Here is a 576,716-nt window from a genome sequence, read left to right as displayed (position 1 = left end):
CTTTTTTTAACAATGCAAGTATAGAAAGCCATATGTATTTATGCTACATTGTTAACTGAGTACAATCCTTAGCTAACTATGAACATTCCCATAACACTCTCTACAGTAATCTCTGGCTGACTCTATCAGCTGCACAGTTTAGAGACATGACTAACCCCATGAGCCTTGCCCACCACGAGGTCAGAACATAACCACCAACAACTGCAGAGTCTTCTGTTCCAGGAATATCACTTCCCTCCTATGGCCTGGCTTAGCTTGGCCAGGCTGTAAGAGGATGAGGAAAGGGGGAATATCTAGCCTTGTGCAGAGCTGTGCAAAGGGCTTGAGGGACCAAGGCTCTGCTTTCCTGTCCAATAGGAGAATCTTGTTTCAAAAGGTAAATCTGACATTCTCACTTAAGATCTATAACATTTCTCAAGCCTCATCTCCTCCCAAAATTACCCAGGAGTCTCAGACAAGTTCTTAATGTTTTAATCATTCATTTATTAAACAAGTCTTATGAGAACCTACTAGGTACCAGGCACTAGAGATACACTGGGAAGCAAAATCAAACCAGGTCAGAAAAGGGAGACAACAGGTGCACGCAGAGCCAGCCCTAGGTAAAATGGTGAAAAGGAAAAAGGTGTTATTGTTCTCTGGCCCCATCTATCCCGCTTCCTGGTACTATCTACCATAAGAGCTCAAGTTTGTCTTCGCCTTTTGTCTCTTCCCTCATTTATTTAAAAAATACATATTAGTCACTTATAGCTTCTCAAGAATGCTTGCATTGCAAGCGCTTTTAATTTTTTCTCAAGCTTTTTAAAGATATAATTTACATAACATAAAATTAATCTTTTTAAAGTATAAAATTCAATGATTGTTAATATACTCACAGACTTGTACAACCATCACCGCTACCTAATTCCATGATATTTTCATCACCTTCGAAGAAATCCAAACTCAGTATCAGCCATTCTCCAATCTCTCTTTCCCCCATCACCTGGCACCTAATCTCTAATTAACTTTTTTGTGTCTATGAATTTGCCTATTCTATATATTTTATACAAATTGAATCATATAATACATGATCTTTTGTCTTTGGCTTCTTTATTTAGTACCATGATTTCAAGGCTATCCATGTTGTAATATGTTCATTCCTTTTCATGGTTGAATAATAATTCATTATATGGATATACCACATATTGTTTATCCATTGGTCAATTGTTGAACATTTGTATTGTTCTACTTTTTGTCTCTTATGATTAATGTTGGTATGAACATTACCAACCACTTTTGTTTTCAATTTTCTCTGGTACATACCTAGGAGTGGAATTTCTACATTATATGGTAACTCTATCCCTACCTGTTTGAATAACTGCCACCTTGTTTTAAAAGTGGCTGCATCAGTTCCCACAAGAAAGATATGAGGGTTCCAATTTCTCCACATTCTCACCAACACTTGTGGTTGTCTATTGTTTTTATTATAGCTCTCCTAGTGAGTGTGAAGTGATATCTCATTGTGGTTTTGATTTTCATTTCCCTAACAACTAATGATGCTGTGAATCTTTCCCTGTATTTACTGGCTATTTGTATATCTCCTGTAGAGAAATATTTGTTCAAATTCTTTGTCTGTTTTTAATTAAGCTAATTGTTTTTATTGTTAAGTTTTAAGTACTACTTGATTCTGGATACTACATTCTTATCAGATACATAATTTTTAAGTGTATTTTCCCATTCAATGGGCTATCCTTTCAATTTCTTCATTGTGTCTCTTGAAGCACAAAAGTTTGTAACTTTGGCCCTGGCAGGTTGGCTCAGCGGTAGAGCGTCGGCCTAGCGTGCGGAGGACCCAGGTTCGATTCCCGGCCAGGGCACATAGGAGAAGCGCCCATTTGCTTCTCCACCCCTCTGCCGCACCTTCCTCTCTGTCTCTCTCTTCCCCTCCCGCAGCCAAGGCTCCATTGGAGCAAAAGATGGCCCGGGCGCTGGGGATGGCTCTGTGGCCTCTGCCCCAGGCGCTAGAGTGGCTCTGGTCGCAACATGGCGACGCCCAGGATGGGCAGAGCATCGCCCCCTGGTGGGCAGAGCATCGCCCCCTGGTGGGCGTGCCGGGTGGATCCCGGTCGGGCGCATGCGGGAGTCTGTCTGACTGTCTCTCCCTGTTTCCAGCTTCAGAAAAATGAAAAAAAAAAAAAAAAAAAGTTTGTAACTTTGACAAGTCTTACTTGTTTGTTTGTTTGTTCGTTTAGATTGCTTGAGCTTTTGATGTCGTACTAAGCAACCATTGTCTCAAAGTCATGAAGATTTATGTTTGCTTTCTCTAAGAGTTTTATGGTTTAGCTCATACATTTAGGTCTGTAATTCAGTTTTAATTAATTTTTGTGTATGATATGAGTTAGAGGACCAAATTCTTTTTTTTGCATGTGGATATCCTGTATTCTCAGCACCATTTGATAAAGAGCATTCATGCTCCATTCATTGTCTTGGCACTATTGTTAAAAATCAATTGGCCATAAATATAAGGGTTTATTTCTGGACTCTCAATGCTATTCCTTTGATCTGTGCTGGAGCAGTTGGAAACAACTTTCTTTTCATGGATGATAATGCAAGGCCCCACAGTGTGCATCTCGTCAACAACATGTTTCAGGAGGCAGGAATCAAATGCATGGACTGGCCTTCACGTTCTCCAGAATAGAATCCCATTGAACATACTTGGGATGCACTGGGAAGACGTCTGGCAAACTGTCCAATGCCTCCCACAACACTTCTTGAGCTAGAAGTTGCCCTGGACCAAGAGTGGCGAAGGATCCCACAAGCACTGCTGGACAATCTGATCCCATCCTTGCCCCATCGCTGTCAGTGTGTTTTGGCCGTCTTGGTGACCGTACTCCCTACTGAACAGTCAATGTATGGCATTCTTGTCTAGTTTGAAATGCTTCTGTTCACCCCCTCCAATATGTCATTTGCTACTCAATCACGATAATTGAGTTTGTATATCATTTGCATAATCGAACAACTTTCTTCGACTTGTCATTTGCTATTCTGATGCTCTTGTTTAATAAAAAAAATCAAATGCTTCTTTTTTAATCACTTCATATTCATTTTGAAATATCCCCTCGTTTTTGTGAGCAGTGTATATGTCACTCCTTATGCCAATACCACACAGTCCTTCTTGCTCTAACATATTTTTGAAATTGAGAAGTATAAATACTTTAACTTTATTCTTCTTTTTTAAGATTGTCTGAGATATTCTGGGTCTCTTGCATTTACACAGGGAATTTAGGAACAACTTGTCAATTTCTGCAGAAATTGGGGTGAGGCAGCTGAGATATCTGTAGACCAATTTGGGGAGTGTTACTATTTCAGCAATAGTAAGTCTTCCAGTCCAGGAACACAAAAATCTCTTTCCATTTATTTAAGTATTCTATTTCTTTAAACAATGTTTTATAGTTTCCAATGTACAAGCTTTACACTTTTTTGTTAAATTTATTTCTAAGTATTTTTTGAGACTTCTATAAATGGAACTTTTTTCTTAACTTCATTTTTAGATTACTTATTGCTAGTGTACAGAAATTTAATATAGTTCTGTGTTTTGATCTTGTATCCTGCAACCTTGCTGAACTTATTTATTTATTTAGGTACACAGTTTTGGATCATGTCATTTCCAAATATAGTTTTAGTTTTTCTCTCCAATATGAATGAATATCTTTACAAGTCTTTCTTCTTATTGTGCACTGGTACATTTTATGCCTCTCTATATATTTTCAGGCATCAAGTATGTAGTATGTTCCAGAAGGACAAGAATGTGTTTTGTTCCCCACTGTAGACCTGGAATCTATACTCATTTCTGGTACTGAAGAAGTATTCAATAAATATTTTTTAAATAAATGAAATGAGACATAAATGGAACCATTTAGTCCAGGGCTTTTCCTCACACCTTGAAATCATACCAACAGAGTGGGGTTTCTTGTATCATTTATATATATATTCACGTATAATGCCTACCCAGTTGTTTGCAATTAATTAGCACTCAATAAATATTTGTGAATGGGTAAATAAATAAGTAAATAAATAAAGGTCTGGCAGATGGCAATGTATGAGCAAGACCACGTGGTCACATCTGGCATGGAAACACCATTTGTCAAACAATTTATTACACCATCAATCCCATCTCTACATATAATCAATCATGTCCCTCACAGTGACAGTAGAACTCAGTCACTGAATTTCTAGAAATGTTATGGTGGTTGTTAAATCTTGTTCCCACAAAATGATACTATCGTGTAATTCCTCTGATTTACATTGTTTTAACAGCAAAGAGCTGTCTGGAGCCGAGCAAAAGATGACAAGCCACCAAGGCCAGCCACCTTGTTTCTTCCCCTTTGACTTTCACCCAGGAAATAACTTAGGTACATCTGGAAATGCAGTGAGAATACTTGGCACGAACACCATGTGAAAAGTCAACGAGACCCAGAAGGATCTCACGCTCTGCCTCACTCTCTCTTCTTTTAAAGAGACCTTCATTGTTCCTGCTGTCCCACCTCCACAACCCCAGACTCTCTCCAAGTTACAGATTGAAATCTATACTCGCCCAATATGCATTTAATTCTATTTTCTTCAGGCAGTTATTATATAAATAATTGAATTGTTATTAGAAACATATTTTTAAATTTTAATGACCATGAAGGAGATTTATAGCTATAACAGACTTGCTAATCCTCAGTAAATATGTTTTTAATCAGGTTAGCATTTTATATACAATAACCTCCTATTAATTCTGGGCTAGATTTTGTAGCCTTGAAGGAAAGTGCTGCAGTTGATTTGTTTTCCCTGGGGCTCTTTAAGTTACACACTTTAAGATTGGAGATTAAAACAGGAATTTTCCACCCTTCAAAAAACAAGACCCAGGAATAAGATTGAGTGCAGCAGTGACAAGAATGAGCAGGCGGCTGAGAGGAGTAGGGAGAGTCTGGACGAAGCATCAGGAGATCAAGATCTACGTCTGCTTCTACTTCTAATTAGGTCTGTGGCTCTGGCCAAGTCACTTAACCCTTCTTAGCCAAGGTTTCCTCATTTGTCAAATGGGGATAATCATACCTCGCCTGGCCTCACATTTTTGTGGTGGGGACTCTGAAACGGGAGTGTATGAGAAAATGCTGAGAAAATCACACCGTACGACAGTGTGGAGTCTGGAGAATCCAGGCTTGTACAATGTAAACAAGAGTACCGGTAGTCGTAAAGCTTATGTTTTCAGGGATCTGTCAAGCGTGGTGTGATGATGTACATGAACCTTCATGTAAGACCTAGTGCACAGTAAGCATCACAAACTCTTTTTTCCCCATACTTTCCTAAGACGAAATCCAAGACATTTGGGAGACTTCAGAATCGTGGAGCCATCCGTTTTCTGACAGAGACACAGACTGCACTGAGCCTTAATGCCAAGGCCCATTCCCTGCTGTTGCACCCTTCCCACCCTCCTCAGTTGAGAACACTGATAAAAAGTTCCAGTCAAAATTCTCAGCTCGATAAACTGGGTGAGAGGGGTTTCATCAGACTCGGGAATCCAGAAAGATGCTGCCTTGGAACTTCCAATCCTAGTGGTTCCAGTCCTTCTACAAGGGCAGGAGGGAGCTGGAGATTTGGGTCAGCAGAAAATTCCTTAGTGGTCAGTATCTTTCGAAGGAAGCCTAGAAATGACTTTCATTCCTAAGCATGTACTATTTACTGTCATTTCTGGATAAAATGTGATCCCTTTGGACACAGGGATGCCCACTGATGGCCAGACCCTGGAATCATATCTTTGCACACCTTCTCAAAGTCTTCAAACCTCACAGCAAACCTTGAGATAACCCACCTCCCCAAGCCCCCCAGACTGAGTAAGGAGCCACACAGAACACGTGTGCACACACACAGGCCCAGATAAAGGCCTGCACATAAAAAATAAACAGCCAGAGCACAGACCGGTGCTCCAGACCTGACGATTTTAGCTCTCTTGACCGAACAGGGCCCCTGCCCATGACCATCTCTCTCTTCCCCTCCCGTCCCCCTCCCCCACACAAACATGCACACTCCTCTAGGGACAAGCAGAAGAGAGATTAGCTACATAAACCAGTCAGGCTTGTAAAACAGCTGAAGAATTAAATACTCAAGAATGTTTTGGCCAAGCTGCTGACCCATTTCCCACCCTGCAAAGCCCAGGGAAGGAGAGGGAGGTAGAAAGAAAAATAAAGAACCAGGGAAAACAAAACCAAATTATTAAGTTCTTTTCATTAAATAAATAAGCTCCATCTGACAGGCCCTCCCCTGGAGTCCTGGCGTGCCATCAGTCCTGGGAAATGACTTGAGAAAACACACACAAACACACACATTATTCCTTGGTCTTGACTGAGTGAGAGAGGCCATTTAGTGAAGTCTCTGCACTGCAGTCAGATTCAAGTAAGAACTGGAATCCCCACGGAGAGAGGGGGCCAGGGCAGCACATTGCTATCAATGAGCGTATGGAACTGGAATCAGTTTGGGTTCCAGCCCTGACACATCTGCTTCTAATGTGAAAACACCCAGATCGAAATGTCAAGGCCCACGTCTCCAGCCCTCCCAACTCCACACAGCATCTCCTCCTTCACTTCCCCCTCATATCCACTCGTTCTTCTTCATTTCCTAATCTAATGACATCCCACCATCATTTTTTTTACTTAACTTTTTTTTCAAAATAAAAAAATTATTTTTTAGTTACAGTTTACATTTAACATTATTTTGTATTATTGTAGTTTCAGATGTACAGCATAATGTTTAGACAATCATATACTGTACAAAGTGAGCCGCCCAATATTTCCAGGACCCACCTGGCACCACACAGAATTAACTATGTTCCCTATACTTTACATTTTTGTTCCCTGAGACTATTTTGTGACTACAAATTTGTAGTTCTTAATCCCTTCACCTTTTAACCCAGTCCCTCAACCCTGTGCCCTCTGGCAACCATCAGTCTGCTCTCTGTATCTTTGAGTCTGTTTCAATTTTTGTTTGTTTGTTTATTTTGTTCTTTAGATTACACACATAAATGAAATCATATGGTATTTGTCTTTCTCTGACTGACTTATTTCACTTAGCATAAAACCCTCAGGTTCATTCAAGCTATCAGAAATGGTAAGATTTCATTCTTTTTTATGGCCAAGTAATATTCTGTTGTATATATGTACTGCTGTTTTTTATCCACTCAATTATTGATGAACACTTAGGTTGCTTCTATATCTTGGCTATTGTAAATATAATACTTCAATGTACATAGGGGTGCATATATTCTTTCAAATTAGTGTTTTGGATTTCTTCAGATAAATATCCAGAAGTGGAATTGCTGGGTTATACGATAGTTCTATTTTTACCTTCCATACTGTTTTCCATATTGGCTGCACCAACTTGCAATCCCACCAACAGTGCATGAGGGTTCCCTTTTCTTCACATCCTCACCAACACTTGTTATTTGCTGATTTCTTAATGATAGCCATTCTGACAGATGTGAGGTGATATCTCATTGTGGTTTTAACTTGTATTTCTCTGATGATTAGTAATGTTGAGCATCTTATCATGTCTATTGGCTGTCTGTGTGTACTGTTTAGAGGACTGTCTATTTAGGTCCTCTGCTTATTTTTAAATTGGATTGTTTGGGGGTTTTTGGTGTTGAGTTGTATGAGTTCATTATAAATTTTTTATCTTGGCCCTGACCAATTGGCTCAGCGGTAAAGTGTAGGCCCAGTGTGTGGATGTCCCAGGTTTGATTTCCAGTCAGGGCACACAGGAAAAGCCCCTGTCTGCTTCTCCACCCCTCCCCCTCTCATTTCTCTCTGTGTCTCTCTTCTCCTCCCACAGCCAAGGCTCTATTGGAGCAAAGTTGGCCCGGCACTGAGAATACCTCCATGACCTTTGCCTCAGGCGCTAGAATGGCTCTAGCCACAACAAAGCAGTGCCCCAGATAGACAGAGCATTGCCCCTGGTGGGCATGCCAGGTGGATCCTGGTCTGGCACATGCGGGAGTCTGCCTGCCTCTCCCCCACACACCCCACCCCCATTTCTAACTTCAGAAACATACAAAAAAAATTTATCTTAACCCCTTATAGAATGTATCATTGGCAAATAATGTTCTCCCATTCAGTAGGTTGTCTTTTCATTTTGTTGATGGTTTTCTTTACTGTGCAAAAACTTTTTAATGTGATATAGTCCCATTTGTTCATTTTTTTTCTTTTTTTTTCTTTTGCTAGAGGAGATAAGTCAGGAAAAAAATATTACTACAACACTTTACCACCTATGTTTTCTTCTAGGAGTTTTATGGTTTTGAGTCTTTCATTTAAGTCTTTAACACATTTTGAGTTTATTCTTGTATATGGTGTAAGAAGAAGGTCTTGCTTCTTTTTTATTTTATTTTTTTGCAGGTATCTCTCCAATTTTCCCAACACCATTTATTGAATAAATTCTTTTTACCTCATTATATGTTCTTGCCTCCTTTGCAATAGATTAATTGACCATAAAGGCATGGGTTTATTACTGGACTTTCTATTCTGTCCCATTGATCTATATGTCTGTTTGTATGCCAGTACTATGCTGTTTTGATTACTATAGCCTTGTAATATATAGTTTGATATCAGGTAGTGTGATACTTCCAACTGTGTTATTCTTTCTCAAGATTACTGTGGCTATTTGACTTCTTTTGTGGTTCCATATAAATTTTTGAGTTATTCTAGTCTTGTGAAATATGCCATTGACATTTTTATAAGAATTGCATTAAATCTATGAATTGCTTTAGGTCAATGGTTGGCAAACCGTGGCTCGTGAGCCACATGCAGCTCTTTGGCCTCTTCAGTGTGGCTCTTCCACAAAATACCACATGCAGGCACTACCTTGATAAGGAATGTACCTGCCTATATAGTTTAAGTTAAAAAAATTTGGCTCTCAAAAGAAATTTCAATCATTGTACTGTTGATATTTGGCTCTGTTGACGAATGAGTTTGCCGACCACTGCTTTAAGTAATATGGACATTTTAATATTATTAATGGTTCCTGACTACGAGCACGGTATATGCTTTCATTTATTTATAACTTTCTTAATTTTTTTTCTTCAGTGTCTTATAATTTTTCAAGTACAGCTCTTTTACCTCCTTGGTTAAATTTATTCCTAGGTATTTTTTAGATGCAATTATAAATGAAACTGTATTTTTAATTTTCCTTTTTGATAGTTTATTACTGATATATAAAAATGCAACCAATTTTTACATATTTATTTTTTACCCTGCTACTTTACTGAATTTATTTATCAGTTCCAGTAGGGTTTTTTTGGTGGAATTTTTTGGGACTCTCTATATACAGTATCATGTATCTGCAAATAATGACAGTTTTACTTCTTTCTTTCCAATTTGGATGTCTTTTCTTTCTTCTTGTTGTCTGATTGTGGTGGCTAGGATTTCCAGTACTGTGTTGAATAATAGCAGTGAAAGCAGACATCCTTGTCTTGTTCCTGATCTTAAGGAAAATGCTTGTAGTTTTTGCCCATTGAGTGTGACGTTGGCTGTGGGTTTGTCATATATGGCCTTTAGGTATGTTCCCTCTACTTCCACTTTGTTGAGAGCTTTTATCAGAAGTGGGTGATGCTGACATCCATCCTTTCATTATTAATGACCAGACAATCATGCTAAAAGGGTATCAGCTTCCTCTTTTATATCTCCAGATCCATTTGATTGCCATCTCCTGTTCATTCTACTTAGATACATCTTTCAAATCAGGTCCGCCTTCTTCAAATCCATTACCATCAGATTCATTCACAATGATATCAGGATTTATCTGAAGCATGAATTCTCTTACTGGTGTCTCTACTATCCTCCTTTAATACTCCATGTCATCTGTCACAGTTCTGTGGGTGTTATTGTACTAAAACAATTCAAATCAGATTTTTCCTATTTAAAGACCCCTGGCCCTTCACAATCTGGCCCCTACCTTCCTCTGTGACCATACACCACGCTCTCCTTGCCAAGGACCCTGAAGCCACAATACACGCTATCACTGCCAAACCTCCCCATCCCCTTGCACCATTCTTAGCTTGTTTTGCTCTCCCCTGCCTCGAATGTCCTTGCTTCTTTGCCTGGTGACCTCTCCTTCGTCTTTCAAGACACAGTTTCTAAAGACATTTCTTCAGTGAAGACATCCTTGGCTCACTGAGACGAATTTAACCCCTTCCTCCCCACTTTGTTCAAGTCTCTATTATAGCATTTACAATAGGTTGTAATTACCTATTTCTAAGTCTGTCCCACTAAAACGTGAGTTCTTCAAGTCTATCCCTCATGCTTTATTCATATTTGCATGTGGCCTTTCTTAGGCACTTTTTAAATGTTTTACTAAGTGAACAAAAGGGCAAATTAATGATAAATGAGCAAGTCAGTGATGTAGACTTAGGTCAACTACACTCTGTGGGTGTCTGTTCGACAGGGGTTAAGTGAATGAGCTTAATAAACGTTCCTTCTAGCCCTAACATCGTATGATCTTGAGTTTTAGCTAAGAGATACTGGATGACTGGACTATTCTGGGTAAGAACTGGGCTAGAGAGTTGTAACTATGGAAGCAGCCAAGAGCCTTCTGTAAATATGAAGGTGCAGGGGCCCACACTCAAGAGCAGACAGGTTTATGCAGAGGTAAGCCAGATGTTTTAATTAAGAATACAGCAATATTTAATATTGTAATAGCTATGTATGGTGTTAGGTGGGTCCTGGAAATTTGAGGGGAACACTTTGTAAAGCACATGATTGTCTAACCACTGTACTGTACACCTGAAACTAATACAAAATAATATTGAATGTAAACTATAATTGAAAAACAGAGTTTTTTAAAGAACACAACATTGTCCAGTAACCAAACCTTATATTATAACTTGTAACAGGATATGCCTGCATAAATACAGCCCCAGTCCTTCAGAGAAAAAATTCTGGAAGGAGCCAAGAAGAATTAAAGACTGCCTGAAAGCAGGCGGGATGGTAAGCAATGGGAGCAAGTGTGGGTGAGCCACCGCGCAGTTTTTCTAACACGAAAGCCATCCTTTGTCCACCTTATCTTCCAGGACATTCCAACACAAACACAAACCTTTCAGTTTAGCCAGACTGTTCTACTCACTCTGCCCCAGGCCCTGTGTTAACACAGCCCAGCACCTATGCTCCTGTTTGTTCTGTTTCTCTTGTCTGAAAAGCCTCGGTGGCTCCTCTCTGCCCATATATCCAAACACTCCACTTTCTTAACGTCTACCCTGTCCTCCACTCCCTACCCACTCCAACACCAAGGGGCCTTTCTTCCTTTTCTGAAATTCTATGACAATTTGACTGTCTGGTTTGACCAACCTAGTTACTGCTATCTAGCTCAACACAGTGCCTGACAAATAGAAGACATTCAGTAAAGGTTTTTTTTCTGGATTAACGACCACGTATGTTAAGAGGTTAGTGAAACTGATAGCGATGAAACTCCTCGCCCACATGGAGAAGTCACAGTGTACTAAAGGAATCAGCTCAGTGAAGTAAGAGTTGCTCAGAAAATATCCACAAAGATACACCAGACAACAGGGTTGTTGGATTTGGGGTTTGGTTTGGTTTGCTTTTAGGATTTTTTTTGGAATCTTTCCTGTGTCCTGGCCCCCAAACACTCTGCAGGCCCCTTGTGGACACCCACCACAACACTCTGCACATACACGTTAAGCACATATTTGTTGGGGGTTTTTCTAGAAAACTGCCATTACTTAAAAGAGAAACACTGCAAAAAAAATGGAAATGGAGAAAAACATGTTTTAGAAGAAACTTCACCTAAACTAGGACAACTTGGGTGCTTGATTAGGAATGCAAGGTAAAAATAAATAAATAAATAAAAAAGGAAGAAAGAAATTAAGAGAGAAGAGCCAAATAAAAGAGCATGGCTCCCAAGGGCAAACCTGAAAGGGAAGTTGGGAGAGGATGAAAAATAGTTCAAATAAACACTAGGGTCTCGTTAAGAATGGAAACAATTAATGTCAATGGTGTCAGGTCACATAGTACTAGACACATAACGCATTTTATTTCAGACAGAGTCGTTTTTCTCTGTGTGTAAGTCTGTAATGAGAACCAAAACAAGTTTTGTCAGAAGATATTCATTTGGTCACTGGAAGACCGTGAAGCCTTCAGAAGAAACAGACCTAATCGTTATCTTCTTTTAATGATATATGAAAAGAATGCATACATAGTCCAGCTGTGTGTGTGTGTGTGTGTGTGTGTGTGTGTGTGTACAAAACCAGAGATATTTGGGAATCAAAATGAGACCAACTTCTTATTGCTTGGTCCATTAGATGGAGGGACGGAACAAGGAAATGAGGAGAAAAAGAAGAAGGAGGAAAAGAGGAAGGTCTACCTTCCAATCTGGCTGCAAGACCCATTAGTCATGTCTTCTTTTTCTCCTTACTGCTTTTCCAAAGCTCTGCTCTTAGGCACTCAGCAAAGATACTGCGCAACTAATGACTGAAATTTATAAAAATCAGGATTATATAGAGTACAAAACCTAAAAGAAGAATTACAAAATCTTAAGAACCATTGAGTTAATGGTTTTCTTTTAATTTTCTTCACACTGTGGAAAACAATAGGGCTTGTCTTAATGAGATTACTTTGTCATATGCCTTGACAGGTCTGGCATTAGGGAAAGTACCATATCACCAGCATGGATTAATGCTCTTTTCCTGTGAGACACATGCAATGTTTTTCTTTAGATGGAAAACAATACAATTCTATCTTTTCTACTTGTCTGGGACATGAGCAGAAGTATCCTTATAAGGATGAGGAGGGTGGCAAATAAGAGGGACCAATGTTTTCTTTCTGCCAAATTTTTTTTAATGTTTATTTTGTTGATTTTATAGAGAGGAAGGGATAGAGCGAGAGAGAGACAGGAACATTGACCTGTTCCTGCATGTGCCCTGACCAGAGATCAAACCAACAACCTCTGTGCTTCAAAATGATGCTCTAACCAACCGAGCTATCCAGCCAGAACAGTATACCAAAACTTTTAAACCCAGGAAGATTGATTAAAGTGAACATAAGAGACAGAATAGAGAAAGAATAAATCAGAAAAAACTTCAGTGTTATGTATGGAAAAAGAAAGGGAACACCCCTAAGCACTTTGCCTCAATAATGGTGGAAACGCATTGTCTGTTGAATGGATGAATGAGCAGATGGACAAATGAGTGGGTGGGTGGGTAGACAAATGGATAGATAGATGGATATAAGAAATGAATACATTTGTGGAAGAATGATCTGGGGAAATTATACCTCTATGGCTTAAAAGGGTCACCTTCCTAAATCCCTACTCAGCCTTTTGGTCATAGAGATACAAATGCTAAAGGAATTATTTCAAATAACGTAGTATTTTAATTATCTTTAGATATTTATTTTTAATGGGATGAGTGTATGTGTGTATGTATATATATATATTTATAAAAAGTTTTATTACTTTTGACTAAATATCCCCATTTGTAAGAATTTATCCTAAATGTTTTTTTCAAAAGAAGAGAAAGAGGTTATCTATTAAAAGATGATTTTGAAGCATGATCTATGAAACAGCCTAGAAGAGTGTTTACAATAAGAGAAAAATTCAAAATAACATGTATATTTAGAAGGAGCATGTATAAAGTATGTAATCACAATATATAAATAGACAGTTTTACATGTAACTACAATTATAATTAGATATAGGTACATTTGTATGTTGAGGCTGGAAAGAATCACCAAAAAAATGACAACAGTAAATATGTTAAGGTTATAGAATTCTGGATGAATTATGTTTTTTCATTTTAAAACTTTATTTTTAAAATGAACTTACAGGCCCTGGCCAGTTGGCTCAGCAGTGGAGTGTTAGCCTGGTGTGTGGAAGTCCCGGGTTGGATTCTGGGTCAAGGCACACAAGAGAAGCAATCTTCTTCTCCACCTCTCCCCCTCTCCCTTCTCTCTCTCTCTCTCTCTCTCTCTCTCTCTCTCTCTCTCTCTTTTCCTCCTGCAGCCAGGGCTCCACCCTGGTGCTGAGAATGGCTCCATGGCCTCACCTCAGTTGCTACAACAGCTCGGTTGCCAAGCCACAGAGCAATGCCCCAGATGGGCAGAGCATTGCCTAGTAGGGGCTTGCTGGGTGGATCCCAGTTGGGATGCATGTGGGAGTCTGTCTCTGCCTCCCCATTTCTCACTTAAAAAAATAAATAAATAAATAATAAGACAAGATGGACTTAAAGTATTTATTTTCCTTTAATGTAAGGATAATATTTTCAAAGGAAATAAAAATAAGAAAAATAATTAAATGATTGAATGATAGCTCAGCATTTCGTATCAAGTGAGTCAGCTATGAAAAACAGCCTAAGAGAGAGGAAAGGGACATCTCAGAGCAGAGGACAATTTCAGCGGAAGAGAAACTGGGAAATATATAAGAAAATCTCTGAAAATTAATAACTCTTGTCCTCCTCCTCCCCCTCAAATCCTCTTGCCTCAATTCTATCCTCTCCTGCTTTCGCCATGACCTCATCCCATCAGTTATTCAGATGACATAGTTGGCAGCCCTGGCACATTTTAACCTCACAGCCTCCACTACTCCACTTTCACAGCCTCCAACACTTTTGCTTAAAAATATTCTCAGCATACTAGTTTTCTTTGCTATTTACAGATTACCACAAACCTACCCATCCAAAACAACACACCTTCATTATCTCACAGTGTCCACACATCAGGGGTTGGGCACAGCTCAGGGTCTCATGAGGCCACAATTGATGCATTATCTGGGCTGCGTTCTCATCTGCAGGCTCAGCTAGGGAAGAATCTTGTCCTAAGATCATTCAGCTTAATGGCAAGTTTGCTTCTGTGCAGACAGAAGGCCAACGAGCTCCACTTCTCACTGGCTATCATCCAGAGGCTGCCTTCAGGTCCTTGAGGCCACCAGCAGTCCCCTGCCATAAGTTCTTCATAGGCTGTGTTTGCTACTGAAGACCAGCAACAGTCTCCCAGTTTAGTCACCTTCCCACACTGAATCTTCCTTGTCATAACTGCACCTGCCCTTAGACCTTTACCACCTCAGGCCTCTCATGTCTCTGTCTTGACTTTACTGACCAGTTTCCCAGAAAAAGTGCTCTCTTCCAGTCAAGGATCCCTAAGGATCTTTCTCTGGTCCCTCCCTCTTGCCAAGCTCCTTCCATCTCAGGGCCTTCTCCTCTGCCTCTTCCTCCTGTTCCCCCACCTCCCTGCCCACTTTACACCTGATGAACTCCTACTCAGTCCGTTTCAATGGCATTTACTCATCCTCAGACTAAGTTGTCATAATGGAATTACCGTATTTCCTCATGATAAGATGCACCATTTTTCAAAATATTTGGGGTCTAAAAACTGGGTGCATCTTATATAGTGGTTGTAGATTTTTTACTTGGATTTCCCACTTTTTTGCAAGGATGAGAAGTTGTATGAATTTTATGATGAATAAAATTTGAGTTCAATAACTTTATATAATACATTTTTTTTCCAAATTTTGGGTCCCAAAATTAAGGTGCATCTTATACATGAAAGCGTCTTATACATGGGGGAATATGGAAAATGACTTCTTAGTCATTATGGATTTAATGCTTATTTCCTCTATTTAGCTACAAGCTCTGTGAAAGAAAAAAGGGTCTCTGTCTTGTTTCTTCCCTGCTATATACCTAGTGCTAACTTAGTTCAGTGCCCGCAACATAGTAGGCGCTCTGTGGATATATGATGGATGAATTAATGTGAATAAGTTAGAGGCGGTATCTCAGAACCTTCCACCCATGCCTCCATGCTGTGACTTCTGAGAGTACCACTCCACTGCAGCTTCTCTCACCAGATGTCATCAATGTGTTCCTGACGGTCAAGTCCAATGGTCTTTCCCCGCCTCTCACGCTCCTCACGCTGGCTATCCCCTTGGCTCTCCTCCCCTAGACTTTGGAGCTTTCAACTCCTTAAATCCCTTCTTTTGCACTCTCTAATCACCCTTTTGTGTTGCCTGCTAAAACTGTCTTCCTCTTAAGAGTCTCTGCTCCACCTCCATCCAGGGAAACGCAAAACCTTGACCCTAAGTTCTCTTTCTAACCTGATCTGCACCTCAGCTGGCACTTAGATCTTTTCACGTCAGTGATTCACTGACACCTCAAACTCAACTTGTCCAAAATCTTCTCTCTTTCCCTCCTTGGTTTCTCAGCTCTGCTGTCTGCTAACATCCAAATAACCCTGGTTCACAACCTCAGGGTTACCTTCGGTTGCTCCTGGTCTCTCCTGGCATTGTCCCCTCACCGAGCCCCTCCTCGCCACTCCCACTGGCTTATTCCCTTCAGTGTGCACTCCCACACAGCTCTAGACCCTAAGGACCACTCAGCAGTGATCTTTCTAGAACACAATGCTGATCATGTTCCTCTGGCTCACAATAACCCACAGTGATCATCATTTGCCCATAACAATCCAACCTCTTCAGATGACCTAACGTGACCCCCACGATCTGGCTCCTGGGCACTTTTGCTGTCTTGCCTTCTCCCTCATGTGGGCTCTTGTCTGGTCTCAACAGAAGAGTCACTGTTTCTACAAATGCTCACCTCTAGGCCTTTTCTCAGGGGATTATTCCTTGGTTGGAATGCCCTTCTTCTCATCCCTGCTTGGTAAATAAAAAACCAAAATATATAAGACAACAAATAAAAACACCTGCCTGCTCCTCAAAGGCCAATTCACATCTGACTTCCTCCATGAAAACTGCAGATCCAGAATCTGCTGTTTCCTCTGCATTCAGCCACAGCCCTACGCCACTCTTAGAGTACTTAACAGGGTTTTTATAACACGCTGGGCTTGTCTAATCCCCTCTACTAGCTTGGGTGCTCCTTGGGGGTCTTGGTCTTCTTTATCTCTGCCATATCCCCCATGCTGAGCAGAGAGACCTGGCCTGTAACCAACGTGTTATAAAGTCTTTGTTTTGAAGGACCAAGGTTGGCCTGGGTGAGGTTCCCTTTGCCTAGGTTCTTGAGAGCTGCTCCATTTGGATTGGAATGATTCAGGCTTGCCTCTACCAAGACAACTTTACCTCCAAAACTACAAACAGGAGATCCATGGGGAGGAAAAGCTGTGGTTAATAAAAAAGTAAGCTCTCAGCCCAAATCACCAGCTGCCTTGTTAAAATTAACAAGCAGCAAAGGGAAACATGTGGCTTCGGAGTTGGGTTTCTCATTGTTATTCTACACACACACATGCATGGAGAGAGGGAGAGAGAGAGAAAGAAAGAGGGGGGGAGAGAGGGGGGGGGAAGGCTAGCGTCTGGAGTGCAGAATCAGATATTCTTTAAAACCCAAAGGGTGTAATAGTGTGACCCAACCAGGTCAGGGAGTGTTGAAGCCCTCCAAAATAAAACAAAGCTTCATAGCCAGAGCCATTCAGAGAAATCACAGCTTGGACAAATCACATTGTATCTTCCTGTCTCTCCTTGACAGGCGTTCAAATTCCAAACAAGTGTTTAGCATAACAGTTAAACATAGGGACTGTGTTGGCATCATAGGTCTGTCACTTCCAGGGGCTGTGTCTCTGTGTCTCTGGACTTCCGTGGTACATTGGGAATAGAGTAATAGTACTTGGTTCATAGTTTCTTAGAATTAAATGAGATAATATATGTAATTTGTACAGACGTGCTCAAACCCTCAATTTATATTAGAATTTTTTCTTTCTTTTTAATGTGTTCACTATGTGCAAGACACTGCTGAGTGAAATTTAAATTATTATGTGTTAACCAATGATTGTTGGCACCAATTCAACACCAACAAGAACCCCTAATTTGGAGAGCAGGGAAGAAGAAAACCATTCAGTGCAAAACAGTTAAACTGTGATGCAGCAAGGCTGTCAAACAGCTCTGGGGCCAGGCTCCTTCCTTTCCAGTTGGACAGCTCTGCTCCATGCTCCTCTCTGCTCCTTGATGGTCTGCTTTGCTCCATGCTGGTCTGCTTTGCACTGCACTAGTCTGGTCTGACCTGGGTGTTTCAGCTCAGGAAGGAGGGAGGCTCAACCATCAGTCTCCAGTGGAAAGAGAAGTGTGCTCTCTGAGCCAGAGAGGAGCTGGCTGATATGAACAGAAGTCCCTGTCCCTGGTTCCTGATTAGTCCATCCTCATGCAAATGAGGATCCAAATTCTCACAGTTTGATTGGCCCAAAAGGTACTGTCCTGATTGGTCAGAGTAGAGCTGCTCTGATTGGTTAGAGCTGTGCAGCTCTTACTGGATAGGAAAAGCCTCAGTCCTAATGGTTGAAATATAATTCCAGGAACTCCTTTATAAGGGTTGACTCAGAAGGTGGAAACTCAGTGCAGGCAGGCTGTTCAGCAGAGGCAGGCTATTGGGCTTCTCCCTGAAGTGCAATTTGCATGAGAGACCCCTTACAGAAATGTCTGCTAGGCTCTGTTTTTTAAAATCTGAGCCCTGTTAGCCACGAGGAACCCTTCTTAGTAGGTGTCTTTTTTTCCTCAGGGTTGACATATGTGTCTTAGTTATTAATGAAATTCACTCCAAGCACATAAAAGAGAAAAGATAGAAGGCGGTAATACAAAGCAAGACAAGCATGGGCGGGTCCTGTGCAGCACTGTGAACTGCCTGGGGACTGAAGGCTCCTTAGCATGGGGCTCCCACCCCTTTACCTAGTTCGCTTTCTGGGAAACTCAAGTTGCCTCAGTCCCAAGACAATCCCTATCTGTTAAAGCAGGACTGGCCTCAGAAAGAGTTGTTGCCAAATTCCTCTGCTATAACACTCAAAACTGAAAATAGAACAATTCTCCCCAGCTTGGATCTGTGAATACTTTCAAACTGCGTTCAGCAAGCAAAATCCCTCTTTCCCAGTGATGTTTGCACAGCCCCCAGACACATCACCATCCTCTCTCCATTTCTTGTATATATCTTTGGCCTTCCATTGAAACCAATGGTATGCTGTAAATATTTAACAACCTCCTCTCTTGGAAGGAGGAGGGAAGCCTGGATTTGTAGCATATGCCATTTTCCATAGTGTAAATACTCTCACCATGCAGCTGGGAAGAGCTATGCTCAGTCAGGTCTTGTGATCTAGTGTGAGCCGGCACCAGCACCACGGGACTCTGCCAGCTCCCGATAGCCCTGCAGTTCTTTCTCCAGAGGAGCTATCTTAATTACCCTTAGTCTTACCTCCTCCATTTCTTTCAGGTTATTTGAAAATGAATCATCCTTTGGAAGGTGAATCCCAGTGTCAAGAAATCTAGGTCATTTTCCACTCTAAGAGAGTCCAGGGCTGCCACACATGGCCACTCAGGCCATGCTGGGCACCACTCCACCCGGCCCCATTCATGTTGACTTTAACATGAATGCTGACGCTGAGATCTATGCAAAATGAGCTGTCTGGGCGTGTCTTCCCTGGAGTGATGAGGCCCTCCTGGGTTAAGGGCAGAACAGAAACAGAAGACCTTGCATTCTCCCCATTCCCAAGTGAATTCTCAGCCTCAACAACTTCTCAAGCTGCTGAAAAATTTGAACCTTCCCTCAGCAAAGTGACTGAACATGGTGCTGCCTGAGGGCCTCAGCAGGTCTATGCATACTCTCTTCTCTAAAGAAGCAGTTAAACATCTACCCATTGAGTTGCCTCCTTCCTCATCTATTGAATTAATTCATTTATTAATGTATTAACAATCATTTAGAGAAAGTTTCTTAGGTTCCAAGCATTGGGCTAAACACTGGAAACGTACCGTGCAGAACAAAAATTTCACAACCTAGAAGGTGACAGAGACAAACAAGCCAGCAATCACCTATTCCATTTACAGAGGTTTTAAAAGCAAGAAAGGAGTGTTGATACAGGTCAATTTCTATTTTGCGAATAGCTACCATGTATTGGGAGCTTACTATGGGCCAGACCTTTGCTAAACATTTCCTCAATGTTATTTAATCACTACAGCCACTTTATAAGGCAGATATTATCCTCCACTTTTGTATAAGGATTTAGAGCAGGGGTCCCCAAACTTTTTACACAGGGGGTCAGTTCACTGTCCCTCAGACCGTTGGAGGGTCAGACTATAAAAAAAACTATGAACAAATCCCTACGCACACTGCACATATCTTATTTTAAAGTAAAAAAACAAAACGGGAACAAATACAATATTTAAAATAAAGAACAAGTAAATTTAAATCAACAAACTGACCAGTATTTCAATGGGAACTATGCTCCTCTCACTGACCACCAATGAAAGAAGTGCCCCTTCCGGAAGTGTGGAAGGGGCCAGATAAATGGCCTCAGGGGGCCACATGTGGCCCACGGGCTGTAGTTTGGGGACCCCTGATTTAGAGGCTTGGAGACATTAAGTCACATGGCTTTGGAGCATAGAGGTGGGTCTGGCTAAACATCATTTGCTCTTAACTTCTGGGCTCACCAGCTTCCAAAATCTCTTGAAAGTCAGTAGAGGTGGCTGATATCTTTGTCAGTTGAAGACCAAGTCTTCCTCTGCATCCTCTGCGGGCCACTCAGCTACAAACTAGCCAGATGGGACCCAGAAAAAGAAAGTTCATCTACTCAAGGAACATGTGGTCTCATGTTTGGGGCAAAACAACTACCCAGGCCACTAATAGTCACCCCATCCCCTAGAACCCACTCCAGATGCTTCCTTGGAAATTCTGACTTTAAGGTCATAAATAATAGTTGAGCACTATTTCTGGAAGCACATGACAACAGCAGAGGTTTTGTTTTCTTATTCTTAATAGATCTTTGTGTTTAAAATGGAAAACTTAGAGAAGTCGATGAAAAGACAAGGTTTAGAGTTGAGGGAAGAACGGGAAAATGGCGAGGGGAAGAATTTACTCCTAGAGAATTGTTCTGGCCCTGGCCGGTTGGCTCAGCGGTAGAGCGTCGGCCTAGCGTGCGGAGGACCCGGGTTCGATTCCCGGCCAGGGCACACAGGAGAAGCGCCCATTTGCTTCTCCACCCCTCCGCCGCGCTTTCCTCTCTGTCTCTCTCTTCCCCTCCCGCAGCCAAGGCTCCATTGGAGCAGAGATGGCCCGGGCGCTGGGCATGGCTCTGTGGCCTCTGCCTCAGGCGCTAGAGTGGCTCTGGTCGCAATATGGCGACGTCCAGGATGGGCAGAGCATCGCCCCCTGGGGGGCAGAGCACCGCCCCTGGTGGGCGTGCCGGGTGGATCCCGATCGGGCGCATGCGGGAGTCTGTCTGACTGTCTCTCCCTGTTTCCAGCTTCAGAAAAATGAAAAGAAAAAAAAAAAGAGAGAATTGTTCTTGACTGCCATGCTGGATCCTTCAGGATAAGGCAAAAGATGGAATTTAAGGACACAATGCCCTCAGGAACATCCCAAGAGACTCCAACTAGCTTGGTTCTATAGATGCTTAACAGTTCATCACTCATGCCAACTCCAAATCCAGCTAAGTGCTCTTATTTCCAATTTGGCCTTTCGAAGCCTGTAGAAATCCAGTCCACTTGTTACTCTTCCTGAATGTGTAGAGATCATTGACAAGGCAGCCAATCTCAATCCCCCAGGCAACAGAAGAGGATTCAAGAAATAGCGAGGAGAAAAAAAAAAGAAAAGAAAAGAAAGAAATAGCGAGGATCTCTCAACTTTCTTTGAGGTCAAAAAACATGCCCTTGTTCATGACAATCTTTGGAAAACAATAGCACTGATTTCTCTGTGCTTTGATTTCCAGACCAATATAAAGAAATCCAGGCAAGAGATCCAAGGTTAGAAATAAGCACATACTCAAAAGAAGAAGGAAGAGGAGGAGAAGGAGGGAAACAAGAGGAAGAAGAAGAGGAAAAGGAGGAGGAGGAAGAGGAAAAAATTATTAAGCAGAGAGTTTGTGTGTCGTAACACAAATGACACACATATGCCCTTCAGTGTCTGGTTGACTGCACAAAGTAACCAAAGGCTTAGGCTCTCTTTTTCCATTCCTTCTACTAACTTTTAAATCTCAGATATCTTAGAAATCCTGTCTCACCTTAAATACCTCGTAGGTTCAAGAGAGTTTCTTTTCTGAGCACAGAGAGATGGAAAAATAAATGCTCGTTACACTGAGAAAAGGTGGCCGGGGCAAGGCAAAACCCAAGGTGCACTTGCACAGCAGAGAAATCTTGAAAATTTGTTCCAGCAATGCTTCTGGTTGAACAGTGCCCCCACAACATCCAACCACTCCTGTGGTCTGCAGGCCGGGTCTCTCGGAGGGACCATCAGGCCCTGAGCCAACCAGATGATGGCACAGAACTCCTCCTGGCAACGTGTTTGCAGGCTACACAATCCCTGAGCTCTGCAGCCAAAAGCCATGTGGGGACATGGCAAATTCAAGCCTCTCATCCCCTATTGGAAGCCACAGCTCACATCTGGGACTCAAGGAAGATTGCCATTAGACCCGTGGCTATACTCCCTCTGACCAGCTCTGACCTCTGTTGCTAGGAGGTGCTTGAGGAAGGTCCTGGTTTACTAACGAAGGACTTTCTTTGGGTTTCATAGTCTCTTAAAAAGATATTCTCTCAGATCAAATAATCAACAAACTTTTTTCAGGGAAAGAGGGACAGCTGAAGCTAAGGCAATTCTTTTGAAAGCCACCAGGCCTCCTGCTTCCCCTATCACCTTACGGCAGATGAGTGGAAAAGCTGGGCCAGCCGGGCCAACTTGGACAGAGGGAGCCTGTCAAGCTGGTGCCCAGGCTCTGCTGGAACATCCCCTGCTGGGACATCCACCTGACTGGGCTGCCCCCCTTCTGACCTTGTTTGTCTTAGTCTCTCCAAAAAGCCCTGGACAAGGAGAGATAGTTAGAAATCACTTCTTTTCAGAGCCTGGAGGCTGATGTTGGTTGGGAGTTAGGACGAGGAGATGGTATTCAATACATTGCATCTCTCCCCGTTACCTCAATTGGTTTCTGAATCTAGTTGTAAAAAAGATATTCCTAGAAGACTTCCTAGTTGTTGAGATGCCTCATTGCAAGAACCCAGAGCCTGCGCCCAGTTCCATCAGCCCACATCAGGAGCGAGCTCCAGTCCAGAACCCTCCCCTTTTCATAGTGGCGGGATTCTGGAGATGGAGGAGTCCTTGCCCCTCACAGGACACTCACCTGAGGTTTGCATATACTTTTCTCTTGGGAAGAACATCCTTCTTTTTTTAGAACCCAGAGCCCCAGCTCCCAGATCTGCCCTCCCCATGCTTCTGTATGCTATTCTCATTTGTTCTTTAATTTCATCCCATTTTCTTTCTTTCTCTCCCCGCCCCCAGCCCCCGCCCCCGCCCTACGATCTGAAATCCATTGCAAGGCCAGGTCCCAGGAGGCAGGGCCAGGAATGCAGCAGTGCTGATGGAATGGTGCCTAAAGACTTGGGGTTCCACAGCAAGTGGTATTTTGAATTTAAGTTGGTTCCCTTCCAGTATTTAGCATAGAGGAATCTAGAGCAGGCTTCCCAGGATTTTCAAACTAGAATGTGGAGGGCGACTGACAGGGCAGTATAGAGGATTCCAGAGCTGTCGCTGAAAACCACAAAAGAGGTGTAAGGATTATCAGATCAGAAAAAGCAGGTCCTGCTCTGCCATTTACTGCTTGTATGACTCCCAGCAAGTCACCTCTTGCTGAAGGAACCTGAGTTTCTTCATCTGTAAAAGAAGAGGTCAAACCAGACGATCTATCACACCTCTTGCAGCTCAGAAATTCGATGTTTCTAACTATAACTTGGAGCCCTGGAGCCTTCTCATTCCTTTCTGTTTCCCATCAGAGCCCTCTGTTCAAGATAACCGAGAGCTGGAACTCCATCTTCCTGGTGCTTTATGTAAATATGCTGTATGCTATATGCAGATGTGTGTTAACATGCTCAGGATTACTCGCCCCACCCCCATAGGCTTGTTCCTACTCACAGGGCCCTGTACTGCAGAAAACGAGAAATCTCTTTTCCAGGGAGTTCAATCCAGCAAGAGAGACAAGATCGTTTACGAGCAACTGACACAAGACAGACTGTTCTTGGTTTTATAAGAGAGGGACAAAAAAGGTTCAGAGGAAAGAGGAGTGGCCTCAGAGGGGTACGCGAAGGAATTAGGGGGAAGTGGGGTCTAATAAAGCTCTCAGTTTATGGGTGTGGCTTGGACCTGAGGAAAGGACATGGAGACAGAGGGGCAACAGAGCCAAGGCCCTAAAGCGTTCAGGAATGATGCATTCAGATGAGGGCTGGGGGCAAGACAGGAGAATGCCACGAGGTTGGGAATGCAAGCAGACCAAATAAGTAGAGGGTCTTGAACACCAAACAGAAGAATTAATTGTTTTCAGATGAGTGTGATATTGGCTTCCATGCTTGCTCCGCATCTGAAGAAACCTGCTTACTGCCCTTCCCTTCTGCCACCCCCACCCACCTGACAGAATCCCAAGCCGTCCATGTCCCAGCTCTCCAGCCCTGTGCTCAGTGTGGCTGAACACCAAAGAGTGGCCAGGTTGAGCATCACCCAACACACACTCGCCATTTCACATGAAACTCCTAGATGGAAATAGAAAGCTAAAGAAATGACACTCCAGAACTCTCCTCCATGGGGACTGTGAGCCCAATGATGCCACTCAAAGGTAGTCACTGTGTGTGAGAGTGAGAAGGTAACAAAACAATGGGGAGTCACGTTCAGGGGAGGGCTGCGCTGCTCTCTGGGCCCCAGGTTGGGATCCCAGCTTGTTTCTCTAGTCAAGTCACAGATGCAGCACTGAGGCCCTGATGCTCCCCCATCCTCTCCACCCACAAGTGACAGATCAGTTTCCTACTGCGCAGGCTCCAGCCCAGCCCAGGAAGAACGGTGGTGGGCCAGCTGAGCAGAAGCTTCTTCGGTGGAGGCCTCTCTCCCACATGCACTGAGCACACTTATCTCTAAGAGTGATTAGGAAGTAAAACAGCTCCCTTCCCTATTAGCTGCAAACTGACTGATTTGGGCTATGAGATGCCCCAGATCCCGGAAAGCCAGGGTTCAGCTGACAGGTCAATTACAGCGGGTAGTCTCCCCCACCCTCCACTTCCTCCTTCTGCCTTTTATTGGTTTTGGCAGCAGATAGGGCAGGGGTGGGGGGCGAACCTTGAGGTCGAACTTGTTGAAAGTGCAAGGGAGAGAAAATTGTTCTCATCTGAATAAATAGAGTCAGCTGTTGCCAGAGGGTGCAATCTACCCATGGTGTGTTACCCTAGACAAGCTAACATGGTGTTGGGCTGATATGGGCACTTGAGCTCAGGCCAGCGCTATCTGGGTGATTCTGGAGATGGCTGCCAAGTAGACCCTGTGGGGCCCATCCTCATGGCTTTGGGTGTCCCCAAGGGGGAAATGAGACGGCAGGGGTGGGGAAGGTTGGGTCCAGGGAGAGAGATCTTGAATATCACTTGTTTTGTGGGTGTTCAGCACACACACTAACCCTCCTCCCATGTCAACAAGGAAGGGGGAGTGGGAGAGTGGGCACCTGCCAACACAGAACCACAGTTCCCAGGTAGTGTCCTTGACCCCTGAGCCCTGGGGCTTATGGGCAGGATCTCTGATCAGACACCGGTGCAGTGAGCTGGTACCCTGGGTGTTGCTGGTGATCTGACATCCTGAGGACACACCCAGGCTTCTATGTGGAAGTCACCAACACTGTCAAATGACCTGCCTGCCCTAGAAACTCAGAGAACTTTTCCATTCAGTGAGTTATATCAAATGGGCTCAGGAAATAGAAGCAAAGGAACAGAGGAGAAGAGTGGAATGGGGAGTGAGAGGAAGGAGAAGAAAAAGGACCCACGTGGTAGGCTAGAAAGAGTACAGGAACTGAGCCTGGAGATTGGGTACCAGTCCCTGCTCCTTCCAAACCAGCTGGGGACCTCGGGCCTGGCGCTAACTCTCAGAGCTAAGAGGAAGGCTGGATTACTTGTCATCTGAGGTCCCTTCAAACTCTCAACTAATATGTGGTGAAACCAAAACCCAGGAACCAGAGCCCTTTCCTCCGTACCTCCAACTCTGACCCCGTCACTGAAGAGAACACCATCCGAACTGCCGCCTTCCGGCGTCTGCTCCCTGCGTAGCCCCTTGGACCTCTCTGTTCCAGGGATTAGAAAGAAAAATGAGAAAATTCTTCTCATTCTAAGACCTAGAGGATGCTGCCGCACATGTTAAGCGGGATAAGCCGAATCATATGGAAAATGCTTTTTCTGCTCTAGTGGAAAAGCATGTAAAGCAAAGAAGCCTCAGACAGCAGCGTTTCTCTTCCAAAGGCGCAGGGAAAACCAAACAAGGCAGGCCACTGACAGGCAGCAGGGGAAGCATCCCTTGCACTGAAACATCTTCAAGGAAGAAAGGGCCACTGGAAAGAGTGCTGTTTGCTAATGTTTTTCCCATCGGGCCGGCTTTATGCCATAATCGCAATTCCTTACGTTTCTGTGGTGTCTGACAGTTTCCAAGGCACAGTGCATATTCCAGCTCACTCAATCCTTGCCGCCTCCAAGTAAGGGAGGTGCCATCGGCCTTCCCATGCACAGGAGGAAAGCAAGGCTCACCGGTGGAGGAAGTCCTGGGCTTCTACCATAGCTTGTGGTCATCTCCCACAGGGGTCATCTTTGGGGGTGAGTAGAAAACAGGCAAAAACAGAGGAGATACAGTAGTTCCAAGTGCGAAGAACCAGAGAAAATGAGACTTGGTTTCATTTCAGGATGTATTTTATATCCTTGTTTCTCAATTCTCCCTTCTTCCTTCCCAACTCCTCAACGTACTTCAAAGATGTCAGTGCTTCCTGGTCAGGATATAAGAAAAACTGTAGACTAACAAAAAATGTCATAGAACAGTGAAAAGGGAACTTAGGGGTCCTCTAATCTACCCTGTCATTTTATAGATGGGGAAACTGAAGCCCAGAGAAGTAAAGTGACTTGCCTAAGGTCACACTGCTATCTAGTAACAGAGCAAGTTAGGGGCAAGTTAGAATGCCTGACCAACAGGAATGACCTAAGAAGGACCCAGGAAATCCCAAACACAGCCAGGACCTATGTTTCCTTCCCCCTTCTCTCTCGAAGTCACACTCTCAGGTCCACATGCTCCACATCAAAGTTGCAAACTGAGCCAGCCAACCTTCCTCTCATGTGGAATGACTCTGATATTCATGTCCAAGGCACTAATTCCAACTGGAAACCTCCTGCCAATCCAAACAGAACAGGCTGATCAGAAAGCTTTTTCCCCCTTTTGTTTACAGAGCCACACTCTGGAGGCCTAAGCTCATCTGATAGAATTGCAGGGCTGGTTCTGAGCAAAAGCTTCCTCCCCGAGCTTCGAGTGGCTGCAACTAGGGAGTTCTCTCTAAATTGCAGAACCCCTTCTTCTTCTCTAGAGCACCAGTCAGTCTTTCATTCATTCAAAGCTTCCGGGATCCACCATTTGTCAGGCCTTGTGCAAGATCCACAACGTGGGTGAGACAGAAAACCACCTTCAAAGAGTCTTCATTCCAGCTGGGGAGCAAATCACACCTATATCTTCCAGACAAATTCTACAAGTTTAAGGGAGTTGATGTCAGGCTTAAGAAGAGTAGAGTAATAGCATTCCAGCCTAGTGGGTCAATTAGACCTGAAATCTCCAACTCAGGCACCCAAAGCAATAAATCTATTAAGGACAGGGAATTTGTCTGCTTCTATGGGGGAGAATTAATGGAGGAGGCAGGTTTCAAACAGATCTTGAGAAAGAACAAGGATTTAGCTAGATGGAGCCTAGAACCTTAGGGGGGAAAGGGCGAGGGAAGGAAACTAGTGCCTAGAAAGCTAATTATGTCTCTACTACTTTCAGCAAGCTGTACAAGTTATCTCACTTCATCCAACCCATAGTCATGGAAACTAGATGTTATTATTTTCATTTCCTAGAGAAGGAAACTGATGCTCAGAGAGCTAAGTGATCTATTCATGATCACAGCTTATTTCAAGGCCTGTGTGGCCCCAAAGCTCCTGCCATTTTTACTGCCCTCTACCTGGAGAGGAGCAGAGAGGTGTGCTGGTGCCCATTGTCAGGAAACTATACAGAATGCAAAAGGCAGCCAAGTTACAGAATCTTGTAAAAGTTTTTCAGCTGAAACAGTCACTTGTTCACAGTAATTTTTAATGACTATAAAGCCATACTTGTCTTATCATCTGCATCACCATCGCTGTCGTCACCATCAACATCACCACTCTGATGAGACTCCATGTAATGGACAACAGCCATGTGCAAAGGCCTGAGCTAAGTTATTGTTCCGTTTAATCCTTCAAATAATGGGTTTACTTGCACTGTTACTGTCCATGTATTACAGATGAGGAAACAAGGCACAGGAAGAAACTCACCCAAATCACACAACTCTAAATACAGAGCTGAGATGCCAGCTCAGGTAGTCTCTGGTCCCGTGGTCCCAAACACACTGCTTATTCTTTGAGATTCTGACTACAAGGGAGTGGGGATGACTTTGTAGATGTCACAGAGACAGAACAAAAGGCAAAATACATTAAGAGGAAAATTATTGATCTGACTGAGTCACGTAATGTCCTGAAGTCAGAATTGTGGTGGGAGAGGACTTCAGTTTGAGATGATCTATGGAGGGAATGGAGTGTCCAGGAGCAGCCAGATGGTGGAAGGACAAAGCCCAATGAGCTATGGCAATCCAGGTCTTGTGGGTGCTTAGGGAGGGGACACACAACCTCAAGGCCATGGCTCTTGCAGACCCAGCCCTGGGCCCAATGCAGACCTATCCGGCACTTTCCTAGGGTTCCACTGTCCCCACCAAGTGATGGATGCCAGACGCTGTATCCTTCACAGGAGGAAATGTATCCTGGAATATGATCTCTCGATAGAGCGCATATTGTTGCTTTTATAGGTTGTGAGTGGAGTTCCACAGGCTCTTGTCTTCCTTCCTCCCCCTCCGCCTCATCCACTCCCAGCTGGCTGTTCCATCATAAATCATCAGCCCAATGGAGCCAAGTTCTGCTTCCCACTTTTTAAGTCTGAGGGCATGTATTCCTGCTGATGACTGGATTTAGACAGCTTCACAGGCCCCCAACTGGGGCCAAGATTATGAAGGTGAAATATTCATCGTGCACCGTCCCGTCAGGGAGAGGAATGTACAGTGCAGGCTCAGACGGGCACATTTCCCACACGTCACCATCTAAGGGAGAATTGCTTTTGTCAGGGACTGGAGCTGTGTTTCAGGGTTGGCTAGAGATAGAGATCAGGATTATTACACTGGTGTTTCCCACCAAACTCCCAGAAAGGGAATTCCACACGGCAGGCCTCTACTGCAGCCTGTGGGTTCACCTTCACACATCAGGCCCTTTGACCAACCTCAATGGTCATCCCAGTCTGCATATGCTCAGACCAAGACTGTAAAAATGGCCATGCTCTTCAGTGCTTCTGCAAAAATGCTGGGGGCTGGTTGGCCCTTTCGCCTTTTGTACACAATGGGGCGAGCCCAGGGTCATGGGCCAGATCCCATGCCACCCCGCAGCCTGGTGCTTCCTTTCTTTTGCAGGATCCTGGCCAAATCTTGCTATGGGGTCTGTGTAAGACACCAGGAAATGGCACTCGTCAGTGGAATGTGCAAGACTGAAAAATAAAACTGGTGTGATTCATGGGGCAGGAGTGGGAACAAGGCCATTAACACCTTCCTTTCCTCAGAAGCTGCACGCTGCATGCAGACAGCCACCGAAGCTTAGGCATGAGCACAGAGGTCTGCCTGATGTCATGCTGAGGACCCAGGTGTTAGAGAGAAGCAAAACAAGGGCCCAGGGGGCTCATTCCCAGCCCACACACCACAGGAGCTGTGGGGGAAGGCGGGGAGCTCCACTCTCAGCACTGCTGATCCGCCCCACACTTTCTCATACATGATTGATGGAGGACAGGTGAAGGGAGCAAGAGAAACCAGGTGCCACCCATGAAGCTTGGCATCCACTCCACATTTATCTCAGTGGCATAGCGACCATCACAAGAAGACGAGAGAAATGGTAACTTTCAGAGTAAAATGTAGGAACGCTCGCCTGACAGCTAGCAGTTGTCAGACAAATTGAGCCCAGAGGTGAACATGCAGAGTCACACACAGGCTTCGTCACCAGTCACCAGGCCAGCGAGGACTCCATCCCCACCTCTGCTGCTCCATCTCCAGTGATGAACACATGGGTTGTTGTGAGTCTTCTGCTACCACTGCATTGTCATGGGGGGGGGGGGGGGGCTCTTGTTGTTGCACATGTACCAAGATCTGACTCTGTTTGCAGCATAACTTCCTAGAAGTTTGAATTCTGAGTGTCAAATTGCTTCCCAAATAACTTACATCCATTTATCCTCTGACCCCCGCAGTGGGCTACTGCTTGTTTCTCCTCCTGGCCAACGTCTGCTGCCATGTATGCAGAAGTCTTATAAACTATGAGGCTCCCTGCATATTCAAAATGGCACCCTGATTGCCACCTCTTCCATGAAGCTTCTCCTGATTCTCATTCTCCAGTCTAATGTGACACTCCCCTCCTCTGGCCCCACCTAGCACCTCGCCCATTCCTTTCTTGCTGCTCATGTATACTTCTAACTACTGCGGTTTTATATGTGTTGGGCTTCTCCTATCTGTTATACTGTGAAACTAAACTAGTTTTCCCAGTTTCTACCTCCTGAGCAAACAATGCACAGCCCTTTCACATAATAAAGACTGGAGAGGTTAAATCTGGATCCTACCAATGCAAGTTTCTTGGGTTCTGACTGAGCCTGACCATGCTGTGCAAGGGAGGGCAGAGGATTATTGGACGATGTCAAGATTCCCTCCAAGGCACCCTGCAGAATGCTATTGGTGTCCAGTTGTTTCACCCCTTGCTCCAGGGTTCCTCATAAGCAAATCATCTCTCTGATTTTTTTTAATGGGTCCAGAATTTGCTTTGCGGGAGCTATGAGCCCCAGCAGGATTAATATGTGTTATCATGGACATATATTTAGCAGCCAGTGGCTTCACTTTGGAGAAGAAAAAACAAAGAGAGAATGCTTTTCTTCCATTACTCCATGCTGCTCCACAGAAAATGCAGGCAGACCTCTAAAGGGAGTGAAAAATCCAAGCCCTGCCCACTCCCCCAGCTACCAAAGACCCAGGACTAACCCATCCTATGCCTTTAAGAGAACAGCTGCTCATATACCATAGCGGAAAGGGCACTGGGTTTGGAGTCTACACAACCCTTTAAGCCATTCCTGCTTGTCTTCTCCTCTTTGGAATAGGAACTATATTCTTCACTGGCTTGTGGTGAGACTACAGTAATAATAATAGTCTCATAGTTTAGAAAAAGTTTGTGCAAACAAGTTTCATTAATGGAAATTGAAAAACAAACTAAGAATAGTGCCCATTTTCCAGCCACCATGGGCCCTGGTCTGTAACCTACACACCGCACCCCTAAGCTATGTTCCCAAGCCCTAGGAGGGGAAGGAATTTCTCTCCTCTTATCTCAGAAGTGGATCCAGATGTGGTGAGTGTTGGGGCCGACTGCATGAGTGCACCCTGTGCTGCGCCCATTCTGTCCCAGGGCCCCGTGGGACCACCAACCCTCTGCCCTGCTTCAGAACTGAATGTTTGGCTGTGGGACTCTCACCTCCCAACTCACCAACCTCTCTGACAGCGAGGGAGCCCAGGATGGTGACAGGCACCAAGGCTGGGGCGATGCCCAAACGACAGTGCTCAGCAGTTCTGTCCAAACCTACTCACCCAGCGTCCATTTTTCTGGAGTGGTCCGGGGACCGCATTTGAGCTTGGGGATCATGTCAGTACAGATCAGAAACTTCCACAGGCCTCCTAATGCAATCCCCACCACCCTCTGCCCTGCTCCCCAAGTTTCCCAGGCTGAGGGTCACTTTCTGGGAGGAATTGGGTTGCCCAGATGAGAAGCAATATAGAACTTAGAGCCCGAGACCTGGAGCCAGTACAGACAAAGACTCCCCCAGTCACTTTCCTTCTCTTCATTTGTCCTCCATCCTCTTTCTAACACTTTACATTTTCCTCCCTATCTGTCCATACTCACTGCCCTCCCTTAGGTAGATTTCTTCTCTGTGTCTTTACGTGTTGCTCTCTCTCTCTCTTTTCCTTTCTCCTCCTCTACCCCCGCCACCGCTCTCTCTTTCTCCCCACTATCCCGCTTCTTTGTCTCCCTTCACATCACCATTTTCTGACTTTCTGAGCATTGGGAATAACTTGGCAAAACCTTGTAAACCCTCGTACGGGGAAATTCAACCTCTTTGCTGAGGGTTGCCATTCACTAAAAGAGCAACAGGGACAAATGTATCTCATTCATTAGCCCATGAATTCGGGACACATCCAACTGACTGCGGGCTTCTGGGCCTTTTCTCTTAAGTCGTGTCCTCCCCTCATCTGCATGAGTGTTTGAGAAATAGGGAAGAAAAGACAGGGAGCATGTCTCTCTGAACCCTGCTCATCAGTCCTTACCTCTTATTTTGAAGCATCATAGACCAGGGAATATCCTCCTTGTTCAATACAAGGAAGAACATTCAGACAGACCTGCCTGAGAAGAAAAAATTGTCTCAGAACACAGTGAGTTTACCATGAGTGGGTGTGTTCAACCAGAGGGCAGATGACAAGTTGAGTTGCCAAAGAGAACCAAGCATCAGATGGCACTTTGGAGAGGGGTGGCATAGGTAAACCTGAGTGTCTGTGACATGAAGTCTCAAGGCCCTCGGCTTGGTGTTGCTATCAGATCCAGATCCCCAGGATCCCTAATGAATTTGTCCCTAGAAGAGACACTTCTACATTAGGAATTTCCTTTCCTAGCACCTTTCTCCCAAACACCTCTACTTTTTCTGGCCAGTCCAGCTCTCTTTACTTACCAAATGCCCACTGGGCATGGGGCACGCCGGGGAACAAGGCTTTGGTTCTTCCATACCACCGCCCTTGTTTTTTGTGACAGTATTTTCATATCTATTATCTCATTCTTCTCAAGAAACTGACTGTGTAATTTAAAGGTGAGGAGCGTCCAACCCTGAAATGAGAACAAATCCCTCAGAGATGGAGCTAGAAAGTTCGCTGCCAGAAAGAGAAAGCTGGCCAGGGATGCTGAGCAGGCAGCAGGGACCACGAAGTGAAGAGCGGGACAGCGGCTGCAAATCGCTGCGCCGGTGGTCAGGGGGTTACGCGTGCACAGCTGCACAGAAATGGCCTGAAACCCCAAACAAAACGCCCAAAAAAGATTCCCTCCGACTTTTGTTAACTGGAAAATAAATCCTCCACCCCCCCTCCTCCTGTGACCCCTGTCCCACCCTACAGTGCAGTGTCCTGGGGCAGCATTTACTGTCAGGAAAAGAGGAGCATCTGTGGGGGGGGGGCTTCTCTCTTCGCCACAGCCACTGGTGCTCCTCAGCTGGGCTCAAGGGCTGCAAGCTCTTGGCAAGCTCAGCGACAACACTCTTCTCTCCGGAGACACAGCGTTGGGCTGAAGGAAAACAACCCATTACCATTTACTCCGCTGATAGCTGCCTATAGTCAAATTCTTTTCAGTCAGCAGTTTCTGTGGTTTCTTTGGGATTTTCAGGGCCTCTGGGATAGTAGCAATGTCATTGTTTTGATGGAAGAGGAGACAGAGGCGGGATTCAAATAAGAAGGCAGTGTTGACAAGAATAGAAGCACAGACTTTGGAATCAGAGAGGCCCAAGCTCAAATCTTTTACTTTGCCATGAGATTTGGGGCAGATCATTCATGTATCCAGAGAGATTATGATAAGGCTAATAATTATGTCAACTTCATAGCATTGTGGTGATGAGGCAGCACATTTGAAACACTTAACATAGCACTTGGCACAGTGTCAGTGATCAATAAATGGTCACTTAAAACAAATAAAGTGGTAGTGTACTATTGGGAAAACAAGTGAGTAACAAGTGTGTTAGGCTTGCTCACTTCTTTTTGCCTGATTGGTGCATGAGCACAGGGCAGCACCACGTGTATACAGTCTATGCCAAGCTGCAGGTGCTTGCCCTCAGGGCAGCAGATTGCATATTGTGGATTGCCTGTTGCCATTGGGAGGGGCCACTGTTTGCTATTATTTTTCAGAGAAAGGGCCCCCCTCAGCCTTTTGAGGAGTCCTGAGAGAGAGGGAGAAGCAGTTTTGCCCCACCTGCTTGCTCGTCCGCCACACTGTGAGACTCTAATGAACAGAATGGCCCACCATCCTCTGGCTTCAGTTCCTTCACCGTCTGCCAGAATCCAGTGTGAACCTGCATGGCCACGGCCAACAGCCATACATGCACCATGTTACTAAACAATGAATGTGTTAACAATGCAGGCAAGGAAGAAATCAAAAGATACCTTGAAACAAATGAAAATGAAAACACAATAACCCAAAAAGCCATGGAACCCAGCAAAAGCAGTCCTAAGAAAAAAATTCGTGGCATTACAGGCCAACCTCAAGAGACAAGAAAAATTCCAAATAAACAATCTAATCTTGAGCCTAAAAAAACTAGAAAAAAAAAAATATATATATAAAGCCTAAAGTGAGTAGAAGGAAGATAATTAAAAGAGTAGAAATAAATAAAAGAGTCTAAAAAATACAGAAATAATCAATGAATGTGAAATAAGTCAGTCAGAGAAAGACAAATTCCATATGATTCCATTTATATGTGGAATCGAAGAACAATATAAATGGACAAAAAAAGAAAAAATAGAAACAGACTCATAGATACAGAGAACAAACTGATGGTTGCCAGAGGGGAGAGGGTTAGGGAACTGGGCGGAAAAGGTGAAGGAATTAATAAGTACAAATTGATAGTTATGAAATAATCACGGGGAACAAAAGTACAGAATAAGGAATATAGTTGATAATATTATAACAAGTATGTATGGTGCCAGGTGAGTACTGGAAATATTGAGGAAAGACTTCATACAGTATATTACCATCTTACTGCTATGTTGTATACCTGAAACTAATACAAAATAATATTGAATGTAAAGTGTAATTTAAATTTTTTTAAAAAAATCAGTGAAATCAAGAGAGGGAGGATTCTTTGAAAAGATAAGAAAGATTGATAAACTTTTAACTGGACTCATTGAACAAAAAAGAGACAAGACCCAAATAAATAAAATCAAAAATGAAAGAGAAGTAACAACTGACACAACAGAAATACAAAGAATTATAAGAAAATATTATGAACAACTATATACCAAAAATTGGACAATCTGAACAAAATGGATAAATTCCTAGAAGCATATAATCTTCCAAGACTAAATCAAGAAGAAATAAAAAATCTGAACAGACCAACTAAAACTAGCAAAATAGAAGCAGTAATCAATAACTCTCTACAATCTTAGACTATTCAAAGAGACTGAAAAGGAAAGTAGCCTCACAAGTGTTTAGAAAATTAGCCTACTAGTCACAAGAAAATTTTAGTTTCACTTCAAAAATCTTTTAAAGCAAATTGATCTCTAAACAATAAAATTAAAACATGGTTTGCAACAAAGATAGTAAGAGTAAATACCTGTTATCAAAGAGATTATCCTGGGAAATATTTATTCTCTCCCCTCTCCATCTTCATAAGCAGAGTATGCCTCCTCACCCCTGGCTTTAGGGCGTGACCCCATGATTTGTTTTGACCAATGGAATGTTAGCAAGTGCAGCAACCCAAAAGTCCCCAAGAACAACCTAAGCAATTGAACTTGTTCTCCTGTGCTTCTGCCATCAACTTGGAAAAAACCTAGCCTGCTGGTCCCATGAGATGGATGAAAGAAAGACTCAGAGCAGGGTTGCTCAAGTGTGTCCAGCCTGTATCAGCTAACTCAGAAAGGCATCACTAAGCAAATGCTTATTGTTGTATGATATTTTGTAGTTGTTTCTTGTGCACTATTACTGAAGTATTAATTTAATGACACAGAAAAAGATACTACTGGCATATAAATGGGGTTATTCTATAACAAAAAGCTAAAATATATGGCATTGGGCTTTGAAACTGGACAGTAGGTGAAGGCTAGAAAAATGGCAACTTGTGTTACATAGTGGTAAAATATTTAGTAAAACTGCATCCTGCAGTAACATAAATGAGGAAATAGCTCAGACTGGTCCTGTCCTATTTCTAACAAGACCTGAAACCAAAGTTTACCTCATTTATGAGTACTATTTGTAAGCCCTTAACTGCTTCCCCACACAGAACCAACGGACCAGGACATAACTGGAATCTGAATGCTGGAACCCTTTCAGAAGTGAAGGGTTCGTTGTCATTGGCAATCCAGTGCTAAAACCTCTTAAAATCCTGCTCTCAAAGCTGTATGAGAAGGCAGATTTGAGCCTTGCTTCCTGTCTCCTTAAAGGCTGACCTCTCAAATCAAAGTTCTTTCTTTTTTTCTTGAGAGAGAGACAGGAAGGGAGAGAAATGAGAAGCTTCAACTCATAGTTGCAGCACTTTAGTTGTTCATTGATTGTTTCTCACATGTGCCTGGGGGGGGGGGGTTAGCCAACCCAGTGACCCCTTGCTCAAACAAGAGACCTTGGGCTCAAGCCAGTGACCTTGGACTTCAAGCCAGCGACCTTTGAGTTTGAGCCAGTGATCATGGGATCATATTGATAATCCCACGCTCAAACCGGATGAGCCCGTGCTCAAGCTGGTGACCTCAGGGTTTAAACCTGGCACCTCAGCATTCCAGGTCAATGCTCTATCCACTATACCTTCACTGGTCAGGCCAAGTTAAGGCTCTTTCTTTTCTCAAAAGCTGATGTCATAATATTGGCTTCTATGCACATAAGACAGACAGTCATTGTTTGGTAACAGTTTTAGTAATCACGAACGTCTTATGACCACCTGCGGGAGGCAGTATGGCCTTGGACCACATGTGGGCACCTGCTCCCAACCCCGAGTGGCCATGTAGACCAGTTTGTTCCTGCTTCTCCTTCAATGTGGTGCTCCAAGCTCCTCGGCACTATTTTCAACTTTAACTTTGGGGGAAAAAAAAGACCTTTTGGATCAGATGTCTCTTGGGTAAGTAACATCATTAAAACGCAACTTGTGCCTAAATTATCTAATAACTTCCTCAGGATTGTGCATTAAGAGTCCCACCCTTGAGGAGATTTTGTTAAGAATCCCAGGGTTTTGGATGTCTTTGCCTATGTTTGTCTATGTCTGACTGTTTTATCTGTTGAGAATTGGTTAATAGGCATAAACTATTGGATGACTGCAGCACACCTTTATTGAACCTGCTCTGTGTTATATTTGCTTCAATTAAACTGACAGAAACTTTTCTAAATGGGAAATGTTAATAACATACTTGACTGCAGTCCTTTAGAATGTTTTCTTCAAAATTGGTCCATATTTAGCTATGAGCCTGTGACTAAGAGGAAGATGGTTATCTTTTGTAACACCACCTGGCCCCAGTATCAATCAGAATCCGAGGAGAAAAGACCTGAAAATGGGTCTTTAAATTAAAATTATGGTTCAGACAGAAGACCCTTGGGGGAAAAAAAAAACTATCTTGCCCTAGTCAGAGCTAAATAATAACCTTGATTTACTCCATCTGGCTCCTCCTCCTCCTCCCCTGCCTTCCACTATTCCCCACTGTAGGAGGTGGGAATTCCTGTGAGTAACACTGAGCCACGGGTCCAGCTCTATACCCTTCCTTGCCAGATATTCAGAAGGGAAGGGTATCCTCTTCCCTCAGTCATGGGAGTACTCAATTCGGCCCAGGAGTTACTCTGCCTCCAGCAGGACAATATCTGCTGAAAAATGTCCCTGCAGTTCTAGGTGACCAAGGCCAACCTAGGGATTTGTATACATGCTATCCCCCCTTTCTGCCTCTGCTCTGAGTTAGGAACAGAGAACCCCATGATGGAGAGCTTTGTTCCAGGTGGTGCAACAGTTTACTCTGAAGCTGTTGTGAATCCTGAAAGTACAACCCAGAGGCAAATTAAATACCCACTTAGAAGATGCTATGGGGGCCCTGGCTGGTTGGCTCAATGGTAGAGCATCAGCCAGTGTGTGGATGTCCCAGGTTCGATTCCCAGACAGGGCACACAGGAGAAGTGACCATCTGCTCTCCTCCTCCTTCTCTCTCTCCCTCTCTCTCTCTCTCTTCTATCCCACAGCCATGGCTCAGTTGGTTAGAGCAAGTTGGCCCCTGGCACTGAAGATAACTCCATGGCCTCACCTCAGGGGCTAAAGTGGCTCAGTTGCCAAGCAATAGAGCAATGGCCCAGATGGGCAGAGCATCACCCAGTAGGGGGTTTGCCGGGTGGATCCCGGTCGGGGTGCATGCAGAAAGAAGTCTGTCTCTCTGCCTCCCCACCTTTCACTTAATAATAGAAGAGGAAGGAGAAGAAGGAAAAGAGGAAGAGGAGAGGAAGAGGAGGAGGTGGAGAAGAAGAGGGAAAGGAAACTATGGGAAGCTGTGGGGAAAACAGATGTGTTAGGCTTGCTCGCTGGTTTAGGCTGCAAGCACTTTGTCTGATTAGTGTGTGAGCACGTAGCAGCGCCACATGTGTACAGTCTTTGTAAGGCTATGGGTGCTTTCCTTCAAGGGCGATTCTCCCAGATCGCTCTCCTGCTACTGCCCACTGTGTGGTGCAGTATTCCTGATCCCCTGACCTTCACTGTGAAAAGCAGGTTTTCCTTTATTTATTCTCTCACTTGTCTTTGCTAGCCTCCAATAAACGTGTAAGGCCTGACGCTTTCCAGCTCCACAGTTCCTCTACCATCTGCCTGAATTCAGTGCGAACCTGCCTGGCCTCAATCACCAGCATTACAGAAGCCCAGCAGGCAGACACAGCAGGACACAGTGGGCACCTTCAGCACCTGGGCCTGGAGCCACGACTCTGCCTCTGTCCTCAGCTCCTACCCCAGCTTTGGTCAGCCCCAGTGCTGAACCCTGGCTGTGGTGGCCCCCAAGCTCCATGCTGGCATGGGTGCAGGGTGAGGGGGTCACTGGATGCCTACTGCAGCTGCTGAGATCTACCTGAGGCACACCAGACTCACACCCAGCTGAAGCAGACTGCATTCACCCACAATAGGACTTCACAAATGAGCCCCAAACAAGGGCCCCAGGAGTACCCGTTCACCTTTCTTGAAAGGGTTTGTGATGTCTACAATGTGCTATTGTAATTGGAAGAGGAGCTGCAACCAGAAATCCCTGAAGAAATTTTACAAAAGATAAATGTTTAGATTGACCGGAGGCCAGGAAGAGTCAAGATGGCTGACCCAGTAATAGTAAAACTTCCTCCAGGTACTTAGCTCCAAACTTGAAACAATACCCTTTCATTAGATAGGCTATTACTCAGCAGTCAGCTCTAAGCCTGTCTGGGTCAATGCAAACAAGGAGGGTGTAGCCAGTCCTCTATTTGCACAATTCCCACATCCACAAATTTCGAGAACAATGATTTAGTTACATAACACCAGTTTTCTAACAGCACAGTTCAAAATTCAGTTGCCATGCATACTGAGACTAATCACATGAAATACAAATTTCCCTGCTTGCTCTTCATCCAGGAGTCACTGTGAGTAATTGTCATCATTTTATGATCAGTAACCAGTCATGTTACTTATCTTAAATTCTGCGAGTGATTGGTCACCACACATCTATTAATCAGCTCTCTCACAGTCAACAAAGCACACACTTGTATTGTCTCCTTGTCACACAGATGACATTTTGCAAAAGTAGATAATCAAAAGAACTGGCCAACAAAGATGCAAGGGCAGTAAAAAAAATTAAAAAATATAATGCTGAGAGTGAGATTGAGTTGACCATAAATGGAGTTGGAAGAAATTGCTAATGATGGGAATGTTGAAACCGCTGCTTTTCTAAAGCTTCAAGCTATGTGGCCATGAAAATAACAAAGGGGTTGTCATGAAAAGGATGACTATGTCCCAAGGAAGTGATGGTATAAAAAACTTCACATTAAAGGATATTACAGAAATATTTCACAACATTGAAAGTACAAATGGTGAAATGGTGGAAACTAATCCAAATTGATAGGAATATGACAATTTGCCATGGTATATACAGAAAAGATGCTTATGTAATATAAGTTATTTGACCAAAACAAACAAACAAGAACAAGCACTGTTCAAATTACTCTTAATTAATTTTTAACACTGAAATAACATTATAATTCCCAATACTTCTAATGTTTTAAAGTAGTGTACCAAATAAATATGTTTTTACAATTGTTTTTATTTTCTTTTATATTTTAACTGACAGAGTTTTTAATATATAACAGATTTTTAGAACTCACAGAACAATCATAATTTTCTGCATTATTAAGAAGAGGGCCTTTCCTGGCCATTTTTATGGTCCCACATTACTGTGCAAAGCAAGAACTGCTTGTTTCTGAGAATAGTGCCTACTTCATGGAAAATTAATTTTGATACAACTAAGTGGTTGAGTGTTAAACTATTTTGGATATAATTTACATATCTAAGCACTAAAATATATCATTTCTTCTTCCCATTTTAATTACTCAAAAAATATTTTAATACTGTAAACCTTTCATTGTTTCAACCATGCATTCTTGGTGAAAACTGTTGTTGATGGCAAATCTTTTTCTTTGTATGTATAAAGCAGGGGTCGGGAAACTTTTTGGCTGAGAGAGCCATGAATGCCACATATTTTAAAATGTAATTCCATGAGAGCCATACAACGACCCATGTACCTTACGCAATATCCAATAAAAATTTGATGTTGTCCCGGAGGACAGCTGTGATTGGCTCCAGCCACCTGCAACCATGAACATAAGCAGTAGGAAATGAATGGATTGTAATACATGAGAATGTTTTATATTTTTAACATTATTTTTTTTTGTATTTTTCTGAAGCTGGAAACGGGGAGAGACAGTCAGACAGACTCCCGCATGTGCCCGACCAGGATCCACCCAGCACACCCACCAGAGGGCGATGCTCTGCTCCTCCGGGGCGTTGCTCCGCTGCGACCAGAGCCAATCCAGCGCCTGGGGCAGAGGCCAAGGAGCCATCCCCAGCGCCCGGGCCATCCCCGCTCCAATGGAGCCCCGGCTGCGGGAGGGGAAGAGAGAGACAGAGAGGAAAGAGAAGGGGAGGGGTGGAGAAGCTGATGGGCGCCCCTCCCGTGTGCCCTGGCCGGGAATCGAACCCGTGACCCCTGCACACCAGGCCGACGCTCCACCACCGAGCCAACCGGCCAGGGCCAACATTATTTTTTTATTAAATATTTGTCTGCGAGCCAGATGCAGCCATCAAAAGAGCCACATCTGGCTCGCGAGCCATAGGTTCCCGACCCCTAGTATAAAGCATGAATATGCATACGATATATACTTTTTTATCCTTTTGCACTGTTCTTTGTCAGCAAGAAGCAGCTAGAGCAGTCACCCCTATTCCTCAAGGTTGAGGAATGAACAAAAAGTCCTCTGTTTGTAAAACAGAATCAGCTCAAACTAGTCTTATCCTATTTCTAACAAAACCTGGAACCAAAGTTCATCCCACTTACAAGTAAATCTTGGATACATCACTTATGAGTAACACTTGTGAACCCTTAACTTCTCCCAGTACACGGAACCAAAGGACTAGAACATGACCAGACCTGAATGCCAGAACCCTTTCAGAAGTAAAGGGTCCATTGTCCAAGAAAATCCAGTGCTGAAACCCCTTAAAATCCTGCTCCAAACTTTGGATGGGGGACTTAGATTTGCTTCCTGTCCCCTTGCCAGCCAAACTGGCAAATAAAAGCTCTTTCTTTTCTCAAAAGTTGATGCCATCGTATGGCTTCTGTGCCATCGGGCAGTGAGTCTTTACCCGGTAACAGTCATTTGGAAGACAGGAAATGTAGCTAATGAACCTGTGAACTTGGGAAGAACATTAAAAACATGAGTTGACTTCTTTTGCTGCACACCATAAGAGGCTACAAAAAAGAGACTAACTTAGAAAAGAATTAATCAATTTGTACTCTGAATTTAGAAGGTATATAAATAAAGCAATGTATCTCAGGTCTCTCCACCCAGTGAAAATTCTCAAAAAGGGATGTAAAGTACAGCATAGGGAATAGAGTCAAAAATATTGTAATAACTATCTGTGGTGCCTGGTGGGTACTAGGCCTATGCGGGATCACTTCATTAGTTATATAAATGTCTAACCACGAGGCTGTATACCTGAAACTAATATATTGAATGCCAACTATAATTAAAATTATTTTAATTTTGTAAAAATAAAAGATAGCCTAGACCAAATTAAATTGCAGCACAGTTAGAATATAAGAAGCTACCAATATAACATGGCAAGGGGGGGGCTCAGAATTAAGACCACATCAAGAGTGTAACACTTTCTATTAAGACATCTACAAAAATCAAGAAGGTAGTAGTACAAAAGAGATTCTAGGCATCTTAAAGACATGGTCCCTGTGGAAACCATGGAAATGCACCTCTCATGCCTCCCACCACAGGAGCCTGCAGTATTGAAAAGTCCAGATATCTCACTTTGAACTCCACCCCTGCTTTCACCTGTGGCCACACTTCCTGTGGGCCAGTGACAGAGCATGGCTGGGATTCCAGGCAAGCCTGCACCTAGAAGACATGAAGACAACCCTGACCAGTTCCTTTGTCTTGAACCCTTTCCTGCAGCCTTGCCGAACTTACTTCTCACTAAAATGTTCCCACCCGACCTTCCTCCCTTTCCTCACACCTTCAACCGGGAACAGACCTATGTCACAGGCTGACTGTTCTCCCAGCCCCCTCTCAGGGCCCTCCCCATTGTCTCCCATCCTATCCTGGCACCTGTTTCTCAAAGCGGGCCCAGGACTTATTCGAAAAAAAGAACAATGGGATTTGGGACTGGATGCTCCCCCACCCCCTCCACCACCATCCTGGTTGGCAGATGAGGCATAATCTCTAGCACAAGATGGGGCTCAAATGAATAAAAATTTCACCAGTGGTACCCTGTGGAATGTCCCAGTGAAGAGGAATGCTGTAAGATTTTTTAAAATATGGAAAGAACAATGCTTTAAAAAAACAAAACAGAAGAGTTAGCTAATTACTTCTAAGTTATATAGATACACTGCAAAGGGACAGAGTGAGAGCCATGAACAATTCATGGCTAAGTGTGAAAGTTAGAGGGAGACACTCATCTCTTACAGCAATAGAACAAACACAGCTAAGTGGCAGGCACAATGTTTAACTGTTGGAGTCACAGAGCTCTGGAAACATTTAAACTCAGTCCATGCAAATCTCTTATGCAGAAGGAAGAGCCCTAGTGGGCAAAACCTGGGATCCTGAATTATGATACTGGTACTTCTTTCTAGTGGAAGATCCTGCAGAATTCCAGAGCCTTGGGCTTACAGAGATGGCCCACCATTCCCTAGTAAGATCTGGCACTCTATAGATGGACACTGCTGTAGGTCTCTCTCCTCCACCAAGCAATAAGTGAAGTTCAGAAGCTGACCCCACGCTTTCTCTTGTAGCTAGGCCAATAACTAGAGTTAAATTCTGTAAGAACCCAACAGGGGACATTCTGTGCCTGATAGGGTAGGAAAGAGACTATGCGTTGAAAGAATTGCAAGAATTAGCCTGCCTGTACTAAAACCAAGGAGCATTCCTGGGATTGACTTTGAAGGCACTTGATCAAAGTAGCCAGAATGTAAAACTAGGTAAGCCAACATTAATTGACTTCAGGGCACTTCCTCTGATTAATGAATTTAACACTACAGGAAGAGCCCCAGGGTGTGGGGCTAACAGCTACTGGGATGACTCTTAAAACTCTGGAAAAGCCATGGCCACTAGGAAATTAGAAATTCTCTAGTAGCCCTGACTGATTTGCTCAGTGCATAGAGTGTCAGCCCAGCCTATGAATGTCCCAGGTTTGATTCCCGGTCAGGGAACACAAGAGAAATGACCATCTGCTTCTCCCCCACCCCTTGGTCCCTCTCCCCCTTCTCTTCCTCTTCCCTTCCCACAGCTAGTGGATCAATTGATTCGAACATGGCCCTGGGCACTGAGAATAGCTCAATTGGTCTAAGTGCATCAGGCTCAGGCACTAAAAATAACTGGTACTTGAGCATCCACCCCAGATGGGGTTGCTGAGAGGATCCAAGTCAGGGCACATGCAGGAGTCAGTCTCTCTATCTTCCCTCCTTTTACTTAAAAAAAAAGTAAAGAAATGTTCTAGTTAGCCTGGCAGACAATAAAGAAAGGCATTACAGGGCTAAGTGAAGTGGGCATGCTGGAGTAAATAGAGTATGTTAGGCTGGAAGGCCCACTAGGGCAGTGGTCCTCAACCTTTTTTGGGCCACGGACCAGTTTAATATCAGAAAATATTTTCACAGACCGGCCTTTAGGGTGGGACGGATAAATGTATCATGTGACCAAGACAAGCATCAAGAGTGAGTCTTAGACAGATGTAACAAAGGGAATCTGGCCTTTTTTTTTTTTTTTTTTTTTTTTTTTGTATTTTTCTGAAGCTGGAAACAGGGAGGCAGTCAGACAGACTCCCGCATGCACCTGACCGGGATCCACCCAGCACGCCCACCAGGGGGTGATGCTCTGCCCACCCGAGGCATCGCTCTGTCGCAACCAGAGCCACTCCAGCGCCTGGGGCAGAGGCCAAGGAGCCATCCCCAGCACCCAGGCCATCTTTTGCTCCAATGGAGCTTCGGCTGTGGGAGGGGAAGAGAGAGACAGAGAGGAAGGAGAGGGGGAGGGGTGGAGAAGCAGATGGGCGCCTCTCCTGTGTGCCCTGGCCGGGAATCGAACCTGGGACTTCCGCACGCCAGGCCGACGCTCTACCACTGAGCCAACCAGCCAGGGCAAATCTGAACATTTTTAAAAAATAAAACATCATTCAGACTTAAATATAAATAAAACAGAAATAATGTAAGTTATTTATTCTTTCTCTGCAGATCGGTACCAAATGGCCCATGGACCGGTACCGGTCCGCAGCCCGGGGGTTGGGGACCACTGCACTAGGGCATTCATTATGTTCCATAAGAAAGCCCCAAAGACCATTCTTCACGCAGGCCACCAGTAATCAAAAAGATTCCTGGAGCCCAGGGTTGCTAGATTTAGCAAATGAACTATAGGGATTCCCAGTTAAATGTGATGATAGATGACAGGACAGTCACAAAGCTGGGCTTATTAATATTCATAAAATGAAGGTGCTTCCAGAGAAACAGAGTCAACAAGTCAACTGTCAAATAGCTATAAATTAAGAAAGGGCATAATTACAGGAGCAGGAGGCTAAAAGCAGACACCTGACATAAAAAACATAATCCCTTGCTCATGTTTCCGTGCTGACTGGAAGCCTGATTGGACAGATAACTGGATTCCTGGGAGGAAAGATCCTGCAATACCGAGGTTAATACATACCATGAGATTCCCCGAAGGCTCCTGTGGCTATTTACTCGGGTAACTGTGTATCAGGAAATAACCAAAATTTACTGGAACAGTTGAACATTCAGTCTAATTGACCTGGTAATCCAGAGACCCAAAGCATCATGATGGCTCCCTGTTAGAGCTAAGGCCTCACGAGCCAGGTAATAAAAGTAGTGCTGGCTGAAGTTCAAATCACAGAGGGCCCAGTCCACACACTCTACTCACACAGTCCCCAAGGACATAATTGGAATTGATGTTCTCAGTGTTGGATTTACCTCCACCCTGGATCCCTGGCCTAAAAGGATAAAAGCTACATAGTAGGAAAGGCTAATTGGAAATCTCCGAACTATTACTTCCCCATACTCAGCCCAAGTATCATTTCCCTGGGAGGATAGGAGGATGAATATTGCCATTAATGACCGACAAGATGTTGGGTCTATAGTCCTCATAATATCTCCATTCAATTCACTCACCTAGCTGCTGCAGAAACCAACAAACCCTGTAGAAAGACTATATGCTACTTCAGGCATGAATGCATAGTGGGCCCAACTGCACTTGCTATGTCCAAAGTGATCTTGCGCTAGAGCAGATTAACAAGGCCTCAGGATACTTATTGTAATTACTGATTTTGCAAATGCATTCCTTTCTATTACAATTTTTAAAAAAGAATCAGAAACAGTTTGCATTTGCCTGAGGCAGAAAACAGTATTTGTTTATAGACTTAACTCTTCTACCCTGTGTCACAGCATAATCCAAAGAGGTCTGACTTCCTAAGCAGTCTATAGAATATCACACTGATCCATTACATCGGCAACCTCATGCTACCTAGGAAGGGCAGGCAAGAAGCTTTGAAAAGAGCCAGATGTGGCTCATAAAACCTATGGAGATTCAGGAATCAGCCACTTAATTAAGCTTCTAGGAGTCCAATATGTTAGGAGATGCCCAAAGGAAAAGAAAGAGGGCTGCATCTCACATTTCTACCATGCAGAAGTAAGCACGGTGCCTGGGACGCTTCTTTGGATTCTGGATGCAACACATTCCATACCTAGACACATTGCCCTCTGCGTACACTGGGTGACATGAGGCTGCCAGCCTCGAGAGGGGTCCAGGCCAAGGGTGCTGAAAAGCCTTGAAACTCAGGCTATAGGATTGTGCGGGCCTGTGGTGTTGTTCAAGTTGGTAGTGAAAAGATTCGGAGAGGCAGCAATAACGGTGAACCCTAGTGAGAAAGTCACAATTCAGGCCTTTGGGAATTCAGAGCAGGTGATGCTGCCTGCAGCAGAATTTATCAATTATCTGAGCACAGTTCTCAGCATGTTACTTGGCCTTGAAGACAGAACACCTAACTACAAGACACCAAATGACCACACACTTAAGAGTTATCCATTATAAGCCGTGCTCTGTCAGACCTACCAGGTCCTGAAGCTAAGGGTTTTGTGACTGTCCCCCTAAATTTGAATGGGTATTTGAGCTCAAGCAGGACCAAAGAGCATGAGTAAGCTGTGTGAACAGGTGACCCAGATTCCATGTCACCCACCAGAGTTGTGCCAGCCTGCCAGCTCCAGCTGCAGCTCCGACTGTCTGACTGATGGCCTCCTGTAAAACCAGCTAAAGTGAAGAAAAACCTGTGGTCATTACAATAGGTTGAAAATGGGCCCACAAAGATATGCAGATTATCATTCCTAGAACCTGTAAATGCTATCTTTTTCTTTCTGGCTTTATTAATATATAGTTGACAAATAAAATTGTAATGTATTTAAAGTGTACAACATAATGAATGTATACTATATACATTGTGAAATGATCCCCATAATCAAGTCAATTAACCCACCATCACCTCACATAGTTACCTTTCTTTATATGAGAACACATAAGATTTATTCTCTTAGCAAATTTCAAGTATACAATACAAAAATATTAACTATAGTCACCATGCTGTATATTAGATCCCCAGAACTTATTTCTCTTATAACTGAAAGTTTGTACCATTTTACTAACCTCTTCTCATTTCCCCCACCACCCAACTTCTGGCAACTCTGTTCGGTAAATTAATTACTTCTACCTTATATAACAAAAGAGACATTGCAGATTGATTAAGTTAAGGATTTGAAATGGAGGGATTACCCTGGATTTCTGGGCAGGCCCAAAACGTAATGACAACTATACTTATAAGAAGAAGGCAGAGGGAGATGTCCCCAGATGAAGAAGGTGATGTGACCACTGAAGCAAGATGCTTCACTGGTTTGAAGACGAAGGAAGGATTTCCAGGCCAAGGAATGCAAGGAATGCAGGTTAGAGGCTGAAAGAGTCCAGAAGACAAACTCCCTCCTGGAGCTCCCAAAAGAAACCCAGCCCAGTAAGACTCCTTTGACTTCTGACTGGCAGAACAATAAAAGAATGCATTTGTGGTCATTTGTTACAGCAGCCAGAGAACCCTAATACAATACCCTCCTCACTTGCCCTTGGATCCCAACCACCATGTTGTGGGAAGTCCAGGCCACAGGAGGTGGCTACATGTAGGAGTTTCAACTGACAGCCCTGGCTAAGCATCAGTGTGCATAAGGGAGATGTCCTAAGCATCAGTGTGCATCATGGAGATGTCTAAGCATCAGTGTGGGTCAGGAGATGTCTAAGCATCAGTGCGCGTCAGGGAGATATCTAAGCATCAGTGCGCATCAGGGAGATGTCTAAGCATCAATGTGGGTCAGGAGACGTCTAAGCATCAGTGCGCATCAGGGAGATGTCTAAGCATCAGTGCGCGTCAGGGAGACGTCTAAGCATCAGTGCGCATCAGGGAGATGTCTAAGCATCAGTGCGCGTCAGGGAGACGTCTAAGCATCAGTGCGCATCAGGGAGACGTCTAAGCATCAATGTGGGTCAGGAGACGTCTAAGCATCAGTGCGCATCAGGGAGACGTCTAAGCATCAATGTGGGTCAGGAGACGTCTAAGCATCAGTGCGCATCAGGGAGACGTCTAAGCATCAGTGCGCATCAGGGAGACGTCTAAGCATCAGTGTGCATCAGGGAGACGTCTAAGCATCAGTGCGCATCAGGGAGACGTCTAAGCATCAGTGCGCATCAGGGAGACGTCTAAGCATCAATGTGGGTCAGGAGACGTCTAAGCATCAGTGTGCATCAGGAGACGTCTAAGCATCAGTGCACGTCAGGGAGACATCTAAGCATCAGTGTGCATCAGGGAGACGTCTAAGCATCAGTGCGCATCAGGGAGACGTCTAAGCATCAATGTGGGTCAGGAGATGTCTAAGCATCAGTGTGCATCAGGGAGACGTCTAAGCATCAGTGCGCATCAGGGAGACGTCTAAGCATCAATGTGGGTCAGGAGATGTCTAAGCATCAGTGTGCATCAGGGAGACTCCAGCCCCAGGCTTCTGGGCTTCCCATGGAACAGAGACAGGTTCTCCTGCTATATCTTGTCAAACCAGAGCTGTCGTCTGGAGCTGTATTATATTTAGGTAGTTTGGGAGTGATTTGTCATATAGCAGTATACAATTAATACATTATTATTAAAATTTGATCCTAAGGAAATAATCAAAGATCAGACAAAATCCTGGAAACAACTTAAAAACCCAGTCAAAATGGCAGCTAAATGGATTTTGATGTTACATATTATGGAATATCATATACCCAGTAATAACACATTTTTGATAAATAGTTTATAATGGGGAAGTTCCTATTTTTAGCACACCCTAGAAAAAAATAACTATGCTTTGACTTACTGTAAAGCCAGCAATGTTCCCTATATTCTCACTCAGTCTTTCTTTTTTGCCAGTTTAACTAATAAAATGGTACTTCATTTTTTCTTTAATATTTTTATTATTGTGAAGTTAAAGACTTATCCAAATGTATATAAGCTTTGTGCATTTCATCTTTTGTGAAGTGACTGTTCATGATTTTTCCATCCCTATTGTAACATTCGTTGTTTTTCTTATTTATTTATAAAAATGTCTATGTCCAAGATACCATTCCTTTATCTGTGTATTGCAAATTTTCTCCAGTTTTGTCATCCTTTATCTCATTTTATTTCTAGTATTCCTCTTACCTTTCAATTACACACAAATGTGAGCCTCTGGGTTTAATAGGTTCTGCGAGTGTTGCAAAGGACGAGGACATGTAGTCTTTCTGCTGAGACACTTGGAAGGTAACAGAGGGTGACAGTCATACATCCATGAATCAGCAAGCGAGAAAGCCTCAGACCAGCCTGGAACATGTTTACCTAAAGCAGAATTTCATGCTCAAACCGATTAAGGAAGTATTAGGATAAATAAAGTTTGAAATACTATATTTATCTGCCCATAAGACATCTCAGAACCTTTAATGTGTTGAAGTGTATTGTGGCTTTTCAAGGTGTTAGGGTAAGGGGGGTGTAATGGCAAGGTGTGCCATTTGAGGTTGGGAGGGGTGTCCAGATGGAGATAAAAGTTTAACTGAGCTGTAGAGGCTTTGGTCTGATAAAATAGGGTATTAAGAAAGAGAAGGAGACCAAGGGGAAGGTGGCACACACCAGGCAGATCACTCAGATCCTCAGAATTAAACAGGACAATAAATGAAAAGACAAAGCTATTCTATTCATCTTATTCTCACTGCCTTATGCTTTCTGCTCAATTTCCCCACAGGAAAAGTGATCCAGCCCATATGATCTGTAGGCTGGGATCAGTCAGCTCTTAAACCCTGTGCCATGGGGAGATGCCCAAGCAGACAGGAGTCCTTGAAAGAGGAGGCCAGCATTCGACAGCTCTGGGAAATCTTTTCTTGACAGACATAGCTCTGGGCTCCCTCCCTGCCCATCCATCCAGGTTTAGGCATTGAGTTCTCTGGCACCAGTGACTCTAAAATATTTGCAGAATGCTCTCCCACGCCCCTCAGTTGGTGCCGGGGTCAAGCCAGCAAGTACTGCTCCTTTTGGGTTTACTCATAAATCATTCTCTCTCTCTCCCTTTCCCTTCTGTGCTTCAGTGGCTCTTCTTGCCTATGGCTGTAGAGACCTCTCAAAGCTCGCTACTCCTTCTAGTCTCCAGGGAAAAACCTGTTCCCACCACTGGCCTCTGAGAAGCAGAGCCCTTTCTTGGAGCTCTGATACTTCTCTATGTCCAAATCAGAACAGCAGAGTGAGCTCACCAGATGCCCTGATGTCACCCTCTTGGCTCCAGGGATGTCTATTCCCGGATACAGAGCACAGGAATGAATGGCCTTATCATTAGGTATGGGGCAGGGTGTGGGGTGCCTGGGTTGCATTTCTGGCTCAGCTTGCTATTTGCAGAAGTCACTGACTCTTTACTGCTAGGACATGACTTCCCTAACCACACACTATCCAGGCCTTGGGCTTCCGATAATAAAATCTAAATGGGCATTTGAGCGTGGTGTCCAAGCACAAGGCAGCATCATGAGGGAGCTGACCTCTAGGATGAACTTGAGCATGATGATCCCCACCACATAGTCATCTCTTTCCTGATGATCGCGTTTCTTTGAGATTAGCTTGCATTTCTTTGAGATTAGCTTGATCCCAGAATGCTACATAGGAAACAACTATAAGATAACAATGAACTAAATATGAAATCCTAAACTCTAAACTGGTCTCGCCTAGAACTAACCCTAATTCATACCTACTCTTTGCCCGAGACTCACTAAATTGTCCTGCCAAAGCGTACAAATTGGAAATTATGCCTAGGTTACAGACAAAGGACAGAGTCCAGGGAAATTTGGTAATTGACCCAAAGTCACACACTAGAAGTAGCAAAGCAAGGGTTTCAGAGCACTTCTCTCTAACCCCACACCGCCCTGACCTCAGAGCAGGCAAGAGGCAACCAGAGGACACTGACAATAGTTGTACACTTTGGAAGGTGAATGGGGAAGCTATCTGACATGGAGTTTTTGGCCATGTTTCCCTAATCTACTTTGCAACCTATTTTTACTTCGCATAATTAGGAGACAGAAACAAAATAAGTTAAACCATTTTGACATTTTCTATGTGCCTAGAACCATTATGCTTGGCCTAGATGCATGAGAGAATACTTCTCAATATGACCGCAAGTAATCTATTAGGTGGTCTGTGCATTTTGACCTATTTGTCAAATTTGTCTGAGTCCCCTCGGTAAGACTAACCCTTCAGTATACACCGTCACAATGACCGAGAGGAGAGGGGCAAACCATCATTACTAAAGGTATTCAGAGACAGGATGGGGTAGGAATCACTGATAGATAGAATGGATGGGAAGGAAAGCACGGGTTCTGCCCTTCAGACGCCCTCAGTCTTTTAAAGTTTTTTCTGGGTCTCTCCCAGACATAAGGAGCCCTGGGCGCCCGCTCCCATTCTGACTGTTGGCACAAGAGCCCTTCCGCTTCCCTGGGGAGCAGCAGCCTGAGCCTAGAGCCACCCTAGCCAGTCCCCAGGGCCAAGGCTGTGCGTTACCCTCACAGGCCCCTGACTGTGAATGCACAAGCGGTCCTTTGTTGCCATCACACTGGGATCTTTTATTCTCCTTAAGACGCAGGAGCTTCTGTGTGCACAGGGCCCGCCTCCTCCCTTCTGAAGACACTTTGATCGTCCTCCCATTTGAAATCTTGCTGGCTTTTCAACACCCTCTCAGACAATCAGCGGTTTTTTTTTCTTTTCAATAACCGAGCTGTTCTCCTTATTTCGCCTCTGTTCTCTTTAACAACTCTAACTAAGAAGAGTTCAAGGGGGCAGATCCCAAGAAAACAACAAAGCATCCCGTTCAGTTGCTTACTGGCTGGGGTGAATATGAAACACCTTCTGCAGGCTCAACAATCTTTGTTGAAAGAAAGAATAAATGAGTGAAGTGCTAAGGGGAAAATGACAACAAAGGCCAGGAGAAAGGTGTAAGGTGGTTTCATCGTGGACAGCTGGTCAGCTCTGAATTTCCAGAGCAGTCTCTGACTCCATCTTCTCTTATTTCCTGCCACTACCGCAGCCTGGGGTTCACGTCTCTCTCTTATCAACTTTTCCTATTCATTTTCTTTCTGATAAACTCAGTTCATATGATCTCATAGCTGGTGTACGTCTGGGGCCTTTTAAACTGGTCTCTCTGCTTCTCCCTTCAATCCCTATCTGTCCCGCATACCTCCACCAGCTCAAGTGTTATGTCGTCCCACTCTGACCATGTGCTACTTTCACATTCAAGAATGGTCAAATGTTTCTATTTTGTGTTTCATGAAGGTCCTCTGTGGTCTTTCTGTCTCTTTTTTATCACTTCCCTGTGATCAGCAGAGTACAGTAAAAAATGTACTGGAAAAAAGATAGTGAACCAGGGTTCTATTCTCAGGTTGACTCTTTATAGCCACATAAACTTGGGTAAGCCACTTACATTTTCTGGACCTAACATTCTCAACAGTAAAATCATAAGACTGAGCCTGACGATCTCTGAAGTATTCCCAAAGTCTAACATTCTGTGAGCGAGCCCAGGAAATTTACTCTTTTGCCCCATTGTTGCTGACTCACAGATATTCCTTTTAGTATCCTAACTTTACCCTTCTGAACATGTCTTTTGACTACTTAGAATGACCTTTCTCTCCTCCCATCCAAATCATGCACATCCTCTATGGCCCTCCTGGAATTCCACCATTCTGAAAGCTTCCTAGGATCACCAAGAATAAGATTACCCCTTCATATGCCTCAAAGCCCATCACATGGATGATACTTATCATACGTGGCCCATAACTGTTATTACTCTATCTGTACATGCCTTGTTTGTCTGACTACATGGTTAGCACCATGTTGTAAGGTGAGGTGTCTCATATTCTCCATACCTTTTTACCCAGCAGGCAACCCATAAATAGGTGATGACAATTTCTGGTAGAAAGAACATTGGACCAGTAATCATGACATCTAAGCTCTGGTCTCCAAATCTCTTAAGCACTCCAGTTGTGTAAATCTCAGTTTTCTCATCTGTATAAATGAGTGCTTTGGGTCAGGATACTAGCTCGTCTGAGATTCCTCCCAGAATTTATATTCTGTAATTTTGAGGGGAGGGGGTGAGGCATGTGTGGGGGGGATTAAAAATCTATTTTTAATTATAGTTGACATACCATATTATCTTCATTTCAGATGTGGAACATAGTGATTAACATCTGTATAAATCACAACTTTACCAGGTACCTTCTATAGTGATCACCACAATAAGTCTAAAAATCATCTGTCACTGACCATAGTTATTATGATATAGTGAATATATTCTCTGTGCTTATATTACATCCCAGTGCTTATTTTATTGTAATATTCTAATAAAGAAAGTTCAACTCTTCTGGAAGTCTTGCTTCTCCTTAGATCTTTTCAAAGCCTTTTGTCTGGCTCTTGGGCTGAACAACAGAAGTGGATATTTTCAAATAATGTCCTTATGTCTCTTCCTGCCTAGGCTACCTCTGAAATAAATTGGAATTCAATGGAATGAATGGCCACATAGAGATTTCCAGATTCTCTCAGATGGATGGATTACTCTCCAGAGCTAACTAGGTTTCCCTAAGAAAGACTGGCTACTAGGGACAGAAAGAGTTTTCACTGTGTTCCTCACCCTTGAAGATGCTTATGGTCGCCACAACTGTAATGCCAGCATCCTAATGACAACTGAATGAAGTCCCGGGATATTCCCATTTACAGATAGGCTCTTATACAGAGGCCCTTATTCGGTTCCTGCTAATGTTTCTAGAAGCATAATTATTTCTATAGTTATTGGTTTTAATTGGATCTGAAAATAAGTGGGGACAGCTTTAAATATCAAGAACATACATCTTTAGCCAGAAAATAGAAGGTAGACTGTCACAGTGATTAATTTCACCTGCTGGTGGAACTGTACTAATTACCAAAGTATTGGTAAATTTATTCTCATTCACATATTTTCACACACACCATACCTTATCACACCCCATTAGTGTCTTTTTCCCCATATCATTTTAAGCAAGACATTGCAATGTGTCAAGATTTTATAGACCAGGATTTCAGTAAAATGCACTGGGGGGGGGGACAATAGCATGTAAGAGCAATTTCTATGCAAACGCCTAGTTCTGCACTTAGTCATCTGCCCCTACCCTTCCCCTCCCTAGGCAATGACAACAGCTATCATTCATTCACTGCTTAAGAGTACCAGGCACAAGGCTGAGCCCTTCGGTGCACTTATTTCTTATTTCACCCTCTACAGAGTCAGACACTGTTACCATTCACTTCTGGACATGGGAACTGAGGTTTAGGGAGAACTAAGAGTCCACCTCATAGAATAAGCAATAGGTCCAGGCGTCCAACCCAGCTTTCTGTGGCTCCAACCCCATGGTTGCAACCACTTAGAAACACAATCATACTCATATCTTTTTGGCTTCACAGGGTGTCCCAAACCATTTTACTTGTTTGGATAAGTACAGATGGCCACGATCACCCTAAGCTTGTCATTGGTAGTTTCTCTGCTCTTCCTGGAAACTTCACAAGAAACTTTAGCCAAGGTCCTGCAAGGCCACTTAGGATATAAAGTTTGATTCCTTTCTTGATTTGGAGGAAAGTATCATACCACTTCCCTGCCTGATTTCCATACTAAGCAGGAGAGAGCACTGCCTGTAGGGGAGTGGGGAAGGGGGGTGAGAAACTGGGCCCAAGCCAGCAGGTTTAAATGCCTCTGTCTATTTAGCATCCTGTGAAGTGATAAGGAAAGGCGTGGCTGGGCGGGGGCAGCTGAATCATCTCACCAAATGTTCTTTTGTCTGCAGGATGAATGTGGCTGTTAATGCCAGCAGCCTTCCAATTCCAGAAAACAATGGAGCTCCACTGAATCATGGACTCCCTTTCAGGCATCCCTTTTGGCTGCCTGACCCAGTCCCATAATTGAGACCCAAGCTGTTGTCTTTGGCCAAGCAATCCGCCCTCGGTGCCATTGCAGAGAACGGATCTGGTCCCATAGCCAGTGGCTATCTGTAGTGCTGGGAGCAAACCTTTGATAAAAGAAGCAGGAAACCGGGATTTTAGAAACAATCCCCTGGTGCAAGATGGATGTTTCTACCCTTTAGAGGCCCCCAGGGTCCCACATTAAGTTTCACCTGACCAGGGTATTCCCTAATTGATGTAAAGCTGAAGCAGAAGTCTTCATTTAGGCCTCCCATGATGTGAGCTCTAAGGACCTCTAATCAGAGTTCTTAGTGCCCTGAGCGCTCAGTGCTGACAGCCACGTTATACTTGTATTCTTATTTAACTACTGTTCCCTAGGAGTATAGTGCCTTAGAAATCTTAGACGGTGTGGAGAAAGGGGAACCTTCATGTACTGTTCATGGGAATGCAGACTGGTGTAGTCACTGTGAAAAGCAGTATGGCATTTCCTCAAAAAATTTAAAATGGAACTGCCTTATGATCCAGTGATTACAATTCTGGTATACATCTAAAGAAACCCAAAACACTAATTTGAAAGAATACATGCACCCCTGTGTTCACTGCAGCGTTGTTTACAATAGCCAAGCTATGGAAGCAACCCAAGTGCCCATTAAATGGAAAAAAACGAATGTAAGCAGGGGAAAGATGCTAAAATAGCCTAAATCTTAACACTCCGGACAGTGCAGGTCCCAACAAACAGGGAAGATGGCAGTGGTAAGTAGCCATGTGACCATACCAGTTTGTAAAATGCTGTGTATAAGACCGATCACTCATAACATTAGCAAGGTCCTTGTGGGACTACAAAGGGGGCTGGCAAGAATCCAGAAGAATACCTTAGCTAAAATCTCTGAGGGTAAAAAAGCTTCATACATATATATAATGGACTATTACTTGCCTCTAAGGAAAAAAAAACCCACAAAAATCATTTGTGACAGCATTGGTGGACTTAGAGGGTTTTATGCTAAGTGAAATAAACCAGTCAGAGAAAGACAAACACTATATGATTTCACTGATATGTGAAATCTAAAGAACAAACTAAATGAACAAACAAAACAAAAACAGATACATAGATACAGAGAACAGACTGATGGTTGTCAGAGGAGAGGGGGTTGGGGGACTGGGTGGAACAGGTAAAGGGATTGAGAAGTACAGATTGGAAGTTACAGAATGGTAATGAGGGTGTAGAGTGCAACACAGAAACTGTAGTTGATGGTACAGTTATGACTCTGTGCAGTGCCGGGTGGGTACTAGCAATATTGGGGGAAATACTTTGTAAAGTATGTGATTGTCTAACCACTAGGATGTACACCTAAAACTAATGCAAAATAAAGTTGAATGCAAACCATAATTGAAAAAAATTTTAAAAAAAATCTTAGCAAGCTTGTTGGAAATGTGATCAGTGAGGCAAGATTTGGGCATTTCTGCATTTCTGGGTGCCTCCTTTGTCGCCATACCATCAACATGGTATCACAACCTTACATAGCAATTATGCAGAAAAATGTAGCTTTTAATGTTTAAGCCAAAAATCAATTCATAATAGTGAGGAAATTTTAGGAATACTTTAATCAGTATATTCACTCATATTTTCCTTTTTTTATGTATGTACAAGAATGATAGAAGCCTATGTATAAATAAGTCTAAAACAGCACTTTTAGTGGAATAAAATAAGTAATGGGGGTGTCTCTTTAATTCATAGTTCAGCCCTAAATCAGACAGCTGGTCAAATGGAGATGCCAATACAGGAATCAAGGATGCCTGACCCCAGTCCCAAGATCTTTTTGTTGTGGCTCTGGCCCACTGTTGGCCAACACTGTGTGTCCGTATCAGGGGTCTCTCAAAGCATGTCAGGCCTTCAGCTAAGGTCAGGATTTGAACTTTGCAGTCCTCTCAAGACCCTGGGACGTTGCCCAAAGCTGTGGCTATAACTGATGTCTTAGAACTTGCCCTCAATGTGTTGCTGTCATGAAAATCTTTGGAACTCTTAACCCATTTTTGTTTGTTTGTTTGTTTGTTTGTTTTGGTGGCTTAAGAACTATGAGGGAAATTGTCTGGAAGAGTAGGCTTATACTAGAAAGTTTCTGTTGTCAGAGTGAAGAAGTGAGGAGACTGCCTGTTGTTCAGAGAGCCCGGTAATAGAACCTTCAAAGCCCTGGGAACTGACACAGAAGAAGGATCATGAATTTTGCAAGCAATCCTAGCAGCTAGTCCTAGCTCCATCATTTATTTGCTATGTGGCCTTGAGAAATTTCAAACCCTATGAACCTTAGCTTCCTCACTTGAATATCAGGATAAAAATAAAGACTCTGTGGGGTGTTAGAGACCAGAGGAAATAATGTACATAAAGTACTTGGCTTGGAGCAGTTACTCCCCAGATATTTGGTCTTTCTTCGAAACCATGAAGATCCCACCAGTGTTATGTTTGAAAACATTTTTTTAAACAATAGAACCCTTTGTGCAATTGTCAGGTGTTTTGCTTTAGAATCTGTGAGATCTGTAGGATGTAACTGGATATCATTTTAATAACTGTATAAGTTGTGTGGTCCTACTGGTCACAAAAACTATGGAAAGAAAATAGAACTCCATTGGTGTCGAAGGTCATTGGAGCTAGATGGAAAAGAAATTAATAAATCCTAGACAAAGCAAAGCAAAATCAAGTCAGTTCATGTAGCAGCCTGAGCTGGTTGCAGACTTCCATGAATAGCCTGGGATAGGGCTAAGTGGAATAAAAAAAAATGTAAGCAGGGGAGATGCTAAAATAGCCTAAATCTTAACACTCTGGACAGTGCAGGTCCCAACAAACAGGGAAGCTGGCAGTGGTAAGTAGCCATGTGACCATACCAGTTTGTAAAATGCTGTGTATAAGACCGATCACTCATAACATTAGCAAGGTCCTTGTGGGACTATAAAGGGGGCTGGCAAGAATCCAGAAGAAAACCTTAGCTAAAATCTCTGAATGCTCCCAAAATTGCATGGGATGGCATTGTTACTTTCTAAGAGGGTGAGATTCGTTTAACTCTAGAAGATTTAGAATTAAGAATAAAATATTGAAGTACATCAAACTTACAGCATTGATACTTATGTGTTAAGGAGAAAGCTGTGCCTATTTAGCAACATAAGTAATATCTGTAATATTCAAAGGAACGTGTGCTTGAATGTACCTGCATTGGAAATTTTAATTTTAAATGTGTGAATAATTTATTTACATTTGTATATTTAAGTTTAATTTTTCTAAGATTATATATATATTATAGTACTGGAACAGTTAAGAGTTCTTAAAGATCACCATATATGGAAGTTTATTCTATTAAATTTATGAGTTATTTAAGAAGTTTAGGAACCTTATTTTGTTAAGATACTGAAAGACTTCAAAATGAGATTAAAATATTTAATTCATAAATGTAATTTTAAAAGCTTAGAGGCATTCATTTAGTCTATAAGTGGGCTCAATTATTAATCAAATTCCTTAGAAATAACTGACAATATTTGCTAAGCTTATAAATAGAATAGTAAGATTTATAAATTAAACTCTAAGGTAACACTAGGTTTTTGAACACATAACATTAATAAATTAAGTGTTAAGTTTTAAAAACCAAAGAAAAGTTGGAATAATATTTATATTTTTATATATATATATATATATATATATATATATATATATGAGAGATCCCATTTAGAAAAAAAATTAAATCTTAGGAAACAAATTGCAAAAACTAAAGCAGATATTCTAATTGAAAGTCAGGAGGGGCCAGGATCCAGCTTACTGGTCTACCTCTCAGGTTCTTGTTCAACTCCAGATTAATGCAACCTGACCATCATCACACCATTGCCTCCCCCACTGGTATCTAGCTCACTCTCTACCCAATGGGAAAATGAACTGAGTTGCACTGGGACAGGTTAAGGAAGAGATATAACAAACAATGGAAAGACCATTAGCTTTGAATTCACACAGACCTGAATTTGAATAACAATCTGTGAGAATTTAGACAAAGTATCTAATATTAATGAAAAAATATTAAATAATACCTGACAAAAACAATAAAACTGTTATTTAAGATATTTCCATATGGCTTCTTGACTGGAGTCCTCACTTGCCATTTTTTTCACCTAAGGATGGAATGAATATTACTATGGGCACTTAGCATACGCTGTTGCGTAGATGAACATTAAAAAAGAATAAGGAATGTCAGTTTGTGATTTCCACATTGGGCAGCTGCCCAGGTGCCCATCTTAGAGAGAACCCTGATTACAAATGCCATTTTAACACTGGTTCACCAGACTCAACAAAAAATCAGGTGTTGGTTCTGCCAAACTGGTGCGAACCAGCTGAGTCCCACAACTATATGAAACCCTGTATTTTTTCAACTTTTACCACTAGCTTACAGGAGGTATGGTTGTGGACAAGACACAGCCTCAGAAATAGCTAAAGGGATGATTGTACATATAAATATTGTTCAACCAATGGCTGCTCCCCTGCAATCATGTTCATAGGGGAAAAATCAACACAGCCATTGAAGTCAGAAAGATCTTGTTTAGAGTCTAGTAATGTCACTTACCAGCTATTTAACTGTGGGCTCCAAGCCTCAGTCTCCTCTTCTATAAATAAGAAAAATTGACTATACTATACAGTTGTGGAGAGGATCAGAGGAGATGGTGTGTGTGACGTCTGACACAGTGCCACCACACAGGGGAATCTCACCACACTACATGTGCCACGTGCATGTGGCAGGCTCTCCTTGGCACCACTCCACTGCACAAGCATCCAAAGTGCAGGACTAACACCAGGTCAACATCTTGTCAACCTCTGGGGACAGGGAGAATTCTAGAATCACTGCTGGCCAAGAAGCCTGGCAATCTCTCCTGTACCCATGGCCTTGACTGACCCTGAGGAACTGTTATTAGTCTGGAACAGATAAACCACCATCTGTTTCTACTCAAAGTTTCTCTCCCTTTCATCATCCTTAGAAGTTTATATAAAACGCTGCATCCATACCTGCCCACTGCTCACCCAGCTCCCGTTTCACAGTTTCCTGGTGGAGCTATTGGCCTGTGACCCTCCAGTTCACACTTCATTTTTCTGGACACTAGCATAACTCTTCACCCACCAAGTTTAAGGCTAAACGGTGGTGATGTGATGGCTAGTAAATCCAGAACTCACACCGAGGCCTGGCAAGACACCCCTACCATCTGCATGATACTCTTCAGTAAAGATACTCCTCCTAAGAGCCCCCATCCTTGGGCTCAAGCTTCTCACCCAAGTAACTAAATTTTGAACACTGGAACTCAGTAAACAAAATTCTTAGCAGTCCTTTGTACCAGAAACATCTTGCCATGCTTCCCTGGGGGACAGCAAGGCCCCAGGTCATGGAGCTACTTGGATGTGTCTGAAAGCTTTTCATTCTTTCCTCTTCTCTTTTCCTCTCTTTTCCACAAAATGAGTGATCCAATGACATTTCCATAAAGACTACCCTGACAGCTGAACCCTCTGAACCAGGAAACCATTCTTTCAGTCCCAAGAGACAGATCTTACAATGGATATTTGCTTTGCTGTTTGCTTGCAATCACCCTTCTGGTAGCTTTACCTGCAATTTCCTCTAAGGAATCACCCAGCTCAGTTCAGGTGCCTGGGTAAACCTCACTTCACTCCAGCTGCCAGGGTGAGCCTAGCCAATGAGAGTATATTAGCTCCGGGTTCCATAACAAAATACTATACCCTGGGCAGCTTAAGCAATAGGAACTTTTTTCTTACAGTTCTAGAGACTGGTAAGTCCAAGATCAAAGTGCCACCCAATTCGGTTCCCAGAAAGGGCTCTCCTGACTTGCAGATCGCTGCCCTCGCTCTATGTTGTCATGGCGCAGAGAAAAAGAGGAAGCTCTCCAGTCTCTTCGTATACAGTACTGATCACATCACACGGGCCCTACTCTCATGATCTCATCTTAACTGAACCCCCTCCCAAAACCCCCATCTCAAAATACCATCACATGGGGGGTAAGGCTTCGATTTAGGACTGGGGGGGGGGCACAATTCAGTCCACAGCAGAGATCCTCAGCTTTGCCTGACCACGGTTGTTCAGAAACAAATACAGTCAGAGCCAATGAAACCAAACATTTGCCCCTCCCCTGGCAGACTGGGACCGCGGAAGATCAGGTCTGAGCTGTAAGCAGGCATCTTGATCCTACACAGAGGACAGAAAAGCTGAGAAAGAGAAAGAGAGAGGCTCCTAGGGACACCTGGCCTGAAGCTAGAACTACCCTACTCTTCTACGTAACATTAATTTAGTGAGGCAAAATAATCTCCACCTTGGTTAGGTCAGATTAGGTTAAACTTTTATTAACTGCAACCAAAAAACATCCTCACTTACACAGATTGATACCAATTTATCCAGGGATGTGCTGGCGAGAATTCATGGGAGCTACTCGTCATCGTTTCAGAAATTGGTCGAACAAGTGTTAAACACAGCGATTATTAATGATTAAATTAAGCACACTTACAATAAATTTAATTCTATTTTTTTAGAAAAGTAATAAATAATCAAAATCCATCCCTTCCTAATAAGTGTATAATTATTTGTGTCTTGAAGTTATTTTCAACGATTGTATCCGCGTGGCGGAAGGACCAGGCGGTGTGCTGCCACCCGTCCGTCCGAGCCCCGCCTTTAGTGGCGTCACAAGCCACGGAGTGGAGTGGGAGCCTTTTTACCACAAAAAATGGGAAAACACTGCCAATGAAGGCCTGATTTATTCGTTCGTTGATTGCCTAGACTTAAGACAATAATAAGGAAATGTTACTAATGCAGATTAAAGTTGAAAATGCATCATGTCTATATTCATTTTGTGACCAGAACAAAAACTTCAGGAAGTATGCTTCTTTCAATATCTGAAAATTATTATTTGCAGCCTCTGCCATCACCTGGCACCCCTGTGCTAGTCCAAGTAACGCAAAACGAACAGGACGCAGCCTGCACTCAGGACGGTTTGCACAAAGCCAAGTAGCACAGAATATAATGGCAGTAAGAGGCATCACAGCTGTCATCGAGAACTGTATAATTTGATTTTAAAGACAAGCCTAGCACGCAGAATATATGATAGTCTGTAAATCAGGGATGACAAATACCTGTTATGCATGCCACCACCTCCCTGTCTACACCTCCATGAATAAGTGCTGACATTCCACCCTGAGCCAGGATGTGGCTCCAGCATCCTGCCCCAGCAAGTGCTCCAGGCACACTCTGCCGCAGTCCTCAGGAGTCCAAACTATGGAATACACCAGTTTAGGAGCTCAGAAGACAGAGCGCAGCTGGAACTACAGCACTTCAGAAGGCTTTATAGAAAAGGAGATTGGAGCCTGACCTGTGGTGGTGCAGTGGATAAAGCGTCAACCTGGAAATGCTGAGGTCGCCGGTTCCAAACCCTGGGCTTGCCTGGTCAAGGCACATATGGGAGTTGATGCTTCCAGCTCCTCCCCCCTTCTCTCTCTCTGTCTCTCTCTCTCTCCTCTCTCGCGCGTGCTCTCTCTCACCCTCTCTCTCTCCTCTCTAAAAATGAATAAATTAAAAAAAAATTTTTTAAATATATTTAAAAAAAAGAAAAGGAGCTTGGCAAGGGACTTGAAGGGTGAGTAAGAAACTTGCTAGAAATGCAAATTCCCAGGCCTTACCCCAGATTTATTGAATTAGAAACTCTGAAGGTAGACCCAGAAATCCTGCTGTAGCCCTTCGGGCAGTTCTGATGCACATGGACATGTGAGACCACTGTCACCCAAGTCTATCCTTATAACTGCACTGTGCAGGCAAGCTAGAACACTCATCCTTCTTACATGGGTAGAAAAAGCAGTTCTGAGATATCATGGCTTTGCCCAAGGCCACACTGCTGATATGCAGCTGGACCCAGGCTGCAGGTGCCCGAGCAGTGTCATTTCCATCACCGGAAGGTGAGAAAACACCACAGTAGCATGACTCCCTCTCGCCCTCAGCCTCCCAGTCTCCTCTTCCACCTTCCCAAGGAGCTGGCTAGCCTCCCGACACTGGCTGTGGGGAAGATGACAGCTGCCTGACAGAGGGAGGTGACAGGGTTTGGTACCAGCCCACATCATACTCGTACCTGCAAGGACAGAAAGTGAACTGATCACAGCCAGCACCTCAGCCAGCCTGGGATCCAGAAGCCTCAGCTCATCAAATGCCACAGCCCAGAACTGGCTCATGGCAAGAATGTGGAGAGTCAGCCTCCAATGAAGCTGAGGAACAGAGCCACGCTTCAGCTCCTTGTGCCAAGTCCTCTCTGGCAGAAACAACCAGGGCGTTAGGAGGAACTCTCTCCGATCCAAGGCCAGGCTGGCAGGTCAGCCTGGGGTAGTGGAAAGAGCACGGACTTTTGAGTCCAACGTACCTGGGTTTGCAATCAGTAAGATTTCTGCTGGTAAGAGCTCTGCAAACCATGTTCTTTACTTCCTCTGAACTTAGTTCTTCCTATGTAAACGGAGAATGCTAATACCCACCATTTGTAAGAACGAAGCGGAAATAACATATGCAAAGGTCCTGGCAGAGGCCAAAGCCTTTCCTCCCTCCATTCTTCCCTTTGGGAGCCCTCTTTCTCCATCTCCATGGATCTTAAAAAGATGAGGTCAAAGCTACTAATAAACAGGAGTAAAGGGGAATAACTCTGCCCAGAGCAGAGGCAACGTCAAAAAGGACCTTCTAGCATTAGATCATACATCTGCCTTATGTTGAAACTGCATCTGTGGGCTGTTAGGTATGTTAGGAGGGTGTCACTGGCCTTTATCCACCATTCAGCACTCACCATGCACAGTAATGAGTTGCTCTATAGCTTATGCAATAGTGGGCATGAAGAAATTAATCAGGAATTATCCAGTCCTCTGAAATTATTAGTCAGAAATTCTCAGTAATACTCAGTGATTCTCTGGCAAATTAAACCCACGGGCAAAATCCAGCCCAGCTCCTACTTTTGTAAATAAAGTTTTATGGAACATAACCATGCTCATTCATCCATATATTATCTATGTCTGTTTTCACACTTGTTGTTTGTTGATTTTCTTTTCTTTTTTGTTGATTTATAAAGGCAGAGTGGACTGCATGGCCTACAATACTTACTATCCAGCCCTTTACAAAAAAGTTTACCAGCTCCTGCTTCAAAAGAAAGCATAGCTAGATAAAACTACTGTTCAAACTCTCCAAGAAGCAAGCAAGCTCTGAGAGTTTAGGGCTCAGGATGTTCCATAGGGAAGGTCTCTGGAATCCACACCTCTGAAGGGAGAGGAAAGAAGCAGGAGAGAGCACAGGGAGAAGTTGGACTGCAGTGCAGGTTCAGTAGGAGACTTGGCTGACTCCATAGGGAACTCTGAAACAAATAGCCTCTGAGCTGTCCTTAACTGGCTCAAATAGCTGGGCTTTTATACTCAGCCTTGACCAGTCACTGGATGTGAGCCATCTCCAGGATGGTGTGACCTCAGATGAGGCGGCTCCATTAGGAGCTGACCACTGTCTACTGACAACACTCTCAATACCCAGGGAGGGAAATCCTCCCTCCAAGGAGACCATGGCAGTTTTATCACATCCACCACACCACCCCAAGCTCCTGTCAGTTTCCCTCACCACCCTTTGGAAGTGCACCCACCTCCACACCACAGACTCAGTTGTCTGAGGCACCTGTGAGTGGTGGGTGTCATCAGTGGTACAGAAAAGTCAAAATAGACACAGGGTGTTTAGAATAACAACTAGATACCACTTGCAATGCATTGCCATGGATATTCTAGAAAATTGTATGTCTAGAGAAGCGGGCTTTAAATACATGAATGCTATTCTAGGAAAAGTGGACTTTCTGTTTCTTTCAGAATAACACAAAGACTTTGTTTGCTTTTTAGATTCCACATATAATTGAAATCATATGATATTTGTCTTTCTCTGTCTTACTTATTTCACTTAGCACGATACCCTCTAGATCCATTCATGTTGTCACAAAATGTAAGATTCTATTCTTTTTTATGACAACTAATGTTACACGGTATTAATGTACCACATTTTCTTTATCCAATTGTCTATCATGGACACTTAGTTTGCTTCCATATCTTAACTATTATAAATAATGATATAATAAACATAAGAATGTATATATATTTTTGAATTAGTGTTTTAAATTTCTTCAGATAAATATCCAAAAATGGGATTGCTGGGTCATATGATACTTCTATTTTAAAGTTTTTGAGACAACTCCATACTATTTTCCATAGTGGCTGCACCAATTTGTAATCCCACCAACAATGCATAAGGGTATTTTTTAGTCCGCATCCTCACCAACACTTGTTGTTTGTTGATTTTATTTTATTTTTTGTTGATTTATTAACAATAGACATTCTTGCATTTCAGGACTAAATCTCACTTAATTCCTCTTCAGGAAGGGTCTCCACAACCAAGATATTTCTCTCTGTTCTTAACTGCCACACATGAGTACAGGAACAGCCTATTTCACATCTCCACCCACCTACTACTCTTATAGTGGCTTCTTCTTTATATCTTTATTTATAGGAGTTCTGTTCAGCTAGACTTCAGATGGTTGTCATGTTATATAATTAGTTCTAATTTAATATGGTCATGTGAGAAGGGAAGCACAGCATTTTAGCCACTCTGCCATTTTGATCATAAGTCGCACCAAGATTTTTTGATAAAACGACTGGTGAGATCTAGTATATGTAATGTATATAGAATATGAGATATAAGATACAAAATGTTACTACTTTTCATACAGTAGCATGAAAACATGAGATTTTGAGTCTATAGACCTAGATTCAAGTACCCACCTGCCACTCACTGTAGACTGTCACTCTCCCCTCCCAGGACATTTACTCATATGTAGGACAGGACTATAGTACTTTACTTACCTCACAGGTTTGTCATAGAACCAGATAAAATGAAAACTATTAAACAGTGATAAAATCTGTAAAGTGCTGAAATATATGTCATTATCTGTCCTCTATAACAGTGGTCCCCAAACCCCGGGCCGCAGACCGGTACCGGTCCGTGGGCCATTTGGTACCGGTCCACAGAGAAAGAATAAATAACTTACATTATTTTCGTTTTATTTATATTTAAGTCTGAACGATGTTTTATTTTTAAAAAATGACCAGATTCCCTCTGTTACATCCGTCTAAGACTCACTCTTGACGCTTATCTTGGTCACGTGATACATTTATTCATCCCACCCTAAAGGCCGGTCCATGAAAATATTTTCTGACATTAAACCGGTCCGTGGCCCAAAAAAGGTTGGGAACCACTGCTCTATAACACCTCCTCAACTGTTCTCTAGAAATTCTATTCAATTATATAACAGGTTAAATCTTCTTTATGTCTAATCCTGCCAACAATAATTGTGAACGTTTTGTCATATGCAAAACAGGTATTTAAAAATACTGTTACTTGCTATTTATCTATCTACATATACATACTATAAACATGTACACACACATATCAGCCCCATACGTTATTTTTACTTTCTGGGACAGATATCCCAAAATATAGATAGGCATTAATATTTATAATTCTTGGTAAAAGAGGTTGGAGATAATGTTGGGAATATTCAAAGTCTCACTTCTTCCCAGTCCTGCCACAGTGACATTGCATGAAGTCTCACCAACCCCTAGGAGCCCACTGAATAGCATGGAATGCTGAGATTTTGTTCCACCATTTGTCCCTGAGCTATAAAGGACCAGGTTTACTACAATCAGATTTAGGGTTTAACATCAGTCTGTCTTGTGTCTCAGTTGGCACATTTGTTCTCTCAATGGGTTATTATCCTTTCTATAGTTCTTGTTCTTTCAAACTTTCTTCACTCAATGAACAAGTATATATATTTTACATACTTGAATAAGTATATATATACACACATACAATGAATAAGTATAAATATACTTATTTTGGGGGAGGATTAGCCAAAAGAAAAAGAAAGTCATAGCAACAGGATAGCCAGCATTACTCAGGCTCTGCCCACTTCTATTTAATCTGTCAAAATCTCCAGTTTTCTTTGGAAATCCCCTACAACTGGTTATGAAACTTCTTAGGAAATGGTCATAGATTCCCATAGTTCCCAGCCCTCTTAGTTAATATGGACCCATGCCATTTTCTTTCTCTTCTGCTTTAAGTTGATAAAGGTCTGTGAAAGTGCCTTGGCCTTGCTTTTGGTAAAGTCCTTCTGGGTCAATGCCACCAGAAGGGGGTGGTGCAGTGATTCTCCAGTCTGACCTGAGGAGAATTCCTCTCCCAATCCTGTTACCAAAGCAGCACTATCTATTCCTCCCCGGTCTCTGATGACTTTATAATATTATGTGTATGGATATAGATACATAGATATATATACAATATAATATGTGTATACAGCTAGTGCTCGCCTTACAACCACGATTGGTTCCGACAGACTGGTCGTAACACGATTTGATTGTAAGTTGAGTAGGCTATATGTACAATACTGTGAAATGATGTTATAAAAATCTTTAAGTCATATTTTATCATAATCTTCTTTCATTATTGTTATATATTATAATTTTCTTTGTTCATTTTATGCCATTTGTATCATCTCTACACCATTTTGTTTCTTATTTTTACATTCATCAGGTTTAAGTAAAACACTGCATTACTAGTACAACTGGTTTAATATTTGCAAAACATACAAAGTTACAAAATACAGGTGCATACAAAATACAGGTGTAAAAAATACCATAGGAAACATTTTCCCAATTGCAAAACATATCAAAATATATAAACATGTACGAAACATTTTATTGGCCGCTGGTGCTTGGCTGCGGATTGTTGATGATATCATCTGAGGCAGCAGTTCCTCTTGGTAGACATCTTGGGAGGGGTTTGATGAAAAATATCCAAGACACAAAACACAAATTGCTGTACCGAATCTGGGTAACAGTTGAAATGGTGCATGCGGAGATGGTAGTGCTGCCGGAAGCTGGTCCGCACTGTCATATGCCCAGCTGGGCAACGCTTGTGCTGCCAGACATGGAGCAGTCATGGCTAGCGATTGTGGTCGTAAAGTCGAATGGTCGTAAATTGCATAGGTTGTAAGTCGATCAATACCTGTAATAGTGTATATATTTTATATTTAAAGTTTATTAACTGCCATTTTACCAGTTAGCAAACTAGGCCTCAGAGTGATTCAATAACTTGCTCAGACAAGGATCTGTCAACTGTAAGATCTGGAATGTTTTAATAAACAAAGTATCATCTCAGCTGGTTTTCAAAGGTTTGGTGGAAATTTAATTCATATTTATAGTTTCTAGTTACAAAAGTGATATATGTTCTTGAAGAAATTTTTAAAATATAGAAAATCACAAAGATGCAACTTATTTTTCAAGCCCATACATCTCATCATGATATACAAATATCTTTAACATTTTGGCGCACCTTCTTATAAACATTCTTCTGCTAATCACCAGTCTGAAGAAACAATTGGGACCACATCATTTAATCACCTTCATATTATAAATGTTATTTCATTTAATCCTCAGAATAATCCTGAAAAGTAAGAAACATTATCAGTCCCAGTTAATCAGAATAACTTGAGGGACAGAAGGGTTGGGTTGTTCAAGTCACACAACAAAGCCAAATGCACAGCCAGACTGTCTTTCTCCAGAGCCTGTGCTCACCTTCCTCCCAGCTGCACCCAGAGGATGAGCTGGGCCATGGTGATGGCAGCACATTAAAAGAAAAGACTCATTGACAGGATAGGTTTTACTTTTGGATTTGGTGACTGTTTCAATCTAAGGCATTAAAGAAAGAAATGTTTAAATGATTCTAATTTTTCCAGCCTGGGTGGCCAGGAAAAGGATGATCCCAAAAATGGCACCAACTCATAATCTGTTAAATAATACACATAACTTCTACTGGGCAAGTGTCTTTTCTTAGTTCCAACTTGCCTCTAACTTAGGATGATACACAATGTGTGATCCAGTGAGGTCTTACCAAATCTATAACCAGATCACTCTGCACTGAGGAGACCTGGCCCTGGCTGGAAATCTGTGGGAGCCAGTATGGGTTTGGGGGCACCTCAATCCTACAACCACACTATGTTTTCCCACAGTGGCTTTTCTGTAACCAGTGTAGCACCCAGAACAAGTACCAGGCTAAAGTATGGCCAAGCAGAATGGCCCCCTGCCCGCTCCACACCAAGTGGATTTTATTTCTGTCCTAACAGGGATAAGAAAAACAAGTTTTTGCCAAAAGAAAAGAAGAAATCAAAACATAAAATATACTTCTTCCCTGGGCTGCATGTTCCTGGCTTTCCTTATATCGCTTATGTAATAGTGATATAAGGAAATAGTGAAATAGTGATAGTATTTGTTAGAATAGCACAGAGAGTTTCAGGAAAAGTCAGACCTGCCAACCTGAGATTTGAGCCCCCAGAGTTTTGACACCTGAAGGGGAAGTAACAGTGGGTGTGTGGGAGTCAAGAATGTCTCTTCTGACTTCAGCCTCCAGCCTAAAGCACACCCTGCCCACAGAAAAGGAAGCGAAGCCTTTCAGACACCAGTGGAAGAACGCTGTGAGAGGAAGAAGGAAGAGTGGGTACATGTTCCTGGGACCTTGGGATCGTTGAATCCTTTGAAGATCAGTCTGACAAGTTCATCTTTGTCGAGGAAACAGTGATTCACTAAACGCAGAATTCCGATTCAACTATTGGCTCTGTAAACAGCACCCAAGCTCGCCAACCACATCCACCAAGCCCAAGATAATTTGCTTTGTTTGTTTTTTTCTGTCAGGTTTTCTAAACCTTGTCACCTTCAAAAAATTCACCCTCAGGGAGCTAATTTTTACATATGTGGTAGTTTGTTCTTGTTTAATCAAAGCTGTTCTCCATTTCTGGATAACATTTGATGACCTGCATTTGTAAAAAACATTAGTTTTGCCTTCTTTGACTCTGGAACTTGGCAACATAATCAAATTCTTTGCAGGTCCCTCTAGTGCAAAACTTCTCATACTCCTTTTCCCTAACACATACCACAAATCACTCGCACAGATGCTTCAGAGAGGCCAGGACCTGACAAACATCTTACAGAAAGCCTTCTCTAGGTCTCTTTAAGTTGATAAAGGTCTGTGAAAGTGATAAGTGATCAACTCTTTAAGTTGATAAAGGTCTCTTTCTTCAGTTAGTTGATCCCAAGAAAAAAAATACACTGCCAAGAAGAATTCTTTATGGTTAATCGGGCCCACATTCATAAGCAGAGTCTAGTAGCCACTGTTTGCAGAGGCCTCTCAGGCACATCGCATTTCTCAAAAAAAGCCACAAGTCAAGCTGTCAGCCTCTGCGCTGTGCTGCTGGTCTGAGTCAACCCTTATAGAAACTCCTAGAATTGAAATTTGACCAATGAAACTGAGGCCTTTTTCATTCAATTGTAGCTACACAGCTATAGTCTCATTTTTCATCTTTGCCAACCAATCAGAGCAGCTCCATTCCAACCAATCAGGATGATGTTATTTGAAACATTCAAACTCTGACAAACTTTAGAGCCCTCATTTCCATAGAAATAGATCAATCAGCCACCAGGAGTGGGAACTCCTCTTGTATAAGTTATCCTCTGTCTCAGTGGAGTACACTTTCAGTTTCCATCAAAGATTGCATTTTCCCACACTGAAATGCCTGAAACGCTTCAACCGAGCTGTTTCATGCCTGAACTGTCTCTCAGCTGAGTTGTATGTATCGTAATTGAGCTATTTTCACTAAATAAAGTCTCCCTCCTGCATGGAACCCCCAGATTTGGGTATTTCCAGTAGCGTTGAATTTGTGGTGATGATCTTTGGTTGACAAGTTTCTGAATCCCCTTTGCTCTTTCCTCTACCTCTTCTCACACTTCATCTCCATTGTGTCCCCATTTGTTAAGCACATCTGGGACAGACATTGTGGAGTTGGTGCTGGACATGGTCCTTCTACCTCCCCAGTCCCTGGTGCCATGGTCATGGATGCTGGCTGCAAGCTACAGGAGAGAAAGTAATAAAACTGTACTTGACATTTTACTAAGGACAAAGGAACTGAGTCACTATATACTATCAAGGAGAAACAGCATAGAACTGTGTGCACACTCCCCTCGACCCCTGGCTTGCCTGCTCCCCTGCTTGCTTGCTTGCCGATAGACAGAGTTTCACTCCAACAATTACCTGTGGCTTAGTTATAAAACCTGCAGCCCCCCTCAACAGGGTGCAGAGCTTTCACTGACCTGCCACCGCCAGTGCTGCCCATGCATGTGAATAATAAAAGCAGTGTCTGCTCTATCTGGTCCTCCTTATGGTTTCTTCAGGATTCTGCAACACCACCAGACCAATTTTCTGGGTCTGGGCCTCCTGCATTACAGCTATGCCTAATAAATATTGATAAGTGGGGTAATTGTGAATAAATCCCTTTCCATCTTTTCCTTTTTAACCTTTTCTTTGCATTTTCTCATCGTTGACTCCATATTCTGTGGGCTTCTAATTGAGATCTATACTTGCTCCATGAGCCTTCGCCACTTCCCCTTTACCTGGACCAGTGTCTATTACGTTTTATAACTAAGTTTTTAAATGAGACAAACTTTATTGTACTCACATCAGTGAAACCTCATTTTTCCTTTTTCAATCAACAGTAAGTACTTGACTACCTACTGCATTCGAGGCATCGTTCTAACAAAAAGATAAAGTCCCAACCCAATGGAGTTTACATTCTAGTGGCAGGAGACCAACAACAAGCAACTAGATGAACCAATAAAAAATATGCTCACAAGAAAAATAAAGTGGAGTTATGGGACAGAGTGTTGGGGGTTGGCTAGGCCTCTCAGATTTATCAAACATGGATGCACTGAGATAGCTGATCGATATCTGCCTTTGCCAACCAACTCCTAAATGGGAAAAGCAATAGTGTCCACCTCATGAGAATTAAACAACAGAGGCAATCCTGGGAACGTGCTTAATGCAGTGTCTAGAACATAAAGCATACTACATCAAGGGCAGCCAGAAAAAATAGGGAGGCAGAGGGAGTTGCTATTGGCAAAGGTCATTTCATTTGCTCTAATTTTAGTTTCCTCTCCTCATTATTTGTGCTTTTTTCAGGCAGCCCAAAGCTTTACAAGTAATTGGCCCTTGAACTGAGTAGCTGCCTCAGATAAAGACCTTAGCTAAAAGTGACATGATGAATAAATGGTACAGTTTAGAGAGGAATGCAGGCTTAGCTTGACAGTAGCTTTATCTCTCCCTCCACCCTAGGGTTTCTCTCCACTTACAGGAACTCACCAGTCACCTGACATTTGGAAACCCTGGAATGAAGGAGGTAACTCCATGGGCAACCTTGATCAATGGGTACAGAAGCCAATAGATAAACTACTCTACTTCTGCACTTAAGACCAAAAAGTCTGTCTGGGGTGCACTCCACAGTTTATCAGAGGCCTCTTCAGCATGGCAGAGCTTCAGTCAGTCACCCACAGCAGTGACCCACTCGATAAATGTCCTTGTCATTTCTTCTTTCCCTGTTCCATCTCTTAGTCCCAACTCAACTCAGCCCATTGGAGGAATCACTTTCCAAAATAAATATCTTCACAAGGCCCTCATATCAGGAAGAACTGAGGCTAAGACAGTTACACTACCCGTGTACTGATCTTACCTTTTGATCTCCCTCCCAATATTATATATATATATACAAAATATAGATATATATAAATTATCCATAATCTCCTCTCTTCTTCAAACTCCTTCAAGTTAGAAAAACTCAATCATTATATTATCCCACAGTTTCTCTCCCAAGGATCTCTTAGACAATTCTTCCAGAATATATTGGTATTTGTTTCCAGCTTGGCCAAGCCAATTATTACTGTTTCTGTACATGTGAGCAAAACCCAGGACTCACAACACTTGTTATAGAAATTCTCTGATTTAAAAGGTTTACATTACCTACTGTATAGCTGGTGGAGATGAGATATTAATTTTTTTTCAAGTTGGAAGACTGGCATTTGAAGGTTTACAATGTACTTCTGTATTTCAGGGTGTGTAGCCTGTCCCTTCATTCTGGAAGCAACATTGTGATGAACCTTTAGTAATGTTAATGATAGTGCACTTACCACTCTCCTAATTTTATGTACATATAATAGTCCCCTTTACCTGCAGTTGTCTCAGTCAACTGTAGTCTGAAAATATTCAATAGAAAATTCCATAAATAAACAACTCATAAGTTTTAACTATGCACTGTCCTGAGCTGTGTGAGGAAACCTCACACCATTTCACTCTGTCCCACCTGGGATCTGAATTATCCCTTTGTCCAGAGTCTCCATGCTGTAGACACCATCCACCCACTAGTCACTACATAGCCACCTTGGTTATCAGACTGTCAGGGTACTGCAATGAATGTGTTCCAAGTAATCCTTCTAGTAAGTAGCATATTGCTATATCACAATCTTTATGTCATTCACCTCACTTCATATCATCACATGGGTATTTATCATCTCACATCATCACAAAAAGAAGGAGTATAGAATTTGATAAAAAACTGTAAATTGAAATTAATATATTTGGAGCCTTGGCTGGGTGGCTCAGTGGATAGAGTGTCATTCTGGCACACAGACGTTGTGGGTTCAATCTCCAGTCAGGACACATAGGAGAAGCCAATAAGTGCACAACTAAATGGAACAACTAAGTAGAACAACAAGTTGATGCCTTTCTCTCTTTCTCTCACTCTCAAAAAACAAGGGAAAAATTTTTGAATTATTTAAATAAAAAAGAAATTAATATGCTTGGTAATAAAATAATCCTGATTTTGTGGTCTCAGACAAGTTATTTAACCTTTCTATTGGAACTACATCTATAAAGTGGGGATGATTATATCTACTTTTTACCTCTGTCTCATTGATCAAATATTATGAAGTATGCAAAAAATATCTAGCACAGTGCAGATTCTGGCACTAGTTGTCAGAATAGCATTAATAGTAAGAGAACCCTTTAGAATCTACACAGCAGGTTGACCCACAAGCAGTGCTTGCTCTCAGTTGTTTCACTGAAACCTCACTGAACCATGAGCATGCACTGGGGAGGTACCACCACCTGCACCGCTCTACACCCTCTATTCCTTGTATTGCTTGTTAGCTGAGGCAACAGTGAACCAAAAAGGAAGTTGCCTTAGCCAAGTCTGGTTGGTCGGTCTCTCCAACCCTCTAGCCTGGCCCAGCCTTTGTGGTCTGGCCTGGTTCTCACATATATTTCAACAAATTTTCACAGTATTAGTAGGACATTTTTTTGTTATTATCTACTTTTGACAAATAAGTAAACTCGGGCTCTGAAAGAATAAGTGCCTTGGCCAACATCCCCCTACTAATAAGTAGCAGGGCTAAGATGATTTTATTTCAGGTGGCCAAAAGCATGTAAATAACAAGACAACAGTGGAAGGTTAGGAGGCTATAGCATTTGTAGTCCAGGCGAGAAGTAGGTAGGGCCACTGCTAGAATGGAATGGACAAAGAAGGACAGAAACAAGGGTAATGAAAGAGTAAAGTTGACACCGTGCCTAACAAAATGCGCATGCATCTTTGATTCCATCTTCCACAGCCAAATAGCTTTGGTTACATTGATTTTTCATAGCACCTGCCTTCAAAGAGCTAAAAATCTTAAGGGAGATGAGAGAGATCTCAAAAAGTACAGAAAGCCAAAGTTGCTGCCACACTTAGATAACCTAGATTCCAAGGTTAATTCTGCCATTAAGTAGGTATTTGACCCAGAGCAACTCACAGAACTTCACTGGATCAGATTTTCTTCACTGATCACTCATTTATTCACATATTTAATAAATATTTTTCAGTTGTTTTCTAGGTACTGAGCACTGTGATAGATTAAGAAATACAGAAGTCCCTGAACCCAAGGAGATGAGGGGTAATTTTATAGCAGATTCCTCTTTTTCCTTCCCTGACCAGTCAATCGCCAACTTCCAACTGTTTTACTTCATAGCACAGCCTGAACCCACTCACCTCTCAGCGCCTCTCCACTACCATTCTGGGCAAAGCCACAGCTCATAAGAACCCAGGTGTGACCGACTCCATCATCCAAACAGAAGCTTATTGAGTTGAGAGAGGACTCACCTGTTGTTAGCCATCCTTCCTTGGAGCCTGACCTGTGAGAGGAGTGAGACCGAGTAGTCTGGACAACAGACATTGTGTGTGCAAAGGCAAGGAGGCCAAGAGCCTTAGGAAGGACAGTCTGTGATGATTAAACATAATATTTGCATTCCAAAGAAACCACAGATTATTAAAAATCACATTATGCACATAATTGTTTCAAAGAGAGGGGAAATTAGAAGCCAAAAGGTTTAAATATCACAATAACAGAGTTATGTTTCCTGCAGGAATTTTAATAATAAACATGTTTTTTAATAGCTATAAGTATTTAGCCATAAAACCAGTGCATCATTAAGTAAATCCAGTCTTTGATGATTCTGGCTTTTCTGTGCTGGTTTGTTGTTGTTGTTGTTTTTGCAAGAAAAACAGAATACAAACCTTTCAAATAAAACAGCAGTATTGCACATCACCCCCCCCCCCTTTACAAATCCAGCTCACAGCAGATAAAGAAACTGGCCTCCATTTCCTGGTCTATAAAATGACCTATAAAATTAGGATAATAATGAAGGACCCACTTCAAGGAGTTATAAATAGGATCACATCAGTTAATATTAGTAATGTGCTCAAAGCAGAGTCCAGTACACCACATGTGCTATGTAAGTGGAGCTAAATTAATTTCTAGATAAACAAATCATGTTAAATCTAGTTATGGCTAAAAAAAAATACTTGATTGTGAGAAGATGGCAGCAGAATAGATGAACGTTACACTCACCTCCTCTCAGGACCAAACTGGAATCACAACTGAAATACAAGGCGATCAGCCTGAATAACCAACTGATAATTAGCTGAAGAGAAGTTTCATAACGAAGGATTTACAGAAGACTGTTCCAAACAGGTTGCCCAGTGCCAGTCACAGACAGCACCTTACATTGGCTTGTATCAGGCTCTCTTCCAAAAGGCCAGAACCAACACACCCAGTTGTAAAGTATTTTTCCCCGCCGAGAAGGAAGGAAGGGGCCAGAGCCACCAAGTGTGGAATAACAAAAGGCTTTATTGAGTACAGAGCGCACATCCCGCCCCACGAAGTTCCCTAGCCCTGAGGAAAGATGGAGGCCAGGGCCAGGGAAGTCACACGGAGTGACCCGTGTGAGGGATATTTAAAGGGGTCCTCTAGGGACGTCAGGCTAATATGATGTAGTGAAATCACACTGGCGGGCAGATGGTCACTTTTTTCCAAACGGTTCCTGTGAAGCCTCCTTTGGCGCGTTTGGTTGTAGGTGGTCCTAGCCAAAGTTCACGGGCCTGGGTTCCCCACGTGACCATCCCCCATTATTCACCAACCTTACACCAGTAATCAGCTTCAGACAACATAAGAGCAGGATCCAGTTAGCTTCACAAACAACATATCCAAAGGGAAGCTGTGCTAGCACCAGATCCTGCTGAGGCAAATTCTGCTCCATGTAGTCAGCACCGGCACAGCAGCCTATACATTTTGGTTAGCGTTGGTCCCCATAGCCAGCCTGAGGGTTGGCCCTACACACAAACAAGCCAACAGCAATCAAAACTCAATTAAACAGGAGGCCCACATAACCCACACAAGGGACATTCCTGGAGCTCCCAATTCAGGTGATCAAAGAGACTGTACCACTGGGTCTCATAGAATACCTATTGCATAAGAACACCATATCAAGACTGGGATCATAACAGATCTACTTAATGTATAAAAACAAACAGAAAGAGATAGCCAAAATGGGGAGGCAAAGAAACATGCCCCAAATAAAGGAACAGGACAAATCTCCAGAAAAAGAGCTAAATGAAATGGAGGCTAGCAATTTACCCAATACAGAGTTCAAAAGAATGGTTATAAAGATTCTAAAGGAACTTAGTAAGAACTATAAAAAACTTAAGTGAAAACTACAGCAGCATAAAAAAAGAACATAAAACCCATAAAAAAAAGAACCAGTCAGAAATAAAGAACACATATTCTGAAATGAAGAATACACTAGAAGGAATCAACAGTAGGTTGGATGAAGCAGAGATTCGAATCAGTGATTTGGAAGACAAGGTAACAAAACACACCCAATCAGAACAGCATAAAGAATTTAGAAAAATGAGAATAGTTTAAGGGACCTTTGGGACAACATGAAGCATATGAACATCCACATCATAGGGTTACCAGAACAAGAAGAAAGCAAGCAAGAGATTGAGAACATACTTGAGAAATAATGACTAAATAGTTTCCTAATCTGGTGAAGGAAAACAACATACAAGTCCAGGAAATGCAGAGTCCCAAACAAAATGGACCCAAAGAGGCCCATACCAAGACACCTCATAATTAAAATGGTAAATGTTCAAGACAAAGAGAAAATCTTAAAAGCAGCAAGGGAAGAGCAGTTAGTTGCTTATAAGGGAGCTCCCATAAGGCTTTCAGAAGATTTCTCAACAGAAACATTTCAGGCCAGAAGGGATTGGCATACTGAAATATTCAAAATGATGAAAAGCAAGGACCTATAACCAAGACTACTTTACCCAGTGAAGCTGTCATTTTAAAGTGAAGGAGAAATAAAGAGCTTCCCAGACAAAAAAAAGCTAAAGCAGTTTGTTACCACCAAACCAGTGTTACAAAAAACGTTAAAGGGTCTTCTTTAAGAAGAAGAAGGAGCCCTGGCCGGTTGGCTCAGCGGTAGAGCGTCGGCCTAGCGTGCGGAGGACCCGGGTTCGATTCCCGGCCAGGGCACACAGGAGAAGCGCCCATTTGCTTCTCCACCCCTCCGCAGCGCTTTCCTCTCTGTCTCTCTCTTCCCCTCCCGCAGCCAACGCTCCATTGGAGCAAAGATGGCCCAGGCGCTGGGGATGGCTCTGTGGCCTCTGCCTCAGGTGCTAGAGTGGCTCTGGTCGCAACTTGGCGACGCCCAGGATGGGCAGAGCATCGCCCTCTGGTGGGCAGAGCATCGCCCCTGGTGGGCGTGCCGGGTGGATCCCGGTCGGCGCATGCGGGAGTCTGACTGTCTCTCCCTGTTTCCAGCTTCAGAAAAATGAAAGAAAAAAAAAAAAAAAGAAGAAGAAGGAAAAAAAATCATAGGAATACAGTTAAAAGAATAAAATAACAATAAACATGTACCTATCAATAATCACTCTTAAATGTAAATGGCTTAAATTCTCCAATCCAAAGACATAGGGTAGCATAATGGATGAGAAAGCAAAACCCAAATATATGTTGTCTACAAAAGACCCACCTTGGAATGAAAGATACACACAGATTAAAAGTATAGAGGTGGAAAAGATATATCGGGCAAGTGGAAATGAAAAAAAACTGGAGTGGTAATACTAATATCTATCAAACTAGACTATAAAATAAAGGCTCTAGTAAGAGACAAAGGACACTAAATTATGATAAGAGAGCATAACCCTTGTAAACATTTATGCACCCAACATAAGAGCACCTAAATATATAAAGCAAATCTTGATGGACATAAAAGGAGAGAATGACAATAAGACAGTCAGTAGGGGATTTTAACATCCCATTGATCTCAATGCACTAATGTTCTAGACAGAAAATCAACTAGGAAATATCAGCCTTAAATGACACATTAGAGTAGATGGATTTAATTGATATCTTCATAGCATTTTACCCCAAAGCAGCAGAATATATATTCTTTTTTTAAAGAGAAAAGTATTTATTGCAATATAAAATGCACTTATAAAATGTCCACAGGTGACATAATTCTTCAATGCTTTATAAATCTATTGGGAGTACTTTATTTACATTCTGTTGTTATGATGAGTTATACTCAATAACAAACACAGCACTGATTTTCAATAAAATAATAATTAGTTTAAGACTATATAATCACATCTCTATTCTGAAATGTTCATTTGCTTTCAAGTAGTATAGTGGAATCAGAAAAACATTCACTACTAAATTATTTTATACCTTTATGACAAGTTAACAATCTTCCTGAATAAAAATAACAGCTTCAAGATTATCAATACAGAAATTTACGTGTATGTTGTGTCTACCTGTGCACCTATGGAATAACTTAAAGTATATCTTTATTTTTTTTTCTTCTTTTTCCAAGTGAGAAGAGGCAAGATAGAGAGACAGACTGTTTCATGTACCCTGACCGGGATCCACATGGTGGCCCCCACCTGGGGCCAATGCTCTGCCCATCTGGGGCCATGCTCATAACCAAACTATTTTTAGTGCCTGAAGCAGAGGCTCCACAGAGCCATACTCAGCACCCAGAGCCCATGTGCTGTAACCAATGGAGCCATGGCTGCAGGAGAGGGAGGCATGGAGAAGCAGATGGTTGTTTCTCCTTTGTGCCCTTACCAAAATTAAACCCAGGATATTCACACACCAGACTGATGCTCTATCACTGAGCCAACCAGCCAGTGCCTAAAGTATATTTCTAGCAAACAAGCACAATATTACTGTTGACTATTTTGCATGTTTAAACATTATAGTCTCATTATTTTTAAATTTTAAAAACCACACAAATACTCTTAATTCTAGAAAAAAATCTGTCAACCTCTATTTATTCTAATATGTTTTACTTGAACACACATTGAGTTTCTGAAAGGTGCATATATAGTACCATAGGTAATAAACTATAAAAGTGAGTGTTTCATATTTTATACTATAAAATGTGCATTTCTGATGTTATTTTATGCAGTAAAAGTTTAGACTTTAAAATTCTGAATTCTGGGTCCCCACAATTCATTTAGAAAACACTTCCAGCCCTGGCCGGTTGGCTCAGTGGTAGAGCATCAGCCTAGCGTGCAGGAGTCCCAGGTTTGATTCCCGGCCAGGGCACACAGGAGAAGCGCCCATCTGCTTCTCCACCCCTCCCCCTCTCCTTCCTCTCTGTCTCTCTCTTCCCCTCCTGCAGCCAAGGCTCCATTGGAGTGAAAGTTGGCCCGGGCGCTGAGGATGGCTCCGTGGCCTCTGCCTCAGGCGCTAGAATGGCCCTGGTTGCAACAGAGCAACACCCCAGATGGGCAGAGCATCGCCCCCTGGTGGGCATGCCGGGTGGATCCCGGTCGGGCGCATTCAGGAGTCTGTCTGACTGCCTCCCCATTTCCAGCTTCAGAAAAATACAAAAAGAAAAAAGAAAAAAAGGAAACACTTCCAAGTGATGGCTCTCTCAGCAGGTTCAACAGATTAAACATGGCAAAGTGTTCCAGCTCCCTCTATTTCAAGTATCACAGAACAATTAGGCTCAAAATCTCTGTATGTTGTAGCTGAAAATGCAAAGTTTTAGGAAAGAGTTAAATATGTTTTGAAATGCACATCATATGTAATCAACAAGTATTTTCTGCTAATTGAGAGAAAAATGAGTTCAAAATTATTTGAGAAAAATTTACTAATAAAGAAAATAATGTAAAATTTACAAAAATCACTAGTCGAGAAGGTGTTTTAAATGTCTAAATATTTTACTTACATGCTACATGGAGTGCTGAAGACCCTTTAATAATAAGAGTCATTTACATAAATTCTTAATATTAGCATAATAAGCATAAGCATTTGAAAACCAATTAAAAGAAAGCTTCAGTATGTGTTTTCATTTTTAAAATATGTCTGAAGTAACACATACATTGAAACAAGATTCTTAAGTGTTTATCTGTGCTAGGCTGATAAGTACAAAGACCTTAAAACAATTTTATTAAATCTGAATATTTGCTCAAAACTGCTAAAGAACACAACTTACCTACATATATATATGGTTTGGGAAGAAAATAAAACTTGATATTTAAAACTTTTTCAATATTATTAACTTTACATATTATTTGCTTTTGAATTATATTAATGTAATATTTAATATTATATTAATAACTAAACATAAATAGTTGTCTTCACACTACTTATAATGCAATGACTTACTTTTGAAATAGAAAGCTTTTGAATCACTAGAAAGAGAATGTACTAAAGCTGTAAAAATGTGTCTTTCACTCTCATGAGAAATCCTGCAACCCAGAAAATATCTTGTACCCGTAAGGTTTCAGAGTGAGCTGATCTAATGCCATTTTAAAAAACCAGAAAGTTCAAATGAAGACTGGGGCAATAAAGCAGTTTCTAGCAGCTGCACGCATGATCCCATTCTGAGAATTACCAGTGCTTCTCCAAGTAAACAACTTTTCACCTCTTCTTAGGTACACTCATTTTTAGCTTAGAAAATCATTTGACCTGGTTCTTAGCATATTCCTTAAGTAGTGTGAATAAGGTCTTTCCCCCTCAAAGAAAAAAACAATTTTGTCTCAGTAATGCATAACAAGAAGTATATCTTACTTTCAGATATTAGACTTTCTGACATTGACCCAACTGTTAAAACTTGAAGAATCATGTGAAAGTGTGTAATCATCACCTGATGAAAACAGTGTGACAAAATTAAACATCACTTTTCCAGCTTTAATTCAAAAATAGGAATCATGAGACTTCTATAACATTAATTTTAAAAACACACAGAAGTGCCCTGGCCAGTTGGCTCAGCAGTAGAGCGTCGACCTGGTGTGCAGGAGTCCCGGGTTCGATTCCCGGCCAGGGCACACAAGAGAGGCGCCCATTTGCTTCTCCACCCCTCCCCCTCTCCTTCCTCTCTGTCTCTCTCTTCCCCTCCCGCAGCGAGGCTCCATTGGAGCAAAGATGGCCCGGGCACTGGGGATGGCTCTGTGGCCTCTGCCTCAGGCGCTAGAATGGCTCTGGTTGCAACAGAGCGATGCCCCAGAGGGGCAAAGCATCGCCCCCTGGTGGGCATGCCGGGTGGATTCCGGTCGGGCGCATGCGGGAGTCTGACTGCCTCCCCGTTTCCAGCTTCAGAAAAATGGGAAAATAAATAAATAAATAAATAAATAAATAAAAATAAAAACACACAGAAGTAAAAAGTGCTATTTTTCAAAAAGTATAATCATTTTATCTTTTTCGCTACTACACATCAACATGGAATGATTTCAGTTCTCCTGTATTAAAAGTTGAAATTGGTTTTTAGGGGAGTTTTGGGGGGAGGTTTGGGGGGATTTAATGAGAGAGAGAGAGAGAGAGAGAGAGAGAGAGAGAGAGAGAGAGACAAACAGACCGAAACGGAGAAAGATGAGAAGCATCAACTTTTTGTTGTTGTTGTGGCACTTTAGTTGTTCACTGATTGCTTTCTGATGCATGCCTTGACTGGGGGGTTGCAACTGAGCCAGAGAGCTTGGACTCAAGCTAGTGACCTTGGGTTCAAACCAACAACCTTTGGGCTCAAGCCAGCAACCATGAGGTCATGTCTGTGATTCCACGCTCAAGTAAGGGCCCCACACTCAAACTGGTGAGCCTGCATTCAAGTCATATAAGCCCACGCTCAAGCTGTTGACCTTGGGGTTTCAAACCTGGGTCCTCAGTGTCCCAGGTCGATGTTTTAGCCACTACACCACCACCTGGTCAGGCTAAAGCCTTTACTTTTTAAAAAATGGTATTGTAATGCTAATTATATTAATCAGTAGTGTTTTCATTTTCAGCTGGACCCTTAATTTATCTTTGAATTCTCCTTTTTTCTTCAGGACCCCTTGGCTTGCAAAATTTTGCTTCTGTGCATACTTCTGCTTAAAGTATACTTAAGCAGGGGTATACTTCTGCCTAAAGGAAGCCTGCAGCCAACTTGTCCCTATTTTCTATCTCAATCTTTCTAATGACATCCATTTGTTCTTGTCTTTCTACAATTTCTAGCAGTGGACTCTTGCAGGTAGAATTCAGTCCATTCTGATACTGCATATGTATCCAGGCATTGACTAAATAATTAAAGTTATGAACTCCAAATAGTCTCCTTCATGGGAATGTTTATATAGAAAGAAATGGTAACATACTGAATCCCTGGGAATCCTCTTGGCAAATATTTTAGTTTTGTATTTGCTGTGTTGGCCAAAATTATAATTTCATATTTTATATCTATTTCCAATTGCACATATTTGAGCTGTTTGTTATTCAGTTTTTCCAAAACCTGAAAAAATTCTTGATAAATATGAAATGTTACTCCTTGCAGTATTTTATGTGCAGTATCCACACCCCTGTCAGTTTGTACATTAATTTTAATCTGTCAAAATTCTTCTTCAGCTGCAGGCAATGGGGCAGAAGGAGATTGTGACAGCAAATATTTTTTATATCCATGTAATGATACATCTTTCTTTTTTTTTTTTTTTTTTTTTTTTTTACTTTTATTAATTTTTAGAGAGGAGAGAGAATGAGAGAGAGAGAGAGAGAGAAGGGGGAGGGAGGAGCAGGAAGCATCAACTCCCATATGTGCCTTGACCAGGCAAGCCCAGGGTTTTGAACCGGCGACCTCAGCATTCCAGGTTGACGCTTTATCCACTGCGCCACCACAGGTCAGGCCATCTTTCTTTACTGTTCCAAATACTTCATCTTTGATGTGACCACCTTCAAGCCTTTTTTTTCAGTGTTGTTCTTGTTACTGCATACGATATTTTTTTATAAACATGAGAATGATCTGAAGACCATGCAATGAATATCTATTCATATCCCTGGTCATTCTGAGAATCTAACCTGAATAATATGTAGCACGGTTGTTTGTCCTTTTATAGGGTAAACCAAAGGAATAATAATCCTTATTCCAAGAATCTAAAGGCTGACTATATGATCCAATCACAAATTTCTCTGTTTATTGATATCCATTCCAGAGATGGAATCACTGATATTAAAAATGGATTGTCATCTAGAAAAATTTCCAATAGATATATTTTAAAATCTGTACTTTTCATTTCTGTAAGGTATTTTTCCCCGCCGAGAAGGAAGGAAGGGGCCAGAGCCACAAAGTGTGGAATAACAAAAGGCTTTATTGAGTACAGAGCGCGCATCCTGCCCGGCAAGGTTCCCTGGCCCCGAGGAAAGATGGAGGCCAGGGAAGTCGCAAAGATTAAACCACGTGGGAGATATTTAAAGGGTCCCTAGGGTGGTCAAGCTAATATGACGTAGTGAAATCTCACTGGCTGGCAGATGGTCACTTTTTTCCAAAGAGTTCCTGTGAAGCTTCTTTTGGAGTGCTTGGTTGTGGGTGGTCCTAGCCAAAGTTCCTGGGCCTGACCTTTGCCATTATCCACCAACCTTACATTCTGACCTTTTGTGTTAAATAGAAAAGGGGCACCATTTATTCATCTGGCTACTTCCTGCTGATTAGGGGTGTCATGGGGAGGGGGAGATTGAAAGGTGGTGGCTTTGAGGGGTGTCAGGAGGAACATCTGTGTGGCCGTGAGTTGAGAAACTTCACGGATGCGGTCCTGTAAGGATTAAAAGAAGAGGAATAATAGGAGGGGGTTGTAGGGTCCAGCCTTTTCGTGAGCTGGAGATGGATGGAGTCCAGTGGTTCCAACTGCCAGTGGTCCTGTAAGGATGCAAGCTTGAGGCAAAACTGCATGTCAGGAGTGGCGTAAAAAGGGGAAAGTTAGGGGTCCCATCCATTCCCATAACTGAGACCTGTGAGGAAATTAGAGGTTCAGAGTGTGATGGCAAAACAGAGAAGGTAGCCCCCATATCCACAAGAAATGAGATGGACATACCCCCTCATTGCAGCATAGACTGGGTTCTCCGAGTCCAGGCCGTGTCCTAGAAGTTCGAGTGATGCACCCACCTGGCTGGATTGGCTTCCCATTCAGGTGGCTTGTCCTCCTCGTAGAGGCACTGAGGAAAAGCCTGTTGCCCAAAGGGGCAATCACTCCGCCAGTGACTGGGCTGTTTGTAGTCAGGGCAGGGCTCAGTGGGCAGCCGCCAGCAGGGGCCCTGCCAGGACCAGTGGTCCTGCTTGCCATACTTAAAGCAAGCTGCTGGTGGATTTCTCTTTGTGGCTTGGATTTGGGTCGGGCACTTTCTGTGCCTTGCCTCTGTTGTTCTACTGGCCTCAGGGTTGTCACATGACCTGGGGTTTGGAGTGTTACCTTCTGCTGCATGCGGGCCTGGTGAACAGCCTTGGCCTGTTTCTACTAGTTGGGACCATTAAAAACTTTAAATGCCATGTTCACAGGTTCCGGATAGGGGTTTGGGGAGGGTTTGAGAATAAGAGGAGGAAGGCTCATGCAGAGCCCGGCACCCAGATCCCTCAGGAAACGCTGGAGCCAAAGGCAGGACAGGGCCAGAACTTCCTGTAAGAAAATTGGGGTTGGATGTCCTCAAAACCAGTGTAAGAGCCAATGCCAGGCTGAGAAAGGCCTGATGGAGGAGGGACTTAAGAACATAGTGGAGAAGGGAGGGGCCCCTGGCCAGCAAGGGAGGAGAAAGAGAGTGGTAGTGATGAATAAGAAACAGGATTTTGCAAAGGGAGGGAGGGGGCTCTCAGAGGGAAGAGACCCGAGCACAAAAGAGGTCCGCAGAGGACCAGAGAAGTCCCAAGAGATAGGCGCCCCCGGGGGTCAGACAGGAGGGAGAGAGAGTTGGGAGTCCATGGGGAAGGAAAGATCAGGAGTGGATGTTTTAGATGATGTTTCTCTGGCCAGAAAAAGGCCTGCGCGGTGGAACAGGCAGCACAGAGATTAAGAACAGGCATGAGAATAATTAGAAGCCATGTATGTAAGAGATCTCCAATCAGTACCCAGCTTTTTTGATGATAGTTAAATTGGTGAGGGTGTTAACACCGAAAGTCTCTTCAGGAGGCTAATTCAGTGGGTCTGTGGCCTGGCCACAGTGGAGAAGAGCAGTTTCTTCTTCTTTAAGGAGGGAGATTCCTGTGCCCCCACAGCCACCCTTAGTCCTCAGAGTGGTCAGATTTGAGCATTAGTATCCTAAAATTCAAGGTTTGGCCATGGGTGGAAAAGGTAAAGTGGATGTGCTCCGGACGTCTCCATAAGCACACTCACTCGAAATGGAAAAAACTTCCCTGATATAGCTACGGTTTCGGACAGGGAGTCTTGGCGGAAAGAACTGAGGGGAAGGTGGAGGCAGGGGACTTATTGCACCGTGCGCCGAAGTGGGTGGAAGGTCAGAGATCCTGGTTCTTTCTCAGAGGGGAAGGAAAGAGGAGAGGTCCTTGCGGACTTCAAACTCCTCCCGGATTTTGGCACCAAAATGTAAGGTATTTTTCCCCCGCCAAGAAGGAAGGAAGGGGCCAGAGCCACAAAGTGTAGAATAACAAAAGGCTTTATTGAGTACAGAGCACGCATCCTGCCCGGCAAGGTTCCCTGGCCCTGAGGAAAGATGGAGGCCAAGGAAGTCGCAAGGATTAAACCACGTGGGAGATATTTACAGGGTCCCTAGGGTGGTCAAGCTAATATGACGTAGTGAAATCTCACTGGCTGGCAGACGGTCGCTTTTTTCCAAAGGGTTCCTGTGAAGCTTCTTTTGGAGTGCTTGGTTGTGGGCGGTCCTAGCCAAAGTTCCCGGGCCTGACCTTTCCCATTATTCACCGACCTTACAATTTCTTGCTCTGGAAAAGATATCTTTAACATCTTCACCTGCTTGGATGCCAGTCTGGTGGGACAGGGCAGCAGCCATGGGCTCCAGGGTCTGGAACTGAGTACAATGAGCAGCCCCAGCTGGTGACTCCAGAAAGTGGCCTGTGTTCTTTTCAAGGGCACATGGAACATTTTGTAGGATAGACCATGTGTCAAGACACAGAATGAGTCTCAATAAGCTTTAAAAGATCAAAATCACATCAAACACCTTTTTAATAATGGCATGAGACTAGAAATCAATCACAAGAAAAAGACTAAAAAACACACAAAGACTAAATAACACATTACTAAATAATGAATAGGATAACACTAAGATCAAGGAAGAAATCAAAAGATACCTTGGAACAAATAAAAATGAGAATACAATAACCCAAAATCTATGGGACACAGTGAAAGCAGCCCTCGGAGGGAAATTCATAATATTATAGGCCTACCTCATGAAACAAAAATATCTCAAGTAAACAATGTAACTTTATACATAAAGAAATTTGAAGAAGAAAAAAAAAAACAAGTAAAGCCCAAAGTGAGTAGAAGAAAAGAAATAATAAATATTGGAGCAGAAATAAATAAAATAGAGTCTAAAAAAAAACAGTACAAAAGATTAATGCAACCAAGAGCTGGTTCTTTGAAAAGATAAAAAGATTGACAAATCTTTGACCAGATTTATCAAGAAAAAAAGAGAGAGGACCCAAATAAATAAAATCAGAAATGAAAAAGGAGAAGTATAAACAGGCACCAAAGAAATACAAAGGATTATAAGAAAATATTACAGACAACTATATGCCAACAAATTGCACAATCTGGAAGAAATGAATAAATTCCTAGAAACATACAATCTTCCAAAACTGAATCAGGAAGAATCAGAATCTGAATAAACAGATTACAGCCAGTGAAATTGAAGCAGTCATCAAAAAACTAACAAACAAAAGTCCTGGACCAGATGACAGGAGAATTTTACCAAACCTTCAAAGAAGAACTGACACATATCCTTCTCAAACTATCCAAAAAAGTTTAAGAGGAGGGAAGACTCCCAAGCTTATTTTACGAGGTCAGCCTTATCCTAATTCCAAAACCAGATAAAGACTCTGCAAAGAAAGAAAATTATAGGCTAATATCCCTGGTGAATAAAATGCTACAATCCTCAACAAAATATTACCAAATAGGATCCTTCAATACATTAAAAGGATTATATACACTGCCCTGTCTGGGTAGTTCAGTTGGTTAGAACATTGACCCAGTACATCAAGGTTGTGAGTTCAATCACCGGTCAGGGTCCATACAATGAATGCATAAGTGGAACAACAAACCAATGGTACTTTTTTTTTTCTTTCTCTCCTTCCCTTCCCCTCTCTCTCTAAAATCAATAAATTTTTTTTTAAAAATTTAAGTAGGTCAGATAGAGATTCCTTCCAGAGATAAAGTCTATTAGAGCACATGTGCATATTTCTGAATAAATATGTCCTGTGCATATGTACATATGCATAAATATGTAACTCCTAATTCTTAAAAAACAGAGTCTGAATCATAGGCAAAAACAAGAAATTCATTAATTGTGCCCTACTTCTCTCTATAATAACACACAAGAGGTTGCAAACCTCAAATTGGGTCCAGTCCCAGAATTTGGTCAGTAAATTGAAAACAATAAGAACATAAAGTGACTGAGATTCTCCATCTGCAGAAATAAACCACTCAGGAGACTGCTGTAAATGTGCTGTTGATAGGACTAAGGCTTCTCCCCATTTTCCGTCAAGAAGAACTTGATGCCTTACAAATTCAATTAAGTACTAAGATTTTCCCCCAAGTCCAATCAGTGACCCCAGGGTGTCTCCCCAGGAACACATGTTGGAATGTGGTTTATGGTAACCTACTCAGTTGAACTGCAATGAATCTGATGTAATGTTGTGTTGTCATAACAGTGAGTGGTGGTCTGCAGGAGTCTGGACACTGAAAGGCAAACAGTGAGACTCTTGCGGAGTCTCCAGCACTGCCCAGGCTCTGGGTCTTGAGCATCAGTCCTGCACTGTTGAAGCATCCTTTAAGACAACTGGAAATCTTGGGTCTAATCCCAAGGACTCCAAGAAAAATCTTATCTGTCCGTTGGTGTCCTTGGTGGAGGATCTACCAAGGGTGAGTGTTCTCACTCAGCTCTCTAACCAGAGCCTCACCCACTGTAAACAAGTTAGTAAATTCAATCAGTAAAGACCCAATTCTGCACAAGCTGCCTGGGTGTAAACCCTGGGTGTGGCCTTTACCAGCTGAAAAACACCAAACAACTCACAGAGTATCTAGCAGTCTCAGTCCCTCACTGACAAGGAGATAACCTGCTTCGTGGGTTCTTGGGATGGGAGAGATTAAAATAGAATAATCCAGGGGAAAAAATGCTTTTTATTTTGTGCCCAATAAATGCTAGCAATGTTTGTTATTGTTGGTCTGGTTAAACCCTGATTTATCACTATTATCTTGTTTGAATACCTCTGGGTAAACCACTGAAAGCAAATTTAGATTTGAAAAGCTAACCGAGTACCTGAATCTCGAGTGAATCCATTTAAGTTCAGTTCTCCTGCCTAACAGAATATCTCTTCTTTGTAACTGTTAGCAGCAACACTAATGTTAAAATGATCACGTATGCTCAGAGATGAATGTTAACTTTTAATAAGTACATTACTTTATACAATAAAATATTTAATGTTATAGAACTACTGCCTCTCAGGGACTCAGCCTCAATGTTTTCCTATAGTGAAACCATTTAACAGCAAATGTTAGAGCCGGTTTGGACCTAAGAGGTAAACTCTTTCTCCAACTTTTTAAGTTTACAGTTGAGAAGACTATGAAGAGAAGGAAACAGCTTTCTTCTCTTTTCTCATTCATGGTCAGATGCTCATTGCACTGTGCCCTTTAAGTTTGTGAGTCCCTGACAACACAGCTGAACTGTGGAGAGAACTCCTGGCCATGGACTTGAATGCAGAAGCCTCAAGCTTGCACCTACTTCGTGTGAGAGATCCTGGGCAAGGCTTGAACTTCTCCCTGGGCCTCCAGCCTCATTCTTGTCAACAGAAAGTAGAGCGATCCTGGCTCTTTCTCCTTCTCCAGGTTGTCGGGAAGGTGGGATAAAATGAAACACGACAGAGCTTTGTGAACTCCGAAGTACCACTTGAACAGAGGCATTGTTTTGGTGTGGACACACAGCAATCTTTTCCAAGTTAGTTCTAATAACTAACTTAAAAGAGAGGTAGTAAGGTAAATGAATTAGATTAGTGATGGGAGCAGGGAGAATGAAAATAAGGGACAGATACAACGGCCTCCAGGGTCTCTGTAAGGAAGATTTCTGAAGGAACAAGGAACTGACTCATTTTGTCTAACTTCCCCTACCGTCGGTGCCCCCAACCACTCTTAACGCGTCCAGAGAGGAGAGCTGAGAATGAAGGCTAAAGCTTCGCTTAGAAAAACAGGTGATAAATCATAAAGTAATCGAATCTGTTGCAAAGAATGGGAAACACATGGCAGGTCATTCTAATTAACTGGTCGACGTGTTGCGCTGGGCTGGGTTGGTGTTGCCAGTGTTTTATATCTGACTTGTCCCAGGCCACTCTCTCACCATGGCAACTCAAGTTTACCGGAAAGGAGAAAAGTCTGCCTTTGAGAGAGTTAAAGGAGTTTGATTTCGTTCAGCTCGCTTCTATTAATTTTTTAAAAGCAGCAGGAGCAGCAGCCAAATATTTCCCTCTCTGTGAACATCCTTTGGGAGATATTCTCTCTCTGCCCCCCTTCTTATACACCTCATTCTTTCTCTCCTCCACTCCCCCACCCTCCCTCTTCACCTCCCTGAAAACACCTTTTCTGTGTATCTGTTTCTCACTAACTGAAGAAAGGGAGAGAAAGAGCAAGAGAGCTAAGCCCACACATGCTCTCTGCAAATATCTGGATCTGTAAGCACCAGGAGGGTGGGGCCTGGCAGCCTGTCTGTTATACCCGACAGGAGCTTAGTAACAGTTTTTCAATGAATGAATGAGGCCCACCCTTCATTTGCCATGGCCTGCGGATTTCTATAGGAGAGCCCTATGTCAGGGAGGCGGAGGAGATGTAACCCTTCTGGCCCGAGGTTCTGAAGACCCAGGTCTCGGTCAGCCTCGCCCCTACTATGCTGTGTGGGCATTGAGATAGCCACTCAGATCTTTGCTCTGAGCTTTATTTTCTTTCTCTGAAAACAGGGGTATCAAGCAAGAAATCCTTCAAGGCCTCTTCATAGTTCTGTGCTCCTTGGGGTATTTTACTGAAGAACCCCCAGAGAAATAGCCATCCCTTTGTGGGTGAAGGCTGGGTCACTGCGGTTTGTCTCTTCTGTCTTCAGAAACAGGCCAAGAAGGAAAGGCAGAGCGCCCACTCTGCGTGTCCTCTGTACTCATGTTTCTATCGACAAAGCTGGGCAAGTCTGGCTGGAGAAGGGTTAACTGCGAATAATTTGAGGGCCAGATCCCAGCCTGACTGCCCCCATCTGGGCTGGCGGCCCTACTAATTCATTTCCTGTCGTATTTACATGACTCTTCATCTTACTCAGTCAGCTCTTAGAGGCAAAACTGTGCACTGTCGGAGACAAGAGATTAAAGAGGCCACCCAGGCCTTTCCCCACCTCTAGGGAGGGCCTCGCCTAAATCACCCCAGTGAAATGACTAGAGGCTGTGCCTGATCGTCTTCAGACCCTGGTCCTGCGTCATGCTGTCTGCAGAAACTACAGTATGACAAGGGTTCTCAGTGATACACAGCAGGAAGCTGTTCAGGTAAGAAAGCTGGGTTATACCTACAATTCTGAAAACTCACTGATTCGCAGAGACGACCTTTGGCCTTGGACTCTTCTTCTGGGCAGTGGCAGCTTCACAGATGGAGCAATGGGACAGGAATTGGTGAACTGGTCAATGTCAAGTCCTTTCGTGGGCATGCCTTCCACTGCAGCTAGCAGCTGAGCTATCGTGGTCAGGGTCGCCAGGCCACAGCTGCACCCAATGGCTGGACATCAACCTGGACTCTGTGCTCTCAGGGTCCTGAGTTGAATGGAGGGGACTTTTCCCTTACCTGGCCTATGTCCATCTATGAACTCAAAACTTAGGGGTGATTGCTTAAAGCAAGCCAACTGAATGTTTAAAGAGCTAATAAATAAATAAATAGATAGATACTCTCTGGAGCCGAACTGCAGAAAGCAGCTCAGACCTTGCTGCCTTGTAAAAGCCCTTTCAAAGAATGCATCAGCTGGCAGGTCATTAAGAAAAGTGAAATGTGCTCGTTCTGCAAACTCCCTTTTCCCTCAATACTCCTTTGTTTCTACGGGTTTCAACACACTCCATTTGACATTCTCAATTCCTTTGATAAGAAGTTCTTAGAAGTTCATGGCAACTCAGATCTCCCTATTCCGGAAGCAAGTCTAAAGAAATTCTAGTAATTAGATGATCAACCTTGAACAAGTTGCTTTACTTCTCTGTATCTGTTTTCTCATTTGAAATGGTTCATAATCTGTAGGACCTCCCTAGTAACCCATGAGTCTGCCAGAGGCAGTAGGGTCACATGGAAAGAGAGCCAGCTCTGGAATCACACAGGACTGGGTTCAGATTCTGACTCACTGACTCAGTGGGTGACATGGTTCAGTTACTTCACCTAAGTCTCTGTTTCTATATTTGTATAAGAATAAGTGAATTAATGTGTGCAACCAATCTATACAAACTCAGGGTAAAAGCAAAAACAGTCATGCACTGCTCAACAACAAGGACACAATCTGAGAAATGTGTCAATAGTTGATTTCGGCATTGTGTGAACATCATAGAGTGACTTACACAAACCTACATGGTATAGCTTACTGCCTACCCAGGCTGTATGGCATATAACTATTGTATATGTGGTCCATCCTTGACTGAAACATTGTTATGTGGTACATGGCTATATATTGCTTTAGGTTTGTTAATAAATTGTTTAAGCCTCATAACATATGGGCAGAAAGTCTAGTGTCTCTCCCCTGGGCTTGTTTTGCCGATGAGTTTTCCAGGAACACTAGGTTTCAATCCACCCAAAGGTACCCTGTCCTTAGCTGAAAGAGGCAGCTTTCACAGGCTGCTACTCAACCTACACAGACCAACATCCAGTGCTTGCCTAGGAGTGGGGATGGATTTCTCTGTCAGCGTTACCTGGAGAACCCCACCCAGGCACCAAAGTTACGAATCTTGATTCACACTCCATCCTCAGCCATCGCTCCCCAATTTGCAAACCTTGGGCAAGGGTGCTAGGTGCGAGGGGCACACACCACACAAAGAACAGCCCTGGACCACACATCTCAGCCTTTGTCTGGAGTTTGAGTGGATTGGTCTATGGGGGGCTAGGCCCTTCCTTTTCAATAATCTCTGGAGTCATATCCTTTCCAAAACGGACCCACTTTCTTCACAACCCCCACCCCCCACCGGCCAGTTTGTATGCCAAGAAGTAAGATAGCATCCACAAAGCCATTTTTCAGAAAGTGTAGTCATATTTCTATTTATTATAATAAATGCCTATTTGTGTAGAGCAAGAGTGGAGCAGACTTTTGAACACTTTTGGAAATCTAATCAGAAGTCACTGTCAGCTATGACAGTTATAAGTTATGTCAAGTGCTATTTCAAGACTGAAGTATGGGGTGTAATGGAGTTGCCCTTGGGTGGGGCCTGGAACACCCAAAATAACAAGTTCAGACACTTGAATATAGATTCCATCTGAACACCGACATGAGTGGGACCACCGCCCATTGTGGGCTATAAAAACTCAGAGCTGCGACAATTCAACGCTCAAGCTTGGCTGTACCGTGAGTCATGCTCGGAGCCTGGCAGGACTTCCCATTCCCCCAGTCGCATACCGCCACTGTAGCCTCCTGGCTTCAGATTGACGCCTGGCTCTCTATCTGCAGACAGCGCATGTGACCAGGATGTCACTGCGGGCACTTGCTCTACTCATTACTACAGTGTAAGTTCCCCCTCTCTGTGTGCAACCTGCATGTGACTCTATTGGCTTATCAGGGAGGTCTCCCCAAATAAACCTGGCATGTGGAAAGACAAAAATGTGTGTGAGTGACTTCGTTCAGGGATGGTCCCTTGCTCACAACACTATTTGAGTGCCTTACATTTTATCACTGGGAATTTCTTTCCCTGAGTTTTCAAGGCCTAATCTGCTTTCTCTTCCCCCAGCTAAACAAAGGTGGAACTGAAATAATTTAAGTAACCTCTCAGTGAGCAGCTTATTTGATTCCTGCCTTATCTAGAACCATGATGCACTGGGGCAAATATAACATACCTGAAAGCACCTGACACAGAGTAGAAGTTTAAGAACTGATTGTGCATCCCATTCCAATAAGAACTGCCCCCAAAGCAAATGTTCCCTTACCTGTAAGGAGAGTCTAGACATTGTGCCAACCACATCACCTCTTCACCAGTTGTAATATCCTATTTATTTATTTATTTTTAGTGAGAGAGAGAGACAGAGACAGAGACAGACAGAAAGGGAGACAGATGAGAAGCATTAACTTGTAGTTGCGGCATTTAAATTGTTCAGTTGATTGCTTTCTTATATATGCTTTGACCAGGGGGCTACAGCCAAGCCAGTGATCCCTTGCTCAACCAGCGGCCATGGGATCATGTCTATGATCCCACATTCAAGCCTACAACCCCATGCTCAAGCCGAATGAGCCTGAGCTTAAGCCAGCGACCTCAGGATTTCTAACCTGTGTCTTCAGTGTCCCAGGTCAATGCTCTATCCACTACACCACCTCCTAGTCAGGCCCTATTCATTTATATCTTACTAAGCCAGAGGTAGGCAAACCTTTCCTGTAAAGGGCCACGTAGTAAATTATTTAGGCTCTGCGGGCACTTACATCTTTGACATATAATTTTTCTTGATTTTTTTTTATGATTTTAGGTTTTGTTTTGTTTTGTTTTAATCTGAAAACCTTTCTTAGCTCAAGGTTGTAAAAAAAAATTGGGGAGGGGAACATTAAGTAGGAGCCTGCAGGTTGGGTTTGGACCTGGAGCTGTAGTTTGCCCACCTTTTGTCTAAACCAAAAGCTTTGCCAATCTAAATGTTAATAAGCCTCACCTGGGAATGGGGTAGGGAAGCTGTTTCTGGAAAACAGGTTCCTGAGTCCTAACTCAGATCCACTACATCTGAGTCTGACCAGGAAGACCTTCTCTGACACACATCATCCCTCTCCAGTCTCTGCTACTCCACATGGGTGAGTCTTCTTTCTGCTCTAATGCTATTGTTGAGCAACATCCATGTCTGTCCTCCATCTCTCCTTGTATCCCAATATCCACTTACAAATTAATCATGTACACTTACTTTTAAGTTATTCTTTCTACTAAAACTTAACAATTTTATTAATAGCCCTATAAAGTTTGCTGGCAGGACAGTGTTCCCCCAAAGTATTGCCTTCACCCCATCTTGGTTGACACCATAATTCCTCCTCATCCCATCAGCTGAGCACACACCAGCTTCTTCCCCAAGCATGGCCACCATTGGGTGGAAAGATGCAGCAGTTATCAGACCTCTGAGCCAACCTTGAACTCCGCTTTGGGAGGATGAATATCCAGTGCTTCAGAAGTTGTCCATGATTGCACTTCTGGACTTCTGGTTCCTTGGGTTCATGGCGCATAAACAGGCAACTTACCCTCAAGAGCCAATGTTAAATCTCTAGCTTCCTAAAAAAAATAATTAATTTAAAATTCTTTAAGGCTATGCACAGCACATGAAAAAGCAAAACCAAACATAAGGCAACTGGGAATGAAAGCCAAATATTCTTGGGTTTATAAAGTCAGCGCAGGATCTTGAAAGAAACTGGCAATCAGTCTAGATGCAGACTGGAGGAAAATGACACTGAGGTCACTTGGGCACAAACCCATACATAACCTTCGCGTCGGTGCAGGTGGGTTGAAGATTTTCGTAGAACTGTTGCTCTCAGCATCATCACAATTTTTCACTGGAACAAAATACACCAGTCAGCTCAACAGTCGTCACTTCCAGAACTTTGTCAATAAAATGAAGCCTTAACCAAAAGAGTTCAAAAGCCAGTTCTCTCTCAGTTTATTCCTGACTCAGTCGGGATGGGAAAGTAGACAAGGGTAAAACTTGAGGGGAAAGGGGGAAGGAAGGGACAGCCCGCACGATGACATAAATAAGCTGAGACCATCCAAGAGAAGATGTGCATCTCTGATAAAAATAATCAGGAAAATAAGGACTGGCCCATTGACCTGGGTCTTCCAGCATCTTCCAGAAGACTTAATTAGAAGTTAAATTACCTCCCTTTGCATCTGTTGTACATAAAAATTGCAGTCTGTTGGGAGTTGTTATATAATCTGTTTTTTATTTGAGTGAAATGGCATATTAAACAAAAGGTGAGAAGGAGGAACCTTGGAAAACATGAGTAGTAAGGTTTAGAAGCCATATAATGTTTTTAAAGTGCACCAAACAAATGCAAAACAACAACACTCCTAGAAGATGATACAGGAGACTACCCTGATGACCTTGGGCTTGGAGATGACTTTTCAGATGCAGCATCAATGACGCAATCCATGAAAGAAAGAATTGACACGCTGGACTTTATCACGATTAAAAACTTCTGCTTGGGAAAGATATTGTTAAGACAAACGATTAATTGGGAGCACATGTTTTCAAGAGATATATCTGATAAAGGATTGCTATCCAAAATATACAAACAAACTCTTAATATGTAACAATAAGAGAATGAACAATTCAATTAAAAATAGGCAAAAGACCTCAACAGACACCTCATCAAAGAAAATATACAGATAAAAAATAAGTATGTGACAAGATGCTCAATATCATATGCAATTAGGGAAATGCAAATTAAACTGAGATACCACCACAAGCCTATTAAAACGACCAAAACCCAAAACACTGACAAGACCAAATGCTTGCTGTCAAGGATGTGGAGCAGCAGGAACTCTCAATCATTACCAGTGCGACTGCAAAATGGTACAACCACTTTGGAAGACAGTCTGGTAAAAAAACTTTTCTTTCGGTTTTATTGAGATATCACGGACATACAGCACTATCAGTTTAGGTGTACAGCATAATGACTTGACTTACATATATTATGAAGTTTTAAGATCTACCCTCAGCAATCTTCAAATATACCACGCAACAGTGTTGATTATTATCATGTTATACATCACATCCCTAGTACTGATTTAACTTAACACCTGGAAGTTGTACCTTTTGACCACCTTTATCCAATTCCCCCACTCCCCACATCTGACAGTTTCTTTAAAAACTAAACATATTCTTACCATATATATATATGGTCCAGTAATCACATTTATTGGAATTTATTCCCCCAAAAAGTAGAAAATTTAAGTCCACACCAAAACCTAACATAGATGTTCAAAGCAGCTTTATTGATAGATGCCAAAACCTGGAAACAAATGAAATGTCCTTCAGTAAGTGAATGTGGTACCTCTAAATAATAGACCATTATTCAGCACTAAAGAGAAGTGAGCTATCAAGTGATGAAAGCCTGGGGAGAAAACAACGCATAAGACTAAGTGAAAGAGGTCCATCTGTAAAGGCTACACACAGTACGATTCCAACTATCCCGGAAAAGGGAAAATGACAGAGACAGCAGAAAGGTCAGTGGTTCCCAGGGGCTGGGTGGAAGGGAGGGATGACTAGGAACAAAAATGATTCAGAGGAGTTTTTGGGTTCTGCAACCATGTTGTGTGATATTGTAATGATGAATACATGCCATTACCCATTTGTCAAAATCAATAGAATGTACGACTCCAAGAGTGAACCCTATGTCAACTATGTACTTTGGGTGATTGTGGTAAGTCCACGCAGGGTTATCGACTGTAACAAATGGACCACTCAAGTGCAGGATGTTGACTGTAGGGGAGACTGTGTGTATGTGAGGGAAGGAGATAGATGGAAAATCTCTGTACTTTCTGTTCAATTTGGCTGTGAACCTAAAACTGCTCTAAAAACTAATAGGTGCTCTGTAAATATTTGTCAGATGAATGAAAAACCTACCCTGAACTGCACATATTCTGCCCTTATCTGGACCTGAGGCATAGTTTCATCCCCATCATTCATTTATTCAGCATTCCAGACTAGTCACTGAGGAAACTGAGGTCCAGGCTCATGTTAGGTTGCCTTTGTTCAACGACTATCCAAAGTCCCTAAACTCCAGTTACACACAAATTCTGACAAAACCAAACACCCTGACTGATCTTTAACTCCTCAGCTTCTTTCATTCCCCACATCAAACCCAACAGCAAATGTCAGCTGCATCTTCCAAAAGGCTCCAGAATCCAATCACTTCTTTCACATCAGCCACTACCACCCGGTCCCAGGCACCACCATCCCTGCCTCCACGATTCCAAAAGCCCCTTGGGTTTCACAGCTTCCCCACTTGCCCCACAATCCATTCTCCACACAGTAGCTCCCCATCTTGCCCAGGATAGAATTAAATACACTTTCCACCCTGGTGATAAGAACCCATGTGGTTAAACCCTGGCTCTCTCTCTGACCTCATCTGCAATCCCACACTCCCCCCAAAGCTGACTTCACTCCAGCCCACCAGCTTCTTTGCTGTCCTCCAAACATAACGAGGACCTTTCTCCTCAGGGCTTTATTGTTTTTATGCCTGGAATGCTCCACCCTCAGCGATCTCTCCCATCTCTCTCTACTCAAAAGACACAAACATTAAAAATAGAACATTCCCTGCACTGTGTATACACTAGAGCCCTTAACATCCTTCCGCTCCTGCCACTTTACCCTCTCTCCCCTCCACTGCCCTGCATAGCGCTGCTGCCATGTGACGTGTTATATGTCAATCATTTTGTGGTGCATTCTTTCTCCCCTCCTAGATGAAAGCCTCATCAGATCTGGTCTGCCTGTTCGCTGTTCATCTCCAGGACCTAGAACAGTGCATGGCACATGGAAGTTCTTGATCAATATCCAAAGGAAGGGAAGGAGGGTGGTAGGCAAGCTAGTTTTCTCCTATGAAGACACCATTTATCCCACTGTCATATTCTATATCTACCATTTGCCCATTGCTCTACATGGCTGTGAATAATATAAAAAATAATAATAATAAAGCACTCTCCTTGTCCTTAACACTCTTACAGTCTTGTGAGGAATGAGAAAATATACTAAAACAAACTAAGCTAATAATAGAAACAGTTCACTATTCTGAATAGAATAAAGAGCTAAATATATTGAAACACCAACCAGTAGTATGCGAACTGGGTCTAAGGCTCAGCTGTGTGTATTTCTCTGGTCCTACAGAGCATGTCCCTCTATGAAAGGCAAGACACACTGTATCATGTTCCCTGAATGGGTTCTGCGGAAATTTGCCCCAATCTTTCTGAAATGCACACTACCCACAGCTTCAGGAGTGTCCAATGACTTAAAAATCCTTGAGCTTCTTATTCTCATTCTTGCTGTTTCTTCCATTGACCTGTAAATTCAATCTCCCAGCCAACCCCTCCCCCAACCCTCTCTCTTTTGCAGGGGAAAGAAGGGAAGAAAGTCACTTTTATGCTTTCTTGGACTCATGTCCTATGTTTTACTAGCCTTTTTGAACTCTCTAGCTCTCCTATTCAGTCTTGACAATCTTTCTTTATTCTTCTCTTCACTTTCTTTCCATTTTTCTTTTCTTACAGGCAGTCTCCACTCCATCTTTTTCTTACTTATTTCTTCTGGATTTTCCTACCTGGAGGCTTGCATTTATAGCTCACCTCATCGCCTTATTTTTAATAACTGGGAAGTGTCCCCGCCAAAAGCATTCTGTTACAGAAAAAAAGTTACATTCCATCATCTGGTTGTGTCATCCGTGCAAGATGAAGGCAGCACCTAGTAAATCATTCTTCCGCTTTCTCAGGTGGCCCAACCAGCAGAAGTGGTCAGAGCAATGCTGTCTGCCATCCTGCTCTCTGCTCAGGGCCCTTCCTGTGCTCCTGGCCCCCCCACCTATCAGTCTATAAACTAAAGTAAGAATTTTAATTCATTGCTACCCTTCCGGAGAAAAGGTGACCAGAGATGCCAGTGGAACAGCATATGAGAAGGAATGGTCTCCCTGGCACCCAAAACTGCATGCAGTTTGGACCTGGAGTTGGAGCTACATGCAACAGGCAGAGACGTTGAGTCTCACCCCAACAGGCTGAAACTGAACGGGGCCACCTTCTCAAGAGGGAATCTACCCTTTCTGCCCCCAGGAGTGAGTAACTGAGAAGTCCTACATGTGTCCCCCACAGATTAAAAGTGCCAATAGGTGCTGCAAGTACAGAACTGCCAGGAAAGAAGCCATCAACCAATCCATGATCAAGGGCTGAAGGACTAAAAGATAAAGGGTAAAAATGCAAGTAGGTTCTGACTTAGGCAAAGTCAAACCCAGAAAATCTCTGTATAGCTGTAGTTTGTCCACTGGGCTTTCTATGGGAAAGTCATGCACTTGCTGGAGAGGCAGCTGGTTTTCATTACTGCCAAAAGGAGTGTAAAAATAAATACAGCCCCCTTGTACCCACCCCAAGTTCAGTGCACATTCGATTCTAACAGAATAGACACTCAGACTTAAAAGTCAAGTAGTTTGAAACCCATTTTTGCCATTGTTATTGCTCAAATGGTTTATTCCTTTGTAGGCCATCACTAAAACAATGACAATTTCCATGCCAAATTCCAGGAAATAAAGGATAAACAATAATGAGAGATTTTTTTCCCCTCCAAATGCAAACAAATAAATTAGTGCTGAGGGGCTTAAAAGAAGCAGAGCGAATCAGGCCTGAGGACTTCCACCAGCCTGCCCACCGCACTGAGCAGCTCCGGGGCCCTTTGGAGCGTTTTCATGTTGGAGTGTTCTCCAACAAGAGTTCAAAGTGGTCTGGGTTTGGGAATAAATATGTAACAAAAGACGCAGGCCCACCCAGATGATATGGCAGCCTGCTGCGAGGATTAGGAATGCTGGAATGGGGCCAGGCACTGCCTCCCTTCCCCCAACAATGGGAAAGAAACAAAACAGCCAATCTGGACTTTATGGACAAATCTCCCACCGTGAAAAATAATGACTGGCATGGTGCCTCTGGAACCATAGGTTGGTAACTACATTTTATTTTATTTTTAGTGAGAAATACAGAGAGAGAGAGACAGAGAAAGAGACAGACAGGAAGGGAAATAAATGAGAAGCGTCAGTTCTTCTTTGTGGCACCTTAGTTACCCATTGATTGCTTTCTCATATGTGCCTTGACCAGGGGGCTCCAGCAGAGCAAGTGACCCCTTGCTCAAGCCAACAACCTTGGGCTCAAGCCAGTGACCTTTGGGCTCAAGCCAGCAACCATGGGGTTGTGTCTATGATCCCACACTCAAGCCAGTGACCCTGCACTCAAGCTGGTGAGCCCATGTTCAAGCCAAATGAGCCTGAGTTCAATCCAGAGACCTCAGGATTTCAAACCTGGATCTTCTGCATCCCAGGCCAATGCTTTATCCACTGCACCACCACCTGATCAGGCAGTTGGCTGATAACTACATTTTAAAATCATGACTTTTTCACACCCACTCTCCATTACCATATCAGATCATTTCAGTCTGTTAGAGCAGTGGTCCCCAACCTTTTTTGGGCCACGGACCGGTTTAATGTCAGGAAATATTTTTACGACCGGCATAAAAACTGTGGTATTTTTAAATATAATTGTCAAACTTCCGAGACAAGTGTCAAGAGTGAGTCTTAGGACGTCACGGAAATGGCGCCGTGAGAAGCGCGTCCGACAGCTCTCCCCTAAATCACAACAAATTTATCAACTAGAAACAGAAAAATTTATCCTCGGAGCATTCCGGAGTTCCACACAAACTGAAAGCAAAAGGACTGTTATCACTTGAATCTGAGAGACGAGGGTGTGGAGGAAGCTACCGCAGCGACGCTCATTCAAGCCGCCAGGGAGTGCGCCTGCGTGCTATCAATAAGACCACCCTCAGATGCCGATAAGAAAGAGGAAATCGAATATTATGGATACAAAAGAAAGAGAGGTAACACAAATAGATGTGGAAAAATCTATGGAGAAAAGACTTAACATATTGGAAGCCTTGGAGCTAAATGACAGAGAATTTAAAATAGAAATCTTAAAAATACTCAGAGATATACAAGAAAACACAGAAAGGCAATATAGGGAGATCAGAAAACAACTCAATGAACACAAAGAATATATTACCAAGGAAATTGAAACTATAAAAACAAATCAAACAGAAATGAAAAACTCAATTCACGAGCTGAAAAACGAGGTAACAAGCTTAGCTAACAGAACAGCCCAGATTGAAGATAGGATTAGTGAAATAGAAGACAAACAACTTGAGGCACAACAGAGAGAAGAAGAAAGAGACTCAAAAATAATAAAAAATGAGAAAGCCCTACAGGAATTGTCTGACTCCATCAGAAAGAATAACATAAGAATAATAGGTATATCAGAGGGAGAAGAGAAAGAAAATGGAATGGAGAATATACTCAAACAAATAATAGACGAGAACTTCCCAAGCCTGTGGAAGGAACTAAAGCCTCAAATTCAAGAAGCAAACAGAACACCAAGTTTTCTTAACCCCAACAAACCCACTCCAAGGCACATCATAATAAAGATGACACAAACCAATGACAAAGAAAAAATTCTCAAGGCAGCCAGGGAAAAGAAGAGTACAACATATAAAGGAAGGCCTATTAGATTATCATCAGATTTCTCAGCAGAAACTCTACAAGCTAGAAGAGAGTGGACCCCAATATTTAAAGCCCTGAAAGAGAGGAACTTTCAGCCAAGAATACTATACCCATCAAAGCTATCCTTCAAGTATGAAGGAGATATAAAAACATTCACAAATACAGAAAAGATGAGAGAATTTATCAACAGAAAGCCCCCACTCCAGGAAATACTAAGGGGGGTTTTCCAACCAGATTCAAAGAACAAAAGAAAACAACACCACAAGTAACAGCTCCACCAAGAACACAATAAAACCAAACTTAAACTGTGACAACAAAGGAAAAAGAGGGGGGAGAGGATGGAGATTAACAGTAGCAAAGGATGATGAAGTGCAGAAATACTTATAAGATAGGGTACTACAATGAATATGGTAGGTACCCTTTTCATTACTTAATGGTAACCACCCTTAAAAAAACCACCACAAAAACACTTGACTTAAAAAAGGTAGCAACAGAGGAAAGAAGTATGGAACACAAACAAACAAAAACAAATGATAGAAAAACAAAAGAGAAGAATCAAACTAGATACAAAACTAACAGAAAGCAATTTATAAAATGGCAGTAGGGAACCCACAAGTGTCAATAATTACACTAAATGTAAATGGATTAAACTTACCAATAAAAAGACACAGAGTAGCAGAATGGATTAAAAAAGAAAATCCAACTATATGCTGCCTACAAGAAACACATCTAAGCAACAAGGATAAAAACAAATTCAAAGTGAAAGGCTGGAAAACAATACTCCAAGCAAACAACACCCAAAAAAAAGCAGGTGTAGCAATACTCATATCTAATAATGCTGACTACAAGACAGAAAAAGTACTCAGAGACAAAAATGGTCATTTCATAATGATTAAGGGGAAGTTGAATCAAGAAGACATAACAATCCTTAATATATATGCACCAAACCAAGGAGCACCAAAATATATAAGACAGCTACTTATTGACCTTAAAACAAAAACTAACAAAAATACAATCATACTTGGAGACCTCAATACACCGCTGACGGCTCTAGATCGGTCATCCAAACAGAGAATCAATAAAGATATAGTGGCCTTAAATGAAATACTAGAACACCTGGATATGATAGACATCTACAGGACACTTCATCCCAAAGCGACAGAGTATACATTTTTCTCTAGTGTACATGGAACATTCTCAAGAATTGACCATATGTTGGGCCACAAAGACAATATCAGCAAATTTAGAAAAATTGAAATTGTACCAAGCATATTTTCTGATCATAAAGCCTTGAAACTAGAATTCAACTGCAAAAAAGAGGGGGAAAAACCCACAAAAATGTGGAAACTAAACAACATACTTCTAAAAAATGAATGGGTCAAAGAAGAAATAAGTGCAGAAATCAAAAGATATATACAGACAAATGAAAATGAAAATACGACATATCAGAATCTCTGGGATGCAGCAAAAGCAGTAATAAGAGGAAAGTTCATATCACTTCAGGCCTATATGAACAAACAAGAGAGAGCCGAAGTAAACCACTTAACTTCACACCTTAAGGAACTAGAAAAAGAAGAACAAAGACAACCCAAAACCAGCCGAAGAAAGGAGATAATAAAAATCAGAGCAGAAATAAATGAAATAGAGAACAGAAAAACTATAGAAAAAATCATTAAAACAAGGAGCTGGTTCTTTGAAAAGATCAACAAAATTGACAAACCCTTGGCAAGACTCACCAAGGAAAAAAGACACAGGACTCAAATAAATAAAATCCAAAATGAAAGAGGAGAGATCACCACAGACATCATAGAAATACAAAGAATTATTGTAGAATACTATGAAAAATTATATGCCACCAAATACAACAATCTAGAAGAAATGGATAAATTCCTAGAACAATACAACCTTCCTAGACTGAGTCATGAAGAAGCAGAAAGCCTAAACAGACCAATCAGCAGGGAGGAAATAGAAAAAACTATTAAAAATCTCCCCAAAAATAAAAGTCCAGGCCCAGACGGTTATACTAGTGAATTCTATCAAACATTCAAAGAAGACTTGGTTCCTATTCTACTCAAAGTCTTCCAAAAAATTGAAGAAGAAGCAATACTTCCAAACACATTTTATGAGGCCAACATAACCCTCATACCAAAACCTGGCAAGGATGGCACAAAGAAAGAAAACTACAGACCAATATCTCTAATGAATACAGATGCTAAAATACTAAACAAAATACTGGCAAACCGAATACAACAACATATTAAAAAAATAATACATCATGATCAAGTGGGATTCATCCCAGAATCTCAAGGATGGTTCAACATACGCAAAACGGTTAACGTAATACACCATATCAACAAAACAAAGAACAAAAACCACATGATCTTATCAATAGATGCAGAAAAGGCTTTTGATAAAATACAACACAATTTTATGTTTAAGACTCTCAACAAAATGGGTATAGAAGGAAAATATCTCAACATGATAAAGGCCATATATGATAAACCATCAGCCAACATCCTATTAAACGGCATAAAACTGAGGACTTTCTACCTTAAATCAGGAACAAGACAGGGTTGTCCACTCTCTCCACTCTTATTCAACGTGGTGCTAGAAGTTCTGGCCAGAGCAATTAGACAAGACAAAGAAATAAAAGGCATCCATATCGGAAAAGAAGAAGTAAAGCTATCACTTTTTGCTGATGATATGATCCTATACATCGAAAACCCGAAGGACTCCACAAAAAGATTATTAGAAACAATAAACCAATACAGTAAGGTCGCAGGATACAAAATTAACATACAAAAGTCCATAGCCTTTCTATATGCCAACAATGAAATATTAGAAAACGAACTCAAAAAAATAATCCCCTTCACGATTGCAACAAAAAAAATAAAATACCTAGGAATAAACATAACAAAGAACGTAAAGGACCTATATAATGAAAATTACAAAGCATTGTTAAGGGAAATCGAAAAAGATACAATGAGATGGAAAAATATTCCTTGTTCTTGGATAGGAAGAATAAATATAATCAAAATGGCCATATTACCCAAAGCAATATACAAATTTAATGCAATTCCCATCAAAATCCCTATGAGATTTTTTAAAGAAATGGAACAAAAAATCACCAGATTTATATGGAACTATAAAAAACCCCGAATAGCCAAAACAATCCTAAGGAAAAAGAATGAAGCTGGGGGCATTACAATACCTGACTTTAAACTATATTATAGGGCCACGATAATCAAAACAGCATGGTATTGGCAAAAAAATAGACACTCAGACCAATGGAACAGAATAGAAAGCCCAGAAATAAAACCACATATATATGGTCAAATAATCTTTGATAAAGGGGCCAACAACACACAATGGAGAAAAGAAAGCCTCTTCAACAAATGGTGTTGGGAAAACTGGAAAGCCACATGCAAAAGAATGAAACTCGACTACAGCCTGTCCCCGTGTACTAAAATTAATTCAAAATGGATCAAAGACCTAAATATAAGACCTGAAACAATAAAGTACATAGAAGAAGACATAGGTACTAAAATCATGGACCTGGGTTTTAAAGAACATTTTATGAACTTGACTCCAATGGCAAGAGAAGTGAAAGCAAAGATAAATGAATGGGACTACATCAGAATTAAAAGTTTTTGCTCAGCAAGAGAAACTGATATCAAAATAAACAGACAGCCAACTATATGGGAACTGATATTTTCAAACGACAGCTCAGATAAGGGCCTAATATCCAAAATTTACAAAGAACTCATAAAACTCAACAACAAACAAACAAACAATCCAATAAAAAAATGGGAAGAGGACATGAACAGACACTTCTCCCAGGAAGAGATACAAATGGCCAACAGATATATGAAAAGATGCTCAGCTTCATTAGTTATTAGAGAAATGCAAATCAAAACTACAATGAGATACCACCTCACTCCTGTTAGATTAGCTATTATCAACAAGACGGGTAATAGCAAATGTTGGAGAGGCTGTGGAGAAAAAGGAACCCTCATTCACTGTTGGTGGGACTGTAAAGTAGTACAACCATTATGGAGGAAAGTATGGTGGTTCCTCAAAAAACTGCAAATAGAACTACCTTATGACCCAGCAATCCCTCTACTGGGTATATACCCCAAAACCTCAGAAACATTGATACGTGAAGACACATGTAGCCCCATGTTCATTGCAGCACTGTTCACAGTGGCCAAGACATGGAAACAACCAAAAAGCCCTTCAATAGAAGACTGGATAAAGAAGATGTGGCACATATACACCATGGAATACTACTCAGCCATAAGAAATGATGACATCAGATCATTTACAGCAAAATGGTGGGATCTTGATAACATTATAAGGAGTGAAATAAGCAAATCAGAAAAAAACAAGAACTACATGATTCCATACATTGGTGGAACATAAAAATGAGACTAAGAGACATGGACAAGAGTGTGGTGGTTACCAAGGGTGGGGGGGGAGGGAGGACATGGGAGGGAGGGAGGGAGTTAGGGGGAGGGGGAGGGGCACAGAGAACTAGATAGAGGGTGACAGAGGACAATCTGACTTTGGGCGAGGGGTTTGCAACATAATTTGATGACAAAATAACCTAGACATGGTTTCTTTGAATATATGTACCCTGATTTATTAATGTCATCCCATTACCATTAATAAAAATTTATTAAAAAAAAATAAAATAAAATAAAAAAAAGTGAGTCTTAGATGAATGTAACAGAGGGAATCTGGTCATTTTTTTAAAATAAAACATCATTCAGACTTAAATATAAATAAAACAGAAATAATGTACGTTATTTATTCTTTCTCTGCAGACCAGTACCAGTCCACGGCCCAAGAGTTGGGTACCACTGCGTTAGAGCATTGTCCAGTATGTTCAACACACAGTAAAATTTGTTGTTAGAATTAATTAACTGTGCTAAAGAAGCCCAGGCCAGGATCATTACACCACCAGGCTCTTAGTTTCCCCACAGATAAAAAGTCTATTCTTAAACTACAATTTTTATCTTAATCCTTAACCAAATATCTGAATAAGTCATATATGAACTATGATATGGGAGAAGCTAGAAAGCCAATGCCTTGGGGAAAACAACCCAACCACCCAAATCCTGGAGGTTGAGTTTAAAATAGTCTGTCCTGAAGGTTGACACTGTTCCAGTGGTTTATTGTACAGATGTGACAACCCAAGGTGTTCAAAGACTTCCCTAGAGCAAAAATCAACATTGAAATTAGCCATGAAGTCTCCTTAGGTGGTTTTCATTAAGAAAATCTATTGTTGGATTTAAAAACTAAAAATCATATTACTCCCTAGTCCCCACCTAGAACCAAACATTTTCTTCAACCTCTGCCCTATATAATCCCACCACTTAGCCTGGGCATTCAGGAAATCCCAATTTCCACATACAAATAGAATGACTGAGCAGGACAAGGAGGCCAGATGACCTGGGAGCCCCAGCAATTCACGGAATTGAAGGACACCACTGCTTCCTCCAAGATGTGGGGGTAATTGAGGGAGCCAGAGTCGGATTCAGGAGTAAGACAAGCAAGTCACTGGACAGTGTTAGAAAATGAACTTCTAATCCATGATAGAGCAATCACCTGAAGTCTTTCCATGCCACATGTGTGGATGAAAAGGGGGCCACATGCTGAATCTGACAAGCTCAGGAAAAGCCTGAATGGTGGCCTTGCAAACTCGGAGACCTACAGTAACCACACAGGATGGTCCGAAATAAAGACTTTGTTATCATGTGAATCATTAACTGTTAACTCTCTTATTCCTGCCTTTGTAAAAGAAATTCCAGTATATACATTTTCACTTTTTATCCAATCTCAGAGATTTCCCCACTCTTTGCTTTCTCCCATTTCCCTAATCTATCACCAATTTCATGTAACCCCCTTATATCTTCCCCTTTGATTCTGATGCATAAAGTAAATGGTGAAACCACCATTTTCTGGAGCACTTTCTCAATCCGTTGAGACTTTGCTTCCTAGTGATTGTTGACAGTTTGGCTCAAACTCATAAAAAGTTCTTACAAGTTTGGAAGTTTCTTACATGGACACCTATTAACCAAGACAACTTCCCTTGCAATTTGCTGGTAAGACCATTTAATTTGGCACCTGGAATGATATTCAGCCTGGCTTCTTTGTCTTTCAGTTAAGGCCTTCATTCCTTCCACATTGAACTTCACTGCAGACCATTTGCAGCCAACTGATGATGAGAAACAACCCAAACTACCTGACCACATTTCTTGTCAAGTGGCTGCAGCCATGCTGTTTCATTAGAATGCAACTTTGCCATCTCTCTACAGTACTTCCTGTGTGTGGTCTGCCTGTGGTGATTCTGTCTCAGCTAAACGCGTGGAAGATACCCATGGGCAAATGAGATGTTACCTCATCTGCAAAGATTCCAGTAACACATACTTCTTTAGTTCCCTACCTGTGGTCCAGAGTAGTGGTCTCCATTCTGAGTCCCTGAAACCCTAAAATTACATGAAAGTATCTCCAAAGATCAAGAAAGTCAAGCTGGTAGGGCTCTGGGCCCTCCACTTATTCTTCAGATTCGTTCTTAATTCTATCTAGTTTATTTATATAACACATTTTATCATATGTAACATATGATAATAATAATATATGTATAGTACATACATATAATCAGATTGCATATAGAAAAAAATTAATTCCTTTGCTAAGTAAAAAACTTGAAAACCATAATTTAACCAAAGTAAAATTTACTTGTATCAGTGACTAGTTTCTCCCAGGCAACAGTGATGTGAACAGCCTACCACGTGGAAGCTTCTCTGGTTGAAGCAGGTCCGAGGAACCTAAAGACTCCCACTTAGGACCACCCCCTTACCCTGAACACTTTCTCTCTTTCCTTGGAGAATAGTTTGGAAACTATTGAACTGGATGATCTATATAGTTGCTCCAGATTTAATGATCAAAAGATTCCTATATTCTAATACTTTTATATGGAATAGATGAAAGGAATGGTGATTTTGTCATGTGGGGGTCTAACATTTAAAAGATTCTGAATTATTGTTTCAAACCATCTTCCAAGAGAAGAATATTTAGGCAAGGCCAGATATTAAGATATGTTGAGCCTTGGCTGGTTGGCTCAGTGGTAGAGCATCAGCCCAGCATGTAGATGCCCGATTTCAATTCTCAGTCAGGGCACACAGAAGAAGCGACCATCTGCTTCTCCACCCCTCCCCTTCTCCCTTTCCCTTCTCTATCTCTCTTTTCTCCTCCCAAGTCATTGCTCAGTTGGAACAAGTTGGCCTCAGATGCTGAGGATGGCTCTACAGCCTTACTTCAGGTGCTAATATAGCTTGGTGGCCAAGCAACAGAACAACTCCCCAGATGGGCAGAGCATCACCTGGTAAGGGGCTTGCTGGGTAGATAGGGGTGCATGCAGGAGTCTATCTCTCTGCCTCCTCACTTCTTACTTCAGAAAAATTTTTTAAAAAAGAGAGATGTTGAAATCAAATTTCATTGCATAATTGCATAGATGAGCTTCAAATTGAATTTTTTAAAATTTTTGTTTTGTTTTGTTTTAATTATGGCCACCAGCCCCTTGGAGGCCAAGCAAGATCTTTCCACTTAGGATTGCAACAAGCAGAATATTTCGAGCAGAGGACTAATAATGGTGGAAATATACCACCAGGTGGTCTTCTTCTGTGATTTTCAGCATCCAAAGAAAATCACTTGTCTCCAACCAAGAAGTTTAATCTACAGTCTGTTAGGCAACATTTAGACCTTATCTCCTGTCACTATATTACCACCATTTATGCTCTTAAGATATAAAAACGAAGACTGGCCCACACCATGGTCCTTTACAGTGATAGCAATCTTCTCCCAACCTGCCAAAAATAGGCATTCTTAACAAAATAGCTCACCCCCAACCCAGGATTCTGTAAAGCATTTCCACTTGTCTTGATACATGTTACCTAAATATTAAAATATTTGGGCTTTGATTTGCATTTTTTTAACTGATAGAAAGATTGCAAGTAGAACTCTTGGTTGAAGACATTTGTTTTCTTTTTTCTTTATTATCTGACTCACTTTACTCATCTATAAGGAAGGCATGTGAAATATACCTGAGGAGTTCACAACTTGCCAAAATTCAAAACATGAAAGCAGGAAGCTTGGAACAGTTCTGACTGAAGCAGAGGGCTGACTTCTGAGGGGGTTTCCCAGAGCATTATGTGAACTTCTGCCAACGTTCTTTAAGAAACCCTCCAACCTTAAAATTCTGTGATTCAACTCTTCCCTCAGTATCTGAAATTGGGCAAGAAAAGGAAATAAGTGTTCCAAGACTCAAAAAGCCATTACTTGTCACTAGTTCATTAAAGCAACCATGCAATTTATTTCATCTCCCCATAATTCAGTGTTACAGATTTATGAAATGGAGAAAGTATGGAGCAAATGAAGATCCAAATAGTGAATGCTGTGGGTAAAAGTGTGTCCCTTTCTCTTAATGGTTTTGTTCTGCCTTTTACACGGTGACCACCTTCACCCCTAACACCAAAGCCTATGGGCAGTTACAGACAGACAGTAAGAGGAAGGTAAAGCCTCAGATCAGTGGAGGCAGGGTGAGCCAGGGTGAGCCAGGGTCAGGACACAGGACAGGACAGGAAACACAAACCCCAGAATTTGATAGGCAGGAGAAATGGGATGGCTCCAAATGGTCTTCCCAAGTCTCATCGGTGCCAATTTGATTGGACACAGTTAAAAGGGAAAAAAGAAAATGCCAATAAAAACCAAAACAGAAGATAAAGATAAAGAGTAGCTTTGCCAAATGGGTGGGCAGAGACGTGGTCCTTGCCAGGGGAGGAGGCAAGCAGCCCAGCAACACGTCCCCAGACCAGCGGAGCCCGCTCTCAGCCACACACAGCTCCTTCCCACGCAGCTCAGCTGTGCCTTCTGCACCTTGAACCCATTTGAGGGACTGTCGTTCTTTTCTTTTCTTTTTTTTTTCTTAACTACTTTGGCAAATTATTATATTAAAAGAATTGAACAAGGAAAGAGAGAAAATAAAATCATTTCTCAGCATAAAAAAGTTTTCATCCTTTTCATGTAGCCACACAAAGGATTTTCAAACTCCATTTAGCCTAAAAGCAGGTCGCCTTGCTACCACGAGTCCCACCCTACCCTTTCCCACTGCAGTAGCTTTGTTCCCTCAGCTCCGCCCACCCTCCCCTCCCCCACTCCGGCCTCAAACCCAAGCACCCATCTGAATCAAACATGAGGACCCAACACATACACACTCCTTCTCACATATATTCACGTGTGTATTTACACACATATGCAGCTACCTCTACCCCGCACTAAAACTCGAACATCTAACAGAGACATCAGCCATGATCCCTAGGTTGCCCCACACCCTCTTCCAGCCAGTGAAACTGCCCTGTGCACAGCTTCTGTTTAGGGGGTAGCTGTAGGTCAGGGGTCCCCAAACTACGGGCCCCGCGGGCCCCATGCGGCCCCCTGAGGCCATTTATCCGGCCCCGCTGCACTTCCAGAAGGGGCACCTCTTTCATTGGTGGTCAGTGAGAGGAGCACATTGACCATCTCATTAGCCAAAAGCAGGCTCATAGTTCCCATTGAAATACTGGTCAGTTTGTTGATTTAAATTTACTTGTTCTTTATTTTAAATATTGTATTTGTTCCCGTTTTGTTATTTTACTTTAAAATAAGATATGTGCAGTGTGCATAGAGATTTGTTTATAGTTTTTTTTTTATAGTCCGGCCCTCCAACGGTCTGAGGGACAGTGAACTGGCCCCCTGTGTAAAAAGTTTAGGGACCCCTGCTATAGGTGATGGTTACTCCACCTGGCAACCCCACCTGAGCCATAGCTGATTGGATCCAAAGTAGGAAATAAAAGAGCTATGACAAATGACCATGACTGTGGCTGGGTGAACATATTCCTTTATCTCTTTTTTTTTTTCTTATTTTAGGAAATTAAATTTAACAGGGTGACAGTGATCAATAAGAGTACATAGGTTTCAGGCAAACATTTCTATAGCATTGGAACTGTTGATTATGTTGTATACCCATCGCTTATCTCTTACAAGTCATAGATGAGGGGCTTAGGCAACATTAATTTTGTTCTCACTCTAATCTCTGGTGTGGCCTGAGAATCTGCACTTAACACCCCACTTCACACACAGTTGGATGGCCTCTTGTATTCTCCTTCCTAAGTCTTTTCTTCGGAATAGCAAGTACCAGAAGATAAACTGCTGAAACCAGTCCTGGTCTAAAAGCAGTGTTCCCATCAGCCCTGGAGAGCTTTCACCCAGATCAGTGTCCCAGAATGGGTCTGTTCAGTCTCCAGAAGGAAATATGATAATGAAAGAATGTGGCTCTGGGTCACTGTCCCCCAGGGACAAGCAGAGAGGAAGAGAAAAGAGGAAATGCAGAGTTAAAGGTCAGGAATGATTGCCACTTGATAATGCTATCTGTTTGTGCCATTGAAATTGCACATGGTGATAGGGTTTGAACTCTGGGCTCCACATACCCTCCAATGCCTCAGGCCTAAAGCTAGATTACAGGTCTGGCCTTCGATTTTCTCATTATAGTAAACAAGTGAAAGTATAATTGGAATTTCAAAAAGGCTCAAAACCTACATCTTTGTGCAGTTTCCCCAACCATTCTCTCTGATTCTAGCATGGGTTCTGAAGCAACCCAAATTAGATCCATCAAGGGATCAAGGAAGAAAGAGGGGAGACAAGAGAGAGAGGGAGGGAAGGAGAGAGGAATAAAGACTCTGAGTTTTGGAGGGGTTATTTTTTTTTAAGTGAGAGTGGGGAGATAGTGAGACAGACTTCCACCTGCACCCCAACCGGGATCTCCCCAGCAACCCCTGCCTTGGGCCGATGCTCAAATCAACCAAGCTATTTTTAGTGCCTGAGGCAGACTTGGACCAACTGAGTGATCCTCATTGGGGGGGGGGGCCATACTCAAACTAATAGAGCCACTGACTGTGGGAGAGGAAGAGGGAGAAAAGGGGGAGAGGGATGAGGACAGAAGCAGATGGTCACTTCTTTTATGTGCCCTGACTGGGAATTAAACCCTGAACATCTATACACCAGGTCAAGACTCTACCACTGAGCCAAACAGACTGGAACAGCTCTGAGTTTTTTAACTTGGGCCTAACAAATGATAATAAAATTTGCCATTTGTCAAAGCAAATTTGAGAAAGTTGAAAAAGTTGGAGAGACTAACATTGCCCTCCTGCCTACATCCGATGTACACAATATAAGACAAGAGTTTGCTGCATAAGTCTCAGAGGAAAATGAAATTCTGTTTAAAGTTAGGCAGCTGTGTCTCTTTTTACTCCAAGTGAAATGGTATCCAGTTTTCAGGGATGGAGTTAGAAGAGACCAATCAAGAATTCAGGAGATGGGTGCTCCTAAGAGTGATGAAGAAAGCTCTTTAGTCCCCCAGGCTTTGCTATGAAACCAGACAGTAGCTTTGGAGAGCAAATGCCTTTGGGAGCCAGGCCTGGAAGGTCAAAGAACATAACAGCATCCAAACACTCTCTGCTAAGGGAAGAAATCCCAAGTTGGGCGGAAGACAGGCCTCCTTCTCGTGGAAGCCTAAGAGACTATAAAGTTCCTCTTCCCTGGCAGCCAGAGAAAGGACATGTGACCTAAGTGTGGCCAATCAGAGGTTGCCATAGGGCTTAATTCTGGATTCAAAACCAAGGATCAGTTAGAGATGATCAGGATGCCATTCTTGTGCTGGCAAGTTTCCAGGGGCAGTAGTGCCTAAGTGTGACATCAGAGACAGCATCCTCAGCCCATTGCTCCCATGGTAAGACCTTGACTGAGCCTTGTCTCCTGTTGCGTGTGCACAGACTGCTTCATTAGTTTACCCATAGAATATCAAGAGCTACCAAAAACCCTTCCAATAAATTTAGTTTCTGCTTAAGTTAATCAAGTTGGGATTTTTTTTTTCTTTACAATCAAGAACCCTGACTAATGCAAGAAATCTGTCACCAAAAAAAATCCTTTATTGGTTGTGAGGTGCCCATCGCCCATCTAACCCGTGAAGTGCCAAAGTCCTTGGCTTAGGTGATGCTCACCATGTCCTCCCTCGGCAGTGAGCAGGTAACTGAGAAAATTACTACATCTGTGTTAACGTCACATACCACATGGGACTTTGCTCCTAACATACAATCCAACATCACTCAACCCACATGCACTGCATACTCTAGATCAGTGGTCCCCAACCCCCGAGCCATGGACCGGTACCGGTCCGTGGGCCATTTGGCACCGGTCCACAGAGAAAGAATAAATAACTTACATTATTTCCGTTTTATTTATATTTAAGTCTGAATGATGTTTTATTTTTTTTTAAATGACCAGATTCCCTCTGTTACATCCATCTAAGACACTTGTCTGGTCACATGATACATTTATCAGTCCCACCCTAAAGGCCGGTCCATGAAAATATTTTCTGACATTAAACCGGTCCGTGGCCCAAAAAAGGTTGGGGACCACTGCTCTAGATGACCTAGTTTTATATGATATCCTGCTGATTTTTTTTTAACTAAGAGAGAAACAGAGAGATAAGAAGCATTAACTCATAGTGGCATCATTTTAGTTGTTCATTGATTGTTTCTCATATGTGCCTTGACTGGGGAGCTACAGCAGAGTGAATGACCCCTTGCTCAAGCCAGCGACCTGTGGGTTTAAGCCAGTGACCACAGGATCATTTCCATGCTCAAGCTGGAGTCCCCGTGCTCAAGCTGGCAAGCTTGTGCTCAGGTCAGAGGATTTCGAACCTGAGTCCTCAGCATCCCAGGTTGACGGTCTATCCACTGCACCACCTCTAGTCAGGCCATGATATCCTGCTTTTTGATTCTCTTTATTCTAATGCTTTGTCAGCAAATATGCATTTCCGAGATGTGTGTTCTTCCATGACCCACAGGAAAGGATCTGGGAAGAGGACAGATCTCAGAACTTTCAGCAGTTTCCACCCACCATCTGGCCCAGGCCTCTCCACTTCAATCCATTTTCTGTGCCCACATACACTGTATCTGCTTCTGCCTTCAAGACCCTGTTCAGGAGAGAGTGTTCTCTCTACCCATTGAATTCTCTTTCTTTTTTGAAACTCCTGCTCCAGATCTCCCTCTTCTATGGATCTGGCCCGAGAAGTCAGGAGCTGCATAGTTCTCTGAGTGCAGTGTTCTTCCTCCCTTTCATCAGGAACACCTGACCTGCCCTCCAGGGCCCACACCCAACAGTCACCACTTAGCCTGACTAGCTTCGACTTCTTTAAGATTGAGCTCGAGCTCAGGCACCACCAGCTCCACAAAGTATTTGCTGACCTTTTGAGGGTATATTAGAGGCTTCTCTATAGTCTTCAAATATTCAAGAGTTAATGGGGGCCTTGCATTATTGCACTTACCACACGTATTATACCTATTTACGTGTCTGTCTCCTCAGAGAGATTGTGAGCTCCTTGGCAGCTGGCACTGTGCCTACCCACCTTCTTATATCAATACTTGGTGCAGTTCTTGGCATATAGTAAGGGTTCAGTAAGTGTTTGTTGAATAAATGTATGAGTGAATGAATGACTTACTACTGGGATCTAACTCATATTGGAGCTTACTTTGCCACCAAGGCCTCATCTGTCAAAACAGGAATATTCACAAATGTCTTCTCTAGCCCCAAGATTTATGAATCATTATGCTTTTCTTCATAAATCCCACTTAACAACAGTAACAGTCATAACTAACACTTACTGCGAGACCCTCCTCTGCTAAGCACTGTCTAGGGTTTCTCATTCAAGCCTATGACATCCTTACTGCCATGCTTGGTGCGAGCTGTAAAGTACCCAGGTACTCGGTCTCAGAGGTGACTAAGGGGCTGGATAAGAGTATGGAGCGACCTGGAGAAGACTCAGTCAAGTAAAGGGAAAAGAAAAGAGCTAAGCAATGGACATGATTTTCCTGCCAGATGCAACTGTAGAAATGAGCCAGGGGAGAAAATGGGAAGGGATATCACAATTGTTGAATGCTCCCCTGTGAATCCTCACAAAACCCCATGAGCAGGGCATTGTTATTCCCACTTTATTAAGGGGAAAGCTAAGGCCCCGGAAAGTAGAGATTCACAGCAAGGTCCTGCTAAATGGAGGTGAGAGTTCAAAGCCCAGGTCTGTTTGATTCCCAGTCAGGTTCATTCTCTGCCCTAGGATGTGAAAGGTCTGACGCAGGTCAGTCCCCAATGCTAAATAGGGCTTTGTCCCACAGGTTTCCTGCAGCCTGTTCTCCTGAAGGAAGCAGGGGAGCAGTAGTCAATAAACTCATACAATCATAGCTTGTGGCAGCCAAGACTTGTCATGTTTTCTAGACTGACCTATCCAAGTTCAGAATCACACAGGCAGAGAAGAGCTCCCAAGAATTTGAATGCAAGGCCCCCATTAACTCTTTGTTGGCTGCTGATTGTGGGCCTTTGGAAACTGTGAAGCATTAAACTAATATTGCATACTGTCATCATGGATGATCTGAGAACCCTGGTCTTGGTACGCTCTCAAATGTGATCTGGCCCTAGATGATGATCCCTTCAAGCACATCGGCAGTCTTCAAAAAAGACAGCACGTCTCAGCTAAGCCTGCCATAACCTCTCCAAGGCTTCCTGGACTGTTTATTTGTTCTAAGCATCTGTTTGGATAGAGAAACACAGCAAGAACAAGGAGACCGACCTCTTCTGCCTGCAAACCTCCCCTTCAGCTGGACACATGGGCCAGAGAGCAGGACTCACAGGAGGAGGGATGCTAAACAAGATACAGATGGCCAGCTGACCCAGGCAGTCGGACTCCACGTGCCGGGGGTTGAGCAACGTCATGGACAGCTCCTTAAACAGCTCCATCACCAGCACTGTGCTGACCCCTCTGGCAAAGAGCTGACGGCTGGGATGGGCATCACTGCTGGGAAACAGGCCGGCTCCAGTCCTCCTCCACCTTCCCCACCCTTCCTTCTTCCTACATTGGCTAGATTCAGCACTGCTGTCATCTGGAGTGCTCGGAGCCTGGACTCCAGCCAGCTGATAGGAACCATGCACATGTCTGGGGGGCCCTGGCACTGCCTTCTATGATGTGGGGCCAGAGGGCTCGGGCTGGACAGTCCCAGCTGTGCTCTGGCTTCCTGTACCTGGCCTGGGTTGACCTAAAGTGAGGTGCCCTGCTGTCCCTTGCTGCCATGCCCTGGGAAGTTCTGATTCCTTACTTGGAATACCTCCACCTTCCCTCACCATCCCCAATACAGAAGTAAACACAATCTTGGAAAAGCAGTCTTTGCAAGACTTATTCTCTGTGAGGTCTCTCTGATTCTCTGAGGTAGAGTTAAATATTCTTATTTTGTATTTCCTCTTGCACCCTGTGTCCACCTTTATTGAGAGGTTTATGGTGGGGGGTAATTAAGAGATAAACCCGGGGAGACAGTCTCATTCAAGTCCAGTAATGCCATTTACTAGCATAGAGTTGTTGCAGAGATTATCTGAGTTAGCAGAGGCAGAAGGCAATGGCAAAGTACTTGTATGGGTAAATATACATATATAGCCAAATACAGAACATGAATAATATATATACCTGATATGCTATATAGTATGTATATATAAATATATATGTGTGTGTATATATGTATGTATATACTATTGATTTACTAGGTATAGTTATATAATTTATACATATAAATTCTATTATTATATACCAAAAATTTGTGTATTATTAGGATATTAATGTGTTAATATTTGTACTAGATTGTACAGAAACAAATAAGATGTAAATAATATATACTGTTGATATTTCCCAGGATGAATAATATATCACATTATCATATATTTATTTGTCTGCATTCGTCACTGGACTATGAACTCTTTGAGAGCAGACACCAGGACTTCTATTTTAGCTCCCCTTAAGCCAGTGCTTGGAACACAGTAGGAACTCAACCAATTGATGAACAAATAAACACCAAATGACTGTGTTGCCATCCCAGCATATATGCTATCAACTGAGGCAGAAAAGTTCAACTCACTATCCACTCTCCCCAACCTTTTTAATTTCCCAGAAGAACCTCAAGTGAAACGTTCCAGTAGAGGCCTGGCTTTAATTTTAAGAGATAAAGAGAGCCAAGTGCTAGAGAAATGTCTTATCCTGGTTCTCAAGCCCTTTACTCCTTATTCCCCCAGGGCTCCCACTTCTGCTTTCCTCCCTGGCCCCTCCCAGGCTACACCCACCTCTGTTCTCCACCCCTGGGCGTCCCTCCTTTCCCACGCAGCCTGTGACACCTCCGCCTGCTCCCAGGGACACAGAGGAAGGAGCTACCTCAGAGGCCAGGCAGGCTGGTGCCATTCCCACAGCCATCATCCAGGGCCCTTCAACACCGACCAGCTCTGCTGGAAGCAGCCCAAACGCCTCCGACGTTGAGAGTGACATTCAAACCAGAGCCTCGGCCCGCAAGCCTGGAGGACCACACACAACAGGACGTCCACACCCCCACCCTCGGGCCTCACTCCCCACCCAGGCCTCACACAGACACCCACCTCACACACAGTGCTGCACACAACAGCCCCTCGCAAAGGGCACCCCACTGCCTCTGCCTCTAGAAAAAAAGGAATGCTGTTCAGCACACGGCTCACTTAACACTGCCGTCCCCAGAGTGTGCAGAAGCTCCGGCTATCCCACATCGTGACCAAGTGCTCTGTGATGCAGCAGAAAGGAGAGCAGAAGCCTTAAGCAAAAATTCACCAGTAGATTGCATAACCTCACAGAAAAATGTAAAATTTACATGGGCTATAATAAATGTCAGGTTCTACCCATGCGAGGCACTTTTTAGGGGTGAAAAAGACTCCAAAAGCAAGAATTAAGTTTACGACACCCTGGTTCCATCAGTGTGCTTGGTGGCACCCATGGCCCCTTTCCCCACCCCTGGGTTCCCCCAGAGCAGCTCCACCTGGGTTTGATTTATATAAGAATATATACCAGTAAGTTAACTTTAGTTAGAAGAAAGAATGCCATAGCTAAAAAGTAATAAGCATGCAATTCCCATATCTCCACTTCTACCGAGTGTACAAACACATGGTTTTAGCCTGGAAGAAGGATTAGCCTCACTTTTCTCCTCCCTTCAGTCCCCTCTGTGCACACACTCGGTAAAGCCAGTAGCCACGGCCACCATCACAGCCTCCTGGCTCATGCAGATTCTCATTTGATTCAGACAGATGGTAATGAAACAAAAGAGCCAAGAACTGGTGGGCCATTACCTTTAATCCTAGCTTGCACCTGGAGGGCGAGAAATACACACAGTGGGAAAACATTTCCCTTTCCATTCAGGGCTCCCAAAGCCACTGACTCATCTGAGTTTCCTAGAATCAAAGGTTTCTACCTCACCAGCCTTATTCACCTCTGTTCCCCATTTCCTTCTCTCTGCACAAACTCTGCACATACTGGCTTCTCCTTCAGCACTCCGCCATCTAGGCTGCCTCTCCTCTGCAATGCTGATGACAGGATCTGAGCATGAGTGCCCCCCAGTCTGCTTTATCTTATAGTGTAGAAATTAAAGCCTTTAAGCCAATATACAAATAAGGAAGTCTCTGATACAAAGCCACTCATCTGAGGCATAAATGGGATTCTTCATAAGAGTGCACCACCCCACATCATGCAACAGTCAAGGGTGTGGGGAAAAGCTCAGTTTTGAAAAGATCTTAGTATTAAAAGGATGGGAAAGGCTTAGTCTTAAAACTAAGCCTTAGGCTCTAACAGTGGTAGTCAACCTAGTCCCTATTGCCCACTAGTGGGCGTTCCAGCTTTCATGGTGGGTGGTAGCGGAGCTAAAGTATAAATAAAAAGATAGATTTAACTATAGTAAGTTGTTTTATAAAGATTTATTCTGCCAAACTTAGCGAAAATTCGACGTAAAGTACTTGGTAAGTAATAATTATTATATGCTTTAACTTGCTGTAACTCTGCTTTATAAATTTTATAAAGTAAAGTTACTTCCTACTTTATAAATCACCATTATTGTGGAACCAGTAGGAAGTTAGAAAATTTTACTACTAACAGACATACAAAAGTGGGCAGTAGGTATAAAAAGGTTGACTACCCCTGGGCTATGACTACCTTGTCACCCTCACAAATGCTGCCCCTCTCAAGCTGGGGCTCTCTGTCCTTGGCTAGGAAAAGGCTACTTTTAGTTACCAGGCTTAAATGGCAAAGAAGGCCAAGGTAGCCACGACTCTTTGCTTTGGGACATTTTGTCTGGGAAGGATGTTCACACTTACAGCAGCAGGCCCCTCACTTAGCTAAAATGCAGAATTCTTCAGCCTCCTCTGACCCTTGAGTTACTGCATCTTTGGGGTTTCTGCTACCCCAGAACTCCACATTGGGAAATGAGGGTGGAGTGGAGGACAGATGCCATCCTGAAGCTATTGTTGGGAAACAGAGGGATCTGTGAAGTAAACGCTCTGGTGTTCTCAAGTTTGTCTCCTCATGAAAACTTGGTACTAAAAGGGGAGGACACATTATTCCATAAGCGGCATTTGATACCACTGCATGGCGTGCATGACGTGCACTAGTATACTAGGAGCAGATGAAAAGGAAAGATCTCCTGTTTACAAGGATCTAGCCATCTCACTGGAGAGATCAGACCACATCTGCCCCAAAGAAGCACATTATCAACCCAAAGCCATATGTAATCAAGGACAAGGCAGGGAGGGCTCTCAGAGGAGAGGCCAAGAACTTGGGAGTCTTCATGGAGAGATGGGACTCCATTGGGGTCTTAAAGCATTCTCACAGGAGAAAGAGGTGGACAGAAAGCATTTCAGGGCCCAAAAAGTAACCTCAAGTAGACTAGCACGGAAGTGAGCAGGGAGCTCTGAGAAGATGCTGAATAGAGCTGCCGAACTCCATGTGGAGTATGGCTGAGAAAAACACCAGCATTGACAAGAGTGCTTAGGGTCAGGCACCTTGTTGATTGATTGATATAAATAATGTCTCACCAGATGTATAGAGAAGGAGGGAATTCAGCTTAAGTCACTTGCCGAAGGCCCCATCCCTACTTCTGTCCTCAGAGTCCGAGCTTTCTCTTCTCGACTCACTGTGTTACTCTGACCGGCCTTCTCCGTTCTCTACAACAGCTAGAGGAATACTGGCTCCTATTGGATCCGGACATGATGCTAAGTCTCTCTTCATTGTTCCCTCCAGCACATGTCACTTTTAATAAAGCTATCACTGTCCGCATTCATTCATTCCCTCGCACATTCACGTCGCCAGCTAGTGACCTAAAGGAAACGGGTATTAAAAGTCTTGAATTTCAATTAACCACTGACATAGTCAAACCGTGGTTCTCCAAGAAACTGTCTGGTGGAGCTATGCCTGGCTCAGTGAAGGTCGCTGAATGACCACTGACCTCAGCCACCAGCCTGAAGCTGCAAGGAAGACATAGCAACTGAGCACCTCCCACGTGCAAGCAGTGTGCAGGGCCGTCATCTCATTTAATTCAAATGCCAGTCAGCAGGTAATTAATTCTCATTCTCCCCATTATATGAAGAAGAGTCCCACTAGCTCAGAGAAGTGAAGTAATTGATCTAAAATCACAGAGCTAGTGAAGCACAGGGCTCAGGTGTAAACTTGGTCTCAGAGCCTGGGCAGCTACCACTATAAAGTGTTGTACTTTCCATAGGCCAATGTGCCTGAGTTGACAAAAAAGAAAAATGGAAAGGAACTGTCTGGAGAGAGAAACCACTCTCAAACAGTTACTGCCTTTCCCTCAGAGAAGCCACTGGCCACTGGCCACGCTCGGCCACCTCAGGGGACCTCTCCAGAACATCCGTGCTCTGATGGGGTGGGGTGCCCTCGAGAGCCAGGACATATAGGATTCTTCCTGCACTTTAGGGGAGTCCTTAAGACACTACACCCCCTCAGTCCCCACCTTGTCTGGGCATCCCCCTCCCCCACAGTGGCACACTCAGAAAGGTCAGAGTGCAGCGTCAGGCCTTGGGCGCCAGCGTGTGGGTATAAGCATAAGGAAAGCCAAGGTTGCTGGCAGGCACTAAGCCTCGTGGTCGAACTCCAAGCCCGGGTGCTGGGGACTGGGGTGGCGTTGGGAGAACAGGAGGCATGGCAAGTATTTTTCTGAAATTTTGGAGAAACAGAGGGACACTGGGACAGGAATAGCTTGGGGTATTTTTCCCCCTGTTCTGGCCACAGGTCTTCATGCTGCAGCCCAGTAACCACAGCGTGGCTGAGAGGAGGCGGGGGCTCCAGGGACTCCCAGTAGCCCACTTCCTCTGCCCTCAGCTCCCCCATCCCCTCATCTGCAAGTGCAAGCTCTATGTTGAACTAACACCCAAGTGACCATAAAATTGGTCATCCAAACGAGCATATTCTCGAGAATACAAGGAGGCATTGTTAATGATTGTGCTGGGACAATCGATGTAAATTGGAACTGGGGCAAACTAGGGTAGGCAGTCCCCTAGCCACAGGGCTCAGGGCAAAGTCTACTCAGGACAGCCATGCGGACTTTGCCTTTCAAGGAAAGTCAGCTGACTTCTGTTTCAGGCAAGAGTTCTCCCAAAGACGTTTTTAGGAACCCCTAAGGGTTTTGTGTCTTTCTCCTCCCTGGTTTAAGAGTTAGTAGTCAGTGAAAACAGATAGGAGGGAGTTAAAGACACTGACTACTAGTAACCTAGAAACTTAGAAATATATTGTAGCAATTGTCATATCGACAACTTTTCCAGAATCCTCTTCCCTGGGTGGTTCTGGGTTAGAGTTTGGACTGACAATAGCTCTGGAAGCAGAGTGGGGCAGAGGCCACCACTCTATTCGAGTTGTCACAGAAGTACCCGTGTGTCCCAGCTCATCCTCCACTCTTGATGCGTTTTCCTCCTGGTCACCAGCCCTGCCCTCCAGTGAGCACTCAGGCCATCACCAGACACTTGGTTGCTGGTCCACTACCCCACCTACCCCCTCTCCATGGGTTCATTTAGGCAACTTCTTCCCAGTACATCCATGTCTTGTAAGCATCCATTTCTATAAGAAATCTCTTCTCCCATAGCTCACAGTGGATCAGCCTTCCAGACTCACTCCTGACTGACTCATATGTAGAGAGCAGACTCCTTAAATATCTACACAGGTGTAGACAAATTATACACAAAGGCACCTTGGCCTCCTGTTATCTCTGCACAAACCGGTGACTCTAAGGAGGGCCTCCAAGAAGAGCTCAGATGAGGAGATCTGGGATGTAAAGGATGCAGAGTCTAAGGTCGGGGACCACAAGTTCCTGGAGTGGTTCTCAAAGTGGGGTTCCCATACCAACTGCATCAGCATCACTGGGGAACTTGTTGGAAATGCAAGTCATTGGCCCCCACCCCAGACCTGCTGAATCAGAAATTCTGGAAGTAGGCCCAGCAATCTGTTTTCATAAGCCCACCAATTTTAAGAAGCTCTGGTCTAGACGTTTGAGCTCCTCTCCCTTTGTCAGAGCCAGAATAGGACAGTATGGGAAGACTGCAGGCAAGAGGGCCAGGCAGAGCCCCGGGAATTGCCATACTTTGAGGCAGTGGCTGAAGGTAAGGAGAAGGTCTCTGATGAGCTGGTAGGAAACCTGGCTTTCCCTAGGCAGCAGAAGGTTAGGCTTCTGTCCTTTCAAAAGCCTAATCTGTCCCCAGAAGAGTCTGCCCATATGTCACTACAAATAGTACAGCTTGCTTCATGGCAGAACAGATGTTCCTGAAAGCCAAGGCATTTGAATAAAGACAATAGGCATCCATAAGTCATCAGCTGGAGTCATGCGGAGGCTGCAGGAGGATGAGGCCACCTGCCCTGAGCCCTGGCATGACAGCTAGGTGTGTGCTCCATTTGAGCCAGCATGCAGGGCATCCGCCAAACAGGAGTAGGAAGGCCAGGCTTCCTCCCTGTGCCAGCTCAGAGCTCAGCCTGCAGCCAATTCTCTCTACTGGAGAGACCCTGAGCCCTGAGTCCAGGGGCAGAGCCACAGGGGGTGTTTGTGTACCACCTGTTAACAACTGTCTCTGTTTACAATAGTCCTGTGGGACCTGAGAATGTGAGCCCCATGGGTTCTCAGAGGCATGTGGTTGGAGGCTCATCCGTCAGGTGGCAGCTTTAATAGTTGAGGTGCTAAATATGCGGTACAAATTCTTCACCCCTCAGGGAGAAGCTGGGGATTGGGGGTGGCTTCCCAATCGTAAGGCACTGTGTTGGGTGGTGTAGTTTATGCTGAGACTGTTTCTCAGCCTTGCTCACCATTTCAATGTGGGTGTTTTTTCAGGCACTTGATGTCTAGGAGTCCCTCGACTTAGTTTCCAGATTTTTCTCAGAGGGAAAATGATTCATGTATAGTTCTATATTCACCCATGGGAGGAGGGAAAGTCAGAAGCCCCCTATGTTGTCATTTTGGTGCCATCAGAGGTAGCTGCATGGAAATCAGTCAACTTTCCCACAGTTCATCAAGGCATAGGGTACATAGTGATTCCCAAGTTTTAAGACATTAGCCCAGGAGAAAAGCAGAGTGGGACTATCTTATAAATTCTGTCAAAGGATTTCACCCAAGTGGCAGGAAGGGGGAACCCAGATACAAGAGGGAGGTCAACACCACAGGACTGCTAGGCTGGCAGAAGAGTTGTAAGCAAATGCCCACATGGGGCCACAAGTCTAGATACATAGGTGAATAGAAATGGAAAATAAGTATGTTTAGTGACATCACACGTTTAGTGACATCACAGGTTGAGTGACATCACATGTTTAGTGACATCACATGCGATACCTTCAATGCATTGCCCCAGTTTACAATGCACTGGGCAAACTTTTAGTGAGTGTGTTTTCTTAACACAGCATTTTCCATTTTTATCCATCAGTACATAGCGATGTTTCACCTTAATGAATTTGTGATTTTGATTTTCACTGAATAAACCTTTACTTTTAGCACACCCCAAAGAAGCAATAGGAAGGATTCGGTGTTTAAAAAAAAAATAAAGGAAATAATAATTGTCTAGGTTTTCTTTTTTATGGTCCCTGAAGATAAAAGAAATATATACAGTCACTGTGTTAAGGGGTCTGCAGAAGGGAAAGTGCTGAGGATAACTAAAGAACACACCAACATAGCCACGATTAAAGCATGCTCTATCACCCACAGCACAAAGCCAGTATGGGGCACTTCCAGTCAAGAGGTACCTCTCCTATGTCCTCCCAACATACACACACACACACACACACACACACACACACACACACACGTTTTCTCACCACTCCCTTCTACCTTCTCACACATGGAGGGAAAAGAAGCCAGCCAGGAGATGAGAAAAAAAGATGAGAATAAAGAGCTGAAAAATTGAGACAGCAGCTCCCCCACTCCCCTCCCACTGTCAGCTTCACGGGGAGTCCCCCTGAGGCTCACCTGAGCCACAGGTAGGAGGAGACTTAACAATAAATCTAGTTCAGAATTTTAATTATCTTTCTCTGAACGTTGCAGTTTCTGAATCGTGGCTGTGAGATTTAATGTGTTGATAAGATGTATTGCTAAAGTTTTCTTCCAGGGCAAAGGAAGATTACACCCACTGAATAATTTTAAAGGGGTGATAAACACAGAACACATATCTTTTGCATTTTGGCCATGTCATGAGTTGTTAGCATTTAGTGAGTGCTTACTGTGCACCAGGCATTTTCCCTGCACCATCTAGTGTAATCCTCACAACAACAAGCCTGAGAGTCAGATGTTGCTTTCCTCTCTTCATAGCTGAGGATGCTGAAGCTCAGAAATCACCTAACCCTTCCAATGACATCCAAGTGTATGGAGACAAGCTGGGACTGAACTAACGTGTCTAGGACTCCAAAAGTCTTGCCCTTATTCATCTCATGTTCAGTGTATTCTTTCTGCCTGTGAGTTTGTCACAGGTCTAACATGTAGGGATGGGAATCAGGCACTATTCCCTGCTCTTGTTTGCATGTGGCCAAGCATCTTAGGAACCTATAAATTCTAAACTCTATTGCTTTGATACTCAGCCCTCACATTCCCTGCAGCCCAAGCTACTTCCCTGTTGTAGGAGCTGGCTGCACACAGGCAACAGCCTTAATGTCTCCTAACCGGGGACAGAAATGGGAAGTATGAAGGGGGCTCCTTTATTTCTCCACCACATACTTTGGAGTCACCACTGCACTTAAAAGAGAATGTTAGATTGGCGCAGTTGGTTAAAGTCCAAGACAAATGTTAGATGTTTGTTTTGAAACCAGCCCTCATGAGCTAAAACCCCCACAAGTTATGATAGAGGAAACCACCTTTTACAAGTACACATGGGCACAGTGAGAGAACTCCTTAGGCTGAGACTGGTCTGCTCTACCGGTTTAGAAACTCAGGGGTACAAACAAAGACAAGTGCTAGTGCAAATACTGTGGTCAAACTTTTAAACAAATTCAATTTCTTGTGAGATGTGCAGATAGGACAGACCCATTTGAAAAAAACCCAAAAACTTGTTTTGGTTTGGGGACTGGAAAAGGAAAGATGGCTGTGAGATCCTGGGTTCAACCCTTGACTTTCTAAGAATTGTCCCCAAGTGCCCTCCTGGGTCAGTGGGAATCCTGAAAAACACCAACAACCACAGCTAGAAAGACTCTGGCCAAACCACATAACTCTTTCAGTCAACAATCCATCAACAAGCCAGCAGCCTGCCAGGCTGCCAAGACAAAAGAATGCGGCAGTCAGCCTCTCAGTAGAATCCTTAAAATCAGGTGCGGGTTTTGAGCCCAGCCCTGCACTGACCATCTGTGCAGCTTACAAAGCTCCAGTTTTCTAATCTGTAAATTCAAGGTGATAACAATGAACATACAAAAGGTGATTGTGACGGTTAAATGGGAGGACATTCGTAAAACAGCTTGCACAGTTCCTGGTCATTAAATCTTAATATTAAATGTTACATACATTTTCACTAAAAAGTATACAAATTAAACTAAAAAAATTGTAAAAGCTGCCCTTCCCTAGGATCCCAGTCCCCAATTTAGATCATTGTGATAACTTTTTTGAGAATTCAAACAGAGAGCTAGATTTTCATTTCCAAGATGGAATAGACATACTTTTCCCTGTTATTCTCAACATATACAACCAGAAGTCCTGGACAGAATATGTAAAACAAACATAATAGGACTAAAAAATGGAGAGAAGGCAGACTGGCTCGGGACTTAGGACTCACAACACAGTGGGAGTTCCCTGGGCTTGTTTTTCTGCTTATCATATACTAGATTTAGTTCAGAAGAAGGTGGCAAACAGACCAGAAGGCAGAAAAACTCCCCAGAAAAGCCTCTATTTGGCTAAAGGATCAGGAAAGAAGAACCTAGCAAGACAGAAAACTGGCAGGGCCTCACTACTTTGTGTGCCACAGAAATAAAGCTGTGGCCCCATGTCACCTCTGCCAGCAAAAAAAGTTGAATGGGGAGCTGCTCTTCACCACCCTCATCAGGCTGCGATGAGAGGCCCCCAACGTTCCTACATGGTACTGTCACAAGAGGTCGAGAAAGGAGCCCGGAGCTTCATCCCCACTGGGAGGTAACAAATTGCCTTCCCTCGGGATATAGGTGGAGACCAAGATCTGGATGTCACGTCCACATGGGAGTAATGAGGTGCCCCCCACCCCCACAGCAGAGTTTGTGTCAGAGGAAACCTAGTAGAAAATCAGGACTTACTGTCACCTTGTAGTAATAAACCACCACGCACACGCCTCTCTTGGTGTCAGTGAAGGTCATGTGACAAGTAGGAACAAGGTACTTCTACCCCTGCCAGCCGGGGAAGTTTCTGGAGGCCTAGTGAGAAGCCAGGACTCGCACCCCTACTTAGCAACAATGGTGAGCCCCTCTCAGGTGTCATCAGAGGTCAAGTGAAGGGACCCAGATTTCTACTTGCTTCTGGCAAGAGCAAGATGCCTTTTCTTTGCCAGAACAGTGTTTAAAGAAAATAACATAATATCCAAAATGTCTAAGTTTCTATGGAAAATCACTCAATATGCCAAAAACCCGGAAAACAATTTGAATGAAAAAATACAATCAATAAATACGAATAGCAAGATGAGAGAAATCTTAGAATTATCTGACAAAGATTATAAAGCAGCAATCATAAAAATGCTTCTAGGAGCAACTTATAAGCACACTCCACGTGCCTGAGATGAATAAAAAGGATGTCTCAACAAAGAAATAAAAGACATTTAAAAACCAAGAAAAATTTTAGAACTGTAAAATATAATAACCCAAATAAAAACTTAATTTGTGAGTGCACCAGCAGAATAGAAGAACAGAGACAAAAAAAATTTCAGAAAATCAGTGAACAATAAAAATAGAGCAATAAAAAATATTCAATATTAACAACAGAGAAAATAGACTGAAAAAGAAACATGAACAAAGCTGTAGGGATATGCAGGGATTGCAAAGGGGGAAAGAGAGAGAAAGAGAAAGGGAGAAACCTTACATTCAAGTCACTGGAGTCCTGAAAAGAGAGGAAAAAGAGGGCAAGGCTGAAAGAGTAGCTGAAGAAATAACACCCGAAAACTTTCAATTTTAGCAAAAGGGAGAAACATACAGACTCAAAACCCTGAGAAATCTCTAATAGGATAAACCCACACCAAACCACATCACAGAAGAGTTCTGGGCCCTAACTGGTGGTTCAGTGGATACAGGCTTGGCCTGACATATGGATGTCCTGGGTTCAATTCCTGATCAGGGCACAAAAGAGAAGCAACAATCTGCTTCTCTCCTGCTCCCCGTTATCTTCCCTCTCCCCCTCCTCCTTCTCTCTCTCTGTTCCCCTCCTGCAGCCAGTGGCTCAGTTAGTTCAAGCATGTCAGACTTAGGCACTAAAAATAGCTTGGTAGTGGAGCATTATCCCCAGATGGAATTGTCTGGTAGATCCCAGTTGGGGTGCATGCAGGAGTTTGTCTCACTATCTTCCCTCTTTTCACTTAAAAAATATAAAATAGGCCCTGGCCACCATGGTTCAGTTGGTTCAAGCACAATGGCCCTGGATACTGAAGATGGCACTGTAAAGCCTCTGCCTCAGGAACTATAAATAGCTCAGTTGCAAGCAAGGCCCCAGGTGGGCAAAGCATCGGCCCCAGACAGGGGTTGCCAGGTGGATCTCAGTTGGGATGCATGCAGGAGTCTCTCTATCTCTCCTCTCACTTGGAAAAGAATAAGAAAAGAATAAAATTAAATAAAAGTTATGGACACTAAAAACAGAGAAAATGTTCTGCAAGAGAGAGATCAAACCTTATATGGGGGAAACATTTAAATGACTATGGATTTCTCACCAGAAATCATGAGTGCCATGAGAGAGTGGCATGATATTTTCCAGGTGTTGAGAAGAAACAATTGTCAACCCAGAATTCTGTATCTAGCAAAAATCTTCTCCTGAAATGAATATTTAGTCAAGACATCCTCAGCTGAAGGAAAACTAAGAATTTGTCAAAACAATCCTACCCAAAGAATGGCTAAAGGATGTTTTCCAAACAGAAAAAAAGGACAAAATAAGTAATGTTGTAACATCAGAAGGGAAACTCAATGGGAATCATAAAATTATTATTAAAGACAATATATTTTGTTTCATGTTAATTTTTTTAAATAACATTTGACAATAGAAGCCAAAATTGTAACACTGTCTGATCTGATCCTAAATGTAGTTAAAGAAAATATTTCAGACAACTATATTATAAATGACTTAGAGTTAAGCATGTAAAGGGAAGTAAGGTTTCTACAATTCACTCAAAATGATAAAATGACTGTACCAATAGACTGTAATAAGTTATGTATATACAATATAATCACTAAAGCAACCACTAAGAAAGCTTTACAAATAGTTACAGTCAAAAACACTATGAATCAAAATTTAACTCTAAAAAGTTCAAGTAACTCATAAGAAATCATGTTTTTTTAAAAAAGAGAGAAAAACTAAAAACACAGAGGGAGAAATAACAGAATGTCAGATTTAAGCTGAATATACCAATTACTACATTAAATGCAAATTATATATGTGTACCAAATGCAGGTGTTGGCAGAGTGGATTAAAAACCATGAAAAAGTTATTATTATTTATAATAAAATCACTTCAAATATAATGATATATGTAGATTTAATATAAAAGGATGAAAACAGATATATCATGCAAATATTAATTTTAAAAAATCAGAGGTAGTTATATTAATATCATATAAAGTGAACTTTAGAACAAAGAAAATTACCTGAGGCAGAAAATTACTACATCATATGATTAAAGGGTTAATCTACCAAGAGACATAGCAATCTTAAATGTGTATGAACCAAACAACAAAGCTGTAAATTATGTGAAGAAAAAGCTGATGGAATCAAAAAGGAAAAAAGCAAATAAAATCCACAATTATAGCTAGGGGCGTCAACACTTCTTTCTCAACAATTAATAGGAAAACTAGACAGAAAATTATCAAGAACATAGAACTCAGCACTACCATTAACCAACAGGATCTCAAGGACATTTAAAAAACACACCACCCAGACACTCCACAGAAGTTACATATTCTTTTCAAGTTTCCTTATCATATTCCAAGATAGGTCATATCCTGGGTCTTAAAACTCAACAAACTTAAAATTATTGAAGTTATAGAATCAAACTGGACACTAATAACAGAAAGATAAAAGGAAAATAAATAACCCCTAGATCAAAGAGGAAATCTCAGGGGAAATAAAAAATAAACATTAAACTGAATAAAATGATAAATACAACATATCAAAATTTGTGGAACACAGATAAAGCAGTGCTTTGAGAGAATTTTATAAAACTAAATGATGTATTAGAAAACAGTGAAATAAGTCTCACACTTATAATCTAAGTAAGTTCCAGCCTCAATAACCTAGGGAAACAAAAATAAATAAATAAATAAATAAATAAATAAATAAGCAAGCTCAAAACAAGTGGAAGAAAGGAAATAATAAAGAGGAAGGTGAAAATCAATGAACTTGAAAACTGAAAAACAATAGAAAAAATCAATGAAACAAAGAACTATTTCTCTGAAAAGATCAATAAAATTGACAAACTTCTCCCTTCCACGTACTAACCAGGCCCAACCCTGCTTAGCTTCAGAGATTAAATGAGATTTGGCATGCTCAGGGTGGTATGGCTGTAATAGTCTTCTCTTCTAATGATTTTAGCTATAGTTTCCTTAATGTCGCTTTTTAAACAATTAAACCTGTAAAAAGACTGACAAATAAAGAGAGAAAGAGAAAGGAAAGAAAGAAGGGAGGGAGGGAGGGAAGGGGGGAAAGGAAGGGAAGGGGAGAGAAGGGAAGGGAAGGGAAGGGAAGGGAAGGGAAGGGAAGGGAAGGGAAGGGAAGGGAAGGGAAGGGAAGGAAAGAAGGAATCACCAACCTAGAATTCTTTACCCTGTGAAATTATCCTTCAACAGGATAAATAAAGACTTTCTCAAACAGAAATTGAGGGAAATGTTAAAAGAAGCTCATCAGAGAGAAGAAAAATGTTATAGCTCAGAAACTTGGATCTACATAAAAAAAGATGAGCATCAGGGAATATAAAATAAAAACTTTTATTTTTCTTATTCTTAATTGATCTAACAAATAACAGACTTGTTCAAAGTAATAATAGCAACAATGTATTCAATTATGCATGCTTGTGTGTGTATGCATCTATATTTATGTATGTTTATGTATAAGTGAAATAAATGGCAGCAATGATACAAAGGACAAGAGGGAAGAATTAGGATTACTGTGTTATTACAAGGTACTTTTAGTACTTGTGAAGCAGTATAGTGTTATTTGAACATGGACTTGAATTAGTTGTAAATGTACATTGCAAACTCTAGGATAGCCACTAAAAGAAGTATGTGTGTGTGGGGTGTGTGTGTGTGTGTGTGTGTGTGTAACTGATATAATAAGAAAAGAGAAAATAGAATCATAAAATGCTCAGTAAAAAAGCATAAAAGACAGAAATGAAGTGGAAGATAAAAAGTGGAGCAAAGACAAGGGTAACAAATAGAAAACAGTAACAAATATAGTAAATATTGATCCAACTATATCAATAATTATTTTAAATGTCAATGGTCTGAGAATATCAATTAAAATTCAGAAACTGTCACAGTAGATCAAAAAACAAATCCCAGGTATATACATTGTCTATAAAAAATTCACTTTTAATATACACATATAGATTAAAAGGAAAGAAAGAAAGAAATATCATGCTAACACTAAGCAAACGAAAGTAGGAGTAGCTCTCTTAATTTCAGAAAGACCAGACTACAGAGCAAGGAAAGTAATCAGGACTAAACAGGTCAATTTTCCAAGAAGCCATAGCAATCCTTAAAGCATGTGAACCTAACAGTAAAGCATCAATACGCATGAGGCAAAGACTGATAGAACTGCAAGGAGAAACAGATAAACCCACTGCTCGAGCCAGAGGCTTCAGTACCCCCTATCGGAAACTGACAGATCCAGAAAACAGAAAATCATTAAGGACGTAGTTGAACTTAACAATACCAACCATAAACCAGGGATAACTGACATCTATAGACTACTTCATTCAACAGCAGAAGAATATAAATTCTTCTCAAAGAAACACATACTACTTAAGCTCATGTGAACCATTCACTTAGATCACATTCTGGACCATAAAACAAACCTTAATTAATTAAAAAGACTAGGAATTAAACATTTTCGGCTCTCAGACCACAACAGAATTGAAATAGAAATGAATAACAGAAAGAACAAAGTACTTGGAGATTAAAAGCACAGAGGCGTTGCTAGCAGAACCCGGATGCAGGCAGTTCCCATGGGCTATGAATGAGTCGGTGGCCCCAGAGAGCACCAGTCAGTTTTAAGAAAAAGTAGAAATCACTTCTGACTATATTAAATAGCAAAACTAAGTGACACTGCAAACCATGGCATTACCATTCCAGAAGGACTTAGAAAAGTGCAAAGACCTGGATGAGAATGACCCCCCCAGGAATCTATCCAAAATAGGGATTAAACATCACAGTTCTAAATTATTATACATGTGGGTCAAAGAAGAAATCTCGAGAAAAATATTAAATATTTAGAACTAAATGAAAATAAAAACATCAAAATTCATGTGACACGCGGAAAATAGTGTTTAGTGGAAATGTATAGCATTGAATAAACCTGTTAGAAAAGATGAAACCTGTTAGGAAACTGGAAAAAAGAAAAAAAGCAAATAAATCTAAAACAAGCAGAAATCAATGACATTAGAAAGAAAGCAATGGAGAAAATCAACAAATCCAAGAAACTGATTCTGTGAAAAGAATGGCTTTTTGAGACACATCCAGGCTGATTTGAGCTGTCCCTGAAACGGAGCAGTTTCTTCAACCCTTCCTTAAAGTAGCTGAAATAACTCAATGGCCTGCATCAATTCCTACCGTTTACTGTAAATTAGTTCAAGATAATGTTTAGTCCCTTGAGAAAAAAGAAAGTACTTCCCCAAATACCATTATTTAAATGGTTGTCACCTAAGAACCAATTTAATGCAGACTTCAGATGTCCTTAAACCATGGGACCAACTTCAGTAAGGGAGGCAGATGGGAGATTATAACAGTAATAACTTCTAACCGGGGGATATGGGGAAATTTTCTTCCTCCCTCTGTATTATCTCAACCTCTGTAAAAAGGCAACATTACCAAGAATCAACTTAAATACCAACCATCTCCACAAAGCCTGCCCTCATTCTTCATTCTTCATTCTTCATCTAAAATAACTTCTTCCTCCTCTCAACTCCAATAAACCGTATCTAAAACACTCTCACCATTGTTATCTTGTACTCTCGCCATTGTTATCTTGTGTTATAATTAAACAGGTTTGATATTCCCTATGAAACTATAAATTCCCTAAGGACAGTGTTAGTTTCATTTTTTATTCACCCATGGTGCCTAATATGTTATCAAGAAAGTGAACAAAGAGTATGTGTTGAAAGAATAAATCAAGGACAAATTGAGACAATTTGCTCAAGATATGAGCAAGCCCTTTTAAAAGTCAGAACCATAAACTACAAAGGTAATCATGCTGCCTGTGAGTAGGTGTGGTTACCCCCCTCCCTTACTGGTTGTGGGGTCTTGGTCCAGTACTTTAGCCTCCTTGGATTTCTCAGAAAGGCCTTATGGATAGGGAGAGTGCAGTTGCATTCTGTTTGCTTCTGTTTTCTACAATATTTCTACCACTCCTCATTCAAAGAAATGAAAGTGAGGGTTGGGTACCATAAAACCCCTGTACCCAAGGCATATAAAGATAAAGGTGAGAAATCGGAAACCAGAGGAAGGAAATGGGGAGAGATAAGTTAACTGGAGCCATAGGTGAAACAGTCACTGTAATTGGGCTATAAATTAAGTATCAAGCTTCCTGGTAGCTAAGGCAAAAAGGAAAGCACAACAGTGTTCTTAGTTCTTTCTCATTGTCAGAAAAAAAAAAAAAATGATCATACCAGATATCGGGAAAGACAAACCTCTTCCCAGAGCTGCGTTTTGCAGAAATTATGGTGTTATTCCTTTAAAAAGTCTGATGAGTAAACTCCTGGGTAACATGCTCAGCTGCCACCCCCTTAGCCGGCAAGGCTGCAGGAGAGCTTTGAGTCCAGGGTTCAGAGAGGGCTCCAGGGAAGAGCCAGTCCCAGCCAAACCCCCAGCCCAAGCAGCTGCATAAACTGGCCAATGTTGTCTGATTGCATGTTGAAAAATACATACCTAAAACACCTATTTTTCATTTGGCAGTAGGCTGAGCTCTTCTTTCTTACAACAATTTGCCACTGGATAAAATTCTCTGTTAAAACAGGTTGTGTCTCCTGAGTGTAAAAAAATAAGCCATGATAATGGCATTCTCTTTCTGTTTGCTGTGGCAGGAAAGCATGAGCCAAATTTATCTAAAAAGTCATCACCTGTTTGCAAGTTAAAGAGAAGAGTATTGTAATAAGAGAGTTGAGAAGAGAGGGCTGAGGAAACACCAGCAGCAGACAGTCAGGGTCTTTTGAATCAGGTGATGAAGTATGAGGCTTTCATTGTTCTTTTCTCTCTGTGTTTGTGTGTTTAAAAATATCCATATGTTTTGTTTTTGTTTTTTAATTTTTTAAACCTAACAGCATTGCAATACAGGATTCCGGCTATGAAAGGTGATTTGCACCCTCTAAAGCCCTACCCAGGGGTGACCAACCCTTCACTGGAGCTGTTGTGACTCAGCAGCTCCAGGAGATCCAAGTGACTTTCCAGAGTTCACACGCAGGCCTTGTCCAGTGCTGGCTGAGGGCACCTGGTGACCCAGGGGACTGCCAGTGTTCCTAGAAGCATGTCAAACAATGAACTGCTTGTTCCCAGCGGCTGGGCCTTGGAGAGAGTTGGTCTCACTCCTTCTGTGCTGCAGCAACAAGAAACTCTGCCCTTGGTGGAGGTGAACAGGGGAACACAGGCTCTGGCCTCCCCTGGAGGGGAGGAGGCAGTGTGGAGCTGGCCCTCGGGACTCATGGGTCTGGGATGGGAAGAAGAAGAGAGGATGCAAGAACTTGAGGACAGGAGGGATAACTTTCTTGCAGAGCTGGGGCCTCTGGGGGTGCAGACTGGAGAGTGAGCCCTGCAGAGCCGCAGGGACTGCAGAATCCGGAGGGGCGGCCCAGCAAGGAGGAGCCTGGGACGGAGGAGGGGCCTCGGTGCAAATGGTGAAAGGCTGTGACCTGGAGTGAGGAGGTCTGTAGGCCTGGGTGAACGTGGGGCATCCTCCCCTCCCAAAGCCACATTCAGAGGGGCTGCCCAGTAAGAGCCCGGAGTGTGGGTACCCCCATACCATCTGATGCCGCAGAGATTGGCTGCCGCCATAGGAGGGGAACGCTAAGAGGGAAACTCTGAGCTGACCCCTGGGAACTCAGCGGCCCCTGCTCCCAGCCTGGCTCGTCCTCCCTTGAAGGAAGCAGAAAAAGAATGTGCTTTGATTTTCCTAAAACAAACACTGTGTTGAGAAAAGAGATAAGCTCAAACATGGGTTGGCTCAGGCTTCTCCGTGCAAGGGAAATCACACTTCATATTTCCAACATGAAAGCCCATGAAGGGCTGAGGCTTGCACAGCGAAAAGCCGGAGAGGCTGCCGCCCAATTTCCTTCTCCGGGGACAGACCTATCAAGTCAGGGTTGGAGGTCTTCTGTGACCAATCGACAGTGGCAACTGAGACACGTTTCTTCACCGATTGGGCATGAATGTCCAGAGCCAATAGGGTACAAGGAGGAAATAGTTTGGTCTTCACAACACGGACCTTGGCGGCTGAGGCCCAAGGACATGCCACCTCCCAACCCTGGGACAGAGGGATTAAGGTCGGTTGAGGCCCAGGCGCAGAAGAAAATTTTGGGCCCCTTCAAAAAAGAGAGAAAAGGGGGAAATAAAAATACATGTTAACCATATTTTTAAATAAATAAAAATATTATGTACTATTAATGTTAAAATTGCAAACATGAAACCAAACTTGGTGTCATTAGAAAAAACTGTAAAGTTGGGGTTTTGCGAGGCCCTTCAGAAGTCAGGGCCCAGGGCCCGTGCCCGGTGCACCGGCCATTAAATCCACCTCTGCCCTGGGAGGGTTGGGAAAGTGATCTTATTAGAGAGGAAAATCGTCCACGGAGACCCCTGGCGCAGTAACGCAAGATGTGAGAGGCAGAAAGCTCATGTGCGGTTCAGGAACAGCAGGAGGACATGGTCCATCTCCCCTCCCCTTCCTCACCGGCCTGCGTGCTCCTGACTGCTGTCTGCGTTCACCGCCACGAGTGCTGGGGGGATGATAAGAGCAGCCCGGCACTCAGTGTTCTGAGTGCTTTCATATGTTATCTCTCTTGGTCCGCTCGGCAGCCTACCAGGCAGGTACTCCTATCATCTCTGTTTACAGATAAGGGCGCCAAAGCACCAGGAAGAGCAGCAATCGCAAGGTCACCCACAGTTCAACCACAGTGGAACCTGGATACCTGGCTCCCCACAGGCCCTACCATACTCCGCCCTCAGGCCACTCACCAGAGATCTCTGGGCAGTCGATTTACATTGATGGCTAGTGTTCCACCTACAGGTGATGCTGATATGCTCCCTTCCCTCTGCTCGCTCAGCTCAGCTCCTTGGGCCTCTTGTAGCCCTTCGGAAATACTCCCAAATCAGACACCTCTGGCACAAAGTCTGTAAGTATATACAGTCACACACTACATAAGATGATAATGAAGATGAAAAATTTTTGTCACCTAGTTACTTCTTAGCAGTACTAACACCCTAACATAAAGTATTACTTATGTGTTTGCAGGATGCTGGTGTAAACAAACCTACTGTTTGTTGCAGGTGTATAAAAACATAGCACATATAATTATGTACAGTATATAATACTGGCAATGATACAAATGCCTATGTTACTGCTTTATGTATTCACTATGTTATACTTTTTATCGTTAGAGTATATTCTCTTTCTACTTCTTAAAAAAGCTTACTGGAGGGCAGTATGCCATTTCTCTTATTAGCATCATTTCTCTTGTGTTTGATTTAATCTCATGTTGTTTTATAAATTTAATGTAGCCTGAGTGTACAGTGTTTGTGAAGTCAACGGGGTTTACAATAATGTCCTCAGCCTTCACATTCACTCACTCCTCCCTCACTGACTCAGCCAGAGCAACTTACGGTCCTCCAAGTGCCAGTCATGGTAAGGGCCCTCTACAAGCGTACCATTTTATCTTTATTATACCTTATTTTTACTGTACCTTTTCTATGTTTAGATACAAAAACACTGGGCACTGTTTTATAATTACCTATACTATTTGGTACAGTAATATGCTGTGCAGGCTTGTAGCCTAGGAGAAGTAGGCTATGCCATATGGCCTGGGTGTGCAGTAGGCTGTACCATCTAGCTCTGTGTAACTGCACTCCATGTTGTTTACACAATGACAAAATTGCCTTATCATTAAGAGGTACATAACTATATTTTTCTCTCTCATTAAAAAAGCCAATTCTATCAATACATGATTTCTCTCAAAGGAAAGAATGGGAGGGGAATAAGCTGATCCCCTTTCTAACCCAAATACTCTTTATTTTTTGTCAAATTGGCCTTGACAAGCCAGCCTGTTATGATTAAATGGGAGTCCGCTGGCAGCCGGCTCTGGTGTGCACACATTGAGCAGGTGGGGTCAAGATGGACACCCTGGGCACCAAGATGAAGGTCTTGAGGCCAATGGGACAGCGGCCTGCTCAGACTAGGAGGCTGAGCTGGAGACCTCACCACCAGGCATTAGCCTTTCTAAGACCAAAGCCTATCAGAGCCTAACCCACAGGCCAAAGCCCAGAACCAAAATTGGCTTTGAGAAGTTGGGTTTGACTATATTCAATGATACTACATTGTCTCCTTGAAAGTTGCCAAGAAACATAATTGAAAGACAAGATAACCTGGACTTGTTGATCTTTGAATATATGTAACCTGATTTATTGATGTCGCCCCATTAAAAAAATAAAATTATAATTAAAAAAAAAAAAGAAAGTTGCCAAGAGACTAGATCTTAAAAGTCTTCATCACAATAAAAAAAAATTTTTATGTTGATGTATAGTGATAGATGTTCATTAGTCCAAGACAACAAAGCCCCAATGCCAGAAGACCCCCAGCACTACTGATTGATAATGACACAATGTAACTGACCAAGGAGCAACTAACAGGACAAGAAACAAAACTATTTCAGACACATGGGCAAGGGACAACAATATGCAGAAACCTTTCAGAAACAACCTTAGAGGAGGAAGTCCCAAAAAGAAGGCAATCTCTTAGGTTGTGGCAGTGATGTAAGAAGCATCTCTGTGGTACAGCTAGCTATATTTAAAGAAGCTCTCGATGACCAAAGAAAAAGAATACTAGGGATGATGTCAGAGAAATGGCGCCGTAAGGAGCGATACCGATAAATCTCCCCAAAAATTCAACAAAATCTTCAACCAGAGACAGAAAAATCTATCCTTGGAGCCTCCAGAAGTTCCACACTAAACACAAAGGCAGAGGCAGCAGCAACCCCATAGCTGGATCATCAGGCTACTAATTCAGGAAAGAAAGACTAGGAGAGAGGCTCTGGGAATATGGACTCTCTCATTGGCGGAGCCTGCAAATGCTAATGAGCCTCGACTGCCAACGAGACTGAAGCCCAATATATGACATCGCCATAGAGACTTATCAACTGCAAACCTCTACCTGCACGTGCCACAGGGGCAGAACCTGGGGTACAGAGTCACCAACCAGGAAGAGAGAGAGAAAAGAAAAAGCAAGAAGATAACCTCTCAAAATCAAGAATAATCCACAGACTTTATAACCTATCCCATTTTATTATATTTGTTTGTTTGTTTCTCTTATCTTCTTGTCTTGATTATTTTCTTCCTCTTCCAATTTGGTTGTTTAATTCTCTGCTGGTCTTACTCTCTCCTCTCCTTGAACTACACTACCCATAAGTGTTACATCTCCCATTATCTTTTCTTTCTTCTTCCTTTCTCTCTATGAGGGTTGCACTCCAAAACCCTTAACTCAATCTCTCTCTCTCTCTCTCTCTCTCTCTCTCTCTCCTGTTATTCTTTTTTCTTCTTTTTGTGTTTTCCTCTTTCTTTCTTTTTTCTCCCTCTATATTAGTTTCTTCTTTTTTCCATTACTTTTCCTCTCATTCAATCCTCAATCACAAACAAATTACTTTATCTGAGACTCAAATTTTTCCTTGTGGCACTTTGGGAGTTTTTTACTTTACTTTTTAAACTCACTAGCAGTGCTCCCAACCCTGGCTCTCCATTATATCTAGTTCTTGCCCCACTAAATACAATAGTAATTTTTTAATTTTTTCCCCTTTTTTCTGTTTCCCTCTTATTCCTCTCATCATATTTCTTAGTCAACCATCACCTAAAAGCAAATAATTTTATTCTTGACCCAAATTTTTCCCTTTTTTGCATTTTGTGGGTCCATACCCCCTTTTTTGCCCCTTTATCACTTCTCCCCAACTCAGTCCCTCCATTATAGGTAGTTTTTGTTCTATTTAGCACAATATAATTCACAGTTCACCACAAGATTTTCTCAAGAAGGAGGGGAGAGGAGAGGAGAGGAAAAAAAGGGGGGTGATAATTTTTTTTTATTTATTCTTTTTTATTTTTTATTTTTATTTTTTTAACTTTTTAGTCTTTATTAATTCTCATTAATACTATCAACAAAACCACCCTCAGATGCCATTAAGGAAAAGGAAATCAAATATCATGGATACAAAAGACAGAGAAGTAGCACAAATAGATGTGGGAAAATCTATGGAGAAAAAATTTAATATACTGAAAACCTTGGAGCTAAATGACAGACAATTTAAAATAGAAATCCTAAAAATACTCAGAGATATACAAGAAAACACAGAAAGGCAATTTAGGGAGCTCAGAAAACAACTCAATGAACACAAAGAATTTATTACCAAGAAAATTGAAACTATAAAAACAAATCAAACAGAGATGAAAAACTCAATTCATGAGCTGAAAAACGAGGTAACAAGCTTAGCTAATAGAACAGGCCAGATAGAAGGTAGGATTACTGAAATAGAAGACAAGCAACTTGAGGCACAACAGAGAGAAGAAGAAAGAGGCTCAAAAATTTTAAAAAAATGAGAAAGCCCTACAGGAATTGTCTGACTCAATCAAAAAGAATAACATAAGAATAATAGGTATATCAGAGGGAGAAGAGAGAGAAAATGAAATGGAGAACATATTCAAACAAATAATAGATGAGAACTTCCCAAGCCTATGGAAAGAACTAAAGCTTCAAACTCAAGAAGCAAACAGAACTCCAAGTTTTCTTAACCCCAACAAACCTACTCCAAGGCACATCATAATGAAATTGGCACAAACCAACAGCAAAGAAAAAATTCTCAAAGCAGCCAGGGAAAAGAAGAATACAACATATAAAGGAAGGCCTATTAGATTATCATTCGATTTCTCAACAGAAACTCTGCAAGCTAGAAGAGAATGGACCCCAATATTTAAAGTCCTGAAAGAGTGGAACTTTCAGCCACGAATACTATACCCATCAAAGCTATCCTTCAAATACGAAGGAGAAATAAAAACATTCACAGATACAGAAAAGATGAGGGAATTTATCATCAGAAAACCCCCACTCCAGGAATTACTAAAGGGGTTTTTCCAACCAGATACAAAGAACAAAACAAAACAAAACCACAAGTAAAAGCTCCACCAAGAACACAATAAAACCAAATTTAAACTGTGACAACAATAAAAAGGGGGGGGAGGACAGAGATTAACAGTAGCAAAGGATGATGGAGTGCAAAAGTACTCACAAGATAGTGCACTACAATGAACAGGGTAGGAACACTTTTCATTACTTAATGGTAACCACCATTGAAAAAACCACCACAGAAGCACATGATTTAAAAAAGATAGCAACAAAGGAAAGATGTATGGAATACAACCAAACAAAAACAAAAGATAGAAAAACGAAAGAGAAGAATCAAACAAGACACAAAACTAACAGAAAGCAATCTATAAAATGGCAATAGGGAACTCACAAGTGTCAATAATTACACTAAATGTAAATGGATTAAACTCACCAATAAAAAGACACAGAGTAGCAGAATGGATTAAAAAAGAAAATCCAACTGTATGCTGCCTACAAGAAACTCATCTAAGCAACAAGGATAAAACCAAATTCAAAGTGAAAGGCTGGAAAATAATACTCCAAGCAAATAACATCCAAAAAAAAAAAAACAGGCATAGCAATACTCATATCTGATAATGCTGACTACAAGACAGCAAACATACTCAGAGACAAAAATGGACATTTCATAATGATTAAGGGGATGCTGATCAAGAAGACATAACATTGGATATGCTGCTTGTGAGGCTGATTGGATTCTGTACTGATTTTGTCGAAAGCTGGCCACAGGGTGTCTTGGTTCTGTGCATCTTGGGAGGGACTCTGGTGCAGGCCAATATATGACGCTGCTTGTGACTGGCCCTTTGCCACCTACTTGGAGCTACAAGCGATCCACAGTTTGTGGTTGTGTCTTCTGGGGCTGGGATTGTGCAGGAAAGACCAAGTTGCACACCAAGGCTGACTTTTACCAGCTCTAGGCCCAGGGCAGTCATCAAAAGTCCCAAGGCCTCCCCATATTCTGCCTCTGCCTGCTAGCTGCCTGTCTGTTATGCTCAGTCACTGAAAGAGCCTCTGGTAGAGTCAGTAGGATGAGGTTAGTGGATTTCCTATGAAGGGGAGGTACTAGTCAGGCTTCTGGGAAGGTGGTGGGTGTGGCCCCCAACCCAGAGCCACACCACTCAGTCTGACCCAGATTTTGCCCCAATTTCTGCAGGGCAGAGCCCATAGGAGTCAGGCAGTTCAGCCCTCCTGAGCCAGAAGGGTGGTTCTGTTGGATCTCCCATGAGGGGGAAGCACCACTGAAGTTCACGGAAGAGTAGGGGGAATGGCCCTTGCCCCAAAGCCAAACAGGTGAGTCACTGACACCCACTGAGTCCACCCAGATCTCTAAACCCTAGCCAAAGCAGCGACTCCTCAGCAGAGCCTAACCTCCGCAGGTGGGTTAAAGGGGAGTCCAGAGAATGGGACAGTTGCTTTCCCCTGGCTGATGCCACATATAGTAGAGTGTTCCACCCAAGAAAGATGGAGTCTACAATGTGAGAGTGACTCAGCTCAGTCATCCTGGTGGCCTCTCCCAGGCCTCTGCCCAGAGCCACAAGCCCCAGACTCTTTCACAGCTCTAGTCGTCTCCTCTCTTCCTCTGCCAGAGCCCAGGGTAAGTGGCTATGAATGAAAATACGTTAGCTCTTTGAGAGGATGCCTGTGTCTCTAGTTGTCTCTCCCTCTTGGACAGAAACCTCACCGCTTTTCACAGCCAAATGCCATGTGGGTACTTCTTCCCAGCTGTGGTACTCTAGGCTGGGGAGCTCAGCTTGTGTTGACACTTCTCAGAAGGAAGCCCTCACCACAGCTGAGATCTCTCTTCAGAACCTCAACCACTGCCCATGGAAGCTGCCCTTTTTGTGTCTCTGCCCTTCTTACCAGTCTTGATATGGCTGCTTCTATAAATTCTTAGGCTAGTGGATTTAGCTGTAGCTAGTCTTCAGTTATGGTTATTCATGATGATTGTTTGGTTCTTTTTGTTTGTTTGTTTTTGTATTTTTCTGAGGTGAGAGGTCGGGAGGCAGAGAGACAGACTCCTGTATGTGCCCAGCCGGGATCCGCCTGGCATGCCCACTGGGGAGCGATGGTCTGCCTATCTGGGGCCTTGTTCCATTGTAACCGGAGCCATTCTGGCTCCTGGGGCAGAGGCCATGGAGCTATCCTCAGTGCCCAGGCCAACGTTGCTCCAAGGGAGCCTTGGCTGTGGGAGGGGAAGGGGGAGATGGAGAGGGGGGAGTGGGGAAGGGTGGAGAAGCAGGTGGATGCTTCTGCTGTGTGCCCTGGCCGGGAATCGAACCCAAAACTTCTACACGTCAGGCCAATGCTCTACCACTGAGTCAACCGGCCAGGGCCAGGATGATTGTTTTTTAATTTAGTTTTCACTCGAGGTTGGTCCTAGGAAGACTAAGAAGAGGTAAGCATAGCTACCACTCTGCCACCATCTTGGATCCTTCCCTTAAAGTTTTCTTTTAAGTTGATCATGTTCTCTTATAAGGAATGACAGCTGGTTGAACTATAAGAATGACTTCTAACTAGCTGGCATGCACACAGGTTGCCTTGCTTTCCTAATTCCAGGTCACTGATTAGCCTCACCCTCTTTGTTCATCATCTCTCTTGTCTCTTTACCTTCCCAGCCTTGGGTTTGGATTCCTTGAGCTATGCCCATTGCTCACCAAAAAAAAAAAAGAAGACATAACAATTCTTAATATATATGCACCAAACCAAGGAGCACCAAAATATATAAGACAGCTACTTATTAACCTTAAAACAAAAACTGACAAAAATACAATCATACTTGGAGACTTCAATACACCGCTGACGGCTCTAGATCGGTCATCCAAACAGAGAATCAACAAAAATATAGTGGCCTTAAACAAAACACTAGAGCACCTGGATATGATAGACATCTACAGGACATTTCATCCCAAAGTGACAGAGTATACATTTTTCTCCAGTGTACATGGATCATTCTCAAGAATTGACCATATGTTGGGCACAAAAACAACATCAGCAAATTCAGAAAAATCGAAGTTGTACCAAGCATATTTTCTGATCATAAAGCCTTGAAACTAGAATTCAACTGCAAAAAAAGAGGGAAAAAAACCACAAAAATGTGAAAACTAAACAACATACTTTTAAAAAATGAATGGGTCAAAGAAGAAATAAGTGCAGAGATCAAAATATATATGCAGACAAATGAAAATGACCATACAACATATCTATCAGAATCTATGGGATGCAGCAAAAGCAGTGATAAGAGGGAAGTTCATATCACTTCAGGCCTATATGAACAAACAAGAGAGAGCCCAAGTGAACCACTTAACTTCACACTTTTAGGAACTGGAAAAATAAGAACAAAGACAACCCAAAACCAGCCAAAGAAAGAAGATAATAAAAATCAGAGCAGAAATAAATGAAATAGAGAACAGAAAAACTATAGAAAAAATTAATAGAACAAGGAGCTGGTTCTTTGAAAAAATCAACAAAATTGACAAACTTGGCAAGACTTACCAAGGAAAAAATAGAAAGAACTCATATAAACAAAATCCAAAATGAAAGAGGAAAAATCACCACAGACACCATAGATATACAAAGAATTATTGTAGAATACTATGAAAAACTTTATGCCACTAAATTCAACAATCTAGAAGAAATGGATAAATTCCTAGAATAATGCAACCTTCCTAGACTGATTCAAGAAGAAGCAGAAAGCTTAAACAGACCAATTAGTAGGGAAAAAATAGAAAAAACTATTAAAAACCTCCCCAAAAATAAAAGTCCAGGCCCAGACGGTTATACTAGCAAATTCTATCAAACATTCAAAGAAGGCTTGGTTCTTATTCTACTGAAAGTCTTCCAAAAAATTGGAGAAGAAGCAATACTTCCAAACACATTTTATGAGACCAACATAACCCTCATACCGAAATCGGGCAAGGACAGCACAAAAAAAGAAAACTACAAACCAATATCTCTAATGAATACAGATGCTAAAATAGTAAACAAAATACTAGCAAATCGAATACAACAACATATTAAAAAAATAATACATCACGATCAAGTGGGATTCATCCCACAATCTCAAGGATGGTTCAACATACGTAAAACAGTTAACGTAATACACCATATCAACAAAACAAAGAACAAAAACCACATGATCTTATCAATAGATGCAGAAAAGGCATTCAATAAAATACAACACAATTTTATGTTTAAGACTCTCAACAAAATGGTTATAGAAGGAAAATATCTCAACATGATAAAGGCCATATATGATAAACCATCAGCTAACATCATATTAAATGGCACAAAACTGAAGGCTTTCCCCCTTAAATAAGGAACAAGACAGGGTTGTCCACTCTCTCCACTCTTATTTAATTTAATGTGGTGCTAGTGGTTCTAGCCAGAGCAATCAGACAAGACAAAGAAATAAAAGGTATCCATATCGGAAAAGAAGAAGAAAGGTATCACTTTTTGCAGATGATATGATCCTATACATCAAAAACCCCAAAGACTCTACAAAAAGTCTACTAGAAACAATAAGCCAATACAGTAAGGTCGCAGGATACAAAATTAATATATTGATACAAAAGTCCATAGCCTTTCTATATGCCAACAATGAAACATTTGAGAACAAACTCAAAAAAATAATTCCCTTCACGAATGCAACAACAAAAAAATAAAATACCTAGGAATAAACATAACAAAGAATGTAAAGGACTTATATAATGAAAACTACAAACCATTGTTAAGGGAAATCGAAAAAGATACAATGAGATGGAAAAATATTCCTTGTTCTTGGATAGGAAGAATAAATATAATCAAGATCGCCATATTACCCAAAGCAATATACAAATTTAATGCAATTCCCATCAAAATTCCAATGACATTTTTTAAAGAAATAGAACAAAAAATCATCAGATTTATATGGAACTATAAAAAACCCCGAATAGCCAAAGCAATCCTAAAGAAAAAGAACAAAGCTGGAGGCATTACAATACCTGACTTCAAACTATATTATAGGGCCACGACAATCAAAACAGCATGGTATTGGCAGAAAAATAGACACTCAGACCAATGGAACAGAATAGAAAGTCCAGAAATAAAACTACATATATATGATCAAATAATTTTTGATAAAGGGGCCAACAACACACAATGGAGAAAAGAAAGCCTCTTCAATAAACGGTGCTGGGAAAACTGGAAAGCCACATGCAAAAGAATGAAACTGGACTACAGTTTGTCCCCCTATACTAAAATTAATTCAAAATGGATCAAAGACCTAAATATAAGACCTGAAACAATAAAGTACATAGAAGAAGACATAGGTTTTAAACTCATGGACCTTGGTTTTAAAGAGCATTTTATGAATTTGACTCCAAAGGCAAGGGAAGTGAAGTCAAAAATAAATGAATGGGACTACATCAGACTAAGAAGTTTTTGCTCAGCAAGAGAAACTGACAACAAAGTAAACAGACAGCCAACTAAATAGGAAATGATATTTTCAAACAACAGCTCAGATAAGGGCCTAATATCCAAAATATACAAAGAACTCATAAAACTCAACAAACAAACAAACAATCCAATAAAAATATGGGAAGAGGACATGAACAGACACTTCTCTCAGGAAGAAATACAAATGGCCAACAGATATATGAAAAGATGTTCATCTTCATTAGTTATTAGAGAAATGAAAATCAAAACTGCAATGAGATACCACCTCACACCTGTTAGATTAGCTATTATTAACAAGATAGGTAATAGCAAATGTTGGAGAGGCTGTGGAGAAAAAGGAACCCTCATCCACTGTTGGTGGGAATGTAAAGTAGTACAACCATTATGGAAGAAAGTATGGTGGTTCCTCAAAAACCTGAAAATAGAACTACCTTATGACCCAGCAATCCCTCTACTGGGTATATACTCCCAAATCTCAGAAACATTGATACGAAAAGACACATGCAGCCCCATGTTCATTGCAGCATTGTTCACAATGGCCAAGACATGGAAACAACCAAAAAGCCCTTCAATAGAAGACTGGATAAAGAAGATGTGGCACATATACACTATGGAATACTACTCAGCCATAAGAAATGATGACATCAGATCATTTACAACAAAATGGTGGGATCTTGGTAACATTATATGAAGTGAAATAAGTAAATCAGAAAAAAACAAGAACTGTATTATTCCATACGTAGGTGGGACATAAAAACGAGACTAAGGGACATTGATAAGAGTGTGGTGGTTCCGGGGGGGGTGGCACAAAGAAAACTAGATAGAAGGTGACGGAGGATAATCTGACTTTGGGTGATGGATATGCAACATAATTGATTGACAAGATAACCTGGACATGTTTTCTTTGAACATATGTACCCTGATTTATTGATGTCATCCTAGTAAAATTAATTTAAAAAAAGAAAAAAAAAAAGAATACTAAAAATGAAATATGTCAGCTCCCCCTCCCCAGTCCCCAGTGTTGGGGAGATGGCACCCTGACCAGCCATCACAGGTATTCCCATCCTGAAGCGATTGGAATGTTCATAGCTTAGTGACATCTCCCTTAAGTAATTTCCCCTGAATCTATGCTTCCTGAGCTGCCTTATACATTTCATTTTCCGAGAAGTATTCTCTATGAAAGAGAGGAAAGTACTGACAACAGCAATCATATATTCGGTTCTTACTGAGTGCTTTGTAGACATTTCCGCCTTAGGCTGTAGGGTGACTTATTTTGTAGAATGGTTTGGTAGAGAAAGCTCTGTCTGCCTATTGTTACATTACTTAAACACAGGTACCTACCTGTTTCTCTGCAGAGTTTAACACAGTGCCTTGAATACATGGGAGACACTCAAGTATTTGTTCTCCTGAACCAGATTCAACTAACAACACTCTGGGATTAAGAACATACCTTTTTACCCCAAATTGCAAATGAGAGCTTTTTTCTGTATTACTATAGTAATAAAAGTAGCTAATATTTATTGATCTTAGTAAAATGCCAAGGACTGTGCCTAATGTTCTACATTCATTATTTAATGTGACTGTCATAAAAATCTTGTTACTTTCCCCATGTAGTTCCAGAGGTTTAAGGAAGCTGTTTCAAAGGGGTAAACCCAGGGTTTGAGCTTGTATGCAAATCATGAATTAAACAACTGTGTGCTCTTTGTCCCTAAAATAATACCAAAAAATAAAACATATTAAAAATACAATACAATCAAATGTAGCTCTTTATGGACTGAGTTGTAGTTACCAAAATTCACAGGTTGAAGTCTTAACCCCCAGTACCTCAGAATGTGGTTATACTTAGAGATAAAGACCTTTAAAGAGATAATTAAGTTAAATTTAGGTCATTAGGATCCCTAATCCAATATGACATGTGTCCTTATAAGAAAATAACAACACACAGACATCCACAAAGGGAAGGCCCTGTGAAGACACAGCAAGAAAACAGCTGCAAGATACAAAGAGAAGCCATGGAAGAAACCAAACCTGCTGACACCTTGATCTTGGACTTCTAGCCTCCAGAATTGTGAGAAAATTGCTTCAGGCACCAAGTTGGTGGCAATAGTTATGTCAGCCCTAGAAAATGAATACATAGCTTTACCGCATTTTTAAAAAATTGATTTTAGAGAAAGAAGGGAAAAGGCATTGACTTGTTGTCCCACCCACCCATGCATCCATCCATTGGTAGACCCTTGCTGAACCCACAACCCTGGCAACACAGGGACGACACTCCAAGCAGCTGAGCCACCTGGCCAGGACTACCACTTTTTTTTTTCACTTTCACATAGAAATTAATTTAATTATAAGTACCATGATTACCATGATTGCTTCAAATAGTTCCCTTTTTGATAGAAATCTAAGGTTTGCTTCCCTTTCTTCTTTTCTTTCTTCCTTCCAATTACAAGTAATGTTGCAATAAACATTTCTAGGTATAATCTTGCCCATTCTGAGTGAGTATGTCTATAGATTAGATTCATCAACGAAGAATTCTCATGTCAAATAAGAAGCGTGTTTTCTAAGTCAGTACATATTTCCTAGAAGTTTTGAGTTTGCATGCATTTAATTTGTTAAGTAATTCATCACCATTCTTTTTCTATGCTAAATTGGCTTCCAGCTTTCTCTTCTATGTTGCCTGTTTCATTTGGGGGGGGGGGTGCATTTGGCCTTTTTCCATAGGGAGGGAACTAAGGAGAAAAAATAACCAGAACAAAGTCAATCACATGCTTAACTCCAAAAAAAGACAGGACCCCTTAATCTCATAGAAGTCGGGGAGCCTATTCTGCCTCTAGCTTCAGTGTGAAGCTCTTTGTCTCTTGAGATCCCTAGGCAATTTCTTAAACTTGCAGAGACCACACTAAATAACCTAGGAAGTGCTGTGGTGGTCATTGCTAAGTCCCCCCAGACATAGCTTTGGGTGGAGAAAGGCAACGGCCTGGCAGTGTTGGAGAATCCTCAGTAATTGGTTTCAGAGTTCAACACATTAACTCAGCGACTCATTTCAGGCACAAGGTATATAAGTCTATAGTCTTCTCTCTTCTCCTCATTTTTCTTACTTTAAAAAATCAATGCTATGTGATTTCAGAATGCTAGTCCTCTGTTTAGAAACCAGACTCCCCATTGCTTGGCTCAGCATAAAGCCCCAACTTTCTGGGCAGGTACTCAGCCTTCTACAGGCTGGTTCTGACCCGGCACACCTTCTCCCCACGGTGCCTCTGCTTTAAGCAGCTGCTTCCTCACCCTGCCAAGATGCTCACTGGTCCCTGCCTGATGCCTTTACTTAGGCTAATTGTACAGTTTCTCCATTAGACAGTGAATTCTCTGAGTGCAGATCCTATGTCTCATAGACCATATTCCTGGATGCCAGTTGTGATAATGATAAATATTAAAAGAGGGAAAGGATGAGAAAAAGAACAGGGAAGGACCCAGCGCCTATGTCAAGGAGATGACATCCTAATCCGGCATACTCTGGCTACTTCCCACCCAGCTCCTCCAGCCCCTAAATTTGATCTGTGCTTTTCTCATCCATCCCAACTCCTCCTCCTCTATGGAACTTTCTCAGCTACTCTGCACTATTTATTTATTCATTCATTAAGTGTATGAGCAACCTTCCAAGCTGGACTACAGGCCCTATAGGGGTAAGGACCATTTCATGGGCTTTTTTTATATGCTCCATAGTTATACACACACTGTAATAGATAACTATTGGCCTGAACTGGAGACAGTGTCCAACAATAAATTTATTCTTTCTGATATTGAGACAGCAATCAAACAGAAACTTGGCTGTGAAGAATTTCTGTGAGAGCTGAGGCCTAGGAGGAATCATTCTATTTCTATCCCTAAATCCCACCAACCTAGTTGTCACTTACCAAAAGCAGCTTTTTAATCTGCAAAATGGGACTAAGCTACCTCATCCAACTGCTAGGAAGATGCAGAGCATGTAACATATAAATATTTATAACCTATGAAACCATATAACATATCCAATATGTAAAGACTTAACAGTGTCTGGCAGGATGTAGGAAACACAACAACAACACCCTTATCCCATCTTCCAAAATGAATCCAGGTTTCTTCCCCCAAGGCCCAAAGAGAATGCAGTGATGAGGGCTACCCACTGGGCGGCAGTACAGAGTTCAAAATGGATTTTGGTGTCTAGGTATGGGCATCATAACAACTACAGGGAAAAAATAGAAATATTTAAGAATCACCTCCCTACTTCCTGACCTCCAAAACTACTTTAAAAGTCCAGAAGAACTAAGGAAACCTTAGAGGCAGTAGCAAATCTACATATTGAGATTTTGCAAATATTTATTCTTCTTCTGAGAGCTTTCTACATGTGAAAAAGCAGGTAGGAGTGCTTTGGGTGGAAAACTTCCATAAGAAGTGAAAATTTATAAAGTAGAAAGCCAAAATATACTTTTCTCTCTCTCTTTTTTTTTTTTTTTTTTTCAGAAAAGGTGACAAACAAAAGCTTTTGAGCCCTGGACCACAGGCTCAGCGGTAGAGTGTCGGCACAGTGTGTGGAAGTCCCAGGTTCAATTCCCAGTCAAGGCACACAGGAGAAACAACCATCTGCTTCTCCACCCCTCCCACTCATCTCTCTCTATCTCTCTTCCTCTCCCACAGCCATGGCTCGATTGGAGCTAGTTGGCCCTGGGTGCTGAGGATGGCTCCAGAGCCTCAACCTCAGGCACTAAAATAGCTCAGTTGCTGAGCAACAAAGCAGCAGCCCCAGATGGGCTGCTGAGCATCACTCAGTAAGGGCTTGCTCGTGAATCCCAGTTGGGATGTATGCAGAAGTTTGTCTTTGTCTCCCTGCCTCTCACTGAGTAAAAAATACTTTTGAAAATCCCCTTGGAACTGAGATTTTCAAACTGGTGAGTTATAATGCTTGAAAGGGACCATATGATCCAACACCACACCTAACAAATGAGGAAGTGGATACTGAGAGAAGACAAGTCATTTGCAGAAGGTCACTGGACCCAGGGGCAGCAGAGCCTAGACAGAATTTGGGTGCTCTGACTCTAAGGGTCATGGTTTTCCAGGACCCCAGAACTACATATAACTAGGTGGCTCTTGAAAAACAAAAGCAAAGTGACATACCAAGACATAGTGCCCTGAACTCATGGCAACTAAAAGACTCATCCATTAAACAATTCTATATTTATCTAATTATCTCAAAAGCAATCTCTATGTGTCAAACTTTCCCAGGAACGCAGGGAGAAAATAATAGTGGCCTAAACCATTGGAATCATCATTTCAAGCAGAGACTCTAGCAAGGAGATTTACCCAGGTTGATTTAGGAAAGTTTTCTTGCCCGGATACAGTACATAAACCTTCATTCAGAAGATTCTCATTTTTCTCACCCTGACTCCAATCCCTTTGCCAGTCCAAGACAGAGTGTGTTCTACATTAAAGCCACAGGGTTCTTTATGGATAACATATGGAGCCGTAATATCTCGTAACGCAGTGGTATTATCCCTAGAGTTACTTAACTCCGTTAACATATGTTTCTGTTATTCCCATCCTCAGATATGTGTATTAAAATATTTTATGCACAATGTATGTTTAATTGAAAGATACAGGGGGTATATTAAAAAATAAATCTGTTTATATGACCTATGCTAAAATAATTTGAAATACCATACAGTTGTTTTCATTCTAATGTATGTGGACTATCTCTCGGTCTTTCCTCTAATTGCTCTATTTTCTTTTTCTTTCAGTCTCCCATGTCTCCTTGTATGCTTTCTTGGTGCCAAGCTAACCACAGAATAGTAGGATTAAATGTGTGTGTGTGGGGGGGGTGATGCCAGGAACTAAGGCGGTCAGTAAGGGGGAGTGGCAGGAAGTGAGGAACAACAAGAGGAAAGAAAAATGTCACTCATTCCTTCCCTGAGAACGGGCAGTACTATAACCTAGAACTTAATCCAGAGAGACGATCAAGAATACCCACTTTTCTCTCCCCTTGCTCTGTGTTCATACCCATAAATCAAGAAATGGCTAAATTTTATACTTCCTTTGCAAAGTCAAGGAAGCCATCGAGAAGGAAAACATGAATCTGCAGTTTCTGCCGACACCTTTTTCATTGTCATACCCTGTACACCGTTACTTGTCGAGACCAGTTCACACTTCATCCTAGAATATATCATATTTCTAGAGTTTGTCATCTTCTTAATTCATTTATACTGCCCTAGTCCTGGCTTTCATGGTCTTAAGTCTGAATTATTGCAGGAGCCTCTTACTTGGTCTTCCTGCCAACAGTCTTTTCCTATTTTAATCATGCTTACTACAAGCTCATTAGAGTCGTGAGCTAATTAGAATCTGACCCGATTTTAAAATCTGATTTAAAATCCATGGCTCTCTCTCTATTGCCCACCAAACAAAGCACAAATTCCTGAATATGGCATAGAAGGCCTTTTATCATACGACCCCAGCTCAACCTTCAACCCTTACCTCCCACCACTCTGTCCCATGCATTCTGTAGTCTAGCCATACCAAGCAATTTCCGTTTTTAAGGTTTCTATGCCATTGTACACGCCTGCCCCTCTGTGAAGAATGCTTTCCCTCCTTATCTCCTAACAAATTCCATTCATTCTTCAGCACCCATCTCCAGCATCATTTCTGCTGTGAGGTCCTCCCAGATCCATTGAAAGTTACTACTGCAATTGCTCTTCTATAATCCCATAGATCTGTATACATATCTCTATTAAAGGACACAGAGGATGCCAGAAGACAAAATTGGGCATATTTTGTCGGATTGAAAACCATTCCTGAAGGAAGGACTGAAGGGGGATGCATTCAGAACCAGAGAGGTGGGGGAATAAGCTATTTACATATTCCAGGGGAGGAGTGATACTGGTCTGCAATAATGCAGCAGCGCCAGAAAAGAGCAGAAAGGACCAACTTTAAAGACTTTGGTGGGTGAGGAGGAAGAGTGATATCAAGTCATGTGACTAGATGACCAATGAGATGTGGGGGTCCCTTCCAGGAGGGAGTCTGGGTGAGCACAGATGTGGGAAAGGTTTAGGTAGGCATATTCATGAGCCATTGATACGTAGTTTTCACTGAAGCAATGGGACAGCACATGATCTCCAGAAAAAGTGTGTGAAATGAACCAAAAGTCAGCATTTAAGGGCTCAGGAGGAAGAGGCATTCAGGAGGGAAACTGAGAAGGAAGAACCGAGAGAGAAGAAGGACCCAGCACAGAAACCAGGAAAAGAGAGAGAAACAGCCAAGGAAGCAGAGGTATTTTTAGTGCCTGGACCTGGGAGATATACAGATATTTGTGGGATAAATGAATGAATCCCTGTATTTAAATGACCCACTTAAAGCTGAAGACACAGGAAAAGCCTTTCCTAAGAATAGGAACAGACCTGTTACTTTACCGTAATAGAATCTTTGGGGTGTTGAAGATCAAGGAGGGAGGGACTTTGGAAGAAGAAGAGCAGGGAAATCTAAGGAGAGAAGGTGGGCTGAACTCTATTCCATGAAAGAGAGAATGAATGTCCTCAAGGCCATCTGAGAAAGAGTCAGGGAAACCAAGTCATCCCACAGCTTCACTGCTCTTGGGAAAGCTGGCAGTATGAGCCTGCAGATGTGGTGCAGCTTGAGAGCCACACGGGAAAGGCAGGGGAAATGGAACAAGTCAGAAGGTACCACAGGAAATAATAAGAGACTGAAATTCAATGTGAAGACCTTGACTGGATCCTATAAATGACATTCTTGGAAGAACTAGAGAAATTTAAATATGAACTAGATATCTGATGCTATCAGGGAACTGTTAGTTTTCTTAGATATGATAATAGTATTGAGACTATCCTTATTCTTGGCCCTGACCAGGTGGTTCAGTAGATAAAGTGTCATCCCAGGGCACCAGAGGTCATGGGTTCAACCCCAGTCAGGGCACGAAGAAGAGAAACCAATAAGTGCACAACTAAATGGAACTAAGTGAACCAACAAGTTGATGCTTCTCTCTCTCTCTCTCTCTCTCTCTCTCTCTCTCTCTCTCTTTCCCCATGCCCCCCCCCCCAGATCAATGGGAAAATTAAAAATAAAAAACACTGATCCTGTTCTCAGGAAATTCACACTAAAGTATTTAAGAATGAAGTGTCAGGATGTCACTTCCTAGTGCTTTAATGAAAAAAAAATTTTTTAAGTCTATGAAAGACATGAAGCAAATACAGTAAAATAACAATTATAGACTCTAAGTAACAGATATATAATAGTCCACAATTCTTTCCAGTTTTGCATGTCTCGTATTTGTCATAATAAGATTTTGGGGAAAGAATGAGAAATATAGTTTCCAAAATCTTGGAGATTCATCTCCCCAAAACAGTTCTGCACTATTCAGAAAGCAGGAACCCTATTGACTTCTGAGGAGCTATATAAAGGGCTAGAGTCCAGAAAAGTACCAAAAAAATGAAAATGCCACATTTCTTATTTTTTCAAATGTCAGGAAACAACTGTGAGAACAACCTTAACCCACTTACTTGTATTTCAACACAGATTGGGAAATAACAACTAAGAAAATTCTTTGAGAATTCTCGAGCCTATGTAACTTACTCCTGGTTTAAAGTAATAATAAGCTGGTATTTATTAAGCTTATTATTACTTTACTTACTTACTACATGCTAGGCACTGTGCCCACTGAATTCACACAATAGCTTTATAACGTAAATACTATTATTTCCCCTTTTGTAGATAAAACAACTGACACTGTGTCCTCAGTCTAAAGTTTCAGCACCTGTCTGACCACCCTAACTACACAGACCTCTTTAACTCTGGTCCTCGGAACCTTGCTCCCTCACCTTTCAGGGCACGTGTGGAAACTGAGCCCAGCAGTTACCGGCTTGGGGTGCTGCACTAGCTCTTGGAGTTTCCCTACGCCTTGCCCATACCTTTCTAAACTGTTCTTTATTCAACTCTTCCCTCAGATTATCCTAATTTGAGTGTGTCATCTACTTCCTGCTGGAATCCTAGCTGATAGTGAGAAGGGAAGGGAGGGAAAGGGGAGAATGTAGGGAATGGGAGGGAGAGAGACTGGAGAAATATGAATCTTACCTAACAGCAAGGTGGGTCAGGAAGCAACCCCAGTTGGTGGACAATAAAAAAAGGTAAATTGGCAAAAGTCAGGCATGGTAAAGCCACTTGGAGAACAACTTGAAAATAGCTCACAATAAAGTTGAAGGTACATAAATCCTATGGCCCAGAAATTTCATCCCTAAAAGCTCTCATATAATACATGCACTGGAAAATATGTATAAGAATTTTCACAGCAGAATTATTTGCATTAGCAATGTTCTAGAAACCACTTAAATGCCCACCATTCATATCCAAATAATGAAATAATATGGCGGACTGAAAAACAAAACTAGAACTACATGTATGTATCCACAAGAATGACTCCACCAGACACAATGTTAGGCAAAGAGAAGAAGTTGCAGAAAAACATAGAGAATATGCAGGTATCTGCAAGAACTGTATCTATAGTTGGAAGGCATGCAAAGCAAATAATGTGTTGTTTAGGGATACAGATATGTTTGGTGAAAGAGTAAAGGAATGGAGCCTCACCAGGTAGTGGCACAGTAGATGGCGCATTAGCCTGGGATGCTGAGGACCCAGGTTCAAAGCCCCAAGGTCATCAGCTTGAGTGCAGGTTCCCTGGCTTGAGCGTGGGATCCTAGGCATGGCCCCATGGTCGCTGGCTTGAGCCCAAAGGTCACTGGTTTGAAGCCTAAGGTCATTGGCTTGATCCTAAAGTCACCGGCTTGAGCAAGAGGGCACTGGCTCAGCTGGAGACCCCCGGTCAAGGCACAAATGAGAAAGCAATCAGTGAATAACTAAGGTGCTGCAACTACGAGTTGATGCTTTTCATCTCTCTCCTTTCCTGTCTGTCTGTCTCTTTCTCTCTCTCTCTCTCTCTCTCTCTCACTCTCTCTCACTAAAAAAAGGAAAAAAAAAGAATAAAGGAATGTCTAGGAATGATAAACAGCTAACTCAAGGTGATGGTTACCCTTGGAGGAGGAGGCAGGGACAGGGAGGGGGCCATTTCCACAGAGGCCTTCAACTCCATTAGTGATGATTTGGTGATTTAATAAAATAAAATTTATTTGATAGCAAGCAGTTCCAAAAGCCAAATACCAGCCCTGAAAACTTCAGAAGAAGCTCCACTGGGAAACAGACAAGAAAGCAATCAAGTAGATAGATTTCTTACAAAGAGAATAAGAATCAGGGCCTGTTTGGGTTGTGTTAATAGGTCCTTTGGAAATTACAAAACATGGCCTCGAGAACATGCTCCTAAGTAAGCGGTCAGGAACCTTTTTGGCTGAGAGAGCCGTGAACATCACATATTTTAAAATGTAATTTCATGAGAGCCATACAACGACCTGTATATGTTACTCATTATCCAATAAAAATTTGGTGTTGTCCCAGAGGACAGCTGTGATTGGCTCCAGCCACCCGCAACCATGAACATGAGCGGTAGGAAATGAATGGATTGTAATGCATGAGAATGTTTTATATTTTTAATGTTACTATTTTTTTTTATTAAAGATTTGTCTGTAAGCCAGATGCAGTCATCAAAAGAGCCACATCTGGCTCACGAGCCACAGGTTCCCCACCCCTGTCCTAAGTCATTCCAAGAAATCTTTCAGGGAAAAGGAAATGACCAGATAGTCGTCGCCCTGCCTTACTGAGAGGCTGACAAGACCTCTGCTGCAGTGGAGCAGTGAAGAGCCTAGTTCTGGAAGGAAGCAAACTTGAGCTAGTCAGGGTAACTTTGCACAAAACCCCAGTTTTGTTCTGGATTGATCAATCCTCAGAAGGTGGCTGTGAAGACCGAATGGGATTGTGTTGGCACATTAGAAGGAACAGCACCCGCACAGAGGTCTTCATAGCTCCGGAGGAGACGGGCTCTGTCATCCCTCTCGGGCTGATGATGCTCGTTCCAGGGAAACCTCCATCCTGGAAATTTTCACTGACAATGGATGGTGCCCCAGGCCCTGTGCTGGATGCTGAGCTAACTGCTGCCCGGGGCACTGCAAACTCATCCAGAGAGGGCTCTTCAAGAAGTCGGGTCATTCTCCTGGATACCTTTCCTCACACCTCCCAGGGGCTTTTTCTGCAAAATCCTCAACACCAACACCACCAAATCAGGACTGTCTGCTAGACTACCCATGGTAGAAGTGATAGGTACTCCCTGTTGAGACTGGAAGCCCAGTCCCATGTGATCACCGGGACAGTTGGTCAGATGTCTGAGAAAGCAGTGGCCTAAACCCCTGTTCATACTGTTGGGATTGTGGCCCCCAGAAGAGGCAGGGGAGAGGAGGCAGGAAGAACAGACTGTAACAACTTCAGGATGTGGGAAAATCTCATCAACCTCCACACATTCGCCATGACAATATTTTCACCACGTTCCCAAATCTGATTTTTCATGAGGAAGTTTCCTTCTCTTTTCCTCTCTGTCTTGCCGTTTCTGCTAAAATCACTCTCCTTTGGAAACAAATAGTTCTGTTTCTTCTTTGGAATGCCTCTGGAAGCCAGGAACTCTTATCTCCCTCAGCAACATTCTGGCCAGGACTTGGAATGTGATTTACATTACTGACCAAACACAGGAGAACAAACATCAGGGCTTCCCAGTTGAGCACCAGGGGCAGGGTGCTGAGTGCCTGTTGCAGCAGAGCCACAGGACTGGAAGCAGTGACCACGTCACTGCAGTCCCCTCGGGCTGTCATGGGATGAGGGGGGAATGTGATGGTGTCTGGAGAGCTTGAAGGGGGAGACATTCCGCTTTTCTGGGATTTGTTGCTAGGATTGCAGGCTTCAGGGCTGACTCACCCAAAGGGGTTGGGTGCAAGCCAAAGAGCCACAGAAAGACTCTCTGGGTTACAGACACTGCCATTGGCCCTGCCAGCTCAGCCTGCTGGGGACCAGCCAGGGCTCACTGGGCAGGGAGAGCATGGCCCGGAAAGTCAAGACCTTTTGACAGTTATTGAAGCTTTTTCTCTACTGAATTACAAAGCAAATTGGTCCTGCCTCTCTCCAAAGGCCAGTGAGGTTAGAAAACTGCTCCTTGCTTCTCCAGAAAGCTTGAAATGACAGGCAGGCTTGTCTGCCCCAGAGATCTTCGGTGTAAGTTGCTACCACTGACCTTACCTGGAGTCTCCTGAGTCTCCTGAGGTGGGACCTAGCTTCCTCTTTTTCCTCTTTTATTTGCTACAACATCATAAAGTAATATTGATTATATATACTGATCTCTGCCCCCATTCTTCCTGACACAGATTTTTTTTTTGAGAGAGAGAGAGAGAGAGGAAAAAAAAAGAGAGAGATGGAGGGACAGACAGGGACAAACAGGAAGGGAGAGAGATGAGAAGCATCAACTCATAGTTGCAACACCATTAGCTGTTCATTGATTGCTTTCTCATATGTGCCTTGACCAGGGGGCTCCAGCTGAGTCAGGGACCTCTTGCTCAAGCCGGATGAGTCCACACTCAAGCCAATGACCTGGGGGTTTTGAACCTGGGTCATCAACATCCCAGGTCAATGATCTATCCCAGGGGCCGGGAACTTATGGCTCATGAGCTAGATGTGGTTCTTTTGATGGCTGCATCTGGCTTGCAGACAAATCTTTAATAAAAAAAATAGTAACATTAAAAATATAAAACAGTCTCATGTATTACAATCCATTCATTTCCTACTGCTCATGTTCATGGTTGCAGGTAGCTGGAGCCAATCACAGCTGTCCTCCGGGACAACACCAAATTTTTATTGGATAATGTGTAATGTATACGGGTCGTTGTATGGCTTTCACGGAATTACAGTTTAAAATATGTGGTATTCATGGCTCTCTCAGCCAGAAAGTTTCCCGACCCCTGATCTATCCACTGTGCCACCACCTAGTCAGGCCTGACACAGAACTCTTAAAACCCTTGGAATTTCCTGGGTGATAGAAGTATCTTTTGTTCTAATGAGCGAACACTGGTGAGCTCTTAGATGGGGGCTGACCACCAGGAAGACCAAGGCATGATTAGAAACCTGGAACTTCCAGCCCCACCACCCATCCTCTGGGGAGTAGTGAGATTAAGTTAACAATCCAGCATGCCTACTGAGAAAGTTTCTGTGAACGTCCCTAAACTATAGGGTCTGGAGAGCTTCCGGACTGGTAAACATATTCATGTGCAGGGAGGGTGACGCGCCCCAACTCCACAGGGACAGCAGCTCCTGCACTCAAAGCCCTTCTGATCCACGCTCTATGCATCTTCTTACCTAGCTGTTCACTTGTATCCTTTACCATGTCCTGTAGAATAAACCAGCAAACAGAAGTAAATGTTTTCCCGAGTTTTATGAGCCATTCCAGCAAGTTATCAACCCTGAACAGGGGTTGGGGAAGCCTCCACTCTGTGGCTAAGTCTGTCAGAAGCATGGGTAGCCCAGGACCCACTCTTGGAGACGGGTGACTGAGGCGAGGGCAGCCTTGTGGGACTGAGCCCTCAATCCTGCGGAGTACGATGCTGATCTCAGCTAGTTAGTGTGAGATATAAATTAAATGATGGGACAGCCAGTTTGTGTCGGAGAGCTGGAAAACTGGTTGGCGTGGGGAAGAACACCCACACATTTGGTGTCAAGAGTGTTAGAAGTAGAGAAAGTTTTCCTCTACCCCTAACCCAACCCATGGGAACTTTTCCTTAGAAAGGTTTTATTGGCCATTGTTATAATGGAAAACAGAAGGGATTAAAGAATAAATAAATAACAAGCCCAGCAATGCGACAGCACTTTGAATAATTTTACCAAAATCACACAGTTGCTGGCTTTTCTAGCTTAGACATCCACCTGAGTCCCTCCAGACCCCTTCCAGACCATCCAGCTCATCGTGTCAGGGGGCTCTTCTGGCTAGTTCCTCCTTCCACTGGAAGCTTTTATCAAGTGCTGAAGCTGGGTCCGAGCCCCCCCACCCTCACCCTTCACCCCGGACCCCTCCCGGTCTACAATCAGCTCCTGAAGAAGTCACCCTCCCTGACACCTCTCCCTCCAGGAGAGGCATGAGGAGAAGCCCTGTCATCTCTGAACAGCAACTAACACCAAATTATCATCTACCGAAGTTGAAACCATAACTGTGCCTGGAAACCCAGATGGTTAAAGCTAGAAACACCCTACAGGAACATTAAATATTATGTCTATTTTTCTCACCTCACAGATAGGAAATGGGGCTCCAAGAAAGGATCTCAGATCTGAGACCAACACAAGTTTCTGGGCTCCCAGGTAGATGTTTTTAAATCTCATCCCACTTCCTCTCCTGCCTACCTACTTGCTAACACTGTCAAACCAAAACAGAGTTAGGAAGCAAGAAAGTTTTTCCAAACGGAGTGAAACTTTCTGTCAGGAAACGTAGGGTTTCCTCCTAAGCCAGGTACCAGGATCCCCCGCAGGATGGACCCTCTGGCCTCTCCTTGCCTCAGCCGCTCCCCGCGGTCTAGCTCCAGAGGGCCTCCTGCTCCCCAAACCTCAGCACACTGCTCCTCTGTGAAAGGCTCCTGCCCCACCTTACAGGCTTCCCTGGGCAGTCGACCCCATAAACCCCACACACTCAGACCTTAGTTCTCATTCTTCTGGCCACTTACACCGGCCACTGTCCAGTCTTTCTGCCTGCTGACTTGTTGGCTCTGCCTTTCCAGCCAGGTGCCTGGGGCGAGACTGTGCCTGTCCTAGTCGCTGTCAGGTCCCAGCCCCGAGCACTATGGCTGGCATGTGGCGGGTGGTCATTCGACAAGGGGAAAGTGTCCGTTGGTGAGATAAAGTCAGGGAGGCAGGACACAGATTTTAAATACGTACAACTTTATTAGGAGTCGGCTGTTGTCCCCGCAGCAGCCAGTGCCCACGTATACACGGTATACACAGACCACTCAGGACCCAGGTCCTTTGGCCCTTCTGCTGTGCACAGAATGCAAAAGAACCAGACACAGCAGGGGGGCTCTACAAACGACACGTCCCGTGCCTTCCAGAGCCAACTCCAGGCTAGAAATATTCAAGTCTCTCCCCCTGTCCTCACTGCCCCCATCCCTCACTCCAGCATGGCAAGGCCCATAAGCTTGGACTCTCGCAATCAGTGCACACGATGGGCAGTGGAGGCAGAGGGCTCCTGAGCCCAGATCTTTGCTGGTCCACACCCCACTAAAGAAGTTGCTGGAGCCCCCAGAATGTTCCTCTTCTTCCATTAGACATGAGATGCCACCTTAACATTTATTCTGTAACTAGAAACCTGTGCCTTGAGGCTTATTTCAGCTCAGCCTTGGAGAGCACGGTTGGATTAGAGAAATAGTCAAAGACAGGACAAACCTCTCAAGTTGTCTTGGTCATACTTCTTTTAAAAAGAAAAAAAAAGGAGAAAGAAAAACATCATGACAGAAAAAAAGCATGGAGACCCAGCTTGTGTCAGGAACAAGATTGGTTGTCCCTCCTTGAAATGATTTGTAAACCGCTCACTAGGGGGCCAAGCACCCCACCAATGGCAGCTCCCTTCCCACCCACCCCATTCCCCTGCCCATTCTACACAGCCCCCGTGCCACCCGCTCCTCGTCGAGGATGGGTGCACCGAGCACAGGGTGCAGTGTTGTCGTCAGCTCGCGGGGTCTGCCTCTGGCGGGGCACCCTGGGCTCCCTTCAGCCCTGCAGCCCCACGAGTATGCACTCCTGCACGGAGGAGAGGGCCTCCTCACTCTGTTTCCCCAGGGAGACTGCCTCTAAGATCTGCCTGCGTGCTGCTGCTCTGCGCAAGGGCTCAGCCCAGGGCGAGACCGGGATGAGGACACCATCCCAGAGGATGCCTGGCTGGCTGGCTGGTTTGTGGATTCTGACTATTAGAGGAAACCAAGTAAAAGACGCTTGCTCTAATGTCACCTCACTGAAGTCCTGGACTCATTACCTACACTCAGAAGCGGAGTCTTCTTTAGCATACTGGGGGCTGCTAAACCCTGAAGAAATACCCCAGTTGGCCAAAGAATCTTTAACCCCAAAACATCTTCCACTTGGAGCTATAGGAAATGTCCTGGTTTCTACTTCCCTAACATGTTTCCAAGATAGACAGGTCTCCAACAGTTCCTGTGGTGGTTATCAGGGGCCACAGGGTCAGGTAATTGGTCCTTGGTGTCTCCTGAAACCTGTTCCCAGAGCACCTGAAGAAAGAGAGTCTGTCTTTGTATTTGGAGCCACAGTGAGTGGCTTTACTGCGGAGAGCAGAGAGCCAAGCACTCGAGCTCATCTTTGTGTCTGGACAGCTCAATCTACAGAAGATGACAGCCAGGTGATCTGAAAGCACCAGGATACCACTGCCCCGGGGAAGGGACAATGGGGGGTCCCTAGGGAGCAAGCCTGAGGTAGCAAATAGTGAACCCCGTTTTCCAACTGCAGAAACCACAGCCTAAGATGCAGCATGACATGCCCAATGGCAGAATGGATGGGGCTGTTTGAATGGAGGCCAACCTGCAGGCATGTGGATTTTCAGCACCTAGCACTCCTGGGCATATTCCACACCTTCTTTGTTGGCATGGGACTGTGACCACTTTGAAGATTCTCTAAAGCAATGCAGAGCCTAAGGCATCAGCCTGATTTTTACTTGCCTCTCTGGAGGAAGAGGCTATCAGAACTGGGGCCTCGGCCTTCCCATCCTAGAGCGACATTTCCCTAAAGCTCAGACCTATCCCCAGTGACAACAGAGCCCTCGATCTCCCCCCAGACTCCCTGCTTCAGCCACAGAGTCCACCTCCCCTTGTAAGCTTCAGCATTTTTTTAATAGTCGGATCCCTCTTGAAGAAGACAACAGGCTCCCTATTGAATTCCTATCTCTACCTGCAAAGCCTCAGAGGACACCTGTGTGAAAGCCCTCCCACTGGTCTGGCGTCCTGGATGGCACAGGGAGAAGTGTCTCTTAAATGGGGGAGACCAAGAGGGAAAGGAAGATGAGGAACCTCAGGACTCCCCCTGTACATCCAGCTCTTCCCAAAAGGAGTGGCCCAGGCCGCTGGCACACCTCACCCCATCTCCCCTCAGCTCCTGCTCACCCCTGTTTGTGTTGTTCAGTCCATGCCAGTCAGAAAGGAAAGTGGGGCTAAAAGCACCTTGTTCAGAGACATCTCAGAGCACCTGGGGCCACCTGGGTGCCACGCTGCTGGGCCATGGCTCTTCTAGCAGCCTGTGGCCTCCCTGATGGGGGCCCAGGTCCCTGAAGTTCTGTGTCAGAGCGCCCATCCTCCAGGTCCCGCAGAAACTGGACCCCAGCACCTTCTTGTCTAGCTCCTGCACCTCTCGGCCTCTCCCCAAGGCCGAGCCCCAGGGGAGCCACTGTGAGGTAGACTGTGCATTAGTTACTTAGCTCCCCGCCCAGGCCAGGGAGAAGGAAGGAACCGCTCGCTCCCACCCATGATCCTTGTCCCTGGGTGTGGTGACATCGTGGCATGGGCCCTTAGCCACTGCCCTCTGTCCAGGGCTCCAGCTGGCCAGAATACTGGCAGCACCAATGGGTTGGACAGTGAGGAGGAAAAGGAGATGGTTGCGTTCAGCATGGCCTCAAGATGCAGAAGTCCAGTTCTTGGGGCTTCCTACGCAGGTTGCACTGGTCCCGGGCCAGCAGCCGCCCTCCGTGGCCCAAACACTTGAGTGGACGCCTCTTAAATCCCCTGCCACAGCTCTTGGAACAGGGCGACCAGGCACCAACGTCCCAGGTTGGGCAGGGGTCCCCACAGGCTCGCGTCTCCACTGGTCGGTGGGTTGTGCTGCAAGCAGACGCTGAGCGCTGCCCCAGGGAGCCACGACAGACCACTGCCCGCTTCTGCAGGCCACTGCCACAGCTCATGGAGCACGGCCCCCAGCTGCCCGCCACCCAGCGCACAGGGGGCCTGTCGTCTGGCTGCTCCACTTGATTGGAGAGGCTGAGGACACTGTTGTGGAGCACGGAGGGGCCCCGAGGGTCCTTGGGGTGGGAGGACTTGTCCTCCCGAGGCTCTTTGGGCAGATAGAAGGAATAGCGGACCCGCGGCGGCGTCATCTTCCCCACGGAGAGGACCTCCACGGTCAGGGGCTCCATGATGGGCCGAGAGGCCTGCAGGCTCTCCACCGCCATCCCCGTGCCGCTGTAGCGCAGCACGCTGCCCCTCACCACCAGGTCCCGCTCCATGGGTGACACCACGAAGTGCCCGTTGAGCAGGTACTTGCCTTGGCTGTTCTTCAGGGCCAGGTAGTTGTCATCTCCAATCAGCCCCTTGTAGCCACGCTGGCGGATGTCAATGCTCGAGGCGCCAGCGGGGATGGCCACCACGAAGTTGTAGCCATGCCTGCGGCGAGAAGGGGACTGTGCATTAGACAGGTGCTGGGACATAAAGACCTCGGCCTCTCTAGAGTCGTAATTGATTCCCCTTTCTCAGGGCAGGGGAAGGTCACGAAGATGGCGAGAACAAAGGCTCCCCAGGCTGCTTCAACCACAGTGTAGAGGGGCATGGAGGCACGCAGGCTGGAAGAGGCAACGGAGACTGTCTGCAGCTCATCTAAACCTGAAGAGGCTGGCTGTACCGTCTCATGATCCTGTTTTCTTCAACACGATTCTATTTTGGCGAATTCTAGCATGTGAGTAAAAGCAGAAGTGTTGGCGTCAGAGGGGCCCCTACCACACACTGAGCTGTGGCCTTAGGTAAGCGACTTAGCCTCTCAGTTTCCTCACCTGTAGAGACCATAATCACACCTGCCTCACTGCACTGCACTGAGGGTTAAAGAAGCTGCAGCACAAAAAGCATGAAGCATAGCACCTGGCACAGAGTAAGCGCTCGGCGGATATCTGCGAGGGAGAAGGAGGGGGGCTGGAGGGAGGAAATGAGTCTGCAGTCCCTGAGTTCAAGGCTGAGGCCTCAATGCAGAGGTACACACTGGCCCTGCAGTCGGGGACTCAGATCAAGCCTTGGCTGGGACACCAACTCCCTGGTGGCTTTAAGAAAGTCAGTTTCTCTGGGTTCCAGTGTCCTCATCTATATGATGAGTAGGTTAAACTAGATGATTTCAAAGGTTTCTTCTAGTTCCAACAGTCTATGAAAGGAAAACCTGTCATTTAACCAGTGACACCGGTCTGCAGGTGTTATCTACCTTTAATTCCTCACTTGTCCAACCCCCCCCCCACCCGCAGATCCCTGTGAAGGACAGCCTAGGACACCATCTGTCTGCACTGTCCAAGTTATCAAAGAAGTTGCCCACCTAGAGGCTCAGCAGAGGGCCCCGTGTCACGGGGTGGCTGAGGCTCCTGGGATCCCAAGTTTTCAGAGCAAACATACCTGCCCCTCAAATGAGACCCCAGGGGCCCTGCCTGTCCCAGCTGCTCCCAGAACATGGGTCAGGACTTTCAAAGGAGCACATTCTTTTGGAAGATTGAAGGGAATGCGCTGGAACTCAGGAAGCCCACGCCAGGAAGCCCCAGGCTCTGGGGTTGGGAACGGAAGAGGCCTGGACACATTTCTCCAGCTGGTCCCAGCACAGGTCTCCCAGGAAGAGGGAATTCCTCAGTCCCAGCCTCTCACACCGCCTCTCTCTACAGGTCAGTGCCATGCTCACCTTAATCTGGTCCCAAGGCTCAGGGACAGGGGGAATCTGTCACATTTTGCTTTCAGCATAGTTACATTTTGTTATTGTGTCATGAACATTTAGTAAGTATTATTATGCACCAAAACTCTGCTCAGTATCTTACTTGGATTCCCTTCTTTAAGTCTCAAGACAGCACTACATCAACTATATTAGTGATATGCGCACTTTGTAAGTGAAGAACTCTATTATTCTAGAGACTGTGTCACTTGCTCAAAGTCCTCCAGAATATTGGGAACTGAAACTTGAACCCAGGTCAGTCTTACCCTAGGGCTCAAGACAGACCCTAACAACTCTCTGCCATCTCTCTGAATAGCATCTCCTAGTAGGTGGTATCTTCCTCGAGCATTCATCTTTGTTTGCTGAATGAATGAATGAATGAATGAATGAATGAATGAATGAATGAATGAATGTCATACTCATAGAAGAATGTGAGCAAACTCAAGCTTCTAATGCCTGGGCACAATGCCTCTCCCTTCTCTTCTCCCATGCAACCTGGCTAAATCCTCCAGGGCCCAGAACTCACATGGGCTTGGTGAAGAGTCCTGTCACCTTCTTACAGCTCTTATTGTCTCCCCCACACACTCCACACTTGTCAAACTTCCTCTTGGAGCCCAGGTTCCCATCACAGCCAGCCTTGATGCACTTGCCCTGGACGCAGACTGAGGTTGAGTCAGGGGTACACAGCGTACCATCCACCACCTGCAGCATCCCCAGAATGGGGAGAAAAGGAGAGAGGAGCAGTTCAACTGGATGTTCCCCTGGAGACTTTGAACCTTGTCTGACCTCCTGCCCCAGGCTGGCTCACCTTAGGTGCCAGCACGTAGAAGTAGCCGGTGCCGTTGGCTCGGCAGATGAGCTTGCATTTGTCCTGGGGAGACACACCGGAGTACTTGGGCACCCACACCACAGTAAGGGTGAGCCGGTTGGTGCTGTGGTTGTAGCCATTGAAGGCTTCACACTGTTCCTCCCGGAAGCTCTTGCCAGAGGCTGGGAAGGGAGAAAGCACGTGCAGAAAGTTAAAGGGAAGGGCCAAGGTGGGGGCAAAGTAGAGAGCCTGCCCAAGTTTTTCAGCCTCCCACAGTTTTAAGCAGCTCTTCCCCACCCTCAGCTGCGTGACTTCAGCACTGAAGCCACCCATCTCAAAGGACTAATGCAGGCTGAGACCTCAGGATGCAGGGTGCAGATGACAAGGCCTCTCCCAGGCACTATGTCCCCTTCTCCAGGACTCTGGTGTTGCAGCCAGCTGCAGCAAGTGTCCTAATCCTCTATGCTACAGAACCCTCCAGGAGCTACTGAAACTGTTCTCAGAATGTTATGAAACGTATCCAAAAAATTACATAGATTACAAATAATACCACTTATATCAATATATAATTGCCAATATATTTTGAAACATATTTGCACTGTATATGCTTCCTTGTTAACACATCAAATAACAAGACTCAACAAGGAGTCTAAAACACATTAAATAACAAGATTCAATAAGGAGTCTATAACCACTATAATTTTGAAGTAGTAACAAGCACAAGTGACATTTTGAGAAATCTGTGACAGCTTAAATGTAATGTGAAATATCCATGATTTCTCTTGGTGACAAAGTCACAGGTACTGCTACTACCAAATTTTAGATAGAAAGGTTAGTAAAAATACTAAATTTCTAATAGAAGAAAACTCTAAATTTTAAATAAAAAAGGTTAGTAACAATAGAGATGTAACGTTTTCCCCTCTCAAGGTCATGGGCCCTGGATAATGAATCCATCAAGATGGGCTTGTGAGGACTTAACTAAGGGGACTTCTGGTGTCCGTTCCCTGGGGCCATACAGCCTCCCAGTCGGAGCATCCAGATGAAAGCCCCCTTGCCAAGGGAGTAGACAGAGAAGTTATCCCAAAAGGAATGTGCACCTGTGCATTCCCAGGCTCTGTTCTAAGGCACAGAATATTGATTTCAGTAAACTTGTGGCCATGAATTACCCAGAGTGGGGCCTGTGACCTCCGGCCGAGCCTTCCCCAGACCCAGGCCACAGCTGCCCTCCCTCCTCACCTGAGCTGGGGCAGGGCTCCAGGTTGCAAGATCGGTATTTCACCCTCACTCCCTCGCAGTACTTGCCCCCATTGGCAGGAGTGGGGTTGCTGCACTGCCTCCTGGCCAGCTGCACTCCCCCGCCGCAGGTGCGAGAGCAGGGGCCGTAGGGCTCCCATTTGGCCCATGAGCCATCCACCTGCGGGGAAGAGTCTGTTACACTCCTGCATGGGTCAGGGTGCCACACTCACACCCTGAGCCTGCAGAAGAGTGACACTTATATGGCCTCCACGGTCCCATCCCACCAAAATGAAACCCACTTGTACCGCCAGGGGAAAATGACAAGCAAATGATCAGTGTGCACAAGGCCCACACGACACTTCAACCTATTAATTAGCAAATGCCAACTGCTCCCAGGTATACACAAGACTGCTCAGATGAGAGGCATCTTGGGCGGTGAAGTCACGCAAGCCAAATTCTATACTCTCTGCCCTCACCACATGGGTGGTCTTGAGCAAGTAGGGAAACTTCCTAAATTCCAGGTCCTTCACCTGCAAAAGCGGGACCCACAATACTCAGGTGTGTGGTCAGATAGATTTAAATGACGCAACACATATGAAGATTCCTAGCACTGTGCTTGCCACTGTACAGGAGTTCAAAGTTTCTCCAGATCTATTGTTAGTGTATTTACAAGTCTCTAAATCTAAGGCATGGCCAGCCCCCTGCCGTGCCAATAAACCATAGCTATCTGAATATTTTTTACCTATAAATGTTAAATAATTCAGACTTTTCACAGAAACAAGCTGCTCTTAACCTCAGTTGGGGGTTGAATTTGAAAACATTTCACTACACACAGTTCTAATGTTTGTGCTAAGAGGAGATAAACATAACAGACTGTTAAGCAATCTTAAAACTCTCTTTGGCTTTGGGGTGAATTATGCAGTGTTGTCTTATTTTTTAAGAGGGTGGAGAGGGGATAGAAAATTTATAGTCTTCATTATGTTTCTCTTATGATGACAGTAAAGTGAGTTTTTATCCCCTGAGCACACATCAGTTGGGCAATAAAGGAATCAGCCCTGTTAGACAAGCTTGGGATTAAAAACGCAGTCACAGGTCATCCAAAACCACTAATCCACATGGAGCTCATCAGGAGCTGGCTGCACACAACACAAATGCTTTAATTTATGTATATATGCAGCATATTTATTCTATCTGTCTTTCTGTCAGAGTTCTGGTTTCAGTGTGTCAATATGACAGTTCCATCCTATTAAAAAAAACACTTGCCTTTCCCCATGCTTTCTCCTCATTCCATCCTTCTGCTGCTAAGAGAGTCCACATCTGCTCCTTCCGCCCCCTCCCCACTCCGCGCCTGGCATGGTGGGTTTTGTCCCACCAGGGGGACTGCTCTCAGCCAGCAAGGTAGACAAGGAAAAATAAGACTGGCCTGGCCTGTGATGGAGCAGTGGATAAGACATCACCCTGGAATGCTGAGGTCATCAGTTCAAAACCCTGGGCTTGCCCGGTCAAGGCATATACAAGAAGCAACTACTAAACTACTATGAGTTGATGCTTCATGCTTATCCCCACCCCCACATCTCTTGCTCTCTCTAAAATCAATAAATAAAGTATTTCTTAAAAGTGTGTGTGTGTGTGTGTGTGTATATATATATATATATATGATTTTTTAAAAAGCGTGTGCCCATAGTCATAGTCATACGGGGTTAAAAGCAGGTAGGGAAAAGAGGTGTGGGAAGGGCCTCAGGGAGCTGAGGTGCTCTGTATTATAAGGGGTCACAGAGTCCTCCCTCTGGATGTGGCACCTGTGCAAAGGCCTAAAGGAAGTACAGGAGCGAGTTGCGTGGATGGTAGGGAAGGAGCGTTCCACACAGAGGGAACAAGTGCAAAGGCCCGGAGGAGGGAGGTGCCGCAGAGGTCCAGGTCACAAGGGCAAGAGATGCAGGAGACACAGGAGGAAGGAGGACTCTCTCCTTCTAAGAGAGGAGAAAAGGCCCAGAAGTGGCGTGACCGAACTTGCATTTTAAAGGACCCTCAGGCTGCTATGATGGAAACAGTCCGAACAGTCCGTGAGAAGTAAGCTCAGAGCAAGCAGAGCAGTCAGGAATCAACCCACAACAACTCAAAGAAGATGCTCGGGCCAGGGTACAGCTGATGGGGGGGGGGGGTAGAAATGCTTAGGTGCAGGGTCTGTTTGAGAATAGCATCCACAGGAATGGCTGAGGCACTGGACATGAAGTGAGAGGAAAACGGTGTGGGCAGAAGCAACTGGAGGACAAAGCCACCAAAGCAGGTTCCTGCGGGATCAGCAGCTCGGCTCCCAGGGGCTGGGCTCACATTTGTCAGTTACCCACACGGAAACACCAGAATCGGTGGTGAGAGTAAACTGACGAACAGAACAGAAACAGAGGCATGGACACATGGAACAGACGGACAGCTGTCAGAGGGCAAGGGTGAGGGGACTGGATAAAAGAAGGTGAGGGATTAGCAAAGATAAAAATTTATATATATACATATATATACACATATATACATATACTAGAAAGCCCGGCGGTCATATGAAATGACCGCTGTTCTAGATATTATAAATTGTAATTAAAATGATTTGTGCAAAGGTGTCTGCTAATTCAAACTGAATTACCCAGGGTAGGCGGCGAGGACGCCCCTTTGCTTAGTGCCCCACGGGGTTTCCCCCTTCTACTTGCTTAATTGCTTAAAGTAGAGTGCAATGAAGGAAACCACTGGGCCTGACCTGTGGTGGCGCAGTGGATAAAGCATCGACCTGGAAATGCTGAGGTCGCTGGTTCGAAACCCTGGGCTTGCCTGGTCAAGGCACATATGGGAGTTGATGCTTCCAGCTCCTCCCCCCTTCTCTCTCTCTGTCTCTCTCTCCTCTGTCTCTCTCCTCTCTAAAAATGAATAAATAAAATAAAAAAAATTTAAAAAAAAAAAAAAAAGTTTAAAAAAAAAAAAAAAAAAAAAAAAAAAAAAAAAAAAAAAAAGGAAACCACTGGTGGTACATTTCTTAAGAGCCACCGCTAGCTCAATAAATAAAGGTGATTTAAATAATAAAATGTTAATTCACATGTCAAAGATCTCTTTGTACACAACATTTCTTATGTAGATCTTTCCATCATTTTTAAGCTCACCTTGCAGAGGACCATCAATTATTTTTAATTTTACGTCTGTTCTTTCACGAACTCTTGAACAGGCAACATAAAGTTGACCGTGTCCAAATGCAGGCTCAGGTAAAAAAATGCCAACACACTTAAGCGTTTGGCCCTGAGACTTATTGATGGTCATAGCAAAGGCAAGTTTTACAGGAAATTGTCTACGTCTCAATTGAAACGGCAACCCTGTTTGAGATGGAGCCAAATCAATTCTTTTTTTTTTTTTTTTTTTTTTTTTTTTTGTATTTCTCTGAAGCTGGAAACGGGGAGAGACAGTCAGACAGACTCCCACATGCGCCCGACCGGGATCCACCCGGCACGCCCACCAGGGGGCGATGCTCTGCCCCTCCGGGGCGTCGCTCTGTCGCGACCAAAGCCACTCTAGTGCCTGGGGCAGAGGCCAAGGAGCCATCCCCAGCGCCCGGGCCATCTTTGCTCCAATGGAGCCTCGCTGCGGGAGGGGAAAAGAGAGACAGAGAGGAAGGAGAGAGGGAGGGGTGGAGAAGCAGATGGGCGCTTCTCCTGTGTGCCCTGGCTGGGAATCGAACCCGGGACTCCTGCACGCCAGGCCAACGATCTACTACTGAGCCAAACGGCCAGGGCCCAAATCAATTCTTAGAATGACATGTATTTCACCTTTAGAGGAGCCAGTCAAAGACTTAGCTATTATGACATTATTTTTCAATTGAAGAACCTCTAGTCTTGTACCATTGCAAAGACCCCTTCTGGTGTTAAGATTTCTTAACAGCATAATAATTGCTCCAATCTTTAACCTCAATTTGTGAGGTGGCATGCCAGAAGACGGAACTATTTGAATGCCGTGGCAACTTCACCCCATTGGCTAGTACAGTTACGCAAGCAACCAATAAGCTATCGGCGACAGACACTTAAGCCACATAAAATAAAGATATGTGTGTGTATAAATATACATGTATATATATGTCAAATATATACACATATATATACATATATATATATGACACACAGACACAGACAACAAATATATACTATATATATATATACACACATATATGTATATGATACACAGACACAGACAACAGTGTGGCAATAGCCAGAGGGAAAAGGGGTGGGGGCTAGGTGGAGGAGGGCAAAATGGGAGGGGCGTAATGGGGACGGAAAGAGACCTTGCTTTGGGCAGAGGGTGCACGATGCTGTGTGCAGATGGTGTTGTATTGAGTTGTACCTTTGAAACCTGTATAGTTTTGCCAACCAATGTCACCCCAATAAATACAATTAAAAAAAGATTCAGTGGGGCATTCAGGTCTATAGTTCGGGAGAGAGGTCTGTACTGAAGATACAAATTAAAAACATAAGTAGTGTTTAAAGCCAGTGGTCTAGAGGAATCACCTAAGACATTAGCATGGATAGAGAAGAGAAGGAGGGCTTGGGCCTGAGCTTGGCCACATTGGGAAAAGAGGAGTGTGAGGAAGAATCAGTAAAGATGGAGAAGGGATCGCCTGTAAGGGACAGGGGACCAAGTCTTGCCAGGGGAGGGAGAGTCAAGGCACAATCGCTGCTCACAGGTCAGGCCACACAAGGAGTGGCCGCTCACTGACTCTGGTGATGTGCAGGCCACGTCATGGTCTTAACAAGTTATTCTGGAGGGACGGTGGGAGAGAAAGCCTGACTGGAAGGAATCCAGAGAAAAATGTCAAGACAGGAATTGGATGGAGCAAGTTTCTACAACTCTTTCAAGGAACTTCGTTCACTGTAAAGAGAGTCAGTTCAGCCGCGATATATGCAGAGAGAGTAGGATCATGAGAAGTTTTGTGTAAGATGGGAAAAATTACATTAAGTTTGAACCCTGATAGGAGTGATTCAGCTCAAGAGCGGGAAATCTGATATTTCAAGAGAAAGGAGAATTGGTAGAGTGCTTCCCATGAAGAGACGAGAGGGGACAGTATTCCAGCAAAGCGTACAGTCTGGCCTCAGACCAGAGCATGGGCAAGCCACCCGTTGTCAAAGAGAAAAGGCAGGGTGCATGGGCACACAAGCAGGTCAGGTCAGGTGGTGGATGTAGTGGTAGAAGTTGGTGGAAGTTCTCTTCTGATTATTGTAGTGCTTCTTTTTCTTTTCTTTTTTGTTTGTTTGTTTGTTTTATGTTTTTCTTTGTTAGTGAATTAAGAAGAAAGGTTTCTGGCAAAAGTGAAAATGAAGAAGAAACAGTTAGTAATAGGAGGAGATAGGTGATGGTGTGAAATCATAGCTTGAAGGTTGGGAGAGCGAGTGGACTAGAGAAATAATAGTTGATATGACTCCTGGGCAGCATTATGGGCTCACCTAGATGTCCAGGTTATGAATTTTAACTGAGACCAGTGAGCATCGCTCGTCCTTCTCCAGCCACAGCCATCTGCTCTGGCACAATCGAGTAGGTGAAAGTTGGATTCCACCACGGTGGTATCTTATCCAAGTGAGGAGGGGTATGGTGGTCACAGTGTATGTGAAGGACTTTAACAATGAGGCATGGAAGCTCGGCTCAATCAAGAGGTTGGTGAGGGCATGAGAAGAGTGAGAAACAATGGCAAGATGGTCGGATCAATAGCTGACAGTCCAGATGAGTCTGAAAAACTGTTGGAGTCCAAACTCTAGCGGGATTGAGCTGGGAAAATGGGGCCTTGGTGGTCAGAGTGGTATTCTTGCAACTGAAATCTCAGGGGGGCTACAGTGATTGCCAAGAGAAGCTTTGTGTTTGACCTTGATGAACGATAGTGTCCTATACACAAGGCTAGGTTTCAGTTGAAACAGAGTGGTGAAGAGACTGTTATCATAAAAGAGGTTAAGGATGTAGTGGATTTTGCTGCTGATGGACTGAGAATTTCAGAAAGCATATTGTGCTTCTTAGATCACATTTCCTATATCTAATATCCTCTTGTCCAATCTCCTTGTCATTCCTGACTTATCTCTCGAGAGCAGGAACTGTCCATAACCGGCCTGCTCTCAGGACCTTCCAGTCTAAATGCATCAACCTGGTGATCCAGGTAACTGAAGTCCAGCCCAAACCACTTTCGTGAAACTGATTTGATAGAGCTCTCTTCCACCCACCCCTCCAGCTTGTCCCACCACCTGACTTTGCTATGTCTCTGTACGATCTCTCCCTACTCATCCCTCAAGGCTGTCATCAAATCCAATGCCCTAATCAAAGGATTTCCAGACCCCTCAAATGACCGTTAATCTCTCCTTCCCTGTTCTCCCATAAAACATTCTCACACTTCTGCCTCAACACACACATTCTTCGCTGCTTCGTTTCCAGCTTCCCCACGAGCCTGTGAGTCCTCTGAGATGTGGCCCATTTTTATTTATTTTTTTCTAACCACCGCTGTATCTTACACAGTTCCCTGAAAACAGTGGGTCATTGCCTAACAAGTGGCTAATGTTTAATTAAATATATAGTCCCAGAACACAGCAATGATTTTACATAATTCTGTACCGCACCCATCTCAGGGCAATTGCTAAAATTCTTGGTAAATGCTTTCTGATTATAAAGCTTCTGTGTACACAGAACCCCAAGCCAGCTCTCCTGCAGCTGGGCCAGGGTGGGGAAGGGCTGACCCTCATCAGGATCTAAGGAGAGGAGAGATTTCTTATTTCTGCCTGGAAAAGTACAAATCCCTTTACTATCCCAACCCAAGACCTGAAGAAAATTTTTATTATACCGAGCACATTTGGGGTTTTGAATTTGTTCTGGCTTGATTGCTATTCCTTCTTATCAGGAGAAATAAATTTGTTCACTCATGATTCAGCTTCAAAAAGCAATAATCCCAACAGAAACTGACACTTGGTTCAAGACATGGCAAATTACTGAGCTGTGCCCAGGAATCTACTTCTTTTTAGTTCTGAGCCTTGTTCAGCTCTGGTCTAAAGCTCCCTGAAAAATGGAACATACTCAGAAAGAGCTGATGAGGGAAGAAAGGAAGAAGCCAAAGAGTGAGCAGCTCCAAATATCAGTGTTCAGCTTTGGGTCCAGAGCTCCGTCTCAGGCAGGGCGAGGCACAGAGCTCAGTGCTGGGATCCCTTGCTCCAGTTAAAGGGCTTCCTCACCTGCCTAAGGCCTCACCAAGTTTTCTAAGCTATCATATCTTTTCTCTCCAGTCTTAGAGTCAAGAAGGTAATAGAACCACAGACAGGGAATTCGAGGCACAGCACAGCAATGCGATAGTGATGATCACATAGCCAGTCTGGGATGAGACTAGTTCCCAGTGGAGGCCCCCAGAGTCCACCCCTTCCAGCACACGCACCCTGTACTTATTGAGGTTGTGTCTCTCCACACAGGTCCCCTTGAGGCAGAACTTGCCCTCGCCGCAGCTGGTGCCATCTGCCCAGGGGAAGTGGCGGGTCTGGCACACCATCTGTCCCTTTGCCTTGCCAGTGCACCACAGTTTGGTGCAGTACTGCATGTAGGGACAAGGCTTAGAGCCCACACCAAAGGCCAGCTCACATTGCTGGCTCAGGGAGTAGCTGGCACCTGGCAGGTCTTCAGGCAGGGCGATGGGCTTGCTGGGTTGGTCCAGGAGGCAATCACCTGCAGAGAGCCAAAGGCATTCATTAGGGAAGAGTTGGGGAAGGTGAGGCTTGGCTAGTCCAGTATCTGAATAGAGAGACTAAAGCAAGGGGCAATGAAATGGACCTACTTCAGAGCCCATTGGAGGTCATGCACACCTCAGGTGACAGAGGGCAGGTCCAGACGTTGAACACTGCCAACAGTGACAGCCTTGCTGTGTCGCCCAGCTTACCGTGCCCACTGTCCAGGAAGTCAGTGACGATGGCAGCACTGCAAGATGACCAGGGATTGGCACGGTCGATCTGGATGAGCGTTGGGGACATCATGTGGTTGGCTTGCAGTTTTCCGAACACCTCCTCACACACTTTCACATTGTCATGAGGCATGTTGAACACATGGCCTATGGGGTAAGACAAGAGGGCCCAGTGGGCAGTGCACTTTAGAAGGCATGGGGGTAGGGGTGAGGAGGGTCAGCTGGGGAAGCTAGAGAGCCCATGTCTGTGGTTTTCAGGCCAGTCATTTCCACATATTGCTATATCACTTTGCAGGTGTCCCCAAGATTATGGTGTAGGGTTCTCTGTCCCATCCAGCAGGCTGTGGGCTCAGGGAGAACAGCAGTGTATTTAATATATTTTTTCCTTAGTGCCTAATTGATGAGGCACTCTGACTTATGACGTTCTCAGACAGAATCACTGGCCAACTAAGCTGGGGCAATCAGAGGAAATCAAACAAAGCCGTTGCCACCAAGAACTCTAACCCTGGGACAGGATCTACGGCTTCAGGACATGAGAAGCACAGACACACCATGTTCTCCCCTGCAACCCAAGCACCCAAAGGACCCTGGAAGGACCCCAGAGGGGGGGCTCTCCTACCCCATCCAAGAGCCCGGCCAGCCTTACCCAGCTCGTGGGCAGTGGTGAAGGCAGATGGGAGCCCATCATCCTCGATCACAGAACAACTTCTCTTGGGGTCGCACATGGTGCCCACGTCAGCCATGCCCAGCGTATCACAGGTGGTAGCTCCACACAAGTCCTGCCAGGACAAGAGGAAGCAGAAGCCAGCCAGAAGTTAGAGATAGAAAGGACCTGAAGGGAAGGAAGGGCATTCCAAGCCTAACCAGGGGCAACACCTCTGCTGCCAGGAACTTTCTCTGGGAGCAGTGAGCTAGCCATGGACTTGACCCGGGCTGAGGGAGGAGGCCTCAGGAAGACAGCTCTGTGGCTCACAAATCCTATCCAGGGAGGTCCTGGGGGAGGAAATTGGGAGGTACAAAATTAAACTACAAGGGCCATTGCTTTATATAGAGTTGGCCTTCCAGACCAGAGAATGGTGACTCCCACAGCGGGGTGAGTCCCTGGCTGTGCCTGAGGCAGGTGGGGGGCGGAAGGCAGTTCTCCATTCAGGCAGCTCTGTGCAGCCACGGTCATGGCTGAGTGACTGCTTTTGGACAACCATGAATTAAGCTCAGATTCTCAGCCAAAGAGTCACCAGCCAAGATCCCACCCATGCCTGAGCTCTGCTTCCTTGGGTTGGAAGGAGGCAGAGTGAGGTGGACAAGCCCCTACCCAGATGCAGCTCAATTGCTACAGATCTCAAAGGGACCATGGGCTCAATGGCTGCTAAAAAAAAAAACCAAACAAACAAAAAAACAAATTAAATGAATTGTGACCTAAACAGGAAGGTCTCATTTTTTGTACTGAAACATATTTTTTTTTTCTGAAATGTAACTTGCAGCAAGAGGGAGAACTTCTAACCTGACAGGAAGCACTTCCGGGGGATATGGAAGGACACAATGGGGTGGATGTCTCAAAAAATTTATTGGGCATTATGGGCCAGCAATGCATCTAGATACCATAAAAGCCAAGGAGTTGGAAATAAAGTCAGACATTGGTGCATGCTCTGATCCTCGTAAGAAGATGCTGTGAAAGGTGGGGCTGGTCTTCTCTCTATATCTTTGCCTTTATTGTGAAGGGCATTTTACAGTTGACAGGAAACTATTACAGGTCTCACCTCATTTAATCTCCACAACAGTCTTTGGAGGCAGATATATCATGATACCTGTGTGTCAAAGGTGGAAACCGAGACTCATGATCACAGTTCATCATGGTGACAATTGATTAAGTGCTGACACTGTGCTTGCACCTAACACACATGACCCTATTGAATCCTCACAGCGTCACACTGTAATAACGACTGTTGTTATCACCTTCCACAGACAAGGAAGCTGAAGCTGAGAGAGGTTCGAGGCCCAGGCAGCGATGTGCCCTCGACATCGGTGTAATCTGAATAGTCAGCACTCCTTCCAAAATGTTACAGCTGACTGCACAGCAACTCCTGAGCTAATGCTCCTGATAAAGCTGCATACATCTTCCTTGGGGAGCCGAGGTGTTTACATAAACCCACAAACACAAAGCTATTCTCAATTTCATCCTCCGTAGGGCCATGTGCAGTCATGAGTGTGCCCGCGTGTACAAGCGTGTGTGTGCAGATGCAAGCTGACACGGGGAAAGGTGGGCACAAGAGGGAAAGCGGTCACTGCACAGGAAATCAGCACAGTGTAATCCGAAGCACTCAAAAGCTTACCACCTGGGCAGTCACACTTGGCTTCCATGGTCAGGTGACAGTCACACCTCCTAATGAGTTCAGTGTCCCTGGACAGAGAACCTCCAGGGTGATCAGCCTGAACCCATAGTCAGCGACGGGCAGGACAGGCTACAGCCTTGATCAGCCACCCTGCGCTGGCACGTGGCCCTTCCTCCACTTACGGGAGCACCATGGGGTGAACCTCAAATTCCCTTCTCTTCCAACTACCCCTCCCTCTCCAAAAGCTCGCTGTCCCCCAAAGGTCTCCCTCCCCAGAGTTCTGAAACCTAGAAGACAATTGCTGCCAAAACTTGGGAAGAGGAGTCCACCTGACAAGCAGGTTAGGGAACCTGATGGCCGAGGAGGAGAACTGAGTCACGAGGACCAGCTTGTGGATGCAGCTGAGGGCCCAGGGTGAGGAAGGAAGGGACGAAAGTTTGTGCAGGAGCATCATGAAGCAGGGCAGGTAAGCGGCCCATATGTTCCTGGATGCTAGAGGACAGGAACCCCACTGAGGGGGCAGCCTCTGAAAACTCTGGCCTGACGGTCAGAGCCTGTAGACAAGCATGTTACACTGCCTGGGGGCACCATGTACACTCACTGTTGGCCTTATGTGAGAGAGGGGGCCCGGGAATAAGAAGCCAGGCTCTGGTCCTGGTCCCATCACTAAGTAGATGTGTGATGCTGGGCAAGTCACTGCTCTCCAAGGGCCTCAGTTTCCAACTCTGGGGAAGGGCCTGTTCTCACCTACAGGCAAGACCAGTGATGCCTTAAGCCCCTGCTCCTGCCCTACTCCCTGGACGCTCAGCCCCTTCTGGCCTTCTGGGTGATATGCCTTCAGAATGGAAAACCCCAAGGATGACCCTGCCCACGGACCCACATGTATAGAATAAAACTAGCTCACAGAAAGGGAGGGTTCACCCCTATGCAAGTTCAGGGTCCCGTGTTCTCTGTTCATCGTAACTGACAGGAGCCCGTGGCGAGCTCAGACCGAGGTCTAGAACTCAGCTGCCCGCAGCCCCCACTGCGGCTGGGAGGTCCTTAAAGCCAAAGCCTCCTTCCTCTCAGGGAGGGTGGACTCTGGAGCAAAGACAGGCAGCTGCAGGCTGTTCCTGGCCAGGAGCAACCTGTTCTTTCCATTAAGAAGTCCCAGCTTCCCTGGATCAAACAAGAGGAACAAGGAAAGAGCCGGCAAATTTCCTGAGGGTCTGGGTATAGCTGAGACCAACTGTCCTTCACTGTGGAAAGATGCAGCTGTTTGGGGTCAGAGGCGCTGCCTGTTGCTCTCCCCCCAGTCAACTGGCTGGGCCACCATGCTGTGAAGGCTGGCAGGCAGCGTGCAGGGCCCAGGGGAGCCTCATTTGTGGCACTAAACATCTCCACCCTCTGGAATGAACTCAGATGCACTCGAACTGCTTTACCCTCTGCAGCCTGGGCTCTTGTCTCCATAAATGGAAGCTGTCCGGGCTCTTTTTCCGCCTGGAGAATGTTTACGCTTCCCAGCTCTGTCTCTACCTGCCTCACTCTTCCTGAGAGTTTGTCGTTTCTCCTTGCAGCTGCAGCTGCTTCTCCAGATGACCCCAGAATCACCTTGGCCAAGAACCTAATCCTCCGGGATTATTCTTGTCTAACTATCCCTTTTCATAAAATAATTTAAGATGGGAGCCACGATTTGAAAATAAATAAATAAGAATAACAATTTGCAGTGGACGGGCTATGTTATCAAGGTTCTCCCTACAAGGCCTCCACAACTCCCACCAGCTCTCCTCTCTCCAGACCTCTTTCCCACCTCCTCTCTCTCCCCTGCCACGTGCTGCGATGCCCAGTATTTGCCAGCACTAAGGAGATACCCACAAAAAATCAATCGCATTAAATTCTTTTAATGTGGCAGAAGATATATGTGTTCTCAGTCAACTTCCGGCTCACAGTGAACTCCCAGCAGGGGAGCCAGTGGCCATGTTCATGACCACATCACAGCATCCAAGATTATACTCACGGAACTTTACAGCCATCCTGTCCTTCTGCAGAAGAGGAAACAGAGGCTCAGTGAACTCGGATTACTCACCCAAGGCCACACAACACTAAGTTAAGAATGGCGTCCTGAGTCCATGCTTTTGACACCAAGGCCAGCGGAGGTCCTTGTCTGAATAGCACCACACCAGTCAGGATGTCAGAACTACTGGCGAGAACCGCCTGTGCTCCTGTTATTACTGCCTCTTTCACTTGTTTCCCATCCGAATCTCCATCATGCATTACTGCATTTTCTCATCTAACCCAAAATCCATTTGTTTATAATCCCCAAGAATGGGAGGACCTTCCTTTGTTTAAAAAAAAAAAAAAAAAACACCTAGCAATTTGGTGCTGGGGCAACATGACTAAGGATGCCTAGAGAAGGAGAAAATAGCATGCCCTATAACTGCTGTAAGCAGATTCGGTTTCCCTGGAATATAAACACCTCGAGATGTACAAATGGCAAATGGTATTATAATAAGAGACTGAGATCATCAAAACACCAAGAGTTAGCTCGGTGAGAAAGAGGGGAACCCAAAGCTGCGGGAAGACCAGACTTAGTATAATGATAGTAGCTGGCATTTCTGGATTTGCTACTATGCGCCAGATACTGTTTGAAGAGTTTTACCTGTAATCGCTCATTGAACCCTCACAACGGTTTTAGAAGACAGATGCCATTATGAGGTCCCATTCTACAGATGAGACCCAGAGAAGGTAAGTAACTAGGCCAGGGTCAAACAGTGAGCCCAGGGTCAGGCAAGGAGGGATGGGCAGAGGGAGGGTTGAAATCCAGGCAGCACAGCCTCAAACTTGAGCAATTCCCATGAATCCGTTCTGTTTCCGGTACACATGCGCCCCAAGAATGAATATGCTAGGGAATCTCAAGAGGGCAAGATTGTGCATCCCACACACAGCCCCCAGAGCACAGGCTGACCTCTGAGTGGGGAGGGGGTGGAGAGGGCAACAGCAGGATTGAGTGCTGAGAGTGTTCCCAGCTGTGTCTCCCAGGATGAGCAAGCCCCTGGCTCCATGCCCCACACCTGCATTGACACACTGACCCCATTCCTGCTGTGTCCCCTGCCTGCTGGCTCCTCACTCCAGCTCCTCCTTTCTCCAGGGAAGAATAGAGGGCAAAGAGCCAAGATGAACTGCCAGAGAAGCCTAAAACTCCCTCTCCTGACCCCACCGCCTGACAGCCTAAAACAACATTGCATTGATGATCCCTGGGAAAGGAGGTGAACGTCCTCAGCGCCCACAGCTACATGCAGTCCTCTCACTATGTCAACACCTTCCTTCCAGGAACACGTACTAAGACCAAGGCGGCATGCAGAGGCCCATCAAAGGGCTGCAAAGATGTAAAGAGGTCCTGCTTTAAAGGAGTTTACAGATCAGTGGGACGGCAGGCAAAAGCTGGAGTCCACTGTTTCCACTCACAAACAGGAACGTCATCAGACAAATATTAAGTAAACTTGCAAGGGAAATGGGACAGAACACTTTAAATCAGGCCTATCCCAAATATAAATCCTGGAAAAGGACCTATAGGAATCATTCAACCACAACAAACATATACATTCCCCCTATTCCCAGGCAGATATGCTCCAAGACCCCCAGTGGATATCTGAAACCGTGAATCGTTCCAAACTCTATATATACTGTGTTTTATCCCTATCCACACATACCTATGATAAAGCTTAATTTATAACAGGCACAGTACATGATTAACAATAAAATAGAACAACTATAGCAATATACTGTAATAAAAGTTATGTGAATGGATTCTCTCAAAACATCTTATTGTACTGTTCTCATCTCTTCCCCGAGAGGAAGCACTTCACAGCCTCTCCTCAGCATACTCAAATGGCAAGCATCATTACGACTGAGCTTTGGGGCCATTATTAAGTAAAATAACTGTGGCCCAAATACAAGACCTGAAAGGCCACAAAAATCGATCTGATAATCCAGAGGACTCCTAAGTGTCTAACAGCCACGCAACTTAAAACTTATAAATTATTTATTTCTGGAAGTTTCCGTCTAACATATTCGGACCATAGTTGACTGCAGGTAACCAAAACCATGGATAAAGGGGGACTCACTGTCCTGAGTGATACTACAGTAGTGATGACAACAGCTGCCATTAACTAGGCCCCTATTCTGGAACACGTGGTAGCTCATCCTTGCGACAGCCATTAAGTTGGTACCGTCATTATCTTCATTCCGTGGACGAAATCGCTGATTCATTCAATGGCTGTAGCTAAAAAGTGCAAGTGTCAGGATTCAAACTCAGCCCTGCCTGACTCCAAGCCCATGTTCCTCCCATTGTGCCAAGCAACCGAAGCCAAGGTCAAGGCGAGGAGAGGGTCAGTACTGAGAGGTTCAAAGGAAAGAGGAGGGCAAGACCCAAGGAGGTAGAAAACCTCATTTGCCTTCCTGACTAACCAGCATTTTAAAAAAACAGAAGAGATTCCAGCTCACGTTACCACTGACTGACTTACTTGGGGTAAGCAGGAAAAGAAGGGAGAGGAGGAATCACCCCACCAGTCAGAGAGCAATCCTCTTCCACACCTTCCTCTCCCTAGAAGAAGTGGTATCAAGTTTCCATGTAGTGATATTTACAAACTATTAAAAACCAAATCTACAGATGCCCCTCTTTGTTAATATCTTCCAAGGCCTGACATGGAAAAAGACAAAATTATGATTCTTTTTATTGTATTGGGAAAGATGTGTAAAATATATATTATCATTTTACTTTTAACATTTTTATTTTTTTATCTGAACACTAAATTTCACTGCCATATTGCAAGGCGTTAATTATAGAAAGAAGCGGCTTCTATCACAATGAGGTTCCAGTGTGCTGTTCCACTCTGAGCTTAGTGTAGAGATGCATAGATACCCCCACGAGACATTCAAGTACCAAACCAGAAGGTAAGCTCCGAGCCTGGGAGAGATGGAAAGGTGAGTGTGAACAGCAAACAAAAGAGAAGAATGACAACAAGCCTGCCTCACTCATCCTGAAAGAGGAGAGGGGAGCACAGAGGGAGACAGGAGGGACTGGAAGAAAGCAGCACTGAGCGCCCCAGAAAAAAGTAAAGTCACTGAAGGATTAAGCAGGCAGAAAACTCACAAATGACAAATCCTAAATAATCAAAGCTAGTTCAAAGGAGGTAATGTCACAAATAGCAAAATAGACAGTCAAAGGGAGGAGAGGTCTCCTACACGGGAGACAACAGATTCCATCAGCACCAGCCCCCAACCCCAGTGTCTTTCTTGAGGGCTGTCTCTCTGAGGGCTTCCCAGGCTCTAGTTTAAGAAGAATGACCCCCCACTTGACTCCCAACAGAGGAGGGTCCACACCTCTCCTAGGACACTTACTACATCCTATTGTAATGAGCTGTTTCCTTGTTGGACTCCCTGACAGGCAGTGAGTACCAGGGGCCAAAAGCCACCTTTTACTAATAGCTGTATCTTCGTAGCCCAGGATAGTTCCTGCAAATAATAGGTGCTCAATAAGTATTAAAAACAATGTACAAATAAATGAATGAAAACCAGTCTATCACTAAGTTACCCACACAGCAGAGGCATTGGATCCAAAGACAGAAGAGAATCTCAGCAAGAAACAGCTGGCTCCTGCTTTCCAGTGCAACAAGAAGTCTCAGAACCCTTTCTCCACGTAGAAATAATGTCCACCCAGAGAGCCTGGCTCCATTTCTGCACAGTCCTGGTTCCAATCCTGTGCTGACCTCACCCTGGTGTTATGAGGCTGAAAGCCGATCACTTTATATAAAGTCAGACGTGCACTCTTTCTCCAGGAACATGAACTTTCTCTGAATCTCTAAGTAAACTTCTCAAATTGTCAAAATACTTGTCATATGATCATTTTTTTCTCCTGTGTGCACAGGACACTCCCTGGGCCTTGTCTTCCTAATGTTTTGATTTCAACACCCCACACCCCTCCTCTGCTCACCAGGAGGACACCAGCATCCCCTACTGCTTGGCCCAGACTTGCTTCATGTACAGCGATTCTGACTGTCAGTTGAAGGGGGGTAGGTGACTCCAGTGTCTGCAGGTCATGTCGCTCTTACTTTATTGCTTTCCCTTTGGGTACCCCCAGCACCTATAGCTCTAAAGGAGTCAGCCCGACCCCTTCCTAACCACTTTCTCTCTGTGGAAACCACAACTAGAGTGGGATCAGTTAAAAAGGGTCACTCATCATTTTTTCAGATTTCTCTGAGAGAATCAAGAAATGCATGATTCGAAAGGTGTCCATCATTTCTAGATCCCTTATAAACAAAAGGTGGTTTACAAAATAAGCAGACTTCTGAAAAAAAATCCGGCAAGCTTCCTACTGGGGCAATGCTCTGCCCATCCAGGCCCACTGCTCCATTGCTCAGCAACCGAGCTATTTTAGCTCCTGAGGCAAGGCCACGGAGCCATCTTCAGTACCTGGGGCCAACTTTGCTGGAACCATTCATTTGAGCCATGGCTGCAGGAGGGGGAGACAGAGAAAGAGAGAGAGAAAGGGGAAGGGTGGAGAAGCAGATGGTTGCTTTTCCAGTGTGCCCTGACCAGGAATCGAACCGAGGACTTCCACATGCCAGGCTGAGCCTCTGAGCCAACCAGCCAGGGCTCTAAAAACTTCATATCCAGATAAACTACATAGATAATGTATACACTGAAATGTATTGATTACAACAACATTACAAACTAGATTTAAGCAGAGTAGATCATACATCACACTTAAAGGATTACTACTGACCCTTACAAAGTGAAACAAAAGTCCCTCTTGTATTAGAGTGTAGTGGGAGACTCCTCCAGGTTCCCGGAGACCACATCTGCCTCAGTCTAGAAAGCACAGCTGTGCGCACATGTTCTCATCGCATACTGTACCTTCCCGGGGGAGTTCAAGAATGAGCAGTTCCTAAGACTCTGAGAATGCAGCAGGCTCTGAAGTCTGTGCTGGCAAGGAGGTGAGGGAGCGATGTTTATTCTAAAGCATAAAGCATATACGTGAAGGACAGGCCTGCCAACACAGCCTCCCCACTTTCTGGCTTTGCCCTCCAGATGCCTAAGAGAAAGACAGCATCTACAAGTCACATCTTGCCCCTCACTCTTCTGACCCAAGTGGTCATACATCTTGCACCCATTATGCATGGTCAACACAGCCCCCTGGGGATGTAGCATACCCTTCTGACAAACAGAAGCTGTCACGCTGTTTGATGGCTTCTTCTTCAAAAGGTAGATTCTTCTGATGGCATGGCCCATATGCCCAACAGGAATCCTCTTCCGAGGGCTGGTTCCAAGTCAGCCTCGCCACTAGGCAGCAGAGACTGAGGTCTGGGAGTTCAGAGCCACCGAGTGACCGCCACAGGGGCATCCCAGGTAGCAGATGAAAAACAGCTGCTTTGCCCATTAAGATATCTGGTTCTCAGCCTTTGCTTTCTTCCCCCAGCAATCTGACTGCCGAGCTGGCCTGTGTGCAGAGGTCAAAGCCACCTCCTTTGTAGCTTCCCCATGACTCAGGCAGTGCTTGCAGGGGCTGAGCAGTGGCAGCTCTATAGACCTCAACTGGAAGAATGAGCACAAGGAAACAGACTCAGGCCAAAGACCTCCCTAGAGAAACCAGGTGGTGGGAGGAGAAGGCTGGGAAAGGAGGAAGTTCAACTCCAGAAAGGGACTAGCTGTGCCAAATAGGTTAGTGGGGAAGACTCCAGCTCCAGCCCCAAGTGCACCAGTCCAGCTCGGAGGGGCCATATGGAAACGGTGGAGATTTAGAGCCCCACAAGTAACCATGGATTCTGTGCCATTCCCAGAACGCTGTAGTTAAACTAACAAAACAAGAGCATGGCACAGATTCAAGTTGCAACCCCTAAAATCAGAGGAAGCAGGTCATGTGAATGCCCCCTTTTCTCCCAGTCTCCTCCATCTAAGAAATGTCACAGTACTCAATCACTTCAACATTTACAAATCTAAATTCTTACAGATCCATAGCAAAAAGCAGAGCTGCTTTTCTGATCTGCTTTCTAACACCAACATTCAGTATCTTTCCAAACCTAATTTAGCAAGGGTCTCTAAATGCTCTTTACTGAGCTCAGGCCATGTCCACACTGCCAGGGGCAGAAGCTGGAAGGCTGCAGTAAAGGGCACTCACAGGAAGTTTCAGTGATTCAGGGTCATATACAACCTTGCCTGCTCTGTTCCATAGCATTCATTCATCAGGGCAAAGAGGTCACTCTCCACCAATAAGGACATAGGAAAATTGAAAGAGACCTTTCCAATTCAGCCCCAAGTGAACCCCCAAGCCCCAAACAGGTGCTTTAACTAGATTATCTACTCTCAATGCGCAGCAAACCCCTCAAATAGAAAACAGGCCCAGCACAGAAGGGTATGGGAGACGCAGCAGTGACAGAGGGAATGGTCCCAGTACTTGAGTCTATCCTTTCACCATAAGCCACAAAACATCCCAAATGATTCCCTCTATCCCAATGCAGGTTTTCCGGACCCTGAACAGAGAGGTTAACTGAACTTTTACCTCTGAGAAATGTAGCCAGGCGCTTAACTCGGCCGTTTGGATCGGCCAGTTCTATAAACAGAGGGAGGAAGCCTGCACCTCTGAAAGGACTGGGACGCCCCCATAGAAAGGGGCAGACTTTTCCTGCCCTCTCCAACGCCATCCTTCGAGCGCCTCCTATCTGTCTAGAAGACAAACTGCGGCTCCTGGGCGGCAACTTCCTGGGTTCCGGCCCCTTGGCGCCTGATCTAGGAGGCGCTGATTGGCCACGCCAGGCCAACACCTTCGGAAGGAGCCGACAGCCCACGTGCATCCAGAAGCACGAGCCAGACCTCTGCGTAACTTAGGAGGGGGCTCTCGCTGGAAGATTCAAAGTAGGCGTCGAAAGAGATCAACAAAATTTGAACTTGGGGGCATTGCTCAGCACAAAAGGCATTTGGAGAGCTAATGTCAGTGACCTTAAGAAAATAACGCTATCTGGGTCCAGAAAAGTGACAGATCAACTTACCTGCCTGGTGAAGAGGATGGCGGTGTCCCAATACTCAGGATGCTTGTCACTCACTTTGTTTAGCTTCTTCTGCCAGGCACAGAAGTTTCGCAGAGTCAAAGCCGCGTTGCCGGTGACCTTGGGCCCTGCGTCGCGATCTCGAAGAAGCAGCACCTTGACCACGACAATGCTAATAGGATTAAGAATGCTGGGATGGCGGTAGAGTCGCGCCGCGGTGGCCAGTAGCGTCAGCAGATAATGCTCCAAGTCCACGCCATGGAACTTGACCATTGATTCGTCCGCTACCACCAATGTCTCCACGTACCGCGGGATAGACACGAAGCGTTTGGCGCGCCCAGACCTGCGCCTGCTGCGACTCTCCCCTAAGCCGGTCCGCCGAGGCTTGTAAGGGTCCAGAGCTCGCAGGATGGCAGGGTTCCAGCCTGAAGCAACCCCGCAGCGAGAGGTGGGGTCTCCGGGAGGCCCTCCGGGAGCGCCCCGCCGCTGAAGGAGGTGTGCGCCCTGGCTGTTGCGCTGCGCCGCCGGCGCGCTGGCGTTGGGCAGCGGGCTAATGACATACTCGGCGCCTCGGTAACCGAAGGCTCCGCGTAGCCCCCCGCACAGGCTCACAGCAGCGAACGAATCGGGCTCGGCGTTCACGTCCCCAGAGTAAAAACAACGTCGCAGGTCTGGGGAGCTCCCGGTAAAGCCCTGGAGGGGGACACCCAGATGCTCAGTGGCGAAGGCGGGCGCCAGGAATTGAGCATCCGGTGTCAGGTGTAGGTAAAAGTCCTCCTGAAACGCTGTGATCTGAAAAATTAGCCCCTGATCCCCAGAGTCCTCGGAACCCCGCCGGTAGTACTGGCGGCCGTTGATATCTGGGTCCAGTCGGATGGGCACCACCACCTCCCGCTCTGGCTCTGAGCCGCCAGCGGGTCCCCCGGCGAGAGCCAGGGTTAAGATACCAAGCAGAAGCATGGCGCCGGACAGCGCACAACCGCGCTATGGGAGCAGCCGCCGGCACCGTCTCTGTGCAGCCCGCGCGCTCGCGGTAACCACCAAAGCTCCGGGCAGCCGGCAGCTCCCAGAAAGGAGAGCAGAGGGAGGGCGACTCCTCCCAGAGCAGCGAGAGTGCGCCCGCAGCCCGCGCCTCCTACCTGTGCCTTCCCAAGCAAAGCGCGCCACCGGGACTTAGTGCAATCGCTGTCAAGTGCAAGGACGAAGATTTGCAGCCGAGAACTAGAGGGTGGTGCCGGGCCGCTTCTCCGAACTGCAGCCACTCGTAGCGCCTCAAACTGGGCGCTGGGTGAGCCTATTAAAGGCCCCCCTCTCTTTGGACTGCCCAGTCAGCGCCCCACCCTCTCTCGCCTCCCAGCCTCCCAAAGCTTGCAGCCCGGAGCCCCCATGGGCCACCGAAGAACTCAGTCCCGCCTCCAGAGCCGAGAGCCACTGGCGGGGAGGGAGTGGCGTTGAGCAGAGGCAGGAGGCGTGGGCTGGCCAGAGAAACCGGCGCTGGAATCTCGGTTCGCGTTTTTTGCCCTCAAGTTATGCCCTAGTGCCCGACACATCGGTTACTTCTGCCCCAGCAGACGACTGTCTTAGCCTTTATCTCAAGGCAGTTTGGGTGTGGAAATGGGAAGGAAGACCCCCTCTCCCATCCCCTCCTGTTGCAACGTCTCTGATGTTCCTTCATCACAATGTCCCCTAAAAGATTCTGAACCAAAAATTATCCCTGTAAATGTCCTATTGCCAGAAGGGCAACTTCCATGGAACATGGAGAGCTCTTCTGAAACCCAGGGCCACCTAGGCCCACAATATCTCCAGGGAGAGATTGGATGTGCCTTGGATGGGGTTGGTGCAGATTGTTAAATTTTTGGGAATTTTGCCAGTCAGCTGTTACACACAATCATTATTAAAAGTTAAATTATACAAATTTACAATTACAAATTATGTTTTAAAACAAACCTCATCACTTCCTAACTATTAACTGCCAAACCACCAACCCTCCAGGACAGCCCACAGCTCCCAGGAGAGAGTAGAGCGAGCGAGGTGGAAGGAGGATGGAAATGCTAAACATTACGCTACTCTTCATCTCCCCACTCAGGGCATCACAGTAGGAGCTTGGAATAGACCCTGGTGGGAGTATTTACACCACAGAAATAGGCAAATGTCACCACCATCTTCTTAAGAGGGGGGAACTTTTGTATATTGACCAGCATACAAATGCCTGGAAGGGATGTGGAGAATGAGGCTGTCTTCCTGCCTGAGGAAGGGCTGAGGGGCTGGTGGACAGTAGAAAAGTCAGCAGGTACTTCTCCCATGAGATTATTTCATTTGATCCTTAACCAATTATAATGCAGGGCACTGGAGTTAGAGACTGAGTGCTGGTCATTGGGGACAGACCATCAAGCCATAAATTCACATCTAGTTTGAAGAGGAGTCTGAGGAACCCTGTTTCGGTTCTGGTTCTTGAGGTTTTACCTCCTTGACTTTAGGTAAAAATCAACTCCCTTCTTCTGGCAAAGAAGAAAGGCAAGTAGGGCATGGAAGGCTTTCCTTACTTCTCCTGATACCTAGAATGTCTTTCCAGGACCAAAAGGCTCTGAGTTGAGTTTAGAAGAGGAGAGGACAGGATTGAGAAGCATAAAAAGGAGGTGGTGTGGAAGAATTTCAAACTTTTCTCAGGGAAGTGACTGCTCAAATAAACAGTTCTATTGTTGAAGGGACGAGAACGTTGGTTCATCAGTGAAGAGCACTTTTTACCCATTATCTTCTCCCCATAAAGGATCCACTCTTCCAAGAGCCCCCTGGGGCCTTGGAACAGGAAGACTGCCCAGATGCCTACAGTTCTCCAGGGGCCTCTCTTTAATTGAGATTCATGGGGCTGAAATTCATTATGTGATGAGTAAGACATGGGTGTTTATGCTCTCTAAATGAAAGAGAGAGTGTGCCTATGGGAGGATTGTGTGCGAGAGAGAATGGGAGTTCAAGTTTACAAAGGCCTTGTGTGTTTGAGTGTTTAAAGAGGGCCTATAATTAAAGAGAAACTCAGACAACCGAGGGCAATCATAAGCCACTTATATAGGGCAAGCAATTGTTTTCCTATACCCAGCAGTTTTAATGGTGGGTTACAAGGTTTCCAAAGACATTTCACTCTCACTGTGATCAGTGGAGTTTGGCAACGGCTGCAGCATGTGAATCAAGCGTCTCCTTCCCCAATCACAGCCCAACTGTCTCACCCCTGAGCACAGAAACCCAACATTTCTGTGTGGACTTTCTCAAAAGCACTGGCATGTATCAAGCACTAACTCTGTGCTAAGCACTGCATCAAGAGTTTTATGCACATTATCTTATTTAACCATTGTCTCTCCCTGCTTGGGAAGCTGCAGTTCTACTCAATTCATGACAGGAGATTGGAGATCTGGGTATCTGCTGTAGTAGAGTGCGTAGAGCACTAGAGCAGGAGTTATGAGAACTTGAAATTGAAACTCTATTTGCATCACTGATCTGATTCTCTGACTCTTAATTTTCTTAACCTGTCAAGATAGGATGGATTAGCCTCGGTCAGAGGTCTTCAGTCACAAGACTGCATTAGAAATCTCCTGTCTAGATAAAATCTAAGATCACTTCCAGATCAAATATTACATGGCTGTTTGAGGCTTGTGGAAGGCAACATAGCATGATGAGGAAGAGCCCAGGCTTGAAGGACCCAGAAGTGCATCGTGGTCCCACCAATCTTAGCTGTGTGATCATGGATAAGTTAGTCTACTCCCCAAAGCCTCAGCTAAATAAGTTAATACTTAAGCAGCGCTTAGAAGTGCTTAATACATAGGAAATTGTTTCTTAAATATTATCTAACTGTGCTGTTAATACTCTCTATTACTATTACCACCACCAAGCCTTACTTGGCCCTCCAGGATGACTGCATCACCACCTTCTGGAGTTTTCCAGTATTCCTGACAAGGAAGGAGAAAAGCTCATGGGAACTCCTCTCCCGGCTCTGCTCACGGACTTCCAAGGGTACTTTGGCAGCCCTACGTCCAGATTTGGACTCTATAATTGGCATCTTCTTGTTTCTCCTTGTCCTCCATGATCTTTGAAAAATAAAAAGCAACTTCTTTCCCAAAAGCAAGATTGGGGGTGAGACAGTTGGGCTGTGACTGGGGAAGGAGATGCTGGATTCACATGCTGCAGCCGCATGCTGTGAAAGCGGGGTGCCCCAGCTTAGCCTTTCATGCCCTTTGACAACTGGGCTGTCCTCTTCCTGCCCTCACGTCCCAGCCCAAGTGCCACCTCCTCAGAGAGGCCTTCCTAGGCCACCCAACGGAAGATGACCCAATCATGATCGTGGTTCCATGTTTTATCATCTCCAAAGCATTTACTTCTATTTGAACCGATTTTGTTCACTTGAATCTTGACTTTTTTATTGACTTCCTCCCCCTTCTCCCCCAGCCAGGATGAGAGCGGGACCTTATCTGTCTCGTTGACTGTTGAATCCCCCAGGGCCTGGCACAGGGCCTGGCAAACAGGAGCTCTTCATTACCACCAACTGAATAAACGGACTCGATTCTAATCTCGGCGTGTTCGCTCACAGCCTGCGGAACATGGGACAAGATACTTCGTCTCTAAAATGAGGATAAGGCTCTCTCCTAGGGAAGTTTGGAAGGCTTAACACACTGCTGCCATAGCTATAAACTTCCTGTACTTCTGTGACAGCAACCTTAGCCGGTGCCCCCGCCACCTGCCGCAGTTCTCTGATTTCATAGTTGAGGCGGCTCCGGTCCAGAGAGACCAAGTTCCTTGTCTAAAGCGACCGAGCCAGCTGCTCTGTCTGTCTTATAAACTCATTTCTCTTTACCATTTACATGAAAACCTGGCTCAAGCGAAATTAGCTTGGCTTCTTCTGCTCAGAAGCTGTTGTTTTGTGTGCACAGCCTTGTGTGAGCCGTGCCTCCCACAGAGGATGTGCTCTCGTCCGGTCTCTGCCGGTGCACGTAACTACCGCCTCCCATTCAGGAAGCAGCTGAATTGAGCTCACAAGGACTTGACTGCTCCATCTTTCTCTCTTTCTTCAGCATACGTGTAATCCATCTCTAGCATAGGAATATCCCGTTTGAACTTACCTCCCCTTTGCTAATTAAACGTGGAAACCCTTTCGCCAAGACTGGGCTACAGCTGCTCTGGACAGGAAATTCATCAGAACCAGGGCTTCTTTTTCTTTTATATCGGTCTCCCTGACAGTCCCCAGAGCAGGTGCCGACGGCTTGGCTGAGCCAGGTGGGTGCAGGAGGTTCCAGGGGGAAGATGCACAGTCCAAAAGGATGCTGCACAGAGGCCAGAAGGAGGTGCCACGGAATGCAGCGTGGAGACGTAGAAGCCGCTTCTCTCAGATCCTGGCCATTCACCAGCATCGACACCAAGCCTGACTCTGCCTCCCTGGAAAATCAAGCATCCTGGGGCGCCTCCCCAAACAGGAATAAAGAATTAAGGAGAAAAGATAATGGGAGCAGGAATAAGAAATAAGCTCTGGGATCTCAGCAAGGTTTTAATGGGAAAGACAGTGGCTGAAAGAAATCTCTCAGTTCCTCAGATCAGATAGTCTTAAATCATGGACTTACCATGTGAGGATTCAGACCATGTTTGACACAGAAATAGATTTAAGAACTTACCATATTTGTGTGTGTGCTTTACGTCGCCACCATTCTTTGTCAGAGATCTCTAAAAATCCCAGATGTGTTTATCTGCTCTTCATGGAAACTGTGCCACGGAGCTGGGCAAAGTGGAAGACATCTAGAAAGGCACAGGCTCTGGAAGCGTCTTGAAAGGCTCGGGGAGTGACTGCATCATCCTCTGGCTTCCCCCGATGCTGGTCCCCTTGGCCAGTCCTCTCCCAGATGTGGAGACAGCTGAAGCAGCTGGAGATTCATCTATGGACCTGTGAATTATAACTCTGGGCCTGGGGCCATCCTTCTCCACTCAGAGGAAATATTAACCCTAGTTTTTCCCTCTCAGGCACCCATTCTGTTTTTTTTGCTCTGGGGCTTAACTCCTGGGTTTGTTGTCTTGGAGCTAGGAGGCTAGACACAGGGTCCTGACTAGACTTGGGGAAACACCAAATAACAGGTCCAGGCTACCTTCTCCTGGTCCCTTTAATCCCCCTTATACAGCTGGGTTACTTGAGGGTGCTGGTTAAATGAGCTGTGAACTTCTGATCTATGAAAGAGGAAGAACAGTCTTACAATTATCAGTGAGAACACATTGAGTCCTCAGAGTAAATAACATTATTTGGGACTCTTGTAATTGGAAAGCACAATACAATTCTTGCTTCAGGAGGTTGAAATTTATTTGATTAGTTCTGCTGAGAAGAACTGAGCTGAACCACAGGCTCTTGCTCTCTTCATTTATTAGGCAAGTTAGAGGGTAAGTGCCATGTTCCTCCATCTTCATCTCCTCTTAGCACAGCCCTCTCCCTTCCACTTCTACACTCTTGGTCTTGCCTCACTGCCCCATGCTTTCTGTCAACCCTCTCTCATTCTCCTCATGCACCCTCACTCTCCTTTCTCAAGAGTTGCTGCCGCCAGCATCTCCGTATACACTAGGATGGAAAGATCCCATAACAGCTTTAAAAAGTTTCTCATTTACATATATTTAAAAGAATCAAATCCTTTTTCAAAATGAAGTTCTGATAGAAAAATGTCAGATAGTGACCAGAAGGGGGACTCTTTAAGAAGGGAAGAGGAAGAAAGGAGTGACCGAAAGGTCTCTGCAGGGAGGGTCACCACAGAGGTTGCACAGGGTGTCCGCCGCCCAGCACCGGGGGGTACTATTCATATAAATGAGAAACAAATGATTCCATCTATCCTCCCTGCTGTCATCCACCATTCTCACTGAACCCAACAGGTTGGGAGCATTCTTACTCTACGTCCTACAATGGGAGGGTTGCCAATGCATAAGGTTACTGCCCTCAAAGTTTTTCTCTGACATCCATTTAGAAATGCTCTGTGGGACGCATACCTCTGTCCCCATCTCTCACCGAACTTCATCAAAGCGCGTTACCTCCTCCAGGCTTCGTGCCCCTTCGTTTCACTCTCGAAGTGAGGAAGTGAGTGGGCAATGGGGACGAGTGTCATAGATAGCCAAGGTGATAGCAGACAGCCCAGACTGGAAAAAAGAATCTCTGAGTGTCCACACCTCATAGGCATGAGGCTTATACACGTGAGTTTTCTCTGATCCCCAAGAACATTAGAAATTCAAGGGCAGGCCCTGGCCGGTTGGCTCAGCGGTAGAGCGTCGGCCTGGCGTGCGGGGGACCCGGGTTCGATTCCCGGCCAGGGCACATAGGAGAAGCGCCCATTTGCTTCTCCACCCCCACCCCCTCCTTCCTCTCTGTCTCTCTCTTCCCCTCCCGCAGCCAAGGCTCCATTGGAGCAAAGATAGCCCGGGCGCTGGGGATGGCTCCTTGGCCTCTGCCCCAGGCGCTAGAGTGGCTCTGGTCGCGGCAGAGTGACACCCCGGAGGGGCAGAGCATCGCCCCCTGGTGGGCAGAGCGTCGCCCCTGGTGGGCGTGCCGGGTGGATCCCGGTCAGGCGCATGCGGGAGTCTGTCTGACTGTCTCTCCCTGTTTCCAGCTTCAGAAAAATAAAAAATAAATAAAAATAAAAAATAAAAAAATAAAAAAAGAAATTCAAGGGCAGAAAACACTGGTATTTAACTAAAGAATATAAAACCATCCCTTAACCCGGGCCGGAGGCAGGAGAAAAGTTGTCTGTGGCTCTCCTGGCTCAGTCCACTTCCCACTGAGTGTGGGTCCCAGCGCGGGGCCCGAGGCGCCCAGCAGATCCCACTCTCTTCCCACACCGTGGGTTCTCCAGTGCTCTGCAGAGAAGCCAGATGTTATCTCCTTTGAAAAAAAATAGGCGGTTCGTGCTTTGCCTGCCCTCACTTCTTCCTCCCTGCACCTCTGTGCAGCCTCCCTTGTCACTGTTGAGAGCCAAGAGGTGATGGGATCCAGTAATGTCACTTCTTAGCCAACCTGGCAGGAGCAGCCCAGCAAGTTGTCCAATACTTTCAAGCTGTGGTTGGTGAGACTCCAAACATCAAGTCACTCCAAGTAAAGATTTCTCCCTTCCTCCCCTTTTCTCTCCGAGCTAGCCAGGAATCTTCTCCTGCACACTGGGACATCCCACCCTGACATTTTGAATCAGCCAACAGACCAACGGGAAGACTTGTAGACCACAGAGCCCTACTGGGGGAAAATCACTGCGTTTCATCAAGAAAAACCAAAAGTGCTCAGTGCTTCCAGAAAGGCCCCAGATGCGAAGGGGGGAGACAGCAAAAATGGTGACTGGACAGGTGGATTTCACCTCTGCTCTTGGAGCTGAGGAAAGAAAGAAAAGTGCAGGAATAAGGAAGCTGAAGGGGTGAGTGGAAATTTAAAAGGAAACAAAGAGAATCCCTAATTTCAGACATATTCAGCGTGTACAGCAGAATACAGCTTCTGGCTCCCAAGTCCACATTCCCGGCCCCATCACTGCCCAAGTGGCACTGATAGGCATCCGACTCCACCTAGCTCCCCCTTAACAAATTGAAAGCCAAACTCCCTTCTATGCGCATTCTCAAAACAACATACATGTACATACCTACCTACTTCCTCCTGCTTTCCTCAACTCAGCCACTGGCATCTCTATTCACCTCACCACGAGACTAGTCATCCTCATCTCCTCTTTCCCGTGGCCCCTGCACCCACCACCAGTCCCGATGGACTGACTCAGGAAAGCTCCAATGTATTCCCCTCCCTCCCATCTCCACCCTCATGTCCTTAGCTCAGACCACACCATCTCCGGGAAGCTCATCCTAACAAGTCTTAGCTACTCCACCTTCTTCCTTAATGCAATCTTCTTGCTACATAATTGCTAGACTTATCTTTCTAAAAGACAAAGGCAGTCATATCAGTTCCCTTTTCAAAAGTCTTTAATTTAATGAGTCTGCATCACCCTCTGGTAGAAAGTTCGTAGTTCCCAGGTACCACTTGACTGATCTAACTTCATCATTGCCTGCCACTCCTTGGTACCTGCCATTTCAGCCTGCAGGATTCACTGCACTCAATTACTTTCCCAAGTGCAAAAGGTTCTCAGGTGTGTGTGTGCATGTGTGCATGTATCCCCACCTTTCTGAAATGGTTGATTGGTGATCTCCCACTCATTCATTAAGTTCAATAAAAAATAGCACTCAAATGGAATCTTTTTCAATCTGATCTTTGCCCATCAAAACCTGGCTATCACTACTTTCTCTGTGCTCTCATAATTTATTAATCAATTTACTTCACAAATGTTTCCTAGATTCCCATTTTTTATGCCAGGCTCTTTGCATATGGCTTATTATTGTACTTGTAACATTATATTGTAATGATCTGGCTATTAAACTGTCCTGTTCAACAGACTAGGAACCATCTGGACAAAACAGATGATCAGAATACAGGAATTACCTATTGTATTTCTTTGCCCACATTGTCTAGGACCACTTCTGGCACATACTAGTTTATGAAATTATTTACTGGGAGTGAAAATACTATACATTGAGTAGGGAGCTTATAACGGAAAATAGGAAAGAAGAAAATTCAGAAAGAGGAGAAAATTGAGTAAAGTCCAAGAAGAAGGGAGAAGACTGTGTCAGGAGCTACAAGGATAAGAGCATAAGAAAGTGGGAAAGGAGAAATGGAAAGGTGTCCACTTCTCCCATCACCATCGTGTGTGTGTGTGTGTGTGTGTGTGTGTGTGTGTGAGAGAGAGAGAGAGAGAGAGAGAGAGAGAGAGAGAGAATGAATGGGTATGAGTGAGTATGAAATGGGTATGAATGGGTATGAACACACATACACACACACGAACACAAGGCAAGACATGAAAGAGGCCATCAGCATGGGAAGCACCATGCCATTCCCATCCCTCTGCCCTTCCCTTTCCTCCCCTGCCACATGGCTGCTTCAAATACCATTCTCTTCCTAAGTCCCCAGCCTCTCCTGTTTCTCCTCACTTTTTGAGACATCCAAGAGATACCTCCACATCCTGAGTTTCATACAGTTAAACTTTTTTGTAAGTCATTAACATGGCAAAGTCCTAAGTACTTTGACTTCTTTTGTGATGAAAGATTCTTTTACTGAGGAAAAACAGACACACCAAAAGAGGAGTTCTGAATGAAGATAACATGGGCAGGTGAAGTGACAATGAGTGCTGAAATAGAACAGCATGTCCCACTGCATTGCACGGACCTGGCTGCTACTGCCAGGCCCACCACCAGGCAGCTCTGATACTTGGGTCATGTCACACAAACTCGGAGCTCAGGTCTTGCTCTGCAGAAGGGAGTGGAATTAGATGTGACATTCAGAGAACATGGGACTGAGGACCCCCTTTCTATCCCTTAATCTTTGTCGATCAGCCGTGTGGCTCTGAGAAAATGATGTCCTCATATGTCTCAATTTACCAAAGTGAGAGGTTAGAAAAATGATTCTCCTGGCCACCTCTAATGTCTATGTCCCTCTTTAAAATCCTCTCATGCCTATGAGCCTGATGAGACGTCACACAGAGCCAGCTGCAAGGAAGAATGTTCTGAAAAGAAATAATCCCAGAAATCTCAGGGAGTGGGCTTGGTGGAGAGCTACACGATTTACACTAGATCTAAATGCCAAAAAGATTTTTTAAAAAAGAAGAAGAAACTAGGTTTTCTTAATCCAGAATCAAAAGAATGCTGATTTCCTTTACTACCCAACATACTTGAACAGTAGGATAGATGGGCTATAATGTTCTCATAATCTCATCTCCCACCGAGCTCAGGGACCGCCTTCACATGCCTGCAGGTGCACTCTGTCTAACACTTGGGCACCTTGACATGTGTTCCTGGCCCCCGGATTTCTCCCTTGTGCTGTAGCGACAGTGTCTGAAAGTCTACCATTAGTTGTTTGTTTCTTTTGGCTCCCCTTCCTTAGGTCTCTCAAAATTCAAACACTCCCAGCAGTACTTGTTATCACAGCAAAGTGTTCATGATTTGGATTCCCTGCTGTCCATGACAGCAGAAGGTCAGGTGAGCACCATGGGCAACCCTAAAAGGAGGGAGACCCTGAGGGTGAGGACCAGTGTCAAGATGAACCCCAGATGCTCTACAACTATTCCGTCTGGTGAGGTGGGAATATACAACTGTGTGACTAAAAAGACAATGATGATAGAAAACAGTATGATGACAACAATGATGACAGAAAACAGTGAACATTTGCATATGCTTACCAGGGTGCAGAGCACTCTTCTTAGCTCTTCGCATTCTAACTAAGTGTAAGCACGTTTATTAGGAATGGATAGTTTTCAAATCAAGATGGCCTTGAATAAGCACCTCATTTGCTCTGATATATCACCCTCCAACCTGAAATCCCGGCTCCTTTCCTTTGTCTCTCTTCTCTTCCATTTAAAACAAGCAGAAAGGGGTGCAGCTTGGCAAGTTTGTGCAATAAAACATAACATTTATACGTGTGTCTGTGTGTGCGTGTGTCTGTGTCTATGTTATCAAAAGTGGTTAACTGGATCCATTGTTTAGAGATTTCAGACCTTCTTGAATCAGCTATAAAAGGTAAATGTGATGAGGCTCCCATCTGGTGGTTAGAATTAATAATGAAGATTTGGGGGAAATGTATTGTTGACATTAAATAATTAACCAGTATACAGAAACCAAACCGTTCTTGGGATTAAGATGGTCCCAGACCCTAAAGGTATTTCAGCTTGACCAGCTCACCAAGACTGTCCAACTGGTAATTTGAGTTAAGAGACACTGGTCTGAGGAAGACTAGAAATCAAGATGAAGAAAGCATGGTAGGAAAGAGAGAAGTACAAGTTATGTTAAGCCTGACAACCACACAACACCTCCTTCAGCTTTCTCCAGTGACTAGTTGTAAGAACTCTAATGAACACCCAGTTTTTTTTTTTCATTTGTATAGTTTTGAAGGACTGCTGTCTCAGACTTGCATGACATGATAATGATTTCTGACTTTTGGAAAAGTTGCTCTGAAAATTGTACAAAAAGATAAATAACAAGTTTCAACAATGCCACCTGCTGGCCATAAAGTGGTAACACAAGCATGACCTAAGCCTCTGTTACCATCATGGCCATTGTTACTGCATGTGAGACTTAAAATGTGCAAGTAACTCTTCACCACCAGTCACATTAGGGATCACAGATTACAGGCTGCAATCACAGACACATTCCACATGGAACTTCAGGAACCTTTATATTTTTGGTGCCCCACAATGAGCCTAATTTGTGGCAGTTAATCATTGAAAATACAAATGATAGGAACAAAAAGATTTGTTTGCTTCTTGCTGTAATAAAGCCGGTTTGCTCAGTGGATAGAGAGTCGGCCAGGCATGTGGACTTCCTGGGTTTGATCTCCAGTTTGGGCACACATGAGAAGAGACCATCTGCTTCTCTTCACCTCCCTCTCCCTTTTCTCTCTCTCTTCCTCTCTTGCAGCTAGTGGCTCAACTGGTTCAAGCATCAGCCCAGGCAGTGAGGATAACTCAGTTGGTCTGAGCGTCAGCCCTAGACAAAGGTTGCTGGGTGGATTCGGTCAGGGTGCATGCCGGAGTCTATCTCCCCTCCTCTAACTTAATTAAATAAAATAAAATAAAACCAATTAAAAGTCTGATCAGCAAGCAAGTCAATGTCAGTATCACACTAGAGTTTGTATAGATCTGGTTTTCAGTGCTCTATAGATAACAAGCCTGGGAGCACACCCATTGAGAGTGTCTGTGAACAGCAGAACAGCTAGATGAAGGAAGGAAAACCGTCAGAGTAGTTAGCACTTTACAGGAATTAGGAAATTGAACTTGAAGTAGCCCCATCTTCTATATACTGGGTGAAATTACAAAGGTTTCAAATGATAAAATATTTAGAATTAAGAAAGAATTAAACAGATAGAAATAAACAGTAATGCTTGTATGCATATAAATGTTGACCACAAATACCAAAGGGAATACCAGGTGAGTGCCAGCACAAAAGAGATGTCAAAAATCACACATGGCCTGCCTGGGATGTGTGCTCAGCAGCATGACGCATAAGGACAAGAAAATTCTCTCTCTGTTATAGGCACTGCAGGGCCATGGCGATTACACAATGGCCAAAATTAAAGAAATAAACATGAATTGTGGGAAAAGGGTATTATTTTGATTAGAAAGAGAGAACTCTGTTTATATTTAAGTGCTAGAACAAGCTTTAATAAAAGTTGTTTACTCCCTTCTTTGAGATCTTTAAAAATGAAGTCCTAGAGTCCCTTCCAGCTCTGTAATACCATGATTTAATCTCTGATTCTAAACAAAGGAACACTAATTCAGCGTACAGCATCATCACCAGAAAAATATTAAATTTAATTGGTAGCTTATGAATGTGACCTTGGTTAGGAACAGTTATTAAATGAATGACTCTAAGCAAGTTATATAACACCTCTAAATCTCTTTCTTTATCTGTAGGATATCTTTTTCAGGGAATTGTCATGATAATAAAGCGAAATGAAGTTTGTGAGCTCTTCAGCACAATGCCTAGCCCACAGCAAGCCCTCAAAAGTTGGAAGCTATTATTACTAAAAATTAAATTAAAATGAGTATTTAGAACAATGCCTGGCCCAGAGTAAGCATTTAATTTTAATAAGAAGGTATGAATTGCGAACAAAATTTAAAAGCAATATAGTTTCTTTTCTTTTCTTTTTTTTGGTACAATATAGTTTCTTTATATTTAAGCAGGAGGTGCCATACTATCTTAAGAGAAAAGAAAATGCCACTAATTCTTCATCTTTGGGGAAGTCACATAAACCTCTACATTTCTGTTTCTCCTCTGCAAAATGCAAGTCTAAGTAGATTAGATGATGACTAATGTTTCTTCCAACAAGAAGGAAATTCTTGGGAACACCAGAACTTAGGAGACACTATAAATTTATTTTTTTTATTTATTTATTTTTCCATAGTATCTTTCCTAGCTTACATTCCCAACAGCAGTGAATGAGGGTTCCTTTTGCTCCACAGCCTCTCCAACACTTGTTATTACTTGTCTTGTTGACAATAACCATTCCAACAGGTGTGAGGTGGTATCTCAATGTACTTTTGATTTGCATATTTCCCTAACATCTAGTGAAGTTGAATATCTTTTCATATGTCTTTTTCTCATTTGTATGTCTTCTCGGGAGAGGTGTGTCTGTTCAGGTCCTCTGCCCATTTTTTAAATGGATTGTTTGTTTGTTTGGTGTTGAGTTGTATGAGGGCACTATAAATTTACGACATACGTTCTATAAAACTCGTTATAAAAATAGGAAATACCAGTTACTAATAGTTAATTAAAAACTCAAAAGTCACTATAAACCTATAACATAAGGTACTATAAACATAAAAGTCCTTTAATTACTTAAGGGCTAATTAAATAACAAATAATCACTTAATACAGAAGTAAAGATAAACATAAATATTTTTATTTTTATGATATTTCCCCTATTTTTATATCATTTCATTTTTTAGCTTATTTCATAAGAATCACAAATACTGAGTCGAAATAATCCCACATTTGAAATTTGAGGACTCCAAATCAATGCTGCTTTACTGTAATTCAGGAGCCAGCAAACTTTTTCCGCAAAAGGCTAAATAGTAAATGTATCTTAGGCCCACCTAACCCTGCCCTTAAAGCACAGAAGTAGCCAATTTGTAAATGAATGGCTAGGGCTGCATTCCAATAAAACTTGACTTTATTTTTGGACACTGAAATGTGAATTTCATGCCATTTTCAAATATCACAAAATCTTATAGCTTTATTTTTTTCCAATCATTTTAAAAATATAAAAAACACTCTTAGCTTGTGGACTGTAGAAAAACAGGCAGCAAGCAGGATTTAACCCTCTGGTGGAGTTCCCCAGCCCCCGCAGGAATTTGTATTTGGGGAAAGAACGTGGTAATGTAGGAAATCCCGCAGATACCCCTCTGGGATTCAAACTGGTCGGTTGATTGGTGTTTGTTTTGTTATACGGATTTCATCTGCCTTTCTCCCAAGGACTTCCACCCACACCAGTTTCTCAGTCCCAGTGGTAAGGACACAAGCTTAAGCATAACTAAGGCAAGCCTGACACCTTGAGGTCACACTGCAAGTGGCAGGCGCCACCCTGGCTGGAAAGTATGAATCCAGGTTGGGTTGGAGGGAGGGAGAGGGCAGCCATGCAGACCCAACCTAGCAGTGAGCCAGCCAGGAGTTGTTGAAATGGGGCAGGATAAAGTCATCTCTCCTCGGGAGCTTCCAAACCGCTCTCTTCAGGGGCATTTCATTCTATTTTTAAAGAAAAACCTCCAGAGCCTTCCCAACTGAAACCAGAGGCCCCCAAAGACATTCAAGACTTTTCCCTGGTCTGCTTGGGTGTTCCACTTGTAGCCATTAATACACATTCAGGAGGAGAGGAAGGGAAACTGGGCTTCACCACTCCATCGCACCCTCGCAGGTGCTTACAAAGGAGAAAGACGGAAGACCTATATAGACCTAATTGCTATGGAAAATTAGGAGTTTCGCTCTGAGGAATGGCAAACCAGGAGCTTCAGGAAGCAAAGACCAGTGATCAAGCCTGAAGCAAAATGAGATTCAGCCTTGCCTGCCCGGTCACTCATTTTTGGAAAAGGATTGAAGAGGCCATCCTTTCCATTCCTCCACCTCTGGAAGTGTTTTGGGGAAAACATCCGAGACTCCAGTTATTCTTACCTTGTAAATTATCCAGGAAAGGAAATTCTAGAGCATGCTGGGTTGGGAAGTTCATCTTTTCCTTCATCTAATCCAAAGCCATTCTTCTGCTTTTCTGAGAAAGCAGAAAGGAATCTGGCAGGCTTCCTCCAGGGTTCTGTAGTCACAAAAATTCTTTATGGCTATGAGAGCCTTCTCTTTGGAGGTCACAAGCCCTGAGAGTCTCAGGTGCATGCCGAACCCCCACCACTGTTGGAAGGAGTTGGATGGACTAAGAAGAAATGTGGACCACTCAACTGTCGGTGCCCCCAACACAGGCAGAACACTGGTAGCAGAAACTTGGAGAACAGGACCCTGAATCCAATCTCCAGACCTGTGCCATTAATACTAGGGGCCATGAAATGCTGTGTTTTGTGGTCTGGAGAGAGGGCTGTAGACTATGTCGTTCCCTTCTCTGTGTTTCAGTCCCCTCATCCCAGGGGGAGGTGACAGTGTGGGACAGAATGAGTCAACACTCATACTTCTTTGTACCCATAGCCACCTGTCATGAAGTCCCCCAGGGAACTGAGCAGAGTTCCAATCGAGTTTTCAGGACCAGACTCACAGTTCCTGGTGATCTGCTGCCCTCCTGGGGAAAGGCTTGCCTTCCCTGTGGGTGACCCCCTTTTGCTGCCAACCTCACTTCTGGTAATTTACCACCAGTGCTTGGTTCTGCCTGCCAGTCCCTGTAAGGGACAGTAACAAGAGTCTTTGGTTCCATTAATGGGGGGGAGGGTATTTTTTCCCCCATCCCAAGCTTGAGGTGAAAATGTGGTTTTTAGTGGGAGGGCATGGTTTTATTATGACTTCTCCCACCTCTCTCTTTTGCTTCACTATGAAAAGCTCTAGAACCTTCTCCTGAGACTTCTCTTCTACACAGTTATATGCCCAGAGTGACTCTGCAGGGATCCCAATACTATTGCTGGGCCAAGGCGGAGAGCCACTCAGAGAATGTGTCCTGGGCACTTGGTCTTAAAGGAGGGAACGACTGGCCCTCCACAAGAACTGCCAAGGGCCACTCCAGCGCTGTAGGAGTTAATGTGGGGCCGTGCGTCAAGGGAAGGGGAAAAAGTTGGAGTTGACACTTAAGGTGGGGGGGGAGTGGAGAGGGGAGCAAGTCCCGCTGATTCCTGATTGGTTTTACATTTCATCCAATTTTTTTTCTCTCTACACTCTCGCTCCCTCTTTTCAGTTTCTCTCTCCGATCCCAGGGGAGGGGAAACGGGAATAGTGAGAGATCAAAAATAAACTTCTTATGTCAAAGCCAGGAAGGAAGTATAAATAAGAAGGGCTCGGCAGCCCACTCGGTGCTTCTTGGGGTGGGGACGAGGCAGGGGCGGAGGGCGGGCGCGCGCGGCTCCGGGCGCCAGTTGCTCGCTCTCTGATCCGCGGGCAAGCGCGGTGGAACCGGCTGCGCGGCCAGAGGGGCCGCCCGGGGACCGCACTGCGGCCAGGCCCCCACGGGCTGAGTCGCCCAGCGGCCTGATTGATTTCCTTTTTCCTAGAGGGAGCGGCCCGGCAGCGCCTGCGCCGCCAGCACCTGCCCGCGCCGGGCCGGCTTCTTCTCTTGCGCGCGCCGCAGCCGGAGCCCCCATGCCCCGCGCCGCGCCGCAGTGGCCGCCGCTCCTGCTGCTGTTGTTGTTGTTGCTGGTGCTGCTGCTGCAGCCGCTTGCCCGCGGCGCCCCGGCCCGGCCGGGAGTCCCGGGCCTGGCCTCGGAGCTGGTGGTGCCCACGCGGTGGGTGGACGGCGCGGGCGAGCTGGCGCTCCACCTGTCCGCCTTCGGCCAGGGCTTCGTGCTGCGCCTGGCGCCTGACGCCAGCTTCCTGGCACCCGAGTTCAAGATCCAGCGCCTTGGAGGCTCTGGCGGGGCTGCCGGGGGCGAGCGCGAGCTGCGCGCCTGCTTCTTCTCGGGCACAGTGAACGGGGTGCCGGAGTCGCTGGCAGCGGTCAGCCTGTGCGGCGGGCTGAGCGGCTCCTTCCTGCTGGACGGCGAGGAGTTCACCATCCAGCCGCTGGGAGCGGGGGACTCCCTGCACCGGCCGCACCGCCTGCAGCGCTGGGGACCCGGGGCACGCCGCGCCCAAGCCCACCCCCTCCCTGGAGGACCCGAGTGGGGGGTGCAGAAGGCCCATGATCAAAGGCAGGAGAGAGACAACGAGGCCGAGAAGGAGGAGGAGGAGGAGGCACAGGAGAAAGAGGGCGAAGAAGACGTGTCAGAAGACGCCAGCGAGCTGCCATCACCCCTGGGGGCCACGAGTAGGACCAAGCGGTTTGTGTCTGAGGCTCGCTTCGTGGAAACGCTGCTTGTAGCTGATGCGTCCATGGCAACATTCTACGGGACCGACCTGCAGGTAGGACTCGCTTTGCCCGGAGGTCCCCAGTCACCTCCCAGGGTGTCCAAATTCTTCCCTTTTCTGTCCTTCTGAGAAAGAGCAGGGCTCTACTTAAATTCTGAAATCCAGCACCCCCCACCTCCCTTCCAATTTAAGATGGAGGTCCCAGCGCTTCCCCCTATCAGCTGCCTCTCACCCCATTCCTCCCATCTGAACCTCTGGCAGTGCTCAGCAAACTGACCTGAAAATGGATTTAAAAGCACCCCTGGACACCTGCCTCTCCCATTAGAGACCAACAATGAACATTTTGGAAGAACATCCACCCTACCCCTATTTTTTAACCTTCTATTGTCTCCAGACCTAAGAGGTTCCCATGGAAAGATGTAGCTATTTCATTCCCTTGTGTGCAGAACCAAGATTGCCACAAATGAAGGACCTTGTTTGGAGGGAACTGAACCTGGAAAGGGGCTGCCCCACTTCTGTGTGCCCAGCTGGTTCTGATCAGGGGGTGGAACTACCTTGCCAACCTGGCGCTGGGCCCTGTAGAACTTGGCAGTGCCAGCATCAGCGAAGAAGGGAGGGGAGCCGGATTTCTGCCTGGGGGCTCAGTCCGGGAAACTGCAGCTTCAGTGGGAAAGGGAGGGGAGAAGAGAGTGGGGATATGAACTTTCTCAGTTATTGTTCCTAGTGGAATCATAACTATACTTGATCCACCCCAGCTGATCTAAGCCCAGACACAGTTCTCTACTGAGCTGGGGCAGGAAAACTATGTTCAGGGGACAGCCTCTGTAGCCAGATGGTTTCTAACTAGAACCAAAGATGGTGCAGAGTCAGCAGGGGGTGTCTGTATTGCCCTGGCCCCAACATCTCCCCCACAGACCAGGTGAAGTGTAGGGGCTGCACTTTCTCTTACTACAGTAATGTGTCAGGTGGAGAAGACCTGACCGTTGAGTTCCCTCTTCTAGGCTCAGCCTGTGCCTGACTGTTGGAAGCACCAAGCATCTCAGCATCACCTGTGCAGAATAGTCCAAACAAGGCACAGTCAGCCGTTCTGTTTCTCACCCCTTCTTTCCCACTCTACCATCACTGGGCAATGCATCCTAGATGGACCGATGGGAAGCACTAGTTGGTAAAAGGTCCATGTGTCTGCTCCTCTGGCCCCTGCAGGGGAAGCTTAAGCCCTGAGCAGACTCCTCTGCACGCTGTCTGTCGCAGACATCACTTTTTCCAGAGCAGGGCAGGACAGCTGCAAGCCCTCAAGCCCTCAGGCTGTCTGCCCCACAGGCTTTGCGTCTACACTGACTTAATATCTGTTTCCCTGCCTCCCCTGCAAGTCCTAGATAGGGTGGCAGGAGGGGTTTCTCCCATCTCTGGTGAGAACAGGCAAGCCTGGTTACTGGGGGCAACAACAGAAAGCGGCTGAAGTAGTTCATTGCAAACCCAGAGCTGAGCTGCTGAGCCCCTCCCCTACCCATGGACCAGTGTCTACATCCACCTGTGAACCAGGAGGTATGAATAATATGAATACAAAGAAGCAACAGAGAAAGTAACTGCTTGTCAATCTCCGGATCCAAAATGCCCTTTCTAATGCCTTCCTACCATCTTGCTCTCTGAACTCTTCACCTAGAGTAGACACTTAAGATACTGAGTATTTGCCTCAAGGACGTATGTGGCCCCTGCAGACCTCAGAGCCATCAGAAGCAGGCTTGTTTGGTGCTAACCTTCAGGATGCCCAGACCACTGAGGCAGCATGCTTGGTTGCATTTTAATGCAGTTAGCTGTACCAGACAAGTCAACTTTCCTTTTGCAGAGCCACCCAGGATGATGCCTCATACAATACCTGGCTGGACTTAGCACATGCTTATTTCATCCCCTCCCCCTCCAAATACATCCATAGACATGCACCTCTGCACCGAGCCAGCCTAGGTCAGGAGAGCACATCGGAATGGACATCAGGCACATGTGATCAACCTGGGGCATCTACTGCTAGGTCTTATACCTCAAAGAGAAGTCCTCTCTCAGCTGGACCAGCCCTACTACTTCCCTTTTAGTCTCATTATGTCACAGCCCATGTGTACTCCAGCTGTGGTGAGGCAGGGGCTGAGGCACAGCTGTTTTTATGACTGCCCACTGGCCCCTCTGCTCTGACTGCTCACCAGCTGTGGAGATGCCACAGAATAAACCTGAACTTCTCAGCTCAGTCCCCTGAGCTTCCTCAATGGGTCCATGAGCTCCGCCAAGGGTGAACATCAAGTCCTAGTTCCCCAAGAACTTGCCTGCTCAGACCCTTCTCCCCAAAATAGAGTCCAGTTCTTTATGAAGTTCTCCAAGAGTCTCCCTGGAAGTTCATTCACACAGATGGAGGCACTTGTGAGTGGTTTAGCAGCTGGCGACACAATGAGGAAGAGGAGAGACTTTGCCACATCAAGGGCCTGGATTTGCTCATCTGTGAAAAGATACTCCTGGACAAGGTCATCTGTAGGCTGCCTTATGATGAGTCTTCTGGAAAGTTCAGTATTATATAGGGGAGCCGCTCTGAGTGCCTTCCATCTGCAGAGTGGTTGCCACGCTCATCACCTCAGTGGAAATACCTGTGGAGGAGTTAGACAAAGAAGGTGCAGCTCGCTGAGCATGTGTGACCTCCTCCAGGTCACACAGGTAGCAACCTAGGTGAGGGGCTGGGTGTGCCACACGAGCTGCTGACCTGGAGCGCAGTGCTCCTCACTGTGCCCGGCTGCCTTTGGCTCGCGGAGGGCCTGTGACTCTGCAGCTCTGCGGACCCCCTGACACTTGTCCATATTGTGGGAATGGTTCCTTGAAGCCAACAGTCCAAAGACATGCTGCCAGGATACTGAGAAGAAACCACCGTGAAGGCCAGAGAAAGAACCAGCCCTGCTCAAGGTGGGTCTTGCTGCCGAGTGACAATGAAGTTTTCCAGGACTCGGTACACTTGAGTTCACTTAATCCCTTGATGGAGGGGCCCCAGCTTCCCACCTTCTTATCTGGTTTCAGAGTGAAAGAGCCCAGACAAAGGGGGCTTTCTGAAAGGAGGGACCACCTCGGAAGAGACCATTAACTCTGTCTGCATCCGGCTGCTGCTAATTGCTCTCTGGATGAAACTGGAGCAGGAGCAGAGCGAGTGGGGGCTGGGCAGCACCCACACTCAGTCTGGGAAGTCTGTCCTGCTGGGAAAGCAACTGCAAGCTGAGCTTCTGAATTCTCTGCTCAGCAGAGAGGCTGCTAGGAGTGGCCCTTATTGTCCCCAGAGCAGACCAGAGGTTTCCCCAAGATGTCAAGCTACTAGGAAACGATTTCAGAGACAAGCTAAGTCATGGCCATCTCATCTCCCCCTTAACCATATCTTCTGGGGAAAATGTCTCCCATAAGCTCTAACACTAAAGTGAGCATGGATCCCTCCTTGCCCAGCATAATCCCGGTTTAGTACCGTCTCTAATAATAAAAAACGTCCTGCTTTGGAAAAATAACAAAAACAGGTACAGGCCCCACTCACTGTAGCCACCCAAGTCTTCACTGGATGAAAGACAAGTGTTAATTATGTGTGAATTATGCTCTCCCACATGAAGTGCTTTCCAAAAAAAAAAAAAATGCCTTAATAGTAAAAGGTTTTTGATTCACTATTTCTCCCGGGGGGGGGGGGGGGGGGGGGAAGGGGAGATGGGAGGGGGTGTGTACATAGACAACGGCAGGGCAAGCTCACTTGCTTGAGTCTGTTTCAGCTACGCTGTAGCTTTCTTTGAAACAGCAAAATCAGTGTCATGATTAAGAGGATAGGCTTTAAAGAGTAACATAAATAATGGTGTTCTTGAGCAAGTTACCAATTTCTCTGTACCTCAATTTTTCACCAGCATAGTAAGAACAATTATACCAATGTCCTGGCATTGTGTTGAGATGCAATAAAAAGTAGAAAGCACCCAACCAGTGCCTGGCACATAGTAGGCGCTCATCAAAGCATGACTGAAACTAGAGTTGCCTTCGGTGATGGCATTTGTCAGAGTAGGAGGCCAGTATGGCCGCATACCATCGTAGCCAAACATCGCTATGTCAGCTCTGCTGTCCCACATAGCAGAGAGGTTTTACTTTTCAGCTTGCTTGGCTGAGAGTACTACACTTGACTCCTTGTGTGTAATAACTGTGTGCCTTGGAGAGGGGGCCTTACCCTTGCTGTTTTGAGAATGAGGAGAAATTAAGGATAAACTGTGCGGTACTCTCTCTTCTCCTATTGCTTCTTTCCTTCTCCTTTGCTTCTCCCACCTCCTCCTCAGCAGCCTCAGGCCCTACAGAGATTCCCAGAAGGAAAAAAAGGAAACAGACGGCACTGGCTGCTGAGGTTAGAGGGTTTCCACGTCCACAATCTCCTTGCCTCTCCCAGGCATGCTACAAGGAAACGCAGGAGGACCCACAGCGCAAAGAGCAAATGAGCAAAGCATAAGGGATGGCACTGTGAGCAGAAGAAGCTGCTAGAAACACGTGTGACCCAGGCCCAGCTGCCCCAAGACTCCCACCCTCGTGGCTTTGTCTGCGCCAGAGCTATGGGTGGATCTTTTTGTTTGTAGTTCAAGGAATCAAAGAGGGTTGTATTGCAGCCATACTGGCTGGGGTGGTTTTCTCTTTTCCAGGTTCTGGGAGAGCCAGTAGAGAAAAAGACTCCCTGAAAAATGCCCCACCTTCCCTAACACATGTTAAGGGCATCAGATCCCCACCATTGTTGTTCAAAAGGAGGGTTCTTTAACCATCATGGGCCGGGCCGGCCATAGGCTCTGTCCAGCCTACCTGCCGTGCTGGTGGGAGGCTGTCTGCTATACTGGGACTCAGCTCCACCAGAGGCACAATGTTACTCGCATGCCTCAGCAAGCAGCCTGCACTGGTGTGCAAGGAGATACAAATAGACACCAGGTGGTGCAGCGAGCCATCTGACCTCTTCCTCCATGGTTCCTGAGCCCACCACCTGTGGGACGTAACTCAGGCCTGCCCTTTTGGCTCATGGGATTGGCTGAGAATCAGAGACTCACAGACTCAGGGCCGCCACCCCACCAAGGCCTAGGAGTCCTTCCCTCTGGGAAACCTTAGGTGCACTGCACATATCTGGCATTCAGTGAGACAGAAGAAGGGAGGTAAGTGGGACAAGGTTTGGGGATTTTAAAGAAACACTGGACCCTGTTGCAGACTACCTGCAATGGAAATTATCTTCTGAGATTGCAACCAGAAGGACTTTCGGATCATTAGGTTTAACCTACCGCCTTAAAGGGTAGTGGCTTTCAAGCCAGCTCAGCCCAACAGCTATTCGTTGTCTGGAAAAGATGCTACGAGCTACCCAAACTGCAAAGGAGGAAACTCCCTGAGAACCTGAGTGTTGGGAAGCATCCCTGATGCCTCACCCCACCTTTGTGCAGCAGTTTACACAACAATGTCTTAGATGTTCCTGAACACATGGCCATTGCACGGTCCCCACTCAGCTGCTACCTGAGAGCCTTCGTCTGATCTGGTCAGCTTGGGAATGCCAACCCTTCTAAACCTCAAGCCTTCAGTCCTTTACATATTTCTCTGGGACCAGTAATGAGCAGTGGACATCTCTGATCTTCACGCTTTCTTTGTAAGACATCATCTCCCCAGTTTTGAGATTATAAAATCAGGACTCAAAGGAAAGAAATCTTACATGGAAAGTGCAGGTTGCCTCAGAGAAACCCTAGGAGTTGATCCTTGGCCCATCAGACTCTGCCCTTCTTAGAGTCAGAGACCAGGAGGCTTTCTGCCGCTGGGAACAATGAAGACCTGGACAGGAAGTAACCTCAACAAGCTACCATTCCTCAGCCCTCACCCCCAGTTGCATAATGATGTGATTGCTTTTTTCCCTTAGGAATCCAACTCCAAGAGCAAGTGCCAAGTTTCAGCTCTGCTGATAAGATACTCACATCAGCCTAACATAGCTGGAGTACTTGACACCCTTAGTAACCTGCCAGCCCCTGTTTGTAGGGCTTACAAAATACCTGGCTTGTTGCCTGTTAGGTGAATGGGCAGATCCCATTCACAAATGATGGAATTCTTCTGGAACTCCCGTCCACACATGTCCTCAAACTGTCCCTCTCTAGTTTTTTGCTCTCCTTTACCCTCCTTCCACTCCCCTGTCCAGACCACCAGAGAGAGAAAAGGGAGGCTGACAGAGATGGCGCCCCAGAGCACAGGGAGCAGGGCAAGCGAGTGCCTGCTCAGCCGGCCACACTCATGGCTGAAGGCACACATGCCTGTCCCTTTGTCTCCTCTTCCACAAAATAACCCAAGAGAACTCACTTTTATTTATTTATTTATTTATTTATTTATTTATTTATTTTTATTTTAAGTGAGAGGAATGGAGATGGACAGACTCCCACATGAGCCCCAACCAGGATCCATCTGGCAACCCTCATCTGGGGCTGATGCTCTGCCCATCTGGGTCCATGCTTGCAGCTGAGCTATTCTTAGTGCCTGAGCTTGAGGTCCCACAGAGCCGTCCTTAGCAAGAAAACTCACTTTTAGAGGTCCCTGAGGCAGGAGAGTCAGCTCCAGCCTGGCCTCCTCCAAAGCCGGGGGAGCAGCTGGCAGCCCAGGGATAGGACCGAGGCCAAGCAATGATGTCGACTATTTCAGCTGGCCTGGGTGGGACTGAAAGCAGGTGTGAGTCTAAGCATCTGGGTCTCATTAGGCCCACTGGATTCTCTCAAGCCCCAGACAGAAGGGAATAAACCCTTCAGGGCCGTCCGGGCGAAAACCAGAAGGCCAAGTACTGGGAAACTTAATGGGAAGAAGGTGGACCTCGGACAGGGTCACGCCTGGGCTGCATCCTGGCTCGAAGAGCTACGTGCCTTAGAAGGAGGGATCGCAGTACATACTCCCAGGGTTATTGTAAGCATGTAACGAGGTGACATAGATCAAGTCTGGGCCCCACACCAGGAGCAGAGTAGCCTTTGTTCATAGTGCTTATTAGAGCAAAATTTTCAGGGTTAACATTCCCATCCTAAAGAGAAGTTAACTCCAGTAGACAACAAGAAAATGCACAGCTGGATTCTAAGAGAGAAATTCTACTAACCTGGAGTGCTCAGATAATTGCGTCTGGGCTGAGAACGGAGTGGGGCGGGGGGTGGGGGGCAGCTGGCAGGGAGATGGTCGGAGTCAGGGTCCAGGCAGAATAACCAGTTTCCTCCAATAGAGCTTTCTGTGATGGAACGTTCTGTCTGCTCAGTCCAACACAGTAGCCACATTTCATAGATGGCTATTTACGTACTTGAAACATGGCCAGTGTAACAGAGGAGCTATAATTTTAATTTCTTTGAGTTTTAATTAATTTTGATTTACATAGCCACATGTGTCTGGTCAAGATGTTGAATGCACTCGCTTTGGAGCCAGGCAGTCTGGGTTCAAGTGCTGGCTGTTCGCTCATTAGATTTGTGATCCTGGGACAGTTACTGAGACACCACTTTCTTTTATGAAAAATGAAGGGCCTCGAGGGTGTGAGTTTTCAGCAAAATGCCGTTTATCAGATGCTCGGCACAGAGCAGGCCACGTGGGCTGGGGGAGCGAGGTGAGGCCGCGGGCTGGCAGCCAGTTGGGAGATTGAGCCCTTCACTCTTCCCATTCCCTCCTTCCCAACAGAACCACATCCTGACACTAATGTCCGTGGCTGCCCGCATCTACAAGCACCCCAGCATTAGGAACTCCATCAACCTGGTGGTGGTGAAAGTGCTCATAGTGGAAGATGAGAGGTGGGGCCCAGAAGTGTCTGACAATGGTGGGCTCACGCTGCGCAACTTCTGCAGCTGGCAGCGGCGTTTCAACCAGCCCAGCGACCGGCACCCAGAGCACTTCGACACCGCCATCCTGCTAACCAGACAGGTCTGTGGCCCAGCTCCTCCCGGGGAGGGCCAGAGCTGGGGTGGGTAGATCAAAGGGACGACCGTGAGGCCTGCCCAAACATGGGGAATGTCTCCCTGCTGGCCCCAGCTGGACACCAGGAGCCTCGTGTGTGGAATGAGGAGGAGGAGGTCATGAGGACAAGTGTGAGGTATTTGCAAGGGAAGGAGAGGAATCTCGTAAGGGCTGTTTTCCAAATGTTTGGGACCAGCTGTCTGCTGAGGTCATAGCAAGAGGAAATGGGCTCACACTGCCCAGTGAGAGATCTGGAGTGGGAATTAAGAGAGGAGGTCTAGCTGTGGTAGTTGTTCGGCACAGGGACAGGTAACCAGGTGGTTACCATCAAGATGTCCTCAAATCAGGAGACTGCCCACCCATCTGGTATGATTGAGACAGGCAGCCTTCTCAGTACTAGAGAGTGTGATAACGTGTGCAAGGCTCTGTTTATGCCTCAGCCCTCACAACAACCCCAGGCAAGTACTGTTATACAGTTCCCCATTTTACAACTGAGGAAACTGAGGCACAGAGTGTCATAAAGTGGCAGCACCCGTGGTCAAGCCCAGGCAGTCTTGCTTTAGGGTCAGTATGCTTAACCACTGTACTGTCCTGCTCCCAAAACAAGCTGTCCAAGTCCCAGCCAGCCCTAGCACACACCAACATAGAAAGAGAAACAGTCTCCCTCAAATGAGTGTCCTTTGCGAAGAAATGAGGGTTTGGGGCGTAAAAAATGTCCTTCCTGTCAGGCAGCAGCAGGAATAGGAGGTTCTGCACTGCGCCTGTTCTCACGATCTCACCCTCTCCACCACACAGAACTTCTGTGGGAAGGAGGGCATGTGTGACACCCTGGGCGTGGCGGACATTGGCACAATCTGTGACCCCAACAAGAGCTGCTCTGTGATTGAGGACGAGGGGCTGCAGGCGGCCTACACGCTGGCCCACGAGCTGGGTAAGCGCTGCCATGCTGTCAGAGAGAACGGCCTCTTCCCAGCCCAGGCTCCCCCAGGCCCAGAGGATTACACAACCCTCGCCGTGAGCCAGTTTCTCCTCATAATTCTGACAGAACGATGACATGCCAATACATATTGTGCTCTCTCCATTCCCACCCTGAGCATAAGGCCAAAATATTAAAATAGCATCCTGGCCCATCGTCAGAGATCACCAGGAAAACGCCAAAACATGAAACAATTGCTTGGGTAGAGTTGTAATGCGGTGTCCAAGTGGAGCAATAAGAACTCCGGGAAGATGAATTGTGAAGATAGTGTGCCTAGGAATTAACGTGAACATGAGACAGGCTGAGGCAGAGGGTAAAGGGGTGGCAGTATTCTCCGGTACTCTGAAAAAGCAGCTGTAAGAAAAAAGCCCAGGGTGAAAAAATCTTGAAGGAATTAGAACAGGGCATGTTGCTTCTCTCTCTCTCTCTCTCTCTCTCTCTCTCTCTCTCTCTCATCAAAGAGAGGGAAGGAGCACTGGGCCATATAGAACGCCTTTGGAGCAGGGTGTGGAGGGCTGGAGAGCGTGTAGGCTGTCACGGTCGACTGCGGGTCTCTCTCCGTCCCCAGGGCACGTCCTCAGTATGCCCCACGATGACTCCAAGCCCTGTGCACGGCTCTTTGGGCCCATGGGCAAGCACCACATGATGGCACCCCTCTTCGTCCACCTAAACAAGACGCTGCCCTGGTCTCCCTGCAGTGCCATGTACCTCATGGAGCTCCTGGACGGTGGGCACGGTAGGCATACCTGGCCAGCTAATGGCGGTTGAGCTCTGCCCAGTGGGCCTCCTTAGATCACCTTAGGCACCTGCACGGTTTCTGGCTGAGCGCCATCACAAAGCATTGTAGCCATTTAGGATTAGATGAGACTTCAGAGGTTTGTCCCATGCCTCACCCACTGTGCCATGGCCTTCGCACCATTCCCACAAAGCGTGTTCTTCCTCAACCCATTTACCAGCAGCCTGAGTTTAGGGCTGCTATAGATGGTTAGTCACAAAGCAGATGGAATTATTTGAGAAGGTTTGTCTGGAGGAGGTGGATCTGAACAAGGAGTGGAAGAATGCCTGCAACACAGAACAGAGAAGAGAGTGTCCAACTCGAGTGGCACGTCACATGATAGCTCAGACACAGCAACAAGAGCAAGGAGTCGGATGGGGTGGGGTGGGGTGGGGTGGGAGCAGTGCGCCTGGGTAGAACAGCTTGACTTGTGGAGTAAAGCAGTGAAAACACAGTTTATTCCCGATTCTTCTCCTTGAAGGAGGCAGAGGCACATATAATACAAAACTAATGGTTTATCCAAACATCAGAACTTTATTTTGCATGCCATGTATTTTTAAAAGTTTCTCTATACCCCTGATTATATTGACATAGATTATCATTACAATTTGCTGACATTCTGTAGGTAAACACTGAATCATATCAGATGTTTCAGGCACCAAAAGAATTGCAATCCTAAAAATAAAGTTTGCAGCTGATGGTCAAAAATTGGACAAGTTCTATCCGCAGAGGTGGATTTAACGGTGGGTGCACCAGGTGCACGCCCTGGGCCCCGACTTCTGAAGGGCCCTAACTTTTGTAGGGCCCCACAAAACCTCAACTTTACAGTTTTTTCTAATGTAAGGGGCCCGATATTTTCTTCTGTACCCGGGACCTCAACCGACCTTAATCTGCCTCTGTCTATCCAGATGATGAGGATTGAGTTTTCAGACTGAGGTCAAGGAAAGTGTGATGTCTAGACCTTAAACGCTGTCAGTAGGGATCTAGGGGTAACATGGGAGCCATGGAGAGCTGAGAGAGGGAAACTCTAGCCCCTTATTCCCTTGTTCCTCTGCTTCCTCCATTTTTCAGGAGACTGTCTCCTCGACGCCCCCACCTCGGCCCTGCCCCTTCCGACAGACCTCCCTGGCCAAAGGGCCCTCTATGAGCTGGACCAGCAGTGCAAGCAGATCTTTGGGCTGGGTTTCCGCCACTGCCCCAACACCTCTGCACAAGATATCTGTGCCCAGCTCTGGTGCCACATGGATGGTGCTGAGCCCCTCTGCCACACAAAGAACGGCAGCCTGCCCTGGGCTGATGGGACGCCCTGTGGGCCTGGGCTCCTCTGCTGGGATGGCCGCTGTCTTTCTGAGGAGGAAGTAGAGAAGCCAAAGGTGAGGAATGGCCCCTGGGAGACACGGAGGTGAGTGGGGTGAGGGGAAGGCGGGGGACAGCTTTTTCAAGGAGGAAACTGCACTTGAGAGCCATGAACTAAGAGACTGTGGGCCAGGCGACAGCTCTGACCTCTAAGTAAAATCACTCATCTTTCTACAAACAAAGCAGAGCATATTTATTCAAACACAAGAGGAGCCCTTCGAAGCCGTACTCAGAGCACACGGCTGATGCCAGGGCGCCAGGCATTGCTGGAACTCCCCATTTGGGGCTGCTCTGGAGCTGACTTGAAGGCTTGTGAGGACTGATGACAAGTATGAACAGTCCAGCACAGAGACCAGACCATGGGCACTCAAAAAATGAAGCCATTCTGAATTCTTTAATAAACAAATACGAGTGACTCAGAAGAGGAATATTTAATCAAACGAAGGAAAAGTATTCATATTATACCCATGTCTGAGCTGAATTCATAATCAGAGGTCAGGGCAGTAATTGTGGGATTCCATACTCAAAGAGGAGGAGAGGAGAAGGAATCAGACTGCCTCTGACGGGCAGAGGAAACTTGGCCCCGGACAAGAGCGAATTTGCCAGAAAAACCAAGGCAATGCCACTGGGAGTTTTAAGATTCACTTCTTTGCCCTGCTCTTAATCTTTCCAAACTGTGGGGCTGATCACATTTCTCTCTCTGCGAGTCACTGAACCGTCCCTAAGAAACGGCATCCGCTAAGTTGGGTAGCCTGGTGCCAGCCCAGCACTGAATCACAGGGGTGGCTCAACCACTCACTCTCCCAAGGGCTGTCCTCAGTGACATGCATCCTTTGAACTGAGTCTCAGGAACCTGCTCGGGCCAGGTCTGGCTCACTCGATGCTAAGCCTGAGCCAGGGTGGGGTTCATGACTTCATCCTCAGCCACCTCTCATCTTCCTTCTCAGATGCTGAACGTCTCTTCTAGATATCCCCCACACATACCCCTGTATATGTGCTTCACACATCACTTAGGGAGGGGCGGGCCCGTGCAACCCTCCCCAGCACCAGAGCCAAGCTCCTTGCCGGGAGAGGTTAACATGGGATAATTATGAAATACTATTTATCATCTATTTTTGAAGGGAAAGGACAAATCATAAAATAATATATATGTGACATAATCATATCTGTGTAAAACTTTTTTAAAAAAACACTGCATCTTTATGATTATATATGCAAAACAAAAGTATGAAAAAATATTGTTGGAAATCATGTCAATGGTTTTATCTGGGTAGTAACACTTTTTTTATAGCATTACTTTCTTCTTGACACTTTTCTGTACTTTTCTTTTTTTATATATACCAGTAAATAATTCTTTTTGTAATTTTAAAAATTATTTTTATTTTGAAAATTCTATCACCCCACCGATGACAAAGCTTTGTTCTCCTGGGTCAGTTGTAAAGTTGGAAGCAGCTCTGTTTATTTCCCAGGGCTCGCCTGCCCCGCTGAACTGGTAACTGGTAGACAAGCAGCGACACTTCCCAACGGCATTCCATTAGACCAGGACTCCTTAGCCTCGGCGTTAGGGACATCAGGGGCTGCACAAGTCTTGCTTGTAGAGAGCGTCTCATTCATTGTGGTTGTTTATTGTTAGGTGTTTAGCAGCATCTCATCATCTACCCACAAGAGGCCAGCAACATAGACCCTCTCCAGTTGTCACAACCAAAATGTCTCTAAACATTTGTCCCAAAGGACAAAACTGGCCCCAGTGAAGAACGGCTGCATTAGACCCAACTTTATTCCCATAAAAGACTTTCATTCAACTACAAACACTGAGTACCGTAGCAAGGGCAAGGCGCTGTTTTAGACGCTGGCAGTCAGCTGTGAGCACGTCCAACACAGCCTCTGTGTCCACAAAGCCGACAGCCAAGCAGGCCACACATCCATGAAACAAATGATTCAGGCAATTTACTGAACTTCATGTCGTCCCCTCCCCTTCATAACTCAGCTCCTGACTCAGTGTGGCTTTGTGTGTTGCAGGCCGTGGTGGATGGAGGCTGGGCCCCCTGGGGACCCTGGGGAGAATGTTCCCGGACCTGCGGAGGAGGAGTACAGTTTTCACACCGTGAGTGCAAGGACCCTGAGCCTCAGAACGGAGGAAGATACTGCTTGGGTCGGAGAGCCAAGTACCAGTCATGCCACACGGAGGAGTGTCCTCCTGATGGTAATTTCCACTTACGGCCACACATGCAGGAGCAGCTGTTCTTGTTGCTGCCTAAGATCCCAAAAGAAGAATGAGTAGGGTGCGTCTCCAGGGATACAGAGCTTTCTTGTGATCCAGACATGGATGGGTTCTGCAGGGCACCGACTTTTAGGGCAGCCCTTAGTGACCCAGAACAGTTCTCTTGTGCTAAGAGAGCATGGGAAAGTCAAGGAGAGGAAAAGCCCTGGTCTTCCAAGAAGTGGAGACAAAGGATGTCACTCCCAACCAAACTTACTTGATGGAGGAGGAGGCTTGCAGAGGCTAGCGTCTGGGATAATATTCCTCCTGGAAGCATCTGAACCCTTGTCTGTGTGCAGAATGGAAGTGTTTTCCAAAGCAAGTGTCAGAGCCAAACCTCCAGTGTCTTCCCAGTCAACACTCAGCCCAATGCACATTCCTTCAGAGAGGAGTTGCCCATGTTCCCTTGGGGCCATAGCAACTGCCTGAAGGAATCTTCCCAGAAAGCAACACTGCCTCTACCTCCTTGGCATATTCCTACCCTGCGTACCTGCTAGAAAGCACATGTATCATCCCAGAGGCAGGAATGGCAGCAACTGAACTGGTGAGAAAGAGCCATTAGAAGTTTTGTCCGTACCATCCCAATCAACTCCCCACTGTGCAGCTTCAGGAAGTATTGGCAGGCAGCAAAAGACAAACAGCTTAAAAGCGATCCATCCAAGTGCAAAGACACATTGGCATTGGGTTGGTGTCTAATGGGGGAATCTGTAGTTTTACAGTTTGCAAGATGTGAGACTCAGCAGCAGCAGGAGTCTCTAGTAACTGTGCCCCAGAATTGTGGGAGTTTGCCTGGCTTATGGGTGAAGCATTCACCAGAACTGTGAGAGTTTGCCAGGTAGACATGGACACTAGTAATATCACAATTTCAGATGCACCAAGATGAGCCTTCACAATCAACAAATGTTTTTAGTGCCTCTTGCGTGGTTAGAACTGTTATAAATAGATGTTACAAATTATATTTTAAAAATGCACAAAGCATGATCTCCATCCTCAAGGAACGTGCCATCTAGCTAGAGATCCAAACCCCTTTTAAAAAGCAAATGAAACATAATCTGTGAAGCACAGACTCCAGGCTTATGAGGAATTCAGAACAAGGAAAAGCCTGGATTTGTCAGAAGCTTCGCGGGGAGGGAAGGCTGACCAGAGGCTGGAGGACTGAGATAGTGATGGAGAGCAGGAGGATGGGCCTGGAGGCGGGAGGTTTGAGAGGGGCTGTGATTCACTCAGTGGAGTCCAGCGGAATGTCCCAGCATTGCAAGAGCAGGTGACAAAAGTCCATGTAAGCTAAAACAGCACATAGAAGTCCTCAGTTACAGCTGTTCTTGCAAGTCACCTGGGAAGCATTTTCAGACATGGTGGCCCAGATCCACCGGATGCATGGAATCCATCTGTGGAGTGGGTAGAGCCATCTGGGACTTGAAAAGTCTCCACAGGCCATGCGGGATGCAGCTGAGCTAGAGAGCAGCTGAGCTAGAGAGCCACAGTCAGAAGAGCAAGTTTAATTTCAGGAGTGGGGGAAAGCCATAGTGCAGGTGGATTGCTCAGGAAGCAGCATGTAGCAGGTTGGGAAAGGAGGCAACCATGTGTAGGAGGCTGGGCACTGGGTCCCAAGTGAAACCACGAGGCCTGGGCTTGTGAGAGGTGGCCTGAGGTGGTGAGAGCGGCACAGAGACATTTAACATCACAGGTTGTCCTGCATATGGTAGGATTTAATGGCAGCTTGGAAATGGAGGATGTAAACACTCAAATGCTCAGTCTCAGACTGGAATGTGGCAGTATCACCAATGTAAATCAGTCCAGTTAATGGAGGAACCATGTGGAGTTGGGCTGTGCTGAGCCGGAGTAATCACAGCACCTATAATGGGGTCCTCTCTAGATACTCAGCATCAGATGGGGTGCAAGGCAGGATGAGAGCTGGAGCTGCACATCTGGAAGTCCAGGGCCATGTGTCCAATGTCACCAAAGAAGTCAAGATAAAGCATGCTAACAGTGGCCCCCAAAATAATCCCATGCATCACTCTTGGTTTTCTACACTTACCAAATTGCCCTATTTTCACCCAAGTTTATTTATATTGCTCACAAAAATTAGGGGATATTTCAAAATGAATATGAAGCAGTAAAAAAAGGAAGCATTTGATTTCTTTTTTATTAAACAATAACAACAGAAAAGCAAACAAGTCAAATGAAGTTTTTCAATTATGCAAATAAGATGCAAAACCGACTTTTATTTCATTCATGAAAATGCACTATACAAAAGGCTGAAAGTACTAGAGTATCTGCAAGTTCCCTGATCCCTTAATTTTTGTGAGGAGTATAGTTGTAAGACAGAATTAATCTTCTTCAAATGGAAAGGGTATTTGGCCCAGAAAACCCAGCTAAGTGGGATGCTCCCCTCCTTGCCCTTGTGAATGAGGGTCACACGTGGGACGAGGTCGGGTGTACCTAACAGTGCTGAGCCCAGGTGACCCTGGGCCTGTGTCCTGGGTTCAGGTAGAACCAGGAGGAGGAAAGGTGCCCTGAAGGCAGGCATTTCTCCAGCTGGGTCCTCCCTGCTTCCGCATGGCATCTTAACTCTTTTTCTTACTCTTTCCAGGGAAAAGCTTCCGCGAGCAGCAGTGTGAGAAGTATAATGCCTACAATTACACCGACATGGATGGGAACCTTCTGCAATGGGTCCCCAAATATGCAGGGGTGTCCCCCCGGGACCGCTGCAAATTGTTCTGCCGAGCCCGGGGGAGGAGTGAATTCAAAGTGTTTGAGGCCAAGGTGAGAATCCTCCTGGAACTCTGATCCACGAATGAGGACGAAGGTCACCTGCCACCACCACCCCACACACACCTCCCTCCAGCCACGGGCTGCCTCTGTACCCACCACGCCCTGTCCTCCTTTCCCTTTCCCTGCTGCAGGTGATCGATGGCACCCTGTGTGGGCCGGAAACGTTGGCCATCTGTGTCCGTGGCCAGTGTGTCAAGGCTGGCTGTGACCACGTGGTGGACTCGCCTAGGAAGCTGGACAAATGTGGCGTGTGTGGAGGCAAAGGCAACTCCTGCAGGAAAATCTCCGGTTCCCTCAACCCCTCCAGGTAAACCTCCTAGTACTTCAGTACCGAGGTGGAAGAACAGAACAGGCTTTGGAATCACATCCCCGTTTCCAGTATAGCTGCTCCTTAACACCCATGGAATACTGAGCTTCAGGTTCTTGATAAAATGTCAGCAGTCCTCTGTATACCAGAGCCATTGTTAAGAGTCATGACATGGGACACGCAGAGTAACCAGGATAGAGTCTGGCCCATACAGAGAACCATGCACAGGGGAGTCGGAGGCCACATGGAGAGGGATGGATCATCTCGGAGTCATCGGCAGTAGAGCTACACTGAGTAACCGGGACCTTTGCCAGGAAGCAGCTCTTCCAGGTCTGTTTTGGGAATGACACCTTCCCTTACTCCAGGCAAGCCTGTCCTGCCTGCAGGTGGGTCTTTAGAAAAGGAGGTACAAGGGAAGGGGACCTCAGTTATGAAGGACCTCAGTTCCTTCATAACTCTCACAGCTTAGTGGTCGGCATCCTTAAAGCTCCTGGTATTTGTCTAAGCGATTCACCTCAGTGGCTGTGTTTGATTCTGAAAACAAGTCTCTGAGATGGGCAAGGCCAGCACTATTACTCCCCATTTACAGATGAAGAAACTAAGGTTTAATAACAGTACCTGACTCTTCTAGGCTTACAGTGATGATTAATAACATCCAGGAAGAGAACCAAGTTTCTTAACTCCTGGACAGCCTTCTTCTTGTGTTTCAGGCACTTCTTGGAGAGGAAGGGAGGGTGGGTATTATACAGCCGCATGGCCCCTCTGTCTCTCCCTGTCTCACATCTCACCAGGCTCAGGAGAGCAGAATCTGCCCACAGCAGACCACTGGGAGGTCTTTTCAAATTGAAAATCAGGCCTGACCTGTGGTGGCACAGTGGATAAAGCATAGACCTGGAACACTGAGGTCACCGGTTCAAAACTCTGGGCTTGCCCGGTCAAGGCACAAACGGGAAGCAACTACTATGAGTTGATGCTTCCCACTTCTCCCTCCCTCTTTCTCTCTTTCTCTATCTAGAAAAAAAAATGAAAATCAGAGCATATAGGAAAAAGAAGCCTGGGATGTGGGGTGTTCAGATACTGGGTCTCCTTGCTGGCTCCCTCTTAGGCATTCAAATGGGCCCGTGGATGCTTTCACACTGCCCCAGACCAAGCAGCTGGCCCCAGCTGGGCAGAGGCAGAAACAGTGAAGGGCCGACAGCTGTAGTCCTCAGTCCTTTCCACTTTCTTCCCAGCCTGTGTAATCTAAATGCTGTCACTCCAGAAGATAAGAATAAGAACTGAGGTCCACTCAGCCCACATAAAGCCCTACAATAGAGTTGAAACATTCCCGCAAACAGCATCCTATCCACCCAGGAGCACAGCTCATGGTATCTGGGAACATCCAGAAGACAGCTCCTCTATGTCCCGGTTCTGGCCCCGGAGCCATATTAACCAAGTACTAAGAACTGATGGACTCTAAGAGGTGGAGTGAGGCATCAGATTCTGGAATGCGTGTGTGGAACACATTCTTCCACACGGGTTTGGGCTCTGGCTATGAAAGTGGCCAAGCGAAGTTTTATGCCCGTGCAGAACACTCACTGTGTGGGAGATCTCATTTGAGCCGAGAGCTGCCAGGCTTGAAGCCCCAGTGCAGCTTTCCAAACCCCTCGGGGTTGCTCTCCTCCCTGTGCTACTGTCCAGACCCACACATCTCAACTCCCCAGCCTCAGCATCTGGGATGGAGTTGCCAGGCAGAGCAAAAGCCCATGAAAGCCAACATACAGAACATTCCTTTTGGCCTCGGCAGCGAATTTATTTAGAACTTGGAAGCAACAACATAATTATTTGTTATTGGTTTTCATTTGCCACCCCCAGTCAGCAGCAGGTTAACTTCCTTAGGCTCTGGGCTGGGAAGCCACTGGTCCTAAGGGTATCTTTCTGTTCCTGTCCTAGTTATGGCTACAATGACATTGTCACCATCCCAGCTGGTGCCACAAACATTGATGTGAAACAACGGAGCCACCCAGGGGTCCAGAATGATGGCAACTACCTGGCATTGAAGACAGCTGACGGGCAGTACCTGCTCAATGGGAACCTTGCCATCTCCGCCATAGAGCAGGACATCCTAGTGAAGGGGACCATCCTTAAGTACAGTGGTTCCATTGCCACTCTGGAGCGGCTACAGAGCTTCCGGCCCCTGCCTGAGCCTCTGACCGTGCAGCTCCTAACAGTCCCCAGTGAAGTCTTTCCCCCCAAAGTCAAATATACTTTCTTCGTTCCTAATGACATGAACTTCAGCATACAAAACAACAAAGAGAGGGCAACCACCAACGTCATCCAGCCCCTGCTCAACGCGCAGTGGGTGCTGGGGGACTGGTCTGAGTGCTCCAGCAGCTGTGGAGCTGGCTGGCAGCGACGGACCGTGGAGTGCCGGGACCCCAGCGGCCAGGCCTCTGCCACCTGCAATAAGGCTCTGAAACCCGAGGATGCCAAGCCCTGTGGAAGCCAGCCGTGCCCTATGTGACCTGGTGAAGCAGGGCCTATCTTGTGCTCATGGACTTGGGATATTGGGTTGCAGATAAGTATCCTCACTTTGACCACCCTACATGTGGCAGTGGCATGACCTGCCCAGGTCTCACATTGCACCAGCCCCTCTGGCACAGAAGGGGAAGAGAGGATGGGCCAACAGATCTTAATGTCTACTTTCTAGTGGATGGGACCTTGCTTGGGTTCAAGTAGTGGGCATAGGTTAAAAGGTAAAAAGTGCACTTGTTGATACAAACAGGAGACTCCGTCAGCCTGTTTGCAAAGGACTAGCAAAGTTAAACTTTAAAAAAATTGTTTTCTCTTTGGTTTCCCCTATAAATAATCTACCTCAGAGGGGAAAAAATTAGTCCAAGAGAGGTGTGGGGCAGAGAGTCATTGACGAATGTCAAAGCAAGCTCCTAAACTGGCTTCAAAAGTGACCATGACTCTCTTCAGTGTTAAAACCCATCGCCTAAGGGGCCGCAGGACTGTGGAGAGCTGTGTCCTTGGCTTCCAGCTGCAGGGGTGGAGCCATTTCAAGTACAGTATTTATACAAATGTCTCTCTGAACTAAAGTGTGATCTTGTGCCAACGTAGTGGTCTGGTATGGTTCAGTGTTTCTTTCTAAAGGGCAGGGGACCCTGAGCCCAAGGACGAAGGCTAGAACTAGGTCACTGGACCTTGAACACGCTGGGAGCAGGCACCTTGCCTGGGTCCTTTCAGGCCTTCCCCTGGCTTCACAAACACCTGCTGAATCCAGCTCATTCAGGCAACTGTTTGTGTGCATTTGCATAATCCAGACCAGTGGTTCTCAAACTTCAGCGGGGCATTAGGATCATCTAGAGAGTGATCCTTTTAAAACAGAGATTGTTCCCCCCCCCCCGAGTTTCTGATTCAGCAAGTCCAAGGGGGGCCTGAGAGTCTGCATTTCCAACAAGTTCCCAGGTGGCGGGGAGGCTGCTGGTTTGGGGGCTGCACTTTGAGACTCACTTTTCCAGTGGAAACTTCCAGCTCGGAGGAATGGCTGTTATGCCATGCCTCTGGGCTTGTTTTTCTTGAGAAAGACCATCCCGTTCTGCTCTGCATATGCCCCCATCCTCACTCTTAGCTCCTGACCACCTGCAGAGACAAGATTCTCTCAGGATCTGAGGAATTCTGAGCCCTCGGCTCTTTCTCTGCACACCAGGACCCATCCCCATCTCACAACCCCTTGGACCCAATCAGCCCTTTTACACAGAGTGGCATTCCTCCCCAGCATGGGAAACCTACCAGAGAGCCTCCCAAGTCCCACTTCCCTACCTGCTCCTCATCACTTGCCAGCTTAGAGGGTGTCTCTGTCTGGCTCAGTCTTACATGGTCACAAACCAGTGAGGAGAAACAGACAACATCAAGAAATTATATTCCAGCGAAAAGAAAGAAAATACCTAAAATTTTATCCTCCTTCACCTTTTACCGGTTTGTCCTTCCCTTTCGCTTTCTCTTAAAGCCCCTTCAAATACATGGTGACATGGGCAGAGAGGATGCTATATGGAGCCCTGTGTGAAAGGGGAACAGTGGGGACTCCGGCCCTTGGGTACAAAGGAAAGCTAATGGGATTTCAACCCCTATAGTGCCCTTAACTGGTCACATCTGTGTGGCACACGGTGGCTGTTGACCGCGAGTGGACCGCGTTTCCCGTCCGCCTTTCCTGTGTGCCGACTCTTCAGTGAGTGGGCGGCCAGCTCACCTAAATATAAACAGGCGCACACGCAAGCATGTGGATGACGACGAGGGAAACCAGATTTTCCCCTGCTGCACACCGGTTTTGTTGAGGCTGGTATCTGTTTCTGCAGTTCTTCATCTCCTTTCATTTTTCATTCTCCCCAAAACAATCGAGGCCAAGTGTGTCCCCCATGAGCTGCCCCCGCCCATCCAGCTGTGCCATCCCTCCCGCCCGCACCGTCACCAGGCGCAGCTCTCGCCCTGGCCCTCAGCTGGCAGCGGCGCGCTGATGTGCAAAGCGGAATGGAATCCCGCTTGGCTCCCCCTCGCTGTGTGGGCTCGCTGGGCTCACAGAATACATGCTTGTTTGTGTCTGGAAACTCAACAGCTGCAGCTCAGGGACTCAGAAAACAGATCTGCAGAGAAAGACCACATCATCATTTTCCACAGCCAAGCACGACCACCCTTCTTTCCCAGCGAAGAAACAACAGCATTTCTTCTGCCGAGAATTTGAATTTTCCAGTTAGTGCTCCTAATGGAAACTGGTGCTGTTGCCTCCTAATGGAAGTCCCCGTGGCCCTGACTCGGCAGGTAACTTGGTCATTCATCTGTGTCCTCCGAGTACCTGCCAGAAATATTTTAAAGGTGGTACATTAGCATCAAAGTTCACTTCCAAGCTTTTATCCTTAGGATAAGTAGGGTTTATTTTCTGCCATTATTCCCCTGTAGCTGACCAGAGGGTTTGTGAATTTACAGAAGTATACAACATGGCTGTTCCCTAACCCATTTCAGCAAACCTCCCTCTCTCCCAGGAACATTTTCCAGGGGTGGTGGGACCATTGTCTTACCAGCTCTACATCTTTCTCTCTGGTGATGTCCACTAGATTCTAGCGTTTGGGCTTTTGAACCAAGCAGGTCTTTTACTGCAGACGGTCCTCCTTCCTAGCATCCAAATACATAGTGCTTCTTCTTTCTTCTGGAGTAGTCTTCCCTTTTTTCCAAGCCTCTCCTCTCCTGCAAAAAAGGAGACAAGAACAATAGGAAAGTTTTTAAGAATATGTTGGCTTTTGCTTTGTCTTGATATTTTAAATGTGTGGTCCAAGAAAAATAGAGAGGCATTGTCACCACTGAATTCTTGGGTCTGTACATTGGTAACACGGCACTGTCGCTGATAGGTGCCAGGGTTTCACTCAGCCCAGACTGCGTGTCTGAGTCTTCCCAGTTGTAGGAAGAGAGGCTCAGACCCCACAGCCATCTCTCTTCCACATGTTTGGCTTCCCATCACCAGTCCTCTCAGGAAGCAGCAGTGTCCCCTTTGCTCTTTGGAAGTTAGGAATGGTTTATCTATACAAGTGACCGGAAATCTGGAATTGACTAAAGAGAATCAGATGTAGTATTATCCCTGAGTTTCCAGATTTCTGCTGCCACAGCTTTATTACTTCCTTTCGCCTCTATTGGTGAGTTGAAGCTAAATTACTGAACACATGGCCAAAATAAAACACAAGAGAGCATTAGCGTGGTGAAGACTATGAAGGCGACATTTTAGGTAAGGTGAGATGACTGTCCCTGACACCTGTCCTCCTCCATGTAAAATGGAAGTCATCCCCTAAGTGAAGAGAAGTATATTCCCACCAGTATTCCCCACCCCCAGTTCCACTACCAGTTAGACAGTAAGTCACCTCAGGACTCTAAGCGTCTCTGCCCATGGGTGCTAGGATGGAAGGTAGGATGAGGGAGCACCCCTGCCCTTGAGAAATATAAACAGGGACTTGCTTGCCTTTGGTGGCCCTTGGCTGAAAGATAGCATGTCTTTATGAGAAAGCAAACTTCTAGAATGGCACATTTTCCCATGGCCCCTTGATTGAGCTGGCATGTGGAATGCAAAAGAGGAAGGTGTCGCCACCCTAAGCTGACATTTTTTAAAGCCCAATCTGTGTAATCACTAAAGGGACATAGTGTGGTCACATTGACCTTACATCTGAAAAAATTCTAAACAGAACAAAATACCACACCGAGGGAAGCTAAGCATTGGAACACTGAGTGGGCAGAGTGTTTGGGCTATGACCCCCATGTTTCCTCTGACTCACTGGACCTTGTCAACCCTCCCCAAGTACCTGTCTGCTTTCTTGGCTAAAAGTTCCCAACAACCTGGCCAGACTCATCAAACAGGTGTGCCCTTTCACAATTCGGTTCATTCTTCTCCAGATATGGAGCTTTTTTGATATTCCATTTGGGACGTAGCTAGTTGGCCTTCCTTCTTTAAATTGAGTGGCAGCCAACCCACACCCCCCAAAAGAAACTAGGTCAAAGGGCTTCTCACAGATGCAGCTCAAGTATTGGGATGAGAAAGAGGAGACATTCTGCACAATAATACTAGTGCATGGAGAAAGAAATACAGGAGGTTTCTAAGACACCTGTCTCTTTGAGAACATACTTTCCCTGAGGCCCTGGGTTGGGCTCAGTGATGAGAGACAAGAAAGTTCTGGCTCATCTTCCATCCCTGCGAGCTGCCCAGCCGACCCTTGGAAGATGCGCAGTTGCCCCAGGAGGGGAAAGAGTAAAGAAACCTTTCTCAGATCTCACCATTCCTCATTCCAAATATCGTGTAAGTCCCAGGCTCACTGGAGAATTTGTCCTCAGCCAAACACAACTTCCTGTTTCGAAGAAAGGGAAGAAAAAAAGTAGTTGAAAGGGTTTTTGGACACTGGAGATTTCAAGTTTTTATAAACGCAAATGAATCAGACACATGTGGAATAAATTTCTCCGGAAGTAGAAAAGATGCTGTGGGTTCCTCTGGCCGGACCAAAAAGTGGGAAAGGGCAGCTGAGATGGGATGTGCACCAGACACCGAAAGGAGAGAGAGAAGTCCTGTGAATGTTGGATCAAAGAGAGGGTCCCAGTGATGACAAGGGTCAATGTGGGCCCTCCCAAGGCCACATCCTGAGCTTGCTGATTACTCAGAACTTCTTCACCTCTGAAGTCATAAATTCAAATAGCCTGCTCCTCAACCACAACTTCCTGTCCTTCCAGACCCCTCCCTAGCTCCCACTACTCATATATATTGCTCACAAAAATTAGGGGATATTTCAAAATTAATATAAAGCTATAAAATATCCCCTAATTTTTGTGAGCAGTAAATTAGAGATCCCCAGATCTTGGGTCACCCCATATGCACACGTTCCCCTGTCTTTATTTCTCCTCTGCCTCTACATATTTCCCTGTGCTGCTTAGAGTCCACGTTCTAGCACCTCAACATCAGTCTTGCCAACATTCCCAACTTGCTTGTCCCGTTGACTTTTTGGGGTGCTCCACCGGGGATGGACCAGTCAACTCTCTGCCTCAGTATCACTATGCTAACAACCAGGCTCCACACCACTGAGGGACATCACACCACTGAGCACATAAGTGACACTATAAAATTTACAGTTGCCAATGGAAACTCTGACCAACCCACCCAAGCAGGCTTCCTTAGCCAGCTCTATTGCTACTTCTCTACCAAATTATTTTGAATTTTCTCCACTCTCCTCAAGTCCATGATTCTGCCACGTTTCCCCTTTACTGTGAGTCGATGACCTCACCTCCTTCTAATAAATAGAAACCAACACTGCATCTCCCATGAGAAAAGAGAGAGAGGAGACACAACCTCGCTGTCAACAGATCAAGTTACAGGCACAAATTTAGAGGAACATTGTCATTCTACCGTATTTTGTATTCAAGAGGCATATTCCAATTGCTATGGTGTCCAGAGGAGGGTGAAGATTCAGAAGATAATTTCTCAACCTTATTAAATTAATCTCCCAGCCCCTCTAAAGGGCACAGCGCATCAGGTCTAGACATCCAGGATCTCATGTGACTCAGTTTCCCCACCCCCATCATCCTTGTCAACCCCTCTGTTCTACCCCTCCTCCCCAGAATAATGCATTTTTTGGCCTAGGCATCAACAATAATTTACAGCCCCTTGGTTCTGTCTAGCGCCACTACTACATAAAGCTGGGACTTCAGGTTTCAAGGGTGAGGTTAGGGAAGACAAGGAAAGGATCAAGGACACAGGGACAGGATCAAGAATAGCATGTCTTAAAGATAATAGACCAGGGGTCGGGAACCTATGGCTCACGAGCCAGTTGTGGCTATTTTGATGGCTGCATCTGGCTCGCAGACAAATCTTTAATAAAAATAATAATAACGTTAAAAATATAAAACATTCTCGTATTACAATCCATTCATTTCCTACTGCTCATGTTCATGGTTGCAGGTGGCTGGAGCCAATCACAGCTGTCCTCCGGGACACCACCAAATTTTTATTGGATAATGCTTAACGTACACGAGGTGTTGTATGGCTCTCACAGAATTACATATTAAAATATGTGCCATTCATGGCTCTCTCAGCCAAAAAGTTTCCCGACCCCTGTAATAGACTATGCACTGTGCTAACGTTGGCCTCCTGTGAGCCTTTCTCCTCTGTGTTTCAGTGCTGAAAGAACGTCTCTTCTCCATCTTCATTTACTTTATCTAAGACTCCTTCTCTTTTCCAAGCCTTCCAATGTGCTCCACCTCAGGAAGGGGGATGCAGTGAAAGAAAATAAACCTGCCCACAAGAAAATAAACGTCATCACACAAGAATACACTTCTTGCCACCAATCCTTAGGTCTCACCTATAGCTATATCTATCCTTTTAAAAATCTATCTTCTTTTCCTTTTTCTGTTACATGGTGAGGTGTTTTCCTAACAGTGGAATCAGTCCCTTCTAGATACCACAGCCCTCCACATTCTTAAGGTGCTCAAACCATGGACGATACTTTCTCTCCTGTGGATTGGGCTTCTCTCTCGGCTGGCACCCCCCACCAGCATTTGGAGGTGCTGCACCACCTCGCTGTGCAGCTTCACCATCATGTCTCTTCATTCTCTTCCTTGCTCATAAAACCCCCGCAGCTCCTCCAAAGTACGCGCTCTTTTCTCCCTCCAGACATTCATACACAGTCTTCTCTCTTCCTGGTATTGCCTTTTTCCTTTTTCTCCTCTCCCCACTTTAACAAACTCCTACTCCAAGTCCCAAATTCAAGGTCACTTCCACAAAGGAATTCTGGAGTTAGGGTAAGTCCCTTCTGGCACTGTGCATTTCACATTTTAAATACGCAACACACGGGCGGTTTTTCCTGTCTCCACTATTGGACCACTCACTCCATGAGGCTGAACCACAACTTGTCACTCTCACCTAGCCTAGAGCTTGTCATACAGCAAACACTTAATACATGAGAAGAATGATCACCTTTTTTCCACCTTTGCCTGACCAGGCGGTCGCACAGTGGATAGCACATCGGACTGGAATGCAGAGGAACCAGGTTAAAAACCTAGAAGTCAGTGGCTTGAGCCCAAAGGTCACTCACTGGTTTGAAGCTCAAGGTCATTGGCTTGATCCCAAGGTCACTGGTTTGAGCAAAGGATCACTCATTCTGCTGTAGGCCACTGGTCGAGGTACATATGAGAAAGCAATCAATGAACAACTAAGGAGCCACAACAAAGAATTGATGCTTCTCATCTCTCTCCCTTTCTGTCTGTCTGTCCCTACCAGTTCCTCACTCTGTCTCTGTCACCAAAAATAAAAAATAAAAGGTATTTTCCACCTTAAAAACAATGTTCATACTTACTCATATTCCTCTCTGCTTCTTTCACCATCACACTTGAAAGATCTCTCCCCTCCTCACCTCCTAATAAGCTGCTCCACCAATTGGCCATGGAAACTCTCTTGCCCAAGTCATCAATGACCTTGTGCAAATCCAGCAGATAGTCCTGTCTACTACTGCCTGTGTTCTGGCCTCCTTTGTAGTTTCTGTCCCCCTGACCCTCCATTCCTAAGTTGCAGAGATCCTCAGGGTTTTACTCAACCTTCCTGGGTGGTCTTTGATGCTCCCATGTTTCAGTTTTTTCTACATGCTGATTGCTCCCAAATTTAACACCTGAGGCTTTGTTAGGGGTCCCCAAGATTAACCCATCATTCAGAGATTCGCTAGAACTCACAGGACTCAACACGTAGTTTTCTTATGGCTGACATTATTATGGAGATGTAGTAAGGACACGCAGCTGAATTGTAAGGGACCAAGACACAGGTGGAGTCTGCAGAAATCTGTGTGAGGATTCTGTGTGCTCTCTTCCTCACACAAAGGGGCACACAGAGCTCACCCACCCCCCAAGAAACACACATGTGTGTAATGTTTCTTTCCAGAGAAGCCATGAAAGGCTCAGTGCCCATGGTTTTAAGTGGAGGCTAGTCATGCAGGCACCCTCTCCCTAGCATGTACCAAAGTTCCAGACTCCCAGAAGAAAAGCAGGTGTCCAGCATAAATCATATTGTCTGCACAAACAGTCTAGCCACAGAGAACCAGCCTTATCAGTTGACTGTTGAATGAGGACACTCTGAGAGCCAAGTTCCCAGACACCAGCCAAAGGCCAAGTGCAGTCAGGACTTTCTAAGGACAGCAGTGGCAGGCCTGCTGTGTTTACTCCTTTCTGCACAGGCTGGATCCGTCTCCTGAAACACAGGCTCAGATATTTCCAAGATCCCACCAGACTCACTGTCCTCAAATTTACCCTCTCCCTCCCAGCTGTTGTACTTATGACCTACCTTCTGTTCCCCTCTCTTCCCCACCCGTCCCATTCACTGGTCTTCAAATGCACCCACTTCTCTCTATTCCTACTGCTGTTCAGGATAACCTCATACCAGCAGGGCTACGTCAACCCTCACAACAAGCCTCTCCCATTCTATTTGACATCTGTCCAATCTGATTCTCACGTTATTCTGAGTTATCTTTTAAACATGAAAATTGGATCGTTTTATTTCTCCACTTAAACCCTTTAATAGCTCCCTAATGCACTAGGAATATAAACGTAAACCTCTTAGCAAGAATTACAAGTCCCTGAGTGAACCGCCCCTAACAGCTCCCAGTCTTATCTTACTTCACTCTCCCCCTCTGGTGACATTGGTATCTTGTCAGTTTCTCACCAAGCTGTTCCTCATTGCAGGGCTTCACACACACCCTTCCGAAGGTGGAGACACTCTTTTCTGCTCATGCCTGGCTCCCCTCAACTCATTCTTGGGGTCTCAGGTTGAAGGTCATGTCCTCAGTTAAGTCCTCCCCCACCTCACCCAATCTAAACGAGGTCCCCTTACTCTCTTTTATAATTAGTAACTATACATATTTGGTGTGAATTGTTCATTTCATGACTCCCTCTCCTCTCCAATAGACAGTAAGCACATGAAGACAGAGACTTTGTTCACCACCAGATAGCTGGAGCCAAGCTAGAGCTGGTAGTGTGGTGTGTGTGGTCCTCATCCATTCTGGCTGCACTACAAGGTACCATGCTAGGTGGATTAAACAACAGAAATTTGTTTCTCGCAGTTCTGGAGGCTAGAGGTCTGAAACCAGGATTTCTATTCTTCCTGTTCCCCAGCTTGAAAGCCCATCCCCTGACTTCCACATCACCCATGTGCTCCAAGATCAAAGGCTTCCCGCTCTCAAGCACTTCTCCCGCCATATTTTCTACTGCTCCCTAGACAGCCAGCATTGCCCTTGTCATCTTATGTGCCATCCCACGGGATCAGTGTGGATCAATAGGTCCATCGTTTCCCGTCTCAATCACCTCAATTTATCTGCTAATGGAAATGAAGAATTGGTTGAACTTCAGCCTCCCACCATCTTCCAAACTGAAAGCTGACTTTAATGTCACATACATGGTCAAGAGTTAGTATGCGTATTAGAAAAGCAGCAGATCTAATTCTTGTATTAGATGATCTGGCTTCACATTTTGTCCATTATTCATCAATTAGGTGACCTTGAATAAGCCACATAGTCTCTCTGAGCCTCACTTTCTTCATCTAGAAAATGTCTTGCCAACCTCAAAAAATTTGTATAAGGATTAAATGAAAGAATGTTATTTGTAAGTGCTTTGCAAATTATAACATGCTACAAAACTTCAGGGAATTCAATACCTGAACTCTGAGGAGATTGGGGCATCAGTTGCTGGAAAAATATTTTGGTTACAACCAAATCCTTAATTTGGATGAAGAGGAAAAAAGAAAAACAAAAAAATTACCTAATTTAGTGGACACCGGAATTCATAGCATACATTCTCTGCGTGGTGAAAAGTTGGAGATAATTAGCAGGAACAAAAGAGCAAACCGGGATGTGTTTGCGTCATTGATCTGGGACTTCAAGTCCACTGCCAGTCTTGACCAACATGTGGAGGGTGGACCACACTGTTCTCCCCTCTGAGTGCTAAGCCTTTGGAAAATAAATACAAGATCTGAGGACCAAATAACTTTATTTTTCATATATATAACAGCAAAAGATTGGAAACTACAAAATTTCCATTTGTATAGGGCTAGTTAAATAAATCATGGAAATTTATTCAGTGAAATACTCTGTGTACAAATGATGTGTTGTAGAATTGTGCACCTGAAACCTGTATGATTTGGTTAACAAGTGTCATCCCAATAAATTCAATTAGAAGTATATTTAAAAAGAAATACTACAGAGCCATTTTAAAAGGTAAAAACACAACAATATATTGAACAAAATATACAGAATGCCCCAATTGTGGGAAAACGTATGTACATATATGTAGGTATTTATTCACCATAAAACATATCCAGAAGAATTTGTGAGACACTGTAAACACTGATTGCCTCTACAGAAATGACTGAGAAGCTGGGAGACAGGAATGCAGGAAGACTTTTTACTATATGCCCTTTTGAGTCCTTTGAATTATGAACTGTGTGACTGTGATACTGCCTTGTGTGCATGTGTGTGCCTGTATATGTGTGTGTATATCTTTTTTGGACTAGATAATCACCCTGGATCAGAAATCAATGGGCTCTCTGCTTCCTGGTACTTGGGTCTCCACCCTAAGCTCAGACCCCATGACCCACACGTAGGAAAACCAAATCCAGACAACAGCATGAAAGACAAGAGCAGCGGAATATATGCAGTCAGGCCCTGGGCAAAACAGCCGAGAGCGATGGACAGCAGCACCCCTTTTCTCAGCCTCCACAGTGGGAAGAGAGGGATTAGAAGTTTCTCCAACAGGATGTCCACCCTTGCTGTGGCAGTGTAAGGAGTGGGATGGTGAGCATGCTCCCTAATGGTACATCAAGGGGAGGCACACAAGATGGGTCACATGCGAGTCAGTGGAGCTGGGGAAGGGAATGTCGAGAAGGAAGCTGATAAGAGGCTTCAAGGCTAAGTTGAAGAAATATGAGAAAAATCAGTGATGTCAGGGAGTCGTGGGTCACAAACATTTTTGAGGGACAGAAAATGAGAGACTGGTCCTGGAGACTCAAATATTTTGTATTGCATCCGTTAGTGAGATCAAAGAGTAAAGGGTATGTAACCTTTGCCCTGGCACAACTAGCGAGGATGCTGACAACAGGACACCATGACACACATTCACCAGAGCATGATTCAGTCTGGTTCTGAGGAACCCCTCCCTTTCCTGATCCCCCACTGTCCTCCACTGTGTCCCCACCCCCCACATTTAGAAAAATCTCTTCGTTCAGTGTTCCAGCATTCTGTTTTACATTTGGTTTTATTCAACAGCAGCCTATGCTTAAGTCAATTTCTGCTTGGGAGCCAAAGCACCGAGAACTACACCAGAAGAACAGGGCCAGGGCAGGATCAGAAAATGCCAGAGATTTTGCCACCAAGCCTCATCCACCAAGCAAGACTGCCAGCAGAGTTTTGCAAGTGGAATTGATCTGAATGTGACTGATGAGAAACATCTGAATGAGAAAGAAGCCAGCACAAATAGAAACTGTTGAGTTTCCCACCTCTATCGCCTGGAGTGGCTTTCCCCAAGTTTCTACTCATATGTGTTTGCCTTTCTATCACAGGAGGACACACGCTTCTTCTTGGAAATGTCTCCAGATCATGCTGATTAACACTGACCTTGCAGACCCTACTTTCCCTCCTGTTCACTTAGTACTTTGTGCCGTAGTTGGCCAGGTGGCCCTGTCACCATATTTAATACTGTTTGTTTGTTTGTTTGTTTGTTTGTTTAAATGAAAGGAGAGGAGGCAGAGAAACAGACTTCCACAAGTGCCCTGAGCAGGATCCACTACCAACCCTGTCCAAGGCCAACACTGGAATCAACCGAGCTTTTTTTAGCACCTGAAGCCAAAGCTCAGACCAACTGGCTGAGGGAGGAGAAGAGGAGAGAAGGGGGAGAGGAAGGGGAAGAGAAAAGTATGATTGCTTCTTTTGTGTGCCTTGACCAGGGATTGAACCCGGGACATTTGCATTCCAAGACAACGCTCTATCTACTGAGCAAACCGTCCAAGGCTGTTTGATATATTTTAGTAGGAGACAGGTAGAGGCTGATTTTGTTCACAGTATGATGCTTCCTTTTCCCTGGAATTTAAAAAGTTCAGAAAACCTCATCCAATGACTAAATATGTCTTTATTACCCTCAAATAAAAGACCAAATCAACTCTCAAACATAGTCAAGGAATTTGGAGCATTCTCCTGTAATTTCCTTCAAAGAAACATACCTGATATCAAACAAGCGATGACATCATTTGCTGTAACATGTCTCAGATGAGGTTATAATAAAGGAATGTGATTATTTGCCTAGAGCTGAGGAGAAAGACTTAGGTAGTAAAACCTGGACAGAGGTTGTCTAGCAAATTCCAAGTAAGAGAACACCCTGATTCTAACTAATACCTGCTATTGGAGCCCAGACTGCTGCCTCTTCAGAGTGGAAAGTCAGCAGAGATACTAACTTTAGACAGATGTTGCCTGGCAGTGCCCACTTGCCTTCTCCCCATCCCATTTTCAGCCTGCAACTTTCTTCTTTTTTTTCTTTTTTTTTTTTTTTTTTTTTTTTTTTTTTTGCGACAGAGAGAGGGACAGACAGATGGAAGAAAGAAAGATGAGAACCATCAAGTCTTTGTTGTGGCACCTTAGTTGTTCATTGATTGCTTTCTCCTATGTACCTTGACTGGGAGGCTACAGCAGAGCAAGTGAATCCTTGCTGAAGCCAGCGATCATGGGGTCACTACGGTCAAGCCAGCGACCCCGCACTCAAGCTGGTGAGCCCATGCTCAAGCCAGATGAGCCCGCGCTCAAGCCGGCGACCTCAGCGGTTTGAACCTGGGTTCTCTGCATCCCAGTCAGACGCTCTATCCACTGCACCACTGCTTAGTCAGACCAGCCTGCATGCAGCCTTCTTAATTTTAGCTGAGAGGGGTTGGCCAGCTCCAATCACCCTTTTAGATCATGGCCTTTAGATACCTTGACATTGTGCTGTATCCATCAGGCACTCTGTGTTTAGCCGGCATGAACCTGGGCAAAGGCCACTGGGACTGGAGGTGATTGATGGTGCTATGACTGAATATTTGGAGCTGCCAGTTCAGAAATAATTAAACCATTGGTCAGAGAGTTGCTCTGCTTTTTAGGTTCTCTGAAGGATAACTTAGCTATGCCTTACTCGGAGAATAAACATTATGCTGACCTTGATCCAGGAATTTAAACAGTGTCACTTAACGTAAACGCTAGCAAATACCTTCTTGCTGAAGTGGTCTGTTTTCAGGGTGGGTTAGGGTTTCTTCTCTACTAAAGTACTTTGGGGCACTGGATTTTAAACTCACTGTCAGAAGTGCATTTCATCTCTCCTTTACATCGCCTGGCCTTCCAAGCATCAGTACCGCCTCCTAAGGTTGGAGGGAGCCCTCTGCTGATGGCTTAGGTGTAACTACACAGCACACAGCAAGGAAAACGGGCTGAAGTCTGGAGACATCCCAAATCTGAAAACTGTAACCTGTCTCAACCTAGAGCAGACTTTTGCTATAAAATCCATAATTTCTAGAAATTCTCTAGAAATGTCCTTAATTTCCTCAAAGTATCCACATTCTTTCAAGTTTTATTCTTTCTGGAAATAGAAGACAAAATATCTGGAAGGCGTTCTAGTCCTATGCATTAAGAGGGCTACACACACACACACACACACACATAGACACACACCCGCTCACACTGCTTCTACGGTGCCATGACCCACTAAAGAAAGGCTCTGCAGTGTGTGTGTCCTGGAGTAAAGGGGTGGAGCTGCCTAAGTATATATAGAACCCCAGAATCATGAGACTGGATTTAGGAACATGTACCCTTCGCAGCATGTCCAGATGAAGAACTCTGATGAGGCCACAGCTTGGAAGAGGAATTCTCCGCAGCAGCTGTGGCCTTGATGCCGGAGGTTAACAGCTTCACACCAGGGTGCAGTGCCCAATTCCAAACTCTGAAACTCATGGTGACAAGGGTAGGCTGCCGGCGAAGGCCTGTAGTGTGAAATCCAAAGAGAAGCACCTTCTATTTCGAGACTGCTCTCACTCCATGGTATGCTGTCTTGTGCTTTGATCCTGTCCCACCTCTTTTTCTATATGGTCCTTGGTCCAACTCTTTTGTTCCTAAACTCTTGAGCTCTCAACCCTTGAATGGTAATAACAGCTTATTCTCTGACCCATTTAACTCACCGAAAATAAGTCATGAGATAATATGAATCAAATACCTGACCCAGATGTCAACAGCTAGAAACAATGGTATAACTCTTCCCTTGCCAAAAGTATCAAAGGGAAGAGAAAGGAAATGAAAAATAGGACATCAAACCTGGACAAAAGGGGTTAAAAGCATGATAAGGTCCTTCTCCTTGAGATGACTCTCCTGAAATGAAAGAAGGAATGAATGAATGAATGATATAACCTATACTACCCAATAATGGCACATACAAAAGGAGCCATCTCTGGAAAATCAAAAGACCTTCAGTATTCAAAATTCTTCAATGACTCCCCATTGCCCATGTAAGATCTAAAGCAGGGGTCCCCAAATTTTTTACACAGGGGGCCAGTTCACTGTCCCTCAGACCGTTGGAGGGCTAGACTATAAAAAAAAACTATGAACAAATCCCTATGCACACTGCACATATCTTATTTTAAAGTAAAATAACAAAACAAGAACAAAAACAATATTTAAAATAAAGAACAAGTAAATTTAAATCAACAAACTGACCAGTATTTCAGTGGGAACTATGGGCCTGCTCTTGGCTAATGAGATGGTCAATGTGTTCCTCTCACTGACCACCAATGAAAGAGGTGCCACTTCTGGAAGTGTGGCGGGGACTGGATAAATGGCCTCAGGAGGCCGCATGCGGCCTGCAGGCCATAGTTTGGGGTCCCCTGATCTAAAGCCTTCAAGAGGATATTCAGGTTTCTTTATGTCTCCTGCTACAATCCTTCCTACACTCCCTGACCTAACACATGTACACACACCTCACTTTCTCTTTAGCTATTGGACTACTTTCACCTCATGTTTTTACTGCTGCTATTTTTTTCCTCCTCTGTGTCTAAGGGGACTGCGCATCCTTCAAGAGTGAGGTCCAGTGTCCCATCCTTCATGAAGCTTCTCCAGCTCTCCCAGACAGAATAAACTCTTCTCGCTCCTATGTTCCCAAAGGATGTTGTTTATGTCCACCTTTCACTTCTATTCATATACTTATGAATAGTCTTCAGATTTCCATTTCCTCTACAGCTTATAAATTGCAAGTAAGTCACATGTTTATTTTTGCCTCCTCCCTCAAATCCCCACCTCCACAATGTCACCCCTTCTCTTCATTCTGCATTCTCATTCCTGCTGTCAAGGGCTTATCTTTGCATTTTCAAAGATAAGAAAGACAAAAGATTCTCAATAAATTGTTTTCTATTAAATTAAATTAGTAACAAAGAAGGTTAGGAGAGAATACAGTTCACTCCAAAGACAGAAGAAATCCAGTACCATGACAATAAGCAAGGGAGATACCACTTCAGGTTCTAAATAATAAGAACTCTCATCAATTCCAAGATCGCTCATTGAGAAGCTATCATATTAAAGATTTTTTAAAATTTATTTACTGATGTTAGAGAGGAAAGCAGACAGACACACAGAGAAACATCAATCTTTTTCTGCATTTTCCCTGACCAGGGATTGAACTGGTAACCTTTGCTTATCAGGATGATGCTCTAACACCAAGCTATCTGACTAGGGTTAGAAGCTGCTCAAGATTTTGAATTTCTACAGTTTATGGACCCTGCCTTTGACATGTGACCATAGAGCATTGAGAACAAGCTTTGGACAACAGTGAATTAGGATCCACTCCCTTTACTCCAGATACTTGACTGATGTCTGCTAAAAATTTGTCATAAAAACTATCCAGATATGCTATGAGCAAGGCGAATGCTGCTCCCTGGAGCTGTGCAATGCCCAGAACTAAGTGGCCTTACACACAAGAAGTTGAACATACCCAGTCGGTGTTTGTCCTTCAAGGTGGTCAGCATAATTGCTCAGGAACTTTGCAGTCTGACAAATTTTATTTCAAATCTGATGAACTAGTCTAACCTTTAGTTTCCATATCTCTAAAACACTGCTAATAAGATCCCTCATCACAGGATTACTTTATGATTAAAAGAATTTAGAATATCAGCTATTAATAACTCACAACAAATGCTCAGAAAGTAAAAGCTATTATTATTACAATAATTATTCTATAACTTAATACATTCCTGGATGTTCTCTTTTAGAATTATCTTCAAAGCCCTTTTATAAGCCACATGCAACAATCATAGGGTCTTTTTCTACTTTTACATTCCTTATTTTGTGCTAAAATAGTATTATAGTTGAGTCCTCACTTAATTTAGAGGTTAACAAGAGTCAGATCACTGCTTATTTTTCTAATTTGATAAATTGATGAGGTGACATTGGTTGATAGGATCATATGGGTTTCAGGTGTACATGACTATGATACATGATCTGCATATTGCATTGGGTGCCCACCACCCAAAGTCAAACTACCTTCCATCACTTATTTGACTTCGTTTATCCCCACCCCACCACCCCTAGATTCACTGTTTAAAGAAAAAGTTCTGCAATTGTTGATTTAATATTTTAGGTACTTATGGAATTCTGATGGCGTTGTTCAAAAAAAAAAAAAGCATCAACATCATCACATACAAACATCCCGGACATTCTCCACAATACTAATAAAAGTTGGATGGACTGTTCATTACTTAATTCAAATCATCAAGTACTTATTGAATGTGAATATGAAGGCTATTGAGGGATGACAATTGTGAAAAGCTGGTTTTCTGAATCAGAGCATAGAATCCCAAGAAGCCTAAAACTGTGGAACTAACTCAACCTGGGAGCCAAGTGAAGCTGACATTTTAGATGGCTCCAGGGATCTTCACCAGAGTAACAGTCTCTCAGCTCCTTCTGGACCTGAGGACAACTTTAATTATTACCTCATATTCTAATTTTCCACTGCTTAGCCAGAGAACGCCCTTAAGAGGTCCCAGCATTCACTAATGGATACTGCTAAAGCTCTGCTTTATTGAGACTGGGTTATTATTTATTCAATCAGTAAGCACCTTCTGGCTCCCCTAAGGTGTGTACTACATGGTACTTAACACTATCGGAGTTACAAAGAAGATAACGCATGAACCCTGACCTCATGGGGTTTCCATTCTGTGGGAGACTAGGATCCAGAATTACAAATCTAAAATCTGTCCATTCTAATCAGGATGTAAAACAATAAAGAATTTATTTTAAGTAATGTAATTAGTCATTAAATAAAGGGTAGAAACAATACACGTTATGGGGAGAAGGATACCAGCAGATGGGAACGGTCATAGAAGCCCTGAAATTAAACGCAGCCTTAATGTATAGAAAGGCTTTCAGTGGGGTGGAGAGAAGGGGGACTAGTCTAGGGGAGGAGACCCCTGCAATAATGGTGTAACGGGCCTTGGAAAACAGAGAGTAGACCAATCTACTTAAATAGAAGCCAAAGTAAGGGGGCGGTAATTATAACACGGGAAAAGTAGTTTGGGACCATACTGTAAAGAATCTGAACGGCAGGAATTCACACTTTATCCTAAATAAAGTAGCGAGGGGCACTCCCCTATGGTGCATTGTAGAAACTGGGCACGGGATAAGGAAATGCTGCACTCTCAATAGGCCCTTTGGACATTTGCTCCATAGTCAAAGGGATTCACAGGCAAATGAGTCTAACTCTTCTGGCCAAAAAAAAAAAAAAAAAAAAAAAAGAAATCGGGGATTAGCTGTACATTTCAGTCTCCCATGTTCACCCTGGCTTGTCTAACCAAGAGTTATAAAAATGGGCAGCTGAAGCAGGAAAATCCAATGAAACTCAGAGCTGCTGGTGGCTGGAAAGAAATGGTTCCTGGCAGTGAAACCTGCCCCATCTATGCCTGGGATAAAGCAGTGGGATTAGGTGGTTTGCTGGGCCCCACAGCGTGGTCTGTGGTGCTGTCAGCAGCCTTTCATCAAAACGGGACGGTGGAGCACACAGCGGTGGCTGGTTTATGTTCTGGATATTAAATGCAGGCTACGTGTCCCTCTATTTATACATGCACACAGGCCTGCTGGAGGACTGCCATCTCATTCAAGGGAGGTAAAATAAAACCCTCCCTGCAGCATGCTGAGACACACCATGCATTCCTGGAAACAGCAGGCAAGAAAGGGTTTGACCTCCAACCACAAAAAGGAATCCCGTAGGGAAACCGCACTGTGGCCTAACAGACCACAAAGAGAACTCCATTCTGAGTGTGGAAAGCCAGTCTCAGTGAAAGCAGTAGACGGGATTTTGAACAAACCATACCAATTCTGAAAAAAGGGAGGTCAAGCTGAGGGGCACTGGAGGCATCGTCTGTCCCGTTCACATCAGCTTCACCCTCAAACTCCAAGCTTGTTAAATTCCTGCCTTTGGGGAACCACAGAGTTTACACTAACTTTGTTCCCTGATTCTTCGGGCATATCCTACAACAGTCCTTTCCCAGAGACTAAACCCCTTTTCAACCCAAAGGATAGCAGAATACAGAAGTCACAGTGGTTGGTTGTGCAGGAACTGGCTGGACTGAGTTTGAAGGGCCCAGAAGACACAACAGGAGGCAGCATACCCTGACAAAATCCACTTCCACATTGACCTCTAGTCCCAAACCACCAGCCTCCTATTTCTCTCTGGTTCCTTACCCTTGAGCATTTATGGACAGATACACATTTTTTTTTTGAACAGATACATATTTTGTTTTATTGGCTACTCCTTCCTAATGCTTTCCCAGATTACTAGAACTGAAAGCTTTCTCTTTCAAATTTACTCTAATTTCATGGCACTTTTCACAAATCTTGTGTTTTATCTAATTATTTATATACACAACTTTCTCCAACTAGTTTGTGAACTCCTGAAGGAAAGACATCATTCCCCCCCCCCATCACCTTAAACATCAGAATTATTCAGCCTGATCTGTGGTGGTACAGTGGATAACCTGTCAACCTGAAACACTGAGGTCACCGGTTCAAAACGCCGGGTTGGCCTGGTCAAGGAACAGATGAGAAGCAACTGTGAGCTGATGCTTCCTACTCCTTCCCCACTGCCTTACTCTCCTGTCTCCTTCTCTCGAAAATCAATAAGTAAGACTTTTTAAATATTTTTTAATTGAAATAACTTTTTATTTTTAGTGAGAGAGACAGACAGATATGGACAGACAGGCAGGAAGGGAGAGAGATGAGAAGCATCAGTTCTTCGTTGTGGCACTTCATCTCTTCATTGATTGCTTTCTCATATGTGCCTCGACTGGGGGTCTCTGGCAGAGTGAGTGATTCCTTGCTCAAGCCAGTGACCTTGGGCTTCAAGCCAGCAACCTTTGGGCTCAAGCCAGCACTCAAGCCAGCAACCGTGGGGTCATGTGTATAATCCCACTCTCAAGCCAGCGACCCCCATGCTCAAGCTGGTGAGCCCATGATCTAGCCGATGAGCCCATGCTCAAGCCATTGACCTTGAGGTTTCAAACTCAGGTCCTTTGCGACCCAATCCAACACTCTATCCACTGTGCCACCACAAGTCAAGCTTAATTAAAATTTTTTAAAAATCAGATTTATTTAATAAACTCTTAATGAAAACATGCAAACATATTTTATACAATTGACAAACTATGAATAACCTAGAGGAAAATGTAAACTGTTAAAGGTCTGAGCGGAAGATCAGTTGGAAGACAACTGCCCCAGTTCAAGGACAATTAGTGAGCACCTGAACTCACGGGGTGGGGGAGAGTAGGACATGGCCTCAGTAAACGTTGCTGACTCACTCACTCATTGACTTTTAGAGCAAATTAAGCAAAACACAAATATCCTCCACAATGAAGATCATGATGCAAATAGTATCACTTTTTGGTCAAAGTCTATGACTTGTTCTGAACAGATGATTGGATATGAAGACCAGGGCTATTCAAATAAAAGAATGGAGGGACATTCAGGTTTGGAGAAGTGACCACCAACCTTAAAGAAAAGATGCAAGTGTGAGGATTCTTACCTCCAGCATTTCTTACCTCAATCCCTTCCTTTTCACTGCCCCAGTCATATTTTCCTGAAGAGCTGTCACCATCTTCTTCTCTCCTCCAATCCTTGAGTTCAGATCCTCACTAACTTTCCCTTGAATTGTGGCAGTTGTCTTCTAATTAGTCTTCCATGCATACATCTTTCAGTTTTCAATTTGTCTCTAGATGTTTTATAGTTTCCTCAAATACATCCCATACATTTTCATCTCCAAGTCTCTGCTCAGGCCTTCGCTGGGCCTGCAGAATAGCCACCACCCAACCCCCCAGCCTCACTCCATATCTGCCCATTCAAGTTTTATTTATACTTCAAAACTCAATTCATCCACTGCATCCTTTATTGAGTCTTCCATGAAATTCCCTCCTGGAAGCAATTTCTCTTTTTCTGAACTCTCATAGCACTTGACACCTTCCTTCCCATATTCAACACACTCTGCATTACAGTTTTTCGTGCACATCTTCTCTCTTCAATTAAGATGGTAATTACTGAGGGCAGAAACTTTTTATCTTAGCCTCCATAGTATCACACATTGTTAATTTCATATACTATATTCTCAATGAATATTTGTTGAGTGAAGGAATGTATGAATGAATGAGTATATAAAACAATAGTAAATAATTGCATGAATGGGATAAATTGTCAGTATTTCCCAAATTTAAGGAAAACTCACTCCAGATATTCACCAGGTTAAACCTCTTGCCAATATTCACCTTAATTATTATTAGCCTCATATTAAAGATTAGGCAACTGAGGTTGATTTAGATAAAATGCCTTGGAAAAGCCATAATGTTCAATCTAGACCTCTTTAATAGTTTTCTGCTCAATAATAGTCTCTGTTTTTCCAATAGCTGGCACATATATGGGACTACCTTCATGAAGTCCAGAAAAGACACACTATTTTTTTTCATCCTCTTCTCATTAACACCTTAGTCCCATGCCTTCACAGAGAGTACAGATGAACACTTAACTTGTAATAGTAACTCATTATAAACAAAGTAGATGTGGTCTAAATAAGTCCAAAATGTAAAAGTCTTTCAACATCAAAAAATAATTCCCAGATTAAAGTCTAGGGAATTTTCAAGAAGGGAATTTACCAAAAGAAACTGCTTAATGGTGGGGAATGTGAGAAATCAACCATCACAATTCTTTCGTCAGCAGGCATGGTCAGAAACATAGCTGGCTTCAAGTGCTCTTACCTTCTCTCCCCACAAGAACACCAGGATCACCTTGGCAGATGGTTCCCTGGACAGCTCAGAGCCCACAAATGGAAGTTCTTGGGACAACTGTCTTCTCATAACTGGCAAACTGCCACAGAAACATTCCACACCCCATATTCCACTAGAGAATCATCACCAAATCCAAAGAGCAGAGCATCAGCTTCTAGGAACAGAATAGCTCCTGCTTGGTAGTGGCCCAATGCCTCAAGAAGTGTGAAGACCATGAGGAGGCTAATTCTGACCTAGCAGGAAAAGTTCATCCTGCTCCTGGAAAACCTCTGGCAAATGTTCTCACAGTTTGGTTTGTGAGAACAACCTTCTTGATAAATGCTCAGAAAGAAGATAGAAGCTCTTAATACCTTTGGGCTGAAGCCTGAAACTCTTTCTCTCTCTCTCTCTCTCTCTCTCTCTCTCTCTCTGAGAGGAGGGAAGATAGAGAGACAGACACCCACAAGTGCCCTGACTGGGATCCACCTGGCAACTCACGTCTGGAGCCAATGATCAAATCAACCAAGCCATCCATCCTCAGCACCTAAGGCTGTTGCTTGGACCAACCTAGCCACTGGTTGCAAGAGGGGAAGAGAGAGAGAAGGGGGAAAGGGAGAGGGATGAAAGCAGATGGTCACTTCTCATGTGTGCCCTGACTGGGGAACAAACCCAGGACATCCTCACGCCTGGCTGACACTCTATCCATTGAGCCAACCAGCCAGGGCCCTGCAACTCTCTTGATAGTCTTCCTGTGTTTTAGAAAATGGTGTGCAAGAAATTAAGAAAGATTTACAAGCACACAGCTGTTAGTTAGAGCAGCAGCCTGAAATATGGAGGCAATTCTTTCCCAGTCTTTCTAAAATATAAAAAGCTAAATGGTTTTGTGCATGTTTCCCTAACTGTAAAATGAGTTTGCTACTGGATTGGGGCTCTATGTATGTACATAGAACACTGAATCTACGCTCTGTAAGTGTCGGCCCAATGTCCTTACGCCACATTAGCCTGGAGAGGAAACCCTGACCGGTCCAGGTGCAGTTTTCACCAGTAGAAAGAGTACAGCTTCCTCCTGGCAGCTCCCACAATTTGCCTGATGCCCACAGAACACAGTGCCCTTCTCCTACCTGCACTGATCCCATGGATGCCCCTACTTTGGAGTGAGGGGCTGCAGCAGCCACACAAACGCTGGTGCTCGCTCCAAAACTTGCCTCATCAAATGGCAGGAAATCTGCTCCTCTCCACTTATATTCCATTCTCCTCTTATACTCTGTACCATATACAGTCCTGAGTGAAATGTCTGACTGGTTTCTGTGTTCGTTAATGTTCCCTGAGGGGTTGGGGGTACAACACCATTTGCAAGGCATTTCACCATGCCACAGTCTGTCTAAAGGGTCCTTATCTTAATGCTCAAGACATTTATTAAACATAATCACTATGCCTGCATCACACTTATCAAAAATAACAATAATTCCTTAACATCCTCTACTACCAATCCCTATGCATATTTCCTTGATTTTCTCAAGTGCATCTTATTGTAGATTAGTTCAAACAAGGGTCCAAACAAGGGCCTCTCAAGTGCGTTGGGTTGCTATCACTCCTCAGTCTTTTTTTTTTTTTCTGTAATAGCTTACCCTCTGTTTTTCTCTAATGCCACTTCCTGTTCAGCATAGTGGGGATTTGTTAATAAAACTGGGTCGTCTTTCCTATAGCATATCCCATCTTTTGGATCTTGCCAATCATATTCTTTTTTTTTTTTTTTTTTTTTTTTTTTTTTGTATTTTTCTTAAGTTGGAAACGGGGAGGCAGTCAGACAGACTCCTGCATGCGCCCAACCGGGATCCACCCAGCATGCCCACCAGGGGTGATGCTTTGCCCATCTGGGGCATTGCTCTGTTGCAACCAGAGCCATTCTAGCACCTGAGGCAGAGGCCATAGAGCCATCTCAGCGCCCGGGCCAACTTTGCTCCAATGGAGCCTTGGCTGCGGGAGGGGAAGAGAGAGACAGAGAGGAAGGAGAGGGGGTGTGGTGGAGAAGCAGATGGGTGCTTCTCCTGTGTGCCCTGGCTGGGAATCGAACCTGGGACTCCTGCACGCCAGGCTGACGCTCTACCACTGAGCCAACCGGCCAGGGCCCAGTCATATTCTTAGCATTTAAGTATTTCTTTTATCTCTTATATTTCCCAAAAACTAGTAGCAGTTCTAAGGACTTGATTAGAATCATGTTCAATTTTTTTAGACAAGAAACATTATAAGAGATACTTCCTGTTGCATCACCTCATGAAGCACATAAAGTTTGGCTGTCCCACTTTGGAGGGAGCTATGATTGATTACAGAGTGTGGGTGATATCAGCCTGACCATTCCACTATAGAGAATTGATATTTCAGCTTGTGATCATTAATTAATGTTGCCTAGATCAATTATTTCATTAGAGGTTGAAAATGGTGCATTTTTAAAATTCTATGATTCTTTCTTCATTTATTAGTGGGAAGTTTTCTATTATAAGACCTACTTTTATCAAATATTTAGTTACCCTGAAATAAATATAGTGGCATAAGAAAGATAAAAGAAATACTTAATCATTATTCATTTTTAGAATAGTAAATTATGTCTCCAACAACTTCCAATGACAAGTTATTAGGTTTTTCTACATTTTTTTTAGGTATCATTACAAACTCGTGGTTTTTATGTATTTGACAGATTTTAATCCACAGTAGTTATCATCCTTTTTGATGCAGAAATTGCCCCACATTTGCCAGTGGGAGCTCCTTCAAAGAGGTTCCTGTGTTGTTTTGTCATGGTTTCAAATAGTTTGGGAGAGCTTCCTTGCAAAACGAGTTTTTTGTGACTCATCATATAGATTTCTTGCCCCAGACCTGGAATCAGCCATTTCACCAAGGGAAATGATATTTAGAGATCAATTTCCAATTTTTTTTTAATTAAGCATAGTAAACATAACTAAGGTGCCCTGTGAGGACATATCCCTATTTTCACTACATTTCTTTTTTTGTTAGAGGTAAACACTACCATGAATATATTGTTTATCATTTTCTTTCAAGTTTCTATTATTTTACCACACATTTTGTATGCATATAACTTAAATGGCATTGTTTGTAGATGTATTAATCTTATAGAATAGTATTATGTTATATGTATATTTTTACTTTAAATATTTTTTGCTTTACAAGAAAGTTGACATACAATATTACATGAGTTTTAGGAGTACAACCCAGTGAGTAAACCTTGTATAACTAAGTGATCACCCCAATAAGTCCAAGTACCCATTTGGCACCTCTGTATGTCTTTTTATTGAAGAATTTAATCCATTTGCACTTAAAATAATTATTAATAGCCTGACCTGGCAGTGGCACAGTGGATAGAGCATCAGACTGGGATGCGGAAAACCCAGGTTCGAGACCTCGAGGTTGCCAGCTTGAGTGAGGGTTCATCTGGTTTGAGCAAAAAGCTCACAAGCTTGAGCCCAAGCTCGCTGGCTCGAGCAAAAGGTTACTTGGTCTGCTGAAGGCCCATGGTCAAGGCATGTATGAGAAAGCAATCAATGAACAATTAAGGTGTTGCAACGTGCAACGAAAAACTAATGATTAATGCTTCTCACCTCTTCGTTCCTGTCTGTCTGTCCCTGTCTATCTCTCTGACTCTCTCTCTGTGAAAAAAAAATTATTAATAAATATGTATTTGTTGTCATTTTATTATTCATATTTTTTCTTCTTCTTAAAGATCCTTTAACATTCCTTATAATACTGGTTTAGCAGTAATGAACCCCTTTAGCTTTTAACTGTCTCCGAGGCTCTTTATCTTTTGATTCTAAATGACAACTTTGCTGGGTAGAATAATCTTGGTTGTAGGTCCCTGTTTTTCATTACTTTGAATATTTCTCGCCAATCGTTTCTAGCCTGCATAGTTTCTGACAGTCTTATGGGAGCTCCCTTGTAATTAACTGCTTTTTTCTTACTACTTCTAAGATTCTCTCTTTGTCTTCAGCCTTGGGAATTTTAATTATATGGATGGGGCAAAAATAAGTTTACAATTGTTCACATGGAAAAATACAATAATTAATAGTACAAGAATAAACTGTGTTTCACACACAATTGTAAACCCTATGTGTCTGGTGTGGTCCTCTTTTGATTCATCTTGTTTGGGACTCTCTGTGCTTCCTGGACTTATATATCTAGTCCCTTCACCAGGTTAAGGAAGTTTTCTATCATTATTTTTTCTCATAGGTTTTTAATTCCTTGCTCTCTCTCTTCTCCTTCTGGTACCCCATGATGTTAATGTTGGTGTGCTTGAATTGTCCCAGAGTCTCCTTATACTATCTTCAATTTTTTAAGTTCCTTTCTTTTCTTTTTTTTCTGTTCTCATTGGATGTTTTCTGCTTCCTTATCTTCCCAATTTCTGATCTGATCCTCTGTTTTATCTACTCTACTATTGATTTTCTGTAATGTAGCTTTCATTTTAGTTCATGTATTCTTAATTCCTTACTGTTTCTTTTTTATGTTTTCTATCTCCATTTTTATGTTTCCTATCTCTTTCTTGAATTTCTCACTAAGTTCATCTACTCTTCTTCTAAGTTCATTGAGCATCCTTATAACCAGTGTTTTGAACTCTGCATCTAATAGAATGCTTGTCTCCATTTTGTTTCATTCTTTTTCTGGAGTTTTGTTCTGTTCTTTCATTTGGAACACATTTTTTTGTCTTCTCATTTTGGCTGCCTCCCCATGTTTGTTTCTATGTATTAGGCATAACTGCTTTCTTCCTGGGTGTGGTAGCATGCCTTTATGTAGTAAGTGTCCTGTAAGGTTCAGTGGCACAACCACCCTGATCACCCAAGCTGGGCACTCCAGGTGCTCCCCCTCCCCACCTCACGTGGGTTGTGTACATCTTCCTGTTGTAATGGATTGCTGCTGGCACTTCAATGGGAGGGATTTACCCCCAGACTGATTGGCTGCAAAAATTTGCTGTGACCACTACGGAGGATCAGCTGAGCAGGGACTGATCCCACAGAGCAGGACTTATTTCAGTGATGCGCTGGTGCCCGCTGAGTCTGCCCCTTGAGCAGAGGCGGATTTAACAGCAGGCGCCAGGCACACACCCTGGGCCCTCACTCTGGGCCCTGCAAAACCCCAACATTACCCTTTTTTCTAATGACAACCAAGTTTGGTTTCATACACGCAATTTTATCATTAACAGTACATAATATTTTTTATTTATTTAAAAATATAGTTAACATATATTTTTATTTTCTCTGTCTCTCTCTTTTTTTTTTAAGGGACCCAACATTTTCTTCTGCATGTGGAGCCTCAACCAACCTCAATCTGCTTCTGCCCTTGAGTGTGTTCCTTGTGGAGGAGGTTGGGTGGTGCTAAAGCATGGTCTGAAGCTGTCCACTGAGTGTTTCTAGTGCCTCCTGGGAGGTGCAGGCCAAAGTCAGCCACCACCTGTACCCAGGACCACCCAGCATGAGCTACAAGTGACCTGCAGATGGCTGCTACTTGTGCCAGGCTTGGAGGTGTCCAGGAGAGACCAAGCTGTGACCCAAAATTGACTGCCATTAGTGCTGGGTCTATAGTCACTTAGTGAGAGGTACAGGGCACACTGAGGCCAGATGCTGCTTGTTTGAGAGATTTTAGGAAAGTCTGAAGCATAAGCCAAGACAAGGCTTTTGTATGGAAAAAGCATTGGAAATGGCTTGGGTGGCTCCGAGTTGGGTGGGGTGGGGTCTCAGGGAATCATCAGGGTGGGGTGAACAGTGTTATCTAGGTTGATGAAGACTCAGATATGGTGCCAGCCTGCTGACTCTGTGGGGGTGGGGAGGGTCTCAGAAAAGGAACAATGGCCTCTGCCAGCACTTCTGTGTGAGAGGAAGCTGTATCTCCAGCTCCTGCTCTCATGTGAGACAACTTAGTTCATCTCCATGTGTCCCTGTTGCCCCAGCACTGGAACTCAGAGCAAGTGAGTCTAAGTACATCTGTGCACAGGCCCTTTATGTGGGAGGCCTCCATCTCACCCAGGCACAATCTCCACTGGTATTACAGCCAGAAGTTATGGTGTTCTCTTCCTGACACTAGAACCCTGGTGTGGGACTGGGGGCCTGGTGTAGGAACTAGCATCCCCTGCTTCTCAGCAGGGACCTCCATAGCTGAGATATCCCTCCCATTTTTTATGAGTCACACATGGGTGTGGGACCAGCCCATTCCATGTCTCAGCCCCTTCTACCCATCTCAACGTGGCTTCTGTTTAGGTAGATTTCAGATAGTTCAGAATGATGGTTGTTCAGGCAGTTCAATTTTTATGTGATTACTAGCTGTACCTGGCTACGCGTTGCTGTGGCTCAATCTGGTTAAATGGAAAATAAAGAAAAGAGAAAGCGCATGTTTCTAATATGTTTAATTTCACAATGCTTGTGGGTATACAATATTTTTTGTTGTTCCATTGTCTGTGAAGATATAGAGATTGTCTGGTTTGCCAAATCTAGAACATGCAACATATAATTATCCGTGTGAGAAACAATCCGTGTCTAGATCTAAAGCGCACAATTCTAAAGATTGGCCCTGAGCTATGTTGATGATGATTGCAAATGCCAATGGAATTGGGAACTGCAATCTCTTAAATTGAAATGGCATATCTGTTGGAATCATAGGAATGTGAAGAATGAGGACATCTTCACCTTTGAAAGGTCCTGTCAAGATTGTTGCTTCTACGACGTTGCTCATTAATTTTTTTTTACAGCAAGCCGCATGCCATTGCAAAGCTTTGGCTGGTTGATATTTCGCAACATGATAATTGGCACGCTGATATTCAATTGCAGTACATGTGGTGGCATCCCTGGCAGATCAAGTGAATTCAAAAATTCTGTTGGATAATTAACCGCTTCATCTGCTTCCACAACAGTGTCGACAGACTTGTATGTGACTGCCTCGCTTTGAATGTTAGACTGAATAATGTTAAGTTTGTAGACATCTTTGTTCTTGGCCGCAAGAATAGCTCATTCATTCAGCCAATCGTGATTCTTATAATTGGTTTGAATATTGGGAAATACTTTTTCAACCATTTCTTCTTTTGACGTCACTAAATTGTAGAAGTTATGAGGCAATAAAATTTGTCCTGAGGTCAGATCAACCAGCACCTTTCCGTTCTCAATTTCCAGCAATTGATGGGAGAATATCTCCACTGATCGGTCATTTTGCAGCTGGACACGCATATTTGTAGTTAATTTTAACGTCTTTACATGTCACCACAAAGTAGAGTATGTCAGGCAAGCATTTATTTCATCCATTGGTGTCGATCGAGGAATTACAGGTAATGTTTGCCTGAAATCTCCTGCAAGCAATATTAATGCATTCCCAAATGGTCTGATGTTTTCACGCAAATCTTGCAATGATTGATCAAAAGCCTCGAGCGATTTTTTGTGCGCCACTGTGCATTCATCCCAAACAATAAGTTTGCATTTCTGCAATACTTTTCCCATCCCGGATGCTTTGGAAATGTTGCACGTGGGAATTTCAATGAATTGCATGTTCAATGGCAATTTCAAAGCGGAATGAGCAGTTCCTCCACCTGGTAGCAATGTCGCAGCTATTCCGGACATCGCAAGAGCTAAGGCTATGTCATTTTGAGATTGAATTGCTGCCAGAATCAGTCTAATTAGGAACGTTTTACCAGTTCCTCCTGGCGCATCTAAGAAGATTTCTCCAACCTTGTTTTGACAGTTTGCATTCTTTGATCGTAAATGCCCTTTTGCTTAAGCGTTAGCTTAGGAATATTTGATTGCACATACGACAAAAGATCGCCTATGTTGTAATTTTGTTCACGACGCAATTCTACATCGAACAAAGCAGCAGCAGATCGATTCGGTGATGGCATTCCCAATCGATTGAGAACTTTGTTCACAATTTCTAAGCACAAATCTTCAATCATTATCAACACTTCGTTGTAGATTTCTGCTGTGAAATCCATGTTCATATTTAAATTTTCCTTGAGTATTCGATGGAAGATATCTTCAGCCATGTACGATTTATATTTCTCCCATAACATTGAAATGGAATCGTAAAATACATATTTAGTATAGTGTGTGTTGCTTTTACGTCCAACAGATGGCGCTGTTTTTCAAAAAAGCATATTTTTACCTGTCACAGGTGTGACATCTATATGATAGTAGATATATAAAAACAAAAGCGCACGTATTTGAATGCAATGTTGTGTCAAAATTTCAAAGCAATCAGTGAAGAACTTTCAGAGATTTAAAATTTTGAACAAACATTTACATTTTTATTTATATTGAATATCAATCAATGGGAGGATTCAAGTACTGCATTTACCTACACCATCACCTTGACTGAAACCCCCATATTCTATGCATCTTATTTCAACCACACTTTTTTTCACACAATACTATATTTTTTACATTTACCCACATTGGTGTATATACAGGGGGTCCTCAGGTTATGACAGTCTCGACATACAATGTTTCGAGTTTACAACACTCACTCCCACAGAAACTTTAAAAAATTGAGACATGAGTGTTTTGGCTTATGCCATTAGCATCGTACTTATGGACTACATGGGCAAACTAGTTTCAGACTAGCCTGGAATAATTATTTAAGAAGTAGAGAGGCCTGCCTGACCAGGTGGTGGCTCATTGGATAGAGCATCAGACTGGGACACAGAGGACCCAGGTTCAAAACCCCAAGGTCGCTGGCTTGAGCGCGGGCTCATCTGTCTTGAGCATGGGCTCACCAGATTGAGCACGGGGTCGCTGGCTTGAGTGTGGGATCACAGACATGACACCAACGTCACTGGTTTGAGCAAGAGGTCACTTGCTCTGCTATAGCCCCCCAGTCAAGGCACATATGAGAAAGCAATCAATGAACAACTAAGGAGCCGCAACAAGGAACTGGTGCTTCTCATCTCTCTCCCTTCCTGTCTGTCTGTCCCTAACTGTCCCTCTCTCTGACTCTCTCTCTCTCTCTCTCTCTGACTCTCAAAAAACATAAAATAAAAACAAAATAGAGAGGCCTGCAACAGATCCTGTACCCTCTACATCAGCTGCTTCTCGAGATGAAACACCTGTAGTACAGGTAGACTCATCTCCAGCGTCTCCTGCGTGTTCCTTAGGCAATCCTGATTCCCCTGACCCAGTATCTCCAGCACCTGCTGCAGGTTCTCCTGCCTCTCCAGCTTCCCCCTCCCAATAGGTCACTCTCTCCCACCTTGCAATGCCCCTTCCAGTGTGCAAGCCAACCACAGGAATAAAGGTAAGAAATTTTTTTTACATTCATTTTTTTGTCATTTTTTCTGTTAGTACAGTACAATGTACAGTATATGTTCCTTTCTTTTTTCTGTGGTTTAGTTATATTTTTATGTTCTAGAGCAGTGGTAGTCAACCTGTTCCCTACCATCCACTAGTGGGCATTCCAGTTTTCATGGTGGGTGGTAGAGGAGCAACCAAAGTATAAATAAAAAGATAGATTTAACTATAGTAAGTTGTTTTATAAAGATTTATTCTGCCAAACTTAGCGAAAATCCAACATAAAGCACTTGGTAAGTAATTATTATTATATGCTTTAACTTGCTGTAACTCTGCTTTATAAATTTTATAAAGTAAAGTTACTTCCCTACTCTATAAATCACCATTACTGTGGAATCGGTGGGCAGTTAGAAAATTTTACTACTAACAGAGATACAAAAGTGGGCAGTAGGTATAAAAAGGTTGACTACCCCTGTTCTAGATTATGATCTTACAACTGTGTTAGGATAGGTAAGTGACTTAGGCTAGGGTGTGTTTCAACTTACACCAAAATTCAGGTTAGGTCACTTTCGTAGGAACGTAACTGTGTTGTAACCTGAGGACCCCCTGTATTGTTGGTTCATTTTTAACTTCTGCATGTTACTTCATCATATAAGTATACCACATTTTTTTTTCTTGTTGATGAATTCTTAGGTTTTCAAATTTTGCTGTTACAAACAACACTGCAATGAGTATTCTTAAATACATCTCCCTGTGCACAGGATAAGAATTTCTCTAGGGTATATTTCTAGATGTAAAACTTTTGAGTCATAGGGTATGAGCACCTTCAAATACACTAGATCTTTCCAAATTGATCTACAAAATGGTTGTGCAAATTTATATTTCCACCAACAATGTACAAAAGTTCCCATTTTCTCCCCACATCTTCTCTCAAACTTAATATTGAGACTTTTTACTTTTTTATTCGATTCATGGGTGTGAGGTGATTTCACCTTGGTACTTTAATTTGCATTTCTCTGATTTCTAGGGAGGTGGAGATTCTTCTTATATACTATATGTGCATTGACGTTGTGGGTGTATGTTTCTACTAGTTTGAGAGCAAACATAATAGTTAAGACAATAGGAACTGGAGCTAGACTCCTAAACTGAAGCACAGATCTACCACTTACCAGCTGTGTGACTGTAAACAAGTTATCAAACCCTTTCTGTGCCTGTTTCTTCATCTCTGAAGTGGGAAAAATAAACATCTACCTCATAGGGCTATGATAAAAATTAAATGAGTTCATATATCTCAAGAGCTTAAGACAATGCCTGGCTATGATCATCATCATCATCAACATCATTATCATTGGTTTGTAGGATTTCTTTCTATATTCTGGATATTATTTCTTTGTCAGAGTTTGCATTTTAAAAATCTTTTCAACAATCATGCAATTTGTGTTTTTACTTTATTTACAGTATCTTTTGTTATTTCAGAATGTCTAATGTTAATATAATGTAATTAAAATTTTCTTCATCATTTTCTTATATAACTTGAGGTTTGGATATAAAGCTTAAGAAATTTCTCTAGCCCTGGCCGGTTGGTTCAGTGGTAGAGTGTTGGCCTGGCGTGCAGGAGTCCCGGGTTCGATTCCCGGCCAGGGCACACAGGAGAGGCGCCCATCTGCTTCTTCACCCCTCCCCCTCTCCTTCCTCTCTGTCTCTCTCTTCCCCTCCCGCAGCCAAGGCTCCATTGGAGTAAAGTTGGCCCCGGGCACTGAGGATGGCTCTATGACCTCTGCCTCAGGTGCTAGAATGGCTCTGGTTGCAACAGAGCGAGCGCCCCAGATGGGCAGAGCATCACCTCCTGGTGGGCAAGCCAGGTGGATCCCAGTGGGGCGCATGCGGGAGTCTGTCTGACTGCCTCCCCATTTTCAACTTCAGAGAGGTACAAAAAAAAAAAGAAATAAAGAAATTTCTCTAGCCCTAGCTGAGTAGCTCAGTGGATAAAGTATTTTCCCAGCACACCAAGGTCACAGGTTCAATTCCCAGTCAGGCCACTTATGAGAAGCAATCAATGAGTGTGCAACTAAATGAAACAACCAAGTGAACAAGTTGATGCCTATATATCATATATATATATATACAATATATATTTGACATATATTTGATATGTTTTGATAATCAATGGAAAAATATTTTTCAAACCTTTCTATATACAAGGTCATGATGACTTATATTTTCTTCTAAAATTCTAAAGGGTTTTTACTTGTAAGATTATAGCCAACCTTTAGTGTAAGAGGGAGATCCAATTTTGTGTTGTTACATATGAATAATTAATATCCAAGCGCCATCATTTTCCCATGAATTTGTAATTCTACCTTTATCATATATCGAATGTCCAGATCTATGTGAGTGTTTCTGGGCCTCCTATCTCATTCCATCGATATCTTTTTCAATTCTTGCATCATCCCACTATGGTCTAATTTCTAAAACATTTAAAAATAAGTCTTCACATCTCTTAAGACAAGTCTGAGCATTTCCTTTTTTAAACTAGAATCTAGGTTCTTGGCCCCTTGCTCTTCACAGAATCTTTTAGAGCTTGAAGGACAATGTAGAAAGTGTCTAACGTCTGAGAAATGTGAACGATGAGAGACTGGCTGGTAGCTGCTCAGATGCTGAGCAAAGCGAGGCATTCTCACATTCCCAGAATTTATCTGAGCGAAGGATGGAGATATTCCCACAGGCCAGTTATGGGCCATTAGGAAGAATTTCCTTTTGAGGACTCATCTTAGTTCCACTTAAGAAGGCCAGCTTCAAGAAAGAACAAGAATTGCTATGGGAGGAATCCAAGTAAGCAGGTAGAAAAGATTCTCCCGCGTGAATGAAATTGCAGATGAGGGATTCCCAGGAATAAGAAGACTCCCAGAAGGGCTCCATGACAGAAAAAGACAGCTAGCTTTAACTTCTACCCATCCCAGGGTGTTCTGATTCCAGTTCAAAACAGTGTTTAGCAAGTAGAACTTTTTTTTTATTGCCCTTCTCCCTGCCCCTGGTTCAACCCTAGAGGAGTCAGAGAGCAAGTAATGAGGGCTGGGATGGAGGAGAAAATCAGTGGAGGAAAACATGTGGCATGCTACCATGCTGTTTACTCCACCTGCTGCGGGCTCAGGTGAAGGACAGGGATAAGCTTTAACCTTCTGATACTGAAAATTTCGACTATTACCAGGGACTATACATCAAAGGACTTTTTACTTAATGTGGCTAAAATAGTCAATGACTTTTCATTTATTCAGAGGCAAGAAAGAACTAGCCCCCCACCATTCAGCTTACAAGGACAATAGAAAGAGAAAAAGAATGACAATGTATGACTATGTCCCATGCATGGATCCTATTTATGAGAAGTATCAGATACCTATTATTTTTACTACACTAGTGAATTAAATTTGCTAATATTCATTTAGGAATTTTGCACCTACATTCTTAAGTGTGATTAATAGATAAGTTTCTTCCCTTGTTTTGTTCTTGTCAGCTCTGGTATCAAAGTTATATACACTAACTTTATAAAAAGGTCTGGATAGTTTTCCCCTTTTCTATCACTTGAAACACGTAAAATATATATAAGGATTTTATGATTGTTGATTTTGTAAAACTTGTCTCTGAAACTATCTGAGCTGGTGACTTTAGGGAGCAGATGAGATAATATACCGTATTTCCCCATGTGTAAGATACTCCCATTTATAAGACGCACCTTAATTTGGGGGCCCAAAATTTGAAAAAAACATGTATTATATAAAGTCATTGAACTTAATTAAGTCTTATTCATCATAAAATTTATACAACTCCTCATCACTGTCAAAACTCCCATCTATTAGCTTGTCCTCATCTGTGTCTGATGACGAAGCACTGTCTTCAACAATGAGCACAAAAACCAGTGCGAAAAAGTGGGAAATACAAGTAAAAAAAAAATCTACAACCACTGAATAAGATGCACCCAGTTTTTAGACCCCCAAATTTATTATTATTATTATTAAATTTAATGCAGTGACATTGATAAATCAGGGTACATATGTTGAGAGAAAACATCTCCAGATTATTTTGACATTTGATTATGCTGCATACCCCTCACCCAAAGTGAAATTGTCTTCTGTCACCTTCTATCTGGTTTTCTTTGTGCCCCTCCCCTCCCCCCACTCCCTCTCTCTCCTTTCTAGCCCCATCCCCCCCACCCCCGTTACCATCACATTCTTGTCCATGTCTCTGAGTCTCATTTTTATGTCTCATCTATGCATGGGTTCATATAGTTCTTAGTTTTTTTCTGATTTACTTATTTCACTCTGTATAATGTTATCAAGGTCCATCTATGTTATTGTAAATGATCTGATGTCATCATTTCGTATGGCTGAGTAGTATTCCATAGTATAAATGTACCAAAGCTTTTTAATCCACTCATCCACTGACAGACACTTGGGCTGTTTCCAGATCTTCGCTATTGCAAATAATGCTGCCACAAACATGGGGGTGCATTTCTCCTTTTGGATGTTCTTGGGGTATATTCCTAAAAGTGGGATAGCTGGGTCAAAAGGCAGTTTGATTTTCAATTTTTTGAGGAATCTCCATACTGTTTCCACAGAGGCTGCACCAGGCTGCATTCCCACCAGCAGTGCAGGAGGGTTCCCTTTTCTCCACATCCTCGCCAGCACTTATTTTGTGTTGTTTTGTTGCTGAGTGCCATTCTGACTGGTGTGAGTTGATATCTCATTGTGGTTTTAATTTGTATTTCTCTAATGATTAGTGATGTTGAGCACTTTTTCATATGCCTATTGGCCATCTGTATGTCCTCTTTGGAGAAGTGTCTATTCATTTCTTTTGCCCATTTTTTTATTAGATTGTTTGTCTTCCTGGTGTTGAGATTTACAAGTTCTTTATAAATTTTGGTTATTAACCCCTTATCAGATGTATTGTCAAATATGTTCTCCCATTGTGTAGTTTGTCTTTTTATTCTGTTCTTATTGTCTTTAGCTGTGCAAAAGCTTTGTAGTTTGATATAGTCCATTTGTTTATCCTGTCTTTTATTTCACTTCCCCATGAAGATAAATCAGCAAATATATTGCTCCAAGAGATGTTAGAGAACTTACTGCCTATATTTTCTTCTAAGATGCTATGGTTTCACGACTTTTATCCATTTAAGTCTTTTATCCATTTTGAGTTTATTTTTGTGAATGGTGTAAGTTGGTGGTCTAGTTTCATTTTTTTGCAGGTAGCTGTCCAATTTTCCCAACACCATTTATTAAAAAGGCTATCTTTACTCCATTGTATTTCCTTACCTTCTTTGTCAAATATCAGTTGTTCATAGAGCTGTGGGCTTATTTCTGGGTTCTCTGTTCTGTTCGATTGATCTATATGCCTGTTCTTATGCCAGTGCCAGGCTGTTTTGAGTACAATGGTCATGTAGTATAACTTGATATCAGGAAGTGTGATACATCCCACTTTATTCTTCTTTTTTAAGATTGCTGAGGCTATTCGTGTTCTTTTTTGGTTCCATATAAATTTTTGGAATATATGATATATATCTTTGAAGTATGTCATTGGTATTTTAATTGGTATTGCATTGAATTTATAGATTGCTTTGGGTAATATAGACATTTTTATGATGTTTATTCTTCCTAACCATGAACACAGTATATGCTTCCACTTGTTTGTATCTTCCCTGATTTCTTTTATCAATGTTTTATAATTTTCCGAGTACAAGTCTTTAGTCTCCTTGGTTAAATTTACTCGTAGGTACTTTATTTTTTTGGTTGTAATAGTGAAGGGGATTGTTTCCTTAATTTCTCTTTCTGACTATTCATTATTGGCATATAAAAATGCCCCTGATTTCTGAGTATTACTTTTATATCCTGCCACTTTGCTGAATTCATTTATCAGGCCCAGTAGTTTTTTGACTGAGACTTTAGAGTTTTCTATATACAATACAATATCATATCATCTGCAAATAATGAGTTTTACTTCTTCTTTTCCAACTTGAATGCCTTTTATTTCTTCTTCTTATCTGATTGCTGTGGCTAGGACTTCCAGGACTGTGTTGAATAAGAGTGGTGAAAGGAGGCACCCCTGTCTTGTTCCTGATCTTAGGGGGATTGCTTTTAATTTTTGCCCATTGAGTATGATGTTGGCTGTGGGTTTGTCATAGATGGCTTTTATCATGTTGAGGTATGTTCCCTCACCCAGTGAGTGTATTCCCACTTTGCTGAGAGTTTTGATCATGAATGGGTGCTGGATTTTATCAAATGCTTTTTCTGTATCTATTGAAATTATCATGTGGTTTTTATCCTTCCTTTTGTTTATGTGATGAATCACATTGATTGATTTGCCTTCCCTGAATAAATCCCACTTGATCATGGTGTATAATTTTTTCATATATTGTTGGATCCGGTTTGCTAATATTTTGTTGAGGATTTTAGCATCTATATTCATCAGGGATATTGGCCTATAATTTTCTTTCTTTGTGTTGTCTTTGCCTGGTTTTGGAATCAGAATTATGTTCACCTCATCAAAGGAGCTTGGAATAGACCCCAAATTTTTTGAAAAATGGCGCATCTTATATGTAGGGAAATATGGTACTCTGTAATTCCACTTAGGGACAGATAAGGCCTCAATTGCCTGGGAGCTAACAAAGGAAGGGGTATCATCAACCTTCTTTTGTGTAGGACACTCACTCTCCTCTTACAACACCTAAGGTATCATAGATGGCCTTGGGTTTGTGGTTGAGAGAGAATGCCATTGTCAATTTACATATCAAATTTTAGTAAAGCCAAATTTATTTTTTAGAAGAAAACTAAATAGATATAGAAAAATAAGGGAAAATATTGTCTTCTTGTACACCAGTGGGACTTACACTGCTCACAAAAATTAGGGGATCAGGCAACATGTAGATACTCCAGTATTTTCAGCCTTTTGTATAGTGCATTTTCACCAATGAAATAAAAGTTGGTTTTGCATCTCACTTGCATAAACAACTTCCTTTGACTTGTTTGCTTTTCTGATGTTCTTGTTTAATAAAAAAATCAAATGCTTTTTATTGCTTCATATTCATTTTGATATATCCCCTAATTTTTGTGAGCAGTATATTATGCACCCCGTTTTGGAGAAGACTAGAAAGAGGACTGAGCATGACCAGCAGCTAAGACAACTCCCCCAGACCACCTGTGGAGGAAGAAAACAGGAAGAGAGGCTAGCAGTGGTCCGTGGCCATTTGCAGGTTTTTTTCACCTGTGGGAGGCAGCATGAGATAGTGCATTTTCAAATTAGTTTGATCGTTAGAATCATGGAGCATACTTGTTAACAAAAGACATTTCCAGACTAGCCCAGACTTACTGACTCACAGTCTTGGGGGAGAAGGGAAGGAGAGGATGCCTGAGAACATGTATTTTTAATAAATACTGCAGAAAGTCTTGTAAATGGGCAAGTTTGAGAAACACACAAAAGGAGAATAAGCATGGGCTTTGGAGTTAAGCCAGGATTGAATAATTACTCACTCTTTAATAATTGTGTGTTTAACAACATGTAATTTAATCTCCCTGGGCCTCCATCTTCTTATTTAGACTAGCGGATCATAAGGATTGAATGTGAGGATGTATGTAAAGCACTTCACACATATCTGGCACTCAGTAAATAGTCATCTTTATTATAGACAGGTTCTGAAAGAAGACATGAGGCTTAAATTACAAATCGCCAAAGACACTCATTCTTGAAATTGAGATGAAGGCACAGAACCTCAGTTTGTTTGTTTGTTTGTTCAATATCCAGCCTCATTTTTCTGGTAGCAATGCCAATTTTCATCCATAGAGAATACCCACCACTTTTTATTGCTAGTGGACATGGTTCAGGTTGATGAATTTGACCTTGCCTTTCACCTCCAGAATTCCTGGCCATTATTATTGGTTCGGAATGAGAACCATGACCCAAGTTGGTCAAGTGACATTCAATCTTGGGACTTCCACTAGAGTTGTGATCTGAGTTGCCAGAGAGGAGGAGGACCCACCTGAGAACACAGTGGTAGAGGCAAGAAGAGCTGAGCTATAGAGAACACGAGTCCAAATCTGGAAGATATTTTTGAGTCCTGAAATCGAGCCATGCTGAAGCCATTCCAACCTGGGACTTTTCAGTTAGGTGAGACAATAAAAGTTTTATTTATTTGAGTGGCATTTTCTGTTACTTGTATCCAATGGGGTCCTGACAATGACTTTTAAGGCATTTCTTCTATTTTAGTCTCCAACCTATGGCATAATCATGCAAGCCCCTCTTTTTTTTCCGTCTGATATACTTTCTAACTTTATTAGGAAGAAGCAATCCCTTGGCCTTCGCATTTAGATTTAATGGATAATGGAAATTTCTAAGGCATGATCACTCTCTGGCAATTAGAAAACTCAAATCCTTTCCATCTAAATGGATTCTTTTCTCTCGGGGTGGGAAGGAGCTGATATTTAGGTAGGTCCCAGTTTTTGTTCTCCAGACTCTGAGCAAAGTTGCCCTTAAAGGGCAACACAACAATTAAAAGCTGTTGGATGTGAGAATGACAAGCCCAGCTGGTATGTGATACTGTGCAGCTGAGATGATCAGTCTCAATAGGCAAACATTACACAATTGTCTCTTTCAAGTCCAGAGTGCTAACGTATAATACACAATCAGAGGGCATTGTATATCAGGATAGAAATCATTAGACAGTGCCAATTCTTTACCCCCAGAAACAAAATAGTGCATTGTATTTGAAAGCCACAATTTTTGAGTTTTTTAACTTTGCATCTATAGGCAAGGTGAGGGATTCCAATTTGGGAAAACTCTAAATAAAATTAAGAATAGAAATTCCTGTTGGAATTCACTATTAAGGCAAAACTGGTGAGTAATAGAATTGGGGAGGGGTGGACAGTGTACTTTGACCTCCCATGACTCCCACCAAAAACTCCATTCAAGGACCTTTGGCAAATCTGGCTAAAGCAGCATCTGTCTTGCTGAGGGACATCCCAGAATGGACATGTCCCTGTGTGACTGCCCAGTAAATACCAAATAGATTGGGTCACTTTACTCAAACCTGGAGGAGTTGGCTGCCTGCATACATGCTCTGGGGATGAACTCACTTTTCTTTAGTCCCTCATGGCTGCCCGAGTCTGAGCAGCTCCGACAGCAATGGACAGAGATGAGAACAGCAGGCCTGGCAATCAGAGAAATCTAAAGAAGGGGACTGGATTACAGTCAGATGGCAGAGAGTAGGAGGACAGACTGGGACAGATTGATGAGAGAGCCTCACTGGCTGGCAGGGAGCTGAAAACTGTCCCAGTCGGCTGTGCTGAGCCAGCTGCCTTGTGTGTGCAAAGTGCAGGCTAACTGGAGGAGAAAATCTTAATAGTTTCTGAAAACAGTCGTCCATCAGCCCACCCTACTAGAAAACAAAGCATGCCTTTTGGACTCCAAATTCCCCAACCAGAGAGATACCTACAATGTCATCCAGTTTCCTGCTTCCTAGGGCATGTCTCCACCACTCTTTCAACAAACACTTATTAAGAGCATTCTAAATGCCAGGGCTGTGCTAGGGGCTGGGAACATGAAGGAAATGGGTACTTCCCTCTTTTCTTTTGTTTTGTTTTGTGTACTCCCTTCTAAGGAGCTCACCACCTATTAAACAATTATGAAAAAGGAAAAGTGCAATAGGAGCTGTAATAAAAGAGAACACAGGTCCTGTAGGAGCACTGGAAATTGGCCCCAGACCATGTAAGTGGAGCTCCAAAGTGAAAGAATTTGTATCTTCAGACACATGCAAACCACACATCAAATGCCACCTAACATTATGCCCACTCAACAGTTTTCTTTTCTCTAATCCAGTCTCATAGTTATGACCTCAATGTGGTAAAAATATCCTCCGGGGCTGTTAAAATCTAGCAATAATTTAATGTTGTGTTCTTCTCTGTGCATAGTGTTCTCTATATACGTTTTCACGTCTTGGTTGTCTTTCTTTTTGAGTATGTTGTTTATTGTGGTTGATAGAATAGGATATTAAAAAGTCAGGGCCTTGATTTTTATTGACCATTTGGCTTCATTCTGAATGAGAATAAGTCCCCCAATCCAGAAGTTTACCCATCAATCTGATCCAGAGGCATAGCAAATATCTACAGTATCCTTAGTACTGGGGGACAGAGCAAGACACCATAGAAAGTTTACTTCATTTACACTTATCTCTAGATATGCAGTCAGTAAGACACAGCCTTTAGGTAATATGACAGCAGCCTAATATTCATAAATAAGGGTAAATATGGGTGTGTATGCATGGGCATGTGTAATGTTTTGCAATCTCCTCTAGGACAGCAGAAATAATAATAACTATGAATCCACAAGCATAATCTCTGATACTGACAAGGTGCACTCCATCATATCTTTCATATCTGGAGAATATAACCTCAACCGGAACTTTTGTCTATTTATTCACTATCCATAAAATTAAATCCCTGAGTTTTTAAGATATCATATTCTACCAACTACATTAAACAACTCACTCAAATATAAAAACAGTAGCCTGACCAGGTAGTGACACACGGCATAGAGCGTCAGCCTGGGATGCTGAGGATTCAGGTTCAAAAGCCCAAGATTGTGAGCTTAAGCGCAAGCTCATCCAGTTTAAGCACGAGCTCAGCAATTTGAGCGTTGGGTTGCCAGCTTGAGCGTGGGATCATAGACATGATCCCATGGTGGCTGGCTTGAGCTTAAAGGTTGCTGACTTGAAGACCAAGGTCACTAGCTTGAACGCAAGGTTGCAGAGACTTGAGCAAGGGGTCACTGGCTTGGTGGGAGACGCCCTCCCTCATCAAGGCATGTATGAGAAAGCAGTCAATGAACAACTAAAGTGCCGCAACTATAAGCTGATGCTTCTCATCTCCCTGCCTTCCTGTCTGTTTCTGTCTGTCTCTGTCTCTGTCTCTCTCATAAATAAATAAATCCAGCAAAGATGTGGAAACAGGAAAAAAAATGCATACAGAGAACACAAACACTAAATTGTTATGAGACCTAAATAGCCTGGGGGATACTTTTACCATGCTGAGGTCATGAATATGAGACTAGATGGGACAAGAGAGAACTGTTACGTATAACAGAAGATGCAGCATTTGAAGAGCGGTGTATGTGACAGAAGCCAACTCTTACATGATCTGGTGCTATCTTCTGGCGCAGGTCCTAGAATGGTGCCTGCCGCATGGTAGACGCTCAATGACTAATTGAATGCCTAGTGAATTAAACAATCGAGTGCTCTTCAATGAAGCTTTAATTTAATTCTTTTCATTTAATTTCATAGAAAGGTATTATGTTGACATAGTTTAACATTTATTTTAGTGTAAAAAGATAATGCAAAGTTTAGTTCTCACCCCATTCCCTACCTATCCAGTTCCCACATCCTATACTGCAACTTGCCCCCCAACCATTTTCATTAGTCTCTTGTTTATCCTTCTAGACTTTTTTTTATGCAAGTCAAATGCAACTATATTTTTATTTTGTTCTCAAAAAATAACATACTCTACATTCTGATGATGTTAACCTTGCTTTTTTTTCACTTAATGATGTAACTTGATGAATGAATAGAGAAAATGTGGTATATATACAATGGAATATTATTCAGCCATTAAAAAGAAGAAAATCCTACCACTTGCAACAACATGGGTGAACCTTGAGAGCATATGCTAAGTGAAATAAGCCAGACAGAGAAAGGCAACTACTATATGGTTTCACTTATATGTGGAAAAGTGAACTCATAGAAGCAAAGAACAGATTGGTAGTTGTCAGAGGCAGGGGCTAGGGATGGGGGAAATGGGTGAAGGTGGTCAAAAGATACAAACTTCCAGGTATAAGTTCCAGGGATGTAATGTACTAGTGACTATATATATAGTTAACAATATTGTATTGTATATTTGAAGGTTGCTAAAAGAGTAAATCTCAAAAGCTCTTATCACAAGAAAAAGAAATTGTAACTGTGAGATGATAGATGTTAAGTAAACTTATTGCGGTGATCATTTTGCAATGTATACATATATCAAATCATTGTATGTACATATATCAAATGCACATATATCAAATCATGTATCAAATGTACATATGTCAAATCAATGTATACATATATCAAATCATCATTACTAATACAATGTTGCATATCAGTTATATCTCAATAAAACTGGGGGAGGGAAGAATGTAGCTTAGAGATTCTTCCATATTCAACTTGGAAAGTATCTTCAATATATATATATATATATATATATATATTTCTGGTCAATTTCAGATGTCTAAATCTTTCACAATTGATTAAACCAGATCATGTGAAGAGATATTTGTGTTTCAATCTTTTGCTATTAAAAAAATAAAAGCATTCTATACAATATAATAAAAATAATATACATTCCCAGACACATGTTACTAGATCGGTGTTTCCCAACGTGGGGCCCATGCCCCACAGGGGGGCAATTTGATAATTAAGGGGGGCAATTTGAAAATGGACTCGACACAACTTTAACTCTTTCACCCTGGGCCATTTAAATGCAATGCTAGATATCAGTGCCAAATTTAACAAAAAATGCAATTCTTAAATAATTGCAGTAAATAATTATTAAGTATAATTTCGTTTGACGAGACCAAAATATCAACTGGGTGATTGGCGTCGTCAAGTAAACTTTGTCCTGGGTTCACCGCGGAGCGTGCTGTCTGCCGCGGGGAACCCCGGACGTTTTAAAAACTCGCTAAAGGCCCTGGCCAGTTGGCTCAGTGGTAGAGCGTCGGCCTGGCGTGCGGGGGACCCGGGTTCGATTCCCGGCCAGGGCACATAGGAGAAGCGCCCATTTGCTTCTCCACCGCCCCCCCTCCTTCCTCTCTGTCTCTCTCTTCCCCTCCCGCAGCCAAGGCTCCATTGGAGCAAAGATGGCCCGGGCGCTGGGGATGGCTCCTTGGCCTCTGCCTCAGGCGCTAGAGTGGCTCTGGTGGCGGCAGAGCGACGCCCTGGAGGGGCAGAGCATCGCCCCCTGGTGGGCAGAGCATCGCCCCTGGTGGGCGTGCTGGGTGGATCCCGGTCGGGCGCATGCGGGAGTCTGTCTGACTGTCTCTCCCTGTTTCCAGCTTCAGAAAAATACAAAAAAAAACAAAACTCGCTAAACAACACAGTTATTCTCACCTAATTGGCCCATTGCAACTTCTGTAGTGTTTCACATCATTCAGTTGGTGTTAATTTGAAATAAGTGTCAGTCAAAACTGTTGTAAAAGCTCGTTGATTTAATAAATATACGTATATATTGTATAGATATAATTGGTAAGTATTTGATTTTATTTTTATCAATATTAAACTCTTTATTAAGTACTTCTTGCATCGGGGCTAGAAAGCAATAATGTTTTATAAATATTATTGGGGCTATAATAGTGCATGCACGACAATTTTAATTTTAGAAGCATAACTTTCCAGAAAATTTTGTCAAGTGGAAAAAATATAGATACCTTTTGATTTGCGGTGGTAGTGTAGTAAATGTGTTATATACATTTAAATAAATATGAATTTTTAGTATACGTTTACTCTATGTCACATTGAATATATTTTAACACATATTTTAATATTAGTTTTTAATTGATCTTATTTTTATTATAGCCCATAGTAAAATGAGTGGTGCAAGCAAGAAAAACACTCGTCAATATTCGGAGGAATATTTAAAATTTGGGTTCATACCCGCTGTTCACAATGAGCGGATTCCTTTTTGTCTTTTATGCCAGCAATGCTTGACCAACAAATCAATGAAACGAGGTCATCTTGAGGTGCATTTGAAGGCGAAACATAGTGCTCATATTAATTCAGATTTGAGTTACTTTAAAACTTTAAAGAAAAATTTTGAAAAAAGAACAACATTAAAGTCTCTATTTACTGCTCATACTTCAACTAATAATTGTGTTCTTGAGGCTAGTTATCAAATTTCTTTATTCATCGCTAAAACTGGAGAAAATCACACTATAGGAGAGAATTTAATAAAACTGTCAATATCAGCATTTCTTAAAACGGTTCTTGAAAAAGATGACAAAGATGTAAAAGCTATGCCACTCAGTGACAACACTGTTAGCAGAAGAATAGACGAAATGAGTGAGGATATTGAAAAACAACTTATTGAAAAGCTGAAAACAAGAAAATTCTCCTTGCAAATGGATGAATCAACTTTGAGAGACAGTGAGGCAGTATTGATAACTTATGTAAGATATATTGATAAAGGACATTTTGCTGAAGAAATGTTGTTCTGTAAAAGATTAGAAAGCACCACTACCTCCAAAGATATATATAATAAGCTAAAAAACTACTTAGATGTCAATGATACACCAATGAAAAATATAACATCTTGTGCTGCAGATGGTGCTCCCAATATGATGGGCAAGAAAACTGGCTGCTTAAAATTGATGAAAGATGCGAATCCAGAAATGATTCTTGTGCATTGTGTTATTCATAGGGAAAACTTGGTAGCTAAAAACATCTCGCCTGTTCTGAATGAAGTATTACATACAGTAATAAACTGTGTTAATGCTATTAAAGCTAGTGCCAAATGTGAGCGTCTTTTCAAGCTATTTTGTGAAGAACAAAATGAAGACCATGTGAGACTTTTACTTCATACTGAAGTAAGATGGCTATCTAAAGGAAACTGTTTGAAAAGATTTATGGAACTGTTCTATACTCTTAGTGATTTTTTAAGCGACAAACCTGAAATGAAGTATCTGTTAACAATAGATGGTAAAGCATTTGTGAGTTATTTAGCTGATATCTTTGAAAAACTAAATATATTAAATAAGCAACTTCAAGGAACAAATAAAACTCTTGTCGATGCAAAAGCAAAGATATTTGGTTTCATTGCCAATATTGAGTTATGTCAGAAACATATTAACAACAAAAACTTTAAACAGTTTCATTGGCTCCAAAAATGTGAAGTAACTGATACCGCTTTACTTGTTATTGTCAATTATTTGAATATTCTATCGGCTGATTTAAAAGAAAGATTTTCTGATTTAAAACAAATTGATTTCCCAACATGGATGATGCAGCCAATGTTAGTGGATTTGTCTGATATATCAAATATGCAGTATCAAGAAGAACTCGCAGAATTGCAAAATAATGAGTCAGTTAAAGCTTTATTTAATATCAAAGGAGCGATGGCATGGCTTTGTGAGGAAACAGAAATCAAATACCCAAATTCAACCAAATGTGCAAGAAAACTATTGCTACCGTTTCCATCTTCATTTTTAGCTGAATGTGGATTTAGTGCTGTAAATGATTTACTGGTAAAAAAAAGAAATCGGCTGGATATAACACAACGTGGAGACTTGAGATTAAAACTAACCAAATTGGAACCTAATATAAAATCTCTGTGCAGCAAGCATCAAGCGCAAGGACCACACTAAATTAAAATAATAAATTAATATAGAAAAATCTGTATTAAAATTATTTGGAATTTAAATTTCTGTTTTTCATTATATGTTTTGAAATTTTACTTACTGTGTTTTGTTAACAATTTCATAGTGATTTCTTCCTAGAACCTATCATTTATGTTTATTAAGGGAACAAATCAATTTTTTAATGTTAAAAATTATGTATGTTACATAGGGGGGGACATAAAAATTTAAGAAAGGTTAAGGTGGGGCACGGCACAAAAAAGGTTGGGAAACACTGTACTAGATCAAACAATCTATGTATTGGTAATTTTATATATATATATATGGCAAATTGTCTTCCAAAGGGTTATACAAGTTTATATCCTCACCAGCAATGTATAAGAATGCGTGTTTCCCCACAGCCTTGCCCACAGAGTTTTATCTAACTTAGATTTTTGTAATCTAATAGGTAAAAAATAATCTCGGTATGGTTTTGATTTACATTTCTCTTGTGACACAGAGCACCTCTTTACTTCTATGAATGGATACTTAGTACCTTTCTGATGTTTCTACTAGGTAACAGAAGCTATACATGGCTTATGGGAGCCCATTATGCATAGGAAGATTAACCCTTTTTCTGTAATGTAATTGCAAAACCTTTTTTCCAGTGGTGTGTTGGTTAATGTTTAACAATAATCTCTGAGGAAAATAAACCTTGGTTATAGCATTTGCCAGTTTCCGTGATGTAAATATCCCCACCACAGACAAATTCAAACTGCCGACATGACGACAGTAAATGTGGAGTTGGGAAGAGATGTGCAGCGGACCATCATACACTATCTCCACAATACAGAGATAATAGATGTAAATAACCTCTAGAGCATGGGTGACAGTAACATGTGAACAATTAGAAAGTGATGAGTTTGGATTCATTATTACCTTTGTTTGTAACATGATTTCTTTAATTATAAGTTTCTATAACTGAATTTTAAGCAATGGCTATGTTTGACAAACCACCTTGCAAAATTTCTAAAAATGTAATCATCAACTCTGGTGAAATAGTGCTGGCCATCAACACATCACTGCTCTTCATTCCATTTGTTTTGCCTTTTTACTTTTTCTCAGCTGATGTTCTTCACCATACAAATGTTTGAATTTGCCCTGGCCGGTTGGCTCAGCGGTAGAGCGTCGGCCTAGCGTGCGGAGGACTCGGGTTCGATTCCCGGCCAGGGCACACAGGAGAAGCGCCCATTTGCTTCTCCACCCCTCCGCTGCGCTTTCCTCTCTGTCTCTCTCTTCCACTCCCGCAGCCAAGGCTCCATTGGAGCAAAAATGGCCCGGGCGCTGGGGATGGCTCTGTGGCCTCTGCCTCAGGCGCTAGAGTGGCTCTGGTCGCAACATGGCGACGCCCAGGATGGGCAGAGCATCGACCCCTGGTGGGCAGAGCGTCGCCCCCTGGTGGGCGTGCCGGGTGGATCCCGGTCGGGCGCATGCGGGAGTCTGTCTGACTGTCTCTCCCTGTTTCCAGCTTCAGAAAAATGAAAAACAAACAAACAAAAAAAAACAAACAAATGTTTGAATTTTCATGTATTTTTGTTTATCAGTCATATTCTTTATGAGTTCAGAGTTTTGAATCATGATTAGGAAGACCTTACCCATCTCGGGACTATAAAAGAGTTTTCTCCTGATGCTTTTTTGGTTTCATTGTTACATTTAAATCTCCAGTCATTGTGGAGTACATGTGTATGGTGGGAGGTGTGGCTCCTACTTTCATTTTTTCAGAGGCCTATCCAGTTATCCCACACCTGCTATTGAACAGTACTTCTTTTCCCACTGGTTTGTAAAGCTAGCTTCATATAATACAGCTTTTTTTATTTTAATGATCATGCTATTAATAATTATTTGAATAATAAGTTTCAATTGTAATTGTAGTTTGTAAACAGCTTTCCCGTGTATGCTTACTAGATGTTTTAACCTGTAGTGGTAGGTTTTGTAGGTTACAGTTATATTTTTACACCCAGAATACTTTGCCATCCTTTGCTCCCAGAATGCTTTAGGAAATTCTCCCTCCAGACAATAAGGTCTTTGAAAAGCAGTTAGGATATAGTGGCTAAATCACAGGGTTATCTATGACCTAGGCTGGCCAATCAAAAGCATTCCACCATCCAGAGGTTAGGGTTTGGACATCTGACCTGAACAAGACAATATAAACTTCCCTGGGAATGATTTTTTTTTTTTTTTTTGCATTTTTCTGAAGCTGGCATGCCCACCAGGGGGCGATGCTCTGCCCCTCCTGGGCGTCGCTCTGTCGCAACCAGAGCCACTCTAGCGCCTGGGGCAGAGGCCATGGAGCCATCCCCAGCGCCCGGGCCATCTTTGCTCCAATGGAGCCTCGGCTGCAGGAGGGGAAGAGAGAGACAGAGAGGAAGGAGAGGGGGAGGAGTGGAGAAGCAGATGGGCGCTTCTCCTGTGTGCTCTGGCCGGAAATCGAACCCGGGACTTCTGCACACCAGGCCGACGCTCTACCACTGAGCCAACCAGCCAGGGCTGGGAATGATATTTGAATTAAATTTTCTCTTGGAATTGTTAAGCTGCGAGATAAGTGTTTTAGGTCTTCTTAAATGACACATAAATTAAAACTATCTCAGGATAAAGCTAAGTAAAAACAAGCAGAGCTAAGAAACAGCCAGGAAGTTCTAAAGGCATCCTTTGGGTCTGTGTAGCCAGCCTTGCCCAAAAGCCAGTGGCCTTTAGACATGCAGGAATGAAAACCTCTAAATTTCTTTTTTTTTTTTTTTTTTTACTTAACCTAGTTGAACATGCCTTTCTGTAGTTTGCAATAAAAAATATTCTAACTCTCTTTGATAGATATTATTGTTCCCACATTACAGCAAAGAAACAGAGGCTGGGAGAGGTTAAATTCAATCACAGTGATAATGTACACTCCTCACAAAAATTAAGGGATCAGGGAATGTGCAGATACTCCAGTACTTTCAGCCTTTCATTTTCACCAATGAAATAAAAGTTGATTTTGCATCTCATTTGCATAACCAAACAACTTTCTTTGACTTGTCATTTGCTTTTCTGATGTCTTGTTTAATTAAAAAAAAATCAAATGCTTCTTTCTTATCGCTTCATATTAATTTTGAAATATCCCCTAATTTTTGTGAGCAGTATATTTCCCACTCTTGGCTTCATACTTTTAGCACTGGCAGCTCCTCACTTGTACTGTATCTAAAGGAAGATTTTGTCAATGACTAGGAAGAAAGGCCGTATAAAGGTATGGAGGCTGCTTATTAGCCTCTAAAATAGTCAAGATCCTGAATTAGATCTGTTCTATTTTTGCTCATCAGTCTTTTCCTGTACCAAGGTGAAAATCTCTCTGACCTGGCTGCACACTGTGGTCAAGGTCTTGGCTTTATCCCTAATGTCTGGCTGGAAGAGTGTAAAAGGTCATTATTCAATGATATCATACTCACATCAGCCCCAGAGTGTCTTTTGATATGGGGAGGAGAAATTTGGTTTTCTAAAGCCCTTTTATAATCTGGAATTTCTCCATACTACCAGAAGTATGGAAAACAGAAAAATATTCTGAGTTGGAATCAGGTCCTCTAAAAGTTTTCTTTACTATGGAACAGCTAACATTCAGAATTAGAATTAAATTTCAGAATTAGAAATTTTCTTTAGCTTGAAATATAGACTTCTCTTAAAATGCAACAGCCTCTGGGAAGGTTTATATTCAAGTCTTATTGACAATGTGTACCTTACTGTGAATTCATTTAGCATATTATTTCCTTGGAGCATATCTTTATTGAAGGGAGTCGGAAGCAAAGGAGAGGCAGAGGATACTACTGTTGGAGTAGGGGGAGTGTGGAAATGGAGAAATGAAGGCAGTTACTAAAAGCTTATTTCCTAAGTCACTTCTAAGATACAGCTAGTGAAGGTCGAGACAAGTTACTATGACAGCTACCATTAGGAATAAATTGAATTATACAGGTTCTTTGAGCTCTGAAGGGAAGCTCTAATTTAGTGCCAGAATCAACCATCTCATTCTTTTCACATATTCCTCTACTTGGTCATTTCTGGCATGGCTCAAGACCCTTCATGGATGAGAATTAATTTGCATCCAGCAATCAGACCCAACCATCTGTAGCATGTAATTGCAGCTGTTCCATCCTGTCAGCAGGTACCAGCTCCCAGGCAATTTATGCTACCTGGACAGAACTCATTTCATAAACTCATCAGTTCTCAACTATCTCAGCTGTGGCTAAGGGTGGCTCTTTGTTCCTACTATTTTTTCTTATGACTTTACACACCTTCGTTTAGGTTCCACAAGTCCTCTGATGCCCCCTTGGTGAAAGTCCAATAAAGGTAAACTTTTATTGAAGAAGTCATCAGCAAAATGGCAGACTAGGAAGCTTTAAGCTTTCATTCCCCCACAGAAACATTTTTTTCCATTTTTCAATTATAGTTGACGTACAATATTATATTAGTTTCAGGTGTACAACATAGTGATTAGACATTTATAGGCCTTACAACAGTGGTACTCAAACTTTTTGAAGTCAGGGCGCATTTAAAATCCTACAAATAATTGTAGGTGCACTATATACAAATTTCTGAGAAATATGTTATAATAATTAAGTCAAATATTAAAGAAAAAATATATAATGTCCAAATGTGATTTTATGGTAATTAAACAAATATGACAAAATTAAATTTATTCTTTCATTAAAAAATATTTAATGTTATATTTTTTGAGTTATGCTTTTTAGAATTCATTAAAAAGGGGTTAAAAAATAAAAAAAGTTATCTTTTTATGTGTATAGATAAAATCTTAGTAAGATTTAGTAAACTCGGCAGGTCCCAGCATGAATGTGTTAAGTTTTTTCATTCTTGTGTTTATGAGAAACATGAGCCTGATGTGTCCTAGCAATTTCTTCAATGTTTGGGCATATATTTGAAAGGCAAACTCTCATTTCCTCATCAATACATTAAAGAATTCCTCTCTTTTTTCTCTTAATTGTGTTAAGGGTAGAAAATCCTAACTCACATAAATAGGATGTTGAAAATTGTAGTAAAATGTTCAAAGCTTTTTTAGATATTGCCACATGTTCTTCTTTTATAGAAATCCAAAAGACTTCAAGAGATAATTCCTTATATTTAATCATCAATCCACAATCAGTAGATATAGCTGCCAGCTCTTCTTCTGTTAATGTTAAACCAAAATCACTTGAAGCTTCCATGAATGGGTTTCTAGTCCAATTGTATTGTTCAGTGTTAAGTGATGGAAAATGCTATAAATTAAATTCTGCCCATCAGCCTTCAAGTCCTACTTTATTTACACTTAACTTTTGCTCACTCCCAGAATCGGATTCTTCAATATCATTCTTCTTTTTGAGAAATCTATCCATTTTATTTGGGTGTATTTATCTAAAAATAATATAATGATGTGTTAATAATAAATATAATAATGATGTGTTAACAAAAGCAGTATTTCCATAATGAAATGGTATAATTTATTTTTATATCTGGGCACATACTGAGAACCAGCACAGCTAGTAATTCCAGGTCTCGAGTGTGAACGGTGCAGAATTAAGAAAATACGGGGTTGGGAGGGCCCTGTAATTGCTGCTGGCAAGAACAAAGCATGCCCAAAAACCACATCTTGCTTTATTTATAGGGCAAAGTGGGCCATTAGCAAATCAATGAGATCTTTGATCATGTTTCCAAGGCAACCCAAGAATTTTACCAAATGCAGAAAACCCCCACCATACATATCATCTTAACTTTACACCAAACAAAGGATAGAAGAAACATGGGGGGTAGTGTAAACAATCCAGCACCACAGCTTAACAGCCTTTTGCAACCTAATCAGGCAAGTGAGGTGAGGGGTTGGGCAGACTATCAGCTTACAGCCAATTCCCCACACCTCTGTCCCCCAAAAATCTAAACTACAAAAACACTTGTTGGTTTTTTAGTCCCCAACAGGCACATATTTCTCTGAAATACCATAGTGCACATCTGGAAATCTTCTAGGGTGCACCAGTGCGCCCTGGCGCACACTTTGAGAACCACTGCCTTACAAAGTGATCATCCCAATAAGTCTAGTACCCAAATGACACCATACATAATTATTACACTATTAATGACTATATTCCCTATGCTGTTTAGATCTCCATAATTATTATTATAATTATCAATTTGTACTTCTTAGTTGCTTTTGGTATTTTCACCCTCCTCCCCTCCACACTAACCTCCCATTTGGTTACTAGAAATTTATTTTCTGTATCTACCCCTACAGAAACATTTTTTCAAAAGACAGAAACTGCCCTGGCTGGTTGGCTCAGTGGTAAAGCGTCAACGTAGTGTGTGGAAGTCCCAGGTTTGATTCCCAGTCAGGACACACAGGAAAAGCCACCATCTGTCTCTCCACCCCACCTTTTTCTCTCTCTCTCTCTCCTTCTCTCTTTCTCTCCCACAGTCATGGCTCAATTGATTTGAGCACATTGGTCCGAAGCACTGAGGATGACTCTGTGAGCTTCTGCCTCAGGTACTAAAAATAGCTCAGTTGCCAGCGGCCCAGATAAGCAGAGCATCAGCCCCAGATAGGAACACACGTGGCAGTCTGTCTCTGTATTTACCCTTCTCTCACTTAAAAAAAAAAAAAAGGCCCTGGCCTGTTGGCTCAGTGGTAGAGCATCGGCCTGACATGTGGAAGTCCCGGGTTCGATTCCGGGCCAGGGCACGCAGGAGAAGCGCCCATCTGCTTCTCCACCCCTCCCCCTCTCCTTCCTCTCTGTCTCTCTCTTCCCCTCCTGCAGCCGAGGCTCCATTGGAGCAAAGATGGCCCGGGCGCTGGGGATGGCTCCATGGCCTTTGCCCCAGGCGCTAGAGTGGCTCTGGTTGTGACAGAGCGACGCCCCCTGGTGGGCAGAGCGACGCCCCCTGGTGGGCGTGCTGGGTGGATCCTGGTCGGGTGCATGCGAGAGTCTGTCTGACTGTCTCTCCGGGTTTCTAGCTTCAGAAAAATACACACACAAAAAAAAAAAAAAGGCCGAAACCGTCTAAACCAACCTTACTGCAGCTCTGGAAAATAGTCAAAGGCTTTCAGCCACCAAGCAAGTTTTGTGGCATTTTTACTCATCATTACTCTACCACTTTCTAGCATGTCAGTAATTTGGTCTTGAGGTGATAGCAGCATGGTTTTTAGTACCATACCTCAAACTAGAAAAAGCAAAGCAGATCTTTTTGAAATTATTGTGTACATTTGTTATAAATTGTCTGGTGGACACTTAAAGGACTGACACAGGGAACTTGTCTATGTTGTTTGTAACTCAGAACTCAAGTGGAAAAAGTGATGGGCAGTACTCATAAAGCTCGCAAGATGACAATAGATGCAGCATCCAGGGGTAAGAGATTATAGGTGGAGACATAAATTAGACCATCTAAGGCCCAAAGGAAAAGCTGGGATGAGACAGTAAAATTGGGACATTCAAAAGAAGACAAATATATTTAAAAATGTAGGAAGCCACATGCACATCCAGGTAAGACGTATGCTCAGAAAAGTCCTGAGAAAATCAAGCTTTTGGCTTGGGCTCAGGACAATCCTAGCTAAGCACTAAAAGAATGCTCTAGGACACAGCTAATCAGCAAACACTAGAAACTTGCATGAGATTCAAGGAATTCTGTCAAAATATCATCTGACTGTGAGCTAACAGAACAGACAACAGTGATCACACATGACAAAAAGTAGTCTCTGCAAAAATAGTTAGGAAAACTCTGAAAACAGACTACTATAGCCTTTAACAATAAACAAACAAACAAAAACCAGAGCAAATGCCAGAAAAGGGGAGAATGTGTTTTCCAGAGTTACCATATAATAGTTAAATATTCAATTTTCATCAAAAAGAACTCATAGGGCATAGAAAGAAACAGGAAAATAGGGCTCATTCAAAAGAACAAAATAAATTCACAGAAACCATTCCTGAAGAAGTCCAGATATCAGACTTACTAGACCAAACTTAACTATGCTCAAAGAGTTAAAAAATGAATAAAAAAACTAAATGAAATTAGAAAAATTATATATAAACAAAATGAGAATATTAACAAAGAAATAGAAAATATTATAAAAAGGAACTGGAAAAAATTCTGAAGCTGAAAATGACAATAATTGAAGTGAAAAATTCACTAGAAAGATTCAAGAGCAGATTTGAACAAGCGGAAGAAAGAGCTAGCAAATTTAAGAATAAGACAGTCAAAATTATGGAGTCTGAACTGCAGAAATAAACCAAAAAAATGAAGAAAAGTAAACAGAGCCTAAGGACCAGTGGGACACTATGAAGCAGACCAGCATACACAAATGGGAGTCCCAGAAGGAGGAGAAAGGCAGAAAAATTATTTGAGGAAATAATGGCAAAAAAATTTCAAATTTGATAAGATTCAACCCAAAACAGTACAAAATAACATAAACATTTTTAGCTTTGTAATTATTTTTTATAAGTTGGTGTCAAATCTTTTATCAGAGATTTTCATTTCTTTATACAGCTTCAAGTTACTGTCTAGCATCCTTTCATATTAACCCAAAGCACTCTCTCTACTATTTCTTATAGAGCAGGTCTAGAAGTAATGAATTCTGTTGGCTTTTGTTTTCCTTGGAATGTCTTACTTTTAAAAAAAAATGATTTGAGAAAGAGAGAGAAGAACATTGATCTGTTTTTGTATGTGCCCTGACTGGAGATCAAAATGACAACCTCTGTGTTTTGGGATGATGCTCTAACCAACCAAGCTAACCAGCAATGGCTAATTTCTCCCTTATTTTTGAAGGAAAGTTTTACAAGATGTGATTATTTTGGTTAACAGTTTTTATCTTTAAACATTTATATTTCACGCCACATCTTTCTGGCCTCCAAAGTTTCTGGTAAAATATTGGCTGACATACACACATATACATACACACACACACACACACACAAATTTTTTTTAGCAAGGGGTGACAGCCAGGCAGGCTGGAAGGGAGGGAGATGAGAAGCATCAATTCTCTGTTATGGCATCTTAGTTGTTCATTGATTACTTTCTCAGATGTGCCTTGAGCAAGGGGGCTCCAGTAGAGCAAGTGACCTCTGGCTCAATCCACTGACCTTGGACTCAAGCTGGCAACCTTGGGCTTCAATGCAGGGACTTTTGGGCTTAAGCCAGCAACCATGGGGTCATGTCTATGATCCCACATTCAAACCAGTGACCCCACACTCAAGCCAGATGAGCCTATGTATAAGCTGACAACCTTGGGGTTTCAAACCTGTGTCCTCAGCATTCCAGGCCGATGCTCTATCCACTGCAACACCGCCTGGTCAGGCTTGGCTGATAATCTTATTGAGGATTCCTAATATGTGATGATTTGCTTTTCTCTTGCTGCTTTCAAGAATATCTCTTTGTTACCTGACCAGGTGGTAGCACAGTGGATAGAGTGTCAACCTGGGATGCTGAGGATCCAGGTTTGAAACCCCAAGGTTGTTGGCTTGGGTATGGGGTTGCTGGCTTGAGTATGGGATCATAGATATGACACCATGTTCACTGGCTTTTTCCCAAAGGTTGTTTGCTTGAAGCCCAAGATCACTGTTTGAGCTCAAGGTCACTGGCTTGAGCAAAGAGTCAGTGGTTCAGCCGGAGCCCCCAGGTCAAGGCATGTATGAAAAGCAATCAATGAACAACTAAAATGTCACAATTACAAGTTGATATTTCTCATCTCTCTCCTTTCCTATCTTGTCTCTCTTCTTAACTTAAAAAAAAAAAAGATGATGATCTCTTTGTCTTTGGACAGTCTTCCTTGGAATTCTTTGGGCTTTGGGGATTCATGATTTATGCATTTCAAGAAATTTGAGACGTTTTGCCATTTCACCCTAGTTCCTATGGCTAGAACTTCCAATACTATTTTGCATAGAATTGATAAAAGTGAGTGTTCTTGTCTTATTCCTGGTCTTATAGAAAAAGCTTTCAGTCCTTTCACAATTGAGTATGATGTTAGCTGTGCATTTTTCATCTATTACCTTTATTATGTTGAAGATGTTTCTTTGTATTCCTACTTTATTATTTTTACCATGAGAGAATGTTGAGTTTTGTCAATTCTTTTTGTATCAGTAATGCTTTAACCCTTCATTCTATTAATTCCACTAATAATAGATATTCAAACTGGGGGGAAAAGAAGTAAAATTATCTGTATTCACACACAACATGCTCTTGTATGTAGAAACCCTAAAGATTCCACACAAAAACTGTGAACAAAAAAATTCAAAAACCTTGCAAGATACAAAATCTACACTCAAAAATCATGTATTTCTATACAATAGAAACAAACAATGTGAAAAGAAAAATTCCATTTACTTTGCATCAAAAGTAATAAAATACTTGTGAATGAACTTAACCAAGAATAAGAAAAAAAAATGTGCACTTACAACTATAAAATGTTGCTGCATGAAATTAAAGACAGAAATAGGCTCTTCCTCTCAGGAGCATGCCCATGTCTTTCCCTTTTTCTCCCCCCTCCCCACCCCAGATGTGTTACCTTTGTCTCTTCCTCTCTTAAACTCCAAGGGCCCATTTTTTGCTTCTGTAACTTGTTTTCTGTGTTTATACAACCCTGCTGACTTACTTCAACTACCTTTGAAATAAATTATAATAGAAATAAGTAAAACTTTCTCTTACTATTTGAAAAAAAATAAATGCAAAGGTAGCCCATATTTATGGATTGGAGGAGTTAATATTGTTAAGACACATTACCCAAAGCAATCTACAGATTCACTGCTATTATTTTTTTTTGTGTTTCTTTGTTTGTTTTGTTTTAGCAAGAGAGACAGGGACAAAGAGAAATACAGAGAGAGGGACAAGGGACAGACAGGCATGTAGGGAGAGATATGAGAAGCATCAACTCTTCATTGCAGCACCTTAGTTGTTCAGTGACTGCTTTCTTATATGTGCTTTGACTGGGGGACTCCAGCAGAACAAGTGACTCCTTGCTCAAGCCAGTGACCTTGGGCTCAAGCTGGTGAACCTGCGCTCAAGCCAGCAACTTCAGGGACTCAAACCTGGGTCCTTTGCATCCCAATCTGACACTCTATCCACTGTGCCACCTCAAGGTCAAGCTTATTGCTATTCTTATCAAAATCTCAATGACATATTTTCAGAAATAAGAAAAAATCCATTCTAAAATGTATAAGGAATCTCAAGGGACCCCAAATAATCAAAATAATCTTGAAAAAAGAAAAGCAAATTTGGAGGGCTATCACTTCTTGATTTTAAAGCTTAATACAAAGCCACAATAATCAAAACAGTATGGTACTGGCATAAAGATGAACATATAAATACATCAAATAGAGTAGAGATTCCAGAAATAAACTGTCATATATGCAATCAAATTATTTTCTTTTTTTCCTTTTCATTGAATTTATTGGTGTGACATTAGTTAACAAAATTATACAGGTTTCAGGTGCACAATTCCACAACACATCATCTGTTCACAGGACAGTCTTTAAACAAATGGTGTTGTGAAAACCAGATATCCACATTCAATTATATGAAGCTGGACCCTTATCTTACATCCTATTAAAAATTAATTCAAATTGGATAAAAAATCTAGACATTAAAGCTGAAACTATAAAACTCATAGAAGAAAACATAGAAAAAGTTTCATGGATTGACAAAGATTTCTTGGATATAACACCAAAAACACAAACAATAAATGAAAAAATAGATAAATTGGGCATCATTAAAATTAAAAACTTTTGTGAATCAAAGGGCAGCCCACAAAAAGGAAGAAAATGTATAGAATATATGTAGAATATATAAATATAAAGAATTCCTGTAAGTCACGAATGAAAAAATAACCCAATTTTAAAGTAGGTAAATGACTTGAAAAGGCATTTCTCCAAAGATACACAATTAGCCAAAAAGCACAAAGGATGCTCAGCATCTCTAGCCATTTGGGAAATTAAAATTAAAATCATAAGGAAATACCACTTCATACTCAAAAGGAAGGCTACTATTTAAAAAAAAGGAAATGCTCGACCTGTGGTGGCACAGTGGATAAAGCATTGACTTGGAGGTTGATGGTTCAAAACCCTGGGCTTGCCTGGTCAAGGCACATATGACAAGCAACTAATAAGAGTTTGATGTTTCCCACTCTTCCCCTCCTTCTCTCTCTCCCTCTCTCTTCTCTCTCTAAAATCAATAAATAAAATTTTTAAGAAAAAAAGAAAAGCCTAATCAGGCAGTGGCACAGTGGATACATTGGCCTGGGATGCTGAGGACTCAGGTTTGAAACCCTGAGGTCACCAGCTTGAGCATGGGATCATGGTTGCTCTCTTGAGTCCAAGGTCACTGGCTTAAAGCCCAAGGTCACTGGCTTGAGAAAGGGGTCACTGGCTCACCTGGAGCTCCCCAGTCAAGGCACGTATGAGAAAGCAATCAATGAACAACTCAAGTGCCACAACTATGAGTTGATACTTCTCATCTCTTTCCCTTCCTGTCTATCTGTCTGTCTGTCTCTCTCCCTCTCTCCCTCCTTCTCTCCCTCTCTCTCACTTAAAAAAAATAATAATAATAAAGAAAAGTGTTGGTAAGGACATAGAGAAATTGGAAGCCTTGTTCATTACTGGTGGGAATGTAAAATGGTACAATCACTGTGGAAAACAGTGTGGTGGATCCCCAAAAAGGTAAACATTAGAATAACAATGTGGTCCAGCTATTCTACCTCTAGGTATGTATATAAAAAAAATTGAAAGCAGGAACTCAAACAAATACTTGCAGACCAATATTTAGTATTATTCACAATAACAAAAGGTAGAGATAAATCAAATGTCCATCAACAGATGAGTGGATAAACAAAATGTAGTGTGTGTATATATATATAATATTTTTTAGCTTCAAAAATAAATGAAATTCTGGTACACACTACAACATGTATGAACCTTGAAAACATTATGCTAAGGGTGCGCTCTCCCTCCCGGGAGCACGCCCATGCCTTTCTTTCTGACAGGTGTGCATCTCCTAAACTCCAAGGGTCCCCATGAGACTTACAACCAGGGGAGCAGAGGACTGAAGCAGCTCATCCCAGGCTAATGCCCTGATCCTCTCTTTGACGCCTCCTTTTCTTTGAATTTTCAGTGAGCCAATAGCAGCCCCACCTAGCTCATTTCTTTCCAATAACATTTCTTCAGACCAAAGCAGCCCCACCTAGGCTCTCTCCTGCTGCTTCTCCTACCCTAAGCTCTCCTTGTTTCACTTTCCCCAGCTTTAATAAGCATACTCAAAATAAAAAATAAAATAAACATTATGTTAAGTGAAATAAGCCAGTCACAGAAAGAAAAATATTGCATGATTCTTATTTGAGTTAGCAACAATAGGCAAATTCATAGAAATAGCAAGTAGAATAGAGTTTACCAAGGGCTGTGGGGAGGCTGGAATGAGGAGTTATTGATTAATGGATACTGAGTTTCATTTGGGATATTGAAAAGGTTCTGGAAAGAATTAGTGGTAATGGTGCACAACAATTTGAATGTACTTAGTGTCACTATGTTGTACACTTGGGAGTGGTTAAAATGGTCCGGACTGGGTAGCTAGGTTGGATTAGAGCATCATCCTGATCCACCAAGTTTGTGGGTTCAATCCTCGATAAAGGCACATATAAGAATCAACTCATGAATGCACAAATAAGTGGAACAATAAATCAATGTTTCTCTCCTTTCCTCTCTCTCTCTCTCTCAAATCAATCAATACAAAATTTTTAAAGGCTTAATATGCTCAATTTTGCGTTATGTATATTTTAAAATAAAAAATTTAACTGTATTAAATATAAAATATGTTTTAATACCCTCTTAAACCAGTCATTAAGTGTCATTTAATTTTTTCCCTTTATTCAACCAAAATTTACTGAGTGCTAACCAAACGTCAGCTCTCTGTTAGATCCTCGGCTTTCAAAGATACACAAAATAGGCCCTGTCATAAAAGACTTAGAACCTGCTTGGAAAAGGTGGAAATAAAATTAACAGACAACCATTTGATAAGTGTCATGATATTGGTAAGTATAAAAAATTAAGGAAGCACATAGGTAGGCGCATTTAGCTTACACTTCAACTATCTGAAACCACTTTCCAAAGGCTGTTAGTGATGAACATCTGGAGTTAGCTAAAGGAAGTGGGAAAGGGCTTCCCAGGCAAGAGTAGCATTATGAAAAAAGACACAGACAGTGAAGAGAATATGAGCAGACTGGAAAAATATGATAAATGGTGGGGCAGGGTGGATGGAGAAGAGTGAATACTTGGAGAGCTGGATGAGGTTCTGAAAATGGACATTTTATGTAATATGGGAGTTTGTACTTTATTCTATAAATAGCCATTATATAAGATTTCAGCACAGGAATCATGTGATCAGCTGTCTTTATAGCGGACCTTCCTGGCCACACTATGGGGAGTAGACAGATTAAGGGCTTGATTCTCCAATCATACAAGTGAGAAGGATGTAGAACCTGAATGAAGGCATTGGTAATGGCCATGGAGACTAGTAGACAGAATGTTCATGATCATGACTCAGAAGACTAATTATTGATTGGACGTGGGTCTCAGGAAGACTCTTGGGTTTCTCGCTTGGGAAACTTGGTGACTGGTAGTACAATTCACCAAAATGAGAAACTCGGATGAAAAAATAAGTCTGAGACAAAAGGGATCGATTCCATTCGGAAAGGTTGCATTTGAGGTGATTGCAGAGCAGAACCAGATGACAATTTAGGAGCACAGTTTAGTGAAAATGTTTGATGTACAGATATAGATTGGAGAGCCAGCTGAATTTAATGGAGAATTTGCCTTAAGTAAAGGGAATTGGTGTCTAAATGTTCAATCTCATAATAGAAGTATATTCATTCTAGCACAGGGTAATTTAAGGAATGGAGCAGCTCCTCCATATGACATAAAAATCAAACCATATGGGCAGTTTCCCACTCAACCTTGCAGATAACAAGGCTTATGAGAAGAAACTGGTTATGGATAAACCTAGGAGCTTTTTAAACTGGTTTCTATTTTGAAGCAAGGAAGAACTTCTAATATGTATATTGCCTGTGGTGAATCAAAATCCTAAATCATTTTTTATATTTGAGTTCAACTTTGGAAATCTTGTCAACAATCAGAAAAGAGCAGCTAATAAATAAAAACAAGATAAAATAAAAATAGAGCAAGTGTTAGTGTATACTATTCTATTTTTGTAATAGGTATTCATCAATTTTCCCATATATTTTCTTTTGTTCTTCCACTACTGACAGAAATCTATCCTTTAGCAGGTGCATTCTATCTGCAGAATTTCTAAGGAACTGGATCACATCATATATGGAAAAAGAGGACTGGTCTGAATTAAAAAAAAAAAAAACTCTGAGCCTGATTAGGTGGTGTCGCAGTGGATAGACCATCAGCCTGGAATGCTGAGGACTCAGGTTCAAAACTCCAAGGTCGTTGGCTTGAGCATGTGGGTTCATCCGGCCTGAGATCAGGCTCACCACTTTGAGTGCAGGGTCACTGGCTTGAGCATGGGATCATAGACATGACGCCATGGACACTAGCTTGAGTCTGAAGGTCGCTGGCTTGAAACTCAAAGTCGCTGTCTTGAGCAAGGGGTCACTGGCTCAGCTGTAGCCCCCTGTCAAGGCCCATATGAGAAAGCAGTCAGTGAACAACTAAGGTGCCGCAACAAAGAATTGATGTTTCTCATCTCTCTCCCTTCTTGTCTGTCTGTCTCTGTCTGTCCTTCTCTCTGCCTCTCTCTCTGTCTCTGTCTCTCTCACTTAAAAAAAAAAAAGCCAGACAAAAAACCTAGTTTCATTTTTCTTTTTCTTTTATTTATTTATTTTTTTGTGACAGAGACAAAGAGAGGCAGACAGGGACAGACAGACAGGAAGGGAGAAAGATGAGAAGCATCAATTCCTTGTTGGGGCACCTTAGTTGTTCATTGACTGCTTTCTCTTATGTGCCTTGACCAGGGGCTACAGCAGAGTGAGTGACCCCTTATAGAAGCCAATGACCTTGGGCTTCAAGCCAGCAACCACAGGGTCACATTTATGATCCCACACTCAAGCCAGCTACCCCGCACTCAAGCCAGTGCTCAAGCCAGTGCTCAAGCCCGTGCTCAAACCGGTGCTCAAGCCAGCGACCTCGGGGTTTCAAACCCAGGTCTGCTGCATCTCAGTCTGATGCTCTATCCACTGTGCAACTGCCTGGTCAGGCAAAAATAAACTTACTTTCTTAAACAGAAGTTTCAAAGTACAGGGAAAACAACAAAGAAAAAAGAAGACAGAGAACAAAAGATATATCAACCAAACACAATATAACTCCTTACTGAAACAAATTATAAGAAAGAAAGAAAAAAGAAAGGAAGGAAGGAAGGGAGGGAGGGAGGGAGGGAGGGAGGGAGGGAGGAAGAGAGAGAAAGAAAGAAAAATTGTAACATTAATAGGTCTGTTGGAAGGGTGAATACTAACTGAAAGTTTTGTATTTATATTAAGAAATCATTGCTATTTTTAAATTATGTGTGCTGGCATGCCAGCCCATGCTAAGGACCCCTGACCCAATTTAGCTCAACGCTTAAGAGGAACTAGTTTATAGCTACAGCTGCAAGTAGAAAATTTTTACAAGCCTCAGCAGTTAGACTCAGATCTAATCTTGCTAACAGAGGCAGGATGCGTTCTTTGTGCTTCAGCCTTGCAGATATTACAGAAAGGCGATTACCTTTAGAACAATGTGTACTTTTGCAAGATATTGTACTAACGTGCTAAAACAACTGTAACCTTGTGGTTTTTGCCCTTAAATGCCTCTCTCCTCCTGAGCTAGGGACTGTTTGTAGCTTCCCACAGTGGATAGTCGCCAGCCGGCTAATAAAGGCTCTTCAAATTCTTAATCAATTTGGGCTCTGGTTCTGTTTCCTCACAAGTTGCGCCGCAACATTATGATAATAATATTATGGTGTGTTTTTATACATTTATCATTTTTTAGAGAGATAGGCTATAAATAATATATATCTGGAATTTGCTTCAGAATAATATGGGAAGGAGAAAATGGATGGGGATATGGATGAGGCAGCATTGGCCATTGGTTGGATATGGGCACTTAGATGATGGGTTCCTGCTTGCATTTTTTTCAAACTCATCTATTTTTTATGTTTGAAATTCTCCATAGGAAAAAAATGCTTTTTTAAAAGAAATTTGGAAAGTAAAATTGACTTATTAAAATTAACTTAAAATTTATTATAAGTTAATAAATAAACAGAAGTTTCAAAGTAATAAATTAAGTACCTGGCAAGGATGAGTATGAGGGAAGTGTAGTGTCTGGATCTAAAGTGGTACCATTCTATGATTTAGAAAACAATGAGCAAGAACCATGTTTACAGAAGGAGGCCATCAATTTATTTTGGTCTTGCCCAGTCTGAGGTATCTTTGAGATACTCAAGCAGGCAGTTAGATAGGTAGATCTGGAGCTGGGTAGAAACATCTGGGCTACTAGTATCCATGTAAGAATCATAGCTTGCAGAGTTTGTATAAGTGAATGGGATTGCCTGGACATTGGTTCTCAAACTTGAGCATGGATCCAAATCATCTGGGGAGTTCATTCAAATCCAAATCAATAGACCCCAATCCTGGAGTTTCTGATTCAGTAGGTCTGGGTATGATTTAAGAATTTGGATTTCTAACTATTTGACAAGTGATAGATACTGAAGCTGTAGGTCTAGGAACCACATTTTGAGAACCACTGGTCTAGGAAGATAGTACAAACACTTGTTCTCAGTCTTGGTAGCACACTGAGAAGAATGTCAGGGAAGATGAGGAAGGGAGAACTTCACGTTGCAGGGAGTACTCAGTGAGACCAAATGCTGCTCAGAAGTCCAGTAGAATGAGGGTGAAAAACATCCTTTGGTTTGGCAACATATAAATAATTGGTAACTTTAAGGAGATATACATTTTGGTAGAGTGAAGGGTAAATCAATTTAGAGAAGCTGGGAAGTAAAGAAGGTGCGAAAGTAAAGAACCAAAATAGTTTTGAGAAGTTTGGCTGTGACTCCTGTGAAAGGGAAGAAAAATAGTGTTGTGGCTGGTGGGGAGGTGGGACTGAGAGCAAACATTGTCAAACAAGGTTTAGTCACTGAGATCAAACCGCTGCCCTCTTCCTTTCATTAAATAAAAAAAGCCCAACAATTCCCTTTCTGAAGATGAGTTGTATTTCAATAGTTGCATCTTTAAAATCTAGAGTTTTCAAAAATCTAAAGTAGGAATTTTAAGCTTGGATATTCTAGCATCTTGCACAGGAATGGGTAAGTTTATTGAAGCACAAGCTTCTTCCCTAAAGTCACACGTATTGGGAACCTGTCATTCTACTAACTGATAAAATTGGCATTCACCTTCACTTATTCCATCACTGACTCATTCATCCATTAAACATTCATCAAATACCTATTGTGTGCTAGACGTTGTACTAGGCTCTGGGATTACAGCGGTGAATGACAAAAGAGTCATTAGAATTAACAGTGGGAATTAGACCAGTGTTAGAAATCTGCAGAAAGCTTTCAGAATACATACCATGGGATTTAACATAATCTGGGGAGTCAGGGGAAGGTGGTCAAGAAGAGATGTGAATTCCATTTATATGAAATATCCAGAATTGGCAAATCTGTACAAACAGAAAAAGTAGATAAATTAGGAGCTGCCTAGGGCTGAGGAGTTGGGGGGTGGGACTGCTGACGGATATGAGTTTCTTTTTGGAGTGATGCGAATATTCAATATTTTATTGTGGTGATGGTTGCACAATTCTATAAATATACTAAAATCCATATAATTATATAGTTTTAATGGGTGAATTCTGTGGTATGTGAATTATATATCAATAAAGGTCATATATGTGTATGTATGTATGTATATGTATGTGATCTGAAGACTGAGAGGAATTAAGGAATGAACTATTTCTTCACAGAAGGAATAATGTGTTTATTAGAGAAAAGCAACATTTTATTTTATTTTAAGATTTTTATTTATTCATTTTAGAAAGAGGAGAGAGAGGGAGAGGAGTGGGAGGCATCAACTTGTAGTTGCTTCCCATATGTTCCTTGACCAAGCAAACCCAGGGTTTCAAACCACCCAGAGTTTCCAGGTTGATGCTTTATCCACTGTGTCATCATAGGTCAGGTGAGAAAGCAGCATTTTAGATGTGGGGAAAAAAATTCTGTGACTGGTATGTTGTTTGAAAGAGTATGAGAGATAGTTGAAGACATGGAAAGGGCCCATATTGTGTAGTGTTGAAAAAGCCATGCTAAAAGTTTGGGACTTTATCCTAAGAACAGTAGGAAGGCATTGTGGTATGATACTATAGCCATGCATTATAACTCTGTCTACCATGTAGAGAGGCAAAGAAGGGAGAATATATTTGGGAAACCAGAAAAGTGGTATTTCAATTTGAAAGCCAGAAACCATGGGCCAAACCAAAAATACAAGACTGGTGTGCTCACAAAGGAAAATTTATTATAAAAACACCTGGGTGCAAGTGGGCTGAGACCAGCAAAGGGTGTCAGCCCTGAAGGAGAGATAGGGCAGGGTTTAAATGGATTAGTCAAGGGGCTTTGGGCAAAAGCAGATGACATTGCTGCATCTGCAGGTGCAAGATAGCTTCCTCCGTTGGTGGTTGAGAGAGGCACCACAGTTCCACAAAATTGTTTGCACCCTGACTCAACCATCCCTTATCAGCATCTGACTGCAAGGGAGGTCTGAGCTGAGTTACTGAGTAAGCAAGGACTTCTTCCTCCTTCAGGCTTGCATTGGTCTTAAGATGGTGGCTGAGTAGTCATTTTATTTATCACAATTCTCTAGGCACAAACCACTTAAGTCTTAGATTAGGATACTGGCAATAGGAATGGACGGCTTCAGCAGGACTTGATGTATTGGAATTGAGATGTAGTAGCGTGAAGTAGCGAAACTGACTTGCTTACCTGGGTGGATGATAATATGGGATACTAGAAGAGGTGTAAGTTTCACGGTGGGGAAGCAAGATTAAATTTTTTTTTTCTAATTTTTTTCTAAAGTTGGAAACGGGGAGGCAGTCAGACAGACTCCCGCATGCGCCCGACCGGGATCCACCCAGCATGCCCACCAGGGGGCGATGCTCTGCCCATCTGGGGCGCCGCTCTGTTGCAACCAGGGCCATTCTAGTGCCTGAGGCAGAGGCCATGGAGTCATGCTCAGAGCCAGGGCCAACTTTGCTCCACTGGAGCCTTGGCTGCAGTAGGGGAAGAGAGTGACAGAGAGGAAGGGGGGGGGGGGGTTGGAGAGGCAGATGGGCACTTCTCCTGTGTGCCCTAGCCAGGAATCGAACCCGGGACTCCTGCACACCAGGCCAACACTCTATCACTGAGCCAACCGGCCAGGGCCAAGATTGAATTTTTAAAAAAATATTAGTTGGGACAATCTAATGAAGGAGCAGGGATTATTTGTGCAGTAGTGAGCTCTCCTCCACTGGAATTATTCAAGTCAAACTAGATATCTTCCTGTTGCATAGAAAGCATTCTTGCCCTAAAAGATGTTATGGACTAAATAACAAGGTTCCCATTCAGCTCTAATAGTCTACCACAAGAAAGTGCCTTTTTAAATTATTTTATTTTATTTTTTGCCAGCATTTGTTCTTCTAAACAGCTCATGACTGAAATAAAAACTTATTTTCCTGGACTCTAAATTCCTTAGAATCATCCACACCAGGTTACTAATTAAAGGTTCCCAATACTGTACATGTTTGTTTGTTTCACCTGTGTGCAAGATTTGGTTTCATAACATCCTCCCAGCAGTATTATCTAATCTAGTGTCAGAGAAAGGCAAGTCTCTACTAGCCCAGGAAAAAGAAAGATGGTAGGCTGCAGAAGCCATGGAGTCTGACCCTGCCCAAAGTCAAAACAGAAAAGAGGGCTCCTACATACTTAATCCTCACATTAGCTCCAAGAATCTAGCACTGTATCCTAAGGACCCAACAGCCATTTCTTGTTTAATTGATTCACCAACCTAGGGTGGGGGTTGGGGGCAGAAAAGAGGATGATAAAATTTGAAAATGTACCAAGACAAATAGAAAAGCACAAAAGGTGAGGAAGGGAGAGACAACAAGAGAACAATCTAAAGAAGGGTATTTTTTTGGTCAGCACTGTTAGTTTTGCCGTGAAAGGAGAGGCCACCTCAGTCCCTTGAGAAAAACTAAGTAAAGACTTGTCTTTATTGAATGTCCTATTAAATGCCCTAGGAGAGGTAGATAGAATTTGCTTGACTACTGTTAAAGAGAAAAGGACAGGCCCAAAATGGAGTCACTTAGGCTAAAGCCCATGACCCCAAACCCAGATTTCATACCTGACCTAATTGCAGTTTCAACCTTTTCCAGGAATGCAATCTTGTGTCAGTCTGTAATTCTCTGTTAGTACCAATGAGGTAATCTGTCACCTGGACTCATTCCATCCCCCAAAGGAAGTTGAGGCAATCTGCCTGATAAAACCTCCTGCCTTCACCTAAGGAAAAGTGGTAACCTTGCCTGAGACAATCCTTTCTTTTCTTTTGTTAATAACTTTCTCACTCTATCTAGTTTCTGCCTATCAAAGCCTTCCACACTATATGAAAAGCTTACTAGACGGGATGCTCTAAAAAGCAAGTTAGATCTTCAGGTTTACTATATTGACATTTTGTTCATTAACACTTTGTTCCCACACTGATTCTTCTTGTAGTTGCACTTGAACACATACATACCCTACCAAGGCTTCAAGCTCCTGCCCCTTCTTAGCCCTGCTTTCCTAGGGTAAACATTCCTACTTGTTTTCTTCCCCTTCTTCAAATCTCAGCACAAAGCTTTCTGGGCCTAATTCACATCTTTATGGTTTTCCCTCATCTCTAAAATGGGAATAAAACTGATGGTGGGAAAATTAGTCAAACTTATGTATTACAGCCGCTTTGAGAATGAAATATTATATACACTTGAAAAGTATTACATATACTTGTTGGAAACAGCAAAGGACTATAAAATTAGACGTTTTTTATTACCTTTATTTTTAAAGTGATTTCAATTGTTAGAATTAGGGTGCTAGGATGTTTGGCTGCTTGTGTCTCAGGGAAGGGATTAATGTAAAATGTCACCAAGAAAAATCCACTCCAAGAAGAAGTCAGCTCACCTTGCACAAAGCACTTTGAAGTCTTTCTGTTAAAAGCTGGAGGTGTGGGAAAATAAAGTACGCAAATGCAGAGCGCCTGAGGCCTCTGGGCCTGCAGGCCACAACCCCAATTCACCTCCAAGCACCCAGCAGGTGGGCTGGCGTCACCTGGGAGAGTTGCCTTGAAGGCCCCCCTTTCCCACCAGGTCTTGGTCCCAAACGCATGCCTACCAGGCACGCATGCCTACCAGGCCCAGGGAAGCTAACACTTAGGGTCCCGGGAGTTTTAACACTTCACACGATTTTGCAGTTTACCAAGAACTCTGAAACCTCCCCAGGCAGTATTTGCCACTTGATGGCCCGCACACTTTCTCCGTGGAAATCTCGGGGAAGTGACGGTGTAATAAAGTGAGTTTTAGGATCGTGGAAAGAATAGGCATAGTTTTTGCTGCAGCTCTAAGTGCACTGTGTTGGGGGCAGAGACAGACTTAAACTCACTTTCTCCAGACATTTCAGAGCCGCATCTCTCGCCAGGACGCCCAGAGAAATGCTACAGCGACCTCGGGGCACTGAGAGGATGTCGTGGAGTGGCAAAGGCGGTACGGAATTGGGGATACCGGGCTAGGGGCCGGCCGTCTACAAAGGAAGCGGAACCGTCACCTGGCTGAGGCCACCTCTTGGCAGGCCACAGTTTCCAAGTGTGAAGTATGGGCGGATTACCAGCTAACCGTCCTCACCGAAAAGGTCTGGGGTGTTCCGGTTTCAGCCCCGCCTCAGAAACCACTCGAGCAAACGGAGTTTCTTTCGTTTTTAGTTCAAAGAGGGAAAAATTGCAAGAAGTGTGAACCATGCCCAGATTCATCTGTCAACGCAAACGGGAAGCAGGCTGAGGGAACAGCCAAAGGAAAGACAAATCGGGCCGAGCTTATGAAGTAAATAACGTAAATCTGAACGTGTACACACACGAAAAGGTACAATGTCGAAACCGAAAAGCGTGTAAGCAGACCGAGTCACTCACAGTTGAAGTAGGGGCGACTGCGAGACGCTCAATCTGCGCTTGCGCCGAACTGTTTCCCCACCACCACCACCACCACCGCCGCCACGCCCCCGAACTCGCTTCGCCCCGCCCACTTCCCCTCCCCTTTTCCAGCCCAGCCGCCCGCGCAGAGCATTGTGGGACACAAACAAAGTGCCCCCAAACAGGCTGGAGTGAGCGGAGCGGCAACGGCGGCGGCGCCGTCCCGCACGCGCGCGGCGGCGGCTCCCTCCCAACCTCCCCCTCCCCTCCCCTCACTCCCTTTCCCCCTACCCCCCCAAGCCGGGAAAACGCGAGCCGTCGCCGCGCTCCCTAAACCGCTGCCTTGCCTTCGGCCAACCGCCCTCCAACGGCCGTCCCCTCGCTCCTCCCCTTCGGCTCCTCCGAGCGCCACGGGTGCTTTCCTCGCGCGGCTTCGCACACTCCCACCTCGCGGGCACGTTGCTGCTGTGTGCCGCCATGCCCCAGCCACGGGCCGTTCACGGGCCTAGGCGCGGCGGCCCGAGATAGGGTCCCCTCAGTCTCCCGGGGGAGGAGAGAGGCAGCGAGCCGCGCGCTCCGCCCCCTCCCCCCGGGCTGTCGCCTCCGCCGCCGCCGCCGCCACCTCGCCGCCACAGCCTGGCGGGGAGGAGGAGGAACACCAGGCCTCCGGTCCCCCGCGCCGCCGCCCGCAGGTAATGGGGAGGGGAGGGGAGGGCGAACGGGCCGGATGGCCCGAGCTGGGTAGCGGCCAGCGCTGCCTGCCGCCTGTGCCCTCGGGGAGCTCCTGCCCGGTGGCTGACACCGCGCGTCCCCCAGCGGGGCGCCGGACGAAATGGAAAGCCTGGGGCGGTCCCCCGTCTTCTCCGGGCGACACCCCACGGGGTCCCCTAAATGGCATATTAATCCTTCGAGGAGACTGGCCTTGGGCCCCGCAGATGAGGAGGAATTACCCCGATCTTGCAGGGTGTACACGTCGTTTGCACGCCCATTTGCTCACAGCACCCTAACCCAGCGAAGGCTGAGGTGCTAGCTCCTCTCACCTAGGCGAGCTGGGGAGCCCGAGACCTGACTGCCTCTTCCCTGGTACTGGAAAGAAAAGGAATGGCACTTCCTAAAAAAAGAAAAAAATACAGTCGCCTCTTTTTCTTCTTTACCTGAGGATCCCTCAGCATCTAGTCATTTTCTGCTGGCCTAACCAGAAAAAGGGGTTACTTACCTGAAGTGAAATAAGTACGTTACATCTTGTGAGTTACGTGAATCGCAACCAGAATTCAAAATAAAGCCCAATAATTGCGTACTTTATTAGAACTTACTTTAAAAAATGGTGGCAGAAATTAAAAAAAAAATTCAGCATACAGGTAGATAAGTACTGTATGTCGATCTGTTGCGGTCAGGGAAAAATTCCCTAACTTCTACTTATTTTCTTACTCTTTTACTCGACTATAGGCTGTTACCAAAAGCAAACTTAACAATTTAGTGGCATATGGTTTAGATAGGTAGAGATTTTAGCTGTTTGGGGTTTCAGTTGGAATTACTGGATTTTAAAAAGTATATATCTTCATTTCCCCGATTACTTCACGTTGACTGCCACTAGATATGTAATTTTACCTAATGTAGTCTCTTACCATGGAATGTGAAAATGATGTTTTCCTATAGTCTTGTATTTTAGGATGAGATTGCATTCATTAATTGTGAAAAACAGATTTACTTGTTTTTTGCGACGTTGCTAGGCATTTTACATATGTGATCTTACTTAACTCAGAACAACCTAACGATTTAGATATTATTGCTTGAGTTTTATAGATGAGAGGAAAACTTAACTGATATTAAGTAACTTGCCTTAGGCTATACAACTAGTTAAGTAGTAGAGGTGAGATTTGTGCCCAGATATTATTCCAGTGTAGGTGTATTTTCTACTAGACTTCTCAGAACAGGTACACTTTTACTTTAACTTTATTATCAAGAATTTCAGTCTTATGGAAGTTGAGAAAAAAAAATACAACGAATACTCCACTACCTAAATTTAGTGATTAATATTTTGCCATATTATCAATGAGATAATCAATTGAGAGCAAATTCTAAACATCAAGACATTCAAGTATTTCAGCATGCATTTGCTAAAAACAAGTACATTCTCCTACTAACCCTGGTTATCAACCTGTGTAAATTTCCTTAATATTCCAAAGCCTCTTTTTAGTAGCTGTATTTAGTCAAGATTCATACATTGCATTAGGCGATTATGCATAATTTTTTTAAAGGAATAATATCCATCTCCTTTTTTCCTGATAGTTAACCAAACTATCATACACATAGAATGCTCTTATATTATGGACTTGTCTGTTTCCTCATAGTATCATTTAACTTATTCCTCTATCCCCCTGAATTTTCTGTTAGTGAAAGTTAGCTAGCCCCAAAGAAAATCTTGATTAGCCCTGCCCGGTTAGCTCAGGCGGTTAGAGTGTCCCAAAAGACAAGGTTATTGGTTTGATCCTGGGTCAGGGCACACACGGAAAGCAACCAATGAACAACAAATGAGTGCTTTCCCTTTCCCCTCCCCTTTCTCTCCCTTCCTCTCTCTGTCTCTCTAAAAATCAGTCAATAAAAAAATTAAGCCCTGGCCAGATAGCTCGGTTGATTGGAGCCTCATCCAGAAGGGCAGAGGTTGCTGGTTCAATCTCTCTCTTAAAAAAAGGAAGAAAAGCTTGATTAGCTTAAAGTTAAACTTTCTTTGGCGACAATATTTAATAGGGGATGCTGTTGTACTTCATATTGTGTCATAGAGGAGGTACATAATATCAGCTTGCCACACTATCAGTGATGCTAAATGTGACTACTTGATTAGGATGGTGACTACCAATATGCTGCAAAGTTGTAGTTTGCCTGTTATTGATTTGTATGTAATCTTGAGGTACTACTGTGTAACACCAAGCAACTATCTTGTTTCTGACTCCCTTTTGCTTGGTGATTTAGCATCCACTGATGACTCTGTATCTGTTATTTTACTGGTGAGTTTCTGTAAGGAAGATTTTCTTAATTAATCCAGGGTGAACTAAAGTTCTTCCTAGAAATACAAAGCAAATATTTAATTTTTTCTCTTTCATTACCAATATTCAGAATAAAGAGCTGGTGAAACAATCATCACCAGTGGTGGCAAGTGAGATTTTTTTTTTCTTTTTTTATGGAATAACCACTAAGGGCACATGAGTTTTAATTTGTTCATGTTATTGTAACCATGTTTCATGTTTTCTTTTTTGGTGATCAAATTGTCCCAAATTTGGACAGTAAGACCCCTTCCTGACTGACTCCTGTCTTTTTAACACTCCTTGCCATTATTAGTCTTGGAGTGTGTTTTGGCACAAATTATCCCAGGTTGGCCTTGTTACTTTCTTTGTTCCAGATCTGGAATGGGCTATTGATCTAAGTGGTCTTGGTTGTTTTTAGTGAGAAATGGTATGTAGAAAGCAAGATATGGCTGTTTGGCATATTCATTGTTGCTGGAGTGTAAGTGCTTTTAGGCCTATTCAGAGGAAAAAAACTAAAACTGGTTTTTTACTTGCTTGCACAATCAATAATTTATACTGATATCTCCAGTTCAAATTTAACGTACCCTGTTTCCTTGAAAATAAGACATCCCCTGAAAATAAGACCTAGTGCAATTTTTTTCAGGCTTTGAAATACAAGGCCTCCCCTGAAAATAAGACCTAACACATCTTTAAGAGCAAAAATTAATATAAGACACTGTCTTTTTTTCAGGGAAACAGGGTAGATTGTGGTACATGGAAATAGAGTCACAAGAAAATCTTGATGGAATTCAGAGTTTAGCTGGTTATGCTGATGTTTGTGATGACATGACTACAGTATATTAATAAATGTTGATTTTTTTGTTCAACAATAATGTGAATTCTTGTTCATGGAAAAATAAGACATCCCCTGAAAAATAAGAGCTAGCGCATCTTTAGGAGCAAAAAATAATATAAGACGCTCTTATTTTCGGGGAAATACAGTAGCAGACTTTTCCTAACTTCTTTGATTTTATAATTGTCTCTTTTGTTTTAGATGGAAATCTTGATGCCTAATAAAATTAACGTACTTGCTTTATTTTACTATGTATACATAAAATAATTTCAAAATTACCATACCAATATTATTACTATCAGTAAACTTCTGAGTAAACTTTAAGAAGTTTTTTGCATTTTTGTCCTTAGAATTATTACAGGAAGGATGTATAATCAGATAATTACTGTGTTCAGAAATCACTTGAAAGTACTTTTCTCTGTTTGATTATACTGCCAATGTAACATGGTTCATTGTTTTCATTTTTTATTTTAAGGTTCTTTGGAGATTTTTTTCTTTGACTGAAAATATATACATGGTTCAGAAGTAAAAATAATGTAGCCTGGACTGTGGTGGTGCAGTGGATAGAGGAGTATCAAACTGGAACTCTTGAAGTCGCAGGTTAGAAACTCTGGGCTTGCCTGGTCAAGGCACACACAAAAAGTAACAAGCAAGCAATGAACAACTAAAGTGAAGCAACTATATTTCTTGCTCTCCCTCACCCCATAAAATCAATAAATAAAATCTTTTAAAAAGTCAAAATAGCCTGACCAGGCAGTGGTGCATTGGACTGGGATGTGGAGGACCCAGGTTCAAGACCCCAAGGTCGCCAGCTTGAGCACAGGCTCATCTGGTTTGAGCAAAGATCACCAGCTTGGACCCAAGGTCGCTGGCTCGAGCAAGGGTTTACTCGGTCTGCTGAAGGCCCACGGTAAAGGCACATATGAGAAAGCAATCAATGAACAACTAAGGTGTCACAACAAAAAACTGATGATTGATGCTTCTCATCTCTCTCTGTTCCTGTCTGTCTGCCCCCTCTATCCCTCTCTCTGACTCACTCTCTCTCTGTCTCTGTTAAAAAAAAGAAAAGAAAAAAAAAGTCAAAATAATGTTTGATGTTGCAGTGCAGTTCATGAGGAGACGGAACCAGAGCCCAAATTGATTAAGAATTTGAAGAGCCTTTATTAGCCGGCCCGCGACTGTCCGCTGGCAGTCCATGCAGGGAAGCAACAAACAGCCCCAAGCTCAGGGGGAGAGAGGTATTTAAGGGCAAAACCCACAAGTTTACAGTTGTTTCAGCACATTTGCACAATATCTTGCAAAAGTACACATTGTTCTAGAGGTAATAAACCGCCTTCCTGCAATATCTGCAAGGCTGAAGCACAAAAAATGCATCCTGCCTCTGTTAGCAAGATTAGATCTGAGCCTAACTGCTGAGGCTTGTAAAAATTTTCTACTTGCAGCTGTAGCTATAAACTAGTTCCTCTTAAGAGTTGAGCTAAATTGAGTCAGGGGTCCTTAGCATGGACTGGCACGCCAGCACATTCCCTACTGGTTTTATTGGGGAATCAAATCATTATTTCCTCATTGGTATGGATGGGCTGATAATGTGCCCTTAGTACTAGAAGCTTTACGGCTTGAATTCTTTTTTGTACATACTGCGTGAGGCAGTTAATAATACACGGACCAGTGGTGACCCCTACTATAAGTAAAATGAGGGGTCCGGTAAGAGCAGTAAGCAAAGTAGTGAGCCAAGGGGATGAAGAGAATAAATTTTCATACCAATTTCTTTCAGCTTTGCGCTTTTCTTCTCTGTCCTGGAGTCTTTTTCTAAGTTGGCTGAAACTTTCTCTGCTTACTCCTGAGTGATTAGTATAGAAACAGCAAGTCTCTCCTAAAGCTAGGCAGAGACCTCCTTTCTTTAGGAACAGAGGGTCTAAGCCCGGTCTGTTCTGTAAACTACTTCAGCAAGGGAGCTGAGGGAGTCTTCAAGCTTCTCTACGTTTCTTTCAAGTTTTAAGGTCATAGTCTATTAGGGCACTTAACTTCTTGTAATTTTGATGTTCAATTACTAGAGCTGCTGTTCCTGTGGCTGCTGCGCCAGCAATCCCTAGGACCTACTAACACAGGAACTAGTACGGGTGCCCTTTTTATGCGGCCTGTTTCTTCTAAACCTAAGTGCTCTCTTCCTCCTTCCCCTGAGTAGTAGTAAACCTGTGGAAAGATTCGGGTTAATACACACAACTGGGGAGAGCTAGTGAGAGACCAAGATGAAATGCAGGGAGAGATACCCATAGTACAAGCAAACCAAGTTCCTTCTGGTGCTGCTAAACAATAGCGACTGTCCCAGTGACCCTCCCAGAACTGGCAGTCCCTAATTTCATTTCTGGAGGTGCAGGTATCTTGATGGGGGGAGGTGTTTAGGGAGTAATTGATAGATGAGAAACAGGTGCCTCGTCCCTGAAACTCTCCTAAGGTTAGTCTGGGGGTATGTCCACACCGACAATCTTTATCGGAGATGCTGGTGACACTAAGCTTTCGAATGTCTCCTTCCTCATTCCCTATGCTCCGGTTAGCCCCGATTCCTATGTAATAAGAGGATTCAGGATTAAGGCAAAGCCAGCAGTCCTTAGTCATATTAGGGGAGGTATGATTGAGAAAATAAAAAACGATCTGGAAGGTGTTGAAGATTTGCTGCTGGGGTGGTGCCCCTCCTGGAGGACTCTGAGGTAGTTACCTTGGGGAACTTTGGGGCAGCTGTGTGGGGGCTAAGAAGCTAGATATCCTAGGAGCACAAGGGGGTGCTCTGGGTGGCTTGGCCACGGGTTCTGGCTGTGGCGTGCCTGGGCTGGGGGGGAGCTGAAGGAGTAGTCCTTTGGAGCTAATGTTCCTAAGGGGTCCTATGGGATTATGGACTTGCAAGGTAAGCCTTTTCTGTCTAGTTAATAGGATTCCCGGATCAGGCCCGTCAACATACCATCTGAGACCCCAAGTTTTCTCCCCTTCCCAAACGTCACTTTGAAAGTCTTTTGGCTGTACTACTGCCTGATTGCACTCACCTACAGCACAATTTTCAGTGGGGGCTTTACAGCAGACAGTTCTCTTAAAGTCAAGGAGCGGGTCCTTGTTCTAAGTAGCTATGGTCTCACAGCCCCATTCCTTGCAAAAATAGTCCTGTACTGCATTGCCACACCTCGGTGGTCCTGATGAGGGGCATATGTAATGGTTGGTTCGCCAGAGTCCACGCTCTTTACTGATTGTGCCACAGCCATGCTGCTTTAACCGGGTATGGTATTGTACTCTGTCTAACATCCTGCTGTTCCCTACTGTGATGTCCCCGAGACCAGTTCTGCTCAGGTTGGGCCAGGAGCTTCCTAACATCTGGCAGAGGTAAAATTCAAATTTTGGCGCCCCAGGAGTGGTCACTTGGCTGATTATTTCACCATCGGTGGTCCTTGTTAGCTGCCAGGTAAAGCTATTTGGGGTGGGGTGCTCCTGGAGTCCTCCTGCAAGAACACTTAACAAAATGATTAAACTCACTTGAACTGTAACCAAGTAAGGTGTACAGTCTTCTGGGTTGCCTATTTCTGGTTGTTTTCGGGGCACTTGGCCTTCTTGACTTGGGAGCAATGGATCCAATGTTTCTTTCCTTCTACCTTAACAGCTGTCAGTGTGTTAAGGATGACCTGAAAGGGACCGGTCCACTTGGCTTCAAGGGTGTCCGAGTCCCGCTTTTTCAGCTAAACAAATTCTCCTGGATCTGCGACTGACCAGTGTTAAAAGTTCTTTCCTTGGGGTCAGGGTGTGCCTCCCGTACTAGGCAGTTGGTTTCCTGTAAACCTTTATTCCAAGACTATAGGGATCTTACGAGATTAGAATTAGAAGTCTGGGCTAGGCTTTCTTCTCCGAGCTTGGGAAGGAGAGGAGCGGGTCTTCCAAACATTATTACAAATAGAGTTAAACCTTCTACGTAGGGGGTGCACCAGACTCTAAGGAGGGTAAAGGGAAGAAGACTGACCCAGTTTTCGCCAGTCTCTAACCTTAGTTTAGTTAAAACATCTTTAAGTCTCTGATTCATCCTTTCTACCTGTCCCGACCTCTGTGGCCTGTATATGCAGTGTAAATTCCATTTTACTCCTATTGCTCTAGCCAAATTCTGGGTTATGGCAGCTATAAAAGCTGGGCCATTAGCAGATCCCATTGCAACAGGTAGGCCAAACCTGAGGATAATTTCAGACAAAAGCTTCTTAGTGACTACCTGAGCTGTTTTTGACCGAGTAGGGTAGGCTTCAACCCGTCCTGAGAAAGTAACTACAGCTACTAGCAGATACTTGTGCCCTCCGTACCCCGTCGGCATTTCAGTGAAGACTATTTCCCATTGTTTGCCAGGTTGCTGTCCTCTCAGTCAGTATCCAGTCCCTTAGGCTGTTTCTGGGCCGGGGTTGACCTTTGCACATGTCTGATACCTCCGGCTTACCTCCTTGGCGACCTGATGTAATCTGGCAATTTAGAAATCAGTTTTTAACAGTTCTGAGTTTAGTCCCGCCAAGGTAGGTCCCAGCATGCAAATCTTGGACTAAGCTTCTGCCGAGTACTTCGGGGACTAGCACTCGGGAGTCTGGCAATACTTTCCAGCCTGATAGATCCTCAGTAGCCCTTGAGATCCCTAGAGCTTTGTCTGAGTCCAGATATTCTGGGGACGATTGTAGAGTACGTCCTGGCAATACCAGGAGGATTTTGAGGAGCCCCACTGGTTTTTGTGCAGCCTCTTTTGCTATTCCATCTGCAAAGGCGTCTCCTAACGCCTCTGGGGTGTTGGCCTTTTGGTGCCCAAGACTGGACTATGGCTACTTCTTTGGGTAACCATATTGCTTCTAGGGAAAAAAGAATTTCGAGGGCATACTTAATGTTTTTCCCTCCTGATGTCAGTAATCCTCTCTCCTTGTAGATTGCCCCTTGTACGTGAGCAGTGGCAAACGCATACCTGCTATCTGTGTAGATGTTGACACGCTTTCCCTTTGCCCACTGCAGGGCCTGGGCAATTAGCTATGCCTTCTGTGCAGACATGCCTTGATCGAGTGCTGCAGACCAGATTACCTTATCCTATGTCACTACTGCTGCCCCTGTTTTCCAAGTTCCCTCCTGTACAAAACTGCTTCCATCTGTGTAGAGAGTGGCTTTCACCACCGATAGGGGTTGATCAGTGAGATCTTCACGACTACTGGCTATTGTAGTTAGGAGGTCTAGGCAGTCATGTAAGGGGGCCTCTGGATCGTTGTCAGGGAGCAGAGTGGCTGGATTGAGAGTAGAAGTCTGCAAGAACTTAATGCAGGCAGAGTCAAGCAAAGTTACCTGGTATTGAGTGATTCAGGCATTGGACATCCACCGGTCAGGGGGGCTGCGGAGCAGAGCTTCTTACCGAATGCGGTGCTACAACCTTGACCTCTTGTCCAAAAGTGAGCTTTTCAGCTTCCTTGGCAAGAAGGGCCGTGGCGGCAATGGCCTGAAGACGGTTTGGCCATCCAGCCGCCACTGGGTCTAGTCTTTTGGACAGATATGCAATTGGCCTCTTCCAGGGTCCAAGGTACTGAGTACCCCCTTTGCAATGCCTCGAGTCTCACTGATATGCAACTGGAAAGGCTTAGCTAAATTTGGGAGCGCTAGGGTTGGTGCCTGGGCTAGAGTGTTTTTTAACTCTTGGAAGGCTTTCTCTTCTTCGGAGCCCCACCATAGCGCTTCTTCCCTTCCCCCAGAACAGGTGTATAATGGCTTTGCTATTTCTGCGAAGCCTAATATGCACAGTCTGCAGTACCCTATGGCACCTAGGAACTCTCGTACTTGCCGCTTGGACTTGGGAGAGGGGATATTTAGGATAGCCTGTACTCTTTGTTCTGATAAGATTCTTTTTCCTTCCTGGAGCCTGTATCCTAGGTTGGTGGGAGTCTTTACACACAGTTGAGCCTTTTTAGCTGATACCCTATAGCCGAGTTGGCACAAGACAGTAAATCCTCTGTAACAGTCTCTCAGTCTCCTAAGGTCTGAGCTGCTAACAAAATGTCATCAACATACTGGAGGACAGTAATTTCAGGGTGCTCCCTGCGAAAGTCTGACAGGTTCCGGCTTAATGCTTCATCAAACAGCATAGGGGAATTTTTAAACCCTTGTGGCAACTATGTCCATGTTAACTGCCCGCATTCCCCTGCTTCTGGGTCAACCCATTCAAAAGCAAAAAGGGGTTGACTTACCAGTGCCTACAGGATGGAGAAGAAGGCATCCTTCAGGTCAAGAACCATACAGAAGTCCCGGTCGGGCGGAAGTAAACTTAGTAGTACCGTATAAGGGTTAGGGACCGTGGGATGGATGGTCTCTACCTGCTCGTTTACTTCCCGTAAGTCCTGGACCGGTCTGAAATCTTCTGTCCCCGGCTTCTGAACTGGCAGTAGTGGTGTGTTCCAGGAGGATTTGCAGGGTACAAGGATTCCTGCCTCTTTTAGCCGCCAAATATGGATGGCTATACCCCACTTGGCCTGCTGGCTCTCTGGGTGCTGCTGCCTGATGCGAACTGGGGTTGTGTTGTGAGGAGCTGAACTATATGACAGGCGGCTGATGGGCGGCTATCCCGGGAGGCTTTGATTCAGCCCAAACCCCTGGGATAGTCTGTAGCCACCTCCACAAGAGGGTAGTGTCCTGGTCCTTGATGCCTGATGGTCCTGGAGTGAGGAGATATTCCTCACTTAAGGGGCAAGTTACTAGGATAGTAGCTGGGGGGTCCTGGAATCCTACCCGCGGCACTGCCCCTTCAAAAGAGATAGTGGCCCGTAGCTTATGAAGTAAATCTGTCCCAATCAGAGGATAGGGACAGTCAGGCATTACAAGGAATGAGTGAGTCACAGTTTTTGCTCCGAGATTGCTTATGTGGGCTTGGGTCCAGGGGTAGGCTCTTGTTTTTCCTGTGGCCCCCTGGATGTAGGTCCTTTTAGTTGAGAGAGAGGTCCCTCTGTTGGTTCAGAACTGAGAACGTGGCCCCTGTATCAGCTAGAAAGTCTATATTTTTGTCCCGGATTTGTAGCTTTACTATGGGCTCCCGAGGGCTGTCTGTTGAGCCCTGATCTTTTCAATCTTCTTTTGCTTCAAGGACAGTTTTAGATTGCTGCCGCTTGGGGCGTTTGTTCTTCCAGTGCCCTTCCTCCTTGCAAATGGCTCATTGGTTTCTTCCTAGTGGGGGGCCTTGTTTTCCCCTGGTTTTCCTCTCATGCATGGCCACTAGGATTTTAGTTACCTTTTTGTTTAACTCTACTGGGTCATCTCTGTTGTTATAAACCCACTGGGCTATTTCTGTTAACTTGGTCAATAACTTTCCTTCAAAGCCTTCTAACTTTTGTAATTTATGTCTAATGTCTGGGTCTAACTGGGAAATGAAAGCGATATTAATCACCCTATGGTTCTCTAGGGCTTCTGGGTCTATAGGAGTATAAACATGGTAAGCCTCCTGGGGACGTTCTAAGAAAGCTGCTGGGGATTCGTCTTTCCCTTGTATAATTTCAGATACCTTAGACATGTTAGTGAGCTTGCGAGTGGCTTGGCGCAAACCTCCCATTAGAGTCTGGCGATACTGTTCGAGAGCCTCTTTACCTGAAGTCTTCTTGGGGTCCCATTCGGGGCACTCAAGGGGAAACACCGCCTCAAGACAAGCAGGGTCAGTGGTCTGCTGGCCATCATGGCCCAAGACAAGCTTTCGCCCCTTTGCCCGGATTCTCTCTCTCTCTTCAGAGGTGAAGAGAGTCTGAAGCAACTGCTGGCAATTGTTCCAAGTGGGCTGGTGAGTATAGAAAGTAGATTCTAATAAAGCAATCAGACCATGGGGGTTAGCAGAGAAGGATGAGTTTTGGTTCTTCCAGTTATAGTGATCACTGGTGGAAAAGGGGACATAAACCATGAATGGTCAACCGCTTACTTCGGGGGCCACCTGGTGTAAGGGGAGGATGGGGCGGCAGGGACAGTGGAGTCGGGGTTCTCGGGGTCACCAGCCTTAGGGGGAGAGGAAAACTTTAGATTCCTTAGCGTAGGCTGGCACGCCAGCACAGTCAAGTATGCTTAAAGAAGTCTCACCCAGGCCTGACCTGTGGTGGCGCAGAGGATAAAGAGTCGACCTGGAAATGCTGAGGTTGCCGGTTCGAAACCCTGGGCTTGCCTGGTCAAGGCACATAGGGGAATTGATGCTTCTAGCTCCTCCCCCCCTTCTCTCTCTCTGTCTCTTCTCTCTCTCTCTCTTTCTCTCTCTCTGTCTCTCCCTCTCCTCTCTAAAATAAATTAAAAAAAACAAAAACCTAACATCTTAAAGAAAAAAAAAGGTAAGAAGTCTCACCCAAATTAGTTTCTAAGATGAATTATTCTTTACCTTTGCTATACCTTTTACAAACTAATATATTCTCATATCTTAACTGCAGAAAGATTAGTAGTAGACAAAGTATGTTACTTACTTTAAGAAATACAGGAGTACTACTTTTAAATTTTGCAATTAGATTTTGATTCCTCTGGCATAGAAAAAACAGACTAATCTTTAGAGGTGAGCAGAGAAGTAGACTTCAAGCTTGTTTTTACAAGATTTTCTTGAAAATTATGTCTTTAAAGAGGCATGTAGTTGGTAGAAGTTTTTGAATATATTTTATGTGTGCAGCCCAACAAAACTGGCATATACAATGCTACCTGCAGATAGATATACATAAAAGGCATTTGGGCATGTGATCAGTGAGGATTAGTACATTTTGTTTGTATTGGGCAAAATTTTTTTTTTTTTTTTTTTTTTTGTATTTTTCTGAAGCTGGAAACGGGGAGAGACAGTCAGACAGACTCCTGCATGCGCCCGACCGGGATCCACCCGGCACGCCCACCAGGGGCGAAGCTCTGCCCACCAGGGGGCAATGCTCTGCCCCTCCGGGGCATCGCTCTGCCGAGACCAGAGCCACTCTAGCGCCTGGGGCAGAGGCCAAGGAGCCATCCCCAGCGCCCGGGCCATCTTTGCTCCAGTGGAGCCTTGGCTGCAGGAGGGGAAGAGAGAGACAGAGAGGAAGGAGGGGGTGGGGGGTGGAGAAGCAAATGGGCGCTTCTCCTATGTGCCCTGGCCGGGAATCGAACCCGGGTCCCCTGCACGCCAGGCCGACGCTCTACCGCTGAGCCAACCGGCCAGGGCCTGTATTGGGCAAAATTTGATAGAAATTATATTTAGGTCTTCAAATGAGACTAAGAAAGAGGAATGGTTGTCTAAAGTAGACAGCATAATTGACAGTTTATCAGCTGGCTATTACTGGGTGCTGAAAAGCAAAAGATGCATTTTTCTGTGTATACTACCACTGCATTTGGTGAGAGAAAGGGCATCTGTTTCCTTTAGGAGGTCCAGTGGGGAAATGGAGAATGTGTGCTTTGGACCCATTCACATTCGTTCTTTCTTTCATCTTAGTAAAAACAGGTTGCCCAAGATTATTAGAACACACAGGTGATGAAAAAATGGCCGAAAACAGGAACGTAGGTATCTATAACCACATACCAGCTAGACCTTTTTTGGTAAGTTGAATGGACCAGATACAATGATGATGACTACTAACTTTTGTTGAACCCGTTCAAAAAGCCCAGCACTGTGAGATTTTTATACATCATCTCATTTAAATCTCACATTAATCCACTGATAATGCTGCTAGTATCTTATTTAGGAAGTAAAGAGCATGCTCAATATCTAGGTTTCAAACGCAAGTCTGTTAGTCTTCAGAGTTAGTGCTTAACTACTTTGTTACAGCTGACAACTTACATATAACATCATAAAAGTGAATCTATTTTCACTCACCATGAATTAAAGAAACTACATGACTGATTTTTGTCCTGTAGCAACACTGAAGATCACCTGCCAAAAGCCCCCAAATGCTTGTCATGCTTATATCAGACCTTAGTGTATCAGACCTTGCTTCAGAAACTGCATTTAGATAGCATTATAATAGGCATTTAAAAAGTAGAACATTAAAAGTCAAGATGGGTTGATGGATGTTTAGATATGTGATAAAAACAAGTATAGTAGAATGATAATGGTAGAACCTAGGTCTGGCTATTTAGGCATTAACCTATAATTTGTGTGTGTGTGTATGTATGTGTGTGTGGGGGGGAGATTTAGAGAGAATGAGAGGGACAGACAGGGACACTGAGACAGGAAGGGAAAAAGTTGAGAAACATCAATTCTTCATTGCAACTCCATAGTTGTTCACTGATTGCTTTCTTTTTTTTTTTTTTAATAAATTTTTATTAATGGTAATGGGATGACATTAATAAATCAGGGTACATATATTCAAAGAAAACATGTCTAGGTTATTTTGTCATCAAATTATGTTGCAAACCCCTCGCCCAAAGTCAGATTGTCCTCCGTCACCCTCCATCTAGTTCTCTGTGCCCCTCCCCCTCCCCCTAACTCTCTCCCTCCCTCCCTCCCATGTCCTCCCTCCCCCCCCCACCCTTGGTAACCACCACACTCTTGTCCATGTCTCTTAGTCTCATTTTTATGTTCCACCAATGTATAGAATCATGTAGTTCTTGTTTTTTTCTGATTTACTTATTTCACTCCTTATAATGTTATAAAGATCCCACCATTTTGCTGTAAATGATCTGATGTCATCATTTCTTATGGCTGAGTAGTATTCCATAGTGTATATGTGCCACATCTTCTTTATCCAGTCTTCTATTGAAGGGCTTTTTGGTTGTTTCCATGTCTTGGCCACTGTGAACAGTGCTGCGATGAACATGGGGCTACATGTGTCTTCACGTATCAATGTTTCTGAGGTTTTGGGGTATATACCCAGTAGAGGGATTGCTGGGTCATAAGGTAGTTCTATTTGCAGTTTTTTGAGGAACCACCATACTTTCCTCCATAATGGTTGTACTACTTTACAGTCCCACCAACAGTGAATGAGGGTTCCTTTTTCTCCACAGCCTCTCCAACATTTGCTATTACCCGTCTTGTTGATAATAGCTAATCTAACAGGAGTGAGGTGGTATCTCATTGTAGTTTTGATTTGCATTTCTCTAATAACTAATGAAGCTGAGCATCTTTTCATAAATCTGTTGGCCATTTGTATCTCTTCCTGGGAGAAGTGTCTGTTCATGTCCTCTTCCCATTTTTTTATTGGAGTTTGTTTGTTGTTGAGTTTTATGAGTTCTTTGTAAATTTTGGATATTAGGCCCTTATCTGAGCTGTCGTTTGAAAATATCAGTTCCCATATAGTTGGCTGTCTGTTTATTTTGATATCAGTTTCTCTTGCTGAGCAAAAACTTTTAATTCTGATGTAGTCCCATTCATTTATCTTTGCCTTCACTTCTCTTGCCATTGGAGTCAAGTTCATAAAATGTTCTTTAAAACCCAGGTCCATGATTTTAGTACCTATGTCTTCTTCTATGTACTTTATTGTTTCAGGTCTTATATTTAGGTCTTTGATCCATTTTGAATTAATTTTAGTACACGGGGACAGGCTGTAGTCGAGTTTCATTCTTTTGCATGTGGCTTTCCAGTTTTCCCAACACCATTTGTTGAAGAGGCTTTCTTTTCTCCATTGTGTGTTGTTGGCCCCTTTATCAAAGATTATTTGACCATATATATGTGGTTTTATTTCTGGGCTTTCTATTCTGTTCCATTGGTCTGAGTGTCTATTTTTTTGCCAATACCATGCTGTTTTGATTATCGTGGCCCTATAATATAGTTTAAAGTCAGGTATTGTAATGCCCCCAGCTTCATTCTTTTTCCTTAGGATTGTTTTGGCTATTCGGGGTTTTTTATAGTTCCATATAAATCTGATGATTTTTTGTTCCATTTCTTTAAAAAATCTCATAGGGATTTTGATGGGAATTGCATTAAATTTGTATATTGCTTTGGGTAATATGGCCATTTTGATTATATTTATTCTTCCTATCCAAGAACAAGGAATATTTTTCCATCTCATTGTATCTTTTTCGATTTCCCTTAACAATGCTTTGTAATTTTCATTATATAGGTCCTTTACGTTCTTTGTTATGTTTATTCCTAGGTATTTTATTTTTTTTGTTGCAATCGTGAAGGGGATTATTTTTTTGAGTTCGTTTTCTAATATTTCATTGTTGGCATATAGAAAGGCTATGGACTTTTGTATGTTAATTTTGTATCCTGCGACCTTACTGTATTGGTTTATTGTTTCTAATAATCTTTTTGTGGAGTCCTTCGGGTTTTCGATGTATAGGATCATATCATCAGCAAAAAGTGATAGCTTTACTTCTTCTTTTCCGATATGGATGCCTTTTATTTCTTTGTCTTGTCTGATTGCTCTGGCACCACGTTGAATAAGAGTGGAGAGAGTGGACAACCCTGTCTTGTTCCTGACTTAAGGTAGAAAGTCCTCAGTTTTATGCCGTTTAATAGGATGTTGGCTGATGGTTTATCATATATGGCCTTTATCATGTTGAGATATTTTCCTTCTATACCCATTTTGTTGAGAGTCTTAAACATAAAATTGTGTTGTATTTTATCAAAAGCCTTTTCTGCATCTATTGATAAGATCATGTGGTTTTTGTTCTTTGTTTTGTTGATATGGTGTATTACGTTAACCGTTTTGCGTATGTTGAACCATCCTTGAGATTCTGGGATGAATCCCACTTGATCATGATGTATTATTTTTTTAATATGTTGTTGTATTCGGTTTGCCAGTATTTTGTTTAGTATTTTAGCATCTGTATTCATTAGAGATATTGGTCTGTAGTTTTCTTTCTTTGTGCCATCCTTGCCAGGTTTTGGTATGAGGGTTATGTTGGCCTCATAAAATGTGTTTGGAAGTATTGCTTCTTCTTCAATTTTTTGGAAGACTTTGAGTAGAATAGGAACCAAGTCTTCTTTGAATGTTTGATAGAATTCACTGGTATAACCGTCTGGGCCTGGACTTTTATTTTTGGGGAGATTTTTAATAGTTTTTTCTATTTCCTCCCTGCTGATTGGTCTGTTTAGGCTTTCTGCTTCTTCATGACTCAGTCTAGGAAGGTTATATTGTTCTAGGAATTTATCCATTTCTTCTAGATTGTTGTATTTGGTGGCATATAATTTTTCATAGTATTCTACAATAATTCTTTGTATTTCTATGATGTCTGTGGTGATCTCTCCTCTTTCATTTTGGATTTTATTTATTTGAGTCCTGTGTCTTTTTTCCTTGGTGAGTCTTGCCAAGGGTTTGTCAATTTTGTTGATCTTTTCAAAGAACCAGCTCCTTGTTTTATTGATTTTTTCTATAGTTTTTCTGTTCTCTATTTCATTTATTTCTGCTCTGATTTTTATTATCTCCTTTCTTCGGCTGGTTTTGGGTTGTCTTTGTTCTTCTTTTTCTAGTTCCTTAAGGTGTGAAGTTAAGTGGTTTACTTCGGCTCTCTCTTGTTTGTTCATATAGGCCTGAAGTGATATGAACTTTCCTCTTATTACTGCTTTTGCTGCATCCCAGAGATTCTGATATGTCGTATTTTCATTTTCATTTGTCTGTATATATCTTTTGATCTCTGCGCTTATTTCTTCTTTGACCCATTCATTTTTTAGAAGTATGTTGTTTAGTTTCCACATTTTTGTGGGTTTTTCCCCCTCTTTTTTGCAGTTGAATTCTAGTTTCAAGGCTTTATGATCAGAAAATATGCTTGGTACAATTTCAGTTTTTCTAAATTTGCTGATATTGTCTTTGTGGCCCAACATATGGTCAATTCTTGAGAATGTTCCATGTACACTAGAGAAAAATGTATACTCTGTCGCTTTGGGATGAAGTGTCCTGTAGATGTCTATCATATCCAGGTGTTCTAGTATTTCGTTTAAGGCCACTATATCTTTATTGATTCTCTGTTTGGATGACCGATCTAGAGCCGTCAGCGGTGTATTGAGGTCTCCAAGTATGATTGTATTTTTGTTAGTTTTTGTTTTAAGGTCAATAAGTAGCTATCTTATATATTTTGGTGCTCCTTGGTTTGGTGCATATATATTAAGGATTGTTATGTCTTCTTGATTCAACTTCCCCTTAATCATTATGAAATGACCATTTTTGTCTCTGAGTACTTTTTCTGTCTTGTAGTCAGCATTATTAGATATGAGTATTGCTACGCCTGCTTTTTTTGGGGTGTTGTTTGCTTGGAGTATTGTTTTCCAGCCTTTCACTTTGAATTTGTTTTTATCCTTGTTGCTTAGATGTGTTTCTTGTAGGCAGCATATAGTTGGATTTTCTTTTTTAATCCATTCTGCTACTCTGTGTCTTTTTATTGGTAAATTTAATCCATTTACATTTAGTGTAATTATTGACACTTGTGGGTTCCCTACTGCCATTTTATAAATTGCTTTCTGTTAGTTTTGTATCTAGTTTGATTCTTCTTTTTTGTTTTTCTATCATTTGTTTTTGTTTGTTTGTGTTCCATACTTCTTTCCTCTGTTGCTACCTTTTTTAAGTCAAGTGTTTTTGTGGTGGTTTTTTTAAGGGTGGTTACCATTAAGTAATGAAAAGGGTACCTACCATATTCATTGTAGTACCCTATCTTATAAGTATTTCTGCACTTCATCATCCTTTGCTACTGTTAATCTCCATCCTCTCCCCCCTCTTTTTCCTTTGTTGTCACAGTTTAAGTTTGGTTTTATTGTGTTCTTGGTGGAGCTGTTACTTGTGGTGTTGTTTTCTTTTGTTCTTTGAATCTGGTTGGAAAACCCCCTTTAGTATTTCCTGGAGTGGGGGCTTTCTGTTGATAAATTCTCTCATCTTTTCTGTATTTGTGAATGTTTTTATATCTCCTTCATACTTGAAGGATAGCTTTGATGGGTATAGTATTCTTGGCTGAAAGTTCCTCTCTTTCAGGGCTTTAAATATTGGGGTCCACTCTCTTCTAGCTTGTAGAGTTTCTGCTGAGAAATCTGATGATAATCTAATAGGCCTTCCTTTATATGTTGTACTCTTCTTTTCCCTGGCTGCCTTGAGAATTTTTTCTTTGTCATTGGTTTGTGTCATCTTTATTATGATGTGCCTTGGAGTGGGTTTGTTGGGGTTAAGAAAACTTGGTGTTCTGTTTGCTTCTTGAATTTGAGGCTTTAGTTCCTTCCACAGGCTTGGGAAGTTCTCGTCTATTATTTGTTTGAGTATATTCTCCATTCCATTTTCTTTCTCTTCTCCCTCTGATATACCTATTATTCTTATGTTATTCTTTCTGATGGAGTCAGACAATTCCTGTAGGGCTTTCTCGTTTTTTATTATTTTTGAGTCTCTTTCTTCTTCTCTCTGTTGTGCCTCAAGTTGTTTGTCTTCTTTTTCACGAATCCTATCTTCAATCTGGGCTGTTCTGTTAGCTAAGCTTGTTACCTCGTTTTTCAGCTCGTGAATTGAGTTTTTCATTTCTGTTTGATTTGTTTTTATAGTTTCAATTTCCTTGGTAATATATTCTTTGTGTTCATTGAGTTGTTTTCTGATCTCCCTATATTGCCTTTCTGTGTTTTCTTGTATATCTCTGAGTATTTTTAAGATTTCTATTTTAAATTCTCTGTCATTTAGCTCCAAGGCTTCCAATATGTTAAGTCTTTTCTCCATAGATTTTTCCACATCTATTTGTGTTACCTCTCTTTCTTTTGTATCCATAATATTCGATTTCCTCTTTCTTATTGGCATCTGAGGGTGGTCTTATTGATAGCACTAATTAGAATTAATAAAGAGTAAAAAGTGAAAAAAAAAAAAAAAAGAAGGTAAAACACCCCACAAAAAAAAACAGTAATAATTTATTATTTCCCCCTTTTTTTCTCTCTTCTCTTTCCCTCCTCTCCCCTCCTCAGGGAAATATCGTGCCTATAATGGAGGGCCTGATTTGGGGTGAAGAGTTCAAGGGGCAAAAAAAAAGGGAGTAGGGACCTACTAAATGCAAAAAAAAAAAAAGGAAGAAAATCTTAGACAAGCATAAGATGATTTGCTTGTATGTGATGGTCAACTAAGAGATATAATGAGAGGGATAAGAGGGAACCAGAAAAAAGGACCAAAAAAGAATAATAAAGAAGAAAAATTAAAAATAATAAGTAAAAATCTGTTGTATTAAGTGGAGCGAAGACTAAATACAATGGAGACCTTGGGTTGGGAGGACCCAAAATGCCACAAAAATAAACAAACAAGAAAAAAAAAAAAGCAAAAAAGAGAAATAAAGCCAAAAAAAAGCCTTGAGTCCCAAATTAACTAATTTGTTCGTGATTGAGGATTATATGGGAGGAAAGTAAAATGAGAAAAGAAAAAACGAATAGAAAGGAAAAAATAAGAAAAAGAGAAAAACGAAGGAAGAAATAAAATAGGAAGAGAAAAAAACAAAATAAAGCAAGACAAAAAAAAAAAAAAAAGAGGAGAGAGTGAGAGTTAAGTGTTTTGGAGTATAACCTTAAAGGAGGGTGAGGATGAAGAAGAAAAATAAAATGCAACACTCATGGGTAGTGTAGTTCAAGAAAGGGGAAGCATAAGATGGGCAGAGAATAGAAGGACCGAGGTGGAGGAAATAAAGGCAAAAAGATAGAAGAAACAAACAACAACAACAACAACAAAAAAATAGTGGATCAAGTTGTAAAGTCTGTGGGTTTTTCTTGATTTTGAGAGGTTAACTTCTTCCTTTTTCTTTTCTCTCCCTCTTCCTGGTCGGTGACTCTGTACCCCAGGCTCTGCTCCTGTGTCACTCTTAGGTAGGGATTTGCAGTTGATGGGATTCTATGGCAATGTCATATAATTGGCTTTAGTCTTGCTGGAAGTAAAGGCTTGTTGGCGTTTGCAGGGTCCAACGATGAGAGAGTTTGCTTTCCTGGATTCTCTCTCCTAGTCCCCCCTTTCTGAATTAGCAGCCTGGTGATCCAGCTATAAGGCTGCAACTGCTTCTGCCTGGGGAGTAAGAGGCTCAAAGAGCTGGGAAATCCCCACTCTATCCCCACTCAGTGCAAGGCTTTGGGAAAGGCTCTGAGAGTCAGGGCCTCCAGTGTAATCAGGCGGGGGTGGGAGTCAATTGTTGTCAAGGTGACTGTTCAGCGCCTATCATTTAGTTGGACCTCTCAACCCAGGCTTTCCACACTTTGTAGCCTGTTTTTGCAGGGAAGAAGAGGCACTAGTCTCTGCTTACGACTAGTGTAGTATAGACCTTATTATCTGCCAAGTCCTTCTTGTTAGCGTTTATCCCTAAATATGGAGGCTCTATTAATCAGAAGTTGCCCCCGCCCCTTTAGCAAGAGGCACTAAAAAATATCACGCCTCTTGCCTGACCAGGCGGTGGCGCAGTGGATAGAGCGTTGGACTGGGATGCGGAAGACCCAGGTTCGAGACCCGGAGGTCACCAGCTTGAGCGTGAGCTCATCTGGTTTGAGCAAAACTCACCAGCTTGGACCCAAGGTCGCTGGCTCCAGCAAGGGGTTACTCGGTCTGCTGAAGGCCCGCGGTCAAGGCACGTATGAGAAAGCAATCAATGAACAACTAAGGTGTTGCAATGCGCAATGAAAAACTAATGATTGATGCTTCTCATCTCTCCGTTCCTGTCTGTCTGTCTCTGTCTATCCCTCACTCTGACTCCCTCTCTGTCTCTGTAAAAAAATTAATAATAATAAAAAAAAAAAAAGAATACATTTAAAAAAAATATATCACGCCTCTTGTCTTGGAACCCTGAATTGAGAGAGATCTTATCAGGTAGAACCGAGGGTGCGCAGATTTCATGGGTTAAGCTAATTTCAGTGATTGGGTCGCAGCTGTGCTTCCGAAGGTATTTTAGGCTGCCTGCGCGCGCCCCTCCCCCAACGCTTGATTGTTAGCTTGAATGGCTGGGTGAGGTGCCCCGCCCACGGAGAGAATCTCCCAAGCCTCTCCCGCTCGCCCCGCCGCTGGCGGCTGGACCGCACCAGGCGCAGGATAATGGAGCCCCCTGGGTGTGCGGGCCAGCAGGGCGCCCTGGGCGCTTGGAATGCCCAAGGCACGCGCGTGAATGGGGCACTCCGGGCACCGGTGGCCGGCGACCCCCACTCGCATTGTGCGGGCCGCTGGGAACGTCAGCGGTGCCCAACCGGACCGGGCGCGCGCGCGGCTGCTCGCAGTGGCTCGCGGCGGCGGCTCGTGGCGGCTCGCAGGGGCTTGCGGTGGCGGCTCGCGGCCGCCGCTCACGGCTGCTCGGGGTTCCCAAGTATATGGGCTGACTCACCACAGGCGCTCTTCCTTGCGGTTTGAAAGAACGTCCCTGTGGTCGATTCCTCCACACCCTCGTCTCTCAGATTCAAGTGATAACAGTCCTTTCGCTATCAGTTTGTGTGGAACTCCGGAATGCTCCGAGGATAAATTTTTCTGTTTCTAGTTGATAAATTTGTTGTGATTTAGGGGAGAGCTGTCGGACGTGCTCCTCACGGCGCCATTTCCGTGACGTCACTTCCCTTCTCTACTGATTGCTTTCTTATATGTGCCTTGGGCCTGACCTGTGGTGGTGCAGTGGGATAAAGCGTCGACCTGGAACACTGAGGTTGCTGTTTCGAAACCTTGGGCTTGCCTGGTCAAGGCACATATGGGAGTTGATGCTTCCTGCTCCTCCCCCCTTCTCTCTCTCTCTCCTCTCTCTCTAAAAATCAATAAATAAAATTAAAAAAAAAAAGAGGAATGTCTTATGTGCCTTGCAGGGGACGAGGGAGCTACAGGAGAGCCAGTGACCCCTTGCTCAAGCCAGTGACCTTGGGGTTAAGGCAGCGATTTTGGGCTCAAGCCAACAACCTTGCACTCAAGCTGGTGGTGAGCCTGTGCTCAAGCCAGTGACCTCGGGGTTTCAAACCTGGGTCCTCTGCGTCCCAGTCTGACGTTCAGTCCACTGCGCCACCAACTGGTTAGGCTAAACTATAACATTCTTTAAACTTGCTATATCTGGAATTTTTCATAATGTTGAAGTGATTAAAAATATATTCTTATCATAATTCATTGACAGTTGTACAAAACCAGCAACATGCTATATCCTCTGTGTTTACAGTGGTTTTTAAAATTTTTTTAGTGAGTCTTCCTGGCCTTGTAAAGGATAAACCTGTTTTGTCACTGAAAATAGTCAAGTATCAAAGACTGTTGTAAAGGGATTTCCTCTATTAGGGGGTTTCTAATTAATGAAGTTTCTTCCAACTATAATTTTTATAAATATTACATATATTATATGTATATAAATTCCCTGTTGTTTTCTGGTATTTTGTAGACTGCTATTAAGCGTGCTTTTTATATAAGTTTTATGGACCATTTTTACTTAAATGCCACCACATTCATGACTGAAACAGATAGTTTCTTATGTACTACAGAGTAATTGATTGAAATTTATCTCCTTTTAAGCCAAAAGCTATGTTAGTTTCTCTTTGTCCTTTTTTATTATTAAACTTATTGGAGTGACATTGGTTTTCTTTGTTCTTTATATTAAAAATTCTCGCCCCATTTTAGGTAGTGAGCTAGAAATCTCTAGATTCTTAGTCACATGTTCTAAAATAATAATTGTATATGTGTCTTTAAAAACATAAAGGTACATTAGATCTATATTACATTCCTGCTTGAAGGGCACATTGATATTACATTAATTTATTCACTTACATTATTATTAGTGCCAAGGGTGACCTTAGCCAGCACATTTTTACATAACTGATCCTGGAATAAATCACTGACTTGTATCATTGTCATATTTCACATTGATAATTTTGTCTTATAAGAGTGAAAACTGGTGGATGAAATTTAGTAATATCACTGTTTTTGGAGAACATCTTCCTTGTCTCCACATCAAATGTTCTTTCATTTGAATCATTTTCCTGTATAGCTAAAAAAAAAAAACCTTAAAATTACAAATGTTTGATAATCGGTTTTCAACTTTATTGCTATATTAAATGGTATATGTCTTTATGTTGGTGTGATTTGCCATTCGTTTGATTTGATGCATTTAGCAAAATCACAAACATCTTGGGATAGCATATAGCCAAGACCATGAATCTCTGGAATCAGGATTTTATCCAACTGTTACCCTCTGGCTTTTGAAGCAACTTTAGATCATTCCTTTTTAAAATGATTTTCTCTTTAATTCAGTTCTTAACCTGCTAAGTATTTAATTCTAGTTCTAGTCTACTCTTAGTGTGCAAGCATAGTCAATTCTACCTACTATTAAATATTTTATTTGTGCTCTTTGATAAAATTAGTGAATTCTTGGCCCTGGCAGACTGCTTAGTTGGTTGGAGCATCCTTGCAGCTTTGATCCTGGGTCAGGGAACACACAAGAATCAACCAGTGCATACATAGGTGGAACAACAAATTGATGTTCCTCTCTCCCCCTCCTTCTCCCTCCCTCCTCCTATCCCCCATCCCTCTTCCTCTCTCTCTCCCTCTCTCCTTTCCCTTTCCCTTTTTCTCTCCCTCTCCCCCTCTTTTCCTCTCCCTTTCTCTCTCTCTCTCCCTTCTTTTTCCTCTATCTAAAAAAAAAAAAAGAAAAGGAATTAGGAAATTCTTTAGTACAGCAAAAAATGAAAGTTTTCAGAATCTCAGATATACTTGCTTTCATTTCATTTTTCTCTTACTGGTGTTTACTGGTCATCCACTTTTACCTTTTTCTCATTTTTATACATTGACTCTCTTGGGTTTTACTTCTTCCCTGGTTCTTTGCTTTTCTCCTTTGGATTTTCCAACACTGCTCATTTCCTTTTTGTGGCTTCTCATTCCTGTCTGAGGACAGTTTCTTTTATCTTTGGTGCCTTTTATGTGCAATATAAAACTAGACAAACCATATTTCTATGAGAATTATTTTTGTTTACAGGAATCACTGTCTCTTGGTTTTTCAGCCCAACTGGTATTATTTTTTTCTTATTTCTTTCTGTTTTTTTGAATTAGGTTTACTTAGCTTTACCTTGAGAGGCAGAATAGCATAGTGTTAAGAACACAAACTGAGCATATACCACCTAAATTCAAACTTGACTCATACTTACTTATTGTGTGGCCTTGGATAAGTTCCTTAACTTCTCTATGCTTCATTTCCTTACTGGTAAAATAAAGATAACCAAGTAATACCTATCCCAAAAGGTTGTGTGAAAATTAAATTATTTAATATGTAAAAACTTTTTTTAAATGCCTGGTACATATTAAATACTATGTAAGCACTAACTGTGATTATTATTTAAAAAAACTAATGATTATTATTTATTTTTAGAAACTGATTCAAAGCTACTGATTTTTTTTGACAGATTATTGAGATAGACCTCAAAAGCTATAAATTTTTTGCCAGTACAAATTTGTGGTGTTCAATTTCAATTGCATTTTCAGTGCTTCCTAGCCATCTTTTTTCATGTTCCATTTTCCTCAAAATTCTACTTTATCTCCTCTCTTTTCAACAGTTTACCTAAACTTCAAAGAGAAATAAAAGCCAAGCTATCAGACAGGAATTGGTACTGCTTCTTTCCAGTCATCTATAAACTGAACTGTAACTATTCCCTTCCTTTTCTCTTTCTCCCATCACTAGGTCTCCTGTTTAAGGCCAGTTCTTAGACTTATGCGCTGAATCCAGTTCTTTAGGCATTATGCTACCTGTTATCACCTGCATCCTGTGTCTTTAACTTTTCCTTCTTCTCTGGGTCTTTTTCCAACAACAGTTAAAACAATCTCACTTGACCAGTAGTGGAACAGTGGATAGAGTGTTGACTTGGGATGCTGAGGACCCAGGTTGGAAACCCTTAGGTCGCTGGCTTAAACATGGCTCATCCAGCTTGAGTGCTGAGTCCCCAGCTTGAGCGTGGGATCATAGAAATGACCCCATAGTCACTAGCTTGAGCCCACCCCCAAGGCACATATGAGAAGCAATCAATGAACAACTAAAGTGACGACTATGAATTGATGCTTCTCATTTCCCTTCCTGTGTGTCTGTCTGTCTGTCTCTCTCTCTCTCTCACTCACTCTCTAAAAAAATTCTCAGCCCTGGCCGGCTGGCTCAGTGGTAGAGCGTCGGCTTGGTGTGCAGGAGTCCCGGGTTCGATTCCCGGCCAGGGCACACAGAAGAAGCGCCCATCTGCTTCTCCACCCCTCCCCCTCTCCTTCCTCTCTGTCTCTCTCTTCCCCTCCCACAGCAAAGGCTCCGTTGGAGCAAAGTTGGCCCAGGTGCTGAGGATGGCTCTGTGGCCTCTGCCTCAGGCACTAAAATGGCTCTGGTTGCAACAGAGCAACGCCCCAGATGGGCAGAGCATCGCCCCCTGGTGGGCATGCCGGGCGGATCCCGGTTGGGCGCATGCGGGAGTCTGTCTGACTGCCCTCCACCCCCGTTTCCAACTTCAGAAAAATACAAAAAAAAAAAAAAAAATTCTCTATTTTATCACAATTTTTAAAAAAACTCTGAGGAGGAGGGTTGTCTAGTTTCTTCCATTTTATAAAAATGCTAATATCTTCCCTTGAACCCTATTTTCCTCCAGCTAATCCCTTGCTTTATCTTTAGAACCAAACTTCTTAAGATTGAATTGTCTGTACTCACAATTTTTACTTCCTCATTTCTGTATACTCGTTATCTTTGTCTATTGCAATCCAGCATCTAACTCTGTTACCTCTTCTGTATGTGCTATTATAAGGTCATCAGTGACTCCTGTGGCTAAAATAAATAGACTTTGATCTATATCTTATTTGACCTTTCAGTAGCATTTGACACTGTCAACCACTCCTTTGAAAAAACTCTACACTCTTGATTTTTTGGGACATTCTACCATCCTGGTCATTCTGTATCTCTCTTTCCTACGTTTTCCTTCTGCCCCACCTCTTTCATTTTCTTACTTTTTCCTTGATCAATCTAGCTTAAGGTTTATTAATTTTACTTATCTCTTGAAAGAAACAAGTTTGGGCTTTCATTTTTTTCTGTGGATTGTCTATTTTCTTTTTCTTTATTTTGTGACAGAGAGGAACAGATAGGGACAGACAGAAAGGGAGAGATGAAAAGCATCAGTTCTTTGTTACGGCACACCTCAGTTGTTCATAGATTGCTTTCTCATATGTCCCTTGACTCAGGGCTACATCAGAGCGAGTGACCCCTTTCTCAAGCCAACAACCATGGGGTCATGTCTATGATCCCACACTCAAGCCTGCAGTCAAGTCGAATGAGTCCAGGCTCAAGTCAGCGACTTTGGGGTTTCTTTTTTTTTTTTGTATTTTTCTGAAGCTGGAAAGGAGGAGAGACAGTCAGACTCCCGCATGCACCCGACCGGGATCCACCCGGCACGCCCACCAGGGGGCCACGCCGATGCTCTGCCCCTCCGGGGCGTCGCTCTGTTGCGACCAGAGCCACTGTAGCACCTGGGGCAGAGGCCAAGGAGCCATCCCCAGCGCCCGGGCCATCTTTGCTCCAATGGAGCCTCGGCTGTGGGAGGGGAAGAGAGAGACAGAGAGGAAGGAGAGGGGGAGGGGTGGAGAAGCAGATGGACGCTTCTCCTGTGTGCCCTGGCCAGGAATCGAACCCGGGACTTCTGCACTTCAGGCCAACGCTCTACCACTGAGCCAACCAGCCAGGGCCAGCGACCTTGGGGTTTCTAACCTGGGTCCTCTGTGTCCCAGTCCCAACGCTTTATCCACTGTGCCACTGCCTGGTCAGGCTGGATTGTCTATTTTCTATTTCATTTATGTTTGCACTCTTTATTTGGTTAGAAAATGGCTAGTTATAAAAGTAAATAATATTTTTATAATTCAGATATAGTAGCCCACTTGGAATTCTTCCAGAAAATTTAATAAACACTTAAGGAAGACCCTTAGGAAATAAACCATCATCAAATAAAGATCACATACATGTTTATTAGTGGTCAGAGTAAGTAAAAGCATGTTCTCAAAAATGAGTACTTGCCTAACCAGGCGATGGCACAGTGGATAGATCGTCGGACTGGGACACAGAGGACCCGGGTTCGAGACCCCGACGTTGCCAGCTTGAGCATGGGCTCATCTGATTTGAGCAAAAAGCCCACCAGCTTGAACCCAAGATCGCTATCTCCAGCAAGGGGTTACTTGGTCTGCTGAAGGCCCGTGGTCAAGGCACATATGAGAAAGCAATCAATGAACAACTAAGGTGTAGCATTGCACAGTGAAAAACTAATGATTGATGCTTCTCATCTCTCTCCGTTCCTGTCTGTCTATCCCTCTCTCTGATTCACTCTCTGTCTCTGTAAAAAATAAAAAAAATAAAAAAAATACTCATGTGGATCTATTCTAAAAAGTGTGGTTCCTTTAATAAAAATAAAAAATATATATATATATATATAGACAGATATTCTTGCTTAGATTAACAACAGTGACAAATTTTGTAGAATAAATATTAAACTATTTTGTATGTAATATTTGATTGCTGTGGCTAGAATTCCCAATACTATGTTCAATAAGAGTGGTGAAAGTGGACATTTCTTTTTCCTGTTCTTCAGGGAAATGCTTTTAGTTTTTCCCCATTGAATATGATGTTAGCTATGAGTTTGTCATATATGGTTTGTATTATGTTGAGATCTGTTCCCTCTGTTACCACTTTGTTGAGACTTTTTATTATAAATGGATGCTAGATTTTGTCAAATGCATTTTCTCCATCTGTTGTGATTCTATGATTTTTATCCTTTTTGTTTATGTGTGTATCACAGAAAATGTTTTTTAAAAAATACATTAACCCCTGGCCGGTTGGCTCAGTGGTAGAGCATTGGCCTGGCGTGCGGAAGTCCGGGTTCGATTCCCGGCCAGGGCACACAGGAGAGGCACCCGTCTGCTTCTCCACCCCTACCCCTCTCCTTCCTCTCTGTCTGTCTGCCCCTCCCGCAGCTGAATCTCCATTGGAGCAAAAGATGGCCTGGGTGCTGGGGATGGCTCCTTGGCCTCTGCCCCAGGCGCTAGAGTGGCTCTGGTCGCAATAGAGCGATGCCCCGGATGGGCAGAGCATCGCCCCCTGGTGGGCGTGCCGGGTGGATTCCGGTGGGGCGCATGCGGGAGTCTGTCTGACTGCCTCCCCGTTTCCAGCTTCAGAAAAGTACAAAAAAAAAAATACATTAACATGTAATGGGCTTATATTATAATAAATCAGTTTTTACATTTCTAAGTTTTATTCATAATATGGTAACTGTTAATAAATATAGTTGACAAAAGATCTTTGGAATTTTCAGTAAGTTTTAAGAGTATAAAGTGGTCTTAAGACTAAAGAATTTGAAATCGTGCCATTTAGTGTTGATTCTACTCTATCCACATACTCAGAAGTTTGTCCATTTCACCAGTTATTTTTCCTTGTCATTTGTTGATTATTGTCAGTTATGTAAGTATAACATCTTCATATGTTGCAGGATTTGTTGTGGGTATTTTAAAATCATTTATACTATTCAGTGTTTTATCCCATTCATAGGGGCAGTATGCTTTCTCTTTATTAATATATTTAGCTCTGCATTTTATTTTCACTATAATTACATACCTCTGTTTAACACTTTCAGATTCTTAAAATTTTTGTACTTACTGATTATGCTGGATTTAATAATAGCCATAACCAGCACCTCAAAACTAAGCACAGAGAGACCAAACTAATGAAGACTAGAGAGCAAAGACTAAATGATCTTGGAAGACCATTATTATCTTCTCTTGGTAGTGGACATAATTAACCCTCTTGCTCTGGAGAGTGACTTTGATTTATCAGTAAACATTCGTAAGTAAGTAGGGAAGTATCTAATTTTTTCTAAGTTTGCCTGTGAAGGGAGGATAGCTGGAGGAAGATTTCTAGGTTTTGAAAGGAGATGGAAGGTGGTGAATCAAAAGTGAGTGCCAGATTTTAAGCTCTGGGTAACTGGGCAATTGAAACGCATTAACAGAATTAGAAAATCTGCAGTATATTATCATTTGAGGAGAAATAACTTGAGCTTATTTTTAGATGGTGAGTTTTAAAAGATGGAATTGTCTAGCAATCTAGCTAGTCATTAGAGGCCCAGAATTGAAGTTCAGTAAGGATGATGGCGTTAGAGATTCAAGATGAATTCAGCCAGAATTCATCATCATGATAGAGTCTCAGATCTATCAATAAGCATACTTCATCTATTACTCAGTACTATATTATATTCTTGTATATATGCTGTATGCTAGGCAGTGGGCACTTTCCATATACAGACGGTCCCTGACTTACATGGCTTACTTAAAATATTTCAACTTTATGATGGTTTGAACATGATATGCATTCAGTAGAAATTGTGCTTTGATCTTTTTCCCAGGCTAGCGATATGCAGTATGATACTCTGGTAATTTGGGGTTGTTTTGCTAGATTGTTTTGCAGCAAATACTCATCAGCTGAGACCTCAGCTTTTAAAAATTCTGGCCCAATAGCAATTTCTTTTTTTCAAAAATCATTTTGTTACAGAAATTGCCTGACTTTCTATCATTTTGACAGTTTAGAGAGGTATTTACCATAATGAGTCATAATTTTTCCCATCCCAATCTGTTTATTTGTATAAAAGCAGTTTGTCACTTTCAGGATAGTTGATTACTAGTTTGAATAGACAACATGATTTCTAGAAGTGATAAGATAAATTTTATTTTAATAAGAACTTTGTTTCTATATGGAAACAGAAGTATTCTTACACTATTAGCAAATCAATGGAAAGAGTGCTAGTAATTTAAGAGTACTGACTCCAGGTCCTAATTTTAACTCTGATTTTTGCAGAAAATGGTGGACTCAATAATCAAGCAATCGGAGCTTCACACCCAGTTTCCATCAAGTTACTGACTTGGTTAAATAACCCTTTTAGACTTCTTAGCACAGTATGTAGCACCTGATAAATGTTTGTTGAGCTAAGCTTCTCTTAAATTATAAAATAATCTCCTAATACCCTAAAGCTAAATATGCTTTAGCATTCTACTTCCTTCATTCTGTTTCTGAGGGGTATTTTCCTAGTTGTGGAGGGGAAATAAATTGCCTCTTTACTGTTTTTTTTTTTCCATCCTTTCTCTCTTTAACCTCTAAAATAATGTTCAAGCCATGAATAGTAATGTATATAGTATTAGAGAACAAACACTATCAGTTCCAGAGTCATACCTCACAGTCTGACATAGGGTTCCTTTGGAGACACTTAGTATTGTATTGATTATCAGAACACAATGTCTTCCCATAGTTAATCTAGAATAGATCTTCAAAGACTGGTAATTTCCAAAGTTGCTGTAGGGAGTCCTATTCTTGAGAAACTTTAGTCAGCGTCCTCAAAAGAGCAGCTTTTACCAGAGGCTCTGTGATTGGTGTCTTTTTATCAGTTGTGAATTAAAGCTAGAGTTTAAGGAATGGGACTTCCATATGTTAAGTGCTACAACTTATTGTAAAGAACCATTACTAATGTACAGTATCATTCATAGTTGTGGCAATTATGAATTATTGAAGTATTTGTCATTGTTATAGTTACTTCAGTTTCATTTTATACATGAATGCATTTATAATGAGAAGGACTACTAAGCAAAGTGTGAGTTGTACATCCATATTGTCTACAAGCAAGAATGATACAATGAAGAAATTTGCAGTAACAATACGTAATGTAATTCTATAAATTTTACCTACATATTTGCTGCCTTTTAAATATCTGTGGGGTGGAGAATCAAAAAAATCAAGATTCAGGAGGGGCACAAAGAGAACTAGATAGAGGGTGACAGGACAATCTGACTTTGGGTGATGGGTATGCAACATAATTGAACGACAAGATAACCTGGACATGTTATCTTTGAATATATGTATCTTAATTTACTGATGTCACCCCATTAAAAATAAATAAAATAAAATAAAATAAATCAAGATTCCTTCTCAGTATCAAAGCTTAATTTTTAAAAGTGCAATTGGATACATTTTTTTCTTTATACAAAAATGAAAACTTTTGATATGTTGAAATGGATGAATTTATTTCTTTTTATCCCATTGATATGAGAGAGAGAAAGAGCGAGAAGCATCAACTTGCTTTACTTAGTTCCATTGTGTACTCATTGATTGCTTTTCATATGTGCCCTAACCAGGGGTCAGACCTGCCACCTCTGGCATGCCTGGTCAAGGCTTTATCTCCTGTTCCATTTGGCTAGGGCCTGACTTTATTTTTTACATACTTTGTAAACACCTTTAGGGAATATTATGTCAAAATAAAGTCTGTGATGTGTGCATTTGTTCCTTGTAGTTTTTTTGAGTGTTGTCAATATCAGGCCATGCCAATGAAAAAGTTTTGGAAATAGGTCATGGTGTTGGCTGCACAGCAGTGTGAATGTACTTAATACCACTGACATGTACACTTAAAAATGGTTAGGACGGCAAATTTTACATGGTAAATATTTTATACAATTATGTTTTAAAATCTGGCATTGTCCATAGAGGTGTATCACACATGAACATCATCTGTCATTGTCAGGACTAAATTAATTAAAATACTGATGACAGTTGCCAACTTAGAAAAATGTGAACAGTTAGAAGTGGCAGGCACTCATGATCAACATGATACTGCGAAATACCAGGATTTTATGATTGTGATAACTTCCATCAAATGATTTAAGTATTAGAAGGTGGTAGAACTAGATGACTCTCTACCTAGAGGGTTATTTTCTTGTTTTTTGGTTTTTGTTTTTTTGTGGGTTTTTTGTTTTTGTTTTTTGTCACAGAGAGAAAGACAGATAGGGACAGATAGACAGGAAGGGAGATGAGAAACATCAGTTCTTCGTTGTGGCTCCTTAGTTGTTCATTGATTGCTTTCTCATATGTTCCTTGATGGGGGGGGGCTACAGCAGAGCAAGGACCCCTTGCTCAAGCCAGCAACCATGGGGTCGTTCTACAATCCCATGCTCAAACCAGCAACCCCACGTACAAACTGGCGACCTTGAGGTTTCAACCCTGGGTCCTCTGCATTCCAGTCTGATGCTCTGTCCACTGCACCATCGCCTAGTCAGGCTTCCTTGATTTCTTTTATCTGTGCTTTTACTTTTCAGTATGTAGGCTTTATACATGTTTTATTAGATTTATGTTTAAATATTTTTGTTCTTTTTTCTGTAGTTGTAATGACATTGAAAATTTTAAGTTTAGATTTCCTATTAATTGCTACTATGTATTAAAAATACAATTGACTTTTCTTTTTAAGAGAGAGAGACAGAGAGGAGGGAGAGAAATGAGAAGCATCAACTCATAGTTGTGTCACTTTAGTTGTTCATTGAGTGCTTTCTCATACTTGCCTTGACCAGAGCACTCAAGTTGAGCCAGTGACCCCCTTGCTCAAGCCAGCAACCTTGGGCTTAAGCCAGCAACTGTGGGATCATGTCTGTGATCTCACACTCAAGCTGGTGAGCCTGCATTCAAGCTGTCAACCTCAGGATTTCAAACCTGGGACCTCAGCATCCCAGTTTGAACTCTATCCACTATGCCACCATCAATTAGGCTACAATTTACTTTGTTATATTGACCTTGTATCCTGTCACTTACTAACTCTAGGAGGCTTCTTCTTCTTCTTTTTTTTTTTTTTCAGATTCCATGGCTGTACATAATCATTTATAAGTAGGAAGAGTTATATATTTTTTTCCTTTCCAGTATGGATACACTTCATGGGTTTTTTTCCTGATCTTAGGGGAAAGCAGCTAGTAGCCAACCAGTAAATATGTTGCTAATATATATATATTTTTTAATTTAGGTGAGAGGAAGGGAGATAGAGAAGATTGAGAGACAGACTCCCACATGTGCTCTGCCCTGGCCACCCCTGTCTGGGGCCAGTGCTCTGCCATCTGGGGCTGGTGCTTGCTGTTGCAACTGAGCTATTTTTAGCGCCTGAGGCAGAGGCTCTACAGAGCCATCCTCAGCGCCTGGGGTCAACACACTTGAATCAGTTAAGCCATGGCTGCAGGAGGAGAAAAGAGAATAGGGAGGGGTAGGGAAGGAGAAGGAGATGGTTGCTCTTCCTTGTGCCCTGACTGGGAATCGAACCCAGGACTTTCACATGCTGGTCGACGCTCTACCACTGAGCCAACTGGCCAGGGCCAGTTGCAAATATTTTGTTGAGGATTTTTACACCTATGTTCACAAAGGATATTGTTGTGTGGTTTTCTCTCTTTTTTTTTTTTTTTTTTTTTTTTTTGTATTTTTCTGAAGCTGGAAACGAGGAGAGACAGTCAGACAGACTCCTGCATGCACCCGACTGGGATCCACCCAGCACACCCACCAGGGGCGAAGCTCTGCCCACCAGGGGGCGATGCTCTGCCCCTCTGGGGCATCACTCCCTTGTGACCAGAGCCACCTCAGCGCCTGGGGCAGAGGCCAAGGAGTCATCCCTAGCGCCCGGGCCATCCTTGCTCCAATGGAACCTCGGCTGTGGGAGGGGAAGAGAGAGACAGAGAGGAAGGAGAGGGGGACGGGTGGAGAAGCAGATGGGCGCCTCTCCTGTGTGCCCTGGCCGGGAATCGAACCCAGGACTTCTGCACGCCAGGCCGACGCTCTACCACTGAGCCAATCAGCCAGGGCTGGTTTTCTCTTTTGTACTGAGTTTGTCTGGCTTTCATATCAGAGTTCTGTTAGCCTCATAAAATGAGAAGATTTATTTTCTGGAAGAAATTTTATGATTGGTATTACTTGTTTAAGTGTTTGGTAGAATTCTGTAGTGAAACCATCTGGGCCTTGCAGATTTCTTTTAGAATGATTTGAATTATGAATTCAATTTTGTAACAGTTACTGCATTATTCAGGTTATGTATTTATGTATTTCATCTTGGTTGAATTTTGTGTGTGCTTATCTTAAGAATTGGTTCATATTATCTTTGTTGTCAAATTCTGTGTGTACAGTTATTGGTAGTAGTCTCTTTTGCTTTTTATATCTGTAGTGTGTTAAAGAAAAAATATCCACCAATCATAAATTTTGAAAAGATCTTGTTGGCTTTATTCAGCAATTCATGAATCTGGCAGCATCCAGTCTAGAGACTCCCAAAGTGTATAAAATGAGAGGGTTTTATAGACCAAAATGCGTAGGAGCAAGGAAGTTATAATGGGCATTTGCTGAGTGTGCAAAGCAGGGTTACTTTCCTTCTATGGAGAGAAGAGATGTCTTGCAGCCCAGTTGGATAGCTTGTACTGAGCGAGCTACCTGACTGGTTGGCTTAGGCCTTTCTTTTCTGGAAGAGCCAAGCATAGAAACTTAGTTAAGTTCCAGTTTGCTGAACTTAGCATAAGTGACTCTATCTTGAGCCTAGTTGCAACACTTCAACAGTTGGTAATCCTCTCCTTTATTCTTGATACCAGTAATTTGTTTCTTTTCTTCTTTGACAAGTTTACTAGAGCTTTATCAATTTTATTGATCTTTTTAAAGACCAAATATTTGGTTTTATTGATTTTTCTGTTTTTTCATTTTTATAGATTTCTGCTTTTTATTAATTCCTTCTGCTTGCTTTGTTTTTACTTTGTTCTTTCCTAGCTTCTTAAGGTGGAAGCTCTAGATTACTAATTTGAGACCCCACTTATTTTCTAATAGAAGCTTTTCTTTTTAATTTTTAACTTGATTTTATCAAGAGAGGAAGGGAGAGAGAGAGACAGGAACATCAATCTGTTCCTGTATGTGCTCTGACTGAGGATCAAACCTGCATCCTCTGCACTTCAGGACAATGCTCTAACCCAGTGGTGCCCAACCCCCGGGCCGCGGACTAGTACCGGTCCGTGGGCCATTTGGTTCCGGTCCGCAGAGAAAGAATAAATAACTTACATTATTTTCGTTTTATTTATATTTAAGTCTGAACGATGTCTTATTTTTTAAAAATGACCAGATTCCCTCTGTTACATCCGTCTAAGACTCACTCTTGACGCTTGTCTCAGTCACGTGATACATTTATCCGTCCCACCCTAAAGGCCAGTCCGTGAAAATATTTTCTGACATTAAACCAGTCCGTGGCCCAAAAAAGCTTGGGGACCACTGCTCTAATCAACCAAGCTATCCCATCAGGGCAAGGTACAAGCTTTTAATGGCATAAATTTTCCATTAAGGGGTTATGCATTCAACTTTAATGTGGGAGGGAGGGTCCCCACACTAACAAGCAATTCTTTGACACCAGTTGGGTGTTTTACAATTTAACTCAATTCCGACTCTACCTGAATATAGTGTCAAACTCTCCAGTTAAGGGGTTAGTCCTATATAAGACTGTTGCCCCCTAACCCTTTTTGTATATATCAGTCACAAATCCAGGTTGTCACCTCTGCTTCTCACGGACCAGCTATATATAGATTAGAGGTTCCATCAACCCCCTCCATGGGTACAATTAATTCACTAGAGCAGCTCATAGAACTTAAGGAAGCTTTGTATTTATTTACTAGATTACTGATTTATTATAAAAGACTATAACTCAGAAACAGCCAGATTGAAGAGATGCATAGGACAAGGTATAGGGGGGAAAGGGCATGAAGCTTCCATGCTTTCTTTGAATGCACCAATCTCCCCAAATCTCTAAATGTTGAACTGCCCAGAAGCTCCTGAACTTCATCCTTTTGAGGTTTTATGGAGGCCTGATTACATAGGCATGATGGATTCAACCTTTGTACCCTCTCCTCTCCCTGGAGGTCAGGGGAGTGGGAATGAAATTTTCAACACTCCAATCAGATGATTGGTGTTCTTGGCGACCAATTCCATCCTTAAGGATGTTCCAAAAGTCAGTTAATTAACATTAACAAGAAACATCTTTGCTGTCATCACTTAGGAAATTCCAAATGTCTTAAGAGCTCTATGCCAGAAATGGGAATGAAGACCAAATATATATTTATTATAAATCACAGCATCACACCCTCTAAACAGTTATTTTAGCTGCATCCCATAAATTTTGGTATGTTGTTTTTGTTCAGTTTAACATACTACCCTTGACTCTTGCTCTGTGATCCATGTATTATTTAAAATTTCCAAATGTTTAGGGATTTTTAAAATCTGTTACTGATTTTTGTTTGTTTGTTTCATTCCTTTAGGATCAGAGAACATACTTTGGAAACAATGTCTCTTTTTTTTTTAGAAAGAGAGACAGAGCCAGAGAGACAAAGAGGGAGAGAGATGAGAAGCATCAGCTCATAGTTTTGTCACTTTAGATGTTAATGGCTCACTTCTTGCCAGTGACCCTGTGCTCAAGCTGGCAAGCCTATACTCAAGGCAGATGAGCTGGCACTCAAGCCAGTGACCTTGGGGTTTTGAACCTGGGCATCCTCAGTATCCCAGGTCAACGCTTTATCCACTGCGCCACCACTGGTCAGGCTATTCTTCATTTTTAAGATTGCTGAGACTATTTGGGTTCTTTCCTGGTTCCATATAAATTTTTGGAATATTCATTCTAGATCTGTGAAGTATGCCATTGATATTTAATAGGAATTGTGTTGAACCTGTAGATTGCTTTGGGTAGTATAGACTTTTTGTTTTTTGTTTTGTTTTTAGCAAGAGAGAGTGAGAGAGAGACAGAAACAGGAAGGGAGAGAGATGAAAAGCATCAGCTTGTAGCTGCAACACCTAAGTTGTTCATTGACTGCTTTCTCATACATGCCTTGATTGGGGGGCTCCAGCCGAGCCAGGGACCCCTTGGGATCCTGCTTATGATCCCACATTCAACTGGTAAACCCCCCGCTGAAGCTGGTGACCTCAGGGTGTCAAACCTGGGACCTTAGCATCCCGGGACAACACTCTATCCACTGTGCCACCATCAGTCAGGCAGTATAGCCATTTTAACGATGTTAATTCTTCCAATCTGTGAAGATGGTCTCTGCTTCCATTTATTTGTATTGTCCTCAATTTCTTTTTTCAGTGTCCTATAGTTTTCTGAGTACAAGTCTTTTACCTCCTTGGTTAAATTTATTCCTAGGTACTTTATTTTTTTGTTGTTGCAGTAGAAAAGGGGGTTGTTTCCTTAATTTCTCTTTACAATAGTTCATTGGTTTATAAAAATGCTACTGGTTTCTGAATATTAATTTCATATCCTGCTACTTTACCAGAATCATTTATTAGGTCTAGTAGTTTTTTGCTGGAGACTTTGCAAGATTTTCTATGTACAGTATCTTGTCATCAGCAAATAATGACAGTTTTACTTGCTCCTTTCCAATTTGGATATCTTTTATTTCTTCTTGTCTGATTGCTTTGTCTAGGACTTCCTGTGCTATGTTGAATAAGAGTGGTGAAGGTGGACACCCCTGTCTTGGTCCTGATTAGTTTTTACCCGTTGAGTATGATGTTGGCTGTGGGTTAGTTATATAAGGCCTTCATTACATTGAGATATGTTCCCTCTGTTCCCACTCTGCTGAGAGTTTTGATCATAAATGGGTGCTGGATTTTATCAAATGCTTTTTTCTGCATCTATTGATTATAATTATGTGATATTTATCCATTATTTTATGTGGTGTTTCACATTTATTTATTTGCAAATATTGTACCAAAATTTTTTAAAGATTTTATTTATTGAATTGAGAGAGAAAGTTGGGGAGGGAGGAATGGAGCAGGAAGCGTCATCTTGTGATAGTTGCTTTTTATATGTGTCTTGACAGGGCAAGCCCAGGGTTTCGAACAGGCAACCTCAGCATTCCAGGTTGACATTTTGTCCAGTGCACCACCACAGATCAGGCTGCTAATATATATATTTTGTTGAGAATTTTAGCATCTACATTCCGCAGGGATATTGGCCTATAGTTTTCTTTTTGTTGTGGTATCTTTACCTAGTTTTGGAATTAGGATAATGCTTACTTCATAAAATGGGTTTAGAAGTGTTCCCTCCTCTTGAATTTTTTGGAATAGTTTGAGAAGGATAGGTGTTATTTCTTCTTTGAATGTTTGGTGTAATTTGTCTGTGAAGCCATCCAGTCCAGGGCTTTTCTTTGCTGGGAGTTTTTTGATTACTGCTTCAATTTCATTGGCTGTAATCAGTCTGTTCAGGTTTTCTTGGAATACCTTCTAAATGTTCAGTTTTATTCAGATGGTTGATGGTGTTCAGTTCTGTATCTTTTTTTTTTTTTTTTTTTTTTTTTTTTGACAGAGGAACAGATAGGGACAGACAGGAGGGAGAGAGATGAGAAGCATCAGTTCTTGGTTGCAGCACCTCAATTATTTATTGATTGCTTTCTTATATGTGATTTGACTGGGAGGCTACAGTAGAGTAAGTGACCCCTCCTTGCTCAAGCAAGCGACCCCGTGCTCAAATTGATAAACAAAGTGAGAAATTCAAAGAAAAAATACACGAAGTCACCAGATTGAAGTTACCGAGTTGAAGGATCCAATAACTGAACTGAAATACACTACAATAGCAGAAGAGATGAAGAACAGATCAGAGACCTGAAATATAGGGCAGTGGAACTCAAACAGCAGCAAAAAGAAAAAAGAATGTTATAAAGTGAAAATAGTTTGAGGGACCTATGGGACAATATAAAATGGAGTAATATTCTCATTATACAAAGAAAGGGGCAGAAAACTTATTTGAAGAAATAATGACTGAAATTTTTCCTAACCTAGGAAAGAAAACGGATATCCAGGTCCAGGAAGCACAGAAATTTCCAAATAAAACAAACCTAAAGAGATTCACACCAAGACGGATTATAGATAAAAATGTCCAAAGTTAAACAGTCTTAAGAGATTTCTCAGGTCCTGGCCAGTTGGCTCAGTGGTAGAGCATTGACCAGGCATGTGGATGTCCTGGGTTTGATTCCCGATCAGGACACACACACAGGAAAAGCGACCATTTGCTTTTCCACTTCTCCCCTCCTGTCTCTCTCCCCCTCTGTCTCTCTCCCCCTCCCTCCTTCTTTCTCTATCTCCCCCTCCCCCACACGCGCAGGTCGATTGTTTTGGGCACATTGGCCCTGAGCGCTTAGGATGGCACCAAGCAGCCTATGCCTCGGGCACTAAAAATAACTCGGTTGTGAGCATGGCTCTAGATGGGCAGAGTATCAGCCCTAGACGGGGTTTGCCAGGTGGATACCAGTTGGGATGCATGCAGGAATCTGTCTCTATTTCTCCTCCTCTCACTTGGAAAAAGAAGAAAAAAAAAGAGTAAGAGATACCTCATGAAATATTAAGAGAAAAACAATTTATTGCATTCAAAGGAACCCCATAAGACAGTAAGCTAATTTTTTAGCAGAAACTTTGCAGGCCACCAGAGAAGAGAATGATTTAATCAAAGTGCTGAAAGGAAAAAGCTTACAACCCAGCAAGGTTGTCATTCAGAATTGAAGGAGAGAAGAGATTTCCAGATAAGAGCTAAGGGAGTTCATCACCACTAAACCGGCCTTACAGGAAATGTTAAAAGTACTTCTTTAGGCTGAAAAGAAAAGGCAAAAATTAGTAACAACAAAACATAAAAGTAAAAATTCACTTGTAAGGCAAATAAATACTATAGTAAAGGTAGGGGATTTGCCACCTATAATACTACTGTAAAAGTTAAATGATAACCTATAAAATGCCATGAAAGTTAAATGATAAAAGTACAGTCACGCATTGCTTAATGACAGGAATAAGTTCTGAGAAATGTATCATCAGTGATTTCATCATTGTGCAAACATCACAGTGTGTACTTTTGCAAACCTAGTGGTATACCTTGCTACTGTGATTGCATGTGCTGTATACTTTTATATGACTGGAGGTGCAGCATGTTTGTATACACCAGCATCACCACAAATGTATGAGTAAATGCATTGTACCATGGTGTTATGAAACTGCCCTCATAAGTGGTATCCATTATTGACAGAAATATTACGTAGCACGTGGCTGTAATAAAATTAATTGTAACTATAATAATTTATTAAGATATACACAAAATTAAAGATGTAAAATATGACATTTAAAGCATTGGTGGGAGTAAAAATGGTAGTTTTTAGAATGCATTTAAACTAAAATTGCTACCAATTTAAACTGCTACATACACCAAAAATAGACAAGGACACTACATAAAAAGAAAATTACAGGCCAATATCCCTGATGAACATTGATGCAAAAATCCCCAAGAAAATATTAGCAGACTGAATTCAACAATCTTAGATGGATCATACATCATGATCAGAGGGAATTTATTCCTGGAAAGAAAGGGTGTTTCAACATCCACAAATCAATCAACATGATTGATAATACTACATTAACAATGAAAGATAAAAATCATATGATTATCCAGTAGACACAGAAAAAGCATTTGGCACAAAGTTCAACATTCATTTATGATAGTCTCAAAAAAGGGGATATAGAAGGAAAGTATTTCAACATAATAAAAGTTACATATGAAAAACCGACAAGTAACATACTCAATGGTGAAAAGCTCAAAGATTTGCCTCTTAAGATCAAGAACAAGACAACACAATATTGGGAAGTCCTACTCACAGCAGTAAAGCAAGAAAAGGAAATAAGAAGCATCTAAATTGGAAAGAAAGTGGTAACACTCACTATTTGCAGATTAGATGATACTGTATATAGGAAACCCTAAAGTGTCCCCACCAGTAAACTGTTAGAACTAAAAAATGAATTTAGTCATGTTGCAGGATACAGATGTTAGTTTACAGAAATCATTTGTGTATAGATAACACTAATAATAAACTGTCAGGAAAAGAAATTAAGAATAATTTCATTTACAGTTGCATCAAAAAGAATAATATAGAGCCCTGGCCGGTTGGGTCAGCGGTAGAGCGTCGGCCTAGCGTGCAGAGGACCCAGGTTCGATTCCCGGCCAGGGCACACAGGAGAAGCGCCCATTTGCTTCTCCACCCCTCCGCCGCGCTTTCCTCTCTGTCTCTCTCGTCCCCTCCCGCAGCCAAGGCTCCATTGGAGCAAAGATGGCCCGGGCGCTGGGGATGGCTCTGTGGCCTCTGCCCCAGGCGCTAGAGTGGCTCTGGTCGCAACATGGCGACGCCCAGGATGGGCAGAGCATCGCCCCCTGGTGGGCAGAGCGTCGCCCCTGGTGGGCGTGCCGGGTGGATCCCGGTCGGGCGCATGCGGAAGTCTGTCTGACTGTCTCTCCCTGTTTCCAGCTTCAGAAAAATGGAAAAAAAAAAAAAAAAAAAAGAATAATATGCCTAGGAATAAATTTAACCAAGGAGGTGAAGGACCTGTACACTGAAAATGAGAACACATTGATGAAAAAAGTTGAAGATAAATGAAAAGATATGCCAGGCTCATGGATTGAAAGAATTAATACCATTAAAATGTCCTTACTATTCAAAGCAATCTACAAATTCAAAGAAATCTCTATGAACATTCTGATGGCATTTTTCACTAGAAAAAGTAATCCTAAAATTTGTTTAGAACCACAGAAAACCACAAATAGCTAAAGCAATCTTGAAAAAGAACAAAGTTGGAAGTATCATGATCCCTGATTCTATACTATACTGCAAAGCTATAATATCAAAACAATATGGAACTTGCACAGAACAGATAGATCAGTGGAACAGAGAGACCAGAAATATACTTAATGTATATGTGGTGAATTAATTTACAACAAAGGATATACAGTGGGGAAAGGACAATCTCCTTGATAAATGCTGTTGGGAAAACTGGATTGGTACATGCAAAAGAATTACATAGCAGATCACACTATCTTACACCATACACAAGAATTAACCAAAAATTGATTAAAGACTTAAATGTAAGACCCGAAAGCATAAAACTCCTAAAAGAAAACATAGACAGTAAGCTCTTTGACATTGGTCTAGGTGTTGAATTTTAGGATGTGACTCCAAAAGCAAAGGCAACAAAGAAAAATTAACAAGTGTGACTACAACAAACTAAAAATCTTTTACACAGCAAAGTAAGCTATCAACAAAATGAAAGGGCAACCTAAATGATGGAAAATATTTCCAAAACATATATCTAGTAAAAGTTTAATATCAAAATATTTAAAAGAACTCAACTTGAAAACAAACATACTCCTAAATAAACAATGGATCAAAGAGGAAATCAGAAAACATTCTGAGGTAGTTGAAAATGAAATTACACTATATTAAAACTTATGGTATCCAGCTTTAGCAGTACTTGGGTGGAAATTTATAGTGGAAATTTATAGTGTAAATACCTATATTATATTAAGAAGGAAGGAAGACCTCAAATGAATCATCAACTTTCCACCTTAGGTTGCTATAAACAGAAGGCAAACTATACCTTCAGCAGGCAGAAGGAAGAAAATAATAAATATTATAAAGGAATACTATGAACTTTCAAAAATGAAATTAAGACTATAGTTCCATTCATAATAGCATCAAAAAGAATTTAACAAAGCCTGACCAGTGGTGGTACAGTTTTTATAAAACGACCCAAAACGCTGAGGTCCCTATTTGGAAACCCTGAGGTCACTAGCTTGAGTGCGGGTTCATTGGCTTGAGCATGGGGTTGCCAGCTTGAGAGCAGGATCATTGACATAATCCCAAGGTCACTAGCTTGAACAAGGATCACTGGCTTGGGGTTGAGCCCCATCCTGGTAAAGGCATGTATGAGAAGCAATCAATGAGTAACTAAAAGTGAAGCAACTATGAGTTGAGTCTTCTCATTTCTCTCCTGCCTTTCTTTCTCTCGAAAAGAAAATAAAGCAAGAAATTTAACAGAAAAGTTTAAAACATTCTCAGAACACTACAGAATATTGTTTAAAGAAACTAAGAACTGTCTTAAGTAATGGAAAAACATCCCTTTTTCATGAGTTGGAAGACTAAACGTTGAAAAATAGCAGCTCTTCCCAATCTAATCTACAAATTGAACACAATCCCTATCAAAATCCCCACTGACTTTTTGTAGAGACTGACAACCTGATTCTAATATTTATATGGACTTTTGAAGATTCCAGAATATCCAAAACAAGAATGAAAAGGGGAATCTTCAGAGGACACACACTTTCTGACTTCACACTTAATATGCAGCAGCAGTAATCAAGGCATTTTGGTACTGGCATAAGGGTAAAGATACAGAACAATGGAATAGACTTGAGAGTCCAGGTATAAACCCATATATTATACTTAACTAATTTCCAACAGGGCAGGGTGCCAAGACCATTCAAAGGGGGTGGACAGGAGTCTTTTTAACAAACAGTGCTGAGAAAATTGCTCAGCCCCATGTGAAAGAATGAGTTTGGACATTTACCTCACAACATATATAAAATAAAATGAATTAAAGACTAAAATTTAAGAGCTAAAACTAAAACCCCTAGAAGAAAACAAGATAAATCCTCCGGACATTGGATTTGGCAAAGAATTCTTAGATATGACACCAAAAGCACACAAGTAGCAATGAAATAAGTAAATAAGTCGGGCTTCATTGAAATGTGATACTTAGGAACTTCAGAGTATTCCATAAAGAGAGTGAAAATGACAGCCTACAGAATGGGAGAAAAAATTTGTAAGCCATGTCTCTGATAAGCAGTTTGTTATTTAGACTATATAAAAAACTTTTACAATTCAATAATAAAAAGACAAATTACCCAATTAAAAATGGGTAAGGCATCTGAATAGACTTTTTTTTTAATTTAAAAAAATTTTATAATTTTTTAGTGAGAAAGGAAAAGGGGGGGGCATAGATCTGTCTCTGTATGTGTCCTGACCAGGGATTGAACTAGCAACCTCTGCACTTCAGATGATGCTCTAACCAACCTAGCTATCCAGCCGGGACAGAATGGACATTTTTCTAAGCAAGATATACAAATAACCAATAAGCACATGAAAAGATGTTTGTTATCAGGGGAATACAAATCAAAACCACAATGAGATATACCATTTCACACCCTCTAGGACATCTAGAATCAAAAAGTCAAATGAGAAGTGTTGAGAATGTGGAGAAATCAGAATCCTCATACATTGCTGGATCAGATTGGAAGACAGTGTAACAGTTTCTCAAACAATTATAAAGTTAACCGTAGGACTCAGTTTCACTCCCACATACATACTCAAGAAAACTCCAAACATATGTCCACACAAAAGCTTGTTATATGAATACAGTTAGCATTATTATTCATAATAGCCAAAAGGTGGAAACAACCCTATGCCTGTCCTTCAGCTGATGAGTGAAGAAAATGTGCTATATCTCTACAATGGAATACTATTCTGCCATAAAAATAAATGAAGCACTGATAACATGCTACAACCTGGATGAATCTTGAAACTATTATGTTAAGTGAACGAAGCCAGCCACAGAAGTTCACAAATTATATGAAGTTCATATGAAAGTCCTGTGTAAGGAAATGTATAACAAAAAGTAGGCTAGTGATTGCTTAGAGCTGGCAGAGGGGTAGAAGTGAGTGTGTGTTGTTGGGAGTAGAGGTTGATTAGTTCATGTATACAGGGTGTCTTTTCAAGGTGATGAAAATATCCTAAAATTGTTGCAAATTTGTGAAAAAGCTTTGAACATTTTAAAGGGGTGAATTTTATGGGGTGTGAATTATACTTTTTTTTTTTTTTAGTGAGAGGCGGGGAGGCAGAGACAGACTCCCACATGCATCCCGATCAGGATCCACCCAGAAAGCTCTTTAGGGGGCGATGCTGTGCCCATCTTGCTCCATTGTGTCTGGAGCCACTTATTTTTTGGCACCTGAGGCAGAGGCCATGGAGCCATCCTCAGCACCCAGAGCCAGCTTGCTCCAGTGGAGCCATGGCTTCAGGATGGGAGGAGAAGAGAAAGAGAGGGAGAGAAAAGCAAGAAGGGGAAGGGTAGAGAAGCAGATGGGCACTTCTGTTGTGTACTCTGACCGGGAATCGAACCTGGGACATCTACATGCCAGACTGACACTCTACCACTGACCCATTGGGTCAGGGCTGAGAATTATATCTTAATAAAGCTCTTTTATCAAATATATAGTCATGTTATCACATTAATTAACAGTACTTTCTTGACTTATGAAATGGTCGATAGAAACATTTCAAATTAACTCACCAATATATTATCTATACCGGTATGTTTATTTTTTCAAATAAGATGCACACAATGTAACTGGCTCATAAAATCTTTTAAGTTTCTTTTAATATACAACTTTCCTTTTCCAGTTTCTTCTTTATCTTTTTTTTTCTTGTTGTTTATTCGTTGGAAACTAGTCTTTTGTCTCTATAGAGTTTCTCACAATCTAGATTTTGATGTTTACATTGCAGTGATGTAGCTTAACATATTCCTGTCAGCCTTCATTATTTCTTAGGTATTGGTAGTTGGATCTAGAAACTTGAGCAGATTTTATTGTCTTTTGAATGTCTTACTGCTCTTTTTTTGTGAAGTTATAAATCATTGTTCATGGGGGAAGGGGTACAAAATGGTAATCTTCTGTTTCTGATTCTCCACTGATTAGCTGGGATATTTTTATAAGAGATACCTCCTTCTTATTTTATTTGATTACCAAAACATGCCATTTGAATTGAAGAGGCAGAATAAATTCTTCATCTTTTTCCCTTATTTTAAACCAGTTTTCAAAATAATTATTCCGTAGTATCTTTTTACTTTTTAAATTTTTTTTGTACTTTTTAAATTTATTTTTTTAATTACAGTTTACATTTAATGTTTTATATTAGTCTCAGATGTACAGTGGTTAGACAATCATACTTTACAAAGCGTTCCCCCAATGTGTTCAGTACCAAACTGGCAGCATAAATAGTTATTGAAATATTATTGATTGTATTTTCCATGACTATTTTCTAACTTCTCAAATCCTTCACCTTTTTTCTTTTTTTTAATCTTTTCTTTTTAAGACTTTACTTATTTTACAGAGAGAGGAGAGAGGGAAGGAAGCGAGAATTATCAACTTATAGTAGCTTCAATTTAGTTGTTCATTGTTTGCTTGTTTGCCAAATGTGCCTTGACCCAGGAAGCCCAGGGTTTTAAACCAGCAAGCTCAGTGTCCAGGTCAACTCTCTATCCACTGCACAACAACAGGCCAGGCCCCTTCACCTTTTCCACCCAGTCGCCCAACCTCCATCCCCTCTGGCAAAGTGGCATCTTTTAAAGGTGACAAATTAGCTTTGTCTTTGTTTCTAGTGCCATGTGAAGGAACTCCTGACTTTAAGCATATTTTATGTTTGAGTTTATTGTTCCATTTTTGGCCATTCATTACTTCCTTAAGATGACTGAGTTTTGGCACATGCCTAATAATCTTTGATGGCTACCTTGCTCTCTGTTAATAACGTATTCCAGGTAGAGTGGCTCAGAAGTGTAATCAGCCATTTCTCTATAAAGAACCATTGTTCCTTTTAATGGAAAATGGAATTTGAAAGTCAGTCTGTGTACTAGAAATACTTATTGCTGAAGATGAATTACATTTTGAATTCATGCTGATGCTTTTAATTCAAATTTAAGACTCTCAATTTTTCCTTTATTTATTTAGACGATTAAATTTAACAGGGTGACATTGGTCAACTAGAGTACATAGATTTTGGGAAAACATCTCCACATCATTTGCACAGTTGATTATGTTGTATACTCATCACCCAAAGTGAAATCATTCTCTATCACCTTATATTTGTCCTTCTTTATGCCCCTTCTATTCCCCTCCCCCTCCCCCATCCCTTCTCTCTCTGCTCTTCTCTCTCCCCCTGGTAACCACTGCACTCTTATCTATGTCCATGAGTCTCAATTTTATGTCCCACCTATGTATGGAATCATACAGTTCTTAGCTTTTTCTAATTTATTTATTTCATTCAGTATAATGTTACTAAGGTCCATCCATGTTGTCGTAAATGATACTATGTCATTGTTTCTCATGCCTGAGTAGTATTCCATTGTATATATGTACCACATCTTCTTTATTCAGTCCTCTATTGAAGGGCACTTTGGTTGTTTCCATGTCTTGGCCACTGTGAACAATGCTGTGATGATCATGGGGATGCATGTGTCTTTTTTTTTTTTTTTTTTTTAGTTCACTTTTAGAGAGAAGAGAAAGAGAAAGGGGGAAGAGCAGGAAGCATCAACTCCCATATGTGCCTTGACCATGCAAACCTGGGGTTTTGAACCGGCAACCTCAGCATTTTAGGTCGACGCTTTGTCCACTGCACCACCACAAGTCAGGCAGGGTGCATGTGTCTTTATGTATCAATATTTTCAAGTTTGAGGGGTATATACCCAGTAGAGGGATTGCTTGGTCATAAGGTAGTTCTATTCTTAATTTTTTGAGGAACCCCACCATACTTTCTTCCATAGTGGTTGCACTAATTTACATTCTCACCAACAGTGAATGAGGGTTTCTTTTTCTCCATAGCCTCTTCAAAAGTTGTTATTGCCTGTCTTGTTGATAATAGTTCATCTAACAGATGTGAGGTGGTATCTCATGTAGTTTGACTTGCATTTCTTTAATAGCTGGTAAAGATGAGCATCTTTTCATTTACCTATTGTCCATTTGTATATCTTCGTAGAAGTGTCTGTTGATAATACTGTCAGTTTTAATTGCAACTTTTTCCCCACCTTTTAACTACTGATAATGAATAGGTACAAGCATTTTAGAAAAACCAGATAGAAATTTTTTGGCATGCATTTATCCGTTCACATATTTTATTGACTCTTGTGTGTTATGCTCAATACTGGATAGGATCAAAGATAAATTAGGCACCATAAAATATTTTCACTGAATTTTTTTGCTTTGCCTTTTCCAAGTTGCTTACAACTTGTGTTTCTGCTCTTCTTCCCCACACATTGTTTAGATGTCTTCAGCTCTATGAACAGAATGAAATTTATCAGTGACTTATATAAAATGCATATTTAGGTCCAACTCTGACCTCTTCCCTGAACTCCAAACCAGAACTGGCAACTTCATTCATGTAATTACACTCAGATATTTTTCTCAGAAGTGCTTCAGATTCAGCATGCCTAAAACAAAATATTTCTTTCCATTTATTATTAATCCCTACCCAAACTGGTTCTTCCTCTCATTCTCTGTCTTGTTTGGTGAAAACATCATCTACTCAGTCATCTGTGTTGGGAGACTGAGGGTCACGTTCTCTCCTAGCTTCTCCACCACCTTATCCCCAGTACCAACCATGCTCAGATGATTTTACCTTCTAAATATTCTCATGTTTTTTATCTTGCCTTTCCAACGCAGATATTCTCACTGCCACTGACTTGGTTCAATTTTATCATATACTTGTACTGTTATAATAGTTACCCTTAAATCTACCCTTTGCGTTAACAGCAGGGTAATCTTTTTAAAATGTAGGCATGCCCTGGCCGGTTCGCTCAGTGGTAGAGTGTCGGCCTGGCGTGCGAAAGTCTCGGGTTCGATTCCCGGCCAGGGCACACAGGAGAGGCGCCCATTTGCTTCTCCACCCCTCCCCCTCTCCTTCCTCTCTGTCTCTCTCTTCCCCTCCCGCAGCCAAGGCTCCATTGGAGCAAAAGATGGCCCGGGCGCTGGGGATGGCTCCTTGGCCTCTGCCCCAGGCGCTAGAGTGGCTCTGGTCACGACAGAGCGACGCCCCGGATGGGCAGAGCATCGCCCCATGGTGGGTGTGCCAGGTGGATCCCAGTCAGGCACATGCGGGAGTCTGTCTGACTGCCTCCCCGTTTCCAGCTTCAGAAAAATACAAAAAATAAAATAATAAAATAAAATAAAATGTAGGCATAACTATGCTATTCCCCAATGGCTACCCATACCTATTGAGTAAGGGCCTAGGTGCTTAGAATGGCATAAACATAAGTGAATAAAATACTCCCTTTTTTATTATTTGAATAAAATAATATTCTGTCTCAATTTCCTCTGTAAAATCAGAATATTGTCATCTTACTTCATATGAGGTAATATTTAAAGCTCCTAGTGTGTTACATCTGCTACATAGTGGACAGTTAGCTAGTACAAACAACATTTTCATCCAGATATACCTCTCACAGGTACAGTATCTTAAATTCTCTATGTTCTTCTCCTTAACCTTCTTTTCTGTCCTTGATTGGTTTTACTTAGACTGCAGGGTGGGAACGAAAGTATCTCAGTTCAGATTTAGCATTATTAAAATCTTGTATCATTTTTTACCTTTTTTTAAAGATTTTGTTTATTGATTTTAGAAAGAGAGAGAGAAAGGGGGGAAGGAATGGGAAGCATCAACTTGTATATATGCATCTTGACCAGGCAAGCCCAGGACTTCGAACTGGCAACCTCAGCATTCCAATTGGACACTTTATCCACTGTGCCACCCCGGGTCAGCTAAAATCTTATATCATTTGTGAGGTTAATGTCCAGTTTTCAGATGTGGCTGGGTATTTAGAAATGCAAATTTTTTTTAAATATCACGTTTTTCTGTCCACATCACTTGTTTTTTTGTTTGTTTTTTGAGAGAGAAAGAAGTCAAGAAAGGAGAGCGATGAGAAGCATCAACTCATAGTTGCAATACTAGAGTTGTTCATTGATTGCTTTCTTATACATGCCTTGACAAGTGAGGGGGGAGGCTACGAAACTAGTGACCCCTTGCTCAAGCTAGCGACCTTTGGGCTCAAGCCAGCAACCATGGGATCATGTTTGTGATCCTACACTCAAACCAATGACCCTGTGCTCAAGCTGGTGAGCCCGCGCTCAAGCTGGCGACCTTGGGGTTTCAATCCTGGTCCTCCAGCATTCCAGGTTAACGCTCTATCAACTGTGCCACCATCTGGTCAGGCCCAAATTACTTGTAAGGTTATCAGTCTCTCATTACCTCCTCTTTAATCATCTTAGGCAGCCACCTTACTTTACATTTTAAGAGCTACTACTCTGTTTTAATGACAGATCCTGTGATAATTCTTAGGAACTAAGCTAATCTTTTATAGCAAAATATACATATCCAAGATGTGTTCTTGTCATATAAGAAATAGACATTTTGAATTTTGATCTCTATTTCATTTTTGTTCACATTCTTTGGTAACAATAGTAGCTAACATTTATTGAATGCTTACTTCATGCCAGGAATTGTGCTATTTTTATCCTCTTGACTAAGATTTAATGCCTAGCTGGTAAATGGAAAAGTCAGAATTTAAAATATAAGATTTGTGTAACTGAAATCATTCCCTTTTAACAGCTAGGCTATATACCTTATTTGGCAAAAAGTTTTTCAACCCCACTACAAAAAAAAATAAATCATAGGATTTTTTTCTTTCTCCTTAAAGTCTATATTGTTTAGCCACTACTACTTTGATAAGCGTGTGTACTGTTCCCTAAGTAATTTGGAATCAAAAGGGTGGGAAGGAAACTTTCTGAATGACTTACTAGTTCAAATTACAAACTATTATTACACAGGTACATCTTTATTACTCTTGAATGTGTCATAAATTCTACATTAGATATTGGAATTAAGTAATAGCTATCTTAAGAATTTTAAATGAGCTCCATGTATGTATATAACTACACACATATATTTATCTACACACAAAAAGAAATGTGTCTAATGAAATTATCTAATTTATGAAAATTTTAAGTGATACTTGCTGGCTTCTGTATGGTCCATGTTATGTATAGGTATGACTTTTTCAAAAGTCATATTTTGCCATAGTGTGTGATACTGTAGTATTTCCTAACTGTATTTGTCCATGTAATTTTTATTATAGAATATATACTGACACTTGTTTCCATCGCTGTGTGTTGGGAAATCCATTTAATAAATACAGGCATACGAGGCATTTTTCAGTCTAACATCATCTTTCTCTCATCCCATACCTCCAGCTGTATCAGACTTTATACCGTATATGTGTAACCATTATATCGAACAAGTTTGATTTATGGAAGGTATTCAGAATCCATTTTATTTTAGTCTGCTGCTTCAATGTCAATACCACTGTCCATTTCAGTTTATTCTGCATGGTTAGTTCTCTGTCCAGCTCCTTGAAGGGCAAGTCTTAATCAGTTTCTGCCTGATGGGTGGTGGCGCAATATCAACCCAGAACCCCAGAACGCTGAGGTCGCTGGTTCTGAGCATGGGTTTGTCAGCTAAGGGGCTGCTGGCTTGAGTGGGGAATCATCCACATGATCCCCAAAAAACTCATCAGCTTGAGCCTAAAAGGTTGCTGGCTTGTGCAAGGGAACACTGGCACAGCCCCTGTCAAGGCACATGCTAGAAGCTCCGTGAACAACTAAAGTGAAAACAACCTCAGGTTGACGCTTCTTAACCCTCTCTCTCCCTTCCTGTTTCTCAAAAAAAAATTAAATAAATACATAAATAAGTTTATATATGTATTTATTTGCTGGTCATTCTCAGGAAATAAAAATATTATTTTTAAGAACTTAATTCAGTTAAAGGTGGTTTTCCTCCTTGCCCACCTCAGACCTACAGTCCTCAGTGAAAAGTGAGGTTTTCTTGGCTTCCTTTTTCTTTCTGGCTTCCCCCTCCCTTTGTGCTTTTACTTCTCTTTATTTGCTGACTAGTTTTGGGGGGTTTTTTTGCTTCCTTTTTATTTCTGCCCCCCCTCCCCCCCGTTGCACTTTTACTCTTCTTCATTTGCTGACTGTAGTTTCTGGCCCTTCCAGGATTGGGAGAGGCAAATGTTTAGTAAGAAGAAAAGATCTTTAATGGTAGGAACAGTGGCAGCAGGAACAGTGGCAGCAGCAGGCAGTGTTTGATTAGCATTGTGCTAGGTACTATTACAAGCACTTGTATGTATTAGGCCAGTTAATCCTCAGAAGTCTCTGAGATAGGTTCTGTTGTCCCTATTTTACTGCAGAAATTAAGGTACAGTTAATGACTTGCCTAATGTCATAGATATAAATGGCAGAACCAGGAAGCAAATTCAGCATTCTGAGTCCCCTCTCAACCACCCCACTGTACTGCGTTTATATTCTGTTGGGAGATGGTAAGCATACTTCCTAATCTTGGCCAGAGTTTAAATCAGACTCCTACGCTTTAGATTTTTTTTAAGGTGTGACACGTTTTCTGTAACTTGAGACAAATAGCTAACATGCCTCAACCTCTTCCCCTGGTAGCAGAGTAGGAGGGGTTGGGATAGGGTTTGGAACTCACAACATACTGATAATTTTATTAAAAAATTATTTTTCTAGCCCTGGCCGGATAGCTTGGTTGGTTAGAGCGTCGTTCCAAAGCGCAGAGGTTGCCAGTTCAGTCCCCAGTCAGGACACATACGGGAACAGATTGTTCCTCTGTCTCTCCCCCTCTCCCTCTGCTTCTCTCCTTGTCCCTCCCTCCCTCCCTCTCTGTCTATAAAATCAATAAATTTAAATCTTTTAAAATTATTTTCTGAGCCTTGAAAGTAGTTGTAACTCAAAGGTTGAAAAGTAGTTTTGCACTAACTTCTCACATAGGTGATCTTGCACCTCAGTTTATAGATTCTGTTGTTTGTGCCCTCCATCTAAGGCATGTCTCCTCCCTAAACCACATGATCCCGGTCAAAGCACTCTTGCTGCTTTTTAAAGCCAGTCTATTGGGGTGCAGAAAATGAATAAAAAACTTTATATAGACCTTTTATTTTCTTTCTCTTCATCTCATTCCTATGAAGTGGAAATCAACAAATACATTAAATGATGCTTTGCTTAGACCAATCCTAGCTCTCTAGTGCAGGGGTCCCCAAACTCCGGCTAGCGGGCCGCATGCGGCCCCCTGAGGCCATTTATCCAGCCCCTGCCACACATCCGGAAGGGGCACCTCTATCATTAGTGGTCAGTGAGAGGAGCATAGTTCCCATTGAAAATCAGTTTGTTGATTTAAATTTACTTGTTCTTTATTTTAAATATTGTATTTGTTCCCGTTTTGTTTTTTTACTTTAAAATAAGATATGTGCAGTGTGCATAGGGATTTGTTCATATTTTTTTTATAGTCCGGCCCTCCAATGGTCTGAAGGACAGTGAACTGGCCCCCTGTGTAAAAAGTTTGGGGACTCCTGCTCTAGTGTGTCATTGTGATTACTTGTGGAGCAAGTTTATCTGATTTATGATTAAGATAATTATTTCAGTGACCTTACTTGGCTGTCTTGGTACAGGGCTTTATGCCTTTTATTCTTTTTATCATGTTATCAAACAGGGAAGAGTCCCAGATTAACCATTTTCTCTTCCCATATTAGAATATTCACTGACCTTTCTGTATTTATTCAGCTGAAAATCTTTAGGGTTTTTTTTTCTTTGCCTGTCACATATACATTTACCTGCATATAACATTTGAAGGGATGTTTCAGTAATGGATTGTTTGATGTTTGAACTAATGTTGCCCTCCGCATGCTCACATTTAGAATATCATAGTGCCCACTAACAATAAATTGCCAATACAGTACATACATTGTACAGGGTGGCGCGTTCTCTGACATTGTTTGTGATCCCATGATAGCCTGAAACTCCCTCTGCTTCACCACCTGACAAAATTCTGACTTCACTAGGCCTTCTCCTCTCTGATGCCTCTTCTGCCTTGCACAATGAAAATTAAGTATCGCATTCTTTGCTCTCACATAGCACTGCAGCACACCTCTTGTAGTCTTAGGCACTTAGTTCTTTTTCATAAGGACTGCAGGTTTATTGAGATCAAGGACGTTTATTTGTACTTGTGTTTCTCATCCCTTCATTTAGGAAAGTGTATCATGTCTATTAAGTCAGTTTTTGAATTAAGTTTTTGATAATGTAAACAAAATGTCAGTGGTATGATTTAACTGTCAGAATACCTGATTTAGCCTTACTAATATATGTGTCCAAAAGAGGGAAGTAAAAATAGTAAAGTATGTTCAGTTAAAATTCTATCATACCTGTCATGTTATTTGCACTTCTGGGAACTAGTCTTTTCTCTCTCTCTCTCTCTCTCTCTCCTTCTTTTTTCTTTTTTTTTTTTTTTTTTTTGTATTTTTCTGAAGTTGGAAACCGGAAGGCAGTCAGACAGACTCCCGCATGCGCCTGACCGGGATCCACCCGGCATGCCCACCAGGGGGCGATGCTCTGCCCATCTGGGGCATTGCTCTGTTGCATCCAGAGCCATTCTAGCACCTGAGGCAGAGGCCATAGAGCCATCCTCAGCGCCCAGGCCAACTTTGCTCCAATGGAGCCTTGGCTGCGGGAGGGGAAGAGAGAGAGACAGAGAGGAAGGAGAGGGAGAGGAGTGGAGAAGCAGATGGGTGCTTCTCCTGTGTGCCCTGGCCGGGAATTGAACCCGGGACTCCTGCACGCCAGGCCGATGCTCTACCACTGAGCCAACCGGCCAGGGCTTTTTTTTTTAACTTAACAAAAATCTTTTAAAATTTTCCATTGATTTCAAGGAGTGGGGGAGGGATGGGTGGAAGGGAGGGAGAGAGAGAGAGAGAGAGGGAGGGAGAAACATCAACTCACTGCTCCACTTAGTTGTTATATTTAGTTGTGCACTCACTGGTTACTTCTCATGTGTGCCCTGACAAGGAATTGAAACTATGATCTTAGTGTGTTGGGATGGTACTCTATCCACTGAGCAACCCAGCCAGGGCCTGGAAACTAGTCATAAAGGAATATTGAGAGGTAGAAATTGTTCAGAGCAGAGCAATCTAAATAGCAAGTCTGTTAATCAGATTTTTAGAAGCACTTACAGGGACAAGGGACATTTAGTTTAAAGAGAAACCTTAGCTATCTCCAGTTTTTGAAAGCCTTTTTAAGGGGAAAGAAAAAGGCCCTGGCCAGTGACACAGTGGATAAAGCATCAGCCCAGCGAGTGGACGCCCCAGGTTCAATTCCGATCAGGGCTCACAGGAAAAGCATCCCTCTGCTTCTCTCCCCCTTCTCTTTCTCTTCTCCTCCCGCAGCCAGGGTCTTGATTGGTTCCAGCAAGGCCCCAGGTGCTGAGGATAGCTCTGTTGGAGCACATCAGCCTCAGTCACTAAAAATAGCTCAGTGTGTGAAGTTTTTATGAAGAGAAAGTTTTGCATTTTTATTTTTATATTAAATTTATTGGGGTAACTTGACTACTTTTATAAATTTCAGGTGTACAACATTATAATTCGATATCTGTATACTCTATTGTGCTCTCGTCTCCTTCTGTCACCATATATTTGATCCCCTTTACCCTCTTCACTCCCCCAGCCCTTCTTCCCTTCTGGTAACTACCATTCTGTTGTCTGTGTCTACAGATTTTTTGCGTACTATTAAATATTCCACACATGAATAAAATTCTTTTCCATCTGATTTATTTCACTTAGCATAATACTCAGGATCCATCCCTGTTTTTGCAAATGGCAATATTTCATTTTTTATGGCAGAATAATATTCCACTGTATTCAGGATGAGGCAAAAGTAGCTTTACAGTTGTTTGTATAGAAAATAATACAGCAATTAATAAATAATACAAAAATAAATACATACTTATGAGTGTTTTCAAAACTTTTCAGCTAAATACCCAGAAGTAGGGTTGCTGAGTCATATGGAAGTTCTAGTCTTAAAATCTTGAGGGACTTTCCATAGTGGCTGTACCAATTTACCTTCCCACCCACAGTGTGCAAGGGTTCAGTTTTCTCCACATCCTCTCCAATACTTGTTGTTTCTTGTCTTTTTAATAATAGTCATTCTAACACATGTGACATGGTATCTCCTTGTAGTTTTGATGTGTATTCCCTTAATAATTAGTAATGTTAAGCATCTTTTCATATATCTGTTGGCCATGTGTACATCTTCCTTGAAGAGGTATCTTTCAGGTTCTCTGCCCACTTTTTTTTTTCCTTTTTTTTTTTTTTTTTGTATTTTTCCAAAGCTGGAAACGGGGAGAGACAGACAGACTCCCGCATGCGCCCGACTGGAATCCACCCGGCACACCCACCAGGGGGCGATGCTCTGCCCCTCCAGGGCATCGCTCTGTCGCGACCAGAGCCACTCTAGCGCCTGGGGCAGAGGCCAAGGAGCCATCCCCAGCGCCCGGGCCATCTTTGCTCCAATGGAGCCTTGGCTGCGGGAGGGGAAGAGAGAGACAGAGAGGAAGGAAAGGGAGAGGGGTGGAGAAGCAGATGGGCGCTTCTCCTGTGTGCCCTGGCTGGGAATCGAACCCAGGACCCCTTGCACGCCAGGCCGATGCTCTACCACTGAGCCAACCGGCCAGGGCCTCTCTGCCCACTTTTTAAAATCAGATGTTATTGTTGAGTTATATAACTTTTTTAATATTTTGGATATTAGCCCCTTATCATTTGCAAAAACTTTTTCTCATTTAGTTGGTTGCCTTTTTGTTTTGTTGATGGCCTCTTTTGCTGTACAGAAGTTCTTTAATTTGATGTAATTCATTTGCTTATTTTTGCTTTTGTTTCTCTTGTCTTTGAAATCAAGTTCACAAAAACATCTTGGAGACCAATGTCCATAAGCTTAGAACTTATATTTTCTTCCATATATTTTATTGTGAGGTCCTACATTCAAATTTTTAATCCATTTTGAGTTAACTTTGGTGTCTAGTTTAAGATCATTGTGTAGCTTCATTCTTTTGCATATGGCCATCCAGTGTTATCAACCTGATTTATTGAAGAGACTTTCCTTTCTCCATTTCCTGTTCTTGGCTTCTTTGTTGAAAATTAGTTGCCCATATATGTGGGGGTGAATGTGTTTTAATTTCAATTACTAAACCATCAATTAATGCTTATTTTATGTATTTTTTAGGTCATTTCTGATTCATTTGCATCCTTGAAGAACATCTAAAGAAGAGGAAGGAAAAGATGGGTGTGAAAACATTTACTCATAGCTCTTCTTCCCACAGCCAGGAAATGCTTGGAAAGCTAAATATGCTGCGAAATGATGGACATTTTTGTGATATCACTATACGTGTCCAGGACAAAATCTTCCGGGCACATAAGGTTGTACTAGCAGCTTGCAGTGATTTTTTTCGCACCAAACTTGTAGGCCAAGCAGAGGATGAGAACAAGAATGTGTTGGATTTGCATCATGTTACAGTGACTGGTTTTATACCCCTTCTGGAATATGCTTATACAGCGACTCTGTCAATTAACACAGAAAATATCATTGATGTTCTGGCTGCAGCCAGCTATATGCAAATGTTTAGTGTTGCTAGCACCTGCTCAGAGTTCATGAAATCAAGCATTTTATGGAATACTCCCAACAGCCAACCAGAAAAGGGTCTAGATGCTGGACAAGAAAATAACTCTAACTGCAATTTTACTTCTCGAGATGGAAGCCTTTCACCAGTATCTTCAGAGTGCAGTGTGGTAGAAAGAACCATTCCTGTCTGCCGAGAATCCCGGAGAAAACGCAAAAGCTACATAGTCATGTCTCCTGGAAGTCCTGTAAAATGCAGCACACAAACAAGCTCTCCCCAGGTATTGAATTCTTCAGCTTCCTACTCAGAAAACAGGAATCAAGCTGTTGATTCTTCTTTAGCTTTTCCCTGGACTTTTCCTTTTGGAATTGATCGAAGGATTCAGCCTGATAAGGTTAAGCAGGCAGAAAATACCCGAACTTTAGAATTACCTGGCCCATCTGAGACAGATAGAAGAATGACTGATTTTATGACTTGTGAGAGCACAAAAACTACCTTGCCTCTGGGTACCGAAGAAGATGTCCGGGTCAAAGTAGAAAGGTTAAGTGATGAGGAGGTTCATGAGGAAGTATCCCAGCCTGTCAGTGCATCTCAGAGTTCACTGAGTGATCAGCAGACAGTGCCAGGAAGTGAACAAGTCCAAGAGGACCTTCTGATTAGTCCACAGTCTTCCTCTATAGGTATAATGTTTTCTGTGTTTTTCACAATACTATAATAAAGTCAGTTCAAGCATTTTTAAGTGCTTACTAGGTAAAAGTTTAGTGCTGGGTCCTGTAAGAAATACTAGGAAGAATAAAACATGATAACTGGATATTTTTAGATACTACTAGAACTATCATTTTCTTAACACTTTGAGTAGTGAGTTTTTTTTATGCTTGCTGACCCCCAGGAGTGAGGTTTTTTTTTTTTAATGAAATTAGTTTGAGTTACAGTTTTATTAACTTAAAATCATGTTTGTTTGTTAACCAATTTATGGAAACAAGAATAACATACAGTGTGTCCGTAAAGTCACGGTGCACTTTTGACCAGTCACAGGAAAGCAACAAAAGACGATAGAAATGTGAAATTTGCACCAAATAAAAGGAAAACCCTCCCAGTTTCTGTAGGATGATATGGCAACATGTGCACATGCGCAGATGATGACATAATACCGTGTATATAGCAGAACAGCCTACGGCCATGCCAGTTGAGATGTGGATGGTACAGAGGAAAGTTCAGTGTGTTCTATGGCTCGCTAAATTCGAATCCGTGACCAAAGTGCAACGTGAATGTCGGCGCGTTTATAACAAAGTGCCACCACATAGGAATAACATTACTCGGTGAGATAAGCAGTTGAAGGAAACTGGCAGTTTGGTGGAGAAACCTCGTTCTGGTAGGCCATCAGTCAGTGACAAGTCTGTAGAGCAGGGGTCCCCAAACTACGGCCCGCGAGCCGCATGCGGCCCCCTGAGGCCATTTATCCGGCCCCCACCGCACTTCCGGAAGGGGCACCTCTTTCATTGGTGGTCAGTGAGAGGAGCATAGTTCCCATTGAAATACTGGTCAGTTTGTTGATTTAAATTTACTTGTTTTTTATTTTAAATATTGTATTTGTTCCTGTTTTGTTTTTTTACTTTAAAATAAGATATGTGCAGTGTGCATAGGGATTTGTTCATAGTTTTTTTTATAGTCCGGCCCTCCAACGGTCTGAGGGACAGTGAACTGGCCCCCTGTGTAAAATGTTTGGGGACCCCTGCTGTAGAGGCTATACGGGATTGCTACCTAAGGAGTCCTAAAAAATCTGTGTGTGAGCCCACATCGAACTGCACTGAATAGGTATGAAACTGGGAGAATCTTCCTTTTATTTAGTGCAGATTTCACATTTCTATCGTCTTTTGTTGCTTTCCTGTGACCAGTCAAAAGTGCACCATGACTTTACGGACACACTATATTAATTGAAATTATTTCTTTTACTGCTTCAGCTCAAAGTTTAAAGATGTACATAATACAATCGTACTCTGGATGACGTACATGAACATTCATTCATACTACTCAAAAGGTTAAATAAGTTATGTATTGGGGAATGTCTTTTAAGTGCCTGACTGGTGGTGGCACAATGGATAGAGCATCAGTCTGGGACACTGAGGTTCCAGGTTCAAAATCCTGAGGTCACCATCTTGAATCCCAAGGTTGCTGGCTTGAGCCAGGAGTCACTTGGTCTGCTGGAGCCCTCCAGTCAGGGCACATGTGAAAAAGCAATCAATGAACAACTAAGGTGTCACAACTTCAAATTGATGCTTCCCATCTTTGTCCCTTCTGGTTTCTCTCTTTCTCCCCCCCCCCCCCCCTTGAATGCATGGGGATTGCTAAAAAAAAAAAAATTTTTTTTTAATGTCTTTTAAGTTGGGAAACACGAGTCCCGTGAAGAACACCTTGAAGTTTTACTCTGCGGAGTCAGTTGTTAACAATATCTGATTAGTTCCTTTTTATTAATATTCACTGGCAGGTTTTCTCTAGTGGCACCTTTTTCAGAAGAACAAAACTCCAATTATAAATTATTTAGAAGGTGCTTTGGTGAATACAGCTCATAACCTGTTGGTGGTAAAGCTGGAGGCATCAGATTATTCTCCTGTAGTATTTAATCTTACCAGATGGCAGTAGGATAGAGCCTAAGATTTAAACTAAAACTTCTCATGATGATAAATTTAATAAAAAGGAGGAAAGAAAAAGAAACAAAAATTCCCACTTATAAAATGCAAACTGTTGTGTGTGTGTGTTTAACTGAGTTGAGTGAGAGATAGAAACATCAACTCGTAGTTGCTTCACTTTAGTTGTTCATTGATTGCTTCTCATATGTGCCTTGACCAGGGGCTTAAGACAAGCCAGTGACCTTGGGATCATGAGAATGATCCCACTGTCAAGGCAACGAACCCTTGCTCAAGCTGAGGAGGCTGCAATCAAGCTAGTGACCTCAGGGTTTCAAATTGGGAACCTTATTGTTCCAGGTCGACACTCTGTCCACTGTGCCAACACCAGTTAGGCAAAGGCAGCCTATTTTTAACTCATAAAGTTATCGTAGGGGTCCTAGAGAGGACTTACCGTATTGCCACCAAGGCTTTCAGCAGTACTTGGAAGTTTAAGGATAATTATTAGTGCTTTGATAATTACAGTTTAGAATTCCTTTTATTTTCTTGAAGTTTGTGGATAGGAACAGTGAAGAGTCTGAATAAAAGATAAAGCTTATGAAGTTTTTTAGCATATGAATGTGATGTGTGGCCCTGCTATTGGAGAAATTAGTTGGGATTTCCCTACTCAAGAATACAGAATCTAGTGCTTTTTTTCTACCACTACAACCTAACTCTTTAGCCTAGGGAAGACTCAGTCCGCCATAAAAGAAAAAAAATAAGATAAACTCATAGCTTCACTGGAGGTATTGAAAGATGTACCTCAGTGCTTGTTCCTATCCTTGCTTCCTTGTGTCATTGACAGAAAAGCCATACATTGGAAGCATCTGCAGCATTAATTTCTTAAAATTCCCACTTCAGTGTTGGTATAATATTGATGAATCTCAGATGAGCACTCTTGTTCCTGTCAGAAACTCCCCCCAAAATGGCCTTCTGAAACTCCATATTGTCCTTGTCCAGCTTTGGTGAAGCTGATCATTTGAAAGATAACAGTGCTAATGGTGAGAAAACTTAAAAGAAGCAGCTATCTGGCCTGAAGAGGTGCAGTTGTAGCTTGTGATGACTCATGAGAACTGCAGCAGTCCATAAGAATAATGCTTGTGTAACTTTTTATGTCCAGGACTTGGCTAAAGGCCAGTTGTCATTGATCAGGGACCAGACAATGCCTCCTGCCTGATTCTGGGCAAGTGAAACTTAAATAGCAAAGCAGTTATCAAGACACAAAGACAAAATTGAAGAAGTCCTTATAAGGTTCTTTTTGAAACATCTGCATTAAAATATAACTTACATATCACAAAATTTACCCAAACTGTATCTTACAGTGGTTTTTAGAATATTCAGAGTTGTGCAACTATTCCCACAATCTAAGTCTATGTTTTCATCCCCCTAAAAGAAAGCATGTACTCCCTTAGCAGTGACTCACTCCTATCCCACACCCAGCTCTAGGCAACCTCTGGTGTACTGTCGCTATAAATTTGCCTGTTCTGGGTATTTCATATAAATGCAGTCATGTCATATATGGTCTTTTCTTACTGGTTTCTGTTACTTCCCATAATATTTTCAAAGTTTATCAATGTTAGAACTTTCAAAGTTTTTAAATGTTTTTGCCAGTAAGAAATCTTCTGAAGTCAGTCTCCAGGGCCAGTTCAGGTGGACTTATCATTCCTTTGTCCATATTTTCATTATAGTTCGTTCCTCTTGTAAACAAGTATCAACACACTAGACAGTGACCTCATAGGAGCAAGTGTTAGAAGGGTAGAAATCTTTCACCAGGGAACAATGATAGATCTGATTGGATAGCCAAAATACTCCCAAAAGATTTTTTTTTTTTTTTGTAGGAAAACAAACCCAACATTGAACGGCTTCAGTGAAATATTTGAACTTATCCCAATATGCCAAGATTGTGGGTTCGATCCCTGGTCAGAGCATACACAAGAAGCAACCGTTGGCCTGACCAAGCAGTAGCGCAGTGGACAGGGTGTCACCCTGGGATGCTGAGGACCCAGGTTTGAAACCCTGAAGTCTCCAGCTTGAGCACAGGGTCACCAACTTGGGCATGGGATCATAGATTTGAATCCAGGGTCACTGGCTTAGCGGGAACACCCCCGGCAGGGCATGTATCAGAAGGCAATCAATGAACAACTAAAGTGCTGCAAAAATGAGTTGGTGCTTCTCATCTCCCTTCCAGTCTCTCTCTCTTGTGCACATGCACACTAAAAGAAAGAAAGAAAAATGTATCAATCAATGAATGCATGAATAAGTGGAATAGCAAATCAATGTGTTTTCCTCTCCCCTCCCCCCTCTCTTCCTCTATCTTTCTACCTTAAAAATAAATAAATAAAAATAAATTTTAAAACTTAAAAGAAAATATTCAAGCTCAATTAAGCCTGAGCTACCTCCTAGCCAAGGGCTGGTTGCACCTCAAGAGGGATCTTAGGTGTGTACTCTGTTACCAAGGTTCCCAGCACAAGGCAACAAGAACTTTGGCTGAATCTTCATGGGTCATCTATCTGCCAATGCCCTGTTGCCAGAGCGCACCAAGAGCCCACCTAGAATTAAACAAGTTGAGTTCATTCCTTGTTTGTAATGTGGGAGATCACACACCATGGGGTCTTTAGAGCTTCTCAGGCAGTGGATGTTAGGAGGGACTTGAGGCTTGTCTTAGGTAATTTTAGGGAAGATTTACGGAAGTGGGTTTTTCTCAGGACTGATGATGTCAGAGAGCAGGAATAACTTTATGATATCTTAACAAATGTCTAGGACAGCGGTTCTCAACCTGTGGGTTGCGACCCACAGGTTGAGAACCACTGGTCTAGGAATATAGACCAAAGCTGACCTAAAGCAGCAGTAATTTATATTAGCTAGAAAGGAGGATATTTGGTATTTTTGTGATTACACAATGACCTTGTTTTTATCTGTGCTTAAAATTCTGTGTTTTGTTTCAGACCATGTGACCTGGTCTGATGTAGGTAGGTGTTCTTTGAGATTGTTTTATGTCCAACAGGAAGACAGCAGGCCCCATCTGTGACCACCAGGCCAGTGTCAATGTCAAGCCAGTTCTTAAATATTAGAGGCTGCCTCCTCAGGCGTGAAATATTATATTTAAAACATTTAGAGCACTGGCTGGCACATGATAAATGCTGAGTAGTGATTAGCCACTGTGATTATTTTCCACCACCAGAGAAGAGTTTTAATAAGTGTCCTAAGTACTTAAACAATGGTTAGCAGCAAAAAACAGGAGCCTGTTTGATGAAACAGAAGCTATCATACAGCACTCCTTATTGATGGAAGAGAGTACCGTCTCTTTTAGTAAGATAGCCCTCACCGTATAAAGCGGATTGTTTCTCTAACTCAGCTTTATTGTCTCATAAGGTGAGAGGGATCTGTTCAGAATTCTTAGCCCCAACTGCCGAGAGCAGAATCCCTATGATATACAAAGAAAACTTCATTTTAGTAATTTAAGAAACATCACTACCACCTTAGGAAAATAATATTACATGTATAGCCTACTATTAAATCAGTTCAGTTAAAATCCCAATTCATATGATTATTTCTGTTATCATTGGTAAAAACAGTCTCAGGAAAAAGAGTTTATAAGATTTATTTATTCCCAGTAGTTACATAAGTGATGCAATACAATGTGTTATAATGTACACAGTGTGAATGAAATTCTAAACATGTATTTTGTTAACTCTTAATTTAGCTTGGAGTAGTTTTTATTTTTAGCCTTTGGCTCATTTAATAGCCATGAGCAAGAGGAGAGTGCCCTTCGTTTTACTTTCCATGTTCACTCTTCATCAAATTAGGGACCTAGAGGCCAAGCTTTAGGTGATATTTTAGAAAATGGAAATAGCTTTGTTTTAAGAGAGACCATCTGCAAGATCTGGTAATCCATTTTAGTCCTTTTTCTCCATCTTTTGAAGCAAACCCTTGGCATTACTAGACTCAATCCAAAGGAGAGTGGCTTTTATTTTCACTTTGCCAAGACCCCACCCCCGCCTAGAAGTAGTATATAGCTTGTCTGGTGGTGAAGAGAAAATGCCAGATCAGTCTTCCTGGCCTGCCCTAAATCATACCTCCAGGCCTTTTTTGTAAGTTTTTCCTATAAGATTTAATATTGCCTGTATTCTGAATAACTGCAGAATATTGCTATAAAGTAGTTATTTTGTGTATGTGTCCATGGTGACCAGGTCCAAATATTGGATTTTTTTTTACAGTTTTTATCCTAGGACAGATTGAAATGTTAGTCTTTAGTTCCCTTTTCTTTAAAGAAAAAGTGACAATGGCATGATATTGATAAGTGAACAGCTCCTTTTTAAACAAAATGCAGCATTGTCTTGCCCCCTAACCCACATCTGGATTAAAAACAAATCAGAGCCTGACCAGGCAGTGGCACAGTGGATAGAGCGTCGGACTGGGATGCGGAAGACCCAGGTTCGAGACCCCGAGGTCACCAGCTTGAGCAAGGGGTCACTCAGTCTGCTGAAGGCCCGCGGTCAAGGCACATATGAGAAAGCAATCAATGAACAACTAAGGTGTCGCAACGAGAAACTGATGATTGATGTTTCTCATCTCTCTCCATTCCTGTCTGTCTGTTCCTATCTATCCCTCTCTCTGACTCTCTCTCTCTCTGTCCCTGTTAAAAAAAAAAAAATCAGAAAGATCAAGAATTGGATAAATAGGCATATTTGGGGTTGGGCCAACATATCTTCCACAGTAAGGGAAAGATAAAAAGAAAAATCAGCAGAGAACTGCTAAGTATACATAGCAAGGGTGAGATGGAGGGTGGGGCAGGAAGAGTGAGGGTGCAGTGGGGTGATTCAAACTCACTGTCTCCTTTCAGAACCCTGTTCGGTGTATTAGAACAGAGTATAATGATTAGTGTTCTTGATGATTTTTGTGAGTTGTCAAGAAACAAAATATACATATATTTAGTATTTTTAAAATTTTTTCCAGAAATTTGAGGGATGGGGAGGAGAGAGACAGAGAAAAGCATCAACTCGTTCCACTTAGTGTTCCATTTAGTTGTGTACCCATTGGTTGATTCCTGTATGTGCCCTGACCAGGGATCAAACCCACAACCTTGCTGAGCCGGAATTGATGCTCTATCCACTGAGTCATCCAGCCCGAGCCCTATTTAGTATTCTTTATTTAAAGAGTCAAGGCAAAATATAATCCTGTCACAATTTTTTTGGCAGAAATGATTTAATAACGTAAGTATGGGTGCCATAAAAGGAATTTATTTTATTTTTTTAGCCAGAGAGAGAGGGATAGATAGGGACAGACAGGGAGAGAGATAAGAAGCATCAACTTGTAGTTGAGACGCCTTAGTTGTTCATTCATTGATTTCTCATATGTGCCTTGACCAGGGGGCTCCAGCCAAGCCTGTGACCCTTTGCTCAGGCCAGCAACCTTGGGCTCAAGCCAGCAGCCTTTGGGTCCTGTCTATAATCCCACGCTCAGGCCGGCGATCCTGCACTCAAGTTGTTGAGCCCATGCTCAAGCTGGTGACCTCGGGATTTCAAACCTGTGTCCTCAGCATCCCACGTTGATGCTCTATGCACTGCACCACCACCTGGTCAGGCAAAAAAGTGATTTAGTTTTTTGGAAATTTTTAATTAAGTATAAAATGTGTTTGTTTCCTAATAATATCAACTAATTGAAGTGTTCCAAAGGAGAGAAATGAAGTACTGGATTCTAAATTTTATGGGGAAGTAATTTCATCCTATGTATCTATTAACAGATGGTATTTATTAAATGTTCACATATATGGTGTTGTGCAAACTATTATGATTAGTACGTTTTAGCTTTCATTAGAATGTTGCAAACAAAAGTTTGCTTGCTGTTAATGAACTGCACAGCGTCAGCAGCTCAGGCCTATTCAGCTCTTGCACACAGCTTGTTTGCACATGGTAAAGACATCAGCAAAGTGCAGTGCTTGATGAAGACGGTCTAGTTTTTTAGATCTACCTTCCCAGTAAAAACAACAATGTGATTTTTTTAAAAGGTACCTTAAAAGTATTTGAAAAAATGGTTGGGGATAGCCTACCCCAGATAGATAAGTAACTATCAGAGCACTAAAACAGTTTTTCCCTAAGATGTGTGTGCCAAAACGCACATGAGCTTTGGTTCATCAACTCAGAGTGAAGGAAATAGAAGTCAAAACCCAGGGGATGTCTAGGGATTTAAGTAAGGGCCCTAAAGTTCTATACCAATAGAACTAAACCTGCTCCCCTTCCTCCAGACTCCAGGGGACTGTGGAAACAGTTGTGTTGGCACTGGGCAGACTAGAAGATGAAGCAGATGGGAAACACAGCCCTGAGAAGTTATGGTTGCACCCAGTCCTCTGGCAGATTTACATCTTGATTATTGCTTGCTTGGGGAAGGAAGCAAAGGGATCTCAGGGAATTTGGTTTAGGTAGTGCCCTCCAGGAACCTAGCAGAAGGAAACATAAAGCTTCTATGAAAAGAGACGTAGTCATCCTAACTTCTGCACATCAGTTCCTTACAAACCATTTTCAAGGGCAATAATCACTGTCAAAAACAAGTAGGCTACAAGGAAACATGGCAGACAGAGCCAGTGGGGGGAAAAGCAGGCTGTAGAAATAAATTGGCATAGCCAATTGGCATCGTTTTCACACAGATATAAAAGAAATATGCTTATATGTTTAACAAAGTAAACAAGTTTGGACAAAAATTGCAGAGAATAGTAAACTAAAAAGTAATTTAGCAGATTTGAGAAAAAAACAAATAGGGCTTCTAGGGGGGAAAAATGACCAAAATAAAAAAGTCCACATTTTAGCAGCAGATGGGACTTAACAGAAAGAGAACTGGTAAATCAGAAGATAAATTAGAAGAGACTGTATTAGGGTTTTCCAGAGAAACAGAACCAAGAGGATAGATAGAGATTTATTAGGAGAGATACACTGACATAATTATGGAGGATGAGAAGTCCCACAGCTTGACGTCTGCTGGCTGGAGTCCCAGGAAGCTGGTGGTGTAGTTCTAGTCCAGACCCAGAAGCCTGCAAACCAGGAAGGCTGCTGTCTAAGAGCAGGAGAATGTGGATATCCTAGCTCAAGCAAACAGCAAATTTGCCCTTCTTTTAGCTTTTGTTCTGTTTGGTCAGGGGATGGGATGATCCACACCTGCATCAGTAAGGAGATTTTTACTTGGTCTCTACAGATTCAGATGCTAATCTCTTCCAGAAACACCCTCAAAGACACATCCAGAAATAATGTTTTACCAGCTATTTAGGCATCCCTTAGCCCGGTCAAGTTAACAGAAAATTAACCATCACAGAGACAATAGTACAGTAGAGAAGATAAGGATTATGGACAATGCCAATATATTGTAGATTGGACAGAAGTCCTAAATGGAGAAAAGAGAATGGCTGAGAATTTTCCAGAATTGACAGAAGACCCCAGCAAATCCCAAATAAGAATAATGAAACAAAACTAGACACATTGTAGAGACAATTCAGTGGGGGAAAAAAAGACAATGCCTTGAGAAGAATAGGACTTTTTAATGTCAGAAGCCAGTAGAATGATGTCCTCAATGTGCTGAAGAAAATTACTACCAATCTATTAGTCTACACACAGTGAAAGTATCATTCAAGAATGGAAGTGAAATAAAGACATTTTCAAAATAATGAAAACAATTCAGCAAATCATTACTGAAGAAATTTCTTAAGTGTGGTACATATATACAATAGAATATTATTCAGCCATTAAAAAGAATGAAATCGTGCCATTTGCAGCAACATGGAGGAACCTAGAGGGTATTATGCTAAGTGAATAAGTCAGACAAATGCCATATGATTTTACTTATATGTGGAATCTGAAAAACAAATGAACAAACTCAGAGATACAGAGAACAAATTGATGGTTGCTGGATAGGGGAGAGGGGTTGGAGGATGGGTGGAAAATGGATTAAGTACAAATTGGCAGTTATAAAATAGTCCTGGGGATGTAAAGTATAGCATAGGGAGTGAATCTCAGTAATATTGTAATAACTACATATGGTGCCAGTATTGATGGGATCATTTCATAAATTACGTAAATGTCCAACCACTATACTGTATACCTGAAACTAATATAATATTGAGTGTCAACTGTAATTGAGAAATTAAAAGTTGAAAAAATTCTTAAGGGTAGACTTCAGGCAGAAGTAAACTGAGCACAGATGAAAGGTCTAACATACAAGTAGGAATGAAGAGCAAAGAAAGGTAAGTATGTAGACAAGTATAGATAAACATTGCTGTGTAAAAGTCATAATGTCTTGTGAGGCTTTATCAAAACAAAGTAAAATATCACACTATAACTTATAAATTGCAGAATGGAAGTAAGTGGGAATGGAGTTAAGTGTTCTAAGATCTTATACTGTATTATCCAGGAGGAAGTAAACGAATTTTTTAATTTTAGACTTTGATAAGTATGGGTCTAATTTCTGAAGTTACCAGTAAAAAAGAATGGGAAAATATTATGATTATGTAATTTCCAAACTAATAAAAGGAGAGAAGTGGAATGATTATTACCACTTATACTCAACAAGCTGATTATGCAATATATAAAGAAATGCAAAGGTCCGAGAATAGCTAAGATGTTCAGGAAGATAAAGAATAGGGTAAGAAGATCTGCTGTGTTAACTGATGGTTGGCACCGAGGCAGATACTGACAAGTGGAAGGAACGAGTAGAAAACTTGGATGCATACTGTGTGTTTAATGCACCGCAGAGAAGAAAAGACGGGCTTGTCAGTAAATATGTTCAATCACAGAATCAACTCCAGGTGGATTTTCAAAAAGAAGTAAATGTCAAGGGCAAAATACAAATCTTTTGTAAGATATTTTGAGATAGGGAGGGATTTTTAAAAACAATATCTAAAAGCTATAACTGTAAAGGAAAAGACAAAATTCAATTAAATTAAAATAGAAAACTTTGGTCATCAAAAGAAACCACGAAAGGAAAGCCACGGAAGAAGGAAAAATACTTGTTACATGTATCGCTGACAAAGGTCCTGTATTCGGGATAGAAGAAACTCATGATAAAAAAGCAAACAACTCAATAAAAAGACATTTTCCAAAAAAAAGATGTTCAATATATATATGAAAAGGTGTTTGCCCTTGTTAGTAATAAGGGAAATGAAACTTGAACCGCTGTAAAATATTGCGACACACCCACCAGATTGGCAAACTTTTAAAAATTTGACAATACCAAGTATCTGTAAGGATGTGGAACAATATAACCCTCATACCCTGGGTAGTAATGTAAATTTTGTATAATCTCTTTTGAAAAGAGTTTAGCATTTTCTAATAAAGTCAGAGATAAACATATCTTAGGAGCCAGCAATTCAATTCCTATATATGCATTCAGTTGTCCAAAAATATTCACAGCAGCATCGTTCATAACAGCCTGAAATGGTCCATTCAGAGTGAAATAGGTTATAAATATCAGACAGTTTTTAAATTTTACTTACCTGTACTAACATGGATAAGTCCATAGTATTGAAGGAAAGAAGCAAGACACAAGAATACATGCAGTGTGCCTGACCTGTGGTGGTGCAGTGGATGGGGCATTTACCTGGAAAGCTGAGGCCCCAGGTTCAAGGCCCTGGGCTTGCCTGGTCAGGTACATATGGGAGCTGATGCTTCCTGCTCTCCCCTTGTCTCTCCCTTCTCTCTCTCTCTCTCTCTCTCTCTCTCTCTCTCTCTCTCTCTCTCTCTCTCCTATGAATAAATACTTAAAAAAAAAAGAATACATGCAGTGTGACTCAATTTATATAAGTTTACAACCAGACAACACTAAACTATAGTGTTCATGGTGATAGTGGCAGAGTTTTCCTTAAAGGGCATGATATTGAATATTTTCGGCTTAACAGCCCCATGGTCACTGTTCCACCCTCAGTGACTCCACTTTGCCACTGTAATGTGATAGTACATGGTGGATGGTGGTACATAGCTGTATCCCTGCAGAATGACCCCTAGTTTATAGGCACATGTATTTGAAATAACGGATGCCTCTTGGAAGGAGGGGTTTGTGACCAGGGAAGGGTGGGTGGGACTTCTAGGGTTCCGGGAGTGTCAGTGGAACTTGTGTGGAAGTTGCACATATGTTCACTTTATAGCTACCTTTTTAATTCTACATAAAAGGGATATGTCACAAAAGATTTTAAGATAAAAATTGGTTCCTTGAGTGATTGTTACAATATTTAATTTTACATGAAGTTTTGTTTAGTTTAATTTGAATTGCTCTGCTTGTTTCTAAAATTTTTATCAAAGAAATATTCCAAAAAGAATTTTAGTAATAAGGTTGTTGTTATCTTATATACAAATTCTTTTTAAATTCCATCAGTATTTAAAGTGAAATATTATAGAACACTTAGGATATACGTATACATTAGTCTTTTTCAAGACTTGAAGATACAGCTTGCATTTAATATCTTAGCTTATTTATACCAAAATATTGACAGCTGTCTTCTTTTGTTTTCAGGCTCAGTAGATGAAGGTGTCACTGAAGGCTTACCTACACTTCAAAGTACTTCTAGCACTAATGCTCATGCAGATGATGATGATCGGTTAGTACTAACATAGTATGTCATTTTAAGCATTTTATTTGTGAATTATATAAGAAGTTTATTGGGACCTCATTTTAGTATATTTTTCAGAATAACGAGGTGGTGTCACATCGTATTTGTCAAACCCTTATCCATATACCCATAATTCCTAAGTCATCTTTGGATTGACTCTGTTTGATATATATAAGGGACGTTTCAGACTTAACATGGCCAAAACAGAACTCAAGACTTCTAACTCCCAGCCCTGGCCGGTTGGCTCAGCGGTAGAGCGTCGGCCTAGCATGCAGAGGACCCGGGTTCGATTCCCGGCCAGGGCACACAGGAGAAGCGCCCATTTGCTTCTCCACCCCTCCGCCACGCCTTCCTCTCTGTCTCTGTCTTCCCCTCCCGCAGCCAAGGCTCCATTGGAGCAGAGATGGCCCGGGCGCTGGGGATGGCTCTGTGGCCTCTGCCTCAGGCGCTAGAGTGGCTCTGGTTGCAACATGGCGACGCCCAGGATGGGCAGAGCATCGCCCCCTGGTGGGCAGAGCGTCGCCCCTGGTGGGCGTGCCGGGTGCCCGGTCGGGCGCATGCGGGAGTCTGTCTGACTGTCTCTCCCTGTTTCCAGCTTCAGAAAAATGCAAAAAAAAAAAAAAAAAGACTTCTAACTCCCCTTCAAGACCACTCCTCCGGTCTTTCCCCTCTCAGTAAATAAAATAACATCATCATTCCTCCAATTTCTCAAACAGTATCTCTGGTAATTACACTTGTTCTTTTCCTCACTCTCCATTGCCCCTCCCCATATTTAATCCTTAAGCGCGTCCTCACATCTCTACCTCCAGAACATATCCCGTATCAGTCCACTTTTCCTCCATCTCTGCTACAGCCACCTTAGCCCAAGTCACCACCATCTTTTGCTTGACTACTACAGTAGCCTTCAGCTAGCCCCTGATTGCATTCCCCCTACCCTAATCATTCTAGGTGTAGCAACTAGAATGGTCTTTTTTAAGTCAGGTTATGTATGCTAAGCAGTAGATTCTTAAATGATTTCTACAGAGTCACACTTAAAATCAAAGCTCCTTGTCTTTTAAAGCCCTACATGGTATGATTTCTGCCTAAGTCCCTTCAAGCCATTCTCCTCCTTGCATGTTACATTTTAGCCTTGAAGGTCTCCTTTTAGTTCATAGAATAGTCTGTATTTCTTTCTGCATTGGGACCTTTCGGCCACTTAGGGCTTTTATTCTCCCTGCAATGTTTTCTCCCCTGAGTTTAATGTTGCTGGCTTCTTCCTTGACTTTCAGATCACGGTCTAGACAAGTGTCAATTCTCAAGGAAGCTTTTCCTGACCACCAGTCTAAAATAAAGCAGCATTAACCACTGTTGGGTCACCCTATTTAATTCTATGTTCTGATAATTTTTTTGAGTATTAATCTGTTTCTGACCACTGAATTAACTCCTCACAGAGAGTTGAGGACAGACTTAAAAACTGTATTTGTTGAAAACTTGAAGAATTTAAAGACTTCAAACAAAGTTTATTGTTTTTGAATAGCTAAACCTGGCACAGCAGATTAGGTACAAGAATCACTTGAATGAATTAATGAAGGTGTAAACAAATGAAAATATGCCTAGATTTCTTAATTTCAAACATTAATGAGGTTATGTGTTCTATACTAGATACTGTGGTAAGTGGTAGAGATATTAGAGGTGAGATGTGACCTTTGGTGGTACAGTTTGCACAGCGGATAAAGCTTCGACCTGGAATGCTGAGGTTGCCCTATCAAAACCCCGGGCCTACCTCAAGGCACATACGAGAAGCAACAACTGCGAGTTGATGATTGCTCCTTCCCCACCGCCTTTCTATCTGTCTGTCTCTCTCTCTCTCTCTCAACTCTCTCAAATCAATAAATCTTTTAAAAAAAGAAGAAAAGAAATGTGTAATTTTTGCTCTCAAAGAGATGAACCAATTTTATGGGAGGGAGAGAGGTTGAAGATAGGCAAGTAAACATAATCTTGAGTGATCTACAGAGGGTTCTACCGTTATTTGTAGGAAGCTACCTGCCTAAGACACAGATAAGAAGGCTTCCAGGAGGAGGCAGTGATTTTGCTGCATTTTATAAATAACTAGGCATTATCTATGCAAAGAAGATTGGCGAGGAGAGGAAGTTAAATGTGCAAACCGCAGCACTGAGAGAACTATTAGGAGGAACTGTTTGTTGTAGAGCATGTTTGGGGAGTATGACAAGACATGAAGCTGGAAGAGTACACAGAACCCATATCCTAGGAGTGCCTTACAGAGGGGTTTAGACTTTATTCTAAAGGTAACTGAACCATTGCAGGAGTTGAAGCAGAGCTAATAGAATCAGAGAGATCATTGTGAAGCAGAATGATGGCTTAGAAGGTTGTGAGGTTAAAGAGGGAGTTATTAATTCAGCCTTGTATTGATGAGGGCCTAAATCAAAGCAGTGGTAGAAAGAAGAGGATTTGAAAGATTAAGGATACCTAAGGGACTATTGTTTATGATATGTTCTGTGGCCATACATCCTTGCTTAAGATGCTGGCCTTTGGGGACAATAGCATTCTTCATATCGCTGTCAGTGAAACCTGTCATCTAACAGTTAAATTGTTCAAAAAGTCTTTAAGTGTTTTTCATTTGTTCATTTAAAATGCAGAAATGTTTGTTCAACTTAAAAATCAGAGCCTGGTTGCCTTCTTTGGTCTGTTTTTTAGATTGGAAAATGCTCAGTATCCCTACCAACTCTACATTGCTCCTTCTACCAGTAGTACAGAACGGCCGAGTCCAAACGGTCCAGACCGACCTTTCCAGTGTCCAACTTGTGGGGTGCGATTCACCCGTATTCAGAACCTAAAACAGCACATGCTCATCCACTCAGGTAATGTCATCTTTCCTGTTACGCCATAAATGAGTACTCTACATTTTATTTTGGAATCCTAGTTAAAAATAGAAAACAGGTGGCTTTGAGTTCAAAAATATATAGGTATCTCTGAGAAGTCAAATGAGAACAGATAAACCTAGGTCTATGGCTGAAGTGGTGCACTGTCAGAACACTGTTTCCTTGATATGTTTTCCATAAGTGTTCCGATGAGAACTTGGAGCAGAGTCTGTGTGTGTGTGTGTGTTATGTAAATTAAAGGTACTGGGTATGTGAGGTGTGTGTGTGTGATGAGGTGGAGAAGCACAATACAGATAGTAAGCAAAGGGAGATAAAAAGGTGTAAGTATTCTTTGTACTGCTCTTACAGCTTCTCGAAGTTTGAAATTATTTTCAAATAAGTGATTTTTAAAATTTTAATTCTGCAATCCTCAATTTCTCTGTGTCCTGACTAGTTAGCTTTGTAATCCTTTTTTAGTATGAAAGAGATTTTGGATAAATGATATATAAAGCAGATTTGGAACTTAAGTTCAGTGATCACATAAAGGCAACAAAATTCTTGTAGGTAAAACACCTATACTCGGTGATTACTACCAGTTCCCTATGACTGTTAAATCAACAGATAATATTGTGAAGGCTTTAAAATTTTTTTGCCAAAACTGCAGTAATAAGTTAATGTAATTTATAATGTACATGTTAATTTCTACATACTTTTCTATCACAGTTACATTAAATACCCCAAAACCCAAGTGCCCAAGTGGTAGTTCTGTCTTGATCATTAATTATATTCAGAGAAGTTATAATATTTCTTCTATCTTCTTATTTCTCTCTGAGGTTTGGAATGAAGGGTAGGTACTGATCTTTCTCACATCTTTCCAATATAAACCTTACTACTTTAGTGAAATAAATGTTATGTGGAGACTTGGGTTCTATTTAAATACTGTAGTTGTCTTTTGAAGTCTTCAAAATAGATGATTTAGAAGGGTATTCAGAAATCAATGTATTAGTTTGTTTACCCCCTCCCCCCCGTTGCTTTTCTGTCTTTTTTTAAACAAGCAGTAATGACTGCAGATGTTCTGTGCCTTTTCTGAGATAATGAATTAGCATTTATTTTTTGCTGGTGATTTTGTCTTTTCAAATTCTCTATTGCTGCAAAATTATAGTTCAGAAGTTTGGGAGGTTTATGACCCTTCTGTACATTTTGTTTTTAGATAATACTTTGTTTTGCTTTATTTTATAGGAATTAAACCATTTCAGTGTGACCGCTGTGGGAAAAAGTTCACCAGGGCTTACTCGCTAAAGATGCATCGCCTAAAGCACGAAGGTAAACGCTGTTTCCGGTGCCAGATATGTAGTGCCACTTTCACTTCCTTCGGGGAATATAAACACCACATGAGGGTTTCCCGGCATATTATCCGCAAGCCTCGGATTTACGAGTGCAAAACATGTGGCGCCATGTTCACCAACTCTGGAAATTTAATCGTGCACCTGAGGAGTCTGAACCATGAAGCGTCAGAGCTAGCAAACTACTTCCAGAGCAGGTGAGGTGCACAACAAAAACCGAACCAGGAGAACTGCTTTCTCAACTCTCTTTTCCTGCTTTTAGGGCAGTCTGCTCTGTCTTTATCAGGTTGCCTGGTAATCAGTCACAATCCTTTTAAGTTCCCACTGTCCATCCTCCGATCTCCTGATCTGATAAAATTTTGCTGAATCTTCTAAGTATATACAATTAAATATATTACTACATTTGAAATTAGAACTCTCTTCCTGTAGGAGTAGACTGTTTATCCTCTTAGGTCTTGGGTTTGTTTTTGTTTTTGTTTTCTGTCCCTTTTTTTTTTAATAATACAAGGTTAAGGTAATTCTATAATGGATCTTAAATAGGCGGTATTGGAAAGCTTACCATGTCAGATGATACTCAGTGATATTGGGTCATTTCAGACTCTTCGGATGTTCATAAAATTTTTGACCATTTCTCTTTCTCTCAAAATTCTGTATAAAAGAATATAAGATAAGAGAGATTTCAGTAGCAGTTTTAATGGATGTGATTATTTAGATCAAATCAAGTTTTTCTTTTTTTCTTTCAGCTTCATGCTTTTACTATTACTAATTTATAGTAGAATTACCTTTCTGATTTATAGGGTATGCAAGGGAGTCAGATCCTACTTCTAGCTCTGCCACTAACTGCTATTGTGATGGAATATGTCACTAACAGATGGAGAAGCTTGAAAGTTTAGAAAAAGATAAAGTGTAAGCTTGAAAGATGTTTCCTAAGACTCCTTCTACATATAAAATTTTGTTGTCTGTTTTTAATATACATGTGTAGGAATGCTCAGTTTCTTACAAAATGAACCTTAAATTTTAAATGATTTTTATTATTTAAATCTTATTTCTCAATAAATTTCAAATATTTCTGCATAGATTTTGCTTTTCAGATCAGACATTTGCTTTGTTTAAGGTAATTATTTCTAACTGAGCATCTGGTTATCATATCACTACATCTAGATTATCCGTGTCATATTAAACATTGTTTGGGACTAAAATAGTGTCCCCGTTAACCACTCTGTCAATATCTTTCCTATATGAAGTCCCTCTGTCCTCCACTTCTCTTATCTAATACCTTAAAACTTTAGAATGTATAGTGTAACATGACACATCTTAAATTGCTTTTACAAATGCTCAGACTTTAATTTTTTTATTAATACTGAACAATTATAAAATAACTTCAATGTATTAGTTGACATTTCTAATATAATAAAGCAATAAAGATTTAAAGAAAGCATCTAAGGTAAGACTTATTTATCAATGTCTTAACCATGAAAATGCTTATAGTTGAAATTTAGTAAATACAAAAAAGTATGAAATATAAGAAATTAAAGACCTTTTCTGATCTCACTACTCAAGAATATATGTACTGTTACTAAATTTCTGGTATATTTTATATTCAGTAACTAAATACTTATAATTTATATTAATACATTATTGAATACTTTGAGTTATCAGGAAACTAAATAGCCTCTGAGGACTGTAATATAACTAATTTTATGGCATTCATTTCCAAATTCTGAGTCAAATGTAATTTTTTAGTTTTCATATGCCAAATCTAACAGCAGGATACACTTAAGTTAGTTTTTTACAATTTTCTGTATAGTAGATTCTGCATAAGATAATTTATGCACAAGGATTTAGTTTCTTAACTAACTTATATTCAGGAAGTAATAAAACTAGGTTTATATACCTTTTTTTCCTTAAGGTATAAGAGGAGGGGAGATAGTGAGGCAGACTCCTGCATGCACCCTGACTGGGATTTACCCAGCAACCCCATCTGGGGCCGAGCTATTCTTAACAGAGCTATCTTAAGTGCCCAGGGCCATGCTTGAGCCAGTCAAGGCACTGACTGCAGGAGGGGACGAGGGAGAGAAGGGAGAAAGAGGAGGGAGAAGCAGATGGTCACTTCTGTGTGCCCTGACCGGAACTCAAACTCATGACATCCTTATGCCAAGCCAATGCTCTCTCTATCCACTGAACCACCAGCCAGGGCCAATATATACCTTTTAATAAAGATATAGTCCAAGAAAGGTTAAGCATAAGTTATTTAAATGATCTTTGCTTAACAGAAACTCTTTTATGTAAAACAAGAATGACTATTTAGTGTCCGAGGTGACACTGAGTCTTACTGGTAACAAGAGCTGAGGTACTTGGCTCTAATGAATTGCATTGGTTCATATTGAGGACAGTTTAGAAATTAAATTCCTGAATTTGATCTTCATTCAAAAATTAGAGAAAGAAAAAATCCCAATCTTGTTTTACAAATCAGGTCTTTTTATTGTCTTATTACCAGTTTGAAAATTAACTCTGTGTTTCATCCTTTGCCTCTTGTCTAGTGATTTCCTAGTACCAGACTACTTAAACCACGAGCAAGAAGAGACCCTTGTTCAGTATGATCTTGGAGAACACAGTTTTGAAAACAACTCCTCTGTTCAGATGCCTGTGATTTCACAGGTCTCCTCAACCCAGAATTGTGAAAGCACTTTTCCCTTGGGGTCTCTTGGTGGACTGGCAGAGAAGGAGGAAGAAATGCCAGAGCAGCCAAAGACCAGTGCTTGTGCCGAGGCAGCCAGAGAGGACCCCCCAAAACCAGAGCTGTCTTCTATAACTATTGAGTAATTTCATGGTTTGGCTTCATTTTAGTTTTTGGAAAGTGCCTGTGCTTTGTCTTGTACTTTTTAATTTAATTTTTAAACAAAAAAGGGTTTGGGAAAAAATTTTCCTTGTTACTTTGTAAACCCTGCAGTTGTTTTATTTTTGATGGCTGGGAGGTTGGTTCTGTAAGTCACAGTAACATGTTGAAACATGAAAGAAAACTATGAGACTTCAGGAGAACCAGTTGACTTAAAACATATCAGTTTCGATTTCCATTGTTAAAGGTCTGCTAACAACAGATCATTACGCTCTGATTAAACGAATATTGACCTTCCTGGGATGAAAAGGTACACCAAAAACAAATTATTAAAAAGAATTTGACAGGTGGCCTGAATAGACATCTACTCCTATACACCTGACATTGTACAGTATTTTGTAAAGCCACTTGTTTTGGAAAGTATTTATGGTAAGTTTTCTTAAAAATTATTAGGATAAATACTTCTGAAATCCAACATACCGGTACTCTTTTTTTGTTAAGTTTTGTCAATTATATTCTGATTCTTCATGGTGAAAATTTGATATTGGGATAAGCATTTCCTGTACCTTTATAGTAGCAGTCCTCCAGATATTCTTATTTTACTTCTATAAAAGAAGGCAAAGAACCATGATGGAGAATAGTTAAGCTATGCATGAAATGACCAGGAATGGAGAATGTAATATGTAAATCTCAGTTTCATAGGAACTCTTTAATACTGCTTTTCTCGATAAAATTGTTTACCTGGTCTTTGAATGTTAATATCTGACTAATTAGGTCACTGCCTAAATCAGTTTTCCTCTTGCCCCATCAACAATACTTTCTCTGCATATATATATGGTCATGATACTATATAAAGGAAAAATATTGGAGATACTCTATATTTTATATGTAGGTTTGTGTATTGTTGGGGATGTTTTTATTATGCTGTTTTGAACAAAATAAAGAATTCTCTGGTAAGGCTATGTTCTTAACCCAACTAAGATTGTTTACAGAAATCCCATATGACAGTGATATAGTGCCCTTGTTCAAAAATATTTTTAGACATTGCCAAGTTTATTAAAATCAATTAGTGTAGTTTCTACACACTGTAAGCAATAATGTAAAAGATGAGAAAAGGCTATAAATGATGGTTAGTGACTCATAAAGCTGGGGGGAGAAAACACTTGTTAGATGAAAGGAAAACTAAAATTAATGAATAACGCCTCATTTGCTGCTAAAAAATGAAACCTGGTTTATAGTTGAAATTTATATGATACTCTTGGCTGGAGTGTACTTTGATCTAGTATTATTTAAAACTATCACTTACCTTGATCCTAAATGTTTATGAGTTCGTGAACTTTTAAGTAACTCTTTCCCTATGTATGTCCCCAAAGTTTAATAATTAGGAAAGCACATGATTAGATCAGGAGAAAAAGAAATAAAATAGTTTCTCACTCAATACAAAAGATCTGAATTTTCTCCAGGTGCTAGACCTTAGTAATAAAATATATTTTTAAGTTTTAATATAATTTTTTCATTTCTTAAAATTTGCTAATTCCGTAATTTATTTTATCCCCCACAAATGTAAAGGAAGGGAAAGGAAACTCATTGGAGATGGAGAGTTTTTAGGCCAATTGTCTTTCAGCCTCTTTGCATAGTGTGCCGTCTTGAACTCGGTTCAGCTCCTTATCTTCCCGCATACCTGTTTTACCCCTTTGCTCCCAGGCGTGTATGGATTGCCTTCTGGAAAGCCAACACGTGCTGGCTGTGGTGGGCTCCCAGGACTTACACTTCTTTCCTCAAAGGGTTGACTTTCTCCAACGGGCTAGTAGTGAGAGTACTGCTGCCTCTCAGCTGGAAAGGTCAGGAGCTTTTGTTTGTAACGTCATATACTTTGAAAACTGTTATGCCTACCAGTAGGTAAGTGTCAACGTTCATTTTTAAATTTTATATGGACAAGACAAAGATTGTGACCCTCAGATCTAAAGGTTATTTTAAAAAGAAAGAAAAAGGAGAGAAATAGGGTTAATGAAATATATTAGCATCCTTTGGGGATTTTGTTGGTTGACACTTCAGCACTGCTCTCCCACTCACTCAGCCGGCCAGGTACGGTTTGGGTGGTCCGGCCCTGGGTGTTCTCAGAACGGGGTTACCCCGCTGGCTGCTCTTCCCCGAGGGAAATTTAGCTTCTCATTTAGTAATCACAGATTGCACAGGTTTTCAAGTTTTATGAATTTTGAATATAATACTATGTAAATGCATCCTTGGTTACTTGTTTACTCTCCAGACCTTAACAATATGGTTAACTAGTATTTAACATAAAACAATATAAACAGAGGCCTTCCTTTCTCTATTCCAGGGAGGCTCTACATTTTCCTTGATACACAGTTTTGGGGTATTTAGCTTGAGGATCTCTTTTTAGAAAACTAAGCTGCAAGGGGTAATTATATATCGTTTTAATTAGATTTATTTAAAATTCATCTAAGTGAAGGGTGTTTAAATACTGTATGTAAATTTTACCAGAATATATGGAGAACATTGCAAACGGATGAAAGCCAGTTACATTATCTCATTCGTGAGAAACTATCATTATAACTAAACATAAAAGAATCCAGTTTAGAATAATTAAGTAGAGCTGTCTTGTCTTAAATCCCAGGTGGGTAACTGTGATATTTAAAGGGCTTCAATTTTAGGATAGACAATAAATTCCCTTTTTAAAACCAAGTATTTTATACAAGAAAAATGCTTATTTTCCATTTTTAAGCTACCAAATAGGTGTCCTGACATTGGAGTAGAGCTGGGGCCGCACTTCCTGCAGCCCCACTCGCCGGTGTCTGTGGCCACTGTGAGTTCTGACAGTGGCGCGTCACATGGCAGTGACTGCACATTCAGAAACAACGGGATTCATATTGGTGGGTGGGCTCTTTTACATTTTCTGTAAAAGGAAGCAGATGGAGATTGTTGCCCTCAAATATATTTAAATAGATTTTTCTTAATTTGAATTTTAAGTAATTTTTATTTCAAATAATCAGTTACACATTTAGTTACATTGTCAGTTTTTAAAGTTCTTGATTTTTTTGAGACAAAGTGTACTAAAATGTTTAAATAACCTCATTGAGCCTTACATTTTAACATTTCAGCAACCATCTGGATTACAGTAATTTGATTTCATGTTATCACACATGCCCTTTGATCAGGGGTCCCCAAACTATGGCCCGCGGGCCGCATGCAACCCCCTGAGGCCATTTATCCAACCCCCGCCGCACTTCCAGAAGGGGCACCTCTTTCATTGGTGGTCAGTGAGAGGAGCACATTGGTCATCTCAGCCAAAAGCAGGCCCATAGTTCCCATTGAAATACTGGTCAGTTTGTTGATTTAAATTTACTTGTTCTTTATTTTGAATATTGTATTTGTTCCCGTTTTGGTTTTTTTACTTTAAAATAAGGTATGTGCAGTGTGCACAGGGATTTGTTCATAGTTTTTTTTCTATAGTCCAGCCCTCCAACAGTCTGAAGGACAGTGAACTGGCCCCCTGTGTAAAAAGTTTGGGGACCCCTGCCTTTGACTTTTAAAAAAAAAAATCCATTTCACTAAAGTATTTTACCAAGTGGAATGGACTAGGCAGCACATCTAATGTACTTATTATTGGTAACACAACTGTTACCTTCCAACTACTGAGCCAGGCCCTCCCAATGAGTAAAGGATTCCCAGGGAGCCTTTGAAAGTTGTATTGCTCTTTCAGTATTTTCTTACTATTTTTTATTCTTGTACTCATCTCTCAGTCCAAATAGAGGCCACTTACCTAGTTTAGTGGCTTTTATATTTTGAAGATGCTCAGACTGTGTTTTAGTCTCTCTTAGCTTTGTAGTCCCTGAAAAATATCTTGCTGTGTGGTGATTTGTACCATACTACATGGAGAGAATTCTTATTACTTGATTGAATGAACAATCCTAAAATTATAATATTAACTGAAAAGAGTTTGAGATTTAAGGAACTGCTGAAGAGAATTAGAAACTTCCATACAGCAATTAACTCTATTTTCACTCATCTTCAAAATGTGAAGTTGTAACTCTGAAATACACCCATGCAAGGGGTCATAATTTCCTAGATGTTGATGTTAATTTGGGGGGATTCATAAAAGTTCACTTTGAAAGGACCCAAAGTTGCCAAAAGGTAATGTTTCTTTTCACTGTAAGTTATTAACATTAAATGCTTTATTTATAATATATTTAGATTTTGAAAGTTACTGAGAGAAGACTGTAGAAACTTGATTTTTTTTTCCTGACACAGTGAAACAATTGGGTGAAGCTCTGTTATCATGAACACGTCCATGAGGAATATTTATAGCTAAACACAGGCTTTAAGTTAAAAATCATCAAAATTTAAATGAAGTAATTTTTTTTATTTTGCCTATACCCATTTTTATCTTTCAGTTGCTTGACAGAATGCAGTGACAATAGAAAGATGGCAGCAAGACAGATTTGCAAAAAGCAATATTAACCAGTGAAGTGAAATTGAACCGATTTCCAGGTTCACCTAAGAACAGACCCTCTGTGGGCAGTTCATTTGTAGATTATCAGTATTTTGAGATTTATTAGTGGAAAGTTAAAATCTGCCAGATTATGGGATGGAGATTCTTGGTGATCTCACAGTTGTACTTTTTTTTAACTTGATACAGTATTAAACTATACAGTTAGGTATTTTCACTGTATCGTAGTGACTATATTTTCATGATAGAAAAAAATAATAGGCCCATGTCTTTACATCTTTGCAAATAGTCTGTGCACAGATGTAAGACATTGTTATCAGAATCTCCGTTGGGCAGTATCCCAACAGTGAGCTGCCTTAAAGTGTTTGTGCTACTTTAGTGAAAGTAAGCTCCCTCGGTATAGGACCCAGGTCAGTTCCAACTAATGCCAAGGTTCCTGTTTACACAATAGTTAACAAAGAATTTTAAGAGTTCAGACCATTGATAGAAAACAAAAACTTTTTTAAAAAATAAACTCATCTTTTAATTTTCAGTTTGAAGTGCTGGTTTATATAATCAAAGTTTTTGATTGCCTTTCTCCTTTCCATTGCATACTATTCCTGATTAAGCTTAGAGCCCTGGGATCCATTGTGATGATTTATTGATAACATCTGGCTTAATGGTTTGAGGGGTTATAGTTTCATGATGTTTATTAAATTGTCCATGTTTTCCCAAATGCCATCTAACCATATCTAGATTTCATTCAGTTAAGTTTTTAAAAATGTCCTATAAATAAATGTTCAGGCTACCAAAGTACCTGCTGAGGAAGAATAAGTCTTCCCTACTTTAAGGAGCCCGTCACCTCATAGCACCCATTGTTCCCCTTGGTGTGAGTGGGGACTGTGGTCATCTAAATGTGGGAACCCTTCGTGCAGCTTCTAGAAACACCTTTTTCTAGAGAGAACCTTTTCTATGATTAGGTTATAAGTATATTTTTCTTTTATTTGAGTTATCAATTGAATTTTCCAGTTGGCAGATGCTGCGTAAAGTCTCTCATACTGAGAGTGTTCCGTAGTGACCGAGGGAGGGGGTTGCACTGCTCGACCTCCAGGTGCCTGCGATGCGTGTGTGCCGTCGGGTGTTTGGAAGGAGTCAGATCGTTGAACTTGATTCATTTTCTTCATTGTACAAAGTGATGGCTTCTAATGCCTGTATTTAAGATATAGTCCAAAAACACCAGTCCCTGAAAGGGTAAACTTTGGCTTCAATCCAAGTTCCAGTAATACATTTGATTTTTCTGTTGTTACCGGTGCTCCCGCAGCAGATGAGATTGCCCGCCTCTTTGCAGGGCCCCTTGATGGCACCTTACGTCCAGTTGGAGGGTAGTATGTGGCGTCTGTGCGCCTCTACTATCTTTTCAAAAGCCATTTTATAAAAATCCTACGTAACCTATTTTAATATTTAAATATATATATTTGTGAGAGATACTTATAGAACAGACCTTTTTTTTCTTTTACTTTAAAATTCCTGTATTTCCATTTTTAAGAGTAAATTAAACTTTCCAGGTTTGGGACACTTCTTTTTCCGCAGCAACAAAATGAGAAAGTCAGATCGAGATAATAGAACATAAATCAGCAATAGAAGAAACTGATGTCTGGTTTGATGTAACAGAAATGAATTTTTAAATAAAACTTTGTTTCTGTAGTTTCATATTTGCTGCTACATTAGCTCAGTATTTTACAGAGCTAACGTATAGCTCTGGCTCGTTTCAAACTGGAGTACTGTCAGCACAGCCAGCCTCGGAGGAAACTGCACCACAGTCTTCCAGACGATGACCGCTCTATTTAGCTGATGCATGCTTTCATGTTCACCTATCGCCCAACATCAAGGAAGTGGGGGGGGGGGGGGCTTGCTAGTTATGATTCTTTTGGGGCACTGAATTTTAGTGAAACCCTTGGGGGACGGTAATGCTGGGAGGAAGTGTGAGTTAAATGAGGCCAATGGGTGTTTTATGTTGTCTACCCTCCTAGAACCAGTACAGCCCTCTTACCTGGGCCAGGTCCCAGTTCACCAGCTCTGTATCCAGTTGTCATCTCATTCAAGTATGGCTTTACTTGGTGACAGTTGCCATAGCTAAGTTACTTGGCATGTTTGACTTTCAAAAATAACAAAAATGGTTCTTTTTTGGATTTTGTTTTATTTCCTAAAAATGTATACAATGTCAGAACTTCACATTTTGTATACTAATATCTGGCTATTAGTATTTTGCAGGAACCATAGTTCTTGGTGACTACATATATATATATATATTTTTGTGACTTTTTTGTAAACTAAGTGCCGTTTGAACGTTACAATCATTTTTAGAGTTATTGTAATCAATGTGAATATTGTTTTTCAAATCTGTTCTGAGCCTCTAGTGTTCGCTTTGTGCACATATGTGTATTGTATATATTCTGTAAAGCGATATTGTACTGAAATATTAGCTCGTTTGCTATAAGGAAAGTATGTATTGAGTACCTTTTTGCTAGCCTGGTTGTTAAATCTTTTTTTAAAAAGTTTAAACTTTTTTTTAAAAAAATCTTTAAACTGGCCTTTATTACACGGTCACAAATAAAGTTAGAAGGGATGGGCAGGAAAAAACTGGTTTTGCGTGTCTTTGAATAGAAACATAAGAATAAGATATGGGTTTTTCCTCATTAAAATATCTTAATGCTTCATGGAGTAAACTGCCTACTGCAGTTTATTATTGGCTGGAAGGAAGAATTGATGGTGTTGGTTAAGATCAGTGGATAAGGACAGTTACCAGAGTAATGCATTACCTAAGCAAACATCCAGAGTGTGTCCAGACCAGAGTGTTAGGTTAGACAGCACGTGTCAGCTCCCTGGACAAGTAACAAAGAGCTGCCAGTGCAAAGTCTGCACAAGCACCTTCTCTCTACTGGAAAGGGACATAAAGGAGGCTAGAGAGCCATCTGATGCTACAGCTATTGAACCAGGTTCTTGTGCAAAGCTACTTCCTGAGTGGTGGTTGCATCTTAAGAAATTACTCTCAATATTTCTGAAGTTATTCTTTATTGATTAGAGGCCTGTTGCTGACCTTTCAATAATATAAGGTCTACCGGAAAGTTCTGTCCATTTTTGGAATAAAACAAAATACAAAGTTTTCTTACCGTCAGTAAACTTTATTAAGTAATATAATTGCCATTATTATTAATGATTTTTTGCCAGCGTGAGGGCAATTTGTATATCCCATTTTTGAAAAATGTTTTATCTTTTGATGCGAAAAATTGAACCAGTGCTTGTTTGATATCTTCTTCATTTTTGAGTGTTTTGCCCTTCAAAAAATTTTGTAAGGACAAAAACAAGTGATAGTCGGAGGGTGATAAGTCCGGGCAATATGGTGGATGCGACAGACATGCTTCTGTAGCATTTCTTCCTTGTTGAAATTCGTAAAAATTACAGTGGCGTAAATGAACTTTATCAGTAGCTGTGGGTACACTATCGCTTCACACATAAGACTAACGCGAATCAACTTTGTTTTAGTTAATTTGCTACATCAGTATGTATACATTAAGTGATAAAAAATAGAGAGGCACACATGCACCAAATAAACATGTGCTTACGTGTCTAAACTTGTTGTGATAGAAACAGACAGAACTTTCCGGTAGACCTTACATATTAGAACCAGGGAGTCAAAATAGGTACGTATGGGGGAAAGCAGCTCATTGCATAGGTGGTGAGCCTGCGAGAGCCCAAAGGAAGGGCTTTCTAACTTGATGTGGATTTTGACTGGTCTGTAGAATGAGAGTAACGGTGAAAAAAATTAGTTCATTGGTCCCAAGCTACCAAGGTCACTTTAGAATTAAGTTAAGAGAGGAAGAGAGTAAATTTTAAGAAGCATTCTCTTTCATTCAGTGGGTGTGTTGAGTGTTTTAATGCCAGTTTACCAGACTATTCAAACTGCTGGGTTCCTCAGTAGCCTCACACACAGGTGATATATATAAATGCAAAATGTAGAACTTAATTATATCCTAGAGTTTGATTTGCATATGAATTACAAACCAGAAAAGAATCCTTTCAGAAAAGGATGCCAAAGGTGTCCATGAATTAAAATTACCAGGTTGGGCATTCTCTTTTGAACAGGGACATTTGTTCTAAGTACTGAACTGAGAAAGTTAAAATAAAATCTGCAAATATACCAGGAATTTAAATAGATAACTTGCTCATAAATATAAAATTCTGGCCCTGGCTGTTGGTTCAGTGGATAGAGCATCTGTCTGCCGTATGGACATCCTGAGTTTGATTCCCAGTCAGGGCACACAGGAAAAGCAACCATCTTCTCTTCCCCTCCGTCTCCCCCTCCTCTCTCTCTTCTCCCACAGCTTGTGGCTCAATTGGCCCAAGCATCAGCCTCAGGTGCTTGAGGATAACTTGGTTGATTCAAGCATCAGCCCCAGAAGAGGTTACCGGGTGGATACCAGTCAGGACACGTGCGGGAGTCTTGCCTTACTAGCTCTCCTCTCACCTTAAAAAAAAATCCAAAATTTAATTCCTTCTTTTAAATGGGTAAATTGTTATGCAAATTGAAAACCAAGGGCGTTTCAGTCTAGAAAGAAATTTCTTACTAGCAAACTGATTTAGAACTAAGGTTTGAACAGCCTTGGAGACAAGGGGAAAGCTGTTTTATTTCCTTAAGCTCTGATTGGTTTACTTGCATTTTCCTATAAAAATATCTGAAGTTTCTATGCCTACCCATTTTATAGGTAAGCAAACAAGTTACTATAGAGGCTCTGGGTAGGGTTGGCTCCCACACACAATCCCACACCCTTCTCTCTAACCCTACTTAATCTTTCCACAGCTAACGTTTCCGGTTGCCTTTGGCTAAAGGTCATTTAGTGAATGAATCTCATTGACCAAAGAACCTGAAAAGCTAGGTTTAGCAACACAGGACGTACATACACGCACAGACACACCCTAGTAAGTGACCAGCCTCAAGTGAATTGCCTCTGATGATTCTTGCCGACTAGAGACTGTTGGGGAAATTGCTTTAGAACATAAAAAGATCACAAGCAAATTCCTGTAGCTCAATTTAAATTAGGGGCTGTAATAGGCTCTCTTTGGCAGTCTAGGCATCAATGTACATATGGTAGAACTTTTGTCCTACCATAACAGAATTTTAAAAAAAAATTTTTTTATTGAATTTACTGATGTGACATTGGTTAATAAAATTAAATAGGTTTTAAGTGTACAATTCCATAATGCATCATCTGTTTGTTGTATTATGCGTTCACCATCCAAAGTTGTCTCCTGTCACCATTTATCCCCCTTTACCCTCTCCTGCCTCCCCCTTTCCCTCTGGAAATCACCGCACTGTTGTCTGTGTTTCTGAGGATGTTTTGTTCTTGTTGTTTTATTTTTTGCTTACTCCCTTCACCTTTTCACCCACTCCCCCAACACCCTCCCCTCTGACAGCTGTCAGTCTATCAAGAACAGAATTCTTGATTGAACGCAAATGAGTCTGCCTGCAAGATTCGTAAAAATTCCTTTTCACATGCTATCCAGTTTGTAAAATGCTAGCATTCTGTAGTCAGAGACCTTCAAAAACCCAGTGAGATAAGGAGAGATAAATGTATGGTCCGCACAGACCGTGTCCTTCCTTCCTTAACTACTTTGGAAAGGCATTAGATTGACTCTGAAATCAGGCCACTAGCAGGGCTGGCACCTTAAAGGTTGTGACTTGATAGAGCCTCTCTCCGTGTGGGCTCAGAACTTCCCAGACACAGTGACTGGAAGAGAAACCAGGAACTTTTACCCTGCCAGTTCTAGCATGGTTCTTTTTGGGCCCTAGCAGTTTGGGAGACATGAGTAATACTGGCAGGAAATGTGAATTAAATAATGCAGATGAATGTTTTTGTCTTTTATGCCAGGATCTAGTTTTAAAGGGAGAATAAGAGGTTAAGTTACAGTTAAGAGTTGGATATGACCTTGTAAAGATGCAGACTGGTGGTGCACTCTTACTTGTGTAACCTTCCACTTGGTTATCGTCCCACCTGCTGATAACTTTTTTTTATCATTTTCTCCATCCCTACTGCTGTCAGCTTAGTTCAACCCTAGTTGATTCTGACCTGATAAAAACAGCCTTCTGATTGCTCTTGCCTCTCATGTTAAGCCCCCTCCAGTCTATCCTTCATATTGCTACCAGAGTCATCTAATTGGGCCACTGTCCTTAAACTGCCTCTTCTCCCTGGGACACCCCTCCCAGCATGCTCTGACTGGCTCTTAAAATTGGAACTGGCCCTGGCCGGTTGGCTCAGCGGTAGAGCGTTGGCTTGGCGTGCGGGGGACCCGGTTTCGATTGCCAGCCAGGGCACATAGGAGAAGCGCCCATTTGCTTCTCCACCCCCCCCCTCCTCTCTGTCTCTCTCTTCCCCTCCCGCAGCCGAGGCTCCATTGGAGCAAAGATGGCCCGGGCGCTGGGGATGGCTCCTTGGCCTCTGCCCCAGGCGCTAGAGTGGCTCTGGTCGCCGCAGAGCGACGCCCCGGAGGGGCAGAGCATCGCCCCCTGGTGGGCGTGCCGGGTGGATCCCAGTCGGGCGCATGTGGGAGTCTGTCTGACTGTCTCTCCCTGTTTCCAGCTTCAGAAAAATACAAAAAAAAAAAAAAAAAAAAAATTGGAACTGGGCCTTCTGCCTGGTCCTCCCCACACATCGTTCCTAGAGGCCATTTTGCAGTAAGTTCAGTAGTTGTATAACCTGTTTTCAGTGTGGACATGCAAGTTAGGTCCTTGCTTCCCAGAAGTTGTAACACGGTCCTGTGAAAAGTATAAACCATGGAGAAGAGGTTCGTTAACCCCAAGGAGAATGAAAAGTATCTGGCAAGTCAAAGCTGAATATACTTCAGACTCGGTCTAAGATCCTGTTAACCCAAGGTGGCAGGAACATGTGATAACAGACATGCTCACCTTTCTAGAGCCCAGAACACATCTTTGAATAGCTGGGTATTGATTGTTCTTATGAAACCAGTTATGCTCCTTGCCCTTCTAAGGTTCTTGTCTTCCCTTCTGAGATAAACAGCACAGAACAGGAGAGCACTGTTGTGGAGTTCAGCTCAAGGCCTGGCACACAGAAGTCAGTCTCCTTGGAGTGAGGGCATGAGGCGGTGTGGAGGTGCGTGCCGATACAGGGCCACTATAATGGTAGTCTGTTTATCAGGTTGTGGTTAATTTTTTTTTAAGTATATGAATCTCGACACCCTTCCTACTCTGCCATTTTCATTCTCAATAATGAAGAAACACCAAATTATGAGCTGTTTATAGAGAAGCCATCCTCCTCATCAGCTTTCCTTGTATATAGTGTGAGCCTGGCTGGAAACCTAGAAAATAACAGTGAAGAAAGCTTAGGGTAAGGTTATGATTGACCTTGGAGAAGAAAAGTTTCTCCAAGATGTAAAGTGTTTCCACACATATTGAGATGAAGTCCAAGCTCTGGCAAAGAGGCTTTGAGGAGCATCCTGGGGCTCTGTCTACACTCCAAAGAGAAAAAAAATTTTTCCCCATAATGTTGACCATGATCCCAAATACCCTTGCCCGCCATAAACCTGTTCCAGCCTCAGAATCTGAAGACTCCTACGTGACTCTAAACGCATAAGAATGAGGCTGGCTCCCCGTGCAGGGATCAGCCATCCAGGACAGGAGCTCAGGACACACGCGTGGGACTTAGAGGTGCTTGCCAGGCAGGCTTCCAAAGTGTGTGAATTCTCCCAGTGTGCGGAAAACAGTTGGAAAGCTATGGCACTGCCTGTGTGTGCGCACAGCTCGGGGTGAGGGGTGAGGGAAAGGAAGAAGCGTACACAGCTGCTGGAAGGCTGCCTTCACGTGGGTCCCAGCCCGGCGTTTCCACACAAGGGAGCACGGGGCTTCCTCCTCTCTGCTGCCCAAGACTCACCATAAAATTGGATGAGGGGAGGTGTGGAAAGTGCACTGCCCAAAACTTCCTTCTGGACTGCTTAATTTATGAACCATAGTATGTGAGCGCCCCCTAGTGCTCTCACTTAGAATGAATACTGGGGCAGAGACTCAATCTTTGTCTTTAAACCCAAACTTTAAAAAATCTTTTTTTAAACCAAATTGAGCCTCACCAGGCAGTGGCACAGTGGATAGAGCATCGGACTGGGACGCAGAGGACCCAGGTTTGAAACCCTGAGGCCACCACCTTGAGCCACGGGATTGCTGGCTTGAGCATGGGATCATAGACACGACCTCATGGTCTCTGGCTTGAGCCCAAGGTCGCTGGCTTGAGCAAAGGGTCACTCATTCTGCTGGAGCCCCCCCAGTCAAGGCACAGATGAGAAAGCAATCAATGAACAACTAAGGTGCCACAAGGAACTGATGCTTCTCATCTCTCTCCCTATCTATCTGTCCTTATCGGTCTTTCTGTCAAAAAAAAAAAAAAGAAAAAGTTTTGTTTAAAACAAGCACCCAATAAAACAGCTGAAACTGTTAACCACTCTTTTTTTTTTTAATTTATTTTCTTGATTTTAGAGGGGAAAGGACAGAAACCGATTTGTTGTTCCACTTTGTTATGCCTTGGTTGATTCTTTTATGTATCCTCACCAAGAATTGAACCTGCAACCTTGGTGTATCAGGATGATGCTCTAACCAAAGGCTTTGAACTAGAACAAAATGAAGTTGGCTTTTCAGCCCTACTACATCCCCTCAGTGAAAATCCTTGTCATTGGTGAGGATTTCTGTCCCCCTCACCCCCACGCTCATTTTGTGGGTCCTCTTTGGGTCTGAGAAACCTGAGCAAAGGAGGTTTTCCCAGGCTCAGCAGAACCCAGTATGTGTTCCGTAGAGCCGGCAGGATTTCTGTCATCCTTTTTCACTTGCTCCACGCCAAGGTGTCCTCATCACTTTTGGCCTCTGTTCTCTTTGCTTAGGTTTTGCCCAAGGCCAGGCAGCAGCCAGCAGAAATGAGCGGCTCAAAGGAGGAAGGTGAGGGCAGTGGTCCTCCCTCCGAGTCAGAGGTCAGATGCGCTGTTCCGCTGCTCAGTGCCAAGCCCTCAAGGAAGCATCTGGCCCAGGCGGGAGAGTAAGGGAAAGCAGATGTTTTGGCCCCTGAGGGAGGAAAATGCCCAGGCTGCTGGGGGTAGCCAAGGCAATGGGAGAGGGAAAGATTTTGAAAGGCTGAACAAGCCATTTCAGAGCCCAGCTAATGAAATGGCCTTTTCCTCATGAGCCTAAGCCAGCAACTTTATTACCTGGAAAGAGAGGTCCTGGACCCAGCATCTCAAGGCTTTAGGCGGGACTGTGACAGGGATGCAATGAGAGTTTGTATGTGTATCAGGACCTGCTGGTCTTCCTGACACTTTTGATGTGTCATGGAGCACATCCCCTTCCAGGGTCCTTCCTGTTAAGCCTAATCCAGAGGGACTCAAAACATTGAAGACATGAACAAAATCCGTCGATTACACACCAAAGCTTTATTGTCTAGCTTGGCCAAGTGGCGGCAACTCCGACAGAAATCTGAGGGAGAGCGCACCGGCCCTTTGTTCTACTTAGTTTTTATAGTTTTATAAGTGGGAAGTATAGAAGCAAAAATTGCAATTAGGTGCCCTTTACCACTATTGGTTATAGTCATATGCTCTTTAACATGATAGGGCCATGTTCAATTTGCAAGCCATACATCATTTTGGAGAAAACAAAATTTACAAGTCAACACAATGATAGAAAGATGTCTCTTTACATATTAAGAGACATGCCTATATTTTCTAATGTTTATCCACCATCTCTTTGTCCAGAGTCACACACATTAACTATATGCATTCATATGGGAGAGGTAGTTTCCGTGGGGACAAATGCCCGCAAATGGCTCATCACTATAAGAAAAGATTTATTTTGGCTTTTCTCTCTCTGCACCTGGCCAGCCATTTCACCCCTTTCCCCACAGGTGTGGTGGAATGTCAGGGAATCCATGTTTTCCTTCCCTTTGCATTTACAATACAATGCCAAGGGCCATTCTGATTTTATGCCAATCACAGAGTACAGAAATTATTCACAAAATTTCTCTGCACACCTTAACCCAAATTAATAAAATGTTCTTTAAGCCTCTTAAAATATCGATTCTGTAGCTTTTGGTACTTAACAACACCTACGGGTGAGGTGGCGCAGTGGCTCCTCATTCCCAGCAGACATGCACTGGGAGAGGGACGCCAAGACAACCTAGAACCCCATTTGGCAGGGCAGGTGCACAGAGACGGTGGAGCAGCAGCGAGCTCCTGTCACTAGAAGCCGTCTGTGCTGTCACAGCGTTAAGGGGAGATGCGAATACATCTGACGCAGGTTGGGAGTTCTTTCAACTATGATGTTGAATGTGGCACTGTTCCAGTTCTACAAGGGTCCCCTCAGCAGCTGGTATCTCAGGAAGCACTTCCCGTGTCTAAGGATCATGGAGAGGTCATGGGGAGGTCCTTGTACACCTGCAAAGCACCTCTCCCATGCACTCAGCCCAGGCAGGTAGCCAGCCCCTCTGACCTCACGCTCACCAGGACTGTCAACTCTCCCCCAGCCCCGGCGGCTGCAGAACCTGCTCTCCACCTGTCTGCCTCTCCCAGGCCTGATGAGCCTGCAGCCCCACATCCTACATCCACTGCCCACCCCTCACCACAGCGGCCGGCCGCTGCGACTGAAAGGCTTTCCTCATTCTTTCCTCCAGCTTGTATAAATAAGTTTTTCCCCAATAGTCACATGCTACAAACATATTTCCATTTTTTCTAGTCTGTTGTGATGCATGGTACTTGTACCATGGACTAAGATTATGAAATTCAGAGGGGTCTCTGATGCCCTTTTCACTCTGTGGGCTGTTCTCTGACGGACGGAGCTGCTGTGGTGAGAGGTGGGGAGAGCGAAAGCCAGTGAGAGCTTCTCTCCTGGACCAGGTCCCACCCCGTGTTCTGTAGCTCTTGAGGAAAAAGAGCACAGGCCAAGGACGGAAGAATTTCTCTTCTGAGTTAACGAGTCCACATGATGTTCCAGTGGAGTGGCCTGGCAGAGACTGAGTCACTCCCCACCCCGGGGACATGAGCAGGGAGCAGTGTTACCCCTGCAGGCCGGGAAAGCAGAGCCACCTGGAACGGGAGAGGGGGGTTATGTCCAGGAAAACAAACACCCCTCCGGTGGGAAGATGCTGAGACAATGGAAGAAACAGAGAGCGGATTGATTCCACCTCCACCTGGAAACAACCTTGGGCAGTGACCTTTTAGGAAACAATGGGAGGTGAGGGGCAAGGGTGGAACATAGTGTCTGAGCTGCAGACCCAGGGGGATGGGACTTGGGAAATAGGGAGAAGGAAGGAGACAGGAAACGTATGTGGAAGTCCTTGAAACCCTAACAGTTCGGGCTGATGTCATCTCTGCAGGCATGTTAGGCCCCAAGGCCTGTCGTGTGATGTGCAAACGCTACCCTGAGAAGCAAAGCTGCTCTTCAGCATCTTTGTGGGGGGAGTACGGGGACATAAAGACAACGTAGTCAGGTCCCCGGTGTGGTCAGCGGTGCCAGGCCCCGATCACGCCTGCTGGCCCGATGTGCTGGCGGCTTCTGTGCCTCTCCTGTCTCTGCCACAGCTCAGGGCTCGTCCGTCCGAGGGCGCTGGGCCGGGCGGGGCCACCAGCTGGGCTGCCGGAGTGCGGGCCACCGCGCAGACCCACTCCTCTGGGTCCGTTCACAACCTCTTTGGCATCTTCCCTTCCTGTCGTCAAAGCCAATGCCTGTCATCCTGTGGAAGAAGCCTGGGCCATCTTCTAGGTGATCTGACCATGTAAGAGCAGGTGATAATAGTCCCAGTCCTCTCTGGGGATTAGTCTCATCATTCTTAGGGTTATCTGGTAGCTTTCCAGGCTCCTTTCCTGACTGTCACCCTGAAGAATCCCAGCCCAGTGACCAGAGACCTGACCTGAGATAGCAGTTACCCCTGCCCCCTCTGCAACAAACACTCCCTTCCCTCCCCAGCCGACCAGCTGCATCGGCCGAGATTGCACGATGACCACTGAAATTCACCCTCCTACTGGTCGGGGGACCCAGGGACCAAATGTGCAGCAACATCCCGCCCAGGCCAGCAGAGGAGACAGGCGGTGCGCGCACCACCAGCCTAGAGCCACACCAGCCTGGAAAACGGGTCTTAGGGCAGGAAGGTCTGGTGGCCAGATTTGTCAGAATTCCCAAAACGAAGGAGGACTCACGCTTAGAGGAGCTGTTCCCAAATGCTGGTCCCTGAGTTTTCTAAAGGTATGGCCTAGCTTTATTCTACACATTAACATTTCCTTTCTTTATGAAATGTTGGTAAATGAATCACACACTACGTGTGTGTGCTGGGACAGTGCCTAGGGGTGCTGGCTCTGGGGCTGGGTCACCAGCACGCAAACCCTGGATCCAACAGTTCCTGCATGCAGGACCTTGGACAGTTATTTAAACTCCTGGTGCATTGCTTTTCTGTCTGTAGAATGGGAATGCCTGTGGGGTTGCTGTGAATTTAAATTAAAACAAGTAAAGCACTGCCTGACCTGTGGTGGTGCAGTGGACAAAGCATCGACCCTGAACGCTGAGGTCACCAGTTTGAAACCCTGGGCTTGCCCGGTCAAGGCACTTATGGGAGTTGATGCTTCCTGCTCCTCCTCACTTTCTCTCTCTCTCTTTTCTAAAATGAATAAATGAAGTCTTAAAATTTTTTTTAAAAAGTAGTTAAAAAAAAAACAAGTAAAGCACCTCGAACACTGAGGAGGCATCCTTCATTACATGTTAGGTATGTTAGGCTTTTGTTCTCCCACAATTTCAGTTCCAAGAAATCCAAGTGTCTCAGACCACGGCCTTAAAGATCCAGTTTCCCAGCCTGACCATGCAGTGGTGCAGTGGATAATAGCGTCGACCTAGGATGCTGAGGTCCCAGGTTTATAGCCCCCCACCAAGGTCACCAACTTGAGCACAAGGTTGCCAGCTTGAACAGGCATGGGATCATGTCAATGGTCACTGGCTTGAAGCCCAAGGTTGCTGGTTTGAGCAAAGGGTCACTAGCTCGGCTGAAGCACCCTCCCCCCAACCCCAGTCAAGGCACGTGTAAGAAGCAACCAATGAACTAAAGTGATGCAACTATAAGTTGATGCTTCTCATCTCTCTCTTCCTGTCTCTCTCTCTCTTGGCAAAAACTTGTTTAAAATGAAAGATCCAGTTTCCCTTAAATGTGGTTGCAGGTACACAACACACACACAAACACAGATTCCAAGCCTGAGTGAAAAGCATCATCCACCACAAAAAGGGAGAAGCCCCTAAATGAGTCTGTAGGCACCTCAGGTCCCTTGGGGAAGGAGAGGGTGCCCTGAGGTCACAGGCAGGTTCCAGTCCTGTGGCATAATCGAGCTTCATCCCTAAAACACTCTATTTCTTCCCCAAAATGTCTGTGTGAACCAGAACACACCCACCTACGTGTCACAGCTTCCAGTTGTAAGTGTTCACGGGATGTTTCACACTTGCTCCTCAGAGAGAACACCCACCTACTGCCCACGGGTCGCCTGAGCCTCTTTGAGCCTGCCCTGGGAGTGTATGTCCCAGGTCTGAGGGCCAGCAGGTCCTGACTGCAGATGGGAGGGGTCTAAATGGCCAAAGGACTGACCTCATCCTGAGGTAGGGCAACCACTTTACTGCTCTAGAAAGTGACAGGTAAGCAGCGGACAGCCTTCTAAGAACAGCTGGGTCTGGGGTCCTTCCTCGTCCCAGCTCACCACCCACCCTCAGCCTACCCAGAGAAGGCAATGAGCAGCCCCTGCCGGTCAGGGCCACATCCTACCACACGGCCTGAAGCCTGGAAGGGAAGTCCTGCGATGCCCCCCTAGTGGCTGAATATCTTCCCTCCAGCCCTCGTGGTTCTGGGTATCTGGGTCTTTGGAAGACTTCCAAATTGGGCCCTTCCCTGTTTATGAAATCAGTCCTAACTAATCCAGACATCCCTGTTACTCCTGCAGAATCTAGGTCTGGGTCAGACTCCCTGTCTATGCTACAGAATTAAACATTCACTCAACTTTAAACGTTTTTGATGGATGGCAGAAAAAAATTAAGATACAAAGTATTTTAGAGGGACCAGAGAGATGGATTATTTTAGATCCTAGCCAAAAAATAAAAAAAGCTAGTCAGTCAGGAAAAGACCCTGCGGGGGCTCACGGAGCTTGAGGAGGGCGCCCACCCAGCAGCCCGACAGCACCGGGCCCTTCCCTGGGAAGCCCAGACTGCTCACCTCAGTGAGCGTGGGGGCTGGAGTGCCACCCACCCCCGCCCTCACCCATGCCACCCCCTCCTCTCACTCCGCGGACCTCAACTGTGCCTCAGTTCCTGTGGGGTCCCATACCTGCAGGTGAGCAAAGGATCCTAAGGTCCCCTTCGCCAGGTTTGCCGAAGGAGTCTGCAGACCACCCTCCCCAAGCCCACACAGCAGGGCAGCAAGTAGATCGGGGTTGGACAAAGTCATTCCCACCTCCCAGCGGGCTCCAGGCCTCGCCCCACCCCATCAGAGCCTCTCGGACCCTGCTCCCTGCCCAGTCCACACCATGACCACCCTAGGGTACCTAGACTATGCCACATGCATAAAGCTGCAGAATCAGCTACAACATTTGTGGGCCCCGTACAAAATAAAAGCGCAGGACCCCTTGGTCTAAAAGTATTAAGAATTTAAGGAAGGCAACACAGAGCATTAACCAAGTGCCAGGCCCTTCGGAGCAGGTGACAGCCCAGACTGGACATTTGCAGCAGGTGAGGGATGCCATCTCGCTCTCAACAACTGGTCTCCGGGTGTGATGACACAAATGGGTCTCCAAATGCACTTTCTCTCTCGCTACAACCATGTGCACTACACTAAGTAACATTAATTTTCTGTCACACATTGGCAGCTAGAATTCTCAAATTAAAAATACAAATGTGTGCCGAGTAGTTCTGGCCATTAGCCTCTCCCCCAGCACTCCCCTGGGTGAAGGAGAGACAGGCCAGCAGCTGGCCCAAGTGAGCCTCTGGCCCCATTACTCAAACCCCAGCCAGTGCGGTGGCCATGTGTCTGTGCCACCACTGCCAGCCTGAGCCACTGTCCTCAGCAAGGAGGGGTGGACACAGGCTGGCTGTCACTCTGTTGTCAACTGAGACTCTACCACGGCCTCCTGCCTTCATGAGAGCCATCAGTGATGAGCCCAGAACAATGAGTCTGACTTCTCACTTGTTATGGATTCTGAAAATGTGCTCATCTCCAGGCAGGCGGGAGACTAGACTTCTCTCCATGATCTTTTTAAAAGCACTGACAGTCTTTTATGTGACCAGTGGTGATGCAATGGATAGAGCATCAACCTGGGACACTGAGGTCCCAGGTTCAAAACTCCAAGGTCATCAGCTTGAGCGCAGGCTCACCAGCTTGAGCGTGGGGTCGCTGGCTCAGTTGGAGCCCCAAATCAAGACATGTATGAGAAGCAATCAATGAACAACTAAAGTGACACAACTACGAGTTGATGCTTCTCATCTCTCTCCGTTCCTGTCTTTCTTCCTGTCTCTTGCTAAAAAAAAAATTAAAAGAAAAAAAGGACAGACACTTTTTTTGAATTTGCAGTCATCAAATGCTTGAGACTTCGGGACACGCCTTGAACCACACAGCTCTGGGCATCTGGTGGGACACTGAGTGAGCTGACTCTGCTGGCCCATGGCCACCTGTCCAGTGGTTGTCAAACCTGAGGTACATTAGAATCACTTGAAGCACAGACCGCCCGGCACCCCAGATTCTTTGAGGCCAGAGGTCTGGGTGGAATCTGAGAATCTGTGCCTCTGAGACTCACCAGGGGGCGCTGCTGTTCTGGCCCAGGGGCCACACTGGGAACATGGTGACTGTCTGCCCAGTCCACATACCACAGACCATTGAGACTCTTGGAGAGGGTGGGGTAATCTTGATGACTAACTGCAAGTTTAACCTTCTTCTTAGGTGGAAGACAAGGGGCCTGAGAAACCACAGCCAATTGCAACAGGGGTTGAGAGGGCTCTGTGCCATTAGGGGACAAAGGCACTTTCACAAGGAACTCGACTGATGCTCCTGCCTGCACTTCTGACGTGGGGAGGGTGTTTCAACACAGTGGCAGCCCGCGGCAGGAGAACAGCATACTGGGAGAAGCACAGCCAGGCTAGCCCCCCTGAACCCGTGTGTGGGAAACACAACCGCACGGGGCCAAGGCCTGGCTGCCTGAGGGGCACCTGTGCCTCGGAACCTCTCCCTGCACATCAGCTATTCATGACAGGGCCCCATCTGCACAGGAGTTTCTGACAGCATATCCATTCTCCCACTTTCCACACCTTGCTAACAAGAAATACTCTCTCCCATCCCTGGAAGGGAAATTCAATGCAGATGCCTCTCTAGGTGTCAAAACAAAACTCCCTCCCCCCAGAAGGTAAAACACGCAAACTAAAATGAAAGAGGCAGCTCACCTCCTCCAAGAAGTCTGACCAGATTGCTTCAATCACACTGCATTGTTCCTCCTTTTGGTTTCCGAAACTCAGAGGGCAAAGACCATTCATTCAGCAAATTTGTGTTAGCATCTCCTAGGAGCCAGGCCTGAGCTGAGGATAGAGTGATAAGCAATGACCATCTGTTTTCCTTGATGACACTGCCATTTGCTTCTCTTAGGTTGGCTGCTCTCCCCTAAGCCCAGCTCATACAATGCCTCAAAATGACCCCTCAAGAGCTCCCTAAGGCTTCCCTAGATCCTTGGCACTGTGCTTCTGGGTCATTCCAAACAAGGAGAATATTTTACACTAATATAAGGAAAACTCAAAGGATCATGGATGGCACTAGAGATGTGAGAACATGTAAGCAAGACAGCATGACTCCTCCAAGGCCACACACACACACACACACACACACAGCAGTCCTGTAACCACTTTTCACCTAATGGAAAGTCTGACCTACTTCCTCCTTTCTCCTTGGGACACCCCCCCCCCCAGTCTCAGAAGCTACAGATGAGAGCAGAAACGCAGCCCTTGCTGGCCTAGAAAGTCACAGCGCACTGTGGCCCCACTCGTAGCCGGCTCCAGCGTCTGTGCTGAGGGGAATTTAAACCCAGCTTATTGCACTGGGGCTAAGAAGGAGAGCCCAGCAACGCCAGTAAGAACAAGACTATCTAAAAAGAAATAAAGTATTTTACTCACACACACAAATACATACTCTGAACCCCACCCTGGGAGCTGGTAAAATGATTCAAATCTGAGGCCTTTGTCTTCCAGGGTCCTTCCGCCCCGGATTCCTGAAGAGTGTGCCCCTAAGGGCCCACAGCGCCCCACCAGCCCCACTCAGAGGCAATGTTGCAGCTGTTCATGGATCAGAGCCGAGGAGAAAGCTGATCTTCAAGAATGATTAAGGCTGGAGGGAGCAGGCCGCGGTCTTCAAGCCTCCGCTCGGGGCGTTGCCGTATCTCCCTTCCCTACCTCCCCACCCGGCTCTAGAGGCTGAGGGAGGCGAGAGGCTCTGCGGATGTTCCTCCATCTCCAGAGTCCTGGGGAGTCAGTGCAGTCTGGGCTCTGGGGGGCCTGAGGCAGGGCTGCAGATGAAGATCCTCTTCTTGGCCCACGGGGTACAGGCTGAGGTGCCCAGGGGATGGCCCCTGCCTCTACACCCCGGTCTGCTCTTTAATCCAGTCCCGAAACACAGGGAGCCTCGTGTACACGCCTGGCCTGTCCCTCTGAGCACAGCCTTCACCCCAGCTCACCACACCGGCCTGGAAGATCCGCCCGTCTGCCTCCACGCTGGACAGGGGGCCCCCGGAATCACCCTGAGGGGAGACAAGGCCTGAGTGCCCCACCCACGTCCCCAGGCCCGCCCACCCGCCAACGTGTCCACAGCACCCACCTGACAAGCATCCACGCCCCCGCTCAGGTAGCCCACGCACATCATGCGCGGGGTGATCTGCTGGGGCATCAGCTTCTCACAGGTCGTCTGGTTGATGACGCGGATCTCTCCTTTCTGCAGGATCAGCACCACGGAGCCTGTGGAGCATAGGACAGGCTGGGCTGAGCGGGCAGGCCGGCTCCTGGGGGCCGCGCGGCGCGGGGGGGCAGCGCCATCCAAGATGCTCCCACAGGGATCCCTGGACTGGCAACCCAAAGCCTGAGGCTCACAAACAGCTGATGACACGACTACTGGAGGGACATCATGCACCACGTGGAGGGACATCATGCACCACGTGCAGACACTGGGGGCTGGCTGGGGGCGGATGCGGCGGAGAGCAGACAGGGTGGGGTGGGGGTGGAGAGGGACCGGAAAGCTGAAGAAAGCACCACAGCGTGCCCACAGAGGTTTGGTTGAGGCAGGAGAGCCTTAAGGCAGGTTAATTTTCTTTTTCCTCCCTATAGTCCACAAATTTTCAGCAGTGTAGCTTATTATAGTAGACCTGATTTTTTTCAATGTATCATTTACCAACCAACTAGCAAGCAGCCTTCAGATGGAGGCAGAAGGAGAGAGGAGGCCGGGTTCCCACCACCGGGCACGGCTGGCAGTCCTCTCTAAATCGCAGTGTTTCCACAACAATGTTCCTATAGTCACTGAGTATAGTAGCATTTAGGGAGGTGTTTGTATCTTCATTTTACAGGTGAGAAAAGGCTCAGAATTTAGGCAACTTACCAAAGTCACTCAGGTAAGTGGCACCACCGGGCCTTCCACCCACAGCCTGGCCTCCAAATACCCCCCACTTTTACTAGGAGCCTCCGCTTGGCTCCTGGACAGCCCGGGGTGCCCCGCTCACCTCCCTCGTAGGTGTGGCCCCAGCCGGTGACCCAGATGGCCTTGCCCGTAGGGAAGACGTGCGAGGTGTCGGGCAGGCAGATGGGCCGCACGGTGCTGCTGTACTTGACCGGCTGCTCCAGCTCCAGCAGCGCGATGTCATAGTCGTAGGTGAAGTCGTTGAAGGACGGGTGGGTGATGATGCGCTTCAGCCTGCGCTCCTGCACGCCCGAGGCGCTGCGCTTGCTCTGGTCCAGCAGCCCCAGGAAGGCCGTCCACATGGTGTGGTCGGAGTACCTGCAGGGGGCGCAGAGCTGCCCAGGTGAGCACGCCCCCGGGACGGAGAGGCCTGTGCACACCCGGGCTCGAAACTGCCGGTGACTCCCGCCACCTCGCTCACCCCCATTCCCTTTGTTTCCCTCTTCTAATTCATTTTTGTCTGATTACCAAAATATAACTTATTATATCTTTTTTAAATCCAATCCTCCACAGAAGGAATAACACAGGACTCAATCCAAACACTTCTCTACATGGTGGCACACACGGGGGTGGGCAACAGTAGGTTTACAGTTGTGAGTACACAAAACACAACTAATAAAGCTGTTGTAACAATCATAACCCGCGTGTCTCTTTCCATACAAACAACTGTCAGCCTACCCCTGTATTCTAAGGCCCAGATGAGCTGAGAAATACATTGAAGTTTATGTATTGGGTTTGTTGCTGGCAGCAGGATCAGTGTAGCAACTCTGAAAGTGTCTCATGTTTGCTAAAAGATTGAACACACAAGGACAAGACACTGATGGTGGGAGTCAATTTCTGATGTGAGAAAACGGGGCTGCAAATAGGGGCAGGGCAGAGGATCAACCCAGTACATAGGAGGTAGCAGAAAAAGCTCATGATTTAAAAAAACAAAAAACAAAAAAAAAACAGGCCCTGGTCGGTTGGCTCAGCAGTAGAGCGTCCGCCCAGCATGTGGAAGTCCCAGGTTCAATTCCCGGCCAGGGCACACAGGAGAAGTGCCCATCTGCTCCTTCACCTTTCCCCCTCTCCTCTCTCTGTCTCTCTCTTTCCATCCCACAGCCAAGGCTCCATGGGAGTAAAGTTGGCCCGGGCGCTGAGGACGGCTCCATGGCCTCCACCTCAGGTGCTGGAATGGCTCCGATTGCAGCAGAGCAAGGGGGGAAGGATCGCCCCCTGGTGGGCATGCCAGGTGGATCCCAATCGGAAGCATGTGGGAGTCTGTCTGTCTGCCGCCCCCCGTCCCCATTTCTCTCTTTGGAAAAATATAAAAATTAAAAAAAACAACAACAATAAAACCCAGCCTCAATGCAATGACATCCCCAATGTCACCCAGAACTTGGTTTCTAAGCATCCTTCTCCATTAAAAAGCACCGAGGCTCCTTGGAGAAATGGTTGTGTTCAGGTCTGGAGCAGGTAAACAATAAAACCAACTTAGAATGTTTATTTTACCAGAAGCCAGTGAGGGCTCAAACAACAATGAAGCCAGTAGGGCAAGGTGCCCACTGGCCAAGATCAGGGTCATCAAATCAAACAATAAGATTATTTACTACGCATGCTGAATAACAGAAAAAGGGGATTGGAAATCCATGAGTCCATCCCGAGTCTAAAAAGTAATTTCAAAAGAATTGATAAGGAGAGAAGGAAAGCTATTCTTTATAGAACACCATCAGCTAATAAATATATAAATCGTATTTTTCACCTACCATAGCAATAACCAACATATTCAAGAATCACTGAGGAATGCTAAGATCACTGGGTAAAAGATTGTTGGGGAAGAATGTATCCCACGATTCAAAGTATCTTCCAAGATGATTTATAACGGGGAAGTATCTTTATAACAGGGAAAACCAGGGACACCACCTTAACCCAGCAGTCAGACTGTCAGAATGACTCTCAGTTATTCCCATGATTAGCATGTCTTTTTAGGACACAATATCACCTAGGTAGCATTTCTCACCCCCCCCCCCAAAAAAGTGCAACCTAAGTCTAATCAAGGAAAAACAACTGGAAAAGTACAAACTGAGTCTATAAAGTAACCGGCCTGGACTTTTCAAAGCTGAAATGCCATACAGACCAAAAAATAAAGGGATGGGGGCCCTGGCCGGTTGGCTCAGTGGTAGAGCATCGGCCTGGCGTGCGGAGGTCCGGGGTTCGATTCCGGCCAGGGCACACAGGAGAGGCGCCCATCTGTTTCTCCACCCCTCCCCCTCTCCTTCCTTTCTGTCTCTCTCTTCCCCTCCCGCAGCGAGGTTCCATTGGAGCGAAGAGGGCCCCGGTGCTGGGGATGGCTCCTTGGCCTCTGCCCCAGGCGCTGGAGTGGCTCTGGTCGCAACAGAGCGAGCGACGCCCCGGAGGGGCAGAGCATCGCCCCCTGATGGGCGGAGCGTCGCCCCCTGGTGGGCGTGCCGGGTGGATCCCGGTCGGGCGCATGCGGGAGTCTGTCTGACTGTCTCTCCCCGTTTCCAGCTTCAGAAAAATACAAAAAAATTTTAAAAATTAAAAAAAAATAAAGGCATGGGGAGACTGTTTCAGATTTGAAAGAGACTAAAGAAAACGAATGACTGAACACAAAGCATAACCCTAGACTGGATCCTAGATTTAAAGGGCAACGTTGGGAGAATCGGACAGCAACTAGCTAGCGCTGTCATTTCTGGATGTGATAGCTATACTGCGGTCACGTGGGAGAATCTCCTTGTCCTTAGGAGATACGGGCGATGCCCCAGGGAAGAAGTGGCACGATGTCTGCACCTTATTCAGAACTAGTTCAGAAAAATAAACGTGCACATCTGCGGGAGCTCGGCTTAGGAGGATGCAAGTGACCGAGCCGGCTGCGGACTGTGTCCGACAGCTGCCAGAGTTTGAGGGGAAGACGTTAGAGCCAGTCACCAAAGAGGGCTTTGACCACAAAGCCTTCCCTATTAAACCCGCCACAGCGGTCTTTTCTCTAAAGCCCATGTTACTCACCTAGGACAGTCTTTGATCTAGTCTCTGAAGGTATACACACCTACCAGTAACTGAGACAGCAGTGGACAAGGTGTGGGCACCTGGATCTCCCATGCCGTGGTGTTGGAGAGCACATTGGAAGTAGTTTACAGTCAGACAGCTGTCTGCTCGCCAAGCCGCCCATTTTAAGATGACTCACGCACAAAAGAGGTAAGTAACTTGCCTAAGATCACAGAGTTAACAAGTCATGTACCGTGAACCCAAACTTAGGCAACCTATGCTCTTAACCACAAGACGGTATCACCTCGCAGTAACAACCTGTGAGCATTCGCTGACCTAGAAATGTGTCCAAAGTAACTTCACTCCAGGTCCTTACACACTTCACACCTACCTGCCTGCTCACAACTGGCCCTTTGCCTGGCGGGTCTGAGACACTTTGTCCTGTGACAAACACCCTCAAATTTCAACACTCAGATCAGATACCCCTGCTCATAAAGGCCTCCCTAACAGAGGTCACGCTCCCAGAGCTCAGGCAGAATTCTAAACACCACACACCGGCGCTCAGCAACCTGTCCACAGGTCTAGCCCAGCACCCACTGTGTGCGTGTGTGCGTGCACATGTTCGCACACGTTTGTACATGTGCATATGCACACATAACAGATCTTGTCCCCTCACCCTGGGAAGTCTGTGAAGATCAGGGACCAAGTCCTACTCATCTGGTCTCCCCAGTCTAATAACAACAGTGGTTGTTGAATGCATTGATTGGCAGAAGTAAGACTGACAGTCAACAGAGGATGAAGGAAGTGGGGAGGAGGGGTGAGATGCTGAAGTGAGGAAGAAGCTTAGGAGGCCGTGGCACACATGCTGGAAGCACACAGGCATGGCCCCGCCTGCCCTGCTGAGGCCCGGGAACCTGGGACCACGTGAGAGAAGGACAGCCAGCACCCAGCCAGCACCCAGCCCTTGGTTTCTGTTTATCCTTCCCCGCTAAAAGGGCTCATTCTAGGCTGGGCCAGGCAACACATAAGATGAGCCTACAGCACCTGGTTGTGCCAGAAAGCAAAGAACTGGCTCAAAAAAAACCCCACAAAAGAATGAGGCCATGTCAAAGGGACACAGAAGCCATACACAGTGAGCTCTCAATAGTCGAATCTGAAACAAATCAAGCAACAAAGTCACTAACAGGGCCCGGACTCAGAACCTGAAACACGAATACACATGAGTCAGTAGGAATATAAACAGATGGTTAAATAAAAGGGAGAGAAGAGACAAATCTTCCTAACAGAAGAATTTCCAAATTGACTCACATCCAAGGAACAGTATGTAGAAAGGGGGAAAACAGTTACATCCTAGTGGAGAAAGCTGGTTCAACTCTATCTTAACCAACGACAAAGATTAACATCACCAGCGATGTCATGTTGGCATATTTACCCACTGATATGATGTGATAGTCCTCCAAACCTTGTAACAACATGAGAACATCAGTCACACCCCGATGGGGGGCACTCTACAGGATACCTGGCCTCCAGACGGTCTAGATCATGAAAACAACAGACAGAAGCTGCAGACTGGAGGAGACTGGGGAGGCAGGACAGCAGGGGTGCAGTGGGGACCAGGACTGGCTCTTGGAGCAGAAAGGACATCAGGGTAAACACCAATGCAAGGCCAGGAGGCCTGGATGTGGTCAACAGTAAGGGACCAGTGGGGGCTTCCAGGGCTGACCAATGCCCCGCGTTAACAGCAAGGGGAAGTGGATGAGAGGTACACAAGAATCCCATACTGTCTTTGCAACTAACCTATAGTCCAAAATAAAGTTCATTTTACAACATTCTTAAGTAAGCTCCCATCATCTCAAAAAGAAAGAAAAGCATTCCTGCCTAGGGTTGAGTTGGAGCAAAATGACAAAATTGGAAGAGAAAGGTCAGTCAGGTGGCTCAAGGCCACACCTCAACAGCCCGGAGAGCCCATCGCCAGCACCTCCTACACAAAGTCTGCCTCGTTAGGCCCCCACACAGTCTTTTCTTTAAGTCCATGTTACTGCCTGGGGACAGTCCTTGGTTATATGAGCAGACCTAGTCTCTGACTGTGTAAGGTATGCACACTACCAGTAACTGAGACACCAGCTGGGCAGCTGTGGCCACCGAGCAGGGACCCTACTCCCTCCGTCACCCATGCCCACATGCCTATCTGACCGCGCCCCACATCTGTGCCCGAGGCTACGTGCTGCCACAGACCCTGTCTCTCCTGCAAGCCCATGGCGGTTCTCTCCTGACTGCAAAAGGGCATCATGGCAAGCCAGGGCCCCTCAGGGAGCTGCCTGGGGCAGAAAAGCAGGTGCTCAGCAGGAAGGCCCTGCGGCTGGGAATCCTCGGAAGGTCTGCTCCCCTGTGCCTGCTCCTCCAGGAACAAGCCACCCCTTGGACTCCCCCTCAAAGCCAATGGCCAGAGGGCCTGTGTAGGCTGGAGCTAAGACACAAAGAGCCAGCCCTGGGTCGGGCGACCTGCCCGCCCGTCCTGAGAGCCCAGCATAGCCCTTCCCTAGGGACCGTCCCTGTGCCAGGCTCCAGTCTGCCCTGGACCTGAGGTTATGTGCAGAGCACCTACTCTGTGCCCAGCATGGCTCAGCGTTTCAGGTGTGTTGCCATAGCTAAGTCTCACAACTCTAAGGATAAGAACGCAGTGTCACCATTTCCACTGAAAAACCTGAGGCCTAGGAAGTATGACTAACTTGTCCAAGGCCACCTGGCAAGCCAGAGCTGCCCTCTTACTGAGTAAGTCCCACGGAGTCAATGCCTTTAGTGCCGTGCCTGTGGACAGACTGCGGAACCCGCACACCTGGGTCTGAGTCTATCCCTGCCACTTAATAACTGGGCAACCAACCTTGAGCAAATGTCCTCCCTGGACCCACGTCTCTGTGAAATGCGCACGTAGCCAGACCTGCTTAACCGGATTGCTAGGAAACACGCTTAGATGGTGCTGGACTGCGGGAGCACGACGGGACGCTGTTTTTATTATTACTGTCAGCAAGCCCCTCCTGGGGTGTCTGCAACGCCTCCGGCCCTGCCCCTGCCCCAGTGCCCCGCACCTTGGCATGACTCACAGACACGGGTTTTCTAAACCCGGAATACCAAGAATTCCAAGGAGGCCCCCTGCTTCCCGCCCAGTGGCTCACTTGAATCCTCTGTCGTCCGCGAAGCAGTGGGCGGCGGACACCATCCAGCTGGAAGAGATGAGCGAAGCTCCGCACAGGTGGCCCTGGCCCAGGGCGTGGAGGCTCACCTGCCAGGGCCACTCGCCCTCTTCTGCGTCCTTGCCTCCAACCACCCGGGACTGCCTGCTGAACGGCCGCAGCCCGCAGTCTGGGAGAGCAGACAACCCGAAGGGAGGGCAGTGAGTTAAGGTGGGGTACAAGCTCCGGGCCCCACACTGGGCCCAGAGACAGCATGTACGGGGCAGTCGCCTTGTGTGGCCACAGCACTGTTGGAACAGTTGTGGCATGAAGGACCCCTACAAATAAGTAACTCGGTCTCAGACCCACTGACTTCCATGGGGCCCTCTGCCCTGCTCCCAAGTTCAATACCCCACACTCCTCCCTCCCTCCTCTGCACAAATACATTCAGGAGCCCTCGAGACACCTGCAGGTTTGCTTAGATTTACTATGGGAGTCATTTGCCTAGATTTCTTTATCAAATGCTGAAAGACACAACTCTCGGGGCAACAGTGATGGATACCATGAAGTCACAGAACAGCTGCAGCTATGCTCATACATGTCCTGAGGCCAGGGCTTCGAATACACACAAGGGGCAACAAGTTAACGTAAGGAGTAGGGTGCAGGCAAAACCCTGCGAGTGCTCCGGTCAGCTGTGCCCTTTCTCCTCCTGGTGGGACTGGAATGGAAGCCAGCGCTTGCCACTGCCCTGTGGCCAGGCCCAGAACCGGAAGCCAGCCCAGCACTGCCACCAGGCAGCAGCCGCCACAGAGGCACTGCCATGCGGGCTGCCCTGGGCCTTGCCTCCAGGTCAGAGTATGCCGTGGGGCAGTGTCTTCGTGCCAACCTACCAATCAATAAGGTCACCCTTTCCTCAGGCAGCCCACCCTCTCCCCAGGGCAGCTATGGGGGAGCAGGGCCTGGCATAAGCAGGCACACTGTGTGAGCCTGCACAGTGACCAGCCCACATAGTGACCGGCCACACAGCCACAGGCGGCGCCCTGCTCACCACAGTTCTTCTCGTCCGAGCCATCTCTGCAGTCCTTCTTCCCGTCACACTCGGGGTTGCGCTTGTTCACACAGAGCCCGTTGTGGCAGCGATAGGTGTGTTTGGTGCAGGTGACGGTGCTCACTGCCGAGGGAGGGGGGCACAGGAAGAAAACCAGCTCCTCCTCTGTGCACCCCTACTCCCCTCGCCCAGGCCTGCCCACCCTCCGCACCCCTGCCCGCTGGCCTTCCAGCCCAGCCAAAGGTTCTCCACCTCCTAGAAGCTTCTTCCCCTCGGGATGCTCTTTCTCATCACACTTCACACAGTTGTCTCTGTTTATTAAACCTCGGACACGCTGCGTGTGAGTGTTCACACCTGCCTCCCGGTGCAGGAGGGAGAGCCCCTGAAAAACGGTAGGTTGGGCCAGCCTTACCGCTTTGGCACGTGGCCTCGTCGAAGCCGTCCCCGCAGTTGTCCACTCCATCACACCACTGGCTCTTCGGGACGCACTTTCCGTTGCCACACTTGTCGGTCCCAGGTGGACAACCTGGGAAGCACAAAGCTCTCAGCAGGGGCTCGAAGGCTCGGCGGAGTCGGCTGCAGGGAGCCGGGGCAGCCCCCACGGGCACTCACTGCACTGCTGCTCGTCACTGTTGTCCCCGCAGTCGTTCACATTGTCACAGACCCAGTAGAGGGGCTTGCAGAACTTGTTCTTGCACGTGAACTGGTAGGTGGCGTTGCATTCTGGAGGGGGCAAGGGCAGTGGTCAGCTGGTGAGGTTCGGCAGGGGTGTGAGCCCCACAGCCTCACTCATCCCTCACTGCGTCCCTGGGAAGCTGCCTGGGGACACGGTCCCATCTGGGGAGTGGGCCCGGGTGCCCTGTGTCACCGGAAGTGGACAGCACGACAGTAATGCACCTCCGTCTGCTCCCCAGGAGCTGGGCTCCAAACAGCAGCGTGAGGAAGGGGCTAGATGTCTACACAGGGTATGAGCACAACCTCCCCGTCCCCTTGGGCAACAAGGGCCAGCTGGCCGGAGCCAGGGCACAGCAAGGGCAAGAGAGGACAGCCAGGCCGCAGCCCACTCACTGCAGTCGAGCTCATCGCTGTAGTCGGCGCAGTCGGCCCAGCCGTCACAGCGCAGCTCGTTCCGAATGCAGCGCCCCGTGTTGCACATGAACTTCCCCGGGCACGCTGCAGGGGAGAGGACCGGCCTAAGTCCGCAGCCGCCACCCCTGCCTCCCCTCCCCCACAGCCCACCTCAGTCACGATGAGGACTGGAGAAAACCTGCCAGTCCAGCCCTCCACAGAGGAGCAGGGCTGCAGCTGGCACCAAGCCGTGGCAAGGCGGCTCATACAGCCCAAGTGGGAAGGCTGGCCCGGGGCCCCTCCTGTCTGCCAGTGAACAAAGCCCGGGAGCTCCCGGCAGGGTGGAGAGGGGCTGGCTGCGTGTGCACTCGGGTCCACCACCCCGTGTCCCAGGCCAGCCACGTCCTGAGCGCCAGGCTCTCCGTCAGCAACACGGAGCAGCAGAGCCCCACAGCTTGTCAAAGTGTCTGTCCCATGCAAGTGTCAAACAGCATCCCCACAGCTCCTTAATTAAGGTATTTTCCACACTTCCATGTTTCTGAAATTGGAAGGTGTCTGACAACTGATGTCATCAGGCAGACAACAAAGCTGAGAGGAAGCCGTTGTCACTTTCTCTGCCTCGGTAGCTTAGTCACTTATCAAAGGGGTTTGCTCATCTAGTTACACTTCTGGTGGGGAGCCAGGCAGTGGAATTTTAACTTAAATTTGGGTTCCTGCGTATAGTTAAAAATGTCTTTCGAAAGGTTATTCTCTGAGGCAGGTCTGAGACAAGAAACCATGTGTATGTGGAAGAACTGCTATTCCCACAGCGGTCAGTGACATTAAAGGCCACAGAAACCACCAGAGCTCCCAGGGACAGATCACAGACGTGTCAAAGCTGGAGTGGTTAGTGCAACGGTCATGGTCCAGAATTTTCTAATGTGTCTCACAACTATGTTATTAATCGTAAAGGTGCTAACGGACCACAAAGACAAACACTGATGATCGAAGTCACAGTGACACAGAACCATAGGGACAGGTGGTCCAAAGGCACTTGGGGTCCTCGGGCTCCAAGGGCCCCCCCGGGACTGCGGGCATGGTGTGTGCCAGTGTTCACCGAGGCCTTTTGGAATAAAGGCAGTCAAGGCAGCCTTTCCGCCCAGGGGCTAATAGAAGGACGTGCACCTTCCATTCGGTGCCGTCTCAGAAAGGGGGAAGCCCAGTGCTGAGGATGCAGCACGGAGATGCACCGGGTCCCTCCCTCTAGCCTGGTTCCTCCTCCTAAAGAAGTCACTCACGGTCCCGGGAGTCGTAGGACTGGTACTCGGCCAAGAAGCCCGTGTCAGTGTAGGACTGATCCGAATGCAAGTGGACCGTGATCCTGCTGCTCTTGCTGGCAACCACAAACTGGGATCTCTCCCCGCAAAACCTGGAGGAGGTGGCCAAGAGGAGGCAGGGGACTCACCTTCAGGCTGTGGTACCCTTCCCCCAAGGGCAGCAGCACCAAGCCAGCTCCGCAGACGCTTCTCCCCCTCGCTGGCCTGCTCCCCTCTGTCACTAGCCTGGCACCCCAATCCCCGGCCGACTCCCCAATCCCCGGCCAACCCCCCACTCCCCGGCCAACCCCCCACTCCCCGGCCGACCTCCCTCTCCCCAGCCAACCCCCCACTCACAAGCTACCCCCTCTCTCCCTGGCTGGCCCCCCACTCCCCAGCTGACCCCTCTCTCCGCAGCCGGTCCCCACTCCCCGGCCGACCCCCTTCTCCTCAGCCGGCCCCCACTCCCCGGCCAACCCCCCTCTCCGCAGCCGGCCCCCACTCCCCGGCCGAACCCCCTCTCCGCAGCCGGCCCCCACTCCCCGGCCAACCCCCCTCTCCGCAGCCGGCCCCCACTCCCCGGCCGAACCCCCTCTCCGCAGCTGGCCCCCACTCCCCGGCCGACCCCCCTCTCCGCAGCCGGCCCCCACTCCCCGGCCGACCCCCTTCTCCCGAGCACTCACTTCTCCCCATTAACCTCCACATAGTCCTTGGAGCAGGTGCCCAGGGGCATGTTGGGCTCCCACAGGTAAAAGCTTTTGAAGAGCACCTTCACATTTCGGTTGTTGGGCACCTGGAGAGAGGGAGAGAGAGAGACCCACCTCCTGGGTCTCCGCAGCTTCTCAAACCCAAGGACATGGCGGGCTGGGGGCTGGGGGCGGGGGCAGGGCACAGTGACACAGAGCAGGAAGGCAGGGTCTGTTTAGAGGAACTTCTAAACTCAGAGGGAGACACACTGTTACATCGCTGAAGAAGGCTGGGAAGTTCTCCCAACATTATCAAAAGGAGGGAAAGGAAAGATCTCTGATTGGGACAGGGTGAGGAGCAGTCCTGTGAGCAGGACTCTTGTCTCAGGCCCTTCAGCAAGTGCTTTCCCTGCTGCCCACGCATACTCCGGCCTCATCCTGACTGCCCCCCTGGGAGGCAGTCCCCTGCACTCCCACACTACCTGGAGCAAGCTGAGGCTCTGCCCGAGGGCCCCCGGTCACCAGGGGGGCAGCTGGGCTTGAGCCTGCGTCTGCCGGACACTGCACGACCTGCGTGCCCGCGGGCTTCATGTCTGCAGCTTCACTGTTGCTAAGGAGCTCTTCCCCCCTCTGCCCTCCTCACATGTACCCTGGACCACCCTGCCTGCCCCCTCTTTCTCTTCCTCTCTCCCATCTCCCCGACCCTCCCTCTTCCACCCCTGCAGCTCCTACCTCGATGTCCCAAGTGCAGTTGACGTTGGGCGGGTAGTGGCCCGGATAGTAGGGGCTGCTAAATGTCCCCTGGGCTTCACGCAAGTAGCCTCCACAGCCTGAGAGGAAAGAGGAAAGAGCAGGAGGACTGAGGACGTGCTCGGCCAGCGGGCAGGCGGAGGGGCCAAGCCGGCCCGAGGCAGAGCCCACATTCCCCATGGGCTGCAGGCCGGGCCCCTGGAGGCTCCAGAGCAGCCGCTGGGAGGTCCAAGTGCTGGGGGCTGACCCCCGTAGGGAGAACTCCTGACCAGGTGAAGGGCAAATGGCCCTATGACTTGATCTTCAAGCTCTGTCACCAACCTGGGGCCAGTTCACCAGCCACAGGGTTTGGCCTGTGGCTGCTTGGACTCAGGCCAACCACTAACTACTGCCCCCTTCTCCACCCACCCTGTCTCTCCTTACTGGTCATCTTAGGCAACTGGAAGAATACGGCTTCAAAGCCAGGATGTCGCCGCTCAGTGTTGGTTATCAGCGTGACGAGCAGGACATTCTGGGAGGAGAGGAAGGTCAGGTTGTAGGAGGGGGGGTAGGTGCCACACAGCCTGTGGGGGCAAAAAGGGAGGCCATTAGTGAGAGCAAACAGAACCCAAGCAGAAGGGGCCCAAGGACCCCATCCCTAACCCTGGTCCCCTTCACAAAAGGCCAAGGGTGAGGTCGAAAAGCCCACTCCACACAAACCATGAGCCACCTAAATAAGGATTGTTATAAGGCTATCTTTGTTTAAAATAGCAAAACTGGCCCTGGCCGGTTTGCTGAGAGGATAGAGCATCAGCCCAGCTTGCAGATGTCCAGGGTTCTACCCCCACTCAGGACACACAGAGAAGCAACCATCTGCTTCTCTCCCCCTTCTCTCTCTCTTCCCCTCTCGCAGCCAGTGGCTCAACAGGTTCAAGCATCAGCCCCAGGCACTGAGACTAGCTTCACTGATTCAAGCACTAGCCCCAGATGCGGGTTGCCTGGTAGATCCCGGGTGCATGCAGGAGTCTGTCTCACTATCTCCCCTCCTCTCACTTAAAAGGAAAAAAGGAAAAACCTCAGAAACACTGACTGCCTAACATTAGAAGATTCATACAGGCTAAATAATACATACAGGCTAAATAATAACAATACTAGTAGTAATAACCACATGAACAATTAACACTTATTAAGAACATGCCAGCCTGACCAGTGGTGGCACAGTGGAGAGAGCATCAACTTGGAATGCTCAAGTCCCAGGTTCGAAACCCCGAAGTCGCCAGCTTGAGTGTAGGCTCACCAGTTTGAGCATGGGATCACTGGCTTAAAGCCCAAGGTCACTGGCTTGAGCAAGGTCACCGGCTAGGCTGGTGCCCCTAGTCAAGGCATGTATGAGAAAGCAATCAATCAACAACTGAAGGGCCACAACTTTAAGTTGATACTTCTCATCTCCTTCCCTTCTTGTCTGTTTGCCTGTCTCTCTGCTTAAAAAGTAAAAATAAAAAAGAACATGCCAGGCCCTGTTCTTTGTGCTTGTATACCTATTCACTTAGGTAGTTTCATAACAGCTCTGTGAAGTAGAGACGATTATCCCCATTTTATAGATAAGGACACTGAGGCATGGAGAGGTGAAACAACATGCCCACAATTCGACGGTCAGTCAATGTCAAGGCAGACATTCGAATCCCAGCATCAGGCTCCAGAGCCCACAGGGCCAATGAATGACCATGTCCTGCTGCCTCTCAACTGCACCACGTCATGCAACCAATGAAAAATGATAATTAAAAACAGAAGTACTGATTTGGGAAGAGCATCATAATAGAGGATGGGATAAAAATAGGTTTAAAATTGTGAGTACATGAAACACAGTTTATTCTTGTATTATTACTTGTCATTGTATTATTTTCCACATAAACAACTGTAAACCTACTTTTGCTCAACCCTGTACATGTCATTTTTTAAAATCAAATAACAAAACCAAAGGAACTATATAATATTCTGCATTTAAACATAATCACAAACATATACATCCAGAGCAAAAATGTCTGGAAGACTATACATCACAAAATTAACAGTGATTGGTTCTAGAAAGTTAGTTTGTGAATGCTGTGTCCTCCTTATGCATGTCTGTTTTCCACTTCTTTTCTTGCAGGAGATATATTTATTCGCTGTACAACTAATAAGTTAGAAAGGGAAAGAAACCTTGCACAAAGAAGGTGGTTGGGCGGACGTCCTGATGGCTAAGCTGTGGCAGCAGATGGTTCTCTCTTGGTTTGGGCTTGAATTTTAGCCCACTGTCTATCAGTCACGGACCACCTGCCCAGTTCACTGCCACAGACAGCAGCAGAAGGCTGCAGCACAGTGAGTCAGGCAGTCCGCCTGCTGCCGCAGTGCCTCTGAAGGCAGCGCCATCCCCAACCTGTGGCTGGCTAGCTGGCATCACCTCCACACCCAGCCTCCTGGGCAGGTCCATGATGCCTTTTGATTTCCTATAATCCTGGTGCTTTCACATCTGGGGCCTTGCTGACTCTGGAGAAACTGCCCTCCCAGGGTTAGATAATCCCTAGAGATACTACAGACTCACCCAAAACCAAGCCTTTCACATGCAAATTAACTAATCCAGAGTGCCAAGCACCTCCTCCCTAGAGCTCTTACACTGCAGGCCACCTTCCACCTGCCCTAATTACCCCGCCAGCAGGCACCAGCGCCACAACTCACTGGAATTATTCAATCTGCACACCCGGCCTTCCTTGATTTTCCTGCAGAAACCACAACAAAACAGCTTTGCCCGTGCTTTCTGCCAGTGTCCTCTGCCTCCTGAGGACCCTGGTGCTTCCCCATGTGGCCCATGCAGCCCCTCCTCTTGGGAACTGCAAGTAACAAACAAACTTTTCAATGGCAGCCTCCTCCTGACCTGTGGGCCTCCGCACAGCTGCGTTCCAGCAGCAGGCGCACCTCTGCTCCACGGGTAAAGGCCGAGCACCCTGCTCACGGGTGTCTAGGGACCCAGGAGCCTTCCTGGCCTTTGCCAACGTAGAGCAATGCCCTCCAAGCACCACACCTGTTCTCTGTTGCCTGCAGGTTTTAGCGCCTGTGGCCCCGAGTCACACTCGCCCCAGAGGCCCCGCCCACCAGCGGCAGCCGCCCAGCGCCCTCAGCCCACCTCGTCTCCCCAGGGACACTCACTGCACCAGAGTCCGGGGCTTCACGGGGCTCAGGGTGTCATACACCACGACCAGGTCATTGCCCCCCTCGTCACAGGCCGCCACATCGAAGCTTCGGAAGGTGAGGCTCAGCACAGAGCTGGCATCCCCCCGCAGGGTCCACTGGCAGCGGGCGAAGGCTGGGTAGGGGCTGTCAGGAAAGCCGGGTGTGGTGAAGCGCGTCAGCTCCCCCCCTCGGGCGTGCAGGGCGAATCTGCATCTGTCTGTGTAGGACACAAGAGGAGGTGGGGCAGAGCGGTCAGCGCCGGCAGGGTGAGCAGCCCAGAGCCCTACAGGGGTGCCCCAGGGCAGGCCTCTCCAAGGAGCCTCAGGTCGTCAGGACTCAGGGGGCTTCTCAGGCCCTGGATGGGGCTGGCTGTCACCGTTGTGTGACTTTGGGGGACCCCTCCCTTGAAGGGGCATCTGGCCACATCCCAGTCATCCTCCAGGAGGAGGGCAGGATACTCACTGTCCTGGGCGGTCTGTACTGTTCTGGGGTCAGTGGCTAAAAAACAAGAAGAATGAAGTATTTACTGATCTGGTCTTTTTCCTCATTCCTGCTTCCTTATTCCTCTAGGGAGGTGCCGGCCAGCACACTTGCCCTCCAGCAGCACAGGAACAGTAGTTCCCCCGGCAGTGGTCCCCTGCTCCACCCCCCCACCCCCCGCGGGCCCCACACTCACGGAAGCCCACCACCGAGGTCAGCGTGAAGGAGAGCAGGGAGCGCGTGCGCGGCGGCAGCTTGATGGCGCGCTCCTGGGCCATGGCGCGCTCCGCCTCCTCCACCAGGTGGTTGGGGATGCTGAACTCCGACCAGTAGTAGGCGATGACGCTGCCCTCGCTGAGGAGAGAGGGCCAAGTCTCAGCAGCGGGCAGGCTCTGGGCGCCCGCTTGTCCCCAGCTGAGGTGCCGGTGCAGACCCAAACCCAAATTTGGAACAATAACAAAGAAGCACGGCCATTCCTGAGTGGCCAGTGTGGCAAGCACAGTGCCGATCACGCCACCTGCCTCGGGGCCCTTCGTCAGAGCAGCACTGCCCAGACAGAAGAGCCAAGTATGCCAAATCACAGGCAGGAAGGACAGAACGGGGCTGGCACCCTGGTTCTCCAAGCCGGGACCTCACGGCTTCATCACCCTGCAGGCTACAAGGCACTTCTCCCACACACAACACCATACCGATCCCATTCCCTGCACCCCCCCACCCAGCCTTCTCCCCAGCACCCACCTGAAGGCAGTCACTGCTGACTCCTTGTGGTAGGGACCCAAAACGGGGATCTCACTGTACAACTGCTTCAGCTGAGGGAAGGAGAGGAGGCTCAGGACAGGCCAGGAAGCAGCGCTGGTCCCCTCCCCCAGCCTATGCCGCCCCCTCCCTCTGGGGCCTGGGACCCTTCCCACGGCCCAGCAGACAACAGGGACAGGCTCAGGCCCCGGAGTTGGACTCACCGCCTCCTTCACTTTGTTGGCCAGCTCTGCAAACTCAGTGGAGTTTGGGTTCTCATAGGCATCCAGAAAGTTCTCGTTTGTGACCCTCAGGTAGCCATTAAAGACCTTCTGGACCCGTACGTTCCGGTCTGTGCAAGACCAGGGAAGGAGAATAGTCAGAGGAGGTGGCATCGCCCCTGTCCTGTCCCTCAATGTCCACTCTCTGCCCTCAGTAGGCTGGGTGGTCATCATGATGAAGGGTGTGGAGGCGGTGGGGGAGGCCTCTGCTGGAGTCCACACCCAAGCTCAGACTAACAGCATGGAACCCAAGGAAAGTGACAAACAGGGATATATGAGCCTTATGGGCCAGCTCTGACCAATTCCTTATCACCCCCTTATCACTCAAAAGAGCCAAGAGAGACAGAGCCCTAGCCTCCTCCTCACCCACCCCCACTGCACCCTCCACTCTGTCCCTCAGTCCATAAGAGGAGGGCCCTGGCTCTGTCCCTTGAGGGAGGACGTAGGCCACACCACATCGCCCTCCCCAGATCCACCCCCCTTCCCAGTTGTACTCACACTGGAAGTGCCACACCAGTAAACCAACCGTGAGAGAGACCAAGAAGATGCAGAGAAGCACGACCACCAGCACCACCCAGGTCTTAGGGCCTCGCTTCTCAACCTTCTTGGTGTTGTTGACCGGCAAGAACTCCAGCCCTTCCTCAAAGCCATTCATGCTCTGAACAGAGAAAGGCACTGCAGCTCAGAAACTCTCTCTCAGCTCATCAGCCCATCCAAACCCACTCATGAAAGCCCTCCACTTAAATGAATCATCTGCGACACAGATAGAGGTTCAGGTGTGGGGGAGGCGGGCTCAGCCCAGGGACATGACTGGCCACTGGGTGCCTCGGCGCAGCCCCTTCTGCAGCCACCACTGCCCCAGGCCCCACCGATCCCTGCACCAGAAGCCTGTGGACAGTGTGTCAACTGTACACCCTCCCCGGCGGCCTTGCTTCACCAATGTTTAACCAGTCAGAAGCAAAAAGGCAGGAAAGCTGGACAGCTCTGCGTGCCACTGGGGAACAAGCCGCCCTGCTTTTAGCCTTCGTGCCCGAGAACAAGATTTCAAGGTGAGGTGAGAAGGTCATGTCTCTACTGGAATTCACACCCTTGCTCAGACCCAAGAGCATGAAAAGCAAGAAAACTTCTCACCAACAGGATGGCAGCTTCTCCAGTTCCTTCCTGTCAGGGGGCATCGGGGTGGGGGTGGGTGGCCATGAATGTGGATGGGGCAGGTGCGGTGTCAGCATGCTATGACAGACAAGCTTTTCTAACATTCTGTCTGCCTGTCTTCAATCTGGGAGAGGGGCTATGCGTCATGAAGTTTGAAGATTTATAAGCTTAACTACCTCATATCCACTGCAAAAGGATTTGTAATAAAAGCAAGAGCCCACATGCCAAATTCTACAGATGTGGCCATTTTTAAGTTTCCAGATGTGGTTCTTCTGGTGTTAACCTAATAACTCTAAATAATATGCTTGAACTAATATTTCTTGGTTTGTTATATGTAAACATTACCTATGAAAGAGTCTTCCCACGCCTGCCACATTCCAATACTTTTTATTTCTTTTCTTTTTTTTTTAAGTGAGAGGAAGGAAGGTAGTGAGACAGACTCCCGCATGTGCCCCAAGAGAAACTCATCTGGCAATCACCGTCTTGGGCCAATGCTCAAATCAACCAAGCTATTTTTAGCACCTGAGGCTACTGCTCGAACCAACCTGCTATCCTCAGCACCCAGAGCTGATCCTCCAACCAACTGAGCCACTGGCTGTGGGAGGGAAAGAGAGAGTGAAGGGGAAGAGGGAGGGGGAAAGAAGCAGATGGTTGTGTGCCCTGACCAGGAATCAAACCTGACACCCATATCCGGGCTGATGCTCTATCCACTGAACCAACTGGCCAGGGTCTTGGATACTTTTATCTCTAAGTTCTTAGTTTCCTAATTGGTTGTATTTGTGACTTTATCTAATATCTCACACAGAAACATACTCCATAGCTAACATTGCCATGGTAATCATATTACAATATAAAAATGTGTCAAATAAACAGGCTGTATACCTTAAACTTGCACAATAGTATATGTCAATTATATCTCATTAAAAATAGATTTTAGAAAAGAAAAGAAACACACCCCAGAGGCAACTACTTATAATGCTTTCAAACTGCTTGTTCTGGAATTTGTCTCCATATTTCTAAATAATATGCTAATACCACTATCTCTTGATTCATCTATTTAAAATACAACCAACTGACTTTCTATTATAATAATGTGGGGTGTTTTTTTTTATAGGGACAAAGAGAGAGTCAGAGAGAAGAACAGATAGGGATGGAGAGAGATGAGAAGTATCAATCATCAGTTTTTCATTGCAACACTTTAGTTGTTCATTGATTGCTCTCCCATATGTGCCCTGTCCGCAGGCCTTCAGCAGACCGAGTAACCCCTTGCTCGAGCCAGTGATCTTGGGTCCAAGCTGGTGAACTTTTTTTTTGCTCAAGCCAGATGAGCCCACGCTCAAGCCAGCAACCTCGGGGTCTCAAACCTGGGTCCCCCGCATCCCAGTCTGACGCTCTATCCATTGCACCACTGCCTGGTCAGGCAACACTATGGATTTTAATGTCCTTATTCCTTTGCTATCTCTTACCCAATCTCCCAATAGTGATTGGGCAAAAGCTTTTAAATTTTTATCCATACTATGTTTTCTTTATTAGTCTTTGAAAATATTGTTTGCTATTGTTTTCTTCCCAATATAACTATTCTTTGTTTTTAGAGAAAGAGAGAGAAAAACATCAATTTGTTATTCCACTTATTTATGCATTCATTAGTTGAGTCCTGTCTGTGCCCTGACTGGGATCAAATCTACCACCTTGGCGTACTGGGACGATACTAGTGAACTGAGCTACCCTGTCAAGGCCAATCTTCTCATCTTTGTATTTCTACTGTCCCTTTATCTCTGTTTTTACTTTCTCTTTCACGTTGAAAGCTTTCCTCAAATGCCTTCAGATGCTTGTTGTTCATCTGTATTTAGGAACAAGGTCTGAAAGCTTGTTTGGAAGTTTTCTGTGAATGGCCTGGCACAAGTGGCTTTACTATAGGCCAAAATAAAGTGAGCTCTTTTACTAGGCACTCCTAACAGTTAAGCTATGTAGATCTTTTCTATGGGGTGCTTTAAGGGCTTCAGAGAATAGTTTTTTAATCTCTTGGATGGAGCAATTTGAACCCAGCCATTGACATTCTAGAGCATGTGAGGGAATAGACTTTACCTCTTTTTGCCCCTCACTACAGCCTTCCTCTGTACCTGGTGTCCTCGGGTCTGCAGAAATCAATTTCCTACCCTTTATGGGGCACTGGTTGGGTTGGAGTATTTTTGTTTGGGACAGAGGTGGGAATCTGAAAACTTCTAACAATGCCCTTCCCTTACCTCTGTCTTCTATGACACCGGAGCCCAATTCCAGAGCCTGGCTGAGGACATTATCACAGAAACATTGGGAGAATATTTCCAAGAGCTAAAGAGAAGCATATCTCTTTAATTCTAAGGGTTCAATGAATGGTTAAAAAGAAATAAAAATTCAAACATAACTAAATACATCATGATGAAACTTTAAAACACCAAGAATAAAGCCTGACCAGGCAGTGGCGCAGTGGATAGAGCATTAGACTGGGATGCAGAGGACCCAGGTTCGAGACCCCGAGGTCGCCAGATTGAACGCGGGCTCATCTGGTTTGAGCAAAAAGCCCACCAGCTTGAACCCAAGGTCGCTGGCTCCAGCAAGGGGTTACTCGGTCTGCTGAAGGCCCAAGGTCAAGACACATATAAGAAAGCAATCAATGAACAACTAAGGTGTTGCAATGCACAATGAAAAATTAATGATTGATGTTTCTCATCTCTCTCCGTTTCTGTCTGTCTGTCCCTGTCTATCCCTCTCTCTCTCTGAAAAAAAAAAAAAAAAAAAAACCTAAAAAAAACACACACCAAGAATAAAGAGTAGTTCTCTAGCCCTCCAGCTGCCTTTTCCTCCATTCTCATATTTTACATTTCTTTGTCATCTGGAATTCTGGGTTTCTTCAGCATTCTGTGGTTTTTTAACTTACTCTTGTAAACCTTCTATAGAATTTAAAGAATAGCTTCACTGAGGTATAAATGACAAAATACACTGTACATTGTATTTTGGCATATATATACACCCACAAAACCAGCACCACAATCAGTATAATAAACAAAAGTCCATCACTTTGAAAAGTTTCCTCCTGGGCTCTCCCTCCCAATCCTTCCCAATTCCTTTTTCTGTCCCCAAGTAACCACTTATCTGCTTCCTATCAGCAAAGACTAGTTTGCTTTTTCTAGTGCTTTATATAAGTGGGATATAAAACATGCACTCTTTATTGTCTGGCTTCTTTTGCTTAACACAATATTTTGAGGTTCATTCATGTTACTATATTTATTATGTCAATAGTACATTCTTTCTATTGTTAAATAGTGTCCCACTGTATGAGTATATAGCAATTTGTTTACTATTCACCTATTGATGGATATTTGGGTTGTTTCCAGTTTGGGACTGTCACAAACAAAGCTGCTATAAACATTCCTGTACAAGTGTTGTATTGTCATATGCTTTCATTTCTCTTGGGTAAATACCTAGAAGTAGAAAAGCAAGTTTGAATTATAGGTGCATTGTTTTAATAAACTGTAAAACAGCTTGATCAGGCGGTGGTGCAGTGGATAGAGCATCGAACTGGGATGCAGAAGACCCAGGTTCGAGACCCCGAGGTCGCCAGATTGAGCGCGGGCTCATCTGGTTTGAGCAAAAGCTCACCAGCTTGGACCCAGGATCACTGGCTCGAGCAAGGGGTTACTTGGTCTGCTGAAGGCCCGCGGTCAAGGCACATATGAGAAAGCAATCAATGAACAACTTAGGTGTTGCAATACGCAACGAAAACTAATGATTGATGCTTCTCATCTCTCTGTTCCTGTCTGTCTGTCCCTGTCTATCCCTCTCTCTGACACTCTCTCTGTCTCTGTAAAATAAATAAATAAATAAACTGTCAAACAGTATTCCAAAGTGACTAAACTATTTTACATTCTCATCAGTAGTATACAAGGATTCTAGTCATCCACATCCTGTCCAACATGTGCTATATAGTCAATCTTTTTAAATTTAGCCATTCTAATAGATGTATAATGATATCTCACTATGGTTTTAAGATTCTTTTCCCTAATGACTAACGATGTTGTGTGTCTTTTTGTATACTTAATTGCCATCTGTTTATCTTCTTTGGTTAAGTATCTTTTCAAGGTATATCTTAGTTTTTTTTAATTGGTTTATTTTTCTCAATGAGTTTTGAGTTTTTTATATATCGATTTTGGATACAGTCTTTTGCCAAAAATCTGTTGCCCATTGCCCTGGCTGTGTAGCTCAGTTGGTTAGAGCGTCATCCTGATACATACACCAAAGTTGCAAGCACATACAAAAATCAACCAAAGAATGCTTAAATAGTGAAACAGCAAATCGATGTTTTTTTCTCTCCCTTCCTTTCTCTCTAAAATCAATAAATACAAATTTTAAAAAATCCAGTTGCCCATATATTTATGGGTCTCTCTGACCTCTGTCTTTACTCTAAAACCAGACTGTCTTCATGACTATGGCTTTCTAAGTCAAAACAAGCTACTGAAATAAGGAGTTTAGCAAGGTTGCAGGATACAAGATCAATATACAAAAATCAATTGTATTTTATATGTTAATGACAACAAATTGGAAATTAAAGCTAAAAAACATTGTTTACAATAGCATCAACATTACAAAATACTTGGGAAAAATCCGACAAAAAATGTCCAATACAAAGCACTGCCGAGAAAAATTTTAAAAGATCTAAATAAATCAAGCAATTATCTCATGTTCATGGATTGGAAGACTCAATATAGTTAAAGATGTCTACTCTCAAATTTGTCTAGAAATTCAATACAGATATTGATCGACTTACGACCTATGCAACTTACGACCATTCGACTTTACGACCACAATCACTAGCCACGAATGCTCCGCGTCTGGCAGCGCAAGCGTTGCCCAGCTGGGTTGTACGACAGTGCGGACCAGCTTCCGGCAGCACTACCATCTCCACGTGCACCATTTCAACTGTTATCCCAGACTCGCTACAGCAATTTGTGTTTTTTGTCTTGGATATTTTTCATCAAACCCCTCCCAAGATGTCTACCAAGAGGAAATTTTTTTGTCTACGCCTCAGCCTGCCAAGAAGGAAAGAAAGGCCATTGATCTCCACACAAAAATGAGCGCAGGCTCATCCGACTTGAGCATGGGTTCACCAGCTTGAGTGCAGGGGCTCTGGCTTGAGCATGGGAACATAGACATGACCCCATGGTCGCTGGTTTGAGCCCAAGGTCACTGGCTTAAGCAAGGGGCCACTCACTCTGTTGTAACCCCCTGGTCAAGGCACATATGAGAAAGCAATCAATGAACAAGTACGAAGGAGGAAAGAAAGTGAATGTGATCGCACATGTTTATGAAAAAACCAACTCCAGTAACCCCAACTGCTGCCTCAGATGACAATATCAATGAACCGCAGCCAAGCACCAGTGGCCAATAAAATGTTTCGTACATGTTTATATATTTTGATATGTTTTTAAATTGGGAAAATGTTTCCTATGGTATTTTTTACACCTGTATTTTATATTTTTGTATGCACCTGTATTTTGTAATTTTGTATGTTTTGCAAACATTAAACCAGTTGTACTGGTAATGCAGTGTTTTACTTAAACCTGATGAATGTAAAAATAAGAAACAAAATGGTGTAGAGATGATAAAAATGGCATAAAGTGAACAAAGAAAATTATGATATATAACAATAATGAAAGAAAATTATGATAAAATATGACTTAAAGATTTTTATAACATCATTTCACAGTACTGTACATATAGCCTACTCAACTTACGACCAAATCGTGTTACGACCAGTCTGTCGGAACCTATCGTGGTCGTAAGTCGAGCACTAGCTATACCATCTTGATCAAAATTTCAGCAGGCTTTTTGTAGAAACTGATGAGCTGCTGTGAAATTTGTATGGAATTGCAACAGGCTTCAGGTCAACATGACAATGTAGGTAAACAGGGTGCTCGAATCCTCCCACAACCACATCCAAATTACAACTAAACTACAGAACTACCACCATTCAGAACTGCCTGAAATCCAGCTGCATGGAAGTCTTACAACTAAGGATGTAAAGAAGCCACATCCAGGCTGGCAGAAGGAGCAGAGATGCCAAACCAGCTGGTCCCACCCCATAGACGGCAGTTTAAAATCAGGAGGAAAATCTCTGCTGGAGAGGTTCCCCTGAGGAACGAGGGGTCTCAACCCCACACCAAGCCTTCTAACCCAGGGCTCCCATAACTCTGGCTGTAAAAACCAGCAGGGGTTGTGGCTGAGGGAGGCAGAGAGCTCCGGGAGTCCCAGGCGGGTCCTCTGAAAGGGCTCGTGCACAGACTTGCCGGGATTCTCTCCCTCTGAGCTCCAGTGCTGGGGCAGCAATTTGAAAAGAACCAGGGACATACAGGGAGAAACTGGGTTGTCTGTAATCAGGCCAAAAGCTGGGGGAGGGGGGCAGCATTCTGTCATACAAAAGTGCCGGTAGAGGCCATTGTTCCTTTTCTGAACACTCCCCTTTCTCCACAGAGCTGTCAGGCAGGTGCCATATCTGTTTCCATCAACGTGGCTCACAGTGTTTGCCTGGCCTGGATGATTCCCTGAGACCCTGCCCCACCCAACTTGCAGGCCTACTCAAGCCATTTCCAGTGGCTTTTCCATACTAATAGCTTCTCTTGCCTTTGGACTTTCCTAAAATCTCTCACACAAGCAGCACCTAGCCTCTGTATACCCTGTACCTCTTGCTAAGTGGCCCCAGGCCAGGTATTAGTGGCAGCAGGCCTTGGTTCACAGATTGGCCTCTCCTGGACTCCTCCAAGCCCGGCACAAGTAGCAGCCATCTTCACATCACTCGGTAGTTCTTGCTGAGTGGCCCCAGGCTGGGCCAGGTGGTGGCTGACCTTGAACCTCCTAGGAGGCCGCAAAGCCAGTGCACCTGGTAGAGAGCTTCAGACCACGCCAGATTGCAAACCCACCACCTCCAAGAACAACACACTCAAGGGACAGACTTGGTGGGCACCAAAGCCCCACTGAGGTAAGTCCTGCTCTGTAGGGACAACCCCTACACAGCAGCTCCTCCATTGCAATCCTAGCCAGTCCTCCCCTACGATCAGGTTGGGGGTCAATGCCTACCAGTGAAGCCAACAGCAATCAAAGCTCAACTACAACAGGACAGCCAGTCGTCCCCTACGATCAGGTTGGGGGTCAATGCCTACCAGTGAAGCCAACAGCAATCAAAGCTCAACTACAACAGGACAGTGCACACAGCCCACACAGAAGGGCACCTGGAGCGCCTAGCTTGGGTGACTAGGGAGGCAGTGCCACTGGATCCTACAGGACACCCACTACACAAGGCTACTCTACCAAGTCTGGGAGATATAACAGCTCTACCTAATGCATAGAAACTAATGCAGGAAAGTAGCCAAAGTGTGGAGATAAAGAAATATGTTCTAAATGAAAGAATAGGAGAAATCTCCAGAAAAAGAACTAAGCAAAATGGAGGCAATCAAACTACCTAACACAGAGTTCAAAACAATGGTTATGATGATGCTCAAGGAACTTAATGAGAACTTCAGTAGCGTGAGAAAAGACATAGCAACCATAAAAAAGAACCAATCAGAAATGAAAGATACACTAAAATGAAGAAAGTTTACAGGGAATCAACAGTGGAGTAGATGAGGCCAAGACTCAAATCAGCAATTTGGAATATAAGGAAGCAAAAAACACCCAATTAGAACAGCAATAAAAGGCCTGACCTGTGGTGGTGCAGTGGATAAAGCGTCAACCTGGAACGCTGAGGTTGCCGGTTTGAAACCCTGGGCTTGCCCAGTCAAGGCACATATGAGAGTTGATGCTTTCTTCTTCCCCCTTCTCTCTCTCTCTCTCTCTCTCTTTCTCTCTTTTTTTTTTTTTTACTTATTTTTTATTTTTTTATTTATTCATTTTAGAGTGGAGAGGGGGAGAGAGAGAGAGAGAAGAGAGACAGAGAGAGAGAAGGGGGGGAGGAGCTGGAAGCATCAACTCCCATATGTGCCTTGACCAGGCAAGCCCAGGGTTTCGAACCGGTGACCTCAGCATTTCCAGGTCGACGCTTTATCCACTGCGCCACCACAGGTCAGGCCTCTCTCTCTCTCTCTCTCTCTCCTCTCTCTAAACCAATAAATAAAATCTTAAAAAAAAATTTAAAATAAGAAGAACAAACAGCAAAAAGAAAACAATCCAAAAAATAAAGATAGTGTAAGGAGCCTCTGGGACAACTTAAACCATTACAACATTCACATCATGGGGGTGCCGGAAGGAGAAGAAAGACAGCAAGAAACTGAAAACCTATTCGAAAAAATGACAGAAAACTTCTCTAACCTGGTGAAGGAGATAGACATAGAAGTTCCAGAAGCACACCGAACCCCAGACTCAAAGAGGACCTGTACCAAGATACATCATAACTAAAATGCTCAAGGTTAAAACAAAAAATGTTAAAAGCACTTAGCTCTACAAAGATGCTCCCACAACACTGTCAGTTGATTTCTCAACAGAAATTTTGCAGGCCAGAAGGGGGTGGCAAGAAATATTCATAGTGATGAAAAGCAAAAACCTACAACCAAGATTACTCTACCCAGCAAGGCTATCATTTAGAATCAAAGGCCATACAAAGAGCTTCCCAGAGAAGAAAAAGCTAAAGGAGTTCATCACCATCAAACCAGTTTTACATGAAATATTAAAGAGTCTTCTTTAAGAAGAAGAAGAAGAAAAACAAATAAATAAAAAATGTTAACAATAAAAAAAGAAAAAAAACCTGCCTGACTGGTGGTGGTGCAGTGGATAGAGCATCGACCTGGGATACTGAAGTGCCAGGTTCAAAACCTGAGGTCACCGGCCTGAGCGCAAGATTGTCAATATGATCCCATGGTTGCTGGCTTGAACCCAAAGGTCACTGGCTTGAAGCCCAAGATCACTGGTTTGAGACCAAGGCCGATGGCTTGAGCAAGGTCACTGGCTCAGCTGGAGCCCTCCAGTCAAGGCCCATATGAAAAAGCAATCAATGAACAACTGAAGTGACAAAATTATGAGTTGATGCTTCTCATCTCTCTCCCTTCCTCTCTCTCTACCTCTCTCTCTCTCAAAACAAACAAACAAACAAACAAAAACACCTTATGGACATGGGCAGCAGTGCAGTGATCGCCAGGATGGGGGCAGATGGAGGAGGGTGTGGGGGCCTAAATGGAGACGGACGAAGACTTGACTTGGGCAGTGGACAGTGTGGTGCACAGAGGTGTGTTGTGGAGTTAGTAACCTGAAACCTGCATGATTATGTTATCCTAATAAATACAATTTAAATATATATTTATAAATAATAAAATGTCAATAAATACATATCTATCAACAATTGAATCTAAAAAAACAAAACAAACAAACCAACAGAACAGAAACATGCTCATAAATACAGAGAACATTTTGACTGTTGCCAGAAGGGAGGGGGATTGGGAGGTGGGTGAAAAGGTGAAGGGATTAAGAAGCACAAATTGGTTGTTACAGAGTAGTCACAGGGATGTAAAGTACAGCATGGGGAATAGAGTCAGTAATATTCTAACTACTGTGTATGGGACCAAATGGGTAGGAGACTTATCAGGATGATCACTTAATAAGTTATATAATGTCTAATCACTGGGTTGTACACCTGAGATTAATACAATATTGTATGTCAGTTGTAATGGAAAATTTTAAAAATTATTTAAAATAAAAAGAAATGCAGCCTGACCAGGCAGTGGCGCAGTGGACAGAGCATCAACCTAGGATGCTGGAGACTCAGGTTCGAAACCCTGAGCTCACCAGCTTGCACACAGGCTCACGCGCAGGGTCACTGGCTTGAGTGTATGATCATAGACATGATCCCATGGTCACTGGCTTGAGCCCAAAAGTGACTTGTTCAAAGCGCAAGGTCACTGGCTTGAGCAAGGGGGGTCACTTGCTCTGCTGGAGCCCCTGGTCAAAGGACATATGAGAAAGCAATCAATGAATAACTAAAGTGCTACAACTATGAGTTGATGCCTCTCATCTCGCTCCCTTCCTGCCTGTCTGTCCTTCTCTTTCTCTCTAAAAAAAAAAAAAAAATGCAACAGACCATGTAAAGAACAAAACCAGAGGACCAAAGTCACCTGATCTCAAGATTTATATGAAGGCAATAAAAGTTTTTCTAAGAATTTCAAAAATCACATATTTCATTTCCAAGAGTGGTATTTTATTCTTTAATGGTTACCTTATTGGGTAGTCTTTTCTTATTTTATGAACGCACTACCTTCTGGCTCTTTCTTAGTTTACCAAGTAGATATTTTTAAAATTATCCTCAGCTTTGTCTCTGTCCTTCTCTTTCAGGCTATAGGTTTTCATTAAATGGCCAATGGTCCTTAGTTGTCTAATCATATTTAAAAATAGAAAAATAGTAAAGCTTTAGAGCTAGACTTTCTAAACAGGCTGTATGTCTATGTATATGTTAGAAGAAAATAATTGTTTGTTATGTTTATTTTTAATTCACAGAGTCATTTCACAACTATTTCCTTATTGGAATCTCACAACAGTTTGGAATCATCCAGGACTGCTCCGTCAGCCCAGTGCTACAGATAAGGTAGGGAGGGAAGGCGGTGATTTTGCAAGATCATGCAGCCAGTCCGGGTTTCGTCCTGGGCTCTACCTCCCACACGGGTCAGTTTCCAGAACCCAAGAAGTATTCAGGGACACAGGAAAGCAAGTTCCTTGAGAAGGGGGAGGTAGGTGGCTGATAGCATGCAGAGTATATCCCAGAGGCCACCCTGGCTTGGCCTTGGAGTAAGCCACCAGCAGTGGGACAAGCTGGATGGCAGGGTCTTGATCACCCTACAGCGTGGATGCTGGGCTCCACTCAGCCAGAAATGCTGTTTAATCAGTAACTAGACTGCTTCCTTTTACAACCCTACTCTCGACTCCACTTCAGGCATACTAGAGATCATCTGGCCTAACCCAGTCACTTTATTGATAAGGAAACTGAGACTGAGAGGGAGTGACCTGTACAAAGTCACAAAGGTAGTGAAGTCAGAAAAGCAGCAAAGCTAGGATGAGAGCCACGCCCTCCCACTCTAGACGGGTTTTGGGTGTGTTTATGGTGGTGGTGGTGGGGGGGACAGGGAGCTCATCCATTTGGCTTAACTGCATACAGAACCATCTCTCTACTCAGAACCATCAGAACCATCTCCCCACAGGGCCTCAGAGTCCACGGAAGAGAAGGTAGCCGGCGCCGGCTCTTGCCCCTCCTTTCTCCCTTGCGTAAAGTAAACACATCTGCGGGTGTACGTGCCTGTTTACTCCGTACAGACAGAGGCCACATAACTCTCATTGCCAGTTCCCACCGGCCAGCCAGAGTCCTCAGAAATGCAGCATGGCTCAAAGCCAGCTCAGACAAGGCAGCAAGAAACGACTTCCTGATGGGAAGCACAGATGGGCGGGCAGGGCTCGGGGTACCCAGAGTGAGGAACCCGGAGGGATGAGGGGGAGAACCAGGGGGCAGGTTGCAGGGACAGGATCAGAGGATCACCTTTGCCATCCAGCTTACTGGAGCAATAGAGGGGCACGGTCCAGAGACCAGGAGGATGTGGGAAACTGGAGAAGGTCCTATTTTCTGTTGTTTTAAGAACATTAGTCCAAGTGACACATACCTTCCTTAAGGCCAGTGTTTATCGAAAGAAACTGATTAACAAAGCCATTTAATGATATAAGAAAGACCCTTGCAGTCACCTGACTCTTCTTAAGAAAGAAACTCAGGCCTGATCTGTGGTGACAGTGGATAAGGTGGCGACCTGGAAGGCTGAAGTCGCCATTGGAAACCCCAGGCTTGCCCGGTCAAGGCATATGTGAGACGTAGCTATGAGTCAATGCTTCCTGCTCCTCCCCCACACCATTCTCTCTCTCTCTCTCTCTCTCTCTCTCTCTCTCTCTCTCTCCCCCCTCTCTCTAAAATCAATACATAAAATCTAAGAAAGAAAGAAAGAAAGAAAGAAAGAAAGAGAGAGAGAGAGAGAGAGGGAGGGAGGGAGGGAGGGAGGGAGGGAGGGAGGGAGGGAGGGAGGGAGGGAGGGAGGGAGGGAGGAAGGAAAACTCACCAGGGCTGAAAGGTAAATACTAAGCAAACAAAACTCTGTCCAAGTGAACCAAAGAATCTCCCATTTGGGAGGAACCTTCTCCAGACTCCCAAACACACACTAACAGGCCTGTCACGAGCTCCAAACTCTCCAGGGTCTCCTCTCCCACTAGCTCTGGGGACCAGCAAATCCAAAGTTAGACTTGCTACCAGCAGTTCAGAGTGTGGTCCTCACTACAGAAAAGCAACTGGTGAGTGTTGACATTTATAAATGACAAAAATAACACAAACTACCCAAAATTCCACACAAGATTTCAACCAGAGTGAATGAGGAAAAAATAAATCTTCATGCCAGACTTTTTTTTTAAGACTGTTGCCCATTTGGCTCAGGTTGGGAGAGACCTGCGGGGCGGGGGCATGCACCTGAAAACAGAAGAGGTCGCTCGGAGTCCTGGGAGAGGCCATCCCATGGCAACTGGTCACCTGCTTTGCTGCTGAAGAACAAGGTCAAGGGACAGGGGTGATGTCACTGGCTGGAGACAAAGGTGTGTCGCTCAGACCTGAGATTAGAACAGGGTGGCTGGTTTTGTGCGCCACGGCCGATTCTGCCATTGATTTGTGGCAGCTTCTGTTCACTTACTCAGGTTCAGTGACTCACTGTACCCACCACCAGACGGGATGGATTTCAATTCCATGATATCATCACTGTCACTATGGTCATTAAAACCATAAAATATCCCTGAGATTGTTCAAGGAAGAAAGGACAATTTCAGCACCTGCCATGGTTTCCAAGAGGGGAAGGTATTCCGTGGCACTCATAGATGCACGCCTTTATGAGCAGAAAGGCAAAGCCAGCATAACTTTCATGGCCGCTCCCTGGTGCCAGTTCGTGTTAGATCCTGGCCAGAGGCCCCAGAAACACGGCATGGGTCAAGGCCACCTAAGACCACAGTGCAAGAAATGAATTCCAGCCTGACCAGGCGATGGCACAGTGGATAGAGCCTCAGACTGGGATGCGGAGGACCCAGGTTCAAGACCCCGAGGTCGCCAGCTTGAGCGCAGGCTCATCTGGTTTGAGCAAAGCTCACCAGCTTGGACCCAAGGTCACTAGCTTGAGCAAGGGGTCATTTGGTCTGCTGTAGTCCCATGATCAAAGCACATATGAGAAAGCAATTAATGAACAACTAAGGTGTCGCAACGAAAAACTGATGATTGATGCTTCTCATCTCTCTCCATTCCTGTCTGTCTGTCCCTATCTATCCCTCTCTCTGACTCTCTGTCTCTGTAAAAAAAAAAAAGAAAGAAATGAATGAATGAATTCCAAAAACTAATGCTACATGTCTCCCCAGGTGATGCTGAGTGTAGAAGTGCCCAGCACTGAGATAGCAGAGGTAAACTGGAGAAAGGCCCCCTTTGTGAGTGGCTGATTATGAAGGGCCCTGTCTGCAGGCAGAAGGGGCCCTACTTGGGATGAGCTCTCTACATAACTCACCACCCACACACGGGGAAACTCGGTCAGCTGTGGACGGAGCAGCCAGCCCACACGCAGGCTCCCGAGAGCGAGAGCAAGACTTCACCTGTCCTGCCGCCACTGCGGCCCCACCGAGCAGTGACCAGCAGAGAGGACACTGGGCTTGCTCATCACAAGATGACCAAAGGGATAAATGAGAAGTGAAAACAAAGCCCACATCCGAACCCTTCACCCACTCACCAACCCCAATGACTGATCTTACAAGAAGCCAAAGTCTCAGAAACAGAGGCTGTGGTTCCCATTGCTCGCATCACCCCAGCACTTCCCAGACCTGTCTGGGCATGAAAAATAGCAATAAAAAGTAAAATAAAACAAGCACGGTGCTTTCCCAGCATCCAGATTCCCAAGTCCTTCTCCAGGGAGATGCCAACACAGTGGTCAGGACCCAGTCAGTGGTCAGGGCCAGGGCCCAAGTGACTCTTGGGGACTCTAGGGGCTGCAAGCCTGCTCACCCACTCCCACCACAGAGAGAGGCACCAGGCAGCAGGTCAGGTGACAGCCTCAGTGCGCCTGCTCTAAGCAACCACTCAGGTGCGGCACACCTGCTGTGTGGGGCTGGACTCTGCTTCCACTCTTGGGCCCTCCCACAACCTTCCATAAGCGTCACCGAGAGTCTCCTAGGCTGCCCTGAGTTCCTCAGAGATGCACACACCCAGCCGAGGGCCGGTGAGCTCTAGGCTGCCCCGAGTTCCTCAGAGACGCACACACCCAGCCGAGGGCCGGTGAGCTCCTGGTGGACCTCTGCCTCTTGTCGCCCAACCCTCTCACTCTCGCCCAGAGCCGTCACTGTCCTCCCAGCAGAAGGAGCCCAGAATTACCTGAGGTCTGTGGCCCAGAGCCATGTCGGGGAACAGGAAGCTGACCCACAGCTAACTAACAGTTCCCAGTGAAGGAAATAAAATAAACCCTGCACACCTGGTCCGAGCAGGAGGAAAAGTCCCCGGGGCTGACTCAGCCACTGCGGGCACTGTCAGCACAGAAACCCAGGGCTGGTCCTCTGCCAGCCAGTATCTGGCTCCTGTGGGTTTCAGGCTGGTTCCCCTCCCCCACTCCCTGCACCTCCCAGGGCCCTGCCCACACAGCCATGATCCTGGGACCACACACATCTGTCACAGGACCCCCCAAAGGGGATAAACAATAGACTAGGGGAGTACCCCTGGATACAAGTCTCTTTTTTCTCTTTGAAGGGATTGGGGTATTGGAGTAGGTGTGGCCTACATGAGGTGTCAGGCTGGGAACTCAGAGCCATTGGGGCGAATATTCCTCACTGTGCCTCAGTTCTCCCCTCTAAAAAGTGGGTTAATAACCCCTTGGAGCCCTCTAAGTAGAGGTGTTGTAAAACAAATTAGCTGATTCATGCTAATGACAGGCCTACCAAGATCTCCCTTCAATTATGATTTTTCCACCCACTGTCGTCCATCTGCCCAAAGCCAAGCAAGGCCCATTCCCCCTCTGGTATGGTGGAGCAACTGGAGATCAAGCTAAAACATTAAAACAAAACAAAAAAACCTGATGGCCTCAAACAGCCAGGCACGAGCAGACCGGACAGGTCTTCCAGGAGGCCCCGGGGAGAGACCAGCCAAGGCCAGGCCAGCCAGCAGCCACTATGCAGGAGGAACCCCTGCTCCAGCCCCACCCCCTGCCCCTGTCCTGCCCTCCCCTGCCCTCCCCTAACCGGAGGAGGCAAGGATGGGCTGGGGGAGAGAAGAAAGTCCTCCCAGGGCCTTTCCACTCACTGGCAACCCAGAGGCGATTTACCCAGCACATCAAGTTCCAGTTGTTCCAAAACATGTTTTAAAACATTAAAATCAACCTGACCTGTGGTGGTGCAGTGGATAAAGCATCGACCTGGCACGCTGAGGTCGCTGGTTCAAAACCCTGGGCTTGCCTGGTCAAGGCACATACAGGAGTAGATGCTTCCTGCTCCTCCCCTTTCTCTCTCTCTCTCGCTTGCCCTCTCTCTCTCATTTCTCTCTAAAAATGAATAAATAAAATCTAAAAAACAAACAAAACAAAAAAAAACATTAAAATCTTATTTCAAATGCAGAGTTTTTTTTTGCAGCACCTCAAAATAAAATAAACAGACTGGTTGACATAACAGCAGGACTCAGACCTTGAAACACTGTCCCAGAAGCACGACAGGTTTCAAAACCACTAAGTGAGACATCGACCTTGGTTAGGAACCTCAGGGCAGTGTCAGGGGGGGTCTGCACGTGGACGCAGTCCACAGGAGGACCCCAACTGTCACCAAGGGCCTCCCGCACCACCACCTCAGGCGGAGGCCACAACAAACATATTTTTGTGCATCTTGGGGCCATGTTAAGTGTTTTTAATGTATATTATCTTACAACTAGGTTACATTTTCAGATGAGAAAATGGTTTAAAAGAGGGTAACTTATCAAAAACCCAGACAGGAAGTGGCAGGGCTGAGTTCCAGGCCCAGTTGGTGTGACCGAAAGCCAGGGTTCTCAAGACACTCTGCTGCTTCTCAGGGGACAGCTACTGCCCCTCCTGCCCCTGCAAATACACCGAGACTCAGAGGTTACCTGCATCAAAGAGCCGCTACAAAACTCTACCTCCTACAAAGCCCACGCCGTGGGCCCTCTTAGAGCGTGCTGTGCCCAGTGCTGTATACAATTTCCACCCCTTCAGCTCTGATCTAGGGCTGCTGACTGCCCCCACCTCTCACCCTGCCCTCAGCCAGGAGGCCGCCAACCTTGTATGAAACCATCCAGGAGGCTGGTCCCATCCCATCAAAACGGCTCAAACCCCCTCACCACCTACCAAACCCGGAGGACACAGCCCAAGGCCACGCCCTTCTGGGGAAACCTCTGCTGACCACCTCAATCCACGATACTATCTATCTCCCTGGGACCTGCACCACCCACTTGGCATCCATGATATCTCACTGCCATGATGAGCAGACCAGGCAGTCCCAGGAGGTCAGGGGGCCCCAGTTCTTATTTGTTCTGCTACCCTCCCCACCATCTCTACCCTTGACCTTGCCAGGGTTAGTGACTGGTTGACTGATTGATTGATTGACTGACTGACTAAAGGATTTACTGTCTGTCTCTACTGCCAGACTCTTAGTGTTCCCAGAGCAAACAGGGCTAGTCTCCAAGGTGCCAGGGCCCAGGGAACTTTCCAAACTGTGTCCGGAGGGGGAGAGAACGGCCCCTCCCTCCAGGGTTCTGCTTCCAGCACCCTCTGCCCTGCTGTGAGCCCTGGCCCTCAATCCCATCTAAATTGAACTCTCCCAGTCCTCAGTTAAAAGCTACCCCCAAGACACATCCTCTTTTGTAATTCCAACCAGAGAATTCCATCTGGGCTCCAAGTTCACCTGCCTCCTCCCCCCAGCCCTGCCCCTTCCCCAGGCTCTCTGATACCACTAAACTGCACCAGTCCCTTGGCACCAGCCTGTGGGCACCAGCCCGTCCTTCTTGGCCAGTGGTCCTCCCCCTGGCCCCAGACCTTCCCCCCTTCCTCCTGTGCGTGCGTCAGGCACAACCACACACAACCACAACCAGGCAGACTCCCTCAGAAACGAAGCAAGAGAAACAAGAAGTGAAGGCAGCACCGTGGAACTTCTTTCATTCTTTCTGAGCCCACATTTTGATTTCACAGGCTGGTGCCTTTTTAATTACTGAAATTTTTGTCGGGGTCATTACGGAATCACGTGCAGCTATAAGAAATAACACCGAAAGGTCCCTTGTGTACTGTGTCCAGTGTCCCCAAGTGCTAACTAACATCCTGTAAAACTATATTACATCACTACAGCGTTAATATAACCCACCAATCTTATTCTCATCTCCTGTTTTGCTTGTACTTGTTGTGTGTTCCATACACTTCCTTCACTGATGTAGTTTCCTGTATCCACCCTCACGGTCAAGATTCTAGTCCAGATTCTGATCCTTCTTGAGGTCTGGGCGTTACCGGGCCCACCTCCCTCCTGGTTCCCTCCCCTCTAACCTATCCTCCAGTTTTAAAGTTGTCATTTCAGATGCTATAGAAATGGGTTATCCAGTATATAAACTTTAAAGGTTGCTGGCTTTTTTTCACTCAACAACATTCCCTGGAGAAGGATTCAAGTTATTGCATGCATCGGTAGCTTGTTCCTTTTTATTGCTGAGTAATAGTCCGTAAAACCATTTTTAATAGCTGTCTCGGTGAAGCCAACCAAAGCTCTGTAGAAGTTAGGCATAAAGCCCCGAACCCGCTTGCCTCCTGGAATTGACTGCGTTCAGAAACATCTCTTCCACCTTTTGAGTAGCTCCCAGGCATGTTGGTGCTACAAATCTAAGCTGCTCTTTGGGTGAAAGGACTATATACGCAAACGAGAAAGTACCACCACCAAGGGAGGATATCTGGGGACCCAAGTCCAAGGTTACAACTGAGAATCCCCATAGGATAAGAGTCAGGAGAGAATGGCATCACTGCATCCTTGGAATTGGGTTCCTAGAGCTGCGGCAGTGTTAAGACATCATCCCTTCTCCCTTCCTTTCTGGGGGAAACAGTATTTTTATTTAGTGCCAACATTACAAATCCTTCTTTGCCACAAGTGTGATCAGCATTACAATGACCCCTGTGCATGAGCACTGCAGTGGGACCAGCCTAACTTCTGCAACTCAGCTCAGCGCAGCTCCTGAAGTAGTTCCAAGAGGACACGTATGCTCTGACTCTGCTTCTTCTCTGGCTAAACACGCTCAGCTCAATCACTTAGAAATTAAAGTGTCTTTCTAAGCCTCTGGCGGCCATCTGGTTCAACCTCACAATGTTATTAGTTAGCCATATTCCCATTAAGACATGGAACCCAGAACTCAACAGCATAATCCAAATGAGGCTTGACCAGCGTGGTCTCCAGGGCAGTGGTTCATCAATTACCTTCCTGATCCCAATCGCGCTATTTCCGTTAGTACATTCAATCAGTACACACAAGTAATAAAAAGAATAAAATAACAAATAAAAACGATATATCCACTAGATAAAAGCTTATGCAGCATCAAAAGTGGTTTTTAAAAGATTTTATAAGGGAAAACTATCTGAGATACAAGGTTAAGTGAAAATAAAGTCAGAAAGTACATAGGCCTTTTCTATCCTTCCAAACACCTCAGGAGTCTCCTTTGAGAAGCTCCCAAGCAGGATCCCTCCCCCACCGTTTTAGTGAGATGACTTCCTCCTGCCTCCTACTCTTGGTCTCAGGGTAAACCATTTGCTCTGTACCAGGGGCTGGAGGCTGTATCTTTGCTCCACAATCTTATCATGGGTTAAGATAGTTTGAAAATGTGATGATGGCGCAGTGGATAGAGCATCGGACTGGGATGCGGAAGATCCAGGTTCGAGACCCCGAGGTCACCAGCTTGAGCGTGGGCTCATCTGGTTTGAGCAAAAATTTACCAGCTTGGACCCAAGGTCGCTGGCTTAAGCAAGGGGTTACTCGGTCTGCTGAAGGCCCACGGTCAAGGCACATATGAGAGGGCAATCAGTGAACAACTAAGGTGTCGCAATGCACAACAAAAAACTTATGATTGATGCTTCTCATCTCTCCGTCCCTGTCTATCCTTCACTCTGACTCTCTGTCTCTGTAAAAAAATAAAAAGATTTTTAAAAAATGTGATGATAGAAAATGATTTGACTTTGAGTGATGGGCACATGATGCAATCAGCAGTTCAAATGGTATAGAGATCTCCACCTGCAACCTATGTAACTTATATTTATCAATGTCACCCCATTAAATTTAATTTCAAAATAAAAAATTAAAATTAGGAAAATAGTTTTAAAATGTATGATGAATTAATTAATTAAAACCACACTTTTATTTGAAGAAAATGAATGACATTATTATTCCATCTGGGCAAGAATTGTGTACACATATATATTTGTATCCAAATAAGTACATATTTGTATGTGCATAGAAGGCTTGTGAGAGAATGTAAGACAAGTTATTGAGGTTATAAAATCTGGATGAGAGAATTTGAGAGGGATTTCACCTTCTACTTTATTTTTTATTTATTTATTTATTTTTGTATTTCTCTGGAGCTGAAAACAGGGAGAGACAGTCAGACAGACTCCCGCATGTGCCCGACGGGGATCCACCCGGCACGCCCACCAGGGGCGATGCTCTGCCCACCAGGGGGCGATGCTCTGCCCCCCTGGGGTGTCGCTCTGCCGGGACCAGAGCCACTCTAACGCCTGGGGCAGAGGCCAAAGAGCCATCCCCAGCGCCCGGGCCATCTTTGCTCCAATGGAGCCTTGGCTGCGGGAGGGGAAGAGAGAGACAGAGAGGAAGGGGGGGGAAGCAAATGGGCGCTTCCCCCGCACGCCAGGCCGACGCTCTACCGCTGAGCCAACCGGCCAGGGCCTCACCTTCTACTTTATATAATTCTATATTGCTTAACTGAAAAAGAAAACAAACAAAAAACCCATCCTAACTTTCATAATAAAAAAAAAAAAGCAACTTCCTTCAGATACATGCACAGGGCAACACCAAGTCAGTAAAACACTTCTCTAGGGCACTTCCCCTATTTTTAAATTCTTGCTACTTATCTGAGCCAAATTTTCTTTAAATATGTATATATTTATATTAGCCTTTTAATAATAATTTAAAGTTTTAACCAAAAAACAAAATAAGAGGGTTTGCTTTAGAGTCTGGGGAGCCATGTTACACGCCTGGCTTTTACTGAGCTTGGCGTCAACTCTACATCTGGGTCTCCACTTGGCCCTCATCATCCTGGCTCACACTGCCACCACCACGCCACTGGGGGAGGGAGGTGGCTTTTGTTTCCGCTGTCAGGGTGTGTAGTGAGTGCAGCACTGATCCCGAACACAGATGGACGCAGTTCTGTTCTTGACAGCCTGTCCTGCAGGCTGTCAACATCCTTCTGACTCACAATCAAGTCATCCAAGGTATGACCTTTCCCTTCCAGGAGGTGTCATCCATCAGCACGATAACAAGTAAATCTCCAAGACCTCACCAGGGTTGCTACCAAATATAAAATGTCACAGAACCCAGGAAGCAGTCAGGCTCAGCCTATACTGACTTGGGTCCATAGATGAACCCCCTTGAGCACAGTCCTTCAATCAGGCACAAACCTACCAGACCCCAATGTCCTCCGGCCCCCAGTCCTCCATTGTGCACAGCAGATACAATCCCTTTCCACGAATACAAATTGTTATGTGCATAACAACAACTAGATAAAACATATGCATAGGGTAAGAAATGGAAAAAAGCATGAAAAATGTAAGCTACCTGATTTGTTGGCTTGAGGGAGTGAATTTTTTATTTAAAATGATCCATTATGACTTTTATTCATATGTACAATAAATAATGACACATTTTGTCCAAAGCCTTGTTGAAATCACATCTCTCGTCTACCAGACAAGTCAGTGCATCAAAAGGGAAAACGAGACGAGTTTGGTGTGACAGTGGACTTGTGCTTGGTGGCCCTGTGTTGGTGCCTGGTGCCGACCACTCGCTTTAATGATGTGTTCTAGGATTTTGCTGGGAATATGCATCAATCATCATCATTTTAATACAACTGGATGATGGCATTCACAGCCTTTGAAATCTCACAGACCTAGGTTTGAACTTTTGTTCTACCTCTGCCTTTGGCCCATTATGCAAACGCTTTGAGCCTCAGGATTCTCACCCGTAAAGTAGGCTTTTTTTTTTCATGTCGTGCTGTGAGGGTAAATAAAGATAATGAATTTAAGTGTGTGTGTGTGTAATGATGTCATCATATTCTCCTTTTCACCATCACCATCTCAGGAGACAAAGGAGCCAGATTTTGACCAGTCATACAACTTTCACAAGGACCCCAAGGATGCTGTTGCTAAGCCTGGAAAGAGCAAACAAATTCTGAAAATGAGAAGCCAAGACAGAATTTTTAGTATAGACATGCTCCAAGAAAAGTTCTTAAATAAAAAGGGGCAATTATTGGCCACAAGCTCTGAGCAAACCCCAGACACCACTTCTCACCTCTGCCAGCCAAAGTGAGAATTCTCTGAGAAGCCTAAAACTTCTCATTCTCATTCGGACATACCACCCTGAACGCGCCCGATCTCGTCTCATTCCCATACTACAAATGCTATTCAAACTGTGCTAAGCCCCAGGCATCTCAAACACCTCAAGAAAAGAAATCCAGTTTCCTACCCTAATCAAATCTTCCCCTTAGTAACCCATCTCCTCCTGAGCCCGCTGGGCTGACAGCCCTGTCTTGCACTAGAGCAATCCAAGTAAAACACAGCGGAGTCAGACTACCTGGGTTCAAATTCCATACTGTTACGCTGTGACCTTAGGCCAGCCTTACTGAGCTCCATCTTCCTCTCCTATAAAAGGGCAATAATAATAGCACTAAGATGCGGAACACATGATATATGCTCAAAAATGCTGGCGATGATTAACAGTACTCTAAACACTCCAGGAGTATGCGCACAATGTCAGAAGCAACATCTCTGGGCCCTGGGGGCCTTGGGGGCTCGGTCACACCCTCCTTCTTCCAAGAACAGACTTTCTCAATTAGAGAGACAGGAGCCAACAGCCTGGGCAAAAAACACAAACCAGAAAAGGAACGGACATCAGGGGAACTCGAGGACCACAGCGGTGCAGACATCATGCCCCCCAGGGGCAGACTGAGGGGCCAGGCAGAGGAGGCTGTGATGATATGGCCCTTCCATCAACAAGCCTGCTCAGGGCAGAGCCACGCTAAGTGCATTTCTGCAGGAGGTAGGCAGCTACCTAGCGACTGTTGTCTTCTTTTATGCCTCAGTTTACCCATCTCCTAAATGAGGACCATGAAATTCCAGGTCTTTCCAGGACCAAGGTGGACTGATGCCCTCTGAGGAAGGCAGGCTTCTTGTCCACTTGCAGCACCTGTGAGGAGAGTCCTGCCTGAAAAGCAACTTCAGCATCCAGCAGCTGACCACTTTTCCTGCTCTTGCCTCGCCCTCTGTCTCTGGGAAGCCCCCATAAAGGAGGCAGTCTTTTAAAGTTTTGTTCTTTTTTAAAAAATATTTTGTTTATTCATTTTAGATAGGAGAGAGAGAGAGAGAGAGAGAGAGAGAGAGAGGAGGAAGGAGAAGCAGGAAGCATCAACTCCTATATGTACCTTGATCAGACAAGCTCAGGGTTTCGAACCGGCAACCTCACCATTCCAGGTCGACGCTTTATCCACTGCGTCACCACAGGCCAGGCCTAAAGTTTTGTTCTTATGGCGAGAAGGAGAGGAGGAAATAAGAAGGAGAAAGGGATGAGTAGCTGGTTCCGTGGTCTTGTCACACTTTTTCTTTTTATAGAGGATCATGTTCGCAGTAGCTGCGTAACAAAAGGGAAATGAAAATTGGAGCCATAGGGAACCATAGGAAGAAGACCTCGGAGGCTGGAATGTGTCCCCAACACTCCTCAGAGAGACTCCCTGTGTCCAGCAGAGCAGGCCAGCACTTCCCCCAACAACAGCGCCCCACTGGCAACTGGGTTGCAAGCCTCTTTGCAAGTATCTGTCTTGCTAACACCTCACTGTTTGTCTCAAGCCCCTTTTCCACTCAGAAATTCAAGCTGTGACTTACACTCTGCGCTGCAAAGTACAGGTGGCTTTCATGTCGTGTCCTTTCTAATCCTTGCAACAAACCTGTAACATGTATGTCATCTCATTTTATAGTCACAGAAACCGAGGCTCCGAGAGATTGGGTAACATCTCTGAGATCACCCGGCAGGAGTGTGGTGGCACCAGGTCTTGCCTCCATGTTGGTCACTGCTGCCACCACACCAGATGGCCTCTGGCCCCGATTCACTCGCTCTGACCCCTTAAGCCTGGGTTAGCTGCCCCTCTTCAGAGCGCATCCTGGGTTTCTCCAGAATCTAGTTCTCATCACACAGAATCTAATCCCCTGTCTCCCACACAACACAAGAAGTTCTCCGAAGGCAGAGACTGTAGCTGGGTCCTCTCCCCAGGCTACTGCCCTGTATCTGGCTCATGCTCAGTCGGGGGGCACCTAATAAATATCTGTTACATGGTTCAGTGAATGTTTGACCAATTAACAAGAGATGGCTTTCTGAACAGCCAGAGCTATACAGCCTAGCCCCCACAACCTCTGATTTTGACATCACAATATCTGATTTCCCAATCCTGGTTTCCATATGCCTAGGGCATACCGAGTCTTGCATGGGGCAGTCTGGACTTGAGAAGGAACCAATGGATGCCAAAGTAACTTCATGGCCACCACCAAATACTCAGCAGAAGCCAGGACACTCCGTGAGGCGGGCTTTCTGTTCTTGTTAACAGCCACATGATTGCCCTGTACACCTGTTCTCATGCAGGAAGGGCCCACAGAGTTCCCAGACATGGCTGTGCATCAGTGCTCCAGATGCAGTGGGGGGCACAGAGGGGCCCCTTCCCACTACATGGGGACAAGTAAGGGTGGAGCAGGGGGAGTCATCAGCCTTGGGAAGGACACAGCCAGATACAAGGACCACCAAACAGAACCTTTCCCAGATGCAATAGTGTTCTGTGGGAGCTGGCATGACCTAGCTAGGCTCTGTGGGCACCAAGGACAAACCCAGGGGACAGAGCCATGCATCCTGATCAGGGAGCAAGTTAAGGCACAGCCTGAAGACCCTGACTGTGAACACTGTTGGGTGGTCCAGGGAGTGAGACTGCTGGTAAGGCCTGGGATGGGGAGGGGTACTGAAGACTTCCTGGAGAAACGGAAGTGTGCCTGGGACACAGCAGGTCACTTCCTGAGGGCATCTGTGTTCTGTCTATTTGATACACACCTCTTAACCTCTCAGCACGGCTCGCAGGACTGCAAATTCCTTAAGGGAAAGGGCCATCTCTTACTTGCCTTTGCCAGCCGTCCTTGCAACAGGGCCTGGCGCAGACCAAGGTGCAGGGTTGGTTCAGTGGAGTTGGCAGGGGAAGAGGCAGAGTGTGCCATGAAGGAAATCAGCGGAGTGGAAGTGAAAGAAAAATCACGTTGGGATGGAGAGTGGATGAGTGTCACAGGCCCTGAGAAATGAGCAGGGGTCAGGGGAAAGAAGGAATGGCCTGCAGGTGATGGAACAAGTCAGTGGGCCCTTGGCACAGGGCAGGCTGTGGAGAGGAGCCCAGGCCTGGCCCCTGTGGCGCACGTGGGCAGGGAGATGACTCACAGGAGACTCCAGGAAGACCCTAATCTCCCACAGTCAGCAGGAGAGAGTCTCAAAAAGGGAAGTCCTGAGGAAAGAAAAGGAAGCCCTGAAATAAATACCGAACCACGGCTCTCAGCTAAGGATGCTGAGGAGGCAGAGTCCAGCGCCCTGCCGGCAAGGGTCCACAATCACGGCGGTCACAGAAAGGAAGAGGAAGGCACCACGCAGGTGAGGCACGGGCCCAGCCTCTGGGCTGGTGGCCGGTCAGAGATTCTTCCTCAGGGGGATGAAAAGTGAAAAAAAACAAGTTTGCCCTGGGGTTGGGCTAACCACACTAGCCCCAGAATCTGGTCATCTGCAAGCTACCTAAGCCAAGATGCCACCTGGAATAAAAGGAAGTGATTTTAGAAAGCTCCAAAATCTGACCTGCCACGGGAGCCATGGCCACAGTGTGGGGCAGAGAGGATGTTCCTGGGCCCAAGGACACAGGAAAGAGCGCAGGGGCACAGCTGGTTGTCATTTGTGGTGGCAGAGCGCCCTCCCAGAGCAGCCCCTGCGTCTGGGCGGTCTGGGCGTCGCTCAGTGCGGCCCTGGCCGGGCCTTCCAGGAAACCTGGGGGCCCCGCTAGACAGACAGGTACAGACCTGGCTGCCTGTCCCGCCGGAGCACTGTTACCTAGATATGTCCCTCAAGAAGGTAACTAACAACCCATCCCAGCTCTACCTTAACTAATGTCTTTGAGATCTCTCAGATCACTAATCGTTCTTCCTGCCAAACATGGGCTCCCAGCTTCGTATCTTCGAAAAGGCTCAAGACGCACGTTCCCACATCGCTTCCCATACAGCCACCTTCCCTAAAGCTCCGTCCTGTCCTAGAGAGCCCCAGATAAGCCCTCCTGTGGAGTCCTTAGCTTCAGGCTCCACGGGAACCAAAGCTCTGGTCTCCCGGGTGTCCTCTGCAAAGGGCCCGAAATGCCTCTGAGCGTAAGGAAAAAACAAATTCCTGAATAGGCCAAGGAAGGCTATGACTCCAAAGGCTCCGGGAAACCGCTTTTCCCGGGTTCGAACCACCCACTCCAAGCCTCTGTCCCCGGTTCCTTCTGGGGGTGCTCTGAGAGCGCAGAGCCCACACCCCTGAGAGTTCCCGCCGCCCCCGTGGTTGGCGCGCGGCAGGTCAGGTACCAAAGGTCCTCCGGCCAAGCACCCGTCGAACAGGAAATTCCACCTGTCGGGCCAGCGCCGGGGCCACAAAGGGCAGTGGAGCGGTCCCTCGACCAAGACAAAGCGTAGCGCGGCGGGGCCGGGGCGTCCTCCCGGACCTTCCAGCTCCGGCTGCACGTGGGCTCCCCGGCCCCGACGGCGCCTGCAAGCCCGCGCCCCGCGCCCCGCGCCCCTCGCCCCGGCCGGTCGGGGCTGCAGCCGGGCCGGAGCGGATGCCGGCAGCCCCGCCGCCCCGCCCCCTCGCCTACCTGCGGCCGCGAGCTGTACTTGAGTCCCGCTCCGCGGTCCTTGGAGCCCCCTCCGCTCTTGAGGCCCCGATTGTTCGACATGGTCTCGGTGGCCCGACGCGGGTCTCAGAGGCGTCGTTCCCGCCGACGGCTGGCTCCCATCGCCGCCGGGTCAGGGGGTCGCGGGGGACGCGGGACGCGCGGCGCACCGGGCGCGGGGGGCGCAGGTCGCGGAGAGTTCCGGTGGCAGCCTAGCACCCGGCCGCGGCAGACTGGCTCTCGCCTTCACTCTTCCTGTCCCGCGCAGGTAGTTTCAGGGTGTGGCCTCCCCCGGCCCGCCCTCCGCTCTCGCCTGCACCTTCCCCACACCTGCCACCCCTCGCGGGTTCCCGCCCCCCTCCCCACCCCACCCCCCCGAGAGCCTCTGGGGAACCTCCTCCCTCTGGTAAAGGGGAAAATGAGGCCACCGGCCTAAAGGGAATGTAGAAGTAAGAGCGACGGCTTAATTGATGGTGGCCATTAGCACTAACTATGCCTCGCTCGTCGTAGTAAGTCCTTAACAACAGCAGCAACAAAAGTTATCCGCGCGCTTTCTTTCTTCTCTCCTGGAAGAAGTGGCCTCTTCCCTTTGTGCGGGAAGACATCCCTTCCACCCGCTTCCTTGATGCCAACAGCGGTTTCCCTCCCACTCTCTTGCAACTTCACTCTCCATTTGGCTACACGACCAGGTTTCAATTACAACCCCTCCAAACCCAAACAAAAACCGGACTGTCCCTTGCCCCAGGCAACCCCGTGGTCAGTAGCTGGCCCCTTTTCATTGTCAGAGGCCCTTGCTAGCCTGCTTCTAGCTCTCCCTGGGCGGGTCATTAGAGTCCTGAGCTGCCCAACCAAATGCCCTCTCTGTTCCCAGCATCCTTTACACATTTGCAGCATCTGACTGAGATAGATCCAATCCCCAGATGCACGCTGGATTCCAGTCCTGCCTTCTGGCCCCTAACTGTTACGGTTTCTAAACTTCTCTGTTCAGCCTTCTTCCTTTTATTCTCTACACTTTCTTTTCTTTTTAATTTTTTATTGATTTTAAAGAGAGAGAGGAAGGGACAGATAGAGAAACATTGATTTGTTGTTCCACTTATTTATGTGTTCATTGATGTGTGTGTGTGTGCGCGCGCGCGCGCCTGCCCTGACTGGAGATAAAGCCCTCAAACTTGGCATATCAAGACGATACTTGCCTGACCTGTGGTGGCGCAGTGGGATAAAGCGTCGACCTGGAACACTGAGGTCGCCGGTTTGAAACCTTGGGCTTGCCTGGTCAAGGCACATATGGGAGTTGATGCTTCCTGCTCCTCCCCCTTCTCTCTCTCTCTCTCTCTCTCTGTCTCTCTCTCACACTCCTTTCTCTCTAAAAAAAATCAATAAATAAAATATTTAAAAAAAAAGACGATGCTTAACCAACTGAGCTACCGGGCCAGGGCCCCTTTTTTCTCTACACTTTCTTGGCATCTCATCTTACAGCTTCAAATTGATAAATCTGCTTTCCTAGCATTGACATCATGAAGCAGTGCCAATTCTGCATTAGCAATTGCCTGGGAACTTCTCCATTTGTACTATATTGTGTATTACATAATCAACAAATATTACTGAGGACATATTATGTGCTAAGCACTCTTCTAGATGTTGGGAAACAGAGTAAATAAAATAAAAATCCCTGCTTTGCAGTCAACAAACCCCAGACTTCCTTTCTAGACTTGCCCATCTTTCACTGTTTTCTCTGGTTATAATAATATTGATATTAGAGAGGAAGAAGGAGCGAGACAGAGACAGGGACACAAAAACATCACTGCGCCTCCTATCCATGCACTCACTGGTTGACCCTTGCATGTGCCCCCACCAGGAATCTAAGCCACAGCTTTGGTGCATGGGGATGATGCCCCAACCAACTGAGGTACCCGGCCAAGGCCAACATAGCCGATTTCAAAGTAGCAATGAATGAGGCAGCACTCATGACACTAAAACCTGCTGTTCTGCCAAAGTAGTGTCTCTGATCATCTCCCAGATTCCTAGAGCGTCCTCTTTTATCTCTTGGAGCTAATAAATGCCTTGCACACAGAAGGAACCTGATGCTGTCATTTGGACGTAATACAGATGCAATGCATTTACCACGAATCCCAATGAGGAGAAAGTGGTGCGGGTCAAGACCTTTCCCCTGGGATCATTGTGTCACGTCTATTTTAATTGAACCCATTTGGTTTAATCCTCACAACATGACATGGGAACTAAGTACTCTTATTCCTAAGTTGTAAATGAAGAAAACCAATGGCGGACAGCCCAAAGGACATCATCAGATTCTTACACTCACAAGAATCAATCCAAACTCAAAGCCAGAGTCCAGCTTGAGGCCCATGTCATTTGTGTGCAGCAGTGACCAACTTGTGCAGCCTCCATCCCCCTGCCTGCCTCTACCCCCACACACTCCCACCCGAACCTACCACCTCTCAGGTGAGTCCTTTTCCCTGCCCCAGGACTCTGCCTGCTGGGACCCCCTCAGAGGGTATCTCCACCTGGTCCCTATGACCTTGGGACCAAGGCCACTGACAGCGTGTATGTAGAAGCGCGGACCTGACTACAGGCCGGAAGACACTGACTCCATCTGGTAATAAGGTGAGACAGTGGGGGGCCCGTCAGGCAGACTCAGGCCAAGTCTCCAATCACAGAGCTCTGTCACTAAGACTGTGAAAGCAGGCAGCAAACGCAGGAGGAGCAGATTGTGCCAAGCCTGCGGGCACATCCCGCTCCTGTGAGAAATCTGCAGACAGAGAGGTGTGGGGGAGGTTTACAACAACCTGGGTAAGGCAGAATGAACCAGCTATGGGGCCATCATTGTGAATGTATCTACTTCTTCTGGAACAAGGTATATATATTTGACCTGCCCAGTGGAAAGGGCTTTGTGGAAGGTAAAAATGCACTTCCTAATTTCCAGTTGTTCAGTAGCCATGAGGCAATGCTGCCTTCTCCCTGGATGACCCCACCCGGCAGTCACCCAGTGCACAGCTGCAGGAGACGGAACACTCCCCCACAGCCATGGCCTTCACAGTGCCACTCCACTGGCCTGAATCCTTCCCACTCTGGCCCACATTGTCCCTTCTCCTGGTGAAATCCAAATTCGGCTAACATATCCTTTCTGTGGCACTTCCTCCAGGCATAGTTAATCTCTTCCTCAGTTTTCCCAGAATTTGGTGCAGTCCTCAGAACTTATATTACAGGGCATCGTGACTTCCTGGTACACACAAGAGCTCTCCAAATGTGTTGCAAGAACAAATGGGTAAGGACAGTCTGTGACACTGGAAGTACGTCAGCAGGTTAAGTCCGAGCTCAGTAAAAGGTAAGAATAAGAGCACTTACTTCATGTATCATAGTTTTATGGGGATTAAACAGAATGGGTTTAATGTAATGACAAGTTGTTACACTTCCTCCTCTGTCATGCACATAGCACGCACTCAGTAAGTTGACATGACTCAATGATCACAGTGGAACTGTCCTGACCTGCACCACTTTCTCTTCATCTAAATTCACAGTAAATGCATTGCATCTACATTGAGTCCAAACGACAACATCGGGTACCTTCTGTGTGCAAGGCATTTATCAGCTCCTAGAGATAAAAGAGTATGCTCTAGGAACCTGGGAGAGAGTAAGAGACTCCTTTGGTGGCCAAACACCAGGTCTTAGTGCCACGAGTGCCGTCTCATTTATGTTACTTCAGATCCAGCCATCTTAGTAAATGGCTTCATCGTCTGTTGAGTCAAACAGTTCTAAAGGCATCACTGACTTTCTTATCCCACTCACAAACCACAACACGGAACCCATCACGTCTGTCAGTTCTATCTCCAGAATATATTTGGGGTCTATCTACCTCTCTCTTTCGCTGCTGCAGTCTTGCTTTTCCCAGCCATTACTTCCTGTCTGGACTGCACATCGCCCCCTTAAAGCTCTGCCTTCTTCCACGTGGCTCCAATCCAGTGCGGTGACCCTGGGAGACGTGTGGCACACATCACTCCTTCCGACACAAAGCTCCCGAAGGCAAGGTTCAGTTTCTGTTAAGTTTCCCTGCTCATACTCAGTAAGTGTTTCTTAAATTATGAAAAGAATAAATGAATGGCACTGGCTGGATAGCGTGGTTGGTTAGAGCATTGTTCCAAAGTGCAGAGGTTGCCAGTTCGATCCCTGGTCAGGGCACATACGGGAAAAGATCAGTTTCCGTTTCGCACTCTCCTCCTCCTCCTCCTTCCTCTACCTCTAAAACAAATAAAATAAACCTTTATTTTTTTTAAAGAATAAATGAGTGAAAACATAAGCAAATGTTTTCTGGCTTTCTGTTATCACTGAAAACTTTTCATAAATGTAACAGGTTATATAAAAACAGGTTAACAAATATACAGCTCACTGGATTCTTGTGGGGCAACACCCTTATCACTGCCATTCGTTAGGAGACAGAACCTTGCTGGCCCCAGCCCCTCCATCCCCAGACCTCCCTGTACCTGTCCCCAAAACAGCCCCTGCTTGCCCCACTAAGAGCAGGCACTCCACTGACTTCCATGGTGATCACCTTCTTTTTTCCTTTATATGGTTTTAGCATCCAGACCTGAATCTCTACACACACTGCAGTTTAGCTTTGGCCTGCTCTGTTTTAAATATGTCTTTTAATCCAGGAGTTCCCACTTCACCTTTTTCTCTTTATAATTTATTTACTAAAAAAAAATCAGATAATTTGTTCTTCAGGCTCCTCAGAGTCAGGATTTTGTTGACTGTGTTCCCAAAGTGCAGTCTATTCGGTGAGTTCCCTGGCCCTTTGTAGTTCCTGCAAATTGTAGTATCTAGAGGCTTAATCAGATAAAGGATTATTTTTGGAGAAAAGATTACTTCATAGCTGATGGTGTGGTTTTCAACATGAAGCACATAGCTGGCTATCTCTTGCTTTGCTCTAATGGCTCCAGGCTTAGATTCTAACTTCAGGAGGAAATGTAAACATAGTATCTCAATATTTTTAAAAAAATTTTGTTAATGTTTTTAGAGAGAGAGAGGGTGGAGTGAGAAGCATCAACTCACAGTTGCTTCACTTTAATTGTTCATTGATTGCATCTCATATGCACCTTGACTGGTGGGGCGATGGCAGGGGTGGGGATGGGAGGTGGAGCTCAAGCTGAGCCAGTGACCCCTTGCTCAAGCCAGTGACTTTGGGCTCAAGCCAACAACAGGAAGGGAGAGAGATGAGAAGCATCAATTCTAAGTGGCAGCACCTTAGTTGTTCATAGACTGTTTTCTCATATGTGCCTTGACTAGGGGACTCCAGCCGAGCCAATAACCCCTTGCTCAAGCCAGCGACCTTGGACTGAAGCCAGCAACCATGGACCATGTTGATGATCCCACACTCAAGCCAGCAACCCCAAGCTGATGAGCCTGCACTCAAGCAGAACTCAGGGTTTTGAACTTGGGTCCTCTGCATCCCAGGCTAATGCTCTAGTCTCTGTGCCACCATCTGGTTAAGCCTTGTTTACCTTGAAGATAAATTTCTCATCTGTGTGGTAACCTAGTGGTAAAGTACCATACTTCCCCATGTATAAGACGCACATGTTTAAGAAAAATTTGGTGTCTAAAAACTGGGTGCATCTTATACAGTGGTTGTGGATTTTTTAACTTGCATTTCCCACTTTTTCATGCTTGTTTTTGTGCTCATTGTTGAAGACAGGGATTCATCATCAGACATAGAGGACAAGCTAATGGATGGGAGATCTGACAGTGATAAGGAGTTGTATGAATTATATGATGAATAAAACTTGAGTTCAATAACTTTATGTAATACACTTTTCTTGCAAATTTCAGACCCCCAAATTAAGGTGCTTCTTATACATAGAAGCATCTTAAACATGGGGAAATACGGTATATCAAAAAGGAAGAAGAAAGGCCCGAGTCTTCCCCCTTATTCAGCAGTTATCAAAACAGTTAATTCCCCAACATCTTCCAAAGGGACCAATTGGTTTTATTTTTGTGTTATTATGAACTCTTGGATTGATGCGTGTTTGCTGTGCTTTGGTCCATTGCCACTTTTGTGCTCACTGATGTTCAAATTGTCTCCTCTTTGGCCAGTGAGAGCCTCTTCCAGTTGGCTGAGTCCTTTTGATCCAATTCTACTTACTTTTGATTGTTCCTATGTTTTCTGTCCCAGGTTCATCTGGGACAGATGACATCCAGCAAGTCATTTCTTCAAAATACCCTCCTTTCAGTGAGAAATGGTATTTTGAGACAGTCATCTGAGCACACGGGATGTTCACTATTGAGTTGGTCATTGTTCTAGGGCTTTTGGTGGACAAATCTAGAAATTTTTAAAATAAGATCTAATACACAAGTTCATATTCATACTCTCAATTCAAACATTGACTGAACTGACACTCCTTTGTCTTTATTTACTTTTCCCCACACAGAACCCTTACTTTCATAGCATTTTTTCAGCCCTAACTCCTTCATTAATGCCAGTAACAGGTACTTGTATTATTTGAGTTCAGTGAATTTGCCCTCAATGAAGTTTTTGTCAACTTGGCAGCTCACAAACAAAAGAATTCTCTAATTTGAACCAAAAAAAAAAGGGAGGAAATTATTTAAACTTTTTACAGACAGGCAAGGGAGGGGGGGGGGGAGAAACAGCCAGGACCAAGGCCAGCTACACCAGCAATGCTGCCAGAAGCCCTCCTGCCGTCCCAGAGACACCACTCCAGCTCATCCCAGTGCGACTCACCTGCATACCAGTAATGCCACCACTGCCGGCTGGAAGCTGCACACCTCTAGCCAGAGTGCACCCTGTTGTCTTTTCTTGAAAAAGTTTCCTGTGAGTGCCTATCATTGGCCTACCTCCAAGCCTGCTGGGAAGTCGAGCTCTGGCTCTAGCCTTGGATAGGCAGAACTTTAATATGGAAATCTCCCAAGTATAGGGGGCTGCTCAAAAGACACCCTGGTGTCTATAAACTGGGCAAATACAGATCCTTGGAGCCTTTCTGGAAATGCATTTTTTTACCCTGGGCTATTCACTTCATGCTCTGTCTTGAGAATATGATTGAAAATCTCCCTTTCTCTGACCCCATTGCCCTGTCCACAGCATCAGCACACAGTTCACTCCTCCTCCCATCTGATAAGTGTAGCTCTGTGCAGCTCCTGCTGACGGTGGCACTTTCTCACCGACCTTGATGATCTTGGCGGTTTGGAGGTGTACTGGTTGTGTTGTAGGAAGCCCATCTATGTATTTGCAACTTTTCTAGGACCCTGGGGTTATGTTATCAAGGAGGAAGACCACAGAGGCAAGTGCTATATCAAGACTACACATTGTCACCATGACTTGTCACTGTGGATGTTGGCCTTGATCACCTGGCTAAGGCAATCTCTTTGCTTGCACTAAAACTATTAGTATTGTATTAGACCGAAGGCTTTGTACTCTTAATAAACTTTTGGGGGGGGGGGAACATCTTATGCTTTTCAAATTTTATTTATGACAGTACATGCCTATAACTAACTATACATACAAGGTATATACTAAAAATGTTTAAGACTGCTACTGTAATCAGAAAGAGCCACTGATCTCAGTATTTTTTTTAAAAAAAATTTATTGATTGATTTTAGCAAGAGAGGAAGGGAAGGAGGGAGAGAGAGGAACATTGATCTGTTCCTTTTATGTGCCCTGACTGGGGCTCGAACTGGCAATCCCTGTGCTTTGGGACAATGCTCCAACTGAGCTACCCAGCCAGGGCCTGATCTCAGTATTTTAACCAGATCTGAGTGAACCTGGCCAGAGAACTCCCAAGGATTCCTCAAGAAAGTCGTGCCCCTTCTGACCTGTGGTGGCACAGTGGACAGAGCATCGACCTGGAATGCCAAGGTCTCCAGTTTGAAACCCTGGGCTTGCCTGGTCAGGCGCACAGGAGAAGCAACTATTATAAATCAGTGTTTCCCACTCTTCCCCCTGCCCCTTTCTCTCTCTCTAAAATCAGTAAATATTTTTTAAAAAATTAATGCTATCCTTAAAAAAAAAAGTCATGCCACATCCATTTTAGAAAATAATTTTTGTATGTCTTGTCCCATTCTCTGCATACCAAGGCCACTCACAGTTGGGAAGCACTGACAGTCTGCAGCTGTTCAGGCTTGTTTGTTACAAGTACCCACAGAGGACAGACGTGGTTTCCTTCTTCTTCACAGTAGGTAACAAGTGAAGATTTCATTCGCCTTGTTTTAAAAGGCCTTCACCTTAGTCCCTGAGAAAAAGAACCCGTTGCACACATCAGACTTTGGCTCTATGCAAGGGACTCTGTGGCCATGTTAAGACTGTAAAATGAGAGGACCTTTCTAGTTCCTTCCATCCATTTTGTGTCCAACACCTCTAACAAGTAACACACGAGACAGCATGTTCCCTTAGAGAGGACCCTGGGCCTTCCCAAACCGTAGGGACTCATCCCATCCCAATCTGGGGCTCCTAACATCTGTATCACAGCAACCGAAACCAGAGCAGCTACCAGGCCACCTGGGCTGGCTCCCATCTGTAACTGGAAGCCGTCAGGGAGGTGGGAGGACCTCGTGCCAGTCAGCTGAGAGCGGCCAGCACCCAAGGCTGACAGCAAGGTGGGCAGGGCCACATTCCAGACAGCAAAGCTGAGTCACCGAGGCAGAAACCAGGAGGCAAGTGCGTTTCTTTCGGTGCCCAATGAAGGGAGAGTGCCGTGCTGGGCCGGGCCGGGGCCAGGCCTGCTGGCCAGTCCCTGACTTGTATCATTTCCATGACACTTATGTTCAAAACGTAAAAAATCCTTTCCCTGCACATAGCTACCATTATCTGTAGATCTCAATCAATCCAGGGTGACGGAGACAAGTGAGCCCGGTTGCTGACACTCAACTCTTACCCTGAAGGCCCCTGTCAAGACCCCACTTGGATAACGATTGTGTCAACAGAAGCCACTGCAGTTTCACCAGCCCCAAACTGCTGCGACGTCCAGCAGCAACAGGAGTGTTCACAACGGACCAAAGTTCCAATAGTTGACCAGTGGGTAGGTCCTGGTTGACACTGGCTGGTAAGACGACCCCCGTCTTCCAGGGCTGACATTCGTACACCAAATAAGGGGCTGGCTGTGACAGAGCTGGGTTTGGATCTCTGCTCCGTCACTTAACAATAGACTAGGAAACACCTCAGCTTTCTGTACAGCAAGAAAGCCCATGCTTGAAAGGTGGAAACAATAAAACGAGATGCTGCCTATAAAGCGGCTAGCCAGGTAGCAGGCACTATAATAAATGCAGCTTGGTCTATTAGACTTGGAACCGTGAACGCTAGATCAGATCACACCTTCCGGCTGACTTTGCAGCGTTGAGTGGCAATACTCTGCTGCATTCTAGCAGAAACTGAATTAAAAAAAAAAAGTCATTTCATCTTTTCCACAACTTCCCCGGCAGCAACCTGAGTGGCCAATGCAGGAGGGAGAGGCAGATGAGGAAGTACTGATCATTGCAAAGAACCAGCCTGTTTAACTGGTTCGTCCCCAAGTGCTTCCTGGCCAGAGGCTCTCAAAATGCATACTCCCTATTCCAGTATCCTAGGGAAGATACATCATCTATGTGCGCACATACATTTATGCACGTATCTGCAATACTGCACCATTTATGTAAACTGGCATTACACTAAACAAGGCTGGCGACTCTGAGAGCAGCCCCGATGTTCCTCTTACACAGAGCTGGACACCGAACACGAGTGAAAACCTTCCCCATGTACCAAGTGCTGTGAGCGGGTATCAGGTAAACACACCTCCTCCAATAAGAACACACCTCCTAAGGGCAAGTTACTTAAGAAACTCAGAAATGGAAATACTGAATGACAACTACAACTGAAGGAAAAAAATACAACTCAAGAAATGAAGGCTGCAAACATTCCTCTGAAAATTCAGCCACAAGCCCTACTCATCGTTCCTAGTACCAAGAAGCGTCTCGTTAATAAAGTATTGTTTTGCTGGACAAAACTTTTGGCTGACTCTTATTTTTTAACCTAAACTGTTTCATTCCTAAGTTTGACCAAAAAATATCACTATACATTTATAGGAAATCAATAGCTCAAAAGCAAACAGGTAGAGAAGGAATCTTTAGAAATTCTAATACATAAGAAACTCAGATGGACTTTGCTATCATAAAAAGAAGTAATACTCAAAAATATAGTTAATTCACTAGAAACTGGAAGATAAAGGCAAAATTATCATTAAGATTATAGAATAAAACTTAAAAAAAAGCTATCAGGGAGGTTTAAGGTCCAATCACTTAGAATTTTAGAAAATATAGTGGAGAAAAGCATTAAAGAAATGATGAAAGAATATTTTGCTGAGGTTCATAAGAGACACCTGCCTTTAGGTTTAAATCACTTCCTTGTTATTTTAATGGAATTCAAATTCAAGAGTCCAACTTGCTTGATTAGTACAGTGGTCAGCAAACCGTGGCTTGCGAGCCACATGCGGCTCTTTGGCCAGCTTAGGACCAATTAAGTTAATAACAATGTACCTACCTATACAGTTTAAGTGTAAAAAATTTGGCTCTCAAAAGAAATTTCAATCATTGTTCTGTTAATATTTGGCTCTGTTGACTAACGAGTTTGCCGACCACTGGACTGTAGGCTATTCCCGCCTTGGCCGGAAGCCCGAGTCTCCCAGGGGAGAAGACACCCATCACCTCCCACTGTCCCCATCGCCTGGAGGCAGGAGGGTGCAACCCAACATCGCAGCACAATGCCAGGCCAACAAAAAACAAGGAGTCTTGGTGGAAGTTAAAGTATTTATTGATGTGTTTAAACTCTGTACATTCTCCACAGATCAGATTCAGGAGTTGGTAGGTGAAGTTTACTGTGCATAGTGGGAAGAGACATGGATTAAGGGAAAGGAGGGAAGGAAAAAAAATAAAAACAGAAGAAAACAGTCACAGGGAAATAGAAAATAATGCACCACAGGTTACCAGAACCTTCAGAATAAAAAAGAAAGAAAAAGCTGTGAGCATCAACATCAACTATACAAGCATTACAAAGACTTGTGTGAAGGAAACAAAATCTTCAACACTTTGCATGGTGTCTACAGACCATTTCAGTATCCTCCCTCCACACAGAGCACACCTCCCGCGGTCTCTCCAGCCGCTGGCCACCTGTGACTGCAGGCTTCTGAGTGAACACCAACAAGGCTGGTGACAGGATAGGGAGGGCAGAGAAGTCACGTTACAATAGGGAGGGCCAAGGGTCAGTGCCGTCCGAGGGAAATCTCCAAGGAGGTAAAGAGAGCACATTTGGACATTACTTGGGAGGGATGTGAGTTGTACAACGCTACGGTAAGTAAACGGTGGACCGTGAAGAGGTCGTATACAAACTACCAGCTAGCAGCTATGGAAGAACTGGATTTAGAAGGAAGGCTGTCATGGATGCCCTAGCCTGTATATGGCAGGCTGGCTAAAAGATGCTGGGACGCAAACGCTTTCAACCTCCTTGGTGACAGGACTTGTGTGGAGACACCAAGGTACCCAGCAGTGGGAACACCAGACTCCCAAGAAACTGGTCCTTTAAAATAACTTTGAGAGGGTACCAAGATGTGCTTCAATGGTCTTACAGTTAGTTCCCTGTTTCACAGCAACTTAAAAGGGGAATACTGCCTTTTGAATAAAACAAAATAAAAACCAGGATGGTGACTGTGCCTTAGTGGGTTTATACAATACAACCAGGACAAACAACCTGCCTATACAGTCTACCATTGCCAATCAACACTGCCATGTCTACAGAGAGCGTGTGAGACAACAGAAGCGGAGTGCATGATTAATTTAAAAAAGAAAACTACATCAGTCAAATATCTGCAATAAATCCTTTCCTCATTTCATTTAAGGTTTATATATCATATATTGTTATATTAACATTTCACCCATTTAAAAGAATGGAAATTGTGATTCTACAGTAGTACTTTATAGTCTTAATGATCCAAGAGGTCTGAATGCAAGATGAAATCCTCTGGAAGTAACTGTTGGTCAGCAGTCGATCCAAACACTGGGCTTCTGGCCCACCTGCACCCCCCTCCAATTGGAAGGGGAAGTGCACCTTCTCTCACTTAAACCTGCATCTGCTCAAGATACTTGTAGGTCGGGTTTTCATAACCATGGTTCTGCATCTTGTTCAGGTGACGCTCTTCAGGGGTGAGCATTGGGTCGACCTGGAGGAACAAATGTTGTGGTCACTGCAGTGCACCTAAAAGAATGGCACAAGACTCGGAAGAGACAGCTGTTTGCTGTCAGGGCCCTATACCAGCCCATTTCTATTGGGTGAACCAAGCAGAAGCTGGTGGTGAGGACATAGGACACGCAAAGAAATGAGGACAGTCCAAGAAGCAATGCTTCTGAAAGCTGGAGTCCTAAAAGCTCAGTCCAAGTTGGAGAAAAGAGTAAACTGAATTTCCTAGCTCCACAGTAACACGCCAGTCCCAGTTCTGCTACTTACCACCTAGGACAGCCTGGGTGAACATCCCCACAAAACAGGTCTTTCCCAGCTCTGAAATTCTGAAACTAGGTCCATGTCTCACAGGAGATGAAACCATATAACTAAGACGTGCATCTGAACTAATTTTCCAGAGCATCCTATATTCTTTTTTTTTTTTTTGTATTTTTCTGAAGCTGGAAACAGGGAGGCAGTCAGACTCCCGCGTGTGCCTGACCAGGATCCACCTGGCATGCCCACCAGGGGGCGATGCTCTGCCCATCTGGGGCGCTGCTCTGTTACAACCAGAGCCATTCTAGCACCTGAGGCAGAGGCCATGGAGACATCCTCAGTGCCCGGGCCAACTTTGCTCCAATGGAGCCTTGGCTGCGGGAGGGGAAGAGAGAGACAGAGAGGAAGGAGAAGGGGAGGGGTGGAGAAGCAGATGGGCGCTTTTCTTGTGTGCCCTGGCCGGGAATCAAATCCGGGAATCAAATCCAGGGCTCCTGCACGCCAGGCCGACGCTCTACCACTGAGCCAACCGGCCAGGGCCCCTATATTCTTTATTGTATTCATTTTCTAGAATCAAGAGACTCTCGACATTTCCGCCACCCACCAAAAACAAGTAGTAAGCAGTTCTAATTACAAATCAGCAGAAGATAAGAGACAGCCTGCCCTGCTTTCTAAATTTCCTGCTGTATTTTCCCCCTTAAAAAAGAACATTAGTCTCAGTTCATATGTTTAAAACTTAATTCATTCATGATTGTCACTGTTGCCTGATCTGTCACAAACCTGGCTTGTTCCTCACAAAACAAGTCAATAACAACAGAGAAGAGCATTACAGCCCATTCACTCTCAAATATCTAACATACCTAAAGAAAGGAAACTGGAAATAAACAGAGAAAAGTTTCGCCCTCTGAAATAAAAAAGTGTTCTTACAATTTCCTCACATTCATAAAGCCCAAATTTATGTTAAAAGTCGGCAATGGCAGCCCCTTTCTCATAGAATCAACATAATCCGGTTGGGCTGACTTCCAAACTGTGACCTAATAATCCAGGGAGCAATGTAACTGATGCGCAGTGCCCGGGAAGCACGGATGTTTGAATCCCATACAGCTCCAGCAGCAGAGAGCAAACCCCGCCAGCTCAGGGCCAAGTCAGAAGCCCAGCTACTCACTTCCACGATCCCATGACTGATGGTGCCATACTGTCTCTTCCTCAGCATCACCAAACTGACGACAATGACCGTAGCAATGGCCACTGCAATGACCAACAGGCCAATGAGGGCACTGCTGCTCAGACTGAAGTCCTCTCGCAGTGGCCCCACGGATTCCTACGGTGACAAAGCAGATGTGCTGTAAAGCCCAGTGACCAGCTGCACGGTGTGGAAGACTGCAAGCCAGAGACAAGCAGCTCAGCCCCAGCCATGCTCCTTTAGCTGTGTCCCTAGAAACCGAGGGAGCGCCACCATCGGCTTTCCAGGTAACCAGCCTACAGAACTCCACTTTTCCCAACCTCCCTGGAGATTAATCTAGCATTGGGTTCTGGAGCTAAACACATACCGGCTCTTCTTCAAGGCCTCCAACTCTCTCAGAATTGAAAATCATTTCCTTAACATCCAGAGTCTCATCAATGACCTGAAACAGCATGAAGATGTCAGTCACTGGGTGGGTGGGGAACCTTACCATTTGGTAAAGGGAAGTAAATGGACACCTAATGGACATCCACTAACTAAACAGTTCTGTCACATTCATCTAAATCCTCTCCCCAAACTCCTACAGGAAGGAGGAAGTGTGAACATAAGATTACAGTAGAGCTGTGGATCCTTTACGGGCTTTTTCCTGAATTTTCTCTGGGTGACTGTTGTGGAAAAACATTTCAGGAGAAAATTATCAAGAAACCAGAAATGTGAGTGATAGAAAGTGTTAACAATAAACTGGAGTATCAACCTAAGGCAGTGTAAGAACCAAAGCCCACTCTACTCCATTTTCTTAATATTTTTTTTTTTTAAATTTTATTTATTCATTTTAGAGAGGAGAGAGAGAGGGAGAGAGGGAGAGAGAGAGACAGAGAGAGAGAAGGTGGGGAGGAGCTGTAGCCATCAACTCCATATGTGCCTTGACCAGGCAAGCCCAGGGTTTCGAACCAGCGACCTCAGCATTTCCAGGTCGACGCTTTATCCACTGCGCCACCACAGGTCAGGCACTACTCCATTTTCAAGTCATGAAATCTCTACTCACTTGAAAGTGGCTTCTGATATTTTATTCACCTCTTCAGTTGCAAATATACTGCTCACAAAAATTAGGGGATATTTTAGTTTCATATTCATTTTGAAAAATCCCCTAATTTTTGTGAGTATATATTCTCCCACTGCACAGCAAGAAATGAGCTACTGCTAAAAATATATATATTTTTGAGACAGGAAGGGAGAGAAGGGGAGGGAGGACATAGAATAAAAAGCATCAACTTATAGATGTGTCACTTTAGTTGTTCACTGATTGCTTCTCATATGTGCCTTGACTGGGGGGCTCAAGCCGAGCCAGTGACCCCTTAGTCAAGCCAGTGACCATGAGATCATGTCTATGATCCCACACTCAAGCCAGAGACCCTGTGGCTCAAGCCGGCGACCTCAAGGTTTTGAACTGGGGCCCTCAGCATCCCATGTCAATGCTCTATCCATTGTACTGTAATTGGTCAGACTGAAAAATAATTCTTTACTCTTATACCACATAGAAAATGAACACTCGGTGTCTCATCTAGAAAGCATTAAAAACAATGCCACTCACTCTAATTTTTCTCACAATTAAAACCGGGCAGGTCAGAAGAGAAATGGCTCACCATATTTTCATCCACTTTATTCTTACTGTTAATCACTTTCTCCTCAGCACCGATCAGTCCTGCATCCTGCTCTCCCAATCCAGAGCCTGTGTGGAGAGAGAACACAGCTCAGTTTCCCAGGACAGGCTGACCTCATGCTTCTCACAGAAGCAACTCCCTCCTGAGGGCAGACAGCCCCTACGGAGTGCTCCCCACCCCCCGCATTCAATATGCTACTTGGTTCCTGTTTCTGAGGAAGCACTGTGCTCTATAAGGATGAATGAAACAGGCTTTTTCCAGAGAGCTGATGGGAATGAAAAGGAAAGAAACTTTACTTGTACCCAACTTGGAAAGAATGAAACGCAAGCCTTAAGAGGAAAATGGTTTTTGTAAGAGAAATGGAAGCTGAGTGCAAAGCCTTTCTAGCATGGAATACATCACAAGTAAGGTAACACCCTGGGCGGCACTAGACATTACCTTACCCAGCACCTCCTGTTTAATCCTGCAACTTGCTCCTTCAACACTTGGGCTTCCCTTCAAATGGAACTGTCAGACCAGCAACAAATTTGGATGTTTGCCTTAAGCATCGTATTTTATCCCACAGGCAATTCTTTCTGCCTAAAATAACCTTCCTGACCCTAAAACCCTTCCTATTTGTCCTTCAAAGTATAGCTCCTCTTGGGAGACATCCCCAGGTTATACCACTTAAAACCACTGTAATTACTGATTTTCTCCTGTGTTTCCCACCAGGCTGTAATCTCGCAGGGCCTAGATCACAGAGGGTCACATCCTTGATGGTTATTAGATAATGAATGGGAAGGAAGTATTCCATAAAAAAGGCAAAACCCGCCCTGGCCAGTTAGTCAGTTAACAGTTTCATCCTGAGACGACAGGGATGTAGGTTCAATCCCCAGTCAGGGCACACACGGGAAGCAACCAATGAATGCACGACTGAGACAACAAATGGATGCTTCCCTTACCCCTTCCCTCTCTCTCCCTCCATGTCTTTATTAGTGAATAAAAACAATTCCAAGGTTAGGGCACATACAAGAGCAGCTCGATGTTCCTGTCTCTCTCCCTCTCTCTCTCTTTCAAAAAAAAAAAGGCAAAACCCTAACACCAGGTGGAAGCTACCTGTCTATAAATAGCAAGAATAGCAACACTCCAGCCTGACCTGTGGTGGCACAGTAGATAAAGTGTCGACCTGGAAAGCTGAGGTCACCAGTTCGAAACCCCGAGCTTGCCTGGTCAAGGCACATATGGGAGTTGATGCTTCCTGCTCCTTTCCCTTTCTCTCTCTAAAAATGAATAAATAGGCCCTGGCCGGTTGGCTCAGTGGTAGTGTCGGCCTGGCGTGCAGAAGTCCTGGGTTCGATTCCTGGCCAGGGCACACAGGAGAAGCGCCCATCTGCTTCTCCACCCCTCCCCCTCTCCTTCCTATCTGTCTCTCTCTTCCCCTCCCGCAGCCAAGGCTCCACTGGAGCAAAGATGCCCGGGCGCTGGGGATGGCTCCTTGGCCTCTGCCCCAGGCGCTGGAGTGGCTCTGGTTGCAACAGAGCGACGCCCTGGAGGGGCAGAGCATCGCCCCCTGGTGGGCAGAGCGTCGCCCCCTGGTGGGCGTGCCGGGTGGATCCCGGTCGGGCGCACGTGGGAGTCTGTCTGACTGTCTCTCCCCCTTTCCAGCTTCAGAAAAATACACACACAAAAAAATCTTAAAAAAAGGAATAGCAACACTCCTCTTGTCAAGGACAGACACGGCCTGAGCAAGCATCGCTTGTGCGTGGCACTCCAAAAGACCGGATCCAAAGGGGTAACGTGCCTGAGCCAGCACAAACCCAGCAAGAGGAAAGTGAGAAGCAATCCTTTTTATTTTTAGCTCCAAAGCATGTGGTTTCTAGCTAGCCTAATATTTTCTCATTAATAACAATCTCTACAGTTCTATATAGCTGTCCATGATTTGAACCTTTTATAAACAGATCAACCTGACAGGATCCTCACATGCAAAGGTGACCCTCTGCAAGTGAGTGACATTCAGACAGAAGTGCATGCAAAGCACTGCTGCTGCCCCTGGGCTTGCCAGGGCAGATGATGACACCAGGCCAGCCACAGCAGAGCCTTCTGCTCACAACCAGGCTTGTTCTAGTCTTTCTTCTTTCCTTTTTTAGGGACTTTATTGGGATAACACTGGTTAATAAAATCCCAAAGGTTTCAGGTGTACAGTTCTATAATGTATCAATTGTATATTCTATTGTATGTTCATCATCCGAATCAAGCCTCCTTCTATCACCATTTATTACCCCCATTACCCTCACCTGCCTCCCCCCCCCACCCCTTTCCCTCTGGTAATCACCATGCTGTTGTCTGTGTCTATGAGTTATTTTTCAGACTTGTTCTTGACACAGAGTAATTCATAACAGTTACAGCAGTTGCTGAACTTGCAGGCCGGCGGACGCAGAAACTCAGAACACAGCCAACAATGACTAACTTTCCTCTAAAGCAGGGGCCTCAAACTCGCGGCCTGCCGAACAATTTTGTGCGGCCCGCAGACTAATCCATGAAGTTCAAAATATTTTGGATAAAATTAAGCCCGTGGATTAGTCTGCGGGCCGCACAAAATTGTTCGGCGGGCCAAGTTTGAGACCCCTGCTCTAAAGCTTTCACTTAAAAGAATGATTTCACAACTTGATTCTAGGGTAAGTTACAGCAGGGCTAGCTTTTGTAGTCTCAAAATGCCAATGAAAGAGCAGCCACACAGCAGTTCCACTATTTGGGAGAGAGGAGCGGTGCTGGCGCAGGCGCAGGCGCATGCTCACCCTCAGGCTGACCCACTGTGGGCGGAGCTCTGCCCGCCACTCTTCCTGGGGACGCCCTCTCAGTGCTGTACTGGGCCAGGGCGGTATCCTACCAGGGAAATAATGTGGCACTGGATCTCCTACTAGTCCAGACTGTTCTAACACTTTATTGGTGATACAGCCCACATGTTTCTTAAACACTAACCAAAACGACTTTGATTTTATAAAATGGATAAACAAGTGGCTTTAAGAGACTAAAGTTAATGTTTAAATTGTCCCAACTAGTAACAGTTGATGTAAGAAGGCAAAAGCTAGTCAGTCTACCTTCTAAAACTTTCATCTTGATCAACAAACACCTTAGGTTTGATCTACAAACATTTTAAGATGTGCTGTTCAGAGGAATGTTACCACAGTGATGAAGAGGTATATCCTTGTAGGATAAAAAAACACATTAACATATAAGCACTTTTGTAGATTTAAATCGTACTCTCAAGATTCTTAGAACAAGCTGCGGCCCACTACCACCACCACTCTCTTAGGGAACTCCACCTGGTCCATCGACAATCTGTCTACAAAGCCAAGGGAGGGCTCATGGAACACACACTAAGAACAGGAAACATCAGAATTGACTCCTGGGAAATTCAGGCTACCTGAGAAATTCAGCAGCCGACACTGGCATTTATTGTAACAGAAACAGCATGGGCTTTGAAGACAGAGGAAGCTGGGCTCACATTCTGGTTTCTCTATCTCTTCAACTCCTTACTTTGAGAAAGTCCTATCACCTCTACGGCTTCTTCAACTGCCGAATCTGTAAGAGAGCTAAAAACCCTACTTGCAGTGTGTTTCAGTGGATTAAATGAGATCAGGGTGTGAAGCACTCAGCATAATGCTTACATAATGTTAACTTTTTCTACAAACTGGACGCTCACTACAGCAAGAATTCACTTGTCCACACCTGTGTCATCCATCAGCTTCTATAGCATTTGATTAATGCTATAACTCAACGAACACAAGACAATTGGCAATGGACACATTGGGCACAAAGGGCAAGAAACAGCTAAGAAAGGGAAAAGATGTATGTGGAAGCAGCAGAGAAAAAAAAAAGATTTTTTAAAAAAAGAAAAAAGACTCCACTTGACCGAAAATTAAGCGTATTTGTTTTCATATAGCCATTTGCAACCAACCTGTTTAAATTAAATATACTTTCAAAAGTCTGCCAGGGTTAAAAGGATGCATGAGCATTATTTTGGTTACTCCAGTATTTTCTGGACTTCCAGGAGGCAGGCTCAGGATGGCCCCCTTGTTCCCAGTACCACTGACACTGGGCTCTAGATGCTGGAGACAGGACGACTCTGGCTCCACACACAAGTCTGAAGAAATGAGGTGGAAAAATACCAGTGATGTTATGAAACAGAAAATGAGACGGGACACACTGGGGAAGTGACAGGAATGAAGATCTGAAAGGGAACATCTCTAACAAACCAACCTTTTTTCATTGGGTGGTACAACTCCGGCTGGGTGTCTAGCAGAAAAGAAAACAATAAAAACAAAATAGCAAAAGGAGATTAAGAAAGAAAACAGCTTATTTAAAATTTCCTATTTTAGAATCCCTCTATAATATAAACAAAAAGTATTCTTCCTTAAAAACCAGGCCTGAAACATTCATAAACAACTGGTGGTAATGACCAGAGGCAGGCGAGAAAGAAGTAGGTCTGTCTTGGGTCTGCTGGTGGAAATTCTGTGCGATTCCCAAATTATTTAGCTTAGCCCACAGAGTGCTTTTTCTCAGAAATGAACAAAATCAGAAGTTCGTATTGATTATGGTTCTCTGAAAGTGAAACGTGGTCCTAGTTCAGCTATGTCCAAACGCTGCCACCCAGACAGGCTGTGTGCGCACGGCCACCACAGGGCCACCACAGAGCCACCACGGGGTCGGGGCTTTCTGACGGCAGGTCTTCAGGGTGCAGCGCCATCTCGGCATGGATTCGGCTCCCTTCTCAGATTCTCTTCTGTGACTGGAGGACCACCTGAGTTGGTACCCCTAAGATAGCTAATTTAGAAGGCAATTAAGGTCTGAAGGCTACGCTGGAGGCTCGCCCGTCCCCACTCGGCGCCTTCCTCAGGCCTCCGTCCAGCAGTTTATCTGGTCAGAGGTGAGCGACTACCCAGGACTGCAGGACCGAATCATCTTGGGTTCAAATCCTTCCTCTCCACCTGTAAGCTACATGACCCCGGGCAGACACTGAGCCTCTTTAGAGACCTTGGTATCCCCAAATGGGGAAACTCCAATAGCAGGATATTTTGAGAATTAACGGAGAGCATCCACAAATGATGCTTACCTAAAGCTGGTACTTGATAAGGTCTAGAGCTGTGGCTGCTATTTTTATCATCACCTCCATCAGCAGCAACAGTAGCAGACAAATAAAATCTGATTTCACACCCTGGTCTCAGGGCCCATCTCACCAGAAGCTGTTTGTTTCTGGTGCAAACCCGCAGATGTTAGAGATCCCTTTGGACGTCAAGAATCAGCAAGGGAACAACAGAAGAAAGCACGCCTGACTGGAAGAACAGGGACATAGCTTCTTGTCCCCACCTACTGGCAGAGCAAGTCATGTCAGCGCTGTAGCCTCTCCACTATCCAACTCCCAAGACTGCTATGAAAAGATAATGACAAAATTTAACGTGAAAGTGCTAAAGGTGAAATGCCCTCCACACGCAAAGTCTCAGACACACTGGCAGTAGCTGATAGGACAGGAAAACAGTGTCTTTAAGCAAGCCATCTATAAAATGTGAGAAAGAGGACTAGCTTCATGGTGATACCAAACCCACTACAGAACCTGCTCATAGTAGGTGCTCAATGAACCAAGTTTTTCTTCCCCTGGCCAAGCTTCACTAGGAACACACAGGCTCCCCAACACAATTCCAGTTCAGAAGTCTGACTTCAGTTTTTAACTGCAGTTACCTCCCTTCCCTCCCACTCTCCACCTCCCACCACCATCAAGAAGTTACCCTGGCAATCACACACACCTTCGTTCTCAGGTAAGGATGGGAAGGGATGGAGGGGGTGGAACGGCGGGATCTCATCACTTTCTTCAGAGCTCACCCGGACGTCCACAGGGGTCTCTGAGATAGAGGAAGTGAACTGGTCCATGTCTGCACGCTGCTCTTGAAGTAGCTCATCTGACAAAGACAGACACACAGGGAATCAGGTTTTCAAGAAGCTCGAGGTTCTAGGCACAGGACCAATAGTGTGAACAAGGATAACTCATGTCATTACAGAGTGCAAGCTCTGCCAGGAGAAGCACCTCCCAATACCCACAGTCAGTGATGACCGAAATACTTTCCCAATTCTGTGACACTGCAGAACCCACCACCGGGAACCCCAGGGCTCCATCCTGGGCACCACAACTCACTCTATTTAACCAATTTAATCTGAATGGCACAATTTTAAATACCACCCACATATCATGATTCCCTTTTCTGTACCTCACGTCTCACGCTTAAGCGTTGGCTCATCAATCTAACAGCTTACCTTACACCTGCACTCCAAGTCCAACAGCAACTTCCATTCGAAGTGTATAAAGACAACGCTTTACCTTTAAAGCTTGGCAGCACCACCCACTCATGTGCTCACAACTGAAAGCTGGGCATTTTCCTTGATGCTCGTCTTTTCCACACTTTCCACCCAGCCACAAGCACCCCCATTCACCTCCTCCTGGGACCACCCACCTCTCTATCTCCTCCATCGTGTCTTAGTGCATATAACCACCTTGCTCCTGGATTTTTACAATTGCTCCCTGGTGGTTTCCAATTTTATTCTTCAATTCTCCACAGGGCAGTCAAGTAATTTTCCTTTTTAATCTGTGTTCTTATTTATTTATTTATTTTTATTTATTTTGTATTTTTCTGAAGTTGGAAACGGGGAGGCAGTCAGACAGACTCCCACATGCGCCCGACCGGGATCCACCTGGCATGCCCACCAGGGGGCGATGCTCTGCCCATCTGGGGCATTGCTCTGTTGCAACCAGAGCCATTCTAGCGCCTGAGGCAGAGGCCACGAAGCCATCCTCAGCGCCCAGGCCAACTTTGCTCCAATGGAGCTTTGGCTGTGGGAGCTTTGGCTGAGAGAGACAGAGAGGAAGGAGAGGGGGAGGGGTAGAGAAGCAGATGGGCACTTTCTCCTGTGTGCCCTGGCCGGGAATCGAACCCGGGAAACCTGGGACTCCCACATGCCAGGCTGACGCTCTACCACTGAGCCAACCGGCCAGGGCCTGTGTTCTTTTTTAAAAGGCATAATCCAGATCAAGGCACTCACTAGTTTAAAAGCCTCTAATGGCTTTCTACTGTCCTGGAATAAAATCCAAACCCTTTAATTTTTCTAAAATCTCCCAACAAACTGGCCTCTGTCTACTTCTTCAGCCTCACTTCTCCCAAAGTCCTGGCCTCCCTGATCTACTCAAATGTGCCTGTCGCTTGAGTTAAACTTCAGGCCTCTAAGTAGTCCCTGCCTGTGGTAACAGTGTCTTCTCCCCTGTGGTCTCAGGTTACTGTCCCTGAGACAGCCTCCCTGACTATCCCACCCTACTTGAACCTCCCCCCACTGCTGTCATCACCATCTGATACTTGTTTTCCTGTCTGTTTCTTTGCTGCTATAACATGAGCTCCAGGAGATATCGTCTGCTTGTGCACCATTTTACTTGGTGACACAGAGCAGACACAATTAAGTATTTGTTGAATAAATGGACAAGAAAGCCAAGAAGAGGGAGGAAAAGTGAGAACATGTGTAAGAGGTGCCTTGAAATACAGCAGCAATCAAGGAGAATAGGTAACAGGAGACGTCCTCTAGTCCCCTGCAATTTACATCCTAGATTTTTCTTCCGGTAACAGAGTGTAGGTCAATGAAACTCAAGGCTCTGTGGCTCATAGCCAGTACTTGACCTTGACACATGAACTCCAGACTTCTCAAACCACAGTGTGCCGACACTCAGCTTCACAGCCTCACCTCGTCTTCTCTCTCTAACCTTTCACAGCACCACTCTCCAGACCCAGCGAGAATCCCACCTGACTCTGATACAAGTACAGTCAGCACTCACCGATTTCCTCTTGGATTTCTTGGGCTACATAAGGTACTTTGTAGAGCAGAGAGAGGCTCTGGTTCCTCCTTTCTTCAATCACATGGAGATGTGTCATCACCTGGAAATACAGTACGGTGGAGAAGCCCTGTCATCAAGACAGCCGGGCCAGGCGGACACCCACACACTTCCGCAAAGGCCAGCTGCAAAGTACATTCTCAGCAGTGTCCAGCAAAGCAGCTGTGCAGAGGGAGTGTATTAATCCCTGCACCACAGCTACTGACCACTGAAGTAGAAGACTGTGTTCACACTGTGATCTGAGACTTTATCCCCAAATTTAAGAATTCTCAATTGCCAGTTACTGACTTGATTTCCATATGAGGAACTTACTAACTGTATGGAATGAAATAGGAAGAACCCAGTTTGTACACTGCCAGGTACTCAGTACTGAGTGAATTACAGGAAAGGGTTGGCCAATTTTTACCACTAGTCAGATTAGATGGAATAAAAAGAGAATGAAATCACTGGCTAAAAATTAGCTTGTGGAGAGAAAGGACCATATAGAGATTTTGCTTAGTGAACTAACTGCTTGAAATGATTATCATGGTGATAGTTTATTCTTATTTAATTAAATTAGCTATTCTTTCAAAAGTTTACAGTAAGGTTACACACAAACCTGATTTTAAGCGATGCTAGAGAAGACTTCTCTACCATCAGTCTTCCACAGCTCACATCCTTTCTGAATGCAAAATTTCCAAGGCTGTTCATTTTTTTTAAAAAGCCAAGAAAACGAATCACTTACTTTAAAAGCTTTTCAGGGGGAAAGGAAGGTGAGTGGGGCTGTTTCACCCCAATGACACAGTGCGGCACATTGTTGCAGCTAACAAGCTACTTGAGGTTATTACGGCCTGGTTACACTTGCCATTACCAAGCTCTTCCTAAAGAGGGCGATCTAAACTGATGGATTAATTATGTGGGCTTGGCTCGATTAACATGAAGGGGTCAAAGAGGGGGATTAAATAGAAAGATGCTTTTATTGTAGATTAATCTTCCTCTGACCTTTAAAGCAAGGATGAAGCAATTTAATTTTACATCTGCCATTATTTCAATCAAGTAAATTGATGGGAAAGCACAAGAGTGAATGCCTCAGAGAAAAAATGCAAATAGAAACCAAAACATGGATCACTCAGTCTTAGCATGTGTTGACACTGTTCTACTTCAGATGAATTAAGGAGCCATTTGAGCGAGGAAAGCTCATAGACCTACATGAGGACAAGAACCACAGGGTGGAACACTGGAAATCGGTGTCTAGCAGTGAACCTTTGATCAGCATGGAGGGGTGGGGGCGCACATCACTCACACTCCAAATGTGAACGTTATCATGGGGTTCTCTAGAGTTTAGATAACAGAATACAGAACAGACTAAAGGTTAATGTAATTCAGTAGCCAAGCTTCGCTAGAATGCAGGGCCTAGAGCTGATATTATCACAAGTAGAGCTAGGTTTTTCCCTGAGATTTTCTTGGGAGGGTTCTACTTCTGTGTGACGTGGTGTGGCATTTTTTATTTATTTATTCATTTTTAGAGAGGAGAGAGACGAGAGAGAGACAGAGAGAGAGAAGAGGGGAGGAGCAGGAAGCATCAACTCCCATATGTGCCTTGACCAGGCAAGCCCAGGGTTTCAAACCGGCAACCTCAGCATTTCCAGGTCGACGCTTTATCCACTGCGCCACCACAGGTCAAGGTGTGGCATTTTGATCTTGCCTGTAGGTCACTCATTCCTTAGTTATTAATTTAATATACCAATTAGGGCTCTCTTTCTACACTCATCTCACAGAACAAACCATTTTTTTCTGCAAAATCCTACACGACAGTCTACTTTCTCCACACACACAAAAAATGAAAATATGATTACTTAAAAAAAAAAAAAATCAAGGCCCTGGCAGGTTGGCTTAGTGGTAGAGCATCAGTCTGGCATTCGGGAGTCCTGGATTCGATTCCCGGCCAGGGCACACAGGAGAAGCGCCCATCTGCTTCTCCACCCCTCCCCACTCCTTCCTCTCTGTCTCTCTCTTCCCCTCCCGTAGCCAAGGCTCCACTGGAGCAAAGTTGGCCCGGGCGCTTGGGATGGCTCCATGGCCTCTGCCTCAGGTGCTAGAATGGCTCTGGTTGCAACAGAGCGACGCCCTAGATGGGCAGAGCATCACCCCCTGGTGGGCATGCTGGGTGGATCCCAGTCGGGTGCATGCGGGAGTCTGACTGCCTCCCTGTTTCCAACTTCAGGGAAAAAAAAAAAATCAAACCCTGTTAAGATGCATGCATTGTTCCACCCTAAGCTTCCTGGAAACCACTCTAGGAGAGAGATTCATGGCCTGTCTCCTTCTCTTCCACTCCATCCAGCTTACAGGAAAGCACTCCGCTCTGGGCCACACCACAAGCCCCTTCTCTTATGGTCCCTACATCTGGCCCTTTCCTTCCTGCCCTTAAGGAGCCTAAGTTCCTTCGTTACCCCAAACATACAACTGCTAAAGTGAACCTATGTTTAAGGACAATTAATCTTCATCTCTCTAGTGTATATAATTAATTCTGTACCAGACAGTGAGCTGCTCAAAGGACACAGGGACCCAACTTTGCACTGTCAGGTGCTAGGGCAGAGTCTGGCAGGTGGGCAGAAAGCACATAAACATCTGTTCAACAAACGGAGCAGCGACCGGGGACGGTTGGGCAGAATACCTTCAATCATAACACTCATGCAACAAGTGGTTGGGAGGGAGCACTTCTGGAATGATGAACAAGTACCCAAACTTACAAGTATCCCCAATATTACAAATGCAAAACCCAAGTTAATATCTGGACAATACTGAATTAGAAAGAGGGCCTGGAAACAAACTCTGTAAAGAAAAACAAGACCTGGCTTGGGACAAAACCCAGGAATGCAAAAGTGTCTGTCTAAACAGAAACGTGCCTCTGGCCAGTGGGCTTAGCGGTAGAGCGCCGGCCCGGCGTGTGGAAGTCCTGGGTTCAATTCCCAGCCAGGACACACAGGAGAAGTGCCCATCTGCTTCTCCACTCCTCCCCCTCTCCTTTCTCTCTATATCTCTCTTCCCCTCCCACAGCCAAGGCTCCACGGGAGCAAAATTGGCCCAGGTGCTGAGGATGGCTCCAAGGCCTCCATCTCATGTCCTAGAATAGCTCCAATTATAGCAGAGCAACACCCCAGAGGGGCTGAGCATCGCCCCCTGGTGGGCATGCCGGGTGGATCCCGGTTGGGCGCATGCGGGAGTCTGTCTGCCCCCCCTTCTCTCTTTGGAAAAATACAAAAACAGAAACGTATAATGTACAAAAGCTACCAATTTTTAAGATCTGCTTGATTTTGCTGCCTCAAAAAAGATTCCAAATATTTATTCTGGTGGTACCCTAAATCAGAAATAAACTTAGATAATGACTTAACTTACCTCTCAATATAATTATACATTCCTAAACTCTCAGAATATTTTTAAAATAGTACCTTTGCAAAAACCAAAGCTTGTACCTACTGTCTTTGGAAATGGAAAACCATTTTTAAGTACAGATATCAAGCACTACTACCAGTGTTGTGCAACGTCAGTCAAAGCAGCTGCCCGACCAGAGACACTCCTGGAGCAACTTCTCCTGTCTAGCGCACCTGGGATTTCATCTGGGCAGCCTTTTCCGGGTCGACAGCCAACACATGCTGGTAATGACGGATGGTATGCAGGCGATCTTTGTTTTCAGCGCGGACATAACGCCGCAGGGCCTGGAGAATGCGATGAGGCTGCAGGAGAGAACAGTTGTTTTAATAACCAGAGACTAGGGAATTGAAAATAGAAAAACAAAGCCTTATAAAGTCCCTAAGAATGTAAAGCTCAGCAAAGCCCAAGAATGAAAGCTCTACTTCCAAAAGCCTCTAACTTACCATTACAAGATGCTACCTTTTTAAGTACCAAAATCTAAATCCCAGTTATATACTAGCTCCTTAACAAACAGTATTTCCTATAGTTTCTGTCCCACTGTTGTCCTCCAATGTGTGCTCTTTCTGTGGCTTAGCCTTTGATGCCCTAATCACAAAGTAGGCAGTGCCTGCATCACCCAGAAATCTTACTTACTTATCTGAGAAGGATGCAAATACCATCCTTCCCAGGACTTTCCATCCCCCCAAAGCAAGACAGGTTAAAGGATAAAGAAGTTGGAGACTACCAGCACAAAAGGGTTTCTATATGAACTACTTTACCCCTTTCTTCATAATTTTATTTAAAATAGAATGGGTTCAGCCCTGGCCAGGTAGCTCAGTTGGTTAGAGCTATGCCAAGGCAGAGAGGTTCAATCCCCAGTCAGGGTACATACAAAAATTTAACCAATAAATGCATAAATAAGAGGAACAAATTGGCATCTCTCTCCCTAAAAAAAGAATCAATAAATAAAATTTATAAAAGTTTTAAAATAAGGCCTGGCCTGTTGGTGCAGTGGATAAGCATCGATCTGGAATGCTGAGGTCGCTGGTTCAAAACCCTGGGCTTGCCTGGTCAAGGCACATGTGGGAGTTGATGCTTCCTGCTCCTCCCCCCTTCTCTCCCTCTCTCCTCTCTAAAATGAATAAATAAATAATAATTTTGAAATTTTTTTAAATAAAATTAAAAATTGGCTAACTGCTGACCACCACCCTGAGGCTGTGCTCTCTGTGTAGTTCCTCCCGTCACAGGTGCACAGGCACGCTTCTGTGGAATGCTAAGCTGCTATCAGCAGATACTACAACATAATACCTTTCGTCCCTACCTCCAGTCTTGTCAGAACTTGTCATAAAGACGTAGTTTCACTGAGCTGTGTGTCATGCACTGGTTCACACAAACACTACTGCAGGGCAGGCACTCCGAAGACACGCGTCACAGGACCTGCTCTAGCGGACTCACCCGCGGCGGGTCAGACTGCAAGGCGGCCAGGTAGTTCTCCAAAGCCATTCGGCGGCGGTCGTTCAGCATGGCTTCCACTCGTGCCAGGTGGGTTTCCACCAGTTGCTGCTTCTCGCTGGCTGCTTCTTTCTCCAAAGCTTTCACCATAGCTTGGAAGTGCTAGACCCAGAAAGCAGACAATATAACTCATGGCACCTGGAGGGAGTTGGCAAACACCTTCAGAACCCAATGCTGGCTGCTCCCTACCCAGGACCTGTGTGAGCTGGCAACAGGTTCAGTGAGGGGAGCAAGGTTAAGATCTAAGTACTGTATTCCGATAGCCTGTGACTTTAAGCAAAACAACGTATAAAGAAACCAATTTTATCATGGGTTAATTGCTATAAAAGAGAGTTCAGTTGCTACAGCATCTCATCAACATCATGATCCGTTGGTGCAATTACTTCCCTGTCTAATGACAGCATGGTAAAGGGTGTGTCAGAGGACTCCTCAGCATCTCCCTAACTGCCATTACTGGCTCCTCCACGTGCACTGCAAGAAATGCTGCGCTTTCCACAGCGCAGCAAGACACCGACTTACAAATCCTCAATCCACAGCCTAATAAGTGATATATTCTGCAACATATCCCGCAATACGGTGACTTCTGCTGAGTCATTCACACTGAAGTCCTGAAGGGCAAGTTGTTATCTGGGAGGCACCTGGCCACATTTAAAGGTACAGTTTAAGACTCTTGGAATAACTTTCCCGCATAGGATGCATTGCCTATGTAGAAATAAACTCTTGGGATTTTCTAGGTGTTCTGAGAAAGGATTATCGTGAGGATAGATTTCTGCTAAACATCAACACCAACTGATTTAAAATGTTTAAAAGTTTTATGAAATCCAAATCTGTCCTGTAGATTGCTCTCCCTATCCCTATCAAAACTCCTCCATTAAAAACAATGTAGCTGCTGCTAAGATTTCAAGGTTACATTCTTAAAAAGTCAGAGATGAATTGGTATCAGAGTGCTTTCTTTTCTGCCTTTTGACTTTTCATAAGTCTGGGGGGAAACAAGACTTTAATACTGCTGAAAAACAGGTCACAGCCTACAAGTGAAGATGACCGCGCACCTTTGCCAGGAAAGCAGAATTAACAAACAGCTAAGCTAAGGTTACTTGCTGGCAGGAATTAGGTGTCCTCTGGCTGGGGACTTGTTTTCCTTCTCCCATAGGTGAACTGTTCTACAGAACACCAGTCGAGAGATTTAAAAAAAAAAAAAAACAGGCCAGTTAAAACTTCCTTGTAACAGAAGCTCTCAACTAAAAGGAGGTGTCAAACTCTAACTTCCTGGGAGTTTGGCTCTGACCACATTTCAAAGGGCCAGGCTAGAAGCTCTGTCCCTGGAGTGTGTCTTACCTGGATCAGTGTCTGCCTCTCTGCTTTAGGGAGGTTCTTCGCTTGAAGCTCAGCCTCTTCCCATTCCTTTTTTACCTAGAACAAAGGCAGAGCACGCTAATCAGAGAGTAATCCCTAAACCGGATAGCTCGGTTGGTTAGTAGAGCATTGTCCTGATATGCAGAGGTTGGAGGTTTGATCCAGAGTCAGGGCACACACAGAAATGGATTGATGTTTCTCCCCCCCTTACCTTCCTCCCTCTCTAAAATAAATATATGAATTTTTTTTAAATCTAAAACAATTCTCTTCAATTTCTAAAAATGACTGCCAGCTCTGAGTCTAATGTAAAATCTGTGTACAAGGAACTCACACATACGATCCCTCACAAGCTCACTGCTGTTTTAGCCTGTTCACAGAACTATTATGTCAGTAAGGCCTCCGCCTCATTGTTAGAGAACCTTGGGCAAGTGATTTAAAAGTCTGTGCCTCAGTCTCCTCTCCAAAAGAAAAAAAAGGAGGGGTGTTCAAAACATATTTCTCAGAACTGATGTAGATGAAACAAAATAATGAGCACTTCTCCCAAAGTATAAACACAGCACAGGTGGATGTGAAATGTTAGGTGGTACTCAAACCTAGCAAGGAATTCCCTTTTTAATTTTCTTCCAATCCTTCTGAGTAAGTAGAGGAGCAAGCTGCATTACAGTGCTCATGTTGCTCTAACAGTTACCACTCTTTTATGGAAAAGAAAACGTCCCCGAGACTCAGGATCTTTGACAGGCAACAGCATCTAGCTAGTATCTTGCTTTCACTTAATACATTTCTACACTTACTTTTTTCTACTTACAAATGATACCAGCTATTTAAAACCATGATATAAAATTTCCCTTTCTTTAAAATAAAATTTTAAACTAATTAATGGCAAAAATAAATAACAAGAACATGATAGCACCGTGCTTGCCAAGAATGTGGAACACTAGCACCCAGGGGTAATTATGTTACCATGGAGCTGGGGAAGGGGAGGACTAGCCACACCAAGTAGGTGCCCTTAACACTCTTACACCTCACCTGGGCGACATGTTAGCATGAGAATCCAGGGAAAGGGTGTCCCCTTACTTCGACTATAAACCACGTCACCCAGTGCCAAACACCATGAAGCTAAGGGAAGTGCTGAGGTTTACCCTGTTCATCCGGTTGTGGTGCCGAATCTCCAGCTGCTCCTTAGCCTTCTGGAAGCGAGCATGCTCATTATCATCTGCAGAGGTCTCAAAATACACATCGACATCATTGGTCGGCAGAGGAGTTGGAGGAACTGAAACAGAATGACAGAAGGAGTCCTCTTTGAGGGTGAGGCCCCAGGCTGAAACTGACTGTGGTCTGGGAAGAAAACCAAGCTCAGGACTGCAGAGTAGACTAGTCTGTCTCGTACCATGCTCAGAGTACAGGGTGTTCCTGTCTGCCAAGAGCCGGCTCTGTTCGATCACACTGGTCCGTCTTCCTTACATATTATTCACCTGCTGGGCCAGTCCAGTCCCCTGGTAACTGGTACCCCAGTACCCTGGTACCAGCAAGGCATTTACTTATGCCTTCAGGGGCATAAAAGGAAATCGCTTCTTCTATACTGTCCCTCAGTTTTTGAAATCTTAAAACCTAAAAGCGCCCTTCCTGCTATCACTGACAAGGTACTCCCATGAGTTCTCTGTTTGAAAGGAACTTTGGTGCTCAGGTCTCCCCCGTTACATTTAAGTTAGAACCTACCTTGGGGAACTGATTCAGCTGAACATTCTTTGCATACAGACTGAAGAGAGAAAGTCCAAACTGCTCTGGCAACAATTTTTCAGTTTTCATCATCATTGAAGGACTCTTAGCGCCCCCCCCCCCCCGCCATAACAGAGATAACGGAGATAACACTAAGTTGCTGTATGTGACAGGACAAAGTTGCAACATTTGACAAGGATTCACTAGTGTAAAGGTACCCTAACAGGCCATCACCCAGAGAACAAACCCATCAGAACCACCACTCTGTGCTGCTGGCCAAGCATATACTCTTGGTGGCCCCAAGCAAGAGACCACATCTTACAAAGGAAGGGACTGACAGGTTACTGAGCCAGCCTCTCAGAAATCCCTATGGAAACTCTTGTTAGCCCAATTCCCTTGATATTTCCCAAGTTAGGGAGGACTGGTCTGCAACTCGCTATATCATGACATAATGTCAGATCTAAGTGGGGAGTAAATGCCCAAATTCAACAAATTTTATTTCAAAATCAAATCTACCCTTTCCAAACCACCTTCAATAGAACTTTCAAGCAAAGGCGTCACAGACAAATGTAAGTACAAGTGCACCAGCCACTCCAAAGTCTTCATCAGAGCATCTTTCATTCACCTCATTTTATTTACTACACCTATAAGCTACAACTACATAAAATCTTCTGAAGCACATCTGGCTCATACATACATTTAAATAGAATTACAACAGCAACTTTCAAATCAACTAAATTAGGTCATACAGTTTCAAAAACCACATTGCCCATGATACTCAAAAGTGCCGCTGGGAGAACTGCAAAGCCCTGAAGTCCATCCATGCCACTAAGCACGTCGCCACCAGGGATGCAGGCCTGCAGCTTAAAGGCTTATGTTATATGTTGGAGTCTTTGGGTCACATCACTGGGCTGGATAAAAATACCACCAAACACACGTTGCCTCCACTCTCTGGAAACAAAAAGGGAAACAGGCAGCAAGCCTGAAGGTTTGGTTCTGAAGACATGATGGGCTCACCTAGAACCATGGCACTGTATGGGGGGAAAACACTGGCTCACTTGCCCGTCTCAATCCCCTTTATCAGACACAAATGTGACCACCGGAACAGTGGGTTTTCAAATCATGCCAGCCAGAGGCCCCAACAAAATCACGCGAACACATGCTGCTCCTCCGCAAGCCTCCCCACCGTAACAGAAAAGCACAACGCTGCAGAGTAGGTGAATGTTCCGAAGGATGGCTCTGATCCTTTTGAGGAAAGATCACCATCTATATATCCAGTAAGATCTTAAAGGAGCCCTGATTCTTCAGGTTTCGATTCAAAACAATGCTTTGCTGGCTTAGTTTAAAACAGAAAATATCAATTGCTATCTCTACATCTTTCCTGAATAAAAAACTTTCTGCCAGAGTTTCCCTAAGATTCATACATTTTTCACCTCATAAACTAAAATTCCTTCACTACCCAAACCTCTGCATGACCCAGTGTTGCCCAAAATTGGAGAAAGTTACTACCACTTAGCTGCAAAGCCTTCTGCCTAGAGTATATAAAGCAAAACATTTCAATAGTCTGGACTCCCAAAAGTCCTATACCACCGCTTTGGAGAGCAGGCATCACAGAGGTTGGTGACAGGGTAGTTCAAAGACATGAACGAGATGCAAAGCCTGGAAACGATCCTGTGCAGATCTCATGGCCGCTTACCCTTCTGTGCCTTTCAACTAGAGACAAGCGAGGACATGGCTGCCTTCCAAACCAACACAAAGCGCTCTGGGAGTCTGCAGACTACATGGGAGGATGAGAAAGAAGCAGCCACACACCACCACCACCAGACCCATGGAGAGCACAGGACACGGAGACCTGAGCTTACAACTGCAAGCCTAGATCTAGAAAGCACAGGATGAGGGAAACGACCGACAGCAAACACCCAAGTGGGCAGGGAGCACTACACAGACGCAGTCACGTGAACGGCCGGGAGAGACAAAATGCTGGACAGGACAATCTGCTGCAGAGCCAGCGTGGCGGGACTTACTCATCGTTTTACACACAGCCATACAATAATCCTCAGACTCAAAATTGTTCCTGTTGCCTCCGCAGCCGCCATATATAAAGCGCACGCACTTTCCCTTGGAGAGGTCGAAGTACCAACGGGGCATCACGGCCCGGCAGGGCCCCGTCATCGCCTCCTGGGAGCAGACAGCTGTGTGAAAATGGTCAGAATGTCAGCAGGACACAGGTAGCAGCTTCAAACGCTTCACAACGCTACAGACCACAGGGCTGGGCCAGGTGAGAAGGACGGACCGGGTGACACTTAGCATCAGCAAAGGCCAGGACTGGACAGAACCTGAACATCCTCGCTACCTCGCCAGCTCAAAACAGTCATTTCTGATGATGTAGTCACTTTCCATTCAAGGGCGGTATAGACATTAAGGAACTGAAAATATTTCTTGTATGCTTTTGAGTCTAGACTGATGTACAGATTGACATGGAGGAACGCCTTATGTCACAGCTGTGTGAGGCCCGCACTGCTGCTCTGTTAGGTGGAGACATCTGCCTGACTGGTCTGTCTCGGTGGGGTATGCAGGTGAACAGGCTGTGTTAGTGGTGATAAGCACAGCAAACACTACTGAAGCATCTGGAAAGGGTGAGTACACACTTTTATGTTCTCCAAGGTGAGTCATCAATCTCTAGACTCCTTAAGTAATCCCCCTTTAGCTGGGTCCTAAGTAATGCTTCAGACCTCAGTTGGTTTTAAATACGTAATCAGCAGGAGGCTGTGTGCAAATGGCTCTAGAACTGTCATAAACTTTTTCTCTCAATCCCCTGGAGTAGGCAGTATGCCCCACCCTCCCAGTTACAAACCCCCACCCAGTGCCATCCAGGACAGCCTGCAGACTGGGACACACTCAGAAGGAGAAGAGCCAAGGCAGCTACTCCTATCGCACGGGTCAGGGCTTGCGCAGCACTGAGGAGGGGAGAACCCTGCCAAGGGCAGCCACGCCCTCTTGCTTATTCCCCAGGTAAGCCCTTCCAGTGCACAGAGCAGTTTCTGATTCAGCTCTGTGCTCTCCCTGGATGTGTCACCGGCAGACCGTGCTGCGGCCCAGCCGCCATGCTAAGCTGGCAGCGTCAGCACGCTGACAACCTGGCTTCCCCTTCTATGCACAGAGGCACCAACTCTCCTGTGACTTATCTGTGAAGAATACAGCACAAAATTCTAAGTAAATAATTACCGTGTGGATTTTATGGCCACTGCTCTACATCAGGTTACCTTTAACATCGTGAGTAATTTCCTTTTCTGAAACGGTCCCATCGCTGCTGGGTTCCGTCGGGTTCTCCTCGTTGTAGTCATCTCCTTTAAAGCTGTCATAATAGTAATCACGGTCTTCCACCACTTCCTCCTCCTCTTCCTCGTCCTCGCCCTCCTGATCCACAGCTGCTTCTGTGAAGTCTTCCAAATCTGCTTCAGTAGGAAATTCACTAGAGGTCACAATAAAAGAGGGAGGTTAATACCAGTTCCTACATACGAAAAACAATGACTCCCTTCCCCATCCTGAAACAGAGACAGGAAACAGGCTCAGTTCGCATCTCACTGTGCCACTAAAGCCTCAGCCCAGCGACATCAGCAGAGGCAAGTCAGAGAACAGGGACCACACCCCCCTGTATAAAACACGCCCCAGAATAACACAGGCTGAAAGCTACCGGTCCTCCCATGATCAGATCCAGCTAGAATGAAGTGCAAGCTGGCTCGGCTCCAGCATGAACGAGCCAATGCCCATGTCACCCAGCCGCCCACAGCCACCAGCAAACCTCACCAGTTCAGGACAGGAGCTCACCTTTTGTAAATATCATAGTCTTCCTCTTCCTCCTCCTCTCCTGCCTCTTCCTCGTCTTCCTCCTCTTCTTTTGACACAGCCGAGTCGCTGACCTGTGTCTGAGGGCAGCACACATACTCGGTGCCATGGAACTGATCGACCCCGCAGGGCAGCAGCATGCCGTAGCTATATAAGGTCAGTCCCTGCGTCAGACAGGCCTGAAAGAAACCCACGGACTAACATCAGAACACACCTGACTCCTGGCTTTAGCCAAAACACCCCTTCCTTTATCAAACCACTATTTAATGCATTCTCTTTTAGACACAGAGATTTTCTGTCAAAATGTTGTGGTGTTACTATTTTAGGAAGATTTATACATTTTACCTAACTTGAAATGGGGAAACATCATCTGGGCAAAAAACAATGAGAGCCCAAAGTTGGAAAGAAATAAAAGGGTTTCTTCCAGTAACAATCAATGCCAGAAAGCGGGGGTCCACATTCACCTCCTCCTCACTGCGGGGCCACTGCTTCAGAATCTGACCGAAGAAAAACACACACACTGGAGAACCAACCGAACTACAGAAGACAAGTGCTAGGAAACGGTCTTGTTTCTCTCTACTAGAACGAAGGACACCTGATCCTGTCAGTGTGAGTGACCAGGCTGTCCAGAACAGGTCATTCCTACCCTGAGGCCTGGGGTTTAGGATGGCCGCCTCAGGAGCAGCCCTGTAGACAAGAGCCTTCGTTAATCATCTTTTTTAATATCCTTACCTCTGCGGTCTGAATGGCCAACACCAAACTTCCCTACAAAAGTATCATTTCTTTTCCCAAATATACTTAATTTAGAAGATACAAGTAATAGCTAACTTTGATGAAGAAAAAGAAAATGAATTAATTTAAAATCATGGGAGATGTGAAGGAAAATGCTTTCTCTCCCAATAGAAAAAAAAACCATGACTTTTTCCATCCACTCTTTTACCTCTTTGACTACAGTGTGCCAATGCTGGTGGTTCTCGCAGACCTCCATCCGCTCTTTGTGGAAAAACTGGCACTTTTCTGGAACTAGTAGAACGTCACTTACGAATTCACCCACTGGAAAAGAGAAGCTTTGTCAAAAGCAAACCTGATCACGATGGAGATGGAAACAACCCTCACTGCCGATTATTACAGCTGCACTGTCAGGTACAGGCAAGGGCAGTGCAGCTCTTATCAAAGGCCCACTGAATGTTATCGCTCCAAGCGAACGGCCACAAGAGCCCAACATGCCATTACAACCATTAAGCCCAGAACGGTCCTCACTCTTCCTGGACTCCAACTCCTCATGTCCCGTTACAAGGCTACACAACCCGTAACAAGAGAACAGGAAGAGGACCCCCCTTCCATTACTCAAACACACACAGGTTTCCCTCCCCCCACCCAATTTCACATAAACCATATTCCTAGCCTTTTACTTCTGTATTTCTGCCCAATAAAGTAAGACTAGGTGTTCCCCTAAGGTATAGATGATGCTTCTGTTAGCCTGCTGTGTACTGAAAGACACCTAGCTCTAAGACCAACCACCACTGCGATCCCTGACTCAGGTAAGAATCACCAATGGAGAGCTACTGACCAAGGGGATCAGGTACCCTAGCAATGGAAAACTTTGGCAGACACTATCTTATCCATCATGGACAAACTGACATATGTGATGTCATAAGAAGGATTTATAACCTTTATAGTCATTTTGAAAAATATGTCATTTCAATCTAATCATAAAACAGTAAGACAAGTTCAGATTCAGGGACAGTCTGTTAAACAAATGGCCTGAAATCTTTTTTAAAAATATCATCACGCAAGAGAAAAATAAAAAGGAACAGTTCTAGATCAACTATAACATGTGATCTTTTACAAGGAAGCTATAAAGTCTTCACATATTTAGAGAAATTGTTCAAAATATGATGACTGTAACATAGTTATAAAAAAATGTCCTGCCTGACCTGTGGTGGCGCATTGGATGAAGCATCAACCTTGGATGCTGGGGTTGCTGGTTTGAGACACCGGGCTTGCCAGGTCAAGGCATATACAAGCAGCAGACAGAAGCTGATGCTTCTCCTCCACCACCCTTGCCTTTCTCTCTCTTTCCTCTCTAAAATCAATAAGTAAAATCTAAATAAATAAAGAAAATGTCATTGCTCTTAAGAGAAACAAGATAAAGTATTTGAAGGTGAACTATCACAATGTTTCAATATATTTCCAAATAGTTTTTAACAACAACATAATTTGGGACACGCACACACATACACATAATGAAATAGATAAATAAGGCAAAACTGGCCTGACCTGTGGTGGCGCAGTGGATAAAGCGTTGACCTGGAACGCTGAGGTTGCCGGTTCAAAACCCTGGGCTTGCCTGGTCAAGGCACATATGGGAGTTGATGCTTCCTGCTCCTCCCTCCCCCTTCTCTCTCTCTCTCTCTCTCTCTCTCTCTCTCTCTCTCTCACTCTCACTCTCACTCTCTCTCCTCTCTAAAAATTAATAAAATAAAAATTAAAAAAAAAAAATAAGGCAAAACTGGAGAACCCATATCAAGAATATAGTGGGGCCCTGGCTGGTTGGCTCAGTGGTAGAGCGTTGGCCTGGCGTGCAGGAGTCTGGGGTTCGATTCCCGGCCAGGGCACACAGGAGAGGCGCCCATCTGCTTCTCCACCCCTCCCCCTCTCCTTCCTCTCTGTCTCTCTCTTCCCCTCTCGCAGCCAAGGCTCCATTGGAGCAAAGTTGGCCCGGGTGCTGAAGATGGCTCCATGGCCTCTGCCTCAGGCGCTAGAGTGGCTCTAGTTGCAGCAGAGCAACGCCCCAGATGGGCAGAGCATCACCCCTGGTGGGCGTGCCGGGTGGATCCTGGTTGGGCGCATGCGGGAGTCTGTCTGCCTCCCCATTTCCAACTTCAGAAAAATACAAAAAAAAAAAAAAGAAAGAAAAGAATATAGGGGTATTCACTACCATAAATTTTTCTGTACTCTATAACTTCTTAAAAATAAAAAGCTGGGGGGGGGGTACACACTGCTGTTTAGAGAACAGAATCCTTATCTTCTAGAAACGTAAGTTAAAGTATTTACAGAAAAAAGGTATCTGTGATTTGTTTCTAGATAATCAGGGAAGGTGGGAGGGAGGCCACAGAGGAAGAAGCATGGCTCATGAATTCATGACTGTTACACAGGTGGGCAATGGGGACAAGGGAGCTAAGAGTACTGTTTTCTGTGTCTAGATAGGTGTCACTTCCATAATAAAAAACTAAAAAGCTTGCACATGTATTACCAGATTACCACACAGAGTCTGCTTCAGCAGATCTGAGGCGGCCGCAGCACTCTGCACTGAGCAAGCATGCCAGGCAACTGATGCATCCCCGACACGTGCCCAGAGGAAAGCCATGGGAGAGAGCGATGTGTGCTTAGCTCAGGAAGAAATTCGGTAAGATGGTTCAGGGGAAGGAAGTGGGCAGACTAACCTCTGAGGTTTAAAAAATAAAAAGTATAGTAAGACAGTAACATGGCCTGAGAAAAGTCTCAGGGTTTTGCACTAGTGGAAAGTCTACGAGGACCCACTCCCTAGTCTCTTCATCGCAGCGTGGCTCTGCAGGACCTATCGGCCTCATCTTCAAGCACCAGAGAAGCCAGCAATACAACTATTCAAGTGGCAAGTAAAGGAAGTCACTGATTTAATGTAAGGGAAAAAAGTGTTCCTGACATTACAAGCTGCAGCAGTGAAGCCTGCTTCCAAAATAGCTTTCCACATGGTAGTGAGACTTCACACTACTGTCTGCACAGGGACTCTAGGGCCAAAGAGCTCAATCTGATACTAACAGCAGGAACACAAAGGTAAGTTAGACATAGTGCTGCCCTTGAAGGCCATAAAGGCTCTAGGGAAGTAGAGCGTGTATACAAATTACCAATCAACCAGACTGAAAAATCAAAGCTTAAAAAAAAAAAAATCTCACAGTAAGCCCAGATTTGCCTCTACGGGAAAGATAGTCCTGATTATCTAAGTAGAAATTACATAATATTCTTACATCTAAACACCAACTCACATTGTTTAATGTGACTATTTTGTAATGAGGTAACTTTTACATTTGTTCATTTATGACAAAAAGCAACAACAGAGGCAGTGTGTATAGGATTAAACGTCAGGGTTCAATCTGAACACCAGCATTACTAGCACAGTGGTCTCAGGCAAGTTACTTAACATTTCTGTGCTTTCCTTATCCTATTGCTGCTAAGATGAACTGATGTAACACGTGAAAAGGTCACAGCAAAATCTGGTATACAGGAGGCTGTTAATGTTGCTAAAGTCTTGAACTGAGTCACTTGTTTTATATAACACAAACCATATAACCATAGTTATCAGATAATATACTTTAATTTGTAAAACTTCAATTTTATATGTATAACTGCAACATCAGAAAAATTTAAAACAGCTATTTCATTACTGGCTATGCTCTATACAAACAATAAAGAAACTAGGTTAAATTAAAAAAAATACAACGTAATACTATGTCAGGTTAAAAATGAATTAACTAAATCTGTTTATATCTCACCTTAGATAAACACCAAAATGATATCAAGTAACAGCAAGCTGTGAAAGGTCAGGGACAGTACACCATCAATGTAAATTTTAAAACTGTTTATAGATACACACTATGTGTAAAAGCACAAAAACATATGTAAGAATGACACATGCTAACAACAGCTTAGTGGTAGTTACCTCTGGAGGAGAAAGGGACAAAGGGAGGAAGGAAAAGGGGTGGAAGTCACTTTGGAACAGCCAAATCCTTTATTAAAAAGATAAAACGGAGATGCAGCAAACATGGCAAAATTTATATGGAACCACAGAAGACTGATTAGCCACAGCAATCTTGAGAAAGAACAAATTTGGAGGTGTCATGGTACCTGATAGCAAGCAAACTATACTACAAGGTTATTATAAAATCAAAACAACATGGTAATGGCATAAAAACAGACACAAAAATCAATGGAACAGATTAGAGAGCCCCCAAATAAATCCATATTTATATGGTCAATTAATATTTGACAAAAGAGGCAAGAACCTACAGTGGGGTTAAGACCATCTATTCAGTAAATGGTGTTAGGAAAATTAGCTAAGTGCAAGAAAAAAAAAAGGAACTAGACCATCTTCCTATACCATATACAATAAACTCAAAATGGATTAAAGACTTTGATATAAAACTCAAAACCATAAAACTTCTAGAAGAAAAAAAAAAGGCAGTAAAATCTCTGACATCTCTCCTAGCAGAATTTTTTCTGATATATTCTCCTTGGGCAAGAGAAAGAAAAGAAAAAATAAACAAATGGGAGTAGACTACATCAATCTAAAAAATTTTTGCACAGCAAAGGAAACCATTGGCAAATCTAAGACAGCCAGCCTACTGGATGGGAGAAGGTATTTGCCAAAGACACATCCCATAAGGGGTTAATAATATATATGCAAAATCTGTAAAGAACTCATACAACTCGCCTGACCTATGGTGTATGGTGGCACAGTGGATAAGGCATGGACCTGGAATACTGAGCTCTCCAGAATTTTAGTAATTAGTTTATGTTTACCATGAGATGAAAAAGGTTGAAAAATCACTGCTCTATATAAATATCAAGGTCATGAAAGACGAGAAAAGGCTACAGAGAGAACTAAATGAACACAAGGTTATGAATTAGACTCTGGTATTATTGGAACAACAGGCGAAACGTGAATAGGGTCTGTAGATCAGATACTGGACCAATAATAACTTCCTGATTTTGGTGACTGGGCTGTGGTTATTTAGGAAAATGTCCTTGTTTTTAGGAAATACATTAAAAGTTAAAAGGTGGCCCTGGTCGGGCGCATGCGGGAGTCTATCTCTCTGCCTCCCTGCTTCTCTCACTTCAGAAAAATACAAATAAATAATAAGTTTATTTTCAAAGGTAAAAATAAAAAAGAGACAAAAGGACATCGTGTCTGCAACTTGAATGATTGAAAAACAAAAAACTAATAGTTAAGATTAATTTTATTATATCCATCAATCAACAGAAAGTCTGAAATCTAAAGAAAGGATAAGACAAAAGCTCAGGCACTATTTTTGCAACCATTTTATAAACTTGAAATTAATTTTGAATTGTTATATTTTTAATTGAAAAAGGCAAAAGTAACTAAAAGTCTATCACCAAAGGCTTTCGAAGTACTGCATGGTAAAAAGAAGGTCGTGCCGCTCGACCAATGTCAGTTCTCCCGGGTGCTCTACGGGGCGGTTGGTGGGAGAGCGAGAGACACAGAATCTGCTACTTGCTAACTGGAGACAAGGAAGCAGCAGCAGCACTACTCTCCTACCACCTCCCGTCCACCCCGTCACCTGCTCCTTCACCAGCCTGGGCTCAGGCAACTGTATTCATTTAAAAATAAAAATGGGTCGCTCTACCAACTGGTTAAAAAGTTGTTATGGATACTGGTATACACCTGAATAACTGTCTGAATTAAATAACAAAGAAGGCTGTAAAATGCTTCAATTGCGGCAACGCACTGAAAGTATTGAATGGTTTATGGTCAAACTGTCTATGCATTTAGTTAATGACAAGATCATTTCACTGTTTGGTTCTGTAACACACTGAGAAATTCAAACTACAACAGTGAAAATAAAGCAGTAAAATAAAATTTTTGTCATGTGCTAGCTATGGCAGTGGTCTTGTCTGGTAATGATCATAAAGAGTGTATCCTATGTTCTAGGCACTGTTGTGGGCTCAGGGGACCAAAAACACTCAAGCAGGGCCAGTGTTTTTTCCAGGTGCTTACAACAAAGCTGGAGAACGACAGAGAAACAGAAATCACTGACTGTGCAGTCTGACGGGTATAATGGTCAGACCATGGAGAATTTCAGAAATTTCGTTTTCTTGAGAGAAAAGAAAAGCCTAAAACCAGGAGGAAAAGCTTCCTTTAAAGGAAGCATCCCCTAGATAAGTCTTAGAGAACTTCCCAAGTAAAGTTAAGTAGAGGAAAGTCACTCCAAACAATAAGAACTGGAGGGTAAGTGGCCAGCAGCCATGAGCTAGCTGTCCAAGCTGATGAATAGAAGGTGTGTGTGTGTGTGTGTGTGTGTGTGTGTGTGTGTAGAAAACAGAACAGAGTTAAGCAAAGGCCACATTATAGAGTTTTAATCCATGCTAAGGAGCTTAATTAAACATTTTTTAGGCGAAGAAGAGCCACTAAAGTGTTTCATATGCAGGAGAGACCACTCAATCTTCATTTTAGATCAGAGGGCAACAGACTGGACAACAGAACTAAGAACATGCACGGAGGCCGCTGTCGCAGCCTGGGAAGAAAATGACAGATGGCTCAGCTAGAGGAGTGGGAAGCAGCCAGAGAAGTTATAAGCCCGAGGTTCCCAAACTCCCGAGTCAGAGCACCATGAGTGGCTCAGTAACTTTTCTCATAGCACCCCAAGTCCAAAGGAATGCCCAAAAGTCACATAGTTACGGCCAACCAATTACTAAGCGCTGTGTCCTAACACCTTAGGGTGGGGGTCGGGAACCTTTTTGGCTGAGAGAGCCATGAACACCAGATATTTTAAAATGTAATTCCGTGAGAGCCATAAAACGACCCATGTACCTTACATATTAGCCAATAAAAATTGGGTGTTGTCCCGGAGGACAGCTGTATAGGCTCCAGCCACCCGCAACCACGAACATGAGCAGTAGGAAATGAATGGATTGTAATACATGAGAATGTTTTATTTTTTTAACATTATTATTTTTTTATTAAAGATTTGTCTACGAGCCAGATGCAGCCATCAAAAGAACCACATCTGGCTCGTGGTTCCTGACCCTTGCCTTAGGGCCTGCGCAACTCTTCCAATGTTGTCATCAACTGACACTATCACTCTTCTTTCTGCTACAGTGATTTGTGTGATGCTAACTTTTTATCACAGGAACCACTAATACACCTCAACAAACAAGGTCAGAGAAATGAATAAAATAATCAGATGTTGAAACTGTGAATGAATATCCCCAGCTAGTAGCTCACAGGATATATGACAGATGTTTCCCTTGAAAACCAAAAACATCCCACAATATCCCTGTGAGTCTGCTACAACGTCCTGGAGTGCCTCGGTGCCCTGAAATACGGATATAAGCCAAAATAAAGAGGCAAGAGTCAGACTGGCTTGAAAACTCACTGGATCTCCCATGTCTCAAGCTCAGAGTTCTGGGAGGGTCGTGGAGCCAGCAAGTGACATAGAACATACAGGAAGAGGAAGACCAGGCTGCAAAGTCTTTAGGGGTAAAGATGCAAAAGGAAGAAATTATTCTAAGCACTGTCTATCTACAAATACTCAAGAATATTGTTTCATTTAGTTTGAGAATTTTATAGAGAATAAATGATACTTCATACACAGAAATTTCTTGGAGCCAAACAGAATATTAGAACATCCTTAAACCTCATCACAAAAAATTTTTCCAAGTCTCACACTACTGCATGATGCTCAAGAGTCAAGTAAATGGTGTTACACACAGCAGTGTCCCCCTTTCCCTACTGAGTACTCTTAAAACAAAATAACTGCTATGTATTTTAAATACTGTTATTCAGATCCCACTCTTCCTGTTATTTTGCTACATGTGAGAATGAGAAAAGCAATGTATTCCATTTTAGGAAAGATTTTAAAGATGGGAGGGAAGGATAAAAGTTAAATTCATAGCTAAAAATTTACATACATCTACAGAACTACCCAGAATGTCTATGTTAATGCTGTATCTGTGGGCTGCTTCAGTACCATGCACTACTATGACTTAAAACTTCACACTCTCCATGGGAAGCAAAGCTGGACTGCTCGTTCATTCAGGGCCATGGAAAATACTCATCCTTAAAAGATAGGATTCCCACAATGGGAGAGGGAGAGTTAGTAACCATCAAAGACAAGTCAATGATCAACACAAAAAGCAATAAATATTCAAAAGAGAAAGTCCCACAATAAATTCTTGTATCCTCCCCCCCTTAACAGATGTAGATATTTCACTGTGAGCCAAGAGAAAATTAAAATTGAGGGACCTCACTTCCTGCGAAGTACCCAAGAATGTCTACAGAATACTCACCAAGACACTTGAAAGGAATGACAATGTGGCTCTTGCAATGCTTTTTGTCCCTCTGGCACCAATTGTCCACACTGACGGGCTGGTTGGCTTCCATCACGTTGGTGATCTGTAGCTCTGGATACATCTGCAAGGGAAAAGAACATGCTCACAATAAACTGACTTGGTCTATAATACATGGACATTCACTCACAAGTAAGGAGGAGTGTCCCTGTTTGCTCAGCGTCACTGTTATCCTGTATAAACTTCAAGTTCCACTTTGCTGTCCCTGGCTGCAGATAAACTCTTCAAATAAAAAGATATTGTAACAATTAGTTTTCTTGTGAGACTTTTGACAAGTAATGCATTCTCTAAAAAAAAAGGAAATCTTTACTTAAGACTTAAGGACATACAAAAGCAGCAAACTTTCCGCTCAATAAATCTATTAGAGACCAAGGCCACTTGTAAGGTACATTAAGTAGCTGAGTTCATTAACTAAAACATTTAAGAGGCAATTCTATGGAATGTCTGTTAATAAAATTACAGAATAATGCTTTGACCCTGGCCCTACGTGCCAATCTTCTAAGAAGTTCAACATCTTATAACCTTGCTAGGTCAAGTTTTGACCAAGACCAAGTTAAATCAGACCTGAGATGGTCATTACAGCAAGCAGAAAACACAGCACACATGTGACCTCACATCTTAGGTTTAGCCTCACATCTTCCCATAAGAAGCAGAAGCCCAGAGAAGAGAAGCAGGCTGTACTTCTGCAGGCTTGCTTCCTTAAAGAACTGAAGCTCACAGCACACACAGGCAAATGCCTCTGACAAGTCTCAATCATATCTCTGGCTTGGAAACAAAAGGCCCCAAGTGCCAGTCATTAGCAACTAGATCTTAGGTCAAAAAAGAATAATGACAGACTATCCATTTCTGAGGCAAATAGGCTCAAATTTGACACAGGAAAAAAAAAAGTTTTAACTTTCAGGCAACACTCTTACCTCCTGACAGTACTGAAGAACTTCTTCTTTTGTTCCAAAGCAGCTCTTTGTGCCTGTTGGGTCAGGCTCCCACTTCCCAGTCTGAATGTTCACATGCATATTTAACTTTCCACAAAACATTGCAATTTGAGGCTCAGCGACAGCAAATCCAGTTCCAGCATTGGCTGCAAGAGCCTACCAAAGAGGGTAAAAAACAGGTTTACTCCAAAAAGGCTGGCACAAAGCTTAGTTACTCAGTTGTTTGTGACTATAGAACTAATTTTTAAAAAATCTTCATTGTTTACTATTTTTATGTCATAAGCAAATCTTTTTCCCAGGACTTAGGCCAGAATAAAAATGACCTTTGGCCTGACAAAGTGGTGGCACAGTAGATAGAGCATCGACCTGTGTGTGACACTGAGGACCCAGGTTCGAAGCCCCGAAGTTGCTGGCTTGAGCGTGGGATCAAAGACATTGTCCCACAGTCACTGGCTTGAGCCCAAGGTCACTGGCTTGGCTCAAGCCCCCCAGCCAAGACAGGCAATCGATGAACAACAAAAACTGACGCAACTATGAGTTGATGCTTCTCTCTCCCTTCCTCTCTCTCTTGCTTAAAAAAATGATCTTTGGGTGTACATAATCAAAGTGAAAGGTCAATAAGAAGTCTAAACCACAGTCACCATCTGGATGCTTCTGATTTAGAAACCTATAACCTAACTGCAGTCTCCTCTAATACAAGCAAATCTACTTTCTGTTCCTTACTGTCAAACCACAAAAGTATAAAATGTCTAAAGTTCCAGTAATTTTACTCAATTCACTCACACTAAATTTTTTTTTTTTGTATTTTTTTTAAGTTGGAAACGGGGAGGCAGTCAGACAGACTCCCCGCATGTGCCCGACCCGGATCCACCCGGCACACCCACCAGGGGGCGATGCTCTGCCCCTCTGGGGCATCACTCTGTTGCAACCAGAGCCATTCTAGCGCCTGAGGCAGAGGCCATGGAGCCATCCTCAGTGTCCGGGCCAACTTTGCTCCAATGAAGCCTTGGCTGCGGGAGGGGAAGAGAGAGACAGAGAGGAAGGAGAGGGGGAGGGGTGGAGAAGCAGATGGGCGCCTCTCCTGTGTGCCCTGGCCGGGAATCAAACCCGGGACTCCTGCATGCCAGGCCGATGCTCTACCACTGAGCCAACGGGCCAGGGCCCAGTCACACTAAATTTTATTGAGCAGCTACTCTTATGCAAAGCAACAAGTGAAATGCTTAAGACACAAGGGTAACTAAAAAGTTGTGGCCCCCAACCTCATGGGACTTGTGATCTAGTGCAGTAGTCCATACACCAAAAAAGTGTGATCATATGCCCAGACCACTAAAAAGGAAAGAATGCAGCAATGAAGAAGCATATCACAAGGGAATCTGCCTTAGGCTTGGAGAAGGTGATCAGGAAAGCTTCCCGAAGAGAATGGCAAATGAGTAGAGCAGAGCTATGAGCATCAAAGTGCGGGGAGGGTAGAACGCTAAAGAAGGGAGGGGTGGCATACAGGGACAAGACTGGACAGTCTGTGGACCAAGAAAGGACTTTCTTTGGTCTTTATCACTGGATATGCAAAGAGGTTTTAAGCACAAAACTAGTGTTTACAAAATGTAGCTTTGATGCTTTCTCTGGATGCTGGGTGACGAACAGACCGAAGGGGAAGGCAAGCGATGCAAGGGAACGGCTCTGAAAGCTGGAGCTGCACAGTCCAGGGAGACATGGTATCTTAGGCTGAGGGAGGGTGATGGAAAGATCTGAGAGAGATCACAGAGAGCAAAACAAGTAAGCCGTGGTGACCGATTAGTTAGGGGGATGAGGAAGAAGACAACGACAAGTCTGGCTAGTGTTAGTCAATAACTGGTGATCATTCATGGAAACAACACTAAAAGGGATTTCATGGACAATTTTACCTCGTGTCAGGCAAAAAACAACAACTGTTGTATAAAGTCTTTCTTTGGCTAGTATTCTCTAACAATTCACAAGTTACAGGTGAGAAATGACATCTAGGCATGATGACAAATTTCCTGCAAAGTCTCTTGCACTAGGAAGAAAACACACACATCCTAATATCTAGAAACATGCCAACAAGGATGGTTGCACCCACAATAGAGTTCTGTGGTCTTCACTAATGTAAAAGACTGTTCAAAGTAAAACCGCTTTTTAAAATGTTAAAACTTGGCAGGGGCCCTGGCCTTGGCTCAGCGGTAGAGCGTCGGCCTGGCGTGCGGGGCACCCGGGTTCGATTCCCGGCCAGGGCACATAGGAGAAGCGCTCATTTGCTTCTCCACCCCCACCCCCTCCTTCCTCTCTGTCTCTCTCTTCTCCTCCTGCAGCCAAGGCTCCATTGGAGCAAAGATGGCCCGGGCGCTGGGGATGGCTCCTTGGCCTCTGCCCCAGGCGCTAGAGTGGCTCTGGTCGTGGCAGAGCATCGCCCCCTGGTGGGCAGAGCGTCGCCCCTGGTGGGCGTGCCAGGTGGATCCCGGTCAGGCGCATGTGGGAGTCTGTCTCTGACTGTCTCTCCCCGTTTCCAGCTTCAGAAAAAATACAAAAAAAAAAAAAAAAAACAAAAAAAAAACTTGGCAGGGATAGGGGTAGTATGATTAGATTTTATTGTCTATTATACTGTTCTTTTTAAAATGAACAATTAACATAAAATGTTTTTCCTATAACAGAAAGTACTGTATTTTCCCATGTACAAGATGCTCCCATGCATAGGACGCACCTTAATTTTGGGGCTCAAAATTTGAAAAAAATGTATTACATAAAGTTAATGAACTCAAGTTTTATTCACCATAAAATTCATACATCTCCTCATCACTGTCAAAACCCTCATCCATTAGCTTCTCATCTGTGTCTGATGACGAATCATTGTCTTCCTATATTATTACCTCGTCCTCAATTGCATCTATGGCATTTGAAATGCCACAACTACTGTGTAAGATGCACCCAGTTTTCAGACCCCAAATTTTTTTGGAAAAGTGTGCACCTCATACATGGGGAAATACGGTATATCTGTAAAGTATATACCATACTATATAAAGTACTATAGAGGAAAATGTGTGCTTTCTACACAATTCTTATTTATCTATGCTAACGGTAGATGACACAGACATGAATGGTCCTTCCAACTGGGAGCCTACACTAGATTTTGAAATACGTTATAATCCTTTTCCAGGACAATTTACCATCCTAAACGTTTTGCTTTGAAACATGAAAATTAGCCTGCTTTCTACTAGTGTGAGGAAGTACAAACACCAGTTGGATAGCTGGGAGAAAACAAATTTGTAAGTAAAATGTTGTCTAGATCAATCCGGATTGAAAAGCACCTATTAAATCTAATGAGAAGAAATTAGCAACTTTATTAACTAGAATTGATTGTGGCCCTATTGTGATGACAGTCATTTACTAATAAAGTAGAAGGCAGATCCTATGCCTTCTGTACAACTGTATGTGAAGGTACAGACTGACGTTAAATCCTACCATCCTCAAAGAAAGAAAGAAAAGAAAATAATTTAAAGATGTCTGTGGAAAGGAACACTAATGGTGTTTAATCAAAAGAAATGAGACAGTACAAGGACACACAGACAAATGTATTAATTCTCACCATGAATTCAAGGTGTGAACCAAACGCCTCTTGTGGTGGCCATTCTTTTGGGAGCTATATCTAAGAATTATAGCTAGAAACTTGATTATGACATGGAAGAAAATGGGCATCTATAGGGCATCTATAAATCGGTACACACAGAGGCAAATGCAAGAAAACTCCAGGGACACTTTAGTGTACTGGAACCAGTGCTCTCCCCAAATTCTTTCCTTCCTACTTCAAAAGCCTAGACAGAAATAAATGGGAAAAATCCAGTAAGACATGCTACCTATATAATCAAGAAAGCCAAACTGACAGGTCAAAAACAGTTCCCTAAACCTGCTATATATGAATTACCAGTTAAATCAGAAAAATGTTGAGCAATATTTCCTAAATTCTCTCTGTGGACTTGTATATTTTTAACATTAAAAGCAGCCATTAAACAAATAGGACTTTGGGCCCTGGCCAGTTGGCTCAGCGGTAGAGCGTTGGCCTGGTGTGCGGGGGACCCGGGTTCGATTCCCGGCGAGGGCACATAGGAGAAGTGCCCATTTGCTTCTCCACCCCCCCTCCTTCCTCTCTGTCTCTCTCTTCCCCTCCCGTAGCCAAGGCTCCATTGGAGCAAGGATGGTCCAGGCGCTGGGGATGGCTCCTTGGCCTCTGCCCCGGGCACTGGAGTGGCTCTGGTCACGGCAGAGCGACGCCCCGGAGGGGCAGAGCGTTGCCCCCTGGTGGGCGTACCGGGTGGATCCCGGTCGGGCGCATGCGGGAGTCTGTCTGACTGTCTCTCCCCATTTCCAGCTTCAGAAAAATAAAAAAAATAAAAAAACAAACCAAAAAAAACCAAACAGGACTTTGCGTGTGATGTCGAGGAGGAGGAGGAGGAGGGTAGTGAGTGGGGGAATTTACCTCTTAGACTCCAAAAATGAATACAGGTAAGACATCTGTGAGTGGTCAAAACGGTGCAGGCACCATTTATTAGCACCGGACACCATGTTCCACGTGTTATTCATTATGGTTGCTGGCTAAAAGACCACAGCGTTCCCACTGCATAAATGTTCAGTTTATAGATCAACCACTGAGGTCAGTACAGCAGTGGTTAAGTGCATTGAGATGGTCAGCATTACCTTCCCTGAAGAGAATCACAAATACCAGAGGTTAAAGCAACAGGAAGAGGCAGCTAAGCAGCAACAGCTCCTACATCAGTTACCACCAAGAAAAAGAAGAATAACTGGAATCACTCCAGACAGCTAATATGCTGCAGTGATTCACTTTTAAGTTCAGAAAGATTAATCCTTGTGGTCATAAGAGACTCTCAAGAAGTTATCATCTGAAATATAAAAAGCCTCAGTGGACCATGTCTAGAAATCAACTAATCAAACATCCCCCAACTGTGTCTAGAGTATAATAGAATCTTTTTTTTGTTTTGTTTGTACTTCTCTACTTTGAAAAAGCTCTTATTTAATGGGCTGTCCATTTCTTAAGCACACACAGTGCCCTGATCCATTACATCAACATATAAATCAATCTGGTTCCTAATCTAACATGTTACAAATGGGATTTCACTGCTAAGTCAGCACTTCTGATATCCTGTGAACCTGGAATCCACTCCAAAGGAAAATTAATGCCCCTTTGGCACTTAAGACAGTCCTTGTGATCTATGCATGTGGCAGCACTCTGAAGGTATTGAAAACAAATTGCATCAATTGCTTTCCTAGTCCAGTGCTTCCATTTTACTCAATAATTTATTCTTAATAAGAAATTCCATTTTATTAATGTGGCTCGGGGAAAAGAGTTTAGCTAAGAACAAAAAGTCAACTTGGTAAAAAGGATTCTGTAACTTGGTTGAAAACTTGAAATGGTTTACAGTAATAAATAAGTGTGAACCTAACTTACCCCCAGGCCTTTAATCAACACCCCTAGAGTTGCAGCCCCTCGGCCCACCTAAACTCCACCTCCTTTCACAAAGCCACTCGGGCAACGCAGCACTCTTAATCCAAGCAAATAAACCATTGCTTCCTCCCTTATGAAGCAATTCAGAATCTAATCTGGCTCTAGAGTTTGTGCAAGTGCCTGTCATGAAGGGACCGGACCTGCTCTCTGAAGAGGAGTTTAACCTATGAATGAGTAAATCCTGTTTCCTTGGATAGGACAGTGCTACAGTACAGCCTCAGGTGTCCAAGCTTCACCCTGAGGCAGTGGTCAGCTAATGTGTTCCTTGGCCCCTTGAGTGCGGCTCTTTGGCCAGTTTAGGAGTACCCTCATTAAGTTAATAACAATATACATACCTATATAGTTTAAGTTTAAAAAATTTGGCTCTCAAAAGAAATTTCAATCGTTGTACTGTTGATATTTGGCTCTGCTGACTAATGAATTTGCCAACCACTGCCCTGGGGAGTCAAGTTAACACCGTTCTAGTTCCAGCCCCATCAACGACCTGCTGTGCCACCTTTGGCAGGTCTAGGTCTAATAAATACTGAAGAAGACAGCAGCGGTAAGTGCCTTTGGAACATCTATTTACCTACATCCTAGTGATATCGGAAGACACGGCATGGGTACCCACAGACATTTTAAAACTAAAGTGAGTAAAATGACAACATATTAATGGATACAAGAACCCTCTATACTAATTCATTTGTTCAATGTGGTAAACGCTACTGCATGATTTGTAAATTAAATGACTTAACTCAGTCCACAAACCTGCACCTAAGATTTATTACTTAATTGAGCAGTTTAAAAGAAACCAGTTTTGCCTGACCAGGTGGTGGCACAGTGGATAGAGCGTCGGACTGGGATGTGGAAGGACCCAGGTTCGAGACCCCGAGGTCACCAGCTTGAGCCCGCTTGAGCGCGGGCTCATCTGGCTTGAGCAAAGAGCTCACCAGCTTAGACCCAAGGTCGCTGGCTCCATCAGGGAGTTACTCGGTCTGCTGAAGGCCCACGGTCAAGGCACATGTGAGAAAGCAATCAATGAACAACTAAGAAGTCGCAACGTGCAACGAGAAAACTGATGATTGATGCTTCTCATCTCTCTCCGTTCCTGTCTGTCTGTCCCTGTCTATCTCTGCCTCTGTAAAAAAATAAATAAAAAAATAAATAAAAAATAAAAATAAAAAAATAAAAGAAACCAGTTTCAAGGTAGCTCCCCTCTAGATATCTACTAACTACAAAAAAGAAAACTAATTACTTCACAGTGGAAGCACCTACAATACATTAACCTTACCAGCAGTAAGACATTTAGAACACCTATGAGGAAAGACTGGGGGCAAGACTGAGGGACTGTTACAGACCAGAAAGGGCTATGGTGAAATGACAAGCAAATGCAAAGTGGGGTCTGAACAGGATCCTGGAACGGGGAAAGGACATTAATGGGCGAACTGGAGTAATAATTCAAGTGAAGTCCTTCAGTCTGTTAACGGTCTGCACCGATGTTAATCCCCCAGTTTTGGTAATAACTGACTGCACTGTGGTTATGTCGGATGTTAATATTAAGAGAGGTAGGCTAAGGGTAAGGGGAACTCACTAGTGTTTCTGTAACATTTTTTTGAACTCTAAAATTAGCTGAAACTAAACTGGTTTTGGTTTTTTTAATCCTGTTCATTACCTGCCTGAATTTCAACCGTGATCACATGGTTTCAATCTGTCAAAAAAAAAGGGCAACTTAGTAAGTATAATCAAAGCAGGCCCAATGCCTGAAAATCTTATGAATTATTCTGAATATGTCAGCACACACTCTAATGTGGCAAAATCCCATGCATACAAATATTAACTTTGATTTCTCACCAATGGGATAACTACTACAATTCTTCCCAGAGTCTAAGATATAAGAAAATACAGGTTGTTTGGTTTTTTGATACTGTCAAAGGGTGCCTATATAATTTAGAGCCTTTAGAGCAGTGGTTCTCAACCTGTGGGTCGCGGGGGTCGAACGACCAAAACACAGGGGTCGCCTAAAGCCATCGGAAAATACATATTTATTACAATACATTTTTAAATAAAATACATATTTTCCGATGGCTCTAGGCGACCCCTGTGTTTTGGTCGTTCGACCCCCACCGGGGTCGCGACCCACAGGTTGAGAACCCCTGCTTTAGAGTATCATCAACAGTACACAAGTGAACTTTTCAATTAAAACAAAACAAAGCAAGCTTCAAACATTTCAACCCACTGTCTAATAAAAGAGAAAGATTCTTGTCAAGCATTTTCCAGTTTTAGCAGCAAACTAAGAAAACCTGTTCTTAAAAGTGACAATATGCATTTACTCCAGTTGAAAAGCATTAGCCTCTTTCTACTGCAAATTAGAAGTACAAGAGAAAAACTCCAAATGCAAAAGGCCACCATCTTTCCACTGACATATACCAGCTGTTAGGTAGTATTTTCATAGGCAGTGATTTGTATAAATAACCACTGCTTTTATTAGAGCTCTAATAGAAAAGCAATGTTTTTCTCAATCACCGGTCCATGGACCAGCCTGCCAAAAATTTCATGCCAGTCCACAAAAGTTAACCCCTCTGATGTTGTATGAAGATTATGGACCAAATGATTTTAGCCAAATTCACTTATGCTCGGAGTGACTTCTGCCTTAGTGGTTCCCAAAATAATTCTATTTTCACCACTCCCAAGTGTAAAAAGGTTAAAAATCACTGTATTAAAGTATAAATGAGGTACCATTTCCAAGATTGGAAATGACTGTCTCCCAGGCTTTTTACAGGATCGTCATAACTTGTCCATCTGGATCACACTGGGAAGGACCCAGGCACCCAGAACTAAGCGAGGTCTGTCTTTCTGTATGTGTCTCTCAGATGAGAGCAGGATGTCTTTTATAAAAGAAGTTATTGAAAAATACATTAAATACTTTTAAAATTAAAAGATACAGAACAGTGTTTATGGAACTAAAACTAAAACTCATTACTGGCTCATTTCTTTCCCATAATAAATCAGGAATTCTAAAACACTGATTTCCACAGCTATTATGACACTAGGGATGTGCCCTGTCCAATCATTAGTCTTCTGCTCATCCCACTCCTGATCTCATTAGTGCATGATATGGTGGCTAAGAACATGGGCTTGAAGAGGTGAACAAACCACGGCTGAGATCCAGCCACATCAATGACTAGCTGTGCCACCTTTGGCAAGTCACCTAACTCCTCTGCACCTGTTTCCAAAACCGGTGTTGTTTTAAGGTTTAAATGAGCTAATACGTGTACAGTGCTTAAGAGTGCTTGTTAACACAGAAGTTCTTCTTTTGATGACATTATCAGGTTTTAATTATTTTTATCTGGAAAACAGGGCTACTAACATACACATTCCTCTCAGGCTTGTTGTGGGGGTTAAATTAAGATAATGCACTTAAAGCACAATGCCTACCCCAGAGAAAGCACTCAAATGTTAGCATAGTTATCAGAAGGCTGATTCCTAAAGATTTAATTCTCTCTGGCTATGATTACACAAAAGTACGGTTTAAATCACGGGCACGTCAAAAGAACACGTGAAATGCTTATGTGACCAGTCATCCTCCCCAAATCCAGAGCAGCATGAAATGAGGTTAAAAGACTGCACGTTCCCTTTTTACCTATTAAACTGGACATGCTTAAAGTAGGCTGCAATAATACTTCACATTTTATTTTGTGTGAATTCATTCACCAAATGTTTACACGAACAATTTAGTACTGTCCTGTTTATTTAAAGGAAAATCACCAGGAGCTGCTGGCTTCCTGGCTTTGGGCTGGCCTTTGGCTGGCAAGGAAGTGAGGTCAACACGAATCTGCAGCCACTATTGAGACTGTTATGATCAAAAAAAGCACCATGTAACTTAGCTCTAAAAAAATTTTCTTGAGGGATATTCTCTCTACTTACTAGCTATGCATCTTCATGGAAGTTATTCACTCACTCGACCTTGTCATGTGTGTGCAATCTAAACATGGCACTACTCAAATTTTTGGTATTACAATAAATGACACCTACAGTATTAACTTTGGACTTTGGTTCACATTACAACAGGTAGAACTCTACTTTTCCAAAACTCCTGATACCTTAGAAATATGGCCTGGAAACAGAGACAGCTTCCTTGAATAAGATTCTGCATGATGGGCAAGCTAAGCAGTAACCTGTCATACTTTAGAGGTCAAAGAGCCTGGAGACTGGAGCAGTAATCTATCATCTAAATCAGGCATCCCCAAACTACGGCCTGCGGGCCATATGCGGCCCCCTGAGGCCATTTATCCGGCCCCTGCCACACTTCTGGAAGGGGCACCTCTTTCATTGGTGGTCAGTGAGAGGAGCACTGTATGTGGCGGCCCTCCAACGGTCTGAGGGACAGTGAACTGGCCCCCTGTGTAAAAAGTTTGGGGACCCCTGATAACCTCTGAACTCAAACAGCCAGTATTACTAAACAGTTATTTACTAAGAGTGTACTATTATATATACATGGTGTGCACAGGACTGGGGGGATGTACATAGGATATGTTTTCTAAATCTTTTTTTTTTTCTTCTGAAGCTGGAAATGGGGAGGTAGTCAGACAGACTTCCGCATGTGCCCGACCGGGATCCACCCGGCACACCCACAAGGGGGCGATACTCTGCCCATCCGGGGCGTCACTCTGTCGCAACCAGAGCCACTCTAGCACCTGGGGCACAGGCCAAGGAGCCATCCCCAGGGCCCGGGCCATCTTTTGCTCCAATGGAGCCTTGGCTGCGGGAGGGGAAGAGAGAGACAGAGAGGAAGGAGAGGGAGAGGGGTGCAGAAGCAGATGGGCACCTCTCCTGTGTGCCCTGGCCGGGAATCGAACCAGGGACTTCCGCACGCCAGGCCGACACTCTACCACTGAGCCAACCGGCCAGGGCCATGTTTTCTAAATCTTCAAAGAAATAGATGATTCAAACAACACTCAGAAGTACTTCTGATTAAATATTAATAATTAAGTATGTTCATTCTAAATTATTATGATTCCTAGATAATAGAAATATGAATGATGGGAAGTTTTCTGGGGAATCCCAAGCATAAATGTGACAATATTATCAGAAATTATAAATATACTTCTGGCTGATCTGAAGCTCACTGATACTATTAAATGCACTAAGTCACAGTAATTAAAAATTAGGTAATTTTTAAAGCATATTTCAATTTTTCATGTTCTTGAAATGTAATAACTTATACCTTTAAAAGAAGTATTCTATTCTTCAGACAGATCTATTCACTAAAATAAATACGCAACCTAGTGATTTTTTACCAAAATTATGTTGGGACACTATCCAACAAGTCTGCTTTGGCTGAAGAATTCTGATTTCAAGAGGTTATAACCACAAACATGGAAGACTAATGTCAGAGATCTGAAGTGAATTCTACTGCAACTCTTTTCCTTTAATACATCCAGAAGAAGATAAATCCACGCTGAATGGTTTTTACTGGTGCTTTAAGCAGTGGTTGTCTAACATTCACTGGAGGGGGGTGATAAGGTCTACAACAGGTTTTCAGTGACCCCCTGAAAAATGAGAAAAGTAAGAAGGGTCTAGAGTGCACTTACTTGTGTGTGCACACATGACTGACTATAAGGGAATAAAATTGCTAACTGTTCTCTCTTGACAAAAAACTGTCCTGAATTCTAACATTACCTTCTTTCCAGCTTTTGTTTTAAAATGTTTATCATAAAATAACGGCAACAGTAAACAGTTTGTCTTTAAATAATATCCCATAATATTAAAAACTGACTTTATGTTTCTGAATTTTTTCCTTAGTTTTTACCAGACCATGAAAATCAAAGACTTTTTATTTTTTTAGCTCTTTACTTCTAAGATTCTGTGACACCAGAAAGCAAGAAAGGGCAGAAATGCTTATGCAAATAACCCCATCTTTATTACAAGATAGACAATTTGCCAAAATGACTTTTCACAGGGAAGAGAGGCAAGTTCATATTTTAAAATACAAATAGCAATTTTTCTTTCTATTTTTTTGCAAGAGACAGACAGACATGACAGGGAGAGAGATGAGAAGCACCAACTCATAGTTGCAGCACTTTAGTTGTTCGTTGATTGCTTCTCATATGTGTCTTAATGTGGGGGAGGGGCTCCAGCTGAGCCAGTGACCCTGCTCAAGCCAGCGACCTTTGGATCATGTTGATGATCCCACCCTCAAGCCAGTGACCCTGTGTTTAAGCTGGTGACCGCAAGGTTTTGAACCTGGGACCTAGCGTCCCAGGTCGATACTCTATCCACTGTGCCACTATCAGTCAGGCTTTGTTTGTTTGTTTGTTTGTTTGTTTGTTTGTTTTACAGGGACAGAGAAAGAGCCAGGGAGAGGGATAAACAGGGACAGACAGACAGGAACAGAGAGAGATGAGAAGCATCAATCATCAGTTTTTCATTGCGAGACCTTAGTTGTTCCTTGATTGCTTTCTCATACGTGCCTTGACTGTGGGCCTTCAGCAGATTGAGTAACCCCTTGCTCAAGCCAGCGACCTTGGGTCCAAGCTGGTGAACTTTGCTCAAACCAGATGAGCCCGCGCTCAAGCTGGTGACCTCGGGGTCTCGATCCTTGGTCCTCTGCATCCCAGTCGAACGCTCTATCCACTGCGCCACTGCCTGGTCAGGCTCAGTCAGGCTTTTTTAAAAAGATTTTTTTATTGATTGATTTTAGAAAGAGGAGAGAGAGAAAGGTTGGGGGGAAGCGTCAGATCATAGCTACTTTGTGTATGTCTTGACTGGGCAAACCTGAGGCCTTGAACCAGCACCCTAGGTTCAAGCATTCCATGTCCATCCACTGCACCACCACAGGTCAGGCCAAACAGCAGTTTCTATATGCTATTCTGCTAAACATTTTACTATGTTTACCAGGTGTGAGCAATATTCAGGTACCAAGCTTGATGTCACAACTCACTTTTAACTTGTAATATCCAATAAAACTGTGAAAATAAAAAAAAAATATGAAAGAGCCCCACCCTCTCCAAGTTTAAAGCAAATCAAAAGGCATCTTAAAGCATCTTTCTCATGATTTACATAGCATTTAAATTTGAAAGTAAATACAGGCTGTATTATCAGCTCATACCAGATCTGCTTGTAGACAATAATTCTTCCTGTCTGGGACCCATGCCCATGTGCATTATTGTAGATGTCAGCAATTTTAAAAAATAAAGTAATAAAACTAGTATGAGTTGCTTGTCAGTATGTTTACTGCAAGCTGCCACAGCCATTAATAAGCCTCCCTGGGATCAAGCCACCTGACTACTAAATAAATGCATAAAGGACAGGAAGAAATGCTACACTCAAGTTAAATGAATGACTAAGGAGGATGTAAATCACACACACACACCCACAGTGGAAAGTACAAGGGCACTATTGTTCTCCTTGTCTGGTGTGCCTCTTGCCCTCTATGATCCATTCTCCACACAGCCTTCTAAATTATCTCAGAACACATCACTCTTCTGTTCTAAGGGATTCCCATTCTTTAACGACAACCCCCGCCCTCACTCCATCACCCAACCTGTGCTCAGCATCGCCCTCTTTGTGTCCTTGCGTCCACACACCAGCAGAGTCTCTCTAACCTCAAGGCTCTCCACCTAGAACTCCCTTACCCCTGCTCTTCCTGACCAGGCAGTCTCACCCTTCAAGACTCAAATGTGCATCCTCTGAAGGGCCTTCCTGAGGACAGTCCCCAATGCATTACTCTTCACTCCTCCCCAAGCAATCTGAAAGTACCTTGCTCATTCACCTACACTGTCTAGCTTCCTCCATCAGAATGCAAGTCCTCACGGGAAGACTCTCATCTGTTTTTCTACCCACAGTATTTAGAAATAGCACCTACAATAAGAATCATTTATACCCAAGGAAGTGCGTGACTCTAAAGCCTGTGTTCTTGGTTTCTTCAAGACAAGTATCAATTAGCAGGTATCACTCAGCAGCAATTTTAAAATGACTAACACTATACGAGTCTTCATATAAATAGATACGTATTTTTGTTTTGTTTTTGTCAAGTGAATCCATATACACAGCCTGAAAAGCCACAAAACACAAGGCTCACAGCAGAACAGCAATCCTGAACCCCAGGCAAGCACACCACTCACAGGAAGCACTTCTAGCTCTTTCATTTGTGCTATTTACCTCCACTACATGCATCTTTTTCAGTCCGAAGTGATCAATTTCCTATTTAAAAAGAATTTAGCTCAGCCTGGCCTGTGCTGGTACAGTGGATAAAGCATCAACTTGGAATGCTAAATCACGGGTTCAAATCCCTGGGCTTGTCTGATCAAGGTACATATGACAACCAACCAATGAATAAATTGAAGCAACTATGTGTTTTCTTGCTCCACCCCCACCCTCCCCTCTCTGTAAAAATCAATAAATTAAAAAAAAAAAAAGAATTTAACTCTTAAACCAGCATACCCTTGATCCACTGGTCAAATCAATACTTCTACTTACATTACTGTAACATAAAAATGTATCATGTACAGTTCCTTTCTTAGGCATCTTATTTTCCCCCTCTTAGATTTATCAGCATCTGAATCTTTTACCTGCCTGGTTTTCACATGTACTGATCACTAAAACAGACTTCAAAAGACCTGCATGGCCCCCTTCAGTGCAGCCATATGCAGTAGTCAATGGTTTTCCACTGCCGGACCACCACTGCCCAGGTGACCCAGTGGTTTCCTATCTTTTTTCCTTGAAGACAGTCCTCTCTTGGTCTACCATATCCCTGCTTCTGATTATCCCCTAGGCTTGAGCACAGACCCCATCCCTGGGGCAGTGATTATACCACCCTGAAAATTCCTTCCACTTTTCCTGTTTCCTGGTCGGGACCTTCTTCTTGATTTACTGTGGCGCCCATCTTTCTGAGAAAGGTATGTGAATGGTATCAAACATGACAGGTCTCAAAAAGGTTTCTATTTTATGCACAGACTTTATCGGTAATTTGGACAAGCACTAAATTGTAAGCTGGACAGAATTTTCCCTCTGAATTTAAGGGAAATGAAGCTACTGTCCTCACAGCTTCCAGCCCTGCTGCTGATAAATCTAAGTCCAGTTTGATCCCTAATTCCTACTCCTTTATGCAGGTCTTTTTTACAGAAGTAAATTCTAAGATCTCACCAAATTCTGGCATTCTAAAATCTGACTATCATATGGCTTGATCTGGGTCTTCTATCATATGCTTGCTTACATAAGCTCTCGGTGGGGCCGCATCAACCTGGATAGACTCAATCCTAGGTTTCCTGTTCTTGGACCTCCTGTATCAATTCTCTTTTTTTTTTCCCCTTCCTAGTTTCTTCTGTTCTCTCTTCCTGAAAGATTTCTGTATTTTTTAATTTATGGTATCATGTTTCTAATATCTCCAAGACTCTTCCTTATTCTCTGAAACCCTTATTTTATTGCAAACTATTTCACTGATGTAATACTCTCTCCTCCCCCCCCCCCACCATTTTTCCAAAGCTGGAAACAGGGAGGCAGGCAGACAAGACTCCCGCATGCGCCTGACCGGGATCCACCTGGCATGCCTACCAGGGGGCGATGCTTTGCCCCTCTGGGGCATCTCTCTGTTGCGTCCAGAGCCATTCTAGCGCCTGAGGCAGAGGCCACAGAGCCATCCCCAGCGCCCGGGCCATCTTTGCTCCAATGGAGCCTCGCTGCGGGAGGGGGGAGGGGAAGAGAGAGACAGAGAGGAAGGAGAGGGGGAGGGGTGGAGAAGCAAATGGGCGCCTCTCCTGTGTGCCCTGGCCTGGAATCGAACCCGGGACTCCTGCACGCCAGGCCGACGCTCTACCGCTGAGCCAACCGGCCAGGGCCTACTCTCTCTTTGAGGTATATCAAGAAAGCATCTGTTCCTGCCTGACCAGGCAGTGGCGCAGTGGATAGAGCATCAGACTGGGACGCAGAGGACCCAGGTTCAAAACTTCAAGGTCTCTGGCTTGAGCGTGGGATCATAGACATGACCCCATGGTCACTGGCTTAAGCCCAAAGGTCACTGGCTTGAGCAAGGGGGTTACTCGCTCTGCTGTAGCAACCCTGGTCAAGGCACATATGAGAGCAATCAATGAACAACTAAGGTGCCGCAACAAATAACTGATGCTTCTCATCTCTCTCCTTCCTCTGTCTGTCCCTTTCAATGTCTCTCTCTCACTTTAAAAAAAAAAAAAAAGGCACCTGTTCCTTGCATTAACTTCTTTTGCTCATGTTTTGGTCTTGTTCATGTTCAAGGCATTCCTGAAATGGTTGATGATCCTAAGCTATCCATTTCACTAAATATTAAGAAGGCTGTGAAAAACTAGTTAGTTCTCTGTATATGGAGAGGATCTGTCAACAGGTGACCCTCACTCACCTCTTTGGAGAGGAATCCCACAGTTCCCCGTTGGGACCACCTGTGAGGGAGACATGCACCTCCCTGTGCCTCATCTGCTGGACCTGCCGTCCTGAGTGAGTCCTAAGTCTTATCCTGGGGTACAGAGTGGGGAGGGTTAGTGAGGGGCTAGTAACTCATTTCAACTCCTTCCCTGCTATTGGCCTCCCCCACTCAGCGCACTGGCGGCTTTCCATCCTCATCTCAGTTTGCTGTTGGTTGACTTTCCCATTTTAGGTGTCAGCCTTTTCTGGTTACCTTAGCTCCAGCTCCTTAGCTCCACCTGCTTTCCATCTTCAACATCTTGTGGACACCTCTCCTTCTATCCTGTTCTTTGTTCTTTCTGGTTTATTTTATCTTTTAAAGATTTTATATATTGATTTTACAGAAAGTTGGGGGGGGCAACTGTTGCTTCATGTTAGTTGTTCAATGATTGCTTGTCTATGTGCCTTGACTGGGCAAGCCTGGGGTTTTGAACTGCCAACCTCAGTGTTCCAGGTCCACGCTCTATCTACTGTGCCACCACAGGCCAAGGCTAAATTGTTAGTTTATTCTTAGGGTAAATGGGTAGAAAACTAAGCAGCACTCCCTCAACAGGACAGAGCCAGAACTACTAGAATCGTCTATCTGCATCATTTGAGGGCTAACAATTTAAACCTATGAATATATTTGAAAACAAGAGATGGGAAATTAACAAGATCACAAGTTTTTTTGTTTTGTTTTTGTCTTTTTCTGAAGTTAGAAGCAGGGAGGCAGTCAGACAGACTCCCGCATGTGTCTGACCAGGATCCATCTGGCATGCCCACCAGGGGGCGATGCTCTGCCCATCCGGGGCTTTGCTACACTGTGGCTGGAGCCTTTCTAGCACCTGAGGTGTGGAGGCCAAGATACAGTCTTCAGTGCCTGGGCCAACTTTGTTCCAATGGAGCCTTGGCTGCGGGAGGGGAAGAGAGAGATAAGAGAGGAAGGAGAAGGGGAAGGGTGGAGAAGCAGATGGGCGTTTCTCTGTGCCCTGACCGGAAATCGAACCCGGGACTTCCACAGGCCGGGCTGATGCTCTACCGCTGAGCCAACCGGCCAGGGCCAAGATCACAAGTTTTTATTTTTTATTATTTAAACATAGTGAGAGTCAAAAAAATAAATTTGACCCTTTACTCAGATTATTTCATTTGATCACTTTACAACTATTAACAGTCAGCATGTTAGTCACTAGGTATTATGGGTTGAATTGTGTGTTCCCCAAAACTCGTATGTTGAAGTCCTAACCCCCACTACCTCCAAATGTGGCCCTACTTGGCAATAAGGTCATTTCAGATGTAGTTAAGATGAAGTCATATTAGAGTAGGGTTGGCCCCCAATCCAATATGAAGATGTAGTTAAGAAACCACCAAAAGCTAAGAAACTACCAAAAGTCAAGAGAGGCCTCAAACAGATCCTTCTTTAGCAACTTCAGAGGGAGTGCAGCCCTACCAACACCTTAGTCTTCTACTCCTGGCCTCTAGAACAGAACAAGAAACAATGAATTTCTGTTGCTTAAGTCACTCAGCTTGTGGTAATTGTTACAGCAGCCCTGGCTGAGCAACACACCAGGCACACCAACAGGACTTCATTCATGTCCTAAGGGAGCTCAGTCTTGGACAGGATCCAGAGAGAGAAACCAGAAGTACAATATAACGCACAGAGGGTGAGTGAGAGGTAAGGAAGTAGAAACTAAGAACAGTGTAATCTGAGAAGAGCTACAACAGAAGTAGGCACAGGCTTAGCACAGAAAAGAAACAGCTACAAAGTGAGGTGAAAGGCCCAGTCTTCGAAACCTCTTCTCCACCGAAACTGTACCTGGGCTCTCTTCCAGCATGAGTATGTCCTTGCTAGGCATGTTTTAGCCAGCGGAAAGGGGCATGATTATGAAGAGACATGGAGGCCCGTTTGGAAGCACTGTGTTCATTCAGGAGAAAGGTGATGAACAATGGCATGAATGGGAAAGGACAGAATGAAGAAATGCTGTTAGGCTTTGGACAGGGGACATGAAAGAGAGTCAAAATGATTCCAACTTTCCAATTCTGACAACTAAGAAAGTAGTGGAATTAAAAACCAATAGAGACCCTGAAAAGGGTTGGTAGGGAAGAGATAAGGGATGGCCGATGGTCAGACTTCAGATCTGGGTGCACTGTATGTGAAACACTCAAAGGTTATCCAAATAGTGAGTTGAGATTTCTTTAAAATTTTATTTATTGATTTTAGAAAGAGGAAGAAAGGGAAAGAGGAACAGGAAGCATCAACTCCCATTTGTGCCTTGACCAGGCAAGCCCAGGGTTTCGAACCAGTGACCTCAGTATTCCAGGTCAACACTTTATCCATTGCGCCACCATAGGTAGGGCAATAGCGGAGATATTTACCAAGCAAAAATATAGGTCATGAACTCCAGAGGGTAGTCTAGGCTGAATTATGAATTTGCAATTCAACAGGCTGAAAGACCAGAGATTAGGTAGGATCATCTGGGGAGACTGTCCAGTTAAAAACAAAGGACAGAACTGTTGTAGACTGCAAGTAGCAAAAAGCCTTTGTAAATTCGAGGTTTAGCAAAAGGCTAAGTTCTCCGCCCTCCACCTCCATATTGGCTATGGTGCTGAGTATTTGCACCCACTTCATTTGCTTGCTTAAGTTACTGGAAGCAATTTTACATGTCCTTCCTCTTCCTCTTTGTTTGTTCAGATGTTGGCTGATTTTGCTTATGCATGGTGGGGGGATTCCTGTTTTGCCTCAGATGTGTAACTTTGTATCAAGGACTTCCTCGATTTACATATGGCTATATAATAAAGCAAACTGGGGCTATTGAGCACTAGGATATTGCCATCAGCATTGAAGAGGCCTCCCGATCCCATCCTTTTTTCTTAATAAGTCTGTTTTCTTAATTCCACACCATTCTCACTCAAGACCCAGAATTATGAGCCCTGCTGTTCCGCAGCACAGAACCATAAGAAATATCAGTATCGGGGCATAAAGTCAGTCCATTGTAGAAGGAGAAGAACCAGGAGAGATAAAGCAGTAACAACTGAAATGTCAGCCAAAGATTTCAGTGGCTATAACAGCACCAGTCACTCTAATGTGGTGGAAGGGACAGAAAGAAACAAGGCCACTATGAGCCGAGAAGACACATGAGAGCTGAGGGAATAGTCAAGTACAGACAGAAAGAACATAAGTCTACTTGTTCAACTTTAAAGTTTATAAAATCTAACTAATGAATCAAGTATTTCCAGTGAAGATTAGCCTCCAAATTGAGATGTGGCTATAAATGTAAACTACATGCAGAACTTCAAAGATTTAATATATAAATTTAAAAATGCAAAACATCTCAGTCATTTATTACATGTTGACTTTATAATATGATTATTCTGAGCTAATTTCGCCTGTTTTGGTATTTTTTTAAAATAAAATATCTGGTTAGAGCAGGGGTAGTCAACCTTTTCATACCTACCGCAAACTTTTGTTATCTGTTAGTAGTAAAATTTTCTAACCGTCCACCGGTTCCACAGTAATGGTGATTTCTAAAGTACGGAAGTAACTTTACTTTATAAAATTTATGAAGCAGAGTTACAGCAAGTTAAAGCATATAATAATAATTACTTACCAAGTACTTTATGTCGGATTTTCGCCAAGTTTGGCAGAATAAATCTTTATAAAACAACTTACTATAGTTAAATCTATCTTTTTATTTATACTTTGGTTGCTCCACTGCCGCCCACCATGAAAGCTGGAACGCCCACTAGTGGGCAGTAGGGACCAGGTTGACTACCACTGGGTTAGAGCACTGTCCCAAAGCACAGAGGTTGCTGGTTCAGTCCCTGGTCAGGGCACATACAGGAACATACATATGTTCCTGTCCTACTATCTATCTCTAAAATCAATAAAATAAACATTTTAAAATAACGTCAACTAGAAAAATTTACATTATACATGTGCCTTGCATTTATTTCTATTGGACAGTGCTGTGTTGAATGTTCAGTTACAGTAATACTGTGCTGAGAAAGACATGACCTGAACCACTTTTTTGTTTTATCTGTAGACTGATTCCATGTACTAAACGCACTTTCCTATCTTCCAATATGAAGACTAGCACAAGTTTCTGGAAATTGCAAGAATGAGGCACTCACACGGTTCCTTCAGAAATCCTCAAGTTACGAAGAGTTAAATGGGTAAGAGTCACAAAGCTTGTCTGAAGAGGCCAAGCTACTTCAAGAGACAAGTGGTTACAAGTAAAATGACCAATAGGAATTAGGAAAAAGGACCATGAGACATTTCTTATTAAGTATGGGTTATGTGAGCCAAAGTTCTAGTTTTATCCAACTGCTGGACCGGGGATGGGGGTGGAGGGGGGGGAGTGTGGTAACAACAATGACAGACATGACACACGGGACACTCTCCCCCATCTCCCAACTCTTTAGATTCACTTATATGCTTATGTCTGATTGAAACAAACATCCCAGGCTTCTGACAACTACAGAACAAAATCCAAAGATCTTCCAAAGACAAATAACAACAGACAGACAGACAGACTTCACATCACAGATAAACTATTCATTCAGTTACTTTTAAGTTGATAAACATTTGTTAGAGCCTTACAAGAGTAGCGTCCAGAGATAACAAAATAAGGGAAAGAGTCACCTGGCCCGTGGTGGCACAGCAGATAGAGCATCAACCTGGGATGCTAAGGTCTCAGGTTCAAAACCTCAAGGTCACCTGGTTTGAGAATGAGCTCATCTGGCTTGAGTGTGGGATCATTGACATGGTCCCATGATCGCTGGTTTGAGCCAAAAGGTCACTGGCTTGGCTAGAGAAGCAATCAATGAACAACTGAAGTGCTGCAACTATGAGTTGATGCTTCTCATTTTCTCTCTCTCTTCCTTTTAGAAAAGCCCTAGCTGGTGGCTTAGTGGATGGAGCATCAGCCTAGCATATGGATGTCCCAGGTTTGATCCGCAGTCAGAGCACACATGAGAAGTAACCATCTGCTTCTCCCTCCTTCCTCTCCCTCTTTTCTCCCCCTTCCCCTCCTACAGCCATTGGCTCAACTGGTTTGAGTGTGACTACAGGCACTCAGTTGGTCCAAGTGCATAGGCCTCAGGTGCTAAAAATAGCTCAACTGATTCGAGCATTGGCCCCAGACAGGGTTTGTGAAGTGGATCCCAGTTGCAGCTCATGCAAGAGTCTGCCTCACCCTTTCCCCTCCGCTCACCTAAAAAAAAAAAAAAAAAGTGTGGGGGGATGAGTCTCAGCCCTGGCTGGAAAGCTCAGGTGGTTTGGAGCATTGTCTCAATATACCAAGATTGAGGGCCAATCCCCAGTCAGAGCACGTGAGAGAATCAACTGGTGAATGCATGGATAAGTGAGGTAATAAATCAGTCTCTCCACCCCCTCCATCTTCTTGTCTAAAAAAAAAAAAAAAAAAAAAAAAATCAATAAATTTTAAAAAATATTTTTAATGAAAGGGAAGGGTTCACAATCTCTGTCATATAAGACAGTGGTCCCCAACACCTGGGCCGCAGACTGGTACCGGTCCGTAGGCCATATGGTACCAGTCCGCAGAGAAAGAATAACTTACATTATTTCCATTTTACTTATATTTAAGTCTGAACGATGTTTTATTTTTAAAAAATGACCAGATTCCCTCTGTTACATCTGTCTAAGACTCACTCTTTTTTTTTTAAGATGTCTTTTTTTCTTTTTATTTTATTTTATTTATTCATTTTAGAGAGGAGAGAGAAAGGGAGAGAGAGAGACAGAGAGGGGGAGAGAGAGGAGAGAGAGACAGAGAGAGAAGATGGGGAGGAGCTGGAAGCATCAACTCCCATATGTGCCTTGACCAGGCAAGCCCAGGGTTTCGAACCGGCGACCTCAGCATTTCCAGGCCGCCACTTTATCCACTGAGCCATCACAGGTCAGACTAAGACTCACTCTTGACGCTTGTCTCGGCCATGTGATACATTTATCCGTCCCACCCTAAAGACCGGTCCGTGAAAATATTTTGACATTAAACCGGCCTGTGGCCCAAAAAAGGTTGGGGACCACTGATATAAGAGACCCCCAATTACTGTCTGATTATTTTCTAAATGGCAGTCAAAAGTAGCCACAAAGAAAGGGACACTGATGATACTATATTTTCTACAGGCATAGTATTACAAATTTGAAGTCTATCCCTGAACAAATATGAAAATAAAGAGAAATGGAATAGACACAAATGTTATCAACCTAAGTATCTAGATCATAAAAGTTCTTTTGGAACGTTTCATGGGCAAGAGTGGCTGAATGTTCTTAAAATCTAATGAAGCACAAAAAGAAAATGACTTCTTCTTGAAAACTTCCCTGGAGCAAGCATGAGTACCCTTTCTTGCTCTAAGAACCTTGTTATTTCCTTCAAGTTTGCATGCCTGAATTATTCTCATTGCCAGTTCATGTTGTACCTGAATGCCTCACTATGTCAAAGAAGGAGCCAGCTATTTTCCCAAAGGTGATTTCCCATGTCCAGTGATCTCTCTCTCCCAATTTCAACTAAATTTCTAAGAAAACTGTGATATTTCGGCACCAGGGCTTGTAGCCTTCCTCAAACACTGATTTTCTTTAAATTCATCTAATCATTTTTCCCCCTGGAGTAATCAAACCATCTTTTACTTTGTGCTAAACTTTCTTCCTTTGATGATTTACAGCCAAGTTTAACCAATTACTCTGTATAATAACATGTCATTTTTATCTGAATTGAGATACTCCATAAAAACAAATCAATAAAAAGCAGACGAGAGCATGGCAACCATCAGCAAATTCCAAACCATTACATTTTGGATATAAAAATGACAACCACCTTGTTAAATTCATTTTATATATTTTATAGTTAAAAACTCCCAAATGAGCCCAGGCCAGTTAGCTTAGAGAATTGTCCCGAAACACCAAGGTTATGGGTTCAATCCCTGGTCAGGGCACACATGGGAAGCAACCAATGAATGTACAACTAAGTGGAACAACAAATGAATGCTTCTCCCCCTCCCCCTTTCCTCTCCCTGTCTCTCTAAAATCAGTTAATAACTAAAATAAGAAAAATTCCCAAATGAATTATTTTAATGTATCACTATAATTCACAATGTATAGGTGTATATATCCATATACATGTGTATGTTTTTATTTAAAAACTCTACTAAAATTGTTTGTATGTCCTTAGTAATAGTTAGATCAGCCTCTAAATGACATATCAACCCAAACAATGTAAGGAGAAATTATTTCTGCCAATAGTACCTTTACGATGAAAAAAAAGTCTCTTCAGTATTTAAGCTCTGCAGTAATTTTCAGTATTACATTAGCACACACTATCTACAAAAATAAGAACATGTATAGCACACATATTTTGTCTACAAAAATCCCTCCTTGTTTTTCTTCTAAATAGTCTTACAATGGCATCAGAACTAGTTCACCTTGAACCCCTCAAAAACTGGCAGGTCAAGTAGCTATTTAGGTATGTAATACTATCTGGTAACTTAGTATGTACCCAAGCCAAATCTAGGTGATTCATGTTGGCTTGTATTAGAATGATTCTCCTTCATCCTGCTCATCTCTTTCTCTTCTTTTCAACAAGAGTAGAAACTGTTTAACAGGAGCAAACAGGGTTTAAAACAAAAACCGCAACCCTGGCCATTTGGCTCAGCAGTAGAATATCTGCCCAGCATGTGGATGTCCCAGGTTTGATTCCTGGTCAGGGCACAGAAGAAGTGACCATCTGCTTCTCTTTCTTCCCCCTTCTCGTTCTCACTCTTCTCCTACTGCAGCCAGGATTCGAATGGTTGGAGCAAGTTGGCCCCAGGTGCTGAGGATGGCTCCCTGGCCTTGCATCAAGCACTAAAACAGCTTGGTTGCCAAGCAATGGAGCAGTAGCCCCAGGTGGACAGAGCATCGCCCTGTAGGGGGCTTGCCAGGTGGATCCTGGTTGGGGGCATGCGGGCGTCTGTCTGTCTGCCTTACCTCTTCTCACTTAATTTAAAAAAAAAAAAAAAAGGCAACCCATACTCCACCTCCCTGAGGGAGAGCACAGCGTCTCTGACAACTGGAGGGAGGCTGCTGCTACTTCAGCACTGCTGCTGCATCTTCCCGTTTCTTCCAATAATGCAAAGGCATTTTTAACTTAAAAATTTATGTTATTTGGAAATGGTGATGTTTAACTTGAATTTCAAATACTATGAAACCCATAAATACCACAGTGAGAGCCAAATAAAACTCAAGTTCCGGTTCCATTTGGTCTTCGGCCTGCACGTTTTCAATCAGTTTTAGGTTACGTACAAGGCATTACAGTTAGGAGAGTTGGCAGTTAATTTAAAAAGCATAAAATTCATCTAACACCCAGGTGTCATAGTATGAACTAAAATTAATCATATTCTGTCAAATCTAAGAAATTTGATTAGAATAATTTACTTTAAAAACCAAAGGCATTTAAGGATTAGAAGGCTTAATACTGTTACAATGACAACACTATTCAGAGTAGTCTGAATGCAAACCCTTATTAATCCCAACATTTTTTGTAGCAATTAAAAAACCCATCCTAAAGTTCACATAGAATCTCACAATCTTGAAAAAGAACAAGTTGAAAGATTCACACTTCCTGGTTCCAAAACTCACTACAGAAGTACAATAATCGGCCCTGGACAGTTGGCTCAGTGGTAGAGCGTCGGCCTGGCGTGCGGAAGTCCCTGGTTCGATTTCCGGCCAGGGCACACAGGAGAGGCGCCCATCTGCTTCTCCACCCCTCCCCCTCTCCTTCCTCTCTGTCTCTCTCTTCCCCTCCTGCAGCCAAGGCTCCACTGGAGCAAAGTTTGCCTAGGTGCTGAGGATGGCCCTGTGGCCTCTGCCTCAGGCGCTAGAGTGGCTCTGGTCACAACAGAGCGACGCCCCGGAGGGGCAGAGCATCGCCCCCTGGTGGGTGTGCCAGGTGGATCCCGGTCGGGCGCATGCGGGAGTCTGTCTGACTGCCTCCCCGTTTCCAGCTTCAGAAAAGTAAAAAACAAACAAACAAAAAAAACCTTTGTGCATCAAAGGACACTATCAAGGGAATGAAGACAACCTATAGAATGAGAGAATGAGTTTAAGTATTTGTAAATCACGTATCTAATAAGGGATTGATATCCAGAATATATAAAGAATTCCTACAACTTAACAACAACCAGCACAAAAATTCAACTCAAAAAGACCTGAATGGACATTTCTCTAAAGAAGATACATGAATGGCCAACATGAAAAATTGCTCAACATCACTGCTTATCAGGTAAGTAAATGCAAAATCAAAACCACAGTGAGACACCACTTCACACCCATGTTAGGATGGCTATTATTAAAAAAAAGAAAACAAGTGTCAGTGGGGATGTGGAGAAAAGAGTGCAGCCACTATGGAAAACAGTTTGGCAGTTGTCAAAAGTTAAACATAGAATTACAAACAAAAAGAAAAAGAAACATAGAATTACCATACCATATCCAACCATTCCACTTTTCAGTATGTACCTGAGACCTGAAAGAAAGAACTCAAACAGATATACAGCTTATACAACAATGTTCACAGAAGCATTATTCACGTAGCCAAAAGGTGGACACACCCCAAATGTCTATTAACAAATGAAAAAAAAATGTTGTATATATACACACAACGGATTATTCAGCTTCAAAAAGAAACGACACTGATACATGACCTCTGAAAGCATTATAAGTGAAATAAAACAAACACACAAAGGCAAATATTGCATGATTTCACTTACATGAGGTACCTGGAATAGACAAACTCATTGATAGGTTTCCAGGGGCTTGGGGGAAGGGAATAGGGAGTTACAGTTTAATGGGTATAAAGTTTCTGTTTTTCTGTTCCTGAAATATTTTGGTCCTGGCCAGATAGCTCAGTTGGTTAGAGCATCATGCGGAAGCGTGAAGCTTGTTGGTTTGATCCCTAGTCAGGGCACATACAGAACAAACTGACGTTCCTGTCTCTCTCCCTCTCTCCCTCTCTCTCTCTCTCTCTAAAACCAATACAATAAACATTAAAAAAAATTCTTTTCATTTTTGGAAATGGACAGGGTTGATGGTTGCCTGACATTATGAATACTTAATAACACTGAATTGCACTTAAACATGATTAAAACAGTCAATTTTATGTTATGTATATTTCAACACACACACACAAAATCTATGGATTCTAAATTGTACAATCTAGAGAAATTTTTGTGTCTTGTGGCTCACAATGTAAAACGTCTAGAAGTAAATTGTATAAAAATAGGTTTTATAAAGATAAGCCAGATGAAAATAATCTATTATAAAAGACTTAAGAACTACTATCATTTTTCCAACAACATAAAAGGTTTGCGTTATTTATCATCTTAGGAACTGTTTGTTGCTTCAACTAGTGTCATTTGTTCTGTGACAGTGTCCTGCATGTCGCAATTTAATAAATGTGTGCTAACCTTGGCCACTAGCTCAGTTGGTTGAGCATCATCCCAGTACACCAAGGTTGTGGGTTCAATACTGGATCAGGGCAAATATAAGAATCAACCAATAAATGAATGAAATGAGTGGAACAACAAATTGATATCTATCTCCCTCATTCCCGTCTCTCTAAAATCAATAATTAAAAATAAAATGTGAGCTAATTAGCACAGAAAGTCTACAATTCTTGAAAAGTTATATCCAAGGACTTCTTTTTAAGAGAGCACGCACGCTACAGAAAGAGAGAGAGAGAGAGAAAGAGGAACAGACAGGAAACGAGGTAGGTAGCATCAGCTCGTAGTTGCAGCACTTTAGTTGTTTATTGATTGCTTTCTCATATGTGCCTTGACCATGAGCCTTCAGCTGAGCCAGCGAACCCTTGTTCAAGCCAGCGACCTTTGGGCTCAAGCCAGCGACCTTTGGGCTCAAGCCAGCAACCTCTGGGTTCAAGTCAGTGACCATGGGGTGTCTATGGTCCCACACTCAAGCCAGCAACCCTGCACTTGAACTAGTGAGCCCTTGGTTCAAGCTGGTGACCTCAGGTTTTTGAACCTGAGTCCTCAACGTCCCAGGTGTATCCACTGTGCCACTGCCTGTTCAGGCTGAAAAGTTATATCCAAGGACTCTTAAAATGTCAATGTAAGATTCAGTTAAAAAGGATAAAAAAAGATATAGCCAATGCAAACTGCTTAGAGAAAAATTAGAAATGTAAATATCAAATGATAAAGGAATGAATTAATTATTATAAAATAGGAAGACCTTTGCTTTTATTTCTTAGCGCATGCATGAGAGAAAAGGGGGGAGTGAGAAAGAGAGAGATAATAAACATCAACAGGTAGCTATGTCACCTTAGTTGTTCATTGATTGGTTCCCATATGTGCCTTGACCAGGGGACTCAAGCCAGGGGCCAGGGGTTTATGTCAATGATCCTTAGCTCAAGCTGGTGACCCTGCACTCAAGATGGCAAGCCTGCACTCAAGTCAGAGACCCTGGTGTTTTGAACCTGGGAACTCAGCATCCCAGGTCGATGCTCTATCCACTGCACCACCGCCTGGTCAGGCACCTTTGCTTTTCTATGTAATATATTCCTGAAAAGATGAGCAAGTTTAAAGATATGCCTGTTACTTGGGAGTTCTGCTACTCGAAAGCTAATAATTTGTACAAATCTCAGTTATACCTAATATTTTACGGGAAAAAATCCTCAAAAGCTTAATCCTACCATTTCATAAACATTCCTTACGTTTCCAACATAATTGCGCCAACTGCATATTCACTTAAGTTCAAAGACTTGAGTTAAAGGACCAAATAAGCACCAACTCCATCAAACCATTTTCACGCCAATAAAATAAGCATTTTTCTTCCCATTTTTTCACTCATTCTTCTAAAATAAAGGCAAAATGCAATCAAATATTCAAATAAGCTCCAACAGTGCTGGCAAATATCCAACCACTGGCTAATAGGCAGCATTCTTGATGAAATAACTCAAAATGTCTGTGTATCAGGCTAAGTATTCCAAATTCAGAGTATGGAAGGCAACTTAGATGGTAGATACTGTACACTTAAAAATGCAGGAAGTTCAAAAGCTCCAAACCATAAAAAGTGCTTCAATTAAAAGCAAGGTTGTAAAATATTTAATGGTTTGGAAAGTTATTCAATATGTCAAGTGGGGGCAGGGGTAGGATAGGTTATAAACATGTAAAGGAAAATCTGTACTTAAATATACAGAAAAAAAAAAAGACTGAAAAAATTTAAAAAGCAATTTATCTGGATGACAAATTATAGTTCATTTCTTTCTCTTTTTGTTTTGGCTTTACTTTTACTTTCTAATTTTTTTTACAATAATCATTTTTCTTTTAACACATGATACATACTAAGAGTCATAATAATTTGTAAAGTCAATTTAGAATCTCAATTTTCAATGAGTGTAAAAAGTAGCATATAGGTTCCTGAAACATAATACATATTCAAGTCATAATGTATAATTTCTGTAAATTTAAGTTTTATGAATAATGAGTTGGTATTGAAAAAATATTGAGAAACAACTTCAGAAGAGTTTTCTTTTCCTTCTGATTACAAAGAATTATTTAATGCAGCCTGATCTGTGGTGGCGTAGTGGATAAAGCGTTGACCTGGAACACTTAGGGTGCTGGTTTGAAACCCTGAGCTTGCCTGGTCAAGGCACTTATGGGAGTTGATGCTTCCTGCTCCTCCCCCCTTCTCTCTCTCTGTCCTCTAAAAAAAGTTATCTAATACAAATTTTTGCCTGAAAGTTGACTGGTAACCTTATCCATATACCTTTGGTGCCCACGTCCCACCCTGGGATATCTCTTCTCCAGGCATCCAACCCAGGCCATCTGCTCAAACCTGCGAAGCAGTTCATCACTTTTATGGATTTGTGACCATGGTCAAGTTAATTTAGCCCCAGTTCCAGCATTTATAAAACAGGAGAAAACCACAGGTTCTGTCTCAGAAGATTGTTCTAAGTCTTCCATGAACACACCACACCATACATAGCAATTTTACCATAAATATAACTATTATAATTATTAATCCAACCATCAGCACAATCTGCCACTCTATTCCAATTTGTCTATTTTTCCCTAATTACTTAAAAAACACACAGATTCTCTCTATAAACTTTCAGTAACTATCTAATTTCAAGGAAACTAACTTCCAATTGTGGCCAATTAGGTAATTTAGACCAAATCTCCTAAATCAGTGGTCCCCAACGCCCGGGCCGCGGACCAGTACTGGTCCGTAGGCCATTTGGTACTGTTCCGCAGAGAAAAGATAAATAACTTACATTATTTTTGTTTTATTTATATTTAAATCTGAACAATGTTTTATTTTTAAAAAATGACCAGATTCTCTCTGTTACATCCGTCTAAGACTCACTCCTGATGCTTGTCTCGGTCACGTGATACATTTATCCATCCCACCCTAAAGGCCAGTCCGTGAAAATCTTTTCTAACATTAAACCGGTCCGTGGCCAAAAAAAGGTTGGGAACCACTGTCCTAAATTTAGACAACTAGAAAAACAATGCCCTGGCTAGGTAGCTCAGTTGGTTAGATAAAAACAATGCCCTGGCTAGGTAGCTCAGTTGGTTAGAGCAGTGGTCCCCAACCTTTTTTTTGGCCACGGACCGGTTTAATGTTAGAAAATATTTTCACATACCAGCCTTTATGGTGGGATGGATAAATGTATCACGTGACAGAGACAAGCGTCAAGAGTGAATCTTAGACGGATGTAACAGAGGAAATCTGGTCATTTTTAAAAAATAAAACATTGTTCAGACTTAAATATAAATAAAACAAAAATAATGTAAGTTATTTATCTTTTCTCTGTGGAACAGTACCAGATGGCCCACGGACCACTACTGGTCCGCGGCCCAGGCGTTGGGGACCACTGGGTTAGTGTCATCCTGAAACAGGAAGGTTGCGGGTTTGATCCCCAGTCAGGGCATATACAGAAACAGACCAATGTTTCTTTCTGTCTCTCCCTCCCCCTCTAAAATCAGTAAATTAAAAACAATCAAGAAGCCCTTGCCAGATGATTCAGTTGGTTAGGAGCATCATCCCAAAGCACAGAGGTTGCAAGTTCGATTCCTAATCAGGGCATATACAAAAAGAGGTCAGTGGCCCTGGTCGGTTGGCTCAGTGATAGAGGTCAGCCCTGGAATATGGACATCCCAGGTTCGATTCCCAGTCAGGGTACAGAGGAGAAACAACTATCTGCTTCTCTACCCTTCCTCTTCCCCCATCTCTCTCTCTCTTCTCCTCCTGCAGCCAGGGCTTGACTGATTCAAGCTTGTTAACCCCAGGTGCTGAGGATGGCTCCATGGAGCCTTGCCTCAGGCACTAAAGGTAGCTCGGTTGCCAAGCAACAGCCCCAGATGGGCAGAGCATCACTGCCCCACAGGGGGCTTGACAGGTGGATCCCAGTCGCGGTGCATGTAAGGGTCTGTCTCCCTTCTTAAAAAAAAATTGTCAGTATTCCTCTCTCTAAAATAAAAATAAATTTTAAAATGTCATTTTTAAAAAAGAAAAAAAAGAATAGTAAAATTGCTGAAAGCCAAATTCAAAGAAAAAAGCTTAAAAGTAGCCAGAGATAAAGAACATATTACTTTTAGAGGAGCAACAATTACGCTGACAGCTAAGTAAAGGAATTAGTATTCAACATCAGGATATTGATACATTAAATAAGATCAATAAAAAAAAAACTTTAAAATGATTAAAGAAATTACATTTCCAATGAACCTATCTTGCAAGGAAGGCAATGAAACAGATAACAGATTTGGTGAAAGAATATATCACACAACCTAACCCTAAAATAATTCTAAAGTGTGTTTTGGAAGACAAAAGTTATTCCAGAAACTAAGTCATAAATACAAGGGGCATGAAAAATAACAAAGAGAATATGTAAATCTGAATCGGAGGCTCTCCATCTCACTGAAAATTTGAATTACCCAAGGATTATTTAGTTGTTGTTTTTTTTAAATATTTTATTTATTGATTTTTTTAGAGAGAGAGAAGGGGGAGGAGCAGGAAGCATCAACTCCCATATGTGCCTTGACCAGGCAAGCCCAAGGTTTCGAACCCGCGACCTCAGTGTTCCAGGTCGACGCTTTATCCCACTGCACCACCACAGGTCAGGCCCCCAAGGATTATTTAATCCACTCCTGTGCCACTTTATGACAGGAATGAGTTGTGAAATCCGTGTTAAGAAATTTTGTCAGCCTGGCGTGCAGCAGTCTCGGGTTCGATTCCCGGCCAGGGCACACAGGAGAAGCGCCCATCTGCTTCTCCACCCCTCCCCCTCTCCTTCCTCTCCCGCAGCCGAGGCTCCACTGGAGCAAGATTGGCCTGGGAGCTGAGGATGGCTCCATGGTCTCTGCCTCAGGCGCTAGAATGGCTCTAGTTGCAACAGAGCGACACCCCAGATGGGCAGAGCATCGCCCCCTGGTGGGCGTGCCGGGTGGATCCTGGTCAGGCGCATGTGGGAGTCTGTCTGACTGCCTCTCTGTTTCCAACTTCAGAAAAATACAAAACATAAAATAATTTTGTCCTCGTGGGAATATCATAAAGTGCCTTTACATAATCCTAGATAGTCTAGCCTACAACACACCTAGGCTGTATGGCATGGCCTATTGCTCCTAGGCTATAAGCTTTTTCAACGCGCTACTATACTGATAACTAGGTCCAGGAAGAGGGTAAAAATACCAATTAATATAAAACATTGATAAGTGAAAGATTACAATGTCTACACTAACCACTAAAGGAATAAAATATATACAGTGTGTCCATAAAGTCATGGTGCACTTTTGACCGGTCACAGGAAAGCAACAAAAGACGATAGAAATGTAAAATCTGCACCAAATAAAAAGAAAACTCTCCCAGTTTCATACCTATTCAGTGCAGTTTGATGTGGGCTCACGCACAGATTTTTTAGGGCTCATTAGGTAGCTATCCCGTATAGCCTCTACAGACTCGTCACTGACTGGTGGCCTACCAGAAGAACGGGGTTTCTCCACCAAACTGCCGGTTTCCTTCAACTGCTTATCCCACTGAGTAATGTTATTCCTATGTGGTGGTGCTTTGTTATAAACGCACCGATATTCACGTTGCACTTTGGTCACAGATTCAAATTTAGCAAGCCACAGAACACACTGAACTTTCCTCTGTACCATCACATCTCAACTGGCATGGCCGTGGGCTGCTCCGCTGTATACATGGTGTTACGTCATCATCTGCGCATGTGCACATGCTGCCACATCATCCTATAGAAACTGGGAGGGTTTTCCTTTTATTTGGTGCAGATTTCACATTTCTATCATCTTTTGTTGCTTTCCTGTGACCAGTCAAAAGTGCACCATGACTTTACGGACACACTGTATATTGCAAAGTAATAAAAGTAAAATAATAACCAATCCCAAAGGAGTTAAGTAAAAAGATAATCAGAGCAACCTAAGTGTCAATCCATTAGCTGGATAGAATGGATAAAAAAAATATGGTGTGTGTGAATATATGTATAAATAATGGAATATTAGCCATAAAAAAGGAAATCCAGCCATTTGTCACAACATGGATAGACTATGAACACAAGCTCGGTGAAATAAGTCAGACATAGAAAGATAAATACTATATAATCTCTTATATGTGGAATCCTAAAAACACCAAACCCATATACATAAAGAACAGCTAAGTTATTGCCACAAATAAGGCAGGGAGTGGGGAGAATAAGGTAAGGAATCAAAAGGTACAAACTTCCAGTTATAAATAAGCCCTGGGATGTAATGTACAACCTGGTGACTACAGTTAACAATACTGCCTTGTATATTTAAAATTTGCTGAGTGTAAATCTTAAAAATTCTCATAAAAAATTACAGCTGGTGGCCCTGGCCGGTTGGTTCAGTGGTAGAGCATCGGCTTGGCATGCGGAAGTCCCGGGTTCAATTCCCGGCCAGGGCACACAGGAGAAGCGCCTATCTGCTTCTCAACCCCTCCCCATCTCCTTCCTTTCTGTCTCTCTCTTCCCCTCCCACAGCTGAGGCTCCATTACAGCAAAGTTGGCCCGGGTGCTGGGGATGGCTCCATGGCCTCTGCCTCAGGCGCTGGAGTGGCTCTGGTCCCAACAGAGCGACGCCCCGGATGGGCAGAGCATCGCCCCCTGGTGGGCGGGCCGGGTGGATCCCGGTAGGGCGCATGCAGGAGTCTGTCTGACTGCCTCCCAGTTTCCAGCTTCAGAAAAATAATAAATAAATAAATAAATTACAGCTGGTGATGGATATTAACTAGACTTATTGAGGGTGATTATTTTACAATATAAGCAAATGTTGAATTTATGTCATACACCTAAAAGTAATATAATGTTCTTTATCAATTAAAAAAAAACAACTGGTAGAATAAAAAGCTCTAAATAAAGAGATAGATAAAAACCAGGTACTGCTTGACCAGGCAGTGGCAGAGTAGATAAGAGCATCAGCCTGGGACACTGTGGGCCCAGGTTCGAAACCCCAAAGTCACTGGCTTGACTGGAGTCCCCCAGTCAAGGTACATATAAGAAAACAATGAACAAACTAAGGTGCGACAACTATGAATTGATGCTTCTCATCTCTCCCCTTTCCTGTCTGTCCCTATCTGTCCCTCTCTCTATCTCTCTCTAGCTAAAATAAAACAAAAACAAAAAACCCAAGTACCTTAGTAATCACATTAAACATTAATGGACTATGCCTGAGCAAGCAGTGGCACAGTGGACAGAGCATCGGACTGGGACACGGAGGATCCAGGTTCAAAACCCCAAGGTCGCTGGCCTGAGTGCAGGATCATAGACATGACCCCACAATCACAGGCTTGAGCTCAAAGGTCACTTGCTTGAAACCCAAGGTCGCTGGCTTAAGCAAGGGGTCACTTGCTCTGCTGTAGCCCCTCCTCCCCTCCCCAGGTCAAGGCACATAAGAGAAAGCAGTCAAGGAACAACTAAGGTGCCTCAAGGAGGGGAGGCGAAAGGAGGGGAGGGAGAAAAGAAGGGGTAGCAATACTCACATCAGACAAAATAAACTTTAAAACAAAAATATGTAAAAAAGAACAGGACATTAGACAATAATAAAGGGGTCAATGCAAGAGGACAGGAATGCACTAGAGAGCCCAGAAATAAATCCTCTCTTATATGGTCAATTAATCAATCACAAATGAAGTAAGGATATACAATAGAATCATGTCTCTTCAACAGGAAAACTGGACAGGTACATGCAAATAGAATGAAATTGGACCACTTTCTTTACCATATACAACTCTAAATAGATTTATGACTCAGATGTAAGACCCAAAACCATAAAACTCCTAGAAGAAACCATAAGCAGTAAACTCTTTGACAAAGCTCTTAGCAATAACTTTTTTGATATATCTCCTCAGGCAACGGCAACAAAAGGAAAAGTAGACTAACAGGACTACATCAAACTAAACTGGTTTTGCACAGTGAAGAAAACTATCAACAAAACAAAAAGACAACCTACTGAACAGGAGAACATATTCACACTGATACATTAAAGAAGTTAATATCCAAAATATGTAAGGAACTCAGGCAACACATACACACACACAACCAATCTGATTAATAAACGAGCAGAGGGTCTGAATAAAAAATTTCTCGCCTGACCTGTGATGGTACAATGGTCAATAAAGCATTGACTTCAAATGCTGAGGTCACCAGTCCCTGGGCTTGCCCCGTCAAGGGACAGAATGAGAAGCAACTACGAGTTGATGCTTCCCACTCCTTCCTCCCACTTTCTCTCTCTCTCTCTAATCAGTAATTAAAACCTTAAAAAAAATAACAAATTTCTCCAAAAACATACAGAAGGCCAACACACATATGAAAAAATGCTCAACATCACTATTAGAGAAATGCAAATTAAAACCACAATGGGATATCACCTCACATCTGTCAGAAGGCTATCAGCAATAAATCAACAAGTAATAAGAATTGGTAAGGATGTAGAGAAAAGGGAACCCTCACGCATTGTTGCTGGGATTGTAAATTAGTATAGTCACTATGGAAAACATGGTGTTTCTGCAAAAATTAAAAATAGAGGGTGGGGCCTGACCTGTGGTGGAGCAGTGCACTGAGCATCTGCCAGGGGCGTCTGCAGGGGGCGCTGAGGGCCCAGCTAGAAACCCGAGGTCAGGAGCTAGAGTGCAGGCTCGTGGACTTGTCAAGGGGTCACTGGCTTGGCTTGAACATCCCCCAAACCCCCTTGCCGTCAAGGGGCGTTTGAGAGGCATTCAATAAACAACTCAAGTGAAGACAGGCATAATCCTTTTTAGTAAATAATTAGAAACCTGTGCTCACTTCGGCAGCACGTGTAATGATTAGAAATCTTACCAAAGTGAAAATTTCAGATAGCTTTGCTGGTAAATTTTTCCTAAACATTTAAGGAAAAAATAATGCCAATCTTACATAAAATATTCTAGAGAATTGACACATAATTACTTATTTTTCACAGTGATCAATTTGTAAGGAATATAAATGTTAAGTAACTATGCTGTACACCTGAAATTCAAATAACATTGTGTATCAACTATACTTTAAAAAAATTAAAATATTACAGAAAACATGAAAAAAGGCAATGTCCCCTCCTCACAACTCTTTTAATGTGTGTGCATGCAACAGAAAGAGGCAGAAACAGAGAGGAAAAGAAACAGTAAGGGAAAGAGATGAGAAGCATCAACTCATAGTTGCTTCACTTTACTTGTTCATTGATTTCTTCTGAACCCAAGCCAGTGATCCCTTGGTCAAACCAGTTACCTTGGGCTTCAATCAAACCAATGACTGCTGAGCTCAAGCCAGAGACTTTTGAGCTGGTGAGCATGCACTCAGGCCAGATGAGCCCATGCTCAAAACGGTGACCTCAGGGTTTTGAACCTGGGACCTCACTGTCCCAGGTCGATGCTCTATGCACTGTGCCACCATCGGTCAGGTGTTTTTTTTTAAAGATTTTTATTTACTGATTTGAAAGAGGAGAGAGAGAAAGAGAAGAAAGAGATAGGAGTTGGGAACAGGGAGGAGTGGGAAGCATCAACACATAGTTGCTTCTCTTATGGGCACTGACCTGGCAAGCCCAGTTTCAAACCAGCAACCTCATCATTCCAGGTCGACACTTTATCCACTGTCACCACAGGTCAGGTACCCCAACTTCTTTGGTCAAACTCACTTTTAAGCATAGAGCAAAAATCTTGAAATGAATTTTAACAAACCAAATCCAGAAAATAAAGGAGCTAAGTTTGGTTTATTTCAAGAATGCAAAGTCATTTGTATATTTAAAAATTCAATTACTGTATTTCACACTATCTAAAAAGAAAAACCAAATGATCATCTTAATAGTTGGAAAAAAAAAAGTGCTTCCAAATAACTCAACATTCCTTTGTGACAAGAATTTTTTCTGAACTTAGAATAAAGAAGCTTTTCCTTTATCTGATAAAGTACAAAAAACCCAACAATTATTACATGAATGGTGAAATATATTTTCCGAGATCAGCAGTTAGACAAAAATACCAGCTAATACAACTCCTTTTCTCTTTTTCTTGATTGATTTTAGAGAGAGAGAGAGGAGGGGGAAGACAGAAGCAGAGAGAGAAGCATTCATTTGTTCCACTTAGTTGTGCATTCACTGGTTGCTTGCCATATTTTCCCTGACAGGATCAAACCTGCAACCTTGTTGTTTTGGGATGATGTTTTAACTGCCGCAGCTAACTGGCCAGACCAATATCACTTCTCTTCAACATTTTACTAGAGTCCTAGCCAGTGCAGTAAAGAAAGAAAGAAAAAAAAGATACAAGGTTTGAAAGAAAAGAAATAAAACTGTCACAATTCATAAAATATACTCAGAAAATTTCAAAATTACAGATAAATTATTAGAATTAGTAGTACACAAGCTTAGCAAGACTCCTGAACACAAAATCAATTTGAAAATATTAACTGCATTTCCATAACAAAATGACAATCAAAAAATTTTAAAGATGCCATTAAAAAAAAGTATATATCTATGAATAAATCTTATGCAAAACACCATAAAAACACTGAAGGTAATTAGGGAGAACTAAAATAACAGTATATGCCATATGTTTCTGGACTGGAAGACTTAACATTAGAAAAATGTCATTTTCTCCCATCTGAACTTCAGACAATGCAATCCCAGTCAAAATTTCAACAGGTGGTTGTTTTTGGTTAAATGTGACAAATATAACCTGACTGGTAGTCAATGGCTAGAGAGTGTTGACCTGGAATGCTGAGGTCGCCAGTTAGAAACTCCAGGCTTGCCCAGTCAGGGCACAAAGGAGAAGCAACTACTACTACTGAGCTAATACTGTACTTCCCCCTCCTCCCCTCTCCCACTCCCACCCCCACCCCCACCCCCACCCCCACCCCCTCCCTCTCCCTCCCTCCCTCCCTTTCTCTTTCTCTCTCCTCTCTCTAAAATCAATAAATAAAATATTTAAGTGTGGCAAATGTATATAAAAAGAAAAGGGTCAAGGAATAGTTAAAACATTACTAAAGACAACCAAGAACTTGCCCTAGTAGATATAAAACCTTATTTTAAAGTACATTCAATCCCAGGTCAAGGTACACAAGTGACCATCTGCTTCTCTTCCCCTCTCACAGCCAGTGGCTCCACTGGTTCAAGCACAGGGCCCTGGCACTGAGGCTAGCTCAGTTGATTTGAGCATCGGCCCAAGATGTGTTGCTGGGTGGATCCCAGTCAGGGTGCACGCAGAAGTTTATCTATCTCCCCTCCTCTCACTTAAACAGATAAATATTTTTAAAAATAAAGTGCAGTCATTAAGACATTGTGGACTTGGTACCAGAACAGACAAGAAACCAATGGATTAAGAGAGCCCAGAAACAGAGTCACTAATACAGAGATATTAACAACAAAGGTATCACGGGAAAACAGAAGGCAAAGATAACCTTAACAATAAATGGTACAGGCTGGACAGCCATATGGTATGGTCTAGATACCCATATGGAAAGATAAAAATACTTCATAACCAAACAAAAATCAGTTCCAGGTAAACTGTAGTTCCAAATGCGATAGGCAAAACAAAAGGCTTATAATCTACAACACAGGAGAATAACTGTATGTCCTCAGAGTAGGGACAGACTTCTCAAATAGGACACAAAAAGCACCAAACCATAATTTTAAATAACTTTCTTAAAAAAAAAAAAAACTTAAAAAAGAAAAACTGGATAAATCAGACATTAAGAACTTCAAAACACATTGTTAAGAGAATGAAAAGGCAAGCCACAGAGAGAACAGCATTATCTCAATAACCTCAAAATGAAAACATCCAAATGTAAACAGCAGAACTAATTGTGGTTTCTTCATACACAATGGAGTACTATACAGCAATGGCAACAAATGAACCGTAACTATACACAACAATAAAAAGGACTCTCAAAACCATGTTTGGTGATAGAGACCAGATCCTTAGGAATACAAACAGAAGAATTTCATTTACATAAAACTAGAGATCAAGAAAACCTAAACTACAGTGTTAAGGAATAAGTGCTAGGCTAGGTGGTAAAACTATAATGAAAAGCAAGAAGTAATTTGACAATAAAAGGTAACAGTTACTGGGGGAAAGGCTGTTCTATTTCTTGACCTTGGTGGTAGTTGCACAAGCATCTGTTTTATGAAAATACACTAAGCAATAAATTTTTCTCTTTTGTGTATTTTTAAAATTTTAAAAACTCAAAAATACCTAGGAGCTTCTGTTGATTGGCGAGGGCTGGAAATGGTGCTCTGTAAGTTTAGCACAGATATTTGTAAGCTTGGGACTACCTTTACTTACAGTTCAAGTACCTTAGCATTCTTATCTCCTAAAACCATCATAACACACTGTCAAACAATGAACATTACACTGATAAACCAATATTTATTACAACTCTAAGAGCCAAAGCAAGTTTCTTTGGAATCCAAAGAGATGATAGGGGTTTCTCTCAACATGCAAACATGAATGGAAATGCTAAACTCCCAAACTCAAGATAAGAAGTTACTTCTGGAAGGGAAGGTTAATGGGATGTGGAAAAGTTGAAAGGCCTTTGTATTATGTTTTATTCCTGTATCTAGAATATTTCAGTTCTTTCAAAAAAAAGGCTAAGTCAAACATGAAAGTGTTAAAATTTTAACAAAATGGGGTGGTGAATATATGAATATCTTTTATAAATTTACTACACTATGTTTGAAATATCCATAATTAAAGGGAGTAAAATAAAGGTCCTACACTCTGTATCAGCTCATTTCTCCAGGTAAAAATTCTGCTTCAGCCTAAACAACTTGCCTACTTAGCCTTCCAAAAACAAAGATAAAATATTCAAAAATACTTGTTCTTTTTTTTTTCCTTTTTTTTTAAGGACTTTATTAATTTTTTAGAGAGGGAAAGAGGAAGAGAGAGCGAGAGAGAGAGAAGGGGTAGGAGCAGGAAACATCAACTCCCATATGTGCCTTGACCAGGCAAGCCCAGGGTTTCGAACTGGCAACCTCAGTGTTCCAGGTCAACGCTTTATCCACTGCGCCACCACAGGTCAGGCAATACTTCTGTTGTTTACCACCACCACCACTAAATAAATCCCTTGTCTTCTTCTCTAGGCTAAAGATCTCCCTTAGAGCTCATCCATGTTTCATGTTAAATTTCCCATATACTTCACCATTTCAGTCACTTTATTCTGGATTGTAATATTCCTCAAAATGAAGTGCTACAAATCCTAGTAACTGCACAGTGTGAGATATTCCTCCAATGTCTCCTTTTCACCACCAAACTTTTAATGCACAGATACTTTTGGTGAGAATAAATTTGTTTTCTTTCCAGCTAGCCCAGTTATATATCCTCCCAAATGGAGAATGCACTTGTAGTAGGTGTTGGGTCGTTATCTCCCTAACACCCTTAGTCCTCTTTTCCACAGAACCCAATCCAAAGTCTAAATTGATCACAGAGGTCACATTGCCCTCTGGTTTGGCTGGAAGCCATCTGCTCCAATTAAGTCCAGGAAGACTCTGGGGGAGGGGGTCTCGTGCTGGTGGGATTTGAGAAAGGTTTCTTCACTTAAAAGGAGATATACAAGAAAAGACTGTCTCTTCTTCTCCTGACCCCTATCACATCAGAGCATGTTCTGCGGAACTGTAACAGCCAGGCTGCAACCTTGCGGCTTGAGGCTGATAACAGCGGTTTAGAATAGTTGTGCTGAGCTCTAACTAACCAGCCCTATAGGCACCCTCCTCCAAATGCTCATTATATTATCCTTTTTTCTGGACCCCCCACACTCTTTTTTTTTTTTTTTTTTTTTTACAGAGACAGAGAAAGAGGGATAGGGTAGGAACAGATAGACAGGAACGGAGAGAGATGAGAGGCATCAATCATCAGTTTTTTTCATTGTGGCACCTTAGTTGTTCATTGATTGCTTTATCATATGTGCCTTGACCATGGGGCTACAGCAGACCAAGTAACCCCTTGCTAGGGCCAGCAACCCTGGGTCCAAGCTGGTGAGCTTTTTGCTCAAACCAGATGAGCCCGTACTCAAGCTGGCGACCTCCGGGTCTCGAACCTGGGTCCTCTGCATCCCAGTCCAATGCTCTATCCACTGTGCCACCGCCTGGTCAGGCTGGACCACCACACTCTTATTCCAGTCATATTGGTTACTAAATCAACTTCTTCCTGTCAACTATGCCAATGAATGTAAATCTGGTGCCTGTAGCATTTTCTCTTCCAAATACTGTAACGCCATTCCATGATTTCTATAGGATACAAGGGGTCATATTTTCTAAAAAGACTTTGCAAAATATAAAGATTAAACAAGCTTACTAGTTTTAAAAAAGACAACCCTGCATATTATATTAAAATTTTTTAAAAGCCATAAAACATGTAAAAACATAAAGTCCCCTGTAGTTGCATTCTTCAAGGATAACACCACTGTTACCAGTTTGCTATATATTGATTTATGATATGTAGTAGTTTCTATGAAATTGAGTTTTTTTTCAAAGAAAATATTCCTATCAGGTTTTTTGGTACTGGGAAAAACAGGCAGATGTGCATAAAAAAAAATCTGCAACCAAAAGGGAAACATTATGAAACATCTTGATGCAGAGGAAAGAGAAACATCCTGAGAATAGGACAAACAGCTTCAAATGCTGGCCCCACTGCATGACCCAAGACCCATGCTCTCTGACTCCCTTTTTAGGTGGATAAGAATACCTACACTTCACCAGAATATCTGGAGACTTATGTAAGTGTACCTAAATGAGTTCTGTTGGGGTTTTTTGTTTGCTAGAGTTTTGTTTTTCCCTGTTTACACAGAAGAATCACCTGGGGAGCATCTGAAAAGGAGAATCCCAGATGGACTCAATGAGAATCTCCGGGGGTGGGGCCTAGAAATCACATGCAAGAGCATTTAGTAGAGCAAAAAGCACTGCGCATTATTTGTTTTTACTACTGTTCTGTTTAGTATCTAACACCAGTAGTGTGAATAACAAATGGCAACTCCTATCTTAAAAACAGATTACAGTTAGCCCTGGCGCAGGAGCTCAGAGCATCGTTCCCATACGCCAAAGTTATAGGGGTTCAATCCCCAGTCAGTCCACATGCAAGAATCTACTAATGAATACAGAAATAAGTGGATTAACAAATCAATGTTTCTCTTTCTCTCCCTCCCTCCCTCCTTCAAGTCAATTAATAAATAGATTACAATTATGTTTAAGAGATTTCATTTTAAAAGACTTCACTGTACTTATGTAAGAAAAATTCTCTTAACAAAAGTAATTATTAGTTATACTTGATACAAAAGAAGTGGAATTCATTTCTATTTAAATGTGCCTCCATGGCTCACCTACCATTTCAGGCCATAAATCAGGGTATACTACATTAAGTATAGTTAAGCATCGAAGTAATCTAGTTTAATCCCACTTTCTAAAAAACAACTCAAGAAAATTGAATTGTGGGAGATTTTCCAATTCTCCCTCAAACTGCCCCCACCAGAGAGACTACAATTACTGTACAAATACTTATCCTTACTTTTTGATCACACAGAGGTAACTTTATTTTCTTTCAATAGTTCACTTCAGGGCATTTCAAAACAATTGTTAGGTGCCAGGTTCAATATATGCAATAAATGCCACTTTCATAAAATGTATGTACCTGACAGATCCAGAGGATATACAACACCAAAATGTTTACTCTGAGATTTCCTGGATAATAGGACCTCAAATTATTTTTCATTTCTTATGTTTACATCTGTTTTTTATTTTTAGTGAGCAGCACAACCTATATTATAGTTAGAAATTCTGTTATTCTAAAAAAAAAATTCAAAAGCCTGAGAATTCTGCAACAGAAAATAATGCAATTAAAGACTCTTGAAAGGTTTTTAAATTTTGATTTTCCAAAGTCAACAATATCAAATAAGTTTCATATTTGGAAAAAATAACCTTTCACTTATTAGTGCCAAGAATTCTAAAGCTTTTTAGCTTTAAAAAATATCCATGTTTTCAAATGCTACAAAAGGTATTACTTGGGTCAACTGACAAACTAGACTACAGACAGTATTTGATTTGATGAAAGTATTGCACCAATGTTAAAATTCCTTAAGTTGGCAACTATGCTAAGGGTATGTAAAACATCGTTCTTAGTTCTTAGGAAACACACACTGAAATTTTTAGGAGTCAAGAGACATGATGTATGCAACTTCATCTCAAACAGATCAGCAAAAAATGAGTAACAATGAATGATGAAGCAAATGCTAAGCAGGGAAATGTTGACAACTGGTGGTTCTGGGTAAAGGGTATGAGAGTTGTTTATACAATTCTGCAATTTTTGTAAGCTTAAAGTTATTTCTAAATAAAATTTAATTTAAAAAAAAGCAATAGAGAAAAAATAATTCAAAATTTTCCTAAGAAAACACTTAAGCTCACACTAGATCAACTTCAAGCAAGAGTTTATTGGGGAAAAAAGAGCAGTGTATTTTAAATTGTGTTAATAAAAACACACGCAGGACCAACTTCAAGCAAAACATCAAATTAGCAATTCACTAGAAATATATGAGCCCTAGGTATATTTTATACTAGACACAGTAAAAATTAAAAGAAATTTTAATACATTTTACTTTGCCAATGTCCAAAATGTTATTTCAATGTCAATGTAAAAATTATTGAGATTTTATATCTTTTTCATACTAAATCTTCAAAATCTGGTGGGCATTTTACAACTACAGTACAGTTCTATGCTAATGCTAAAATTTCATAGGAAATACTTGATCTGCATTTATATTTCATAAAATGTACAGTTAAAGTTGATTCATATAACCAAACCGTTTTAAACATAGTTAAAAGTTTTCCAATCACTGGAGTACCAACCTTTAAATGTAAAGTAAACTAATTAAAATGAAATATAATGGAAAATTCACGTCTGAATCACACTATCCAAAATGCAAGGTCAGCAGCTATATGTGGCTACACCATGGGGCAGACAGGTTTAGATGAAACAAATCCCCTCTATGAAAGGAGGACCTGATTGTAAAACTTAGTTTATCACATTTACCAAAAGATTTTTAACACAGTAATGATAAAATAAGGACAGTCCTATCAGAAGCACTGGTTCCTCTCCAAGTCATAATCGGACATTCCCTGTACCACCACTCAGAAATATACCGACACAAAGCCTTTACCTTCTGCATGTGTTATACTGAGTTTGACTTTCCTAAAAGCTGGCTATCAAATGGCCCACTTACTTTTAAATGTGGCAGAAAGAATTCAAGTTCTGGCTCTCAGTAGCCTCAATGTCCACTTTATAGTGAGCAGAGTTTCAGCACAAATACTGCTTGAGAATTCCAAATGGGAACATGCACACTACAGGATTTGTCCTGGATTTAAAAGAGGAAGTGACCCTGAGAACAGAGGTATTTTTTTTCTTTTTAAACAGGTGTAAGAGATTAATCCAGTCAACACCAAGCAACACTAAAGATCTCCAATTAATAATTCTGTGCCAAGCAACCTGATCAGGGATTTGGCTAGAATCCTTCTGGCTAATCTCAATAAGGACCTTCCCAAAGACATCCCGATTTAGGACATTCCCACCTAAATTAAGGTTTAAGCAATTCTGTGCCTGACAAGTAAATAAAATCAAAATATATACATATGAATAAAATTCTGCCTGCTTGACAGAAAAAAAAAATTGAAAATAATTTAGTGTGGGCAAAAATACTAGTTCGGAAGAACAGGAATTAGCATATAATAACATTTAAAAACTGTTTTGGGGAAATGTCTAATTCCTGCTTTCTATCTAGACAGCCTTTTCAACTGAACAGTATTGTGGGTAACAATCAAAATTTAATTCACAACTAATTCTGATATTAATTCTTTCTTGCAGGCATATCAATGTTAACCTTCTGCTTAAACTAGACAGAAAAATGTTCTTTAAAACGGATGAATTCTTTATTGTAAATTCACTATTGCCTAAAGTTACTCCTATCACTGGGGAAGTAAGGTTCAAATGTGAAGACTGATTTTTGTAAGCTTTAAGTTCTATATTCTATACAAAATCCTTTTTTCCCTTCCCCTCCCATCCCACTGATGTAGCTTGCACGGAGATCAAAGATATAAATTAAACCAACCATTGTGTGGAAGCTAAAGTAGTCGTAATCTAAAAGCATTTTTAGATAGCATTAACTATTTCTACTTAAAATTTAACCTTCCCCCCCCCCCAAAGAGTCATTTTTCATAAAGCTTTAAGCAGAATAAATACAAACGTTTTAAGGGGTTCCATCCGAAAGTTTGTTCTTGCTTAGTTTTTACCCGTGGAAATATATATTTAAACGTTCTGTAGAACATTTTAACTTGGGGTTTTTATTAGAAAGCTCTGTCGATGCCGCCTATGCAATCAAATCCTGTTTCACTTCTCTCTGAAATTAGCTAAACATGCAAAACCAATTGTAATTTTTAAAATAGTGAAGAGGGGAAAGAAATATAAAGGACAACACCAGAAACACCCATTCCAGTCCAACAGCTCAAGCGCCATTTCAAGAATGCACGTAAAAATAAAGTCCCAAGTCCCTCTGAGAACAGGAAGGTTTCTGTGAAGCGGCGGTCTCCAGATTCACTCAAGAACCCACACCAACCCCAGCGACCCGCCTGTTCCCGGAGCCTCAACCCCAGCGGGTCGCCCATGAATCCTTGCCACTGAACCACGTCGAGCAGAGATGTTCACAGGGTTATGCGATGCAGAGCTACTTAAATCCTGACACCAAAAAAGTACCATTACAAAGAGTTTTTACCTCCCCGACTCGCGGAAACCCACTCTTAAATGGAAGCTACACCGTCACCAGAGAATTGTCCGCTTTTTATTAGACTCAGGCATAAGGTCCCATTTAGCAATTCCTCTCCAGGGCCTGGTGCCAACGCGGTGGACCTCCTGGAGAGGGAGGCAGGCGAGCAGGAAGCAGAGGGATACCCGCGCCCGGTGCAGGAGCGCTCTCTCCGTGCAGCCCCAGCGCGCTCGCCCCACACCTCAGCACTTCCATGGGGCCGCCCCGGGAAACTGCATCCCCCAACCGAGCCCACCGCGCCAACAAAAGATGCATCAGCCACTTCCCGCGGGGAAAGCCCACCACCGTCCACGGGGAGCGCGCGGTCCCCTCAGCCCGAGGACACCCCGGGGACCGGAGCTGCCGACCGAAGCTCGCATCGGTGGTCGCCCGAACCGCGCGGCGCCCCCGAGGAGGCGGCGGGGCCGAGGGCGGGATGGGGGCTGGGGCGCCGAAGCGGTCCGCCGCCCCCGGCAGCCCCGATGTCTTTCATTTGGCCTCTGCAGCGGCCGAGACAGCCCGACCTCCAGCGCTAAGCACTGCACCAAGCATGGACGGGGGGAGGGAGCGCCGGACCCGCCGCAGCGCCGGACCATCACCTCCCCCCGCGCGCCCGCCCCCAGACCGAGCTCCCACAGCGTGAGAAAGGGACTGCGCTTGGGCGCTCATTCGCTCCCCACCTCGATGTAGCCGGCCAGCGCTGCGGCGGGGGCTGTGAGCCCGAGCAGCAGCAGGATCAAGAATTTGCCTGTGGCCGCGGCGGCCGCGGTCCTGGTGGCCGCCATCCCTCGCCGGGTCGCTCTAGCGATCGGCCTGAAGCTCACACACAAAAAGTAGGACCTTTGCCACCGCAACCCAAAGGCATCTGAAGCCCGTTCGCCGCCGCCCCGGGGGTTTTACACCGACCGGAACTGACTTCATAAAGCCTCGCCCTCCTTCGCCACTAACCAATGATGGTCCGTAGAGCCTCTCTAAGGCACCGCGAATTGGTCAGCACAGACCCAATCGGAACGAAGGAGCCTGCATCTCTCGCCCGCCTCAACCGTGCTCTGGGCCTCACCCCCGGCCACTGACAGCCCCGCCCCCGCCTGACCCTAGGTGGCGAGGCGTTGGGGCGTTCGACCGGTGGGCTCCTCACCCGCCTCGGGCCTCGTTGCAGCTTGCAAGGGCCGCCTGCACCCTGCGCAGTAATCGGGCCGAGCTGCACAGGTCCCTCCGCCTGTAGCCTCCTGATTAGGGCACGCCCCGCTCCCCCGCCCCTGCGGCGTATTTTTCAGATGCCTTTGAATACCGCCCTCTTTTTGGTTCTGAAAAATGGTTTTATTAAAAACAGGATTTTAAAAAAACAGGATAAATTTCCCCCAGTCTTGGCAGGGTTACCCACGGCACTCTTCCGAAGCAGCGAAAGGGTAAATGAGGCAGTTTCCTCCTCTCCCGACCCCTGCACGGAGCGCGCCCCTTTCCTGGGCTCAGGTCGCCGGACCCGATTCGTCCTTTTCTCGTGGCCAGGCGGTGTTTTCCACGCTTTTGACCTCTGTTCGTTAGGCCTTATTCTTACCCTTCCTTCCCAGTGGACACTAGCTACCTCCCATGGAGACCAGCGGTGTGAGGACCACTTTTGACATTAAGCCCAGGTCCGCTTTCCTGTGTTATAGCAAAAGATCGTCTTTCTTTCTTCGGATTAAGATCGCTAGCAAGAGAACTGCTTCTCTGCGCCTTTTTTCTCTGCATTTCCACTTCAACTGGGAAAACGGTCTGCTGCCCCATTTCACAACTGGCACGCCCTCACCGGGGCTTTGTTTTCTTTCAATAGTCATGAGATTTATAACCAACCCTATGTCGAGTCCTTGCTAGTCCCTTTAGGTTCAACCAAATAAATGGAGAGCAGGGTCTCTACCCCAGTAAACAGTAAATAGGGAGAAACAGTGTCCATAGATTAAACAGATCGGGGCAATGAGAACACTGGATTTTCCACCCTTATTGTGTGACATGCACAGTTCCCCGCGATCAAGCAGGCTCTGCCCGGTACTCCCTACACAACCCATACCTTTTCATTATAGCCCTTCCTAGGCTTGCAATGTCTACTCTCCAACGTTTACCTGTTGAGAGCATTTGTATTCTTTCTCTGCTCAATTGGATGTAATGTCATCACCTCCTGAATCCCCAGAGTGCTATATCCCATTATAGCACTTGCTCCCTTCCTTATTTCTATGCCTCTCTTACGCCACTGGCAAAACTTGAGTAAGGCATACAGCAGGGCTTTCTCACAATGAAGACTTTCAACAGTTTCTGCAGTGTCATCTGTCAAATGATAGTCGTGGAAACAACTTTAACCCCAAAAGGAGTCCCCAATTTGGGGTGCAGTAAAGAAGGAAACGTTATTCAGTGCAAAATGGCTCAATGGTGATAGAGCATGACTGTGAAAACAGCAGAGCTGTGAGGCAGCTCCCGGGCCAGGCCCCTCCTCAGCTAGGCAACTCTGCTCTTGGTCCACTCTGCTTTGCTCAGCAGTGCTCCTGCGGTCCAAACTACCCTAGACAAGGAAACACAGCCACCAGTGAAAGGAGTAAGTATATTCCCAAAGGCAGCAGGGAGCTGGCTGATATAGACAGAAGTCCCCACCCTGGCCATGAATTGGTTTGTCTTCATGCAAATGAGGATTCTAAATCCTTGCAGTTTGATTGGTCCAAAAGGATCTGTCCTGATTGGTCAAAATAGAAATACACTGATTGGTTAAACCGGTACAATTCTGTAGTTCCAAAGCTTCAGTCCTGTTAGCTGAAATAAAATTTCAGGAATTTCTTTATCACGCTGGCTCCAATGGCAGAAACACAGAGCAGGCAAGCAGTTCAGTGCAGAAATGCAGAGACAGGCTGTTCAATACAGGCTTCTCCCTAAAGTGTATTTTGTGTGCAAGACCTCTGTGTAGAAATGGCTGTTAGGCTCTGTTTTGATTGTTTTTCAAATTTGAGCCCAGTTAACCACCAGAAGCCCTTCTTAGTAGGTATCTTCTTTCTCAGGGTCCACACACTGAAACCAATTATGCTGAGTTCTAGTCCTAGTACTATTGCTATGGACTAAAGTGTGACCTCCTGAAAGTTCATATACGTTGAAGCCCTGACCCCCCAATGTGATGGTGTTTGGAGATAGAGTTTTTGGGAGATAATTAGAATTAAAATCCTGAGGTTGGAGTCCTCAATGGGATTAGTGTCCTTATAGGAAGAGACCAGAGAGTTTGCTTCTTCTTCTCACAACCTCATTGCACCCTCTTCCATGGAAGGAGATAGAAGGAGGCCAGAAAGAAAGTTCTCATCAATGATCTTGGACTTCCCAGCTTGCAGAACTATGAGAAATAAATTCCTGTGGTTTAAGCCACCCTGTCTATAGTAATTCATTATGGCAGCCAGAGCTGACTAGTACAGCTGTGTAACTATGGGCAAGCCAAAGGTCCTTCATCATTTGAACTCCCCTCTGTCAAGTGTGAATATTAAAAACCTGCCTCACTTCACCAATTTGTTTAATTCCATGAAAAATAAATGTACATTGGTCTAAATCATGAAGAAAGTTAAATCTAAAGGGTGAAAGGAGGGTGAAGCAACATGTTACCAAGTACAAGTGTTGCTATGACAATATGTGTGGAAACAGTACCAGGTGACTGGCAAGTCAAGTCAGTTCTGTTGTGGAGACTTGGATGAGTGTTATAATCCCTCTGGGGCCTGTTTCCCTGCCCACAAAATCAGGAACTTGAACTCAGGGATCTCTAAATTCCTACAAATATAAATGCTAAGAGAAAAAAAGCAAGTGAAATTACCTGAGTTCAGAACAGTGGTCCCGATATTCATGATTTGGGACTGTGTAATCAATACTAACCTCTAATATCATGGATATGACAACGAAATGTTGAAAAATGATGTAGGGAATTTTCAATCTAAAATTAGGTCCTGAAAAAAACTTTATTTGCATTTTCAGGTCACTGAAGGATCATTAATAGGAGTTTATTGCTCCAGTTATGAATGTCCTTGACTTTAAAATGTTACCCACTTTTTATTAAATGACATTGAAAGGCCCTTACCTAGTCTTACAATTTTTTTTTTTTTTAATTTAAGTGGGAGAGGAATGGAGGGACAGGGAGAAAGAGAGAGAAACTTTGATCCATTCCTGTAAGTTCCCTGACTGGGGACTGAACCGGCAACCTCTGTGCTTCAGGATGATGCTCTAAACCAGCAGTAGTCAATCTTTTTATACCTACCACCCACTTTTGTATCTCTGTTAGTAGTAAAATTTTCTAACCGCCCACTGGTTCCACAGTAATGGTGATTTATAAAGTAGGGAAGTAACTTTACTGTATAAATGTTATAAAGCAGAGTTATAACAAGTTAAAGTATATAATAATAATTACTTACCAAGTACTTTATGTCAGATTTTTGCTGTTTGGCAGAATAAATCTTTATAAAACAACTTACTATAATTAAATCTATCTTTTTACTTATACTTTGGTTGCTCCGCTACTGCCCACCATGAAAGCTGGAACACCCACTAGTGGGCGGTAGGGACCAGGTTGACTACCACTGCTCTAAACAACTGAGCGATCCTGCCAGGGTTCTTTTATTCCCTCTTCTTTTCTTTCTTTTTTTTTAATTTAATTTAATTTTTTTTTTTTTTTTTTTTTTTTTAGAGAGAGAGGAGGGGATGGGGATAAGTGAGAAGTAGTTGCTTCACTCTAGCTGTTCATTGATTGCTTGTCATATGTGCCTTGACTGGGCAAGCCCAAGGTTTCCAACCAGCAACCTCAGCATTCCAAGTCAACACTCTATCCACTGTGCTACCATAGGCCTAGCTAGACTTGCAATTCTTTTTTTTTTTTGCATTTTTCCGAAGCTGGAAATGGGGAGGCAGTCAGACAGATTCCCGCATGCGCCCGACCGGGATACACCGGGCATGCCCACCAGGGGGCGATGCTCTGCCCATTTGGAGTCTTGCTCTGCCGTGACCAGAGCCATTCTAGCACCTGAGGCAGAGGCCATGGAGCCATTCCCAGCTCCCGGGCCATCTTTACTCTGATGGAGCCTCGGCTGCCAGAGGGGAAGAGAGAGATAGAGAGGAAGGAGAGGGGGAGGGGTAAGGGGAGGGGTGGAGAAGCAGATGGGTGCTTCTCCTGTATGCCCTGGCCAGGAATCGAACCCGGGACTCCTGCACGCCAGGCCGACGCTCTACCACTGAGCCAACCGACCAGGGCAGTCTTGCAATTCTTAAACAATTTTTCATTCTAAATATGCTCATGTCAGTTACCAAGTCATTTGTAGAGTACTGTGTTTTCATTTATCACTCTTTGTGAATAAAAGTAAAAAGTCTTGGGCCTGGCCAGTTGGCTCATTGGTAGAGCATCGGCCCAGCATGTGGAAGTACCAGGTTCGATTCTCAGGGCACACAGGAGAAGCGACCATCTGCTTCTCCACCCCCCTTCCCCTTCTCTCTCTCTCTCTTTCTCTCTCTTTCTCTTTCTCTCTCCTTCTTCTCCTCCTACAGTCATGGCTTAAATAGTTCAAGCAAGTTGGCCCTGGGTGCCGAGGAAGGCTCCATGGGCTCGTTTCCGGCACTAAAATAGCTCGGTTGCTAAGCAATGGTGTAATGGCCCCAGATGGGCAGAGTATTGCCAGTAGGGGGCTTACCAGGTGGATCCTGGTCCAGCTACATGAGGGAATCTGTCTCTGCCTCCTGTCTCTCACTTAATAACTTAAAATTACTCACTTGAAAAAAATTTTTTTAACTAAAAAGTTCTAAAATAACCTCCTGTTTCTTCTATCTTCTTAAGAATCAGACTTTCTCCTCAGGGTTCTCTTTCATGTACACCTAAGATGTTTGCATTTCACTGTTGGGAAAAAAAAAAACACTAAAGTTTATATCCCTAATGTATACTTATATGAGCAGCACTCATTCATTCATTTGACACTTTATTATCCAACACTTATTCAGGTGAGGTAAACGAGGCTTGTGTTGTTGTTCCCAAATCAGGATGCAAATCCAAATCAACTAAGATTTGTAAAAGGGCAAATTCCTAAGCCCCTACCTTAGACTTTTTAAATCATTAAGACTAAGGTGATATAAAGGAATCAGTTTATTATTTTTAAGCTCTCCAGGGAATACTAATCCACTAATACTTTTGAGAGTTTGATTCTTGAATATCAAGGCCCAATTAAAAAAATGTTTTAATTGGAGTTGCTAATTTTAAGTTAGGTTTTCCAAATAAAACATTAAATTGAAACAGCTGTATATTATCACCACTGTTTCATTAAAGAAAGAACATTTAAGAAAAATAAGGTAAGTATGGTCATAATTTTAAAATTTAAAGCCTCCTTTGTACTCCTCAAAGCATTCTGTATACACCTCTGACACATTATTTATAAAGTAAATATAATCATTTAGTTTCTTTACTGTTTCCTTAATTAGGCCATGAGTCCCTTGAGGGGAGGAACCATGTTTTGTTCATTTTTGTCCCTTCACAATCTAGCATTGCACTGTACCTAACAGGCATTCAAAAATATTTGTTGAATGAACATAACTAAATGGACTTTACAATCTGGCAAAGGGGATAAAACTTGTAGATGTATTAGTACCAGCTGGAAAGTCATAAATTGCCTAAGAGAACTGCCTACATTTTTTAAAAATTGAATTCATTGGGGTGACATTGCTTAAGAAGTGCCTGCATTTTTAAGGAATAAAGAGGAGGAGGAAGTTGTTACTTCTGGCTGAGGGTATCAGGCAAGGATCATAAAAATTACATCTGAGGTTTTCTGGGAATACACACAGGACATGCATATACAGTGTCAAGAGAGAATAAGCCTGACCTGTGGTGGCGCAGTGGATAAAGTGTCCACCTGGAAATGCTGAGGTTGCCAGTTCGAAACCCTGGGCTTGCCTGGTCAAGGCACATATGGGAGTTGATGCTTCCTGCTCCTCCCCCTCTCTCTCTCCTTTCTAAAATGAATAAAAAAAAATTTTTTTTTTAATGGCTCAACCTTTAAAAAAAAAAAGAGAGAGAATAAGAAGCAAGACACAATGTAAGCAAAGGCATGGCACTGGAAAACAGGCATATATGAGAAAACGTGAGTATTTCACTTCACTGGAGCACAGAGTGATAAATAGCAAAGGTGGGGTGGTTAGTAGTATCACTGCCAAAAAGAGACTGAGGAGCCATAGGAATCTTTGGACAAAGATATAAATAGCATTAGCTATTAGGAAAATTGAGTGTGACAGCCATATGAGCAATAAAGTAGAGCCCAGAGGCAAAGAGGTCAACCAGGAACCTTTGTGTTATGGGGGAAAAAATAAATATGGGTAGAACTAGGACAGGTACAGTGTGATTGGAAAGGAGACAGATGCAAAATGTAAGTCATTCACCTCAGGAGTCAATGAAAGAGAAGGAGGGGAGGAATACGAGGAACCTCAAATGTTCAAACATGGTGCCTGGGAGAATCTGATGATGACGATGCCATTGTCAGAAATTAGAAGATTATTGGTTGGGGAGGAGAGCTGGAATGATGAAATGTCAGCAAAATCTCCAGCATGAGATGCATAGTAATTACTTTGGGAAAAGCTCAGAAAAAGGTTGGTATTAGAATTAGAATTTGGATAGTTACCTACACAAAAATTATTTGTTAAATCCATAAGATAGTCAATGGGGCCAGCAACAAAAGAGGTAGAAAGAAACCCAAAGGATACACTATTTTTCTATTCAAACAATGTTTTTTATCACAGCAGAACATCAAAAGCTAGAAAAGGCCAAGTTGGATGAGGATTGAGAAAGGGACATTGAACTTGGAGACCATTGAACTTGGTCATCAGTCAGTTCTTTGTAAGATTAAAAGCTACTTGCAGAAAGTAAAGGTTTAAGAGGCTCATGAGGGAGACAAGTACTGTCATCTCCTCTGAGATGTTTAAAGAGCAAATCTAGTAGAGTAGCTCTTGAGGAGTATTGGTGGAGAGTTTTGCTGTTGTTGCTGTTGCTGTTTGTCATTAATATGAAGACACTGGAGTGGGGTGGAGGGAGAAGTTGAAAATGCAAAAGACACCATTGAGCCTGACCTGTGGTGATACAATGGATAAAGCATCAACCTGGAATGCTGAGATTGCCAGTTTAAAACCTTGGACAGGCTTGCCAAGTCAAGGCACATATGAGAAGCAACTACAGGGGGTCTTCGTGTTATAACAGTCTTAACATATGACTCTTCGAGTTTATGATGCTCACTCCCATAAAAACTTTTCAAAATTGAGACATGTTTCAGCTGTTATGGAAGCCTTGCAATGCTATAGGCAGATTTTGGAAGAGAAGTCATCAAGCTTCCAGACTAGCCTGGAACAATTCTTTAAGAAGGTAGGGAGGCCTGCAACAGCTCCTGTACCCTCTATATCAGCTGCTTCTCAAGATGAAACACCTGTAGTACAGGTAGAATCATCTCCAGCATATCCTGCATGTTCCTTAGGCAATCCTGATTCCCCTGACCCAGTATCTCCAGCACCTGCTGCAGGTTCTCCTGCCTCTCCAGCTTCCTCCTCCCAATAGGTCACTCTCTCCCACCTTGCAATGGCCCTTCCAGTGTGCAAGCCAACTACAGGAATAAAGGTAATTAATTTTTTTACACTCATTTTTTGTCATTTTTTTTCTGTTACTACAGTACAGTGTACAGTACAGTAGATTTATGTCTTTTTCCTTTTCTGGGGCTTAGTTGTGTTTTTATGTTCTAGATTATGATTTTACAACTGTGTTAGGATAGCTAAGTGACTTAGGCTAGGGTGTATTTTGACTTACTCCAAAATTCAGGTTAAATCACTGTCGCAGGAATGGAACTGTGTCATAACCTGAGGATGCCCTGTACTGTACATTGATGCTTCCTGCTCCTTCCCCCTACATCGTTCTCTCTCACTATCTCTACTCTTTAAAATGAATAAATAAAATCTTTAAAAAAGAGAAAGAGAGAGAGACCATTAAGATTTGTAAGATGAGTTTTGCCTTCATTTTACAGATAAGGAAACTGGGGCTCAGACAGGTTCAATAATTTACCCACAGCCCAAAACCATAACTAGCAAGAAGGAAACTGAATCTTGGTTTTTGTGACTTAAGATCTGCTCACATCATGCTAACCAGCTCCCTACCAGATAGAAGAAAATATTAGTTTAAAAAAATCCCTCCAGGTCCTAGCCGGTTGGCTCAGTGGTAGAGCGTCGGCCTGGCGTGCAGAAGTCCCAGGTTCGATTCCCGACCAGGGCACACAGGAGAAGCGCCCATCCGCTTCTCCACCCCTCCCCCTCTCCTTCCTCTCTGTCGCTCTCTTCCCCTCCCGCAGCTGAGGCTCCATTGGAGCAAAGATGGCCCGGGTGCTGAGGATGGCTCCTTGGCCTCTGCCCCAGGCGCTAGAGTGGCTCTGGTCGCGGCAGAGCGACGCCCCGGAGAGGCAGAGCATCGCCCCCTGGTGGGCAGAGCGTCGCCCCCTGGTGGGCATGCCGGGTGGATCCTGGTCGGGCACATGTGGGAGTCTGTCTGACTGTCTCTCCCCGTTTCCAGCTTCAGAAAAAAAAAAAAAAATCCCTCCAGCCCTGGCTGGACAGCTCAGTTGGTTGGAGCATCGTCCTGGAGTGCAGAGGTTGCTGGTTTGATACCGGTCAGGACACATACAGGAGCAGATTGATGTTCCTTTCTCTCTCTCCCTCTCTCCTCTCCTCTCTCTAAATCAATAAAATAAACATTTAAAATATAGATAAATAAATAAATAATAAATAAAAAAATCCCTCCATGAAGCCTGAACCAGGCAATGGCAGAGCATTGGCCTGGGATGCTGAGGACCCAGGTTCGAAACCCTGAGGTCGCTGGCTTGAGCATGGGGTCACTGGCCCAGCTGGAGGTCCCCCCCACCTCCTGTCAAGGCACATATGAGAAAGCCATCAATGAACAATTAAAGTGCTGCTACTATGAGTTCATGGTTCTCATCTTTCTCCCTTCCTGTCTCTCTTGCGCTTAAAAAAAAAAAAATCCAGCCGTGGCCAGTTGGCTCAGCGGTAGAGCGTCGGCCTAGCGTGCGGAGGACCCCGGTTCGATTCCGGCCAGGGCACACAGGAGAAGCGCCCATTTGCTTCTCCACCCCTCCGCCGCGCCTTCCTCTCTGTCTCTCTCTTCCCCTCCCGCAGCCAAGGCTCCATTGGAGCAAAGATGGCCCCGGGCGCTGGGGATGGCTCTGTGGCCTCTGCCTCAGGCGCTAGAGTGGCTCTGGTCGCAACATGGCGACGCCCAGGATGGGCAGAGCATCGCCCCCTGGTGGGCAGAGCGTCCCCCATGGTGGGCGTGCCGGGTGGATCCCGGTGGGGCGCATGCGGGAGTCTGTCTGACTGTCTCTCCCTGTTTCCAGCTTCAGAAAAATGCAAAAAAAAAAAAAATCCCTCCGTGGAGACATAGGAAAGGTATCAATGACTTGCCATTCTTCCTGCTTGCATTTTAATGTAGCTTAGTGATATTCTTTAAAATCGCTCTTCTATTAATAAACAGAGATTCAAGGAGTTAGAAAGTTACCTAGCTGTCTCATCTTTCTTCTCTGCTTGGAAGGCTTCTGTGTTTCCTTCCAGTCACTGATGTTGAACAGGTGACATCACTTCTCAGAGGGCTTGAAGCAGAACAGGTTTAACCTTATATAATTTATAGCTTTACCACATGGCTAGGTAATTAAGATTTAGCTATTTTAATTTATTTTTCTCCTACCTCCTACTGGCCTAGACTAAAACAAAGATCTGTTTTTCAAACAAGTCAAGTAGACAAAAAGATCAGCTACTTAAAATCAAGACAGAGCACCCAAGTTCAATAATGCCAGAGCAGGGTCTAGACATGGGAAAGAATCTGGCCCTAGAGTACCTATGTAAATATCTTTTGCTTCCAAAGATAGCACTGATTCAATCGATTATAATCTGGGTATGTAGGTGTGTCTGAAATACAAAGTTTGAAAAACAATTTTAAAAACACTACACATATACTAAGTTTTGTTTTACTGGTGAACTGGTTTACAGGCTTGAAGCAAACAAGGTTTGTAAGGCCTAAAACTTATACACTCTTGGATGTCCTTGTGAAGACAAACAATGTGAGATTGTTAGGGTCTCTGCCAGGGCGTTGGAGGAGACTGGGACAAAAGTGGCCCCAAAGCTTAATCTTTATGAGCCCTGAGAAAAGCTGCCTCTAGCTGCAAATCCCTTTTGGAGGAGTTGTTATTGCATGGAACCCTGTGTGTTTACCTACCTCTATTTGGTGGTGTCCCAGAGCCTTTATTTGAAAGAAGCCATCCAGTTCTCAGCTGCCCAGAATGATGTCTCATATTTCAGTGCTCTTGTTTGGTGTTTTCTTTGAATGATTTCTTCTGCCTTCACTGAAAAAAATATAAAATGATGATTAAGAAAACCTCAGCATAGAGAATTCCTTGCACTTAACTTCTTATTGTTGGTGATTTCTACACAGTACTTGTTCTTTAAAAAAACTGATGTGAGGGCCCTGGCCGGTTGGCTCAGCGGTAGAGCGTCGGCCTAGCGTGCGGAGGACCCGGGTTCAATTCCCGGCCAGGGCCCATAGGAGAAGCGCCCATTTGCTTCTCCACCCCTCCGCCGCGCCTTCCTCTCTGTCTCTCTCTTCCCCTCCCGCAGCCAAGGCTCCATTGGAGCAAAAAAAAGATGGCCCGGGCGCTGGGGATGGCTCTGTGGCCTCTGCCCCAGGCGCTAGAGTGGCTCTGGTCGCAACATGGCGACACCCAGGAGGGTCGCAACATGGCGACGCCCAGGATGGGCAGAGCATCGCCCCCTGGTGGGCAGAGTGTCGCCCCCTGGTGGGCGTGCCGGGTGGATCCCGGTCGGGCGCATGCGGGAGTCTGTCTGACTGTCTCTAAAACTGATGTGAAGCCCCAAATCAAAGAGTTTGAAGAGGCCCTGACTAATTGGTAGACTCAGTGGTAGAGTGTTGTCCCAGTGTGTGGAAATCCCAGGTTCAATTTCTGGTCAGGGCACACAGCAACCTTCTGCTTCTCCACCCCTCCCCCTCTCCTCTCTCTCTCTCTCTCTCTCTCTCTCTCTCTCTCTCTCTCTCTCTCTCTTTCTCTTCCTCTTCCACAGCCATGGCTTGATTGGTTTGAGCAAATTGGCCCCGGCGCTTAGCATGGCTCCATGGACGTGCCTTAGCTCGGCTGCCAAGCAGCAGAGCAGTGGCCCCAGATGCGCAGAACATCGCCCAATATGGGGCTTGCAGGGGGGAAACGAGTAGGGGTGCATGCGCAAGTCTGTCTCTGCCTCCTGCTTCTCACTTAATTTTAAAAAATGAGTTTGAAGGTATTTGGCTCATCTTTCTACCCTGTGCAGATGTTCTTTCTATAATATCCGTAATAGAAGGCTGGAGAAAATCACAGCTTTGTAGTTAGTAACTTTGTCCTTTTATTGAGCTAATCTTCATCACATATTTGAAGATGGCTGTCATATCCCATTCTGCCCTCCTCATTCTCAGAGTCTTTTCTTATATGTAAACAGACTCATTTTTCTAATCCTTTTTCTTGTTACATTGTTTCTAGACCTTTTTACTCTCTATGTGCCTCTGTATACATTCCAATTTAACAATCAGCCTCTAACAATGTGGATTCCAAAACTGACCACAATATTTCACATGCTATATGGACTATATAATAATCTTTTTTCTGGACAGTGTGTATTTTATTAATATGACCTAACATTTCCTGATGAGATATCAATGCCAAAGTTGCATAATTCATTCAACAAATATTTATTTAGCATCTATAGCATGCCGTGTGCTTTACTATATACATATAGATATCTATATATACTATAGCTATAAAGGGGAATAAGATATGCTTCTTGTTCTCAGTTTGCTTAATAAGTAAAGGCTTTTTTGCTCAATGTTTAAAAAGTGTCATGACAACAGGGAAAACTTCCCAAAGTAGAAGAAGATGCTTTAACAAAGTTTGAAAATATAGGAGTCACACAGACAAAGTAGGTGGCTACGGTTAGCAGGTGTCAGCCAAGTGGAGGCATCGGTCTGGGTATGGACAGGACTGCATGAAGTGGCATGAACCCAAATGGGAATGATGGAGAAAAGAAAGATCATGAGAAATAAGGGTGCTCAGCTAAAGTTTTTGAACTTCATTTTGACAGCTATAGGGAACCACTAAATGATGGTCAGATTTGCATTTTAGGAAGATCACTCTGGCAGCAGGAGGACAGAGAAAGGATGGGCCAGACCAGGAGAAATAATCCAGGGGAGACACAGTGAGAGCCTGAAACAGGGCAGAGGAAGTAGAAATGCAGAAGACTGACACAGGGAGTAGAAGCTGCCCCACTCAAAGACCTGATGGACACAGATGAAAGGCACACTAGAGAGAAGGCAGGGATGGGAGCAGACAACAGTAATTAAAGCAGGGTTTCAATCCCTGCTCTAAAATTTCTGATTGTATGATCTTAAATGGTTTGATTTCATCAAAGATCAGCATTCTCTTTGCATAATAAAATATCACCTTTCAGCAGGGATCTTATACACACTAAATGGAACAATGAGTAAAGCTCTTACATGTTTTGCCCACTGTATAGCACATAATAAGTGCTCGATACAGAACAATAGGTATTGTAGTTGGCTATTTATGGTGGTGGTGATTATGCTGCTGCAATTCAGCTGAAGAGAGAATTCAGAGGGAGAAGCAAGTTTGGGGAAGAGATAATGATATTACAATAGGATCTCATATTTCTATAGTGCTTTTCAATTTTCAAATTTCTTTTGTATCCATTATCTCATTTCATATTCAGAAGAACCCTATAAGTTTCACTTGTTTCATTTCTAGGACTCCATTCTAGGAAAATAATCTAAAATGTGAATAAGTAATGGAAAATGCTTATGAGACATGGTGAATTTTTAAAAAGCAGAATGCAAAATTGTGTATATAGAATAATTTCAATTATACATTTAAAGTAGCCTGAGGGAGAAAACTCCAACCTATGAATTTTTTCTGGATAGTTGGATTGTAAATAATTGTTTTATTTTTCTCAGTATTTTTTGTGGTTTTCAAATTTTCTATAATAGATATGTATTACTTCAAAAATGGAAGTTAGAATGATACACCTCTCTTTTATTTTTTTCTTGTTAACAATACCTTGTTAAATAGATAGGTTAGTCATTATCTTCATTTTATAATACTAGCACTTTTATTGACAATAACTATAATGCATAATACTATGTACTGAGCGTTGTCTTAAGCATCTTAATAGATATTAACTTTAGATATGAGTTTAAAATTTATTAGAATGGTCTCATTTTTGTGTATTTGGCTGTAAATAATAGAAATATCTATTCAAATTGGCTTAAACAAAAATAATATTTATTGGCTTACACGACTGGAAAGATCTAGAGATGAAGAGGCAGAGAGCAGGCACGGTTCCAGCTAGGAGTTCAGCTCACCTGTCTGTGCTTCTCCTGGTCCTCCTCACGGGGCAGCTTCATCCACAGGCTAACGATGATTCATATGCAATGATTTCGGATCCTATGCTACATCAGCACAGGAAACTGTCGAGACCCAGCCTTCCAAACAAGAGTCCTGAGTTTCTCTGCTTGCACTACTTAGGTCACACACCCACTCCTGAATCAATGACTAGGATATAATGTGGGAAGAGGGGCAAAAATACGATCTGCTGAGCATCTTCTGTCAACGGGAATCCCCCAAAGATATGGAGGTGGGAGCAGAGCTGGGAGAAGGGTGATATTCAAATGAAAATCAAATGGGAAGGAAAACAGAGGAAAGAATTTCAGGGAAGAAATAAGACAATGTCAATGACTATATTTCCCAACATTCTGTTTCGTTTGGATCTTACTGGCAAATTAGCCACAAATTTCATCTTTCCTCCTTCTCAAATGTTTTTCTGGGATCCTTATTTCAGTATTCTATTTGTTATTCTGTGTGTCATTAAATACATGTTGATTCGGTAGTCTACGAAAGCAATCAGCTTCAAGTTACTTGACAACTTTTGAATTGAAGATAAGATAGATATAGAACAAGCCAAGTCATCTTCTGCTTTGACATATATTGGCAGCGTCCGTTTGTTTGTTGTTTCTTTCTTTCTTTCTTTCTTTTTTTGTATTTTTCTGAAGCTGGAAACAGGGGAGGCAGACAGACTTCCGCATGCGCCCGACTGGGATCCACTCGGCACGCCCACCAGGGGGCGATGCTCTGCCCATCCGAGGGGTCGCTCTGTTGCGACCAGAGCCACTCTAGCGCCTGGGGCAGAGGCCAAGGAGCCATCCCCAGCGTCCGGGCCATCTTTTGCTCCAATGGAGCCTCAACTGCGGGAGGCGAAGAGAGAGACAGAAAGGAGGAGAGGGGGAGGAGTGGAGAAGCAGATGGGCGCTTCTCCTGTGTGCCCTGGCCGGGAATTGAACCTGGGACCTCTGCACGCTAGGCCGACGCTCTACCACTGAGCCAACCGGCCAGGGCCTGTTTGTTGTTTCAATTAAGAAATGTCAGCGAGCCTGACCTGTGGTGGCACAGTAGATAAAGCGTCGACCTGGAAATGCTGAGGTCGACAGTTCAAAACCCTGGGCTTGCCTGGTTAAGGCACATATGGGAGTTGATGCTTCCAGCTCCTCCCTCGTTCTCTCTCTCTGTCTCTCTCTTCTCTCTCTCTCTCTCTCTGTCTCTCTCTCTCTCCCTCTCTCTCTCCTCTCTAAAAATGAACAAATAAATAAATAATTTAAAAAAAAAAAAGAAATGTCATCGAGTGAGCTCAGCTGTGTCCCACAGAGGCTCACAGAGTAAGAGGGGCTTGGGGACCTCCAAAGTCTATTCCTGGCTTTTTTCTTGCTATTGTTTTGTCCTGTGTTCTTTAAATACTGTATATATAACAGCTTTATTAAGATGTGGTTTACATATAATACAATTCACCCATTTAAAGTATACAACTCAACTGTCTTTTAATATATTCACAGAGTTATGTAACTATTATCACAATCAATTTTAGAACATTTTAATTATACCAAAAAGAAACACTGAACCTATTAGTAGTCACTCCTTATTTCCCCCCAGCCTCCCTCCCCAAACCTTGGGCTACCAATAATTTATTTTCTGTATCTATAGAATTACCTCTTTAAGAGATTTCATATGGCCTGACCTGTGGCATCAACCTGGAGTGATGAGGTTGCTGGTTCAAATCCCTGGGCTTGCCCACTCAGGGCACATATAGAAAGCAACTACTATGAGTAGATGCTTCTCACTTCTCCCCCTTCTTTCTCACTCTTTTTTTTTCTCCCTCTCTCCCTTCTCTCCAGAAAATAATAAAATAAGATCTAAAAACAAAAAAGATTTCATATGAATGGAATCATAATAATATATGTGGTCTTTTGTGACTGGCTTCTTTCACTAAGCATAATGTTTTCAAGGTTCAATTATGTTACAGTATGTGTTAGTACTCCATTCCTTTTTATTGCCAAACAATATTCTATCATATATATATGCCACATCTCATTTATCCACTCATCATTTGTTTCTACTTTTTGGTTGTTGTGAATATTGATTTTTAAGAAAAACTGTGTGCAAGTTTTTGTGTGTGAGTATATGTTTGTATTTGTCTTGGGTACATAGCTAAAAGTAGAATTACTGGGTCATATGATAGTCCTCTGTTCTGCAGGTGAGAAATTTGATCTTACCAGAACACTTAAAGTGTTCTCTTAAGGTAACCAAACTCAATAGAGCTTGCCACATAGAACTAATAGATAATATACCAATTGACAATGGGATTACAGATTTCAGGAGACCAGAATACCCATACTAGCTATTTGGGGAACCCTTTTCAATATCAAGGTATATGAGAAACTAAAAATTATTTCATTCAGTTTTTAATTTAATACTAGCAACAACTCTCTGAGGTTTAGAGAGATTAGAATATTTACATATGTACATTCCATGTTATATAGAAATTAGGTGGAAATAACAGGATTTGAACCCAGGTCAGCCTCTTTCCAGAACTCTCTCTCTCTTAAGTACAGTACTAGACAGGACACATACCATCTAAACACCATCAAATATTTCACCGTTCATTTGTTGAAAATAAGTATTTCCCATATTTTCACCCACAACACTATTCCTTCTACAGGGGACTCTTTGAAATAAGTGTATGCTAACTCTCAGCAGCTTTACTCTCAAAGAATGATCTGTTATCCAAATTCCGGAGGCGCTTTAATGTGGTTCTCGTTTTATAAGAAGTTGCTCTTGATCACATTTTCTGGTGCACCTCCGTGAAAGCACAGTCCGCAGCATTCAGAGCAGCTCCTGGCCACCTGCCCTGCAGGGACGTTTGATGTTGTCTGTACTATTTTGAGATAAAAAGAGTCCTGCAACCAGCAGTCCAGAAACATATTCCAAACCAGCTTTTAAATCCCCTGTTACATTTTACATGATGAAAGTTGCTGAAGCTTGCTTTGTTTCCAGACATACTATAGTAAACCGGGTCTCACTCCATTTTTGGATGAGCTGCCGACCAGACAAGGAGCTATTTACCGAGTGGTGACTAACTCCGCTGTCATGCCTTTAGATGTTGCTAATCTTGGAATGACCAGATTTGCTCCAGATCTTTTCAGAAAACCAGGGTTGTACCATCTGTACTTTGCTGGGTTTCACATATTAAATTATATAGCCATGATAAAATATTATGAAATGAAAATTCATTTGAGTTTTGTTAAATTTGTTAGATGTGACAAAGGTAATGTGGTTACGTGAGAAATTTATTTTCCTTTGAAATGCATATTAAAAAATATGTAGAGGTGAAACTGAAGACTAAGAGGTTGCCCCTAAATGCAAGGGCCTGTGAGAAGTAGATTGTTGAATATCTGATACAAGTACAGTTGACCCTTGAACAATGCAGGGCTTAGAGACACCAATACCCATGTAGTTGAAAATTCACATATAAATTTTGACTCCACAAAAATTTAACTACCAATAGGCTGCTGTTGACCAGAAGCCTTACCAATAACATAAACAGTCCACTAACATATATTTTGTATGCTATATGTATTATATATTGTATTCTTACAATAAAATAAATTAGAGAAAAGACAATGTTATTGAAAAAATTATAAGAAAGAAGAAATACATTTACAGTATTTATTAAGAAAAATCCATGTCTAAGTGGACCCACGCAGTTCAAAACTGTGTTGTTTGAGGGTCAAATGTATTTCAAAAGCTCATTACCTGAATCATTGAGATTTCACTATTTGTACAATCTTTCAGATCTGCTAGAAATATTTATAGTGAAATGCACAAGAACAGTAAAGATAAACTATAAGACAAATGTATCAACTGACATGTTTGGTGAGCATAAATGATACTTGAATATTAGAAGATCAAGTTAACATCATTAGATAAAAAGATTATAACAGTTTCAAGTCATAAAAACGATGTATGGGGCAATAATCCATCCTTGCAAGAGGAGTTATTCTTGTGATGGTTGTTTTTAATCTTTTGCTCTTGGCTGTTGCCTTAGCTAGATTAAGGTTGAAGCTCTCAGGATCGATGAGGTTGAATTATCAGTGATAAAGAGTACAGAGAAGTTTAAGGATTCATGCCTTCAATGATGGGTTTTCTATATAATTCTTCATCATGCCATTTGCTTTGCTCTTTAGTAAAAGTTTTTGGGTGTTCAATGTTCAATCTCGAGTTCTCTTTTTCTATCACTCAGCTATGTTATAAATCAATTCTAATTCAAGTTCAGAGGTATCTGATGGAAACCAAACAAAGTGAGTTCTCAACTACCCATCTACTTTATGTTACCCAGGACCTCGTAGTTCCTCAGACCGCAAACCTCCTTTCTTGACCATTCCCTTGAGGAAATGCAAGGATTTTCTTTTCTTAATTTTTTTTTTTCTAAGTGAGAGAAAGAGACAGATAGGAAGGGAGATGAGAAGCTTCAACTTGTAGTTGTGTCACTTTAGTTGTTCATTGATTGCTTCTCATACGTGCTTTAACAGCGGGGATGGGGGGTTTCAGCTGAGCCAGAGACCTTGGGCTCAAGCCAGTGACCTCTGGGCTCCAAACCAGTGAGTGACCTTTGGGCTTAAGCCAGAGACCATGGGATCATGTCAATGATACCATGCTCAAGCTGGCAAGCCTGCACACAAGCTAGATGAGCCTGTGCTTAAGCCAGCAACCCCAGGGTTTCAAACCTGGGGCCTCAGCATCCTAGGTCAAAGCTCTATCCACTGTGCCACCATCAGTCAGGTAAGGACATTCTTTTTAAAAAGTCAGTTTACCCCTGTTTGTGAAATTCTGCCAAAAGGAGATCTGGGAGTGAGAAAAGAAAAGAAAGGGACAGGTAAGGCATAGAGAAAATCATGTGAAACAGTTACTTTTTGTTGGAATCCATGGGAGTCCGAAAGACCAGAGTAACAGCCTTTATTGAAAGGAAGAATGGAACCCTGCCGGGCACTTCTCCTGGGGGAGAAGAGCGCCAGTTACAGACTAGGGGTGAGTTATATAGTGTTTGGGAGAGCCTGAGGGGGTACTGAGGCAAAAGTCCTGGTATGTCCGGAATGTTCCTCCTTGGGGGGCTTTGAGCATGTGGGTGTTGAATCAAAAGTCCTGGTGTGTCTGGAGTCCCTCCTTGGGGTGGCTTCTCAGCTTTTTGGAATTCCTCTGTCTCAGGGTCAATAGTCCAGTAAGGGTGAGGTCTGACAGATAAGCGGAACATCAAGAGGGCAGTTTGGAATTTACATATCTATCACTTTTGAGATTGTTTGTGGCTTTCCATTATTTAAATTCCATTTATCAAAAACTGATGTAGGTTTTAAAGTAAAAAAAAAATTGATGCAGTACCATTTAGCTTGCATGTGCTTAGTAAATACCTCAAAATTTCCTTAGAGTTAGCAGCTCTTTCTGCCTGCTACTGTCACTTTTAATCATTGGGTGTTATCAACACTAAGGGAAACTGAACAGTCTCAAGCAATTGCTGACACCTTAAATACTAACAGGCTACAGCTACCAAATTCCTGGGCTAAAGATATCCTACATTTCTGTGGTGATTGTACTTCCTAAGGCTAGAATTGAGACACATAATCAGATAAGGAAATGAAATATTTTAAATCCAAACATGTAGCCACCATATGTACTTGACAGTTAAAATAATATTTTCCCATTCTACCCTTGTTCATAACTGCTTTCATTGTTGCATATTACGCAGACTTGACTGTAATTAAACCTTTTCATTAAAATAGAAACCCAAACAAAGAACACGTGTTAAAGAGGAAAATATGTATAAAAATAGCAGTAATGTAATTGAAAATCATGGTGCTTAGCTATTTCATATTCTTCAGCAATGTTAGGTCATTCATTATTTTTTGTGTGTGTGACAGAGACAGCGAGAGACAGAGAGAGGGACAGACAGAGGCAGACAGACAGGAAGGGAGAGAGATGAGAAGCATCAAGTCTTCAGTGCAGCACCTTAATTGCTCATTGATTGTTTTCTGATATGTGCCTTGATGGGGGGCGATAGCAAACCAAGTGACTCCTTGCTCAAGCCCCGACCTTGGGCTCAAGCTGGTGAGCCTTGCTCAAACCAGATGAGCTCTCACGCTCAAGCCTGAGACCTCAAGGTTTCAAACCTGAATCTTCCACGTCCCAGTCCAAGGCTCTATCCACTGCACCACCGCCTGGTCAGGCAGGTCATTATTTTTAATAAATTTTTTTTGAGAACATGTTGTTAGGCCACTTTTAAAAACTGCATTTACAATTCTGGCAAATTTGATTTGCAAGAACGAAAGAGTGAAAAGCAATCCTGTTATATTCAGCACTGGGAAGATTATTTTTAGGTACTGTGTACAACTGGTTTCTCTAATTGAAGAGAGATGTGCACAACCTGGGAATAGTCCACCCAAATCAACCAAAACATGCAGAGGCTAGAAAATGAGTCATGTGAAATTTATCTTCCAGATAAACTCACACAAATGGGAAATAATGAATGTTCAGATTTATTCATTACAACATTACTTATGATGACAAAAGGTTGGAATGTACCTGGAAGTTCCTCAAGATGAGACTGGTTAGATAACTTACAGTGCAGCTATGCAATGTGCCATGGAATTTGTTGAGCTGTAAAAAAGATTGAAGAAACTCTTTATGTTATGTTAGGGAAAGATCTTCAAGACACATTGTTAAGTAAAAGAAGTTCAGAATAGTATACAGAATATGCTGGCATCATGTTAAAAAGTAAAAGAAGAAATAATATATGCTTGTATCTTCTTGGGTGTGCATAAAAATAAACTCTGAAAGTAAATGCAAGAAATCAATGAGAGTTATTACTTATATACAGTAGGTGGGCATTGAGATGAATGGGTGATGGAGAAGCAAAGAGACTTTTTCTTTTCTTTTTTTTTTTTTTTTGTATTTTTCTGAAGCTGGAAACAGGGAGAGACAGACAGACAGACTCCCGCATGCATCCGACCGGGATCCACCCGGCACACCCACCAGAGGCGAGGCTCTGCCCACCAGGGGGCGATGCTCTGCCCCTCCGGGGCATCGCTCTGCCGAGACCAGAGCCACTCTAGCGCCTGGGGCAGAGGCCAAGGAGCCATCCCCAGCGCCCGGGCCATCTTTGCTCCAATGGAGCCTTGGCTGCGGGAGGGGAAGAGAGAGACAGAGAGGAAGGAGGGGGGGGTGGAGAAGCAAATGGGCGCTTCTCCTATGTGCCCTGGCCGGGAATCGAACCTGGGTCCCCCGCACGCCAGGCCGACGCTCTACCGCTGAGCCAACCGTCCAGGGCCAAGAGACTTTTTCTATTATAGCTTTTTATATGTTTTGATTCTTGCAAATCTATTACTTATTTAAAAACCTAAATAGATAATTTAAAACAAAGCCAAAATGAAAAGAACCAATATGAAAAATCACAAAAGGAATGAGATGTCTATGTTTATGAAGACCCCTAAGAAATACATCTGAATATCTCCATAATCGGTGTAAATTACCACATTGGTAATTCAATCACAAAGACAAACAATGAATGAATTGATTGCACCATAATATAGTTCACTCATGATTCAAAGACATGGCCCTAATTTACAGAAGAGAAGATTGAATTAGTAAATGATTTTTCTAAGATGACAAAAGATCAGTCAATGAAAGAATAACACAATTCACTATTTTCTGTACCTAATAATGTTTGTAAAGCACTGTATATTTTGCAAACTGCTTTACAAATATTGTCTAATTTGATCCATCTTTACAAAACTCTTTGTGGTTTGTTGGACAGAAATGTATTTCTCATTTTACAAATATAAATGAGAAACAGAAATAAAGCGAAGATGAACACTTTGCAATGGTCTCAACCAATAGAACAGGATATTTGCAACTGGGACTAGCTTGAAAAATGAGGAATGTATGATCACTGGACTTGCCAAGTCACTGGACCCCTTAGAAGTTTATAGCTTTAAAATTCATCTACTTCTGCTTTTTGCCCAGAGTTATTTCTCAATTATTAATTTTTCTGTTCTGGTTCAGAGATTTAGCTGCATTTCTGACTCATTTTTTCATAATAAAGGGCATAGAAAACCTTTTCATCTTCCATCCATTCCATCTTAAATTTTAATGTAAGAATCATGGAAAAGAGCTTGTTAGAATGCAGAATTCCTGGCACCTCTCTCCAAAGGTTCTGAGTCATCTGGGTCTTAGTGGATCCTAGGAATAGGCTTTTTCATAATCACATGGCTATGCTTGTATGGTGGTCTAAGCATTGCCCTAAATAACATGCTCAACAACAGGTGAGATTCGTTGTAACTAGTAACTCTGTGTGGCTGATTAAAACCTCAGTTCCTCTTTCCAAGCTCATTATTGTTGCTGTAGAAAGGCAGAGATGAGGAGCTGGTAGCAATGATTAGCCTCCAAGGAGTAGAAGAGAAGGCAATGGTGACAACACGCAGTGCTAATACTTGCCGGGCATTCAGGAACAATTCACAGAATTAAATTAAAACTCATCAAATTTATATCCTTCCCTTCTGAAAATCTGAAAGGAGAGGATTGAACTCATCCTGGAGGGCCTGAACAAGCTGCCTATTTGCTTCTAGGGATAATTTTAAGTGTTGACCATGTCTATTAAAGACCTACGTGGTTTGAGGTTTGGTTACCCTAGTGACTGCCTCTCCACTGCAGTGCTGTAGCAATCTGAGAGCTGCTAGGGCACATCAGCTTACAGCTCCAGAATTCCATCCACCTGGAGAAGAGGGAACAGACGACAGCAGAGCTCATCATGGAGGACCCTGTATACATAACTTCCTCCCCCCTCCAATATTGGTGAAGCCTCTAGCTTGGCTTCCTTCAGTGTTTGGACCATTTATCTTTCTTCATCTGGCCTCTCTGTAAGAGAGTGTTTTGTGAAAGCTGCTTTAAAGTTATTTAATGGTGCTTAACACCTAAAATTTATCATTGGCTGAAAGCTTTTATAGTTTTAAATAACTTTCTGAGTGTTTTTAACTTTGTGTCCATGCCCTATGGCAATTATTGCAAAGGACATACTTTTATTAGTTGAATAATAAATACTTCATAGGTGTGCTAACAAATCTGGTGATTTAGTTTAAATGGTATATTGACTCATTCTAAAATAACCACAGAGAACACTTCTGTAAAAGCCAAATGGAGAAAAGCCAAGGGAGAATAAACCCGGGGAAAAGTTAAACTGGTGCATCAGGTAAGATCACAGAAACAGTGCAGGGAATTGTAACAAAAATCTCATGAATTTGGGAAAGACATGCTCACCAGGAATTTCATTTGTTATTTTTCCTTGATTCAAAGATGACCAAGTTAGCTTATCTTGTCATCCTATATGCCAGTAGAATACGTCCTCTACAAAAATAAGAGGTGTTCTGAGCTGTGACCACTTATTGACCTTATGGAGTCACTGAATACATATTGGCCAATTTCTTCACACTCTGCATCTATTAGTCTGACTTCTAAAAAAAAGAATATTTAGATGCAGTGACTTGAAGTTCGTCTAAGAGTGAAACTGAATTACCTATTGCATTTGCCTCATATCCTTTTAATCTCTCACAAATAAAACCAGAAGGGGCCTTATATGGGTGAATCTACTTCTGACCCTTGGTAAGATCTTTATCTGAAAATCTTAAAAGAGCTCAAAGATGTTGGCCAACACAGAAGTCTGAGTAGCTTAGTAGGAATGAGCAGCCTCTAGGAATGAAGAGGGCTCCTTCATGTATTACCCATGGCTTCCTCATTCAGAGTCGCACCTGCAGAAGTTTTTCAAAGTTCAGAAGATGAGGCCCTGGCCGGTTGGCTCAGTGGTAGAGCGTCGGCCTGGCGTGCAGAAGTCCCGGGTTCAATTCCCGACCAGGGCACACAGGAGAAGCACCCATCTGCTTCTCCACTCCTCCTCCTCTCCTTCCTTTCTGTCTCTCTCTTCCCCTCCCGCAGCCAAGGCTCCATTGGAGCAAAGATGGCCCGGGCGCTGGGGATGGCTCCTTGGCCTCTGCCCCAGGCACTAGAGTGGCTCTGGTGGCAACAGAGCGATGCCCTGGAGGGGCAGAGCATCGCCCCCTGGTGGGCAGAGCGTTGCCCCCTGGTGGGCGTGCCGGGTGGATCCCGGTCCGGCGCATGCAGGAGTCTGTCTGACTGTCTCTCCCCGTTTCCAGCTTCAGAAAAATACAAACAAACAAACAAAAAACAAAGTTCAGAAGATGAAAGTGGGAGATCTGGGAAGCAGATCTCCATAGCAGTCGCCATGCGACTCCAGACCAGCACTGCCTGGCAGCTCTTCCTGGGATGCGACATGTTCTTCATTGGTGCTGCCCAACACGGAAGGCACAGCTGACCACTGAGCATGTGCAATTGTGAGTGAGGAACTGAATTTTAAATTTTGTTCAGTTTAATAAACTTAGCCACATGTGGCTGGTGGCTTCTCTGTTGAACAGTGTAATTTTAGACTTTGTGTGTGTGGGGGGGTCTTTTCCAAATATCAGAGGCCAAATCCTGATTTCTTGTCTGGTTGAATATTGAACCAACTCCTGAGTTTGAACCCAAACTAAAAGAACTAGGTGGTTGAAAAGGGAAAGGCTGGAGAGAAAAGAATATCCTTATCTATTCCTGAGGTAGAAGGAAAAGACATGCACAATTCATCTAAACCAAGTAGATAGAAAATAATAATTTGCCTGACCTGTGGTGGCGCAGTGGATAGCACGTTGATCTGGAGCACTGAGGTCACCGGTTCGAAACTCCAGGCTTGCCTGGTCAAGGCACATATGGGGGTTAATGCTTCCTGCTCCTTCCCCCCTTCTCCCTCTCTCTCTCCTCTCACTAGAAATTAATAAATAAAAATCTAAAAAGAAAGAAAAGACTAATTTAGTGAATCACCTGAACATTTGGTCTGGGAGACTGCAAGTTGCAAAGCCTTTGTAAGTTCAAGGCTTAGCAAAAGGCTAAATTTTCCACACACCCCCACACACACACCTCCATATTGGCTATAAAGCTGAGTATTTGCACTCATCCCAACCCCCCACTTCACTTGCTTGCTTAAGTTGCTAGAAGCAATTTACATGCCCTTCCTCTCACCCTTTGTTTGTTCAGATGTTGGTTGATTTCAATTATGCATGGTGGGGGGATTCCTGTTTATGCCTTAAATGGATTTTTGTTTATGTCTCAGATCTGTGACTTTGTATCAGAGACTTCCTTATTTGCGTTTGGCTATATAATAAAGCAAACTGGGGGCTGTTTTGCTCTGACTTGACATCAGTTTGCAGAGGCCTCCCAATCCCATCCTTTTTCTCTTTAAGTTTATTTTCTTCATTCCACATCGTTCTCACTCAGGATTTGGAATTACTAGCTGCGCTGGTCTGTGGCCATTTGGTTTCCCTCCAACACCAAAAAATGATTTTGTTTTATTCTTCCAAACTAAATGGAGTGAATAGGCAGATAAATTTGGCATTATGTAACACAGTGAAATATAAATGAAAAACAAACACCAGGCAGTCCTAAATGGATGTAGAAAAATTAAATATTTACACTCTACACAACAGAGCTTTTGTAAAGGGCAGTTTTATGAACCAGAAGCCTCACTGAGAAAAGGGTGGTGGAGATGGTTTTGTTTGTGTAAGACTTCTGTTTGACACCTAGGCCAAAGGCTCCGATCCAACTGCCAGCAGGTGCTTAGGTTTCACAAAATAAAATGATCCAGCTGTGTTTACCTGCATTTGTGTGTATAAGTGAATAAAAAAGATGGGCAGTTCATATATCAACCAATTTTGAAAGTAGCTACTTTAGTTTGATTTTGTTGTTGTCATTGCCTTTATCTTTTCTGTTTTCTCCAGATTTTAGACATTGAGCTGAAACATTAAGAATTTTTTTCAATTGGGAGAAGATATTCACCAGTGACAGATCTAATAAGGGGTTAATGTACAAGATCTATAGAAAATGCTTACAACTTGCCAGTAAAAGAAACAATTTAATTGAAAATGGGTAAAACACCTGACTAGACATTTTACAGAAGACGACATACAAATGGTCAATAGATATATGAAAAGATGCTCAACATCACTAATCATCAGAGAAATGCAAATTAAAACCACAGTTACCACCTCACACCTATTAGAATTGCTATCATCAATAAATCAACAAACAAGTGTTGATGAGAGCGTGGAGAAAAGGAAACCCTCAGCACTTTGGTGGGATGGGATTGCGAGTTGATGTAGCTACTGTGGAAAACAGTATGGAGGCCCTGGCCGGTTGGCTCAGCGGTTGAGCGTCGGCCTAGCGTGCGGAGGACCCGGGTTCGATTCCCGGCCAGGGCACACAGGAGAAGCGCACATTTGCTTCTCCACCGCCCCCCCTCCTTCCTCTCTGTCTCTCTCTTCCCCTCCCGCAGCCAAGGCTCCATTGGAGCAAAGATGGCCCGGGCGCTGGGGATGGCTCTGTGGCCTCTGCCCCAGGCACTAGAGTGGCTCTGGTCGCAACATGGCGACGCCCAGGATGGGCAGAGCATCGCCCCCTGGTGGGCAGAGCGTCGCCCCTGGTGGGCGTGCCGGGTGAATCCCGGTCGGGCGCATGCGGGAGTCTGTCTGACTGTCTCTCCCTGTTTCCAGCTTCAGAAAAAAAAAAAAAAGAAAACAGTATGGAGTTTCCTCAGAAAGTTAAGAATAGAACTGCATTATGACCCAGCGATTCCACTTCTGAATATATAATACAAAGAAATCCAAGACACTAATTTGGAAAAATACATGCACTTCAGTGTTCATTGCAGCATTATTTACAATAGCTAAGATATGGAAGCAACCTCAGTGCCAACTGATAGACGATTGGATAAAGAAGAGGCGGTGCTTATCTACAATAGAATATTACTCAGCCATAAAAAAGAATGAAGTCTTACCATTTATAACATCATGGATGGGCCTAAAGGGTACTATACTAACTGAAATAAGTCAGAGAAACCATATAATTTCACTTATATGTAGAATATAAGTAACAAAATAAATGAGCAAACCACACAGAAACAGACTCAGATTCAGAGAACAAACTGATGGTTGCTAGAAGGGAGGGAGCTAGGGGACTGAGTGATACAAGTAAAGGAATTAAGATGTACAAATTGGTAGTTACAAAATTGTCACAGGAATATAAAGTACAGCATAGAAAATATAGTCAATAATATTGTAATAACTATGTATGGTGCCAGTTGGGTACCTGAAATAAATATTAGGGGGATCATTTCACAAATTATATGATTGTCTGAATTCTGTGTTGTAGACCTGAAACTAATATAAAATAATGTTGAATGTCAACTATAATTGAAAACTTAAAAAATTTTTAAATTATGGTTCCGGGCACTGAGGATGGCTCCATGGCCTTCCTCAAGCGCAAAAATAGCTTGGTTGCCGAGCAACAGAGCAACAGTTTCAAATGGGCAGAATATCTCCTTATAGGGGTCTTGCCAGGTGGATACCAGTTATGGCATATGGGAATCTGTCTCTCTGCCTCTGTGCTTCTCACTTAAGAGAATTAAAAATAAGATAAAAAGAATAGAACTACCATATGACTCAGCAATCACTCTACTGGGTAACTACCCAAAAAACTCAAAAATATTGGTATGTAAAGACACATGCACTCCCATGTTCATCACAGCATTATTCACATTGGTCAAGACATGGAAATAACCAAAGTGACCCCCAGTAGAGGATTGGATAATGAAGATGTGGTATATACATACAATGGAATACTACTTAGTCATAAGAAATGATGCCATATTGCCATTCAACATCATGAATGAACCCTGAGCACATTATACTAAGTGAAGTAAGTAAATCAGAAAAAGCTAAGAACTATTGTTTTTACACATAGGTGGCATATAAAACTGAGACTCGTGAACATAGATAAAAGTGAAGGAGTTACCAGGAAGAGGGGGCTGAGGGGAGTGGAGTAAAGAGGGACAAATATATGGTGATGGAAAATGTTTTGACTTTGGGTGATGGGTACACAACACAACCAACAGTTCAAATGTTATAGAAATGTTTACTTAAAACCTATGTACTCTTGCTGATCAATGTCACTCCATTAAATTTAATTTTCTAAATAAAATTATTAAAAAAAATTTTTTTAATTAAAAATTAAATTAAGAGCCTGACCTGTGGTGGCACAGTGGATAAAGCGTCAACCTGGAATGCTGAGGTTGCCGGTTCAAAACCCTGGGCTTGCTTGGTCAAGGCACATATGGGAGTTGATGCTTCCTGCTCCTCCTCCTGTTCTCTCTCTCTCTCTCTCTCTCTCCCCTCTCTCTCTAATAAAAATGAATAAATAAAATCTAAAAAAGTAAATAAATTAAAAAAAATGTCTTTAAAAAAATTAAATTAAGAAAGAAAAGGAAAATTTTTTCAAAAGACAAAAGCATAGAGAATAACATAGTAAACAATGATGTGGTTACTTACCATCCAGATTAAACAGTTGTTCATAAGCTGTTCTATTTGCTATGAATATTTCTCTTTCTTTTTTCCCCAAAGAAATAAAATACCATAGCTACCCCTGAAGCCTTGTGTGCCCTTCCTCAGTCCCATGGCTCCCCTTTCACCAGGATCAACCATTCTCATGAATTTAATGTGTATTATCACACATTTGAAATACTTATACAGCACTGTTTTATGTGTTCTGAAGTTCACAATTTCTCCAAAGACATACAAAAGGCCAATAGGTACATGAAAAGATGCTCAACATCACTAGTCATCAGGAAGATGCAAATCAAAACCATGATGAGATATCACCTCTCATCTGTTAGAATGGCTACTATCCAAAACACAGGAAATAACAAATGTCAGGGAGACAGTGGCAAAAAGAAAATCCTTGTGCACCATTGCTGGGAATAATAATCGATGCCCCCACTATGGAAAACAGTATGGAGTTTCCTTAAAGAGTTAAAAATAGAACTACACATGGTCCAACGAGTCTGCTCTTGGGTATATAGCTCAAGAAAATGAAATCGGTATCTCACAGAGATATCTGCATCTCCATACTTTATAGCATATTCACAATTGCCAAAATATAGAAACAAAGTGTTGGGTAAATGGACCAAGAAAATGTGAGATATATATATATAGTATATATGTGTGTGTGTATATATATATACACACATACATAATACATTATATATATGTATATTATTCAGCCATAAAAAGAAGGATATCCTGCCTTTTGTGACAACATGAATAGACCTTGAAGGCAGGCATTATGTTAAGTGAAATGTCAGACAGATGAGGACAAATACTGTATGATCTCACTTATATGTGGAATCTAAAAAAGCCAACTCTAAAACAGAGAGTAGAATGGTGGTTTCCAGGAGCTGGGCGTGGGGGAAATGAGATGTTGGTCAAAAAGTGCAAACTTCCAGTTCTGGGAATCTAATGTACAATATGGTGACTATAAGTTAACAATACTGTATTGTTGTATACTTGAAAGTTTTTAAATGTTCCACCACAAAAAATAAATGGCAATTATAAGGTGATGGAAGTGTTCACTAACCCTACTTACTGTAAGGTTATGTATTTCACAATACATAAGTGTATCAAATCATCACATTCTATATCTCAAACTTACACAGTGATAACTATATATAGGTAAAAATGGAAAAATAAAATCCACATTGAGTTACATTATATATGTTTCTACAAATTACTCTTGTCTTTCAATTTTATGTTTCTGAGAGATGTTGAGCCTGATCTGTGGTGGCACAGTGGATAAAGCGTCAACCTAGAACGCTGAGTTCACCGGTTCGAAATCCTGGACTTGCCTGGTCAAGACACATATGAGAGTTGAAACTTCCTACCCCTCCCTCCTTCTCCCTCTCTCTCTCTAAAAATTAATAAAATCTAAAAATAAAATTTTAAAAGAAAGTGAATTTAAAAAGATGTTGAAGCATACATACCTATCTTAATTGAACAAATTACTTTATAAAGTGCCCCTTTAAAAACTGCTACCACACACAAAAAAGTAACATATTTGTAGAATTGTATGGTGTACATTTTCAGGTTACTCCATTTGAGCTTCACAACAACCTAGGATGCAGATATTATAATTCATCCCATTTAACAGATAATGAAACATAGTTCAAGAAGTTCAAGGACTTGCCCAAGGCTTTAAATAGGTAAGGAGAGGCAGAACCTGCACTCAAACTCTGACCATTGTAAGTGTGAGTTTCCTTAAAAAGAGTTAAAAATAGAACTAAATGCCAACATTTCCCTTCCCATGGCGCTGTGGGAAGCTCAAGCCCTGCATTCTCCCTCAGCCCAGTGCAAAGTAGTAGGCAGAATTCTCCCCTGCTGACCAAGGAAAGGCAAGAGCTGAAAAGTCAGTAAGGGGCAACAAAAATAGAGCAAGTGAGGAAAAGCATCACTATGTTCAGGCATGTAGTGTTACTAAATTTTGCCCTGGACATTCATCACTTGGAAAAGACAGACCAAAGTTTATAAAGACTGAGAGGAGAAGTAGCTTAGATATCATTTGACCACATTTTCAGCCTGCTAGCCGTCAACCTTAGGGTTGGAATGTGGGGCTGAAGGCATCTGTTCACTTCCCGGAGAGCAATGTTTCCCAAATGGTAGGAGGTCCCAAAGATAATTTGAGATGTTTCATGAAAGGCATTAGTTGAAAGGCAGAATGTGAAAGTGAGATTTTTTTTTTTTAACAGGGACAGAGAGAGAGTCAGAGAGAGGGATGGAAAGGGACAGACAGACAGGAAGGGAGAGAGATGAGAAGCATCAATCATCAGTTTTTCGTTGTGACACTTTAGTTGTTCATTGATTGCTTTCTCATATGTGCCTTGACCATGGGCCTTCAGCAGACCGAGTAACCCCTTGCTGGAGCCAGCGACCTTGGATCCAAGCTGGTGAGCTTTTTGCTCAAGCCAGATGAGCCCGTGCTCAAGCTGGCGACCTCGGAGTCTTGAACCTGGGTCCTCCGCATCCCAGTCCAATGCTCTATCCACTGTGCCACCGCTTGGTCAGGCGAAAGTGAGATCTTTTTAAGTTGCTTAATCCTTCTCTACCCAGAACAGTCGGAATCAAGTGGAATACAGACATGAAATGTTTTATTATTTCCCTCTGCCCAGGTTAATTAAATCTTTTTCTCATTATTTTGGGAGAGAAGAGAGAGGGGAAACATGTCTCCTCCCTAAGTGATGTCTGCCTTGTCTCTGCCCCCTGGTCTCATGCATGGAAACTGTTTCTCACGTTAGTGTAAGGGTGACTCTTTCAGTGGACCCTGCTTGGTTCCCTCCGTCAGAGAGGCTCTCTGGCTTGACCACTTCAACTATCCCTGGGCTGCCATTCCCCGGGTCTCCACTTGGGCATACCCAGGCTCTTCCAAGGCTCCTCTCCACACCCCGTGCTGGGTAGCAGCTCCAAGCCTGGAGACTCATCCACCCCCCAGGGAGGAGGGGAGATGCCACCTCCTTCTCCCTATTACTGTGAGGATTCTCTCAGGCCTCAGGCCAAGTCACACTACTTCACACCTCACCACACCTGACAGTCAGGCTTCATGATGTTCCCAGCCTCTCTCCAGGAGTCTGCTTTTATGGACATAATGATGAAGTACCAGGAGCAGGCTCGGCTGCTTCTTCACAAGCCCTAAGAAGGTATCTGACCTCAATTGTTTTCAGCTCTGTATAAATGGTAGGGTTACCAAACAAAAACCTTCTTTGTTCTTCGCCTGGGATTCCAATCTCCAGGTCTGATTACATCAAAGAGAAATGCCTAAATGTTGTAGTAATATAATGTTATAGTAATTAAATATATAGAAATATAGAGAAACATGGAAGATATATCAAAGTAATTAAGATAATATTAAAACCAATTAAGGAAATGATTGGTAAGCAGGAGTGTCCCACTGTGCGGGGAAGTCGAATCAGGGACGCCCGATCCATGTAGAGCTTGGGCTGTACTAGGACAAGTCTTCTCTCTGACATTTTAAAATTATTTTCATTGAATTTATTGGGATGGCATTGGTTAATCAAATTATATAGGTTTCAGGTGTACAATTCTATAATATGTCATCTGTATATTATATTGTGTGTTCACCATCGCAAGTCAAATGTCCCTCTGTTACTATTTATACCTCCTTTTTCAAGCAGAGAGAGCAAGCCTTCTTTAGGCGAAAACATCTGCCTACAAACTAAATCATTTGGCTGTCTTTGTGCTTATTTTCACAGTATATTTTGTTTATGACAAATGATGTTACTTTTTATTTATTGTAGTGATATAAAGTTTTATTTTTAATTAAACTTATATAAAATTTTAATAGTAATTTTGTTTAAAGAAAAATATTCAGTTGATAATTGTACAGATGGTAAATGTTACGGGACAGGGGACCTGGCCCTTCAGGTCTGCCTAGAGCCAGCCGGTAATGGGAGGGTTCTTGTCTTCATGTAGGAAAAATTGCGCAACACAGTCCAGGCTATTTTGAGAGTAAGTTTATTAAAGCTGAGGACAGTGAAACAAGGAAGGGTGTAAGAGAGAAGAAACAACAGGAGGGAGAGCCTGATGTTTTTTTTGGAACTCAAAGAAAAGGGGGCCTCGGAAACAGGTAAAAAGGATTAACCAGGACAAGCTGTCGCTGTCCACTGTTCCCCTGGTTGCAACTCTCGTAGGGACCCTTAGAGTTTAAGAAATACATGCCTGGCCCTGGCCGATTTGCTCAGTGGTAGAGCGTCGGCCTGGCGTGCAGAAGTCCTGGGTTCGATTCCTGGCCAGGGCACACAGGAGAAGTGCCCATCTGCTTCTCCACCCCTCCCCCTCTCCTTCCTCTCTGTCTCTCTCTTCCCCTCCCGCAGCGAGGCTCCATTGGAGCAAAAGATGGCCCGGGCGCTGGGGATGGCTCCTTGGCCTCTGCCCCAGGCGCTAGAGTGGCTCTGGTCGCAACAGAGCGACGCCCTGGAGGGGCAGAGCATCGCCCCCTGGTGGGCAGAGCGTCGCCCCCTTGTGGGCGTGCCGGGTGGATCCCCGGTTGGGTGCATGTGGGAGTCTGTCTGACTGTCTCTCCCTGTTTCTAGCTTCAGGAAAAAAAAAGAAAGAAAAGAAATAAATGCCTAGGGCCTGACCTGTGGTGGCGCAGTGGATCAAGCGTTGACCTGGAATGCTGAGGTTGCCGGTTCAAAACCCTGAGCTTGCCTGGTCAGGGCACATATGGGAGTTGATGTTTCCTGCTCCTCTCCCCTTCTCTCTCTTCTCTAAAATTAATTAATTAATTAATGGGGGGAGGGAGAAATACATGCCTATAGAGTGTAAGAAGGGGGAAAAAGAGAAGGAAAAGGCAAGGCTGTACTCCTGGGAAGGAGAGCAGTGGGTCCTTCGTTTTGAGGGTTTTTTAAAGACTGGAAGTTTAGGAGCCGCCTCAGGGAAGGATTCTAATATAATATTCATATCAGTTAGTTCCAGGGTGGGGAGTCATTAGTCACTATAGCTGTTCTGCCTCTCACTGTAAATTGCTGGGCCAGTTTGTTTAGCTAATTGTCTTAGTTTCCCATTCTGCTTGCCAAGGAACTTTCCTAGCTTCCCACTATCCTGCCTCATTCCCTCCTCAAATACGTCCAGGAGGAGGGTCTCCTCCAGCAACTGCTTCCTACTGACAAGGGCTGTGGTTCCTTCCTGCATAGGGTGTGGCAGTATCTCCTGCCTGATCTAAGGAGGACAGGGAATGGAGTCTGAGAGTAAAACAGAGAGGCTGTTAGCTGATTTTTGTGTGTATGTGTGTGTGACAAAGACAGAGAGAATGAGAGAGATGGACAGATAGTAACAGACAAACAGGAAGAGAGAGAGATGAGAAGTATCAGTTCTTCGTTGCGGCAACATCGTTGTTCATTGATTGCTTTCTCATTTGTGCCTTGATGGGGGTAGGGGGACTACAACAGAGCAAGTGACCCCTTGCTCAAGCCAGCGACCTTGGGCTCAAGCCAGCAACTTTGGGCTTCAAGCCAGTGACCTTCGGGCTCAAGCCATGCTCAAGCCAGCGACCCTGCGCTCAAGCTGGTAAGTCCACGCTCAAACCAGATGAGTTCATCCTCAAGCCAGCAACCTCGGTGTTTCAAACCTGGGTCTTCAGTGTCCCAGTCCAACACTCTATGCACTGCGCCACCACCTGGTCAAGCTGTTAGCTGATTTTTCTAAGGTAGGGATGGGCTGTAATTCCTGAAGTATTATTATCTCATTATGAAATTGTATCCTACTCACTCATTTAGCCCTGACAAAAGTCAGTTTAGCCAGCTCATTGAGTTTCATTTCAGGAGGCAATAATACAGATCTAGACTGGCAAATGAGAAATCAGGTAAATATAGTCATAAGCAAACAACTTATAAAAATAGAAAAGAAAATACCACAAGGGTAATGAATACCCCAAGTCATAACCCAGTCTGAGTCTGAAAGACTGTCAGTTGAGAAGCCTTCTAGATGCAAAGCTTTTGCTGGAATGAAAGCAAGCAATTACAATATGATAGGTTCTCTTTATTTGCCGTTTAAATATTTCTGGTAATGTCACAAGTGCATAGGTGAATTTTGTATGGCTTACAAGGTATCAGTAGTTCTCAATAATTTCAAGTCAAAGGATAGGAGAAAATGAAACATTATTTTGGAAGAAAAATAGACAAATTTAGGAGTCCAATTTGTAGATGAAAAATAAAACTAACCAGAGTCTAATATCCACAACTGTGTATTATATATTCTATTGAAACATGATTTTCCCCCTAAAATCACCCTCAATTTGAAGATAGGCAAATCAAGACTATTTACTGCATTACATCCATTTTCAATTTGGCCTGATTATTTGCACAAATACAGCAAGAATTGCAATTGACTATATAGACTTTTAAAATGTGCTTTGCTGGAATCTCGTAAGGAATCTTTAGTTTGAGCTTTAATTGCCCCCCCCCCCCCCCGGCAAAGAAGCCAAGCCACACAGCCACCATCAGGCTTTGCCGGCGGTACCTATAGGTTTGGGTGAATTCCTCAAGTTCTTGAGGTTCCCCAAAATGTCTCAAGGTTCCTTTTTTTGCCATCTTTCAGGAAAGCAACCTTCGTTCCTTACCTGGAAAGAGTGCCATGAACCACATGAATAAACAAGGTACCAGGCTATTAGTCAATCTTAGTTCCTTAAAGCTTGCTGGTGATGTCCAGAGCCCAGGAATGTCTCTTTCAGACATGACTTCCCAAAGTCTTGGTTAATACAACCACAGTTGGAAACTGATTTTAAGTGTCCTATTATAAAGAGAAAAGATTCTTACTAGGCTTATGCAAATAAAGATATCATCATGAAAATAATATTACTCACTTATTAAGAGTTGCCAAATTCTGGAGGGATCAGATATGGAGGAAAATATAGATGCTTCAATATTGCTTATGAAGGTATAATTTATCAAATTGCTAGAAAATAAAGATATTTAAGAATCAGTAATATTTTGAACAGTCATAAGAATAATTTTTTGTGTGTGACAGAGACAGAGAGAGAGAGACAGAGAGAGGGACAGATAGGGACAGACAGACAGAAGGGAGAGAGATGAGAAGCATCAATTCTTCGTTGCGGCTCCTTAGTCTCCTTAGATTTTCATTGATTGCTTTCTCATATGTGCCTTGACTGGGGAGGGGGGCAGCTTCAGCAGAGCAAGTGATCCCTTGCTTAAGCCAGTGACCTTGGGCTCTAGCCAGCGACCTTGGGTTTCAAGCCAGCGACCTTTGGGCTCAAGCCAGCAACCATGGGGTCATGTCTGTGATCCCATGATCAAGCTGGCAAGCCTGCCCTCAAGCTGGTGACCTTGGGGCTTTGAACCTGGGTCCTCCATGTCCCAGTTTGATGCTCTATCCACTGTGCCACCACCTAGTCAGGCCATAAAAATTTTTATTTGATTTGGTCTTATGTAATTAATTTTTGTATATTTTTATTATATTTTAGTATCCCCATGAATTGAGCTATTCTTTAGAGTTCTATAAATCTTCATTTAGTTCAAAGAGTTTGGAAAATCAGAGTCCTTTTCATGGATTTTTAAGAGATGTAACATATTTGTAAATGCATTAGAGTAAAACAATGACTGTCTATAAGTAACAAAACTTAAAATGATGTAGTTATAGATTTGATTATAATGTAGTCGATTAAGAACTTTGTTTATCAGCCCTGGATCGTTAACTCAGTGGATAGAGCATCAGCCTGGCGTATGGACGTCCTGAGTTCAATTCTGGTCAGGGCACACGAGAGAAATGACCATCTGCTTCTCTCCTTCTTCCTCTCTTCTTTCTCTCTCTTTTTTTTTAATTTAATTTTTTTTAAAGATTTTATTTATTGATTATAGAGAGGGGGGAGAGAGAGAGAAAGAGAGACAAGGGGGAGGAGCAAGAAGCATCAACTCCCATATGTGCCTTGACCAGGCAAGCCCAGGGTTTTGAACCGGCAACCTCAGTGTTTCCCAGTTGACGCTTTATCCACTGCGCCACCACAGGTCAGGCTCTTCTCTCTCTTTTATCTTCCTGCAGACAGGGACTCAATTGGTTTGAACGTCAGCCCGGGGAACTAAGGATAGCTTGTTTTTTTGAGCATCTGCTCCAGACAGGGTTGCCAGGTGGAACCAGTTGGGTGCATGTGGGAATCTGTCTATCTCCCCTCCTCTCACTTAAAAAAAAAGAACTTTGTTTTTTGTAATATATAACATTCCAAGATAATAATTTTTGTAGATTATTATGAAATGACAAAAAAATACAAAGCATATTCAACACAAAATTTCAATATGAAAAGAACAAATATGTGAAATTTTAAAACACTGCGCACGGCTCATTGGAAGCATGCACTGAGTACTAAAAACAATTCATAAATGTCCCCAAAACCCAGAGTCCCCCTACCTGATGCTCCCACAGGGAACCATCACCCTTGGCTTGCCTCGTATCTGACAGGACACCTGCTATTTCTCAGTCTCCTGTTTCAACTTGACTCTAAATTTTTGCAAGTTCCTCCCTAGGGCAGGCTGAAATCTTTTAGAACATTTATTTTAATAAAGAAAATATTTATATAAATAGAACATAGTTATTATTATTTATTTATTTGACAAGTTTCTTATGCAATTTCAAGCATATTAAAATAGGCCTAATTAGTTCAAAAACTTTTTTTCATAAGAAGAAAGAACAAATCCTTGAGGTATTCCAGTGGTACATTGGAATAATTCAAAGTCATTGCTAGGTTTAAGAAAAAGTCTCTTAAAATTCAAACCTTGGGAAAATTGTCAAACATACTTAACCAAAAGATTATGATATAAAGTTTTTGTAAACCTGGTAAAATAAATATAATATATATATATTATAATACTTACAATAACTAGGGGAATATTTTAAAATATGAAGCTATAAAATATCCCCTAATATTTATTTTTCTTTTTCTTTCTTTTTTTTTTTTTAGGCACACTCTTAGTTAAGAGGTGCTTTTTTTTTTTCATTTTTAGAGAGGATAGGGAGAGACAGAGACAGAGAGAGAGAGGAGAGACAAAGAGAGAGAAGGCGGGGAGGAGCTGGAAGCATCAACTCCCATATGTGCCTTGACCAGGCAAGCCCAGGGTTTCGAACCGGCGACCTCAGCATTTCCAGGTCGACGCTTTATCCACTGCACCACCACAGGTCAAGCTCCCCTAATATTTTTATTTTTTGTATTTTCCTGAAGTTGGAAACGGGGAGGCAGTCAGACTCCCGCATGTGCCCGACTGGGATCCACCTGGCATGCCCACCAGGGAGCAATGCTCACCCATCTGGAGCGCTGCTCTGTTGTAACCAGGGCCATTCTAGCACCTGAGGCAGAGGCCATGGAGCCATCCTCAGCGCCCGGGCCAACTTTGCTCCAATGGAGCCTTGGCTGCGGGAGGGGAAGAGAAAGAGAGAAAGGAGAGGGGGAGGGGTGGAGAAGCAGATGGGCGCTTATCCTGTGTGCCCTGGCTGGGAATTGAACCCGGGACTCCTGCGTGCCAAGCCAATGCTCTACCACTGAGCCAACCGGCCAGGGTCCCCTAATTTTTGTGAGCAGTATATTTTATGGTAATAATGCTAAAAGATGTCTATCAAACTTAACCTGGCTTTAATATAAATATTCTGTCCAGATCGCAGAATTCTGTTTAATATATATAAGCACTTGTTTTCAGCCAATAAAATATTACACCCTAATTATGCTATCTGGAGGTTGAAAACATACCATATATAATCACATAAAGACAAAATATGTAAAGATCATATACATAAAGCCCAATTACTGATTTTTGTAGAGAAGGCACAAGATTTTTTTCTTTTTTTTAACTTTTAAGAAGGCTAGGCCTTGGCTGGTTGGCTCAGTGGTAGAGCGTCGGCCTGGCGTGCAGAAGTCCTGGGTTCGATTCCCGGCCAGGGCACACAGGAGAAGCGCCCGTCTGCTTCTCCACCCCTCCCCCTCTCCTTCCTCTCTGTCTCTCTCTTCCCCTCCAGCAGCCAGGGCTCTATTGGAGCAAAGTTGGCCCAGGCGCTGAGGATGGCTCCATGGCCTCTGCCTCAGGTGCTATTGTGGTTCTGGTCACAACAGAGCGACGCCCCGGATGGGCAGAGCATCGCCCCCTGGTGGGCGTGCCGGGTGGATCCCGGTTGGGCGCATGTGAGAGTCTGTCTGACTGTCTCCCCATTTCCAGCTTTGGAAAAATACAAAAAAAAAAAAAAAAAAAAAAAAAAGAAGGCTGGAATGAGGGGTGCTGGATATCAAGCAGGGGCAAGTTTAGTCGCTTACCATTTTAAGTGATACTTTTTTCAGTCAGTTACCTTAGTCTTATTTACATCCCTAATTACCTAGCAGGAGGCCTAGTAAGTCTCCTAATGAAAACTTCAAGGACTGTGACTGCACGGTGGGAACAAAGGAAGTCTCTGCTGCAATCAAAGCAATGAAGCCACAGGGGAGAGCCGGGTGGGCGAGGCTGCTTCGCTCCCTGAGAAATCCAAGTTCCAATGAAGGAAGTGAGCCTGGGCCGGGCTGCTTCTGCTCACTGAAGGAGAAAATCCCGTGACATAAGACATGACATGTTAAGAGTGGACTTGTCAAAATCCGTGTAATAAATGTTCCAGGTAAAGGCCTGGGAATTGTCCTATGAGTCACCATGGTAACATCTTCCTGGAACCCAATTAAGGTGCTGTGTACCAGGTCAAGTTAGGTGGGTCCCTAAATAAGAAATACAAAGGAGCCTGTGGACGTGTTTACCCCACAAAGACTGGGCACTTAACTCCATGAGGGCCAAACAAGGGAGAGGGAAGGGGTCCCTTCAGCTGTCAGGGGTGATCAGGTCCTGACTCATCAGATGCGGTCACCTAGGTGTCACCTGGGGATGGTCATGTGGGCGGGTGATTCTCCAGCTAGAGGGCAAATTTACCTTGGATCTCAGCACTGAGGTGCATCCTGAGGGAGGGTTTACTCTGCACATGACAGGCGGATTTCCCCGCAGGGCACCGAGAAGAGAGAGTGGGGTGAAAACAACTCTGGGTCTCACCAGGCATCAGAGAATGTCACCAGGCGGGGAATCAGAAGCAGGCCAGAGAGACGGGGGTCTGGCTGGCGGTGTTCTCTTTACAGACTTTCTACAACGTTCACAGACTTTTCACCTATTCAGAAGTAATCATTTTTAGAACAACTCACTTGAAATCCTTTTTCCCTCGGTAAGTATCTCCATACTTCATACCTTCTATTACCAGAACCATACAACTTCTAATTTTTTTAAATTAAAATTTTCTAACTCTTAGAAACCTCAGTTTTCAACAATAAACAAAAAAGTAAGCAACCAGCATTTAATTTATAGCTTCACCTCAAGAATTTAAAAACAAACAAAAAACTCAAATAAAATTAGGGTATCTTACCTTAAAACAGGGATTCCAATAGCATGTTCATTTTAGTTAGCACCAGGGCAGTCAGTCATTGTAGCTGGTCCTGGCCACCCATCTGAGGCCTGGAGCTAAAATACAACTGAGGCCTACATGTTATTTCTGGGGAGGTGACATTCTGCATCTGGCTATAAATTGGCCAGTTTTATTCAGCTATTTTTCCCTATTCTACTTGCCAAGGAATTTTCCTAACATCTTACTATCCTGGCTCAGTAAGTAGATATAGAAAAAGTAGTGAAAGTGGTATTTGAAAAACAAGTTTCTGAAACTTAAAAATATGCCTAAAAAATAAGAGTTAAGTTGAGTTCAGGCATGTAATGTGTTTAAAGTCACTTACCAATAAATGCTTATTAAATGATAGTGATTCACTATAATATTGAGTATCTACTACATGCCTGGTAACTTTCTTTAAAAACAGTTTTATTGAATTACAGTAATTTATATATTATAAACTTCTATCAGCTTAAGTGTATATTCAATGACTGTTAGTAAATTTATAGTTATGCATTCATAACTACAATCCAATCTAGAGCATTTCTGTCCCCCTCAAGAGATCCTTCATTTGCAGTCACTTTCCCTTCCCTCCCCGGCTCCTCCAGCCCTAAGCAACTATAACCTACTTTAAGATTTATCTTCTCTGGCGCCCATTTATCCACCCCTCCACCGCGCTTTCCTCTCTGTCTCTCTCTTCCCCTCCCGCAGCTGAGGCTCCATTGGAGCAGGGATGGCCCGGGCGCTGGGGATGGCTCCTTGGCCTCTGCCCCAGGCGCTAGAGTGGCTCTGGTCGCAACATGGCGACGCCCAGGATGGGCAGAGCATCGCCCCCTGGTGGGCAGAGCGTCGCCCCTGGTGGGCGTGCCGGGTGGATCCTGGTCGGGCGCATGCGGGAGTCTGTCTGACTGTCTCTCCCTGTTTCCAGCTTCAGAAAAAAAAAGAAGAAGAAGATTTATCTTCTCTGGATTTGCCTTTCCTCATGTAAACTGACTTATATAATATGTGATTTTTCTGTCTGGCTTCTTTCACTTAGCATAATGTTTTTGTGATTTACTCACAAAGAACGCTGCTATGAACACTCACAGACAAGTCTTTGTATGGACATATGTTTTCATTATTTTGAGGTAGATGCCCTATTGGTAAATTTGTATTTAACTGTTAAAGAAACTGCCAAACAGTTTTCCAAAGAGATGGCACCATTTCATTATGACCAGCAAGATACAAGAGTACCAGGTGTTGTACATATATTCTTTTGCATAGAAACGTGAAGCTGAAAGGAGTCAACTGACTCGCAGGTCACACAGCCCTGACAAAGCTCATATTCAACCATGTCTGACTCTGAATCCCATTCTTTTCTGCTGTGGGACCGGGCTCTGTGCTGGGTGTTCCTTTTCATTAGCACAGGTGAGCAGTAGCTTTTCCTTAGACCCAGGAGGCTGAGCTGGAGCCACACCAAAGCACAGGTGAGTAATGGAGGTTTGGGCCAGGAGAGCAAGTCTGATTTTATTTTATTTATTTATTTTCAGAGACAGAGAGAGAGTCAGAGAGAGGAATAGACAGGGACAGACAGGAACGAAGAGATGAGAAGCATCAATCATTAATTTTTCATTGCATGTTGCAACACCTTAGTTGTTCATTGATTGCTTTCTCAAATGTGCCTTGACCGCGGGCCTTCAGCAGACCGAGTAACCCCTTGCTTGAGCCAAGGACCTTGGGTCCAAGCTGGTAAGCTTTTGCTCAAACCAGTTGAGCCCGTGCTCAAGCTGGCAACCTCAGGGTCTCGAACCTGGGTCCTCCGCATCCCAGTCCAATGCTCTATCCACTGCGCCACCACCTGGTCAGGTGGAGAGCAAGTCTGATTTTTTTTGCCACCTGGCCCTGGATACTGAGACCCGGAAATTCTTTCCATGACTCACTTATTTCTTTAAGTCTAGTGTGAAACTTCAGTCCTCCATCACAGTGAGTCAGCAAATGAGCAAGCTGGGCAATACAAAGAGATCCCCATCACTGTGGACTTTGACAGTCTTGTAACTGCTTGGCTGGCCACAGAACCGAGAGAGGAGATTTTTGTTTTCCTCTTGTCCCTGGCTCAGCAAGTAAGTAGTTAATGAGATAACATCAGCGAACAAGCCCAGGCAACTGCTGACTGCTCTGTTCCTGTTGCCTTGTTTTTTATGGTTGGTCAAAACACAAACAGCAGGATGTGTAAATTGATTACATAAAGACAGGGGAGACAACATAGTCAAATTGAAAAGATCAAGCAAGAATTATACTTTCTATAATTTTTACATTCAGCAGGATTTTAATAAAAGCGTGTCTCTTTTTATTCATATCTTTTTACATCACTATCTCCAGGGGCACTGTGTTAGGGTAAACAAGCATGCAGTTTGACATTTCCATTCATTCATCCTTCACGCAGGGGCTCTGTCTTGTTCAGCTTTGTGGTCCCTGTAGTGCCTAGCATGATGTCTTGCAACATTAGACCTTCATCATATCTCACCTGGGCTGCTGCAATTAATCTCCCAGTGGTCACCCTCCATCCATATCTCCTCTTTGCAGTCCATTTTCCACACTGTCTCCTGAATTATCTTTCTAAAACACAATTTTTTTAATCCAAAGAGAAATAATAACATTATTTAATTGGATTCATGGTGTTGCAAATATGGCAAAGGCAACCCCATGCATGTCTGTGCATTTAAAGATGCCCACTGTTTTGGGGTATGGCCAAAAGAAAAGAAAACAAATATTTTAAAGCTGTCAATTGCTGCAGAAAGAACTCTATATTCTTTAGCAGGTTACTAAAGACCACTTTTTACCTGGTTCAGCAGCCTGCAATTTGACTTCTCACTTTTCTCATCCCTGCTGTTTCTACAGGGACCACTTATTCATCTTCCTTACATTTTCTAGCACCTGCGATAGGCCTGAACCTAAAGCAGTGTTCAATAAGTACATTTTGGTAGATTGATAGTTGTTTTGACCTGTTAATAGATATATTAATTGTATGAGGCTTCAAAGACAATGTCAGCTCTGGCCGGTTGGCTCAGTGGTAGAGTGTCAGCCCAGCGTGTAGAAGTCCCGGGTTCAATTCCCAGCCAGGGCGCACAGGAGAAGCACCCAACTGCTTCTCCACCCTTCCCCCTTCTCCTTTTTCTCTCTCTCTCTCTTCCCCTTCTGCAGCCAAGGCTCCACGGGAGCAAAGTTGGCCCAGATGCTGAGGATGGCTCCATGGCCTCTGCCTCAGGCGCTAGAATGACTCCAGTTGCAAAGGAACAATGCCCCAGATGGGCAGAGCATCACGCAATCCATTCTGGGTGGATTTTGGTCGGGTGCATGTGGGTGTCTGTCTCTCTGCTTCCCCACTTCTCACTTCAGAAATATACAAAAACAAAAAAAAGGGCAATGTCTGCTAATTCCTAGGACTTTTTTCATAACAGAGGAGGTATAAGAAAGGTAAATAGCACACAGGAGAAGCACCCATTTGCTTCTCCACCCCTCCCCCTCTCCTTCCTCTCTGTCTCTCTCTTCCCCTCCCGTAGCCAAGGCTCCATTGGAGCAAAGATGGCCCGGGCGCTGGGGATGGCTCTGTGGCCTCTGCCTCAGGCGCTAGAGTGGCTCTGGTCACAACATGGTGACGCCCAGGATGGGCAGAGCATCGCCCCCTAGTGGGCAGAGTGTCGCCCCATGGTGGGCGTGCCAGGTGGATCCTGGTCGGGCGCATGCGGGAGTCTGTCTGACTGTCTCTCCCCGTTTCCAGCTTCAGAAAAATGCAAAAAAAAAAAAAAAAGAAAAGTAAATAAATTATACTATTTGTTCTTCTTTTTATAGTGGGACTGTTGATTAATTAAATCTATGTCTTATTTTATGCTAACAGTCAAATTATTATTTTTAAATTGCAGAAGTGTCTACCATAAATGAAAAGTTGAAAGTGAATGGTAAATATATCAACTGATCCTATGGTGGCCCAGAAAGCTCAGATAAATGACACTAGAACCTAGACCAGCTGTTCTCAACCTATGGGTCGCGACCCCGGCGGGGGTCGAATGACCAAAACACAGGGGTCGCCTAAAGCCATCGGAAAATACATATTTATTATACAATACATTTTTAAATAAAATATGTATTTCTGATGGCTTTAGGCGACCCCTGTGTTTTGGTGGTTCGACCCCCGCCGGGGTCACGACCCACAGGTTGAGAACCGCTGACCTAGACCATAATACCCATCTGAATATAAAAAAAGTGGAATTAGTCTCATGTAAAGTATACTGCTGGCACTAAAGACTTTTGATTTGTTGACATTATAATGTAATTAATTATCAAGCCTTTTACTTATGTATTTATAGGCATCATTAAAAACAAACCCATGGCCTGACCAGGTGGTGGCGTAGTGGATAGAGCGTCAGACTGGGATGCAGAAGACCCAGGTTCGAGACCCCGAGGTCACCAGCTTGAGTGCGGGCTCACCTGGTTTGAACAAAAAAGCCCACCACTGACCTGTGGTGGCGCAGTGGATAAAGCATCAACCTGGAAATGCTGAGGTCGCCGATTCGAAACCCTGGGCTTGCCTGGTCAAGGCACATATGGGAGTTGATGCTTCCAGCTCCTCCCCCCTTCTATCTCTCTGTTTCTCCTCTCTCTCTCTCTCTGTCTCTCCCTCTCCTCTCTAAAATGAATAAATAAATAAATAAAAATTGAAAAAAAAAAAAAGCCCACCAACTTTAACCCAAGGTCGCTGGTTCCAGCAAGGAGTTACTCAGTCTGCTGAAGGCCCGCGGTCAAGGCACATATGAGAAAGCAATCAATGAACAACTAAGGTGTTGCAACGTGCAATGAAAAACTAATGATTGATGCTTCTCATCTCCTTCGTTCCTGTCTGTCTGTCCCTGTTTATTCCTCTCTCGGACTCACTCTCTGCCTCTGTAAAAAAACAACAACAACAACAAAAAAAACGAACCCATGGGCCCTGGCTGGCTGGCTCAGTTGGAGCACCAACCTGATACACAAAGGTTGTGGGTTCAGTCCTCAGTCAGGGCACACACAAGAAGCAACAAATGAATGCACAGCTAAGTGGAACAACAAATCAATGTTTCTTTCTCTTTCTTTTCCTTCCTTTCTCTTTTTCTAAAATCAATCAATCAAATAATAAAATAAATAAAAACTGTTCCATGTACCAAAACATACTTTAAAAATTGTAGCAAGTTTGACAACAAATTAATATATTGTTATTTACAAAACTATTAAGATGAGATAAATCTATAGTCTTGATGGGTAAAGGATTTCAGAATGCACTGCCCTCAAATGTGTCACTTTGACCTGTGGACTATTTTGAGCTAAAAGCAATCAAGACTCAGCAGATTCACAAAAACTTTTACCTCTCCATTAACTACCTGAAAGAATTTCAACAGTGGGGAAAGAGAGCCTGCCTGGCTCAGAGTGAGAGAGAGCTATCTATTACCAGATATAACATCTTATCTGAATGACTTATCTGTATGGAGGGAAACCATCTAACTACTGAACATCTCCCAACACACAAATGTGGTGCTATGAATCACCCTCTGCCCTTTGGAAGCCTCAGGCCCTATTCCGTTCATTAGTTCAGGTGGCATATAGGCTTCAACTACTTGACTTGCCCTGGGGTCTCATATACTTATGGGCCCCTGTACATACATATGTAATTAAATTTTTTTCTTGTTAATCTATGTTATGTTGATTTGATTATTAGATTAGTCAAAGAAACTAGAAGGGTATAATAAGAATTTTTCCATTCCTACATGGGCAAAAGACACAAAAGACATCACAGATAAGGTCATATGATTAATTGATAATATGGAAAAGTTACTCAATTTCAACTTCACCAGAAATCAAGACACCATCTTTTGCTGATCAATCCAGGCAAGTAAAGGAAAAAATTAGTAATATTATCCATGAATTGCAAGTATGTGCTAAAACAAAGAACTAATGTATTTCTGGTGGCAATATATATAAAATTAGTATCATCCTGCCTGACTAGTGGTGGTGCAGTGGATAGAGTTTCGACCTGGGATGCTGAGGTCCCAGGTTCAAATTCTCGAGGTTCCCAGCTTGAGCATGAACTCATTTGGCTTGAGCACAGGGTTGCCAGCTTGAGCGCAGTGATCCTATGGCTGCTGGCTTGAGCCCAAAGGTCAATGGCTTGAAGCCCAAGGTCTCTGAATGATCCCATGGGTGTTGGCATGAGCCCAAAGGTCGCTGGCTTGCCTAACCAGGAGGTGGCACAGTGAATAGAGCATCGAACTGGGATGTGGAGGACCCAGGTTCGAGACCTCGAAGTTGCCAGCTTGAGCATGAGCTCATCTGGTTTGAATAAGGCTCACCAGCTTGAGCCCAAGGTTGCGGGCTCTAGCAAGGGGTCAGTCGGTCTGCTGTAGCCCCCCGGTCAAGGCACATATGAGAAATCAATCAATGAATAACTAAGGAACCACAACAAAGAATTGATGTTTCTCATCTCTCTTCCTTCCTGTCTGTCCCTATCTGTCCCTCTCTCTGACTCTCCCTGTCTCTCTCTCTCTCTCTCTCTCTCTCTCTCTCACACACACACACACACACACAAAGTCTCTGGCTTGACCCAAAGATCCCTGAGTTGAAGCCCAAGGTCTCTGGCTTGAGCAAGGGGTCACTGGCTCAACTGGAGCCCCCTGGTCAAGGCACATATGAGAAGCAATCAATGAACAACTAAAGTGCCACAACTCGAGTTGATGCTCCTCACCTCTCTCCCTTCCTGTTTTTCTGATTGTCTCAATCTCTCACAAAATAAATAAATTGGTATCATCCTTTCAGGAAGTTATTTTGCAATATGTGTCAAGGATCTTATAAATATTCACGCTTTTTAGTAATTTTACTTTTGGGATACCCACAAGAGAATAATCCTACATGAGAAAAAAAATAAATATAATATGCAGAAAGATATTTGTCAGAACATTATATAGACAGCTGCAAACCACCTAAATATTTAATAGTAAAACATAAGAGAAATTAATGCATATTTATTTGATGCATATAGCAAATAGGAATTGACACGAGTGACTCCCATAAATGTAACATTGAGAAGAAATAAAAGCAAATTGTGGAATATATACAGTATGATGCTAATTATATAGAGGTTTTTAAAAAAATATTTTATTTATTGATTTTACAAAGAAAAGAGAAAGAGGGGCAGGGGAGTGAGAAGTATCAACTCATAGCTGCTAGATTTTTTAGTTATTCATTAATTGCTTTTTATATGTGCCTTGACCAGGCAAGCCCATGGCTTTGAACCAGTGACCTCAGCATTCCAGGTTAATGCTTTATACACTGCACAACCACTGCCAGGTTAATTATATAGAGTTTGAAACATAAAATAATATTACGTATTACTTAGGGATACCCAGTGGTAGGATTCAGCTGGTTTGCACCACTTCAGCAGAACCAATACCTAACGTTTTGTTGAGTTTGGAGAACCGGTGTTAAAATGGCACTTGTAATCAGAGTTGTCTCTAAAGTGGGTGCCTGGGCAACTGCCCAATGTGGAAATCACAAATTTACATTCCTTACTCTTTTTTACGTTTATCTGCGCAACAGCATATTCTAAGCACCCATAGTAATGTTCATTCCATTCATAGGAGGAAAAGGTTGCAAGTGAGGACGCCAATCAAGAAGCA

The 576,716-nt window shown here is 43.5% G+C and overlaps 5 protein-coding genes, 2 long non-coding RNA genes, 1 other non-coding gene and 1 pseudogene across 16 annotated transcripts; 2 read left to right on the top strand and 7 right to left on the bottom strand.

Annotated features, from left to right (window-relative positions):
• Positions 1–82,694: 82,694 nt before the first annotated feature.
• On the bottom strand, positions 82,695–86,693 carry LOC136322455 (twinfilin-1-like; annotated as a pseudogene).
• A 75,894-nt stretch (positions 86,694–162,587) lies between these two features.
• Positions 162,588–189,331, bottom strand: ADAMTS15 (ADAM metallopeptidase with thrombospondin type 1 motif 15). Its single transcript, XM_066259752.1, has 8 exons — positions 187,990–189,331; positions 177,283–177,415; positions 176,616–176,783; positions 176,121–176,404; positions 168,701–168,878; positions 167,465–167,646; positions 167,183–167,358; positions 162,588–165,368 (listed from the first exon to the last, which is right to left on the bottom strand). The coding sequence occupies exons 1-8, from the start codon at positions 188,944–188,946 to the stop codon at positions 164,594–164,596; spliced, it is 2,853 nt and encodes a 950-aa protein (XP_066115849.1). The 5' UTR covers positions 188,947–189,331; the 3' UTR covers positions 162,588–164,593.
• A 15,627-nt stretch (positions 189,332–204,958) lies between these two features.
• On the top strand, positions 204,959–225,810 carry ADAMTS8 (ADAM metallopeptidase with thrombospondin type 1 motif 8). Its single transcript, XM_066259747.1, has 9 exons — positions 204,959–206,094; positions 213,721–213,960; positions 214,789–214,924; positions 215,538–215,705; positions 216,816–217,117; positions 219,120–219,303; positions 221,954–222,126; positions 222,267–222,442; positions 224,375–225,810. Exons 1-9 carry the CDS (start codon positions 205,336–205,338, stop codon positions 224,943–224,945), a joined length of 2,709 nt encoding a protein of 902 aa, XP_066115844.1. The 5' UTR covers positions 204,959–205,335; the 3' UTR covers positions 224,946–225,810.
• Positions 225,811–225,987: 177 nt separating this feature from the next.
• LOC136325393 (uncharacterized) lies at positions 225,988–229,308 on the bottom strand. Its single transcript, XR_010729250.1, has 3 exons — positions 229,232–229,308; positions 227,497–227,662; positions 225,988–227,273 (listed from the first exon to the last, which is right to left on the bottom strand). It is a non-coding gene; the product is annotated as an uncharacterized lncRNA (long non-coding RNA).
• A 45,900-nt stretch (positions 229,309–275,208) lies between these two features.
• Positions 275,209–294,603, bottom strand: LOC136325392 (uncharacterized). 2 transcript variants are annotated; one of them, XR_010729248.1, is made up of 3 exons: positions 294,470–294,603; positions 289,521–289,611; positions 275,209–276,352 (listed from the first exon to the last, which is right to left on the bottom strand). It is a non-coding gene; the product is annotated as an uncharacterized lncRNA (long non-coding RNA). The 2 variants fall into 2 exon arrangements; XR_010729249.1 differs by lacking the exon at positions 294,470–294,603 and adding an exon at positions 294,123–294,181.
• On the top strand, positions 294,307–379,592 carry ZBTB44 (zinc finger and BTB domain containing 44). Of its 4 annotated transcripts, none has more exons than XM_066259749.1 (6): positions 294,307–294,814; positions 351,367–352,440; positions 364,912–364,996; positions 367,754–367,866; positions 369,106–369,406; positions 371,750–379,584. In XM_066259749.1, the coding sequence occupies exons 2-6, from the start codon at positions 351,423–351,425 to the stop codon at positions 372,030–372,032; spliced, it is 1,800 nt and encodes a 599-aa protein (XP_066115846.1). In that variant the 5' UTR covers positions 294,307–294,814; positions 351,367–351,422; the 3' UTR covers positions 372,033–379,584. The 4 variants fall into 4 exon arrangements, with proteins under 4 accessions (XP_066115846.1, XP_066115845.1, XP_066115847.1 ...); XM_066259748.1 differs by having other exon boundaries at positions 294,309–294,814; positions 367,703–367,866; positions 371,750–379,581; XM_066259750.1 differs by having other exon boundaries at positions 294,311–294,814; positions 367,703–367,866; positions 369,106–369,189; positions 371,750–371,892.
• Positions 321,412–321,487, bottom strand: TRNAF-GAA (transfer RNA phenylalanine (anticodon GAA)). The gene has a single exon. It is a non-coding gene; the product is annotated as a tRNA-Phe (tRNA).
• Positions 379,593–393,674: 14,082 nt separating the features above from the next.
• Positions 393,675–438,568, bottom strand: ST14 (ST14 transmembrane serine protease matriptase). 2 transcript variants are annotated; one of them, XM_066259744.1, is made up of 19 exons: positions 438,284–438,568; positions 411,430–411,589; positions 410,875–411,002; positions 410,654–410,724; positions 410,112–410,269; positions 409,898–409,933; positions 409,412–409,652; positions 406,673–406,812; positions 406,232–406,329; positions 405,497–405,606; positions 404,796–404,926; positions 403,519–403,623; positions 403,063–403,173; positions 402,863–402,976; positions 402,451–402,573; positions 401,406–401,592; positions 395,291–395,565; positions 394,399–394,535; positions 393,675–394,321 (listed from the first exon to the last, which is right to left on the bottom strand). In XM_066259744.1, exons 1-19 carry the CDS (start codon positions 438,362–438,364, stop codon positions 394,160–394,162), a joined length of 2,568 nt encoding a protein of 855 aa, XP_066115841.1. In that variant the 5' UTR covers positions 438,365–438,568; the 3' UTR covers positions 393,675–394,159. The 2 variants fall into 2 exon arrangements, with proteins under 2 accessions (XP_066115841.1, XP_066115843.1); XM_066259746.1 differs by lacking the exon at positions 438,284–438,568 and adding an exon at positions 424,586–424,642.
• A 10,516-nt stretch (positions 438,569–449,084) lies between these two features.
• APLP2 (amyloid beta precursor like protein 2) lies at positions 449,085–529,518 on the bottom strand. 4 transcript variants are annotated; one of them, XM_066259740.1, is made up of 18 exons: positions 529,307–529,517; positions 483,381–483,554; positions 482,407–482,530; positions 474,281–474,393; positions 473,323–473,519; positions 472,758–472,966; positions 471,519–471,686; positions 468,918–469,048; positions 467,761–467,835; positions 466,369–466,527; positions 465,108–465,236; positions 461,467–461,566; positions 459,401–459,553; positions 457,860–457,895; positions 453,603–453,688; positions 452,327–452,401; positions 451,942–452,097; positions 449,085–450,504 (listed from the first exon to the last, which is right to left on the bottom strand). In XM_066259740.1, the coding sequence occupies exons 1-18, from the start codon at positions 529,409–529,411 to the stop codon at positions 450,403–450,405; spliced, it is 2,292 nt and encodes a 763-aa protein (XP_066115837.1). In that variant the 5' UTR covers positions 529,412–529,517; the 3' UTR covers positions 449,085–450,402. The 4 variants fall into 4 exon arrangements, with proteins under 4 accessions (XP_066115837.1, XP_066115839.1, XP_066115838.1 ...); XM_066259742.1 differs by lacking the exon at positions 471,519–471,686 and having other exon boundaries at positions 529,307–529,518; XM_066259741.1 differs by lacking the exon at positions 457,860–457,895.
• Positions 529,519–576,716: the final 47,198 nt, after the last annotated feature.

This window comes from Saccopteryx bilineata, chromosome 2 (assembly GCF_036850765.1).
Source record: "Saccopteryx bilineata isolate mSacBil1 chromosome 2, mSacBil1_pri_phased_curated, whole genome shotgun sequence".
Lineage (NCBI taxonomy): Eukaryota > Metazoa > Chordata > Mammalia > Chiroptera > Emballonuridae > Saccopteryx > Saccopteryx bilineata.
Note: the sequence above shows the minus strand (reverse complement) of the source record. Positions and strands in the feature narration are given on the sequence as shown.

Coding starts and splice junctions, on each gene's coding strand:
- ADAMTS15 (XM_066259752.1), bottom strand. CDS start 188,946: ATGCTTCTGCTTGGTATCTTAACCCTGGCTCTCGCCGGGGGACCCGCT. Junction 176,784..177,282: donor CACCACTGCCCACGAGCTGG/GTAAGGCTGGCC, acceptor CTTACCCCATAG/GCCATGTGTTCAACATGCCT. Junction 176,405..176,615: donor CTTCCTGGACAGTGGGCACG/GTAAGCTGGGCG, acceptor GGCTCTCTGCAG/GTGATTGCCTCCTGGACCAA.
- ADAMTS8 (XM_066259747.1), top strand. CDS start 205,336: ATGCCCCGCGCCGCGCCGCAGTGGCCGCCGCTCCTGCTGCTGTTGTTG. Junction 213,961..214,788: donor CCATCCTGCTAACCAGACAG/GTCTGTGGCCCA, acceptor TCCACCACACAG/AACTTCTGTGGGAAGGAGGG. Junction 217,118..219,119: donor AGGAAGTAGAGAAGCCAAAG/GTGAGGAATGGC, acceptor TGTGTGTTGCAG/GCCGTGGTGGATGGAGGCTG.
- ZBTB44 (XM_066259748.1), top strand. CDS start 351,423: ATGGGTGTGAAAACATTTACTCATAGCTCTTCTTCCCACAGCCAGGAA. Junction 352,441..364,911: donor TCCACAGTCTTCCTCTATAG/GTATAATGTTTT, acceptor TTTTGTTTTCAG/GCTCAGTAGATGAAGGTGTC. Junction 367,867..369,105: donor GCACATGCTCATCCACTCAG/GTAATGTCATCT, acceptor TTTATTTTATAG/GAATTAAACCATTTCAGTGT.
- ST14 (XM_066259744.1), bottom strand. CDS start 438,364: ATGTCGAACAATCGGGGCCTCAAGAGCGGAGGGGGCTCCAAGGACCGC. Junction 402,574..402,862: donor CGAGGCCACGTGCCAAAGCG/GTAAGGCTGGCC, acceptor CTCCCTCGGCAG/TGAGCACCGTCACCTGCACC. Junction 394,536..395,290: donor GGGCCACACCTACGAGGGAG/GTGAGCGGGGCA, acceptor TATGCTCCACAG/GCTCCGTGGTGCTGATCCTG.
- APLP2 (XM_066259740.1), bottom strand. CDS start 529,411: ATGGCGGCCACCAGGACCGCGGCCGCCGCGGCCACAGGCAAATTCTTG. Junction 482,531..483,380: donor TTCTTCAGTACTGTCAGGAG/GTAAGAGTGTTG, acceptor TTTCCCTTGCAG/ATGTATCCAGAGCTACAGAT. Junction 452,402..453,602: donor ATAAAGTGGATGAAAATATG/GTGAGCCATTTC, acceptor ATGCTGTTTCAG/GTCATTGATGAGACTCTGGA.